Consider the following 576,716-nt stretch of genomic DNA (forward strand, 5'->3'; position numbering starts at 1 on the left):
AAAAATATATTCTATGATAAGACTGATACGCCACGTTCAGCTGTGTGGCTAAATATGGAATTGAGATTCAAATGAAAAAAGAAGAATAGGACCACTTCATCTCTTTCCGATGGATGTCGTAAAAGGCGACTAGGGGTTGGCTTATATACTTGGGATTCTTCTTTTAGGCGATGGGCTAGCAACCTGTCACTATTTGAATCTCAATTCTATTATTAAGCCAAACGGCTGAACGTGGACATCAGCTATCAGTCTCTTCAAGACTGTTGACTCTGTCTTCCCCGCAAGGGATATAGACGTGATTCAATTTAATTTCAATTCTCTAGGACCCGCAGTTTGGGCTGTGAGTTGTCTGTCAGTAACTCAGTTACAGAATAGCTTTATATATATATATATAGATTGGAACTTCCCCCCTGAGTCTTCCAAAAGAATGCAACATTCTTAGAAAGATCCTTGCAAGATGAATCACAATAGTTCCGCACATCGCCACTAGATGTCTCCGCGGAGATGTTTCATAAGCGTTCCATATATAAACTCATGCGCAGCCTCCACCACTTTTGTTAAGATCGAACGCCGCGGATTTTGAAGTGACGTCATTCGAGTTTTTAAATATTGAATTTCGAACGAAAATAATACCAGTGTGTTATTGTGTGTTGTGTGGAGTGCCCGTTTATTTTTTTTGTGAGTAATTCTGTATTTTTTTTTAGTTTTGAATTATTATTTTTTTAGGTTCCGACAGAATTTTGCGTTAAGGTGAAAAAAAATTGCATGCTTTTGTGTTTTTTTTTTTTCAGTTTGAATTAAATTGAAATGTGTGGAAATTATAAATTAACAATTAAAAAAAAATTCTCTCAAGCTTTCAGTTTATTTTTTTGAAGTTGAACTTTTGAAAAGTTCATTATAAAATTATAATAACTCTTTAATTTATAACACACTCGTCTGTACAGTTTTAAATTACAAATTATAATATTTTTATATAGATAAAATAAAACCAACTTAACAAAAATGCAGATCTTCATTAAATATTTTCATTTTCATAATCGATCATCAAAAAAGTTTATAAAAGTTAATTTGGGAATCGAATGTAATTTTTTTTATAATAGGTGAAAAAATATTGAAATACTTTTGCATATACATATATTTATGAAAACAATATAAATACGGATATATCACATACTTGAGTTAGCTCATACTCATACGATTACCAAGCTTCCATTTCCCTTGATCGGCTTTAACTTTTATAATATATATTTAATTTGTATCTATAATATTCAACCTATCACTATTTGAATCTCAATTCCATCATAAGCTCTATTTCCACGTGGCCTTTCAGTCTTTTCAAGAATATCAGCTCTGTCTACCCCGTAAGGGATAAAGACGTGATTAAGTATGTATGTATAGATAAATACACAAGAGTCTTTCAAGGATCACAAAATAATATGATCAAGTATAAAGTATCGTTGATGTCTTTTGTTCACTTAAATGTTTGATAATTTTTTTTACTCACGCACATACATACATGTTATCGGGTCTTTATCTGTTACGGGGTCGACAGAGCTAACATACATACATACATACAATCACGTCTATATCCCTTGCGGGGTAGACAGAGCCAGTCTTAAAAAGACTGATAGGCCACGTTCAGGTATTTGACTTTAAGATAGAATTGAGATTCAAATAGTGACAGGTTGCTAGCCCGTCCCCTCCAAGATCTTATTAAATTAGGTCTCCCTGCAAAGGTTGTGGAGGTCAGACGGAAGTCAGCCAGACTCACCCAATCCAGGATTAAGGTCAAAGGCGCACCCCGGGCTCCTCTCCAGAGTGGTGAGGATGCAACCGGGACTAAAGTAAACTAAACTAAAGGCCTTTTCACTCATTTCGGTAATCGCTACACCTATTTATTTATATGAATAATTAAATATATACGGGACAAATGACACAGATTGAGTCAGCCTCGAAGTAAGCTCGAGACTTGTGTTACGAGATACTAACTCAACGATACTATATTTTATAATAAATACTTAGATAGGTAACATTTCAAAATAGGACCACTCCATATCTTTCCTTAACCTTAATATAATAACCGTATAAACTTGGGATTGTTCTTATAAGCGATAGGCTGTCATTAATCCATACAGCTGAACGTGGCATTTCTACTTTCACGGCTCTGTCTACCCCGCAATGGATATAGACGTGATCATATGTATTTACGTGTATTCACAGGACAATATTTAAGTCTCTTTCCATACGTGATCGTGAAGTTGTAAGGCGATTTCAAGATATAAAGAATTAACATATTTATATGTGATTACGTAATCATCAACTCATCAATTTCGACCTTATTGTTATATAACAAAAGCTATATTTTTGAATGCACCTAGTCAGTCGATAACATTGGAACAAGAAGTGATTTAATATATTTGTAAATTAAGTGGGATTTTTTTTGGGGTTTTCCTTAAATTTTTGTGTCTAAATTTGCATCTAAACGTACATGTATGTAGTCACGTCTGTATCCCTTGCTGGGTAGACAGAGCCAAGAGTCTTGAAAAGAGTAATAGGCCCCGTTCAGCTGTAAGGCTTAATGATAGAATTGACATTCAAATTGTGACAGGTCGCTAGCCCATCGCCTAAAAGAAGAATCATAAGTTTATAAGCATATCCCTTAGTCGCCTTTTACGACATCCATGGCAACGAGATGGAGTGGTCCTATTCTTTTTTCTATTGGTGCCGGGAACCACACGGCACAACGATTACTTTCATTTGTCTAAATTTTTTAGTACCTATCTAGATAGATATTTAAAATTTAATCTTAAATAGATACATACATACATACATATAGTCACGTCTATATCCCTTGCGGGGTAGACAGAGCCACCAGTGTTGAAAATAAATTAATAATAAATTGATATTATTCCAATTTAACTAAAACTCTAATGATGTATTCGTCATTATATTTTTCAACCTTGAAGACTCTTAAATTAGTAAACAAATAATTTATAATGCAGGAATTCACATTAATGTTGTTATTTTGTGTTACATAGTGACACAGCATCCGAATTGATATAAAATTGTTTGTTTGTTTGTTTGTAAAAAAAAATATCAGGAACATATCGTCAGCTATACGTAAGTTGAATCACAATTTTATTTCTATGGACTGCGCGCAGTCTTTTCATATATAAATTTTCTATTCTGGAAGTGTCAATTTCTAGGGTCAACTTATACGATGTGTGTTATAACTAAATCTTGTTTCTGGCTTTTTATTTTATATAGGTAATATTAATGCCGTGTGGTTCCAGGCACCATTAGAAAAAAGAATAGGACCACTCCACATCACTCCCATGGATATCGTAAAAGGCGACTAAGGGATAGGCTTACAAACTTGGGATTCTTCTTTTAAGGCGATGTGCTAGCAACCTGTCACTATTTGCATCTCAATTCTATCATTAAGCCAAATAGCTGAACGTGGCCATTCAGTCTTTTCAAGGCTGTCGGCTCTGTCTACTCCCCATGGGATATAGACGTGACCATATGTATGTATGTATGTCTGTAAAACAAGCCAGTTGCCTGAATGTGCAGGTTAATCAGTTGGTGTATCAAACTGGACTATTCAATTATAGTTAAAACGTCAGGTATGAAATGAATAATGGTCATACATATTTCAAACATGGCGTGTCAACAAACCATGATTATATTTTAATTACCGTATACAGAAAACAATTAATTCACTTCGCAATTAGTCCGGATTAACGTGAAGTGACGTGCGCAGACGCATCATAGAAGAATTATTCAAAACTTGTCTCGAGATGTGTAGTAGTTCCGCGTTTAGATCCTATTGTTTTGTTACATTGTAAAGGAAACGTACATACACACACACATATAATCACGTCTTTATCCTTTACCGGATAGATAGAGCCAAAAGTCTCAAAAAGTCTGAAAGGCTTTATGATAGGATTGAGATTTAGTTTTGTGAGTGGAGTACCTACACGCCTGTCACAATAACCATTATGTCTCCTATCTCGGGTATGCTGGAAGAGATTTCTTTTGAAATAAACAGAACATACATACATACATATAGTCACGTGCTCGGCTTAATGATGGAATTGAGATCCAAATAGTGACAGGTTGCTAGCCCGTCGCCTAAAAGAAGAATCCCAAGTTTATAAGCCTATCCCTTTGTCGCCTTTTACGACATCCATGGGAAAGAGATGGAGTGGTCCTATTCTTTTTTCTATTGGCGCCAGGAACCACACGGCACGTGTGTATGTAATACAAATAAAGAAAGTATAGATAAGGTAAGAAATATTTTCGATGCAATATTGTAAACAAAATATTTCTTACAACAAGAATCGATCGCCAAAATCTGTTGTTCACTGCGCACGACAGCTTTCTTTGGCCACTTGCGAAATTGCGAAGTGAACGGTAGGGATGGGCGGTTATCGATATTTATATATCGATATTGAAAATTATCTTACTCTTGAAAATAATATTTTTGTTTATTTTTTTTTTAATTTTATTGCACAAAAATAATGGCCAAATGGCGGACTTAATGTCGCTTGGCATTCTCTACCAGTCGACCAGCTGACCGAACGGAAGAACTTTAAATTGGTGGTGCGATAAAGTGCACATGCATACTGAAAAATTTATTACAAAGAATGCATATATTTTATGTATATTGCATGTATTTATGCATTTTTTTTATTTTAATTACATATACATACATAAAATATCAAATAAGGAAGACCCATCATTAATTTATAAACAAAACATTTATGATTTTTCTGTATGTCAATCTGAAATTGACACTTGATTATGTTATCTGTTTGCTATCCACGGTCCACGCTCCACGCTCCACATTATTTTTCTCTTGATGCAAACAAGTCAATTTTGGCTACTCTTGGCCTGACCTTTCACCAATAATAAGACCAACCTTTAATTCGATAGATACCTATGTAACCGATCAATAAGTAAGCTAAGTTTGCGCACTATAAAATTATTGTACGAGTACATACATACATATATATGGTCACGTCTATATCCCTTGCGGGGTAGACAAGGCCAACAGTCTTGAAAAGACTGTATGGCCACGTTCAGCTATTTAGCTTAATGATAGAATTGAGATTCAAATAGTGACAGGTTGCTAACGCTAAAATTATTGTATATTCTTAATTAAAAAAAAGGGTCTATACGAAAGTACATATTTACATACATACATACATAAAGCATGCCTCTTTCCCGAAGGGGTAGGCAGAGACTACCTCTTTCCACTTGCCACGATCTCTGCATACTTCCTTCGCTTCATCCATATAGGTTTAGGGTACTTTGACCTGACCCTTAAATAATATATATATATATACAAGGTACATATTAAAATGGCCAAAAACTCTCGATAGTCATTAAGAAATCATAGCCATTTCGTAATACAAAATTTTCACAGATAATAAAGTTATAAAAATATATATCGTTTTATTACCTACTAATATTTTTATATGTCATAATATATTCCAAATAGATTATTATCGGAATCCATTGTGATTTCCTAAGACGATTTTATTTTTTTGATTTGCTAATCTTTTTATTGTGTTATTTGTGTTTTAAATATGTCAAGAGCTGTAGCGCGACTTCTACTTAGAGCATCCGTAAACATTAGTTTAGGAATTTATTCGTTAGAAATAAATTATAATCTTTTGTCTGCACAATATTAATATGGATGTTAGAGGTACTTTTTTTTCACCAAAACCTTAGTTGAATTATCTCTACTAATATTCCAACCAATAGTATAGATCCAAAAGGGTGTACTTAAAATTTACCTTTTTAAAATTTAGAGTCTGGATAAAAACTTAGGGACATCCTTTTCATCCCGGTAAAAACTATAGTTCAATTATACTACAATTACTGTATTAAATGCTCCTGTATTTAATTTTGCGTACATAAATCAATAAATAATAATGGCGCTAAATTCGCGCGGGTAACTGCAAGGAAAAGTTGATACGAACATATTTTTGTGATAAATTAAAGAAATAAAGAAACGAAAATCAAACAAATACAAAAAAAAACTCACTTGTAGGTATTGTCGAAATTTAATATAATTTATTATAACCTACCTATGACATACAAGTTAAACAAGTTTAAACACAAAAGGTTAATTAACATATTAAACATCTTATTGTCAGAATCACATTTTATTTATGTTCAAAATTCATTATTATTTGGCGTTCCAACAGATATGAACACATATATCTTAAGTTTTAAAAGGTTTCCGATGGTTTTATTAGATATATTTAAAAAAAATATATAATAATATAAATGTTTTAAATCAAATAAGTTTATAACAATTTTATATTAAACTAGCGACCCGCCCTAGCTTTGCACGATTAGCATTTATAGATGTAAATCTTCCGCGGAAAATTCTCTTTCCAACATTTCGGGAACAAAAACGGGAACAAAATCCGTCCAAAACTTTCGGAGTTAAGCACATACGTACAAAGAGAATATAAGGACTTCACTCTATAATATGTAGTGATTGAATTATCTATAATGAGGGTGAATAATACCGTACGGGGTAGACAATGCTAATGTAATTTCTAAATGAATAATTAATTATTACATCAAGCCAAAAAGCTGAACGTGGCCTTTCAGAATTTTCAAGACTATTGGCTCAGTCTACCCCGCAAGGGATATAGACGTGACTACATGTATGTACCTATGTATAAAGCTTGTATAGATTACAAACAAATATATGCAAACTAAATTTCGCATTCATATATATTCGGTTATTGTCCAAATAAATATATATATTGATCTACATACCAATGGATGAGGCAATATATCTCATTATATATACATAAAATTTGAATAAGACTATATTTGGTAATGATTGGAATATATATCTATATGTATATACAAGGTCGTTGTGTGCATAAGTTGTGGTCAAATCCGGGTTGCAAGATATATATATATATGATTTTTACATTTCTTGCGGGGCAGACAGAGCCAACAGTCTTAAAAAGAGTGATGGGCCACGTTCAGGTATTTGGCTTAATGATAGAATTGAGATTCAAATAGTGACAGATTGCTAGCCCATCGCCTGAATAAAGAAGCTCAAGTTTATAAGCCTTAGTCGCCTTTTACGACATCCATGGGAAAGAGTTGGGAGTGGTCCTAGTTTATAAGCTTTTTCCTTAACCGGCTTTTACAATCTGACACACATATTTTACGCTTCCAAGTTGAGCATAAAAGATTTGGAGTAAAAAAATTAATTTTGAATCCGCTCAGTTCATTTATTTGCTAAGTCAGAGGTCCAAATGTGTGTGAACTGGTAGCTAGATTATCACAAATAGATGTATAATATTTGTCATGGTTAAATATTCAATGATTTCATTAGAATCGGCATAGCAAAATCTTTGGCAAATAGGGAAAAGTGAAGGATATTTTACGCGATGGGCTAGCGACCTGTCACTATTTGAATCTCAATTCTATCACTGATCCATATACTAAACGTGGCTTTTTTCAGTCTTTTCAAAACCTTTGGCTCTGTCTACCCCGCAAGGTATATAGACGTGATTATAAGTATGTTTGTATGTATGTCGATATTATATATCGCTTGCCCATCTCTAGTTGCTGATATGTGGTGAAATATATTTCAAATTTAACCCACATAGATGTCGCCACTGTGACCCCCAGGGTCATAACCTTTGACCGTATAACATAATATTATACATATATTAGGTATAATCTTCAAATAAACTAGAATAAAAAAAAATATCACCGACCTAGACCCGAATGTTATTGAATTTAATTAGAATTTTTGATCTGTTTTATTGTCAGTTTTTTTTTTATAATTTACATTGTTCATCTATACTAATATTATAAAGCTGAAGAGTTTGTTTGTTTGAACACGCTAATCTCAGGAACTACTGGTTCGAATTGAAAAATTCTTTTTGTGTTGAATAGACCATTTATCGAGGAAGGCTTTAACATCACGCTGCAACAATTAGGAGCGAAGAAATAATGGAAAATGTGAAAAAAAAACGGGGAAAATTATTAATCCTTGAGGGCTTCAATGATGCCAATGCCCAAAATAACTATTCCACGCGGACGAAGTCGCGGGCACAGCTAGTTGTATAATATTTTTGGTTCATAAATTACAATTTGCATGTCTATTGTCGGCTCTGAATATTATAATTCTAAATAGGTACGTACATTAAGCCAAACAGCTGAACGTATCTTTTCAAGACTGTTGGCTCTGTCTACCCCACAAGGAATATAGACGTGACCATATGTATGTATGTATGTAACTTACTACGTTCCTGTGCTAATTGCCAGAAACCTTTATTTACCGCCTGCCTACGTCAGAATACAGTAAACCAAAAATGATGTAACTCACTTCAAACGTCATAACACTGGTCCTAGTTAGAGATTACCATAATACTAACATTACAGAATTACTCATCGGTATTTTTTTTTTATAATTTCAAAACGGATCTTCAATCAGTGTGAATTTTGCCAATGAAAAACAATTTAGTCTTATCTTGGATTCATTCATACGGTTTTTGTTAAATGAAGTATACATATGGTATATTTTTAGATTTTTACGTAATAAAATAAAATAAGTGCTGTGTGGTTCCTGACAATACGAGGATCGCATACAAAATTGAGGCAAGGGTGGACAACAGTTCATTTACGAGTATAATGCTTAAGACTTAAAGAATTATATACGTACATACATAAATAAAGTACCCACACACATTTCACGTCTATAACGGGGTCGACAGAGGCAACGTTTGATGGCTTAGTGATGAAATTGAGAGAGTTATGAATGTGGATGAAGCGAAGGAAGTATGCAGAGATCGTGGCAAGTGGAAAGATGTAGTCTCTGCCTAACCCTCCGGGAAAGTGGCGTGATTTTATGTATGTATAAAATTGGGAACGTGGCCTTTATGTCATTTTGGCTCTGTCTACTTCGCAAGGGAAATAGACGTGACAATATGTATGTATGTATCAACTTAGAATCATTCTTTGAGGAGAGAAACTAGAAACATACCTATAACATTTAATTTCAATTCCATCAATAAGCCATTAACATTAGGAAAGCCTTCGAATCGTATGACCATTTATTCAGTCTACCCCGTAAGAGATAAAGACGCGACGAGTGCGTCTAATCAAACAACTATGCCCACACCTTTGTCAAAAAAAAACATTTTTTTTTTGTAAACAATAATTTTATAAATATTATAATTAAATCAAATTAAAACTAAAGCTAAAACTACTTATAAAAAAAAAAGAAAAAAAGATACTTACAAACTAATTAATTTAAAACTAAAACTACTTATAAAAATAAAGAAAAAAGATGACTACAAACTAAAATTTAATTTATAAATTGTACAGTCCCTGCATAAACAATTTAATACATTTTTGTAAACAATTTTGAAACTATCGATGTTTTTTCGAGCGTGCCCCGTCACTAGCGTTGCGCAAAGGCAAGCCGGTCGGTGCATCAGTTCAACCAGTTTTGGCGTTACTGTGACACTTATACACACAAACATATGATATAATATGACCTATTAAACAAAAAGTTTGGTAATTTTGTGAAAAAAATAATTATCTATTCTAGGAACTTCTGTTTTACATACATACATAAAATCACGTCTATATCCCTTGCAGGGTAGACAGAGCCAGCAGTCTTGACAAGATTCAAACGCCACTTTCAACTGTTTGGCGTAAGATGTAATTGAGATTCAAATAGTGACAGGTTGCTAGCCCATCGTCTACATGAAGAATCTCAATTTATTTAACCATTTCCCTTAGTCGCCTTTTACAACATCCATGAGAAAGAGATTGGAGTGGTCCTATTCTAAATAGCCGGTCGATAGACTGCAAAATTTCCCTCAATAACTTCAAAAATCAACCTCTTTTAATTCAAAACAATAACCCCTGCTTTTCTGAAGTGGGTTCGAAATTCGCGTGCCAAATTATAATAAACACGTTTCGTTACTTTTGTATAAAGTTATATCACGCAGTTATATAAGATCATTTGATGTATAAATAACGCAATTGTTATTATAGACGTGTAAAGTGATAGTCTGCTCGATTCTGTGTCACAAGATCAATACTCGCATTATGTATAATCACGTCTACATCCCTTGCGAGGTAGACAGAGCCAACAGTCTTGGAAAGATCAATATTATTCACAATAAAATATATGTCTTCGTTTCTCGAAGCGTAAAATATGTGTGTCAGATTGTAAAAGCCGGTTAAGAAAGAAGCTTATAAACTAGGACCACTCCATCTCTTTCCCATGGATGTCGTAAAAGGCGACTAAGGCTAATAAACTTGAGCTTCTTTTTTCAGGCGATGGGCTAGCAACCTGTCACTAAGTATTTGTATCTCAATTCCATCATTAAGTCTAACAGCTGAACGTGGCCTTTTGGTATTTTCAATAGTGACTCTGGTTACCCCGCATGGGATATAGACGTGATTACATGTAAGCATCCACACATCCTTACAAACTATCACATTATTAGGACGTTTATAGTACTTCAGACCTTGAAAATATGACTGGAAATTCTCAAACGAGAGAACCTGCAGATTGAAGCTAGTAAAACATACAGTAGCAGGTAAGATTCAAAGAATGTGAACATCAAATATTATCTAATTGTTCAAACAACACCCACTTCTGACCTTAGTTACTGAGTCACGAACGCGCAGACGGCCAAAATAGGTGTTAGTGTCAGAGATGACGGCCGTTTTAATTGCATATTTTAGTAGCTAGCTGCGCCCGCGACTTCGTCCGCGTTGAATAGTTATTTTAGGCATCATTGAAGCCCTCAAGGATGAATAATTTTCTCCGATTTTTTTCACATTTTCCATTGTTTCTTCGCGTCTTATAGTTGCAGCGTGATGTTATATAGCCTAACTAGCGACCCGCCCCGGCTTCGCACGGGTGCAAAATTATAAATGTTATTATACATAAAAACCTTCCTCTTGAATCACTCTACCTGTTACCAAAAATCGCATCAAAATCCGTTGCATAATTTTAAAGATTTAAGCATACAGACAAACAGACTAAAATAGCGACTTTGTTTTATACTATGTAGTGAAGCCTTCCTCGATAAATGGTCTGTTCAACGCAAAAAGAATTTTTCAAATCGAACAATTAGTTCCTGAGATTAGCGCGTTCAAACAAGCAAACAAACAAACTCTTCAGCTTTATAATATTAGTATAGATAAGGTGAGCTTCTACACAAAACCACTCACATCTGAATCTCGCTATCTTTGCAGAACCTAATTCGTATTGGATCATATGTTTGCAGACCCAGCCATATCTTATCGGTCACCCATCAATATAGTGGCCATATAGAAGGTTGCTTGACACGCGATAATTAGTTATTCAACTGACATTTTCGGAACATTGAACTAGAAATTGCAACCGGATGTCGTGTGATTTTGTCATTGCTACGCTAATTGTGTGACCCACATCCAAAAAAAGAGGTTGTCAATTTAATAAAAGTATGTAATATAATAAAAATAGTGCCGTGTGGTTCCCTGCACCATTTAAAAAAGAATAGGACCACTTCATCTCGTTCCCATGGATTTCGTAAAAGCTGAGTAAGGGATAGGCTTATATAATTACTTGGGATTCATCTTTTAGGCGATGGGTTAGCAACCTGTCACTATTTGAATCTCAATTCGATCATTAAGCTAAACAGCTGAACGTGGCCATTCAGTCTTTTCAAGACTGGATGGCTCTGTCTACCACGCAAGGGATATAGACGCGACCATATGTATGTACGTATGTACCTATGTATGTAAGAACAAAAAGTTACAAAGTTTAACGCTTAATTGGTTCCTACAAAATTTCACGATGACATCAAGTTGTGTAAATTAAGAAAATGTGAGAATTGTACCTACAGCAGTTCACTGAGTGGGCTCAAGGTAGCCCACCGCTGGGCGTGGGCATAACAATGTATACCTACAAGAGGATTCAAGCCCAAACGGATTCATCTTGTTTCTCACTTCAGTTTTGGCTATTTCTTGATATATACCAAAAATAGAGGTTGTTAATTTTATATATGTACTACTTATAATAAAAATAGTGCCGTGTGGTATCCGGCACCAATAAAAAAAAGAATAGGACCACCACTCACCACACCACCACTACATACTTACATACATACATACATACATATGGCCACGTCTATATCCCTTGTGGGTTAGACAGAGCAGACAGTGTTGGAAAGACTGATGGGCCACGCTCAGCTATTTGGCTTAATGATAGAATTAAGATTCAAATATTCTTCTGATAAATAGATTCTGCAGTGTAGTTTGTTCTGCCGCTTCTTATACACATGCGCTTTGGAAGCGGTAGTAGTTATAATTAGATTTAAGTTATGTGACGTCAATAAGTGATACCTTGTATCCAATTTTGAAAATAAATCTATTCTATTCTATTCTAAATAGTGACAGGCTGCTAGTCCATCGCCTAAAAAAAGAATCCCAAGTTTGTAAGCTTATCCCTTAGTCACCTTTTACGACATCCATGGGAAATAGATGGAGTGGTCCTATTCTTTTTTGTACTGGTGCCTGGAACCACACGGCACTTACATACATATAATCACGTGTATATCCCATGCGGGATAGGCAGATCCAACTGTGTTGAAAATAATAAAAGGCCACGTTCAGCTGTTCACTATTTCTTGATTACTTTTGCTATTTATGCGGTGTAGTTAATGTTAATTGGTTAATCTCTCCCAAGGGTCTCTCATTTCCACCATGTTTTAAGGCTTGAAAGCACCTTTTCCACGCCCAAATGACTCGTCATATTTAATTTTTATTATTAATTTTGAATTACTGTTTAACACCTGACGATAGATAAGAAAAAATCGTTTAAAATTCAAGGTTCTGTTATTAAAATATTATAATCGGATGCAAATTCGCTTGTGCATTCAATTTTGAATAGTTAATCAAGTAGGTATTATGTGGTGAACTTGGTATATGTACCTAAATTGTGCGTGAGATCCTGTAGAATTAAATAAATATATACGGGACAAATTACACAGATTTAGTTAGCCTCGAAGTAAGTTCGAGCCTTGTTTTACGAGATACTAACTCAACGATACTATATTTTATAATAAATACTTATATAGATAAACATCCAAGACCCAGGCCAATCAGAAAAAGTTCTTTTCTCATCATGCCCTGACCGGGATTCGAACCCAGGACCGCCGGTGTCACAGACAAGCGTACTACTACTAGGTCGTCAATTATTTATACCGCATCTTGTCCCTTGCTCGTCTTCTTACCTGGTAAGCTGAATTTCGAGTGAATTTCGTTGTAACTGTATTTTTTTTCATAGGCTGATTTCGCGACAATGACAGATTTTAAGTGCAGACTTTTTGGCGGGAATAGAAATGTCAAAGTTGTTTTTTTTATGTCATTTTTTTTTTGTAAAACAGCTGATCAGCTTATCGACTGCCGCCAATAAAGCCATTTAGCCGATTTTTAGGCATCCTGTCACTATTTGAGTCTCAATTCTATCATTTGGTCGAGTAGCTGGTCGTGGCCTATCAGTATTTTCAAGACCGTTGGCTCTGTCTACCCCGCAAGGTATATAGACTTGATTATATGTATGTTTATATCTAGCCGATGTGACCTTCGAGACTTTCCGAGACCAATGGATCTGTCTTCAATAAAGATGTGATGTCAAGCTTGATTTCAAGAAATTAATTTATGATACCAATTTGACTAATCATTTCCTATTTTTTTTTTAACATAATGAATACATCCAAACGTCCATTCATAACACGTGACAATTCAAATTGATTTATATCTGTGGCGGAGTGGTTAAATGCTGACCTTTGAATTCTAAGTTCCCGGTTTCAACCCCAGATAAGATTCAGACTCAATCCGATCAATGAAGGAAAAACTTCATAAATCCCAAAAAAAATTGAACTGATTCTAAATGAGTTTATTCTTAAAGAAATACAATTAATAAGATTATGATTGATATGATTAAAAAATGTTTATTTAGCCAATTAGTTTAGTTTGTAGATATATTATGTCTAGTTGCACCCGGAAGCACATATAGTCACGTCTATATCCCTTATGGGGTAAACAGAGCCAACAGATAGAATTGAGATTCAAATAGTGACAGGTCGCTAGCCCATTATCTTTAAGAAGAATCCAAAGTTTATAAGCCTATCCCTTAGTCACTTTTTACGATATCAATGGGAAAGAGACGGAGTGGTCCTATCATTGTTGTTTGCCGTGTGGTTTCCGGCACCAATACAATTTTACCGTACCTAGTTCAAAAGTACTTAATCATTTATTTATTCCTTGAATATGGTTACAATATAGATACATAGGTCTTAAGTATTCAAATACAGTTTCTATTAACACAATATTCTACCTTTCGAGAAATCTCACTCGTCAAACCTTTCATTACAATCAAAAAATAATTTGCCATTGACATTAAAAAAAACGTTAATTAATTTTATTCATCCCGTCTACAAAGTTATACCTGTCATTCTTAAACTATTAAAAAAATTAACGTATAATTGGCCTTACAAGATGGCTTCCTAAACATGACATTGACATTTTGAATCGATGATTTGTACGTTTTGACGATAATCCATTTCGTATCAAAATGATTATATTTGTGCCTGCCCGCCTGTGATAATTATCTCTCTCGTTGATGGCGTAGAAGGCGACTAAGTGTACCTAGGCTAATAAACTAGGGATACTTCTTGTAAACGCTGGGCTTGCAACCAGTCACTATTTGAATGTAAATTCCATTATAAAACCATGCAGCTGAACGTGGCCCCTTGGTATTTTCAAGACAGTTGGCTCTGTCTACCCCGCAAGGGTTATAGACGTGATAATAATATGTACATATGTATGAAAAGAAGCATGATTTTTTTGTACCATTTTGTCCTTTTATCAATATCCATAATTCACTCAAATTCGTCTATTCGCCTAGGAAATAGTTTTCCTGCGCATGCGTCATTCATTATTGTAATGCGGTCCAGTTGTAAAGGTGACGATAAAAGGTCACCAGTTCGATTCCCACAGAGAAGGAAACAAAAATTTACAAGCTTTGAACACAAAATATTGAAAGTGTAGAAGTGGCACTTTTTTATTTATTATGTTTTACATACATACATATAATCACGTCTATATCCCTTGCGGGGTAAACAGAGCTAACAGTCTCAAAGAAGACAATTGGCCACGTTCAACTGTTTGGCTTAATGATAGGATTGAGATTCAAATAGTGACAGGTTGCTAGCCCATCGCCTAAAAGAAGAATCTCAAGTTTATAAGCCTATCCCTAAGTCCCTTTTACGACATCCATGGGAACGAGATGGAGTGGTCCTATTCTTTTTTTTTTATTGGTGCCGGGAGCCACACGGCACTAATATTTTATTACATAGGTTTAATTTATGATACCTTCTCGCTTTTCTATCATGCCGTTTTAAATCTTTATTTTTCTTAACTTCTAGTATATTTCTATTTTACAGATTAGGTGTGGCTTTAAGTGCTCAGATTGATACGTTTCCATTTAGTATCATCGTTTATTTTAAATTGTCGTGTAATATGTTATGCTATGCTATAGATTTCGTAACATATTATTAGAATTTAAGTAGGAATAAATTAAATGACTGTTACATTTGCAGAACAAATGCAGAAAAATCAGAAAATTAAATAAAATTATTAAAAAGAATAAAATCCAAATGAACATTAATAAGAAAAAGTCCCATATAATAAAATCTGGGATCAAAATATATACAAATATGTGTTCTTGTTTGGAATTAACTGAAAGTAAATTGCTGGAAAGTCAGGAGTTATATAGTGTTGACACCAAGACCTTAACGGAACAAATCTCACAGCTTGAGGAAAATGTATCCAATCTTTTGGAAAAAAATACTGAATCTCTCAGACAAATCTCCGATCATGTCATGGCTACAGAATCATTAATTAAAGATGCTAATTACATTGAGGAAATGATTAAATCCGCAGGAGACTTATGTACCTGTGGAATATTTAACGGGTCAAGTATCAGTAGTACCGTAGTTCCCTCCCCATGTCTTGGGGGCTTGTCTGATAGTATGCCGGAGAGTGTCGGTGTTGATATGTGTAGCCCCCAGAACACAGTCATTTTTTCAGACAGCATAGGACGCAACATGGGTAAACTGTTCAGTGAGAATTTATCAAATATAATAAATTATTGTCTACCCAATTCCAACTACTCACAAATTATTGATTGTATAAAAAACACACAATTGAGCAACACATCTACAATTGTTATAATGGTTGGAAACAGTTTAAATATTAGTAAACAAGACCTTATTCAGGGTCTAGGAACTCTGAATAATTTAAATGTAGGTAAAATAATTTTTTGTGCTTTTCCCTATATAAGTTGTCAGACGCCAAAGAAGAATAAATTTATTCATTTGATGAACAATATTGTTCATAATATGTCATGTCGTCATGACAAGTTTGTATTTTTTGATACAAATTTGTTCATAAAAAATTGTTTTTTGACTAAAGATAATATTTATCTTTCTCGACTTTATAAAAAAAGAATTGCTACTTTGATAGCAAATAACATAAAAGAATGGACGAGTTTACATTGTGGTAAACTACATTGTTTACAAAATCTGACAAAATCGACAGAATCATCAAATTTTTGTAATGATGATCCTGTGGACGCTACATGTGGTTTAAACTAAACCACAGGACAAAAGGAAGGACAAATGAATTAAAAATTGTACACCAAAATATACAGGGCCTTCCTGGCAAAGAACTTATTATAGATCTATTTAATGAAAAAATGGATGTTAATATGGTGTGTTTGACTGAGCATTGGATCTTGGAGGGTGAGCTGATGCCCAGTCTTAACAATTTTAATGCGGTGAGCTGCTTCAGGAGAGGGTCTGCAATCAGAGGCGGTTCAGTAATATATGTTAAAAATGGTCATCGCTGTAAGGAGCGCCATGACATAGTCAGACTTTCTCTTGAGCGCTGTGTTGAGGTATCTTGTGCCGAGCTTGAGGAACACATTGTTATTTGTATTTATAGTCCACCCAACAGTAGTATTATGGATTTCCTGAATGTAATGGAGGAAGTTCTAATAGTAGCGACAAAAAGTAATAAGAAAGTAATTGTTTGCGGTGATTTTAACATTGACATATTAGTTAGCTCCACAGTGACAATACAGTTTCTTAACCTATTTAAATGTTTTAACTTAGATAATGCCTTCTTGGAACCAACCCGCTTCACTGCCACATCTGCTAAATGTATTGATAATGTTTTTAGTGAACAAAAACCAAATAATAAAAATGTATTTAGTAAATTACCCTCTGATCACTGCGGTCAATTAGTTACCTTTTCCACTAAACGTAGTACACGTGATGGATTAATTATGTGCAGACCTATCACAGCCCATAAAATCAATAAATTTACAAGTTCTTTAGAGAATAAAATTTGCGCAGTAACTTACACGGGCAGCGATCCTAATGGTCATTATAATAAGTTATTTACTACCATTTCAGACGCGTACTCTAAAACATTTATACAAAAGAAACGGAAATGCAATAATAACTTTAAATTCAATGAATGGGCTACTGTTGGCATCTACAAAAGTAGAAAGACTTTGTACGATTTATATGCCCAAAAACAGTATCGATTTGAAAGCGGCTTCGTAGACCATGTTAGGAATTATTCAAAAATTTTCAAAAAAGTATGTCTACATGCAAAATCTTTGTTCATTAAAAACAAAATAAGTAATGCTCCTAACAAAACAAAGGAAACCTGGAGTGTTATAAACAAGGAAACTGGTAGAAGTAATTTTAAAGACAATATTAATGAAATTAAATTTAATGATAGGAAAATTACCTCTACAACAGAAATAGTAAATTTATTTGAACATTTTTTTACAAATATACCGTTGGAATTAACTTCTAATATTGACTCATGCCCTAATGAAGCTGAAATTCTACTTAAAAATAATGTCAGCATTTGCAGTTCCAAATTTAAATTCTTAAATATTGACCCTACTGACATTATTAATACCTTTAAAGAACTTAATCTGAAAAAGTCTGAGGATTATTGGGGTATGTCGGTTGTTGTGATATGTCATATTATAAATATTATAGCTGGGGACTTAGCTTATATATTCAATAATTGTGTTGACCAAGGGATATTTCCAAATTTAATGAAGTATAGTAAACTAATTCCATTATTCAAGAAAGGTGAAAAATCAGATCCTGGTAATTATAGACCAATCTCAATTTTACCAATTTTGAGCAAGGTGTTCGAGAGAATCATGCTTAATCAAATGCAGCGTTACTTTAAGTCTAATAAATTATTTCATAGTCAGCAATACGGCTTTACTGAGGGGAAATGTACAACAGATGCAGGTGTGGCTCTTGTCACTCATATTCTCAATGCATGGGAAGACTCACAGGATGCCATCGGAGTGTTTTGCGATCTGACCAAAGCATTTGATTGCGTAGATCATAGAACTCTTCTGCTCAAGCTCGCTCATTACGGGTTCGATACTGCTGCCGTTGAACTAATTAAATCATATCTTAGTGATAGATTACAGACGGTAGATTTAAATAATACAAAATCGAAAGGAGCGACGGTAAAAATTGGGGTACCGCAAGGTTCCATTTTGGGACCTTTTCTCTTTCTGATATATATCAACGACCTGCCTTGCATGATTGAGAAACAGACTGGCATCGTGTTGTTTGCAGATGATACGTCACTAATTTTTAAAATGAACCGCCGTAGCGAAATCTGTGATAATGTGAATAGCACTTTAGCCGCCATCTCTAACTGGTTTACAATCAACAACTTACTGTTAAATGCAAATAAGACCCAATGTATTAAGTTTACACTTCCCAATGTGCGGCAGGCAAATGTGGATATTAGTATAAATAGTAAAAGATTAGATTTTGTTGATAGTACTACTTTCTTAGGAATAACATTAGATTCAAATTTGAAATGGCATGCTCACATTTTAAAACTTTCTAAAAGGCTTAGTTCTGCAGCATACGCTATTCGTCGTATTAGGCATTTGACGGATGTGGCAACTGCTAAGCTAGTATATTTTAGTTATTTTCATAGTTTAATGTCATATGGTCTACTGCTTTGGGGATCAGCAGCAGACATACAAACTATTTTCATTTTACAAAAAAGGGCAATTCGATATATCTACGGTCTTAAACAAAGAGATTCCCTTAGAGATTTTTTCAAAAACCTAAATATTTTAACTTTGCCCTCCCAATACATATTCGATAACATCATGCATGTTAGGAAAAACTTAGACTCTTTCAAAAAAGTAGGTGAATGTACTAGTAGATCACTGCGGAACAATTACAAGTTGTCGATCCCAGCACATCGGCTGGCTAAGGTAGGGAAATCATTTCTTATTAATTGTATAAGATTTTATAATAAATTACCAAAAAGTGTTCTTGAAATGAATGATAGAAAATTCAAACAGTATATTAAAGTTGAGCTTTGTAGCAAAGCCTATTACAGCACGGATGATTATATTAATGATAAACATGTGTGGCCCGAGCTGGACATAATGGCCTCTTAAATGCTTGTGTATTTTTGACATGATCTGGACATAATTTGTACAGTATGTACATATTTTATTTTATATTTATTTTATTTGACGAAATATTCGTATTGACATGATCAGTTCTACATTCATACATGTTTTTTAATGTAGACAATGTGCATTCGTCCACGATTTAGATTTAAGAGATCTATATTTGTAAATTGACGTCCTGTGAAAATGCTGCAGTGTAGTTTGTTCCGCCGCTTCTTCTACACATGCGCTTTGGAAGCGGTAGTAGTTATAATTAGATTTAAGTTATGTGACGTCAATAAGTGATACCTTGTATCCAATTTTGAAAATAAATCTATTCTATTCTATTCTATTCTATTCTATTCTATTCTATTCTATTCTATTCTATTCATTTCTAAATTTCATCGAAAATCTAATGTTATTTTTGGATATTATATACGAGTAGTTAACAATATTGTAACAAAAATTTGCCATATTAGCGACTTTGGAGGTTGTTAAATTCAGTTATGAAAACATTGTTGGCTCTGTCTACCTCGTGTACCTATGTCCCTATATTGTATATATACATATATACAATATAGGGACATAGGTCTTAAGTATTCAAGTACAGTTTCTGTTAACACAATATTCTACCTTTCAATAAATCTCACTCGTCAAACCTTTCATTACAACCAAATAATAATTTGCCATTGACATTAAAACAACGTTAATTAATTTTATTCACCCCGTCCACAAAGTTATACCTGTCATTCTTAAACTATGATATATTAAAAAGTATGTCAATATTAAAAAGTATGATCATATCAGATATACTCGTGTCTATGATAGAAAGCGTATGACAAAAAATAACATCAGATTAATATGTTTTTTTTTTGGTTCCAGAACCATGAAGCCACTACTGTGCGTGGTGGCATTATGCCTGCTTACCGTCACGGCGCTCTCAGAAAACATCAAACAGCTACCACAGAGCAAAGATCCCATCACTGAGGTCGAGGAGAGTGGGAGCCAAACTAGAACAGAGCGCTGCACGGCTTGTACTGCTAAACTAAACATCAAGAGTCCCAATGATGTTTTAGCAGCTATCCAAGCGTTGCCAGGGGCAGAAGTACACACACAGCAGTCATTCGAAGGCTGTTCCAGTGACAAAGGATGTGCTGGTATCAAAGTTAAAGACGGCAGAGTCTTGGAAAGGTTCGGGAATGTGGACGCATTCAGAGCGGCTGCCGCGGCGGACACGGGCAACGAGTTTTCATTCCACGCGGCCGGTAGCAACGTTTTCGAAGGCATACCAGGCCAGGCACCCTTCTGGTGGATGAACCAAGACTCCCCGTTCAAAACCGGCGGTGGAAACTTCGAGAAGTTCGAAAAGTCCAGCTCAAGTTTCTCCAGCAGCGGCACGACTGGAGCTGGGGGACAGTTTGGAAGCGGCGGAGAGTTGGCCGCTAACCCTTTCTTGGCGGGAAGCTTTGGGGCTGCCGGAGCTCAGGGCGGTCAGGCAGATATTGCTGGCAAACCGGGAGCTACGTTCCAGTCGTCTTCCTTCGAATCATCGTCTTTCAGTACGAGCAAGAATGGTGAGGTCGATATTAGCAAGAATCCTTTCCTGAATGGAGGAATTAAGTTCGGCCAAGGCGGATTCCAAGCGCAAGGAGCGTTCGGCGCTTCTGGGCAAGGATCGAACCAGTTCGCCGGATCCCAAGGAGCCGGTTTTGGCGCTGGAGCCTCTCAAGCCGCTTTCGGAGCTGGACAAAACAAATTCAGCGGTAGCAACCAAAACACAGCATTTAGCGCCGGCAGCAGTCAAAGCGCTTTCGGCGCTCAAGGATCTAAACAAGGTTCCGGCCAAGGATTTGGAAACCAAAACGCTGGCCAATTCGGTGCTGGTAGCAGCGGTTCCCAAGGATTCGGAGCACAGGGCTCGTTCAGCGCCAGCGCGCAACAAAGCGGTTCCTTCCAAGGATCAGGATCCAAATTCGGAGCTGGAAACGTTGGACTATCTAATTCTCAAGGCAACGGCTTCGGCAACAGCGCCTTTTCTGCCAGCAACTCGGCAGCTAACAACAAATTCTCGGCAGGTTTCACAGGATCCTCGCCCAGGCCTTTTGCGGCGTCAACAGCCGCTGGTTCCAATGTGAATTTGATTCAGAACAGTCAGAAGACCAGTGAGTTTGACTACGAACAACAACAGCAGGTCCAGAACATCGACGAGGCCTTCCAGAGCACTGGGAATGTGAACAGCCAGGGGTCAATACATTCTGGTGGCGAGTTGCAGCAGACATGTGCTGGTCAGGGATACGTGTGTGTGCACAAGGCTCAATGTAATAATGGCGTCGTGAACACCAATGGGCAGTCCATCCTGCAGGCGAAAACTTCGGTAAGTGGTTTTTTTTTTTTTATTTGACAGTTTTTTGTTTTACTGGCCAGCTACAATGTAGTGTTCAGTTACTTGAATAAATACTCTTCTCAGAGTTAATATAGTTACGTTTACGTAGTTTAAAATTAGAGCATCTTATATAGGGAAGCCCCCTTAGTCAAATAAATATGTATATATACATACATATATACATATATAAAGAATCACGAAAAACTGAAAATAGAACTAGGTGTGAAAAATTCCAATAAGATCATTTAAAATGATAACAAACTTTGTTTCCAAATATACATTAGATAATAAATTCATATCCTTAGTTAGTACGTCTGCTAAATACAAAATATATAATGAAATAAAGCTTTTATGTAGTGATGTATTTTCCTTCACTAAATTGAACAATAATTTATTTTCAACATCATCTTGTAACCGATATGGTATATCCGCATAACTCCAGTTGAAAATACAGTGTAACATTGTACAAAAGCTATTTTGAAGCAATAAAAATACCAATAAAACGAGCGAGACAGGAAATTGCCATTCGCATTCGCCAAAATGAGACAAAAAATAACATTGAAGATGGGCCTTTCTTAGTAAAAGTTGTTCCGTAAGTTATTCATATCCTGGACGGTACAGTTGACTATAAAAATGTTATTTTAAATTTTTTTCACTGACTATAAAAAGAGTTTATGTTTTGTCTTTTGAAACTTTGTTTGTTTTTTTTGTTATATCATTATTGCACTGAGATTTACACGACAAAAAATAGTACTTACATAGAAATAATAGAAATAAATCACTTGCAATGGCGGACTTATCATCATGAAGGGATCTCTTCCAATCAACCAACAATAAAGGAACTAGGCAATATAGTAAAAAAAAATATCAAGTCGCTGTGTTATAGCCTAAAAAGAGAATCCCAAGTTTGTAAACCTATCTTAGCCTTAGTCGCCTTTAACGACATCCATGGGAAAGAGATGGAGCGGTCCTTTTTTTGTACTAATGCCGGGAACCACACGGCACTAAATATTTGAATTACACTTTATTCATTGATTGTACTAGCAAACAACCTTGACATTACGGCATTAAGTTGGCATTACGCCAAAAATTTTAAGCATTCTTCGTATGATAATGCTCAAATTGACCCTTGGGATGACCCTTGGGATGACCTTATGAGATCCGTTTCATATTAAAGGCGATTACCTATAATAGCTACTGCCACGGTCGCCTCTTAATTGTTTTACAATCGATGCGAAATTAATTACAGCTCAAACATACATAAAATATATATTTTTTTGGACAAATTACACAGATTGAGTTAACCTCGAAGAAAGTTCGAGACTTGTGTTACGAGATACTAACTCAACGATACTATATTTTATAATAAACACTTATATAGATAAACATCCAAGACCCAGGCCAATCAGAAAAAGTTCTTTTCTCATCATGCCCTGGCCGGGATTCGAACCAGGGACCTCCGGTGTCACAGACAAGCGTACTACCGCTGCGTCACGGAGGCCGTCAATATTTTTTTAAATTTCCCCGGGTACTGTAAAAAATTGGCATTTTACGATTTACATTTACCAGCGGGCGTATAGTTCAAATATATTTCATCTTGTTTCAATATGTTAATCACTACGTTTAAGTCATTATACAAATGATATCCTACTTCTTTGTTAACGATGACTCTAGGCTATTAGCGGTCAAGGTAGCCCAGATAGGATTGTTGGCTGACAAATATCTAAAGATTTATAAGCTTAGAACCTTTTTTTTCCACTCTCCCTCCTGGCTTTAGTCCCGGTTGCATCCTCACCACTCTGGAGAGGAGCCCGGGGTATACCTTTGACCATGGATTGGGTGAGACAGGTTTTTACACGAAGCGACTCCCGTCTGGCCTCCGCAACCTTTGCAGGGGAACCTAACCCGTATTGGATCGATCATGGTTACACTTATAAGTGCCTGAATGTGCAGGTTTCCTCACGATGGATGAAAGCAGGTTACCTAAAATAATACAAGGAGAGAGTGAATGGGTACTGTGGAGTGGAGAAGGCTTAGACGAACGTACTTTTATCAATTAGGGGGACGTCCTGTCGAAAGGTCAGGTCAAAAGAAGTAAGAAGGTAAAACTATGAATGTGGATTAAGTGAAAGAAGTATGCAAGGATCGCGCAAGTGGAAAGATGTAGTCTCTGCCTACCCCTCCGGGAAAAAGGCGTGATTTTATGCATTGTATGTATGTATTACTAAATTTTTGCCGCGGCTTCACCCTCTCAAATTTCACGCCATCTACAAAAGAATACAGGTTTTCGCAAATCCCACGTTTTTACCGAGATTGAGGTACAAAAATTCAAATATTTTTTTCATTGTTATGGGATACTTAATGTCACTTAATAATTATCATATCTTTTGGTTTCACAAAGTGTTGTGTGGTTCCCGGCACCAATACAAAAAAGAATAAGACCACTCCATCTCTTTCCCATGGATGTCGTAAAAGCCGACTAAGGGCGGGTAGGCTTATAAACTTGGGATTCTTCTTTTACTCGATGGGCTAGCAACCTGTCACTATTTGAATCTCAATCATATATCAAAGCCAAATAGCTGTACGTGGCCTATCAGTCTTTACAAGACTGTAGGCTCTGTCTACCCCGCAAGGGATATAGACGTTATTATATCTATGTATGTATGTTTGGTTTCACAACATTGGTTGACGTCAAATAAATTACTTAAACTAAGTTTACTGCCGCTTCCAAGGCGTCGGTGCAGAAGAAGCGTCTTTTCAACAATGTCACCCTTTGTCCTTATCCAGACTCTTAATAATATGTAACTAGAGGCCGCCCGCGACTTCGTCCGCATGGAAACCCTATCAATCCCGCGGGAACTCCGGGATAAGTAGCCTAAATGTTATTCTGGGTCTTCAGCTACCTACATACCAAATTTCATCGTAATCGGTTTCAGTAGTTTTTGCGTGAAAGAGTAACAAACATCCATACTGACATCCTGACATACTCACAAACTTTCGCATTAATAATATTAGTAGGATTATGCGAAATTTCGTAGAAAATTGGTTCAATAGGTAATGCGTTTAAAAGTAACAAACAAACAAACATACTTTCGCATTTATAAACATCATATATATATATATATATATATATATAGATGTAGGTATCATATATATATATATATATATATATATATATATATATATATATATATATATATATATATATATATGATACCTACATCTATGGTCACACGCACCTATTAAAAAAAAACCTCTGACCGATTCCGTAACCTATATCATCTGATCTGACATATTGTTATCAAAGTCCACAGATTATATCTTCGAAATGACATTTGTGTTACCAACGTGACCTTTATTTTTTTTTTACAGAACCCATGTGGTAATAAGCCTCTAACGTCATTAAGACTTTGGAATGGGTTTTACCTATGGCCATCCCAATAGATACATAAATATAGTCACGTTTATATCCCTTGCGGAGTAAACAGAGTCAACAGTGTCGTAAAGACTGAAAGGTCACGTTCAGCTCTATGGCTTCATGATGGAATTGAGATTCGAATATTGACATTTACCGGTTGCTAGCATCATCGCCTAAAAGAGGAATACATACATACATACATATAATAACGTCTATATCCCTTGCGGGGTAGACAGAGCCAACAGTGTTAAAAAGACTGATAGGCCACGTTCAGCTGTTTGGCTTAACGATAGAATTGTGATTTATATAGTGGCAGGTTGCTAGCCTGTCGCCCAAAAGAAGAATCCCAAGTTTATATCCCTATCCCTTAGTCGCCTTTTACGACATCCATGGGAAAGAGATGGAGTCGTCCTATTCTTTTTTCTAATGGTGCCGGGAACCACACATACATTTTTATAACGAAAAAAAATTATTATAAAACATAACTGACGTTATTTAATTCGCAATATTTCTTACATTTAAGCAAATTAGCTTCATAAATAAGTTATCATAGCGAACACCTACCGATTAATTGCTGATTCACGGCCGCCCATCCCAAAACAGTCCGACGTAATAGACACTTAACCTGCATTATCTCGGGTCGCTATGTAGTACCGGTGTTGCAAGTACAGTAAACATGAAAAGGACATCGAGAGTTTGCGTATGGTTAGCAAGATAATTAAATTTTCTATTTGTTTTTTTTTTTAAAGAAAAAACACCACTCCACCTCTTTTCCTTGGATGTCGGAAATGCCACTAAGGGATAGGCTTTAAGAATTGGGATCCTTCCTAGGCGATGGGCTAGTGACTTGTCACTATTTGAATCTCAATTCTATCATTAAGCCAAACAGCTGAACGTGGCCTATCAGTCTTTTCAAAACTGTTGGTTATGTCTATCCCGCAAGTGATATAGACGTGATTATATGTATGTATTAAATATTGAAGCTCAGAAACTCAGAGCGAACGCGTTAAAAAGATAAAAAAAGACATAAAAGATTTTTTTTGCGGACAGTACTATCAAACACGCGTTAATATTTTACACGTCTATTGCCCAAGCGCAGTCTATCTCAACACCCTTATGCGCATGCGTATAAAGTTCACTATCCCACGTGTTCTATGCATAAAATATCGTTTACGTTTGTATGTACGTACGTACACACAGTTTTACATAATTTCTTGACTCGTTTCGAGGAGAGCTATTTCTAATGTTAATTTACACGAGTCTTCCGCTGGCTTCGCTCGCGTGTGATTTTAGGTCTGCGAAATTCCATCAAAAACTACGAGTATTAAGTAGAATTCATGTGAAAGATTAACAATATTCGTACCTGATTGCATACATATAATCGCGTTTATTTAATGACGGTGCAGACAGCGCCATCTGTCTTGAAAAGACTAATTAACTTAACTTCATTACAAAACACAGGCACATTTGGTTAGACACACATTTAATCACGTCTATATCCCTTGCGGGGAAGACAGAGCCAACAGTCTTTTCAAGGCAGAAAGGCCACGTCCAGCTGTTCGGCTTAATGATAGAATCAATGTTTGATAAGCACTTAATGCAAAAATTAACCAGTCAAGTATTTCATGATTAACAGATGTAATTAATATTAACGGTTACCGGCTTCCGCGGCTCAAATTACCGTTATTACCGACCAATTATTATTACCGGCCAATTAATTCTCAACTAACATATGGTAATGAATTATTGAGAAATATGTGTTTTTTACTATTTTTTTCGCCATAATCAATGATCTGTGTCGTGTAATTTCCGGCGTTTTAGAATAGAACCACTCCTCATTTTTCTATGGATGTCGAAGAAGGCGACTAAGGGATAGGCTAATAAACTTGGGGTTCATTTTAAGGCGACGGGCTAGCAAACTGTCAGTATATCAATCTCAATTCTATCGTTAAGTCAAACAGCTGATCGTGGCCTTTCAGTCTTTCAAGACTGTTGGCTCTGGCTACCCCGCAAAGGATATAGTAGTGGTCAAACATGTATGTATGTATATATGTATGTATAAATCGTTTAAAACTTATTCACATTTTGAAAAAATATTACAGCAAAAACAACGTGACATTTGATTTCCCGCCAAAAAGACATAACTTACGTAGTAATCCTTAAGTTTACGTATTTGATGTTATCAGTCAGCCAGTTTTTCATCTGTAGCAAGAAAAATGTACGTAAATATAATCTAGCAATGATTGGGTGATTATTTTTTTTTTTTAATATCATGAGAATCCCTTTGTGTACAGCCATTGTCCATTGTTTTTTTAAATGCCTTTTTTATTCGTTATAAGGACGTAGGTCACGTGTTATAGAGTATTTCCGGTTTATATATTTTTAATTGGAATCGAATCGACCTAATACTTTGTCGTGATCGAATTTGAATGTGCATTTTTAGGATAGATCGGTAGAAAAAATCAGGACAGTAAACCGCCGAGCTTGCATGAAGAGAGTTATGAATGTGGATGAAGCGAAAGAAGTATGCAGAGATCGTGACAAAGTGGAAAGATATAGTCTCTGCCTACCAATTCGGAAAAGAATCGTGATTTTTTATGTATGTATGTTTGATTATTATGGCGTACGCTAAGTAATGTTTTAAACAATTCTCAAGCGTATAACAAAAGTTTATAAATCTATCACAAGGCGAGGCAACATTGAGTACTTAAATAACACTAGTCTTCCTATATTTGTAATATTAATATTTACTGGTTAAACTTTATAGAAGTGGGCAGAATTTGCATTTTGCATTGATAACAATATTACAAATATAATGAAATATATAAATTCATTTAACACAACTCAATAAATTATACTTAAAAACAGTTTGTCACGAATGTACTCTAACATTTTCGGAAAAGCATTTTGTGTAAAGTGCTTAGCTATAAATATGATTTGTTATAAAGATATAATTATAAATAGACGTGGCAATTAATTTCATTAAAGGACATCACGAAACTTGTGTGGGCAGTTCAAAAACAAGCCAAGTGTGTGTCGGGCCACGTGTTATGATTTCAGTAGCTGTTAATTTGAAGTAAAAGCCATTGTCATTGGTACCTTATATTAAACAAAGGTCGGAAAATTAATAAAAACGCCAAATGGTATGGTTATTTCTTCAAAAATCATTAAATGTAATCTAAGCAAAGTAACCTGGTCATCTTATTAAAATTTAAGAAAAAAAAAATACATGAATAACAATAAATTACGTCACGTAATCTCACGAAGTCTCAAAATGTAGACAAAAATGTGGTTATCATTGTAAAGTAGATATTGTGAGTCATATAAATATCCTTAAATTGATTAGCATACATATTACCTAACTTGTTTTATAAATTCACCTTATTTGGGTACTCAGTTGCTACGTGTTTTGGCGGGAACGGCAAATATTATTACGTAATGGCGTTGATATTTTGTTTTTTTCTTTTTTTCTAGTTTGGTATTGAAGCAAGAAAAAAGTCTTTGTTTTGGTGACTTTTAAATTTTACTTAAGACTGGTTTCACTTGTTACAAAATTTATATTATAATAAATATTTTTTTTTCTTTTATTCGAAAAAACTATATTTAAAACAAATATACGTAAAGAGTACTTATCTCTTTTTTCTTATGCTCCCTTCGTGTTGTTTTCCAAACATTTCCATTTTACTACCATGATAAGTTTTTGCGATTAGCGCGGGAAAATGACCAGTAGATTTTTTTCTAAGACGTTTTCTTAACTCTGACCAGCATGGAAACGTATTCTTAGTAATTATTAATTGGTTTCCTCTGTGAAATCAATTATGTGGCTATCAATCGTTATTATCCTATTTTAAAAACAACTCGAGAGAAAATAATACGGAATGGCATTTTCCCGCGGACGGGAAAATAAGTGCGGCCATTTTTTGGCGGGAAATCTAAAAGTAATAAATTTTAACAAAATTTGTTCTAACCACTAAACCACAGAGTTACTTTCCAAATCAGTTATATGTGAATTCTGTCTAGATCATGTGAATTTACGTAACAAAGATTTCGTGTTCTTAACACAAATATTGAAGTAATATCGATTTCATTTGATCAATGACATCGATTAATTTCTCTATAGCAAACAATATTATAATAAGATATTGTGCAATACATTAAAAAGGCGTCAAATAATTTGTACGTACTTCTGCCCTATAAGTAACTCTCTTAATTATTCAATGGTTGCCTGAAAGAGATTCCTAAATGGGATAAGTCCGCCTTTGTACATTTTGTCTTATAAATTTACTGTATTTTTGTATTCTTTCATACGACTTGGAATTTTCCATTTCAGCGATGGGCTAGCAACATGTCTCTATTTGAATCTCTATTATTCTATCATTCCGTCAACCCCGTAAGGGTAATGATGTAATCTATAGTATACCTACTAGAATAGAATAGATTTATGTTCAAAATTGGATACAAGGTATCACTTATTGACGTCACATCACTTAAATCAAATTATAACTACTACCGCTTCCAAAGCGCATGTGTAGAAGAAGCGGCTGAACAAACTACACTGCAACATTTTCATCGGACGTCAATTTACAAATATAGATCTCTTATATCTAAATCGTGGACGAATGCACATTGTCTACATTAAAAAACATGAATGAATGTAGAAATAATTATATCAATAGGTACGAATACTAATTGGAAATAGGTATATTTAATACAGATACACTCGATATTTATTGTATTATTATACATATATGTATATATACATATATTGATTATAAAGAGGTGAAATGTTTGTAAGTACATATCAATCTTTGGGAATACTGAACCGATAATCAAAATACTTTTGCTTTGATGACAGTACTATCACATAACATATCAACAATATAAAAAAATAATACAAAACACATTCATGTAAGCTGTCCTCGTGAATTTATCTAATGCAAAAGCCATCATTTATAACAGTGTATGTTTATCAGTACGCACATTAATCTTATTACGACACACATATGTTTAAAGCGCCATATTTATTTATCTGTCATAGAAATAATTCAACTTCGGTTGGTGACCTGTATTTAAGACTAATGGCCGCCCGCGACTTCGTCCGCGTGGAATCATTCCCGCGGGAACTCCGGGATAAAAAGTAGCCTATATGTTTTTCTGGGTCTTTAGCTACCTACGTACAAAATTTCATCGTAATCGGTTCAGTAGTTTTTGTGTGGAAGAGCAACAAACATCCATACTGACATCCTGCCATACCTACTCACAAACTTTCGCATTTATAATATTAGTAGGATTATCGTATGGAGTGCCGTGTGGTTCCCGGTACCAATAAAAAAAATAGGACCACTTCGTCAAAAGCGAATAAGGGATAGGCTTATAAACTTGGGACTCTCCTTTTAGGCGATGGGCTCAATTCTATCATTAAGCCAAATAGCTGAACGTGGCCATTCAGTTTTTTCAAGACTATTGGCTCTGTCTGCCCCGAGAGGGATATAGACATGACATGACATATGTATGTATGTATATGTATCATTGAATTTTGATATTATTTCACAAAAAAAAAGATAATTCCCACGGGAGCGAAGCCCATTACATATTTAAATTATCATAAGATTCAAACCCACTTATCCGATGTCCTAAGCAAACGCATATATCACCAAACCACATTGCGAATTATTGAGAAATAAACAAACATACATACCAACATTTATAGTGGCAGCACAGTAGCGCTTGCCTTATCTTAAAACACAACCCCGCCTCTTCGCAGTCGGTAAATACTTCATGTAACAATATTCAAAGTTTATCAGCTTTGATGTATTGGAAAATATGCTTAATTGTAAGAGCTTTAAGCTCGTTTTGACGTGCGATCGCGTTGATAAGATGTTACGTTGACATACATTTCATTTAACATTGTGTTGGGAATGTCGTCGACAAAAGTGTTTGAATTTATTATTATTTATTAGAATAGAATAGAATAGAATAGATTTATTTTCAAAATTGGATACAAGGTATCACTTATTGACGTCACATAACTTAAATCTAATTATAACTACTACCGCTTCCAAAGCGCATGTGTAGAAGAAGCGGCGGAACAAACTACACTGCAGCATTACGCCGTGTGGTTCCCGGCACCAATATAAAAAAGAATAGGACCACTCCATCTCATTTGCCGTGGATGTCGTAAGAGGCGACTAAGAGATAGGCTTATAAACTTGGGATTCTTCTTTTAGGCGATGGGCCAGCAACCTGTCACTATTTGAATGTCAATTTTATCATAAAGCCAAACAGCTGAACGTGGCCTTTCAGTCTTTTAATGACTGTCGGCTCTGTCTACACCGCAAGGTATTTAGACGTAATTATTTATTACGTTATGTACAAAACAAAAGAAACCATACACTGCCTATCAAAATATGTAATATATTATATAAAAAATATACATACATAAAATGTATGTATACGTATGAAAAATATAATTAAACTTCTGCAAGCAAATATACTACAGCATTGAGTGATGAGTGTAGCTTGACCCGAATGTACGCAAGTGTGCCTGTTACAAGGGTCGCGAGTTCGAATCATGTCCACGCATTTTTTGTAAACAAACATCTTTGAAGTGTTCCGTATATCTATATTTATTATTATACTAGAGGCCGTCCGCGACTTCGTCCGCATAGGAACCCTATGTATCCCGCGGGAACTCCGGGATAAAAAAGTAGCCTATATGTTATTCTGGGTCTTCAGCTACCTACATATCAAATTTCATCGTGATCAGTTCAGTAGTTTTTGCGTGAAAGAGTAACAAACATCCATACTGACATCCTGACATACTCACAAACTTCCGCATTTATAATACATACATACGGTCACGTCTATATCTCTTGGGGGGTAGACAGAGCCAACAGTCTTGAAAAGACTGAATGGCCACGTTCAGCTATTTGGCTTAATGGTAGAATTGAGATTCAAATAGTGACAGGTTGATAACCCATCGCTTAAAAAAGAATCCCAAGTTTATAAGCCTATCCGTTAGTCGCCTATTACGACATCCATGGGAAAGAGATGGAGTGTTCCTATTCTTTTTTGTATTGGTGCCGGGAACCACACGGCATGTTGAAGAAGTTAAAGGAAACATATAAATATTAATCTGAACAATGTATTCTTTCGTCCACATTCTATTGTAAATTTGGATATTTGTGAAGTTGATGTTGTTAAAGAAAATGCTGCAGTGCAGTTCGTTACCGCTTCTCCTGCACTGACGCCTTGGAAGCGGCAGTAAACTTACTTTTAAGTAATTTATTTGACGTCAACCAATGTTGTGAAACCAAAAGTTTTGACAATTATTAAGCTATATGAAGTAACCTATAATAATGAATTAAATTTTTGAATTTGATCTATTCACACGAAAACATTTTCTAACACCGTTCCCCGCGACTGTACTTGTAATTTTGCAACCTATCTTATCTTGGCAGTCATCAATAATGACAATTAATGTCAATATGAACAGTTTGTAATGATAAATCATAATTTTGTGGCTTCGAAAAAAAAATATTACATTGACATTATGTTTTTGTATTATCGTTGTGCGTCTGTACAAATTACATTTGTTCGTAATGCATATTACAATATACATACATATGGTCACGTCTATATCCCTTGCGGGGTAGACAGAGCCAACAGTTTTGAAAAGACTGAATGGCCACATTCAGCTTTATTTGGCTTAATGATAGAATTGAGATTCAATTAGTGACAGGTTGGTAGCCCATCGCCTAATGTTTATTTCAGACAAATTCTAAAAGAAGAATCCCAAGTTTGTAAGCCTATCCCTTAGTCGCCTTTTACGACTTCCATGGGAAAGAGATGGAGTGGTCCTATTCTTTTTTGTATGGTGCCGGGAACCATACGGCATATATATTTATATTTTATGATTTAAATCTTAATTCCGTCATTAAGCCATACAGTTGAACGTGGCACTGTGTTCTTTTAGGTGATGAGCTAGCAACCTGTCACTATTTGGGTCTTAATTCCATCATCAAGCCAAAAAGCTGAACGTAGCCTATCAGTCTTTTCGGGACTGTTGGCTCTGTTTACCCCGCAAGGGATATAGACGTGACTATATGTATGTATAGTCGATGATTCAACTTACTTCGAGGCTAACTCAATCTGTGTAATTTGTCCCGTATATTTATTTATTTATTTATATTATTTATTTATATCTTGTAGGTACTCTCCTGGAACTAATTCACTTTAGCCACGTTAAAATGCAACAGACTATAAATGACCAAATAAAAATTATTTATTTGGTGCATTTATAACAGATTTCTACTTTGCATTTTCTGACATTTCAAATTCAACTAGCATAGATTATTTAATAGTTTAGATATGTCACCTTTAAACCTTTAAGGCTAGCCTTATTGTCACGGGACAATAGACTCAATGCTTCAGTTTATAAGTTTTAGAATAAATTGTGTTTAAATACTCAAATTATATGCGTATTACGAAATGAAGAACAATATATAAGCCCACGCACAGATTCCTCGAACAATATACATTATAATATAGATGAAAGATAGATAAGTTTCATCTTTGTTTCAAAATTGATTTAGTTTTGATTATAAATAAGATCCCGCCATACTGTGTGCATATATATACATACTTTTCAATTCTATATATTGTAATCTATACTATCTATACTTATATTACTCGTATAAAGCTGAAGAGTTTGTTTGTTTGTTTGAACACGCTAATCTCAGGAACAACTGGTTCGAATTGAAAAATTATTTTTTATGTTGAATAGACCATTTATCGGAGAAGGCTTTAGGCTCACGCTGCAACTATGTGGAGCGAAGAAATCATGGAAAATATAAAAAAAAAAACGGGTTAAATTATTCATCCTTGAAGGCATCCTTCAATGATGCCCAAAATAACTATTCCACGCGGACGAAGTAGCGGTCACAGCTAGTGAATAAATAAATTGTAGGTATGATTTATTAACAACAAATTTCCTCATTGTTACAGAAACAGTACTGCAACGTTAAGACTGAAATTTGCTGCAGAATTGAACTGTCCAACCTCAACGGAGCCGCTGGCCAAGAGTCTCTTGGTGTTGGCCTGGCTACCTTCCAGGGTCAAGGAGGTCTTTTCGCGTCCAGCTCGGGCCAGTCGGGTCAAGGATCTTCAAGCTTTGGTTCTAGCCAATCAGGGCAGTCAGGCCAGGGTTCATCCAGCTTTGGTTCCAGCCAATCAGGGCAGTCTGGTCAAGCTGGCCAGTCTGGTCAAGGACAGTCAGGAGCTGGATTCGGATCAACGCAATCAGCCTTCGAATCGTCCAGTTTTAACAGACAGAACACTTTCACGTCTTCTGGACAAAATAACGGCAATTTTGGAGCAACAGGTCAGAATTCTGGTTCGTTTGGTGCCTCTGGACAAAACGGTTTTGGTGCCAACGCTGGTACCAACCAATTCGGTGCCGCTGGTCAATTTGGAACTAGCACCAGCAAATTCGCATCGAGCTCTGGCCAATTCGGTTCTGGAACCACTGGGGCCGCTTCTGGAACAGCCGCTGGATCTGCATTCGGAAACTCAGGCTCAGCAAATAGAGGATCATCTTCTTCTGCTTCGGGCTTCGAAAGCCAAGGTTCCTTCGCCAGCACAAACAAATTCAACGGAAACGGCTTCTCAAGTTCGACACCTACTCCGAACCGTTTTGGTTCAACGAATGGATTCAACAACGAAGTGTTCAAATCTACGAGCCAGTCGAACTTCATCGAAACCGACTCATTCTCGTCTGGCAGCGAAGCGGCTGGCGTCTTCAGACCAGGTGCCAGCGGAAGCGGTCTCAAACCGGGCATTCCTTACTTGCCTCCAGTAGACAGTTCTACCCAAGCTTCAGTTTTGGTCACGTCTACCGCCAGACCCAGGCCTACGACTGGAAAACCGACTTATTTGCCGCCTTCCCCTCCATCTACTGCCGCGCCGGGCTACTTGCCACCAGACCAGTATGAAGATGGATCTTTGCTGTTGGATGTTACCAGAGTGACGCCGAGACCTACTGTGCCAGTTCCTCAAAACAGTAAGTATTTCAAATTATCTTTTTTATGACTGACTCGCAATGATAAAGGGTATAGGTTGGACATCCGACCCATAACCGAAAGAATGTTTTTTTTTCTGAGTTGTATACAATAGTTATCAAATTAATTTACGGTGAAGGAAATCATTGCAGAGAATTCGACACATACAGAAAATATGTAACCATGATAGAATCTAGTCAGGCCTATCATCATATTCATCCATAGAGAATGTCACTGACCCAGCAGTGAGTACGTAGGTTTGAACCTGACACTGAAAAAGATACTAAGGAAAAATGGTTCCTACGTTTAAAAATTAAGTTCCTAGTTATATTAATCGTTTTGTTTATATAAAGTGTTCAAAACTTTTTTGTCTATATAGATGACATCCCAGCCGGTTGCGCGGCAGCTCTGAAATGCACGCCTATTGAATACTGTACCGCTGATGGCGTCATGTCCAACACCACTGTCGTGCTATCCAGAGACCAGGAGGCTTACCGTGTTCCTCTTACCGTGAGTATATCCGTCATAGTCTACCTTTCTCTAGTTTGGAGTGTTTTTTATATGAATACATATTACTGGGGTGTCCATCATTAGGGCATGAATAGGGGGGTGGGGGAAGTAAAAGTGGGAGAATAATCAATCAGCTACGAACTTACGACTGGAAAAGACAAAAAGACGAAGGTAACAATTCACAATTTCTTAACTGACCTGGGTCTTGGATGTTGATACACGGTATTTTTACAGCGGAACCTTACCGATATTAGATCTTGATTTACTTTGTTGCATTTGATAAATGCACCTATTTACTTTGTCGCCTTATTATCTTTTCCAAAGAGCCCATAATATGTCCAAATTAAAATATAGGTATATAACTTGAATAAGAAGAAAACTTATCGTAGATTTGTCCATAATAATAACATCTCCCACAGGACTGCAAAGACCTAGAAACTGGCCGCATCGGGAAATGCTGCAGGGACCCCAACTATTCAGACCCTTGGCCCACCAACCTGATCGGGAAGTGGGTTAGCGGTGTTTTCGGAGGAGACGACGGCAAATATAACCCAACCAAGGACAGGCAGGTGACTGGAAGGCCACCCATCTCTGGCGGGATTACACAGACTGCCTCCAGGTAAGTTTTTGTCGGGGATGCAATTTCTTTGAAACTTTCCTGTAAGCAGATATATTTAATACGTTTGAAACAAGCGCTGAGAGGGAACGCCGGAATCGACATCAAGAGAATAGCAGCAATAGGTTTATAACTGCCCAAATTGGGATAAGTAGGCTTCCACTAGATATCTGATTGACCAAGGCTTAAAAGGAAAAAAGAGGGTTTTTCATACAACCTGTTGTTGTCTTGTCTTAGATCCTGTCTTCTTCTCTTAAATAAATTCCATCAAATTCCAATTGGCGTATAACTGTGTTTTAAAAAACTCAGATGCAATTTTGCGGAATATTTTTATATTTGCCAGATTTAATAGACATATCCAATCCTTCAGATTTAATTTTCACTTGTGTCCTCTCTAAACAGGACCTCAGGGTGTACATAAAAGAAACAATGACCCAGCAGAGAATTCTTTCTTCTGTATAAACTTCTGTATTTGAAAAAAACGGAGGAACCTGATACAGCGTGGCATCATCATCATCATCATCAGCTTGTTTCTCATAATTTTTTTTTGTTCTAGGGAGCCAAAACCAACCGTATCACCTTTCGGACCTAACCAAGTGACCCCAGGGTTCGCTGGATCGGCGTCAAACAAGTTTGGAGCCCAGGGTCAGTTCGGAGTGGCTGGTACAGGACAAGTTGGACAATTTGGATTTGGAACCCAACAAACTCAAGGTCTGTTTTATGTGACTCTCTCGCTCTATAAGAAAGGCACATTGAGATTCAAATAGTGACAGGTTGCTAGCACATTAAACTTGAGATTCTTCCTTTAGGCGATGGGCTAGCAACCTGTCTTCTTACTCCTGGCTTTAGTCCTGGTTGCATCCTCACCACTCTATAGAGGAGCACGGGGTATGCCTTTGACCATGGACCCATGAATGGATTGGATATCAGGATTTTACACATCCGACCTCCGCAACTTCTGCAAGGGAACCAGTCCCATATTATTTTATTAGTATCTCGTGACACAAGTCTCGAACTTACTTCGAGATTCTGTCCCGTATTTTTTTATTTATTTATTGGATCGATCATGGTTACACATCCAGTTGCCTGAATGTGCACGTTTCCTCACGATGTTTTCCCTAACTGTTATAGCAGATTATTACCAAATACTAATCTATAGGATATTATCCAAACTAATATACATACATACATACGTACATAAAATCCCTCCCCTCCACCCCTCTTTCCCGGAGGAGTAGGCAGAGACTACCTCTTTCCACTTGCCACGATCTCTGCATACTTCCTTCGCTTCGTCCACATTCATATTAACTCTCTTCATGCAAGCTCGGCGGTTTCGGGTACTCTTGACGTCCTGATAAAGGGTCAGCCTTTATCAGGACGTCCTTAATTTGATCAAGATACGTTCATCTAGGTCTTTCCACTCCGACCTTTCCCTCCACACTCTCCTTGTATGTCTGCTTAGTCAACCTGTTTTCATTAATCCTCTCCACATGACCAAACCATCTTAACATACCCTTCTCAATTCCTGTAACTACATCTACTAATATACATACCATCGTAAATAGTCATTATTACATGGCCGTGGTGGGATCTGAACCTGTGCCCTTTAAGAGCATCAAGCATTTTGACCGGACATCTTACAAATTCGACCACTGACTCATTATGTAAATTGAATCTATCTAATGATCATTTACTTTGTAGAAACCTGTAATATGGGTTTTATGTTTCACAACTAACACATACATTTTTAAATCATTTTAACCTTAGGTCAAATTCGTGGAAGAAAATCTTGCGTTTGCTTAGCAAATTTGTCAAATAACGTAACGGTTGTAAATTTGCAATCAGCTGAGAAAATTCACACTAATTAATTTGTTTGATTAAGATATTAATAGTGATGTTGGGTAATACTTGTTTTCAAGGATCCAAATACTAAAAGAAGTCCAACATTTGTATTTTTTAAATTAATTTTCTTGTATTTTATGACAAGTTTTAGTTCAAATTTCACTTCGGCCATGTACGATCGCGTTCATATCTGCAGTCATAGTTTTAAAATTCTTACGGGTTAAAATAGCGTGCACTGTGGTTCCACTAGACACACACACACATGCATATTTAAAAAGAATAAATTTTCCATCAAATGAATACGGTCTTTAAAACCAATGATTACTAAGTAAAACAGTTTATTATTCTATGACATATAACATAACAAAACAGAAAGAGACGGTAATCAACGATTGCCGAACTGGGCCCGATAATTGTCGATCGAGATATCGTCGTCTCTCATTATTTGCATAAGATTTGCCTATAGAGGGAAGCCTGCGACTGCCAGACTTATGTCATTTCAATGAGGTTGAAAATTTTTCTGCACACGACCCTAACATAGGTAGTGGTTCCTTTGAAAGTTATTGACTAGCAATTTTATTACTTCGTGTGAGCAAGTGAGATCTAAGATATATTAGATAATCTCGCTTGCTCACACTCGCTTGTTCTAGTTACTAGCGTTACTTGGATTCCGAAGTTATTCAAGGATTTTTTTTGTCTATTTAAAAAAAAATAGTGTTACTGACAATTTTTAATGCTTCAAGGTGCCATTTGAACTAAGTAACTGACTGACTAACTAACTAACTGATATCTAAGAATTACAATACCCGTGTTTCAAACACGGAAATCAGCAAGAAATATTAAACAAGAGGGAGCAAAATAAAACATTCAATAATTAAAATTAGTAAATTTTATTGAAATAGTTTACCTATAGTTTTGTTTACATATTGATGATTAATAAAGCTATACATACAGCATATTGCACTAATTGTAACATCTACTTATCTCCTGTTATTAAGGTTACAGCTTAATTATTCGTTTTCATAAAGAAAAGATATTGAAGCTGTCCTTAAAATACTATCTAAGTAATTAGTAGTTTTAATATAAACTGGCAGAACCTTTCACGCACTATATGGACTCGATGCACAGGGCGGTTGTCTTGCACAAATGATATTGTTGGTATATCATCAATCGGATAAATACACCGCACAGTTGGTAACATGGTTTCTTCCAGCACTTGCACATAATGAGCAGCTGTAGCGCGTCCTGCTATCCACATCTGTTCCCCAGGTCCAGCAGCACTCATCCAGCCCCACATATTTACAGATATGCGTCCAGACTCCATATTTTTTTCTTCATACCGAGTTGCATTTCTTCGCCATAAATGAAGCCTACCGTGTTGCGATGACGTAAACGAACTTTTCGTCCGTAAATATCGCTTTTTTCCAGTCAAAATCCAAATACGGCCGAGCAAATTCTAAACGTTTTTGCCTATTTATTTCGGATAAATACGGCTTTCTTGCTGGCTGTCTGTGGTGTAGTCCCTCACGGTGCAAACTCGACGAACAGTAACCACTGATGTGTCGAACTGTTCCGCAAATATTCTGGTCGGTATGAAGCCATTATTTTCGTACTGTTCCACCATGGATCTCCGCTATGTGGCGTGTCGCTGTGTTGATTAGCGGATGACGGCCGCTGCGCGGTCGACTTTTTACACTACCCTCTTCTTAATGGCGTGTTACCCAACGCTTTACCGCTTGTTGTTTATTGTGTTATTTGTGTGAATGTGTGAGTGATAGCAGCGGTGCAAGCTATAAAGTTTTGCGAACTATGACTGCAATTATGAACGCGACCGTACCAATGACTGTTATCGAAGTTACGTACATTAGTTTAAGTGCTAACCGACGACGCTTTTACAATGAGAGAATATGTTGTAAAAAAACTGCATATTCTGGAAACCATGATTAATTCAATTAGTTAGGTTTACCTGCAAAGGTTGCGGAGGTCAGAATCGCTTTATGTATAAATCTGACTCATCCATGGTCAAAAACACACCCCGGACTCTTCTCCAGAGTGGTGAGGATGCAACCGGGACTAAAGCCAGGAGGAAGATGAGGATATTTATTTATTAAAATTAAAATGTGCCGTGCGGTTCCCGGCACCAATAGAAAAAAGAATAGGACCACTCCATCTCTTACCCATGGAAGTCGTAATGGCGACTAAGAGATAGGCTTATAAACTTGGGATTCTTTTTTTAGGCGACGGGCAAGCATCCTGTCACTTTATATCAATCTCGATTCTATCAGTAAGCCAAACAGCTGAACGTGGCCTTTCAGTATTTTCAAGACTGTTGGCTCTGCCTACCCCGCAAGGGATGTAAACGGGATTATACGTATGTTGTATTAAAATCTTATCTTCTTTACCTCAGGGTCCCAAATATCAACCACTACAACCCAGTTCAATCAGAACCAGAACAGGAAGACGGGAGAGGTCATCACGGGTCAAGGTCAGGGGGTAGCGTTCGGCCAGGGTCAAGGTCAGGGGGTCGCGTTCGGCCAGGGTCAAGGTTTCAACCAAGGTCAGGGCAGTTTCGCAACTGGAGGAGGCGGTCAGAGGATCAATGAGTTTTCTAGTCAGGTATTTTATTTTTACTTTTATCTAGAAAGAAGATGTAGTTACAGGAATAGTTATATAAGGGTATGTTAAGATGGTTTGGTCATATGGAGAGGATGAATGAAAGCAGGTTGACTAAGCAGACATACAAGGAGAGTGCGGAGGGAAAGGTCGGAGTGGGAAGACCTAGACGAACGTATCTTGATCAAATTAAGGACGTCCTGGTAAAGGGTCAGGTCAAGAGCACTCAAAACCGCCAAGCTTGCATGAAGAGAGTTATGAATGTGAATGAAGGAAGTATGCAGCGATCGAGGCAAGTGGAAAGAGGTAGTCTCTGCCTACCCCTCCAGGAAAGAGGCGTGATTTTATGTATTTATGTACATATGTATCTAGAAAGAAAGACATTATATTTTATTTAGCATATTAGATTGTAACAAACATACATACATATATTCATGTCTATACCCCATGCGGCGTAGACAGAGCCAACAGTCTTAAAAAAACTGATAAGCCACGTTCAGCTGTTTGGCCTAATGGTAAAATTGAGAATAAAATAGTGACAGGTTGCTAGCCCATCGCTTAAAAGAAGAATTTTCAGTTAGAGGCCGCCCGTGACTTCGTCCGCATGAAAACCCTATCAATCCCGCGGGAACTCCGGGATAAAAGTAGCCTATATGATATTCTGGTCTTCAGCTACCTACATACCAAATTTCATCGTAATCAGTTCAGTAGTTTTTGCGTGAAAGAGTAACAAACATCCATATGACATCTTGACATACTCACAAACTTTCGCATTTATAATATTAGTAGGATAAAAGTAATGTCTACCAGTAAACCGTCGACTCAAAAAGGGTTTGATTCTTCAACAGAGTACAAAAGAAGTTGTAATAACTGGACAAGGTCAAGGAACAGGATTCAATCAAGGTCAAGCCTTCAGCCAAGGGCAAGGTCAAGGGTTCAACCAGGGTCAGGGAGCATTAGTTAGCCAAGGTCAAGGGTCGTTGGTCAGCCAAGGACAAGGCCAAGGTTTCAGCCAAGGTCAGGGAGCCTTGGTCAGTCAAGGGAGCGGTCAGAGAGTCAGTGAATTCACTAGTCAGGTAAGTTTTTATGACTCCTATTTTTATTAGCCCACAAAGCAAAATTTCAATGGTAAATAAATCAAACTTGTTACACACATACGAGCACGTCTTTTACCCTTGCGGGGTAGACAGAGCCAACTGCCTAGATAAGACTCTAAGGCCACGTTGGGCTGCATGATTCATTGAATTGAGATTCAATGACAGGTTACTAGCCCATCCTCTCAAAGAAGAATCCCAAGTTTATTAGCCTATCCCTTACTCGCCTTGGTCAAACAGGCAGTTAAATAAAACGCAACACTGGCTGGAAAACAAATTAAATTAAAAAAAAGGAACAAAAAAACGGATTATTAGCGCCAAACTGAATTTAAGATCGTGTAAATTGTTTGCTTCAAACTATTGTTTATAATTATTTAAAGTCCTTTTAATTTGAATAGTTAGTTCATCAGTGCATATTGTAAAAGTGTTAATATCCTACATAAAAGTGTTGAGATAATACAGTACAATTTACAAAGCTTATACTGCAGTTTTCTTCACGACGCCTACAAATTGTTCTCTTACTCATATTTCAAGAAATGTGTATGTACCTATATTTTGTGAGTTCAATAAACACGCCTTTAACAACATCTTTGTTAAAGAGATCGAGCGGTCCTACTTTAAAATGCCAAGAACCACACGGCAACGGAATTATTTATACATGTATATAATAATAATATTTTTTTTTCCCTAACAGTCAAATCAAGTCAACTCATTCCAGTCTTCCGGCCAAAATCAGATACAGGGTCAGACGCAAAAAGGTCTAGAAATCGGCCTGGGCCAGGGCTTCATCAGCGGCTCCGGCCAGGGTGTGTCTCAGGGCTCCGGGGCTGTAGTGAGCCAGGGGTCCCGCTACGACGTGGAAAGTCAGAGCCAATATTCAGAAAATATATACAGGGTATTCCTGTCTCAGTATGCGGCTGGCGGGCAGTGTGGACTTATGAACGTGAGTTTTGTTTTTTTTTTTTTTTTTATGCTTTATAATTATAAATGTGGATACAAAATTAACAAATGGTACAATGATGTTATGATGAATGTGGATGAGGCGAAGGAAGTATGCAGAGGTCGTGGCAAGTGGAAAGAGGTTGTCTATGCCTACCCCTCCGCGTGATTTTAATGTATGTATGTATGTAATATTTACAATTTTTAACATACATACATGTGAGTTGTGAACGTTTATTTTTTTATTTAAGTTGTTTCGTTATTTTTAGTTATTGCTAAGCACTGGCAACTTTAATTTTAAAAGAAATAATGACGTAAAATGACAAGCAGTGTCATTTTTGAAATTGAAGTTTGTAAGATGAAAAAACCTTTTAAAGAAATTGAAGGAAAATATTTGGTTTTGCTAAATCTAACTGAGTAATCCCACATACATAAATATAATCACGGTTATATCCCGTGCGGGGTAGACAGAGCTAACACACTTAAAAAGGCTGATAGGCCCCGCTCAGCTGTTTGGCTTAATGATGGAATTGAGATTCAAATAGTGACAGGTTGCTGGCCCATCGCCTTCAAGAGGAATCCCAAGTTTATAAACCTATCAGCCTCATAAAGAATTGTAGTTTGATTTTAACCTTAATCAAAATTCAGTGCATAAATCTATTTAAAATTGACAATCCATAATTTTTTTTATTATTCAAACTCCATTAATCATAACAATGTATTCTCTCGTCCACATTTCTAAGTTTGCATAGTTGTAAAGTTGACATTGTTGAAGTAAATTCAGCAGTGTTACCTTCTTCTGCACTGACGCCTTGGAAGCGGCAGTAAACTTAGTTTTATGTAATTTATTTGACGTCAACCAATGTTGTGAAACCAAACGATATGACAATTATTAAGTGATGTCGAAGTATCCTATAATAATGAATAAAAGTTTTGAATTTTATCACTTTGTCGCTTTAAAAAAAAGGAAAGTTTAACATAACATTATATTGTTTTTTACTCTTGATAGATTTTGCATAATTTGTACTTCGCATAATTGGCTAAGTTATATTTTTCTAACCTATTCCGTCTAAGAGTTTTAGTCATCGACAGGATGATAAATAAAGCGGATTGCCAGTTATAAACAAGTGACCTATGTTATTTCCATACGCGATAATAATCAAGTTTCTAATAATGTCGTTAAATTTATGTAATAAAATAATAATGATAATAAAATCTTACTTTATTGTTCACTTCATGTCGATCACGTGTCATTTGTTTCATTTAATCATTATGTAAATGATTCTATATCTATACCAATATTATAAAGCTGAAGAGTTTGTTTGTTTGAACGCTAATCTCAGGAACTACTGGTTCGAATTGAAAAATCTTTTCGTGTTGAATAGACCATTTATTGAGGAAGGCTTTAGGCTATATCTCTTCGAAGCAAATTTCTATCCTATCTTTGTACAAAAAGTTAACTTAGCCAATTTCGATTTATGTAGTTACAAACCTACATAAATAGAAAAAACTGTCCGTCTTTGTGTAAAGCTTTTACTGTTAAAGCGGATTTTGATAAAATTCTGTAAGATTATAATTATATTAATCAATAATTCCGAGGTCAAACACAAGCCATTTTTCTGTGAATTTCCACGGCAGCGAAATCCCGGCTACGGCTTGTATAGTATATATTTATATATATATATTTTATGGCCATAACTAATTTTATAAGTTTTGAAGTCATAAGTTATGGAGAATAGTTACATATATAGTTGTCATTTTATTTTAATTCAACTATGTATGAAAATATATTTCATTACTTCCTTATATGTATTTACGTGAGTATGCCAGCACATTTAAAATTTATATATTTTTCTTTTAAAAAGCACATTACATTTTAAATGATAAGTATTTAAACATCATAAATTAGTTAGCATATTTAAACTAAAAACTACGTTCCCATCTTTACCTAACCTAAAAATAATTTCAAACATTTTTTTTCAAAAGAATAGAATAGTTTTATTTTCAAAATTGGATACAAGTTATCACATATTGAATTCACATCACTTAAATCTAATTATAACTACTACCGTTTCCAAAGCGCGCAATGTGTAGAAGAAGCGGCGGAACAAACTACACTGCAGTCCCAATCGCGTCCACTTCCACGACCACTAATGACCACGGCCACTCTGTCAAGTATCAATTAAGAATTTGAAAACAGATTAGGAGCAGGTCATAAAAACAACAAAACTTCGAACCCAGGACCTTTGCAATATCGTTGTAAACCACTAAGCCATAGAGGTCGTTTCACATTAACTATTAATTATAATCCAACCGATTCACAATTGACATTTCATCACTTCAAAAGGTCATTTTTACACAAATATGAGGTAATAAATGTTTGTACCGGCTACGATAAGATTTTAATTATATTTTTATTTTAATTCCATTTTAAAAGCATTTAAATGTCAAGATTGATTACTGGGTTTAAACAGAAATGAACGTTTGTAAAAAAAAATATGCAACTTTTTATTTACATTAAAACTAAACGGAATTTACTATCTTTTTAAATACTTTCCAGATGAAAAAACAAAATAAACAAATTTTTTTAGTAAAAGTATACATACATACATATGATCACGTCTATATCCATTGTGGGGTAGGCAGAGCCAACAGTCTTGAAAATACTGAATGGCCAAGTTCAGCTATTTGGCTTAACGATAGAATTGAGATTCAAATAGTGACAGGTTGCTAGCCCATCGTCTAAAAAAAGAATCTCAAGTTCGTAAGCCTATCCCTTAGTCGCCTTTTACAACATCCATGGGAAAAAAATGTAGTGGTCTCATTCTTTTTTTGTATAGGTACCGGGAACCACACGGCACAAGTATCTATATAAAAAAAAAACGAAAAAAATTTTAAATTCGTGACATTTCAATTCATCCTCACACACTCTATTGTCAATAGCCCCAAAACCCATACGGGAACCGCAACGAGCTGGAGGTAGACTTCGCTGAGGTCCCCTGGCAAGCCATGGTGCTGCTTCAGACCAACAAGAGTCTCCTGTGCGGTGGAGTCATCACCAGGCCTGATGTAGTGGTCACCTCGGCCGCATGTGTTGATGGGTATGTAGTTATCTTATATTCTTCTATTTTGGTGTAAGTAGTCCTCTTATATTCTTCTATTTTGGTGTAAGTAGTCTTCTTATATTCTTCTATTTTGGTGTAAGTAGTCTTCTTATATTCTTCTATTTTGGTGTAAGTAATCTTCTTATATTCTTCTATTTTGGTGTAAGTAGTCTTCTTCTATTTTTCTATTTATTTGTGCCGTGTGGTTCCCGGCATTAATAAAAAAAAAGAATAGGACCACTCCATCTTGTTCCCATGGATTTCGTTAAAGGCGACTGAGGGATAGGCTTGTAAACTTGGGATTCTTCTTTTAGGCGATGGGCTAGCAACCTGTCACTATTTGAATCTCGATTCTATCATAAAGCCAAACAGCTGAACGTGGCCTGCCAGTCTTTCCAAGACTGTTAGCTCCGTCTACCCCGCAAGGAATATAGACTAGACTATATGTATGAACCATTCCTTTCAGCCTCACAGCCAACGTGCTGAAGGTTAAAGGTGGTGAATGGAAACTCGGAATTGATGATGAGCCGCTGCCTTTCCAAATCGTCGGAGTCAAACATATACTCCGCCATCCGTATTACAAACGTGGAAGCCTGGAGTATGATGCTGCTATCCTGGTTTTGGATGAGAACCTGAGGCTGGCCAACAACATCTACCCCATCTGCCTGCCTGGAGCGAGGGACACTGTGGACGCTTTTTACAATGGCGCTGGAGAGTGTGTCGTGACGGGATGGGGCAAGCAAGTGTTGCAAGGTTAGTTTACCAAATTTATTAAGACGGCCTCTGTGGCGCAGCGGTAGTACGCTTGTCTGTGACACCGGAGGTCCCGGGTTCGAATCCCGGCCAGGGCATGATGAGAAATGAACTTTCTCTGATTGGCCTGGCTCTTGGATGTTTATCTATATAAGTGTTTATTATAAAATATAGTATCGTTGAGTTAGTATCGCGTAACACAAGTCTCGAACTTAATCAGTGTAATTTGTCCCGTATATATTTATTTATTTATTATTTATTATTAATTCCAAATTTTTCGAACTTTCGAACATGAATGTAGATGAAGAATGAAGAAGGAAGTATGCAGAGATCGTGGCAAGTGGAAATATGTAATCTCTGCCTACAACTCCCACAGGAACAGAATAAAACGCAAAATGTTATTGAATGAATGATAATTGCCTTAAAATTGAGTGAATAAAAAATTTATACTTAATTTTAGAGAAAAGTACATATAAAAAAGTTACCTAAAAGAAAAAAAATGCCGTGAAAGGCGGCTTAGGGAATAAGGATTCTCTGTTTACAAGGTCACGGAGGTCAAAAGCATGGTAATTAACTTACCCGCTCCTAAACCATGGTCACAGGTTGACCCAGGGTTTTCAGGAACACAGCCTACGCCTTTATGATGACTGTGTATTATACAATTACGAAAATTTCAATTCGTAACACCTTCCTTTTTTTGGCTGAAGGTTAAGCCGAATACCCGTGTCAAATCCGACCATATGTTTTGGCCGATACATTATGTATGTTCCGGCCTTATTCAGCAAATGATCTGTGATTTTTTTTAATGATAATCTCTTAAGAATAAGGATTTGTTGTTCATGCAATTTAGTATTGAACAACAGAATTATGTTTTTGGTCGCGTGACTGAATTGTTTTTACATGTACATTTAATCATGTATTTATATCTTACGGTGTAGACAGAGCCAATACTTGAGATTCAAATAGTGACAGGTTAAACAAAAGTTGTACTCGAATATACAAATTTTAATAAAAAAAAATTTTTCTTTATTATTGGTCATTTCAACATCACTTATAATATTTTATGGTTTCACAACATATGGTTTCACGCGGACGAAGTCGCGGGCACAGCTAGTGCTAAATAAAGGCATTATTAGAAAGTATCATAGCTAAGAGCCTATTTCAAACAATAGTTTCACAAGTTACAAATTATTCAAACAAACATTGATTTTTCAAAAATTTTAGAATCAAACACGGCGCTAATTGGTTGCCGTTTTGATTGAAATTTGACCCTTATCTTGAAAAGATAGGTGTTGTTTTCGCTTGTTGAAACCCGTTCAATTTTCACTTGCATGACAAAAATGTGAGGTGTTATGTGGTTAAATGATATATTATAATGACGAAATCATTATGTTCATTGTTGGGACATATATGTTAACCATACGTACATATAGCCACGCACGTCTATATTAGTTCCCAGCACCAATCTATACTAATATTAAAAAGCTGAAGAGTTTGTTTGTTTGAACGCGCTAATATCAGGAACTACAGGTTCGAATTGAAAAATAATTATTTTTGCGTCGAATTGACCATTTATCGAGGAAGGCTTTAGGCTATATAACATCACACTGCAACTATTAGTAGCGAAGAAATAATGGAATATGTGAAAAAAATCGGGGTAAATTATTCATCCTTGAGGGCTTCAAAGATGCCCAATATAACTATTCCACGCGGACAAAGTCGCGGGCACAGCTAGTAAGAAAAAATAATAGCAACACTTCAACATATTCCCATGGATGTCGACTAAAGGATAAGCTTATTAACTTGGGATTCTCCTTTTAAGCGATAGGCTAGCAACCTGTCACTATTTGATTCTCGATTCCATCATAAATCCATACAGCTGAACGTGGCATTTAATTCTTTTCAAGACTATTGGCTCTGTCTACCCCGCAAGGGATACAGACGTGGCTATATGTATATATATATAAATATCTCAAAATAGGTCAGGTCAAAAGTACCCGAATGTAGATATGAATGTGGATGAAGCGAACGAAGTATGCAGAGATCGTGGCAAGTGGAAAGTGGTAGTCTCTGCCTACCCCTCCGGGAAAGAGGCGCGATTTTATGTATTCATGTATGTATATCTCAATGTGCTGTGTGGTTGCCGGCACCAAAACAAAAAAGAATAGGACCACTCCATCTCTTTTCCATGGATGTCGTAAAAGGCGACTAAGGTATAGGTTTACAAACTAGAGATTCTTTTTTAATTTTTAATAGGCGATGGGCTAACTACCTGTCACTATTCGAATCTCAATTCTATCTTAAATCCAAATAGCTGAACGTGGCCTATCAGTCCGCTCAGGACTTTTGACTCTGTCTACCCCGCAAGGGATATAGACGTGGCTATATGTATGTATATCTCAAAATACAAAGATGAGTCTTTATCATTGAACAGTTGAGTAAAATGGAAAGTTACAATATCAGTAAGAAGTAGGTCATTGTCCATAACGCGTCTTCAGCGCGGTGTGCATATTTTGATAAAATTTAGTAAAAAGATAGAGTCGACACTGAGGAAGAACCTTTTCATTGTCAAGGGACGGTATACCGTGTTCCCTGCAGTTCAGAATAGGACCACTCTTTCCTATGAATGTCGTAAAATGCGAGTAAAGGATAGGCTTATAAACTTGGTATTGTTTTTTAGGCGATGGGCTAGCAACCTGTCATAATTTGAATTCCAATTCTATTATTAAGCCAAATAGCTGAACGTGGCCATTCAGTCTTTCAGGATTGATGTCTGTCTTCCCTGTTAGGAATAAAGACGTGTTTATAGGTATGTATGCATGAGAAGGGGTTAAAAGACGTGATGAAAGATTGTCTGTGATTTTTTACGGCGAACAAAGTCACGGGCAACAACTAGTTAACTATAAAGATAACCAATAAACCACTAAGGTCATGGATAATATAATTTTCGGAATAAATTTGTATATAAACATTAACATTTGAAGGTCAAAACTGACATGTCATAAATTTACGTCTATATAGTTTCGTCAAATCATCATCATCTTATATATAATGTTACAACATCGATTGGTCTATTCACTTCCGATGTGATTAAACTGACTGACTGACTAACGCCATGTGGACATCAGACGTTCAATTCTTACATACATACATATAATCACGTCTATATCCCTTGCGGGGTAGACAGAGCCAACAGTCATGTAAAGACTGATAGGCCACGTTCAGCTATTTGGCTTTAAGATAGAATTGTGATTCAAATAGTGACGGGTTGCTAAACCATCGCCTAAAAGAAGAATCCCAAGTTTATAAGCCTAACCTTTAGTCGCCTTTTACGACATCCATGGGAGAGTGATGGAGTGGTCCTATTCTTTTTTCTATTGGTGCCGGGTACCACACATTGACACAATTAAAAATACCGTGTGACAGTGATGTGTGGTTTCAGGCACTTACTTTAGTGCCACTGACACCCGGCACCAAAACAAAAAAAGAATAGGACCACTCCATCTCTTTCCCATGGATTTCATAAAAGACGACTAAGGTATATGCTTACAAACTTGGGATTCTTTTTTTAGGCGATGGGCTAGCAACCTGTCACTATTTGAATCTCAATTCTATCATTAAGCCAAACAGCTGAACGTGGCCTATCAGTCTTTTCAAGACTGTTAGCTCTGTCTACCCCGCAAGGGATATAGACATGATATAAGTTGGGATTTAAATGTTAAAAAACACAAGAATGCGTGTCAATTATACCAATACAGCTATAGTTGACCTGACAGAGGCAAAATGACTGTTACATAAGATTCGATGACATACAAAACCGGTATTAAACAATTTCACTTTTTGAATTCCTCCGTTCAGTTACTAGACATACATAAAATAATGTCTTTATCCCGTACAGACAGACAGACAGAGCCAACATACATACATACATAAAATCACGCCTCTTTCCCGGAGGGGTTGGCAGAGACTACATCTTTCCAATTGCCACGATCTCTGCATACTTCCTTCGCTTCGTCCACATTCATAACTCTCTTCATGCAAGCTCGGCGGTTTCGGGTACTCTTGACCTGACCCTTTACCAGGACGTAATATATAATGATAGGCCACGTTAATGTGTTGGTTAGTATGAAATTGTGATTCAAATAGTGACAGGTTGCTAGAAAGAATCCCAAATTCATAAGCCTATCCGTTAGTCGCCTTTACGACATCATTGGGAATGGATTGAGTGGTCCTTTTGTAAAGTGCCGAGAACCACACGGCACATTATAATAGAAATGTAAATACAAAACAATCACGCCTCTTTCCCGGAGGGGTAGGCAGAGACTACACCTTTCCACTTGCCACGATCTTCGCATACTTCTTTCGCTTCTTCCTGGGTGCTCTTGACCTGACCTTTTGTCTATAAAGATGGAGAAAGAAAAGAGAAATTACTTTTTACATACATACATACAGTGTTATTATTCGTTTTTTCATTCAATGTGCTAATGCGACATTTATAACAAAAAAATAGTTATATTTTTTCTAAAATCTCTTTAAGTTTTTGAAAACTTTAAAAAAATCAAATAATAGTTCAGCTTTAAACACTACGTATGAAAATAATTGTAGTTTTTTTTTTTTTTTAATAATATCACTTAGTGACACTTTACTTTATTTATTAATATATAGATAAAAACTATTGATAAATTCAAAAAAAAAATGGTAAAAAAAATTACCTAAAAATATGTTTCTTTATTATAATTTGACCTCAAAAAACCAAACCAATATTAATATTCGCGTGTACAATGTTAAAGCAGGTTTAAATAATTAACGAGCGAAAATAAACATTGAGATTTGTACAAATATTGCATAAGGTACGGTTCCGATGCTGCGCACGACTAAAACACTATTTTTCATCATCTCATGTTCAAAATCGCACCCTCTGCGATTATGATTCAGTGCCTGGGGTCCGCTTAACGACTTTGTCCATACATATAAAAAATTGTAGCGACAAGGTTGCTAGCCCATCGCCTAAATGAAGAATTCCAAGTTTAAAAGCCTATCACTTAGTCGCGTAAATAAAAATACGAGTCAAATCATACAAATTGAGCTCACTTCTATTTGTACAAATTATACAAATCTCATTGTTTGTTATTTCTAATTCTACAAATCTTAATGTTTAGACGATAAAGATATATCGCAGTGGAACTCCAGCTTAAGCTCTTTCACATTGATTACTCCACTATGTACCTACAATACAAAAAATACGAGTCAAATCTATACTAATATTATTAAGCTGAAGAGTTTGTTTGTTTGAACGCGCTAATCTCAGGAACTACTGGTTCGAATTGAAAAATGGAAATGGAAAATGTAAAAAAAAAAACGGGGAAAATTATTCATCCTTGAGGGCTTCAATGATGCCCAAAATAATTATTCCACGCGGAGAAAACGTGCGGGCACAGCTAGTCACTCAAATCGAGCTTAGTTCCTTTTATATCGTGCGCAGCAGTGGAACTGCGGCTTAAGATCTGTTTATTCAACAAAAGCCTTAAAGTTCACGGCTAAATGAAGTTAAAAAAAATTACGCAAGTCATACAATATTTTTGTTTAGTGATTACACACTTGTTTCTTTATTAGTTTTAGAAAATATTAGGTATAATAAGCAAAACCCGGGTTTAGCATTGTATCGCTATAATTTTTACCAGGACTTAATTCCGTGCCGTGTGGTTCCCGGCACCGATAGAGAAAAGAAATAGGACCACTCCATCTCTAACCCATGCCGATGACGTACCTAAAAGGCGACTAAGGGATAGGCTTACATACTCGGGATTCTACTTTTAGGCGATGTGCTAGCGACCTGTCACTATTTGAATCTTAATTCTATTATTAAGCCAAACATCTGAACGTGGCCTTTCAGTCTTTTGAAGACTGTTGGCTCTGTCTACCCCGCAAGGGATATAGACGTGATTATTATGTATGTATGTATGTATTCATTCTACTGGGAGGTCATAGGACTGCTCATGTTATGTCATAATATATATCAAAGGTCACACATATATTATTTACGCGCTAATGAAACGATCATATACTTACTTCTGAATGCATCTGGGTTAGGTATACAAGTAAAAAAAAAATTACTATTGACGTGTAAATAAAAGTATTTAGTATCAGGTATCCGCGCCTTTATTCGCGTACATAGATATTCATTCATTCATTCGTACAGTCATGTATATATCCCTTGCGGGGTAGATAGAGCCAACAGTCTTGAAAAGACCGCGATAGGCCACGTTCAGCTGTTTGTCTAAAATAAGAATCCCAAGTTTATAAGCCTTTTGGCTCTGTCTACCCCGCAGGGGATATAGACGTGATTATATGTTATGTTATATGTTGTAAGTATCGTATTTGGAAGTTAAATCTATTTCTAATACTTAGATGAATGCATGATTTTTGTGCATTTTAAATACAATATTATCTAACTATCTGTGCCCGCGACTTCGTCCGAGTGGAATAGTTATTTTGGGCATCTTTGAAGCCCTCAAAAATGATTTTTTTTTTCACATTTTCCATTATTTTTATTACTTATAGTTGCAGCGTCATGTTATATAGCCTAAAGCCTTCCTCGATAAAAGGTCTATTCAACGCAAAAATAATTTTTCAATTCGAACCAGTAGTTCCTGAGGTTAGCGCGTTCAAACAAACAAACTCTTCAGCTTTATAATATGTTAGTATAGATTGGTATTTCGTTATCAAAAGTCTATTTAGCGGTGTTCACATTTGTCCATGGATATTTGTCACATACCGCTAAATTCCTATTACATTGGTTTGCGAAAACCATTGTGCAATTGTCGATATAAATGCAGTTTATATAATTAATTGACGAGCTTGCATGAAGTGAGTTATGAATGTGGATGATGAAGCGAAAAAAGTGTGCAAGAATCATGACAGCTGGAGAGTGATAGATAGATAGATAAAACTCTTTATTGCACCATAAGAGTAAAACATACAAAACAGCATTAAACAGACAGAGATGGTACAAAGGCGGACTTATCGCTAATGCAATCTCTTCCAGTCAACCTTTGAGTCTCTGTGGCGCAGCGGTAGTACGCTTGTCTCATCTGTGACATCGGAGGTCCCGGGTTCGAATCCCGGCCAGGGCATGACGAGAAAAGAACATTTTCGATTGGCATGGGTCTTGGATGTTTATCTATATAAGTATTTATTATAAAATATAGTATCGTTGAGTTAGTATCTCGTAACACAAGTCTCGAACTTACTTCGAGGCTAACTTAATCAGTGTAATTTGTCCCGTATATATTTATTTATTTTATTTATTTGGGTGGAAGGAAACCAAACAGAGATGGCATAATAAGAAGCGAAACAGCGATAGTTTTTCGCGCGACGCCGTTATTATCGCGCGGCACATATTTTGAAATGACCTGCATGAGATCAAAAAAAAAAAAAAATGCGAGCTACAATTGTCTCCTTTTGGCGTCATTTAGTCATGTTTTTATCCATTTGGGGGTAGACAGAGCCAACAATCTCGAAAAGACAGGAATGCCGAGTTCAGCTGTATGATTTTATGATAAAATTTAAGTATTTATTTACATATTTATCATTATGTACATCAAAAAAATAAGAATAAAACTTAAAATAAAGAGAAATTCAGTACAAGGGCACTACTTATTTCTAGAGAAATTTCTTCCAGCAGGCCCACGACATTAGAATTTAGTTTTAAATAATGACAGGTCGCTAGCCCCATAGCCTAAAAGAAGAACATTTTACGCGAATATGTTTTTTGTGGGATATCATTATTTACATATAAGTTTAGCAACAAAATTTCAATAATTTCATCATATACACGTCGTTATCGTTAGAATATCATCTTATTAAACTGAACGTAGTCCAGCGCAATTATTTGAGGAATCTCGAACTCATGCTGTGTTTACATGGCCTTAGTGACTTGTGATTTTTCAAAGACTAAGTACGTACAAATATTCATTCAGTTATAGAGGCCAGAGGCCTTATGTTTCATAGTCGTATAAGACTTTTGGAGATTGTTAATGTGAAAATGCGATTGTGTGTTTGGTTGTCCATGTTTCACGTCAAAACTCTGTCTCGATGAAATTTTGCATACATTGCCTGGTATCTACATGTAGTGTGGAGTGCAGAGAAGTACATATTAATATCGATAGTAGGTAGGTACGCCTTTTTTCCGGAGTCGTAGGCAGAAGCTACATCTTTCCAATTGCAATACTCCATTAAGGTAATTAATAGATTTAAATTTGACCTTTTTTAAAACTTTCATCTATCAGTCAAATCGAATTTTCAAAATTTCCGTTTTTAATAAAAAAAAATATGGGAAAATTTAATAAAATTTCCTTTAAAAAAAATTATTCTGTTAAAAGTTCGATAGCTTTCAGCGTCAGTCAAAGATAATAATATCCCACTTCTGACTTGACTTCGACTTTTTGATGATCAAGCTAAATACATTTAAACGAGGCATGGTGTATTAGAGAATCTAGATTTTAACATATACAAGGAATGGTTTGCGAAATTCGAAATTAATTTGATACTTTATTAGCCACTGACCCATTAAGGTTACAAAATTAGTATATTAACCTTTTAAAGTAGTATATTTTATGCGATATAATCGACATACAGCGCGGAATTTTAGTCTTTGCGAGGCTAATAGCTCTGTCTACCCCGTGAGGGATTAAGACGTGATTATGTGTATGTATATACATACTAACATACATACATATAGTCACGTATATATCCCTTGCGGGGCAGACAGAGAACAGTAGATATTAACAAGACTGATTGGCCACGTTCAGCTGTGTGGCTTAATAATAGAGTCGATATTCAAATAGTGACAGGTTGCTAGCCCATCGCCTAAAAAAAGAATCCCATGTTCATAAGCTTATCCCTTAGTCGCCTTTTTCGACATCCATTAGAAAGAGTGGTCCTATTCTTTTTTGTATTGGTGCCGGGATCCACACGGCGGTATGTATATAACTACATACTATGACTAATATTACGATACTAGGTTACGGTTAAATATATTCGAAAATTTGAGGTTATCGACAAGGACGAATTCCAACACTGTTTACCAATTCACAAATAAATACCTACGAATAGTGATGACTGACACATAGATAGATAGATAGATAAAACTCTTTATTGCACCATAAGAGTAAAACATACAAAACAGCACAAAGCAGATATAGATGGTATAAAGGCGGACTTATCGCTAAAGCAATCTCTTCCAGTCAACCTTTGGGTGGAAGGAAACCAAACAGGAGATCGGCGTTGGCGCAGAGCAAGATAAATAAATGTTTAAACATAATACAATACATACAGAATATATATAATACATATAAATACATACAAATACGCATAAATACATAATAATGACTTATACTTAGGATAGAGTAGAAAGATACATACATACATAAAATCACGCCTCTTTCCCGGAGGGGTAGGCAGAGACTACCTCTTTCCACTTGCCACGATCTCTGCATACTTCTTTCGCTTCGTCCACATTCATAACTCTCTTCATACAAGCTCGGCGGTTTCGGGTACTTTTGACCTGACCCTTTACCAGGACGTCCTTAATTTGATCAAGATACGTTCGTCTAGGTCTTCCCACTCCGACCTTTCACTCCACACTCTCCTTGTATATCTGCTTAGTCAACCTGCTTTCATTCATCCTCTCCACATGACCGAACCATCTTAACATACCCTTTTCTATTCCTGTAACTACATCTTCTTTCACATCACAACATTCCCTTATCACGCTGTTCCTTATCCTGTCACTCAATTTCACACCCATCATACTCCTTAACGCTCTCATTTCCACTGCATTTATTCTGCTTTCATGCTTCTTTTGCCATACCCAACTTTCACTCCCATACATTAATGTCGGGACCAACACGCCCCTGTGCACAGCCAGTCGAGCCTTTTTGGATAGTTTCTGACTGCTCATAAAGGCATGCAAAGCTCCATTCACCATGTTCCCCGCGTTCACTCTCCTTTCAATATCACTATCATACTTGCCATCTGATGTAAACTTTGATCCTAGATATACAAACTCTTTCACTTGCTCCACTTTTTCTCCTCCAATCAAAATATTACATGCTGTCATTTATTTCTCCATTTCAAAAACCAGTGTTTTAGTTTTACTTACGTTCACTTTCATTCCTTTCTCTTTTAAAGCTTCATGCATACAGTTTACCATCTCCTGTAACTCCTCCTCTGATGACGCCAGTATAACCTGATCGTCGGCATAGAGCAGACATTTGACGAGTAACTCATTCATCCTTAATCCACTTTTAGACTCTTTCAAATCTGTCAAACAGCTATCCATAAATAGGTTGAACAGCCACGGTGACGCAACACATCCTTGCCTAACACCTTTCTCAATCTTAAACCACTCAGTGTGCGCTCCGTTTATCCTGACACAAGCACTCGAATCCTCATATAAGGATTTCAGTGCTCGTATTAAGAGACTGCTCACCCCATGCATAGAAAGTGCTGACCACAATTCATTCCTCTCAACTCTGTCATAGGCCTTTTCCAGATCTACGAATGTGCAATAGACTTTTTGACTCTTGGCCAAAAACTTTTCGGCTATGCACCGCAAGGAAAAGACCTGATCAGTACATCCCATTCCCTTTCGAAATCCCGCTTGAGCATCCCATATTTTGTCATCAGTTTCATTCCTGACTCTATTAATCAATACCTTAGCATACAATTTGCCGACGACGCTAAGCAGGCTTATACCACGATAATTTTTGCAGTCCAGCTGTGACCCTTTTCCTTTGTAAAGTGGCACGATAACAGCCTTACACCAATCTTTTGGTACTCGGCCGCTTCTCCAACACAAATTGAAAAGGCAGTACAACTGACTAGCTACTACGCCTTTTCCTGCTTTAAGCATCTCGACCGACACTCTATCACACCCAGCAGCCTTTCCCGCTTTCATACTCTTAAGTGCTTCCACAATTTCGAACATTTCAATTTCGCCTTCCATCTCATTCTCTTTTTCTTCGCTATAGCAGAAATCTTTCTTATTTCCTTCCTTTTTTTCAAATAAACTTTCAAAATAGTCCTTCCATATCTTTAGTACACATTCTTCTCCTTTCACAACGCTACCATCCTGGCATCTGATCCTAGTCAGCTCTCTGGTTATAGTATTTCCTCGGGCTGACCTTACGGATTTCCAGAATACTTTCAGATTTGACTGAAAGTCTTCTGATAGCCTTTTATCAAAATCCTCTTTATACTCTTCTTTCTTTCTAATCACAGCTTTCTTAACCAAATCTTTCATTTTCTTATATTCCTTACGTGCTTCATTCACATCTTCATCAATAACCTCTTGCATTCTTAAGTTAGCTTTTGCTGCTAACAAATCCAGCCATGCTTTCTTCTTTAATCGCACAAGTTCTTGCACATCTTTACTCATCCACGCATTTTTGTGATTTTTTCCTTTCCTTCTTCTACTTACACCACACACTTCAACAGCTACTTTCACAATTCTTTCTTTAAATTCCTTCCATCCATCTTCAATATCGCTCATTTCCTCTAAATCTTCAAATTCATCCTTCAGTCTATTAATATACTTCTTACCTACATCCATATCTTGCAAATTTTCTACTTTTACTCTTTCCAAAGCGCTGGTTTGCTCCCTTACCCTGTGCCGCCAGCGATTGAAGATACCCCTTATCCGGGATATCACCAGTAAATGGTCCGAGTCAATGCCAGCACCGCGATATGCACGGGTATCCAGCACTTTGTTCTTCAATCTTTCATCTACAATCACAAAGTCTATCATACTTTTTAAAATACCTTCCACTCTTGTGTAGGTGTGGATCTCTTTATGTTGAAACATTGAGTTCGACACAAAAAGATCCCACTCTAGACAAATTTCTAATACACTTCTTCCATTATCATTCACCTTTTCGTCACCAAACGCACCAAGCACCTTTTCATATCCATCACGCTTTACACCCACCCATCCATTAAAATCACCTAACATAATAATCTTCTCATTTGGCTTGGTAACTTTCAATACTTCTCTTACACTATTCCAGAACTCCTCGTTTTCGCTTTTTGCTGATGTTGTACCCCTCGAACCCACATCCCAAGGTGCATAAACACCTAGAACGAAGATCCGAGTGATTCCAACTTTCAGCCTAATCCATAGAAGACGAGGGCTGACACACTCATACTCATTCACGCACTCAGCCATTCGTGCAGAAAGAATTAGACCGACCCCTTGACAGCCTCGGCTGGTACTGGAAATTCCAGACCAATACGCCGTGTAAGGGCCGTGCTGCGTCGCGTCGCATCCTTTCCGCTTCGTTTCATTCACGCACAACACATCCAAACGTCTTTCATCCATCATCTGGCATACTTCCTCAATCTTATCCTTCATTCCTCCTCTTACATTCATCGTCGCAAAGCGGCTTTCAGCAGACCGCATACCGCTCCCGCCGGGAACGAGACGTGATGGGGTGCGGACACCATCGCCGCCATTTATATGCTTTTTAAGGTTCATAATGCGATTCCCACGAGATCCACGATGCGATCCACGATCCCACGATCCACGAGTAGAAAGATAATGAGACCTAACGAGATTTTTTAAACTATTAATAGTCTGGGCTTTCCTGATATCGACAGGGAGAGCATTCCATAGACGGACAGCTTGTACAGTAAAAGAGTGGGAGTAAAAATTGGTGTTGGATGTCGGTAGTCTTAGACATACGTACTGAGTACATAAAATGACGCGTATTTTTCAGCCCCGTGCCGCGAGACGCGCGACGCCGTTTATATCGCGCGAAAAACTAATATCGCTGCCCGTCACGTCATAATAAAACGCTATCTGCCGTGTGGTTCCCGGCACCAATACAAAAAAGAATAGGACCACTCCATCTCTTTCCCATGGATGTCGTAAAAGGCGACTAAGGGATAGGATTAGAAACTTGGGATTCTTTTTTAGGCGATGGGCTAGCAACCTGTCACTATTTGAATCTCAATTCTATCGTTCAGCTAAACAGCTGAACGTGGCCATTCAGTCTTTTCAAGACTGTTGGCTCTGTCTACCCTGCAAGGGATATAGACGTGACCATATGTATGTATGTCCGTATGTATGTACGTTCGTCTAGAGTTTTCCCACTCCGACCTAAGATAACAAATAAAATAAATTAAAAAAAAAAACAACATAGTGATTTGTTTATTTTATAACTATGTAAGGTACCCGAGTCGAATATGGCCACCTTAAGGTTTAGAGTAATTTTTTTTAATGATTATGCGATAAAGGCCTGACTTTGCATATTTTCCTAAAAACCTTATCTATTTAGCTTTCATAACATAGAAAAAAAATTGCTAAATTATTGATCATTTCTATATAATATTCATTTTTTTAAAAAGGGGTAAATTGGCCATATTTCCGACCGTGTATGTAAATATGCCCACGGTGTGGTCATATTTACAGTATGGATAATTTTGTTATGAAATAAAATAAAATAATTTGTAAATTTCAAGTATTTTTATTAAACCAGTCCAGATATGTATTATCTTACGTTTAATAATCAAAAATCGTATAGGTACGAGTACTCTCTATAAAATATTTTAAGTCAAATCTAGCGAAAAACAACAATATTTAAATTTCTGTGCTAAATGTATTGGCTCAGCCTGAGATCCATTTAATACCTATCTAAACTTATTCTAACATCAGTCTCTGACTTCAGTTCACAAAAATTAAAACAAAACACTTAAGAATTACTTGTCTTATTAATTAGATAAATTGGCTTGCTCTGAGATCAACTTAATTGTCAATAACAATAACAATAGAAGACTAAATCTGTGAGACATTAACTTCAAATCACATAAATTCTAAAGAGTGATAACTTAAATCTAGAGACAACATGCATGTGCATTAGACAATGCACAAAAGATACTTGAACGATCAATAAAGATACTTGAGCATCTTGGTTTTAATCATCATAACATTGGGGACATATAAAATTTTCTGTATCTTCGGCAGACAAACCAACGCACTCTTCATGGACATAGGAACCACATTTAAAACAAGATCGCATGTCAGCAACTCTATCTTGATCACAAACGAAGCAATACCAAGACTCACCAAGTTTTCTAGCTTTTCCTTTACCACTTTTCGGTTTTGAAGGAATCTTGTTTGATGAGGCTCTATTCCTTTTTGAAGGATCTTGTTTTCTTTTTGGTAAAGTAATGTTGGATGGTCCAGGAATATCATTCTTTTTTTGAGAGGCAGCTGAGCATGACTTTGATGTACTTTTCTTCTTTTTTGAAGTTTTATTCGATGACCCTGGCAAAGTGTTTCTTTTCTGAGAAGCTGCTCCGGACGGACCTGGCAATTTTTTTTGTACAAAAGTTGCTTTCGTTAGTTCTTGAGCCAGACTATTAATGGCTTTTGCCCTCGGAGCAGTCTTTGGGCTAGATGTTGTCTTTACCGGAGTTTTTAACATAGCACTGAAAGATTCATATGATTCATTAAGTAAATCCGAAACTGCCTTTACAGCTTCTATGTTCTGGCTGTTCTGTTTCAAGCTTGCTAATGGGACGTCATCGTCGCTATCGTCACCTTCAGTACGAATATTTTCACCGAGCTTAAGTTGATCATTTCTCGAAGGTGAAGAAGGTGCAGTAGCTATGTTATTATTGTCTTGTGACAAGGCACGTACTGGTGATTTAGCATTGGTGCCAGAGTGACCACTTTGAACTGGAGTGTAACGATCACCGCTGATGTTCAAATTAGGATGAGAACAAGCTAAAATACTTTCACTGTCAACACTTGAATCAGTAATATCATTAGGATCTTCATTTTCGTTTTGTCCAGTATTAGATTCAGTTATTGTGGGATCGTATGTTGGGATACTTGGAGCATACGCTTCTTCGGGAATCTTTTGCGGATCAAATGGAAAAATCCCAGTAGCCTCGAAACCAGCTCTGATATTTGCCGGCGTTGCAGCCTTGTCCCACACCTTTGAAAATATAATTCCAAATCTTTGTTTCGTTATTTTACGATCCTGGTTGATAGACCAGTACCTCAGAACCTCCTCATCCCAATAATACTCATACGAATGAAAAACCGATTTGTCCATCGGCTGCAGCTCATGTGTTGTGTTGCTGGGAAGACAGAAAAGTTTTATATTGAATTTCTCTGCAACTTCAACTATGGTATAGTCCAGATGGCATTTAGCACCGTCAAAGATAAGAACACAAGGTCCTGATAGTTTAAATTTGGCGAAGTGGTGTAACCAGTTCACGAACGTTTCAGTATTCATACTGCCTTTGGGAGTCATTTGAGCTATTGACCCTGTAGGTAAAGAATCAATCCATTCAGGTTTCATTCTTTTGCCCTTGAACAAAATCATTGGGGGGATAGCGTGGCCTAAAGCGCTGCCACATGAGACTACAGTCACATTTTCACCATGTTCCGGCGCCACTAGGTGTACTCTTTTTGTTCCACGTTCCGCTAAAACTTGTGGTGCTTTATGTAAATTAAGCTGACAGCCTTTCTCATCGACATTGAAAATTCTCTCAGGTTTATTCAAAACGTCGTTTTCTTCCATAGTCTTTTTTAATTTGGCAAAATAGTCAGCAACTACGACTTTATTCAGCTTTGCGGCGCGTGCCGGGTTCAGATTTTGAGATTTTCTTCTACTGATATTTTTATGTCGATTTAGAAAACCTCTTAGCCAATCTCGTCCAACCATTAAGCCTCGACTCGATACTGAAACATTGTTTTGAATGCAAAACGTCTTGACACAAGTGCGTAGTACCCGTTGTGTTAGCGGATACCCCACATGGCATAAACGGATAATACGGGAAGCCAAATCTCTCTCTTGTGCTTCGTTTAAAAGCGGTTTTCTGCCTAAAGTAGACTTCGTAGTCTTTTTCTCTAATAAATAACGTCTTAACGTGCGCCTTGGGATGTTATAGTTTTTGGCAGCCGTGTATATCTTCACACCACGTTTGACAGCGGCAATTGCTCGTTTCATGTCATCTTCTGACCAATTACTCCGAATACCTTTACTTTTGTATCGCGGCATATCTAAAAAAGAAAATGTTACTAAGAATGAAAAAAATCATACATGCAATATGGCCAGTTGCTGGTTATATTTTCAGTCATAGGATTTTTATGCTTAACCTCACTCTGACCAAAAACACATGGATACTTTCATAAATGACAAAGAAAATATCGAAATACGATAACTGTGCCACCTGACAACGTGAATAAATATGCACTAAATCGAAAAACTAAAGAAATATAGCAAAAAACTTACTTGCGATTTTTAAGAGCAGCAATGCACCTTTCCACTGTGATGCCCGTTGAGCGACTGTGGAGAGGGTGGGGCGCCCTGCGGGTGCGCCGTTCAAATACGACCTTGGGCCACCAACATGGCGCGCAACGATCAGATTCTAACTATGTTTCGTATTTGTAATATTAGGATGTGGCCATATTTTTCGGCTGGCCATTTTCGACACAGGTACCTTATTTACTATTTTCTTGTTCCTGTGTAAATTACTATGCAACAAACAAACAAACATAACAACATTTTATAACATAGAACACGTCTTTCTTCCAGCCCACTTGGCCGGCAGCATCATGCACAGCATCAACGTCTCCCTGATCAACCCTGGGGAATGCCAAGCCAAGCTGTCACAGGACTACCCCCACCTCCTGGAACAGTACAGCCAAGACAGCTGCGTCTGTGGACAGCCTACCAACCCCACTAACAATATCTGCAGGGTATGTCTTATTTAACTTGTTGTTCATGCCGTGTGGTTCCCGGCATAAGACAATAACATTAGTTTGTGTCAGATAGCAAACAAAGTTGAGAAAGTTTAAAACTTGAGTGACGAAATGAACCAAACGCTTAAACAAATAAAATAATAAAAAAAAAAACAAATAAAGAAAAAGATTAGGAAGAGATGCCATCCCGTGGATGTCGTTAAAGGCGACTTAAGGATAAATTCAAATTCAAAATTTTTATTCATTATTATAGGATATTTCATATAGCTTAATCATTGTCAAATCTTTTGGTTTCACAACATTGGTTGACGTCAAATGAATTACTTAAAACTATGTTTACTGCCGCTTCCAAGGCGTCGGTGCAGGAGAAGCGGTAACAAACTGCACTGCAGCATTTTCTTCAACAGCGTCAACTTCACAAATATCTAAACTTAGAATGTGAACGAGAGAATACATTGGTCAGATTAATATATTTATATGTTTCCTTTAACTTCTTCATCTATGCGTTGAATGCGTTGAATAGACATTACGCTTTAAGCTATATAACATCACGCTGCAACTATACGGAGCGAAGAAATAATGGAATATATGAAAAAAACGGGGAAAATTATTCATCCTTGAGAGCTTCAATGATGCCCAAAATAACTATTTGACGCGGACGAAGTCGCGGGCACAGCTAGTCTTAAATAAATTTACTATTTTTTTAATTTCAGGTTGACATCGGCAGCGCATTGGCGTGCACCACCGGTAACGGCCATTTTGTTTTGAGAGGAGTCTACTCTTGGGATTCTGGTAAGTTGTTAGTTATAGCTACATCTTTTTTATTTTATTTACTAGCTTTAGACGCTCTCTCTCTCTCCGCGATAAGTACTCTATGTTCTTTTAGGTAGACCACACTATTTGTATGAAAGAAATCATAATCGGTTCAGTTGTTCAACAGTGGAGAGAGGTAACAAACTCTTTTACTTCCCGATTTATATTATATTACATACATACATACATACATATGATCACGTCTATATCCCTTGCGGGGTAGACAGAGCCAACAGTCTTGAAAAGACTGAATGGCCACGTTCAGCTATTTGGCTTAATGATAGAACCGAGATATTATATTATTTGAAGTAATTACCACGTAAACAGATCTTTAATACTAAATCGACGAGGTTCCATGAAAACATTGATGAATGTTCATTGAGAATGTATGTAACAATTCACATGCCTATATTGGTCGAAATAAAAAACTTAAATTTGAAAAAAAATCTTCCTTACAGACCTCTCCCGCTTCCTCTACACTCATTACTCTTTTCATGTATATTCGACGACTCCTAACATCTCATTTTCAAGACATTCGAAATTTGGTCCTTGAAAGTCTAGAACCCATCATAAATATTTATTCAAAAAAAAATAATAAGTAAACATCGATAATGATAAACACAAGAAACAAAAAAACACAAGTTCTGCTAATTTCAAAATGGAATCACTTATTTTTTTTTTTTTTATTATTTCGCAGGCTGTCAACTCGGCAACCAATTGGCCGCTTTCTACAAATTCGACTTGGAATGGTACGAATGGGCGATCGGCCTTATCGAGAGCGCTCGCTTCGCTCAATTCGCCAACGGGCAGTCCAACCGCTTCTCCGGCCAACTAAACTCCGGCATCAAAGGCGCCGCCGGCATCAAAGGCGGCTTTAACATAAACAAATTCACCAGCGGACAGAGTATACTAGCGGGCAACACCGCCGGCCAATCAGAGCTCGCTAGCGGCGAAGCGAACGGCCAATTCGCGAGTGGCTTCAGTCAATTCGGCTCGAGCAAATTCTCACAAGGCTCAATATCAACCGCGCCCATTTCCAAGAGCTTCTCAGCTTCGTATACGGAAAAGAAAATATTCAAATCTGAACCGCAAATTATAACTTACACTACAAAACCTGAAATTGTAACATTCACCACGCCTCCTAAATATTTCACGTACACCACTAAACCTAAATTGATAACGTACACCACCAAACCACAGATTATAACTTACGAAACGTCCGGTAGTGACACGAGTTCGCAGTACGCTGTGGCGCCCAACGTGTCGTTCAACCCCTCTTTTACGGACGCGGTTAAAGGACATAATCACAACGCTCAGTGTAAATGTTTGGAAAATGGAAAGAAGTGATTTTAAGTTAGGCAAGTTTTTTTTTTAAGTATGCAACCCGACTGCTTTGTTTTGTAACGAGTTTAGCTCCCGAATATTATTATATATTGAAAAAATATAAATGTGAAATGTATTAAGTACTAACATTGTTGAGATTAACGCAATTTGAAAAGTATATTAATAATTTTAAATTATTTCATGCATTTGGCCTTCATGTTTATGAAAATCTTTTGTAATCGATTCAAGAAAAGTATTGCTTATAACGGGATGTCTTAAAATTGTATAATAGACACTTTAGAAAAAAAATATAGATACCTATTTCTTATGTAAACGTACATGACATAGGTACTTATTGCAGTAAAGTTACTAACTATTTTTAGTAAGGTTATTAATGCTGGCAACTTTTAGGTAATAAACAAACAGAAATGGAATCATATTCAAAAAGTTAATGAAATCTATCATTCCATTATAGTATACTTTTGATATTTAATACCTACTTTATTTATATAAAAATTTAATGATTTAAGTTGAATTTCTCAAGTTAATAAAAACATTCAGATAGTATCATATTTTTAAAAAGCACTCTTGTCGATTTATAGTTTAAATAAATGTCTACATAATAAGTAAGGACCATTTTGGCTGTATATTGTTTTTTTTTATATATAAACATTTAATTTACCCTCAATAAATACGCAGTCGGGTAAACTTTGGATGAAATTTACAATATAGGTGGTTTTAACGTGCCATACAAATTTATTTTACATTTGCAAAACAGTGACATTCCTTGATATCAACGAAAAACTCAGTTCCTAAACTCCCGGCCATCTTGAAAATTACTGGCAACACTTCAAAACTGTGACGAAATATTATTTTTATTTATATTTTCTTTTTTTTGTGTAAATAGGTAGACTGTGTTTCATCTGGAATTAATTTTATTGTTTCTAAGAAAATTGTTGGATTTATTTTTTAAACTGCCAATTCGTTTTTGCTTTTTTTATACGATTAAATTGTATTTATAAATTCTTTTAAGTATTTAGTTTAAAATATACTACTGATAAGCGTGAAAAAATATTGAAAAAATATGTATAACATTAGAAATTTGACCGTATTGGTAAAATGAACCAAAATGGTCGACTCTCTAATTCCGGACGATTTTAGTTATAAAAATTAAAATTAATTATAAGATTTCTTTTATATATATATATATATATGTATATATAAAATGAGAAATTGATTAAATTGTATTTAGTCAATATGTTTGTATCAATTATACGTATAATTTGTTACAATAAGTATTAAATAATTGAAATTAAATGAAGGTATAATAAAGAAAAGAAATGTTTTTTTTTTCATTCATTTATTTACATATATAATCACGTATTTATATCCCTTGCGGGGTAGAGAGTCAGCAGTCTTGAAAGACCGATAAGCCACATTCAGCTATTAGACTTAATGATAGAATTGAGATTCAAATAGTGACAGGTTGCTAGGCCCATCGCCTAAAAAAAGAATCCCAGGTTTATGAGCCTATCCCTTAGTCGCCTCTTACGATATCTATGGAAATGAGATGGAGTGGTCCTATTCTTTTTAATATTAGCGCAGGGAACTACATGACAATTTTTTCGTCTATTTTGATACGAAATTTTTTTTTTACTTTTGTTTTAGATCTGGTGATAGGTATACTATTAATAAAATACCTACAATATATTTTACTCAAAAATAAAGTTTCTCTACAACTATAAAAGGTCACGTAAGACTATCCTAAACCTAGTATAAAGTGATGTCTTAAATGTGGATGAAGCGAAAGAAGTAAGTATGCATAGAACTTGCGATTCCAGTTATTTTCCGGTGACATATCTATAGATGTCCCAACATACAAACATACACATTATCACGTCTTTATCCCTTGCGGGTTACAGAGCCAACAACAGTCTTGAAAATACTGATAGGCCACGTTCAGCGGTTTGGCTTAATGATAGATGTCCGAAGAAGCTTAATGTTATAGATGTGGAAGAAATATCGTTGCCATGTTAAATAATAATCGGTTGTGAATTTTTGTAGCCGCAATTTTACTTGCATGTATATTTGCTGTAATTTATAACAAGCGTACCGAAACCGCCGAGCTTGCATGAAGAGAGTTATGAATGTTGATGAAGCGAAAGAAGTATGCAGAGATCGTGGCAAGTGGAAAGAGGTAGTCTCTGCCTACCCCTCCGGGAAAGAGGCGTGATTTTTATGTACCTATGTATGTAACAACAAGCGTAATTTTGAAATTTGACATTGACATCCCGCCAAAAATGCATTACTAGAGATTGAAGCAATGTTTTTAAATCTATAATCTTGTACATATTATTATATTCGCAAACGCTGACCTACTCAAAACTCTGTCACTCAAAATTATTTGTCAAAGCAAATTGTAGAAGAAAACACGACATTTTCAATATTTTAAATAATACTTAAAAATTTTAAAATGGAGTCGGACAAAATGATTTTGAAGCCGAAAAAATCACAGAGATACAACCCCCTTTTCAACTCAAAGCCGAAAGTTCATGTATACACAGGTATTTTTACTAAATATCTATGGGATTTATCACGACTTTGTCCCTTAGGTACTTCGTAGACAGAGTCAACAGTCTCGAAAAGTCTGGAAGGCCACGTTCAGTTTTATAACTGTACGATGGAATTATGATTCCGATAGTGGCAGGTTGCTAGCTAATTGCCTAAAAAAGGGATTCCTAAGTTTATAAGCCACTAGCTGTGCTCGCAGCTTCGTCCGCGTGGAAAAGTTATTTTGGGCATCATTGAGGTGAGGATGAATAAAATTCCGCGTTTTTTTCACAATTTCCATTATTTCTTTGGTTCTTATAGTTGCAGCGTGATGTTATATAGCCTAAAGCGATAAATGGTCTGTGGCGACATCTCTACGCCACTCGTCACAAACATCAAATCACACAACAACTGTCAATCATCGCGAAGAAATTGACGCGCTCAACCAATAGCAGCGAAGAATCTAAGACGCTATTTCAAAGATTTCACGGATTGGAGCTATATATACAACCTCCGACACAACATCGTCGGAGCCGCGGTTCCCCAGGCATAACACCTAGCCTGGCGGAAGATCTTCCCTTTGGTGGCGGTCGAGCCGAATCATCGCTCCCGCTACATTGGTGACCCCGACGTGATTGGAAGCAACCTTCTCCATCATCATCAACTCCAATCCTCAGCATCACTCCTCACTCTGCAAGCAGTCTCACAGCAAGCCAGCAACTGGGTATCGCAGCAGGTCCATCGCAGCCGACTCACCGAGCTTCCTGGTCCTGTCTCCACCCGCACTCACTCTCATCGACTTCAGCGACCGACGCATCTACCGCAGCCCACGCCTGGATCTCTTCGACGGCCGCTCTTCTCTCCAGCGTGGCAGCTCTGCACGATATCTTCCGGCGCCAACAAGTCGACTTCGCTCTCTACTGTCTCGACTCACCGCAGACTACGAGCAACGCAACGGCTCACTCCTGACTCACTAGGACTTCGAGCAACTTCCGACTCACTGGAAGACAACTGGCACTTGCAAGCTACCGAAGCACAGATTGCACAGCAAGATCAAGACTTCAGACCTCCGGTCTTGGGGGGGAGTACTGTGGCGACATCTCTACGCCACTCGTCACAAACATCAAATCACACAACAACTGTCAATCATCGCGAAGAAATTGACGCGCTCAACCAATAGCAGCGAAGAATCTAAGACGCTATTTCAAAGATTTCACGGATTGGAGCTATATATACAACCTCCGACACAACATCGTCGGAGCCGCGGTTCCCCAGGCATAACACCTAGCCTGGCGGAAGATCTTCCCTTTGGTGGCGGTCGAGCCGAATCATCGCTCCCGCTACAGGTCTATTCAACGCAAAAATAATTTTTCAATTCGAACCAGTAGTTCCTGAGATTAGCGCGTTCAAACAAACAAACTCTTCAGCTTTATAATATTAGCATTAATTCTCTAGACAGTCTTTTAAAAAATGTCACACGCTATGTTTTTTCTTCGCCAGATAGGCATGGAAGCAACCAAAGATTATTTTTAAAGTACCGTGTGATTTTTGGCACTTTACAAGATAACCCCTCCATAACTTACCCATGGATGTCGTAATAGGCGACTGTCGACTGGCGATGTGATAGGCTTATGAACTTGGGATTCCTCTTTCAGGCGATGGGCTAGCAACCTGTCACTATTTGAATCTCAATTCTATCATTAAACCAAACAGCTGAACGTGGCCTTTCAGTATTTTCGAGACTGTTAGCTCTGTCTTCCCCTTAAGGGATATAAACATATATTATGTATGTATGTATGTTCCAGACACGTCATCGAGCAGTGAGAACCCATCACAAATCATGGGCAACCAGGAGCATGCCAGGGTCAGGCTGCGTCGTGACGCATCAATTTCCTCATCGACGTCCACCTCCACATTTTCCAACACGTCCATCACTTCGTCTTTGACGCGGTAAAGATTTTTTTTTTATAATCTGAGCGCGTTTAACCTCAGTCTGCTTAGTGGTAAGCACAGACTAAATAGAGATACTATGTGTCAGACCGACATTATGCCAAAAACATTTCATGACTTTGATGACACTTGTCCAGCCATTGCTGCGCGCTCATTGGGCCACCGCAACATTAAATGACGTTTGGTTTTTTTTAAATTGCTTTTTAAAGGCAGGCAAAGGAAACTGATTTTGCAGGCTAAATATATTTTCCCTACATATATAGGTATAATTTCATACAGACAATACAATGGTTAACTAGATGAGGATTAAGCATCTACTTCAAATTGTGGTAACTGAATATCAGCGTTTTTATACTCTTTGAGTGCACCATTTCGACTTGCTACAGCAAAACTGAAAAGAATACCGAAACCGACTGGCGTGCATAAAGAGAGTGATGAATGTGGGTGATGCGAAAGAAGGGTGCAGGGATCGTGGCAAGTGGAAATCTGTATGTATGTTATCTCTGCCTACCACTCAAGGAGAGAGGAATGATTTATGTGTGTAAGATGTAGGTAAGTATATATATGTATATATTCTGATGTAAGTATGTAGTATTTAAGTATGTAGTTTGCAAGTATGTATGTAGTAAAAGGCTACTAAGGTATACACTTAAAAACTTGAGATTGTTCTTTTAGGCAACAGGCTAGCAATCTGTCACTATTTGAATCTCAATTCTATCATTAAGCCAAACAGCTGAACGTGGCCTATCAATATGTACAACTTATAACACCTACTTAAGAAAATAATAAAAAAATGATAGATATTTTTAATATACAAACATACATATAGTCACGTCTATATCCCTTACGGGGTAGACAGAGCCAATAGTCCCGAAAAGACTGAATGGCCGCATTCAGCTGCTCGGCTTAATGATGGAATTGAGATCCAAATGGTGACAGGTTGCTAGCCCATCGCCTAAAAAAAGAATCACAAGTATGTAAGCCTATCCATTAGTCGCCTTTAACGACATCCATGGGAAAGAAATGAAGTGGTCCTATTCTTTTTTGTATTGGTGCCGGGAACCACACGACACAATATTATTATTAATAATTTTACCATAAATATTTAATAATAATAAAGTTAAGTGTTAAGTGAAGTTAAGTAAGTCGATTAAAAAATCAACCCTTTAACAGCTAGGTATTTCGTTCTTTGTTCATACGTTTGGACAAAGTCGCGGCTAACATGCTAGTTAAATAAAGATCTGATGATGTCTTCCACCAGATTTCGCGGCGACTTTGAAGAAATGAAATGCAAGATGATCATATTCGGTGAGTCGCTCAGCCTGTGCAACTGCATTGCTGATGATTTCAAGAATAAACTGGGAATGATGGAGAAGCGACTGGAGATTCTGGAGAAGAGACATCGCATTCACCGGGTAACGTGTATAAATAATAAATAATCTAATCTAATTTCAGGAACAACCGGTTCGAATTGAAAAATTATTTTTGTGTTGAATAGACCATTTATCGAGGAAGGCTTTAGGCTATTTATCATTACGCTGCAACTAGTAGGAGCGAAGAAATAATGGAAAATGTGAAAAAAACGGGGAAAATTATTCCTCCTTGAGGGCTTCAATGATGCCCAAAATAAATATCCCACACGGACGAAGTCGCGGACACAGCTACATAGTTAAATGTAAATAACATGCGAGATACTAACTCAACGATACTAAATTTTTTATAATAAATACTTATATAGATAAACATGCAAAATCCAGGCTAATCAGAAAAAGTCATTTTCTCATGCCCTGGCCGGGATTCGAACCCGGGACCTCTGGTGTCACAGACTGGCATACCGTTTCCCGTAACCTGCTAGGAGCGCTTCCTAGCAGGTTACGGGAAATGAGGAAGGTCACGTGACCGTCGCGCGATTGCATATTTATGCCCTTTTAAGGACAAAATTGACAAATTAATCTAAATAGTATTATTTGTCCTTCTTTTTTCAGAATGAAAGCAACTACTCGGCGATAATACAAAAGAATAAGAGACTCTCTAATAAAACGCTTAAGGACGCGAAGGTAGGTAACTAATACATTTTTATTCATGATCACAATATAAATTGAAGTACATACATACATACACATATGTATATGCACGTCTATGTCCCTTGCGGGGTAGACGGAACCAACAACCAACGGTCTTGGAAAGACTTAGAGGCCACATTCAGCTGTTTTGGTTCAATGATAGAATTGAGATTCAAATAGTGACGGGTTGCTAGCGCATCGCCCAATAAAAGTATCCCAAAAAATACAAACGGTGGACTTAATGTCATATAAGTTTTAAATAAATAAATGCCCTGTTGTACCTATCTACATACCTATTTATTCCAAATTTGCCACTTAGTGGCTGCTTATATTATAATTCGTTTACCTGTGATGGAATTCGTAACGAGGCATTTTTTTTGCCAAAGATATATTTATAGCTCGGGGTGCGAATTATAAAATCGGTTTTGCGTATCACACTGAGTTTTAGTGAACCGAATATGAAAGTGAAAGGTTTAAAAATAGGGGAAGACCGAAAAAGAGATGGAAGGACGGCGTAAAGGAAAGTATGAGGAGAATGGGAGTGACCAGTGAGATGGCAAGTGACAGAAGTAATTGGAAAAAAACCGACATATTGTGCCGACCCCGCGTAGAAAGTGGGAAAAGATAACGACGACTAAGTTAAGTGAACCGAATACACTCACTCTATTTATAGAGACACCATAGAGTTCAGAATATTGTCATTAACCTAATTTAATAATGTTGGGATTATTAAAGACGATGCGCTTTATCTTTTTATTATTAAAGTCTCTCAGTATTTTCTAGCGAGACTGTTGGTTGTTTGACATGGAATGAATACCTAGTTAGGTAGTAAGAGATAACAATTCAACGAAAATACTGTATAAGATTAATTCGTAAACCTTTTTTTTTTTTTTGTTAGACAATGACTCGTTTATAGTGATAAATATTTTGTCTGTAAAGATCTCAAAGTGGTGCCATACGTATTTGATCACGTCAAGATCTGTTAATGGGAACAAATCGCGGGAACATTGCAAATAATTAAAAAAAAAGTGAGTGCGGCTAGTTCAGGCCGGTTCGCCATTTCATTCTCCCATTTTTTGGGCAAATTTACATAAGTAAGTAACATAATATATTTGTACATATAATTGTGTATAATAATAAAACCTTTTTTGTGTCAGTCAATTATGGAGCAATAAAGTCTTTAGAATGTGATTAAAAGATATCAGTGATAGGCTCCTGCTATATACAAGTAAATAAAACCGGTTATTAAAATAAATGATAATTATGTTTGTTTGTTAGAATCTCTCAAAGTCCAACAAAGTGGTATTCACTAGAAAGGAGATAGGTTAGTAACCCGTCGCTATCTGAATCTCAATTCCATTATGCCATGCAGCTAAACGTGGCCTTTCAGTCTTTTTGAGACTGTTGGCTCTGTCTACCCCGCAGGGAATATAGACGTGATACATATATTATTATGTAATATTATTTATTCATTCACGTAGAAATAAATTAGCAAATATCGGCATTTTTTAAAGCGGTTGTCATGTAAATCTAATCTTATCAAATGATTGTAAATATTTTGACTGATGTCATTAGTAGTATTTTGTTTTACTATGTATTTACGTTGATAATTTTTACCAAAGGGTTTTTCCCCACGTAACAACTTGTATGTTTTAATTATTAAGTCAGCTGAGGCTCGGTTAGTGTAAAATTAAAAAATCAAATGATTCTCTCTCTTTCTAAGAGGGGTAGGAAAAGATTACATCCTGTCAACAATTGTGCTCAACTATTTTCTTGCTCAATGTATGCTATCATCTCGTTTCACCTTTTTATTATGACGTGAACGAGACAGCGATAGCTTGTCACGCGATAAAAAAGGCGTCGCGCGTGTCATGGTACGGGGCTGATCCCACATTTACCACGTTCTTATGAACATACATACATACATATGGTCACGTCTATATCCCTTGCGGGGTAGACAGAGCCAACAGTCTTGAAAAGACTGAATGATCACATTCAGCTATTTGGCTTAATGATAGAATTGAGATTCAAATAATGACAGGTTGCTAGCCCATCGCCTATAAAACAATCCCAAGTTAGTAAGCCTATCCCTTAGTCGCCTTTTACGACATCCAATGGGAAAGAGATGGAGTGGTCCTATTCTTTTTTGTATTGGTGCCGGGAACCACACGGCACTTGCCGTCCTTATGAAATTTTAACCAATACTCAATTTATGAGTAATATCGACTCCAACAAATTTTTACATTCTAGCAATATTACGAATCACATGTTTTTGTTTAAGATCAGATTATTCTGTTTCTATCGGAAACGTCTACACACAAAAAACGTTTCATATCTCATTTTTTAAGATAACACAAGTAGTTCGTGCATTCTTACTCAGTAAATAATCATACGACAGATATTTTGTACAGTCAACAACTAAAAAAAAAATCCTACTACGCTACGTTCGGCTCGTTTGATTAGCTGGGTTTATGGTGGAATTTAGATTTGCGTACCTATCTATGTTAATATTTTTAATCTTGTTAAAAACATATTTAAATCTCTTCTGAAAATTAAAGATGTTTCTGATATTTCATTCTTATTAAATCGTTGACTGTACAATTGTAGATAAATTATCATCTTTATCATCATATCAGCTCGTGCTATACATAATGGGCATAGGTCTCTTAAATACTCGTATCTGCTGTTTTCAGACATGACTGCGATTTATGCAGTCATGTTATCAAACAAATTACATGATGTTTTAAGTGATTTTAATCACTTACTTTATTGAAAGTGAAACTATTTTTATTAATACATAGCGTTACTTTTTCCACGCAGATTATAAAAGTCAATCAAAGAAAGGCTTATTAATTCTTCTTTCAAACAATATGTTACAATATTTGAATCTCAATTCCATTATTAAACCTTCTACCTGACCACGACCTTCGAGTCTTCAGGAGTATGCCTCAAGGTAAGGGATAAAGACGTAATATGTTTAACTCATTTAATTATATAATCACGTCTATATCTCTTGCGGGGTAAACAGAGCCAAAAGTCCTGAAAGACTGTTTGGCCACGTTCAGCTGTTAGACTTAGGCCGAATACTGAAACGTTACTCAAATCTTATACTCAGTTGAAGGGCTCTTAAATTTAAGCATATCTCAGATTAAAGTAGTATACTCAAAGGCTACTCAAATGATTTCAAGGCATACTCAGCTAAGCAGCCATCAAATAAATTACATCATGGTAACATTCACGATGTCTCGTTCTAAGCAACATTTTTGAATGAAGAATATTTACAATGCTACTTAAATGAGTTAAAACAATTAAAGTTTTATTCGGTTCACAAATAAAATAAAATTTCGGTTCGGTTTAAAATCATTATTACTAAATGTTCTGGTATTATTATAAAAATTATCACGAAAGTAAACGTAAACAATTACGACCAAATTGTCGTAGAATGAAACGTTCTAGCCTAATGACATGATACCTGACACTTGAGTGAGCGCGGTATTATTTTCGAAAAGTTTTTATTAATTACTCTTTACTTATGTACTATTATTATGGAAGAAAAAAGGAAACTGGTAAAAAAGTGAGTATAAACAATAAAATATTAACTGTAAACAAACTGCCGTTTCGTTCAATTACAAATAAGATCATTGGATGATTAACTTTATTGTATGCTTTTAGATACCAGAATATCATTGAAAATAAGGAAACGAATGCCAGCATGATTTTAAAGAAGCGTGAAGCTTGGGATTCTGTTTGCCAGCAGTACAATGCTGTTGCTGCAAGCGGCTTCAGAAGTTGGCAACAACTCCTCTCGTTATGAGAACCTCAAACAGAGGTCTAAAAAGAATATTGCCAAAGTGAATGTAATGTCTCCAATAATGAATAATAAGTGAATGTAATGTGATGTAAGAGGTAGAAAATTATACTATTTAATAAAGGTTTTATAAAAAAAACACCATGTTTAATTAGAAAAATATGTATTGATTAATGTTGTCCTTACAAGATAATTTTGATTGCCACTTGGCCCTATAGGTTGCGCTATAAGCTCATCTTCAATATTTGGTAATATAAGTTCTGTCTCTTTGGAAACACGGAACCGGGCACGAAACTCCACATCATCGTATTTTTCAAATGCATTTAGCTTTTCTACATTTCGGCGACTCACTGTAGGTCTTTCATGATCAGAAAGAGACGATAGCGATGATAAAGACATTTTTTAATGTTTAAGTTTCAATTTACAAATAAAAGCACAGATTTAGGAGACCTTTCGACCACTCTCAGATCTAAGAGACGCTCAAATCAATTTGACAGTTCATTTGACAGTTAACTACCCTTGAGTAGCGTTTCAGTATACCAATTTTACACTGAGTGGCGTTTGATCGCAACTTAATTATGGGGTCATTTAAATTTAACACATGCTTATAATTTACGTTTGAGAATACGAATTTTGTGTTTAAGAGCTACTCAAACATTTAAGTAGCCGTTAAATATTTTAGTAACGTTTCAGTATTCGGGCGTTAATGATAGAATTGAGATTCAAATAGTGATAGGTTGCTAGCCCATCGCCTCAAAGAAGAATCCCATATTTATAAGACTATCCCTTAGTGGCCTTTAAGACATCCCAATATGTTTCAGTTCAAGTGATAAATGTTACACACAGTACAGTATGATAATTTTATTAGAAGATAAATCCATCCGAGATTAAATTAAGGATTATAAAGGACATATATCTACGTCATTTCTAATTTGAGGAGTATTATGAAATAAATAGTGCCACGGTAACAAATATATCTGTAAATATACATATTCAATAATAAAGTTATTAACTGAAACATATCCCCAGCTGCATACAATTTCTCAGGAAAACTGTCAATTTCAGCGTTGCATAGTTACCGTAGCGGTAGCTGCCTATATCATGTGCACAAAATCAATACTCGACGCCAAGCGACCTAGGTTTCAGGATGGTATTTAATAATAATAGCCTCTGTGGCATAGCGGTAATATGCTTGTCTGTGACACTGGAGGAGTTCGAATCCCGGTCAGGGCATGATGAGAAACGAACTTTCTCTGATTGGTAGATGTTTATCTATCTAAGTATTTATTATAAAATATAGTCTCGTTGAGTTAGTATCTCGTAACACAAGATTCAAACTTACTTTGAAGCTAACTCAATCTGTGCAATTTGTCCCGTTTAGTATATTTATTTATATAGATACTTTATCAAAGAGCTCTTCGCTATCTTTACATACAAGCAAGGGTATTATCGTTTCTCAAGCCGTAGGTTTAAGTCCCGCGAATAATTATAAGGTCGAATCACTTGATTATTTAAATCTCCCTATAAGTTACAAGTATAACCATGCTTCTATACTGTCGATTAGTATCCATCCATACTTAGTATGTTAAATCGCGCTTAATTTAATAGAGAGGTGAATGATTGTTCCAAAATTTCTGCGGGAGTATTACGAGCGGGCAGGCGGACAAAAGAAATTATTTATACAATAAATAAGTAACTGATCCTTTGTCCGCCCAGCAAGCATTTTAAAGTTTATGTTTATCAACAGGTGAAAACAACTTGAAGATAATGTATGTATGTATTCAAATTTTGCGTTCACTTCAGCTTATGCTTATGCTTTAAAAAGGATATTGGTTCGGTACTTTGTCATGGAAAACGTTTGACTTCCTCTATGGGGCAGCGGTAGTTCGCTTGTCTGTAACACAGTAGGTCGGTTCGAATCCCGGGTAGGTCATGGTGTAAATAACATATTTCTGATTGGCCTGAGTCCTGGATGTTTAATGAGTATTTATTATATTTTTTTTTATTTTTGAGTTATTATCTCAAATCACAAGTCTCGAACTCACTTCGAATCTAACTCAATCTATGCAGATTGTCCTCTATATTTAGGTAACATACGTGTGTCAATACATAAACAAAATAACTCATTTGAGTGGATTTAACAGAATGGAAGTAGTTAACGCTATTATAATTATTTCTTCATTGAACCAAGACATTGATAAAATACCTACACGTGATAACACTGACAATGCATGAGTAATACAGTAAATATGTAACTATTTGTTACAAATTGTTTTTTGTTTTATACAAAATAAATTCTTATTGTCACGACTAAGATGTTTTCCAATAGTCAAATATACTTACATACATAGGTACATACATATGGTCACGTCTATATCCCGTGCGGGGTAGACAGAGCCAACAATCTGGAAAAGACTGAATGGCCACGTTCAGCTATTTGGCTTAATGATAGAATTGAGATTCGAATAGTGACAGGTTGCTAGCCTATCGCCTAAAAAAGAATCCCAAATTCATGAACCCATCCCTTAGTCGCCTCTTACGACATCCATGGGAAAGAAATGGAGCGGTTCTATTCTTTTTTGTGGTGCCGGGAACCACACGGCATAAAATATACTTGTGAGAGAAAATGGTTTTCGAGAGAGGTACCTAAACTGCAAATTCGATCAAGTGAGCGTGGAATCTAAGCCGGGTGTAACAAAGTCGTGGAAGTCAGACTGCAACAGGTGTAATAAAAACCAGAATCGTGGTCACAAGTGGACTCTGGGTTTTCCTCCAAAGAACACGCAACCGAGACAAAACCTGGAGGCCAAAGGCCGAAGATGAAATGGCATCATAAATCTTATTGATTTAGTTCATCCTATTGATTCAGAAAATAACTAGGATCTCTTCCTTCAGTGGATAGGTACTGTATATTTGAATGTACATACATACATACATACCATCACGCCTGTTTCCCATTGGGGTAGGCAGAGATTAAGGATTCCCACTTGCTACGATCCTTACAGACCACTCCCGCTTCCTTTACTTTCATTACTCATTATTGTATATTTCTTTAATAGTTATGTACCTACATGTATATTTCTTGTAATAGTGTAAATTTTCAAGACTGTTGGCTCTGTCTACTCCGCAGGGGATATGGACGTGATGATATGTATGTATGTTTGTGTAAATTTCTGTGCAATAAAGATATTACAAACATAATGTACAAAATTTAATTAAATAAAAAGTATTACAAACACAATAAAATAACAATTGAACAACTGTCACTTCGTACAATGAAGAAACCACAAGTTAGCCTTGTATATTTACTGATAGATTATTTATCACAATAGGTGCTTGTTCAATATTCAGTGCGCAACAAAAAATAGATCTGTGTTGTAAGGAGATAATCTGAGAAAAACTGTGGATGTCATTGAGAAAATTAGAATTGGTTTTAATTGCCTATCCTCCGACGACCTGTTTGGCGAATTGTCACCTTTGTACCAAAAGGTCCTAGGTTAGATGCCCGGTCAAATCATGATAAAAATAAATAAATAAATATTTTTTTTAAAGAAAAAATTCAATAACGCAGTTGATGCTAGAAACTAAACCTATAAAACTTTAACCAGTTCTTAAATTCCACGAATGAAAGATATTTATATGATATGGTCAACAAGGAAAACGTGAATCAATTGGCAAATCCACAATGGATAGCTTAGAATCTTTTATACTACACAAGACATTTTGCTCGCGTTTTAGCTATCATGACAATGTCTAATCTAAATCCAAAGTTTCATGAAAATAATATTGTATAATTTTTTAATTTATTAGTTCCTTACAAACAAAATACCAATATTTACTCTTTATGATTTTGACTTTATTTATAAATAATAAATATATAACCATTTATTATTACTTATAATTCCATTTAGTCTTTTATATTATGACAGTCCCTACTGTTTGTTTGTAAACTCTTTATTGCACATAAAAATAAATATAACAAAAATAGAACAGTCATTGGATATAGAAGAATATGTACAATGGCGGACTTATCCCAATCGGGATTTCTTCCAGTCAACCAAATCAAAAACTGTTTTTTTTATTACTTCATGCAATCACTTAATCTTACCGTCGTTAAACCCTGTTGCATCCTTTGCTTTCAAGAGACGACCGCCAGGTGTGCCTAATAATGACCACAATATATTGTAGGTAAGTTAAGGGTTAGTTAGGTTTTTACACGGACTCATAACTAAACACGAATAACAAAATATTTAGGTAGTTCGTTACATCCAAATCTTTCATATTTATAAATCTTTGAAATGTTAATTTTGACGTCGGAATATTTTCATCTTTATCTTGTGATGATGACTGATACACAGACATTGCACTATCATAAGTAAATAAGTAACGAGATATCTATCACATGGCTAAAGACAAACATTAAATAATTAAACCTTCAAATGATTACAGTAAACGACAAATCGTATGAAAAAAATATACTAAGGTAGGTACATGATAATAATCGGAACTACGTCTATCTACATATTTCACGGTAGGTGTAGGTAATCAATTTTTAACTTACAACTGTACAACCACATTAAAAACGTATAAGAAACTATTATTAAATAAACAAACTAGACCTAATCAACTACGCACTTATCGAAAAATATCACAAACAATATAGTTAACTATTATTCTTAATTACATTTTTTTTAACTGGCATAAACATAAAAGTACATCGTAAATCAAACTGTCATAAATTGTTTACACTGTTCCATCCGTGACGATAAGTTTCTGATATTATCCTGTGTAATTGTAAGAAACACACTATCAGTAGCCAAGACAAAAAGGCCAAGAATATTGAAATCGGTAGCATTATGTGACACGCTCACTAGGATTATCTTTCCTGTACGTTTTCGCATCAACTCGTGCAAAATCGGATGTTTTGTCTCTGTCACTCTGTATGAATTATCGAATGCGCTGGCCTATCGAATTTCTGTTCTCCACGATACGTCACTGGTTCGAGAATCAGTATATATTTATAACTTTCAGTGTGCAGTCGTGTCGCAACGTTTTAAAATTCGCTACGGGATATTTTTGTAACTCAATTTGTTATAAAACGTACATTTTGAGTGAACATTATTGTGATCATTTTTCCAAATAATGGCTGAGGTAATAAATGTTAATATCACGTGTTAAATTTAAACGTATAATAGGAAAATTTATTTTTTCTGCTTTGAGTAATATCGTGCCACTGTGTGACGTATGGTGAAGAGATAACTAGCAATAAATGTTGTTAATTTGTTTTGTGTTTAATGAATGAATTGAAAGTGAGGCAGGTATTTAGTTAATTATTTAAATATATTATGACGTATTCAAGAATATGATCCAATTTTTTAGTGAGGACGTTTATTATTGAACACTTATGTTTATTTTAATACGCCTTAAGTAAAGATAAAAATATTCATTGCATTTATTCATACGAGCAAGCGATGCCATAAAGTATAAAAATTGTATAAATAATATGTATTCAACACGTTGTTCATTTTGTACTTCATGTTCAGAAATAAAGCTCATCGCACAAAGCCTTGCAATTTAAATATATTGGTGATTCATTGATTGTGGGGTGATGTGATGATGTTATAAAATTAATAAAAAACCAGATAGGTAATAGTGATTTCTATTTTTAGAAGCATTTCTCTTATTTCAGTATGAGGTATCATCATTTGTTTTACACTTGACGTTTGGGGTTGATGGTTCATTATAAAGGAATGCAACTTAATGTAAACAACAAACAGCTGTATGGAAGAGTGCCAAAAGGTTTTTTTTTTATTCCTTATGTGGGTAAAGATGTTTTCAAACAGGCAACACTTGACCATATGATCAATCAATAGTTTTCGAAAAAAAAAACTGTCAAAATCATGATATACGCGGATAGGTGTATGTTGTAACATTTCTAGTCAATTTTTGTGATTTTAATGTATTTTTCAATTAAAAACCTTATAATACAAGCACGTAATAGTTATAGAAGATTAGTAGAAATGAACAAAAACAGTTATTGGGTAAGTTTTTATTGTTTAACTGCTAATATTTGATAATTAATCTGACCGTCTTTTAACGATTTTCCGCTGAAAATTAACACATAAATAATCGAATAATTACATAAACTTTTATTACGATGTATAAGGCATGTATTTCTATAATTATTCAATGAAACTTTGACACAATTTATAGCTCCATACGTACATACTATCTTTGTTTATTTAATTTATTAAGAATTTATATTCCTAGGTACATAACTACCGACCTTTATTTGTATTGGTTTGTCCACGTTATAAAATCAGCTGATAGAGAATGCTGTAGAATAAAAATCAAATTTTGATTTCAATTACATACTTTTTATACTTATCATTAGGAAATATTATATGTCAGTTTATCATTTTGTTGCTTACAAAGTAATGTAAACAAACATTCCTTTACTATTAAGCTAGCAATACTATAATATAGCAATAGCTAGTCATTGCGTTCTCAAAAACTACAAACAATTTTGTTGAAATTTTAAATACAGTTGCTTATGATGGTAAAAATCTATTCACCTAAGTCCCACAGCAGGGAAATTCGTTTATTCCATATTTAAACAATTTTCTTTAAAAAAAAAATTGTCGCTAGAGATTGACAATTTCAGCAAAACAATAGCTCCACTGATGGCTCAGTTGGCAAATTTCATTCATTTGTTCAATTACAAGCAATGGATAGTTTAATTTTTGCCTTTACCATTTTTTTGTGGTTTCTGATATTGTTTTTTTATAGTTTTTGTGAAGTATAACGATTTTTGTTTATAACTTGCTTAAAAATAGGTGGTTCTCAGATGTGTGGTGAACTTTCATGTATCTATCTTTCTCAGCAATTATTATGCGTTTCGCTAAACCAATTTCAATGCGGTTTTCAGGAAAGTGTTTGTTACACTTGATAAAAGATTTAAGAAATTTTACCAAGTGGTTCTCTTTCTTTTGCAAAAGTTTCAACTCTCCTATTTTCTTTTATCTTTTTCAGCTAAGTCTTGAAATGTAAAGTCACGTCTACATATTTCACTTGCGGGGTAGACAGAGCCGACAGTCTTGAAAAGACTGATGGCCACATTCAGCTATTTGCCTCAATGGTAGAATTGAGATTCAAATAGTGACAGGTTGTAAGTTCCAAGTTATAAGTCTATGCCTTTGTCGCCTTTCACAACATCCATGGGAAAAATAGAGTGGAGGAAATGAGTGGTTCTATTATTTTTCCATTTGGTGCGGGGAACCACACGGCGTGTATTTTATGTATAATATATATATACAAACAATTAGTTTTGATTCAACACGATTAAGGGTTGATTGAAACACATTGCATTTTCAATTAAAACAATAAGGAATAGTTGTTAATTAGTCACATGATGTTGAGTAATGAATTCATGGTGGTCATAAATAAATAAAATGAAATATTTGCCGTGTGGCTCCCGACATCAATAAAACAAAGAAAAGAACCACTTCATCCCAACTTTATAAGCCATAGATTTTTCTTTTAGGCGATGGGCTAGCAACCTGTCACTACTCACTACCTGTCACGGCTCTGTCTACCGCGCATGGGATATAGACGTGGTTATGTGTGTTAATATACTTTAAAAATCTTTAAATCCATTAGTTCTACATTCATTCATGCTTTTTAATGTAGACAATGTGCATTCGTCCACGATTTAGATTTAAGAGATCCATATTTGTAAATTGACGTCCGATGAAAATACTGCAGCGTAGTTTGCTCCGCCGCTTCATCTACACATGCGCTTTGGAAGCGGTAGTAGTTATAATTAGATTTAAGTTATGTGACGTCAATAAGGTGATACCTTGTATCCAAATTTGAAAATAAATCTATTCTATTTTTTTTTTTTTTTTATTTTTTTTTTGCAGGCAAACACGGAAAAAAATTACTAATACTACTAATATTCATTCCAGAAACTTCAAATGTGCGGCACTGAAGCGGAGATGAGGGAGGTGGCCGCCCGAATATGCAGGAACTATTTATATGGTGCTTGGAAGACTGTCGACCCGGAACAGTTGGATTTTAGGAAGATGAGGTCAGTATTTGATTCGATAAGACCAGCTGTGTCTACCCCGCAGGGGGATATAGACGTGATTATATATCTATGTTTAACTGTTAGTGTGATATACATGTACTTACGTCCATATCACTTGCACCCCGCAAGTATCCCGGGATACTTGATAAATTTGGGATTCTTCTTTTAAGCGATAAAATTGAGATTAAAATAGTGACAGATTCTAGCAACCTGTCACTATTTGAATCTCAATTCTATCATTAAGCCAAATAGCTGAACGTGGCCATTCAGTCTTTTCAAGACTGTTGGCTCTGTCTACCCCGCAAGGGATATAGACGTGACCATATGTATGTATGTATGTGTGCACGCACGAAAACCAATTTGATCACTGACAAATCATCATCATTAATGATCATCAGAAAGTTCCTGAGTTTACTAACGATCTAGTTGAATCCAGTTAATACCGGTTGTGAAACCAAAACTCATTTAGCAAAGCGATAAGTACATTAAAAATATAAATAATATATACGGGACAAATTACACGTATTGAGTTAGCCTCGAAGTAAGTTCGAGACTTGTGTTACGAGATACTAACTCAAAGATACTATATTTTATAATAAAAACTTATATAGATGAACATCCAAGACCCAGGCCAATCAGAAAAATTTCGTTTCTCATCATGCCCAGGCCGGTATTCGAACCCGGGACCTTCGGTGTCACAGACAAGCGTGCTACCGCTGCGCCACAGAGGCCGTCTGTTTAACATACATACATACATATAGTCACGACTTATGGGGTAGACAGAGCCAATAGTCCCGAAAAGACTAAATTGCCACGTTCAGCTGCTCGACTTAATGATGGAATTGAGATCCAAATAGTGACAAGTTGCTAGCCCATCGCATAAAAAAAGGATCGCAATTTTATAAGCCTATCCCTTAGTCGCCTTTTACGACATCCATGGGAAAGAGATGGAGTGGTCCTATTCTTTTTTGTATTGGTGCCGGGAACCACACGGCACCATTTTAACATTAATAGATTTAACATTAACATTCAAATTCAATTCAAATTTCTTTATTTTTTCTCTACACAAACTTAAATCAAAATAGGTATACAAAAGTTAGCTATAACTATACAAAGTAAGTTTGTGAGAGACTGGAGTCTGAACTAAGCAGGGCTTGTATCTCAGTACACCAGACTCTCCCCACAAAGAGTACTTATACAACTAACGAATATAATAGAAAAAACATATAACAGCGGAATGAATTAGAGAAAATTAAACCTATGATAACAAAACAGCAAAAGGATATTTTTTTTAATTTTTTTTTTTTTTAGTATTAACATTATTAATAAGATTTCGCCTTATTTAGTATTTAAATTAATGGATGTAAAAGGTTCTCTGTCTGTTCGTAGTCGAGACCCAGCAGGAAATTTGTAATGGTTTTTTTTACATGAATATTTTGGAAGTTGATATATAGACTTAAATTACGGTTCGCTTTGTTATAAAGTTTCACAATCATCTCCCGCCTGTCTTTAGTCCCGGTTGCATCCACACCACTCTGGAGAGGAGCCCGGGGTCAGCCCTTGACCATGAAAGAAAGAAACAAACAATGTTTATTTGGTACAAAATAAAAAAAATGTACCAAAAAGTGTTCCGCTCAGCAAATGTCACAGTATGAGCCGCGACGCTGGTCTTCCGCGGATGCCTATGCATATACTGCATTAAAAATTTGAGCTATGCTTTATGTTCTTACACGAAGCGTAAATACCTGACTCGACCCAAGTGAACCTTCCCCTAAGTATAACAAACGCTTTCCTGAAAACCGCATCGAAATCGGTTCAACAAAACGCGAGATACTCGCGGACAAACATACATATATACAAACATTATGTAATAGGTTTCGGGAAAGAGGCGTGATTTTATGTATGTATTATGTAATACCCTTCATTGCACATAAAATTATAACTATAATAGATCTATTCTAAGCTTATGTTAAGGTTATATCTATACTAATATTATAAAGCTAAAGAGTTTGTTTGTTTGTTTGAACGCGCTTATCTCAGAAACTACTGGTTCGAATTAAAAAAATCTTTCTCCTTTTATCGAGGAAGGCTTTAGGCTATATAACATCATGCTGCAACTATAAGGAGCAAAGAAATAATGGAAAATGTGAAAAAATAAACGGGGAAAATTATTCATCTTTGAGCTTGGCTTCAATGATGCCCAAAATAACAATTCCACGCGGACGAAGTCGCGGGCACAGCTAGTAGTTACTAAATAGTCAAGATTGCTAACCCACTCAGTAGCAAAACGTCTAGATCTAAAACATACAGGTCAAACTAAAAAACCACCTTTTTTTTGAAGGCGGTCAAAAAACGTCTTAAAGCCTTACGTGACGCGACAGATAAACGATTCGATAAAATCGCAAAAAAAATTCAAATAATCGTATAAAAAATGTAAATAAACGTATCTGACCTTGGATTATGGTGTGTGGCGCGATTTTATAAGCGGCAGCGGTTATTATGAGCGACAGCGGAAAAGATTCTTGTATTTTTATAGTATGCTCGGGTCTTGAATCTCTTTACAAATATTGAACTTATACGTTTTTATTGTTACCGATTTTTGACCTCGAGTCTCGTTTTACCTCTATTAGAAATTTCACGAAAATCGGCCGAGCAGTGTAAGCGTGACAGGACTACTTGCAGTTATAACATACATACATACATATGGTCACGTCTATATCCCTAGCAGGGTAGACAGAGCCAACAGTCTTGAAAAGACTGAATGGCCACGTTCAGCTATTTGGCTTGATGATATAATTGAGATTAAAATAGTGACAGGTTGCTAGCCCATCGCCTAATAATGAATCCCAAGTTTGTAAGCCTATCCCTTAGTCGCCTTTTACGATATCCATGGGAAAGAGATGGAGTCCTATTCTTTTTTGTATTGGTGCCGGGAACCACACGGCACACACGGCATTTATAACAACCAGTCACTATTTAATTGTTAATTCCATCGTAAAACCATACAGCCGAACGTAGCGTTTCAGTGTTTTCAAGACTGTGGGCTCTGTCTACCCCGCAAAGGATATAAATGTGATACAGGTATGGGTGTATGTTTAACATACCTAAGTATGGACTTAATCTTGCAACTTAAACCACATAAGAACAACACAATAAAAGTTAATGTTCCTTTCGCAAAAACGTTATCAAAGAATGTCAATTACTTTTTTTTTTAAGTTTCTTTGTATTTTGGTGAAAAAAAACTAAATAAATAAACACACAATTTTTGAAATCGCAGATTGGATTTAATCAGAATTTATGTAGTAAAAACTCTTAATCTTTTTTTACTCAAAGCCCTTTTTTTTACTCAAACCTCTTTTACTCGAATTAGCAAAAAGTTGTGTTAGGATTTTATGCTTTGTCTGTTTTTTTTTACATACATATAACCACTTGATTAAGGTGTTAAGTGTTGATAAACAAACGAATTTAAAAGCTTCCATGATGGTCAAAGGGGCGGGGTTTTACTCTATTTTATAGAGCGTGTTGAACAAGAAACGCATTTGTACATACATACATACATATGGTCACGTCTATATCCCTTGCCACGTTCAGCTATTTGGCTTAATGACAGAATTGAGATTCAAATAGTGACAGTTGCTAGCTCATTGCCTAAAAAAAAAGAGTCCCAAGTTTGTAAGCATATCCCTTAGTCGCCTTTTACGACATCCATGGAAAAGTGGCCATTCAGTCTTTGCGGGACTGTTGACTCTGTCTACCCCGCAAGAGATATAGACGTGACCATATGTATGTATGATGTATGATATATTTAAATGCTAAGTGCCGTGTGGTTCCCGGCACCAATACAAAAAAGAATAGGACCACTCCATTTCTTTCCCATGGATGTCGCAAAAGGCGACTAAGGGATAGGCTTACATACTTGTGATTCTTTTTTTAGGCGATGCGCTAGCAACCTGTCACTATTTGGATCTCAATTCCATCATTAAGCCGAGCAGCTAAATGCGGCCATTTAGTCTTTTCGGGACTATTGGCCCTGTCTACCCCGTAAGGGATATAGACGTGACCATATGTATGTATGTATGTATGGAAAAGAAACTAAGTGGTCCGATATTTCTTTTTCTTTCGATAATCGGGATTTCGTAGACTCTCGTTAGTACGATTATAAATAAATAAAACTACGGTGCGACGTTTGACGCTATTTATTTATTTATTTAAACTTTATTGCACAAAAACAAAAATGTACAAAAGGCGGACTTAATGCCGTTTGGCATTCTCTACCAGTCGACCAGCTGGCCGAACGGAAAAAACTTTAAGTTGGTGGCGCGATAAAGTGCACATGCGTACTGACAAAATACATACATTACAAAAAAAAATGCATGTATTTATACATACAAGATACATAATATACACTATAAATACATTATACATTGTACATAAAATATCAAATTAGGATGACCCTACGCTATGTAAGTAAGTAGGTCGAAAGGAAAATTACCTACGATTACAATGATAAAAATAAAATATAACACGCATTTAAGTTTCAATGAAATCCAACTGATTGACCTTCCCTGCGTGTTATTGACCTTATTGATTTATGTTTGTCTGTTTTTATATACATAGTTTATTTTATGTTATGAAATTGTGAGAATGCCGGGTAGATAGCGGCACTAAAAAGAAAAGGAATGTGACCTCTCCGTCTCGTTCCCGTGGCTGTCGTTAAATGCGACTATGGGATGGAATAGAATAGAATAGATTTATTTTCAAAATTGGATACAAGGTATCACTTATTGACGTCACATCACTTAAATCTAATTATAACTACTACCGCTTCCAAAGCGCATGTGTAGAAGAAGCAGCGGAACAAACTCCACTGCAGTCCCAATCCCCTCCACTTCCACGAACACTAATGACCATGACCACTCTGTCAAGACTGTATCAAACTACACTACAGCATTTTCATCGGACGTCAATGTACAAATATAGATCTCTTAAATCTAAATCATGGACGAATGCACATTGTCTACATGGGCTTATAAACTTGGCATTCCTCTTTTAGGCGATGGGCTAGCAACCTGTCACTATTTAAACCTATATTCTATCGTTGAGCCAAACAGCTGAACGTGGCCTATCGGTCGTTTCTAGACTGTTGCCTCTGCCTACCCCGCAAGGGTATAGACGTGATTATATGAATTATGAAATTGTGAGAGTGCCGTGTGGTTCCCAGCACTCTTGAATAGGACCACTTCATCTATTTCCCAAAGACGACTAAGAAAAGAGGGCTAATTAACTTGCGATTCTGCTTAAGGCCGATGGGCTAGCAACCTGTCACTATTTGAATCTCAATTCTAACATTAAGCCAAACAGCTGAACGTGGCCTATCAGTCTTTCCAAGACTGTTAGCTCTGTCTACCCCGCACAAGATATATACGTGAGTATATGTATATCTACTAAGCAGATATACAAGGAGAGTGTGGAGGGAAAGGTCGGAGTGGGAAGACCTAGACGAACGTATCTTGATCAAATTAAGGACGTCCTGGTAAAGGGTCAGGTAAAAAGTACCCGAAACCGCCGAGCTTGCATGAAGAGAGTTATGAATGTGGACGAAGCGAAGGAAGTATGCAGAGATCGTGGCAAGTGGAAAGAGGTAGTCTCTGTCTACCCGTCCGGGAAAGAGGCGTGATTTTATGTATGTATGTATGTACTAACAATAACTTAAAATAACGAAACAATTTAAATAAAAAACGTTCACAACCCACATATATGTATTTACGTTAACCCCCCGAAGCTTCCAGTGATATAATACCTACTTTACAATTTTCATCATTTCCAGCGGCGGCCTATCAAACTTCCTCTACTACGTGGCTCTGCCTGACGACGTCACTAAACTGGAGTGCTACAGACGTGAACAGTCCCCGGACGCCGAGAAGAAGACGTTCCCCAGCATCAGCTCCTTCTGCATGGCCGAGCCGAGGAAGGTAAGTCATCCTACTACTATTATAAAGGCGAAAGTTTGTATGGATGTATGGATGTTTGTTACTCTTTCACGCAAAAACTACTGAACCGATTACCATGAAATTTGGTATGTAGGTAGCTGAAGACCCAGAATAACACATAGGCTACTTTTTATCCCAGAGTTCCCGCGGGATTGATAGGGTTTCCATGCGGACGAAGTCGCGGGCGGCCTCTAGTACATACATACATACATAAAATCACGCCTCTTTCCCGGAGGCAGAGACTACCTCTTTCCACTTGCCACGATCTCTGCACATTTCCTTCGCTTCATCCACATTCATAATATACATATAGGGATACTATTTTGGTTATTAAGCGGCTTCATTTATCACGCATATTATACAATTGAAACTTTAAGTCCCGACACTTATTTCAATACATCTTACTTAAACGTTACAGGTACATCCAAAATGCTTACAAAATAAATTTTAAATAAAATTATATACAATTACTATATCTATAACATTAAATTACGATACATTTAATATTGGAATAATGACACGACATGAATAAAAAAGAGATGAATTGGTCCTATTATCTATACTAATATTATAGCTGAAGTATTTGTTTGTTTGTTTGAACGCGCTTATCTCAGGAACTACTGGTTCGAATTGAAAAATTCTTTTTGTGTTGAATAGACCATTTATCGAGGAAGGCTTTAGGCTATGTAACATCACGCTGCAACTATAAAGAGCAAAGAAATAATGGGAAATGTGGAAAAAAAAACGGGGAAAATCATTCACCCTTGAGGGCTTCAATGATGCCCAAAATAACAATTCCACGCGGACGGAGTCGCGGGCACAGCTAGTGTACATACATACATATGATCACGTCTATATCCCTAGCGGGGGTAGACAGAGCCACCAGTCTTGAAAAGACTGAAAGGCCACACTCAGCTGTTTGGCCTAGTGATAGAATTGTGATTCTATCACTAAGCCAAACATTTATATTTATTCTAAAACTATACATACATATACAGGACAAATTACACAGAGATTGAGTTAGCCTCGATGTAAGTTCGAGACTTGTGTTACGAGATACTAACTCAACGATACTATATTTTATTATAATTATAAATACTTATATATAGATAAACATCTAAGACCCGGGCCAATCAGAAAAGGTTCTTTTCTCATCATGCCCTATTCTAAAACTAATTTGTTTTTTTTTTACACAGGTCCTCCTGAGGATATACGGCCAAGTTCACGGCGAGCGGGCCATGGACGCCATAGTGACGGAGTCGGTGATTTTTACTCTCCTGTCTGAGAGGAAATTGGGTCCCAAGTTGTACGGCGTGTTCTCCGGCGGCAGAATTGAGGAGTACATTCCTGTGAGTGGTTTATTTCTCTCGTTCTCTCCCGCAGAATCTCTGTCACGTCTATATCCCCTACGGGGTAGACTGAGCCAACAGTCTGGTGAGGACTGAGAGGCCACGTTCACGTTTTTTGGCTTGATGCCCATCATCGCTTAAAAGAAGAATCCCACGTTCCTAAGACTCTTCTCCAGTAGATTCATGAGAGGAATCTCTTCCAGTAGATCCATGAGAGGAGAGATGAATTTTGGACGGGTATTTATTTATTTGTGCGATATATTGTGAGGATATACGGCCAAGTTCACGGCGAGCGGGCCATGGACGCCATAGTGACGGAATCGGTGATTTTCACCCTCCTGTCCGAGAGGAAATTGGGTCCCAAGTTGTACGGCGTGTTCTCCGGCGGCAGGATTGAGGAGTACATTCCTGTGAGTGGTTTATTTCTCTCGTTCCCTCGTCACGTCTATATCCCCTGCGGTGTAGACTGAGCCAGTCAGTGATATTCACCCTCCTGTCCGAGAGGAAATTGGGTCCCAAGTTGTACGGCGTGTTCTCCGGCGGCAGGATTGAGGAGTACATTCCTGTGAGTGGTTTATTTCTCTCGTTCTCTCCCGCAGAATCTCTTACGTACATATGGTCACGTCTGTATCCACTGCGGGGTAGACTGAGCCATCAGTCTTGTGAGGACTGAGAGGCCACGTTCAGCTTTTTGGCTTGATGATAGAATTGAGATTCAATAAATATCTTATATATAAAATTCTCGTGTCACAATGTTCATTCCCGTACTCCTCCAAAACGGCTTGACCGATTCTCATGAAATTTTGTGAGCATATTGAGTAGGTCTGAGAATCGGCCGACATCTATTTCTCACACCCCTCAGTGATAAATGTTGTGCACCCTTAACATTTTTTTTTAAATAGAAATTACTTAAAAAATATTTGTATACCGTGTGGTTCCCGGCACCAATACAAAAAAGAATAGGACCACTCCATCTCTTTTCCATGGATGCCGTAAAAGGCGACTAAGGGATAGGCTTACTTAAACTTGAGATTCTTTTTTAGGCGATGGGCTAGCAACCTGTCACTATTTGAATCTCAATTCTATCATAAGGCCAAATAGCCGAATGTGGCCATTCAGTCTTTTCAAGCCTGTTGGCTCTGTCTACCCCGCAAGGGATATAGACGTGACCATATGTATATGTATGTATGTATGTATATTTATATGGCAAAATTACGTTGGCCGGGACAGCTAGTATCTTAATATACCTAATAATGTATGTTCCAGGCGCGCTCCCTTTGTCACAAAGAATTATCAGAGCCGGCCATTTCGATGAAGATTGCTGAGAAAATGGCCGCCATACATTCCATGGACGTGCCGCTGTCCAAGGAGCCGAATTGGCTGTGGAAGACCACGGGCAAGTGGTGGAAGACGACCAAAGAAGATCGGTGGGTCAACACCGTCGCTAAGGTATGGTGGATTGTTCTTCTTCCTCCTGGGTTTAGTCCCGGTCGCATCCTCACCACTCTGGAGAGGAGCCCGGGGTGCGCCTTTGACCATGGATCCTGGATTGGGTGAGTCAGGTTTTGACACGAAGCGACTCCCGTCTGACCTCCGCAACCTTTGCAGGGGAACCTAACCCGTGTTGGATCGATCATGGTCACACATCCAGTTGCCTGAATGTGCAGGTTTCCTCGCGATGTTTTCCCTCATCGTAAGAGCATCGGTTAGTGATCAAACTAAGGTACATAACTTTGAAAATAGTCATTGCGGGGTAGACAGAGCCAACAGTCTTGCCAAGACTGAAAGGCCAATTACAGCTGTTTCGCTTAATAATAGAATTGAGATTCAAATAGTGACAGGTTGCTGGCCCATCGCCTAAATGAAGAAGTCCCAAGTTTATAAACCTATCCCTTAGTCGCCTTTTATGACATATCTACATGGAAAAGAGATGGAATGGTCCTATTCGTGTTATATTTGTGCCGGGGAACCACACGGCACAATTTTACAGTGTTTAAATGAACATTTCTCTTACAGAACGATGAGGAGAAACGCATATTGAAAATCTTGAAATCCATAGATTTCGAGAAGGAACTGGAATGGCTCAAAAAACTGACTGACTCAGTCGAATCGCCCATAGTGTTCTGTCATAACGACATGCAAGAGGGTGAGTGAATTACATACATACATACATACATATAGTCACGTCTATATCCCTTACGGGGTAGACAGAGCCAATATTCTCGAAAAGACTGAATGGCCACGTTCAACTACTCAGCTTAATGATGGTATTGAGATCCAAATAGCGACAGGTTGCTAGCTTGTCGCCTAAAAAAAGGATCGCAATTATATAAGCCTATCCCTTAGTCGCCTTTTACGACATCCATGGGAAAGAGATGGAGTGGTAAACTTGTGATTCTTCATTAAGACGACGGGCTGGCATCCTGTCACTATTTGCATCTCAATTCTATCATTAAACCAAACAGCTGAACGTGGCCTTTCAGTCTTTTCAAGACTGTTGGCTCTGTCTATTCTACGACTCTAATAGTGACAGGTTGCTAGCCCATCGCTTACAAGAGGCATCTAGTCGCCTACGAGAGGCTTTTACGACATCCATGAGTATGATACGGAATTGTCCTATCACTACATATTATAAAACGAAGTCGCTATTTTAGTCTGTTTGTCTGTATGCTTAAATCTTTAAAATTACGCAACGGATTTTGATGCGGTTTTTTGTAACAGGTAGAGTGATTCAAGAGGAAGGTTTTTATGTATAATAACATTTATAATTTTGCACCCGTGCGAAGCCGGGGCGGGTCGCTAGTTCCACATAAGAGACTCGGGAACCACAAGACACTAGAACGGGAATAATTAAGATTTTTAATTTTTACATATATACATACCATCACGTCTGTTTCCCATTGGGGTAGGCATAGACTATGGAATTCCACTTGCTAAATGTAATTTAACTTTTAATTTTTACACTAATTTAGAAATAAATATATCTTCCACAGGCAACATTTTAATACTAGAAGACACATTGCCCAATTCGGAAGACGAGGACTACACAACGTCGTACTCGGACGTAAAGTCCGATAAAGGGAACGACCACAGGCTATCGTCGAACTTCAACGCTCTGTATGATGACAGTAACACATCCGATGACAGACTGAGTTACAGTTCAGACAACGGGGAGCCTAGACTGGTTTTGATAGATTTCGAGTATTGCGCATACAACCACAGAGGGTTCGATATAGCCAATCATTTCCAGGAGTGGGGGTATGAGTACACGAACACTGAATATCCGTATTATTTTGAACACCACGGATATTGTCCCACAATGGAACACAAGGTAAGTGTTTGTTTTTTTTTTTTAATTTAAATTGTTTAAACAAAATTTTTTTTTTTTTGGTAAAAAAGTATTGGTGTCGATGGTAAGGTACATTTTTATTACGATGTAAAATAATTTTGTACATTTAGAAAAAAAATCATTGAATGTTTGGTCGAAAGAATTTTTTTGATCGAAAGTTAAGAAAAACAATAAGCTTATTTTTTTAATTTGGGATATTTTAAAACGACACATTCATTTTCAATTCAATTATTGAAAAAAAAACCTTTTTTTTTTTGATAATTTAACCAAATTAGACAGATATCTTGAAAGATTGAATATATACAATAAGAAAAAATTGTTTACCTTAACAAATTGTTCAAATTTTTATCGATGCCGATTAAACTTGTATTAATATAAATAAGAATTTTTATACTATATGCTGCTTCTACATACTCGCTACGCCAAGGGGAAAATAGCACCAAATTCAAAAACTACACACTATTAGCCTACAGTAATTTTAGCACTAAGTATCATCGAATTACGACGAGAAATTTTGTCAACTTTTAAAATTGTTTTAATCGATAATCGATTCGCATTACATGTACGGGAATTTTTTTTTTAATGTGCAATTTCGCTTTTTTATTTTTAGCTCATTTTTTGTCAAATATATTCTCAATTTGTAACAGAGAATCTTTATTTTCTGTGCAAGATAACTAAATCAATCTGTCACAGTTTTGTCGAACATTTTTTTAACAAAATTTCTCGCCCCCATTTTCATTGTGTTTTTGAAGTTACAGCCGTAGACACGGAAGTGATCCGTATTACGTACGAGATAAGGTTCGTAATTCATGAATCATCGAAATCGTAGTTGTAAAATAACCTCTTTTGAATGGGATCTTCTTTAATAAGTAACTAAAATAATAATGTAGATTATGAAAAGGTGTATACAAAATTTTTCGTCAAATGTTTACAAAAATGTATCCCCACGTTTCGTCGAAATGATTACATAAATAAGGCTGATATCATTTTGTTTTTATATTTATTTTTCACACGTTTGACTAAATTACTTAAAAAAAATGAACAGACAGTGTAAAGGCCATTTATTTAATAAAAACACATTGTACTCTTTCTGTCGAATTCTGGAAAAATATTTATTTTATCCAAAGGAATGGCTAGTGCATACAGTCATTGAACATTGATAATCTACACATTCAAAAGAGGTTGACATGCTATGATTATCAAAAGCTTACATAACAACAATAGATAAAAACAAATATCTGAACTTGTTTATGGCACCGGAATTGGCTACTCATAGGTAGAAGCATTTATTTTTATTCTTTACAATGTATTCATTATATTGTGTTTGTGTAAAATTTTAATAAAATTTTTAAATTGTATTATATGTATATTATAAAATCCATTTTCTAACAAATCAGGATCTATTATATAAAATGAATTAACTTCTTTTTGATTTATGACTTTACAAAGACTTCGATTTCCCCTAAATTTTGATTTTTTAAATATGCCATAAACAAGCATTCTTTTTTTTTTATGGTGAGGTAACGGGTCCAAATGTCTGCCACTACGCAGCTTTTGTTTGTTATGCTTGGTTTTTAGCCCCAGCGACAATAGACCGTAGACCACGGCCGGCCTCGGGATTTTGTCTATGGTACAAAGATGGCGGGCTATGCGGCGCGCAAGAAAAAAGTATACCGCTAATAAGAGTTCAAAGTTTTCATTTTTTTAACTGAAATGAGTTTGGTTTGTCAGATTTAAAAAAAAATTAGTAACTGGTTTTTTTTAATTTAATGGTGTGATATCAACTGCACGTGGAAATTATAAATTTTCGATAAAATTTGACCAACCAAATTAATTTTTTTGCGTAAAACATTTCGTCAATATATATTTAATACTAATTTTTTTCAAAAGACGTCATTTTTAATGTAGTCTTATTGAATTTCGAATGATTTAAATGAAGTTACTATATACAATAAACAGGGCAAATGAGACAGATTGAGATAGCCCCAAAGTTAATGACGAAACGTATACGCAAAAACAATAGTTTTAAATAAAATTTTTCTGAAATGTTAACATCCAACAGAGTAATCTAATCAAATACCGCATTCTTTGTTTCCAACAAAATTATTTTTTATTTTAAGCAGTTTACTCATCAGGCATCATATTCTCTTTGTTTTTTACAAATATGTTACATCATAAAATTTAACATTATCTCTTATTGATATTATTAGGTCTAATAATTCGGCGCTATATCATATCTTGCGTCTTATAAAATAAATGCCACAATTATAAATATTTTCTAGAAGCTCTTTTATTATAGCGTTTTCCAAATTTCTCTTTTATCTGAAAATTCAAGAACCGCTTAAAACTTAAATTAGGAAAAGTTTTAAATTTCGAAAAGATCAGGCAAAGCTTTATGGTCTAGTTCTACGGCCTGCCTGACACAAACACTCGTGGCACAGATAAATTTTTCATTAATAATTTTTCACCCCAATACCAAGTAAAAATTGCTATTATTCCGTTCAAAATCAAACTTTAACTCGCACAATTAGAGTACATATTTGTGTAAACGCTTGTCAATTTTTTTTTATTGTTATTAAAAATTAAAAAAAAAATTAAATTTATCCCGGGCACTCTGCAGGAGATCTTCATAAAAGAATACCTGAAACATTACCACGCGAATTTGGACAAGGAACCGCCTACCATTGACGACATCAACAAGCTATTCACCGAGGTTGAAGCTTTCGAGTTAGCATCGCACCTGTTCTGGTGCCTTTGGACGACCAACTCTAGCACCAGTCAGATACCGTTCGGATATTGGGTAATTTTTTCCACATTATGTATTGTAAGGGGTAGGCTTATAAACATGAGATTCTTCTTTTAGGCGATTTTTTATTGTGCACATTTTTATGCCGTGTGATTCCCGGCACCAATAAAAAAAAAAGAATAGGACCACTCCATCTCTTTCCCATGGATGTCGTAAAAGGCGACTAAGAGGTAGGCTTATAAACTTGGGATTCTTTTTCAGGCGATGGGCTAGCAACCTGTCACTATTTGAATCCTATCTTAAAGCCAAATAGCTGAACGTGGCCTATCAGTCTTTAAAAGACTGAAAGCTCTGTCTACCCCGCAAGGGAAACAAACGTGATTATATGTATGCATGTATGTATGTAAAACTTTTAATATTATATTTATAGTTAGAATTGGAATGTATAAATATGTATATTTTAACAGGAGTACGCCCTTTCCCGCTACGAGCGATACCGTCAGCTCAAACAGGAGCTGATCAAGAAAGACAAATTGGGATTCCCCCAGAAGAGGAAAATATGCGAGGTCGATATTTGAGAGGGATGCGCCGCGCTCACTGTGTAAATACGGCCTTGTGGCGTGATAGTGTGCGTAACGCCTTAGCACATACTCCGACGCGAATGAGGCTCGATTTAAAGTAAGAACTTTTTTATAATCATGATTCTTAACATAATAATGAAATTTTAATTAAAAACACAACTTTATACTTTTAATTCTGATTGTAATTTAAGTAATGGTGATATGCAGCTTTTAGTAAAAAAAAAAAAGGATAAACAAGGTATTTGACGTAAGATTAAAATTTAACTGGCATAACATGATAATAAGTTACGTACAAAGATTTATAAGAATAACTTATACACTTTGTGATAAGGTACCTTTTCATAAAAAGTAGGAATGATTTGAAAGATATATATATTTTAAATCGAGCCTTATTTTATGATGTGTTGAGGTTTTGAAGCCCTAACGATGGGTTACTCATAAGTGTTTAAGATTTAACAGAATTAAAGTTTATTTAATACAATAATTATATTTTCAAGTAAATGTCTTGAAAACGTTTCGATGAAAATCACAACTCACAAAAATTTGTTTATATTTCACAACGTTTCGACGAAAAATATATATTCAACAAATTTCGTCGAAAAATATTTCTTATTTCGATGTACTTAATGTAAATATCGATATTTTTAAATTCAAGTCGCTTCGTCAATAATAATAATGCAATGTTTATTCTTTAAATTATGTACTTTTCGAGTATTTTCGGTAAACCTTAAATACATTTAATGTGCATGAGTAAATATTCTGGACAGAGCAAAAATTAAAAAAATGACACTTAGTTTTCTTTTATTTATTACAAATGTAGAATCAATAAAAGAATATCTTAAAAACTTTTAATTTGTCAAAATTTTTAGATTCTATCAAACTTAACGTCTACATTCTCTCCCTATCTTTCTTATTGCGTTTCCCATTTGTGTATTGGAACCCGGGGTCCACTTTTCAGAAATCAATAAATATACGTACGCGTCTGTACTTAATATTCACTCATGCAACTGTTTGTATATAAACGTCAGTGATACAATAATTTTATAATTAATCCGTATACATATAATAGTATTAAGAATATAAAAATCGCATTGTATAATAATTAAATTATAATAATTAAAAAATTCATAAGATGCACAAAGAAATGGATTTATCGAATACATAATTAGGTTATAATTTAAACGAGCACAGAACAAATGTGCCGCAAAATGATTAGAGACATCAAATTTGTTCTGTGCATGTATAGAGAAAATGTTTTGTCAGTTTGTATGTTGACAGATATTAAAATATTTAACTTTACCCGTACAATTACAAGCATTGTGAATATATTTAAAAAAATAAAGAAAAAACAATTATACAAATAATGTGATACAAATAATGGAATTGTCAATTTTGGCATAAATCCAAAATTACGTGTTATATAGTTCGCCAAGAATTCCTTTAAATTCGATTAATTTATTAATGAGAATTAATTGAATAATTATTTATAGTCTAGTTTAGGTGATAAATGTTTCATTATTACCTGTTGAATATTCTTTTTACACGCCCGTTAGTTGACAACCTATATTTTTTTTTGTTCTTCCAAGCGTTGTTTGTAATTAAATTATTTGAACATTCCATTTTGATTTTTTATATAATTTATACATTGGCTTATGTTATTGTACCTAAGAAATCTTATGATACGTAATACGTATGTGAAATATATATTATGGAATGACGTGTTTTTGTCATTCTACGCAAAACGTAAAACTAACATGCGCAATATCGTGGAATTGCAAGTTGTAAACGTAACTTTGTCAAAACAACGTACCTATTGTTAATTACGAATATAAAAAAAACACACACACACACTTCTACAATTAACCTATTTCTCATCTTCAATTCTTACTTAAATTGTACAACACCAACAATTTTACAAGAGAATAGGTGTGTAGCGAAAATCATAAATACTAATATTTGTTTTATGATTTTTGTCATATACAGAAATTAAAAAAAATTATACCCTTTTGTTATATTGTTAAGACATGTACCTACAAATTATGTTTTACAATGAGTCCCCACGTAGGTATACAGTTTTACAGGGTTACTGATATTAAACGCAAAACCTTTTACCTTCTTGCTCAACTTCCAATGGGACCAACATTGAAATCGCTATAAAATAACAGCTTTATCATACGCAATTGATTTGATTACTTACCGCGAAAAACTGACATATCGCAGTCATTTGATTGAGTCTGTTATTTTAATGAATGATAAGTTCGTTCATTGAACGATGGTATTATTGAACTAAACAGCTATATTTTATTGCGATTTCAGTTTTGGCGCCTTACGAAATGTTCAGTGTTGTCTGAGCAAGTAGGTAAAAGCTTTTTGTTTATGATACCAGTATATTTACACAATATGTTAGGCAATCTTTATCACTACATATAATAAAGTCCCCCTACTTTTTCTGTATGTATGTGCAAGTCTGGGAAAGGTGTGGTAGGGTTTGTTTCCTATTTAAATTTGTCTGAAAGAGGGATTTCATTTCTGAGGATGTATAAATGCTATCCGTGGTAAGTCGGGTGAGTCGGTAGTTGTAAATATAAAACGTTTTAAATATATTCACAATCCTAATATTATTCCATGTTTTATATTTAGACATTGTGATTTAGTTGTAAGAAGCCTTTTAGGAACTGAAGTGATCCGAAATTGTTAAAAAAATCCTAAAAATAAAAAAAAAATGTAAACTCAGCAAAGAGTATTCCGAAATAAAGAAGGTGTTCCTTATATTGCGTGTTTTGTTTTAAAACCTCATTTCAACCAACTTAAAAAAACGACTATATTGTGGAATGAAGTACGATTTATTAGTGCGATTACTGCTCCAATTTGATGATATGTACATAATACATATTTCATCATAGCTTGTAGGATGCTCTGGTTGTGAAGGAAATACATTTCATGTGCTGCTTCTCTTCTCGTATTTGTGAAAGTCAATTGAAAGGAAAGACTAATAAACTTGAGATTATTCTATGTATAAGGCGATGGGCCAGCAATCTGTCATTAAGTTTTTGAATCAATTACATCATTAAGCCATACAGCTACGCAGCAGTTTTTTAAGACTTGGTTCTGTCTACTCCGTAAGCGATTGCCTACTATTATGGCTATTTAGGTTAATTTTAGCGCGTTATTGTTCCATCAAAGATAGTTGGCAGCACTGATAATATCCTATGAATTCTATTTTCAAATGTAAAAAATTTGCTAAGCGCGAGTCAGGCACATACATTATCGAATTTATATTAGTGCCGATACCACTAGCTGGCTACCCTTTAATTACTCGGCTCGTTCAGTAGAACTCGAACTAATCCCTCCTAGCTCGCAACCACTTGATTGAACTATCTAGAAGGTTCAATCCATTTTAGTCCTAATGTTTTAATAAACTCTATTTTATTTTAAAACGAGAGCGATCTTTCGGCCTAACCAACTTAAAGGGAAGTTCCATACATTATTATTACATAAAAATAAAAAGTTATGTTTTTATCATTTGATTCTCTCATCTGTATATAAAAAAACATGGGTGCATAGCTGAGCGTATGTTTTTAAGTTAAAAAAGACCGCTTTTAATTTTTAAATTTGAAAATTAAAAGAACTTTGGCGTTTTATTCATATTTTGATGTTCAAAATAGCGCGCTTTCATTAAAGCCAGATGGCAACACTGTTCCATTCAAGCCAAGCGTCGTGTCATTGTCATCTGCGCTGCGTCATTTCATTCATTACTTATTTCTGTGATTTATTTTCCCGAAAGTAAAATTTTGTTTTGATTGTAAAACAGAAATAACATAATAAAAATATATCTTGTAGTATTTACTTTATTTTGTAAAATTCATAAATATCATACACAAAGTTCAATTGAAAAGTTAATTACCTAGTTGTTACTTTCATTATGTATTCTACTACGGCCGCATGTAGAATCTGTCTTGCGGTGGACGTCCGCTTGTTTATCATCAGTGATGCTGTTCAGATGGTTTTTGAAAGGATCACCAATACTCTCGTAAGTTCTACAATTTGAGAGCCGAATTCTTTATTTCATAAAAAAAAATTAAAGACAATTCAAATATAAATGTAATGGTATAATAAAATTATGTCTGAATGTTTCAGCTCCACACGGCAGATGGTAAGCCCGTGGCGGCATGTTATATATGTCATGCTAAACTCGTCAAGTGCCACAATTTGATGATAATGTCAGCAATGGCTGAAAATGTACTCAATGAGATATTGCAGACACATTCCGAGGTAATTACTATTATCTAAAAATAAATACTAACAGATTAGGTTAAGTACCCCTAGCTTTAAGCTAACATTACAGTATAAGCCGTGTGGATTTCGGCATTTTAGAATAGAACCACTTCATATCTTTCCCATGGATATTGTAACACCGACTAGAATATAGGTTAATAAACTTGGAATTCATCTAGTAGGTGATGGGCTAATAACCTTCCACTATTTGAATCTCAATTCAATCATGGTGATCTTGGCAATTTAGTCTTTTTCAGACTTTTCTCTGTCTACTCCATCTGTCCATATTATGTCTGTTTGTCTTTAAAACTATGCAACAGATTACAATGTAGTTTTTTTTAAATAGATAAAGTGATTTAATATAAAAGTTTATATGTATAAATGCTACCCGTTTAAAAGTCAGGCGGCTCGCTAGTTTTTACATAAAATAATCCATCATTTACTCTTGCAGATTACTTCGGAATTAATATATGACATCGACCGAGACGCTTACGGTCTAAGTGGATCCCTCGGCATGTATATAGATGAATGTTTGGACCCTGTTCCACAACACCCTATAAATAATTGTGTGAGTGATGAAAAGGAAAATGTAATTGAAGAAGGAGAAGGTACATATGTTTTTTTTATTTTAATTTTATTCCAAAAACACAGAGATTATTATTTGGCAATCACGCATGTACAGGTACATTTTGTCATTTTTACTAATATTGTAAAGGTGAAGAGTTTGTTTGTTTGAACGCGCTAATCTCAGGAACTACTAGTTGGAATTGAAAAATTATTTTTGTGTTCAATAGACCATTTATTGAGGAAGGCTTCAGGCTAAATAATATCACGCTGTTACTATTAGGAGCAAAGAAATAAGAGTAAATGTGAAAAAAACAGGGACAATTATTCATCCTTGAGGGCTTCAACAATGCCCGAAATAACTATTCCACGCGGACCAAGTTGTGGGCACAGCTACATAGTATTATATAAAGTGCTGTGTGGTCCCAGTATTTAAGAATAAAAGCTCCCATGGATATCATAAAAGACGACTATGGAAAAGGCTAATAAACTTGAGATTCTTTTGGGCGACAGGCTAGCAACCTATGTCAATTTGAATTTCAATTGCATCGTTAAGCCATACAGCTGAATGTGTCTTTTTATTTCCTAGACTGTTGGCTCTGTCTACCCTGTAGTAGATGAAGATGTTATTATATGTATGTACGTTTTAGAGGAGTGGCTACCAGAAGAACTATCTGATGTTGAAGTCAAGGACGAGTTTGATGAAGACGATCCTTTAAATATCCATTCAGAAGTTGTTACAGAAGAACCGATGTCAAATAAACAAGGTATGTTAACTTCTCTGTTGGTGTTAGTTCTAGTTTAGTCTGTTGCCTGCGATTTTTTACTTCTTCTTCCTGCCTGTAGTCCTGGTTGCATGATGATGCAGGCTAGGTCTTCACCTGGCTTCCATCTGACCTAGAAACAGGTAAACATAACCCGTATTGGATCGATCATGGTTACACATCCAGTTGCGATAATGTGCAGGTTTCCTCACGATGTTTTCCCTCACTGTAACCATATTTAGTTAGAAATCAAACTAATGTATGTAACTTCGAAAATAGTGATTGGTACATGGCCGAGGTGGGATTTGAACCTGTGCCTTTCTGCACATCGCGTATTGTAACCTTACCAATAGAATATTGCATTTCTATTGTTATATTTTTACAATATTTATACGCACCTAGTCTGTACTAGTGCAAATTTATATATATTTCATTGTAAAATCTTGTCAATGTCAAATTAATATCAGCAGATGGCGCTCCAGCTCGCAAATCGGGGGCTGCGAAGCGAGAAACAGCTGACGGAAGTGCAACCAACAGGAAACAGCGCGATTCTCGACAAAAGTCTACAACACGGTCTGCTCAGGGACCGTACGAGTGTGATATATGCCAACGACAGTTCAAACGACCCTCAGACTTAATCAGACATCACAGAATGCACGTCAATCACGTGCCGTTCCAGTGTGACACGTGCGAATTCGAGTGTAGTGAGAAAAGTGAATTATCAACACATTTAAGAACTCATACGGTTGAGAAACTCTACGAGTGTAAAGTGTGTCATGAGAAATTCAACAGAACGAGACATTTGAAAGCCCATTTGAAAACTCACAGGGGCGAGACTCACGAGTGTGGTGTTTGTCAAAAGAAGTTCGCTCATAAAGGTAACTTGTTGGTGCATCGTAGGAAACATGCGTGTAGGGGTAAAAAGGGGTTTATATGCGATATATGTTCGCGCTCGTATACCAGAAGGGGTTCGTTGATTTTGCACATAAGGAGTCACACTGGTGAGAAACCTTACGCGTGCGAATTTTGCCCGCAGCGTTTCGCTCGAAAACATAACTTCTTATCGCATAGGAGGCGGCATACAGGCGAGAAACCTTACGAATGTAACGTGTGTTTGAAACAGTTCAATCAGTACGCGAACATGTTGAGACATAAGAAAATTCATACGGGCGAGAAACCTTTCGAATGCAGTCTGTGCAAACAGCAGTTTGGCCGAATAGAAAGTTTAAAAGTTCACATGAAGAAAACATGTGAGAAACAAAACAGATGTGCGAAGCGGAATCAATGTAAAGTGTGCCAACTTATGTTCGACGATGAAACTCAATTATTGAATCATTCTTACACACATTCCGGCGAGAATCGTTTCGAATGTAACTTATGTCAACGCGGATTCCAAACGAAATTAGGTCTTAAAGTACATTTTATGTCTCACACGGGCGAGAACCGTTTCGAATGTAATACATGTCAGCGTGGATTCAAAACGAAATTAGGTCTCAAAGTACACGTTATGTCACATACGGGTGAGAAACCTTACGAATGTAATATATGCGATAAGACATTTAGCCTAAAATCCACTTTGTTAACCCATTTTAGAACTCACACTGGCGAGAAACCTTACAAATGTAATGAGTGTGACAAGAGATTTACACAAAGAATTCATTTGGCGAATCACAGCCGGGTTCATACAGGTTACAAACCCTATGCGTGTGATTTTTGCGATTATAAGTGCTGTGATAAGCGGCTTATCTACAAACATAAAAAGAATACTCACGGTCTAATAAAAATATGAAAAATTTATAAATAATACAGGTTTAATACGGGCATGTAACGTACCTTTATTTTATCTCGAACGTTTCGAATCATTTTTTTTTTAATTTATATTAATGACTTTTCGAAAAACATTAAACAGACATGTATACATATTATTTGCTGACGATATTTAAATAATAAACCCATACTCAAAACCCGATGACCTTTATATGACATTAAAACAAATTCTTGACTCAGTTATTTCAATTTCAAAGCCATTATTGCTGACTTACAGATTTACAATTACTCATATACAACAGTTAAAATTAAAGATCCGAATAGGTAGATTGAATTGGGGTCAATGAACTGAAACGTATATATTAATATGGACATGCCTCCGTCCGGGATTGCGGGATTTGTAAATTATTAAGATTTTTTCCGGAATTTTTACAAGTGGGATGAAGAATATATTAGTGGTAGCTGTTTTCCCTCGACTTCGTTCACGTAAATTGTAGTCCTATGTTACCCGCGAACAATGTAGTTTACTGTAAGTGTAAGTACTGAAATTGAATCCCGGAAAAGAGGCTTATCCATGTTATGCTTTCTATGGTAATTCATGATGCAAGTACATAAAATCAATCTACCTATTCCGATCTGTTTATAATAAAAACACATCAGTCTCTATCAGCGTATCCTTTAGACACAAAGGCCTCCAGATCTTTCCACTATTTCCAGTCCCTTGTGAGCCTCACCCACAAGGCACCTGCGGTGTGTCGTATACTATCTACCCATCTCCTTCTCTGTCGACCTCTCCTTCTAATTGTTCCACATCTTGGGGTCCAGTCTGTGATCAGTTGTGACCACTTCAGCACTTTCGCATCATGTGGCCTGACCATCTCCACTTTAGTGTTTTCACCTTTTTTTTTTATATTATATTGACTCAGTTATATCATGCCATAAATAAATAAAGCATAATTATATGCTTTATTTATTTATTAGACCTTATTAGACCGTGTTTCCCGGCAACAGCAACAGAAAAAATAATAGGACCACCATCTCTTTCCCATGGATGTTGTAAAAGGCGACTAAGGGGCAGGCTTATAAACTTGGGATTCTTCTTTTAGGCGATGGGCTAGCAACCTGTCACTATTTGAATCTCAATTCTATGTTAAAGCCAAACAGCTGTACTTGGCCTATCAGTCTTTACAAGACTGTTGGCTCTGTCTACCATGCAAGGGATAAAGACGTGATCATATGTATAATACAATTGACGAGTCCTACAATTCCTTCACATTAACCTCTATAAAGTACTCTGAACTTTTTAAGCGATGCCATGTAGTATCTAATAACTTGTGTAGAATATTTTGTCCAGCGTTTTGTCTTTTATTTATAAGTCTAGCTGTTTTTATTATTTTCTTTGTAAATAAATGTTTTCGTTAATTAAGTAACTAGTCTAAGAGTTGTAAATTAATCTGTAAGTTGTTAGTATTAAAACTTCATTTAAAGATCAATATATTTTTTTCTTTACTTTCATGCTGGTTATTTTTATTACCCAATACTTAGTACATACCTCTAAACCTACCTTACCTTGGTCAAATGGGAGACGTTCTGGCAAAAGGTCAGGTCAAGAAATGAAACCGAACGAGCTTGCATGAAGAGAGCAATGAATGTCAATGGAGCAAATAAAGTATGCAGGGATCGTGGCAAGTGGATAGTCTCTGCCTACCGCTCCGGGAAACAGGCGTGATATTTGAATGTTAGTATGTATGTATATTATAGTATATTACCTCTAAGAAATCAAAAAAGTAAGTGAAGTACTTTAAAGTAAAAAACTATAAAGCGTCGACTTTGTGTGTAGTGTATTTATTTATCTATTTTTGTACACTATTATATACAGGAGCATTTAATACAGTAATTCTAGTACAAAGGTGCTACTTATTTCAATAGAAATCTTTTCCAGTAGACCCATGAGAGGGGAGATGAAAATTGGAGCTGTATGGTGTGTGCATAAATATCGTATGTAGGTACATTCCGAGGAAATAAAAATAGCCTATGGCTGTAATAAAACAAATGTTTGTTGTTTTTAATACTTTTATTGTATGTACGAGCAAGATTAAAACACATTCATGTATAAATAAATGTGTACGGGACAGACAGATTACATAGATTGAGTTAGCCTCGAAATAAGTTCGAGACTTGTGACGAAATTCAATACTCAATTATACTATTGTAGTGGGTATCATATGGCATCATATTGTATAGAGACAATCCAATCCATACAAGACAAGCAGCTACATACATATTTTTTAATTTTACTTTTAAACTCTGTGTGCTTCGTTCATGTGTTGACTTGGAGAAAAAAAAAGGTATATTTTTCTGTCAATGTCATGCAGGTTCTATATAAAATAAATGTCAAGTCAGAACAGCACAGAAACCGAAAAATATTATTTATTTTTGTAAAAACTAGAGAATAAATCGTCAAAAAACCCTTTGTGGAAGTCCATTTAAAAGAAACGAAACAGAAGACCATTGTGTGTGTTGTTAAAGTTCTTTATTCACCCTCATTCCTTGTTCAAATTCCATTTCGTAGACCAGTGTCCATTTTAGTATCATTTGTGTCATTCGGTAGTATTACAAAATTGTACATTAACTCGATAGTGAAAGCATAGCGAAAACTTTATTATTGTTAGCCATCGAAATGTCTTCAACTACGGCCGCCTGTCGAGTCTGTCTAGCGGCGGACGTGCGCTTATTAGCCATCGCCGGCTCGCTACAGCTGGTGTACGAGAAGATCACCAGTACTGCAGTGAGTACCGATAGGGAGGCGGAAAGATGCTGATTTACTTTAAAAAATAACGAAAACTTCATTCAGAATAGGTACTAGGTAGTATAGGTAATTGGTACTAGGTAATAGGTACTAGGTAGGCCTAGTGTAGTTGGCGATCGCTCAACTAACTAACAATGTATTCTCTCGTCCGCTTCTATTCTAAGTTTGGATATTTGTGAAGTTGACTTGTTGAAGAAAATGCTGCAGTGCAGTTTATTGCCGCTTTTTCTGCACTGACACCTTGAAAGCGGCAGTAAACTTAGTTTTAAGTAATTTATTTGACGTCAACCAATTATATGAAGTATCTTATAATAATGAATAAAAATTTTGAATTTGAAACTTGCCTACTTGTGTTTCATGATTATAGGTAACCCCCAAAATGTATTGAGGACACAATTAATGTGTTCAAATGTGTGATGTAGCGAATAAAAACAATCTCCAGCAGCCTAGCAAGGCATGGAGCTACCAACGGTTGAGGTATGAGGTTACCAACCGGAACCAGTTTCAACATGTTCAAACAACTCGAGAAAAGATTGCCTGACAAACTTCGTGTTTGAATATTTCAGCTCCACACGGTTGACCGGAGACCCGTGGTAGCCTGTTACATCTGCTACGCACAGCTCAATAAGTGCGGAAAATTGATGCTTATATCTGCCAGAGCCGAGAGGGCATTAAATGACATTCTGCACAGAAATTCAGAGGTAAGAATAAATAAATGTATACTAATATTATAAAGCTGAAGAGTTTGTTTGTTTGTTTGAATGCGCTAATCTCAGGAACTTCGAATTGAAACATAAAGGCTATATAACATCATGCTGCAACTATTAGGAGCGATGAAATAATGAAAAATGTAAAAAGACAGGGGTGAATTGTTCATCCTTGAGTGTGTCCCTTATAGTAGGTACATAGTTATGAAATAAGTCACTTGCAATGGCAGACTTACCCAATGAATGGATCTTGCAGCGGGAGCGATGATTCGACTCTACCGCCACCAATGGGAATATCTTCCGCCAGGCTAGGTGTTATGCCTGGGGAACCGCGGCTCCAACGATGTTGTGTCGGAGGTTGCATATATTGCTACAATCCCGTGAAATCCTTGCTTGCGCGTTTTAGGTTTTTCGCTGTTTATGACTGATCTGATAGCATCGCGTGATTCTATTTTCTATTTTTGTAAATTGTGGCGTATACATAGATGTCGCCACAGATCTTTTCCAATAAAGATGATATTAATACTGTTATTAATTAATTTCAGATATCAGTGAACACATTGTCGGTGATAGACAGGGGTGCCCACGGGTTGAGACCAAGTTTTGGCGTGTTCAAAAATGAGAGTCACGACATACCGCCGGAGTCAGAGGACTCGGATTATGGAGACAATGAATCTGAGGGTATATATATATTTTACTATAATATTTATTATTAAAATGTCTTTCATCATCATTTATACATACGAGCATACATATAATTACGTTTATATCCCTTGCGGGGTAGACAGAACCAACAGTCTTGAAAAGACTGATAGGCCATGTTCAGCTGGTAGGCTTAATGATAGAATTGAGATTCAAATAGTGATAGATTGCTAGCCCATCGCCTAAAGGAAGAATCCCAAGTTAATAAGCCCATCTCTTAGTCGCCTTTTATGACATCCATGGGAACGAGATGGAGTGGTCCTTTTCTTTTTTTTAATGGTGCTGAGAACCACACGGACCATCATTTATAATTTGTACAGTGTGTTCATATCTTTGTTATCTATATCTATTTGTCTAAATATTTGTATTGAAATCATTAGGTTTATACTCATTCACATTTTTTGATGTAGACAATGTGAATTCGTCCACGATTTAGATTTAAGAGATCTATATTTGTAAATCGACGTCCGATGAAAATGCTGCTATTTAGTTTCTTTCGCCGCTTCTTCTACACATGCGCTTTGGTAGAAGTAAAAAATTTATTAAAACAAGTATGAAATTAATGATTTGAATACAAATATTAAATGATAGATAAATAAACAATGATATGAGTACTATAATTTCTTCTATATTATATCACAATTCTATCATCAAGCGGAACAGTTTAACGTGGCCTATCAGTCTTTTCATGACTGTTTGCTTTGTCTACACCGCAAGGGATAAAGACGTGATTATATGTACATATATATAATTGTCTGATCAATTTACAGATTCCCATAACGATGTGAAGTGCGATTATGATGAAGGCGATCCGTTGAGTCTGGTCCAATTGTGCGACACAGAGATGGACATTAAGGAGGAGAAGGGGAGCGAAGGTTTGTGACACCTGTTCACTCAAAATACTTCACGAACTGTTCTTGTTTTATTTACAGTACCTGGGTGACGGAGCTGTGCTCCGGTGGATGTGAGAAAATTGATAAAAAAGTATTGAAAATAATAAAAATATATAATAGTGTAGGGGATATATATGACGTAACGTCTATATCCCTTGCGGGGTAGACAGAGCCAATAGTCTTTCATGGACTGAATGGCCACGTTTAGCTGTATGTCTTTGTAATGGAATTAAGATTCAAATAGTGACAGTATGATTAACATGAAATTTAAGTAAAATTTTATATTAAATAATATTTGAAATTTTACTGCATGAATGACTTAGCAAATATACAAGGGGAATGGTAATGGGAACCGTGCAGTGGGATAGCCTAGACGAAGGGAACTATCAATTTGGGGATGTCGTGGCAAAAGGTCTAGAGTAATTGAAGCTTGAATGAAGAGACTATGAATGTGGATAAAGCGAAAGAATTATGCTGGGATCGTGGCAAATGTAAAAGATGTAGTCTCTGCCTATTCTTCTGAAAAAGAGGTGTCATAAAAATAAACTGGGCGAACACAGAGAGTAGTCTGACAATGATAATGGTTTATGATAAGACTGTTTTGCGTCACATTGACTGTTAAACCAATTCATGGCTAGTTCTTTAACAGATTTAAGTGTGAAAGTGGTTTAAAATGTACTTCCCCGTATAGTTGACTATACGTTTGACTGTACATGTGACAATAACTGTAATATATAATAATTATTATTCATCCCTACATAGTATAAAACAAAGTCGCTATTTTAATCTGTTTGTCTGTATGCTTAAATCTTTAAAATTACGCAACGGATTTTGATGCGGTTTTTTGTAACAGGTAGAGTGATTCAAGAGGAAGGTTTTTATGTATAATGATTTGATGATGAATTTTGCACCCGTGCGAAGCCGGGGCGGGTCGCTAGTTGAATATAAATACAAGCAAACCCATTCGCTAATATTAATGAAACATTCCAGCTCAAACGTCCGGTGCGGACAAACGGAAAGCGGATGAACGCAGGAAACGCAAATCGCGACCGCGGCCGCCGCCCGAAGGGCCACACGAATGCCACATATGTCAACGACGTTTCAAACTACACAAATATCTTTTACGCCATTACAAAACTCACACCGGCGAGAAGCCTTACGAGTGCAATGTCTGCCAGCGCAGATTCAAAGCCCACAGGGATCTGCTGCGACATTATAAAACCCATTCGGGCGAGAGACCTCACAAATGCGACGTTTGCCAGCGGCGGTTCACGGAGAAACGTAATCTGTCAACGCACAGTAGGATTCACACGGGTGAAAAACCTTTCGAGTGCAATTTATGTCAAAGGAGGTTTAGTCGTAACGCTAATTTGTTGAGTCACATACGAACGCACACGGGTGAAAAACCACACGAGTGTAAAATATGCCAGCGCAGGTTTCAGCAGAGGGAGGTTATGTTGAGACATTTTAGAACACATACCGGTGAGAAGCCGTATCAATGTAACATCTGCTTGAGACGCTTCAATCAGAGCGCTCACTTGCTTAGGCATACTAGGACTCATACAGGTGAAAAGCCTTACAAATGTGATGTATGTCAACACAGGTTCGCTGAGAGGCGTGATTTGTTGAAGCATATAAAATCGCATACTGTTTTAACGGCACTGTAAATAAATAAATAGATATATATTATTATAATATTCGGTACAAATTACACAGATTGAGGTTAGTTCTATACTTGCGTTATGGGTTACTACGTAACTCGACATACTTACATATACATATAGTCACGTTTATATCCCTTACGGGGTAGACAGAGCCAACAGCCTTGAAAAGGCTGATAGGCCGTGTTCAGCTTTTTGGCTTCATGATAGAATTTAGATTCAAATAGTGACAGGTTGCTAGCACATCGCCTACAAAAAGAATCACAAGTTTACAAGTCTATCCCTTAGTCGCCTTTTAAGACATCCGTGGGAAAGAAAATGAGTGGTCCTATTCTTTTTTTTATTGGAATTACACGGCACCACCTAACTCTACAATTCGTAAATTTTAAAAACAATATAACTAAAAACAATACTTATGTGCCGTTAATATTTCTTCTAAGTACCTACATAGTATACATTCTTGCCCCGTGTTCGATACCAGTGTTTTGTTCACAATCGTATTTAGTTTACCTTTAAGAAAAAGGAAAATATAACACATTTCTTAACACGAAAAAGAACCTGTTTGGGGTTTATTTTGTGTTATTTAACTTTATTTAAAGTATTTCAGTTAACCCCTTCAGTGAGCAGATGATGGTGTTCCCGCCAAAAAGATATGAATGTTTTGTTTTTGTTTCGTCGCCACACAATGGACAGGCGAAGGTCAAAAACCATGATGCCTAGTCAGTGCGGTATAATCAATTTTTTTTTTAAACTTAGATTTTTTAAACGCCTTAGGCATTGACACCTTTCATAGTCAGTCTGGAAAAGTTTTTAGATTTTTACACAATCGTTCTAAAAAGAGAGTTATGGTTTAAAAATACATGTAAGTATGTTTTTTTGTAACGCATTGTGTGATACACGTTAGGTTGACAAAGACTTAGAATATATTAATATGTTATGTGATGTAAACTCATCAATTTAAATGAAGTTCAAATTTTATTTCGTTTATTCGAAACACGATATGTTTTTTTAGCAAAGTTACTCGTGGTAGTTATTTGTTTTTCTTAAGTTATAATATGATCTATAGATTTTATTTTTTGTCTTGTCAAGGACTAAAAGACAATGGGTCTTCCTGGGTCTTCTTTTCACTGGCCAGATCTAGGTCAATATTTAGGTTAATATGAATTGACAATAGCTTGAATTACATTTGCAAGGAGTTGTATGCAAGTGCCCAAGTAAAACGCGTGTGTATTCCCGCCTTTAGTGTAAAAAAGCGCAAATTTTAATATTATAATGGGTTTCGTTTTATATACCTGTTTAACCATTTCTTTATAATAAATTATCGAATTTTATTTTCGTAATACTCTTTATGAGCATAAATAATAATTATTATTTATTAAAGTTTAGGGTCGGTTCACATTGAGTTGAGACGCGACGCAATGCAACACACTTTTTAATAAAGCAAATATTTTTTTTACTTTAACGACTTAATAAGTCGAGTTGCCTTAATGAACCTTTTCGTGAAGAAAGCTTATAATGGTTATATATTTTGCGTTATATTCTCGCGACGCGTCTCGTCTCAATGTGAACTCACCCTTATTATTCATGACTGTATTTGTACGTACCAACTTTTATGTAATTTAGATAAATAAAATGTTTTGTTATGCCGTTCGAATAAATATTGTGCGTGGAAACTTGTCTTTGAATGAACCTTCAACCTTGATCATCAGGGACGTGCTGGCAAAAGGACGGGTCAGTATATACATAAAGCCACGTTTTTATCCCTCGCGGGGTAGGCAGAGCCAATAATTTTCAAAAGACTGATAGGCCACGTTCGGCAGTTGGTAGCTTAACGATAGAATTGGGATTCAAATAGTGACAGGTTGCTAGCCCACCGGCTAAAAAGAATCCTAAGATTAAAAGCCTATACTTTATTCTCCTTTTTCTATTTGTGCCGGGAACCACACGGCTTTAGGAGTATAGTATATAAGAGTAAGCGAGGATCGTAACAGGTGTAAAGATAGTCTCATCCGCCTTCATAGGAAATTAGCGTAATTATAAGTAAGTATCACCTCTTAAGCATTAACGCGATGGACAGAACCGACAGTCTTGAAAAACAGTACGACTTGAGATCAAGATTCAAATATTGTCAGGTGCTACTGCTCATTGTCTAAAGAAGAATCCCAAATGTATTATTCTTTGGGCCGTGTGGTACCCAACACTAATAGAAAAAAGAATTGGACCAAACTCCATCTCCTTCCCATGGATTTCGTAAAAGGCGACTAAGGGATGGGGTACACTTGTGATCCTAATTTTAGGTCATGGGTCATTTGAATCTCAATTTTCCTCCAACACTAATAGCCAGCTAAACTAGGGGTATTGTAGACTTTTATATTTTTATGCTTATCAATTAAAACAGGAGTCATTATCATTCTGTCATCTTTATCTATTAGGAGAGGAGCCCGGGGTCCGCCTTTACCACGGCATTTGGTACAGAGCAGGGACAAATTACTGCAATCACAACAATAGAAGTAAAATCAGCGCCTGCAATAGAAAAAAAACTTTAATTCAAGTATATGTCAAAGTCAAATTGTTTTTGTCTTGTCATTTCAGTTACAAATGTCAGTACCTATTTATTTTTAGTTGTGGGTGATAAAATATAAGGCAACAAAAATTATCGAAATATTTGCAAATATGTACACAGAAGTTGATGTTTTCGTTAGTAATTATACTCTCATTGATCCTGAAATATACCAGCTGTGGATAGAAGGATGCTCCTGTTAGTGTTTACATATAATTTTATAGTTATAAGATACTAGTGTTTACATAAAAGTATATAAAGTTCATAGTTAAATAATACTTATTTTTGAAATCTAATAAGACTATTGGACCTACACAAGACGTAGGGAAATTACCAACTACACGGCACCTATTTGAAGTCTTAAAAGGCGACTAAGGAGTAGGCTAAAATAAACTAGAGATTCTTCTCTTAAAGCCATACAGCTGAACGTGGCCTATCAGTCTTTTTGTGATTGCTCTCTCTGTCTACCCCGCAAGGGATATAGACGTGACAATATGTATGTATGCAAGAAAAAAAAAAACATTTTCTAATAACTATTGTTGAATTTCTGCCTTAAATAAATGTCGGTCTATTGTAGCCAGTGAAGCCGTCTCGACATTACACCAGCGTTCCGTGGCGAAGCAGACCGGAGCTACAGTGGAGCTGATAGCCAGCGATGTTTTGGATCACTACAGGTACGTCTACATACATACATACATATAGTCACGTCTATATCCCTTACGAGGTAGACAGAGCCAATAGTCCAGAAAAGACCGAATGGCCACGTTCAGCTGCTCGGCTTAATGATGGAATTGAGATCCAAATAGTGACAGGTTGCTAGCCCATCGCCTAAAAAAAAAGGATTGCAATTTTATAAGCCTATCCCTTAGTCGCCTTTTACGACATCAATGGAAAAAGATATGGTCTTATTCTTTTTTGTTTTGTATTTGTGCCGGGAACCACACGGCACTCAGGTACGTCTATATCTTCTTATTTTCAAAATTGGTATTGTCCTAATGGTTTAGTGACAGCATTGTCTTAATAATTACAGGACCTTCGCGCTGCTGGAGCGACTCCTGACGGTGCCATCAAAGCTGTCCGAGCAGATGATCTTTCAAATTGACGAGGCCACTAAACATATGCTGATTGAGAAGTGAGTGATACCTAATGTCTAATTGTACACCCATTTCCAGGATCCATGGTCAAGGGCTTACTCTGGGCTCCCCTCCAGAGTGGTGAGGATGCAACGGGACTAAAGCCAGGAGGAAGAATACCTAATTTCTAAGTGTGCGGTTACAAATGTAGGAAGTATAGTTATGAAAGTTATTTACTCCTACGGAAGAAAGAAGGAGAAAAGAGGAGAAAATAATCAGTATAAAATGTCTATATTATTCAACGTAATAAAAAATATTTTTTATTGTTACATGTTCTTATGATATATAAGAACATGTAACAATAAAAAATATTTTTTGACATATCTCACTAACAAAACCATGGCAACCATTGCTATGGCGTCTAGCAAGAAGGTTGTCTACACAAATATAAAAAAAAAAGAATAGAATCACTCGATCACTTTTCCATGGAAATCGTAAAAGGCGACTGTGGGAAAGGCTTATTGGATTATTGCTACTTGGGATTATTCATTACTGATAAGCCACATTCAGCTGTTGGCTTGATGATAGAATGGAGATTCAAATAGCGACAGGTTGCTAGCCTATCGCCTAAAAAAAGGATGAGATGGAGTTGCCCTATTCTTTTTTGTATTGGTGCCGGTAACCACACGGCACTTATCCCGTTTGCTGTGCCCGCGACTTTGTCCACGTGCAATAGTTATTATGAGCATTATTGAAGGATGAATAATTTTCCTTTTTCCATTATTTTGTTTTATAATTTTTTTCACATTTACCATTATTTCTTTGCTCCTTATAGTTTGGTGATGTTATACAGCCTAAAGCCCTCCTCGGCAATTGGTCTATATAACGCAAAAAGAATTTTTCAATTCGAACCAGCAGTTCCTGAGATTAGCGCAAACAAACAAACTCTTCAGCTTTATAATATTAGAATGGATTATAATTTAAAAAAAGAAACTGGTCATACTGTACCCAGGCAGACTTGACTTCACAACACAATGTTTCTTTTTTCAGATATTACGAACTAGACGACGCTGTGATAAGGGAACTTTTGGGTAGAAAATTATCTTCTAGGCATAGGAAAGATTTGGATGAAGTGAGTATCTAGTATTTATTTATTGTCACTAAAAACTGCCGTGTGGTTCCCGGCATCAATAAAAAAAAAGAATAGGTCCACTCCTTCTCACGGATGTAGTAAAAGGTGACTAAGGGATAGGATAATTTACTTGGGATTCTTCATTTAGGAGATGGGCTAGCGACCTGTCACTATTTGAATCTCAATTCCATCATAAAGCTATACCTAGGGCTCGACTATCACTATCACTCTTTTCAATAGACGTGTCTATTATAGGTATGTCTCATGTATGTCTGTTTGTTGAATCTCAATTCAATCATTAGGCTTAAAAGCTGAATGTGGCCATTCAGGCTTTTCAAGACTGTTGGCTCTGTCTACCCCGCAAGGGATATAGATGTGTATATATTATGTAAGGTCGATGAGGGCTAAACCGTCATATTTTTTTGCAAGTTCATTTTGACAGACCGTAACTTGTGTTCTTATCTAGATATTTCAGATTTGATTAACGTAATCGATTTAGAATTTTATTGACTATTTGGATTGTTCTATATTAATACTATAAATATGCCTCTTACTTAGTTAAATTACGTTTTAAAAAAATATGTCGATAGACGGTTTTCCCCGCTGACTTGGGGCTAAATCGTCCAGCATCAATTTCTGTCATTTATAAATGGTTATTTTAAAAATAAACCCATGCTTGACAGTCACATGCGAATGCCAAGCGAGTTTCTGCCTTACAGTTCTAGAAATAATAGTTAAATCGACTTTTACAAGCCAAATTATTTTTTTGGGGCTAATCCGTCATATTCCTACCATCAGAAGTAAACAACCTTTTTTAAGATTTTTTATATGAATAATTTCATTGCCATTTTACACAAGGCAATCAAAATAAAACAACTCTTGCAGAAATCAACACTTATATTATCTTTACATATATCTCAAACAATAAATGTTCAAATATTACGTACTTAGTATTCAGTAATCAGTCTTTCAGTTGTAATATTTGGTACGAAAAAAAAAACAGAATTAAATGATATATTTTTTAGTATTCTGCGTCGTTATAATCATATCATGGAAGAAAACGGTTTGATCACTTGATCATTGAACATATGATCAGTTCTTAATGTGACTTACACATTGAAATACAAAACTTTTTATTGCGATTATTCAGGTTTCAAAAAATTTTTTGCTTAAAATAAAGTATGAAACTGTATCAGAAGATGAATCACAGCTGTAAAGTTATTATATTATATATTTTTGCAACTATGATTGAAATTAAAGATAAACAAAACACAAATATAACTCTAAGAAATGTGAAAAAACTTCAGTCTCAAAAACATAGTAAAGTTATTGTATTTAAATTTCAAAAGTAGGACTTGTTCATAAAAATATCTGTAACTTATAAATTGGCCGTGACACTTATATTATGTTTACATATATCTCAAACAGTAAATGTTCAAATATTACGTACTTAGTATTCAGTAATCAGTCTTTCAGTTGTAATATTTGGTACGAAAAAAAAACAGAATTAAAGGATATACTTCTAACTTATATAATATAATCAGTGTAATGTATTTTTATGTACTATACTACTAAAAAGTCTGTCGACAGGTATTTTTAATACCATTAATACCTAAACTCAACAAATTGTAGACTACTTATAAATGATATCCGCAATAAACAGTTCACAGTTTTAAAACAAGTTAACAAATAACAATCAAAAATAAGGTTTTTACTTGAATTAAATGTTGTATAATATGTAACATTTTCGACTTGAAATATGACGTTACTAAAGAAAGTACACTGCGTCATCTAAATTACTTAGGAAGTATTCATTGTTGTTGTCCGCATCTTGAAATAATTCCACTTTTTTTACTATCGACAGAATTGTTACTTCATCACGATCATTTTTTTTAGGAAATTTGAAGAGAAGCTTTGGTTTTTTTACCGTTTTGAAAAACTTAATTGAATAGATTATGTTTGTTTTGTCACAAGCATCTATAGATTCTATTACTCCTACATAATAAATCCATTTCTTCCCATAGTAACGGACTAAAACATAGTCTTTCACTGTATAGTTTCCTGAAGAAATTTCACCCACCTTTACATTCTCATTTTTATCGGTTGGAGGTTCAATAGCATCGTGATCATTGTTAGTGTTTACAGTATGAGTTCTTTCTATTTCAGTATTTTCTTTTTCAGTGTTTTCTTCTTCACTTTTTCTGTTTTCGTTATCTGCCAATGAAAGTCCATCAATATCATTTAGATCATCATCTGATTCGAAATTCAATATATCGGAGTCGCTGTGACAACTCATAATTCCAGATACACTGGTCGTTGAACTGGTAGATTCTGTTTCATAACTCTTTGTAGGTTTATTTCTATAATATAGTTTGCTGTTCTCTTTGCCACTTTTCTTCTTACTATTGTCTTTACCCTTAATCATGAAAGATGCTGCATATTTATTTGTCCTTGTCTTTTTTTTGTGGATGCCTGATGGGCCAGGTTTTGTCGAAGAGTAATCAACTGCTCCAGCTTTTTTAAGCACGATGTTTGATGTAACTATTATTTTACGGGCATCAGGCGTTTGATTTTGTAAACAGGCAGGCAGATTTTGTTTCCCCGAAAATGGTTGCCTTTCAGCACTATTTTTTGATAGTTGAGTTAACAAGCACACATTGTTAGATATATGTTTTTTATTCTTTTCTAATTTAATGTTTTCTTTTATTTGCTTTTCTCTTTTCAATGTTAACACATCATCGTGAGTGATAACCTCTGCACCTGTTGCAACTCTACTTCGCTTTACTTTTGTTGAGGTGTCACTACGCTTAATTTTTTCCAGTAATAACTCTTCAAATGGGATGTTTGGCTTTTTTATCGCAGCTTGTTCCTTGGTATTGGTAGTGCTTATAGAATTACATTCCTGTACAATTTCAAGCCGCCTATTAGGAGTTTGTGTAATGTTTTTGTTCATCAATGTCAATACTATTGATATTAAGTTTTGTGGTTCATATTTTTTTGGTGCTAACGCAGAACTCTGTTCTTGAAATCGGGCCAATTTCATAGGATCTAACTTTGATTTATCAACTGCTGTAGGATTAAAAGGGTATATCCCGGCTTTACGAAAACCATTCATAAGTATTTGTGGCTCTATGCCGGCCCATACTTCTCCAATAATACGTGAAAACTCTTTTTTTGGCAATTGTACGCCTATATTTAATCTCTGCCACTTCACAAGAACTTTATCCCAACGATCTTTGAAGGACTTCATGACTGAAATGTCTAATGGTTGGAGTATATGGCTTGTATGGGGCGGAAGTTTTAAGATGGTAACATTTGCATCCCTTGCCGCTTCAATAATGTTCAAACCAACGTGGGTTGCGTGGCCATCATAAATTAACAATACGGGGCGCTCAACGCCTATACTCGGTAAAAAAGATTTTTTAAAAAAAGCTTCGAAAACGTCACTCTCCATCCATCCATTTTTGGTGGCAGCATAAGTGGTCCTAGGATATGCATTTGGCGAAGTCCATTCGTCCCAGACATATTTGCCTTTAAAGATGATTAAGGGTGGGATTTTGTCCCCTGCAGCGCTAGCTCCTAGTAAAACTGTGGTATTGTCTTTACCTGGTGTAGATATCGTCCTTGTAGCAGCATGACCTTTGACACCAACGATTTTCGATTTAAGGGGATCCTTGGAAAAGTTGGTTTCATCCACATTCCAAATAGCTCCTGGTTTATCTTGTAAACCTAAAGTTTTAATTGTTTTATTTAACAATTCGTAATACTCGCTCAACACGAAAGGATCAGCTGCTACTTTACGCGCGTATTCCACAGGCTGTGGTTTTTTAATTGACAGATTATTTCTTTCTCGAAAACCAGCTATCCAATCCTTTCCTGCAATGAACACAGAAACATAAATTTTTCACATTTGACATTATCATTTATTTAAATTAAATAAATATATAAGACAAAGCTTGTGTCATTATTCGCATACAAAATCCTTACCGATATTATAAATGCGAAAGTATGTTAGTCTATGTTTTTTACTCTTTCACGCAAAACTACAGAAAGGATTTAAATGAAAGTTATGATAATATAGCTTAAACATAAGAGTAACATATTAGCGATGGTATACTACTCAATATATATAATAAGACAGTAAAAATACCGTGTATGTACATTAAATAATTTTCCAAAAAACTGATGAAGGGTGATCAAAGAAGAGTAGCAGAGCAATAAAACAATTTTTGGAATGTTTGTATGTGTGTCTGGTAGGTCATAACTTCGAAACTACTCAACGGACTTAAACGCGGCTTTAACAGGTGAATTTCATATAATTAGGAGTATTGTCAAAACTTTCTTTCGTCGAATTCGGGTAAGGTAAAAATAAGTTATGCTCAATTGAAAATTAATTTCAAGCACCGTTTCAAAACTTTGAAATGGAGTGCGATGCCGTTCACATTAACGTATTTATCTTACCAATGATATAAATGCAAAACTTTGTGAATGGGTTTGTGTATATGTGTGTATACGTCTGTTCCATTGATATAGTATATCACCTCAAAACGGCTGAAGGATCGGGAATAAATTTGGAACAGATTAAATTATGGTCTGGAATAAGACAGGCTTTTTAAAGCGAAACAAATTTCGTGAGAAAAACTAGTATATAATAAAGATAAAACAAATATCTCAAAACAAAATTAAGAATAGTTTACCTGGCTTTCCATTTTTGAAACAAGTTTGTATATTGTTTTTGGTGACATATTCCGCCACCAAATCGGAAATTTCAGCCCTGGTCAGGCCAAAGCCATATTTTTCCATAATATGGAGACAACTTGCTATGTTATTCTCTATGTCCGGTGATAACGTAGGTCTTTTTCCAAGAGTATTAGAGAGCCTTTTTCTGTGGACGTGGTCCATTATTGTGGTCCTTGGAATGTTATAAATTTGAGCAGCTTTGTACCCAGTTAATGAGCCATTTCTAACAGCATGTACTGCTGCTTGTAAGTCTTCTTTCTTGTACGATCCCCTATCTGTTTTTCTTTTATAATTTCGCACCATATTGATCTGTAGAAAAAAACACTTGTTATGAAATAAGAAAAAAAAAGATATGATATCTGTATACATGAATAATACCGTAATACTGAATGTCTTGAAAAAAAATAATAATAGTAGATCAAAAATATTGACGACGTCTGATAAGGGGCAGAATCGCCATATAACGATTTTGCCCCGTTAATTTTGTACGATTTTTCCCACTATCCATTTTTTAGGTTATACATTTTTTCCTTTGAATAACTCAAAAACAAGTGAGTTTTAATTAAAAGCAACAGAGTATAACATAAGTACTTACCTTTAACAATGCGTTTTGACATCACCTAAACTCTTTAATAGTTAAATTCACTATTTAATCTAAATTTTTTCGTTACCATTTCACACTCGTGCATCGAGTTCTAGAAACGACTAAACTTTCAACAAAGATTACTCCAAAAGCGGACGGTATAACGCCATCTGTCGAACACAGTTCGAACAAATAAAACAGTGCTGATTTATTGACCGGGCTAGAATTAGCATAAATATGTTAGTTTGGCCGCGATCTTACTTAGCCGGTATTGACCCGCGGACGGTTTTGGCCGCACTCACCTTAAGTATGTATGTATTTTTATTATTTGTGGCGCAGCGTGTCTGTGATACCGGAGGTTTGGAGTTGTATCCCGGCCAGAAGATGATTTAATATAGTATACGAGTAGTTGAGTTAGTATCTCGTTACACAGGTTTCGAGCTTACTTCGAAGACTAATTCAATGTGTGCAATTTGTCCGGTATATATTTATTTATTTATCTTACTGTCTATCTAATTATCTATCTAACTTACTAACTCTCTATCTATTTATCTATCTGTCTATCTATCTATCTGTTAATCTATTTATCTTATTATCTGTCTGTCTATTTATCTATTTATTATCAGGTGGCCGAGCGTTCTGGAGCTCCGTTGCGATGCTGCCGCAGACAGTTTGACAATGTGAGGCGTGTGTTCAAAACTGTCGAAGAGATGCCGGGGAACGTCGTCGCCAATATACGAAGCACTTTCTTGCTGTCCGAAGCGCTCGCTAAGTGAGTATATAATTACGTCACGTGCGGGGTAGACAGTAGAATAGAATAGATTTATTTTCAGAATTGGATACAAGGTATCACTTATTGACGTCACATAAGAATAGAATAGATTTATATTCAAAATTGGATACAAGGTTTCACTTATTGACGTCACATAAGAATAGAGTAGAATAGATTTATTTTCTAAATTGGATACAAGGTATCACTTATTGACGGCACATAACTTAAATTTAATAATAATTACTGCCGCTTCCGAAGCGCGTGTGTAGAAGAAGAGGCGGAACAAACTACACTGCAGCATATACAATAGTTTTACTTTACGGAAAAATAAAGCATTAATAATATGTCGGCCCGCTGTATATATATATATGTACACGCCTCACGCACACACTCTAACCAATGGTGTGACAGGCGGCCGCCATTACGTCTTCAATTCAAATAGTGACAGGTTGCTAATTAAATCAAATTAAAACTAAAGCTAATTTTTTATCTAGCTCTGCGCCAACGCCGATCTCCTGTTTGGTTTCCTTCCACCCAAAGGTTGACTGGAAGAGATTGCATTAGCGATAAGTCCGCCTTTGTACCATCTCTGTCTGTTTTGTGCTGTTTTGTATGTCTTACTCTTATGGTGCAATAAAGAGTTTTATCTATCCATATATCTATACAGGGTGACATTTAAAACAACTGCATCCTTTAAAACATAGACTATACCCATGCTTCTGAGCCGTTTGAGCTTATTTTTATTTAAAATAAACGTCATCATTTCCACATTTAAAAAACCCTCAAAAACTACGTCACACGCTTTATTGAAGACCAATACTACAAAAAGAAATAAAAAACTAAACATGTAAATAAATGTCTGAAAAATAAATTATTTTTCTAGTATCAAGATCAAGTACAGAGTTGTCGAGATCGCTCAGCTGAAATCAAATCAATTTCTTTTGCTTTTTTTTGTCTAGAAAATACGGCGCCGTTGTTTTCATCGCGTGCATGCGTTTCGAGACGGCAAAGCGTAAGCTTCAATATTTGTCCTTCAACGACTTCTATCATTGCGCTCAGGTGAGTTCACGAAGCAACACACATACATACATATGGTCACGTCTTTAGCCCTTGCGGGGTAGACAGAGCCAACAGTCTTGAAGAGACTGAATGGCCACGTTCAGCTATTTGGCTTTATGATAGAATTGAGATTCAAATAGTGACAGGTTGCTAGCCCATCGCCTAAAAAAGAATCCCTAGTTTGTATGCCTATCCCTTAATCGCCTTTTACGACATCCATGGGAAAGAGATGGAGTGGTCCTATTCTTTTTTGTACTGGTGCCGGGAACCACACGGCATATGTACACATAGAAAAAAAAATCAGCTGTCTGTAAAGTCGGTTCACTGACGACGATAGTTGAACGTGACAACGTCTTAAGAAAATACACATTACAGAAAATCACGCCCCTTTCCCGGAGGGGTAGGCAGAGACTACCTCTTTCCACTTGCCACGATCTCTGCACACTTTCTTCTCTTCATCCACATTCATAATCATCTTCATGCAAGCTCGCTGGTTTCGTTTAAACTTGACCTGACCCTGTCCTTAATTTGATCAAGAATGGTAGTATTTTTCAAAAGAAAATTTTTACTTCCACTCGAGTAGGAGAGAGACGGATGTCGAACGCTGCCGAACGCGAAGGCCGATTGTGCCTCTTTGTCGCTCGTTCCGCGCTCTCGCTTGCACTTCAAGCTTTACATGGAACGCCTCAGAGCGAGGTAACGCCGCATGACGTCATTTGTTATCGTGCGTGCAGCCGGCTCAATCGTATTATAAGACGTTGTCACGTCAAAAAGAAGACGCAATGTGGCTTGTAGCATCGTCATTGTGGCATTGTGTATAGAAAATGAGATAATCTATGACGTACGATGTGCCGTGTGGTTCCCGGCACCAATAAATAAAAGGAATATTACTACTTCGTCTCGTTCTCTTGGATGTAGTAAAAATTTCATGGAATAGACTAAGGGATGGGCTTGTGAACTTGGGATTCCTCTTTAAAGCGATGGGCTAGCAACCTGTCACTATTTTAATCTCAATTAAATCTAATGATAGATCTAATATAATCCACAGAGACTGTCAAACTTATACACACTAACAATTAAGAGAAAACATTTGTATTTTTGTATGTTCGTAACGAAAAAACTTAAAAACTACTGCAAGATTTTGGTGAAATTCGGTCCACAGATAGAATAGACCTTTAGAAATAACATAGATTTTTGAAAATTTTACACGAGTGCGAAGCCGCGAAAAGCAGCTAGTAATAACATACATACATATAATCACGTCTATATCCCTTGCGGGGTAGACAGAGCCAACAGTCTTGAAAAGACTGAATGACCACGTTCAGCTATTTGGCTTAATGATAGAATTGAGATTCAAATAGTGACAGGTTGCTAGCCTATCGCCTAAAAAAAAGAATCCCAAGTAATAACAATAATACATATAGTCACGTCGATATCACGAAATGAGATTCAAATAGTGACAGTTTGCTAGCTAAAATATTAGTATTTATTTCATTACTAGCAGCCACGTGGTTTCCAGCACTTTAGAATAGAACTACTAAACTACAACATATCTTTCCCATGGATGTAGTAAAAGACAACTAAGGAATAAGCTTATAATCTTGGGATTCCTCTCGTAAGCTAGGATAGGTTACCAATCTGTCACTATTTAAATCTCAACTCCATAATGAGGCCATACAGTTGAACGTAGCCATTCAGTCTTCGCTGTCGGCTCTGTCTACCCCGTAAGGGATATAGACGTGACCATATCCCCATCTTCCAACTCAATAATGAGGCCATACAGCTGAACGTGGCCATTCAGTCTTCGAGACTGTCGGCTCTGTCTACCCCGTAAGGGATATAGACGTGACTATATCAACATCTTCCAACTCAATAATGAGGCCATACAGCTGAACGTGGCCATTCAGTATTTGAGACTGTCGGCTCTGTATACCCCGTAAGGGGTATAGACGTGACTATATCCTCATCTTCCAGGCGATAATGGGCAGCTGGACATACAGCTGTACTGGGCCGGAGTACTACGACACTGAGATGGACAGGGAGTTCCTGCTGGAGCTGAGGGAACTGAGAATCTTGCTGGACAAAGAGAAGGAGCATAAACAGTAAGCGTTTGTTTGTTTGTTTACATACCTACATACATATGATCACGTCTATATCCCTAGCGGGTTAGACAGAGCCAACAGTCTTGAAAACACTGATAGGCCACGCTCAGCTGTTTGGCTTTGTGATGGTATTGAGATTCAAATAGTGACATGTTGCTAGCCCATCGCCTAAAAGAGGAATCCCAGGTTTATAAGCCTATCCCATAGTCGCCTTTTACGACATACGTGGGAAAGAGATGGAGTGGTCCTATTCTTTTTTGTAATGGTGCCGGGAACCACACGGCACTGTAATGGCACAAATTTGTTTGTTTGTAATATCTTTATTGCATAGATCTCAATTCTATCATTAAGCCAAACAGCTGAACGTGGCCTATCAGTCTTTTCAAGACTGTTGGCTCTGTCTACCCCGTAAGGGATAAAGACGTGATCATTATGTATGTATGTATGTTATTGCATAGAAATTTTTACACAGTAACAAGAAAATAGTAAGAACATGTAGTTATAAAAGAAACAATACACTTGCAATGGCGGACTTATATATTGCCCACTTTCGGTCACAACAACAAGCGTATTTCATGATGAAAATGCTGCAGTGTAGTTTGTTCCGCCGCTTCTTCTACACATGCGCTTTGGAAGCGGTAGTAGTTATAATTAGATTTAAGTTATGTGACGTCAATAAGTGATGCCTTGTATCCAATTTTGAAAATAAATCTATTCTATTCACAAATAGTATGACGGCCCATTGTATAATACACGTCTCACGCACACATTCACACCAATTGTGTGACAGTCGGCAGCCATTACGTCTCAAAGATGCGTCACAGATTAACTCACGAAATGGTAAGTTTTCTGTTTGCATAACTTTTATAACAAACTACACTGCAGCATTTTAATCGGACGTCAATTTACAAATATAGATCTCTTAAATCTAAATCGTGGACGAATGCACATTGTTGCTTCATTTTGCCGTATTGTAAAACTCCGTCCGCCTTTTTTTCTACGTCTGTGTACGTATATTAGTCTGTAAGTATTATGTATCAACAGGTTTTGATGCGTGTGAATAATAAATAAATTAAGCCATACATGCTCAACCGTGGCTTTCAGTCTTTTCAAGACTCTGTCTAAACCGTATGGGAAAGTGACGTGATTATATGTAAAGTAAAATCTATATATTTTCCATTTGTTAACAGTTTGATATGCATGCGTCTTAAACCCAAACTGTTGGAGAAGTCTTATCAAGAGTTGGAACTAAATTTCAGGTAAGCATACCTTATTTTTATTTTATTTGTTTGAGATATTATTGAACACAAGCTGCGCCTGCAACTTCGTCCGGGTGGAATAGTTATTAGAGCATCATTGAAGCCCTCAAGGATTAATAATTTTCCCCGATTTTTTTTCACATTCTCCATTATTTTTTCGCTCCTAATAGTTGCAGCGTGATGTTATATAGCCTAAAGCCTTCCTCGATAAATGGTCTATTCGACACAAAAAATATAATAATTTTTCAATTCGAACCATTAGTTCCTGAGATTAGCGCGTTCAAACAAACAAACTCTTCAGCTTTATAATATTAGTATAGATTTAAATGTACTTGAAAGACCGTCGCTGGTCGAATCTGTAAGGTACCCGGTCAAGGTTCGAGTCCCACTTCGGCCATTTACCAATGACTGATGATTGATGGCCTCTGGCGCAGCGGTAATACGCTTGTCTGAGACACCGGAGGTCCCGGGTTCGAATCCCGGCCAGGGCTTGATGCGAAACGAACTTTCTCTGATTGATCTGGGTATTGGATGTTTATCTATCTAAGTATTTATTATAAGATATAGTATCGTTGAGTTAGTGTCTCGTAACACAAGTCGCAAACTTACTACGAGGCTAACTCGATATGTGTAATTTGTCCCGTATATATTTATAAAAAAAAAATGACTATTTACGAAGTTATGTACATTAGTTTGATAACTAACTGATGCTTTTACGGTGAGGGAAAACATCGTGAGGGAACCTGCACATTCAGGCGATTTTTTTATATGTTATGTAAATGATGTGTTAAATGTCCCATAATAATGAATATAATTTTTTTTTAATTTAAATTTCTACTATGAAGCGACAACATTATTAATAATTATAATAAATAACTAGTTTTTTTTTGTTAACAGGTTATACACCAGAGCGCTGGTCGGTCTCGCTTGCAACCTACACAGAGGACGCGAATTTAGGTCCTTGTTCATAGATTTACTTGAGAGGTAACGTTTATGTTCACGTCTATATAAATATAAATAAATATATACGGGACAAATTACACACACACTTTGAAACAAATGCCCCAAGACTTAAATTTGCTACACCTTCGCACTTTAACGTCATTTTTAAAAGGACCAAAAATGTCCAGGGGAGGAGACATAAAATACGAGGGACAAAACTAGCGTTATTTTTAAAAATAGAAATTATGTTTATTTTTGAGTTGATTTAAGTATTCAAAACGACTGATTACGCATCTTTTTAAAATAAATAAAGCTCAGAACAGGATATATAAGAACTGTATTAAATTTCAAAAACTCTGTTACAGAATAGTAAAAGGACAGGCCAGGGTAGATACTTTTTTATCGGTTAACATGCAATTATACCCAAACTAAGCCAATTTAGATATTGCAATATTGAGTTAGCCTCGAAGTAAGTTCGAAACTTGTGTTACGAGATACTAACTCAACGATACTATATTTTATAATAAATACTTATATAGATAAACATCCAAGACCCAGGCCAATCAGAAAAAGTTCTTTTCTCATCATGCCCTGACCGGGATTCGAACCCGGGACCTCCGGTGTCGCAGACAAGCGTACACCGCTGAGCCACAGAGGCCGTCAAATATATCCCTTGCGGGGTAGACAGAGCCAACAGTCTTGAAAGGACTGAATGGCCACGTTCAGCTATTTGGCTTAATGATAGAATTGAGATTCAAATAGTGACAGGTTGCTAGCCCATCGCCTATAACAACATTTATACTATATATACTATAATATTATAAAGCTGAAGAGTTTGTTTGTTTGTTTGTTTGAACGCGCTAATCTCAGGAACTACTGGTTTGATTTAAAAAGTTATTTTTGTGTTGAATAGACCATTTATCGAGGAAGGTCTGAGGCTATAAAACATCACGCTGTAACTATTAGGAGCGAAGAAATAATGGAAAATGTGAAAAAAAAAAACGGGGAAAATTATGCATCCTTGAGGGCTTCAATGATGCCCAAAATACTTATTCCACGCGGACGAAGTCGCGGGCACAGCTAGTTTAGAAATACATAGATTGGTTCCATTGTTCATAGACCAACTTGAGGGGTTACATTACAAAATACATGTGTAGATTGGTTCACGGCACAAATAGAAAAGAGAATAGGAGCGCTCCATCTCTTTTCCATGGATGTCGTGTAAGGCGACTAAGGCTATAAAACTCGGGATTCTACTTTTAGGCGATGGGCTAGCAACCTGGCACTATTTGAATCTCAATTCCATCATGAAGCCATACATCTGAACTTTGCATTTCAGTCTTTTCAAGACTATTTGGCTCTGTCTGCCCCGCAAGGGTTAAAGACGTGATTGTATGTATATATGTTTATATCAGAATATTAATTTCAGATGCATTGAACCTCTACGTCTGGGCGGATGGCCAAAAACGGACTTGGCACAGTTTTTATGCGCGTACGAACAGTGCGCGTTGCAAATGGATGTACTGAGGTAAATCTTATATCTATACTAATACTAGCTGTCCCGGCAAACGTTGTTTTGCCATATAAATCACTTTTAAGTAATTTCTAGTTAAAAAAAATGTTAAGTGTGGACAACCCTTAACACTTAGGGGTATGAAAAATAGATGTTAGGCGATTCTCAGACCTACTGAATATGCATGCAAAATTTGGTTAAAATCGGTAAAGCCGTTTCGGAGGAGTACGGAGACAAACATTGTGACACGAGAGTTTTATATATTTGAGAGATTATAAAGCTGAAGAGTTTGTTTGTTTGTTTGAACGCGCTAATCTCAGGAACTACTGGTTCGAATTGAAGAATTTTTTGATTGAAGAAGAATTTTTCAATTCGACTTAGTAGTTCCTGAGATTAGCGGAGTTCAAACAAACAAACAAACTCTTCAGCTTTATGATATTTGTATAGATATATAAAATTCTCGTGTCACAATGTTTGTTCTCGTACTCCTCGGAAACAGCTTGAGCGATTCTCATGAAATTTTGTTAGCATATTGAGTAGGTCTGAGAATCGGCCGACATCTATTTTTCATACCCCTCAGTGATAAGGGTTGTCCATGTCCACCCTTAAATTTTTTTTTAACTAGAAATTACTTTATAATCAATCAAATATTTATATCATTCATATAGCAAAATAACATTTCAAATACATAAATTAAAATCAATAAATAAAAATCAATTATATTAATCACTTAAGGAATAACTTTATTTCAATAACTGAAGAACGAGTGTGGTTTCCGGCACCAATAAAAAAAAGAATAGGACCACTCCATCTCGTTCCCATGGATGTCGTTAAAGGCGACTATGGGATAGCCTTATAAACATGGGATTCTTCTTTTAGGCGATGGGCTAGCAACCTGTCACTATTTGAATCTCAATTCTATCATAAAGCCATATAACTGAGCGAGGCCTATTAGTCTTTTCAAGATTGTTGGCTCTGTCTACCCCGCTAATAATATAGACGTTAACATAAATTTTTGTACTTTGTTTCAGAGAAGCGGATCTTAAAAGTGTATGGGAAAGGTACATGCGTGTGATAGGTCAGTGTTTAATTACAATGTATCATTGCTAAAAGAGGAATACCAAGTACATAAGTCGCCTTTTACGTCATGGTACAAGTGTCAACGAACGTTCATTTCATACCCCGAAAGGACTGAAAGGCCACGTTCAGCTGTATGGCTTAATGATAGAATTGAGATTCAAATAGTGACAGGTTACTAGCCCATCGCCTAAAAGAAGAATCCCAAGTTTATAAGCCCATCCCTTAGTCGCCTTTTATGTATCCATGGGAAAGAGATGTATTGGCCCCTTTTCTTAAGTGCTGGGAACCAAACTTAATAATATATTATTTTTCATTATTTTAACGGTGGGCATTTCGGGAATTTTTTTTATCATAAATAACTAACAATTGTCTATAAGCATTAGTCAATATTTATAGTAATTCTAATTTATATGAGTATTATACTAAGATATAAGATACAATTTAGTGTACCTCTGTAATATATTTTAAATTATAGAAAATAAACAAATTGTTTGTATAAAATAAACGTTGTGACAATGCAGTGTTTTATTTCATTGCCAAATAAATTTTACACAAGTGTAGTTTATATATTAAAAAATATATACATACATTCATACATATGGTCACGTCTATATCCCTTGCGGGGTAGACAGAGCCAACAGTCTTGAAAAGACTGAATGGCCACGTTCAGCTATTGGGCTTAATGATAGAATTGAGATTCAAATAGTGACAGGTTGCTAGCCCATCGCCTAAAAAAGAATCCCAAGTTTATAAGCCTATCCCTTAGTCGCCTTTTACGACATCCATGGGAAAGAGATACTCCATTTCTTTCCTATTCTTTTTTGTATTGGTGAAGGGAACCACACGGCATTGCCGTTTAATTTTAGTTATTACCACTTTGAATAAGTTACAACGCGCAGTCATTTTTGTTTGTATGGCGCCAAAATATTGTTGAGCCAATCTGATTGTGGCATTTCAGCCCGCGTACTGAACAGCCCGCTATTGGCCTACCAGTTTGAACGAGATAGCAGGAGACATTTTGTTTTTGGATTTTAAATTTTAATGTCCTCACAATAAGGTCTTTATTTTATACTAGCTGTACCCGCGACTACATCCGCGTGGAATAGTTATTTTGGGCATCAATGAAACCCTCAAGGATGAATAACTTTCCCCGTTTTTTTTCACATTTTCCATTATTTCTTTGCTCCTTATAGTTGCAGCGTGATGTTATATAGCCTAAAGCCTTCCTGGATAAATGGTCTATTCAACGCCTATTCAATTTTTCAATTCGAACCAGTAGTTCCTGAGATAAGCGCGTTCAAACAAACAAACAAACTCTTCAGCTTTATAATATTAGTATAGATTAGTTTTCATTCGGCTCGATTTGGCAGTAATCGGCCATTCCCCAGACAACTTACAAACGTGATAAGTACCAAGTTTAACTCAATTTAAAGGTTGCAGGCTCCGTAAATAAAAAAAAGAACACAAATTGCTTATGTTTTTATTTAAAACAACTTATTATTTCTATGCTTAAGATTCGATACAAAAAATACCTTAGAATCTTATAATAAACTTACCAATAATTATTCAAGTAGGTACATATTTACAACATTACATTTTTATAACCGGGCATTTTTTTACAATAATTGTAATACTGAAAAACAAATATGTAATATACAAATAATAACAAAACGCAGAAGAAAAGGCGGACGGAGTTTAACTAGCTGACAAAAATGAAGCACCACTAATATCCTACTGTAAATCTGTGTCACCGGAAAATAACCAGAAACGTAAGTACATAAAGTTCATAGCAAATTTATAAACATTCGCAGGATTCTAAACGTGAATAAAAATAAATGTATAAGTCTAGTTTAAAAAAAAAATCGATACGATACGAATTACTTACTCGTACAGAATCCTACGAAAGTTTATAAACTCCCTAGAAAGTTTATAGTCGTAGTAGTAGTCCCATGAATTCCTCAATTTTAGATTAAAAAAAATAATTTATTCATAAGCGAAGGAAATATGCAGAGATCGTGGCAAGTGGAAAGAGGTAGTATCTGCCTACCCCTCCGGGAAAGAGGCGTGATTTTATGTATGTATGTAAATATTGACAAGTACCTATGAAGTATTTTTTATTATTTATTGTAACAAATTGACATAACATTATCATAATTTTATTAAGAATTAATTAATTTGACTTAAGTGTTTTATGTGTAATTTTATAAAAATTAGCATGCTATAATTAATGGCTGACCGGGAGGAAATATATGTTTTTGTTTAACACCTTTTGTAAACCCGAGTCAAAAGCAAATAAATATTAGAATAGAATAGATTTATTTTCAAAATTGGATACAAGGTATCACTTATTGACGTCACATAACTTAAATCTAATTATAACTACTACCGCTTCCAAAGCGCATGTGTAGAAGAAGCGGCGGAACAAATTCTATTCTATTCTATAACCTTGCGGTTCTTGTTATTTGCCGGTGACAAATACAAGTCTCACGCACTCTCTCTCAACAATAGTGTGACAGTCGGCCGCCATTACATCATAGATTATCAAATTCTCTGTCACTCACGCATGCGTACAATGCCGCCATTGCGATGCCTCACTTCTTTTTCAAGCCACACTACATCCTACGCCTTTTTTTCTACGTCTTTGCATATAGTACATAAAAACTGTTGTTTAGGTTAACGAATTTTTATCATCATCGTCGATTTATTATACAAAAATATGATGGTATATGGAATAAAAATATTATTTAAACAGTCTTATTATTTTATCATCAGCCGTAATATAACTAAAGCGTGGAGGAAAATAAATTATAATGCATAATTAAAAAAAAAAAGTTAAGCAGTCTTATTATTAACCAACTTCAAAATGAAAGTTCTGTGACTTAGGAACGTTGACGCCTCTTTCTTACATACATACAGTCTTCATCCCTCGCGGGGTAGACAGTGCCAACAATCTTGAAAATACTGATAGGCCAAGTTCGGTTTGTGGTGAAATGCCCTGTGATCTCATGATGTCCACAAAATGGCGGAAAGGGCGCACCTGAGGGGTTTAAGCTGACACACTAAATGCCAGGAGTTCCACACTCTCTTGCCGTAACAAGCCCATCGACTAACGTAAAAGAAGAATCCCAAGTTTAAAAGACTATCCCCTCATTCGCCTTTTCCGCCATCCATAGGAAAGCATAGGACCGGAGTGGTCATATTTATTAATATATTTTATTTATTTACGGCACCATTACAAAATTTCCACTGTATGGTACTCTTTAAAGCAATTGTGTACGCAAAGAGGCACATGACAGGACTCACAACAATACGAGGTTCTTTGGTCTTTCCTGCCCGCGCGCAGGCACACAAAGCATCGTTTCCATATTTTCCTCTTGTTAGCAGCGGCACTCTCTGTCGTATCAAGTAGAGTCGGCCAATGCGCAGACGCAACGTATCTGCCGGGCGTTTCGTGCGGGGCTCTTATACTTGATGTTGTATACCGACGACTTTGTGGTCGTTTCATAAGGTGAGCCGTTAGGATCGAATCCACTAACTTCAATCGAAACGCCAAGTGATCTTTGTGCGTCTGCGTGGACAGCTGCAGCAGAATGCGGCAGTTGTGAATCGAATAATTTATGAGTAGTTGAAATATCTTCATGTACAATTTCGTACAACACTTCTTCTCTATCAGATAGGAGTCTAGTATTTGGTCCTTCAAGTCTATGCCCTCCATTGATTTATTGTAATCTAAGACCACTTGGGGTTGGAACGGTACTTGTCTTGTAGTGGGTCGAGATATAACCGTCGGTAATCCGCAGGCTGAACCGTGGCAGGTCGACATCATGGTAACACGCTTTTCGTCACGCCACGACAGTACCGTGACATCGCCCGAGTGTCTCGCGATTAACTGTCCCTTCTTGAGCAGAGCCTTCTTTATCAGCACTGGGATTTCTTTACTGTTCTGTCTCAAAGCACCGACGCAATCCGTGCCGTTTTGCTTCAAATATCTGGCCAATGACAGCGAATTGTGCCAACTGTCCATGAATATTCTGTAACCTTTGTTCAGTAATGGACCGATTAGCTTCTTCGCGATGGATGTGCTGTTAGCTTCGCCAGAGTCCGGCTCTGATGCGGGCTGCTTGTCCGAGTCAACGGCAAAAGACCACAAATAACCAGTGGCACTTTCGCAGACCTCGTACGTCTTCATTTCCAACTTGGAGAGTTTGCTCTCGACATGCTGTTTTGTTGTCGACCTCCCCTCGAGAACGATCGAACTTTCATCCAAGCAAATATCTTTGCTTAAAACATAATTTGTTTGGAAACTATAATTCAAATGTGCCATTATCGGTCTCAGTCTGTATAATGGATCTGATGTATCATCAGTAGTAGTGGAAACATTAGGCTTATTCGAAGCCGTTTCGGACTCTATAAAATTCAATGCTCTGCACAACATTTCGTATCTCCTCCGCGTAAAGATACGACTGAAAATTTCCGTCTTCAGAAGGGGGTCGACAGAGAAACAGCTGGTAATAGTCGGCATTCTGACTACCCCCAGCATGATCCAGAAAGCGAAGAGACACATGATTTCGTGATCATTCGTCGGCACCCATTCGGTTTGAAAATTGGCGGACGCAATTGTCGTGGCATGTTTATTTGTCTCATTAACGATGAGACTCAAAATATCATCGTTCCAAAACGTCCGAAACGCTTCGTACGCCGACGCGAACACACTAAGCGGACCAGTACGTTCATACCTAAACTCCTCTTCACGCCCTTGAAACGAATCCATAGGACACCATTCAAAATCAGACAAAACACCGTCTGCTGCATCATTGGCATCAACAAATTCCTCGTCATCACTCTCGCTGGCGCTTTCCCGATAATTTCTATCAGATGCTAGAGTATCGCGCAATCCTAACTTGCGTCTCTTTAAAACGTCCAACGCCAAATTGACCAGTTCGCGTGGAACATCCTTATCGTTCGTCCATATTTCTGTCAGCGGATGTCCAACCTCCCACTGGTTTTTGCGACCCCTATTCCCACGGCCACGAGCATTCGTACCGCGCACACCTCTAACCCTAACACCCCTTCGTCTACCCCTACCCTCACTAACTTTACTCTGACTGCCCGCATTTCTGTCATGCGTTTCGGGAGACACATATAACGCGTGGGCATCAGGTGCTATAAATGTACTATCATCGCCCTCTGAAGCGTCATTTTCGCGATCATCCCGCCCCAACGCGCCATCGGGTGCGCTGTAAGAATTACGTCGTTATTTACTTACTTACTTTCACAAGGTGAGTATTACATACATACATATAGTCACGTCTATATCCCTTGCGGGGTAGACAGAACCAACAGTCTTGAAAATACTGATAGGGCACGTTCAGCTGTTTGGCTTACTGATAGAATTGAGATTCAAATAGTGACAGGTTGCTAGCCCATCGCCTACAAGAAGAATCCCAAGTTTATAAGCCTATCCCTTAGTCGCCTTTCACGACATCCATGGGAAAGACACGGAGTGGTCCTATTCTTTCTTTTATCGGTGCCGTGAACCACACAGCATATTCTTATTCCCAAGAGAATCGGTCAAGCCGTTTCGGAGGACTACGGGAACGAACATTGTGACACGAGAATTTTATATGTATATAATATATAATAGACACTTACGAATCTGAGCTGAAGTTGATTGGTGACCGAGATCTGTCGCGAGATGATGAAGACTGTGCGGTTTGTTTGTCCTGAAATAAACGATATGTATTTAATATAGGAATTAAAATACATACATACATATGGTCACGTCTATATCCCTTGCGGGTTAGACAGAGCCAACAGTCTTAAAAAGACTGAATGGCTACGTTCAGCTATTTGGCTTAATGAAAGAATTTAAATTCAAATAGTGACAGGTTGCTAGCTCATTGCCTTGAAAGAATCCAAGTTTGTAAGCCAATCCCTTAGTCGCCTTTTACGACATCCATGGGAAAGAGATGGAGTGGTCCTATTCTTTTTTGTATTGGTGCCGGGAACCACACGGCACAATTAGGAACGGCATATTGATTAGGAATTAAATATATGTAGATAATAGATACTTATATATACCTGTCACTATTTAAATATAAAATCTATCATTAAGCCAAACAGCTGAACATGGCCTTTCATTATTTTGATGACTGTTGGCTCTGTCTACCCCGCATGGGATATAGATGAGACTATATGTAACATTAAAGATAAACATCCAAGACCCAGGAAAAAATTGAAAAAAGTTCATTTCTCATCATACAAAAGCTTATTAATTATTTACCATAATATGCTGGAATCTCTTGCGATGCTCTGCCTCGTTAGAGACATGTTCCTGCTTTCGTTCGTTTAAATTTTCGCTTTTATACAACAACTCCAGGAAATCACCAGGGCACAGAAAATCCTCATTCTGACACCAAGTTGACATGCTGCAAAATTACATACATACATACATAAAATCAGACCACTTTCACGGAGGGGTAGGCAGAGACTACCTCTTGAAATTAAATTGTCAATTTTAGAATTTTTATTCATTCATATGATTATGTCTATATCCCTTGCGGGGTAGACAGAGCCAGCGGTCTTGAAAGACTGACGTGCCATATTCAGCTTGAGTTGTTGAGTTTTTGCTTATAAACTTAGGATTCTTAAAGGGCTAGCCGGTCACAATTTGAATGTCAATTCTATCATTAAACCAAACAGGTTATTGTTGCTGTTTTAAGACTGCTTGCTTTGTCTACCCTGTTTACATGAATGAATGAGTTTTGAAATAAAAATATATTTTTTTTTATTAACCTTCTGAAATGTTTTTACTGTGTGTCCATTTCTTATTTTTTCCGTGTTTTAATTTAATGGTTTCAGTGACTACCCATGATCCAATATGTGTTGGGTTCCCCTATACTACTGCAGAGGTTAGACGGGAGTCGTTTCATGTAAAAACCTTACGTGTATAAATAAGACTTCACCAATCCAGGATCATTGTCAAAGACATACCATCCCCGAAGGAAGGAGGCAAAATCAAAATATAAAGTTTACAGGCAGAATGCTTGTAGTTAAAATAGTGTTAACACTTACGTCTGATGGTAAAGAAAAAAATCGTAAATACACGATAAATTTGCAAACAAAACAATCGATACTACCTAGAAATGCAAGCAAACAAGCAAAGCACAACCACAGATATAGTATAAAAAGGCTAATAAAATAACAGTATTGACAATGACAGATGACACAATCGACCAAACAATCAAACCTCTTTATGCTGTGTTGCCAACTTATCGCTCTCAGTGCTTTACCTATGTTTTTTTTTACCTTAGACTACAATACAGTCGTTATCCAAGATCTACCGCTTAAGGTAGTCTGTGTGGCAGTCTTATCTTTTCAAGAGCTGAAATTTAAGACGATATGCCCCATAAAGTCGCGGTATTGATCAAAATTGAGCGGGAGATACGAATAATAATACTTATTCGTAGCCTTTGACGCTCAAAACTGGCGCTAGACTTCAAAATGAGAGTTTAAATAAGCGCTAGACTTCGAAACGAAAGTCTAGTTGGCAACAGTGATATTGCTGTCGGTCAATGTTAGATTCTGTCATCTCATTGTCAATTTAATGTCTTCGAGTCTAGTGATGCGAAAGCGAAATAGCTAAATATCAAAATCCAGATTTATATCAAAATCAAATAGAAAATCGTAAGCAGTTTGGCAATAGACAGGTATACGGAAGTTTAAGCCACCTTAAAGACGAAATCACAACCAAAATTTCTTAATGAAAAATTAAACGAATTGGGCAAATTAGAAAGAAACAATTTTTTTCAGGAAACTGTAAAAAATTATACAAGCTGTATGGCTTTTCGGTCACGCACATGTGTATTTTTAGGGTTCCGTACTTAAAAAATAAAAACGGGAATCTATTACTAAGCTTTTGCTGTCTGTCTGCCACCAGGCTGGGACTTATACACCATGATAGTTAGAGAGAGCTGTGGCTGTAGTACCTATCAGCACCTTTTTGACAATGGGGCTCCTATCCTGTCGGCGTTTGTACCACAAGAACACCGATGGCGTTCGATAATGGCAGCACCGAGTCTGAGTCCCACCGCAATTCCGAAACTGTCATTGTCCAAGAATGTTCCGAGATTTGCCGATAGTAGAGTGTGTAGCCATTGACCCGGCTAATGCTCTGAAACAGTAAGGAGCCTAGCGTGGTCATGATCACTTGAAGCACGTTTGAATCAAATAGTTACCTCTATTGTCTCTGTACCGTATAATTATAACGGACCATCGCAGAGATTTTGCCTCTGCAATTATTGAATACTACCGTTCCCGCTTTAACAACTACTAAAAATTAAAGTATTAAAGGGACGGTCTTCATATAATAAACGTGTCTTTTCATATTTTTTGTTCAAAATTAATAACGATAACAGGTAGACGCTTAAAATTTACTTAATACATAAGTAAATTTTAAGCGTCTTATAATACATATCTTTCTAAATAAATAATTTAATAAACATAAAGTAATTCTTAACGGGACTCCAAACCTATGCAACAAAATTGTACTAGTTTTTATGAATTTTTTGGTCGATTTTAATTAACAGTTAGAAACGGGAATATAAAAAAGAGCATATAATAAACTTGACGTATCTGACTTGCATTTGGCCGTTTTTTTTTAGTATCTAATATGGAAAATAATTTTATATATATATATTTTTTTTAATTAATAGTCGATGGACTACGACGAGACGATCAGCCGGCTATATCACTACACTAGTTGTAATAGTTGTTTCTTGTTTTGTAGATTCAAACTTTTGAAAATAAACAAATTTGGTTTTTATTTTACCTATGTTTTATATCTGGTGATAGAACATAACTGTTTATAGATTTTGCTGCGACGAATTTAAATTAATTTATTATAGGTACTTTTACAAAAACATTTCACTAGGAGATTCAAGCCCGAATATTTTCTTGCAATCAGAATGTCTGCCGGGACTTCCGCCTGTCGAGTCTGTCTGGCGGTCGACGTGCGTTTATTAACCATCGGCGGGTCTCTGCAGTTAGTGTATGAGAAGATCACCAGTACTGCAGTGAGTACAACTATATGTGTGATCCAAGAAACTTAATATTTACGCCATAACTTTTAGTGCCGTGTGGTTCCCGGCACCAATACAAAAAAGAATAGGACCACTTCATTTCTTTCCCATGGATGTCGTAAAAGGCGACTAAGGGATAGGCTTACATACTTTTGATTCTTTTTTTAGGCGATAGTCTAACAACCTGTCACTATTTGGATCTCAATTCCATCATTAAGCCGAGCAGCTGCATGTGGCCATTCAGTCTTTTCGGGACTATTGGCTCTGTCTACCCGTAAGGGATATAGACGTGACTATATTTTTATGTACCTTTTATTTCAACATCCAGTATGTGGTTTAAAAAAATGTTTCAGCTCCACACGGCTGATGGGAGACCCGTGGTGGCCTGTTACCTCTGCTTCGCTCAGCTTAACAAGTGTCGCAAGTTGATGCTCACATCAGCCCGAGCTGAGAATGTGCTCAATGAGATATTAGATAGACATTCCGAGGTAATTCATTTGTTGACTTCATAAAATGCCGTATGGTTACCGGCACCAATAAAAAAACAAAGAATAGGATCACTCCATCTCGTTCCCATGGATGTCGTTAAGGGCGACCAAAGGATAACTTTTAGGCGATGGGCTAGCAACCTGTCACCAAACCGATTCGACCACATACAAAAATCACGTCTATATCCCTTGCAGGGTAGACAGAGCCAACAGTCTTGAAAAGACTGATAGACCACATTCAGCTGTTTGGCTTTAAGATAGAATTGAGATTGAAATAGTGACAGGTTGCTAGCCCATCGCCTAAAAGAAGAATCCCAAGTTTAGAAGCCTATCTCTTAGTCGCTTTTTACTACATCCATTGGAAAGAGATGGAGTGGTCCTATTCTTTTTTTTCTATTAGTGCCGAGAACCACGCGGCATAATTATAAGTCAACCAATGTTGTTAAACCATACGTTTTGACAATTATTAAGCGATATGAAGTATCCTATAATAATGAATAAAAATTTTGAATTTTATAATATGTAGTGATAAAAAATTTGTTTTGATGCTTACAGATTACTCAACAATCGGTGACCACGGTCGACCGCCCGGCTCATGGTCTGAGTTGTGCTCTGAGCTACTCTAGAGCTGAATGTTTGGACAACATACCTTGTGTCGCTGTGCAAATCAAAACCGAACCAGTGTCTGATGGTGACAATGACACTGGACACGAGGAATGCAATGGTAGCTATACTGTTTTTTATGTATTGTTAATTTTTCTGAATTTTTTAACTAGAATAATAAGTGTGCCGTGTCATTTCCGGCAGTTTTAAATTAGGACCATTCCATGGCGGCTCATGGATGTCGTAAAAGCCGATTAAGGGAGAGGCAAATACCCACATATAATAATTTTCTGTGCCTTATCCTTTTCCATGGATGTCGTGAAAGGCAAGTAAGGGATAGGCTTATAAACTTGAGACTCTTAAGCAATAAGGCTAGCAACCTGTCACTATTTGAATCTCAATTCAGTCATTAAGCCAAACTGCTGAACGTGACCTTTCTTTGTCTGCCCCGCAAGTGATTTTATGTAGTACCTATGTATGTTAGTTTTCTTTGCAGTACCGATATTTTAATTTAATTCATTTTTATCAGGAGTGGCTGTCTTCGATGATGATAAATATAACTTAATAACTCTAGCGCAGCAACTACACACAGAAGTAGACATAAAAGACGAAGATATTGGGGAAGGTATGTTATAGTTTTTATTATTTTAGAAATATAGATATACAAGGAGAGTGTAGTGGGAAAGGTAGGAATGGGAAGACCTAGACGAACGTATCTTGATCAAATTAAGGACGTCCTGGTAAAGGGTCAGGTCGAGAGTACCCGAAACCGCCGAGCTTGCATGAAGAGAGTTATGAATGAAGGAAGGAAGTGTGCAGAGCTCGTGGCAAGTGGAAAGAGGTAGTCTCTGCCTACCCCTCCGGGAAAGAGGCGTGATTTTATGTATGTATGTATGTATATAGAACAAAATTCAAATTTTTATTCATTATTATAGGATACTATCATATCGCTTAATACTTAATTGTCAAATTTTTTGGTTTCACAACATTGGTTTGGTTGACGTCAAATAAATAACAATGCATCAGGATAAAAAAAAAATATTGTCTAGCGTCACTTGTGTAGGATGTATTTTCGGTCAATATAGTTAATCGTTGGTTTCACTATATTTTTATGTCCACATACATACATACATACATATAATCACGTCTATATCCCTTGCGGGGTAGACAGAGCCAACAGTCTTGTAACGACTAATAGGCCACGTTCAGCTGTTTGGCTTTAAGATAGAATTGAGATTCAAATAGTGACAGGTTGCTAGCCCATCGCCTAAAAGAAGAATCCCAAGTTTATAAGCCTACCCCTTAGTCGCCTTTTGCGACATCCATGGGAAAGAGATGGAGTGGTCCTATTCTTTTTTCTATTCGTGCCGGGAACCACACGGCAATGTATGTATACATATGTCCACAATATTATTAAAGAGAGAAAATTGATATTTATGTATTTTCGTGACGAATTAACTCAAAAAATCTCATCATACCGGGATTCGAAACCGGGACATACTGTTTCACAGACAAGCGAACTACCGCTGCGCCACAGAGGCCGTCAAAAGGGGAATTATCGCGTCTCGAATCTCAAGGTTAAAAAGGTCGATATGGGTTATCACTAGAGTTAAAATTACACAATACAAGAACTCTTTATTTTACCATATTGAATTACAGCAAATATACAAAGACTAGCTGTGCCCGCGACTTCGTCCGCGTGGAATAGTTATATATTTTGGGCCTCATTGAAATAATTTACCCCGTTTTTTATCACATTTTCCATTATTTCTTCGCTCCTAATAGTTGCAGCGTGATGTTATATTGTCTAAAGCCTTCTTTGATAAATGGTCTATTCATCACAAAAATAATTTTTCAATTCCAACCAGTAGTTCCTGAGATAAGCGCGATCAAACAAACAAACTCTTCAGCTTTATAATATTAGTATAGAAGTATAGATGTTTTAAAAACAAAGCAGCAAAAGGCGACTTTATTACTAAAAGCGAGATCTTCCAGGTAACCTATAAATTGTGTATAAAACTTCACCCAGAGACAAGATGAAAAGGTGACGCTGAGTTAACTTATAGCCTATCCTATTGTCAGTATATATCTACATAAATTCCATCATATCTCCTATGTCGGGTCTGCTGAAAGCTTAAATACTTTGACATTTTTGACATGGTGTTGACATTATTTGTACAGTGTTTACATATCTTATTTTATCTTTATTTATTTGACGAAATATTCGTATTGAAATAATTAGTTTTACATTCATTCATGTTTTTTAATGTAGACAATGTGCATTCGTATACAGATTTAAGAGATCTATATAATATTGGTGCGTCCGGTCAAAATGTTGCAGTGTATTTTGTTCCGCCGCTTCTTTTACACATGCGTTTTGGAAGCGGTAGTAGTTATAATTAGATTTAAGTGATGTGATGCCAATAAGTGATACCTTGTATACAATTTTGAAAATAAATCTATTCTCTTTATTTACAGACTCTCCGCAGTCAGCTGAAGAGGCCGACATATGTGATGAGGAATTTGACTCTGAGTTAGATGACCCTATAAGTCTGACTCAGCAGTGTGGACATTATACAGAGAGGGGCATTAAAGAAGAAGTCAGCGAGGAAGGTATGTAATAACCGTTCGTTGACAACTGTAGTATGGAATTTTATACATACATACATACATAAAATCACGCCTCTTTCCCGGAGGGGTAGGCAGAGACTACCTATTTTTTACTTGCCACGATCTCTGCATACTTCCTTCGCTTCATCTACATTCGTAACTCTCTTTAACTGAATTTTATATATTTTATTTATTTATTTACTAATTTATGTACACAGAATATATATATATATATATATATGTATATAATACCACATTTTCACATTTAAGTGATAAGCTCCTGTAAATTTAAATATTTTTTAGCTGTCCCGGCAATCGTTGTTTTGCCATATAAATAATTTTTCTAGTAAAAAAAAATGTTAAGGGTGGACAACCCTTATTACTAAGGGGTATGAAAAATAGATGTTGGCCGATTCTCAGACCTACTCAATATGCTCACAAAATTTCATGAGAATCTAGGTTAAGCCGTTTCGGAGGAGTACGGGAACGAACATTGTGACACGAGAATTTTATATAAAATAAGATAAGATTACATTCATACTAGTTTTTTTTTGTTTGAACGTGCTTATCTCAGGAACTTCTGGTTCGAATTGAAAAATTCTTTTTGTGTTTAATTGACCATTTATCGAGGAAGGCTTTAGGCTTGTATAACATCACGCTGCAACTATTAGGAGCGAAGAAATAATGGAGAATGTGAAAAAAATCAGGGAAAATTTTTCATCCTTGAGGGCTTCAATGATGCCCAAGAAGCTAGTAGTGAATAAAGCTTTTATCTATCTATCTGTATGGTGCTGTTCCATTAAGGAACTATTGATAAGAATTTTTATCACTCGATTAATGAATGAAGTCTTGTATCACACGTTATTACCCGTCACAATGAGAGAATGTCCCGTAAATATTAATTACATACATACATACATATATCATGTCTACATTCCTTGCGGGGTAGACAGAGCCTACAGTCCTGTAAAGACTGATAGGCCACGTTCAGCTATTTGGCTTTAAGATAGGACTGAGATTCAAATAGTGACAGGTTGCTAGCCCATTGCCTATAAGAAGAATCCCAGGTTTATAAGCCTACCCCTTAGTCGGCTTTTACGACATCCATGGGAAAGAAATGGAGTGGTCCTATTCATTTTTGTATTGGTGCCGGAAATCACACGGCATATAATATATATTTATTAATTAATTTATTTAATGATAATATCATCGTCAGATGTATGAAAATAAAGTAGCTATTTCCTTGTGGTACCCGGCAACAATAGAAAAAATAATAGCAGTGATTGTAAAAGAAGATGTCGTAAAAGGTGACTAAGGGAATAGGCTAATATATTTAAAATTCTATTTGTATTCGATGGGCTAGCAGCCTGTCACTATTTGAATCTCAATTCTATCATTAAGCCGAACAGCTGAACGTGGCCTATCAGTCTTTTGAAGACTGTCGGCTCTGTCTACCCCGCAAGGGATATATAAGGGAGTGTACGTGTGATAATTGTTTTTATTTCGGAAATATCTCAAATCGGATCACTTTCAAATTTCTCAGATATCGCTTCAAACGATACGTCGGGCGCTGACAGACGAGAAACAGCCGACGGAAGTGCAACCAACAGGAAACGGCGCGAGTCTCGACGGGAATCGACGTCACGGACTGCTCATAGATCACACGAGTGTGATTTGTGTCATCGACAATTCAAATGGAGTTCGAATCTGTATAGACACCGTCGAACACACACAGGCGAGAAACCTTACGAATGCGAAGTGTGCGAGATGCGGTTCAAACGGAAAGCACATTTGACAGGTCACCTGAGCAGCCATTCAGGTGAGAAACACCACGAGTGCGACGTGTGCCAGCGCAGGTTCAATCGCAAAGATCAGTTGTCGAATCATCTCAGGGTTCACAGCGGCGAGAAACCTTACGAGTGCAACGTGTGTCATGCCCGTTTTAATCGAAAAGCTAACTTGATAAGTCATCTGAGAGTCCACGTAGGCGAGAAACGTTACGAATGCAATGTCTGCCAACGGCGGTTTTACGTCAAATCGCATTTGGTACATCACGTCAGGACCCACACGGGTGAGAAACCTTATCAGTGTGAAGTTTGCAAGCGGCGGTTCAAGAGGAAAGATCATTTGGTTAGTCATATCAGAGTGCACAATGATCGGGCTATGTATGAATGTAATGTGTGTCAACGTAATTTTTATAAAAAAGGTTTTTTAGTGAGACATTTTAAGGTTCACACTGGTGAGCCTTCTTTGTGTACGCCATAGCAACGGTTGCCATGGATTTGTTAGTTAAGAAATAATGTCAAGAGTTTATATTTTATTGTCAAATATTTTTAATTTTATTTCCTATATACTATGTCCGCATGGAAACCCTATCAATCCCGCGGGAACTACGGGATAAAACGTAGCTTATATGTTATTCTGGGTCTTCAGCTACCTACATACCAAATTTCATCGTAATCGGTTCAGTAGTTTTTGCGTGAAAGAGTAACAAACATCCATACTGACATACAAACTTTCGCATTTATAATATTAGTAGGATTATAGTACCTTTTAAACTGATTATTTCTCACCTCTTTCTCACCTTCTGTAGTGAATAACGTAACGACTATACTTCGTACAGTGAGAAATGTTATCAATGTAATAGAATAGATTTATTTTCAAAATCGGATACAAGGTATCACTTTTTGACGTCACATCGCTTAAATCTAATTATAACTACTACCGCTTCCAAAGCGCATGTGTAGAAGAAGCCGCGGAACAAACTACACTGCAGCATTTTCATCGGATGTCATACGGGTATAGTGATAAGAGGGTGTTATTGAAGCACTCAAGAGCTCATTCAGTTGTTGAGGGAACAGCGGTTTGACCATGGATTTCGTAAAAGGCGACTAATGAATTTTTTTATAAACTTGGAATTCTTATTTTAATCGATGGACTACAAACATGTCACTATTTGAATCTCAATTCTGTCATTAAGCTAAACAGCTGAGCGTGGCCTATCAGATTTCAACGTTGGTTCTGTCTACCCCGCGAGGGATATAGACGTGATCATATGTATGACCACGTAGTACAAAAGCGAGCAACGTGATAAACTAAGGTGTTTAACTGCAATTTTTAATGACTTAAATGTGTGATCGGAAAAGGAAAAGATGAAATTTTTATTTTTATAAATTTTACATTTTTAATATTAAATTTGACTCTTTTTGTGTTATGTCTATAATTATATATACAATAAGGAATTATTAATTTGTATCTTTATACAATTTAATGATAGTAATATTCGGGCCAAGTTAAGAATTGAGTTTCGTTTGGAACTAAGTAATTATAGGTTTTTTTATAGTTGCCACATAATAAACCCTGGGTTATCAATTCGGGTCAGAATATCAATAATCATATTTGTATTGTTATTTATCATGTTTTTATTCAATAAATATAATGTTGGTTAATAAAAAATACAAAGTTTTTTTTTACATAATTCTTTATTTAAGCAGTGTGGTTCCCGCGCACTATAAAGAACCAGTCCATGTCTTTCTCATGGATGTCGAAAAAGACGACTAAGGGAATAGGGGCATATTTATCAAGTGCAAGTTGCCATGCTGCAAAAACATAGTGCCGAAGAATAGACTCACTCCATCTCGTTCTCATGGATGTCGTAAAAGGCGACTAAGAGATATGCTTATAAACTTTGGATTCTTTTTTTAATTGATGGGCTAGTAACTATTTGAATCTCAATTATATAGTAGTTATAATTAGATTTAAGTGATGTGACGTCAATAAGTGATACCTTGTATCCAATTTTGAAAATAAATCTATTCTATTCTTACATTAAGCCAAACAGCTGAACGTGGCCTATCAGTCTTTTCAAGACTGTAAGCTCTGTCTAAATCCCCGCAAGGGATTTTCACGTGATTACATGTATGTATGCAAAAACATAGTGTGTGCCGGCTGCTTCTCTTTCCGTGCTGTTTGTGAAAGTCAATTAAGGAAAACACTAATAAACTTGGGATTATTCTTTTAGGCGATGGGCTAGCAACCTGTCACTTTCTGAATCTCAATAGAACAGATTGTGACCTTTAGATTTTTTTCAAAACTGTTGGCTCTGTCTACCCCGTAAAGGGATATAGATGTATGTGGATGATGGTTGGATAAATCGATGGAACTTAAAAAAGTTTTATGGGTGTTGTTTTTTAATTTGATATTATTTTTATTATTATACTAATTTTATAATACAATTCATGTCACGTTTAGAATCCTACGAAAGTTTTTAGGAACATACACACACATTAACGTATGTATTTTTTTAATATGCATGTGCACTTTATCGCACCACCAACTTAAAGTTTTTTCCGTTCGGTCAGCTGGTCGACTGGTAGAGAATGACAAACGGCATTAAGTCCGCCTTTTGTAAATTTTTTATTGTGCAATAAAATTTTAAATAAATAAATACATAAAATCACTCCTTCTTCCCCGTGGGGTAGGCAGAGACTACATCTTGCCACGATCTCTGCATACTTCCTTCGCTTCATCCACATTCATAACTCTTCAGAGGAATTTCTTATGAAGTTTATAAATGTGCGGCTATTGTTATTTTATGGTGACATGCGGGCGTATAAAATCGATTTAGCTGGGTCCCATGACTCATGAATTTCGTTTGTCCCATACAAGATAGATAACTTTGCCGCGCGCGTTTTACTAGTAGCGCGTCCAGCGCGGTATTTCTTGTAATCGCTTTTCACGTCGGAGAACTGGGTTCGATTCTCGACAAATGACAGTCCTTTTTTGATGATTTTTGTTTTGTTTTCATTACTTTTTATGGATTTTTTTTTACGTCCACCGAGCGCCGCTCGGTCACCCAGGTACTGTTCTTTAAAAAAGCTGTCTTTTAGTTTATAAACTTTTGTGTAATACGTGCCATAATGCATACAAGAGTAAAATTCGTTTTAGAACAACATTTGATCTATAAAAAATTACAGCTCACGAGAAATCCAACGATTCCCTGCTGACCGTATTCACGAGGGCCTCGTGTTTCAAAGATTCAATTTTACTTTCGCTCACAACAACAATGTCCGTCATGAAATTACTGTGATACCTCTTCATGTGCTTGTTCAATAGGTAACTCCTAACGCCTGTGTAATCACAAAAGTTGCACTTGAAAGGTTTAGAACCGGTGTGTATAGTTTCATGGCATAACAGACTTTCCTTCCTAGTCGCTGTGTAATCGCAGAACTGACACTTCAAACCGTTCCCCATGTGCACGGTCAAATAATGTTTCTGCAACTCATATTTCCTTTTAGCGGAGTATTCACAATCTGAACATTTGTTCTCGTAATGCTCCTTCTGATGTATAACGTATTGACATTTGTAAAATGTGTTGTACTCACACACTGGACATGCCAAATTGATGTCAGATTTGCTCCGTCTGTTGTGTAAAGAGATCTTGTCTTTGGTTTTAGTCGAGAAACCGCAGTGGATGCACTCGTACGGCCTGTTCCTTGTGCCCGTGTGGTGTCTCTGGTAGTGACGTTTGACAGCGGCCTTGTAACGGGACGTGTACGTACACATGAGACATTGGAACGGTCTTTCCTTGTCGTCCGATTCCAATACTTTTATGTTTTTCCAGTCTATGCAATTTGGATCCGTCGTGTACTCTTTCTGGGTCTCATTCTGGTGATTAACGTAATCATCTTTATACCTCACATTCTGTTCAGCGCTGTAAAAACCCGTTGTAGCATCAATTTGAGAGTTATGTGTCTCCGTATAATCACTTTTGTTACCGTACACAACATCGTAATGCAATACCTTATGTTTCTTATGTTCGCACATGTAATAAGTTTCAAAATGGCAGTGTGGACAATGCAGAATATTGTCTTGCTTACTTCTGCCCCTGTGAATGTTCAATCTCCATTTGACTCTTGTGGAGAAATCGCACGTTTCACACTTATAAGCTGTGTCAGTCACTTCGTTGTGAATTTTCGCCAAATGCCTAGTGATGTGACCTTCGTATTTAGTCACAAACGGACATTTATCGCACTTATAAAAAGACATGGGTTTGTCTTTGCTCGCGTGAGTTCGGCTATGCTTCAAGAAGTTGTGGCGATACGCTGTCTCGAAATTACAATTGTCACATTTGTATTGTTTCTCTATGTTGTGTTTACGCTTGTGCGCTTTAAGATTCCACTTGAAATTGGCCGTATAATCGCATTGGTCACATTTAAACTTATTTTTTGGTTCGCTAGGCGCCTCATTGCCCGCCTGATGCTCGATTCTTATGTGCCTGGTGAGAGCGTTGCGATATTTGGACTTGTAGTTGCATTCGGAACAGCAATATTTCTTTTCAGTCGTGTGACCAATCATGTGCATGATCAGACCGGTCTTGTAAACGGTCGTGTAATCGCACACTTGACATTTCAACACTTTGGTGGGACACTTGCGTGCTTTTTTCACGTCTTTAGAATTGTTCGACATTTCTTTGCGTTTCTTTTTCATTCTTCTCGTGGATGGCGGTTCGTAGTTCCTGGAATTATAAAATTGATAAGGGATTTGAATCATACTTGTTTTTAAAGATTTGTAGTTCGATTTGAATATAAATCGAATTTGTAATGAGATATCAAATCTGTACTGTACATCTATTTATTTAAAACTAGAGGCCGCCCGCGACTTCGTCCGCGTGGAATCAGCCTATGTGTTACTCTGGGTCTTCAGCTACCTGTTTACTCAATTTCATCGTAATCGGTTCAGTAGTTTTTGCGTGAAAGAGTAACAAACATCCATACTGACATCCTGACAAACAAACTTTCACATTTATAATATTAGTAGGATTCCCATTCCATATAATTTTCAACATCATTTCAACACTTAATATTAACATCACTTATTAATTGTCACGTCTTTTGGTTTCACAACATTGGTTGACCTCAAATGAATTACTTAAAACTAAGTTTTCTGCCGCTTCCAAAGCGTCAGTGCAGGAGAAGCGGTAACGAACTGCACTGCAGCATTTGCTTACACATCTTTTTTGTAAACAAAAAAAGAATAGGACCACTCCATCTTTTTCCCATGGATGTTATAAAAGGCGACTAAGGGATAGGCTTACAAACTTGGGATTCTTTTTTAGGCGCTGGGCTAGCAACCTGTCACTAGTTGAATCTCAATTCGACGGCCTCTGTGGCGCAGCGGTAATACGCTTGTCTGTGACACCGGGGGTCCCGGGTTCGAATCCCGGCCAGGGCATGATGAGAAAAGAACTTTTTCTGATTGGCCTGGGTCTTGGATGTTTATCTATATAAGTATTTATTATAAAATATAGTATCGTTGAGTTAGTATCTCGTAACACAAGTCTCGAACTACTTCGAGGCTAACTCAATCTGTGTAATTTGTCAAAAAAAAAAGAATTATATCGTTAAGCCAAATAGCTGAACGTGGCCATTCAGTCTTTTCAAGACTGTTGGCTCTGTCTACTCCGCAAGACATATAGACGTGACCATATGTATGTATGTATGCTTACACATCTGTCATGTCCTCATCAGGCTCTTTCTCCTCCTCCTCCATCTCCACCTTGACCCAGACGCTAGCGAACATGTTATCCATACCGGTCTCATCTGCGCTTGTCTCACGTTTCACCGTACTCCTCACTTCCCTTGTAGAAGTTCCGGATTCATTCTTGGTAGATACGTTTGCGGGAATGGATTCTGAAATATAATGTTGTTGTTACATACATGTTGTGCCGTGTGGTTCCCGGCATCAATAGAATAAATGATCACTCCATCTCTTTCCCATGGATGTCGTAAAAGACGACTAAGGGGTATGCTTATAAATTTAGGATTCTCCTTTTAGGCGATGGGCTAGCAACCTGTCACTATTTGAATCTCAATCTATCATTAAGCCAAAAAGGTGAATGTGGTCAATCAGTCTTTTTTACCCTGCAAGGGATGAAGACGTGATTATATTTATGTCCCTTACAGGGTAGACAGAGCAGATAGTATTGAAAATACAAAGTAGTTGTACATAAAGTAGTGTTTGGAAGATGTAGTAAATATAATTAGATATTATTATAAATAGAATAGATTTTCAAAATTGGATACAATGTATCACTTTAAGTTATGAATATCATAGGCCTTTTTTTCTGGGAATTCCCGTGGGAGAGATGCCCCAAGCAAAAGCTAGCTTTGAAAATAAATTTATTTCTATTTTGCTAGCCTGGAAAGATGCCATGTGTACCTGATTCTCGAGGAGAATTTTCTTTCACGTTATCATCTTTATTTGAATGGTACGATTCTTTTGAACTGCCCGAATCTTCCGGAGATCTTTCAATTGCTTCTCTCGACTCCGTATCTGATAAACTTTCGCTGTCCGATTGTGCCATATTGAAAAACCTGGAATGAAAAAATATATACATATCGTCACGTCTATATCCCTTGCGGGGTAGACAGAGCCAACAGTCTTGAAAAGATTGAATGGCCACATTCAGCTATTTAGCTTAATGATAGAATTGAGATTCAAATAGTGATGGGTTGCTGGCCCATTGCCTTAAAAAAAATCCCAAGTTTGTAAGCCTATCCCTTGGTCGCCTTTTACGACAGTCATGGGAAAGAGATGGAGTGGTCCTATTCTTTTTTGTACTGGTGCCGGGAACCACACCACCAACAGAGAACCACACAGCACAGAGGCCAACACTAATTCGGAGACATTTTAGATTTAGGGAGCGATCACGCTTCATTCCCAGAGGGGTAGGCAAATGTTTCAACTTGCCACGATAACTTCTTTCGCTTCACCCCTCATTACTGTGGGCATGAACAGTGATGATGGTGTAGCTCTTACATAGTTGAAAATCACTTACCGATAAAACTTATGTGTTCCGTGTATCAATTCGAGAATACGACAAAATCAAAGCACAGTGCTGACACAAAATAAGCAAGCAGAAAAGCGACGCTAAATGTTTTGTTTTAATTCTATTTTTAATGTTCATCCAAGTGTTTCTTCAGTGGTATTCAAGTAATGATTATTTTCAAACTATTACCACTTCACAAATGTTTGATTAGAATTCTAAATAATATTATGACGGATGATAAACCTATGTAGTTTTTGTGAAAAAGACAGGTTAAATATTGATTGATGACAAAACGAACTTGACGAATGAAATGACAGCAAAAAATGACGTCTTCAATATGTTGCAGCACCACTCACGTTATAAATTGTTGGATGCAACTTGAAAGTAGCTTTCGTGCCACATATATATGCGACATGTTTCCTGTAACATTATTTGCAGATTTGCACAATGTAAAGACACAAAAACAATACCTTTTTTATCTGGTGGACTGGTGGATGACAGTGTGTCATTGTCTCGGTGTTAAACTTGGTTGATATTTCAATATATATTTGATAGTAGTGTGCTATCCTGGTGTAAATGGGGCTTTATATTTTGACAGTTGAAGAAACGTTCCGTTTTCAGGCAAAAAATGTTTTAATTTTTATTTCTTTTAATTTATTTTTTACTGCAACCAAGCAAATATAACCTCTGTTATGACCATTTTGTTGTGAAAATATAATTTTAACCTATCAATGATTATAATTAATAATAATGTGTTTAATTTTAAATACATAAAAGAAAAAATCACAAAAAATTTTTAGTAGGTTTGACATTTTTTTCTTTCATTGCTATCGTTCTGTCATTTAAAATTCATTGATTTTTTTACAGATTTTTTCTCATTCATGTGTTGTGGTTTATCGATTAAATACAAAAAAATTGTTTATAATTTTAACAATATTTTGTAAATTAATGGGTGAGTTGTCTCTTATCTATAACCTAGAACTGGACCGACAAATTTTCGTACTTTTTTCTCCAATGTAAAAGTTGTTTATCGACAACTTTTTGGTCAGCAAAAATAGAATTTTAGGTTTACAAAATAGGTAATGGTTTTCCGTCTGTGCTTAATGCTATGTCAGTATTTTTACGTGTCAATTACGTATTACAAGTTTTTTTAAAAATCATAACACAATTTATTTTTATGTACTTAGCTCAAGAAGAAACCTTGATTTAAAAACAAAAATTGTGTTATTGAATAAAAGGTAGACAATTGATATATTATTTAAGTGTCTTATGTAGGCGGGTAATTGCCCATTTTGAAAATTCTTTTTTTAAGTGCAAGATGGGGTGCTGCTAGGCTTTTATCACAAAGGATATGCAGTATGAAATTAAAACTTTACTCAGCCTTAAATTATGTAGTTTCTCCTCACCATAAGAGATCAGTAAGCACTAAAACTAATATATGTATGTCAAAAAAGGTAGAATTTGAACCTGTGCCTCCATGTGCATCTTACTTATAATAAGTAAATATTCAGCAAATAATACATATAATCACATCTATATCTCTTGTAGGCTAGCCAGAGCCAACAGTCTTTAAAAGACTGATATGCTACGTTCAGCTGTTTGGCTAAATGATAGAATTGAGATTCAAATAGTGACAGGTTGCCAGCCTATTGCCTAAAAGAAGAATCCCAACTTTATAAGCCTATCCCTTAGTCGCCTTTTACAACATCCACGGGGAAAGAGATGGAGTGGTCCTATTTTTTTTTCTATTGGTGCTAGGAACCACAGTGCACAAATAATAATAATACTCTAATAACTTATTTCAGGATTCTTTTATAATGGATCGAGGCAACATAACTGACGCTGATTCTGACAGCACTGTTGACACTATAAAGTCATCAGAATTAGATTCTGACAAGGATTTGATAGATGCCATTAGTCCAAGACGAACATGTTACACCAAATACGGCGTTAGACCTGACAGTTCAATCCAAGGTGGCAATCAAGTAGCCAACAATGAATCCAGAAACGAAGAGTCTCACGATTTGAATCAAGAATCAGACAATACTAACGAAAGCCCAACTACAAATACGAACGAGGAATGCCACACAAAAAAGTTACGCAGTAAAATTGCAAAGATTAAATTGAAATTGAAACACGATTCTGTTGCTGGTGACAACGGCCAATCAGGGCCGAGCGTTGGTGCCGACAAATTGAAAACGGGCATTGAGAACCAATCAGAAGCTCACACGAACGATACGGATGATGTGATGAACATGTTTGCGAGCGTATGGGTCAAAGTGGAGGTTGAAGAGGACGATGACAATATAGTCCAAGACGATGTGAACGATGTGTAAGTATTTTTTTTATGATTAAATATTTTGCCAGTGACAAGGTATTTTGGTGAGAGAGAGATTCTCCAGGGTTTGTAGTTTAGAATAATACTCCGTTTCAGAAGGTGAGAATGGAAAGACGAAAGGTTGTCCTCTGAGTACTTGGTGGATGAAACGTTGGAAGGTTTGGCCTGCGTTCTTGAGACCTGGACACATTCGTGGGAATTCGAATAGTCCCATCGGTGTGATGATGGCTGTCTTCTCGATGTCTTCCTCACGAACCATCAGTTGTTGATAAGCTCGATTTAAATCCAAAACTGAGAATATGGTCTTCCCGGCAAGCTGGTATGGGTTCGTCTCTGGCGGATTGTAGAGGAGGTCGCTGATTTGCTCTATGTCTTGCTTTTCTAGACGAGCGATGACCATCTGCGCCATCTTCTGTTCACCCTTCTTTTGGTCGTGGGTGGCAGCCTCGAAACTGTAGAACCATAGACGTGGTCGGTCGCGCCAGAATGGTGGTATCCGCAGAGCGATGGACCTGCTGCGATACCCAGTTGCTGGCTTGCTGTGAGACTGCTTGCGGAGTGAGGAGTGATGATGCTGAGGATTGGAGTTGATGATGATGGAGAAGGTTGCTTCCAATCACGTCGGCAAGTAGGGCAAGCTCTTCCAGTGCGGTTTTTGAGCTAAATGATTCACTTACGGCGAGGACAGAGCGAATATGTGCCGGTAGGTGGTTGGTCCACATGAGTCGTAGCGTGGAGTCGGGAATTCTGTCTCGAGCGAGATCGCGCATCCGTCGTAGCAGGTGGGTCGGCTTCTGGTCGCCTAGTTCCATTTCGGACAGAAGCTTTTGGAATTGCCGGCTGTCCGATTCTTCGTAGGCGGTGATGAGACGCTCTTTGATAGCCGACTCACCGAGCTTCCTGGTCCTGTCTCCACCCGCACTCACTCTCATCGACTTCGGCGACCGACGCGTCTACGCAGCCCACGCCTGGATCTCATCGGCGGCGTCTCTTCTCCAGCGTGGCAGCTCTGCACGATTTCTCCCGGCGCCAACAAGTCAACTTCGCTCTCTACTGTCTCCACTCACCGCAGACTACGAGCAACGCAACGGCTCACTCCTGACTCACTAGGACTTCGAGCAACTTCCGACTCACTGGAAGACAACTGGCACTTGCAAGCTACAACTGAAGCACAGATTGCACAGCAAGATCAAGACTTCAGACCTCCGGTCTTGGGGGGGAGTACTGTGGCGACATCTCTACGCCACTCGTCACAACATCAAATCACACAACAACTGTCAATCATCCCGAAGAAATCGACGCGCTCAGCCAATAGCAGCGAAGAACCCAAATCGCGATTTCAGAGATTTCACGGATTGGAGCTATATATACAACCTCCGACACAACATCGTCGGAGCCGCGGTTCCCCAGGCATAACACCTAGCCTGGCGGAAGATCTTCCCTTTGGTGGCGGTCGAGCCGAATCATCGCTCCCGCTACAGTATTAATTGTCTCTCTGAATGTTTGTGAGTAACATATAGGCAATTTTTTGTACAACAAAAGAAAGACTGATAGGCCATGTTCAGCTGATTGGCTTAATGATAGAATTGGGATTCAAATAGTGACAGGTTGCTAGCCCATCGCCTAAAATAAGAATCTCAAGTTTATAAGCCTATCCCTTAAAACATACATACTAATATTATAAATAAGAAATACTATTGTAAAACAATAAATCTATTCTATTCTATTCTACTATGAGAAAGACATACACCTACATACATCTATCTGTAGAAATATATGCATTTAGTCAATATTAGGGACCTTCCCCGGCTTCGGATGGGTAGCATTGACAGATGTAAACTTTCCTCAGAAAAACCACTCTCCAACATTTCAAACGGGAGAACAAAATCCACAGTGAAACTTTAAGTTTCAACTATAAATTAAACTTTTAATTTATACATACATGTATGTATGCATGTATAAATTAAAAGTTTTTTATACATATACATAAGTCACGCCTCTTTCCTGGAGGGGTAGGCAGGTCACATTATTATATACATACTTTTTTTTTAAATATTAATAAATTTACACCTACACAGAAACTACGAACCGCCCGGCGCGAAACGTACGAGACAGCGCAAAAAGAGAGATGGCGAGAAGAAACAGCGCGCCCGTCCCACGAAAACGCTGAACTGCACCGTGTGCGACTACACGACCGTCTACAAAACATGTCTGGTCATGCACATGATTGGTCACACCTCAGACAAGCCGCACAGCTGTCCAATGTGCGGATACAAATCTAAATACCGCAATTCACTGACGCGCCACATGAAAATACAACACCAGAGTGAAGATACGCCGTTAGCGGAGTGCGCCAAAGTGTTTAGTTGTGACGAGTGTGATTACAAAACGCATTTTAAGTGGAATCTGCGTGCGCATAAGCGGAAGCATAATTTGGTTAAGCAGTTTAAGTGTCAGCATTGTGATTACGAGACTGCGTATAGGCACAATTATTTGAAGCACAGTCGCACGCACGAGAATAGCAATAAGGAGCCGTCGTTCTATAAATGTGATAAGTGCACGTTTGTGACTAAGTTCGAGGGCCATATAGCGAGGCATTTGGCGAAGATTCATAACGAGGTGACTGACACCGCGTATAAGTGTGATATGTGTGATTTTTCCACTAGAGTCAGGTGGAGGTTGAATATTCACAAGGCTAGGAGTCGCCAAGAGAATGTTCTGGTGTGTGCGTATTGCGATTTCCAAACTTATTTCATGTGTGAGAGTAAAAAGCATAAAGTGTTGCATTACGATGTTATGTATGGTCATAAAGGCCAACTTAGTGTGAGTACGGAATGTAAACCTACGGATATGAACGAGCATAATTCTCAAATTGATGCGACAACTGGATTGCCCACGTATGCTAAAGAAGATATGAATGTGCATGATGATTATTTAGATTATACGCAACATCAGGACACTACGAAGTCTCAAAGGAAATACATGATTGATCCGAACTGCATAGACTGGAATAACATCCAAGTGTTGGAGTCTGACGATAAAGATAGACCGTTCCAATGTCACATGTGTTCGTACACGTCTCGCTTCAAGGCTTCAGTGCAAAGGCATTTTCAAAGGCACCACACCGGCTCGCAAAACAGGCCATACAAGTGCATAAATTGTGATTTCTCAACAAAAACTAAAGATCAGATCGCTTTGCACAATAAGAGGAGCAAGTCTGAGGTCGGTTTGTACTGCGCTGTTTGCAAGTTTACGACCAACTTCAAATGTCAGTATGTGATGCATCAGAAACGTCACTACGAGAACAAATGTACAGAGTGCGATTACTCGTGCAAGCACAAGTACGAGTTGCAGAAACATTACATGACTATTCACATGGGGAACGGTCACAAATGTCAGTATTGTAATTACATCGCAGCGAGGAAGGAGAGCCTGTTGTGTCACGAGACGATTCACACGGGCATAAAGCCTTTCAAGTGTAATCATTGCGAATACATGTCTGTACGTAGATCGCTACTGAATAATCATGTGAGACGTTATCATAGTCACTTGTTGTCCGATGTAGTTGTTGTTAGTGATAGTAAAATAGAGTCTTTGAAACATGTAGGCAGTATAGATGAGGTGAATAAAGGTTTAGATTTGTCGTAGAAGGCGATTAAGGGATTGGTTATATAAACTTGGGATTCCTCTTTTAGGTGATGGGCTAGCAATCTGTCACTATTTGTATCTCAATTCTATCATTAAGCCAAGCAGTTAAACGTGGCCTATCAGTCTTTTCAAGACTGATGGCTCTGTCAACCCCTCAAGGCATATAGACATGATTTTATGTATGTCATTTAAGATTTATCAGATAACTGTTATTTGCCTTCAAAAACTAGAAATTATGTCCTCTATGGACCGTCTCGCTTGATAAAAACCTGTTTTGTTCATTTATCTTAAAGTAGAAGGAATGGAGGGATAAGTGCAATTGACGTGGCCATAGACTAGTGTTTTTTATAAATTCAACTATAACATATAAAAAAAATTATTTATTTGCTTATAGACTGCGCGTTGGAATATGGAGCCAGGCCTAGTGTTGCCGCATTATCGATAGTTCGACTACGCGATAGTTGACCTTGAAAATTGTCCATAGTATCGATAGGCCTATCGATATTATCGATAGCTCAGTTTGGTACAAAAGTACTTATAAAAAACTACAATATTATAGTAATTTCGATGAAGCTTCAATAAAATAGAATAGTTTTTTTTTCAAAATTGGATACAAGGTATCACTTATTGACGTCAGATCATTTAAATCCAATTATATCTACTACCGCTTCCAAAGCGCATGTGTAGGTAGAAGAAGCGGCGGAACAAACTACATTGCAGCATTTCCGGACGTCAATTTGCAAATATAGATCTCTTAAATCAATGGATGGTTTATTGATTTTTTAAAGATAGCAAAACTATCGATACCTATGTATAATATATATAGTTATTGCAATAGCAGCAAGAGTATCGATTTAATTGTACGAGGGATTATTCATTGGATCGAGTACAACTCGCTCTAATCATTCTGAACTCTGTGTCATGTCGAGACAAGTGTATTTGAAATGTATATATATGTATAGTTGGTCTAATAAAGTGTCATATTAAATATTATATGTAGAAATGTTGTTTCTCTTGTATTCTTACCTTAGTTAGAAACATCGATGCTCTTACGACGAGGGAAAAATCGTGAGGAAACCTGCACATTCAGGCAACTGGATGTGTGACCATGATCGATGCAATACGGGTTAGGTTTCGGAGGTCAGATGGGAGTTGCTTCGTGTAAAAACCTAACTCACCCAATCCAGGATCCTTAGTCAAAGGCATACCCCGGACGTCTCCAGAGTGGTGAGGATGCAACCGGGACTAAAGCCAGTCACGATGTTTCCCTCGCCGTAAGAGCAACGGTTAGCACTCAATCTAATGTGTACATACATACATATGGTCACGTCCATATCCCTTGCGGGGTAGACAGAGCCAACAGTCTTGAAAAGACTGAATAGCCACGTTCAGCTATTTGGCTTAATGGTAGAATTGAGATTCAAATAGTGGCAGGTTGCTGGCCCATCGCCTAAAAATAAGAATCCCAAGTTTGTAGGCCTATCCCTTAGTCGCCTTTTACGACATCCATGGGAAAGAGATGGAGTAGTCCTATTCTTTTTTGGTATTGGTGCCGGGAACCACACGGCACTACACGGCAAACTAATGTGACTAACGCCTTAAACCTTTAAATAAGGTAAATTGCGCGTTACCCATTTTCACTCTCAATAGCTAACTTGCGTAGTTTGTAAAATTCAGTCAAGGGAATGGTTAATATTGTCATACCTTTTGGCGCTGGGCTAGCAATTTTTCTCTGAATCTCAATACATACATATAGTTACGTCTATATCCCTTGCGGGGTAGACAGACCCAGCAATCTTGAAAGACTGAAAGGTAAGTTCAGCTGTTAGGCTTAATGATAGAATTGAGATTCTAATAGTGACAAGCCCTTCTAATGGTTGCTAGCCCATTTCAAGTTTATAAGCCTATCCCTTAGTTGCCTTTACGACATCCATGGGAACGAGATGGAGTGGTCCTATTTTTTTTTATATTGGTGCCGGGAACCACACGGCACATTCTTTTCTTGCCCTTGCTACTTACAAATCTTACTACCAGTAATTAATACCTTTAATTTTAATTACCTACATACACTCCACATGACGGTCTCGTCTATATCCATTGTGGGAAATTCCATTCTTGAAGACTGAAAGGCCACGTTCAGCTATATGGCTCAATGTTGGAATTGAGATTCAAATAGTGAAAGAAAAATCCGAATATTATGAAAGCCTTTCCTTAGTCGCCTTTTACACCATCCATTAGAAGATACAGTGTTGCCTTTCTAAAGAACCGGGAACCACACGGCAAAATTACAATTCTTACTATATTCCAGTATTAAGTTGTTTGAAGGGAAAAATTAAAAATCCCGTTTTACACGATTTTTCTACAGTATTTTCTATACCACTTTAAAATAAAGAAACAATTCTATTTGACTTGAAAATGACGAAAACAATGTGCAGACAAACGGGTGGCACACAAAAAAATAAAACCACATTTCAAGGACAAATACCTTTTATTTGAATTTCATTGTGCACATTTTTGTAGATATAAAAAAAAAAATATGGCAAATTAAAACGAAAAACAGCGTGCGCCCTCGTCTCAACCGCACGAAACAAAATTATAGTGGCTAAGTAACAACATTATATTACACATTATTGACAAAAAATAGTCTCATTCATAACTTTAAGCGTCCGCAGAATTTGGCGCCAACAAAAATTATCTGTCATTTTGACATTTGTTATCGCGTACCGCCGTCTGACAAACGTTGACAAATGTCTATTTTCCCTCCCGCTCCATACCTTCCGTAAACCTATAAAGACAGAAAGAGATGGAACATTCATTGACGTTTGTGAATAGACCCGAGGGTCACAGTGAGACGGCGATATCGATAGTTTGACAGATGTTTTTTATTAGCAGTTTAGGCGTACTACACACAGAGGGAAATCTTAGAGAATTGTTGAAAAATATATTTTATCCGTCTTATTATTGGTTGTCTACGGGAACAAGTATTGCAAGATAGCAAAATAGGCTTCTGTAATTTTATTTATTAAATATAATAATTAATTTATGTATTATATTATTTTTTTCTTGTAACACCTTAATTTTATATACGCTATTAATGTTTAATTAATAAAGTAATTGATTAAAAGCAGACACCCAAAAGTTGTTCTTTTGTACGTCAATCGCAAACGATTTTGTAGTTTCGAACTAACCAATTTCAAGTCTAACCTGTGCACAGTAAACGCCTAAACATGTATAACGTCATCCATTTCACTCCTACGAAAACAGAGCGAGATAGAGGACCAACTTAAATCAAATTCTGATCCCGTACATAAGTAGCACTTTTTACATCTATCAAGACGGAAGCAATTATAGACTAGATGAGGGACTGCACCCCAAAGCTGTGGCCACAATCACAACAAAACCGGTTCAATATTTTCACTTGTCACAAATCTCGTAAGAATAACTTTACAATTAGATTATGTTTGAAAAAAAAATATGTGTTAATTACCCACATGCATTAAGCGTCCTATAATTTTGTACAACTTTAAATTTTTTTGTTTATTATTCAAATATTTATATTATGTCGTTCTTGTAACATGAAAATTTATCTCAAGATATAAATGTTAGTTCAAATATAGTCAATATCACGTAAATGTCAATGGGACAAGTGAAAAACATGACCAGATACAAAACCGCAAGTTTTAACGCGTTTCGGCGGGAAAGTGGCCGCGGTGAAAGCAATCATCCGACAATCAAGATGGCCGCCGTCGACAAAATGGCGCACCTCTCTCATTATCCGCAATACTTAAAACTATATCCGTCTACTATTAGAAAAATTGAGACCTTTAGCTAGATCCAAATACCTAGTTGTCGTTATTGCCAAAATATTGATTAATTTTCAAAGTAAGTACACTTTCACCATCAATTTTCTAATAGCACACCGATTGGGCATAATATTTTTAATAATTAAACAAATTACAATTCTCTATAATCTACGTAGCGAGACTAGAATTCATGGCGTCTACGTAACGTATGTATATATTATATATATAATTGTTTTTTATTATACATTCTTATAGACCAATCGAAACTGTGTTACGTTGCTCCTGCGATATCAACACTTAAACACGATAAGATAACCTACATTGTTTTAACAACTATAAGGTCCACAGTACGACCATTTGGAAATCTGACTTTATTTATTTCACATTCCAAAATAATCAGGAACAACGCAACATAGCTTATTAGAAAAGATTTTTAAATTTGTAAGTGCAACATTCATATATATTACGAGAAATTTTGAAAAACTATTCGTTTCAAGATCTATCGAAAAATGCCGTCATTATGATGTAAGATTTGTTTGTCCTTTTTTTTACATCAAAAAAGAAAAAAAATATAACGGCTTTTTTTTGACAAATCTCAAGTACAATTTTATATCAATCAAAATACCTTTTTACATTATCATTCCAAACAGATTTTGTTACAATTTCTCAATAACTGCCCCTAGAACAATTTAATATTATTATTTTTTTCACTTCCAAAAATATTTAATTTTGTTAAGAACGTAAATACATCAAAAAAAAAAACTGGAAAAAGTTACAAATCAAATTAAAATGTATATTAACCGGTTTAGGAGCAATTTTTTTTGTCATTTTTCTTTATACAATATTTGCGCGACCTTTCCACATTCCTCCATCCGAAATTACCTTCAACACTATATACCTACTAACTCGATTCAAAATCCTCTGTACAATATTTATATAATATTCGCGTTACTAATAACATTTTACTAATGAAATTCGTTTTTGTAACTTGATTATTTAAAGTAAACAAAAAATCACTGGAATAAATTTTTAATTAAATTCATTGCATGTTAAAAAAAGAAATTGATTTAGCCAGGGTCGAACTTCAAATTTTATACAACATTAAATTTAAGAGTATATGAATGACGGTTAAAAAAAACTACAATCTAATAAATAATGCTTTCAAAACGCATAAAAGTAAATAAAACTAAGCCACTTTGTGGCGTCCAAATAAACAAAATTTTAAAACAGTCATACTGTTGCAACCATTTTATTAGTAAAATGTACTAATTACCAACGCGAAAGAAAAAAAAAAATAAATAAAAACCACAACTTAGCACAAGTAAATAACATTTGTTAAAAATAAATAAATTTGTACAATTTTGTTCAACGATTAATTTTTATTACGACATAATTTATTTTCTCGTTTTAACCCAAATAATTATATTGTTTTAAAATCAAGATAAAAAATTTAAAAATGAAAATATCTTACTCGTTTAATATATTAGAAAATACAATAAATAAATATTGATATAAATATAACAATTTTCAGCATAGCGCCTTTACAATACCAAAATCATTATATTAAATTACCTTTGTCAAATGCATTTTATAGTACGTATTACAAATAGTGATTGGCAATATATATATTATGTTTATTTATAATATTTATTCCCTACGCGCAAATGCTTTTTATTATAAGTAATATAAAATCACTTTTAGTGTACTAAATAAAGAAATAAAATTAAGTGAGCTATCAGATCTTCTAAATTCGTCTACTATTTATTCATTATGAAATATTTAAAATAAATAATATTACTTTTTATTTTCAATTTCTTAAAAAAAAATTATGTAAATGAGCAACAAACGAGAGTGAATTTCAAACAATTTCAAATATATATTTTTTTAAATAATCATAATAAAATTATTAAACAATAATAATAATTAATGAGCACCATTGTCAATATAAATTATTAAAAAAAAAAAACATATTTCTCCATAGTAGACGAATAATATGTCAAATAAAATTAAAATTTATATCTTAATCCGTCCCTGCGTCATACAGCGAACTGCGTCAAAAGTGGCCCAGCGTTCAATTATTTACAATTGATCGGCAACGCTCGATCGCCCATTTGTAAACTCCAATTTATTTATTAAATTTATTTTTTCCTCTTCAATTTTTACCTTTCCAACTCTGATGTATAATAAAAACCATATGCACCGTAATTTTTATTTAAAAACTACAATTCTAGGACCAGTATGTAATTGTATATTTGTGATTTTCAAAGTGATGTATCTGTTACGTCGTCAGAGTGCCCGAAACCGACGAGCTTGCACGAAGAGAGTTATGAATGCGGATGAAGCGAATTAAGTATGTAGGGAACGTGGCAATTGGAAACATTTCATCTCTGCCTACCCCTCCGAGAACGAGTCCTAATTTTGTTAATTTATTTAGCACAATTTGGAGATCATACGATTGAGCGTCCCCATCAAAATGTACTAGAAGCTGAAAGCCCATCTACAGAGATCTAAACAATATTATGAACCTTAACACTTCCGATTAAGGCGTATAATGATACGAGAAATGTGCTAGATATGACATATGACAAAACATCTTATGAAGAAGAGTTAAATAACCTACAACTGCCTCTCTCGCGCTCAGCCAATAACAGCGAAGGGTATGTGGCGACATCTCGGACGACACATGCCAGTGACCAATCACAGCGCGTAAAAAAACTATTCCACTGTCACTATCGACAAACTATTTGAATTAATTGTTTTTTTTTAATCGAATTGATGTCCTGTTTAAAATCACATCTGGTTCAACTGTACATTACATTTTTTTTGTCAGTCAACTCTTTGCATATAGATTCAACTGTACATTACATTTTTTTTGTCAGTCAACTCTGTGCATATATTATTATGTCAATGTCATATTCTAGTAGGTACACACATAACTCCGTCCCCTTGACAGCGCTATTAACATTCTTATTTTTATCGCAATAAGAACTAAAATAGCTTAACTAATATCCATTTTATTGTTTATTGAGGCAAAAATATATAACATAGTTGTCGCCCGCGACTTTTTTTTTAATTATTAGAATTATAAATGCGAAAGTCTGTTTGTTACACTTTCACGTTTAAACGGTTATACGGATCTTTTTATTTTTTTAAAGAAATACTTACAAATTTATCGGTCATATTTACGGGTAACATCTAGAATAGTATATTTTTGTCTCAAAACAAACTTTATCTCTATATAATATATGAATTTATTAGTAAGCGTGCTTTTGGCTGTGTTTTGTTACTTATATGTCAGAATCTAAATCATACAATATGTTTATTTATATATACATATAATATATGCTCGGTCGGTTCAAGATGGTAAATTATCTTTTCAGGGTATAATTGCATTTATATATTTCTATAGGGCTTCAGTCCCGGTTGCATCCTCACCACTCTGGAGAGGAGTCCGGGGTAAGCTCTTGACCATGGATCCTGGATTGGGTGAGTCAGGTTTTTACACCAATCAACTCCCGTCTGACCTCCGAAACCTAACCCGTATTGGATCGATCATGGTCACACATCCAGTTGCCTGAATGTGCAAGTTAATAACGATGTTTTCCCTCACCGCAAGAATACTGGTTAGTATTAAAACTAATGTAACAAACTTCGAATACAGTCATTGGTACACGGCGCGTGGTGGTATTTGAACCTGTGCCTTTCTGCGCATCACGCAATTTAACCGGGCACATTACCGATTCGACGCTTGTATGCAGTTATACATTTATTATAATACAGCATTTACATATATATATATTATTTAATAAGACCACAAAATACCATTTCACATGATATTTGGACAAACTAAATGACATATAAGGGGTAACAAGATATGTGTTTTCGTGTAGTAAATTCATACATTATGATAGTTAAGGCTTTAAGTGTATATGTATGTTAACTCGTCCACTTATAGACGATGTTGCATTGTCACTGGCAACCTGTGGATTAGAAGGATTCCAATTAAAAAAAATAAAATAAAAAAAAGGCGGCCACCCCAGCTACATCGCGTCATTTTCTCATTCAGATACATACATACATAATGGTCACGTCTATATCTGTTGCGGGGTAGACAGAGCTAATAGTCTTGAAAAGACTAAATGGCCACGTTCAGCTATTTCGCTTAATGATATAATTGAGATTCAAATAGTGACAGGTTGTTAGCCCATCGCCTAAAAAAGAATCCCAAGTTTGTAAGCCTATCCCTTAGTCGCCTTTTGCGACATCCATAGAAAAGGTATGAAGTGGCCTTATTCTTTTTTGTATTGGTGCCGGGAACCACACGGCACATTCAGATATATTGAATAATTAAATAAATAAACAAATTTACATTGTAAAGTTAACATTTTTTAAGAAAATGTTGCAGTGCAGTTCGTTACCGCTTCTCCTGCACTGACGCTTTGGAAGCGGCAGTAAACTTAGTTTTAAGTAATTTATTTGACGTCAAACCAATGTTGTGATAACAAAAGATTTATGACAATTATTAAGTGATGTTCAAGTGTCTAATAGTAATGAATAAAAGGTCTGAATATGAATTCAGATGGATCAGTTAGTAAGTCACTTTTGCTTCTAAATTTGAATTTTGTATTTGAATTTTGAAATTTGAATTTTGAAATTTGAATTTTGAAATTACATACATACATATATAAAATCACGCCTCTTTCCCGGAGGGGTAGGCAGAGACTACCTCTTTCCACTTGCCACGATCTCTGCATACTTTCTTCGTTTCATCCATATTCATAACTCTCTTCATGCGAGCTCGGCGGTTTCGAGTACTTTTGAAATTTGAATTTTGAACTTTGAATTTGAAATTCGAATTTAGAATTTTAAATTTTGAATTCGAATTTGGAATTTGTCCAGTTCCTATCCGCGACTCGAGCGTCTAATTCGCAGTGTACACAAACAATAATCTCTCGATACGTCTACACACCTAGGGCGCGATCTCGAGCGGGCGGAAGCGGCGCGCGCGCGCGGGGTTCGCCGGAGCCCGGGGCGCGGGCGGCGGCGCGGGCGGCGACGGCGAGCGCGGCGGCGACGCCAGCAGCGCGCCCGGCACGCCGCGCGACCCGCTCCTGGGGCGCGCCAAACTCGCATACATTATACATACATACATACATACATAAACTCTTATTTTAGGCAATGGGTTAGCAACCTGTCTCTATTTGAACGTGGGCCACAGTTTTTTTGGGATATAGACGTGATTATATGTATGTATGTATATATCTATGTATGTATACATCCTACTACTATTATAAAGGCGAAAGTTTGTATGGATGTTTGTTACTCTTTCACGCAAAAACTACTGAACCGATTACCATGAAATTTGGTATGTAGGTAGCTGAAGACTCAGAATAACACATAGGCTACTTTTTATCCCAGAGTTCCCGCGGGATTGATAGGGTTTCCATGCGGACGAAGTCGCGGGCGGCCTCTAGTACATACATAAAATCACGCCTCTCTCAAGGAGGGGTAGGCAGAGACTACCTCTTTCCACTTGACACGATCTCTGCATACTTCCTTCGCTTCATCCACATTCATAATTCTCTTCATGCAAGCTCGGCGGTTTCGGGTACTTTTGACATGACCCTTTACCAGGCTTTTATATTATACAAGGCACACCGTGCATATATTATACATTTCTAATTATTTTTTTTTAAATACTATAGGAAATGTGCTGAAAATAATAAAATATTCACGCTGGCGAAGAAAAGATGATGCACGCTCAAATACATAGATACATACATACAGACGATCGCGTTTATATCCCTTACAGGCCACGTTCAACAATTAGTATGTGGACTGCACTCAAATAGATATAAAATTTTACCACGAAAAGGTAGTTTCTATAATTAAAAATAATAAAAAACACAATATTTTCCTCAATAAACAAGGGATTATTATTTTTATTTAATAAAATGTAATTAAATATTTCACCCTCTAGTCAGGTGACAATCAAAATGCGTGACGTCACTTGTTGCCAAACAAGAATTTTCGCTGTCAAGTACTTTGGTGTTTGTTGATATTTGCATCACATTATTACTGTGATTTTTCCGTGCAACTTCTTCGAAATTTACTCGATTATCTTTTTGAATAAATTTTTAAAGGTTTTCCCCATAATGGAAAGTGGATGTATAAAGGCAGATAGTTCAAATTTGCCAAGAACTGATTGCTTTATGGTGGCTGATTGCTTTATTTTCTTCGCAACGAATAGTAAATTTTGCTCTTCTGAATTTTGAAATGTGAAGACATCCATGTAAGTAATTATACTCAAGACACATTATAATAGTAATAGTAGGTATTTTTAAACTCGAAAAGGTACATTGTAAGGTAAAAATAATATAATATGATTTTGAGGTTATTTTTTTATCAAATTGTTTCATTCCTTTTTAGTTTCAATCAAGATAATAATACATTATTTTCTTATTCCTCGAGGCAGACATATGGAGACGATGCTGTGGGTTATGTCCAACTTCGTCGCGATACAAAATTGTGCACAGTTAAACTTACATCAAAGTGATCCTCACAGAAATACATTTTACTTTGTGCAGATACAAGTGCCGGATCCCGACGACGGGCTAATTGAAGCCACATTTTCCGCATTGTTTTTGTTTATCAGGTGTTTTAATAGTTGTACTTTTACACTGCGGCACCGCACAACATTTATAATATGTAGAAACCATACTATTATCACATAACTATTCATTACATACAACTTCGACAATGTTTGGCAACATGTGACGTCACAGCGGGCGTTAGACAGGTACCCGCGTTTTGGCGCGAAATTTGAAATGAAATTTTTAATTCATTTAAAGGTATTACTTGTAATAAAAAAACAATAATAAATAGTTTGGGTTAATTTGGAACTTATACATACATACATACATATAATCACGTTTATACCCCTTGCGGGGTAGACAGAGCCAACAGTCTTTTAAAGACTGATAGGCCACGTTCAGCTATTTGGCTTTAAGATAGAATTGAGATTCAAATAGTGACAGGTTGCTAGCCCATCGCCTAAAAGAAGAATCCCAAGTTTATAAGCGTACCCCTTATTCGCCTTTTACGACATCTATGGGAGAGAGATGGAATGAAAGAAAGAATAGATTTGGAACTTTCCCAAAAATTGTCCACATCCCTATTAGGCTCAATGATAAAATTGGGATTCAATAAGTATATATGTACTAAAAAAAAATCTCAACTTTATAACCCTACACCTTTGTCACGTTTTACAACATCCATGAGTTTATATACTTTTTGTAGATGTCGTTAAAAGCTGCGAATAAAAACTTATATGTGTGTGTGTGTATGTATGTATGTAGTCACCTGTCGCGTTGCTGCGGCGGCTGCCGGTGCCTGGGGCGCGCGAACCTCAGGTTCAGTTCCCGCGCGGGGTCCACCGCGTACTTCTCGTTGCCGTTCAGCCGGCGACGTCTCAGCGCTGGAAGATGCAAAATATATATATATATAAATAGTACCTGGTCAACCGAGCGGTGCTCGGTGAACGTTAGTGTTACTTATTGAACTAGCTGTGCCCGCGACTTCGTCCGCGTGGAATATTTATTTTGGGCATCATTGAAGCCCTCGCGGATGAATAATTTTCCCAATTTTTTCACAAATTCCATTATTTCTTTGCTCGTTATAAATGCAGCGTGATGCTATATAGCCTAAAGCCTTCCTCGATATATCCTTCCTCCTCCTTCCATCTACTGTAGGAATAACAAACTTTGTAACTTTGATTGACGGCCTCTGCGGCGCAGCGGTAGTACGCACTGTCTGTGACACCGGAAATCCCGGGTTCAAATCCCGGCCAGGGCATGAGGAGAAAAGAACTTTCTCTGATTGGCCTGGGTCTTGGACGTTTATCTATATAAGTATTTATTATAAAATATAGTATCGTTGAGTTAGTATCTCGTAACACAAGTCTAACTCAATCAGTGTAATGTCCCGTATATATTTATTTATTTATTAATTTATATTTGTAACTATACTTCCTTCCTTCCTTCCTTATATATTATATATATATATATGTCTATGTATATATATATATGTGTCTATGTATATATATATATGTGTCTATGTATATATATATACCTGGAGTGAGGTCAGGCGGCGACAAGGGCCCGTCGCCGCTCCAGGACAGACATTTGGCGAGCCGGCTCTCGTACACGGGAATGCGGGACGTACTGCCGGACGAACGCTGAAAATTATATATATATATAAGGTTTTTCAATAACACCGTCAATGAAACACAATTAAGTTTCTCTGAAATTAAACAAGTTGTTTCTTTTACATTGTAATGTCTAATTAATACGTATTCACATTGAATATCATATTTCAATTATTCCTTACATAACTGAAATTATAGAAACGACATTTAATGTTTATAATACGGTGTCAGTTTCTGTTTTTTCCAAATTATTTAAGAGTGTACAATATCGAGTCGGTTATGAATGTATTTTCTTCAAATAGACAAATCAAATGACGCGGCTCCGTGACATTGACGTATGTTTGTAGCGGGAGCGATGATTCGGCTCGACCGCCACCAAAGGGAAGATCTTCCGCCAGCTGGTGTGACGCCTGGGGAACCGCGCGACAGACGATGTTGTGTCGGAGGTTGTATATATAGCTCCAATCCGTGAAATCTTTGAAATAGCGTCTTAGATTCTTCGCTGCTATTGGTTGAGCGCGTCAATTTCTTCGCGATGATTGACAGTTGTTGTGTGATTTGATGTTTGTGACGAGTGGCGTAGAGATGTCGCCACATGTTCATTCGCGGGAGAATTTGAAATATGAAAAGTGCCTATAGGTGATTTCCTTAACACATATTATTATGTATATGTATATAAAATGTGCCGTGTGGTTCCCGGTACCAATACAAAAAAAAATAGGACCACTCCGTCTCCTTCAAATGGATGTCGTAAAAGGCAACTGAGGGATTGGTTTACAAATTTGGGATTCTTTTCTAGGCGATAGGCTAGCAACCTGTCACTATTTGAATCTCAATTCTATCATTAAGCCAAACAGCTGAACGTGGCCATTCAGTGTTGTCAAGACTATTGGCTCTGTCTACCCCGCAAGGGATATAGACTTGACCATATGTATTTTTATTTATATATTTATGTACAACAAGTAAAATAAGAAAAAAATCTTAAACTCAGTACAAGGGCACTACTTATTTCTAGAGAAAATGTATGTATCACTACATAGTATAAAACAAAGTCGCTATTTTAGTCTGTTTGTCTGTATGCTTAAATCTTTAAAATTACGCAACGGATTTTGATGCGGTTTTTTGTAACAGGTAGAGTGATTCAAGAGGAAGGTTTTTATGTATATTAACATTTATAATTTTGCACCCGTGCGAAGCCGGGGCGGGTCGCTAGTGTATATATAAAATTCTCGTGTCACAATGTTCGTTCCCGTACTACTCCGAAACGGCTTGACCTTTCTCTCATGAAAGTGAGCATATTGAGTAGGTCTGAGAATCGGCCAACATCTATTTTTCATACCCCTTAGTAATAAGGGTTGTACACACTTAACATTTTTTTTTAACTAGAAATTCCTTAAAATATTTATATGGCAAAACAACGTTTGCCGGGACAGCATATAATATAATACTTGACTTTACCACACCGCTGCGCCACAGAGGGCGTCAAACGCCCTCTGTGGCGCAGCGGTAGTACGCTTGTCTGTGACACTGGAGGTCCCGGGTTCGAATCCCGGTCAGGGCATGATGAGAAACTAACTTCCTCTGATTGACCTGGGTCTTGGATGTTTATCTATATAAGTATTTATTATAAAATATAGTATCGTTGAGTTAGTATCTCGTAACACAAGTCTCGAACTTACTTCGAGGCTAACTCAATCTGTGTAATTTGTCCCGTATATATTTATATATATATATATACTCACGTCTCGTAAACTTTGCGAGCCGTCGCCACCACCACTGGAAGATTCACGTTTCACGACAGGACTGAAACAAATATTATATATATTAGTAATTTTAATCGGTGGTAGAGTGGTTAATGTGACCGGCTTCAAGTCAGGTGTATAATGGGTTTAAAAAAAAAACATTATAGGGTATAATTTGGTGCCGTGTGCTTTCAAACACATTAGAATAGCCATTTAATGTCTTAGCAAATGTTGAAAAAGGCGACTTAGGGATAGTCTTTTAGGCGAAAAGCTAGCAACCTGTTAATATTTGAATCACGATTCCATCATAAAGCCATACAACTGAACGCGGTCTATCTGTCTTTTCAAGCCTGTTGGGTCTGTCTACCCCGCAAGGGATATAAACGTGATTATATGTATGTATCTATGTAATTATATGTATATATGTATGTATCTATGTGATTATATGTATGTAATCAATCAATCAATCAATCAACTGACTGTATGTATATAGCATGTGTAGAGAAATACCTGTCAGGAATAGCGTCAAGCCTCGTCTTCTCCACGGCAGGGCTTTGGCTTTTATCGCCCACGCTCCGGGTTGAGGATCTGTGGACAAACAGACATACACACATAATTATAACCATTTTTTTTATTACATATTTAAATTTCATATAAGTCAATTAATAACAGCAATGCATTCTCTCGTCCACATTTCTATTCTTACTTCGGACAGTTGTTATTGTAGATAATGCTACAAAAAAAAAAATAGGACCAATCCATCTCTTTCCCATGGATGTCGTAAAATGCGACTAAGGGATAGGCTTATAAACTTGATTCTTCTTCTAGCGACTGGCAACCTGACCTGGCAACCATTTACTATAAGCCTATCCCTTAGTCGCCTTTAACGACACCCACGATAATGATATGAGAGTGGTCCTATTCTTTCCATCCCCATTGATGCCGGGAGCCACACGGCACGTTTCGACAACAACCGGGTATGATTCTCTGATGGAGGGGGATGGGGGTAGGGGGGTAGGGGGGGTAGGCAGCGACTCACCGTTTGTCCCTGTGGTGCTCCGTGGCGTCGTAATACACGGAAGCCTCCTCGTTGGGTCTCAGCGGCTCCCCGCCGCTCACAACGGAGTGAATTTTAACTGTAACAAGTTATTTATTCAAACTTTATTGTACATACATACATATGGTCACGTCTATATCCCTTGCGGGGTAGACAGAGTCAACAGTCTTGAAAAGACTGATAGGCCACGTTCAGCTATTTGGCTTTAAGATAGAATTGAGATTCAAATAGTGACAGGTTGCTAGCCCATCGCCTAAAAAAGAATCTCAAGTATGTAAGCTGTTGGAATAATGTAAACAACGCCCATGCCTGTACAAGACTATTTTATCTGTGGCCCGGTTGTGGCGCCATCCGTCAACTTTTTTCTCTTACGCTGCGTACCGCCAACTGTATAGCTTGACCTTTAAATAAACTGTTTTAATTTTCGTTAAGTCTTTAATTGTTTTATTTCTACACTAGAGGCCGCCCGCGACTTCGTCCGCATGGAAACCCTATCAATCCCGCGGGAACTCTGGGATAAAAAGTAGCCTATGTGTTATTCTGGGTCTTCAGCTACCTACATACCAAATTTCATGGTAATCGGTTCAGTAGTTTTTGCGTGAAAGAGTAACAAACATCCATACAAACTTTCGCCTTTATAATAGTAGAAGGATAAGCCCATCCCTTAGTCGCCTTTTACGACATCCATGGGAAAGAAACGGAGTGGTCCTATTATTTTTTGTATTTGTGCCGGTAACCACACGGCACAAACACGGAACGGCACGGTTCTACGAGTATATATTTGATAATAAATATATAAAATTAATAATTTAATTTCCGTCACACTGTACGGCCACGTAATGAGAAGAGATGATGACCATATGACTAAGAAAGTTCTGAGTATGGAGGAAGGCAGAAGACCCCGCGGAAGACCTCCAATGACCTGGATGCAGACAATAAAGAATCAACTGAAGAGTACACGCATTAACAAACAGACAACCCACGACCGTGTGGTGTGGCGCAGAAATACTAGGAGGGCTGACCCCAAATAAATTGGGACAATAGCCAGGAGAATGAGAAAGAAGAAGAAGAAGAAGAAGCACCGACCCGAGTGTCCGGCGGAGTGGCTGTCGGGCGGGCGCACGCGGATCTCGAGGCGGCTGGAGACCGTGGCCTCGGCGCGGGGCGGCGACGCCGGCCGCGGGGGCGAAGCCCTAGACGATATGCTCTGCAATGTTATAATAATCATATACAGGGTGATATTTAAAACAACTGTATCCTTTTAAAGGTAGACTATACCCATGCTTCTGAGCCGTTTGAGCCTATTTTTATTTAAATTAAACGTCATCATTTTCACATTTAAAAAACGCTCAAAAACTACGTCACACGCTTTATTGAAGACCAATACTACAAATAGAAATTAAAACTAAACATGTAAATAAATGTCTGAAAAATAAATAATTTTTCTAGTATCAAGATCAAGTAAAGTACAGAGTTGTCGAGATCGCTAAGCTGAATGAATTATGTCGTTGACCTCTGAATCTTACGCGTCGCCTTTCCGCCGACCGGGGTGGTGGAATAATTTTTTTTCGTGCTTTTCGAAATATGAACCGATATTATTCTTTTGATGTTTTTAAATATCCTTTAGATGAGTACACTTAACAGTTGAATTTATGCAGTTGAATTAAAAGTCACCCTGTATACATATATATATGTATGTTATCACGTATAATTGCGACACATCACGCCGCTATACATATATATGTCTGTTATCACGTATAATTGCTATACATCGTGCCGCTGTAAGTATAAATATATATCACAGTACTGACGGGCAGGCTGCGCGCGCGCGGCGCTGCTGCGGCGAGCTGCGCACGCGCCGCCACGCCGCGCATGACGTCGAGGCGGTAGCGCAGGCTGCCGCCCGCGAACTCGAAGCTGGCCTGCTGCAGCAGCGGCGGCGACAGCTCGCGCACGTGGGAACCTGTGGACCAAAAACAATAACATAATCACGTCTATACCTATCCACTGCGGGGTAAACAGAGCCAACGGTCGTCAAAAGACTGAAAGGCCAGGTTCAGCTGTATAAATATTAATAAATGGCATATTTAATACTCATCTTATTGGTGCCATGTGGTTCCCGGCACTAATACAAAAAACAGAATAGGACCACTCCATCTCTTTCCCTTCAACTCAATTTGAACTTAAAATTCTTTTTTAGGCGATGGGCTAGCAACCTGTCACTATTTGAATCTAAATTCTATTATTAAGCCAAATAGATGAACATGGCCATTCAGTCTTTTCAAGACTGTCGGCTCTGTCTACCCCGCAAAGGATATAGACGTGATCATATGTATGTATGTATTAATGCCATGTGGTTCCCGGCACTAATGCCGACAGAAATTGAGATAGATAGATAAACTCTTTATTGCACCATAAGAGAAAACATACAAAACAGCACAAAGCAGATATAGATGGTACAAAGGCGGACTTATCGCTAATGCATTTCTCTTCCAGTCAACGTATTGAGTAGAAAGAGCGAAGAGACAATTGAAACAAGAGTAATTGAATATAAAATACTGTAAATTGAGAGTTAACATACCATAAAATCACGTCTATACCTATCCACTGCGGGGTAAACAAAGCCAACAGTCATCAAAAGACTGAGAGGCTGTGCTCAGCTGTATAAATATTAATAAATGGCATATTTAATGCTCATATCATAGTTCCCGGCACCAATAGAAAAAATAATAAAGGACCACTCCATCTCTTTTCCGTGGATGTCGTAAAAGGCGACTAAGGGATAGGCTCATAAACTTGGGATTCTTGTTTTAGGCGATGGAACAGCAACCTGTCACTATTTGAATCTCAATTCTATCATTAAGCCAAATAGCTGAATGTGGCCATTCAGTCTTTTCAAGACTGTTGGCTCCGGATACCCCGAAAGGGATATAGACGTGACCACATGTATGTATGTTATACCTTCATAAGATAGTAGAAAGACAGTGTTAACTTTGTAAGCCTATCCCTTAGTCGCCTTTTACGACATCCATGGGAAAGAGATGGAGTGGTCCTATTCTTTTTTGTATTGATGCCGGGAACCACACGGCACACACCCCCAAGATATCTCAAAGGTGTTGACTAGTTTTCGCTTGAAACAGCAACAAACATACACACACATCATCAATGACTAACGCATGTTATCATAGTTAGAGATCGGATATTCGGATGCATATTTACCTAAAGTTGGGGTGTTGGGTTAGTATGGAACGTACTTCTGTACCTCACAAATTCCGGGATTCGGCATTGATACACTTAATGTTCTAATTATGTATTCAATAATATAAACTGTATTCGTACTGTCTAAAAATCACGCGGTATAATTCTGGAATCCCGGTAGGTAGGTAATTTTTTAATAAATATGATCATCCATCACTTATGTTTATAAAGGTGTTTATCATACCATAAATATACGATAAGTTTCAATTTCTTGTTTAATAAAATTTCCGGGATTCAAAATAATTCGAATCCCGAAACCAAGAAGCCGCCTCCATACTTTCTTAGCCAAAATATTAGTTTAGGTAAAATATGCATCCGATTATCCGATTTCTTATCGTAGTAGAATGATATCAATCTTACCGATGGCAGGTGAGGTCCAGCACCTCGGCAAGGCGGGCCTCAGCTGGGGATAGGCAGCGATCCCGGGGATGTTGAGGGTGGCGGGCGCGCGCGGGGGCTCTGTGCGCGCCGCCGCGCCGGGGGACGTGGCCGGCTGGGAACGACGAGATGTTTACTTACATATATACATACATACTTATAATACATTACTTTTTTTTTTATTAGGTACCTTTTAAAATTTAATTTTTGCATATACATTTACTAACACTATCTCTAAGATTTCTGTATTACTAACAAAGTGGATCATGATATCTGAATAATAAATAAATTAAAATAAAGTATTAAATAAAAATAATTCAACATTTTAATTAATTACAATTAATACAACTTACAATTAATTCAATTTTTTGTGCCGTGTGGTTTCCGGCACCAGTACAAAAAAGAATAGGATCACTCCATCTTTTTCCCATGGATGTCGTAAAAGGCGACTAAGGGATAGGCTTAAAAACTTGGGTTTCTTCTTTTAGGCGATGGGCTAGCAACCTGTCACTATTTGAATCTCAATTCTATCATTAAGCCGAATAGCTGAACGTGGCCTATCAATCTTTACAAGACTGTTAGCTCTGCCTACCCCGCAAGGGATATAGACGTGACCATATATATGTATGTATGTTAATTAATTACTATGGGACATTTCAACACCACTTGATAGTTGTCATATCTTTTGGTTTCACAACATCTAAGTTTACTGCCGCTTCCAAGGCGTCAGTGCAGATGAAGCGGTAAGCGGTGCACTGCAGCATTTTCTTCAACAACATCAACTTCACAATTATCAAAACTTAGAATAGTAACAAATTAAGGACGTCCTGGTAAAGGGTCAGGTCAAGAGTACCCGAAACCGCCGAGCTTGCATGAAGAGAGTTATGAATGTGGATGAAGCGAAGAATGATATGAAATGCAGAGATCGTGGCAAGTGGAAAGAGGTAGTCTCTGCCTACCCCTCCGGGAAAGAGGCGTGATTTTATGTATGTATGTATTCCTACCTGTTCAGGCTGTTTGTCCGTCTCCACCGTCGGTTGCGCGTGCACATTGTTGACCATCTGCGTTCTGGGCGCGTTAGCGCAGCTCGACACCGCTGAGGTACCAGTCTGAGGGTCAGATAAGATTGGATGTGGTTATTATACAATTTTGTATTTTATACATATTGTGGTCGATGGCTGACCGGAGATGAGTATCATAATAATTATATATATATATTTTAACTGTTGATGGAATTAAGTTCTTTTGTATACAGTAACTAAATGCTAACTTATATCATTATTGGAGTAGGTAAAAAGTTATTTGTTACTAACACTAAGTTTTTTGTAGTATTTACTTGGCACCGTCTTCGAAGTTATTTAATACTTAATAATTAAATTGTTTATGTTTCTTTTAATTAAGTCGAAATTATTTGTAGAAGTTAATTTAATTTTTACTTTTTAGTTTCCGTTTTGAAGTTGGTTTTTTTCTTTATTGTATTAGTGTTTTGTATCTGTGAGGACCTGTATGATTGACCATTTGTTTTACATATGTGGCGCTATTTTTTGGAAACGGTTGTTGGTCTTCCAAATAAATACAATAACCACATCTAATCTATTTGACGTTATTCTTTTTAAGAAATGGAAATCATATACAATACATAATTTTTTGGTCTGTCGCGTGTTTGACTAAACATTAAAGAGGATAAAAAAAATCATCACTTTTTGCTTAAGACGTCGTCTTATTGCACTATAACGTTGACATTTTGCGCACTTAATTAGACATTTTGCGACAAATATTTTTTTTTTAAACTTGCTCACCTGCTCCGTCTGTTTGTTCGTCTGCGCCGGCGGCTGCGCCTGCGCATTGTTGACCACCTGCGTTCTGGGCGCGTTGGAACAACTGGACACGGCCGAGACGCCAGTCTGGGGGTTCCGACTGCACCGGTGTTCTGGGGACTGGAGTGGTACTTACTTAAATATGGTTGGTTTTTGAACGTTTGAAAAAAAAAAACAAACTAATTTTTATTGTCACCAACTAAAAAATAATGTTAACGAATTGTGAATAAAGAAAATTACATTACATACATACATACATACATATCATCACGTCTATATCCCTTACGGGGTAGACAGAGCCAACAGTCTTGAAAAGACTGAAAGGCCACGTTCAGCTATTTGGCTTAATGATAGAATTGAGATTCAAATAGTGACAGGTTGCTAGCCTGTCGCCTAAAAAAGAATCCCAAGTTTGTAAGCCTATCCCTTAGTCGCCTTTTACGACATCCATGGGAAAGAGATGGAGTGGTCCTATTCTTTTTTCTATTGGTGCCGGGAACCACACGGCAAATTACATTACTAATCTAAAATATATTGTTTAAAAATACAACATACATACATATATTATTTTACAATAATAAAAAAAAAAACTATTCTAAATTACAAAGATAATTATTTAAATTTTGACGGCCAGCGCATGATGGATGGTAAACGAACAATATTTTATTATTCTAAAATAACATTTAATTTATTATCATAATAAATTATAAAAGTGTTTATTTCATCTCCACAATTTCAAAATTTATACAATAATAAAATCTTTAAAACTTCTTCTGATACTGAGTGACTACCCAACAAGGGATATAGACGTGATAATATGTATGTATGTATGTATGTATGTATCTTACTTGTAATTGTTCCTGTTTCCACTCATTGTCCGTGGTCTCCTCAGAGTCGTCGAATTGAGACTTCCATAGTGACACCAGCGTTAGCGCACCTCCCTTAGTCACCTGTGAGGGAAATATATACATTTAAACTTTTACGACACGCACGGGAACGAGACGTTCTCCTATCCTTGTTTTTTTTTCGGCATCGAAAAACACACAACGAGAAACTATCGATGATCGATTATTGATTAATATCGAATTAAAATTCTGAAATAAGATTAAATTCAGCAAATTAATTTATTTATTTATCTTCTTAGTATTATAGTAATTATGCAGGTTGACTAAGCAGATATAAAAGGAGAGTGTGGAGGGAAAGGTCGGAGTGGGAAGGCCTAGACGAACGTATCTTGATCAAATTAAGGACGTCCTGGTAAAGGGTCAGGTCGAGAGTACCCGAAACCGCCGAGCTTGCATGAAGAGAGTTATCAATGTGGATGAAGCGAAGGAAGTATGCAGAGATCGTGGCAAGTGGAAAGTGGTAGTCTCTGCCTACCCCTCCGGGAAACCGGGGTGATTTTATATATGTAAGTAAGTAAGTAAGTAAGTAAATGCTTTATTGTTCACTAAAGGAGTACATTACAAATAAAAACAGTACAGTATGTATGTATGTATGTATGTATGTATGTATGTATGTATGTATATACGTATGTATGTATGTATGTATGTATGTCTGTATGTATGTATGTATATATGTATGTATGTATGTATGTATGTATGTATATATGTATGTATGTATGTATGTATATACGTATGTATGTATGTCTGTATGTATGTATATATGTATGTATGTATGTCTGTATGTATGTATGTATGTATATATGTATGTATGTATGTATATATGTATGTATGTATGTATATATGTATGTATGTATGTATGTATATACGTATGTATGTATGTCTGTATGTATGTATATATGTATGTATGTATGTCTGTATGTATGTATGTATGTATATATGTATGTATGTATGTATGTATATATGTATGTATGTATGTATGTATGTATGTATGTATTCTATTCTAATTCATTCTTACCTGTTGTAAAGCGGACACGTTCTCATCGTCCATCACGGCGAATTGCGTGTAGCTCTGGTCGGCGCGCGGGCGGCTGCGGCGCGGGCCTGGGGCGGAACGCACGAGAAACACGTTATAACACACACACATACATTAGTTTGTGTACCAACCGACGACGCCCTAACACAAGAACCATGTTCACGACGAAATTTTACAAGTTACATACATACATTAGTTTGTATACCAACCGAAGACGCTCTAACAAATGAAACAATGTTCACGACGAAATTTTCCATGTTACATACATACATTAGTTTGTATACCAACCGACGACGCTCTAACGGCGGGGGAACGTACATTAGTTTGTATACTAACCGACGTTAACTACTATTACTACATTATATACCTGAACGTCGCCTTTCAGTCTATTTGCGACTCTTAGCTCTGACGTAACTAAAAGTATGTATGTATGTATATATGTAATTAGGACAAGAATCGAAATATATTTTATATATATACATTTTTTATATTGGTGCCGTGTCGTTCCCGGCACCAATATAAAAAAGAATAGGACCACTCCATCTCTTTCCCATGGATGTCGTAAAAGGCGACTAAGGGATAGGGGCTTACAACCTTGGGATTCCTGTTTCAGGCGATGGGCTAGCAACCTGTCACTATTTGAATCTAAATTCTATCATTAAGCCGAACAGCTGAACGTAGCCCATCAGTCTTTGACTGTTGGCTCTATCTATCCCGCAAGACGTGATCATATGTATATATGTATGTATCGAAACCTATAAATATATGTAACCCACCTCTTTTGAAATGCGTGTCTGAGTGTACACTGTCCACGTCGGCTACTATACGCGGGCTCACTGCTTCGCCTGAAAAATACATTTATACATACATACATATGAACATAATACAATAGCACGTCTCCATCATTTACGGGGTAGACAGGGTCAACGATCACGAAGAATCTATACTAATATTATAAAGCTGAAGAGTATGTTTGTTCGTTTGTTTGAACGCGCTTATCTCAGGAAGTACTGGTGCGAATTGAAAAATTCTTTTTACGTTGAATAGACCATTTATCGAGGAAATCTTAAGGCTAAATAACATCACGCTTCAACTATTAGAAGCGAAGAAATAATGGAAAATGTAAAAAAAAACGTGGAAAATTATTCATCCTTGAGAGCTTCAAAGATGCCAAAAATAACTATTCCACGCGGACGAATTCGCGGGCACAGCTAGTGAGTATGCAAGAGGAAGTATGAAAGTAGCGCCAATAAATGAAAATGATGAATGGTAATAAGCTGGGTTGGTACGGACACATCACGAGAAGAGAGGCAGGTCATGTTACTAAAAGGTCAGGTCATGTTACTAAAAGGTCAGGTCATGTTACTGAAAGGTCAGGTCATGTTACTAAAAGGTCAGGTCATGTTACTAAAAGGTCAGGTCATGTTACTAAAAGGTCAGGTCATGTTACCGAAAATGAGATGAACGGACGGCGTAAAGGATGGTACGAGGAGAAAGGGAGTGACCAGTGATATGGCAATTGACAGAAGTAATTGGAAACAAACTAACATACTGTGCCGACCCCGCGTAGAAAGTGGGAAAAGGTAACGACGAAGAAGAAGAATAAATAAATAAACATATATATATATATATATATATATATGTTTATTTATTTATTCTTTTTCTTATATATATATATATATATATATGTTTATTTATTTATTCTTTTTCTTCGTCGTTACCTTTTCCCACTTTATAAATAATAATATAAATAATAATAATAAATAAACATATATATATATATATATATATATATATGTTTATTTATTTATTTTTATTATATTATTTATAAAATTTGTTTTATTTTCTCGACCTCTGAGTCGGTTTCTTGTCGAATTCCCGTCCTGAAGCCTTCAGGAAGAGGGAGAATATTATTTATATTATATTATACTAGAGGCCGCCCGCGACTTCGTCCGCATGGAAACCCTATCAATCCCGCGGGAACTCTGGGATAAAAAGTAGCCTATGTGTTATTCTGGGTCTTCAGCTACCTACATACCAAATTTCATGGTAATCGGTTCAGTAGTTTTTGCGTGAAAGAGTAACAAACATCCATACAAACTTTCGCCTTTATAATAGTAGTAGGATATATTATAATTACCGGGCGTTGCCGGCGATGTTGAAGCCAAATCTTGTACGCACGTTGGTGGAGCCGTGACCACCCGAAGCCGGGCTAATGTTGGACCGCCACCTGATACATATATAAATATATATACCTACATACATACATATGGTCACGTCTATATCCCTTGCGGGGTAGACAGAGCCAACAGTCTTGAAAAGACTGAATAGCCACGTTCAGCTATTGGGGTTAATGATAGAATTTAGGTTCAAATAGTGACAGGTTGCCAGCCCATCGCCTAAAAGAAGAATCACAAGTTTGTAAGCCTATCCCTTAGTCGCCTTTTACGACATCCATGGGAGAGAGATGGAGTGGTCCTATTCTTTTTTTCATTGGTGCCGGGAACCACACGGCACCAATGAAAAAAATAAATAAAAAGTAAATATATACGGGACAAATTACACAGATTGAGTCAGCCTCGGAGTAAGTTCGAGACTTGTGTTACGAGATACTAACTCAACGATACTATATTTTATAATAAATACTTATATAGATAAACATCCAAGACCCAGACCAATCTGAAAAAGTTCTTTTCTCATCATCTACTGGCCGGGATTCGAACCCGGGACCTCCGGTGTCACAGACAAGCGTACTACCGCTGCGCCACAGAGGCCGTCAAATACATACATACATATAGTCACGCCTATATCCCTTGCGGGGTAGACAGAGCTGACAGTCTTGAAAAGACTGATAGGCCACGTTCAACTGTGTGGCGTAATGATAGAATTGAGATTCAAATAGTGGCAGGTCGCTAGCCCATCGACTAAAATAGCAATCCCAATTATACATAATATAACATAACATACAATATTAGTTAGTCGCCTTTTACGACATCTCTTGGAAAGAGATGAAATGATCCTATTCTTTTTTTAATTATTGGTGCCGTGTGGGAACTACATGTGTTTTGGAAGCGGTAGTATTTATAATTAGATTTAAGTGATGTGACGTCAATAAGTGATACCTTGTATCCAATTTCGAAAATAAATCTATTCTATTCTATTATGTCATACCATAAGTGTCAGGTCAAGAGTACCCGAAACCGCCGAGCTTGCATGAAGAGTTATGAATGTGGATGAAGCGAAGGAAGTGTGCAGAGATCGTGGCAAGTGGAAAGATGTAGTCTCTGCCCATCTCCGGGAAAGAGGCGTGATTTTATGTATGTATGTGCATGTATGTATGTACATGTATGTATGTATGTTCATGTATGTATGTACATGTATGTATGCACATGTATGTATGTATGCATGTATGCACATGTATGTATGTATGTACACGTATGTATGTACATGTATGTATGTACATATATGTATGTATATGTATGTAAGCACTCACCGGGCGCCGGAGCCCTGGGCTTGCAGGGCGGCACGCTCTGCCTCTCCGGGCGGCTCGTGGTGCCCGTCATGGCAGACGTGCTCGTTTCCTGTTAAATTATATTATATTTATAGATATTTATTAATAATAAGTGCCGTGTGGTTCACGGCACAAATACAAAAAAAAAAAATAGAACCACTCCATCTCTTTCCCATGGATATCGTAAAGGGCGACTAAGGGATAGGCTCACAAACTTGGGATTCTTTTTTAGGCGATGGGTTAACAACCTGTCACTATTTAAACCTCAATTATATCATTAAGTGAAATAGCTGAACGTGGCCATTCAGTCTTTTCAAGACTGTTGGCTCTGTCTACCCCGCAAAGGATATAGACGTGACCATATGTATGTATGTATGTTTTTTTTTTAATATATAGGGGACGAATTACACAGATTGAGTTAGCCTCGAAGTAAGTTCGAGACTTGTGTTACGAGATACTAACTGAACGATACTATATTTTATAATAAATACTTATATAGATAAACATCCAAGACCCAGGCCAATCAGAGAAAGTTCGTTTCTCATCATGCCCTGGCCGGGATTCGAACCCGGGACCTCCGGTAACACAGACAAGCGCACTACCGCTGCGCCACAGAGGCTGTCAATGTATCATATGTATTTATAAATAATCATGCAATAAAACCACAGGACCAAGCTAGGACACGAATGCCATGTATTTTTGAAAGATGCGCGCGCATGGGACGCCGCACCACAGATAAACAAGAACATAACAAGGAGTTTGTATAACATTTCAAACTTCTTTGAACATATATGTATATTAGATATACACACACATTCGATTCAATCTGTGTCGGCCTCTGTGGCGCAGCGGTAGTGAGTTTGTCTGTGACACCGGAGGTCCCGGGTTCGAATCCCGGCCAGGCCATGATGAGAAACGAACTTTCTGTGATTGGCCTGGGTCTTGGATGTTTATTTATATTATAAAATATAGTACCGTTGAGTTAGTATTTCGTAACACAAGTCTCGAACTTACTTCGAGGCTAACTCAATCTGTGTAACTTGTCCCGTATAGGTATATTTATTATTTACTTAATTAATCTATCGATAGTCACATTCGATTTAATATTTAATATATTGATAAAAAAGCACATTTATACATACATAAATTCACCTCTATATCTACTATTTTAGTAAATACATACATACTACTTTATGCACATTAGTTTAAATGCTAACCGACGCTCTTACGACGGAAAACATGGCGAAGAAACCAGCACATTCAGGCAACTGGATGTGCAACCATGATCGATCCAACACGGGTTAGGTTCCCCTGCAAAGGTCGCGGAGGTCAGACGGGAGTCGCTTCGTGTAAAAACCTGACTCACCCAATCCAGGATCCATGGTCAAAGGCACACCCCGTGCTCCTCTCCAGAGCGGTGAGGATGCAACCGGGACCAAAAGGCAGGAGGAAGTATTACACCAAAAAGAAAAAATCATATGTATGTTAAAATACCTTCACATGTCTGTCGGGGGATGGCGCTGGCGTCGTTCTCACTTCCGTTTCCTTCTCCTGCTTGTCCGCTATCGACTGTAACAGTTAAAACGTCATCAATTTCTGTTTAATACACACTGAGGTATAAAAAAATCTTTCATAATTATGTACAAATCTATGTATAAGTATTTTATTTTTTAGTGTATCAGTTTTACGACACTGTTGACTCTGTCTACCCCGCGAGGGATATTTGTAGACGTGATCAAATGACGCGCTCTGATTGGCTCAAATATTTTCGCGCCGTACGCAAATCGTACTTTTGCGCAGGTACACATTTGGTGTAACTTATTGAAGTGGTAATTCTGTAATTGGAATGCTATTTTTAAGACTGTGTGGTTTGTTTTAGTGTTGCCAATTTATCTAAATTTTATTTCAACAATTGATACCGCAACTGTTAATTTTAATCTAAAATTACGTAAATATATAATCATATTTTTTCAAACTATTATTTTTTAATTTCATTACTACGCTTTTATTAGCTTGGGTTGTATGTATGTATGTATGTATGTAACGGAATCTTTGAGCTTAATTTTCACTGATTTCTAAACGTCTGATCAACTTGGAACTTTGCACACGTATCAAGGACCGATGACAATGCAATATTTTGATAAGAGTTTCTCATTATCCTTATTAAAACTGCCAGGATTAATAAATTCATTTTTAGATCCTTCGTATGAGAGTAAGAGAGACAGAGATAGCACCAGTGCCAGTAATCTCCATACAGAAACCAAGAAGTTCTGACATATAATGAGTCAAAAAGAGATGTAATATATTTCCATATAATGTTACTATTAACCTGAGGCTTCTTTATTTCATCGCATTGCTCCATTTAGAATTACCATTAGAAACCATAGTAGAATTAGTAGAATATTTTAAAACAATAAAAAATATATAAGTAATAAAACAAAAGTAATAAATGAAAAATGAACAACTAAATTTACAAAAATACAAGAATAAAGTTACTACCTACAGAACTTTGCGATATTTAATACGTATTTAACATATTAATGCAATTCTTGAATTAACATTAGGTATCTTTTGCCTATTTATAATAGCAACACTGTAATACTCGTTTGGAAAATGAGTGACAGTTTTTTATGTCAAATAAGTTTTGCAGTAAGTTTTGATTGAATTCGATTCGAACACCTGTAAACTTTCTTTCTGTTGTTTTTTACCGGTGCCTGTGTATTTACCTATTTGCACTTTGTTTTGTGCTGATAACTTGTCGTTATTTGGAGTTTGGAATCTTCCGTTGAGTCGAGCTTTGTTCTTCCGGATATTCGTGTGATTTTATCATCTGAGATTGGACTCTGACTGTGTTTACTGTGTTGTGCAGATATTTTGAGATAGGACTCCTGTAAAAAGTATCTTATTATTTGAGATAGGAGTCCCAAGTTTGTGTTTGTTTTTGTGAAAGACAGATTTTACAACAAAAGTGCCACGATGTCTTCAGATAAACTTTGTTGCGTTCCTGGTTGTAAAGGCAGTGGAGGTATGTTTGAAATATTTTTGTTCCTGTATCAATCTGCCTCTTAATCTTGTGGTTTGATTGCTGGCAAGGCCACAATCGAAAATTATTATGTTTGCTGGATAGTCAAAAATATTATTAACAGTGATTTATCACTATAAAATTCTTTTCAACTGGGTTTAACAATCATCATACATACATATAATCACGTCTATATCCCTTGCGGGGTAGACAGAGCCAACAGTCTTGTAAAGACTGATAGGCCACGTTCAGCTATTTGGCTTTAAGATAGAATTGAGATTCAAATAGTGACAGGTTGCTAGCCCATCGCCTAAAAAAGAATCATGATGATGAGAATATAATGAGATTTTATCCAATCAGGCCACATATAACTTTAAGAAAGTTAGTTGTGAAAACCGCCGGCGATGGGCGCATGGTTGCAAAAGTCTTTTCTAGTAAGATAGTTATAGGTACTAGAAGTGTACTTCCAAAAAATAATTGTATAAAAAAACTAAAAAACTACCCGTTTTATTGCTAATCGAACTAAAAAATAGAAAATAAATAATAGTTTAAAAAAAACTAAAAAACTACGCTTTAATTGCTAATCAAACTAAAAAATAGAAAATAAAAATTAATGACAAAGGAATTCAGTAGTAGCAAGTCGAACAATCAGTTATAGTCAGTTGTAGTAGTAATTACCTCGGATTAAAATTATAACAAAATTAAATTTATTAACAAAACAATTTAAATCGGAGTAAAAAGCGTGGGGTGCATTTTACTTCATTTTCATAACTCTCTTGTCATAAATATATGCTAATAGAATGATTTTAATATTTACTACATCAGGCACCCCACGCTTTTTACTCAGATTTAAATTGTTTTGTTAATAAATTTAATTTTGTTATAATTTTAATCCGAGGTAATTACTACTACAACTGACTATAACTGATTGTTCGACTTGCTACTACTGAATTCCTTTGTCATTAATTTTTATTTTCTATTTTTTAGTTTGATTAGCAATTAAAGCGTAGTTTTTTAGTTTTTTTTAAACTATTATTTTTTTTAACATACTCTCTACATACTTAACATATTCTACTAAGTAAAACAATGTTATAAAGTTTACATTACATTAAACTAATTTAACTACTCTTCTCTCTCTCCCCCCATCTAGATTCGAAACCACGCCATTTTGCGCCGAGATCATGTTAGCTTTCTAACAAACTCCGCGCGTTCTCCAGCTGAGCCATCGCTCACTTCTCATACTTGACGAAAACTTCTTACACATCCGTTGCGGATGGCCATCACTTATTTACCATATTATACGTAAAACTACTGCCGTATGCTTTAGGGTCTTTAAAGTTGGAGTTGGTTATTTTTCATACATTCAACTCAAACTTTAGTGTTTTTTTTTATACCACGGATTTTGATTGTAATTTTTTTCTACTTCAATTAATACAATACAATTTGTACATTACTAACGCCAGGAGTAATAACAATTTTAAATCAAATCAAAATACTACTTACATATTCGTCTTAATCCTATTTTAGACTTTAAAGACTGTTTCAAATTTTTTGTTACATAACTTTTATGTGCAATGAAGAGTTTATACAAACAAACTTACCTATTTAATTCCCACCAAGATTTGAAACCACGTCAATTCTCGTCCGATCACATATTATTTCAATTACAAAAACCGCGCGTTCCCCATCTGAGCCACCGCTCACATATCACACCCGACGAAAACAACTTACACATCCGTTAAGCATCACGTGTCTCGGCGAGACAGGTTGCGTCCGCGCCGTTCTCCTCAATTCCGTGGTTACAGTGACGGGCGTTGGCGCCGTCTCTGCGACAGCTGCTGTACCGATTTCGGTGTCGAGACGACGACGACTCTGCAGTTAAAGATAGGTTCTCACTTTTTTTATGGCGACGCTTCTGTCTTCTCAAACGGCCATTGATAAAAAATTACAGTAATCACATCTTCATCTTGACTTTTTTTTAAATAGTTACATCGCCATTATTCATCATCATCATTAAGATGAAGCTTGACCGAAAATATAGCACGTCTCGCCTAATTGCGGAATAAATACATTACACGCTGTGATAATTATTATTTTAACTGTTAAACTGATCAAATTCTACAATTATAACAAAACTACATAAGTCAACTTTCTAATAAGAGTTACTTTAAAAAGTTACACAAATTTACTAAATACATAAAAAATACAAATTATTGTATAGTGTATGTGAGTACTTTGACAAAAAATTTCAATTCTTCAGCCAAAGTTCCCGGCACTATAAATATAAATATATATATATTTATATTTATATATAATTACGTATGTATGTATGTATGTATGTATATTACGACAACTATGGGAAAGAGATGTCGTAATATATATACATATATAGAGGTAGTCTCTGCCTACCCCTCCGGGAAAGAGGCGTGATTTTAAGTATGTATGTATATATATAAACAAACTCACATTGTCCGGCTGTGTGTCTGTAGGTAACGCGTGCTCAGGCACGGGGTGTACAGAGGCTCGCGTGCGTGATACCACCGTCTGGAAAAAAAAACAATTTTATTTAAATTTTTTTTTATTTATCATAGGAACACTAACAGATTACATGTATACATTACATATACACATTTAATTTTGAGTCAGGATATGATATACATATAAAACTATATATATGATATACTGACATTATGCACACGTAGTATAATACAATATAATACAATTCGCAATGTTAGCATGTACATGTAATAACGTTACAAAACTTTTTTAAAAAGAAAACCGCCTCCAATCGATACCCTCCTTTTTTGAAATCGGTTAACTTTCCAAAACCTTTCCCTAAGTGTGACAAACGCTTTTCTGTAAACCGCATCAAAATCGGAACCAACTTTTTATGAAGAACATATGTATTTTTTTTAAATTAAACAAATCTTTTCCCTATTATTTCTAAGTCATACAATACCGGTTCCACTGAGTAATTTAACATAAAGTGGAAGTCAAATTTTAAAAAATCTAAATAAACAGAAAATTACCTTATTTTATGTTTTCGTCTCTTCATAATTGGCTTTATTAGAAAGAGATAAAATAAGGCGTTTCTTGTACCCCACCTTGTCTTTATAATTTACGGAGACATCGAAAAATTTTAAGGTCACTTTACTTACAATATAGCATGTGTCAAAATTAACAATATCGCACGAAATAAAGAAATTAAAAATGTCGGAAAAAATAAAACACAAAAACAAAACAGGACGGACAAAAAATAAAACACACCTTCCACCCTTAAACCAACAAAGACAATAAAACCACCATGATTTTTACAACCCAAGTCTATGATTTTTATTATACATCATGAAAAAAAAAATAACACAAACTCTCACCAAAGAATAAATAACGTTGTTCCGATCGTAACATTAGAATATATAAGCCTGAAATAATATTATACCCGTTAATAACAAAAAAAAAATAACAATTATTATAAACTACATATACATACATAGTTATTTTTGTATTTATACTCTGTCAAATGTAGCTTACATTTAAAAATAAAACTTTCATTAACTTAAGGGACCTTATAGAATTCTTCACTATAAAAACATACAAATAGTCTTTATAATCCTTGCGGGGTAGATAGGGCCAACAATCTCGAAATGACTGAAAAGTAAACTTACGTGGTATGCCAATGATGGTATTGAGATTCAAATAGTAACCAGCTAGCCCATCTCCTCAACTTAAGGGAAAATCTCAACTTTATTAGACTTTTTAAGAATTTGTCAGACAAAATATACAAAGGTGGACTTATCCCATTTAGGGATCTCTTCCAGTTAGCCATTTTTGTATAGGTATAGTGTGGACTGCGTAGAAGGACATAAGGGCATCATGCAGGCAAAGTTAGTCCAGTATAAAATTTGACCTATTTTTAGTGAATACAATTAAGCTAATTTGACAGAGTAAGTCTTCTACCATCACAATAAAAAAAAAAAACATTTTTTTTACATGTCTTACATAAAAAATCCGTCGAATCACGCTGTGTTTCATACAAGTTTGAGCTTCGACTCAAAATTTCAAGTCATATAGTATTGTATTTTCCACGTTTGTTCTCCTATAAGATATAGAAAAATATATATTTTTTATAGATATATAAAACCTTTTTTGACGGCCTCTGGCGCACAGCTATAGGTCCCGGGTTCGAATCCCTTCTACGGCATGACGAGAAACGAATTTTAATATATTAAGATATTTATCTATAAAAATATAATAAGTTGTATTGTTCTTTTAAAATAAGTTCGAACTTACTTTAAGCCAAACTCAATATGTGTAATTTGTCCCGTATATATTAATTTATGCATTAAAGAAAATATAATATATCAATGGTCATCTAAATAATACGAATTCTTACAAAAACATTGATCAATAGGTTTGCATAGCGACGTTTCTTAATCTTCTAAAATTATGTGTAAAAAAAAAGCCACAGCCCAGTGGCGACATCTCTAACGTCACACGCCATCAGCCAATCACCGCGCAGAACGCTATACCATCAACCAATGGCAGCGAAGATTTTACATCGCGCTATAAGTTTCTACGGATTGGAGTATAAATGCCATTTCCGACTCAATATCGTCTATCACTTTCAAAAAGACACTAATCTACTGAAAGACACTTACGTCCGTCCCCCTCTTGTAAGACACTTGCCCCCATCTGAAAGACACTTAATCTGTAAAACAATTATCCCCATGAAAGACTTAACCATCTGAAAGACAATTAAACCCATGAAAGACGCACTTATCCCTATGAAAGAGACACTAATCCCTATGTAAGAGACTTAACCATCTGAAAGACAATTATCCCCATAAAAGAGACAATAGTCCTCATGAAAGAGACACTAACCCCATGAAAGAGACTAAACCATCTGAAAGACAATCCCCACAAAAGAGACACTAGTCCTCATGAAACAGACACTAACCATGAACGAGACTAAACCATCTGAAAAAGAACCCTCAAAACACATATTCAAACTCACATCCTTCTCCCAGTCGTACGGGTCACAGTCGCGTATACCGCGCCTCTTGCAGCACCTCTCCAGCAGTGACGCCAGCATGGTGTAGTCCGGCGTATCCATGAAAGAGACTAAACCATCTAAAAGACAATAATCCCTATAAAAGAGACACTGGTCCTCACGAACGTGACACTAATCCCCACGAAAGAGACTAAACCATCTGAAAACAATCATCCCCATAAAAGAGACAATAGTCCTCATGAAACAGACACTAACCCCATGAAAGAGACTAAACCATCTGAAAAAGAACTCTCAAAACACATATTGAAACTCACATCCTTCTCCCAGTCGTAGGGGTCACAGTCGCGTATACCGCGCCTCTTGCAGCACCTCTCCAGCAGTGACGCCAGCATGCTGTAGTCCGGCGTATCCATGAAAGAGACTAAACCATCTAAAAGACAATAATCCCTATAAAAGAGACACTGGTCCTCACGAACGTGACACTAATCCCCACGAAAGAGACTAAACCATCTGAAAACAATCATCCCCATAAAAGAGACAATAGTCCTCATGAAACAGACACTAACCCCATGAAAGAGACTAAACCATCTGAAAAAGAACTCTCAAAACACATATTGAAACTCACATCCTTCTCCCAGTCGTAGGCGTCACAGTCGCGTATACCGCGCCTCTTGCAGCACCTCTCCAGCAGTGACGCCAGCATGCTGTAGTCCGGCGTACCCATGAAAGAGACTAAACCATCTAAAAGACAATCCCCACAAAAGAGACACTAGTCCTCACGAACGTGACACTAATCCCCATGAAAGAGACTAAACCATCTGTAAAAGAACACTTAAACACATATCGAAACTCACATCCTTCTCCCAGTCGTACGGATCACAGTCGCGTATACCGCGCCTCTTGCAGCACCTCTCCAGCAGTGACGCCAGCATGGTGTAGTCCGGCGTGTCAGCGTACTCCAGCTGCTGGACGTGCTCCAGGAACTGGCGGAGCTCCGAGGGCAGGTGCTTGAGGAGGAGCCGGTGGTCGTATTTCTCCTTCATCACGCCGACCTGGAGTGAGGGTTGGGTGGTGGTTAAAGCCATTAAGAGGTGCACTTTAAATCTTTAAAAGTAAGCATTTAAAATCTTTATAAAGGTACACTTTAAATCTTTATAAAGGTACGTGCTTGAGGAGGAGGCGGTGGTCGTATTTCTCCTTCATCACACCGACCTGGAGTGAGGGTTAGGTGGTTTTTTAAAGCCATGAAGAGGTGTTTGTTTTTTAACCCATAAAGAGGTGCACTTTAAATCTTTAAAAGTATGCATTTTAAACCTTTTAAAAAGTGCTCAATAAATCTTTATGAATGAATTTATTTATTTAAGTAACAAAAGACTCATAATATGTTAGTAGTGCTTATTATTATGTTAGTACAAAAACTATATATTTAAATTAGCCTTACGCATCACAGGGGCCACTCCTGCACCACTTTATATAGGTGCACTTTAAATTTTATAAAGGTGGACATTAAATCTTTAAAAAGGTGGACATTAAATCTTTATAAAGGTGGACATTAAATCCTTAAAAAGGTGGACATTAAATCTTTATAAAGGTGCACATTAAATCTTTATAAAGGTGGACATTAAATCTTTATAAAAGTGCACATTAAATCTTTATTAATGTGGACATTAAATCTTTATAAAGGTGCACATTAAATCTTTAAAAGATGCACATTAAATCTTTAGAGGTGCACATTAAATCTTTTAAGAGGTGCACATTAAATCTTTAAAAAGGTCTGTTCCTTGTCTTTGATCTTCCTCCACGGTAGCTGACCATTGACAAACTCGACTAGCATGTAGAAGAGAGACCGGCGACCCATCTCTTGCTAGTCAGACGTCACAAGCGCTTACCATGAGACTCTTACCTGTTCCTTGTCCTTGATCTTCCTCCATGGAAGCTGTCCATTGACAAACTTCATTAGCATGTAGAAGAGAGACCGGCGACCCATCTCTTGCTAGTCAGACGTCACAAGCGCTTACCATGAGACTCTTACCTGTTCCTTGTCCTTGATCTTCCTCCATGGAAGCTGTCCATTGACAAACTTCATTAGCATGTAGAAGAGAGACCGGCGACCCATCTCTCGCTAGTCAGACGTCACAAGCGCTTACCATGAGACTCTTACCTGCTCCTTGTCCTTGATCTTCCTCCATGGTAACTGCCCATTGACAAACTTCATTAGCATGTAGAAGAGAGACCGGCGACCCATCTCTTGCTAGTCAGACGTCACAGGCGCTTACCATGAGACACTTACCTGCTCCTTGTCCTTGATCTTCCTCCATGGAAGCTGTCCATTGACAAACTTTATTAGCATGTAGAAGAGAGACCGGTGACCCATCTCTCGCTAGTCAGACGTCACACGCGCTTACCATGAGACACTTACCTGCTCCTTGTCCTTGATCTTCCTCCACGGTAGCTGACCATTGACAAACTCCACTAGCATGTAGAAGAGTGACCATAAATCATCATGGCGTCCCATCTCCTTGTTTTTGTGAGCGTTGATGGACGCGTAACGTACTGTACCTGTGAAAGAAATGTATTTTATGAATAAATTGATATTAATGAATGATTTCTTTATATACCACTAGGTGGCCGCCCGCGACATCGTCCGCGTGGAATCATTCCCGCGGGGACTCTGATAAAAAAAAAATAATAAAAATATATATAAATATTTATATACTCACGGACTTTCGCATTTATAATATTAGTAGGATTCCTTATTTTTCAGAAAGAAAGAAAGAAAGAAGAAAAGAAAGAACTATTATTTTATGCGATCTAGCAACCTATGTCACTATTTGAATCTCAATTCTATCTTCAGGACTGTTGGCTCTGTCTACCATGCAAGGGATATAGACATGATTATATGTATGCATGTAAACATACATTGTAACTTTTTATGGCATTTACCAACATCCCATTATTACGACATTGAGCTACTGATTTTGTCATTTTGCGACTGATCGTCTGACTTACATACATACATACATAAAAATCACGCCTTTTTCCCGGAGGGGTAGGCAGAGACTACATCTTTTCACTTGCCACGATCTCTGCATACTTCCTTCGCTTCATCCACAAATTCATAACTCGTCTGATTTGTTTTTTTTTTTTAAATTACATATTGATGAGGACGTGCAATATTTCTGGTACTTTGCGTAATTTTTTTGTCACCACTACTATTTCTGTAATTTCGCAATTAATTTTAGAAACTGCGACATTTTCAATTCTCCGACTATTTTAGATAATGCGACATTTTTAATTTAACGACTATTTTAGATACCTACTGCTACTTTTTCAATTTTCCGACTATTTTAGACACTGCGACTTTTTCAATTTTCCGACTATTTTAGACACTGACATTTTCAATTTTCCGACCACTAAATACTTTTTCTACTTTCAGACTATTATAGACACTGCGACATTTACAATTCTTCGACTATTTTACACACTGCGACTTTTTCCATTTTCCAACTATTTTACACACTGCGACATATCCAATTCTCCGCCTATTTTACACACTGCTACATATCCAATTCTCCGCCTATTTTACACACTGCGACATATCCAATTCTCCGCCTATTTTACACACTGCGACATTTCCAATTCTCCGCCTATTTTACACACTGCGACATTTCCAATTCTCCGCCTATTTTACACACTGCGACATATCCAATTCTCCGCCTATTTTACGCACTGCGACATATCCAATTCTCCGCCTATTTTACACACTGCGACATATCATATTCACCGACTCTTCATCGCGGCCGCGACAGTTCATCACCCTCGCTCACCGCGGAGGCCGGCGGCGGTGCGCGGCGGCCGCACCTGCCCGCTGAAGGTGGTGCTATTTTAGACACTGCTACTTTTTCTATTTTCCGACTATTATAGACACTGCGGCATTTACAATTCTTCGAATATTTTACACATTGCGCCTTTTTAAATTTTACGACAATTTTAGACACTGCGTCATTTAAAATTATTAGATTTTTTTTTAAACACCGCGATTATTTCCATATTCCGCCTATTACAGACACAATAACATTCAATTTTCCGCCTATTTTACACACTGCGACATATCCAATTCTCCGCCTATTTTACACACTGCGACATATCCAATTCTCCGCCTATTTTACACACTGCGACATATCCAATTCACCGATTCTTCACCACGACAATTCATCACTCTCGCTCACCGTGGAAGCCGGCGGCGGTGCGCGGCGGCCGCACCTGCCCGCTGGAGGTGGTGCTATTTTAGACACTGCTACTTTTTCTATTTTCCGCCTATTATAGACACAATAACTTTCAATTTTCCGACTATTTTAGAAACTGCGATATTTTAAATTATTAGTTCTTTTTAAACACCGCGATTTTTTCCATATTCCGCCTATTATAGACACAACAACTTTCAATTTTCCGACCAATTTCACACACTGCGACATTTCCAATTCTCCGCCTATTTTACACACTGCGACATATCCAATTCTCCGCCTATTTTACACACTGCGACATATCCAATTCTCCGCCTATTTAGACACTGCGATATATCCAATTCACCGACTCTTCACCGCGACAGTTCATCACGCTCGCTCACCGCGGAAGCCGGCGGCGGTGCGCGGCGGGCGCACCTGCCCGCTGGAGGTGGTGTACTGGCGCGCCAGCCCGAAGTCCAGCATGTACACCTTGCGGCTGTTCGACGGATGCCTGCCTATGCTGAAGTTGCTCTGCAAAACAAAAGGGGGCACGCGTTATTTGTTTGTCTGTTTGTTTGTAAATACTTTATTGTACATACATATGATCACGTCTTTATCCCACCACCACTCCATATTGTTCCCATGGATGTCGTAAAAGGCGGCTAAGGGATAGGTTTATAAACTTTAGATTCTTCTTTTAGGCGACGGGCTAGCAACCTGTCACTATTTGAATCTCAATTCTATCGTTAAGCCAAACAGCTGAATGTGGCATATCATTTTTTAAGACTGTTAGCTCTGTCTACCCCGCAAGGGATATAGACGTGATAATATGTATGTATGACAACTTACAGGTTTTATATCTCTGTGCAGGAATCCGACCGAGTGTATAGAGTCTATGGCTTTGAGTATTTGTAGTCCCAATCTGAAATAAAAAAATAAACTCATATATATATTCTGTCTACTCCGCAAGGGATATTGACGTAATTATACCTACCTATACCATATATATTCTTATCATTTATATTTTTACTTCTTTGTTAATGACCAAATGAATTATTGACTGATAAATTATAAGGGGCAAATTACACAGATTGAGTGAACCTCGAAGGTCGAGACTTGTGTTACGAGATACTAACTCAACGATACTATATTTTATAGTGAATACTTATATAGATAAACATCCAAGATCCAGGCCAATCTGAAAAACGTACTCGAACCTGGGACCTGCTGTAACTTTTAATTTTAGAAATTAGTGATGGCATCATTTTTGATAGTGATGGGACCATTTTTGATAGTGATGGGGTCAGTTGTGATAGTGATGTGACAATTTTTGATAGTGATGGAGGTAATTTCTGTTCTGTTAGAGAGTAGTGTCCTGGGTAATTCGAGACCTACCTGAGTGTAGTGGAGAGTGAGAAGGCGCCTCTCGGCTGTGCCCGCCTCAACTCGGCGAGGTTCCGCCCTTGTAGTTGCATCACCACGTAGATTTTTGATAGTTATGGGACCATTTTTGATAGTGATAGGGTCAGTTGTGATAGTGATGGGGCCATTTATGATAGTGATGGGGTCATTTATGATAGTGATGAGATCATTTTTGATAGTGATGGGGGTCATTTCTGTTCAGTTAGAGAGTAGTGTTCTCGGTAATTCGAGACCTACCTGAGTGTAGTGGAGAGTGAGAAGGCGCCTCTCGGCTGTGCCCGCCTCAACTCGGCGAGGTTCCGCCCTTGTAGTTGCATCACCACGTAGATTTTTGATAGTTATGGGACCATTTTTGATAGTGATAGGGTCAGTTGTGATAGTGATGGGGCCATTTATGATAGTGATGGGGTCATTTATGATAGTGATGAGATCATTTTTGATAGTGATGGGGGTCATTTCTGTTCAGTTAGAGAGTAGTGTTCTCGGTAATTCGAGACCTACCTGAGTGTAGTGGAGAGTGAGAAGGCGCCTCTCGGCTGTGCCCGCCTCAACTCGGCGAGGTTCCGCCCTTGTAGCTGCATCACCACGTAGTTGAAGCGGGCATTGCGGCCGCAGCCTATGAAACGGCAGACGTGTTCTTTGCCTGCGAATAAAGATGGAATACGAAAATAAAGTGGCAAGTGGAAAGAGGTAGTCTCTGCCTACCCCTCCGGGAAAGAGGCGTGATTTTATGTATGTACGTATGTACGAAAATAAATGGTCTATTCAACGCAAAAAGTATTTTTCAATTCGCACCAGTAGTTCTTGAGATAAGCGCGTTCAAACAAACAAACTCTTCAGCTTTATAATATTAGTATGGACATTCATCATTTCAGCCGTAGGATGTCCAGTGCTGAACAACGGCCTCCACCTAATTACTTCCACCTCGTTTTGCCGAAGGCGACCTCCATTCAACGTTTTCCCGCGGACTTCACCACATCAACGGTCCATTTTACGATACATGTTCTTCACTTGAGTAGTTTATGACCCCCATCGGCCATCAGCCCTTCAAGGAATAAGACCTGCTGATTGCCAACTTAAGTTTGCCGACTTCCTCCCTTCCCCGCACCTGGATCTAAATCCAAGACCCTGGATGTAGGCAACCTTCTTGCTAGACGCCCATTAGTGATTTATGTCAAAAAATAATTTTCATTGTTACATGTTCTTAATTTTTATGTCAATAATATAGTTATTTTAAAACTGATTGTCTCTCTCCTCTTTTCTCCTTCTATCTTCTGTGGGAATACATACATACATACATATCATCACGTCTTACATATCCCTTACGGGATAGACAGAGCCAACAGTCTTGAATAGACTGAAAGGACCACTCCATCTCTTTCCCATGGATGTCGTAAAAGGCGACTAAGGGATAGGCTTACAAACTTGGGATTCTTTTTTAGGCGACAGGCTAGCAATCTGTCACTATTTGAATCTCAATTCTATCATTAAGCCAAATGGCTGAACGTGGCCATTCAGTCTATTCTGTGGGAATAACTAACCTTTATAACTATACTTCCTACACTGGACATGGACATCTTCTCCTGATGTTTCGACAGGATCGAAATCCAGAAAGATTACTCTGTTAGCTATAGACCCCACTGACCTTGCAGCTTCTTCAGCACGGCCACCTCCATCTTGAGCACCTGCTTGGGCTGCCGCGAGGACTCCACCTTCAGGGCCACCTGCTCCTGTGTCACCAGGTCCATGCCCTCGTAGATCTCGCCGAAACCGCCGCCGCCGATTTTCTTTACCACCTATCGGTGATAATTATAACAATCAATCATTTATTGTCAAGTACATTCGTCTAAAATTGGTTCTTGCCAAAATTCTTTAAACTTCTCTCTCTTTAACAATATTGGCCAGAAGTGGTAAACTCAGAAATAGGATGTAAAATGAATCCCACTGCTGACCCTGACTTTTTAAACCTACTTCGGACGCTAACGTCGGCATCCCACTTCTTACCCCAAAAATTGCATTCAACATCTTACTCTTGCTTTAAGATCCCACTTCTGACCCCATTAATTCAACTTCTTATTCAAGTGGTACGTCTTCAAATATCCACCTACCTTCCATCTCTCCTTGACGATGTGTCCTGGCTGCAGCAGATCCTCGGTGGCCATGGTGATGTGGTGGAGCCGCCGCGAGGTGTCGCAGCGGGACGCCGAGCGGGATCGATGCCCGCCGAAGTTTGGTAGAGTACGGGATCTGCGGAAGAATGAGAGAAGCTATTTCGTGCTTGTTTTGAAACGCCCAATAAATACCTACTAATAAAAACACGTTTTAGATGAGGTCAAATGCAATGTGTGGTTCCCGGCACCAATATAAAAAGGATTGGACCACTCCATCTCTCTCCCATGGATGTCGTAAAAGGCGACTAAGGTGTAAGCTTATAAACTTCTTCTTTTAGGCGATGGGCTAGCAACCTGTCACTATTTAAATCTCAATTCTATCTTAAAGTCAAATAGCTGAACGTGGCCTATCAGTCTTTACAAGACTGTTGGCTCTGTCTACCCCGCAAGGGATATAGACGTGATTATATGTATTATAATATTATATATAATCACGTATAGATAAACATGCAAGACGCAGATCAATCTGTGAACGTTCGTTACTCATCATGCCCTGACCGGGATTCAATCCCGGAACCTCCGGTGTCACAGACAACCGCACTACCGCTGCGCCACAGAGGCCGTCAAATAAAACGTACAGTACTCACCTCAAAGAAGTGCCGTGTGGTTCCCGGCACCAATACAAAAAAGAATAGGACCACTCCATATCTTTCCCATGGTTGTCGTAAAAGGCGACTAAGGGATAGGCTGACACATACTTGTAATTCTATATTTTTAGGCGATGGGCTAGCAACCTGTCACTATTTGGATCTCAATTCCATCATTAAGACGAGCAGCTGATGGTGGCCATTCAGTCTTTTCGGGACTGTTGGCTCCGTCTACCCCGTAAGGGATATAGACGTGACTATAATGTATGTATGTATGTAAGTACTCACCTCAATAATGGGTTTGTTTGTACTCTCGGGGCGGCTTCCTCTCGTTTCTCTTCTCTCTGTAATAAAAAAAAAGAAACACATTTTAAACCGTTTCGTTCATTAGTTTCAGTGCCGTGTGGTTCCAGGCACCAACAAAAAAAAGAATAGGACGACTCTTTCCTATGGATGTTGTAAAAGTGCTACTAGGGGATAGACTTGTAAACTTGAAATAAAACATGTACTACGTTGAGTTAGTATCGTATACCGTTGAGACACAAGTCTCGAACTTACATCGAGGCTAAATCAATCTGTGTAATTTGTCCCGTATATATTTATTTATTAATTATTATTATTAGTGCCGTGTGGTTCCCGGCACTAATAGAAAAAGAATAGGACCACTTCATCACTGTCCCATGGATGTCGCAAAAGGCGACTAAGGGGTAGGCTTGTAAACTTGGGATTCTTCGTTTAGGCGATGAGCTGGCAACCCGTCACTATTTGAATCTCAATTCTATCTTAAAGCCAAATAGCTGAACGTGGCCTATCAGTCTTTACATGACTGTTGGCTCTGTCTACCCCGCAAGGGATATAGACGTGATTGTATGTATGTATGTATAATAGACATAACTTGTACAATAAAGTGAAACAGTACCAGCGAACGCCTATTTCCTTAATGAAATCCTGTTAATGACTTGCCATCTTTGCAACGTTGAAAGAATACTCATGATCTTCGTTACATATTATTATCTTATGTTACCTGGTGCCGTGTGGTTCCCGGCACCACTACAAAAAAGAATAAGACCACTCCATCTCTTTCCCATGGATGTCGTAAAAGGCGACTAAGGGATAGGTTTATAAATTTAGGATTCCTCTTTTAGGCGATGGGCTAGCAACCTGTCACTATTTGAATCTCAGTTCTATCATTAAGCCAAATAGCTGAACGTGGCCATTCAGTCTTTACAAGACTGTTGGCTCTGTCTACCCCGCAAGGGATATAGACGTGATTGTATATATGTATGTATAATACACATAACATATTAACTTGTACAATGAAGTGAAACAGTGCCAGCGAACGCCTATTTCCTGAATGAAATCCTGTTAATGACTTGCCATCTTTGCAACGTTGAAAGAATTCTCATGATCTTCGTTACATATTATTATCTTATGTTACCTGGTGCCGTGTGGTTCCCGGCACCATTACAAAAAAGAATAGGACCACTCCATCTCTTTCCCATGGATGTCGTGAAAGGCGACTAAGGGATAGGTTTATAAACTTAGGATTCCTCCTTTAGGCGATGGGCTAGCAACCTGTCACTATTTGAATCTCAGTTCTATCATTAAGCCAAATAGCTGAACGTGGCCATTCAGTCTTTTCAAGACTGTTGGCTCTGTCTACCCCGCAAGGGATATAGACGTGACCATATGTATGTATGTCACCTGTGGCTCATGTCGCTTCGCCCTTGGCGCCGGGGCGGCCGCCGAACCGGAGCCCTGCGACGCTGTGTCCGCTGACGATGACGATGACTCTGCAAACAGCAGGGAATAAATAAATATATAAATATATACGGGACAAATTACACAGATTGAGTTAGCTTCGAAGTACGTAGTAAGTAACTCGACGATACTATATTTTTATAATAAATACTTATGAATATAAACATCCAAGACCGAGGCCAATTAGAAAAAGTTATATTCTCATCATGCCGTGGCCGGGATTCGAGCCCGGGACCTCCGGTGTCACAGAGAAGCGTACTACCGCTGCGCCACAGAGGCCGTCTGAATGTAATGTCAAAATGGGATACCATGCAATGAGCTGATTCAATTTAAAATTATTATTACATATAGAGTGCATCAGTTGAATTAGAGTTTCTGCTTATAAGTAGGTACAATATGAACCCTGTTGAGCATCGCAATCTATACTAATATTATAAAGCTGAAGAGTTGTTTGAACGCGCTAATCTCAGCAACTACTGGTTCAAATTGAAATTTTGCGCTGAATAGACCATTTATCGAGGAAGGCTTTAGGCTATATAACATCACGCTGCAACTATAAGGAGCAAAGAAATAATGGAATATGTGAAAAAAAACGGGGAAAATTATTCATCCTTGAGGACGTCAATGATGCCCAAAATAACTATTCCACGCGGACGAAGTCGCGGGCACAGCTAGTTAATCAATAAAATTCCTCGGTAATACCTGATCAAGAGTACCAACCCGAAACCGACGAGCTTGCATGCAAGAGTGTTATGAATGTGGATGAACCGAAAGAAGTGTGTGCAGGGATCGTGGCAAGTGGAAAGATGTGGTCTCTGCCTACCCCACCGGGAAAGAGGCGTGATTTATGTATGTATGTGGTTCCCGGAAGTACCGAGTGGTTACCGGCACCAAAACAAAAAATAATAGGACCACTCCATCTCTTTCCCATGGATGTCGTAAAAGGCGACAAAGGGATAGGCTTATAAACATGGGATTCTTCTTTTAGGCGATGGGCTAGCAACCTGTCACTATTTGAATCTCAATTCCATCATAAAGCCAAACAGCTGAACGTGGCCATTCAGTCTTTTCAATACTGTTGGCTCTGTCTACCCCGCAAGGGATATAGACGTGACCATATGTATGTATGTATGTAATACCTGATCTGTTGGACCGCTGCGACGGCTTCTGTTTGAACGGCGACTCCCTCTCGCACTTCGGCTCTTGTTCCCTGTAACAATACAAAGAGTTATTTTACATACATACATACACACGGTCACGTCTATATCCCTTGCGGGGCAGACAGAGCCAACAGTCTTGAAAAGATTGAATGGCCACGTTCAGCTATTTGACTCTAAGATAGAATTGAGACAGGTTGCTAGACCATCGCCTAAAAGAAGAATCCCAAGTGTATGAGCTTATCCCTTAGTCGCCTTTAACGACATCCATGGGAAAGAGATGGAGTGGTCCTATTCTTTTTTCTATTGACGCCGGGAACCACAAGGCACTTGATTATAATTACTTTGAATTTAAGTTCGCATAGAACATGTAATTATTTTCCAATTTTGCCACCGTGATAGGCAAAAACACAAAATAGAAATTTATCTACTTAATTAACATTATCTAAGTGGGTTGTTGAAATTAATCATAGTTAAATTATTAGTTTACCGCTGTACTGATAACAGGCTTGCTGCCTGCGAATTTTTCCGTGTAAATTGTATCAGCAAGATTTTGTCTGAAACCTAGTTCCCGTGGGAATATTCCCGAAAGAAATATCCGCCTTTGTCAGTAAACTTGTGTCGTGGTGCCGCCGCCGTGGTCTCCCCTGCGCCCCACTTCGCCGCCCGGACCCCTAACAAAGTCTGCGCACGCGCATCCTACCAAGTAAGTAGCTCGTTATCCTCAGGCGGCTATTGGCTGGATCTCCTGCGATATCTCCTGAGGATAGCGAGCTACTTTGCGAGCGCTGGAGGAGTCTAAGAGGAGAGAGAGGCCATGTCTCTTAACCTTACATACATACATACATATAATCACGTCTGTATACCTTACCGTGACTGTATACCGTGCCGTGTGGTTCCCGGCACCATTGCAAAAAAGAATAGGACCTTTCCATCTCTTTCCCACGGATGTTGTAATAGGCGACTAAGGGATAGGCTTATAAACTTGAGATTCCTCTTTTAGGCGATGGGCTAGCAACCTGTCCAATTTGAATCTCAATTCTATCATTAAGCCAAATAGCTGAGCGTGGCAAATCAGTCTTTTCAAGGCTGTTGGCTCTGTCTACCCCACAGGGGATATAGACATGACCATATGTATGTATGGAAAATAATCGCTGTCCCGTTTCACGTAAAAAAAAAACCCTCTCCACGTGATTTTAACGCGCACTTGACCATATTTTTTATAATACGAGTATGGATTTACAATTCTATTTTTGTCTTCACATACAACCTACTTTAAGCTGGTAGGTTGAGTAGAATAAAAAAAAAATAACAGTCTATCAATCTGGGATATAAAAATGTCAAGGGGAATCGATGAATGAATAAAACATACATACATATAGTCACATCTATATCCCTTATGAGGTAGACAGAGCTAATAGTCCTGAAAAGACTGAATGGCCACATTCAGCTGCTCGGCTTAATGATGGTATTAAGATCCAAATAGTGACAGGTTGCTAGCCCATCGCCTAAAAAGAGAATCACAAGTATGTAAGCCTGGCCCTTAGTCGCCTTTTACGACATCCATGGGAAAGAAATAGAGTGGTCCTATTCTTTTTTGTATTGGTGCCGGGAACCACACGGCACTATGAATGAATAAAACACTTCATTGCAAACTAATTCTGCGTATTATGATTCTGTGTTCCTGTGTCTTGACGTCCAGCGTCTCCAAATTCAATATTTTTAATTCATTACTATGAATGCCGTGTGGTTCCTGGCACCAGTACAAAAAAGAATAGCACCACTCCATCTTTTCCCTATGAATGTCGTAAAAGGCGACTAAGGGATAGGTTTACAAACTTGGGATTCTTTTTTTAGGCAATGGGCTAGTAACCTGTCACTATTTGAATCTCAATTCTATCATTAAACCAAAAAAGAAAAAAAAGCTGAATGTGGCCATTCAGTCTTTTCACGACTGTTGGCTCTGTCTACCCTGCAAGAGATATAGACGTGACCATATGTATGTATGTTCAAATCAAACTAAAAATCTTTATGTGGTTCCTGTGCCAAGCTCAAGCCAGATGTTTTTATCATTCAGGTAATCATCAGTCCTATAATAAGCCTTCCCACAAAGTATTTTCTTTACATATGCTTTGAAATTTTGGTCAGACATCAACCAACTCCGGCAACTTCTTATAAAAGGCAACTTATTATAAAATCATATACAGTTCCTAATACATCTATGATTTACTGAATGTCTCTGTCTTCAATAATTAACAAAATTAAAGAAAAAAAAGATTTGGTGTTTGTTGTGTGTATATTATGCTTCATATTGTACCTATTTATAAGCAGTAACTGTAATTCAACTGATATATTTTATGATATGCAATAAAGATTTGAATTGAATCAAAATAATATATATTTTATATAAGGAAGAATGAATATTATAAATAATGTCTATAATATTGTAAAGATGTGTGTGTTTCTTACTCTTTCACGCAAAATCTACTGGACAGATATGGATAAAATTTACTACACATGTAGAATATTAACTGGAATAACATATAAGTTAAATTTTTTCGAGAAATTTCACGGGAGTGAAGCCTCAGGGCATTGCTAGTATACCTACTAAAGGATGGACTACAATGTACTTCTAACCTATGGTTGCTGTAATACGACAAACAGATAGTACAATAACATTGATTTCCGCTTAGGAAGTATTTTTTCGGAATAAGGGCGAGAGCGACGTCGCGTGTAGAAGCTTTTTATTATGAGCTTTGTGAAGACAAGTAACATTTATTACAAGTTTATTATGGAAATGACAGAAGACAATTATCGAATAAACAGAGAGATAATTAAACAAATATCTACTTTCAATAATGTATTAGAAATTTAGAATCTGAATTTTAATTATGCATCGGTAAATCACTTGCAAAAGTAATGTATTGATTTAATACGGCCTGTGTAACCGAATAATTGTATCGTAACAAAAATAGATCGTGATACATGAAAATAACATTTCACTAAGAATATTTTTAGCTAATGTTCCAATAAGATTCTATTTAGAAAAATATCAATTCGTCCCGAAAAAAAATTACAAAATTAAAAGACATTAGCGCCAGAAAGGGATACATATAGTAATCCGGCATAATTAAAACACACTACGACACGATGCGGCAACCCGTCGTTGCGTCACTCCGCGTCGCGGTCGGGTTATAAAATTGCGAGACAGCTATAACCTCGGCAACCCACCCACCAACAATCGATTTTCAACTATTCACAAGCCGAATTTCACAATTGAAATCAGCTTTACAAGTAAAAAAACAAACGGGTCTATTCTATCTCTACACACCTACACCCAATTATCACTAAGAAAAACGGAAAACTTACCAAGAAAAATTTTAAATGTCGACTCGTTTGACAGGGAATATATTTAGATGTGCTCGAAACTCACAGAAAAAACACTGAACTTGCGGGATATTACACTGTATATAATTGTTTAGATATAGTGAACGCGAAATCGACGTCACATACCGCATAGCGTTACATATTTTTTATGTTTTCACGTTTATAAAAGCGGAGATCAAAGGCATCGATCGCGCTGCCACCGCTGCCATGACAGGTGTATTTTTACTGAGTGAAGTTAGCTAGGTTCGCTCAGCTGACGGCTGACGGGTGAGCTTTCGTTTTGGCTTTCGTGAATTTCGTGCTTCTTGAAGTGAAGTTGCAGTTTATCTGCGAGGTCGACGACCTTTGTATAAAAAAGTTTTTTTTTGTCTTTTTTACTCATAAATTAATAAGTATTATATATCTCATAAGTAATTATAAATAACTATTTATTGTTATTTTGTTATTGTGTATGTTTGTTACTTTAAGTTTAATTTTTATTTTCCCCTATATCAGCTTCGACTCGTCTTCACCAAAATATTTTTTTGGAAATCCGTACTCCTTTTTTTCCTAAAAGAAAACTTGAAACTAGTTAGTTATATTTCTTTGGCCAATCATTATTAATTTGAGTTGACCTTAAATCATTTATTTGCCATTACCCAGTGAAAATGTTTCTACCTTCCTGCCTTTTAGGTCGGGCTTTGTTGTTTTGTTAGACTGGCGTCTTTGTCTACCCCGTAAGGTATAAAGACGTAATATGTGTTACATACACATAGTAGGTATTACTTAATTTCGTGATTCAATCTCATTAAATTATTGTTGTTACACTAAGGCGAAAGTATAATTCCTTACTCGTCTTTAACGTCATCCACGCAAAAAAGACTAGAGTGGTTTTATTATGGGCCACAGGATCCACAGTTATTTCTATAAGGTCTCCATATCTATTTCAGTATTCTTAGATACCCATTGACCTAGAAAATAAGCTGGATCGTTGGACACATAGAGTTCGGAATCATATAAGACAATAGAAATGCCACACTGTATCTAAATGGTTTTGAATCTAGGTATACCTAAAAATAGGCTGGATCGTTGGACACATATGTAGAGTTCGGAATCTTATAAGACAATAGAAATGCCACACTGTATCTACATGTTTTGAATCTAGGTATAACTAAAATAGGCTGGATTGTTGGACACATATGTAGAGTTCGGAATCATATAAGACAATAGAAATGACATACTGTATTTGAATGTTTTGAATCTAGGTATACTTAAAAATGGTCTGCAACGAACGCAATTTTCAGCGCAGTTGTTAAATAAATTTCATAATTGATTTGAAGATTTTTCATCTTCAAGATTTTTCATCTTCAAGATGAAAAATCTAATGTACCATTAGATTTTTCCTTAACCTAACTCACCTAATCCGGGATCCATGGTCATAGACTCAGGCTCTTTTCCGGAGTGGTAAGGATGCAACCGGGACTAAAGCCAGGAGGAAGATTATCACAGTTGCATTGACACATTCACTAGTAGCTACATTTTAAGTAAATAACCTCAATTTCATTTTAATTCAAACTCTTGAACGTGGGCTTTCAGTCTTTTCAAGATTGTTAAATTTGTCTACGCAAGGGATATAGACTAGTTTTTATATCTATACTAATATTATAAAGCTGAAGAGTTTGTTTGTTTGAACGTGCTAATCACAGGAACTATTGGTTCGAATTGAAAAATTCTTTTTCGTTGAATAGACAATGTATCGAGGAAGGCTTTAGGCTATGAAACATCACGCTGCAACTAGGTAAGGAGCAAAAAAATGGAAAATGTGAAAAAAAGGGGAAAATTATTCGTCCTTGAGGGCTTCAATGATGCCCAAATTACTATTCCACGCGGACGAAGTTGCGGACACAGTTAGTATACATATTACCTATTAGGTACATTGCCAATTCTACAGTCTTACATGATTTTCAATTCTATAGTAACCTTGTTGTCATTTGAACTTGCTAAGTAGGTATAAAGTTCAGATTTTCTATACCTAGGCACTAATTTACCTTCCATAGACAAGGAAAAACTTAGTGTGTGACTTTCCCTCTCTTCCCACTCAGATTGTAAAGGTCAAGTAAAGGAAACATATATAAATAAATATATACGGGACAAATTTCACAGATTGAGTTAACCTCGAAGTAAGATCGAGACTTGTGTTACGAGATACTAACTCAACGATACTATATTTTATAATAAACACTTATATAGATAAACATCCAAGACCCAGGCCAATCAGAAAAAGTTCTTTTCTCTTCATACCTTGGCCGGGATTCGAACCCGGTGTCACAGACAAGCGTACTACCGCTGCGCCACAGGAGCCGTCAAGTTTTATAATATAAAGTTAAGGTTATTCTGTCTGTCTGGTGCCGTGTGGTTACTGACACTTTAGATGGATGGATATTGTAAAAGGTGACTAAGGCAATTCAATTCATATATCATTTTGTACATTTCAGTTCTAACTACTACAATAGTCACTGGCAATAGCTGCTAAATACACTTCTCTGTTACATAACATATTATCATGTCTATATCCCTTGCCTGGTAGACAGAGCCAACAGTCATAAAATTGGCTTTAGGTTAGAATGAAGATTCAAATAGTGACAGGTTGCTAGCCCATCGCCTAAAAGAAGAATCCCAAGTTTATAAGTTATCATTTGGTCGCCTTTTACGACATCCATGAGAAAGGGACGGAGTGGTCCTATTCATTTTTCTATTGGTGACGAACACACGGCACATAAAAAGGTTAGTCCTTAAAATATCGTTAATTTAATACTACTCATGCATACTATGGTATCGAGTGGGCCATACATATGACCACGCCTATATCCCTTGCGGGGTAGACAGAGCCAACAGTCTTTAAAATATCGTTAATTTAATACTCATATATACCATGGTATCGAGTGGGCCATACATATGACCACGCCTTCCCTTGCGGGGTAGACAGAGCCAACAGTCTTAAATATATTGTCAATTTAATGCTCATACATACCATGGTATCGAGTGGGCCATACATATAACCACGCCTATATCCATTGCGGGGTGGACAGAGCCAACAGTCTTAAGTATATCGTTAATTTAATGCTCATACATACCATGGTATCGAGTGGGCCATAGGTACATATAATCACGCCTATATCCCTTGAGGGGTGGACAGAGCCAACAGTCTTAAAAATATCGTTAATTTAATGCTCATACATACCATGGTATCGAGTGGGCCATACATATAACCACGCCTATATCCCTTGCGGGGTGGACAGAGCCAACAGTCTTAAGAATATCGTTAATTTAATACACATACATACCATGGTATCGAGTGGGCCATACATATAACCACGCCTATGTCCCTTGCGGGGTAGACAGAGCCAACAGTCTTTAAAATATCGTTAATTTAATACTCATACATACCATGGTATCGAGTGGTCCATACATATAACCACGCCTATAACCCTTGCGGGGTGGACAGAGCCAACTGTCTTAAAAATATCGTTAATTTAATGCTCATACATACCATGGTATGGAGTGGGCCATACATATAACCACGCCTATGTCCATTGCGGGGTGGACAGAGCCAACTGTCTTAAAAATATCGTTAATTTAATGCTCATACATACCATGGTATGGAGTGGGCCATACATATAACCACGCCTATATCCATTGCGGGGTGGACAGAGCCAACAGTCTTAAAAATATCGTTAATTTAATGCTCATACATACCATGGTATCGAGTGGGCCATACATATGACCACGCCTTCCCTTGCGGGGTAGACAGAGCCAACAGTCTTAAATATATTGTCAATTTAATGCTCATACATACCATGGTATCGAGTGGGCCATACATATAATCACGCCTATATCCCTTGCGGGGTGAACAGAACAGTCTTAAAAATATCGTTAATTTAATGCTCATACATACCATGGTATCGAGTGGGCCATACATATATCCACGCGTATATACCTTGCGGGGTAGACAGAGCCAACAGTCTTAAAAATATTCTTAATTTAATGCTCATACATACCATGGTATGGAGTGGGCCCAGTCCAATTGGACCCTTCTAGGAGCCACCAAAGACATCCCTCTCGTTCTAACACACGGTTCCAAGTAGCTCTGTCTCTGTTCCGCGTTATCTAACTACCTCCATTTATGATTTTTACGTTACTAATAAGAGTTAATTTTGTAGATTGTTTTTATTTGATGACCTGTAACAAGAGAAAGTAATTTTAGAATACAAATTAACTTAAATAACATACATACGGTCACGTATATCCCTTGCGGGGTAGACAGAGCCAACAGTCCTGAAAAGACCGAATGGCCACGTACAGCTATTTGGCTTAATGATAGAATTGAGATTCAAATAGTGACAGGTTGCTAGCCTATCGCCAAAAATGAATCCCAAGTTTATTAGCCTATCCCTTAGTCGCGTTTTACTACATCCATGGGAAAGAGATGGAGTGATCCTATTCTGCGACATACACCTATTTAAAAAAGACTATCAAGTTTACCTTTGAAGCGGTACCCAAAATTTAACATAGGTACATATATAAAATCACGCCTCTTTCGCAGAGGGGTAGGCAGAGACTACATCTTTCCACTTGCCGCGATCTCTGCATCCTTCGCTTCGTCCACATTCATAACTCTCGTGCAAGCTCGGCGGTTTCGGGTACTCTTGACCTGACCCTTTGCCAGGACGTCCTTAATTTGATCAAGATACGTTTTAACGATTAGATACATTTTCAAGATTTAACTAACTAAATAATGCATATTATTATGCTGAGTGGAAACCCTCTTGGTCGCATTATGTTCTTTTTTATTTCCATGATTATGATCAATGTAATGTTACTTTTTGCGTCAAATAAAGCTTTTTCTTTCTTTTTTTTCTTATTATTGTTTTACCCGCTCACTATGGTTCTTGTCACAAAACTGTTTTCAGCCCAAACTATAAATATTCGTCTTTGTTAATGTTATTCTGCGTAGGCGTCACCTGTTCTCATCGAAATAGAACGAACAAACAGCGCCCTAGAAACACTATAGTTTCCGTTATTATTATATCTTATTAATATTTATTAGATATCTATACTCGTACATACTTTTCCTTCTTCTTAAATTCAAGAGCTTACTCTTGGCGGTGGAGTTAAGCGGAGCGGCGTCCATTCATCTCTTTTCTCTGTATTTTTTATTGAAGTCGCAAAAGGTGACTAAGGTATAAGCTTATTAATTTGGGATTCTTCTTTTAGGCTAGCAACCTGTCACTATTTGAATATCTATTCTAACATTAAGCCAAAAAGCTGAACGTGGCCTATCAGTCTTTTCAAGACCGTTGACTCTGTCTACCTTGCAAGGGAAATATACATGATTATATGTAGTTATGTAAGCGAAACAAGTATGCTGGGATCGTGGTAAATATAAAGATGTAGTATCTGTCTACCCTTCCAGGAAAGAGGCGTGATTTATGTAGATATATGTGTAGTACATCAATCAAATGAGCATTTTGTGTGTTTATTTACTTTATTAAACGGCCGCTCCTGTTGGCAAGAGATCGCGTCTCAAAATACTAGTTCATACAAGTAAACATACGAAAAACTATTAACAATAGTCAAAAATAACTTTGTATAATTTTTTTTCTACATTGTATCCTACAATAATTAGAATATAAATGTCTCAAGCTGACAAAATATTGCTAATCAAAACTAGCAGGCGTTTTGAATAAATCATGGGCATGTGGTTAAACAAGCAAAAGTTTTGAATTTATGGTAGTATCTTTGTTTTAAAGAATAATTATCAATTAGGTCTTTCAGCAAGAAATTATACATACAATCACATCTTTATTTTTCACGGGGTAAACAGACACCACAGTCCTGAAAAGACTGCAAGGTCACGTTCAGCTGTATGGCTTAATAATAAAATTGAGATTCAAATAGTGACAGGTTAGCCTATTCAAAGTTTATTAGCCTTTCTCTTGATTGACTCTTACAATCGGTATGGGAAGAGAAATATGTTTAAATATAGTTTTTTTTTCTATAGTATAACTACTTTTTTCTGTATTTTTTTTTCATTTTTTGAATGACGTCTAGTTCGAGTATAGAAAAATGTAGGTAGAAACACGCGCGTGAGAATAAAAAAAGGTAGAATTCAACGCGTGAGTTGAGTTTACATGTAGACGAAAACAAACTAAACATGTATTGTGAAATGATATGAAACACGAATATTTTCTGAAGTGTGTCAGATGCATCATAAATTGAACTAGGAATTTAAGATGGCGGATAATGTTTATATTATCGCCAGCCCCCTTAGCTTGGATCGCGCGACGCTGTTTTTATCGCGCTAAAAACTATCGCTGTCCCGTTTCACTTTATATAATAAAAAGCGAAGCAGAGATTGGTTTTCGGGCGACAAAATCGGCGCAGCGTCGCGTTTGTCATGTCATTTTGCACGTTCTTGTTCCCTTGGAAATTACAAGATAATCTCTCTTAGTAGGTACTTCACCAACTTTCCCAAGGAATATACAAATTTTTACCTTACGACACCGAGAGATTTCGATTAGGTATAACGTTGTCTGTCAATCAAAGAACGTTTTCTGATTGTCCTGTGTCTTGGATGTTTATCTATATATGTATTTATTATAAAATATAGTATCGTTGAGTTAGTATCTCGTAACACAAGTCCCGAACTTACTTCGAGGCTAACTCAATTAGTGTAATTTGTCCCGTATACATATATTAATTAATTTATTATTATTATCAGTTATTGCTTTTACGTCTTCCATTCAACTACAGACTAAAAATGTACAGTCAGTGTCTAACTTCAGAAAATAAAAATTAAAGGTATCAAGGTAGGAAATATATGTATAATTAAGGTAGGTAAATTAAAGGTTTATAAATAATACAGGTATTAAACGAGCACGTAACATACCTCTATTTAATATCGGACGTTTCGAAACATGTCACAAAGATTAGTGGTCACCGAGCGGCTGAAAAGCAGCGGAAGTTTTGATTCGAAACATCCAAAATAAAATAAAGGTACCTACGTAACTTGTGCGTTTAATATCTATATTATTATATAAATTGTATTATGCAACGCGAAAGTTTAATATCATTTATAACTTAAATACCTGTTTTGTTCGCTTCAATTAGTATTTTGTTTTAAAGATCTACAGCAGGTTATGGGCCCAGCGCGCGTCTACTGCTCATTTAAACGAGTATTTAGTAATATACATGCATACATACACACATATAATCACGTCTATATCGCTCGCGGGGTAGACGAAGCCAATAGTCTTGAAAATATTCATAATGGACAGGTCTAAGTTCAAAAATTTCGCGTCGCTATGAATGCCATTGATTAACTCCGAAATAACTCATCATCAGACTGGCGATAATATACATACATACACACATATAATCACGTCTATATCCATTGCGGGATAGACAGAGTCAATAGTCTTGAAAAGACTGATAGGTCACATTCAGCTGTTTGGGTGAATGATAGAATTGAGATTCATTAAAAAAGAAATATTTAAAAGCATTCACCCGGGAAAACCAGGTTCTTCCTAAGGGATAAGCGACCATGTACCTACATGTGTAACAGCCGGCTAAGGTTAGTAGGTAATTAATAAATTACTGATTTACACGGCTAACCTCTTTGAACTACAAAAATACATTTTATCAATAAATTTTTGTAGACAGAATAACAAGTCAACCATTTGTTCTTCATAAATAACATTTCACATGATCAAAGGTCCACGTATGAATTCCTATGACAGTGCGTTCAACTTTGTTTATATATAATTATAAAACACATACAAACACATGTCACGTCTATATCCCTTGCGGGGTAGGCATAGCCCTTAGTAGCAATACAGATAGTGCAAGCATAGATAATGGTTATGAACTTAGAAATTGGAATAATAGCCTAACACAAAATCAAACCTCATTCCCGGAGGGGTAGGCAGAGGCTACACGATCCCTGCATACTTCTTTCGCTCTCGCGAATTCATCTCTCTCTTGTTTGGTTTCTGGCTTCCGATTGATCAAGGTATATACATATATAATAAAACTAGAGGCCGCCCGCGACTTCGTCCGCATGGAAACCCTATCAATCCCGCGGGAACTCTGGGATAAAAAGTAGCCTATGTGTTATTCTGGGTCTTCAGCTACCTACATACCAAATTTCATGGTAATCGGTTCAGTAGTTTTTGCGTGAAAGAGTAACAAACATCCATACATCCATACAAACTTTCGCCTTTATAATAGTAGTAGGATAACGTCCACTAACACAGGTTGACAACATAATTAAAAGCGATTAGAGATAGTTTATCGCGCGATAAATACGGCGTCGCGGGTAGTAGGTACCTTACTAAGGTAGTAGAATCAGAGCAATGACCCAAAGCTGTTGAATTGGGAATGATGAACAGACGACCTGATTGTCTACTAATAAACACGGAAATAAAGGTAGTACATTGGCAAGTAAACAAATGAAAATAGAATTATAGCAATAACCGGGTATTTAAACTGAAGCCGTGTGGTTTACGTCAATTTAGAATAAGATCACTCCATATCTTTCCCATAGATGTCGTAAAAGGTGACTAAATAAATAAATTACACATATTGAGTTAGCCTCGAAGTAAGTTCGAGACTTGTGTTACGAGATATTAACTCAACGATACTATATTTTTTAATACATTCTGTCAGAAAAGTATCGGGAATGGATTATTTATTTATGGTTCCAAATTCAAATTTTTGTTTTTTTTGTTGTTGTTAGATTGGCACAACTGTTTTACATTTTGGCGCGGAGTTTGAGTTGCATCTGTTGTTTACATTAAATACAGTGCTATTTTTAGTTATATCATATCTAGTGTGTATTGCTAATTTCATAATGGATAAAAACATCGAACAAAGAGTTTGTCTTAAATTTTGCATTGCCAATGGAATATCGTGTTCGGAGTCACTGAAAATGTTACAGAAGGCTTACGGTGAATCGACTTTATCAAAAACTCGTGCTTATGAGTGGTACAAAGCGTTCAAAAGCGGTCGAGATGTGATGGAAGATTTGCCTCGCTCTGGTAGGCCATCAACGTCTGCAACTGAAGTTAACATCGCAAAAGTGAAGGAAATAGTGACTGAAAATCCTCATTCAACTTTGAGAGAGATAGCCACCGAACTTTCTGTATCTCACGAGTCGATCCGTACCATTTTAACTAATAATTTGGGTATGAAACATGTTGCCGCTCGGCTAGTCCCAAAAGACCTGAATTTTTTTCAAAAACTCAATCGCATGAGAGTCGCTGAGGACATGCTAGAACGAGTCAATTCCGACCCAACATTCATGAAACGCATTGTTACTGGTGACGAGACGTGGGTTTACGAGTTTGACATGCAAACTAGTCAACAAGCTTCGGAGTGGCGCCTTCCAACTGAACCGAAACCGAAAAAACCACGCCAAAGTCGTTCAAAAGTCAAAGTCATGTTGACTGTTTTCTTTGACTATCGCGGTGTTGTGCACTCGGAATTCTTGCCGGAAGGTCAAACGGTAAATAAGGAATATTATTTGAGTGTTATGCGGCGTTTAAGAGAGCAAATCCGACGAAAAAGGCCAGATTTGTGGAAAGAAAATTCTTGGATTTTGCACCATGATAATGCACCTTCGCACAAGGCCATCATTGTGAACGAATTTTTAACCAAACACTCAACAAATACCATCGAGCAACCACCATATTCACCAGATATGGCTCCAGCCGACTTTTTTCTTTTTCCTAAACTCAAATTACCACTTCGTGGCACCCGTTGTCAATCGGTAGAAGACATAAAAGAGAATTCGCGGCGAGAACTGACCTCAATTCCGGAAACAGCGTTTAAAAAATGTTTTGATGATTGGATTATTCGTTGGCGTAAGTGTATCGTTTCTAAAGGAGCATATTTTGAAGGTGATAAAATAAATTTGGATGAATAACAAACAGTTTGTGTATTATTGATCTTTTCCTGCTACTTTCTTGACAGAGTAGTAAATACTTAAACATATAGATCAACATCCAAGACCCAGGCCAATCAGAAAAAGTTCTTTTTTAATCATGCCCTGGCCGAGATTCGAACCCGGGACCCCCGGTGTCACAGACACGCGTACTACCGGATAAACTAAGGGATAAATAATGTTGATATACATATACTAGGGATTCCTCTTGTAAGCAATTGGTCACTGTTTGAATCTCAATTTCGTTAGTAAGCCATACAGCTGAACGTGGCCATTCAGTCTTTTCAAGACTGTTGGCTCTGCCTACCCCGCAAGGAAATAGACGTGACCATATGTATGTATTAAGTGCCAATGGATGAGTTTTAGTACAAAATTACGTTTAAATACGTCGCACATCGCTTGTATTGAACTAATGCCAAGATTCTGCTTCTTTTAAATTATTCGAGCTCGTCATACTTCTAAAGTAGGATTGCATTATGCAATAATGATAAATTCATGAACTGAACTTTCTTATTTTCGGTTTGTAAATGAATCGTCATCGCGAATAGAGATTCTTCTTTTGAAAAGGACATTCGCAGATGCTTCATTGATTTTCTGCGTAGCTTGCAAAAGTCGATCAAGTGAATGACTTATAAATTTGGGACTCTTTATTGTGACAGTTCTCTAAACAAACCTAAGGGAAATCCCAAGTTTATAAGTCTTAAACTTGAATACTCATAATCTTTTAGGACTATGGGCTATTAATTACCAGCCAGCGCTTAACATAAATAAATTTTGTAAAAAGAAAATCGCCCCCTATCAATATCTCCTGTTGTTAAATTGGCAAAATTTTCCAACAACAAACAAAACAAACACTTTTCCCGATCAAATTGTGAACCAGTTTTTTTTGTAGGTGGTTATAAATACCTATTGTACAAAATTTTATTTTATATACTAAATGAATTATCTGACAAACAGTGAACCTTTGGGTGACGCAGAGTTTAATTTGTTGCATGAACCCATCCATTTTATAAGTCAGGTAGTTTAGATACGCAGCTATTACTTCTAAACTGGCCACTTTATATAGTGCAATGCAATTTGTCAGCGTTTAAATACTACATTATTGTTTTGACTGTTATTGATATTAAAACATTATTTAACGTCATGATAGTCAAATTCATGGGTGTTTTTCATTTTATGTTGAAACTAGCTTGCTCCTGCGACTTCGTTCATGCAACGTCCTATTGTCCATTATATTTTGTTCTTATTTAAATGCTTCTCTATACTTATATCAAGAATATGAACAACTAAATTATATTTTTAAGAAGAAAGATTGTACCTAGTCATAAAAAAAAGTTTATTTTATTTATTTATTACTAACTGTGCCCGCGACTTTGTCCGCGTGGAATAGTTATTATGGGCATCATTGAAGCCCTCAAAGTTGAACAATTTCCCCCGTTTTTTTTACACATTTTCCATTATTTCTTCGCTTCTTATAGTTGCAGCGTGATGTTATATAGCCTAAAGCCTTCCTCGATAAATGGTCTATTCAACACAAAAATAATTTTTCAATTGGAACATGTAGTTCCTGAGATTAGCGCGTTCAAACAAACTCTTCAGCTTTATAATATTAGTATACATTCTATTTATTAACTAGTTATCTACGTGTTACTCAATTCCGGCTTATTCGCATCACGAACATTAACAAGGCCTACCTATGTAGGTACTTATTAACTTTTATTTCTTTCTATTTTCACGGTTCTAAATGAAAATCTAGTCTTAATTAATGAAACCTCCAAGCAATTGTGACTTCGTACCGCCGGGAATCGGGTCGAATCGCACGGGACCTTCTCCTTTGGTCTACTCCGACGCTCTACTTGCTGGCCCTCGTGTCATAATCTAAACCTACGCTCTTTTAAAATTTGTAAAACTAATGCAATAAATAATGTCGTTATCCTATGAATCTTTAAATTGTCTCTCAACACACTTACCTGCTATGTTTAACTTAAACCTACATACACACATACATATGGTCACGTCTATATCCCTTGCGGGGTAGACAGAGCCAACAGTCTTGAAAAGACTGACAGGCCACGTTCAGCTGTTAGGCTTAACGATAGAATTGAGATTCAAATAGTGACAGGTTGCTACTGCCGCCAGTCAGTCTGAGTCTCAATGTTAACTATGACTCATCCGGTTTCCATGATCCGTCTGAATTTCAGGAGTACGTACAAACATCGTCTGGATGCGTAATTGTTATTGTTACCTTATTTTTAACCGTTGTTTATAACTATGAGAAGGCAGGTCGATTTGCTTATTGTATTTTAAGATATAATTTGGTGACGGTTTTCAACCAATACAAAAAAGAATAGAACCACTTCATCTCTTTCCCCTGGATGTCGTAAAAGGCGACTAAGGGATAGGCTTAAAAACTTGGGATTCTTTTTTAGGCGATGGGCTAGCAACCTGTCACTATCTGAATCTAAGTTCTATCATTAAGCCAAACAGCTGAACGTGACCTTTCAGTTTTTCAAGACTCTTGGCTCTATATACTCCGCAAGGGATATAGACGTGATCCCGAAATAAATGTAAGCAGACTGAAACATTCAATTATTTATTTAAACTTTACCTATGCACGTAAAATGTACAACAGGTGGACTTAATGCCACAAGGCATTCTCTGCCAGTCGAACCTTTGGTTGGACCATGATTTAGTTATGAAAAGAAAATTAACATAGTTATTATAAACGCCCGGAGGATGATAATAACGAATTTAACGAGAGGAAGAGACATACTAAAAGACACATACTAATTCACATACCTATTATAAAATCGTGTAAGTATATCTATTCGCAGATTTTACGCGCGTATTCTTAGAATTCAAAATGGCGGCAAACAGAAGTTCAATGTCAAAAATCGTTCACAAATAGTGTTACGTGAATTTGAATTTAACAATTTGATTTATAACTTTTGTATTGCAATGTAAAAATATTTGTATGTATGTATTTTGAGTTTAAAAATAAAAACGCGACTTGCAGACTGCCGACATTTTGGCGGGGAAATCGTTTATTCGACTGATATTAAGTTTTAAAATAGTGAATTTTATGTGTGTCGGTTTTAGCATTGTTGGCGTGTTTTATTTTAGGCGGAATTTCTTATTGCTTTAGTGAGACGCGAAACTATTATTGCTTGGCTCGTTTCATTAGTCTTCGTAGATGCTTTCTTGTCGCTTAAAAAAATACATACATATCATCACGTCTATATCCCTTGCGGGGTAGACAGAGCCAACGGTCTTGAAAAGACTGATATGAATAGGCCACGTTCAGCTGTTTGGTTTAATGTTAGAATTGAGATTCAAATAGTGACAGGTTGCTAGTGCATCGCCTAAAAGGAGAATCGCAAGCTTATTAGCTTATCCCTTACTCGCATTTTAAGACATAGATGAGAACGAGACGGAGTTGTCCTATTCTTTTTTTATTGGTGCCGGGAACAAATGTAGGTCTTTTTTTATAAGTTGATATGCTAATGGATACACAGAACAGAACAAAGACTGTGCTGAAAAAAGGTGAAAAATGGGTCTCTTCTTCTTAAACTTAAGAGCTAACTCTTGTCTTTGGAGTTAAGTGGAGCGTCTTCCTATCTTATGTCGCTCTGCTACTTTTTTTTTAAATACGTAATTCCCAAGACGTTATTCTTATTCCTCACTATCGTACGATTTCAGAAAAAGTCGTCGACTATACTACTAATTTCAAGTGTTATAAATTCTCAAACTCAAAATATTTATTGCATAACTGTGTAGATATGTAAATGGAAATACATTTAACAGTAACAACAGTTTGACCCTTCAGGCATGCAATTTTTTTAGTTTTGAAAATACGAGTACTAACATATAAAATACTTAATACAGACACAAAACTTTTTCTTAATATAACATTACATAGAATATTGTTTATATCTTGTTCTAAGTTTTAATGCTGTATTTGTGCAATGGTCAAAATATTCAACCAAATTATAAAAAAAAATTTATAACAAAAAAAGAATAGAACCACTCCATCTCTTTCCCATGGATGTCGTAAAAGGCGACTAAGGGATAGGCTTAAAAATTCCGATCCTTTTTTTAGGCGATGGGCTAGCAACCTGTCACTATTTGGATCTCAATTCCATCATGAAGCCGAGCAGCTGAACGTGGCCATTCAGTCTTTTCGGGACTATTGGCTCTGTCAACCCCGTAAGGGATATATACGTGACTATATGTATGTATGTTTGTTATAAAAAAACATCATTTAACAACCAAGCTTTTAATTTATATTCTTTTCTGAGTAAAAAAAAATGCAAATCATTTCAATTCGGTTTTGTTGTTTCTGCGTAAAACAAATCTGGCACGGTCTTCAGCAGGTACCTAATGTTGCCAGGTTAGTGACCTAAATACGAGAAAAAAAAAATATTCAGGACGCAGTTTCAAGGAAGTGAATAAGAATATTATGGGCTTCTTTAATTTCATTGTTTTTTTTTTTTGTCAAATATGAGGTCCGAGAAGTTTCAATTTATTTTATACATTACATACATATAATCACATCTATATCCCTTGCGGAGTAGACAGAGCTAACATTCTTGAAAATACTGATAGGCCACGTTCAGCTGTTTGGCTTAATGATAGAATTGAGATTCATATAAAGTAACAGGTTGCTAGCCCGTCGCCTAAAAGAAGAATCCCAAGTTAATAAGCCTATCCTTTATTCGCCTTTTACTACATCCATGGGAACGAGATTGAGTGGTCCTATTATTTTTTGTATTGGTGCCGGGAACCACACGGCACGGAATTAAGTAGATATTCTGAATTATAAAGGCAACGAAATTTGTAAGTATGTGAAGTCTTGCATCGCACGCAGCTTCTGCGCAGTTGTAAAGCTGTCAAATAAATCTTGGAAGATGAAAATGATGTGATGTCATTTTGACGGCTTCTGTGGCGCAGCGGTAGTAGGTACACTTGTCTGTGACACCGGTGGTCCCCGGTTAGAATCTCGGTCAGGCCATGATGAGAGAAAAGGACGTTTTCCTCTTTTATTTCTTTGCTCCTTGTTGATGAAGCGTGATGTTATATAGCCTAAAGCCTTCATCGATAAATGGTCTATTCGACGCAAAAAGTATTGTTCAATTCGAACCAGTAGTTCTTGAGATTAGCGCATTCAAACAAACAAACTCTTCAGCTATATAATATTAGTATAGATTGGCGACGTCGTATTATCCAGTACATACCTACTACTTTTATAAACTTATAGCATTGTGGCGACGTCACTTATGCCACACACCAACTGTCAATCATAGCGAAGAAAATGACGCGCTCAGCCAATAGCAGCGAAGAATCTAAATCTATATTCAAATTCAAAATTCAAATTCAAAATTTTTATTCATTATTGTAGGATACTTCATATCGCTTAATAATTGTCAAAACGTATGGTTTAACAACATTGGTTGACGTCAAATTAATTACTTAAAACTAAGTTTACTGCCGCTTCCGAGGCGTCAGTGCAGAAGAAGCGGTAACAAACTCCACTGCAGCATATACTAATATTATAAAGCTGAAGAGTTTGTTTGAGATTAGCGCCTCAGCAACTACTGGTTCGATTGAAAAATTCTTTTTGTGTTGAATAGACCATTGATCGAGGAAGGCTTTAGGCTATATAACATCACGCTACAACTATAAGGAGCAAAGAAATAATGGAATATGTGAAAAAAAAAACGGGGAAAATTATTCATCCTTGGGACTTCAATGATGCCTAAATAACTATTCCTCGAGGACGAAGTCGCGGGCACAGCTAGTAAAAAAATAAAACATCTCCCGCTACAGCACAATAGATTGTGTCGATGGTTCTATATATTCTCTAATCCGTGAAATCTTTGCTTTCGCGATTTAGACTCTTCGTTATTATTGGCTGATAGCATAAAAACCTGACTAACCCAATCCAGGGTCAATGGTCAAAGGCATACCCCGGGCTCCTCTCCAGAGATGTGAGGATGCGACCGGGACTAAAGTAGGACGTAGATTTATATACAAGTATGATGATTAGCCGTGTGCCGTGTGGCTCCCGGCACCAATATAAAAAAAAATAGTACCAATCCATCTTATTTCTCATGGATATCGTAAAAGGCGATTAAGGGATAGGCTTATAAACATGAGATTCTTCTTTTAGACAATGGACTAGCAACCTGTTACTATTTGAATTTCAATTCTATCATTACACCAAACAGCTGAACGTGGCCAAACAGTCTTTTTAAGACTGTTGGCTCTGTTAACCCCGCAAGGATATAGACGTGTCTTTATGGTTTACAATTTGGCCTACAAATTGGCCTAATTATAAAATCTATTTGCGCCGGGCCATCGACCTATCGGCTATCGGCTGTCCACGCCAAATAATGATGTAATGTCAATGTAGTGAGTACTTGATTTCAAGGTCGGGCTAATCATCATTCATTCTTTCATTCATATTTCAATCACTTTTCTACCCGCGCAAATTTTTAAAGCCAATCAAAAGAAAGCTAGGTACCGAATTTCCATTTTGGCGCTGTAGAGTTTTTTTTTTGTGCAGTTTTTAAAAATCAAGCAAAGGTAATGCTTCTGAACTTGGGATTCTTTTTTTATTTAGACCATGCGCTCGCTAGCATGAGCGTAGTATTTCGTTCTTCTCGAAACTGTTGGCTTTGTTTTAGCCGGAGAGGATAAAGAGTACCTTATGTTTTTACATACATACATAAACTCACGCCTTTTTCCCGGAGGGGTAGGCAGAGACTACATCTTTCTACTAGCCACGATCTCTGCATACTTCCTTCGCTTCATCCACATTCATAATTTATTCTTCATGCATGCGCGGCGGTTTCTAATGTTTTGAATAAAAAGAATTCTTTCCAGTAATTACTTAGGTGCCGTGTAATACTCGTAATATAAGACCACTCCATCTCTTTCCGTGTCGTAAACATCTCTTTCCCATGGATGTCGTAAAAGGCGACTAAGGGCTAGGCTTATAAACTTGAGATTCTCCTTTAAAGCGATGGGCTAGCAACTAACTGAACGTGGCCTATCAGAGTTTTCAAGACTGTTGGCTCTGTCTACCCCGCAAGGGTATAAACGTGATTGTATGTATGTTTGTTATGCTCACCTGCAATTGGATTGCATGCTTGAATTTAATTTTGTGAGTGTATTTTTCAGAATGCAACCATGTAACTAACCTTTTGTTTGTTTGTTTGTTTGTTTGTAAACTCTTTATTGCACATAAAAATAAATATACTTAAATACCTTTTTGTGTCTCTTAATAAATAAATAAACACTCAGCTTTATGTGGGTCTAAGGCTAAGGTCATTCGCCTTTCCGGCAACTTTGACTTACGCGCGTGACATCGCCAGAATCCTTGCCAAAACTCAGGTCATGCAAACAATGGAGGTCACAGCCCGGGAATTAGGAATCTAGGTCATTTCCTGAGTATTCCCGGAACTGCTCAGTATTCTCTCCAACTTTCTATAGGTATTTTGTTCCAGGTAGTTTTGTAAGTAGTTTGTAATTATCTGGTGCTGTGTGGTTCCCGGCACCAATAGAAAAAGAATAGGACCACTCCGTCTCTTTCCAATGGATGGTGTAAAAGGCGACTAAAGGATAGGCTTATAAACTTGGGATTCTTCTTTTAGGTGACGGGCTAGCGACCTGTCATTTTATCTGAATCTCAATTCTATCATTAAGCCAAACAGCTCAGTTTGGCCTTGGAGATTGTAGACCCTGTCTATCCTATAAGGGATGGAGACGTGACTATATGTATGTACGCAATTAAGAATCGCCTCAATAGACCCTGACGAAACAAAACAAAAACAAATGACCGCCGATCTTTGCCAACAACCAAGGCGCCATTTTGAACCGTTGACAGACAGACCTGATTATTAATACCATTACATACTCTTTGCCAAATATGCTGATGCCCTAACGGTGAAGTAACACATAGGGAGATAGAAACCTGTATATTCAGGCTACTGCGACAGCCAATAACAGCGAAAAGTCCAAATCGCGCAAAAGATTTCACTGATTGGAGCATATATACAACATACTCGTACAACCTTCGACCCGCCGGCGATTTTTCATTCGTTTGATCAAGAGGGCGGACGCGTCATCACACAGCCACTTGCGCGGCATCGCGCCGCTCCACGCCCGCCCTCCGGGCCGTTGGGTGAAACCCTCCCCTCGCTGCCTTGCGGCAGACGTCGTCGACCAGTGACGCCGCCGCCGCCGATGGGAACTCCCAGCGAAGACGTGAAGACCCAGGCCGCCCCATCGACCTGCCTACAGTCGTAGGCAGCGATGAAGCCATTGAAGAGGGCCAAAAGCCCTGACCAATTTACTTCGACTCCCCTCAGGGAGTATGGGAAGACTCGAGATGATGACACAACATCGTGTGTCCCGCGGTTCCCCAGGCGTCACACCAGCCTGGCGGAAGATCTTCCCTTTGGTGGCGGTCGATCCGAACCATCGCTCCCACTACACATCTTTCACAAAGTGGGTTACACAAATACCTTCACAAGTCAATCTTGCGAAAACCGGCGTAAAAGAATCTTGTAAAATGCACCGCCCACGCTGCCATCAGCTAAATATAAACGAGAATACACTAAAACTGTTGATATTCAGAGTTGTAGTGGATTTCTTCAACGTATTAAACATTGTTTTGCATTAGTTTGTGTTGGGGCCTCCTGTTTTTATCGTTTATACTCGATCACTGTTTTACCCGCAATGTCGAGAGTGTGAATTAAGCGTCAACTACAACGCCATCTATAAAAAAGCGAAAATGACACCTCCTACCAAAAGCAACGAATTAAACAATACATCCAAAAGTATCTTTCCTCCCGTTCATTTCGTTGTTCATTATATATACATACATACTAGCTGTCCCGGCAAACGTTGTCTTGCTATATAAATATTTTTTAAGTAATTTCTAGTTAATAAAAAATGTTAAGGGTGGACAACCCTTATCACTGAGGGGTATGAAAATTAGATGTTGGCCGATTCTCAGAGCCACTAAATATGCTCACAAAATTTCATGATCGGTCAAGCCGTTTCGGAGCAGTACGGGAACGAACATTGTGACACGAGAATTTTATATATAAGAAGATTCTGGACTCTTAATTATTCAATAAGAAATAACAATAAAATTTAATTAATTTAATTAGTGATTAAAATTTTAAACTGTTTTAACTTGATGCCAAAAGTCAGTCTACGAGTCAAAAGTTTAGAAAAACTGAATTTGTGATTTGGGTGGTTAAAAATAAGAACAATTGATGATGGCGTTAAATTCGTCCCTTTTTGTAGAAAGCGCAAAATTCACGTATTCTAGTATAAATATATACGGGACAGATTGAGTTAGCCTCGAAGTAAGTTCGAGATACTAACTCATCGATACTGTATTTTATGACAAATACTTAGGTAAATAGATAAACATCCAAGACCCAGGACAATTAGAAAAATATCTTTTCTCATAATGATCTGGCCGGAACCCAGTACCTCCGGTATCACAGACAAACGAACTACCGCTGCGCCACAGAGGCCGTCTTAGTTCTGTTAAAATTAAGATTCACTATCAGATTTTGTTATTGCCAAAATAACATCAGCGTGGATATTAATTTGGCCGAATCTGTTTTTGATGTACGTGCCTGATTTATCATTGTGTTGGCTTCACGTGATTTTTCACTATACTAGCTTTCCAAACAGGCATTGCTCGCGTACATACATGCATATAATCATGTCTTTCTCCCTTACGGGGAAGACAGAACCAACAGTCAATTCGAGACTGAAATTCCACTTTCAGCTGTATGGTTAATTCATGGACATACATACATATGGTCACGTCTATATCCCTTGCGGGGTAGACAGAGCCAACAGTCTTGAAAAGACTGAATGGCCACATTCAGCTATTTAGCTTAATGATAGAATTGAAATTCCAATAGTAACAGGTTGCTAGCCCATTGCCTAAAAAAGAATCCCAAGTTTGTTAGCCTATCCCTTAGTCGCCTTTTACGACATCCACGGGAAAGAGATGGAGTGGTCCTATTCTTTTTTGTATTGGTGCCGGAAACCACACGGCACATTATTTAATTCATGGAATTCAGATTTATATAGTGACAGGTTGCTACGCCATGCCTAAAGAAGAATCCCGTGTTTATTAGCGTTTCCCTTGATTTACTTTTACAAACCGCAAGGGAAGAGAAGAAGAAGAGGCACATGGTACGTATTTTTATCGCTAGGTACACCAGACCAGAATGAAGGCAGAATAGACCTAGTAATTAGACCTAGGAATTGAATTAGGAGCGTGAGCGGTCAGGTCAAGAGTTAAATAAATAAATATATACAGGCTGGACAAATTACACAGATCGAGTTAGCCTCTAAGTAAGTTCGAGACTTGTGTTACGGGATACTAACTCAACTATACTATATTTTATAATTAATACTTATATAGATAAACATACAAGACCCAGGCCAATCAGAAAAAGTTCTTTTCTCATCACGCTCTGGCCGGGATTCGAACCCGGGACCACCGGTGTCACAGACAAGCGTACTACCGCTGCGCCACAGAGTTCCCTAAACTGACAAGCTACCAGGAAGAGAGTCCGGCACTACACATCACAACTAATATTATAAAATGCGAAAGTATGTAAGTTTATTTGTTTATTACCTTTTTACGGACTATCTAAATTATTAATTATCTTATTGATATATAATAATTAAGAGTCTGTAGAAGGACACAAGATTAAGACACTAAAGTTCCCGTGGGATTTGTGGAAAACTTGTATTCTTTTGTAGGTGGCGTTAAAAAATTATATATACATAATTCGTCGCTTTTTGTGACTGGCGTTAATTTCGTCGCTTTTTTGTAGATGGTGTTAAATTCGTCGCTTTTTTGTAGATGGCGTTAAATTCGTCGCTTTCTTGTAGATGGCGTTAAATTCGACGCTTTTTTGTAGATGGCGTTAAATTCGTCGCTTTCTTGTAGATGGCGTTAAATTCGACGCTTTTTTGTAGATGGCGTTAAATTCGTCGCTTTTTTGTAGATGGCGTTAAATTCGTCGCTTTCTTGTAGATGGCGTTAATTTCGACGCTTTTTTATAGATGTCGTTAAATTCTTCGCTGCTTATAGATGGCGCTAAATTGACGCGGGCAAAGCTGCAGGTAAAAATTGGCTTTACACATAAATTGCATTACGGGCCGACACATTATAGCCAAATTATAAATGTTTTATTTTTATTATTTTATTATTAATATTGATTTATACTAACATAGCCAGTAAGTTAAATTGTTACTAACACTATGGATTGCAAAATCTGAAATAAAGAATTTATTATTATTATTATAAATTAAAATTAAGATCCCTGCTAAACGTGCGATCATTGTTTTGGTCCAAGGTTTCCGTGACATGACGAGCGAAACTAGTTGACAAAGCAATGTGTTACGATGACACCGCTTGGCAAGAACGCAATTAGGTATACGCGTTTACGAGTTTGATTCGAGCACATACAAACATACAGATTATAAGGATCAGTTTTATGTAGGGACAATAACCTAATAATAATGAGGGGATTAACTTTTAAAGCCTTGATATGAGTAAAAGAAAATAGAATATTTACACAGTAGTTTTACATACATATAGTCACGTCTACATCCGGGTAGACAGAGCCAACAGCAAGATTGATAGGCTACGTTTAACTGTTTGTATTGATGATGAAATTGAGATTCAAATAGTGACACGTGGCTAGCCCATCGCTTAAAAAAAGAATCCCAAGTTTATAAGCCCATCCCTTAATCGCCTTTAACTATATTCACAGGAAAGAGAAGGAATGGTCCTATATTTTTTTATTGGTGCCGGGAACCACACGGCACCCGACTATGTAAAGCTGTTGAAAATCCTACTATCCTACTACCTAATATTATAAATGCGAAAGTTTGTGAGTATGTCAGTATGGATGTTTGTTACTCTTTCACGCAACAACTACTGAACCGATTACGATGAAATTTAGTATGTAGGTAGCTAAAGACCCAGAATAACATATAGGCTAGTTACTTTTTATCCCGGAGTTACCGCGGGATTGATTCCACGCGGACGAAGCTGCGGGCGGCTTCTAGTGTTTTTATATATTTTAAAATGCTTGTAACAGCACGGTAGCATTTACGACTATATACATATATACCTTTCTATTGAATCACTTTATCTATTTAAAAAAAAAAACTGCATCAAAATCCGTTGTGAATTAACAGGCAAAGGGACAGATGCGGCAAGCGACTAGGTATCTTTGTGCCAAATGTTACCAAAATGTACGAAATCATATCAATAATTAATTTCATTTTTAAATTATTTCTGCCACTGTTATAAGAACCAGTTTTTATGAATAAGAAGATAGGTAGGTACTTCTACTTTATAAGATTCTTATATTTAAAAATGTTTGTTAAAAAAATTAAAATACGTTAGTAAAGTAGTTGTAAAATATTAAACATTTAAGTTATCTTTTTGATTTATTTTAGTTTAGGTAATTGCTTAGTTTAAATGTTAGTTGTGACGTGATACAACCTCAACTAATTAAAAATTATATTTATTAATAGCTATTGCCCGCGACATCATCCGCGTGGTTTCTTTAATTCGCAATAAAAAGTAGCCTATTTCAACTCTATTTCTGAACCTAATTTCATCAAAATCAATTCATTTATTTAGGCGTGTAAGCTCAACAGACTGACAAAGAGATTTACTTTCTCAATAAATATCATTAGATTAAGGAACTAATAACACCATACAAACAAATACTCACTTACCGGTACAAAATCATCGCAATTCACTACACAAAAACACATATAGTCCCACTTAACACAAAAATCATGGAGTTAATAGTCCGCGTTTATTTTTAAATCAAACAAAATGGCGGCCGGCCACGAACGACCGATTCGCGCTCCGACCGAACGTCGTGTGCTGAAATTATCCCAAAGTTATTATTGTTTCGGGAAATATAAAATTACTTACACTGGATCTGGACGTAGTGATGGGGTTTGTCGATGAAAATATCGATAGTGTGGATCTTTTTGATCCATCAGATGACTGTTCAATTTCCGGTCAGATCATGATGTTAAACTATCAGTCTTCGAGACTCTGTCTACTCCCGCAAGGAATATGATAAAGCTTTTAACGCTTTATTCGGACGCCGCTGTTAAAATATATCGTCAACTTAGTTAATGACGTTTTCACATTTCCATTCTAAGTTTGTATAGTTGTGAAGTTGAAGTTGTTGAAGAAATTGCTGCAGTGCAGTTAGTTACCGCTTCTTCTCCACTGACGCTTTGAAAGCGGCGGTAAGCTTAGTTTTAAGTAATTCATTTGACGTCAACCAATGTTGTGATACCAAAAGATATGACAATTATTAAGTGATGTCGAAGTGTACCATAATAATGAATAAAAGTTTAGAATTTTCATTTGTACTTCGGTTGCGGAACCTTGTCAATTGTTAACCTGATATACAACTCCATTCCCAACACAAGTATCATTTGATTACTTACTGGGAAGACTATTTTATTTTATTTATTTACTTATTATTTTATTTAACTACAGTTTCGATTATCTAAAACATAAGAGAAATGTGCCGTGTGGTACCCGGCACCACAATACAAAAAGAAAACACTCTATCTCTTTCCCATGGATGTCGTATAAGGCGACTAATGGATAGGCTTACAAACTTGTGATTTTTCTTTTAGGCGACGGGCTAGCAACCTGTGACTATTTGAATCTCAATTCTATCATTAATCCAAACAGCTGAGCGTAGCCTTTCAATCTTTTCGAGACCGTTAGCTCTGTCTGCCCTGCAAGAGATATAGACGTGATTATATACATGCATACATACATAAAGGAAAAAGTAAAATAAATTGCTGATCTATTTTTATTTGACACGTAGTAGATAAGATATACATATCGAAATTAAATCTTTTTCCTTTCAATATCAAAACAGCATATAGTAAAAACCAGTAACTGATTATCTACTCTGATAGTTAATACAGCTATACAAACAGACAGATTTAAACTTAGATTATGATGTAGTTATTTATCATTGAAGTACTTATTACTTCACTTATAAGAAATTGACAACATATCAAATTTGTAATTTTTTTTAAATAAGTTTATATGAAAGGCAGTGCCGTGTGGTTCCCGGCACCATAAGAAAAAGAATAGGACCACTCCATCCCTTTCCCAGGGATGTCGTAAAAGGCGACTAAGGGATATGCTTATTAACTTGGCACTCTTCTTTTAGGCGACAGGCTAGCAACCTGTCACTATTTGAATCTCAATTCTATCATTAAGCCAAACAGCTGAACGTGGCCTATCAGTCTTTTTATGACTGTTGGTTCTGTCTACCCCGCAAGAGATATAGACGTGATTATATGTATGTATGTATGTTTATATGAAACTTAAACCATAATTTTAACTAATAACATAACTTTAACCGTATATCTATGCGGGAAAAGGTTGCGGAGGTCAGATGACAGTCGCTTCGTATAAAAACCTAACTCATCCAATCTAGGATCCATGGTCAAAGGCATAGGCATATAAAAATAAATCGATAAAAAAAAACAGATGACATTTTTTTGGATCTGGAATAGTAAAATGAAGACACGATTATTTTTGATTGGAGTCTTCAAAAAAAAAAAAAACGAAATGTCAATTAAACCAATAAATTTTTAATTCACGACGCGTTGCTGTCTTTTGCATGTGCAACTTATATTAATGAATATATTAAACTTAAACTTGCAAGTCAAATTTTTTTATCGGCAAATCGGAACTCTAATTTATCGATACAACAAAACTCCCATCACTAAAATCTCGCACCTGATTTTCGTCGTTTTCCGAGAATCTTTTGTTTATTTTCGCCCGTCTCCAGAACAAGATCATGGTGTTTGATGACCTCTGGCATAGTAATCGATTTTCCTTGGTAAGCAATGAGCTTGGTGGCCGCGGAGTGGATGGGCGGCATTCCTACACGCTTACTTATCATTGCGCCGTGTGGTTTCAGACACTTTTCACGTTTAACGTTTTGCACGTTTAAATCACTATAGAATAGTAACACTGCATATGTTTCACATGGATTTCGTAAAAGGTGACTAAGGGATAGGCTTACAAACTTGGAATTCCTCTGTAGGCGTAACGTCACTATTTGAATCTCAATTCCATCGTGAAGCTGAATGTGGCCGTTCAGTCTTTTCGAGTTTGTTGGCTCTGTCTACCCTGAAGGGATATAGACGTGACTATATGACTTATATCACGCAACGAACGTCGGTGGTCGAAAGGTGATGCACGGAATCATAAAATGTGCAAGTAATTCGTATGGCACAGGTTCAAATCCCACCACGGCCATGTATGTAATGTACCTATTACTCTCTTCTGAGTTATGTTATGTACATTAGTTTAAGTGCTAACTAACCGATGCTTTTATTGTGAGGGAAATATCATGATGAAACCTGCGAGAAACTGAATGAATGTGCCGTGTGGTTCCCGGCACTAATAGAGAAGAAAAGGACTACTATATCACTATATCCCTTGCGTGGTAGACAGAGTCAACAGTCTTTAAAGACACTACAAGGCCACGTTTAGCTGTTAGGCTTAATTATGGAAATGAGATTCAAATAGAGACAGGTTGCTAGCCTATCGTTAACAAGAAGAATCCCAAGATTATTAGCCTATCCCTTAGACGCCTTTTACGACATCTTTGGGAAAGATGGAGTGGTTTGTTTGTTGGAATATCTTTATGGCATAGATATTTACACAGTTACAAGAAATAGTACATAGTTATAAATGAAACAAATCACTTGCAATGGCGGACTTATCCCATGACGGGATCTCTTCCTAGCAACTAGATAATTCAGTTAGAAGCGGCAAGTCACTGTGTTTTTAGCAACAATATAATAATACACTAACAGAAATACAAATACAAAGGTTATAAATATATACTAGCTGACCCGCGCAACTTCGTTTGCGTGTATCCCGCTACTTCGACAAATACAGTCAACGCACCAACACATATTGGATACTAATTTTCAATTCACAATAACTTCTCTTTCCCTTAACCGCGTTTAAAATATTAAAATGTTTTTTGGTTTCTGTGACTCTTCTTTGATCGCCCCCCCTATCAGTTTTTGGAAAAAATATTTAACGCTGCCCCCGCCGCCGCGGCCGGCCCGTACAGTGCCGCAATACTAATATCGTGATATCTCCTAAACTATATGTCTAAATAACACACTGTAAACTGCAAAAATAATCTAAATTAAATGCTCGTGATGATGAACTTTATTATTAAAATAAGTAATAAGGATATATGTATTATTGGTTATATCACCAGTTAAACATCACCCAACGAATTAAATGTTTTTTTAATACAGAAAAGTAGTTTTTGTGACTTAAATAAAAAAGCTGGATATATGTCATCGCGGACTTTTTTGTAGAACTAATAAAGACCAATGTTTTTGCTATACATTGTTCTTACTTGTATCCAACGGTATAAGCGGCGCACGCACAAATGCAATCTTCAATTAGATTTTTTTTCTGACTTCTTGGACATAAATCGCTATAACTCAGCTAATATAGTTTCAATGTATTTCAATTATATATAAAAACCTGTCGGAGAAAATACTCTTTCTATTAGTGAAAACCGCATCAAAATCCGTTGCGTAGTTTTAAAGTTTTATGCATACGAAGGGACTACAGACAAAATGGGCGACTTTGTTTTATACTATGTAGTGATATTCTTTAGTGCCGGGAAACACACGGCACTGCCGTGCGGTTGTAAAAGATGTTTTTTTTAAAAGGTGACTTCTAGACAGAACACATCTCTCCTCGACTGATTCGTTTCAAGGTATCATATATCATAACATTTACGAATGTCAATTGGCTTGACATCCATAATAATCGATTGTCCGTCAATCATAAAATAATTGAAAGATTTTTCTACCTATATATTTCAAAATTTGTGCCGTGTGGTTCCCGCTACTAATACTCCTTTGCTTTCCTATTGATTTCGTAAAAGGCGACTAAGGGATAGGCTTACAAACTTATAAGCAAGCTAATAAACTACTTTAGGCGATGGGCTAGCAACCTGTCGCTATTTGAATCTCAATTCTATCATCAAGCCAAACAGCTGAACGTGGCCTTTTCAGTCTTTACAAGACTGTTGGCTCTGACTACCCCGCAATACACAGACGTGATAATATGTATGTATGTGTGTATGTATGTATGTTTTCATGTATGTACCTATGTATGTATGTAATGATTACACGACTTAGGATTAGGCTTACTCATCTGTGCAATTATCCCTGTATTTAGATGTTTATTGACTTACTCGTACTAGCTGTGCCCGCGACTACGTCCGCGTGGAATAGTTATTTTGAGCATCATTGAAGCCCTCAAGGATGAATAATTTTCCCCATTGTCTTCACATGTTCACATGTGATGTTATATAGCCTATAGCCTTCCTCGATAAATGGTCTATTGATATATTTATAGATATTTATAAATAATCATACAATAAAACCACAGGATAGCTTGGACACGAATGACATGTATTTTCAAGATGCGCGCGCATGGGACGCCGCACCACAGATAAACAAGAACATAACAAGAAAGAGTTTGTATAACATTTCAAACTTCTTTGAACATATATATCATTCCTCCACACTTATTTTAAGAACCTGTTGAAAATTATGTACATTAGGTAATCATAATACTTATTAGATACATTTAAACTAAAAATAACAACTTGTTAAATTAGTAGATATTAATTACAAATACTTTCTGTAATCAACCCGTGGAACATTTCGTCTAGGGCGAGTGAGAGTTTCCGGCGGATCTACCACCGTTGCATCGCTACTGACGCCCTGCACTTGCTCAGAACTATGCTCGGCTGAGGAGTCATTTTCAATTTCAATGATTCTCTCACTTTCCTCCTCCTCACAATCTCTGCCAACTTCCCTGTCTCTATTATTTGTTACATGCTGAGGTTGTGAACTCATTTGAGTTTCATCACTTTGAGTTATCGCAGCCGGTTCTTGGGAAGAGACAGCAGTAATAGGACTCGAAAAAGAAACATCATCAAGCAGATGGCCATCAGCTACTTCATTCTCACCGCCGGTATAATTAAGCAGTTGATCAACATGCCTGATACAATATTCATCTAAACTATCTATAAAAATTTTGTACATTTTGTTACCTACTTTCTCTTTAATTATTCCTAGTTGCCAAGTTTCCATCCGCGCACTATACCATCGGCACCACACCTTGTCTCCTATACCAAACGATCGCCTACCCGGCACAGGCACTGAGCTGTGCTCTCTTTCCGATGGCAAAATAAGGTCGAGACGAGTACGAAGTTTACGACCAAACATTAACTTGGCTGGCGTTTCTCCGGTGGTACAATGCACGGCATTTCTATAATTGAATAAATATCCTAAAAGATGTTCCTGAATTTCGCACAGACTTAAATTTTCTTTAAGTATACATTTTAACATCTTTTTACATGTTCTGACAGAGTTTTCGGCTTGTCCGTTACTAGGAGGGTGGTAAATAGGTGACGTCATATATTTGATACCATTTGCTGAGCAAAATGACCTAAATTCGAGAGAATTTATTTTCGTGTCGTTGTCAGATACTAAGACGTCTGGAATACCAAAAGTAGCAAATAATACTTTAAGCTTAGTAATTAAAGCGGTCGTTGAAGTTCCATTGTGCATATACAAACACTCCAACCATTTGCTATGTGAATCCACAACCACCAAGTATACCCTTTGCCCTATAGTCATATAGTCGATGTGTATGCGCTGCCACGGGCGGGCGGCGGCGGGCCAGGGCGCGGGCGGGTCGCGCGGCGGGGCCCCGCGCGCCGACACGCACGCCGCACACGCTCCCACCCAGCGCTCGATGTCACCGTCGATGCCCGGCCACCACATTCTACTACGAGCATTACTTTTACTCTTGGTTATACCTAAGTGGGAATCGTGCAATTCCTGTAACATCTTATTTCTAAGCTTTGAAGGTATCACTATCCTATGTCCTCTCAAAAGACAACCATTCTCAAACTGCAAATCCGATTTACATTGGAAATACGGTAAAACAGACGTACAACTAATTTTTCTGGGCCAACCATACTGCAAATATTTTACTACAGTCATTATGGTTTCATCTTGTTGGGTCGCTAGTATGATATCTTTCAAGGCGGTAGCCGGTGACGCCGCGTCCAAAAATTTCAGGGCATAAAGACTGTCGACATCCTTACCATTTTCGTCGATTGACTTTACCTGTAAAGGAGCGCGTGAAAAAAAATCTGCTACTGCATTGTTTTCGCTAGATACATATTGTACTGTATAATTATAAGCCGATAATATAATCGCATACCTTTGCAAACGCAAGGCTGTAGTTATCGGTATACCGGACTTATTGTTAAATATCGATACTAGCGGCCTATGATCCGTTTTTAAAATGAAAGGATCATCACGGCCATAAAGATACTGGTGAAATCGCTTGACGCCAAATATAATGGCGGTCGCCTCTTTTTGAATTTGGCTGTAATTTCGTTCGCTAGCCGCTAGGGATCGCGATGCATATGCCAGGGGCCGCTCGGCGCCGTCAGCAGTCCGCTGAGCCAGCACCGCGCCGAGCCCGGCCGGGCCGGCGTCCACGCTCAGCACGAGCCGCGCGGCGGGGTCGAAGTGCGCCAGCACGCGCTCCGAGGCTAGCTCGCGGCGCACGGCCGCCATGCTGCGCCGTTGTCGCTCTCCCCACTCCCACGGAACATCACTTCGCAATAGCTCGTGAAGAGGGTTCAATAATGAAGACGCATTAGGGATAAAATTTCTATAATAGTTAACTACACCTAAGAACCTCTTTACCTCACTGACGTTAGTCGGGTCTGGCGCGTTTAGAATAGCCTTCACTTTATCGGGACAAGTTTGAAGTCCTTCCTTGCTAATAACATAACCTAAGTATTGTACGCTTTCCTTGAAAAACTCGCATTTTTCTTTTTGAAGTCTTAATCCAGCATCATTCAGCCTACTCAGAACTTCGTGCAGTCTCTTTAAATGAATATCCGAATCTGATCCGGTTATACAAATATCATCCAACCAGACACTTACCCCTTTAATGCCTGAAAGCAACGACTCCATTGACTTCTGAAAAATTGCCGGCGCGTTCGCCAAGCCGTAAACTAAACGAGTATATTTAAAAAGCCCTTTATGCGTATTAATTGTAGTGAGATCCTGAGACGATTCCTCTAATAAAAATTGATTGTAGGCATTTTTAAGTCAATTTTACTATACCGTTCACCACCTCCAATTTTCGCGAACACTTCCTCTATACGAGGTAACGGATATTTATCAATAATAAGATCTTTGTTTAATGTAATTGAAAAATCACCAGCAATCTTGACTTGACCATCGCTTTTTAAAACGGGAACAATAGGTGTAGCGTAGTCAGAATGGTTAACGGGAACAAGAATACCTAACTTGACTAATCTATCAATTTCTTGTTCTACTTTTTCTCTGAGAGCAAAGGGTACACTTCGTGGTTTAAAATATTTAGGATTGGAGTTATCCTTAAGCTGTAATTTAACTTTAAACTTATTAAACGCACCCAGCTCGTCACGCCACAAGTTCGAAAACTTTGCCAGTAATTGCTCTAACTCATTCTTATTTGTAACAGAGTATAAGCCGCTTGTTATCACTAAATTAAATGCAGACATAAAATCCCTACCTAATAGAGGAGGACCTCCATTTCTCACTACAAAAATCTTTAATTGCTTTTTTGTATTACTATAGAACACTTCAATAGTAAAATATCCTAAGGGTATTATTTTACTTCCATCATATAGGCACATTCTTAAATAACTCTGGTGCAATTTATAGGTTGAAAAATATTTTTCATACAATTTCTCGGAAATTACGCTATTACCAGAGCCTGAATCTAATTCCATGGAAATAATTTTACCACCTAAACAAACATCAATCAAAATTGGCTTATCGGTTACATACCTCAAATTAAAATTTTGACATTCCTCACAATTCAAGGCAATGTTTTCAGGGGCTTGATATTCCATTGTCGAATTGCAATGATGAATCTGATGGTCGGACGATTTTTTAGCCGCTGTACACACTTTCTTCAGATGGCCTTTGACACCACATTTCTGGCATTTATAAGTCTTGTAGCGGCATTTGTCACTTGTGTGATTTTTTAATCCGCAAACCAAGCAACGACATGATATATCCGCTACGTCGCCGCGCGCCGCGCCGGGCCGCTGTTGATCGCCTCGGCCGGTTTGAAATTTTGCTCGCAGTATCGGCTCTTCCTTCAATATAGCAGATTCTTCTTTACACATGACTTTCGCCTGCTTAGCACAGGCCGCTTGCTCCGCTAACTCTATAGCCCTCGTCAACGTCAGCGTCGACGCATTTTGCTCAAACAACTTATCGCGTTCCGGGCCGGCGCCCAAGCCGAGGACGAAACGATCCCTCAGATTCGTTTCCAAAGCGGTGCCAAAGTCGCAATAGCTTGCCAGACCTCTCAGTCGCGCCGCCCAGTCTCCTAATTTCTCGCCTGGACTTCTACTAGCTCCGTAAAATTTCGCCTTGTCAACAAATGAGCCTTGTCTTGGTTTAAAATGACTATCGAGTAACTCAATTAATCTTGTGAAACCTAATGTGTCCAATTCCAAGGGATACGCTAAATTACGCAACAAGCGATATGATTCTTCATCAAGATGAGTTAAAAGAATACCGCTTTGGTTTTCTTCCTTAACGCTGTTGATCTTTATAAATTGCGTTAACTTACCCTTGAATATAAGCCATTCGCTTACTTTGTGATCAAAAATCGGTAAGTTCCCTAGGAATGCCATTTTCCTTCAATATTGTGGATAAATTGATCCCATCCTCGTCGCCAAATGATATATTTATAAATAATCATACAATAAAACCACAGGATAGCTTGGACACGAATGACATGTATTTTCAAGATGCGCGCGCATGGGACGCCGCACCACAGATAAACAAGAACATAACAAGAAAGAGTTTGTATAACATTTCAAACTTCTTTGAACATATATATCATCTATTCAATCCAAAAATAATTTTTCAATTCGTACCACTAGTTCCTGAGATTAGCGCGTTCAAACAAACAAACTCTTCAGCTTTATAATATTAGTATAGATTTGTTTTGTCGTATTGTTTACCTGTTGATATGGCCGCCGTGACAGTGTGCGTGACACGCACACGTGACAACGTGACCAATACTTGTTTTTGTGTAAAGATTGAGAGGCACGTGTCCAATGTCGTACGGCACGGGAATTTTGATAGCCGTAAAAAAAATGTATGTGTGTGTGTGTTTGTTTGTCCGCGATGTTATCTTATCTTCCGTTTCGCCGATACCGATTTCGATTCGGTTTTCAGGGAAGTGTTTGTTATACTTAGGTGAAGATTTTAATAATTTCAGATACATACATATAATCACGTCTATATACCTTGCGGGTTATGCAGAGCATACAGTCTTAAAAAGACTGATAGGCCACGTTTAGCTGTTTGGCATAATGATAGAATTGGGATTCAAATAGAAAGAGTTTACAAGCCTATCCCTTAGTCGCCTTTTACGACATCCATGGGAAAGAGACGGAGTGGTCGTCCTATTCTTTTTTTTTTTATTGGTGCTGCAATCACACGGCACCGATTTAAAGAAAAAAGGATTTCAATTGGAGGCGGTTCTTTCTTCTTTCTTTTCTTAACAAAAGTTGTTATATTTTTTTTTTCTTCATCATACTCTCACTTATATATATATACGCGAATTTCAAGAAGATCGCTTCAGTAGATAACGCGTGAATAGCTAACAAACAAACAGACTTACTTTCGCATTTATATTATCTGTTGTAATTTCTATGACTACGACTTTAATAATAAAATTAAAAACGGAATAAAAAGGGATAGGCTTACAAACTTGGGATTTCTTTTTAGGCGATGGGCTAGCAACCTGTCACTATTTGAATCTCAATTCTATCATTAAGCCAAATAGCTGAGCGTGGCCTATCAGTCTTTTCAAGACTGTTGGCTCTGTCTACCCCGCAAGGGATATAGACGTGACCATATGTATGTATGTATGTAAATTAAAAACCTAAAAAAACAATATATATAATGGAAGCGCGCACTAACGCGCATATCAATCGCCACAAATATACATAATTCACCCTACACACACTTTATTACAACGCAATAAAGATTACATTACCGTGTTTTGGATGTAATTATATATACATAATTGGACACCGAAGATATTTATTATCTTAGTCACCGCGATTACAAAATAGGATTTATACAGTTTTGTAGTCAGTTGTGTCTAGTCAGTGTTGATAATAAACGTGTTGTAGGGTAAGTTCTTTTTTAATTAGCATCCTATTAATATTATAAATGCGAAAGTTTGTAAGTCAGGATGTGAGTATGAATAGAATAGAATAGAATAGATTTATTTTCAAAATTGGATACAAGGTATCACTTATTGACGTCACATAACTTAAATCTAATTATAACTACTACCGCTTCCAAAGCGCATGTGTAGAAGAAGCGGCGGAACAAACTACACTGCAGCATGTGAATGTTTGTTACTCTTTCACGCAAAAACTATTGAATCGATTACGGTGAAATTTGGTGTGTAGATAGCTGAAGACCCGGAATAACACGTAGGCTGCTTTTTATATTATTATTGATAGGGTTTCCATGCGGACGAAGTCGCGGGCGGCCTCTAGTAACAAACATATAATTACGTCGATATCCATTGCGGGGTAGACAGAGCCAACAGTCTTGAAAAGATGCCATAACATAACATATAATGCCGTGGTGCCGTATAAACATAGGCGCCGTGTGATGGATGCCGTAAAAGTCGACTAAGCAATAGGCTTATAAACTTGGGCTTCTTCATTTAGGCGATGGGCTAGCAACCTGTCACTGTTTAAATCTCAATTCTATCATTAAGCCAAACAGCTGAACGTGGCATACGGAACAAGGTGAATGGAGCTTTGCATGCCTTTATGAGCAGTCGGATGTTATTTAAAATCGATCATCTGATGTTGCATAGAAGCGTGTTGGTCCCTAAACTATTGTACGTGAGTGTAATTTGAGTGTGAAGAAATCGGTGTAAAATTTTGTGACAAGTTAAAAGAATGTTGTGATGTAAAAAAAATAATTTTAGTTATGAATAAATTATAGGGTATTAATAATTTACATTTTGAATAATAATGTTTTTAGTTTGTAATTTAGAATACTTCTTTTTTTATTATTATACCCCAAAATAATTAATATTAGTGTATTATTTAATTAGGTATATGTGCTGTAAATATTTATTATTATTTATCTAACACTAGATGTTTTAAAAATTCATAAAAATACTACGGATTAATTAATATATTCGTTTTTTATACTGCAAATCTCAATTTTTGAATCTCAATTCTATCATTAAGCCAAATAGCTGAACGTGGCCATCCAGTCCTTTCAAGACTGTTGGCTCTGTCTACCCCGCAAGGGATATAGACGTGAACATATGTATGTATGTATACTGCCAATTATAGGGTTTTTTTTGCTCAGGATAATTCGTCAAGATGCCGTGGAAGAGACCTGACAGCGTCCCTTTGGGTCAGGTATGGAGTCGGTTCAGAGGAAGGGAAAGAGACGGAAAACCAGCGAAAATGTATGCTATTTTATTTATATTTTCCTTTGAGTCCTTATCGATAACTTGTTTCGTAAGATTTGGACGGTCAAGTAAACAAATGATGTCTAAGTTTAATAAATACCTTTTTTTTTAATTAGAGATCGTGGCAAGTGGAATGAGGTAGTCTCTGCCTACCCCTCCGGGAAAGAGGCGTGATTTTATGTATGTACGTATGTATGTTTAAAAAAAACCTTCTCCTTTTTTGGAGTCGGTTACAAAGATATTTAATGTGGGTTACATCCTCACCTCTTTGGAGACTATAATCTTGGATAGTTTTTTATATGTGCCGTGTAGTTCCAGGCACCAATTGAAATAAGGAATAGGACCACTCCATCTCTTTCCCATAGATAAGGTCGTAAAAGGCGACTAGGCTTATGAACTTGGGATTCTTCTTTAAGGCGATGGGTTAGTAACCTGTCACTATTTGAATCTCAATTCTATTATTAGGTTGAACAGCTGAACATGGCCTTTCAGTCTTTTCAAGTCTATTAGCTCTGCCTACCCCGCAAGGGATATGGACTTTATTGGATATAACAATTAGTATTTTCATTTTATTTTATTTTATTTATAAGATATAATAATCAAATAAATATATAATAATTATTATATCTTTACAAATATACAAACACACATAATATTGTAGGCCTCTGTTGCGCAGCGGTCCCGGGTTCGAATCCTGGTCAGGGCGTGATGAGAAAAGAACTTTTTCTGATTGGCCTGGGTCTTGGATGTTTATCTATATAAGTATTTATTATAAAACATAGTATCGTTGAGCTAGTATCTCGAACTTACTTCGAGGCTTACTCAATCAGTGTTATTTGTCCCGTATATATTTATAACATATTTATTTATATCCAGGTATCAAATCCGGGACTTGGACCCTAAATACGAGGAGCAGTGTCTCGACCTGATGGTGGAAACCTTCCTGAGAGACGAGCCGCTCAGCAAGGTATTAGGTGCGATTGAATCTGTAACCCTGTAGGTATTGTAAATATATGGACAGACAAAAAAGTAAGATTCGTAAAAAATTTATTTATTTTATTTATTTATTTATTTAAGGTACACCAACAGGATACATGTTTACATTTATATGATACATTCAAAAGTACTTAATCTAGCATGCAACCCAATTAAAGGTGAACACAGCATTTACCAATAAAAGTAGTAGTAGAAATACAGTTCATACATAATATACATAATAATTTAGTTTCATTTACATTTTTTGTTTATTTTTTTTTAATTTAATATGAATTATTTACAGTTGATTAAATAACTGATTTAATTTACTTTTGAGTTTCGAAAGGGAATCATGGTGAATATCTAAGTCACACTTTTCGTTTAACTTATTATAGGCAGTAAGCATTCGCGGTAAGGGTGCACTTCTTCCGAGGTTAGTACGCGATATAGGTACAACGAAGGTCTTAAATAGTTTGCTCCGACAGTTTGGCCTAGGAACCGTGTACTTAAGCCTAACCGTGCCATTTTGACAGTCGACTATGCCATTAGTTAACTTAAATAAATATATTAAATCCAAAATCTGGCGTCGCTTATCAAGAGACAACAACTCAAATTTAGATAGTCGCTGGCTATAATCGTTTCTGTAACTAAAGTTAGGGGTTCTAAATGCTAGCTGACGGGTAAATGCCCTTTGAATACGCTCAATGCTGTCGCTATGTTTTTTATAAAATGGATTCCAAACCACACTCGCAAATTCCAGGTGGCTGCGAACTAGTGCATTAAAAAGAACAATTAGAGTATTTACGTTTTTAAAATCTTTAGTGTTGCGTTTAATGAACCCGAGCATCTGGAAGGACTCTGTGACAATGGCATCATAATGAGGTTTGAAACTCAGCTTACTATCCAGAGTCACACCCAAGTCGCGGATTTGCTTCACCTCCCCCAACATAACATTGTTGACTGCATACGAGGAACTTAGCTTATTTTTATTTCTGGTAAACTTAATATGAAAACATTTACTGGGATTTATAGTCATACTATTTTTTAAACACCAGTCACTAACACGATCCAAGTCATACTGAAGCTCCTGCACATCTTGCATAGTAGATATAGTTTTATATATTTTCATATCGTCGGCAAATAGTGAGTATTCACTATGTTTTATACAATCAACAATGTCGTTTATGAATACTAGAAACAAGACCGGACCGAGATGCGAACCCTGGGGCACGCCTGATGTTGCGACATATGGCTTTGAGGAGTAACCGTTTGTTGCCACTGTCGACTTCCTAGCCTGCAGATATGAAGCCAACCACTCATGAAACGAGCCACATACGCCATATGCTAATAGTTTATCAAGCAGAAGAGAGTGACTAACTTTATCAAAGGCGCTACTAAAGTCAGTGTATATAGCATCTACCTGCGTCCCCCTATCCACCTTGTCGGTCAAATATGATACATATTCCACCAAATTTGTGGAAACCGATTTTCCACGACGGAAGCCATGTTGCATTGGATTTAGAAAAGTTGACACGTGACGAGTCAAGACATCACAAACCAGGGATTCAAAAAGCTTGGAAAATGTGCTTAGTATAGATATAGGCCTGTAATTTTTAACATTTGCCTTATCTCCCTTTTTATACACCGGTACAATCCGACTGGCTGTGCACAGGGGCGTGTTGGTCCCGACATTAATGTATGGGAGTGAAAGTTGGGTATGGCAAAAGAAGCACGAAAGCAGAATAAATGCAGTGGAAATGAGAGCGTTAAGGAGTATGTTGGGTGTGAAATTGAGTGACCGGATACGGAACAGCGTGATAAGGGAATGTTGTGATGTGAAAGAAGATGTAGTTACAGGAATAGAAAAGGGTATGTTGAGATGGTTCGGTCATGTGGAGAGGATGAATGAAAACAGGTTGACTAAGCAGATATACAAGGAGAGTGTGGAGGGAAAGGTCGGGGTGGGAAGACCTAGACGAACATATCTTGATCAAATTAAGGACGTCCTGGTGAAGGGTCAGGTCAAAAGTGCCCGAAACCGCCGAGCTTGCATGAAGAGAGTTATGAATGTGGATGAAGCAAAAGAAGTATGCAGGGATCGTGGCAAGTGGAAAGAGGTAGTCTCTGCCTACCCCTCCGGGAAAGAGGCGTGAGTTTATGTATGTATGTATGTATGTACAATCCTAGCCTCCTTCCATTTCGACGGAAAAACGCCAGTTGCAAGAGAATTATTAAATATAATATACAGAGGATAGGAAAGTTCAGTTGCACACAGCTTTGCGAACGCTGGTGGCAATCCATCGGGGCCGGATCCTTTGGTAGAATCGAGATTTTTTAAGGCCTTAAGTATAGATTTCTCTGTAAGACTAATTTTATTCAAGAGTGAGTCAGATTTAGCACTATCGTTATTATTGTTTTGGACGTGTTGGCCAGATTCAGACGAGAAGGTGGACGAAAAGTGTTTGGCGAACAAGTTTGCTATATCGCTACCCTTGTGACTGGTGGTATCGTCATATTTTATAGCAGATGGTAAATTATTTGAATTTTCCCGTCTGTCATTCAAAAACCTCCAAAATCGTTTTGGATTACTCTGTAACGCATCCTCAGTTTTCTTAATATAATTTGAATATAATTCATTCGAAAGACGGTTGCAACGATCACGCAATATTTTGTACTCGATTTCGTCACGAGGATTTTTATATCTACGATATCTGCGTCTTATTTTGTCTTTTTCCGAAAAAAGTCTAATAAGAGTGTTGTTAAACCAAGGAGGATATTTTGGTGACTTAGGCTGGTATTTTGGAACAAATTTTTCAATTATAATATTTAACTCTGCGTAAAATACATCAGTCATTTCATTCACACTATCCGCACTTGAAAACTTCAGGGGCCAATCATTCCTTGCCAGCTCTTTTTTTACCTTAGGATAATCAGTACGGTAGAAGTTAAACTTGATTTGCGACTGTCTCTGCAACAACAATAGACTTAGATCAAGTGAAAAAGAAAGTGCAGGGTGGTGAGGAACTATATTACTCAAAGGAGTGATTGGCTTATCAAGTGATGAGTTTTCAACATTGGTTAACACTAAATCCAAAGTTCTATTCAAACTGTTCCGAATATGATTTAACTGCTTTAGATCATTTAAACTTAGGAAGTCCACAAGCGTATATCCAAGTGGATTTCCATAATTATTAGGTACAGTTGCAAGAGTGCTTTTGTCAAGAGACCAAGAGATGTCCTTCAAATTAAAATCACCCGCTACTAGGACGCTGTCAAGAGACTGCATTACTGAAGAGACATTACTACAAAAACATTCTAAAATAGTTTTCTTTGGATAGGGCATATAGAAACAACATATCCCAAGCTTTTTAGTAGTTTGGCTACCCTCCTTAATATCTAGAGCCACCCATACGTCTTCATAAATCGTTTCCCAGGCTTCAATACGAGATGATGTGAACTTCCTCATAACAGCAATAAGTACACCACCACCACCATCGCCAGATATTAAATAAATATATAAATAAGCTTGGGATTCTTCTTTTAGGGGATGGGCTAGCAACCTGTCACTATTTGAATCTCAACATACATATGGTCACGTCTATATCCCTTGCGGGGTAGACAGAGCCAACAGTCTTGAAAAGACTGAATGGCCACGTTCAGCTGTTTGGTTTAACGATAAAATTCCCCTTAGATCTAGATTTGTAGGTGGCGTTAAATTCGTCGCTTTGCGAAGGTGGCGCTCAATTAGTTGCTTTTTGTATGTGGAGCTAATGTTGTCGCTTTTTAGTTAGTTGACGTTTAATAAAAATTTGTCGCTTTTTGTAGACGGCGCTAACTTCTGCCGGTAAGAGCTAGTATTATATAATTTCTTAATAAGCTTACAAATACATACATACATAAATCCACACCTCCTTCCCGGAGGGGTCACGCCTTTATCCTCTGGTAGGCAGAGACTACCTCTTTCCACTTGCCACGATCTCTGCATACTTCCTTCGCTTCATCGACATTCATAACTCTCTTCACGCAAGCTCGACGGTTTCAGGTACTCTTGACCTGAACTTTATCTAACCAGGACGTCCTTAATTTGATCAAGATACGTTCGTCTAGGTCTACTAGCTTACAAATAGTATATTTATGATTTTATTCTTATATCTCAATTCTATCATTAAGCCAAATAGCTGAACGTGGCCTATCAATATTTTCAAGACTGTTGGCTCTGTCTAGCCCGCAAGGGATATGAACGTGACCATGTGTATGTATGAATGTATGATTTTATTTTTAACATTCCAGACATCAAATCCGACCCTATATCGATAAAATCCATCAGATCCAACTGGGAAGAATACCTCAGTCAGAACATAAGTCTAGCATGTTTCACTGAAGAAGATGGACAACCAGGCCAGCTAGTCGGCTTCAATATACTCGTCATGAAATGTGAAGCGGACGGCGAAGAGTCATTTGAGCATGTAAGTTCTCGATGTGTGGTAACCGGCACTGATAAAAAAAAAGAATAAGACTCCTTCTCTTTCCCGTGGATGTCTTAAAATGCGACTAAGGGAAGGCTTATAAACTTGGGTTTCCTCTTTTAGGCGATGGGCTAATAACCTGTCACTATTTGAATGACAATTCTATCATTAAACCAAAAAGCTGAACGTGACCATATTTGAGGATAAGTCAATCTGTGTAATATGTCCTGTATATAAGTATATATATTTGTTTATTTACAAAAAGTACTTACTTCCGTTATCATTTGAAGAAGTGTTTTGTTAAAAAAAAACTCGTTTCAGATCGAGGGAGAACCCTGGAGGAAGCTTGTTAAGACCTTGGACACAGCGGAGAAGCTCGTCAACGTCTTCGACCATTACGGGGTGGACAGGTACTTGTCTTCAAGTGGCTTGACGGTCCTGCCTGAGCATCGGGGGCAGAACATTGGAGCTAGGATGTTCGCTGCCAGGTATGTGTCGTGAGAGGTGAATAAGGGAAAATGTGAGTTAAATAGATGGAAATATGTGAGTTAAACGGAGTCATACATACATAAATACAAATAATCACGACCATATCACTTGCGGGGTAGACAGAGCCAACGGTCTTGCGAGTACTGAATGTTCCAGCCACGTTCGACTGAATGGCTTAATAATCAGATTTTTCAAGATTGTAGGCTCTGTTATCCTGTTATACAAATCCGGGATAAAGACAATCATTTTCATGCAAGAATACCGTTTATAAAATTATAGTAACTTGTTGACCGAGCGGTGCTCGGTTGACGTCAAAATGACCATAAAATAATAGTAAAAATTTAAAATAAACTAAATACTGAATGAAAACTCATCGCGCTGATTTTTTTTACTGTTTTAAACTAAGAGTACCTAAGTACTTAGTAATCGTTAGAGCCGTTTTCGAGAACGCAGGTACAAATAAAGATACAAATATTGCTTGTTCAATAGCGTAGTGAAGGAGAAGCCTTATGTTAGAAATAAGAATAAATTTTAAGAACTGTAAGGAATGTGTACATTTATATTGGCAACACTGTTGTCTATGATTTACTCTATTTTAAGTTATTGTTTGTCTCTGGTCTCTTCTCTGCCCAAGATGGTGAAGTTTTGTCGTACCTAAACTATTTTGTATTAATATAGTTAAATAAAACAATTAATAAAATGATGACTTTTAATAAAGAAACATAACAACAACATAAAAAATAATAAACAGCAGTCTTGAACCAAATACCTGCGTATCATTCGTCATCACCAGAGATCGGAATAGGTAGATTGATTTTATGTACTTGCATCATGAATTACCATAGAAAGTATAACATGGATAAGCCTCTTTTTCGGGATTCCATTTCAGTACATACACTTACAGTAAACTAAAATGTCCGCGGGTAACATAGGGCTACAATTTACGTGAACGAAGTCGGGGGAAAACAGCTATCACTAATATATTCTTCATCCCACTTGTAAAAATTCCGGAAAAAATCTAATAATTTACAAATCCGCAATCCCGGACGGAGGCATGTCCATATTAAAATATACGTTTCAGTTCATTGACCCCAATTCAATCTACCTATTCCGATCGTCATCACCGTCACCTCACATGCCATGACATAATTTTGTAGCGGGAGCGATGTAAAAAAAAAAATTAAAAAATCTATAATCTCTGTGATTGAACGATGACATAAGTGTGACGTTTGGAAATGTTGCCAGAAATGAATTATATTTTTTTTTAACATTACAGGGAGCCCCTCTGCAGAGCCCTGAAGGTGGACGCTGTTTGCACAGTGTTCACTGCTATCACGTCTCAGGTGCTGGCGGCTAAATGTGGCTATGAACTGTTGGCCGAGTTGCATTACTCCGCTATGTTGGAACAGGGCGTGAACTTGGTCGGGGTGGACACTCTTAGCGCTAAAGTTATGGGCATTAAGTTTCATCATAAATATTAGCTGACATTCAAATGGTACATACATACATAAAATCACGCCTCTTTCCCGGAGGGGTAGGCAGAGACTACCTCTTTCCACTTGCCACGATCTCTGCATATTTCCTTAGCCAGTTAGAAAGGATATAATGTTATAGTCAATACTAAGATACCAAATTTTATTTATTTTAATATAAATGAATGTACGTAATTAAAAAGTAATTTTATTTAAAAATAAATTATTAAAAAAAAGGACAGCAATTTTATTTGTTTTGTTTGAATCACTGTACTTAATTAAACAGTAATTTTAATCTAAAAAAAATTCAGTATCTTTATTTGTTTTTATGTGAATCACTGAATATTTGTATCATAATTTTGGGGTGCATTCACACTGAGGCCGAGCCATTTAAAAGCTAAGTTTCTGTATAATATCGTGTCGTATTTCGTCTTAGTGTGTACTGCCCCTAAACGCTGGGTATAAATAAAAAACAGTATTTTTAGTACACATTAATATATTTGACTTGTACACACGTTTGTAGTAAATGCAATGTAAATCACTGTAAATTACACATTGTAAAAATAAATTTTACATAAATGCATCAAAACATCTTTCCTTTTTGTTTTTTTTTTTGTAGGTATATATGTCGCTTCACAAATATTGTAAACACACATTTTGCCACAAATTTCAAAAATTATTTTTTTCTTATGAAAAGAGAAAATTCTAAAATGGAATATAAATAATCTAAATATATCAAAACAGGTGAATGAAACCTAAATTTAATAATAATTTTTCCATTTAAAATAGTAGTAACTAGTAGAAAAAACATACATTATTTTTTACATTACGCCAATATTTTTAAGATTATTAAAAATCAAAAATTTTGTCAAAACATGTACAAGTTTCAAAATCTTAAATCTTATTACGTAAAATCATTATTTACTATACCTAATTGGTAAAATAACAATAATGGAATTAAACTTATAAAGAGTATTTAATGATAATAAAAAAAATAAATATAAACATCTGAAAAAACTACAAAGTTTTATTGTAAAAATTATATAATCTTTAATTCAGTGCATTGGACAATTATTTCATTTATACCATTACTAGCCTCTCGCCTGGGACTTTACTCATGTGGGAATTTTCAGAACTGAAGGTGATCATGTTGAGAAATTAACTTTCTCTGATAATCTCTCTCTGAAGTATTTATTATAAAACTAGCTTCTATGAACGTCAAGATGACGGAGCCACCTCGCAAAACACAAATATTGTCGAACCAGCTCTTAGTACCTAGTTTGTACCTTTTGGTACCTATATCAAAAAAGTTTGTACCTCAAACAATTCAAAAATATCGATTGTGACATGTGGTTCCTCCATCTTGACGTCAAAATGGAGGAACCACCTTCGTTTCTTATAAAAATATAATGTATACCGTCAAGATGACCACACGGACACTTAGTACCTGGTTAGTACCTCCCAAGATCTTATCGCTATAATCGTTTTTTAAAGCAGTTTTTTAAGAAAATAATTAATAAAAATAAAATGACAGAAGTACCTGTGAATAATTATTACAAAATGTATTAAACGAAAACTTTACTGCAAAATAGTTCTAGGCGTTTAGGATTTAGTACAAAAAAATATATTAATTAATTATTTAAAAGCACAATGCTAATGTTATGTTATTTAAACGAGTTGTATATAACTAAATATATTTCAATAAGTTATAAATAATAGTTCTGATATTTAAATAAAATTATTTCTAATATTTAAATAAAATTATCTCAAAGTCGATTAAATTTATTTGATGGGTTATTCTACAATTAGAATCCTCGTATAATTTAATAATATAACATTAGCATTGTGCTTTTAAATAATTAATAAATATAATTTTTTGTACTAAATCCTAAACGCCTAAAACTATTTTGAAGTAAAGTTTTCGTTTAATACATTTTGCTATAATTATTTACAGGCACTTCTGTCATTTTCTTTTTGTTAATTATTTTCTTTAGAAAACTGGTTTAAAAAACGATTATAGCGATAAGATCTTGGGAGGTACTAACCAGGTACTAAGTGTCCGTGTGGTCATCTCGACGGTATACATTATATTTTTATAAGAGACGAAGGTGGTTCCTCCATTTTGACGTCAATATGGAGGAACCACATATCACAATCGATATGTTTGAATTCTTTGAGGTACAAACTTTTTTGATATAGGTACCAAAAGGTACAAACTAGGTACTAAGAGCTGGTTCGACAATATTTGTGTTTTGCGAGGTGGCTCCGTCATCTTGACGTTCATGTTGAGTTAGTATCTCGTAACACAAGTCTCGAACTTGCTTCGAAGCTAACTCAATCTTTGAAATAAGTCTACGTATATATTTTTTAATACTGAAAGTCTAATCTATTTTCCAAATTTTATCGAAATAAATCTAAAAGGTTCTAACTTTTCATTACGTTACAAAGTTTTACTGACTTTTGTGCCGTGTGGTTCCCGGCACCAATACAAATAAAAAATAGAACCACTCCATCTCTCTCCCATGGATGTCGTAAAAGGCGATTAAGTGATAGGCTTATGAACTTGGGATTCTTTTTTCAGGCGACGGGCTCGGGACCTGCCACAATTTAAATCTCAATTCTATCATTAAGCCAAACAGCTGAACGTGGTCATTCGGTCTTTTGAAGCCTATTGGCTCTGTCTACCCCTAAGGGATATAGACTCCCGAATTTAAATAGTGACAGGTTGCTAGCACATAGCTATAAAAAATCATAAACAAATAGAATCTTTCTATTACAATGGACAGGCTTCGTCAAAGGCTCGAGAATCGTGTTTGCCTACTGGAATGCCTCTACTGAATGACACATCGTGACGTCATTGGTGTAAAGTGGCGCCATCTACCTGCGAAGCTTCTCGTTGAGCCAATCCTCGGTCAGTTCGTCTATCTCCCTCACTTCCAACATTTTGCCGCCTATCTCTTTCGCTAATGCTCGCTGGGTGCCCGCGTACATTACCTGAAAATTTCATTAAAAAAAATGTAATGGAATTTTTAGACTAGTAAAGTACCCGAAACCGCCGAGCTTGCATGAAGAGTTATGAATGTGGATGAAGCGAACGAAGTATGCAGAGATCATGCGTGGCAAGTGGAGGTAGTCTCTGCCTACCCCTCCGGGAAAGAGGCGTGATTTTATGTATGTATGTATGACTAACCACTTTATATATTTGTAATATCTTTATTGCACAGAAATATACACAGTTACAAGAAATTTTACATAGTTAGTTATAAAAGAAATAAATCAGTTGCAATGGCGGACTTATCCCATGAAGGGATCTCTTCCAGTCAACCGGCAAACAGTAAAGGAACTAGATAATTAAGTAAAACAAATCTTTCCCATGGATGTCGTAAAAGGCGGCTAAGGCTTATAAACTTGCCATTCTTCTTTTAGGCGACAGACTAGCAACCTGTCACTATTTGAATCTCAATTCAATCATTAAGCCAAACAGCTAAACATGGCCTATCAGTCTTTTAAAGACTGCTGGCTCTGTCTATCCCGCAAGGGATATGGACATGATTATATGTATGTATGTAATTCATTCATTATGTATGTAAAGAGTGAGTATTACCTGTAACTCCATATGCGCATCCCTGGGCGTGTAATATATAAAGCAGAGAGGAAACGACGTCCTTCCATCGCTATGATCCATTTTATAACTGCAAAAATAAAATCATCATCTAAATGATAGAATTAAGATTGTGAGATCAAAAAGTGCCTTTTCAATCATGCCTTGGAAGTCAAATTCAAATTCAAAATTTTTATTCATTACTATAGGATACTATATATCGCTTAATAATTGTCAAAACGTACGGTTTAACAACATTGGTTGACGTCAAATAAATTACTTAAAAACTAAGTTTACTGCCGCTTCCAAGCCATCAGTGCAGAAGAAGAGGTAACAAACTGCACTGCAGCATTTTCTTCAACAACGTCAATAGTCGTCACAAGTATGTATTATGTACCACAAATACCTGTATGCGATGAATCTGGGCTGGTGAGACGGCAATATATCCTGCAGCTCTTCTAACTTCACATCTTCCAGCTCTTCATCAACTTCTAACTCCTGCTTCTCTCTGTTCACCTGGGTCAATAAATATAATGTAATTAGCATGTCGCCTATAAAAAGAATCCCTAGTTTATAAGCCTATCCCTTGGTCGCCTTTTACGAAATGCATGGGAAAGAGATGGACTGGTCCTATTCTTTTTTATGTTTTGACAGCCTCTGTGGCGCAGCGGTAGTATGCTTGTCTGTGACACCGGAGGTCCCGGGTTCGAATCCCGGCCAGGGTATGATGAGAAAAAGAAATTTTTCTGATTGGCTTGGGTCTTGGATGTTTATCTTTATAAGTATTTAATATAAAATATAGTATCGTTGAATTAGTATCACGTAACACAAGTCTCGAACTTACTTCCAGGCTAACTCAATATATATTGAGTAATTCGTCCTGTATATATTTATTTATTTATTAATATTGGCGCCACTACACAGCACTGTATTGTATGTATACTGTTGGTTGTGCCTTTTCCAAATAAATAAGTTTGATGCAATATCTATGCAATTAACTGTGAATCAACATGTCGATAATTGATAATTTTATGAGTCATATACATAACAACCTTCTTGCCTTATATTTTTTTTACATTTTTAACAATAAGTATTGGCTTACAGAAGGGAGAAATTAAAACAAAAATTAATTATCCAAGTGCAATAAACAAACTACAAACAGTAGAACGGAAAATTATGATATTTATGAATAATTTTTATACCTTCAATATGAGAGCACAGTTCGAAGTGTGTTTTTGGAATCGAAACTTCTTCAAAGTTTCCTTTACTTTATCTCCAATATCACAGACATTAACGTTTTGTGCGGCCATAGTAAATAAGTGTGACTTCGTTTCTGCCTGTTATTTATTATACTCAAAATTAAAATCAACAGTTTCAATTATTGTTTGCGTTGCGATGCGTACGTACAATGAAGAATGTCATAACAAAAATGACAGATCGACCAATATGACATTGACACTAACAACACAATGTTACCAGGTTCAAATTCAAATTCAAATTCAAACTTTTATTTGCATATATTTGGTTATTGCAAACTAGCATGTTATGTCAGTCAGATGCTCGATATAGAGAGAGGAGGCAAAAACTAAACTCATACACAGGTTATTTGTAATTTTTATTTAGTAGATAGATAAATATTTTTAATAAAACTCTATTCTAAACACCAAAAAAACTTGCAACATGTATTTCTTGGCAAACAGGCCAGCATTTCGGCCACAAGATTTTTTAGGGTAGACAAATCTTTGAAAATTTTTAAAGCACCCGGCCCCCACGATCCTAGCATTTCCACTGATAACGGCACAAATAAGTAGACTTACTTGAGACCACTGTATAATGCGTCGCTTGTCATTAAATATTCCCTAAATAAAAATAGAATTCAGATTTAACATAGGAAATAATAAAACGTATACAAGCTGTCACTGTCAATATGTCAGGCAGGAAAGGACGTACCATTTGACATTTCATGAAGTTATGAAAATTTTGCAAGCCGATACACAATACCTTTGTATTAATTTTTTTATAAAGTTTTGCGAATTAGTCATAATATGGATAGAAATAACCCTTAGTTACAACGTTGAATACATTTCCACTGATTCCCGTGATTTGTGGACTTTCGTATGAACTTTTTAGTGTGTAAATTGCGATAGAAAGTTTTGGCCGTGATATTTTGTTATTCTTTTATCGCACCGCTATCGTTTCGTTAAATGAGAATGTTTAGGTGCCCTATTTAAAGGTTATTAGCATATTGAGTGGGCAGATTTATCGTAAGTATCGTAATAAGCTGATAAATAAATATGTAGTTTGAAATCTTAGATCAAATCAAAATTAAGTCTTACTGTCTGTCTATGCTTTTTATTATTGCCTGATTTTAACACTTACGCACTGTTTACTCCCTCTTTTTAAAAGTTTGAGAGTTTCAAAGAATTAAGTACCAACCTACTTTTTAAATAAAACTTTTAGATATATAGTTACAGGTAACTAGCCCATTGTCTACAAAAGGAATCCTAAGTTTATAAGCCTATCCCTTAGTCGCCTATTACAGCATCCATATGATGGAGTCGTCATATTATTTCCTAATAAATTTTAATTAATTATCACTGTACATATTGAAATCTTATCACAAAAATAAATCACTTAATGACTATCACATATAAAAATGACATATGAGTAGTAACACAAAAACGCCACTTAGCAACAATTTTGTAAGCGTCTGAACATTGTTCCTGAAATAGAAAAATCTATGTTATGTGATATGTTCATAGTTCTCAACAAATTTAAGAAAATTAATTATATTGATTTTCAATGCACCGTGTGGTTCCTGGGACTAATAGAAAAAAAAAAGAATAGGACCACTCTATCTCTATCCCATGGATGTCGTAAAAGACGACTAAGGGATCGGCTTATAAACTTGAGATTATATGAATCTCAATTCTATCAGTAAGCCAAACAGCTGAACGTGGCTTTTCAGTATGTTCAAGACTGTTGGCTCTGTCTATCCCCCAAGGGATATAGACGTGATAATATTTATGACATTGTAAACAAAATTATATCTCAAGAAAATGTCTAGGCTTCTTATAAATCGTCATTTTTTATAATATGTATAATTAAAATAAATAATATGTATAATAGGCTATTTGACAAAGTTCTAAAAACTATCTTAGGGTATTTATTTGTTTATAAGGAGCCCTACAAAAATACTTTTCTGCCTTTATTACAGCTATTTTATTAAAAAATCGAAAAAGAAAATGAAATATTCAAATATGCCGCCAAAACGCGACTTTTAGCAATATGGCGGCCATGGCATGCAGTGACGTAAATTTCGTGTAAATATCATACAAAGCTTGTTGGTGTTTGGAAAGTTTTGATTTTATCTTGTTTTATTTAACTTGTGCCACGTCATATGTGTGAAAATTATTAAAATGAGTTCCTATAAATGTTGTGCAGTGCCTCAATGCACTAATACAACAATAAAATCTCCTACGAAACTGTTTTTTTCTTTGCCGATGGATTTGAATATTCGCAAGAAGTGGTTTCAGATCATGATCTAAGATCAGTGGTTACCAAGATATAATTACATTGATGTTTTCACATTCCTCAGTTCGGCAGCATAGAAATCTGGATTGTCTTTGAAGAAGACGTCAACCATTATTGCGTCCACTTTTGGTAGGTTTCGACTGTCAGCTTTCGCGGAATTGGTTTTCATTATTAAATACCTATGTTATCTGAGTAATCCTGAGCGATCAAACACTTATAAAATCTTGAAAAATAATAGCGAACACTAAGGAACGGTACGATCCACAGTCTGTTTATGGATAATTGACGTCATAATAGAAATAGCCAATCACGTTCGTTTTTAGTCACGTGACAGCTGCATAAATAAACCTAATTTTCTGAGACGGATTTTGTTAAAATAATGCAATATTTTTATCTCGCGTTATTACAAATCGCTTCAAAAAAATAATATTAAGACGGATGACATAAAAGAAATGTTTATTTTTAATACAGTCAAATAGCCTATTGCACCCAAAAATAATTTTTATCAGCTGTCATTATGTCTGTTATCATTCTGCTAGGTTCAATGACCTGATGATGGATTGGTGAGACTGACGTTTTTTTTTTGGAGAAGACTGACCAGACCTCATCATGGCACTTGTCAGTAAGTTATTATTATAATATTTACTAGCTGTTGCCCGCGACTTGGTCCGCGTCAAAGATGATAAATAAAAAAATCTCTACAAATATTAAATTATAACTTTAAGGCTTAATAATATGGGAATCATCTTTTAGGCGATGGGCTAGCAACCTGTTACTATTTGAATCTCAATTCTATCATAAAGCCAAACAGCTGAACGCCTATCAGTCAGGCCTATCAGTCTTTCAAGACTGCTAACTCTGTCTACTCCGCAGGGGATATAGACGTGATTACACAAATGAATGAATGTTTTAAGTTGTTGTGAAACCAAATTACATACATACATATAGTCACGTCTATATCTCTTGCGGGGTAGACAGAGCCAATTGTCTTGAAAAGAACGATAGGCCACATTTAGTAAATAAACACTAAAACAAAACTTAGTCATCATGTCTATTGGTCCCCAGCGTTTTAGCTGTGAAAGCAAACATACAGATAGACATATGTACATACATAAAGTCACGCCTCTTTCCCAGAGGGGTAGGCAGAGACTACATCTTTCCACTTGCCACGATCTCTGCATACTTCTTTTGCTTCTCTCACATTCATAACTCTCTTCATGCAAGCTTGGCGGTTTCGGTTTTATTTATATCATAAGTTGATATTATAGTTAGTGTTATATTTTGTTTCAGGCGAAGGCACAGAAATGGTGGATCAGAACAAGTTAGTAGTTATTTTATAATGGCACAGGCCTATTTGAATCTCAATTAAGTATATCATTTAGCTGAACTTATAGTTTTTGCGAGACTGTTGACTTTGTCTGCCCCTTAAGGGATAAAGACGTGATTATATGTCATGTTATATACTCAATTTCAAATTGTTTTCTCGTAACAGAAGCCCTTGTTGAGAAATGTAGTTCCTCTAATCGCCAACAGATGGCGGTGTTCGATATTAGAACGCGCTATCGTTTCTCCTTCAATATTATCTTGGTTGGCGCGATTGATCAACTATTTTTTATAAATGCGAAAGTTAAGTTTATGTTTTTGGAAACTCCAGTTACGTAACTATTTACGTTCTGGTGTATTTATGTATGTACTAGAGGCCGCCCGCGACTTCGTCCGCGTGGAAACCCTATCAATCCCGCGGGAACTCTGGGATAAAAAGTAGCCTATGTGTTATTCTGGGTCTTCAGCTACCTACATACCAAATTTCATGGTAATCGGTTCAGTAGTTTTTGCGTGAAAGAGTAACAAACATCCATACAAACTTTCGCCTTTATAATAGTAGTAGGATTTGTATTCTATATTATGCAGAATCTATCAATTTTTTTTGTACTCCGTACATATTATATGTATTGGATTTAATTTTTTTAAATTATGCCCCTGTGAAAATTAATAATTCAATCCTTATTCGATTTCCGAAACTATTGCAGATTCAAATGATCAGGCGTATTTCAATTAAAAAATATATTATTTGCCGTGTGGTTCCCGGCACCAATATAAAAAAAGAATAGGACCACTCCATCTCTTTCCCATGGATGTCGTAAAAGGCGACTTAGGGATAGGCTTTAAACTTGAGATTCTTATTTTAGGCGATGGGCTAGCAACCTGTCACTATTTGAATCTCAATTCTATCTTAAAGCCAGCAGCTGAACGTGGCCTGTCAGTCTCCTCGGGACTGTTGGCTCTGTCTACCCCGCAAGGGATATAGACGTGACTATATGTATGTATGTAAACAGGAACAAAATTCGTCCACAACTTCCCGAGATTAGGGCATACATACAGACAGAAAATAGGGTTACGTTACTTTTACAATAATCCACATTATAACTGTGTCCTTAAATCCATATCTTTAAAATATTGGATTGACTTTTGACGTTCAGTGAATTGTGAAACTTATTTCTCGGTGTTTAAGATTGATATTTCCTCGTTTATCTCACTGATAGTGCAGATAAGTGATCTATCTGGTTTGTAATCTGATTAGGGATGGGGTGATGTCGATAAAATTATCGATAAAAAAGTGAGCTTATTTTCCAATTTAAAAAATTGATTGATTTTTTTTTTAATTCATTTTGATAAAAAATTTTATGTATCGCTAACCGCTAGCGGAAATCCGTAGTCTCTGTCTATCGTCCTGTGGTTTGCTCTATACAATTAAATGACAATGTTTTTCTATAAAAGTTGTATTTTTGTCTTCAAATTCTTAAACACAATATATAACATATAATCAATCATCAAAACATTGAAAGGCCACGTTCAGGTGTTTGGCTTAATGATAGAATTGAAATTCAAATAGTGACAAAATGAAATAAACATATCCCTTAGTCGCCTTTTTCGACATCCATGGGAAAGGGATGGTCTTTTTCTTTTTACTATTGGTGACGGAAATCAGCTGAATGTATATTTATATTTGAATATTTTGAAGAAAATTACAACGAAGTTTCGAACTTTCCATCGTATATAGATATGATTGATATGATATTGTTTCTTGTGTTTTAGCTAGGTAATATTGAACGAGCGTTACAAAAAGCTTGTGACAAAAACGAAATGAAAGTTTGTACAAGTCACATGTCGATAACATTGTTTCACATCACTAATTCCTCCATTGCGCACCTCCGTCCGGCTAAAAGCCAGTCACCGCGCGTTATTTCGTCACGTCCAACGTGCCGCGCCTAAGAAAGTTTCAAATTTCGAATTCGCATTTTTAAATTTTAGGCGGTAACCGCGTGTTACTTTATGTGATTTTTTTTTAATTTGTGTATGAAGTTTTTTTTTAATTTTTGTTTTTTTTTTTTTGTGGCAATGACGCATTGTGTAACGAGTGCAAGATTTTGTTGTTATCTAAATTGTATGTTTGTTTAGATCACGTCTATTGGGTTATAATGCCACTTCAATGGTAAATACAGTGAGTGTGATAAAGATTTGTAGGTACTAGAAATTTGAATCTACTCCAAAAGAATTAAGTGAGAGCTGATTTATAATTTTGTTTATAACTTGTTTGCGATTTTTAATGAGGCATATGTAGGTACTACACCATTTAAAAGTATCTAACATATACTATTTTCCCGACTTAGTGGTAATTGGATTTGGCAATGATCGATTCGTTAATTACCTTTTTTATCCCTTAGCTACCTCGTACGACATCTACATCCTTGTTAGGAATGATTATCTATTCTTCCAGAAACGATATGGCCGATATTCGGATGCAAAACTATCGATAAAATTAATTTTAGAAACGTCACTACACTAAAAAAAACATTCGAAAAATACACACACACACACTTAAACAAACATATTACGTCTTTTATCGTTAAAGGGGTAGACAGAGCCAACAGTCACATTACTCAAAGATTTTGTTTAAATTTACGAATGACGAAAACTTTTTTTAAATTTGTCTCGCAAGGCACGACACCAAGATGAAAGAGTACTGCCTTGTCATTGGTATTCCCGATCACCATAATTATTATGAATGCGATTTTGAGCTTACTGTTAACTTGTTTGTTACTTCTAAAATGGCCGTGTGGTTCCCGGCACCATTACAAAAAAGAATAGGACCACTCCATCTCTTTCCCATGGATGTCGTAAAAGGCGACTAAGGGATTGGCTTATAAACTTGGGATTCCTCTTTTAGGCGATGGGCTAGCAACCTGTAGTTATTTCTCAACTCTCAATTCTATCATTAAGCCAAGCTGAACGTGGCCTATCAGTCTTTTGAAGACTGTTGGGTCTGTCTACCCCGCAAGGGATATAGATGTGCATCACGCCTATATCGCTTGCGGGGTAGACAGCGCCAACTGTCTTGAAAAGACTAAAGAAAAGTTTGGCTTAACGATAGAATTGAGATTCAAATAGTGACAGGTCGCTAGCCCATCGCCTAAATAAAAGAATCCCAACTCTATAAGCTTATCCCTGAATCGCCTTTTACAATATCCATGGAAAAAATGGAGTGGTCCTATTGCTTTTTTTTATGATTTTATGATCTTCTTTTATGATTTTTTTGTATCAGTGCCGAGGAACCACACGACACAATTTTTAAATGCGTTATTTAAAAGTTTACAATGTGCCGTGTGGTTCCCGGCACCAACACAAAAAAGAATAGGACCACTCCATCTCTTTCCCATGGATGTCTTAAAAGGCGGCTAAGGGATATGCTTACAAACTTGGAATTCTTTTTTAGGCGATGGGCTAGCAACCTGTCACTATTTGAATCTCAATTCTATCATTAAGCCAAACAGCTGAACGTGGCCTATCAGTCATTTCAAGACTGTTGGCTCTGTCTACCCGGCAAGGGTTAAGACGTGACCATATGTATGTATGTTAAAATGTAGAGGATATTTAACTTGTCGATTTTACTTTGTCCATCCGTACATTGTTTGATACTGTATTAACCTAAATACCGACGCCAATTTATAATGTAGCTAGCTAGCTTTTAGCCGCGACTTCGCCCGCGCGAATTTAGCGCCACTTACAAAACAAACTTACATACGTATGGTCACGTCTGTATCCATTGTGGAGTGTAGACAGAGCCAACAGTCTTGATAAGACTGATGGGCCAAGATCAGCTGTATGGCTTGATGAGAGAATTGAGATTATGAGAGAATTTAGTTACATACATACATACATACATAAAATCATGCCTCTTTCCCGGAGGGGTAGGCAGAGACTATATATTTTTTATTTATTTACTTTATTTATTTACTGGTAAAGGGTCAGGTCAAAAGTACCCGAAACCGCCGAGCTTGCATGCAGAGAGTTATGAATGTGTATGAAGCGAAGGAAGTATGCAGAGATCGTGGCAAGTGGAAAGAGGTAGTCTCTGCCTACCCCTCTGGGAAAGAGGCGTGATTTTATGTATGCATGTATGTATTTACTTGCCACGATCTCTGCATACTTCCTTCGCTACGGTTTCGGGTACTCTTGACCTGACCCTTTACCAGGACGTCCTCAATTTGATCAAGATACGTTCGTCTAGGTCTTCCCACTCCGACCTTTCCCTCAACACTCTCCTTGTATATCTATATAATATAGAATTTAGTTCTATGTAAATAATATCGTGGAATGTATAAACCCTGATTATTTTGTGGCACGATATCTGATTAGACAAAATCCGATTGAACGATTTGAATAAAATTTTACAATTAGAGATAAATACGTGTATGTCATAGAAACGCTGGGAGGTAATTGATAAAAATTAAAACTGATTCACGTACGAAGGGTTCCTTACCGAATTTTTAATTTCCTTAATATACATACATACATACATATAATCACGTCGTTATCCCTCGCAGGGTAGACAGAGCCAACAGTCTTAAAAAGATTGAAAGACCACGTTCAGCTGTTTGGCTTTATGATAGAATTGAGATCCAAATAGTGACAGGTTGCTAGCATGTCGCCTTAAAGAAGAATCTCAAGTTTATAAGCCTTTCCCTTAGTCGCCTTTTACGACATCCATGAGAAGAGATGGAGTGGGTCTATTCTTTTTCCTATTGGTGCGGGGAACCACACGGCACTTTTTAATATATTGTACATATTACATACATAACATACATATAGTCACGTCTATATCCCTCGCGGGGTAGACAGAGCTAACAGTCTTAAAAATACTGAAAGGCCACGTCCATGGAATCAACTTTTTTCTGTAGATTTTTTTTTAATACATACATACATAAAATCACGCCTCTTTCCCGGAGGGGTAGGCAGAGACTTCCTCTTTTCAATACATCAATATTACTATTCAATTATATCTGAGTAGGTATTTACTGCCATTTTCCTTAACAATAATGTTACCCACTTAAACCTGTTTAATGTTTTTTTATGATAAAGTTTTGAGGAAAATTGAAATATACTTGGTACGAGTATTTCGCCGTGTGGTTGCCGGCACTTTAAAAAAGAACTACTCCATGTCTTTCCCGTGGATGTCGTAAAAACCGATAAAGGGATAGGCTTATGGACTTGGGATATCTCCGAGTGGCTGGTATCACTGTCACTGTTTGAATCTCAATTCCATCATAAAGCCATACAGCTGAACGTGGCCTATCAGTCTTTTCAAGACTGTTGGCTTTGTCTGCCCCGCAAGGGATATAGACGTCGTGATATGTATGCACAAATGTATGCTACGTTCAGCTGTATGGCTTTAAAATGGAATTGAGATTCAAATAAAAGAAGAAACCTAAGTTCATAAGCCTATCCCTTAAGTCGCCTTTTACGACATCCATTGTAAAGGGATGGAGTGATCCGAACATTTTTTACATTAGTGCCCGGCACCACACGACACCGAACTAAGTATAACACGATCAGACAAAATATATGTACATAGGTATATATGTATAGATGCTCTTAAAACCATTACTCACATTAAGCAGTCGGTTAAATAGTAATGAATACATTTTAAACAAGCACTGGCCATTTGTTCTACTTTTGTTTATACAATATCAGTTTACAATGAGTTGCTTTAGAAAAAGAATAAAAAAAACAATCTATTGTTAATTGATTCGTTTGAATGATACAAAATAAGCGTAGGTCCGCACCGTAAGGAGATATAATGGGCTTTGCCGGCGGATCTATTCGCGTGAAAACAGCTATATACTTACATACATACATATTGTCACGTCTATATCCCTTGCGGGGTAGACAGAGCCAACAGTCTTGAAAAGACTGAATGGCCACGTTCAGCTATTTGGCTTTATGATAGAATTGAGATTCAAATAGTGACAGGTTGCTAGCCCATCGCCTAAAAAAAAAGAATCCCAATTTTGTAAGCCTATCCCTTAGTCGCCTTTTACGACATCCATGGGAAAGAGATGGAGTGGTCCTATTTTTTTTTTCATTGGTGCCGGGAACCACACGGCACTTTCTTTTATAACTATGTACTATTTTCTTGTTACTTGTTTTCTTATAACCGTGACACGCGGACAGACATGACGAGACTACAAGAATAACTTTTGTTTTGCCGTTTGAGTACGGAGCCCTAAAAAAGTTTCGAATTAAATCTGTATCAAGTACCTACGAGTCGAGTGCTGACATTGCAAAAGAAAGTGTTAACTTGTTCGCCGTCCCTTTCTCTCTACTGCTGTCTCGCTCGCACACTTTCACTGTTACGCCGAGGTTGCGGAGTCGAATAACGTAATTGTCTTTAGCAACCGTTTCTGGATCTGTCTGTCTGTTTCTAAGATTTGCGTGATTTTTCTCGATAATATCGCCAGCGTACAATGTAACGTGTGCCGCGTGGTTCCCGGCACCAGTAAGGGACTAAGGACTAAGACACCGACTAAGGGATAGGCCCTTAGTCGCCTTTTACAACATCCATTGAAAAGAGATGGAGTGGTCCTATTCTTTTTTGTACTAGTGCCGGGGAACCACACGGCATATGTACATACATACATATATTCACGTCTATATCCCTTGTGGGACAGACAGAGACAACGGTTTTCATGATTTACCTATGTCTGTAAATATGATAAACGATTTACCAAAACACCCTGTATAGTTATACACCTAATCTTATTATCTATCGTTTGCGCTCAGCCCCACTGCACTCGGGCCTTTATTACTCACACATAAATACATACATACACACACACACATATACACATACAAAGATAATTGACTAATATATCGTAGTAACAGTGTAATATCGTTTGATTAGAACGATATATGTATGTGTCGTGTAGTTTATATGTCTCATTTTGATTTTATTGTGTCACGCTTAGTTATTTTTAATTAACGAATTAGTAGGTACGTATAATTTGACGGCCTCTGCGGCGCAGCGGTAGTACGCTTGTCTGTGACACCGGAAGTCACGGGTTCGAATCCCGGCCAGGGCATGATAAGAACTTTTCTGATTGGTCTGGGTCCTGAATGTTTATCTATATAAGTATTTATTATAAAATATAGTATCGTTGATCTAGTATCTCGAAACACAAGTCTCGAACTTACTTCGAGGCTAACTCAATCTGTGTAATTTGTCCTGTATATATTTATTTATTTATTCATTCTGAAAACGTTTCAAAGGAAGATTAGGACGGAATATCAATCTCGCTCTTAATTTTGCCTTCAAGTGTACAAATGTCTTTGAGCGATCTAAACGAACATACAAATGCAGTGCTAGAATGAGACAGTGCTAGTGTGTATTGTGTTGTGTGCGAAAGAGACAACATGCCGTCGAGAGGAGTTAAGTACCAGCGTCTGGAGGACCTGGAAATTGGGTAAGGATATTTCACTCAATAGATAACATACCTTGTACTACTATTATACCTTTACTTGTGCCGTGTGGTTCCCGGCACCAATACAAAAAAAGAATAGGACCACTTCCATCTCTTTCCCATGGATGTTGTAAAAGGCGACTAAGGGATAGGCTTATAAAATTGCGATCCTTTTTTTTAGGCGATGGGCTAGCAACCTATCACTATTTGGAGCCGAGCAGCTGAGCGTGGCCATTCAGTCTTTTCGGGACTATTGGTTCTGTCTACCCCGTAAGGGATATAGACGTGACTATATGTATGTACGTATGTAACTTATTTACCCGGCGCGGCGCATAAATTGAACTAAGTAATGGCGCCTGTCTGTTTCAAGTGATGTCTGCATTTCGTGAGTGGAGTGGAGTGGTGAGATAAATTTGACATACATAGTATATGGTCAAGTCTACATCCCTTGCGGGGTAGACAGAGCCAACGGTCTTGAAATGTCTGATGGGCCACGTTCAGCTATTTGGATTAATGATAGAATTGTTGTGATCCAATATAAGTAATTTTAATTCGGAAATACCCAGTTAGTAAATAAATAAATGTATACATATATATGTCCATGTTTACGCATTCAGTTGCTGAATATGCAAGTTTCCTCACCATGACTGTAGACTCTGTCTATCCCGTAAGCGATACAGACGTGATTATAATGTATGTATGTATTATTTTCACTAGAACTTACGCCAGTGTTAGAAATATCACAATAAATATTTACTATAGGGCACAGATACCAGTGATAAGGGATATCTTATCAATTGACAGGGGTAAGTTATCGATATTCCGTCTCGCTCTCTCCAGTTAGAGTGAAAAAGATAGGTGATAGAAATCAATAGCAAATAAGATTTGTATTTTTTTAGTATTTCGTAATAACATCAAATTGTTTGTCTTCTTTATCTTGTTCCGGTCATGGCCTTTTGTATGCTCTACATACAGGCATCTATCACGTTTTATACCTCACGGGGTAGACAGAACAAACGTATGAAAAGAAAACTCAAATATTCTATAGCACGCACAACCATTAGGAATTGCAAGTGAAGGGAGAGAGAGCAGAAAAAATCGCGGGAAAATACAAAGTCATTCGTTTTTGACAGTGACATAAGAAACATGATTTAACATGATTTTAATTTGTATTTTATACCAAACTAGCTGTGCCCGCGACTCCGTCCGCGTGGAATAGTTATTTTTGGCATCATTGAAGCCTTCAAGGATGTATAATTTTCCTTGTTGTTTTTCACATTTTCCATTATTTCTTCGCTCCTGATAGTTGCAGCGTGATGTTATATAGCCTAAAGCCTTCCTCGATAAATGGTCTATTCAACACAAAAATATTTTTTCAATTCGAACCAGTAGTTCCTGAGATTAGCACGTTCAAACAAACTAACAAACAAACAAACTTTATAATATTAGTATAGACAAACATGTTTTCTTTCCATCTTTCTTTCATGATGCGTTCCGTTTTATCTAACTAAATGAGATTTTGTACCTATGAGTGTATGTTTTCCAAATAAAATAAAATAAATAAACACTTTTCCCTTGATTGACTTTTACGATTTGCACGAGAAGAGAAGCTGGCGCACAATATATTTATTACCTACTCGCAACCAGGCCAATATGGAAGCTTCCACTCAATGATGTGAGAATATTCCCTTTGTCGCCTTATACGACAGTGATGAGAAAGAGACGTAGTGCCGAAAACCACACGGCACAATATTCCTACATTTCCATCTGCATCCCATTGACGTGGCAGTATGCCTGGAATTTTTCATTATGCCTTTGCCGCAAATTTTCAGAATGGCGTTGACAGGGACTTCTAAATATGGAGGGTATGGTCTTATATTAAATACATAGTATAAAACAAAGTCGCTATTTTAGTCTGTTTGTCTGTTTGCTTAAATCTTTAAAATTACGCAACGGATTTTGATGCGGTTTTTGTAACAGGTAGAGTGATTCAAGAGGAATGTTTTTATGTATAATTTTTCCGAATTTTGCACCCGTGCGAAGCCGGGGCGGGTCGCTAGTATTAAATAATAAAAAAATTAGCTGTCCCGGCAAACTTTGTTTTGCCATATAAATAATTTTTAAGTAATTTCCAGTTAAAAAAAATGTTAAGTGTGGACAACCCTTATCACTATGTAGGAGTATGAAAAATAGTTGTTGGCCTATTCTCAGACGTATTCAATATGCTCACGAAATTTGGTGATCTGATTACATTTTTCTATTAGCGCCGGGAACCGCACGGCACATCGCACACTTCCCTTTTGACAATCGGTTAAATAAAGGCACACATTTGAAGGGGTATGAGAAATAGATATCGGCCGATTCTCAGACCTACTCAATATGCTCACAAAAGTTTCATGAGAATCGGTCAAGAAGACAGGTTGCTAGCCCAGCTAAAAGAATCCCGAGTTTCTTAGCCTATCCCTAAGTCGCCTTTTACGACATCCATGGAAAAGTGAATGGAAGTGGTCTTACTTTTTTTTTTAAATATTGGAATCACACGACATCCGTTCCTTTTTTAATTCCTATAGCCACTATATCTTCATTCAGCAAAACCATTAAAGATTAAATCCGGCGACTATTCTCAAATTTGTAAACAAAACTGTTCTTACTATGTTTTGTAAACATTCTTAAAATTGAGTGTTAAATTCAGATTTCACGTGTGCTAATCTTGTTTTTATATTTTACATACATACATACATATGGTCACGTCTATATCCCTTGCGGGGTAGACAGAGCCAACAGTCTTGAAAAGACTGAATGGCCACGTTCAGCTATTTGGCTTAATGATGGAATTGAGATTCAAATAGTGACAGGTTGCTAGCCCATCGCCTAAAAAATAATCCCAAGTTTGTAAGCGTATATAATTTTATATTTTCATCGCGACTTTTTCCCTTACGGGGTTGACAGAGCCATAAATCTGGAAACGTATTTAAGATCTAGTTAAGCTGGATATGGCTTAATTATGGATTTGAGATTTGAGAAATCTCCGGTTAGGAGATTTAGAGAGAGAGTTGTTGACTGACTTTTCGAAATAGGATAAAAGGTATTGCTTCTAGAAGTTAGCTTAAGTTTAATTATACTCGTATCTACTACGGGTTCCGTGTGGTTCCCGGCACTAAATTAATGATATTGACGCAATACAAATTCAAATTTCTTTATTTTTTCTCTACACAAATTCAAATCAAAATATTTACAGAAAAGTTATCTATACATAGCTATACCATGAAATTTAAATTATACTTATTATGCTAATTTATGGATATTGAATTAAATGTACAAATTGAATTGAAAAAAAATCAAATCGTAGGTACTTAATTAAAATTATGTGAATTGAAAGTGGAAAAAATATTTGAAATAAAATAAAAAAAAAGAATTGGAACCACTTCATCTTTATCCCATGAATGTCTTAAAAGGCGACTAAGGGAGATTATAAGCATCTCCCTTAGTCTACTTCTGATTGGGATTTTTCTTCTAGCTTGTCACTATTCGAATCTCAATTCTATCACTAAGCCAATTAGCTCAATGTGGCCTATTAGTCTTTTCAAGACTGTTGGCTCTGTCTGCCCCGCAAGGGATATAGATGTGATTGAACCAACTTCGATACGCGTTTCGGAAATGTGTTTGTTACACTGGACCGACTTCGAAAAAGTAGGATATTGATTTGTAGGCGGTTCTTTATTTATTACAAAAGTTATGAAATTATATTAAAGCTTTTATTATATTTGCTATCAAAGAAATCAAGGTATCTTATACTGATTAAAGTACAGTCGACAGCATATCAGCGTGAGTTCCACGCCGGGTCTCGTATATGCGGTTGACTGTACTTTCTCGTAAAATCAGAGAGAAAGGTAAGTACGGTCACACGATTCGGCCCAGTTTCCAACACGTTTCTTTATTGAATTGTTATCTGTTATGCTTTTAGTGATACAGTTTTATATATCACTAGCTGTGCCCGCGATTTCGTCCGCGTGAAATAGTTATATAGTTTGAGCATCATTGAAGCCCTCAAGGATGAATAATTTTCTCCGTTTTTTTTTTTTCACATTTTCCATTATTTCTTCGCTCCTAATAGTTGCAGCATGATGTAATATAGCCTAAAGCCTTCCTCGAACACAAAAAGAATTTTTCAATTCGATCCAGTAGTTCCTGAGATTAGAGTAGATTTTTTTCATAATTGGATACAGGGTATCACTTATTGACGTCATATCGCTTAAATCTAATTATAATTACTACCGCTTCCGAAGCGCATGTGCAGAAGAAGCGGCGGAACAAACTACACTGCAGCATTGTTCCGATTCGATCACCGACGCCCTCACACAAGTTCGAATTAGAGCTTCTGTAACTAACATGAAAGCGGCGGAACAAGCTACACTGCAGCATTATTCCGATTAGACCACCGACTCCCTCACACAAGTTCGATTTAGAGCTTCTGTAACTAATATGAAAGCGGCGGAACAAGCTACACTGCAGCATTATTCCGATTAGACCACCGACGCCCTCACACTAGTTCGAATTAGAGCTTTTGTAACTAATATGATATTTATATCTCTCATGAGCTTACTAAAAGCGAAAGTCATGACCTTGTTCGATATCCGTTAGTGACAAGACGTAAATCTTTAGTCAGTTGTGAACTGACCTTGTCAAAATGTGTGCCTTTATTTAACCGATTGTCGAAAGGGAAGTGTGCGATGTGCCGTGCGGTTCCCGGCGCTAATAGAAAAATGTAATACGATCACACCATCATTTTTCCATGAATATCGTAAAAGGCGACTAAGGGATTGGCTTTTAAACTTGGGATTGTTCTTGTAGGCGATTGGCTAGTAACCTGTTGCTATTTGAATCTCAATTATTCTATCATTGAGTCAAACAGCTGAACGTGGCCTTTCGTGATCATTGGCTCTGTCTACCCCGCAAGGGATATAGACGTGACTATATGTATGTATGTATGTAATTGGATGGACTGGGATAAGTGAAAGGGGTTAACACGATCGACCTAAGTATGTGTATTAAAATATACTAGAGGCCGCCCGCGACTTCGTCCGCGTGGAATCAATCCCGCGGGAACTCCGAGATAAAAAGTAGCCTATATGTTATTCTGGGTCTTCAGCTACCTACTTACACACCAAATTTCATCATAATCGGTTCAGTAGTTTTTGCGTGAAAGAGTAACAAACATCCATACTGACATACTCACAAACTTTCGCATTTTTAATATTAGTGTAGATCTTATATATAAAATTCTCGGGTCACAGTGTTCGTTCCCGTACTCCTCCGAAACGGCTTGACCGATTCTCATGAAATTTCGTGAGCATATTGAATACGTCTGAGAATCGGCCAACATCTATTTTTCATACCCCTTAGTGATATGGGTTGTCCACACTTAACATTTTTTTTTAACTAGAAATTACTTTTAAAATATTTATATGGCAAAACAACGTTTGCTGGGACAGCTACTGTCTATGTAATTATGCTTAGTATGTTTTGGATCTAACCAACATATCAATAACATATCACAAGTAATAATACACTGCACAATGCGAATATGTTACACAAACGTATGTGTTATTGTTAAATTATATAAATGTTTTGTAATCTAAGCAAGATTTTTTAAAACATTGCCGCCATTTTTAAACTGGCCGGCTATTGGTCGGTCGCTATTTGGAAATAGAACGGTAGCGTTCGGTCGGGGTGCGTTCAAGTTTCGACTTTTTTCTAATGTGAGTTTTTTTTAAATTTTTATTTACGTTTGAAAATGTTCGTGATATTTGTTCCTCTTATTTGAAAAAAAAATAAGTTTGGTTCTGTGCATTTCTGTCGACAAAATAACTTAATTAATCTAAAAGGAAAAAAAGTTTGAAAATCTGATAACAAGTGAAAAATAAAATCTGTTTTTATGTATAAATTATCGAAAGATAAAACAAAGTTCTTCTAATTGGTATTGGGTGATTATCTTTTTTTTTCGGGACTGTTACAGCTAGCCTAGTAGCTATACCTACTAAAGATCTGTGTCTAATGGTCAGTTTTGGCAACATACATACATACATACATATAGTCACGTTTTAATCCCTTGTTTTAATATCTATACTAACCGTACTCCGAATAAAGCTATAAACTAAGTATCAGGTAAAATAAAAATGTATAATAGGTTCCCGGCCCCAACAGGAAAAAAAAAGATATAAGATAGATAAGAAAAAAGGATGGGGTGGTCCTACCACCCCATCTTTTTTCCATGAATGTCGTAGAAGGCGACTAAGGGATAGGCTTATAAACTTTGGATTTTTCCTTCAGGACATTGGCTTGCAACTTGTCACTATTTGAATCAAATTCAAGTTTTTATTTGCATAATATGAGTACAGCAAGGTCTTAAATTTATACATATGTATACCAGAATCTTTATTTACCCTTTCGAATGTTGCATCTAAATTCTATCATAGAGCCAAATAGCTGAACGGGGCCTTTCAGTATTATGAAGACTGTTCTGTGTATGGCTATGTCTACCCTGAAAGGGATATAGACGTGTTTATATATAGGTATGTAAGTATAATAACTTAAGTAACATTAAGAAACCACAATTAGCCTATTCAGAAATGACCGCCAATCTCCGTGACCAATTTGTTGAACAACAACGACCATAGTTTAAGTTTCCACACGACACAACGGTTGGAAGGTCTTCGTTTTAAAGCGGATGGAGCGCTTCGGCCATTTTTAAAAGGTGACATAGATAAGATAGAAAAAAAAAAAACTGAAATGAACTTTATTTATTTTTTCCACAATAATACAATCTTAACTAATATACATATGTTGTATGATAGACCCTCGTTTGGGTCATAGAGCCTGTGGAAATTTCAAGGATGAAAAGTGTTATGTTTATCGATTTAACTTTTATACAGGTCGTCTGAAGGGACTTAATCGAAATCGATCTAGTAGATTTTGTGTTATTTGTCGTAACAAATAAGAATAAAAATGTTTTGATTTAAATGTAAAATTATCCATTGGTGTCGGATACCACGCGGCAGTTTTGACAGACATTTTGAACAGCAACTGTCTTTACAGATTGTATATTTTTATGCAAAAAAGCGCTTAAGCGCTGTATGCGCAACTAATTTGCACTCCGCGCGCATCGAGTCCTTTACATGTCCTTAATAAAGTCGTTGTAACAAACCAATAAAGCGTAGTTAGCGCTTTATATCTTCTTCATAATGAACGTTAGTACGTTTGCACACCGCTCGATCAGCGGCAACGTGTTCGGAACGCATAATGTGATTTGAATTTTCAACTCGGTGACGTTCTTTGCATTTGAAAAAAGAAATAACGTGAACAATTAATTTTTTTTTAATTTTGTTCTATATTGCTACCGGTTTTTGGCATTTTTGTATTGACCAGTATTGTAATTAATTTAGCTATCGTGCATGAGTGACTTAAATATATATTTTTTTTTAATGGTAAGTTATGTCTACAATCCTTCGGCATTTATGAAACTTTTTTTTTATTTTCACGAAAGTTTAGCATCAAAATAAGGTTAATCGTTTCCAATTCCTGTAATTTTTTTTTGGAAAACTTTTTTATGTTTTTTTTTTTACTGTGAACCAATTTCTAAAGTATTTTTTTTTCTTTTTGTTAGACTTAATTTTCTTCCACTAAACCGTTAAATTGGATGAATTCAAGGTTTTGTTGTAGCAAAAAGTAGCTGTTACTAGATAAGATAACGCTCGGCGGTCACACGGTGATTACAATGTAAAGCAGTCACACTGATTTTACGAAGTTTTTCTGTAATTAACATAGTGTAATTAACAAGTTCAGCTATATAGATGATGTAGATTATATTCAAATGTAGATTCAATAAGGTGTTTATTTTTTTTAATGCTAAAATATTTAAGTTAGCGAGAATGTTCAAAGATTAGTTATTCTGTATATTTGTGAGGAAAGAGTAGCGTTGATGGGTATTTGCTACTTGATAATAGGTATATACGAATCTCAATTCCATCATAAAGCCGTACAGCTGAACGTGGCTTTTCAAGGCTCTGTCTTATATATGCAAGGGATAATAGACGTGACTGTCTGTATGTATGTAACATAGTGTACCAGTGACTTTTCTTCCTGTGCTGATTATAAAAATCATTACATGCAAAAAAACCCACGTTTAACTGGATAGCCTATATTGGCCTGGGTTTTGGATGTTTATCTATACAAGTATTTATTATAAAATTTAGTATCGTTGTGTTAGTATCTCGTAACACAAGTCTCGAACTTACATCGAGGCTAACTCAATTTGTGTAATTTGTCCCGTATATATTTATTTATTAAGATGAAGCGAAAACTTAGTTGACAAACCCCATTTCTTTGTCCGCAGAGAGGCGTCCTCCGAGGTGGTGGCTGTTCGTGTGCCAATAAATGGCATGACATGTCAGTCTTGCGTGCGCAGTATAGAGGGCTCCGTGTCAGAGATACCAGGAGTGGAGCACGTTAAGGTGAGACTTCTTGGTCTATTGGTCTACTGAGTAGACCGATGCTTTTATTGTACGTTTGGTGTATGTTTTATCTGCCCGCGACTGTAGTTAAATAAGATATTGTATTATCTATAGATTAATATATTGGTCTTCTGAGCAGACCAGTGAATTTTATGTCTGATGTACCTGGAATTGAACACGTTAAGGGAATAATGTTTTTTTGTGTATATTGAAGCTTCCGTGTTTGAATTACTTGGTCTTTTGAAAAGAATTTAAGAAGGACAATTGGTCTATTGAGCAGACCAGAGGATTTTATTCGAGGTCTTCTCTGACAACTGCTTTTTGTGTTTCGGTCTACGGAGTAGACCATGCCTATTATGTCTATTGGGGATCTGTTTTACCCGCCCACGACTGTTGTTCAGAGATTCAACTCAGTAGTATTAGGTCTACTCAGAAGACCAACAAAATGTTGGTGTTCTGAGTAGACCAGTGGGTTCTGGATGAAAACTTTATGGCAAGAAAGGTTCGCGCTCTATTGGTCTTCTGAGTAGACCATACAAATAACGGTGTCATGCGTGTTTTCTTTATTGTTTCCTTTTATCAGACATGTTATCAGGGGAAGAAGTCCGGTATGTCATTCCTCATCATCCCCTGGGCGTTAAGACTGGAATCATCTCTGCAAACAGGAGCCCAGGGTCCGCCTATCGCATTATTAATCCATTCTATCTTTGCCCCGTGTGGTTCCCGGCACAAATAAAAAAAGAATAGGACCACTCCATCTCTTTCCCATGGATGTCGTAAAAGGCGACTAAGGGATAGGCTTATAAACTTGGGATTCTTCTTTTAGGCGATGGGCTAGCAACCTGTCACTATTTGAATCTCAATTCCATCATAAAGCCAAACAGCTGAACGTGGCCTATCAGTCTTTTCAAGACTGTTGGCTCTGTCTACCCCGCAAGGGATATAGACGTGATTGTATGTATGTATGTATGTATCTTTGCCCCCCCCCCAGGTGGAGTTATCAGAGAATGCCGGCTACTTCAGATATGACCCTCGCCTGTGCACGGTGGACGTTATCCGCTCTCACATAGAGGATATGGGGTTTGACGCGCCGCTGGACCAAGAAGACGAGACTAAGTAAATTTCTCTCACACTATTTTTTCACTTTTGTATTATTATGCCGTGTGGTTCCCGGCACCAATACAAAAAAGAATAGGATCACTCTATCTCTTTCCCATGGATGTCGTAAAGGGCGACTAAGGGATAGGCTTACAAACTTGAGATTCTTTTTTTAGGGGATGGGCTAGCAACCCGTCACTATTTGAATCTCAAATCTATCTTTAAGCCAAATAGCTGAACGTGGCCTATCAGTCTTTACAAGACTGTTGGCTCTGTCTACCCCGCAAGGGATATAGACGTGACCATATGTATGTATGCACATACATACATACATATAATCACGTCTTTATCCCTATCTACATATATATATAGAAGGGTTTTAACAGTTGTAATAATTTAATTTCAGACAATTGCTACCGAATGAGATACCCACAGACCTACTTATAGACATGTCTGGTGGGGAGACGGAGGTGCTGATGTCTGTGGAGGGGATGACTTGTCAGTCGTGTGTCAACACTGTTGAAGGTGATGCCTTAATCAACTACATAGTATAAAACAAAGTCGCTATTTAAGTCTGTTTGTCTGTATGCTTAAATCTTTAAAATTACGCAACGTATTTTTATGCGGTTTTTTTGTAACAGGTAGAGAGTGATTCAAGAGGAAGGTTTTTATGTATAATTTTTTCCGAATTTTGCACCCGTGCGAAGACGGGGCGGGTCGCTAGTATCTTATAATCCTAATCTTAATTTTTAATCGCCTTCATAAATAATAATGTGGTACGGTTCTCAGTTTGATTTGTGTGTATGTTTTTATACATACATACATATAGTCACGTCTATATCCATTGCGGGGTAGGCAGAGCCAACAGTCTTGTGAAGACTGATAGGCTACGATCAGCTTTTTGGCTTAATGATAGAATTGAGATTCAAATAGCGACAGGTTGCTAGCCCATCGCCTAAAAAAAGAATCCCAAGTTTGTAAGCCTATCCCTTAGTCGCCTTTTACGACATCCATGGGATAGAGATGGAGTGGTGACTGTTCTCCACACGAGATGGAGTGGTGACTGTTATCTCTGTCTACCCCACAAGGGATATAGACGTGACCATATGTATGTTATGTATGTATGTTTGTTAGATAGCATGGCTGGATTTGTTAGCAGCAAAAGCTAACATAAGAATGCAAGAGGTTATAGATGAAGATGTGTTAATTATTTTATTTTTTATTTATGACTTTATATTTGTACGCCTCTTTGGCAAAATACAGAGCACCTTAATTGTATTGACATCTTTGTATTTACCTGTATTTACAAATAAATTATTTTGATTTGATTTGATTTGTGAATGAAGCACGTAAGGAATATAAGAAAATGAAAGATTTGGTTAAGAAAGCTGTGATTAGAAAGAAAGAAGAGTATAAAGAGGAATTTGATAAAAGATTATCTAGAAGACTTGTAGTGATTTTATGTATGTACTAGCTGACCCGGCAAACGCTGTTTTGCCAATTATTTTTATATATTATAACGGAACCCTATTTTTTCCAAAATAAAATATAGTCTATGTTACTTGTGGATAACGTAGCTTGCGAATGGTGAAAGAATTTTTAAAATCGGTCCAGTAGTTTTTGAGCCTATTCATTACAACCAAACAAACAAAGTTTTCCTCTTTATAATATTACTAGAGGCCGCCCGCGACTTCGTCCGCATGGAAACCCTATCAATCCCGCGGGAACTCTGGGATAAAAAGTAGCCTATGTGTTATTCTGGGTCTTCAGCTACCTACATACCAAATTTCATGGTAATCGGTTCAGTAGTTTTTGCGTGAAAGAGTAACAAACATCCATACAAACTTTCGCCTTTATAATAGTAGTAGGATAGGATATAGTGTTGATGTATGTATGTATGTTTCCAGGGGCTCTGAACTCGCTCCCGGGCGTGATGCGGGCTGCAGTGGATCTCCCCCGGGGCAGCGCTCGCGTGATCTGCTCGCGCGACATGTCGCCGCAACATGTTGCCGACGCGGTGAACGCTCTGGGGTTCCAAGCGAGAGTTGAATCCAATTCCTTAGTTACAGGTAGGTAAATCTTATATATAAAATTCTCGTGTCACAATGTTTGTCTCCGTACTCCTCCGAAACGGCTTTACCGATTTTAACCAAATTTTGCATGCATTTTCAGTAAAAAAAAAAAAAAACAAAATTTTTTATTCATTATTATAGGATACTATTATATCGCTTAATAATTGTCGTATGGTTTAACAACTTGGTTGACGTCAAATAAATTACTTAAAAACTAAGTTTACTGCCGCTTCCAAGGCGTCAGTGCAGAAGAAGCGGTAACAAACTGCACTGCAGTAGGTCTGAGAATCGGCTAACATCTATTTTTCATACCCCTAAGTGTTAAGGATTGTCCACACTTAACATTTTTTTTAACTAGAAATTACTTAAAAGTGATTTATATGGCAAAACAATGTTTGCCGGGACAGCTAGTAAATAATAAATATATAGGTACGGGACAAATTACACAGATTGAGTTAGCCTCGATGTAGAATAGATTTATTTTCAAAATTGAATACAAGGTATCACTTATTGACGTCACATCACTTAAATCTAATTATAACTACTACCGCTTCTAAAGCGCGCAATGTGTAGAAGAAGCGGCAGAACAAACTACACTGCAGCGTTTTCATCGGACGTCAATATACAAATATAGATCTCTTAAATCTAAATCATGAATAAATAAATAAATAAATAAATAAATTCTTTATTAGCCATTATGACATAGAACACATTACATAATACACAAAGGGAGTAAGTACATGTTTATATAATTGTATTATAAAGTCCCCGGCCCCAACCAGACACAATCAATCTCTGAACTAGACGTTAGTCTGTATCTCAGAGACCGCTGCCCCGGGGTGGCAGGGAAATTTATAGAGTTTAGTGCTTATGGCAATAAGAACAGAGTAATGATCTAGGTTTCCCAAACTAGACTAGTCTGTTATTTTTGGGAAACCTTATTTAAAAGTTACTAAAGAAATGAAGCCTTAGCTAGAAACTTAACTAAATTGATTTGCTGGGTACAAAAGGTGGCATGTGTGAAGTGTGTATGTGTTTGTGTGTGTGTGTGGGTTGTGTGAAAATAAATGTGTGTTTGTTAGGAAATTGAAAGCAGGATTTGGATACAGAATGGAAGACAGTTAGAGTAACAGGTTTTCGGTTTCGTCGTAATTTAATGAATGTAGAAATTTTTGCACACGTTTTTTGCAAACAAATTTTGAGCATGAGTAAATATTGCTTTCTTTGTTTAATTTATTATAAAGTTTTGCGCCTAATACACTGAAGTTTCTGGCTGCTGTTGATGTTCTGTGTTGTGGTATTATGCAAACCTTATACTGAAGATGTCGTCGTCGGTTAGCGTTGAGGTTTGGGTCAAACTTTAGCAGAGAGTGTTTTTTAAGTACCGTCTGTAACACAAAGAGCTGCCTCACTGCCAACACTTTTACGTCGGTGTAAAGCTGAGAGGTTGGGTAACGGTATGGTTTACGTGTCATCACTTTAAGGACAGCCCTCTGTGCCCTTTCCAATGGCAGTAAGTTTGTTTTTGCTGCTGACCCCCAGACCCGAACACCATACATTAGAATAGACTGACATAGGGCAAAATAGGTATTTTTCAGTGTATCAGAATCCGCCACGTTTCTAAGATTTTTAAAGACAAATATCATTTTCCGCACGCGAGAAATAAGCGACTTAATTTGTAGTAGCCATTTTAATTTTTGGTCTAGAATAATACCAAGATATTTGACGTTAGTTACTTGGGGGATAACTGAACAAGTGCAATTCGGGGTCAGGTTTTGGCATATATGGGCTTTGATTACAAAATTGTGATGTGAAGGAAGTGTTGTCGAATTAAGTCCAAATGGCAAACAATTAGTTTTTGATAAATTAAGCGAGAGTAGGTTATCAGATAACCAAGACATAACAACGGCCAAGGCTGATTCTGCATGTATTTGGGCTTCTTCCCATGAGCGACCGGATACTAATAAAGCTGTGTCATCAGCATAAGTATATATGTTACAAAAAGGAATTGTTAGTTTGCACAAATCATTGATATATATAATGAAAAGTGTGGGGCCAAGGACACTTCCCTGCGGGACTCCAGTTGTTATGTACTCCTCTTCACTTGTGTATTCTTCAATTTTTACTTTTTGTGTCCGATTAGACAGGTAACTTCTAAAAAGATCCAAAGCCACACCACGAATACCGACAGCCTCCAACTTTAAAAGAAGTTTGGGGATATAGACGGTGTCGAAGGCTTTTGATAGATCTAGGAATAATCCTAGTCCTTTTCTCTGTTTTTCAAAGCAGTCAACTATGTCATCAACCAGTGCAGATACTGCATCCTCCGTCGATCTACCCGCTCTGAAACCATACTGATTATTTGAGATTATATTATTAGCATTAAGGTATCTGAGTAGCCGAGAATTAATAATTTTTTCCAATAATTTTGACATTGCAGTAAGCACAGATATCGGACGATAGTTGGTGACATCGTCTCCATCACCACCCTTATAAATTGGATGAATGATGGCTTTCTTAAATGCATCTGGGAAAACTCCACTTGTGAGTGATAGTTGAAAGATATGTCTTAGTAATGGGACAAAAATTTCACGTGATGATTGCAGAATACGGGATGAAATGTTGTCCCACCCAGTAGCGCAATCTCTTCTTAAATTCATTATGTGGTCATTAATTTCGTCATTAGTGACATTAAAAAGAGCAAAGGAGTTTCGAGGGGATGAAACTGGTGCTGTGGGAGGTACAAATGAAGTTTTATTAGTTTGCCCTATTGTATTAGCTAAGTTTCTCCCAACATTTACAAAGTAGTTATTAACCTCATTCACAGATTTGGTAGGATCATGTGTAGACTTTAGGAGGGCTTTAGAACTAACGCGTGATGGTGCAATATTTGTGATTTCTTTGATCGCCTTCCATTTTAATTTGGGATCATTTTTCGTCCTCATTAGAGCCTGCCTATTGTATTCTTTCTTCAATTTCTTCAAAAGTTTATTGATATAATTTCTGTATCTTGAATAAGTAATCGCAAGCGTGACGTTATTGTGTTGTTTTTTTAATTGTTTATGCATTCGGTCTCGATTTCGTATGCAGCGTAGAAGGCCTGGAGTAATCCAAGGCTTCAGATTTCTCTTACTACGGGGGGGTGTGTACCTAACGGTGTTTTTGTTTATTATATCACTGACTGATGAAACCAAAAGATCTGTAGCAGAATTTACGTTTTGATGCTGTTTTATTTGCGAAAAATCAAAAGAAGCTAGGTCAATTTTTATTTGTTCATAGTTTATTTTAGTACGTGTTATGGATTTAACAGATTTTTCTCGTGTCAACTGAAGCGACAGCAATGTTGGATAGTGATCGGTGATAGAAGATTCGAGAACTATTGCAGTGGAATTTTTATCAGTTTTTAATAAAATATGATCAATACATTTTTGCAGTCGAGTGGGATAGGTATACGTCGGAAGCAAACCGTGTGCTGCCATCAGGTTGAGGTAATTGTCAGAACGGTTATCGCTGTCACAAGTGTTTATATCTATATTAAGATCTCCCATTAAACCAACTGTTTTATAGGATTTTAGGGTCAATAGAAGATCATTGATAGAATTTAAGAATATGTCTGTGTTTTTATATGATGGTGATCTATAAACAGCTATGAAAGCGAACTCCGTTCCAAGTGTACAAACTAGACAATCAGCTTCCTTTATAATTTTAGGTTCGAAGACATTACAATCCAAGGTGTTTCTAATGTATATAACGACGCCTGCATTTTGATTGCCATCATCTATCGTTTGATATGATGTAAAGTTATTCAATTTAGGGAGATATGGCGTAACTGATAACCAACATTCTGTTAAGATAATAATATCACATTGTATGTTTAAAGTTGAAAGAAGTGTTTGGAATTGGTCAAAGTTGCAGTTTATGCTACAAATATTCAAATGAATAACAGTCAGAGATTTTTTATTACAATTTATATATTTGAAACATTGATCCGGTGCACATAAATAACTTTGTGATACATTAAGCGCCTCCAACTCATTGAAATAAGAGCTGATATCTGTCATATTATTTTTAATAATAAATTTATTGTATTATTATTTTTTAAATAGAGTTGGAATTGCGCACTGTACCACAAAAAGAAGGTCATTAAGTATAGACAATTATGCTTATCAAGATACGTTTTCATATTTTGTGTTGTGTATAACGAATTAAGTGTAAGTGTTATAATATATGTATATGGTTTGTGTGATATAAGTGATGTATGTAGATTATATAATATGAAACTTTTATATTCCCAGCAAATGTTATTAAACAGATAAATTTGTAAATAAGGATAGGCTAAGTAAATGCAAAAACACATATTGTAAGAAATTTTCATAATAAAAGGCTCAAACAATACAGACAAATGGTTTGTACTGACATATAGTCATTGTTTTGTTAGGAGAGAGTTCAGCGTGATTTCAGAGTCTACGCGAATCGCTTTCGATTGCTCATCCTTCTTCATGTAAATATTTCCGTTTCCGGTCCAGCAAAACTTGTAATTGTTGGCTTTAGCGTATTCTCGGGCCTCGTAGAACAGCTTCCTGTTGCTTCCTGCAAGGTACTCGGATATGTATATGGGGGTGGGGTCCCCTGCAAGGCCAATATTGGAAGTGTTGAGTCGTTGGTCTCCACTGTGATCTTTATTATATTTGCGTGCCGCTGCCAAAACTTTATTCTTCAGGTGAACAGATTGAAATTCGGCAACGATTATTTTATTCTTTCCTATGCGGTAAGTGTCACGTATATCCGAGGGTTGGATTTCCACATGTAGTGCTTGTCCTATATTTTGTAGGTGGGCCGTCAGGTCCGTAAACGATTCTTCCTGGACCGCTGGAACATTTCGTATTTCAACATTGGATGGACGAGAAGTCTGCTGCATGTTCTCTATTTTCTTCTCTAGGCTGACTATGTAGTTTTGTTGATCAAAGCGCTCTTTTTCAAGAAGCTGTATTCTTTTCAACATATTTTCATTACTATTTTTTAGGCTTTCCAAGGTATTTTCAATTTGCACGTTAGATTTTTGGATTTTAATATTTTGTTTTTTGATCTCAGCGACCTCTTCTATTAGTTTATTCATCATTTTTTGTTGATTAATAGATGATGTGTGGAGTGCCTCCATCATTTCCCTCAAATCACTGCTAAATTGATTCACTTGGGTAGGTGATGAGGAGCCCTGACGCGGCCTTTTATGTCGTGTGATAATATTGTGAAGGAGGTCCTCAGAACTTATTTCGGTGCGAGGGATTGACAAATCAGTGTCTGATTTTGACATATTTGGTGTTGTTGGTGGAGTACGCTTTAATGGCATGGAAAAGCTTTATTTTCGGGAATCGTTAGTATCACCCGCTTTACGGCGCCGTAGTCAAATGAAAAAGATAGGCTGACAAATAGTAGAAAATGAAAATGCGTAGGCACACAGCTGATTCACCTTTCTGGACTGGATAGATATAAGTTGCAAGTAATCCTTTTGTTGTAATTATTATTTTGCTTCGAAACTCTGGCCAGGCTATAAATTATTAAACTTTTTGTTATTACTTAGCTCTAATAGGCAACAGTATTATTATTGTGATATAATGAACAGGTTTATAATTATTTGGTATGATTTCTTCTGTGATATAATCGCAAGCGGCGGTAGCTTAATTTTAAATCATTCACTTGCACTGTTTCACTTCACTTAACTTAGAATAGCATAGGTGCGAGAAGGAGCTACAGAGTGTCCACTTCTTTGTAAATGTAGAAACCATTCGTGCGAGACACTGAGCGCCCGGGTTAAGCGCCGTAGGCCGGAGGTCTTGTGGATTGGTCTTGTTGGTACGTCTGCGTCCAGCGACCGTAGACACGGTGACACGGTGTTAAGGGTCGTAAGAGTGAGGTCTAGATCACTGGTTTTGCTCGGAATGGCTCATAGAAACGTGCGCATGCGGTGGCTGCGAGAACCGTACTTCACATGGACGAATGCACATTTACATCTACATTAAAAAAACATGAATGAATGTAGAACTAGTAGTAGAAGTAAGTTCGAGACTTGTGTTACGAGATACTAACTCAACGATACTATATTTTATAATAAATACTTATATAGATAACATCCAAGACCCAGGACAATAAGCAGGTAATTGTTTAACAGTTCAACGTGTGCCTGTGAAGTCTTTCAAATCTGATGGCTCTGTCTACCAAGCAAGGGATATAGACGTGATCATATGAATGTATGGGGTGGTTATTTTTTATTCCTTCATTCTTTACCGTCAATATCCATTTGTTACCGTTATTTATAATTGTTCACGCTTGGTCGTCATTTTTTTTTCATTTACTTCCTTCATTACTATCTGTCAATATTAAGTCCTTTTCTTCATTCATCAAACCTTCAGTCCGTTTTATCAAACCTACTGCACTAATAATCTTCGTCTAATTTCAATTACGTGTTTTTTTTCTTATGTCCACCATTGAGACTTCATTCAATCCTTCACTCTTTTCTGTCATTCGTCATCCTTATCTTCATTACATTCCGTCAATATTCATTCTTTTTCTTCACTCTCTAAAAAAGCAGCATGACGATAAGGAATTACGTTTAGTTTTTTTTTTATCAATCATCATTTAAAAAAGAAAATATTTTTTTTATCAACAAACTTTTGCATCAATCATATTCCTCTTTGTTGCAGACACCTCGTCTCCGAGTAGGAGTGACCAAGGATCAGGTGACGGCATCAAACCACCTTCTCCTGCCAAGAGTAAAACTCAGGCCAATGTGAGTATACATACATACACACATAAAATCACGCCTCTTTCCCGGAGGGGTAGGCAGAGATTACCTCTTTCCACTTGCCACTATCTCTGCATACTTCCTTTCGCTTCATCCACATTCATAACTCTCTTCATGCAAGCTCGGCGGTTTCGGGTACCTTTGTATTATTGAGTATTGTGATATCAAATTGAAACCTTGTTATGAACCTGAAGCCTTAGGTTGAAAGCTTACTTTGTAGAAGGTGATGACGCAGTCAGAGGAACATACTATACATATAATCACGTCTATATCCCTTGCGGGGTAGGCAGAGCCAACAGTCTAAGATATACTGTTCCGCCACGTTCAGCTGTTTGGCTTGATGTTAGAGGTCCCGGGTTCGAATCCCTGTCAGGGCATGATGAGAAAAGAACTTTTTCTGATTGGCCTGGGTCTTGGATGTTTATGTATATAAGTATTTATTATAAAATATAGTATCGTTGAGTTAGTATCTCGTAACACAAGTCTCGAACTCACTTCGAGGCTAACTCAATCTGTGTAATTTGTCCCGTATATATTATTATAGGGATAGGCTTACAAAATTGGGATTTTTTTTAGGCGATGGGCTAGCAACCTGTCACTATTTGAATCTCAATTCTATCGTTAAGCCAAATAGCTGAACGTGGCCATTTGGTCTTTCAAGACTCTTGGCTCTGTCTACCCCGCAAGGGATATAGACGTGACCATATGTATGTATGTATTTAATATAAAACATAGTATCGTCGAGTTAGTATCTCGTAACACAAGTCTCGAACTCACTTCGAGGCTGGCTAGCTCAATCTGTGTAATTTGTCCCGTATATATATATATATTTATTTATTTTTGTATTTCCGTTCATCCAGGGCGTGACACCTACTCCAGAATCGGAGCCTCTGTCGCGGTGTACGCTCGGAGTGAAAGGGATGACATGCGCGTCGTGCGTCGCCGCTATAGAGAAACACTGCAACAAATTGTATGGTGAGTGACGTAACATAACATATAATCACATTTTGCAGGTGTATAGGTATATATATATATATACAGGCTGACTTTTAATTCAACTGCATAAATTTAACTGTTAAGTGAACTCATCTAAAGGATATTTAAAAACGTTTAAAGAAAAATATCGGTTAATATTTCAGAAAGTACGAAAAAAAATAAAAGTATCAAAATCCACGATCCTAAATACGTCATATCACCCCGGCCGGCGGAAAAGCGACGCGTAAGATTCAGAGGTCAACGACACAATTCATTCAGCTGAGCGATCTCGACAACTCTGTACTTTACTTGATCTTGGTACTAGAAAAATAATTTATTTTTCAGACATTTATTTACATGTTTAGTTTTTAAATGTGAAAATGATGACGTTTAATTTAAATAAAAATAGGCTCAAATTGCTCAGAAGCATAGGTATAGTCTATGTTTAAACGGATGCAGTTGTTTAAAATGTCACCCTGTATATATATATATATATATATATATATATATATATATATATATATATATATATATATATATATATATATATATATATAAATATATAAATATATATATATATATATATATATATATATATATTTACATATATGTATATATATATACATATACATATATATATATGTATATGTATATATTGACGGCCTCTGTGGCGCAGCGGTTGTGCGCTTGTCTGTGACACCGAAGGTCCCGGGTTCGGTCCTGATCCATCCAAAAAATCCAACTTTTTCTGATTGGCCTGGGTCTTGGATGTTTATCTATATAAGTATTTATTATAAAATATAGTATCGTTGAGTTAGTATCTCGTAACACAAGTCTCGAACTTACTTCGAGGTTAACTCAATCTGTGTAATTTGTCCCGTATATACTTGACATATTATACATGACAGACAGAACCAACAATCTTTTAAAAAAAAGACTGACAGGCCACGTTCAGCTGTTTGGCTAAATGATAGAATTTAAATTCAAATAGTGACAGGTTGCTAGCTCATCGCCTAAAAGAAGAATCCCAAGTCAATAAGCCCATCCTTTAATCGCCTTTTACGACGTCCACGGAGACGAGACGGAGTGGTCCTATTCTTTTATTTTAACTGACGCCGGAAACCCCACGGCATATGTATGCGTGTCTTCTTCATCGTTACCTTCTCCCACTTTCTACGCGGGGTCGGCACAGTATGTTAGTTTTGTCCAATTACTTCTGTCACTTGTCATCTCACTGGTCACACCCATTCTACTCATACCATCCTTTACGCCGTCCACCTATCTTTTTTTCGGTCTTCCCCTATTTCATAAACATTTCGCTTCCATAAAGCTTAAAAGGTGGCACCAATCTACAACTGTGTTACCTATGTAAAGAGTTTTTGAAAATAAAAAATTTATTTATTTGTTGATTTGTTTATTTATTTGTTTATTTATTTATTTGTTGATTTATTTATTAATTTGTTGATTTATTAATTTATTTGTTTATTTATTTATTCATTTATTTCACCTGCATGAAACCTTTAAACTTGGCATATGTGAATACATGTATTATGTATCTTATATTCATTCCACAGGGGTACACTCGATAAATATTGCGTTACTAGCCGCCAAAGCGGATGTGACGTATTGCCCGCGCAAGATATCAGCGGCGGATGTGGCCAGGAGTATCACGGAGCTGGGCTTCCCCAGTGACGTCATCAGCGAGGATGATGGAGGGGAGAAGGAGCTGGTGGTGAAGGTCGAACACTATTTTCCAAGTTTTAGACCTACGTTAGTTTGAATACTAACCCATACGGGTTAGGTTCCCCTGCAAAGGTTGCGGAGGTCAGACGGCAGTCGCTTCGGGTGATAACTTGTCCCAGTGACGTCATCAGCGAGGATGATGGAGGGGAGAAGGAGCTGGTCGTGAAGGTCGGTCACCAGTTATATATGGATGGTGTAGCCATGATCAGATTCGAGATAGGTTCATGGCCATGTACCTATTGACTGTTTTCCAAGTTATCGACCTACGTTAGTTTGAATACTAACCCGTACGGGTCAGGTTCCCCTGCAAAACGAAGGTCGGAAACTATTTTTTAAGTGATAGACCTACGTTAGTTTGAATACTAACCTATAAGGGTCGGGTTCCCCTGCAAAGGTTGCGGAGGTCAGACGGGAGTCGCTTCGTGTGATAATTTGTCTCACCCAATCCAGGATCCATGGTCAAAGGCACACCCCGGGCTCCTCTCCAGAGTGGTGGTAGGTCTGAGAATCGGCTAACATCTATTTTTCATACCCCTCAGTGATAAGGGTTGTCCACACTTAACCATTTTTTTAACTAGAAATTGATTAAAAATTATTTATATGGAAAAACATACGAGTACGTTTGCCGGGACAGCTAGTCCTACTTATATTATTATAAATGCGAAATTTTGTGAATATGTCAGTATGTATGTTTGTTACAATTTCACGCAAAAACAACTGAACCGATAACGATGAATTTTGTTAAGTAGACAGCTGAAGACTCAGAATAACATATACATTCAGTCAGAAAAGTATCGGGAATGGATTATTTATTTATGGTTCCAAATTCAAATTTTTGTTTTTTTTGTTGTTGTTAGATTGGCACAACTGTTTTCCATTTTGGCGCGGAGTTTGAGTTGCATCTGTTGTTTACATTAAATACAGTGCTATTTTTAGTTATATCATATCTAGTGTGTATTGCTAATTTCATAATGGATAAAAACATCGAACAAAGAGTTTGTCTTAAATTTTGCATTGCCAATGGAATATCGTGTTCGGAGTCACTGAAAATGTTACAGAAGGCTTACGGTGAATCGACTTTATCAAAAACTCGTGCTTATGAGTGGTACAAAGCGTTCAAAAGCGGTCGAGATGTGATGGAAGATTTGCCTCGCTCTGGTAGGCCATCAACGTCTGCAACTGAAGTTAAAATCGCAAAAGTGAAGGAAATAGTGACTGAAAATCCTCATTCAACTTTGAGAGAGATAGCCACCGAACTTTCTGTATCTCACGAGTCGATCCGTACCATTTTAACTAATAATTTGGGTATGAAACATGTTGCCGCTCGGCTAGTCCCAAAAGACCTGAATTTTTTTCAAAAACTCAATCGCATGAGAGTCGCTGAGGACATGCTAGAACGAGTCAATTCCGACCCAACATTCATGAAACGCATTGTTACTGGTGACGAGACGTGGGTTTACGAGTTTGACATGCAAACTAGTCAACAAGCTTCGGAGTGGCGCCTTCCAACTGAACCGAAACCGAAAAAACCACGCCAAAGTCGTTCAAAAGTCAAAGTCATGTTGACTGTTTTCTTTGACTATCGCGGTGTTGTGCACTCGGAATTCTTGCCGGAAAGTCAAACGGTAAATAAGGAATATTATTTGAGTGTTATGCGGCGTTTAAGAGAGCAAATCCGACGAAAAAGGCCAGATTTGTGGAAAGAAAATTCTTGGATTTTGCACCATGATAATGCACCTTCGCACAAGGCCATCATTGTGAACGAATTTTTAACCAAACACTCAACAAATACCATCGAGCAACCACCATATTCACCAGATATGGCTCCAGCCGACTTTTTTCTTTTTCCTAAACTCAAATTACCACTTCGTGGCACCCGTTTTCAATCGGTAGAAGACATAAAAGAGAATTCGCGGCGAGAACTGACCTCAATTCCGGAAACAGCGTTTAAAAAATGTTTTGATGATTGGATTATTCGTTGGCTTAAGTGTATCGTTTCTAAAGGAGCATATTTTGAAGGTGATTAAATAAATTTGGATGAATAACAAACAGTTTGTGTATTATTGATCTTTTCCTGCTACTTTCTTGACAGAGTAGTACAGCTACTTTTTATCCCGTAGTTCCCGCGGGCTTGATAGGGTTTCCATGCGGACGAAGTCGCGAGCGCCCTCTAGTTTGTGGTTGAAGAACTTTATTTCTCAATGAAATTTACATTTCACTTACAGAGAAAACATTTAAAATAAATATGTCCCGGTGGTTCCCGGCACCATTACAAAAAAGAATAGGACCACTGCATCTCTTTCCCACGGATGTCGTAAAAGGCGACAAAGGGATAGGCTTATAAACTTGAGATTCCTCTTTGAGGCGATGGGCTAGCGACCTGTCACTATTTGAATTTCAATTCTATCACTAAGCCAAACAGCTGAGCGTGGCCAATCAGTCTTTTTAAGACTGGTGGCTCTGTCTACCCCGCTAGGGATATAGACGTGATTATATGTATGTATGTATAGATTATTTTCATAAGTTATTTATATATCTTTTGAAATATACATGAGCTGATTGTAATATATGTAATTTGTTTAACATTAAATGTTATTTATCGTTCCATCACAGATAACAGGAATGACTTGCGCTTCGTGCGTCAACAAAATCGAGAAGAGTCTGCTCAAACTGAGCGGGGTGACGTCCTGTTCTGTCGCATTGCTCACGGCGAGGTAATTACATACATACATACATATAAATATAAATATATACCGGACAAATTACACTGATTGAGTTAGCCTCGAAGTAAGTTCGAGACTTGTGTTACGAGATACTAACTCAACGATGCTATATTTTATAATAAATACTTATATAGATAAACATCCAAGACGCAGGCCAATCAGAAAAAGTTATTTTCTCATCATGCCCTGGCCGGGATTTGAACCCGAGACCCCCGGTGTCACAGACAAGCGTAATACCGCTGCGCCACAGAGGCCGTCTATATCCCTATATGGTCACGTCTATTATCCCTTGCGGGGTAGAATAGAATATTTATTTGCTTTTGACTAGTGTTTACAAAAGGTGTAAAAACAAAACATATTTCCTCCTGGTTTTAGCCATGAATTATAGCATGCAAATTATTATAAAATTATACACAAGTCAGTTAAGTCAATTAATTAATTCTTAATAAAATGATGAAAATATATTGTCAGTTTGTTACAATAAATAAAAAATAATTATGTATAAATTTAATTTTTATCTAAAATGGACAGAGCCAACAGTCTTGAAAAGACTGAATGGCCACGTTCAGCTGTTTGGCTCAATGATAGAAATGAGATTCAAATAGTGACAGGTTGCTAGCCCGTCGCGTAACAAAGATCCCAAGTTTGTAAGCCTATCCCTTAGTCGCGTTTTACGACATCCATGGGAAAGAGACGGAGTGGTCCTATTCTTTTTTGTATTGGTGCCGGTAACCACACTACTAAATGCTAGTTTTATTTCATTTATAAAGAGAATTTCATTAAATAAAAAAAAAATTTCATTTTATTTCTAGAGGCAAAATAAAATACGACCCGGATGTGATCGGCGCGCGCACTATATGCGAGTGCATCAACAGTCTCGGGTTCGAAGCTCGCGTACTCAACACCAACAGGCCGGCCAACGACTATCTGGAGCACAGGTGAGGCTCACCGTCACCACTTGTACACTATACACTGTACACTATACACTGTACATTATACACTGTATGCTATACGCTGTACACTATACACTGTACACTATACGCTGTACACTATACGCTGTACACTATACACTATACGCTGTACACTATACACTTTACATTATACACTACATTATATACTACACTATAAACTATACAGTTTACATTATACACTACATTATATACTACACTATAAACTATACACTTTACATTATACACTATACACCGAACACTGTACACTGTACACTTTTCATTATACACTACACTATAAACTATACACTTTACATTATACACTACATTATATACTACACTATAAACTATACACTTTACATTATACACTACATTATATACTACACTATAAACTATACACTTTACATTATACACTATACACCGAACACTGTACACTGTACACTTTTCATTATACACTACACTATAAACTATACACTTTACATTATACACTACACTATACACTGTACAGAACACTATACACTATATGCGAGTGTAGCAACAGTCTCGGGTTCGAAGCTCGCGTGCTCAACACCAACAGGCCCGCCAACGACTATCTGGAGCACAGGTGAGGCTCACCGTCACCACTTGTACACTATACATACATATAGTCACGTCTATATCCCTTGCGGGGTAGACAGAGCCAATAGTCTTGTAAAGACTGATAGCATTACGATGAAATTTGGTGTGGGTAGCTGAAGACCTAGAATAACACATAGGCTACTTTTTATCCCGGAGTTCCCGCGGTATTTATAGGGTTTATATGCGGATGAAGTCGCGGGCGGCCTCTAGTATATAATACTAGCTGTGCCCGCGACTTCGTCCGTATTTTGGGCATCATTGAAGCCCTCAAGGATGAATAATTTTCCCCGTTTTTTTTACATTTTACATTATTTATTTGCTCCTTATACATAGTTGCAGCGTGATGTTTTATAGTCTAATGCCTTCCTCGATAAATGGTATTTTTAATACAAAAATAATTTTTCAATTCGAACCAGTAGTTTCTGAGATTAGCGCGTTCAAACAAACAAACTCTTCAGCTTTATTAGTATAGATAAGTAAAATTAATAATAACCAAATTCCTCTCGTCCTTTCAACAGGGAGGAAATAAGAAAATGGCGGAACACGTTTTTTATATCGCTCATATTCGGCGGGCCGTGCATGATTGCCATGGTGTACTTCATGAGCCGCATGTCCGAGCACCACAGCGCCAAGGACATGTGCTGCGTGGTGCCGGGTTTGAGTGCAGAGAACCTGGTCATGTTCCTGTTGTCCACGCCCGTTCAGGTGAGCTGGTGGTGATGGGAATCATTCTTGTGGTGAGCTGGTGGTGATGGGAATCATTCTTGTGGTGAGCTGGTGGTGATGGGAATCATTCTTGTGGTGAGCTGGTGGTGATGGGAATCATTCTTGTGGTGAGCTGGTGGTGATGGGAATCATTCTTGTGGTGAGCTGGTGGTGATGGGAATCATTCTTGTGGTGAGCTGGTGGTGATGGGAATCATTCTTGTGGTGAGCTGGTGGTGATGGGAATCATTCTTGTGGTGAGCTGGTGGTGATGGGATGGGGGGGGTCACTTTTAATGCGGACGGGGTCATTTTTATGGTGATGGAGTCAGTTTTAATTGGGACGGGGTCTTTTTTATAGGGAAGGGGCCAGTTTCTATTGGGACGGGGTCTTTTGTATAGGGATGGGGCCAGTTTTAATTGGGACGGGGTCTTTTGTATAGGGATGGGGTCAGTTTTAATTGGGACGGAGTCATTTTTATAGGGATGGAGTCAGTTTTTATTGAGTTGAGGTAATTTTTATAGGGATGGGGCCAGTTTTAATAGAGTTGGGGTAATTTTTATAGGGATGGGGCCAGTTTTAATGGAGTTGGGGTAATTTTTCTAGGGATGGAGTCAGTTTTAATTGGGACGGGGTCATTTTTATTTTTCAGAATGACATATAGGCTACTGTTTATCCCGGAGTTTCCGCGGGATTCCACGCGGGCGTAGTCGCGGGCGGCCTCTACTAAGTCATTTATTGAAACCTTAATGACATTTTTGAAAAATTTGTTTCAGTTCATTGGCGGTTGGCACTTCTACAGGCAGGCTTACAAAGCTTTAAGACACGGCACAGCTAATATGGACGTATTGATCGCAATGACCACCACCATCAGGTAAGGCTCTGTCTACCCCGCACTTGTACGAATAGGCTTGTGAAGCGTCAACTTAACACGTTATGTAACACTAGCTGTGCCCGCGACTTCTCCCGCGCGGAATTGTTATTTTGGGCATCATTGAAGCCCTTAAGGAAGAATAATTTTCCCCGTTTTTTTTTCACATTTTCGATTTCGTAAAAGGCGATTAAAGTATTAGACTTATTCACTTCGGATTCTTCTTTTAGCCATTCACTGTCTGAATGTCAATTCCATTATTAAGCCATACAGAGAACGTGGCTTATCAGTCTTCAACCCTTTTGGCTCTGTCTACCCCACAAGGTATTTGTAAAAGAGGTCCCGGGTTCAAATCCCGGCCAGGGCATGATAAGAAAAGAACTTTCCTGATTGGCCTGGGTCTTGGATGTTTATCTCTTTAAGTGTTTATTATAAAACATAGTACCGTTGAGTTAGTATCTCGTAACACAAGTCTCGAACTTACTTCGAGGCTAACTCAATCTGTGTAATTTGTCCCGTATATATATAAAGACGTAAATATATGTGCCGTGTGGTTCCCGGCACCAGTAAAAAAAAGAATAGGATCACTCCATCTCTTTCCCATGGATGTCATAAAAGGCGACTAAGGGATAGGCGTACACATTTGAGATTCTTTTTCAGGCGATGGGCTAGCAACCTGTCACTATTTGAAACTCAATTCTATCATAAAGCCAAACAGCTGAATGTAGTCTACCAGTCCCTTCAAGGCTGTTGGCTCTGTCTACCCCACAAGGGATATAGACGTGACCATATATACTTCAATGCATACATACGTATGCATTGAAGAGAAAATGTATGTATATGTCTGTCTACCCCGCAAGGGATATAGACGTGATCATATGCATGTACGTATGTATGTATATCAATAACCCTTGTTCCAGTTACGGCTACTCCCTGGCCGTGGTGATAGCGTCGATGGCCATGTTACAAGACACGAGTCCAATGACGTTCTTCGACACCCCGCCCATGTTGCTGGTCTTCGTGTCTTTGGGCAGGTGGCTGGAGCATATCGCTAAGGTAATATAGAATACTCGTAGAATACCTAGAATAGAATAGATTTATTCTCAAAATTGGATACAAGGTATCACTAATTGACGTCACATCACTTAAATTTAATTACAACTACTACCGCTTCCAAAGCGCGCAATGTGTAGAAGAAGCGGCGGAACAAACTGCACTGCATCATTTTCATCGGACGTCAATATAGATCTCTTAAATCTAAATCGTGGACGAATTCACATTGTCTACCTTAAAAAAATATGAATGAATGTAGAACTAATTATTTCAATACGATGTATGTATGTATGTATGAATGAATGAAAATGAAAAATGATTTATTATTTGCTGCAACATAATATGAAGTACATATGTAGATACATTTTTATAAAACTGGACACACACACAATATATTGCAGAGAGCACTTACAAACTAAAGAGTATGTATGTATGTATGATTTCCTCACTAGGCAAGCCTGTATCGAGGAAGCCTAATTAACAGAAAAGATTATGTATGTATGTAAATAAATAAATAATAATAAATATATACGGGACAAATTACACAAATTGAGTTAGCCTCGAAGTCAGTTCGAGACTTGTGTTACGAGATACTAACTCAACGATACTAGTACATTTTCATAATAAATACTTACATAGAAAAACATCCAAGACCCAGCCTAATCAGAAAAAGTTCTTTTCTAATTATGCCCTGGCCGGGATTCGAACCCTGGACCTTCAGTGTCACAGACAAGCGTATTACCGCTGCGCCACAGAGGCCGTCAAATGTATGTATGTATGTATGTCTCATTCTCATGTCCAGGGCAAGACATCCGAAGCCCTGTCCAAACTTCTGTCCCTGAAACCCACGGAAGCTGTTCTGGTGAACATGGACGGTGCCCAGAACGTTGTCAGCGAGGAGAGCATACCGGTCGACCTCGTCGAGCGTGGGGACGTGCTCAAGGTAAGCGATTATTAGTATTGTTAGATAATTATAACACGGGCGATAACTGAATAAGTATAACTTTATTAAATCACTATTAATTCAACTATATGACAATATTTCGTGAGGAGCAAGTTCACAGTACGAAGACCGACAAAGCAATGAATCTTGGGCGACTGCGCGGTCACTTCGTTAGCTCGCCACAGTGGCGCCCTCTTCGTAAATCGTCACCGTTGTATTTATGACTTCCGGCTCGATGCAGTGGCGCCATCTTTTTCAATTTTTCGAAGTCGACAGCCGCCGGAATCACGATTGCCAACAGTATTATTTATTGACAGCTGCGCCTGCGACTTCGTCCGCGTGGTATAGATATTTTGGGCATCATTGAAGCCCTCAAGGATGAATACATCTCATAGTTTACAATTCAATGTATTACACATTGAATTGTAAACTATGATATAAAATCATTGAACTCGATTTTTTTATATCATAATAATTATGCAATCAAAAATCAAATTCAAATTTTTCTTTTCTTTTTATTTTACCTTTTGGCATACAAACTTGGGATTCTTTTTTTAGGCCATGTGCTAGCAACCTGTCACTATTTGAATCTCAATTCTATCATTAAGCCAAATAGCTGAACGTGGCCTATTAGTCTTTTTAAGACTGTTGGCTCTGTCTACCCCGCAAGGGATATAGGTGTGATCATATGTATGCATGTATGTACCCGCGACTTCGTCCGCGTGGTATAGTTATTTTGGGCATCATTAAAGCCCTCAAGGATGAAAAATTTTCCCCGTTTTTTTTCCTCACATTTTTAATTTTTTTCTTTGCTCCTTATAGTTGCAGTGTGATGTTATTTACAGCCTAAGCCATCCTCGATAAATGGTCTATAAGACGCAAAAATAATTTTTCAATTCGAACCAGTAGTTCCTAAGATTTGCGCGTTCAAACAAACAAACTGCAGCTTTATAATATTAGTACAAATTTATTAAAATGTCGTGTGGTTCCCGGCGCCAATAAAGAAAAAAAAGAGTAGGATCACTCCATTTATTTCCCATGGATGTCGTAAAAGGCGACTAAAGGATAGGCTAGTAAACTTGGGATTCGTCATTTAGGCGATGGGCTAGCAACCTGTCACTATTTGAATCTCAATTCTATTATTAAACCAATCAACTGAGCGTGGCCTATCATACTTTTGATGACTGTTAGCTATGTCTACTGTGTTTTTGTTAAATAGTTTTAACACAACGAACAACCATAGCGTGTTCTTTTACGGCACAGCGCCATCTAGCGTCAAGTATCTATCTATATATCTATCTAAACTAATGCTAGCACATTCATTTTTTATTTTTGTTCGTTCAGGTGGTGCCCGGCGCTAAGATCCCCGTGGACGGCCGCGTTATATCCGGTCAGAGCACGTGTGACGAGTCCCTCATCACTGGCGAGTCGATGCCCGTGCCCAAGACTAAAGGTATGTGGGAGTGAATGAACGGATGAGTGAGTGAATGAATGAGTGAATGAAATGAAATGAATGAGTGAGTGAATGAAATGAATGAGTGAATGAATGAGTGAATGAATGAGTGAATGAATGAGTGAATGAATGAGTGAATGAATGAGTGAATGAATGAGTGAATGAATGAGTGAATGAATGAGTGAATGAATGAGTGAATGAATGAGTGAATGAATGAGTGAATGAATGAGTGAATGAATGAGTGAATGAATGAGTGAATGAATGAGTGAATGAATGAGTGAATGAATGAGTGAATGAATGAGTGAATGAATGAGTGAATGAATGAGTGAATGAATGAGTGAATGAATGAGTGAATGAATGAGTGAATGAATGAGTGAATGAATGAGTGAATGAATGAGTGAATGAATGAGTGAATGAATGAGTGAATGAATGAGTGAATGAATGAGTGAATGAATGAGTGAATGAGTGAGGGAATGAATGAGTGAATGTATATTAGGTTATTTATAATTTACACATCCTGTGAGATTCGACACAAGGTATGATTCTACTGTTTCTTTTTATCTTATTATATGCACTATGTTGTATTCTGTTATGTATGATTATAAATAAATATTATATCCGGTCAGAGCACGTGTGACGAGTCCCTCATCACTGGCGAGTCGATGCCGGTGCCTAAGACTAAAGGTATGTGGGAATGAATGAAAGAGTGAGTGAATGAAATGAATGAGTGAGTGAGTGAGTGAATGAGTGAGTGAATGAAATGAGTGAGTGAGTTAATGAAATGAATGAATGAATGAAATGAGTGAGTGAATGAGTGACTGAATGAATGAGTGAGTGAATGAATGAATGAGTGAGTGAATAAATGAGTGAATGAATGAGTGAGTGAATGAATGAAATGAATGACTGAATGTAAACCAATGTATTCTCTCGTCCACATTTCTATTCTTAGTTTGGATAATTGTGAAGTTGACGTTGTTGAAGAAAATGTCGCATTCAAAAAAATTATATGGAACGGCGGGCAGGTATACAGGTCAGTCTTTTCGAGACTGTCAAGTAAGTAAGGGATAAAGACGTGATTAAATATTATGTACTTATGTGTAATTGACAACACTATATACATACATATAATCACGTCTATATCCCTTGCGGGCTAGGTAGAGCCGAAAGTCTTGAAAAGACTGAAACATTGCAACTTGACGTTCAGCTGTTTAGCTTAATGATAGATTGAGATTCAAATAGTGACAGGTTGCTAGCCCATCGCCTAAAAGAAGAATCCAAGCTTATTTATATGTAGCGGGAGCGATGATTCGGCTCGACCGCCACCAAAGGGAAGACCTTCCGCCAGGCTGGTGTGACGCCTGGGGAACGTTGTGTCGGAGGTTGTATATATAGCTACAACCCGTGAAATCTCTGAAATCGCGATTTAGATTCTTCGCTGCTATTGGTCGAGCGCGTCAATTTCTTCGCGATGATTGACAGTTGTTGTGTAGTTTGATGTTGTGACGAGTGGCGTAGAGATGTCGCCACATATATATTTATTTTTTACGACATCCATGAGAATCTTCCTCCTATGTAGAGACATAAGAGGAAGGAATATGCAGAGACATAGGAGGAAGGTTCTCATGGATGTCATAAAAAAAATTGTACTTTTTAAAATTGCAGGAACATTAACAACTAAAAATTGTCCTATTCAAAATTCCACAGCATTACTAAACAAACGAAACGTATGCACAATTACAGATTCCCTAGTAATAGGCGGTAGTATAAACCAACATGGCGCTTTGCTAGTGAGAGCCACGCACACGGGCGAAGCGAGCACTCTCGCGCAGATCGTGAGGCTGGTGGAGGCGGCGCAGAGCAGCAAAGCGCCGGTGCAGAGGCTGGCCGACACCATTGCTGGGTGAGTCTGAACTGAGTTCGAAGTGAGTCTGAACTGAGTTCGAAGTGAGTCTGAACTGAGTTCGAAGTGAGTCTGAACTGAGTTTGAAGTGAGTCTGAACTGAGTTCGAACTGAGTCTAAATTGAGTCCGAAGTGAGTCTAAACTTAGTCTGAACTGAGTGTAAACTGAGCCTTAATAAGGTTAACTAGTCTTAATAAGAGTGTGAACTGAGTCCGAATCCAAACGGAGTCCGAACCGTGCCTAAACTGAGTACAAACTTAGTGAAAATCAAACATTAGCCCAGATCGTGAGGCTGGTGGAGGCGGTGCAGAGCAGCAAAGCGCCGGTGCAGAGGCTGGCCGATACCATTGCTGGGTGAGTCTGAACTGAGTCCGAAGTGAGTCTGAAGTGAGTCTGAACTGAGTTCAAAGTGAGTCTAAACTGAGTCTGAACTGAGTTCAAACTGAGTCCGAATTGATTCTGAACTGAGTCTGAACTGAGTCTAAACTGAGTACAAACTTAGTGAAAATCAAACATTAGCCCAAATCGTGAGGTTGGTTGAGGCGGTAAAGAGCAGCAAAGCGCAGGGGCAGAGGCTGGCCGATACCATTGCTGGGTGAGTCTGAACTGAGTCGGAAGTGAGTCTTAACTGAGTCTGAAGTGAGTCTGAACTGAGTTTGAACTATGTCTAAACTGAGCCTCAAGAAGGTTAACTAGTCTTAATAAGTGTGTGAACTGAGTCCAAACGTGTAGTTGCCTTTAACGACATCCACGGTCAATAAATGGACTGGTCCTATTCTTTTTTGTTCAGGTGCCGGGAACCACACGGCACAATTGGTAAACATTATATTTATTTTTATTGTCATATCCTTGTCAACAGGTACTTCGTGCCGTTAGTGGTGTTCCTGTCTCTGCTCACTCTCGTGTGTTGGATCATCACCGGCGCCATCAATGAGGACATCATCATGCAAATCACTCCGGTGAGACTACATCATCATCATCATCACAAATCGAATAACTTGAATAAAGAATAAAAAATGTTATATATTTCAAATTCAAATTCAAAATTTTAATTCATTATTATATATTATATATCATTATTACTATCATAACATATTAATTATTACTATCATATCGCTTAATAATTGTCAGATCTTTTGGTCTCACAACATTGGTTGACGTCAATAAATTACTTAAAACTACTTTTACTGGAAGAGGTAGTCTCTGCCTACCCCTCCGGGAAAGAGGCGTGATTTTATTGTATGTACTTTTACTGCCGCTTCCAAGGCGTCAGTGCAGAAGAAACGGTAACAAATTATATATGTATACTTTGTGTTGTAACACAAATAAGTTTTATTTTTATCTAAGATACATTTGACCACGGTTCAGGTACGGAGTTCGAATCCCGGCCAGGGCACGATGAGAAAATGATTGTCCTGGGTCTTTGATGTTTGTCTACATAAGAATTTATTATAAAATATAGTATCGTTGAGTTAGTTATCTCGTAACACAAGTCTCGAACTTACATCGCAGCTAACTCAACCTGTGTAATACCAATACTATATTTAATTACTATTTTATTTATTTATACACATATAATACGTCTGTTACAGGAAATATTCCGCAACGCTGGCTACTCCAAATGGGAATTGATTGTCCAAACTGCATTCCACTTCGCTCTCTCCGTGCTGGCTATAGCGTGCCCGTGCGCACTGGGGCTGGCCACGCCCACCGCCGTCATGGTGGCCAGCGGCGTGGGCGCCGAGCTGGGGCTCCTCATCAAGGGGGCGGAGCCCCTGGAGAACGCCCACAAGGTAGGATTAGACGCGAATAGAAGGTTACTTTAACCATTACTAAAGAAGTGGTCCACGCCCATCGCCGTCATGGTGGGCGGTAGGGTGGGCGCCGAGCTGGGGCTCCTCATCAAGGGGGCGGAGCCCCTGGAGAACGCCCACAAGGTAGGATTAGACGCGAATAGAAGGTTACTTTAACCATTACTAAAGAAGTGGTCCACGCCCATCGCCGTCATGGTGGGCGGTAGGGTGGGCGCCGAGCTGGGGCTCCTCATCAAGGGGGCGGAGCCCCTGGAGAACGCTCACAAGGTAGGATCAAACACGAATAGAAGGTAACTTTAACCATTATTTAAAAACTGGTCCACGCCCATCGCCGTCATGGTGGCCGGCAGGGTGGGCGCCGAGCTGGGGCTCCTCATCAAGGGGGCGGAGCCCCTGGAGAACGCTCACAAGGTAGGATCAAACACGAATAGAAGGTAACTTTAACCATTATTTAAAAACTGGTCCACGCCCATCGCCGTCATGGTGGGCGGCAGGGTGGGCGCCGAGCTGGGGCTCCTCATCAAGGGGGCGGAGCTCCTGGAGAACGCTCACAAGGTAGGTTTAGACAATAATAGAAGGTTACTTTAACTAATGGTTAAATAGTGAAAATTACATAGCATTGAGTGACTAACTACCCTAAGGTTGACTGGAAGAGATTGCTTTAGCGATAAGTCCGCCTTTGTACCTCATTGCCTGTTTTTTTTTCTATTTTTCTTTTTCTTATGGTGCAATAAAGAGTCTTATCTATAACTACCTTAAACTAGCGGTACCCATCGCTGTCATGGTGGGCAGCAGGGTGGGCGCTGAGCTAGGGCTCCTTATAATTGGGGCGGAGTCCCGAGAGAATGCTCATTGCTAAATAAATAAATATATACGGGACAAATTACACGGATTCAGTTAGCCTCGAAGTAAGTTCGAGACTTGTGTTACGAGATACTAACACAACGATACTATATTTTATAATAAATACTTATATAGATAAACATACAAAGCTCAGGCCAATCAGAAAAAGTTCTTTTCTCATTATACCCTGGGCGGGATTCGAAAATAAAATTTGCATTGATACTGAAATGTGAATTTGGGCAGAAAATAGACTGAGTTAGATCTCAAATTGAAATGACATTGACTTCAAATTTGACTCTTGATTTAAAAAATAACCCTCAAATGGTCACTTTGATCCCAAAATGGTCTTTTGGTCCCAAATGTGTCTTTTAATATTTGTAATGTACTCTTTTAGTGAACAATAAAGCATTTACTAACTTACCTAAACAGTATCGTTTCACCCCATTTTGAGATTCTTTCACCCCACTTTAAGTTCTCTCTTACAAAGACCTCTAGATAAATGTTCAAGATATGAAGCACTTTTATCTTATATAACAAGTATAATCTTTATTGTATCTAATTAAATTCTATTATACACTAACTTATACAACAAGTATAATCTTTATTGTATCTAATATGTATATTCTATAATACACTAATATACATATTTATGTCATGAAATATAACGAGAGTTAAAGTGCCGTGTGGTTCCCGACACCAATACAAAAAAGACTAAGACCACTCCATCTCTTTCCCATGGATGTCGTAAAAGGCGACTAAGGGATAGGCTTACAAACTTGAGATTCTTTTTTTAGGCGATAGGCTAGCAACTTGTCACTATTCGAATCTCAATTCTATCTTAAAGCCAAATAGCTGAACGTGGCCTATCAGTCCGCTCAGGACTGTTGGCTCTGTCTACCCCGCAAGGGATATAGACGTGATTATATGTATGTATGTATGTATGAAATATAACGAGAGTTAAAAGTGCCGTGTGGTTCCCGACATCAATACAAAAAACTAAGACCACTCCATCTCTTTCCCATGGATGTCGTAAAAGGCGAATAAGGGATAGGCACATAAACTGGGGATTCTTTTTTCAGGCGATGGGCTAGCAACCTGTCACTATTTGAATCTCAATTCTATCACCAAGCCAAAAAGCTGAACGTGGCCTATCAGTCTTCACAAGACTGTTGGCTCCGTCTACCCCGCAAGGGAAATAAACATGACTATATATGTATGTATGTAAATTTGTTGTCTCGATTGGCCCCCCCCAGGTTAAAACTGTGATATTCGACAAGACCGGCACCATAACGTGGGGCCGCACCGGCGTGGCCAAGTGCTCGCTGCTGACGGGCGCGCCCGCCGCGCTGCCGCACGTGCTGCACGCGCTGCGCGCCGCCGAGACGCGCTCCGAGCACCCCGTGGCCGAGGGTGCGTACACACACACACACACACACACACACACACACACACACACACACACACACACACGTGCTGCACGCGCTGCGCGCCGCCGAGACGCGCTCCGAGCACCCCGTGGCCGAGGGTGCGTACACACACACACACACACACACACACACACACACACACACACACACACACACACGTGCTGCACGCGCTGCGCGCCGCCGAGACGCGCTCCGAGCACCCCGTGGCCGAGGGTGCGTACACACACACACACACACACACACACACACACACACACACGTGCTGCACGCGCTGCGCGCCGCCGAGACGCGCTCCGAGCACCCCGTGGCCGAGGGTGCGTACACACACACACACACACACACACACACACACACACACACACACACACACACACGTGCTGCACGCGCTGCGCGCCGCCGAGACGCGCTCCGAGCACCCCGTGGCCGAGGGTGCGTACACACACACACACACACACACACACACACACACACACACGTGCTGCACGCGCTGCGCGCCGCCGAGACGCGCTCCGAGCACCCCGTGGCCGAGGGTGCGTACACACACACACACACACACACACACACACACACACACACACACACACACACACGTGCTGCACGCGCTGCGCGCCGCCGAGACACGCTCCGAGCACCCCGTGGCCGAGGGTGCGTACAGACACACACACACACACACACACACACACACACACACACACACACACGTGCTGCACGCGCTGCGCGCCGCCGAGACGCGCTCCGAGCACCCCGTGGCCGAGGGTGCGTACACACACACACACACACACACACACACACACACACACACACACACACACACACGTGCTGCACGCGCTGCGCGCCGCCGAGACGCGCTCCGAGCACCCCGTGGCCGAGGGTGCGTACAGACACACACACACACACACACACACACACACACACACACACACACACGTGCTGCACGCGCTGCGCGCCGCCGAGACGCGCTCCGAGCACCCCGTGGCCGAGGGTGCGTACACACACACACACACACACACACACACACACACACACACACACACACACGTGCTGCACGCGCTGCGCGCCGCCGAGACGCGCTCCGAGCACCCCGTGGCCGAGGGTGCGTACACACACACACACACACACACACACACACACACACACACACACGTGCTGCACGCGCTGCGCGCCGCCGAGACACGCTCCGAGCACCCCGTGGCCGAGGGTGCGTACACACACACACACACACACACACACACACACACACACACACACACACACACACGTGCTGCACGCGCTGCGCGCCGCCGAGACGCGCTCCGAGCACCCCGTGGCCGAGGGTGCGTACACACACACACACACACACACACACACACACACACACACACACACACACACACACACACACACACACACACACGTGCTGCACGCGCTGCGCGCCGCCGAGACGCGCTCCGAGCACCCCGTGGCCGAGGGTGCGTACACACACACACACACACACACACACACACACACACACACACACACACACACACGTGCTGCACGCGCTGCGCGCCGCCGAGACACGCTCCGAGCACCCCGTGGCCGAGGGTGCGTACACACACACACACCAGACACACACACACACACACACACACACACACACACACACACACACACACACACACGTGCTGCACGCGCTGCGCGCCGCCGAGACGCGCTCCGAGCACCCCGTGGCCGAGGGTGCGTACACACACACACACACACACACACACACACACACACACTCTCTCTCTCTCTTTCACACACACACACACACACACACACTCTCTCTCTCTCTTTCACACACACACACACACACGTGCTGCACGCGCTGCGCGCCGCCGAGACGCGCTCCGAGCACCCCGTGGCCGAGGGTGCGTACACACACACACACACACACACACACACACACACTCTCTCTCTCTCTCTTTCACACACACACACACACACACACACACACACACACACACACACACACACACACAGAGAGAAATATATATATACATATACGGGACAAATTACACTGATTGAGTAAGCCTTGAAGTAAGTTCGAGACTTGTGTTACGAGATACTAACTCAACGATACTATATTTTATAATAAATACTCATATAGATAAACATCCAAGACCCAGGCCAATCAGAGAATGTTCTTTACAGTATTATTTTCTTATTTATTACAGCGATAGTAAGATGGTGCACATCTGTGCTCGGCGAGAACAACGCCAATTCGTACCAATGCTCCGACTTCATCGCCGTGCCGGGCTGCGGGCTCCGGGCCAGACTCAAGTGTACCTCCCAGGCGAGGTTGGAGCACCACGCTGGTTTAGCGAACGCTATAAATCAGGCCAGGTATGAAAGAAAGAAAGAAAAAATATTTATTTGGTACATAATAATATATCAAGAACATAAAACCTTAATCTATAACAACATTTGTACCAAAATGGCCCCCCCCTCAGCATTTGTCGTGGTATATACCGCAACGCTGGTCTTCCGTGGGCACCAACGTGGAAAACAAAATAAAAAAATAAAAATAAAATAAAAAATAAAAATTATATGGCTGCTCTCTCGGTACACTATTGCTCGTTCGTTTTACAATACGAAAAAAAAATCACATAAAAATAAAAAAGGAAGTAATTTAAGCTGCTTATGACTTTTGTGTATCTAAAATATGACATTTTAATTTAATTTTAAAAGATCTAGCTGTGACTGATGTATGTATATTAACATGTATATATTAGTATATAGATGTTTAAGTTTATTATTTTGTATGAGAAAGACTTCTTTGGTTTGCCGTAAGGCGCTAGTATCTATGTAAACAATAATTGTAAAAGGTATAACTAGATGGCATTAAAATATTTTTAGTTTGTTTTGAAACGCGATATGGTTTACCTTATAATTTATTATATATGTTTGTGGCTTTCAAGCCTCGTGGCTTCATGATCAGCCCATACGGATAAGGATATTAAACAATAGATATATTTCGTGTCTTCTTTTACCCCACTTTATGTATGTATGTATTTACCCCACTTTAGAAATTTTCACCCCATTTTTAGTATGCCGTGTCTATATAGACGTGACCAATATGTATGTATGTCAATAAGTGATAACTTGTATCCAATTTTGAAAATAAATCTATTCTAATCTCAATCACCCCATTGATAACATAGTCGAGTTATATTATCAATTGGGTGATTAGATATAGATAGTAAATCTATTTTTGTTTTCTTGCAAACTTGGGATTCTTCTTTCAGGCGATGGGCTAGCAACCTATCACTATTTGAATCTCAATTCTATCATCAAACCAAACAGCTGAGCGTGGCCATTCAAGACAGTTGTCCCTGTCTACCCCGCAAGGGATATAGACGTGACCATATGTATGTATCGGTCTGTTCCAGGCCGGGCGCCACTATATACCTGTCGGGAGTGCCGGTGGAGGCGGTGGCGGGCGCGGGCGACGCGGCGCTGAGCTCTGCGCAGGCGGCGGCGCGCCTCGGCTCGCTCATACTGCCCGAGGGGGAGCAGGTCGGATATATCTTATATATAAATAAATAAATATATACAGGACAAATTACACAGATTGAGTTAGCCTCGAAGTAAGTTCGAGACTTGTGTTACGAGATAATAACTCAACGAAACTTTATTTTATAATAAATACTTATATAGATAAACATCCAAGAGCCAGGCCAATCGGAGAAAGTTAAAAATAAAATAAAATTCTCGTGTCACAATGTTTGTCTCCGTACTCCTCCGAAACGGCCTTACCGATTTTAACCAAATTTTGCATGCATATTCAGTTGGTCTGAGAATCGGCTAACATCTATTTAACATAAGTGTTAAGGCTTGTCCACCCTAAAACATAGAAATTACTTAAAAAATATTTATATGGCAAAACAACGTTTGCCGGGACAGCTAGTTATACTATATGGCTACTATACGGCTCAGGTGTCAGGCGTCAGTGCAGAAGAAACGGTAACTCTCACTCGCTGCACTGCAGCATTTTCTTCATTCAATTCTGCTCCAGCAGGACGCGGAACAAGTGGTCCTGATCGGGAACCGGGAGTGGATGAGTCGTAACGGGATCACGGTGCCCCCCCGGGTCCAGGAAGCGCTGCGGCAGGACGAGGAGCTGGGCAGGACCGCTGTCATAGCCGCCATTAACGGTGAGACTGCTGAGACGGTGAGACGGCTGCGCACGCGCCTCCGTACGCGTGGTATAGAATACATACATACATAAAATCACGCCTCTTTCCCGGGGGGGTAGGCAGAGACTACCTCTTTCCACTTGCCACGATCTCTGTATACTTCCTTCGCTTCATCCACATTCATAACTCTCTTCATGCAAGCTCGGCGGTTTCGGGTACTTTTGACCTGACCCTTTAACAGGACGTCCTTAATTGGTATAGAATAATTGTTATAATTGCCGTAGTGGTTCAGTAATACCAGTAGTTCCTGAGATTAGCGCGTTAAAACAAACAAACACTTCAGCTTTATAATATTAGTATAGATAATAAGAATAACAGTGCCGTGTGGTTCTCGGCATTGCCGTGTGGTTGCCGGGGCACCAAAAAAAAAGAATAGGACCACTCCATCTCTACTGCTTACTAGGACTGCTGTCATAGCCGCTATTAACGGTGAGACACGTAAAATGTAAATCGTAAGGAGTACCAAAGTCTCAGAGCAGTCGTCGGAGCCCCGCGCTACGTGAGGAACTCGACGATCCTCAGGGACCTGAAGTGGGAGGACCTGGACGCGTTAACTCCCAGGAAATTGCGAAGACCGTGGCCGCCACGGCCGCCCCATCGACCTGCCTACAGCTGTAGACAGCGAAGAATACCATTGAAGAGGGCCAAAAGCCCTGACCAATCAACTCCGACTCCCCAAGGGGAGTATGGGAAGCCCATCCCTTAGTCGCCTCTAACGTCATCAACGATGAAGTGGTCTTATTCTTATTTTCCTATCGGTGCCGGGAACCACACGGCATAATAACAATAACGAATAATTGTAACTTCCATTTCAGACGAACTGGTCTGCACTCTCGGCATCTCGGACGTGGTGAAGCCCGAGGCTCACCTGGCGGTGTACTGCCTCAGGAGGATGGGGCTCCAGGTGTGCCTGCTGACGGGCGACAACAGGCAGACGGCCGTGGCTATAGCGAGACAGGTGACTGGTGGGATATATATGGGTACCTACATTGGTTTGAGTGTCAACTTGTAGTAATTTAAAGTGATTAACAATTATCCTAAACTATAATATATTGAAGGAAGTATGCAGAGATCGTGGCAAGTGGAAAGAGGTGGTCTCTGCCTACTCCTCCGGGAAAGAGGCGTGATTTTATATATGTATGTTAATTTTTTATGTGATATTCATTTTCAGGTGGGCATAAATAAAGTGTACGCCGAAGTGCTGCCCTCGCACAAGGTGGCCAAAATACAGAAACTGCAGGAACAGGGGCAGAAAGTTGCTATGGTAAGTTTTGTAAAGATAAATAGCTCTCGCGAGAGAAACTACTATTGTTATAGAAAGGGAAACCAGTTATTGGCTTTAAAATATAGTAGATGTAAGATCATTAATACTGTAACGCTACTGGTTTGCTTAATAAAAAAAAATTAACACATTTTTCATGTGCAGTTTTATCGACATAACTAAACAGTCGATAAAACATTACACGCGTCCATCAATTGTGTCATAAACGTGTTTGGTGTAAGTTTCGATCTAGTCACTGTCAAATTTAAAAAAGCAGTAAAAAAAAAAAATTGTCAAATCTTTGACCAATTCTGGGACTGCAATTCTTCTGACTCTATTCTTAGCTGCAAAATCGCTTATTCTAATACAAGATGTTGCCCGCGACGCGTGGAATAGAATTTTAATGTACTTAAATGAGAAAAGGTGACATGAGACATGAGAAATCTTTGACTGAAATCCGAGAATGCCTAAAACCGGAGCAAGTGAAGAGAGAAGAGTCTGAAGGTGGACCTCGGGCCCCGAAACACTTCTGTGGAGGGTGCGACCGGGAACACACAGAGATGAGAGAGAGAGAGACAGTCAGATTTTAGACTTCTAATGACCATATACATCCCATATTCCGCCAATGTGTTTCAAATACAAATATCGATCGGTTATAATTTTATTATACATAAAAAACATATAATCACGTCTTTATCCCTTGCGGGGTAGACAGAGCCAACAGTCTTGAAAAGTCTGGGATAGGCCACTTCAGCTGTTTGGTTCAATGATAGTAATATTTTATTATAATATATATTTATTTTTACAGGTCGGCGACGGCGTAAACGACTCCCCTGCGCTGGCGCAAGCGGACGTCGGTATCGCTATCGCGAGCGGAACCGACGTGGCGGTGGAAGCTGCCGACCTGGTCCTCATGAGGGTGAGATCCTGACCCGAAATAAATCTATTTAAGCTCGCCGGTAAACAAAAGAGTCGTTGGTGGCAGCAGTGGGATTCAAAACGACGTCTCACGTTTTAAATCCCACTGCTGACACCAATTAGTTTTTTCTAAGTTACGTACAATAGTCTGAATGTCGCTATTTAACTGTTCGTATGTTGATGTTGTTTATTAATAAGATTGGACTGTAAATAATTTAATAAACTTATTTGCACCGTGTTTAGACGAAAATATGGAAACAATAAGGTGACAGTGACAGCTGTCAGTTAACATTTTTTCCATGTATGTATTTTTATTTGTATAAACGTGGCCTATTATTAGGTTATGCCGGCACGTACGGCATAAAGTGCCATGTGGTTCCCGGCACTAAGCAATAGGATCAACCCATCTCGTTCCTATGGATGTCGTAAAAGACGACTAAGGGATGAGCTTTTAAACTCGGTATTCTTCTTTTAGGCGATGTGCTAGCAACCTGTCACTATTTGAATCTCAATTCTATCACTAAGCCTAACAGCTGAACGTGGCCTATCAGACTTTTCAAGACTGTTGAATCTGTTTACCCGGCATGGGATATAGACGTGATTATATTTATGTATAGAATAGAATAGATTTATTTTCAAAATTGGATACAAGGTATCACTTATTGACGTCACATCACTTAAATCTAATTATAACTACTACCGCTTCCAAAGCGCATGTGTAGAAGAAGCGGCGGAACAAACTACACTGCAGCATTTTCGTCGGACGTCAATTTGCAAATATAGATCTCTTAAAACTACATCGTGGACGAATGCACATTGGTCTACATTGAAAAACATGAATGAATGTTAGAACTAATATTTATATATATCAATACGAATATTTCGTCAAACGTATGTATGTATGACCTACCACCTTAATACATACATACGCACTCTTTCCCGGAACGATAGGCAGAGACTACCTCTTTCCACTTTCAACGATCTCTGCATACTGCCTTCGCTTCATCCGCATTCATAACTCTCTTTACCACCTTAATAACCTTATTAACCTTATAAACTATACAACTTATATATATATATTTATACTTATATATATATATTTATACATTTCCATTACCAGAACGACCTGCTGGACGTGGTGGCGTGTCTAGAATTGTCCAGGACGACCGTGCGCCGCGTCAGGCTCAACTTCTTGTTCGCGTCCGTTTACAATCTGCTGGGAATCCCCCTCGCTAGCGGCGCGTTCGCCATTTTTGGACTTCAATTACAGGTGAGATTCGATTCAATTTTTTTTTTATTTATCATTTTTGTAGGTTACTTCATATCACTTAATAATTGTCAGTCTCAATTCTATTATTATGCCAAATAGCTGAACGTGGCCAATATATTTGGCTCCGCGAGGAATATAGACGTCTATATAAAGAATTAATCCCGGTTGTATCTTGAATTTAAAGAACAACCTATCACTACTTTGATTCTCAATTCTATCATCAAGCCAAAAAGCTGAACGTGGCCATTCAGTTTTTTCAAGCCTGTTTGTTGGCTCTGTCTACCCCGAAGGGGTTATAGACGTGCTATATGTATGTATGTTCACCAATAAATCCGCCTTTGTACCATAAAGATTTTCACGATTTGTGCTAGCGTCCTAGTGACTATATGTATGTATGTATGTTTATTGTTTTATTTTCCAGCCATGGATGGCGTCTGCTGCGATGGCGATGAGTTCAGTGTCAGTCGTTTGTTCAAGTTTGTTGTTGAAAACGTAAGTATATATATATACATATATATATATATATACATACATAAAATCACGCCTCTTTCCCGAAGGGGTAGGCAGAGACTACCTCTTTCCACTTGCCACGATCTCTGCATACTTCCTTCGCTTCATCCACATTCATAACTCTCTTCATATATATATATATATATCTGAGAAGTTTTGTTTTTTGTTTTTATTTATATCCTTTTTGTTAGCTGACCTCTTACTTATTTTTACGCTGGTAACTTTAAGAGATAGAATAGGGAGTCTGTGGTACGATGTAAGACGTTATAAGATGTGTTTTTATGAAGTCCAATAAAATAAGAAGATTTACGATATAATTCCGCACTGTTTTACTTTCATTCCCACATATATATATATATACTAGCTGTCCCGGATAACGTTGTTTTGCCATATAAGTAATTTCTAGTAAAAAAGAAATGTTAAGGGTGAACAACCCTTATCACTAAGGGGTATGCAAAATAGATGTTGGCCGATTCTCAGACCTACTCAATATGCTCACAAAATTTCATGAGTATCGGTCAAGCCGTTTCGGAGGAGTACGGGAACGATCATTGTGGCAAGATAATTTTATATTTATATGTCTATTTTGGTTAAACATATGTATAAGTTTGGTTTACTTTTATAATCATAGATGGCGATATCCTATATTGAAACGCGACATGGTTTTGATTTCTGTACTGTTCCCGGGTTCAGATCCCGGCCGGGGCATGATGAGAAACGAACTCTTTCTGATTGGCCTGGGTCTTGGATGTTTATCTATATAAGTATTTATTATAAAATATAGTATTGTTGTGTTAGTATCTCGTAACACAAGTCTCGAACTTACTTCGAGGCTAACTCAATATGTCTTGTATATAATTAATTATTAAGGCATTCGAGCAAATTAACTCAAAAACTACCGAGTTGATTGAAAATTTAAAAATTCCTACGATACGGAGCCCCGCCCTTAACTTATTCGCTTGTATTGCGCTCTCCCATAACTTATTACCTTTTTTACTCAAATATTATAATATTATAACTTTTATTACCAAAGTACTATTACTTTTATTACTAAATTATTATTGCTTTTATTACTCAAATATTATTACTTTTATTTCTTTCTAATTACTTTTATTATTAAAATATTATAACTTTTATTACTAAAATATCGACCCATTCCCCTATCCAGCTTCAAAAAGCCGACAGCAGAGGAACTTCGCACCCCGGAATATCTGCAATCCATACATCTGGAGAGACTCGACAGTATATCAGTTCACCGAGGGCTGGACGAGAGGATACCTGTGTCTGAGAACGCTTCCCCGCTCGCCAAGTGAGTTCCGTTATTATATTTTGCATGACTTTTATTATATTAATTAATTGATGTCCCGGCGAACGTTGTATTGCCATATAAATAATTTTTAAGTAATTTCTAGTTAAAATAAAATGTTAAGGGTGGGCAACCCTTATCAGTGAGGGGTATGAAAAATAGGTGTTGACTGATTCTCAGACCTAGTCAATATGCTCACAAAATTTCACGGTATAATTTAATAATAATTATTTTATTTGTAAGACTATCAATGCACGTATTTTATAAACCCATTTTTTTTTATTTTAACATCATTGATAAGTTTTCATGAACTATATTTTTATATATATTTTTTAATATATCAATTAATTTCTTATTTAACCATCATTAACTAGCACATTGCTCATATCCAAATTTATTGGTTACAAATATCATTTGTAAATTCCATTTTCTTTTATACATACATATATGTGTAACTTTCTTTTATAAGTTCAATTTCCTTTTATAAGTTTAATTTTTATTATAAATTCAATACTCTTTTATAAGTCCTATTAACTTTATGAACTGAACGCACATAACTTTTATTAATTTACACATCACTTTCACAATCTCAAATGCACTTTTGTAAAATTCTAGCAAGAAGAGGGACTCGTGGAAATCAACACTGATCAAGGTCTAGTTTGTATGGTGTGTAGTGTGCGATATAAACATTTAGTTGCGTTGCCGTGTGGTGGCGGGGAATATTATGTTTGTTTGTTTGTTTGTGATTTAATATTCTTAGTTTCAAGTTGGTTCTCGGTACCATTACAAAAAAAGAATAGGACCACTCCATCTCTTTCCCACGGATGTCGTAAAAGGCGATTAAGGGATAGGCTTATAAACTTGGGATTCCTCTTTTAGGCGATGTGCTAGCAACCTGTCACTATTTGAATCTCAATTCTATCATTAAGCCAAACAGCTGAGCGTGGCCTATCAGTCTTTTCAAGACTGGTGGCTCTGTCTACCCCCGCTAAGGACATAGACGTGATCATATGTATGTATTAAGTTGGTGGAAAATATTGTATGTTATGTGGCGTGGTGGTTTAATGTCTTGGAAGTTATAAATAGTTCCATCGGTCAGCTTGATACAATAACATATAATCACGTCTATATCCCTTGCGAGGTAGACAGAGTGAACAGTCTTAAAAATACTGATAGGGCCACGTTCAGCTGTTTGGCTTTAAGATAGAATTGAGATTTGAATAGTGACAGGTTGCTAGCCCATCGCCTAAAAGTAGAATCCCAAGTTTATAAGCGTTACCCCTTAGCCGCCTTTCACGACATCCTCGGGAGAGAGATGGAATGGTTATATTGTTTTTTCTATTGGTGCCGGGAACCACATGGCATTACTAAGCAAGTCTAAGTAATGTGGCGTAGTGTTTTAATGTCTTGGAGTTAATAAATAGTTTCGTCTTTTAATAATTTTGCCTTACGATGTGACGGCGTTGTCATGGTAGCTAAGTATTAGTCCCATTTTGATGAGTTTCGGCTTGGTTTGTGTGTGTGCGTATGTGTATGTGTGTGTTATAATTTTGCTTTGATTTTGACAAGGGGATAGGCTCATAAACTTGTGAGTCCTGTTTTAGACGATTGGCTAGCAACTTGTCCCTAAACCAAGCGGCTGAGCGTGGCCTTTGATTCTTTTGTTAACTATCGGCTCTGTCTGCCCCGCAGGGGATGCGGACGTGTTTATATGTTATGTTATTTAAATATTGAACGTTTATCGTGACTTGCTCAATAAGTGAAATTTTTTTTGTTTCAACTCTACCTTCATTTATTTAAAAAAAAACACTATCTTTCCAGATTATTCCATCGAAACAAGCCTAACGACGCGTGTTTGCTGCAAGACGAAGACGACCTTATAAACGTGTCGTTCATACCGAAGAGACCGCTGAGAAACGCGCCCAGCATTAACGGATAAGAGTTAATAAATTATAGTATAACTTAATATGCTCATTATTTTTTAACAGCCTTAAAAAATAAGGTGTTTCTCGGTGTGTTCGCTTTTCGGGAAAGTGTTTATTTAGGACAAGGTTTGTTTGTAAACTCTTAATTGTACAAATATAATATGTATATATATACATATTATACATATTGAGATATATATATATATATATATATAATATATATATATATCTATAAATACATAACAGTTCTTAGAATTTAAACATATGTCAAATATGTAATGTAAAGTTTTAGAAATTTAATCGATTTGAAAAAAGCAGGATATATCGATTGACGGCCTCTGTGGCGCAGCGGTAGTGCGGTTGTCTGTGTCACCGGAGGTCCCGGGTTCGAATCCCGGCCAGGGCATGATGAGAAACGAACTTTTTCTGATTGGCCTGTGTCTTGGATGTTTATCTATATAAGTATTTATTATAAAATATATTACCGTTGAGTTAGTATCTCGTAACACAAGTCTCGAACTTACTTCGAGGCTAACTCAATCTGTGTAATTTGTCCCGTATATACATATATATATATATATATATATTATAACTTAATACGCTCATTATTTTTAACAGCTTTCAAAAATAAGGTGTTTCTCGGTTTGACGTGTATGTTTGTCCGCGATTATCTCGCGTTTCGCTGAACCGATTTCGATACGCTTTTCGGGAAAGTGTTTGTTATATTTAGGACAAGGTTTGTTTGTAAACTGTTTAATGTACAAAAATATATATATAAATTATCACACAGTTCTTAGAACTAAATCATATGTACATTATGTATACATGCAGGATATATCGATTGGAGGCGGTTTTCTAGTAACAAAAGTTTTAAACAATAAATAAATAAATGTATTTTCGGCGTTGTCGTTTTTATAATTTTATTGAGTATCTTTGATTATGTCTAAAAAAGTTATGAGAAATAACGATTGTCTTGAAAAATTATGAGAAATAACGATTATGTCTTGAAAAATTATGAGAAATGACTGTTATGTCTTGAAAAATTATGAGAAATAACGATTAGGTCTTGAAAATTATGAGAAATGACGATTATGTCTTGAAAAATTATGAGAAATGACGATTATGTCTTGAAATAAAGGGTTCTAATATGTAATCGTAAAAAAATTATGGATGAAAAGTTGGTCATATCACGTTCATTCAAAGTGTGCAGGGATCGTGGCAAGTGGAAAGAGGTAGTCTCTGCCTACCCCTCCGGGAAAGAAGCATGATTTTATGTATGTATCTTTTTTTGAACATTATGGGTGAATGACAGTTATGATATATTAAAAAAAATTAACTCGAATACGGATATAGATATAATATTCGAATTTCATAAAACATTAATGAATTCTCAACTTATAATTTGCCAGTAATAGATATGTACATATATTGTATATCTGATTAACTAATTATACATTTCTTTATATATGTTACACATTTTATACAGCTGTTATATATCTAATCCAGCTGAATGTGGCCTTTTAGTCTTTTGAACGACTGTCAGCTCTTGTCTACCCCGCAAGGGATATAGATGTGACTGTATGTATGTACGCATAAAAGCTGATGCATTAAAAACTTTTCATAGCATTTTTTGTCGGTATTTAATTTTATAAATATTTTTAATTTTATAATTATTATTATTTTTTGTAGATTTTTATTCATTTTGTCTTCCCCTTCTTTTTATTATTCTATAAATCTGTGTTTTTTTATTATTAAATATGAGTTTATAATTCATTCTCCACAGCCATGTTTTGGAGCCCGGGGTTCGCTTTTTATCTAATCTATATATGTCTCTTTGTCTAATCTACGGCTTCCTGAATTGTAAGTCTTTAGCATCGGAAAATGATGTTCTTTGCTAATTCTTTTACAGCATGTAACGTAACCTACATGCTGTTAACAGAGGATCCTGAGTTAAGAAGTAGGTATGGATGAGATATTTCAAAATTCTTCCGATATTGACTGACTGACTGACAACGCACAGCCAAAACATATAAGTTGTAAAAAGCTAAATATCATCATGTATATTTTTTGAGGTGTGTAGCGAAGTATTGATAGAGATTTTCGAGAAACTTGTATGGGAATTTGAAAAAATGTGTTTATTTTTTTTTAATATTTACGCGCGAACGAAGTCGCAAGCTAAAGATAACGTGTGCAGAGGGCTCAAAGTGTATCAAATTGTAAATTAAAATTAACGTTGTCTGTCTTTTAAAGAACAGACGAAACCACTTAACGGATTTTCCTAAAATTCAACCTAGATTGTAGATATCTTATAAGGTGTTCTGCTTCGAAGGAATGTTTTGATAATTCCCACGGGAACGGAGCCCCCGGCCAAAACTAGTGTATCATAAGTTTTAGATACAAATGTATTATAATTTAGTTTGTAATAAAACTAAACACAGTGTACCTATATTTTTTTTAATAAATAATGTAAATTTGGAATAAATTGTTTCATTTTATGAAGACATCTCGGAAATCTCAAAGTTACAATGATATTAATAGTTTACATACATGTTATTGTCATTAAAATAAATCTTTTTAATTACTTTGCTAACTTTATTCCTCCTGGCTTTTAGTCCCGGTTGCATCCTCACCTCACTGGAGAGGAGCCCAGGGTAAATTGTTTTTTTTTATTTACTCTATATGAGTACAACATGGTGTTAAATTTTATGTATACCAGATCTTCATATTTACCCTTTTGGATGTTGCAAACATTTATTATGGACCCTGGATTGGGTGAGTCAGGTTTTGACACGAAGCGACTCCCGTCTGACCTCCGCAACCTTTGCAGGGGAACCTGACCCGTATCGGATCGATCATGGTCACACATCCAGTCGCCTGAATGTGCAGGTTTCCTCGCGATGTTTTCCCTCACCGTAAGAGCGTCGGTTAGTATTAAAACGTATCTACATTAAAAATAAGAATCTATACATACATACATTACATACATATAATCACGTCCATATCCCTTGCGGGGTAGACAGAGCCAACAGTCTTAAAAAGACTGACGTTTAGCTGATTGGCTTAATGATAGAATTGAGATTCAAATAGTGACAGGTTGCCTTAAAGAAGAATCCTAAGTTTATAAGTCTATCCCTTAGTCGCCTTTTACGACAAACTTTACTTGTTTTATAAGAATCCCAATTAAAATATACACTATCATACCATTCTACGAATACGCATAAGGTTTATTAACGCATTTTTCTTTTATTTCTTGTACAATTTCTACTCTGACCCTTTCAAATTTGGTCAAGAATAATTTTATATCCAGTTTAGTTTCTCTCGACATGATTCCTAGTAGTTGTATGAACGGGGCGAGACCAATTGGTTCCTTGTTAGGACATAACCTAAAGACACAAATTTTAATAGTAGGTACATTACATCAGTGGTTACGTTCTCCTGCAAAGGTTGCGGAGGTCAGACGGGAGTCGCTTCGTGTGAAACCTACATTTAAACATAAATTTACATACATATTGTCACGTCTATATCCCTCGCGGGTTAAACAGAGCCAACAGTCTCAACAGTTTTAATGATGGAATTGAGATGCAAATAGTGACAGGTAGCCCATCGCCTAAAAGAAGAATCCCGACATATAATATTCTCTCGTCTATATCCCTCGCGGGGTAGACAGAGCCAAACAGTCTCAACAGTTTTAATGATAGAATTGAGATGCAAATAGTGATAGGTAGCCCATCGCCTAAAAGAAGAATCCCAAGTAAAAGACTAGGTATCCCTTAATCGCCTTTCACGATATCCATGGGAAAGAGATGGAATGGCCCTATTCTTTTTCTAATGGTGCCGGGAACCACACTGCAAATAAATAAAAATAAAGAGTCATTGGTTGATGGCCGATGATTTGAACCGACAGCATCATGATTGTTTTAGTCACCTTAACTATTCGACCGCTGACGTTAAGTTCAAGATATACCTTAAGTAGCTTCGCTCAAAAAACTCATCGCTAATAAATTTTCCATCGATGATATCACATTTCCTGAACCACGTCTCCACGACATCGTATCTAACTCCGTCCACCTCACTAGCGCCTTTCATAACCTGATACATATCTTCTAAATTCATTATTTAGTCCAATATATAACTAAAGTAGGTTCGTGTATTGGCATCAAAATGAGCCTACGTTTGTTTAGGTAATCAGGTTGGCTGCGATTAAGTTACATACATACATACATAAAATCACGCCTCTTTCCCGGAGGGGTAGGCAGAGACAACCTCTTTCCACTTGCCACGATCTCTGCATATTTCCTTTGCTTCATCCACATTCATAACTCTCTTCATGCAAGCTCGGCGGTTTCGGGTATTTTTGACCTGACCCTTTACCAGGACGTCCTTAATTTGATCAAGATACGTTCGTCTAGGTCTTCCCACTCCGACCTTTCCCTCCACACTCTCCTTGTATATCTGCTTAGTCAACCTGTATTATAATAAGTTACATACATACATATAATCACGTCTATATCCCTTGCGGGGTAGAGAGAGCCAACAGTCTTGTAAAGACTGATAGGTGACGTTCAGCTACTTGGCTTTAATATAGAATTGAGATTCAAATAGTGACAGGTTGCTAGCCCATCGCCTAAAAGAAGCATCTCAAATTTTAAATAATAATGAAGTAAAAATGCTGCAGTGCAGTTTGTTACCGTTTCTTCTGCACTGACGCCTTGGAAGCGGCAGTAAACTTTGTTTTAAGTTATTTATTTGACGTCATTAAACCAATGTTGTGAAACCAAAAGATTTGACAATTATTAAAAAAAAAAAATTTGAATCATTCGTCTACTGAACCTCGAGAACAGTTTAAAATTATACTGTGACTGTAAATAAATAAATAACTCATAAACATTATACTTAGTTCAATATATATTTTCCAGTTTTGGGTAAGTACCTACATAAATGAATAATTAAAACAAATAGGTATCACTTCGATACTTATACTTTATTCGTGTGGATGAAGCGAAGGAAATATGCAGAGATCGTGGCAAGTGGAAAGAGGTAGTCTCTGCCTACCCCTCCGGGAAAGAGGCGTGATTTTATGTATGTAGGTATCACTTCTTCGTCAAAACTTCGGTAGCGGCGCTGGCGGCGGCCGCCATTGCTTCCAGAAGCTTCGGGCCCTGAGCCGCTAGACTTTCAACAAGGCTGTCCATCGTCTTTTGCTGTTCTTTCGCGAGTTTGTCCAAAGCCGCTTTGAAGTTTTCAAGCTCAACGCATTGCTTGTTGATTTCTTTCTCAAACAGAGCTTTCAGCTTGTCTTCATTTGCTTTTGTGTCTTCCAATAGCTTGGCTGAAAATCGCCTTTTCTATTAAGTATTTTTCTCTTCCTCCTGGCTTTAGTTACGGTTGCATCCTCACCTCACTGGAGATGAGCCCGGGGTACAGTACTACCACTTTAATAAGTTACACCGATGTACCTGCGCAGAAATAAATTTTTGTCATGGCGCGAAAATATCTGCGCCAATCATAGTGCGCCATTTGAACGCGGGATCAAAACTGTTCGCTTTTGGCTAATTGCGTACGCGCCATGTCTAGAGTTCGCAGGAGCGCGGTAGTCGGTAATGAGCGAGATACACAACTCCTGTTGTTTTGTGATTTAAAATCCTATGTAGTAGCAATAAGTTCGTTATTTCACTAATGTTTTCATTCGGCTAGATTAGGCCGTCGGTTGTACTATTCTGCGCCGTCGAACAATGCCCATGTAACTTATAAAAGTGGAAGACCTGTACGCCTTTGACAATGGAACCTGGATTGGGTGATTTAGATTTTTAAACGAAGCGACTCCCGTCTGACTAATCAACCTTTGCATGGGAACCTAACCCATATTGGATCGAACAAGGTTACTTATTCAGTTATTAAACTTTACTAGCCCTGACATTTTTTTTTTAAATTAAGAAGTTAGCAAAACTATATTATATACATACATAATATAATCATGTCTTCATCCCTTATAAATAAATAAATATATACGGGACCAATTACACAATTAAGTGCAAGACTGGTGTTACGAGATAACTCAAAGATACTTAATATAGATAAACGTCCAAGACCCAGGCCAATCAGAAAAAGTTATTTTCTCATCATGCCCTGGCCGTGAATCGAACTCGGGACCTCCGGTGTCACAGACAAGCGTACTACCGCTGCGCCACAGAGGCCGTCGAAATAAATAAATTTGAAATAAATAAATATTATAGACAGAGCCAACATTAGCAACGTAAATAAAATATTGCCATTAAATAAAATTTATCTATTTTTATTATTGCATTTACATAAATTCATTTCTTCATGGCGTCCTTAAAAGCTGTAGCGGCCGCGCCCAAAGCTTCTTTGAACTTTTCCCCTTTAGATGCTAAAGCTTTGCTGAACTCGTCCAAGCTTTTGTTCTGTTCAGCCGCTAACTTCGTCAGAGCTGCCTTGAAGTTGGATAGCTCTATAGCCTGCTTGTTCGCCGCGTCTTTGAATAATGCCCTCGCTTTTTCTTCGCCAGCTTTTGTATCATCGATGATTTTGGCTGAAAATCATCATTTTACATGCGTCTTGTCTTTATCACTTATGGGGTAGACAGAGCCAACAGTTAAGAAAAGACTGAAATCTTCATAGAGGTTCAGCTTTGTGTACGATTTTATATTGTTGTAAATAACTGCTATGATGGTGGTCTCTGTCGACCCCGTAAGGTTTAAAAGACGTGATATGTGTGTCTGGTAAAAAGATAGCCGCTTTTTTTTGCGATCGCCGTTGTATACTTGGGATTTGAATCTCGTTATAATGCCGTCTGAACGCTGTTTTTGAGTCTTGTGACTACTGTACTCTGCCTATCCCGTAAGAAATTAAGACGTTACGTAGGGAGCTAAGAATGCGCTGTTTGTGAAACTGAGAAGGATAGGTAGGTAATTAGTCCCCGGGTGCCGTGTGGTTCCCGACAATTTCCAACAGGACCCCTACATCTTTTACCAATGGATATCGTAAAAGGCAATTAAGGAAATAAGAGCACACTATATTGTGCAAGCTTCCATGCTGACATGACACAACATAGCATATGCCAGCTCTGTATACCCCGCAAGGGATGAAGACGTGTTTATTTTTTTATTTATTTAAACTGTATTGTACAAAATACAAATGTGTAATAAATAAATATATACGGGACAAATTACACAGATTGTGTTAGCCTCGAAGTAAGTTCGAGACTTGTGTTACGAGATACCAACTCAACGATACTGTATTTTATAATAAATACTTAGATAGATAAACATCCAAGACCCAAACCAATCAGAGAGAGTTCGTTTCTTATCATGCCCTGACCGGGATTAGAACTCGGGACCTCCGGTGTCACAGACAAGCGTACTACCGCTGCGCAACAGAGGCCGTCAGAATAGCACAATTGGCGGACTTGATGCTAAAAACCATTGAATCTCAATTCCATCATTACATACAACTGAACGTGGCCCGTCAGTGTTGAAGACCGCATGAATGTTGGCTCTGTCTAGTAAGAGATTGGACATGATATATGTATGTATTGTACCTACCTATAAGTAATTTGAAAGTTGGCATCTTAATGTGTGTAAAAAAAGATATGAACAATTACATTATTGCCGGCACCAATATAAAAAAAACTAGGACCACTCCATCTCTTTCCCATGGATGTCGTAAAAACCGATTAAAGGATAGGCTTATAAACTTGGGGTTCTTTTAGGCGATGGGCTAACAACCTTTAATTTGAATCTCAATTCTATCATTAAGCTTAACAGCTGAACGCGGCCTATCAGTCTGACTGCCGGCTCTGTCTACCCCGTAAAGGATACAGACGTGATTATATGAATGAATGAATAATATTTACAATCTTTCATCCATTTAATGAGATGATCCACGTCATTCTTTCCTTCTTTTTTCAACTTTTCAAACGCGTCTTCCATGATCTGATTGAACACAAAAATTATATTTTTGAATTTTTCTATTAAGTTACTAAACATAACCCGAAAATATCTAAAATCTATATGGTTTACGTCTTTAATGTCAATGATATGAGCAATACATTTTGTAAACTTTTTAAAATGTTAATTAAAACCTTTTTTTTTTATAATAAAACAGTATTTTTTTGCTTGACTACAAGAAGGGTTTGCTATGTATCTAACGCAAAAGATGCCAACAATATCTAATTATTACAAGAAACATCTTTTTTGGAGACTTCCTTTGCTTCATCCACATTCATAACTTGCATGCTAGCCTGACCTTGTGTTAGAACGACCACGATTCCCGATTTGACCACGGTACAAAGAGTTTTACAAGCAGAATTAAAACGTTTTGAAATAAAAGTACCTACATCATGCTATCACAGACTTAAAAACATTATATTTATACGTCCTGGTAAAGGGTCAGGTCAAAAGTACCCGAAACCGCCGAGCTTGTATGAAGAGAGTTATGAATGTGGATCAAGCGAAGGAAATATGCAGAGATCGTGGCAAGTGGAAAGAGGTAGTCTCTGCCTACCCCTCCGGGAAAGAGGCGTGATTTTATGTATGTATGTATGTATTTATCTGTCTGTGACATCTATAGGTTATAATTTTTTTTTTTAAACTTAAGATTGCCAAAAACAGTCTTATGACGGGTTTTCTTGTTTAGGTTATTTTTTCGACAACATTAACAATTAAAAAAAAAACAAGACTTACGCTTTTTGTAAAGCAAAAGTTTCCGCTGAATAGACTTTTGGACTATCTGAAGAGGGTGAGAAGGAATGACGCGAAAAATGGTGTCAGATGGATAAGAGATGTACTCTCTCGTCCACATTTCTATTCTAAATTTGGATAGTTGTGAAGTTGACATTGTTTAAGAAAATGCTGCAGCGCAAATTGTTACCGCTTCTTCTGCACTGACGCTTCGGAAGCGGCAGTAAACTTAGTTTTAAGTAATTTATTTGACGTCAACCAATGTTGTGAAACCAAAAGATATGACAATAATTAAGCGATATGAAGTATCCTATAATAATGAATACAAATTTTGAATTTGAATTTGAGGTTGTAATTATTTCAGCTGTTTATTTTATAGGCATTTTGTTGCTGTATAGCCTTTTACGACATCCACGGGTAAGAGATAAAGTACCGATAACACGGCACTGGTCAAAACTATTCATAAAGAAATGGAAATTTTTGGGTTTGAACTGAAACAAATTGATTGTAATATATCGCTTTTTAATATATATATATCTATAAGCTACAAAACATTAACTTGTAAGTACATAATCGATTTCCAATAAATACCGGACAATACAATACTGCAATTAACATGCTGGATTGTAATTTGATTCCCGTTGGAATAACAGGATTGCTCCCATTCCTTCTTGACGTTGGAGACGACTAAAGAAAAGAACAACATTGACAAACAGTGCATTAATATGTAAAAATATATTGTGAAAAAAACGCTTGTTTTCATTTAATTTTGTAGTCAATTTATGTTTTTCTTTTCAATATTACACACGAATAAAAGCGGTTTTTATGAAACGTAAGAAATGGGAATGAGTATATTTTTTTTTCGCAATTATAATCCAAATTGTGGATATACAATGATGAAACATATATAAAAGGCACGTTGTTTGCATTAAATTGTAAAATTAAATTAACGTGATTACATAAAAACCCTTTTTTTTTTAATTGAACACAATTTGTTTAATTTTTGTCGAATTGATTTTCAAAACGGTTTTATGTTTTATTGCATGAAAATTGTTTTAAAATAATGTAAATACATATGTTTCTGATTTACTTATTTAAGGACTAGCAAATTATGTGATGAATCTGACGAATGTTAAAACAAAATATATATATATTAATATTTTGTGTTTCATTTCGCTACGTATTTATATAAAATACTTGATAAAACTTTATAATGTGATGCATTATGCTAAATAATAAAATTTATAATTAGTCTTTTTTGTTAAACATATAACCTGTCGTGGATACATTTTTTGTAAGCAATGTTTTAATAAATCTACCTACATAGGTATATAAATATACTTATAATTTTTGTTGTTCAAATAAATAGTATTTTAATTTTCAATATTTCTTTTAAAGCAAGTACATTATATTGTATACAGAATAATGATGTTTTTTATAATATTTCTGCCATATGAATGATAAATCTGTGGGTAGCATTATTTAAAAAAAATATTAGCTTCCGTTAACTATTACCAGTTAAATACTATTTTTTTTAGCTCACTTCGCAATGAACTATATAAATGAATATATTTCATAAATTCTCCAAATCGAATTGTTACAAATGAAATCATTGCGTTGTTATGAAATAAATTATCTATATATAGCAAATTTATTATGATTAAACATCTCGGTACAATATATTACTTTTTTAATATCTCCTTTTGTACATTATATGTATTGTTTTGTTGAGGAATTAACAAATATATTAATTATAATTAATTTAAGCTTTACATGCTATTTACATTAAATTATTGTGTTTTATGATGGTACACTTATGTTATATTTATAATTCTTGTTGGTAAAATGCAAAAATATAAAGATATGTAACAGCAATTCATAAATTTTATAAAAATTCTAATTTAACGCATGACATTTCTGGATTAATTGTTTCATGTGTACAAAATAAAGTGATATAATGCCATACTTATAGATTTATTAATTAAACTATATATATATATATATATATAAGAATACCACCACAAAACATAGGACGAATTCTTTACTATCGTCGCGTTTCCTAATATATTTTTTACGGTATATATTAAATATCTGTATATTGAGTTATTAAATAATATATAATAGCTTTCCGCTGTGGACTGAGATTGGCTGGAAAGCCTTCATTGTAACAAGATTATTTTTATTAAACGGTTTAATTTTTTTTAAATAATTATTCTTCATGTGAACTCAATGTGTTTATAAAGCCATGTTATTTATGAGAACCAATTTTAATTAAAATATTTATAAATAATAAAGTTTATAACGCGCACGTTTCAAAGTACGTTCATTTTCCTTTATTATTTATAAGTACAGTTTAAATCCATAGACTCTTGCCTACCCCAATGGGAAACAGGCATTATGGTATGTATGTATGCAAGTAGTTTATTGCAATGCGAAAGTTTTAAATAAAAAAAAATATCCATTAATATTAATCAAAAATACAAAAAAAATGTTGATTTTATTTGTAAGCGATTGTTGAATATTTTTTACTAAAATAAATGCATTAGTTTAAAAATTATAATACCAGTTGACGGAGAAACTGGATTTTTTAAATTAATAAAAAGAATGCTTGTTGCAATGTGTTATTTAACAACTAAATAACAATAACATTATAATTATATTAATTTGTTCACTCCATAATTTAATTAATTCTAAATTAGTTGTTGCTCCGTGTTTATCGATTGAAATGTAATAAAAATAAATTTAAGATAATGCATTTAGCGTTCAGTATCACTATTGTATTAAAAAAAAAGAGCAATGCATTTTTAATTAAACATAATAAAGAACAATTGACGATTTTCTACAGTAACTTTTTTTAGAGTGAATCAGTACCTCCTAAGGTACCTCCCCTCCACCCTCCCCCCACACCTCCCGTCTTACCGGTATTAGAAAAGTTTCAAAACCAATTTACCGTTGGTATAATAGCCGCTACAATATGGTACCGGTAACAAAAAAGGCCAGTTCGCGTAGTTAGCCAAAAATATCGTAATTTTGTTGTTTCAAAGTAAAGAATAGGGCTCTTTAATTACTTAAACGATGCGACAAAAAAATACTGTCATGACCGCTTCATTATTCTAAAGAATTCTAGTTGCTTCGTATACAGTCATACGATTGTTAGATTTCTAAGAACACTTGCGGGTTAACATTAATTATGTAATTTGTAACTGAAACTATTATTAAAATGAAATTATCATATTCATTGAATAGGACTAGACATGTTGTCGTAGAAGGTGACTAAAGAGAAGCATCTTGTTTTCAGTTGATCCAAAATTGATAAGTGACACTTTTTTACGACTTCTCGTGAACATACCAGCTATAAATGCTATATTTAACTAATCCAATCAATAAACACGAATTTTAAAATGGCGGAGGCAAGATGGCTTACATTAAACACCCAACTTGCTATCTAGTGTCCCTTTCTAAAGCCCAAAGTGCAAAAGAGAAAGGTATAAATATCTTTATGGCATCTCTTCCAAACAGAGAAAATTAATTCTATAAAAATATATTATTAAGCGTGTTGCCATTTATGAATTTGACAAGCGGAAAGATGTAGTCTCTGCCTACCCCTCTAGGAAAGAGGCGTAACCTTATATGCATGAATATATATATAAAACATGTCCCAGATGCATCATTAGCTTTCTTCAGAGCCCAGGGTCCTGTCCTAAGTTACATGACCATGTTACCAGTATTTACTCAGAGCGCGTAAATTTTACTCGATTTTTGTTATTCAAACAAATCATACTTATAAGAATAAATTTTCTCCATTGAGAGAGCGACAAGAAAACTCACTCAAACCATACACAGATATATTAATAATAATTTATTAAATAAATCATGTTTACAACAAATATATTAAACAATTTATTTATTTTTAAAATAATAATGAAATTTCATATAGAGTAACAGTCGGCTTACACATGAGCGAAAACAGTAACCAAAAAGGCTATATTTTTAACCGGCTCCGAAAAAGGTGATACTCAGTTTGACCTGTATGTATGTATGTTTCCCGCAATCATCTCGCGTTTCGCTAAACCGATTTTGATGCCGTCTTCTTGTCACTTGTTTGAATCTCAAGACGGTTCTGAATTCGTGGCAAGTGTAAATATGTAGTCTCATGTCTACTATAAAATCATGCCTTTTTCCCAGAGGGATAGGCAGAGACTACCTACTTCGACTTGCCACGAATTTAGAGCCTTTAAATTTTTACTTGTATGTATGTATGTGTATATATGTATGATATAAAGAGTTGTGTTACAACCATCACTTGACGCGAATCGACCTAATTGTTCATCTCATTTGCAAAAAAGCAGACTGTTACCCTGTATTACAAAAATTTGACCAAGAATTATCAAATCGAATATTGGCATTTGCAATTAAAGGTACGATCTGACTAGATTTACTTTACCAATAGGCATTTTTGGAAAAAACAACGTATTTTTTGTTAAAAAAAAAGAGGGTATTTTATAAAAGAGATTTTTAAAATATCACGTTTTTAATCTATTACCGGGCAGACTGATTGGTCACAAAATGTCACGTTTAGCTGGAATTCACGTTATTTAGATAAAGCTAATCAATATTCAAGAATTATATGATCTTTGCATTTTATTTTTAATATATTATTATCGTATTTATAAATTGTTATACCCATTGCTTTTTCCAAAAAAGACTCTAATTACGACTAGGCAACATCTTCAAGTTTTTATCTATATTCTAGTATTTATCGCTTATGGGGATAGACAGAGCCGATACAAGTCGCAACTGGATGGATACACGATGATATTTATTCAAATACAAAAGACATAAGATTTGCTTTCAATTATTACGCAGAGCGCCATCTAGCTTGGTATCAGTGTAAATGATAAAAGCATGCTGTTGAATGAAAAAAAATGTGTTTACATACACATAGATGTCTTTTATTTATAAATTCTTTCGAACTAAGTCTGCCTGATGGTAAGCAAGATGGGTTCTAAGGCGGTACACTCAAACTCAAATGATACCTTGGTCTATGAAAGTATCTTTTGAAATTGAACTAGTGTTGCCAAATATTTATACCAAAGATACTAGTATCGATAAATATAAAATTAATAAATAAAAGTAATTTTGTAACTTAATTTCACATCCAACAACACCTCTTGCTTATGTTAGAGTTAAAGATTTTATTGATGTAAAAAAATTGGAAAGGTTTACTCTTGTCTACCCCGCCGGGAAATAAACGTGATTTTATACATGTATTTGTAAAGATGTAATTAAAAATTAAGATGTTGCCTGAACCGTAAATAATATTAACAATGCGTTTATAAAATAAATAAAAAAAGAAAAAAACAATTTATTATGATACAATATTTTACAATAAAATAAAATTACCGCGACCAAATAATATTCGGGGATTTGCATAAAACGAAATGTATTTATCAATTAATTAATTATTATTATAAATGAAATAAATAACCGCCATTCTGTACATATCCTGGAAAGAGAGATTATTATTTTAATCAAAATATTATTAAAATTAACAAAATATATGTCCATTAATAATTATTATGATTTATTAATATGACTTATAAACTTGGGATTCTTCTCGAAGGCGACGGGCTAGGAACCTGTCACTATTTGAATCTTAATTCTATCACTTATTTGTATGTATTGTCCCATAAAAGACTTGGTAACAAATTAGGTTCAAAATAGCCCCGCGTAATCTTAGCACGAGTGAATTTAACCCCATAAATTTTCATTAAAACACATTTTTAGGTGAGAAACCATTTTAAGATAAAAAAAAATGAGTTTCTCACCTACATGATCTTTTTTCTCGCTACGATTGTAAGATCATGCCAGTTCGCAGAACAGAATGTACGCCTCTGAAGAAACTACATTCCCATCCAGAGGTTACATGAGACAAATTCGACCCATGAAAGTCGCGTAAATATAAATGAAAGGATTGAAAGGACTTTATACATAATATATTCATTATATTTCTCACTTACTCATGTGAGCTATTCTTTCGTTAAATATTAGTAAATATTTGAGAATTAAATTTAATTTTTGACCCCGGAAAAAACATGTCAAGTCACGTTTTCGCAGAAGACGTGTTTGTTGTTATAACCCTTAGACAGCATTAACACCTTTATGTGTCAAAATAACTCCATCAAAGTCCTGTGGGTCAATTTTGTTCCATAAAAAAACCCCTTAGAATATAATTTTTGGATAAAAAAGATGAGTTTCTCACCTATATCATCTGTTTTCTCGCTACGAGTGTGAAGATCGTGCCAGCTCGTAGAACAGCATGTACGCCTCTGAGGAGACTACATTCCGAGCCGCTATGGGGGTCACCCTGTGCAAACAAAAAATATTAAATCAAATTACAGAAAAAAAACCCCTTCCTTGGGGCCAAAATTTAAATAATAATATTTTGTAGTCTGTAATTTAGAATAGATTTTTTTTTATTTATTTATAATTAATATTAGTTGTATTTTTAATAATCACGTGTAAGTATGTGATTATCTTTGATACAAACTTATCTATCTCTTAAAAAAAAATCTTAATATACTATGAGTATGTCAATATTTTTAATAACAAAGAATAAAGAATATTTCATCTTTTTATCTGTATTATTACAGTGCAGTGCAGGCAATGCCGTGTGGTTCCCGGCACCAAAAAAGGCAAAAGGATAGGACCACTCCTCTTTTAAACGGATGTCGTTAAAGGCGACTAAGGGATTGCCTTATAAACATGGGATACTTCATTTAGGCGATGGGCTAGCAGCCTGTCACTGTTTGAATCTCAATTTCATCATTAAGCCAAACCAAGCTGAAAGTGGCCAATCCAGTCTAATCAAGACTGTTGGCTCTGTCCACCCCGCAAAAGATATAGACGTGATAATACGTATGTATGTAAACCACAATCATACCGCGAATCGTTATACTCGTGCCACTCCCCAGTATAAGGATGCTTGCAGTACGCGGTGTAATGGCCCGAGTAAGTTGTGCCTGAAACAAATGTACGTATTTATTAAACAATATATATATATATATATAGTCACTAGACTCCCCACTGGTCCCCACAAACCTGTCACTAGATTGCTTGATATATAAAACAACACGACACTATATATATATATATATATATATATATATATATATATATATATTATATATGTGTGGGAATAAAAGTAAAACAGTGCGGAATTATATCGCAAATCTTCTTATTTTATTGGACTTCTTAAAAACACATCTTATAACGTCTTACATCGTACCACAGACTCACTATCCTATCTCTTAATGTTGCCAGCGTTAAAATAAGTAAGAGGTCAGCTAACAAAAAAGATTTAAACAAAAGCACAACTTCTCCCACATATATACAGGGTGACATTTAAAACAACTGCATCCTTTTAAACATAGACTATACCCATGCTTCAGAGCTGTTTGAGCCTATTTTTATTTAAATTAAACATCACTAAAATTAAACATTTAAATAAATGTCTAAAAATAAATAATTTTTCTAGTATCAAGATCAAGTAAAGTACAGAGTTGTCGAGATCGCTCAGCTGAATGAATTGTGTCGTTGACCTCTGAATCTTACACGTCGCTTTTCCGCCGCCCGGGGTGATATGACGTATTTAGGATCGTGGATTTTGATACTTTTATTTTGTTTTCGTACTTTCTGAAATATAACCGATATATTTCTCTTATAACGTTTTTAAATATCCTTTAGATGAGTACACTTAACAGTTAAATTTATGCAGTTGAATTAAAAGTCACCCTGTATATATATATAGTGTCGTGTGGTTTTATATATGACTCACCCGAGTGGTTGCTGACGGCGTACAAGTTGTACACCACGTTCTGCTTGGTGGCAGCGTACGGGCCCATGTCCAGCCCGTTGAAAGGGAACTCCACCAGCACATTGAGTTTGCCGCGAAAGCGTTCGGTCGGTGAGAAGCTGAAACAGAAACGATAAACTCGTTAATTTATTTTGATTTATTTCTATACGGTCACGTCTATATCCCTTGCGGGGTGGACAGAGCCAACTCTTAACGACCGTTAGCCACGTTCAACTGTTTGGCTTAATGATAGAATTGATAAAAATTAATGTATAACAATGCTAGTTTATATATATATATATATATACATATAGTCACGTCTCGCAATTTTATAAGCCTATCCCTTAGTCGCCTTTTACGACATCCATTTGAAAGAGATGGAGTGGTCCTATTCTTTTTCGTTTATTGTTTATATATATATATATATATATATATATTTATGCCGTGTGGTTTCTGACACTGTAGAATAGAACCACTAAGGAATAGGCTTATAAACTTGTATTCCTTTTGTAAGCGATGGGCTAGCAACCTGTCACTATTTTAATCTCAATTCTATCATTCATCTTTTTGTACGTAGCATTAAATATGTCGCTTTTTGTAAATATTGCTAAATTCGTCGCTTTTTCTAGGTCGCTTTTTGTAGTTGGCGTCTATATCCCTTGCGGGGTAGACAGAGCCAACAGTCTTGAAAGGACTGAATGGCCACGTTCAGCTATTTGGCTTAATGATAGAATTGAGCCAAATAGCTGAACGTTTGGCGTTTAATTCGTAGCTTTTTGTATTGGTGGTGTTAAATACGTCGCATTTCGTAAATTGTCACGCGAGCGAAGCTGCCGATACATTAGGTTCTAGTCTATAATATAAAAATGAATCGCTAAATGTGTTGGTAAGCGCATAACTCAAGAACGCCTGGACCAATTTGGCCAATTCTTTTTTTTTTAATATTCGTCGAAGCTCAAGGATGGTTTTTACGGCAAAAAAAAATACCAAATAATTGCCTGAAAAACCTTAAAAACAGTCCTTTTCTTTATCCCATACAAACGTTTTCTCACTAATACGTACAGTCAATTTGAGCTTTATTGCTAATGTATAAAGTTCCCTGTTGTCTTAGCAATGTAGGTCTAATAGATAGGAACAAAAAGCTGTCATATTACAAATCTTTTTTGACAGAACGAAGTCTGTCGGGTCCATACATACATACATACATATGGTCACGTCTATATCCCTTGCGGGGTAGACAGAGCCAACAGTCTTGAAAAGACTGAATGGCCACGTTCAGCTATTTGGCTTAATGTTGGAATTGAGATTCAAATAGTGACAGGTTGCTAGCCCATCGCCTAAAAGAGGAATCCCAAGTTTATAAGCCTATCCCTTAGTCGCCTTTTACGACATCCATGGGAACGAGATGGAGTGGTCCTATTCTTTTTTGTAATGGTGCCGGGAACCACACGGCACTATTATATTTTTTATACTGTCGGGTCCGCTAGTATTAAATAAAAATAACTCACCGTTTCAAATGTATGACCAATATCTGAGGGAACTTTTGCACAGTGAACCATTTGAGACATTTACGACGAACGCCGCACTTGGAGCATGTCTGAAACATTAAAAATATATAAACGTACATACATATGATCACGTCTATATCCCTTGTGGGGCAGACAGAGCCACCAGTCTTGAAAATAATGATAGGCCACGCTCAGCTGTTTGGCTCAATGATAGAATTGAGATTGTATGTATATATATGTGCCGTGTGGTTCCCAGCACCAATAAAAAAAAAGAATAGGACCACTCCATATTTTTCCCATGGATGTCGTAAAAGGCGACTAAGGGATAGGCTTATAAAATTGCGATTCTTTTTTTTAGGCGATGTGCTAGCAACCTGTCACTATTTGGATCTCAATTCCATCATCAAGCCGAGCAGCTGAACGTGGCCATTCAGTCTTTTCAAGACTGTTGGCTCTGTCTACCCCGCAAGGGGTGTGGACGTGACTGTATGTATACATATAGCCTAAAAGAGGAATCACAAGTTTGTAAGCCTATCCCTTAGTCGCCATCCATAGGAAAGAGATGGAGTGGTCCTATTCTTTTTTGTATTGGTGCCGGGGACCACACGGCGTATATATATATATATATATATATATATGTGTGTATGTATGTCCACGCACCGGTTTCTCGTCGCCGTCCATCTCCTCCTCCCTGGTGAAGTGCTGCAGACACTGCTGCAGCTTCAGGTTGCCCGTGCGCGACGGGATAGGCAGACTGCAACAACGTCAATATACATATATACAGATTTATAATGAGACGAAGAAGTTTATCGAGACTGTTGGCTCTGTCTACCCCGCTAGGGATATAGACGTGACCGTATGTATGAACATACATACATAAAAGTTAGGTCTCTTTCCCGGAGGGGTAGGCAGAGACTACCTCTTTCCACTTGCCACGATCTCTGCATACTTCCTTCGCTTCATCCACATTCATAACTCTCTATATGTATGTATGTATAATATGTACCTATGATTACCGAATTATTATTATTAACGAAAAATTCCATTTTGTTCATTAACTAGCTGTGCCCGCGACTTCGTCCGCGTGGAATAGTTATTTCGGGCATCGTTGAAGCCCTCGAGGATGAATAATTTTCCTCGGTTTTTTTTTCACATTTTCCATTATTTCTTTGCTGCTCATAGTTGTAGCGTGATGTTATATAGCCTATTTAACGCAAAAAGAATGTTTGAATTCGAACCAGTTGTTCCTGAGATTAGTCCGTTCAAATAAACAAACAAACTCTTCAGCTTTATAACTATAATATTACTATAAATTATGGGACACTTCAACATCACTTAACAATTGTCAAATCTTCTGGTTCAAATGAATTATTTAAAACTAAGTTCACTTTTAATTCCAAAATGGGTCTATGATGGCTGTTACCTAGGCTCCCAAAACTGACTCAAACAACTCACCTGAGGTCCCAAAGCGGGTCAAACAACTCACCTCGGGTCCCAAAGCGGGTCAAACAACTCACCTCGGGTCCCAAAGCGGGTCAAACAACTCACCTCGGGTCCCAAAGCGGGTCAAACAACTCACCTCGGGTCCCAAAGCGGGTCAAACAACTCACCTCGGGTCCCAAAGCGGGTCAAACAACTCACCTCGGGTCCCAAAGCGGGTCAAACAACTCACCTCGGGTCTCAAAGCGAGTCAAACAATACACCTGGGGTTCCAAATGAAAATAAAAAAATGGGTTCATGACGGCCGTTACCTTGGGTCTCAAAACTAACGTAAACGACTGACCTGAGGTCCCAGAACGGGTCAAGCAACTGACCCGAGGTCTCAAAACTAACTCAACCAACTGACCCGAGGTCCCAGAACGGGACAAACAACTCACCTGGGGTCCCAAAGCGAGTCAAACAGCTCACCTGAGGTATGGGTTCATGACGGCCGTTACCTGGGGTCCCAAAGCGGGTCAACCAACTGACCTGAGGTCCCAGAACGGGTCGAAGGTGACGCTGTCGTGGCGGCAGTGCGTGCAGCGCAGCGTGGACTTGAGCTGGCCCACGAACAGCCCGCCCACGCGCGACTCCTCCACGCGCAGGTAGCGCGCCCACGCCTCCGCCGCCTTGGCCGAGTCGCTGGAATGTACGTACATACATATATATATTATATATATATTTATATATATAATCACGCCTCTTTCCCGGAGGGGTGGGCAGAGACTACCTCTTTCCACTTGCCACGATCTCTGTATACTTCCTTATTACCTACATATATTCTTTTTTCGCTCGATTGTACTGCAAAAACATTGTAGATTCTTTTAATTTATAAAATTTTAAAATTTTATTGGATGAATCGATGTAATGCGAAGAAAAGCCAGGTAATAACTGTTGGATCGATTTTATGCGAATAAAAGCGTAGGTCTCGATAAAATTGACGTCGTGCGAAATCGACGTCCAGCTAATACACCGGATAGAGTAGTACAGAGCTGGAATATAATTATATAAACCAATAATAATAAAATATAATAATAATATTGATATGCCCGGAAACGGGTTTTGGCAGGAGAACAACATAACATCAACTTCTCCAAAGAGCCTCTACGTGTTGGATTTATGTCCCCACGCAAGCCTCTCGGAATTCCAGGGGTGAAATCCAAGAGAAGAAACATATATGTATATATATATATATATATATATACATATACATATATATATATGTATATATAATCAAATCAAACAGTATATTAAAGTTGAGCTTTGTAGGAAAGCCTATTACAGCACGGATGATTATATTAATGATAAACATGTGTGGCCCGAGCTGGACATAATGGCCTCTTAAATGCTTGTGTATTTTTGACATGATCTTGACATAATTTGTACAGTATGTACATATTTTATTTTATATTTATTTTATTTGACGAAATATTCATATTGACATAATCAGTTCTACATTCATACATGTTTTTTAATGTAGACAATGTGCATTCGTCCACGATTTAGATTTAAGAGATCTATATTTGTAAATTGACGTCCTATGAAAATGCTGCAGTGTAGTTTGTTCCGCCGCTTCTTCTACACATGCGCTTTGGAAGCGGTAGTAGTTATAATTAGATTTAAGTTATGTGACGTCAATAAGTGATACCTTGTATCCAATTTTGAAAATAAATCTATTCTATTCTATTCTATTCTATATATATATGTATACGTACATATATACATATACATATATAGTGACTCACCTAAGATTGTCATCGATTTCCGTCAGTATCGGCTTCGGTTTGACGGTGACCCGGTTCACGTCCTCGTGCAGACCTTCCAGCAGGTAACGGAGGAACTCCTGGAAACAAAGGGGGAAAAAACATTATTGACGGCCTCTGTGGCGCAGCGGTAGTGCGCTTGTCTGTGACACCGGAGGTCCCGGGTTCGAATCCCGGCCAGGGCATGATGTATAAGTATTTGTTATAAAATATAGTATCGTTGAGTTAGTATCTCGTAACACAAGTTTTTTAACTTACTTCGAGGATAACTCAATCTGTGTAATTTGTCCCGATATATATTTATTTTATTTATTTACTATTGAACTTGAAATAGCAATAAATTTATTTTGACAAAAACATACTAATGTATTTGACATAACTAAGATTTTATTTATTCAAACGTAAAAGAATGTGAAAAAAATTCTGTGTATTTTTATTTTTTTTATCCCTTAGTCGCCGTTCACGACATCAAAGTCTCATTCCCATGGATATCGTAAAAGGGGACTAAGGGATAGGCTTATAAACTTGAGATTCTTCTTTTAGGCGATGGACTAGCAACCTGTCACTATTTGATTCTCAATTATTTCATCAAGCCAAACAGCCGAATGTGGCCTATCAGTATTTACAAAACGGTTGGCTCTGTCTACCCCGCATGGGATATAGACGTGATTATATGTATGTGTGTATGAATAGGATAGAAGAGATGGGGATGGTTCTTTTTTCCTATTGGTGTCAGGATGTATAGTTAATAAAAAATACAACCGTGTATATCTTAAAAAGGGTCAGGTCAAGAGTACCCGAAACCGCCGAGCTTGCATGAAGAGAGTTATGAATGTGGACGAAGCGAAGGAACTATGCAGAGATCGTGGCAAGTGGAAAGAGGTAGTCTCTGCCTACCCCTCCGGGAAAGAGGCGTGATTTTATGTATGTATGTATGTGTAGCGGGAGCGATGATTCGGCTCGACCGCCACCAAAGGGAAGATCTTCCTATAGGCTGGTGTGACGCCTGGGGAACCGCACGACAGACGATGTTGTGTCGGAGGTTGTATTATATAGCTCCAATCCGTGAAATCTCTGAAATCGCGATTTAGTTTCTTCGCTGCTATTGGCTGAGCGCGTCAATTTCTTCGCGATGATTGACAATTGTTGTGTGATTTGATGTTGTGACGAGTGGCGTAGAGATGTCGCCACATATATATGTATATCTTAACGTACCTGAGCATCCTGCTGGCTGTATCCCATGAATCTGGGCGCGAACCTCTGAACCTGGGACTTGAGGCTGGTCGTGTTCACCACAGAGTCCTTTTCACCACTACGCCACAGCTCCTTGATGACGCTGGCGAACGCTGAAAGTGACAAAATTTATATCAAGTTCATATAAAAATTAAGACTTCGGTTCGCGATTAAAGTTCTCGGATAATCTTTCATCCCCTTTTTTAACCCCTTTCCCCCTTTTCCCGCGAAAAGACTTTGTTATATATATATATATACTTATTGTTTTTATATACTTAACACCATAACACACACACACACACATATATATATATATATATATATATATATATATATATATATATATATATATATATATATATATATATATATATATATATATATAAACCCACCTTTAATGAGAGCGCCCTTCATGCACGACAGCGTGGTGTTTATCTCCGACTCGTATTTATCATCGGAGAGGTACTCCAGCAGCGGCCGCGTGTTGGACAAGCACTGTATGACGCTGTTCATGAAGCACGTGTTCCCAATGTTGCGGAGGCCGTTCAGACCTGGAAATCGTTGAATATAAATATATCAGTCAAATGGTGCCGTGTAGTTACCGGGTGCTGTGTTGTTACCGCCAGTTTAGAATAGAATCGCTACGTATCTTTGTCACGGATGTCGTATAAGGCGACTAAGGGATTGGCTTATTAACTTGGGTTTCTTCTTTTAGGCGATGGGCTAGCAACTATTTGAATCTCAATTCTATCATCATATTCTCAAGACTGAAGACAGTCTTTTCAAGAGTGTGGGCTACCTTCCCGGAAGGGATATAATCGTACGATCTACAATCTTTCTGATATTTAATCTAAAACATCTATATTATTATTTCATCATTAATAACCTGACGTCGCTGAAGGCTTGACTGTTAAAGCTTTCGAAGAGGTTATTTGCAGATGGCGTAATGTCCTATAGGCATGAATGTCTGGAACAGGACGAGCTGAATTAGGAACAGCGCCATCTAGCGGCCTTTTGCGGTACAGGAAAACGGTATAAAAAAATCCACTGAATTTTGTATAGGTTATTTGTAAATGGTAAAAGGTTCTTTAGGCATGGATATCTGGAACAGGATGAGCTGAATTAGGAACAGCGCCATCTAGCGGCCTGTTTTACAGGAAAACGGTATAAAAAAAATTCCACTGAATTCTGAATAGGTTATTTGTAAATGGCGTAAGGTCCTATAGGCATGAATGTCTGGAACAGGAAGAGCTGGCTGAATTAGGGAGAGCGCCATCTAGCGGCTTTTTTTTACAGGAAACATTAGACATTATTTTTTTGCCCGAATGTGCAGATTGCCTCACGATGTTTTCCCTCTCCGTAAGAGTTATACGCGTCTGTCCAAAGTCCAAAATTTTCATTCATTATTATGGGACATATCAGACATCACTAAATAATTATATCACAACATTGGTTGACGTCGAATAAATTAATCAAATCTGAAGTGCCGCTTCCGAAGCGTCAGTGCAGACGAAGTAAGTTGCTGCAGTGTAGTTTGTTCCGCCGCTTCTTCTACACATGCGCTTCGGAAGCGGTAGTAGTTATAGTTAGATTTAAGTGATGTGACGTCAATAAGTGATACCTTGTAACAAATTTTGAAAATAAATCTATTCTAATCTAATGAATGACATATTCAGGTATGACATCCAGTCCAGTACTAATCCAGTAATAGTCTACATATGTTTAGTTAAATAAATACTTTTTGTTAACATATGAGATTGTGCATGAGATATCATGAGTTATGTTAACCACAAGTGGGGGGAGGCTGGTTTTCTGAGATACAGGCATCTGCTTAGTTCAGACACCAGTCTCTCATATTCTTACCTATGTTATGTATTTACTACTTGATATTTGAGAGAAAATAAAAATATTTGATTTGATACATATTTGATTTGAAAATATTTGACATGATGTGATAAATCCTCAAAATATACTCACCACTGGTCTGACTCTGCTGTTTCTCGACCCTCGGTTCAGAATCTGATCTCTCAACGCTTCTCCTGATTCCGCTCGGCCCGCTCTTACCACCGGCCAACTCCTGAAAACCGGTTCAAACTGGTTAACAACCGGTTTCGTTCGGTCCAAACTGGTTATTGAGCGAAAAATGTTCTTTAACGAACTTTTAAATGCTAAGGTAAACACTTTTTTGTTAATATAAGTATATTAAAAAAAAAAAAACAATTTTCGCTCTTACATTCAGAGTCATAATGCATAAGGGAGAATTTTTATACAATTTTGTGGATAAAAATTACTTCTTCAAAGGACGACTTGAGTTAATTATTCAATGAATTAAAATTAGCTATCAATATTGCAGAATAGCTGATATTACCTCGTTTTCCTTTGTAATTATATAAATGCAAAGTCGTGTAAAATTTAACAAACAATCATAAAACAAAGTTTAAATTGTATTCGGTCCAAATTCCAATAGAGAGATAAATATAAAAATAAAAATTTTTGAATGTTCAACGAAATAACAATACAAAAACTCAAGTCATCCTGTAAAACAAAAAAGAAAACAAAAACATGCATAAATTAAGGCGTGAACACGTGACATGCGACAACTACAAAGGTGAGTGTACACAAGGCGACTGAAGCGCGACTTTACGGGACAACTTTTAGTCGCCGCAGTTTCAATCGCCTTACAAAACTTACCAACGGACATCAAGCCGGCTATATCTGTACGGGACGGTGAGATGACAAAAAGGAAACAAAATTATCTAATACTAGAGGCCGCCAGCGACTTCGTCCGCATGGAAACCCTATATATGGAACTCCGGGATAAAAAGTAGCCTATATGTTATTCTGGGTCTTCAGCTACCTACATACCAAATTTCATCGTAATCAGTTCGGTAGTTTTTGCGTGAAAGAGTAACAAACATCCATACTGACATACTCACAAACTTTCGCGTTTATAATATTAGTAAGATTCAAAATTAAGGTTAGTCTATGTTATGTGAGCCGAGCTGTAGGCTACTAGGGTCCACGGGTTGCGGACAGAGGAACGGCCATTAGACATGATGGTTAGCTGCGAATCCTACTACTATTATAAAGGCGAAAGTTTGTATGGATGTTTGTTACTCTTTCACGCAAAAACTACTGAACCGATTACCATGAAATTTGGTATGTAGGTAGCTGAAGACCCAGAATAACACATAGGCTACTTTTTATCCCAGAGTTCCCGCGGGATTGATAGGGTTTCCATGCGGACGAAGTCGCGGGCGGCCTCTAGTATACCATATAGCAGTCCCCGACCACTCAGCTGCAAAGTTTACAGAACGTGGGATGTGACAGGGATATGGGATGCGACAGGGTTTCTGTCCAACTTAAATACTATTAAGGGCACGGAAGCCAAATGGGGAAACCACCCCCCCCCCCCTAAGTTCCCTTAAATGAAGATAATATGAAGAGCTCCACTTAACTTAACTCTTAACTGACAAGAGTTAGCATCTAAAATTTAACAAGAAGATGTTGGACAACACAATTTGAAAAGTCGAATGACTGTCTGATGTACAATTTTTTAAGGAGATATCGGGGTTCTTTACACGAAGGCACGACAAGGCATGTCTGAAATTGGAAGGAGTGAGATTAGGGTCCCATGGCAAATTTAATGTGGCCTATCAGTCTTTACAAGACTGATGGCTCTGCCTTCCCCGCAAGGAATATAGACGTGACTGTATATAGGTAAGTTAGCCGCCACACAGTTTGACAGACTTCCATTTGTTTCAACTATGTACCAAAAACGCTTCAACCTGTAAACTGCACAAAACACACTCTTCTTCGGGGCATACAAAAACCTCCAAAAACAAACAGACACACACGGCCATACCATCCGAGCTAATGTCACCGCCGCCAGCGCGACCGCAAAGCTACTGTGCTCGCGACCGGCGATGACGACGCGACGCGACACGCGACTAGCGGCGACTGATTGTCGCGCAGTGTGCGCGGGGTCTAATGGATTTCAAATTTGGAATTTTATGTATTAGACACGCGCGGAGTTATGAGATCTTTTACTCTACTAAGTTGAATTAATAAAATATTGACATTATTTTTCATTACAGTTACCTACTCAAAATGAGTATCTGAATAGGAATTATTTGAGCTTGCGTACACCACGTTAGACCTATCAGATGGTTAAGCCAAATTCCATCTCGCTTACTATCAAGAAGATTGAGGTCAAACGCACTCAAATTTGCAATAAAATGAACTTTTACTGAAAGCTACTACTAATTTAACTACTAATAATAACTACATCGCTCTCTTGCGTACTGAAGGCTTCTATCAAGTTATGACGGGTTCAACTCCCGGTTAAGGCTGTATCGAAATTAATCAAATTCTCAAATAGTAACTACAGCCCTAATGTTTTACTCGAAAATATATTAACCTGGTACGTATTGACTCCATAAGCCCTCGCCACGGGCAGCCGTTGTGAACGTCGTTGTGGAAGCCGTGGCTCCAACCTTGACTGTGGGGGGCGAGGTTCGAAACAGCGTCGACATCCACACCTCATGCCGCAAGGCCGCGAGGAGACTCGTAGTCACGCATAGTATCACAAAAGCTTCGTAGTACGATAGCATTAGCCGGCTAGGGCCGGAATTTGATAATTCGGGTCTCGTGAAGGTATTACTCGTGAGTAGTTTGGCGCGTTTCGGTTCACGCTACGTTATCGATTGGTAGTTCGGTGTTCGTTTGATATTTGGCGGGATTGTAAATCTTGTGACTAAGTTTGTAAACGTAAACACAACGTAATTTTAATAATCGTTGCGAGAATAAATGATAACAGTTGAGGAAAAGTAGTGTCTACGGAGAAACTGTCTATTTAACCAACAGAATATTTTGAACAGCACAACCCGAGGTCCCTTTTAACAGTTTACATTTCGGCCCCTTTATTTCACATAAATTTATATTTATTTTAACATCTTGTAGTTTACACATTCACACACACGTCACAATTTAACACTGGCACACAACAAAACGTGACGACAAAAGCTGATTGTGTCGAACTGTCAAAGTGACAGCGAAAAGCGCGGCAAAACTTCCAATATGGCGACTAAGTGATCCCTGAGGGCAACATAATCGTTTAACCATCAATTTAATTTAACCTCTTTGAACGACTCTAGTCGTCCTCGAAATGCAATTTGACCACTGAAAACGCCCACGAGAACGTTCTACAACCCTCCTAGACAGAGGGAAGCCCACGTTTAACACCGACAACGGCTAGTACAGAGCCTGTGACGTCACGGTGCGAGCATATCGAACGCGAATCTAGTACTGGCCGGCGCCGAAGATCGGCCAAACGGCTTTGCCAAATTTCACAATAGGTTGTGGAGGTGCAAAATGAATTGGGCGCGACCCAAATAGGCTCTAGCCATGTGCGTTTGTTGATAAACCGATAAGTGAATGAAAGTGAAGTTTCAATTGTCAGCGACTCTTGTCGACCACCACGGATGTTCGTATCGTGATACTAATGATATCAACTTTTGATCCGAACTATCAATAAATACATACATATAATCACGTCTGTATCCCTTACAGGGTAGAAAGAGCCAACAGTCTTGAAAACAATAAAACTGTATAGCTTAATGACAGAATTGAGATATGAAATAGTGACAGGTTGCTAGCCCATCGTCAGCCATGGAAGAATCCCAAGTTGTTTTATTTATTAGTGTTTACCTTTCAAGATTTGAACGCAACTCACATTTGCCCATTCGCTGGTAGTGAAGATGGCAGGCGTGAAGCGAAATTCCACGTTCGTATAGTAGAAATTTCTAGGTCTTCTGATATTATTTATATTGTGTAACATTTCACGCAATTCAAACTCGCGTAAGTTCACAAAATGCAGTTCAAATCCGAGGTACGATGGTAGAATTATTCACTTTATTTTTAAGGTTAGGATATCAAGGTTTTTTTTTCAATTCAATGTAACACAACGCGAGATAAATTTAACGAATTGTGGAAATGTAATGTAATATTACTTGAAATATGTTGTACAATACAAATAAGAAAAAAATTGTACTAAATGTATGTATGTAATGTACACTTTCAGCCTTTTACTGTTCGGTTTAAAAAGTCTTAAATGACTTGAAATATCAACTCGCACTATTTAACTTAAACACAATATTATGGCAAATAAACAAAGACTATTTCAAATTATCACTGTTTTTTTAATTTTATTGCACTTACATTTAAATTTAAACAAATCATAATTATATTATTTATATAGTAACAAAAATTACACTGAGATCCAAAACGCACACTTCCAATATTTTTTCAATTTTTTTTTTAATTTTTTCCTTTTTTTCAATAATTTTACGGAAGCATCGAGTCTACGAAATACATTTTTTTTTTTCAATTATATAATTCTCTCACGCGTCATAATGGTTGTGTAAATTTCGGCAAACTATTTGATAACATCGTTTTTATCGCGAACACTTGATAACGAGTTATATAAACGTTAGCTTCACCGCGATAAAACACAGCTGATTTTAAAGTCTGTGGTCTAGTTGTTGTCATGTCTAGTTCACGCCGGAAGTTTTTTGAATTTTTTTTGAAAAAAGAAAAACTAACAATTTTTTTTTCTATTTGATTTGGTCAAACATTATATGATGCTATAAGATATAAATTATGCCATACTGGTCTTGATAGTGAAGATATAACATGGCGTGTGCCAGATGCTTCTCTTCCTGTGCATACCGTAACAGTCAATCAAGGGAAAGGCTAATAATAATAAAGATGGGATTTTTTTAGGCGATAGACTGTCACTATTTGAATTTTAATTTCATCATTAAGCTACAGCTGATAATGGCCTTTCAAGAACGCTGGCTCTGTCTAACTCGTATGGGATATAGACGCGACTGTATATATGTATGTAATTATTTATATATGTATTATTGTCTTTACTTTGTGACATTAAAAAAACATGTCAACGGCGGAATTAAATTTCTACCAATCAACTGAGCGGGTGATTTAAAAAATATTACCTATATGTTATTTTCTCTCAATAATTTTCGTCTTTAAATTTTCTTTTTATGAGACTCACTTATACAGATTTAATTTTTTTTAATTTCATTTTCTATGAAACGAGTGGATCTGTTAAACACAGCGCCATCTAGTTATTTAACAATGCAAATGTAAGCATGCTGTTGATAAAACACCTACGTAGTAATGTCAATATATAAAATAGGTCACTGACTGATTGATTAACTATATATATCAACGCGTAGTTCAAACTCTAGAGTTGAAAAGGTCTTTAGAGATTCTTTTGTGGTCTACGGATGCATTTAAGTGAGGATTTGCCGAAATTCTCGAAAGATATTTCTACTTCTATAACGCGTCTCCACGGGCGTATGTATACAAGTTTAGACATATTCAAACTAGGTTAGATGTCGCTACAATCAGCTAATCTGAAAGTATTAGTGGGAAGTCATTAAAATCTAACGCTTTAATTTATCAAATTTTACAAGGAAATATTAAGCTTCAAAGTTGGCAAATAAATGAACATGAATTCTCACAAAGAATCTTAATTCTATCGTTGCAGCGAAACAGCTGAACGTCGCAAATCAGTCTTTTCAAGACTGTTGGCACTGTCTACCCCGCAAGCAATATAGACATGTTTATATGTATGTATGTATATGAATTCTCCAATTTCAAATATGAAAAAAAGAAATTGAAACTACGGACTGTCTGTGTCATATTAACCTTGGGCAACTGAACACCTTATGGTAAAGATATGGTAAGCCGAGCATAAGATGAAACCAACCAAAAACACCAAATATTGACAACGCAACACAATCAGCTTCCACAAAAAAAAAAAAGAAACGATAACACACAACAATATTTTGTATTTACAAAATAAAATCTTAATTTCCAAACACACACTAAAATTATTTCGAAAATTATCTGACAGCGCGATTGACACGGGAAATTTTGAATGCGCGCCAATGTCAAAGTGTCAGTGGCCAGTGCTTTTTAAATATTGAAAAAAAAAGTTTTTAATAACTGTTCCCTAATTTGCGCACACACATGTCGCATTTTTATTTTTTTTTAAGGAGGAAGGAAGCGGTAGTAGATATAATAAGATGTGACGTCAATAACTGACACATTGTATCCAATTTTGAAAATGAATCTATTCTAATCTGTACGAGGGCACAAAATACGAAGGTTATGTTAAGCTCGATCGCTTATTGGTAGAATTTAGATGCAGAGAACTTTTGCAAGGCTCCCACCCTTTCGCTCAAAAGCAGAATGTTGATTGAGTTTACAAACTACGCGAAAAGGGAATCAGTTTGCAGATTTTTTTTTAAGTATTATGCATTTTTAAGGCTAAATATAAAGAAAGTGAATCACAGTTATGATTCAAAGACACAGCAACAAAATTCATCCATTCTCTAAGATCACAGACTATTTATAAAACGGACATGTCATAAAACGTTTAAATTTAGCAATTCCTTTTTCAAATTCCAACCAAAGACAATCCCGCCAAAACGCAAACGACTCACGCTCGACACGCGGTGGCAATCAAAATGGCGGGCGCGTTGGAAAATTCGCACGTGGCGGGAAAAACTGTCGGGCATCGGGATGGGTGCGTTTTCTTGTGTTATTTTAATTCTAGGCGTCACATTTAGGCGTTCTATTTTTAAAACGCTGACGAAAAGGGGCCGAGCGAGCATTGTCTCTGCTCGCGAATCTATGGAATGTAATGACGATATTTTTTTTTTTAATGTTTTATCATTATCATGGTCTGGTGTCGAATAAAACAGTGCCAGCGTCTCCTCTCGTGTAGATCGTGAAAGGAAATTAAGGGAAAGGCAATAAATAAGATTTAAAATTTTGGCGATTGGCTGTCACTTCTGAAGCTCAGTTCCATCTTTAATCTATTCAGCTAAACGTGGTTTTCGAGACTGTTGGCTTTGTCTAACCCGTTAACAATGTGGACAGTGTGGTTTCCGGCACCAATATAAAAAATTATAGGACAACTCCAACCCATGTACTATGGATGTCGTAAAAGACGACTAAGGGAGAGGCTTATAAACTTGGGATTCTTCTTTAAGGCGATGGGCTAGCAACCTGTCACTATTTGAATCTCAATTCTATCATTAAGCTTAAGAGCTAAATGAGGTCTGTCACTCTTACAAGATTGCTGGCTCTGTCTACCCCGCAAGGGATATAAACGTGCTTGGATGGAAGAGAGAAGAGATGGAGAAGTCCTATTATTTTTTTCATTGGTGCCGGGAACCACACGGCACCAATGTGGGTTTAGGATCCCTTGTAACGGTTGCGCAGGTCAGATGGGAGTCGCTTCGTGTAAAAACCCGACTCACCCAATCCAGGATCCATGGTCAAGGGCAAACCCCGGGTTCTACTCCAGAGTGGTGAAGATATAACTGATACAATTAGCCACGAGGAAAGAGATCGGAGTCCTAAAAAGCCGGCAACCACACGACACATACACTAAGAGAGCTATACGTACGCAAATATATATGACCCAAATACTAAGATGCCAACGACCTTTAGAGCAAGCGGTTCGGGATTATGAACTTATATCTATATGTAGAAAAAGACTGCTATTTTTAATCCATTGAATTTTTCAGGTCGTAGACGTCGTGGTTTAGAAGTCAAAGGCCTTAATGGCCTCTGTTATTTTAGAATTCTCCCAGAGGCAGTCAGTTGTAGCGATTTATTAAAAACTCTCATGGATGATATAAAACTGTACAAAAGTTAAGCTTTTCTTAAAAAAAAAAAGTAACAGTCCACTTAACGTTAATTTCTCTTGTTTACGCTCGTCGGTTAAGAGTACTCTTGACCTGACCATTAATAGAATCCCCTATTTGGTCAAGGTACGTGCGTCTAGGCCTTTCCCTTCCAACGTTACCATTCACACTCTCCTTGTATATTTGCTTAATCAACCTGCTTTCATTTTTCCTCTACATATATCAAATAATAGATATGGCGTTTTATCAAAACCATTACCGCAGAAAAAGACCAGCTCCCAATTTGGAGTTCCGTTCAAAAATTTTATCAAAAACCGAAAAACAAACAACTTGTACCACAAGTGTATCAAAAATCTCTAAAATAAAATAGATAATATTGTACAACGCAAGACCAAAATTTTTGAACCAAAAAATATTCACATGTAAAAACAGAATCATTAAGTTCTTCAATCAATCTAAACCATAAAAACCTTCGTGGTGCAACATAGCAACAGAGTTTGTTCGATAAACATCACGTGACAGACAGACAGAACGATACAAACCTTAATAATGGGGGTAAAACACAAAAACCAAACTCAAAGTGTTGCAAGAGAGCCAACAATGATGCGCTACATGACCATCTAACTATAAATGATGAATTTGAAGCTTTAGACAAAGGTGAAGACGAACTTATACTTATAAACTCACGTGGGAATATATTTTGTTAGCTTATTAATTTTGATTTGACAAATTTTGATGGTATTCGATTAGACTTTCAGTTAAATTGTATTTGATGAATTTCGTTCTTGAAAAATGTGACTCGAGAAAAATCTTTCTGTTTTTTTTTTTTTAATTAATAATTCGTCTACAATTTCATCTAAAGCTGTCACGACCCTGAAATAAAAAAAGTACTCACCGATTTTATATCATCGTAGTCTTTGGCGTCCAAAACTCTTCTCCTAGACGACGGTGTATCCGGACTCGAATCTTCGGTCGCCTCGCTAAAAGTACTCTCCGAACTTGTTTCCATAGACTTTACACCATCTTCTTGCCCTTTGTCCTCTTCAGATTTCTCTGTACGCTTCTTCAAAAAGTTCTCATGTTCAAATGTCTTATTCTCAAAACCTGTACCACTAGGAGATTCAATATCATTATCTAATACTAAACTATCTTCAGCTGAATCTATATATTTAAGTTTCACTTTAGACCTTCGCGGTTCATCATTTGTATCATCATTTACGTTGTTGACTTCTCTTTTCGGCGTGGAAGTACCCGTCGCTATTGGCTGGGAGATCTGAATATAAGAAGCAAAGTTAGATGTGTGTTTTGGTGTCTTAACCTGTTTCTCTATATCAGTTTTAATGTCCTTTTTCGGTGTGACTTCTCGCTTATCTACATCCCCGTTTTCTACGTGTATGACTGTGGATTTTTCTAGAATTTTCCCGATGGGATTGTTAGGGTCCAGCTGGCTCTTTATGCTGGCTAGGCGATCTGATGGCAACTTGGTTGTTAGTGATGTTGACATGGGATTAGTTTTGTCGACGACAGGTTTAGCTAATGAAACAGGTTCGGATATTGTCTTGCTTATGGATAGATCCGAGTTGGAGTTCGACCTAGAACTAGACGAGCCGACTTCCCAACGGTGGTTTACGCCGTTTTTATCAGCATACGGCAGATGTACGGGCACTGGCTTCTCATCTTTCGCCAATATCTTTGTATAACCAACAGTGCCGTTCTCGCAATCCTTCAATTGGTTCAGATATTGTTCAACGGACGGTTTGGTGTACCTTGTATCATTGGTGGGTAGTTTTGTTACCGTCATTTTACTATCGAATCTCTTTCTGATCTCTGAAACCGATGGCACTTCATTTCCATTTGTGTCTTTAGAGCCATTTGTCATAGAGTTTCTTTTGCTATAGCTCGGTGTTGGCGAACTTTCCTTGTACGCTCTTCTGCCTTCAGGTTTCTGGTGTTGTTGAAAAGTAACACTTATTCTCAATGGCATATGGATCATTATAAAAATTGCGGGTTGTGGATGTGTGTGTTAGTTTTACGATTACATGCACAATTACACCTGTTGGTGTATATGCCTATGTAAATGTATGTTACTAAAATGCATTCACTTGAAAGGCATGGCCTGTGGTCATGATGTTTTTTAAAATATATGGAAGCAACAAATATTGGAACAATAATGACATTTTTGAAAAATAAAAAAGCACTAATTTGGTGATTTCGTTCATCAAAGATTGAATTTTATTGACTTTGAATGATAGACTTTTGAGAAAATAACCATAATACTGCGTAAGTGTTTTAATCTCATTTTATATTAATGAATTCCATCACAGTAAAAATCATGTCGTAGATAGTAGTACAGTTCAGGAATTATTAAAATAATGAGGATTAATTTTTACACTTTTTTAATTGTCCAAAATTGGTCCTTTCGCCAAATCTCCAGCTTTCTCAGTCTCGCTTTATATTACTGGACAGAGATAGCATGAAGGTTTATAATTTGCTTGTAAATGCATTAAAATATTCGGTATTTTGACGGCGGTTCTGCCTCTCAAGCGACCATGACTAACTAACTGATTTGGCTCTTCTTAGTGCGATGTTAATGTACACACACACACACACGCGCACACAATATTATTGCATCTGCGAAATATAATAGTAATCAGTTTTTTTTTATAACTACGTCATTACTAAATTTACTAATGCTATATAAAAAAAGAGTTTGTAACTTTGAGTGTTTGTTTGTAATGGCTTATCTTCGGAAATACTGAACCGATAATGAAAACCATTATAAATGTACATTATCTGCCGATGTTACAGGGTTATGTATGAACCACTGGCAAAACCGTAAGTACTACTAAACTAATCAAAGACATAACATTCGTATTAATTTACAGAAATAGTTTTGATTTGGTACGGAAATATGCTAAAACTTTAACGATAGACAGGCTTTTATGTCGCAAAATTCTTACGGGTGGAATGATTAGAGTAATAGTTCAGTAAGTGATGCAAGAATAATATCGTCTACATAAACAAATTCCATTTTGCTCTGACTGGTAGGGAAGAAAAAAATATTGTGTGCCAGCCGCTTCTCATCATATGCATATTGCAAAAGCCAATCAAATGAATGGCTAATAAACTTAGGATTCTTCTTGTAGGCAATGGGTGGTAGCCCATTTGCTCTGTCTACCCCGCAAGGGATAAAGACGTTTTTATATGTATATAGAATAGAATAGATTTATTTATAAAATTTGATACAATGTATCACTTATTGACGTCACATCACTTAAATCTAATTATAACTACTATCGCTTCCAAAGCGCATGTGTAGAACAAGCGGCGAAACAAACTACACTGCAGTATGTACTGCATAGTATGTATGTCGATATACAGCTATGCCAACCTTGAAAATGTATAGCATTTCGGCCGCATTATCTCGCTAACGAGGTCAATGGGCTGTGACTGAGAACATTAAGTATTGTTAAGCTTGTATCATACCTATAGCATTTGAACAAGGTTACAGTTTTTAGCGTTTTATACGTCAAGAGAAAATCAAAAATACACTACCTTGCCCGACTATATGTCAAATTAATTAATAAGAAGTAACTGTGCCCGCAACTACGTCCGCGTGGAATAGTTATTTTGGGCATCATTAAAGCCCTCAAGGATGCATAACTTTCTCCGTTCTTTTTTTTTCACATTTACCATTATTTCTTCGCTCCTAAAAGTTGCAGCGTGATGTTATACACCCTAAAGCCTTCCTCGATAAATGGTCTATTCAACACAAAAAGAATTTTTCAATTAGGACCAGTAGTTCCTGAGATTAGCGCGTTCAAACAAACAAACAAACTCTTCAGCTTTATAATATTAGTAAAGATTAATAATATTGCATATTAACAAAGTTGAAATGAAAGGTGTGAAAAACTTCATCGAAAACTAATCTAATTATATTTCGCAGATGCGGTATTCTCGTAAAGAAATACCAATAAACAGCTTTTTATAACTGTACAATCACTTTATGACACTTTATCTACATGCGTGTCTGTCTATACGAGTATGTGTGACTGGGCTCCCGTGTCAACTAGTAAATGTACATAGTTATAATACCGAGTTCGTATTTATTTCAATTTAGTGTATATTCGAGGTGCTGTGGAACCATTTCAAATCAACCAATCAGACAGCTTCTTGTTTTTCGTAAAAGCAACCTCATTGGCCGATTTGAAAAGCACCGTTGGAACCGAATATTTAAACGCATTTTGATAGTTTTTATTATTCTAAACAATAATAACATATATGCTAAATATTTTTTTCTTAATAAGAATAATATAATTTGGGAACTTCCCAAAATGCGTTTTGATAAACGGCAGTTAAGATATATATCTATATATATATAAAAATAGAGATAATTACCTCGCTTATTGTGGCGGCAGAATTCCTAGCTTTCCTAATTCTCGACGGGTCAGCGGCCGGTGGTCTGCCTATATCGTTCGAGATAGATTTTGACCTAGATATCTCCCCATAATTATTCTGCTGCTCTTTAAGCCTCTGAGTTAGCGGAACGTAATTAGCCGGGCTGTATTTATTGTACAACTCCGCCGTTGACATGGCGAGAGCTGCTGAGCTTATAACATTCCTTTTGTTCCTTGTCAACGGCTCGGCTGATGTCTTACTGCTTTCGCTCCTGGTCGTAGATATATCTCTAGATCTGGACTCGCTTCTCTCGGACCTATATCTTGTTGAAATACCGCTGTCACTGTCCGTGACGCTTGGAGCTCTTGAAGATCTAGAATATTCCACTAAAGAGGTCTTTCTCTCCCTTTTGCCATCAATGTCCGAATATTTAGATCTATACTCTGTTGTTCTATCTCCATAGGAACTTCTCAATGTAGACGTGACGTAAGTGCCGCTACTGCTACGGTAGTAGGGTTTATCGACGCTCGAAGACGAGGTCAGAGTTGACCTGTATGATCCAGATAGACTGGACGAGGAGGTGTTATATCTTGAAGGTGAGACGACAGGCATTTTGGTTGATTAAGAAGAACAATATCACATAGTTTGTTTACGCTTATAGTTAGTTAATTAGTCGCTTTTTAACCTGGACGGACGTCGCTTCCTTTGCATTTTTTTCATCTGTAACAGAAGAAATCACTAGTGAGATACCTTTTCAGGGTGCCATACCCATGATATGGGCCCATAACCTAATCAATATGAATAAAATAGAATAGATTTATTTTCCAAATTGGATACAAGGTATCACTCATTGACGTCACATCACTTAAATCTAGTTATAACTACTACCGCTTCCAAAGCGCATGTGTAGTAGAAGCGGCGGAACAAACTACACTGCAGCATTTTCATCGGACGTCAATTTACAAATATAGAAAACTACAACGTGGACGAATGCACATTGTCTACATTAAAAAAACATGAATGAATGTAGAAATAAATGAAACCACAAGATACTGGTAAGTACCTTGTGACAGACTGACACTTATTCGTTTTTCTAAGTAAATAAATCATATAATAAACGGACAATTATACACACAAATATACATACATATAATCATCACGTCTTTATCCTAGACGAGGTAGACAGAGCTACCAATCTCGCAAAGACCACATTCAAGCTTCTACAAACATATTTATCCCTAATTGGGTGGACAGAGCCAATGTCAAGAGTTTAATTATACTGATTAGAAGTAAGTAAGCATAGACCATGGGCAACTGGAAAGATGTAGCCTCTGCCTACCACTCCGGGAAAAAGGCGTGATTTTATGTATGTATCAATTATACTGTCTATGAATGGGATAGACAGAAGTTCTGATTGCACAAATCGCCTATACCTATTAACTATCGTACTGTGCCGTGTGGTTCCCAGCACCAATAGAAAAAGAATAGGAACACTCCATCTCTGTCGTAATAGGCGACTAAAGGATAGGCTTATAAACTTGGGATTCTCCTTTTAGGTGATGGGCTAGCAACCTGTCACTATTTAAGTCTTAATTCCATCTTAAGCTTAACAGCTGAACATGATCTTTCAGTCTTTTCAAGACTGTTGGCTCTGTCTACCCCGCAAGGGATATAGACGTGATTATATGTATGTATGTACCTACTAACTACAGGCGCTAACACCGCGGATGACGCCATGCGGCCTTGAAAAGGCGATCTAATTGAATTAAATTTGTCAGTTGCACATTGATCTGACTGATCCTTACTTACACAGTCACTTCTGTGTCCCTTGCGGGGTAGACAGAGCCCACAATCTAGAGAAAAAATTGGAAGGATGGAAGGGACTGTATGGCTTAATGATGGAATTGAGATTCAGATAGTGACAGCCAGTAAACCATCGCCTAAAAGAAGAATACAAAGTTTATAAGTCTATTCCTGAGTCGTAGGTATATTACGACTGATACCTCCCATTATGTCTATATCTAGCTTGGTTATTAAATTGCCTTTTAGCAAACTCTGTTCTGACACCATCACCAATATTCACAATATCAACCTTTCTACGTTTTAAAAGATATGAAGGATCAGGGGCAAATGCTTTGTGAAGTTTTAGAATTGCTAGATGTAAAGTTTTCTTACAGTTAGCAGGTTACAATCCAAGTACAGGTTAGTGGTAGAATACATCTTGGGTTTCAAATAGGCTACCTTTGATAATAAAGAAAATTTAAAAACATACAGAACATACGGGCCAGTTCTAAATTATCCAGTTGGTTTAGGCTGTCTTCTAATATGTCAGACAATGTCCTCTTTTAAACATATGTACGTACATAACATCATGCTTCTTTCCCCAGAGGGATAGGCAGATATTACAGCATTACACTTGCCATGATCCCTGCATACTAAATTCATACATACATACATACATATCATCACGTCTATATCCCTTATGGGGTAGACAGATTCAACAGTCTTGAAAAAACTGAAAGGCCACGTTCAGTGTTGGGCTTTTTGACGGAATTGAGATTCAAACAGTGACAGGTTGCTAGTAAAAGAAGAATCCCAAGTTTATAAAACAATCCCTTCGTTGCCTTTTACGACATCCGTGGGGTAGAGATGGAGTAGTCCAATTTTTTTTTCTATTAGAAAAAAGAAAAACTTAATTCACTTTTTCACATTCGTAACTCTAAACATGCAAGCTGCCTGAACATCCGCAATTGTATCGCATCCGCGGATGTACCTAGTCAAGGTCTTTAGTAAGAAAGTTGCAATAAACATTTAATTTAAGAATTAGAGATTCATTCAGAATGTTATTAACAGAGCCAGCTTTATGTTATTTTTGTGGAAATGAGAAAGCTGGCTGGTTCATAATAAATAAAAAGGAAATTATTCTACTGAATTTTATTTGAATCAAATGTTAATGTTGTTTGTCGTGTGGTTTCCAGCACCATATACAAAAAAGAATAGGACTACTCCATCTTTTTTGCATGGATGTCGTAAAAGGCGACTGAGGGATAGGCTTACAAACTTGGTATTCTTTTTTAGGCGATGGCTAGTAACCTGTCACTATTTGAATCTCAATTCTATCATTAAGCCAAATAGCTGAACGTGGCCATTCAGTCTTTTCAAGACTGTTGGCTCTGTCTACCCCGCAAGGGCCTATAGACGTGACCATATGTATGTATGTAATCAAATTTTGAATATTAGCACGAAAACCAGAGTATTCTGTAAAATTTTAAATACTGAGATGAAATGCAGACTATACTGTTAGAGATTAAAAAGTCTGGGGAAGTTGTCTTCCTTTACGGGGTTAGACAGAACCCACTATCTTGGAAGAACTGAATAATAAAAGATTGCAAGACAGTCATCTTTATGAAAAAACCTTTTTTTAATCTGTAGGTAGCAGTAGAAAAATTGGCCTAATCATAAATACTTTTTATTTATGAGCAAAAGATGGCGCTAGTGTGAATCAAAATAAAAACAATGATGCTCTCTGGTGATGCAAAATCGGAACTTGGTATTCATATTTTAACCAATTTAAGGAAAAGAGATTTTAAATTATGCGGTTTGAGTAAATCAAAGACAGTGGCGCCATCGCGGAAAAACGTGAAACTAGTTATGTACAAAAGGTTTTATTTCAATCTGCAAGTCAAGGTCACTGAAGCCTTCTAAGGAATTTAAATGAAAATGAAATTTTTCGCAACACAGACTACGATTTGGCGGCAAAATTTGTGACTAAAAACACTACGGTATGCTAAATAATGTAACATGACACCACAGAAAAATTGATTCATTTTCAAGGTCGAAATACACGTACGATTATTTTGCGTTCAGAAAGGCGTAATAATCACTTTCACACACTCACCCAAGTTGGCAAAGGAGGAATCACGGATTTGAACGACCAGAATACACCTATATTATTTTTAGAATAAATATGAAAGTGCACTCAACACTATAATGTTACACTAATCCAATTTTTACAACGCAAAATCACGTGTTGTCGTCGCTTATTTAATAAATCGATATGTAAATACGACAACGAAGAAATATTTAAGGAAATACTCACAAATTAGAGAAAATATTGGTAACCAAGACGATGGAGATTATCACTATTTCGGGCACTGCTGTACGATATGATGGTATATTTCAGTTAAATTCACTCGCGCCGTACACGAATATCGTCACTTTCGTGTTTAATATCGAAGAAAATGAAGCGTATACGATGAAATAATAATTTGTTCTGATCTGTAATTTTAGAAGCTCCATACATTGGTCGCCGTGACGTCACTCAAGTTGTTGGCAATCCTATTTTTATGCCACTTCCCTTTGCAAACGATAAAATGTCTTATTAACTGGAAAATTCCAGTAATTATAATCCTTCTGGCCTTGTGATAAAGTTTATAATCAAAATAGTGGAAGGATTTATAAATCTGTGATAGAATTTATTTCGACAGTGTTGCTGTTTTAAAAATACTTGCGATTAGTCATCATCGCTCTGACGTTTGTCTTTTTTTTTAAATATTTAATTTTAATACAAATTTAAGTTTATTGTTTTGACTACCGATTAAAGTTAATATTGAATATCAAAAATTTGATATCATTCTAAATCAAGGAATATTCTTTATAATTATAATATTCACTTCGATTTTTCTATTCGACGACAGATGTCACGCCTTGTAGTTTCTGGTACTTTTTTTATTTTTACTTTTCGACAACAGATGGCGTTACAAGTCGTACATTGTCCTTTCTGTTTCGGATTTTTAATTTTCGATTTCGCTCAAATATCTTTAATTCTTGAACATCTTCAAAAATTAAAAAAAAAAAGATCTTTTGCCAAAAACACATTAAGTACAATGCTATAAAAACATCAAAAAAAAAAAAATCTATATCAATTGTGTGTCTCGATCCAATCTCTAAAACTTTTGAACTGAAATTTATATTTAGGTACTTACTGTATTTAATTTGTAAAATGTAAACTGAAAAAGTCTCTGGTAAAATACCTACATTATTACGTCTTTATACTTTACCGGGTAGACAGAACCAACACTATTATTCAATGTTTATAACTTTTATTACTGCTTATAGTTAAGATACTTACCTACTTGTAGTAGGAAAAGTTTAGTTTAAGACCTAATACCTTTAAGCAAACCTTAACAGCCCATAAAAGTGATGGACTACTGATGGACTTATGCCTCCCCAGAAATGGGGGACTTTACCCATGGTCGTCACGCTGGGTAGGTAGGTTTATTTGTCGTCAACCAATGTTGAGAAACCAAAAGATATGACAATTATTAAGTGATATGAAGCGTCCCATATAATAATGAATAAAAATTTGGAATTTAAATTTGGATTTGTCAATTCATCATCAGTCTATCAGTTTCCTTTTTTTTTATTAAACATAGATTTCTTTATAATGTTTTTTTTTTTGACACTATTTTTTTATTGACTTTTTAATTTTTTTTTAAATTCAGTACCTAAGTGATCCTGGACCAAAACTAGTTATTTTTTTTTTCATTTGACATTTTCGTATATAATCTGTGACTGTGTTCGTGAACCGTAGACGATCACCAGGTGTAGGTAAGCACAATTCAAACCCAATAATGACTAAATGCACACACCCAACCCCTATTCCTACCCTTTTGTAAAGAGTTCTGTTAAAAACTGCACTTTTGCGCAAAAAAAAAATTAACGGTTTTTTATTTTTGCAAAAAAAAAGTAAATTATAGTCATTGTTAGTTTTTATGCTGGGGTTATTTTTCGAAGGGTTTTGTAAAGTGGGGTTTATGAAGTATTATTATTAACTTGCTCTTACCGGCTCTTGCACGAGTGAATCTCCAAAAGTACTACGTAATATTACAGTCATACATTTAATACCTTGCGGGGTAGACAGAGCCAAAAGCCTTGAAACGACAAAGGCCTCGTTCAACTTAATGATAGAATTGTGATTCAAATAGTGACAGGTTGCTAGCCCATCGCCTAAAAGAAGAATACCAAGTTCATAAGTCTATCCCTTACTCGCCTTTTACTACATCCATGGGAAATCCATTTTTTTCACGTCAACCAATGTTGTGAAACCAAACGTTTTGACAATGATGAAGCGCTATGAAGTATTCTTTAATAATGAATAAAAATTTTGAATTGGAATTTAGAAAAAAAGAGGCGGAGTAGTCCTTTTTGTTTTTTCTATTTGTCCGGGGACTACACGGCAAAATAATAATATACCTATAATGTCACGTAATATCAACAAAATACAAATATTACATGTGATGTAATGGGTTTTCACATCGGAGGTGGGTAAGTTTCAGTAGTTTTATTTTTTTTGTTTTAATTATTTTAGTTTTTTTTACATCCACCAAGCACCGCTCGGTCAACCAGCTGATGAGAATAATGATATGTTCATTATTCTCATCAGGCGGTTGACCGAGTATATTAAAAATTTGACTTTAAAAATTTCATTTTACTTACACTTGTCTGTAGTCGAAATTGTCTGTAGCGCAGCGGTAGTGCGCTTGTCTGAGGGCTGAGGGCATGATGAAAAACGAACTTTCTCTGATTGGCCTGGGTCTAGTATATCAATACAGTATAGTTGAGTTAGTATCACGTAACACAAGTTTCGAACTTACTTCGAGGCTAACTCAATCTGTGTAATTTGTCCCGTATATATTTATTTATTTATTTATCAATATGGCGAACTTATTTTCATGCCACCTAATTTTTTTATATGTTAACGCTCTTTGAGCAAGGCTGTGACAGACAGACATTGCGGAACTTTAGCTTAATTCAACTTTGAAAACCTGAGCGGTACTTGATGACTGAAAAACTTATGAGTTTTTCAGTCATCAAGTACCGCTAAAAAAATCTACTTATTAATAGGCAATAGGTATATCTTAAACGAGTATCTACAAAGTTCAAGAAATATTTTCTACTATTTTTTTCTAATTGTCCTGGGTCTTGGATGTTTATCTATATAAGTATTTATTATAAAATATAGTATCGTTGAGTTAGTATCTCGTGACACAAGTCTCGAACTTACATCGAGGCTAACTCAATCTGTGTAATCTGTCCCATATATAGGTACTTATTTATTTTTTATTTAATTACAAATCCCACGTAGAGTACCTACCTAATTGTTTTGTCAACTGTATTAAACCTTGGCAAGGAATTTGGAATAATAATAGACCCATATTTAATCCCAATTCTTTATATTTCAGAGTGATTTTTGTGACATTATGAAGTGGGTATGGGTTGAAATAAAAAACATTGATTTTATATATTTATTTATTGAATTTGATTGTGCTGACGATGTTAACACAAGTCTAGATCTTATTTTGTGGCTAACGCATTATGTTTGTCTGTCATACCTACACAAAAAAAAACCTATTTTACATTTATTGGCACTCATATTTTGTCCTTAAACGAATACAGACGTACTGATGTTGCAACGATTTCTGTAACACACTGTATAACATACATATAGCCCCTTGCGGGGTAGACAGAGACTACAGTCATGAAAAAGGCTTAATGATATAATTGGGATTCAAGTAGTGAGAGGTTGCTAGCCCTAAAAAACGAATCCCAAGTTTATATGCCTTCCTCTTAGTCGCCTTTTACGACATCCATGAAACCAGATGGAGTGATTCTACTCTTTTTTGTATTATTGCCGGGAACCATACGGCGCTTATTCAAAGTACACAATAAGTAAATAAGTAACTGTCAAAATGTTATTTGATTTAAAAGTTTATAAGTATGGACAAAATATATGCGCAATTGATATTCCTTTCCATTACATGTTGTATAATAAAAATATCATAATATTTTAAACTTCATACTTACAATCAATTATATAATTATAATAAGAGTAATTATATATTAATTAATAAGTAATGCATACTTCTTTCCCTTCATCTACATTCATAGCTCTCTTCATGCAAGCTTCCCTTTGCCAGGACGTCCTTAATTTGATCAAGATACGTTCATCTAGGCCTTCCCACTCCGACCTTTCGCAAAGAATTATAATAAAAAGAGAAGAAAAACTCACTATCTTATATATAAAATTCTCATCTCACAATGTTCGTTCCCGTACTCCTCCGAAACGGCTTGACCGATTCTCATGAACATATTGAGTAGGTCTGAGAATCGCCATTTTTTCATACCCCTTAGTGATAAGGGTTGTCCACACTTAACATTTTTTTTTAACTTGAAATTACTTAAATATTATTTACCTATATGGTAAAACAACGTTTGCCGGAACAGCTAGTAATCTATAATTTAGTACTAGTACCTATATATAAATAAATTAATACAAGAAATTTATAATTTTGAATATTCCTTCTTCTCTCTTCTCTTGCCCGAAGCATCGCCGCCGTCGAGGAAAGTTAGCAGGCTATACAGTTTCTCCTTTTTGATGTCATACAACTATACAACCTACTACCTCAGCTCGCCGGCGGCTTCTGTTCTTCTTCTTCTTCAAAGATGGCGCCTTTTTTAGTTCTATTCCTTCCTTTACATTGCTTAAAAGTTAAAGTATAACGTCCGGCTTATTGAATATTAATTTAATTAAACATAAATCAAAACTTACGGTCATAATTCTATATTTAAAAAAAAAAAACTAAAAAATAATTAAAGACCAATATTTGGTTGTTAATTATTATTTATAAACTGTAGTCGATTTAATTATATATCCTAATTATGTTTGACATGATAAAATGATAACTTGTACCCTTAAGTACTGTCTTTTTTTTTAAATAAATATTTTAACGAAATTTAAACATATTTTACAAAACAAATTATCTTTATTGCCCATAAAAAATTCCATATGTAGTAGAAACGTACCGTACCGTAACGTACGTATTCGTAATGTACATTACGAATATGTTGAGCAAAGGCGGACTTATCGCTAAGCAATCTCTTCCAGCCAACTCAGAGTAGTGTAAGGTAAACATTATAGGCTTTTACATACAAATTTTAGGCTTAAATCTACGACATGTGAACTTATGTTAGAAGAATAAGCTCTGCCATGCAAAAATGACAAACCGATAAAAAACCAGTTGTTTTCTCTTCTTGCGATAGGCTTGAAGTCCCTCCTTGGAAGATAAAGTTAGGAGCTGTTCGTTTTTCATAAGTACCGTAGATATAAATAAATGCACATATCATTAATACTTATAACTAATTAAAAATAACTATCACTATCAATAAATACATATATAAATACATATACTAAAAACAATTGAAATGGTGACAATTATCTTTTAAAACATATTTTTTACATATTTTTCAAAAAAGTGCAATTAGCAAAGAACTTAAATTTCCTAAAATAAATTTACGAGAAATTTATTATTAAGTAATGCCACAAATTGTATAAGTAACTAATAAGTTAAAAAATAAAGATAAAATAGCAGGGGAAAATAAAAAAAAATGTCAATTACACTAGAGAATAAAAAAAGAAATTACACAAAAGAGGTCTATAGTTCACGCTGTAGTTTGAAAATTAAGTAAAAAAAAGTTATGTGAAGAGTAAACTAGAAAAAAATCTATTAAAATAATGAGATGATATTAATTAAAATATTTTATGCCAAAACCATATTATGCTAAAGAACTCATCGGGTAAAGAAGGGATTAGTACTTCGTTGAAAATTGACTTTATCAGCTAAACGAACAAAATCAAAACAAATTAATTTCGTCAAATTATATCACCAGAAACTGTTGCATTTTTTCACTGATTACAAACATAAGAAAACGTGAACATACGGCCTCTACGAAACTAAAAACTACAAGACACATACACAGAAATCAAAAAAAAAATAGGAAGAAAAAAAAACGAAGGAACGTCGATTTCCCGCCAAAACTGCGCCCGCGTATCACCAAACTTGTGTGGGGTCGCACGCGACTAAAATAACGCACGCGATTTAAATATCACACGTCTGTCCATTTATAATCAGATAAAACAGTATTAAGAGAAAATGCGTCGAAAAAGACGCATATGAGTTAACAATTAGTGCGTCAACTAAGTCACATATGCGTTAACTAAGTCGCAAGTGCGTTAAAAAAGTCGCAAGACGCGCCCCCAACGTCTGAGCGCACAAGTTCGGATCTACGGGTTTCAGTTCAGGCGGCGAACTAGCTGAAAGAGGTACGTCCAAAATTTTCAAGAAAATCGTGGATTTACCAAAGAAAAAAAAGAACAAAAAATTACAAAATAAAAAAAAATTAAGTCATATCTTAAAAAAGGAAGGAGTTGTTGACAATCGTAACAATATGCGTCATATTGTTACGATTGTCCATACAAAAATTACAATTTATACACAAAGTTTAATGTTACTGCTACTAAAAGCTTATATAACACAAAATAACTAATTAATCATTTAAATTATTAACATAACTAAATCATGAAATAAAAACAATGAAAAACAATCTGCTTTAAGGGTCCACAGTATGAAACTCATATTTTTAAAATAACTTAGTTCGTTTTCGTGTCAAAAGTCGAAATACTCGTTTTTGATGAAGTCTTATAACTATTTTCAGAATTTACTGTCAGGTAATATTCCAAATAAAATTGTTTTTATTTTGTTATTTTTTGTTAAAATTAATTATTATTTATAATATATAAACACGAAATTTGAAATAAAATGTATTCACTTTGCAAAAAAAAAAACGAAACTTCGTTGTATAAATATTACAGTAGTCAGATTTTGACTCGGTTAAAATGCGTGATGCGAAGAAAGGAACAGGTTCGAATTCCACCTCGGCAATGTATCAATGATTATTTTCGAAGTTAAGTACATTAGCTTGAATACTAACCGATGCTCTTACGGTGGAAAAACATCGCGAGGATACCTGCACATTCAGGCAACTGGATGTGTGACCATGATCGATCCAATACGTCTTAGGTTCCCCTGCAAAGGTTGCGGAGGTCAGACGGGGGTCACTTCGGGTAAAAACCTGACTCACCCAATCTAGAATCCATGGTCAAAGGCATACCCCAAGCTTCTCTCTAGAATGTTGACGATGCTTCTTCTTACTCCTGCCTTAGTCTTGGTTGCATCCTCACCTCTCTGGAGAGGAGCCCGGGGTATGCCTTTGACCACGGACCCTGAATTGCGTGACAGTGGTGAGGATGCCATCAGGACTAAAGCCAGGAGGAAGAAGTCAGGTTTCGACACGAAGCAACGCTTCTATCCCATCAAAGCCTATTCCTGAGTACATCTTCAGCTATTTATTTGGCTCTGTTAAGAGTCGACGTAGTTGAGTCTCTCTCTCTCATATTGGCGCATTAGAATAGAATAAAATAGATTTATCTTTTCAAGACTGTTGGCTCTGTATGAATATTAAAGTACGTGCGGATGTTTTGAAAACTGGTCCATGGTCAAAGGCATACACCAGGTTCCTCTCCAGAGAGGTGAGGATGCAACCGTGACTAAAGCCAGGAGGAAGAAGAATGAAGTACATATGGTCACGTCTATATCCCTTGCGGGGTAGACAGAGCTAATACTCTTGAAAAGACTGAAAGGCCGGGTTCAGCCGTTTGGCTGTATTGATAGAATTGAGATTCAAATATTGACAGGTTGCTAGCCCATCGCCTAAAAAAGAATCCCAAGTTTGTAAGCCTTTCCCTCAGTCGCCTTTTACGACATCCATGGGAAAGAGATGGAGATGGTCCTATGATTTTTGTATTGGTGCCGGGCACCACACGGCACTATTGATGGAATTGAGATTCAAATAGTGACAGGTTGCTAGCCCATCACCTAATGTCTAACCTAACTAACAAGCCTAAAGCCTTCCCACTTAAACTTATTCGTATACAATGCATTGCTCCTGGCATTTTGATGGAATTATGGGATCAGAAGGCATTATGCGATTCCTTCTGGCTCCTTCACCTGGAATGTTGGTGTTTCGTGTGGTTTTCGGCATATTATACATACATACATACATAACATCACGCCTCTTCCCCGGATGGGTAGGCAGAGACTACCTCTTTCCATTTGCCACGATCTCAGCGTACTTCCTTCGCTTCATCCACATTCATAACTCTCTTCATGCAAGCTCGGCGGTTTCGGGTACTCTTGACCTGACCCTTTGCCAGGACGTCCTTAATTTGATCAAGATACGTTCGTCTAGGTCTTCCCACTCCGACCTTTCCCTTTACCTTTTGGCATATTAATATAATAATATTTCTCTGTGACTTTCTGTTTTCAATATGAAACTTCATTTTCTATCACGTGCGGTTCTCGGTAGTTATAAATAAGGAATAGGACCACTCCATCTCGTTCCCATGGATGTCGTAAAAGGCGACTAAGGGATGGGATTATAAACTTGGGATTCTTCTTTTAGGCGATGGGCTAGCAACCTGTCACTATTTGAATCTCAATTCCATCATAAAGCCACACAGCTGAACGCAGCCTTTCAGTCTTTTTAAGAGTATTAGCTCTGTCTATCCCGCAAGGGATATAGACGTAATAATATGTATGTATCAGTGACAGAATGCCGTCTTTTTAAGACTGTTGGCGTTCTCCACCCCGGTAAGACATTTCTGTTTTGTTTTTTGGGACTTTTTAGTCTCAATCATTTTGTCTTCTTTTTTCGTCTGCTTCAACCTGGAAATAGAGAAGGAAGGAACTTTAGAATGTTCGTGGTTAACTTTTTTGGAGTAGATAGGTACTTTATATATACTTTATAATAAGGTACCTACATATAAATGAATCAAACTATGCGGGATGAAACTGCGTTAACTTACAACTTAGTTCTAAACTTATATGGGTAATGGAAAACTTACTCATACATATATATGATCACGTCTATATCCCTTGCGGGGTAGACAGAGCCAACAGTCTTGAAAAGACTGAATGGCCACTTTCAGCTATATGGCTTAAAGATAGAATTGAAATTAAAAATAGTGAAAGGTTCCAACCCATAGACTAAAAAAAGAATTCCAAGTGTGTAAGCCTATCCCTTAGTCGCCTTTATGACATCCATGGGAGAAGAGATGGAGTGGTCCTATTCTTTTTTGGCACGGAAAACTAACTAAACGGTAATTATTATTAATCCCAACTTATAATATCTTTCTTTTTAAATGCTTTTTGATCGTGTTTGTGTTATATGTTATGTATGTGTATGTGTATGTACATTAATACATACATAAAGTCACGTCTATATCTATATCGGTAGAGAGAGTCTTGAAAAGACTGATACGTTCAGCTTTTAGGCTTAATGCTGGAATTGAGATTCAAAAATGTGACAGGTTGCTAGCCCATCGCCTACAAGAGGAATGACAAATTTATCAGCCTATCCCTTAATCGCCTTTAACGGCATCCATTGGAATAGGCTATTTGACTGTATTAAAAATATACATTTCTTTTATGTCATCAGTCTTAATATTATTTTTTTGAAGCGATTTGTAATAACGCGAGATAAAAATATTGCATTATTTAAACAAAATCCGTCTCAGAAAATTAGGTTTTTATATGCAGATGTCACGTGACTAAAAACGAACGTGATTGGCTATTTCTATTATGACGTCAATTATCCATAAACAGACTGTGGATCGTACCGTTCCTTAGTGTTCGCTATTATTTTTCAAGATTTTATAAGTGTTTGATCGCTCAGGATTACTCAGATAACATAGGTATTTAATAATGGAAACCAATTCCGCGAAAGCTGACAGTCGAAACCTACCAAAAGTGGACGCAATAATGGTTGGAAGAAGAAATCTGGATTGTCTTCTTCAAAGACAATCCAGATTTCTATGCTGCCGAAATGAGGAATGTGAAAACATCAATGTAAGTATATCTTGGTAACCACTGATCATAGATCATGTTCTGAAACCGCTTCTTGCGAATATTCAAATCCATCGGCATAGAAAAAAACAGTATCGTAGGAGATTTTATTGTTGTATTAATGCATTGAGGCACTGCACAACATTTATAGGAACTCATTTTAATAATTTTCACGCATATGACGTGGCACAAGTTAAATAAAACAAGAGAAAATCAAAACTTTTCGGAACACCAACAAGCTTTGTATGATATTTACACGAAATTTACGTCACTGCATGCCATGGCCGCCATATTGCTAAAAGTCGCGTTTTGGCGGCATATTTGAATAATTCATTTTCTTTTTTGATTTTTTAATAAAATACCTGTAATAAAGGCAGAAAAGTATTTTTGTAGGGCTCCTTATAAACAAATAAATACCCTAAGATAGTTTTTAGAACTTTGTCAAATAGCCTATTAGATGTATGATGATGTCCTATTCTTTCTTTATTCGTGCAAGGTACTAAAAAAAAACTGCAAAAAAATCTTATTTTTCTCATGTCGCGATCAATTTTTTAGAATTAAAATGATATATTGTGTTGGTATAAAAAGTAATCGTAGTACACATTCCCTTCAAAAAATATAATCCCCTTTTTTGTTGACAATGCAAGGAATGACTGTAACCTTTACTAACGCAAGAATGAATGAAGAATCTTTTGTGTGAATAGAAAGATGTTTTTTATTTCAACATACATACTGACATTGTCACGTCTCTATCCCTTGCGGGGTAGACAAAGACAACGGTCTCGAAAAGACTGTCAGGCCACGTTCGGCTATTTGGATTAACGATGGAATTGAGATTAAAATAGTGACAAATTGCTAGCCCATCGCCTAAAAAAAGAATCAAGAATTTTTGAGCCTATCCCTTTGTCGCCTTTTACGACATCCATAGGAAAAGAGATGGAGTCGGGGTCCAATTCTTTTTTGTATTGGTGCCGGGAACCACACGGCATTCCATCATTCGTCATCACCATAAATTTCTAATTGTGTTTGAAAAAATATTATGATAACAATAGGTAAATGTGTACCAAAAATGCCGTATAAAATTGGCAAAAAAAGGCTTCCTTTGCGCGAAATTGATAAAGTACAGTTAGTTCGTGAGAACGGAGGGCAGATGCGGACGTACAAAAAAGTTTGCGAAACAAATTTTAACAAAAAAAACAAACTTTAACGACATCCTCTTTTTAACTGTACAAAATCTCTATGGTGTGATATTAAATTACATTTTTGATAAAAACGTTGGTGTTTCTTTTTTATTTATTTATGCCGTGTGGTTCCCGGCACGAATAATGAAAGAATAGGACCACTCCTCCATTCCATGGATGTTGTAAAAGGCGACGAAGGGACAGGCTCATTAACTTGGGATTCTTCTTTTTGGGCTATGGGGCCTAAACAGTGATAACTGATAACGTTCAGCTTTTTGGCTTAATGATAGAATTGAGATTCAAATACTGACAGGTTGCCAGCCCATCGCCTACGAGAGTCCCAAGTTTATAAGCCTATACCTTAGTCGCCTTTTACGACATCCATGGGAAATAGATGGAGTGGTATCCTATTTTATTTTCAATTGGTGCCAGGATCCGCACGGCACTCATAATATTATTATAGTTGGAATTAATTTAATGAATGAAATAAAAAACGACTAACATCTATTAAAATTATCACTTAATATGTTCAACCCACACTCAGATTCCTTAAATCCTATTAGTTTTATCAAAACCCTGGGTATAGACGAAATAAAAACACTATTACATTCTTAAGTGCTCTGAAGCATAGACAAAACATCTTCATATTTAAAAAAAACACCGTTGGAACAAGCAAAGACAAAACTGATTCTATTACAAACGTAGACTAATATATCTCGTAGCAACCAGTCGATCAGCTGTGTCTAGACGTCCCCCACCCCCTAACCCCCTAAACCCCCCACCCCCCAGCTGTCTAGACGGCAACAAGACAGTATTTTTAGTTAAAATACAGGTGGGTGAAATTAGTTATGGAGTTTGAGGTGCGTTGATTGTAAATCTATTTGAAAAGGCTGAATGGCCCCGAACAGATGTAAAGTTTACATAAAAATTATCACGTCTGTATCCCTGGCGGGGTAGACAGAGCCAATAGTCTTGAAGAGACTGATAGGCCACGTTCAGCTATTTGGCTCAATGATAGAATTGAGATTCAAATAGTGACAGGTTGCTAGCCCATATCGCCGTAGTCGCCTTTTACGACATCCATGGGAAAGAGATGGAGTGATCCTATTCTTTTTTTTATTTGTGCCGGGAACCACACGTCACTGTTTAAAGTTTACATACAAATTATCACGTCTGTATTCCAGGCGGGGTAGACAGAGCCAACAGTCTTGAAGAGACTGAAAGGTCACGTTGAGCTCTATAACGGAATTAAAAATCAAAGAATTAAAGAAGAATCCCAATTGTATTAGCCTATTCCTTAAACGTCTTTTTTTTGATATCCGTGGGATAGATATGGAATGGTCCTATTCTTTAGTGTCGTGAACCACACGACACTGGACAACTATATATATATTTATGATGGAATTGAGATTCAAGTAGTGACAGGTTGTAAACCCATCGCTTACAAGAGGAGTAACAAGTTTATAAGCCTATTCCTTAGTCGCTTGAGTTATCTCAAGAAATTCAGCGGATAGAAATCACACGTACCGAACCCTCACTGTACATTTGAAACGGAATATTTTCCCATTTTTTTTTTCTTTAATACATACTCTCCTTTTCCGCAAGTTGGTTAAAAACACCAACAGGCTACCAAATGTACTCGCAATGTTTGTTCCTGCATATATTATATCGTCTATGTAAATAGACTAACCAATAGGGTATCACCAAATTTATCTATGAGTAAACGGTTGTCCAAACATAATATGTTAGATATTGAGGATTTGTGACCAAGTTTCGTTCAAATATAAGGTTTGTACGATATTTTTACCGTCTTTTATACTTACAGGGTAGACAGAGCCAACAGTCTCACAAAGAATAAAAGGCCACGTTCAGCTGTATGGCTTAAAGATGGAATTGAGATTCAAATCGTGATAAGTTTAATTATTTATTTATAACGTTATTAAGTCTTTGAGGTGCAATAGAAAATTTTTAATGCTAATAACATTCTCTACCAGTGAACCTTTAGAAAATAGCAAACTGACAAAATCAGGTGTCGATTTGAGATAGTACCTAATATAAAAAACATATAAATGTTCTATTTAAAGACATAAATAAATAAGAATATCTATACTAATATTATAAAGCTGAAGAGTTTGTTTGTTTGAACGCGTTAATCTCAGAAACTACTGGTTGAAATAGAAAAATTAATTTTTCGTTGAAAAGACCATTTATCGAGGAAGACTTTAGGCCATATAGCATCACGCTGCAACTATAAGGAGCAAAGAAATAATGGAAAATGTGAAAAAATTGGGAAAATTATTCATCCTTGAGGGCTTCAATAATACCCAAAATAACTATTCCACGCGGACGAAGTCGTGGGCACAATTAGTAAGAATATAAATAAATTAACCATACCTAAATATTATTCATATATGAGTAAAAAATATTGAATCATTCCAACGTTTGCATTCTGATGAGGAAAAAATTTACAATTTTCTGAAAAAAGGAATAGGACCACTCCATCTCTTTCCCATGGATGTCGTAAAAGGCGACTAAGGAATTGTCTTATAAACTTAGGATTCCTCTTTAATGCGATGTGCTTGCAACACGTCACTATTTGAATCTCAATTCGTATAGCCAAACGTGGCCTTTCAGTCTTTTGATAACTGTTGGCTCTGTCTACCCCGCATAGGCGCGATAATATGTTACATATATGTTTAAACCGTATTATTGCAACTGCAGGGCTTTCCTCGAAGATTTCTAGAAATTCTTTTTTAAAGCGGCGTTAATGTTTTTCCAATGTTGTCGAAAATCGTCATCCAATGTGAATTACTAATCGACCGTTCCTACTCACAACACACACAACATACAGACGGACACACCTACCGGATGTCACCGAGACGTGTAGCAACAAACGATCTCACATTATCTGCGAGATAACAGGCAGTTATGTTGGCATGTTCCGCTGGGGACCACTGGTTTGTTCCACGTTTTACTGACTGTTATTGTTATAAAAGAGTCCGGTATGGTATCACATCACGTGGTTTAGGCATTTGCATTTGTGTTCATTCATTCCGTGTGGTTCCCGGCACCAATACAAAAAAGAATAGGACTACTCCATCTCTTTCCCATGGATGTCGTAAAAGGCGACTAAGGGATAGGCTTATAAACTTGGGATTCTTCTTTTAGGCGATGGGCTAGCAACCTGTCACTATTTGAATCTCAATTCTATCATTAAGCCAAACAGCTGAACGTGGCCTATCAGTCTTTTCAAGACTGTTGGCTCTGTCTACCCCGTAAGGGATAAAGACGTGATCATATGTATGTATGTATGTTCATTCATTTATTCATGAATTAAATTGCGGGGTAGACAGAGCCAGCAGCCTTGAAAGACTGGCAGGCCACGTTCAGCTGATAGCCATATATGTATGAATGTATTTATATATGTATGTATGGGTACAGGTATATAACACCAGCCAAAAATGTGATTTTTAGAATTTGTGTCTCTATGTTTGTACTCTCATCACGCGAAAACTATACTTTAACTTTACTTTTAAGTGCGATTTTCCCAGACGTACTAAGGCTTGGTCAATTTTAAAAACTGGTTTATAAATTAAGGTGGGGGACACCTCTTTAAGAGGCAATACAGAGGTACAGCTTTTTCAAAGCCTTTACGGCAAACGAAATCGCGGGCAACAGCTGGTTTATAATATACTTCTTTGTCGTTACATTGTATTACTTTCTACGCGGCGTCGGCACAGTATGTTAGTTTTTCCAATTACTTCTGTGACTTGCCATCTCACTGGTCACTCTCTTTCTCCTCAAACCATCCTTTACGATCTCATTTTCGATCTTCCCCTATTTCTTAAACCTTTCACTTCCATATTTAAGGCTCATTTAGTAACATGACCTTCCACTCTTCTCATGATGTGTCCGTACCAACCCAGGTTTATACTAGTCCACATCCACATCCACACTAATAATAAAGAGGAAAGATTTGTATTTTTGTATGTTTGTGTGGAATAAACTCAAAAACTACTGGTCCGATTTTGATAAAATTTGGCACAGATATAGAATAGACCTTCAAAAGTGACATAGGCATAAATTTGTTTTTACTCTTTGTTTATTTCAAAATATAAAACACAAAAATATGTCCACCCGTGCGAAGCCGGGGCGGGCCGCTAGTTTATAATAAACGTATGGATTTATTTAAATAGGGTAGGGACCAACGCAGAGTATCATAAGGAGCATATCCTAATTACTAAGAATTTATGATTGAGACAATGTAGGCGTTAAAGTATTATTTGTTACTTCATAGTAATTGTTACAGAGTAAAAAAAATATTTTGAGATAATTAATGTCAATTAAGACGTCTGGTCCTAATGCAGATTATATAAAATAACTAAATAGCTTTTGTTCGTAGCATCTGTCTGCGTGAAAACTAAAATTAACGTTCTCTTAAATTTTTTTAAATAATGTTAACGCACATTTAGCTATATGTATATATACAAAATTTCATCAGAATCGGTTAAGCGGTTCGGCCGTGATAGCGTAACAGAAACACAATTCGCTTCGTGACATAAAGCTTCCGTTTTCGCGCTGGTATGCGGAGCTACAAGAAACGCGCGACGGCGTTTTTATCGCGCGAAAAACTATCGCTATTTCGCTTTTTATTATAACGTGAAAAGGGACGGCGATAGTTTATCGCGCGTTATAAACGTCTTCGTAAAAAGTAAAATAATCAAAATAATGTTTAAACTTATAAACAATATTCTTGTATATCGTGCCGTGTGGTTCCCGGCACCAAAAGAAAAAAGAATACGACCACTACGTGTCTTTGTCATGGAAGTCGTAAAAGGCGACTAAGGGATTGGCTTATATTCTTTAGGCTCCTTTAGGCGATGGGCTAGTAACTTGCCACTATTTAAATCTCAATTATATCATTTAGTCGTGAAGCTGAAAGTGGCCTGTCAGTCATGCAAGTTAGTGGCTCTGTCTACCCGCAAGACGTTATTATATGTTATATTAGGCGATGGGATAAGAACCTCTCAAGTTCTCTTAATCTTTATAATTATTATAAGACTTTATATCACTTAATAATTGTCACAACTTTTGGTGTCTGGCTACTTTAGGCTCTGTCTACCCCTAATATAAACGTAATATATGCAATGTAGACATATTATCCCGATTTCTGAAGCATATCTATACTAATATTATAAAGCTGAATAGTTTGTTTGTTTGATTGAACGCGCTAATCTCAGGAACTACTGGTTCGAATTGAAAAATTATTTTTGTGTTGAATAGACCATTTATCGAGGAAAGCTTTAGGCTATATAACATCACACTGCAACTATAAGGAGCAAATAAATAATAGAAAATGTGAAAAAAATGGGGAAAATTATTCATCCTTGAGGGCTTCAATGATGCCCAAAGTAACTATTCCACGCGGACGAAGTCGCGGGCAAGGCTAGTCACTTAACATACATACATACATATGGTCACGTCTTTATCCCTTGCGGGGTAGACAGAGCCAACAGTCTTGAAAAGACTGAACTGGCCACGTTCAGCTATTTGGCTTAATGATAAAATTGAGATTCAAATAGTGACAGGTTGCTAGCCCATCGGCTAAAAAAGAATCCCAAATTTATAAGCCTATCCCTTAGTCGCCTTTTACGACATCCACGGGAAAGAGGTGGAGTGGTCCTATTCTTTATTGTATTTGTGCCGGGTACCACACGCTAGTCACTTAACTATTGTCATATCTTTTGGTATCTGGCTACTTTTGGCTCTGTCTACCCCTGTGTGACAAATACGTTATATACGCAATATACGCATATCATCCCGATTAAATATAAATATTAAATATATACGGGACAAATTACACAGATTGAGTTATCCTCGAAGTAAGTTCGAAACTTGTGTTACGAGATACTAACTCAACGATACTATATTTTATAATAAATACTTATATAGATAAACATCCAAGACCCAGGACAATCAGAAAAAGTTCTTTTCTCATCATGCCCTAGCCGGGATTCGAACCCGGGACCTCCGGTGTCACAGACAAGCGTACTACCGCTGAGCCACAGAGGCCGATTCCCGAAGCATATCAGTATACAAGGTGCCACTGAAAACCCGCAAAGATGAAGAGTAATGAATAAACCGGGCAAAGCCGCGCTGGCGAGGTAGTGTAGCGACAGTCGGGCGCGCCAGACGATGCGCAGACATTTTTTTTTTCATGAACCCAGAAGCGTCTAACCGGATCTCGACGTGCCGTGTGGTTTAAGTGATAAGAGATATATTTACAAAATAATGGCAAGTGGAAGGAGGTAGTCTCTGCCTACCCCTCCGGGAAAGAGGCGTGATATTATGTCTGTATGTATAATCCGGAACATACAATACATATTTATTATCGCGTCTAAATCCCTTGCGGGGTAGAAAGAGCTAATACTCTTGAAAAGACTGAAAGGCTAGGTTCAGCTGTTTGGCTGTATTTATAGAACATACATACATACATATGGTCACGTCTTTATCCCTTGCGGGGTAGACAGAGCTAACAGTCTTGTCAAGACTGATAGGCCACATTCAGCTATTTGGCTTAATGATAGAATTGAGATTCTAATAGTGACGGGTTGCTAGCCCATCGCCTAAACGAAGAATTTCAAGTTTATAAGCCTACCTCTTAGTCGCCTTTTACAACATCCATGGGAGAGTGATGGAGTGGTCCTATTCTTTTTTCTATTTGGTGCCGGGAACCATACGACGCATAAGAGATAACTTAACAAAATAATCCAGAATACATACATACATACATAAAAATCACGCCTCTTTCCCGGAGGGGTAGGCAGAGACTACCTCTTTCCACTTGCCACGATCTCTGCATACTTCCTTCGCTTCATCCACATTCATAACTGTCTTCATGCAAGCTATTAATTATTAATCCAGAATATTTACACAAAATTACGTCTAAATCCCTTGCGGGAAAGACAGAGCGAATAGTGTTGTAAATACTGATAAGCCACGTTCAGCTGTTTAGCTTAACGATAGAATTGGAATTCAAATAGTGACAGGTCGCTAGCTCATCGCCTGAAAGAAGATAACCAAGTTTATAAGCATATCCCTTACCCGCCTTTTACGACACCCATGGAAAAGACCTATTCTTGGTGCCGGGAACCACACGATACGGTATAACAAGAATATTGTTTGTAAAAAGAGGAATCCCAAGTTTATAAGGCTATCCCTCAGTACTTGACGAATAAATAAAATCGCTATCGCTTATGATTTACGCCGTCGCCTCTTAAACTTGCAGACTGGCTCCTTGTAAATTGCACTAGCCGTGCTCCACCGGTTTACCTACATACATATAATCACGTCTATATCCCTTGCGGGGTAGACAGAGCCAACAGTCTTGAAAAGACTGATAGGCAACGTTCAGCTGTTTGGCTTAAGGATAGGATAGAGATTCAAATAGTGACAGGCTAGCCTGTCACCTACAAGAAGAACGCCATGTTTATTAGACTTTCCTTAGTCGCCTTTTACGAGGTTGCTTGCCTATTGTCTAAAAAAATAATCCATGGGAAAGAGATGAAGTGGTCCTATCTTTTTTGTACTGGTGCCGGGAACCACACGGCACTAAAAGTAAAAAAAGTATTAATATCCATCAATAGTTTGGTTGAATAATCGACATAAGGTTCTGTCATGCGGAGCCCTAATTGTCACACCATACGTGGCTATTGTTCCACTGCGAAAAAGGGGGGTGCGTTTTTTGTAATGTTTAAAAAAAAACGGTACAAGAATAATGTGGCTGTGAGTTAAAAATTTAATGTTTTTAATTCAGTAATCGTACTAATATTATAAATGCGAAAGTTTGTGAGTATGTCAGTATGGATGTTTGTTACTCTTTCACGCAAAAACTACTGAACCGATTACGATGAAATTTGGTATGTAGGTACCTGAAGACCCGAATAACATATAGGCTACTTTTTATCCCGGAGTTTCCGCGGGATTGATAGGGTTTCCATGAGGACGAAGTCGCGGGCGGCCTCTAGTTATGCCTACCCCAATGGGAGACAGGTGTCATGTTATGTATTACGTAAGTAAACAAAGACATGTGTCCATGACCTTAAAATAATTAAAAAAAAAACAACACAAGGACTTCAAGAAATGGAAACATGGCATATATCGTGCCGTGTGGTTCCCGGCACTAATACAAAAAAGAATAGGACCACTCCATCTCTTTCCCATGGATGTCGAAAAAGGCGACTAAGGGATAGGCTTACAAATTGGGACTCTTTTTTAGGCGATAGGCTAGCAACCTGTCACCCTTTGAATCTCAATTCTATCATTAAGCCAAACAGCTGAACGTGGCCATTCAGTCTTTTCAAGAATGTTGGTCCTGTCTACCCCGTAAGGGATAAAAACGTGATGATATATTCAAAATTCAAAATTTTTATTCATTACTATAGGATACTATATATCGCTTAATAATTGTCAAAAAGTATGGTTTAACAACATTGGTTGACGTCAAATAAATTACTTAAAAACTAAGTTTACTGCCGCTTCCAAGGCGTCAGTGCAGAAGAAGCGGTAACAAACTGCACTGCAGCATTTTCTTCAACAACGTCATCTTCACAATGTTAATTAAACTTAGAATAGAATGTGGACGAGAGAATACATTGTTCAGATTTATATATTTATGAGATTTAATATTGAAAAATATACAAAATATATATATTTTATATTTTATGGATTGCCAATTTTAAAAAGATTTATGTACAGAGTGTATTGAATTTTGATTTAAGTTCAAATCAAACTACAATTAGTTACGAGGTTCCTGTGCCAAGCTCAAGCCAGATGTTATATACGTGTATGTATTATGTACGTATATCTTAAAAAGGGAGATGTTAGGAGTACCCGTAATCATCGAATATGCATGAAAAGAGTAATGAGTGTGGAGGAAGCGGGAGAGGTCTGTAAGGAGCAAGTGGAAATCCATAGTCTCTGCCTACCCGTCCATGACCTTAATACAATTTAAAAAAAAAAAAACAAAACAACGACTTTAAGAAATGTTAACACAGCATATCCACATTAAACTTTAACTCAAAAAATTGCAAAAGTGAATAAGTGAAAAAAAAAAACTTTTAAAAAACTACAAAAAAAGAAGAGTCTCATTGTCGTTGCCATCCCTTTCACTAAAAAAACCCCTTTGGCACAATAGAAAGATTAAAAGTCTTGTACCGTTAGCGATAAGGTTCAAAATTACACTAGAGCAAATGCAGCTGAATGCATTTTTGCGATATTTCCAGTATGATAAGTTTTGATGCACCGCGCAAAGGAGAGGTACATACATACATACATATGGTCACGTCTATATCCCTTGTGGGGTAGACAAAGCCGGCAGTCTTGAAAAGACTGCTAGGCCACGCTCAGCTATTTGGCTTAATGATAGAATTGAGATTTAAATAGTGACAGGTTGCTAGCCCATCGCCTAAAAAAAGAATCCCAAGTTTGTACGCCTATCCCTTAGTCGCCTTTTACGACATTCATGGGAAAGAGACGGAGTGGTCCTATTCTTTTTTGTACTGGTGCCGGGAACCACACGGCACTGCCGGGAACCACACAGCACAAAAAGGTGAGGTGTGTGTGTTTTTTATTGTAAATCTTACATGTTTATCTCTTAAGGGATAGACAGAGGTCACGTATATCTTAATGGCTTAATTAAATACAGAGTTTTTGGACAACGAGTTATTGACCGGATGCTATCCTTCGTATAAGAAAATACATACATACATACATAGTTAAGTATATATCCCTTCCGGGGTAGACAGAGCCAACAGTTTAAATAGACTGAAAGGTTCAGCTGTGCTTTAAGGCTTTATAATGGAATTGAGATTGAAAGAGTAACAGATTGCTACTACATCTCCTACAAGAGGAATCCCAAGTTTATAAGCTATCCCTTAGTCGCCTTTAACGATATGCAAAGGAAAGGAGTAGTTCCATTTTAAAGTGTCAAACCTTCTTCAGTTTGTTAAAAGTTTTACACTGCCATTAATAAAATCTCAATTCTATCATTTGACGGCCTCTGTAGCGCAGCGGTAGTACGCTTGTCTGTGACACCGGAGGTCCTGGGTTCGAATCCCGGCCAGGGCATGATGAGAAAAGAACTTTCTCTGATTGGCCTGGGTTTTGGATGTTTATCTTTATAAGTATTTATTATAAAATATAGTATCGTTGAGTTAGTATCTCGTTACACAAGTCTCGAACTTACTTCGAGGCTAACTCAATCTGTGTAATTTGTCCCGTATATATTTATTTTATTTATCATACAGCCGAACGTGGTCTTACATGTTTGAATTTTTTGATTGTTTGAATGAAAAATATTTTTATATATCATATCTCTTGCCAGATTTCATTCATTCTACTTACAATTTCATTTTCCTTTGCCAAAAAGATACACTTAAAAAAAATTACGACTAAAAAGGTTGATCGCGACCCATCCCTCAACCGGACGTGCCAAATGTCGCTTACCAAACTCCGTCACGCCAAATACGTATTGATTTTATTGACATTGTATCCCATTGTCGAATGAAAAAGGGTATTGGGTTCAATTCCACCATCTGACTGACTGCAAGGGGTGACACAATGCAATTTTTTTTTTTTTACTTTAAAAGGTTTTTTTTTTAATCTGCCAATTTGTAACAGTTCAACGGATTTTTTTTTGTATGATTAAAAAAGCGATTGTGTTAAAAGTTTTTTTTTTTTGGTTGATTTTGATCAAAATACATTTGTTTTTTTTTTTAATACATATAACCTATGTTCATTGCCTCCTGAGATACGTGACTCTAAATCACAAAATCCAATTAAAAAAAATAATTAAAAATTAAAAGTAATTAAATTCAAAGTTTGTTTGTGTAAATTAAAAATTGCATAATTATATTAATTCAATCATTATTCTTAATAAGTCTGAACTGCGTAATTTTGTAAGAAACTGAAAATAATACATGTATGTATATCTTGTTTACGAGTGCATATATAAAATCACTTTTTTTCCTTACGGGATAGACAGAATTAACAGTCTTAAAAAGATTGTATTATTATCAAGTACACAATCAAAATTTATTGTACCTTTTTTGAGCAATTTGAAGTAAGTAAGTAAATGCTTTATCGTTCACTAAAGGAGTACATTACAAATATAAAACAGTACAGTACAAAGGCGGACTTATCCCTGAGTAGGATCTCTTCCAGCCAACCTGCATTGAAGATTGAGTGACTTTTAAATCGACAAGGGATGAACAACAGACTCTACAATGTCATTCTCTTCTTTTTGTAATTATTTCAGTACGATATACTTTTCAATGTTATTTATTTTCCATGGATGTCGTAAGAGGGGACTTAGGTTTAGGGCTTTTTAAGTTGAGATTCTTCTTTAAGATGATGGGCTTGCAGCCTGTCACTTCTTGAGTCTCAATGAAGCTAAACAGCTGAACGTGGCCTATCAGTCTTTTCAAGACTGTTGGCTTTGTCTACCCCGCAAGGGATATTGACGTGATTATATGTAAGTAGGTATGTATGTTATGTATATTTTATATTCTTAGAGAAAATATACCTAATAAAACATTTATATAATATAAATATTTATTAAACATTTTATTTTTATCCAATTTAAACATAACAAATAGAAATTGATGTAATATTAGGTATGTTTTAATATTTCATATATAGCAATGTTTTAATTTAATTTTATCTTAATATTTAATTTATAGCTTAGATAAGAGTTAATTCCACAAACAATATGTTTATGCAATTTCAATTCAAAGAAAATGTAAGAAAATTGTGTATTTTTCCAACTAATTTCCGAATATAAATAATCTAGGCTGAAATAAAATATAAAAAATAAGTAGTACCTATATATACCTATGAACGTTTAAAAAAAATGCAATTTATCAATACAATGCAACTTGTAAATTTAATTGTAATTCGTAATCATCATTTTTGTAATAAGTAGTTTTTCTTTAAATTATGCTAATTCCGAAATGATAAATTAAATGTAAGATAATAAAAAAACTTATATTAACGATTCGAAAATATCAACTAAATGTGAGATCTATGAATTATTCATTTGAACACATACAAAACTAAACTTTATTTATTTTTTTGTTAATGTTTACAAACTTAAACGTACACCAAAAAGTTTCATGTTAACATGATTGTTAAAAAAATATTTTTGAAAAAAAAAAGATATTTCGATTAGGTATTTTCTTATTTCGAAAAAGTTAGAGAATACTCAATTTCAAATCATGTAGGTTAATACAAAAAAAGTATATTTCCAAAAAAAAAATAAAGAAGTATGTAATTGTAAATAAATAAAAATAGAGCAATTTGTAATAACCAACACTCTACACATTTCTACTTACATAAAGTCATTAATTCCTAGAAAACACGCACAAAACACAATCACATTTCACACACACAAAAATCACGCAACATTGAGGTTATAAAATTTCGCGCGCTCTCTCACCGACACCGGCACAATCTTCCCGCGCCACGATTCGGGACAGACTAAATAAAAATAATTCGCAGACACAAATCAGTGATGCCAACATGCCAGAAATAATCTATATTACGAAGGAATTTCGACTCTAAAATTAACAATTTACAATTTAATTTCAAATGGTAATGTTGGAGATATATTTAGGCGTTTAGTTTGTAGATTTTCAGTTCACTGACGCCGATAAAATCAAGAAATTCTTTGTACTGAACCTATTGGCACAGTTTTAGTTTGTTCCCAGTTTATTTCATCATCTTTATTGTCCAAATGGTATCTATGGAGAATATGGGTCCTAAGGGGAAGGTTTCTTGATCAATGTGGACGTTTTGGTAAAAGATCAGGTCATAGTGCCGTGTGGTTCCCGGCACCAATAAAAAAAAAAGAATAGTACCATCTATTTACCATGGATGTCGTAAAAGGCGACTAAGGGATAGGCTTACAAACTTGGGATTCTTTTTTTAGGCGATGGGCTAGCAAACTGTCACTATTTGGATCTCAATTCTATCATTAAGCCCAATAGCTGAACGTGGCCGATCAGTCTTTTCAAGACTGTTGGCTCTGTCTACCCCACAAGGGATATAGACGTTACCATATGCATGTATGTGTATGTATGTATCAGGTCATAATGTCAAACAACCTACAGCGAAAGACGTATATGCAGGAATAAAGTCTAATTCCTCCTGGCTTTAGTCCCGGTTGCATTCTCGCCACTCTGGAGAGGAGCTCGGGTTATGCCTTTGACCATAGATCCTGGATTGGGTGTGTCAGGTTTTTACACGAATCTGACCTCCGCAGGCTTTGTAAATAAACCTAACCCTTATTGGATCCATGGTTACACATCTAGTTGCCTGAATGTGCAGGTTTCTTCACGATGTTTATCCTCGCCAAAGAGCATTGGTTAATTTTCTTCTTGACGGCCTCTGTGGCGCAGCGGTAATACGCTTGTCTGTGACACAGGAGGTCCAGGGTTCGAATCCCGGCTAGGGCATGATGAGGCGAGGGAAGGGGAGTATATTGAAGGGGAGCATTCGATTGTAGAATATTTTTTAAAATAAAACTCTTTTTCTTAAGCAGTCTCGTTATTTAATAGTCAGACCTCGTATTTATTAGAAAATATAGTATCGTTGAGTTAGTATCTCGTAACATAAGTCTCGAACTTACTTCGAGGCTAACTCAATCTGTGTAATTTGTCCCGTATATAATTTATATTTATTATATATATCTCTTAATTGATAAGAATTAAAATACTTAAAATTTGCTTGCCTTTGTATGATCCAGTAGGTATTCATTCCATCTCTTTTCCCCCCATATTCGAATCTGAAACAAATATAATTAAATGTTACTAAGTATAGGTACCTATTAAAAATGAATTAAGAGTACACACATACATGCTTATAATCACGTCTGTAACCCTTGCGGGGTAGGCAGAGCCATTTCGTGTTGTGTTTAATTAAGGTTTTTTTTTTATTATTTATAAAGAATCAGTGTTGTCGTTAAAGAAATTCCTTAAAAAAAAGGGAAATAAGCGAATTGCTAATTTATCTTTTTTTAAAAACGCAAAAATAATAAAACAGAAATTGTTAAGTCAAAAATAAATTGAAACCTATTGGAATCCAATTTGAAAATAACCTTATAATTGGATTGTAAAATCTAGTTAGATTTACAAGTTACATTACAAAAGTGTGGTTCCCGGCATCGATAAAGAAAAAGAATAGGACCACTCCTCCTCACACTTTATGGGTATCGTAAATGGGGACTAAGGGATAGGCTTATTAACTAACGATTCTTCTTTTAGGCGATGGGCTAGCAACCTGTAACTATTTGAATCTCAAGTCTGTCACCATGCCAAAAAGCTGAACGTGGCCTATCAGTCTTTTTAATACTGTTGGCTCTGTCTACACCGCCAGGGATATATGTATATGTCGTTAAAAGACGTGATTATATGTATATTTATATTGTTAAAAACACAATACACAACCCAATGCATCGTCAAAGTGCCATGTGGTTCCCGGTACCAATACAAAAAAGAATAGTACCACTCCATCTCTATTCCATAGATGTCGTAAGAGGTGACTAAGGGATAGGCTTACAAACTTGGGATTATTTTTTATGCGATGGGCTAGCAACCTGTCACTATTTGAATCACAATTCTATGATTAAGCTGAACGCGGCCATTCAGTCTTTTCAAGACTGTCGGCTCTGTCTACACCGCCAGGGATATAGACGTGACCATATGTATGTATGTATGCATAGTCAAACCACAATATAAAATTTAATATGTAAGTAAAAATGCATTTATGACAAGTCAAATATCTTTTTTCTAAACATATGTACGTATGTTAGTTTTCGCTAAACAGCTGAGGGCCCTGACCTACGACAACATCGGCTATTGAGCTAGGTCAGGTACGCTGTCTGGGTTTTAAGGTCGATAGAAGACTGAGCTAGTGGACTGAAATTGTAATATATATACTAGATTTGTATGTAAGAAGCCATAAGCTAAATTAATAGGACCACTCCATTTCTTTCCCATGGATCTCGTAAAAGGCGACTAAGGGATAGGCGTATAAACTTGGGATTCTTATAGGCGACGGGCTAGCAACCTGTCACTATTTGAATCTCAATTCTAACATTAAGCCAAATAAAAGCTCAATGTGGCCTCTCAGTCTTTTCAAGACTGTTGGCTCCGTCTACCCCGCAAAGGATATAGACGTGATAATTAGTATGTATGTATGTAAAATCCAGCCAGACAATTTTTTCAACTGCACACATTCTAACTCTCACAATTCACACACATACACACGCACACACACACACATAATAACCCCAGACGACGGTCGTGTGACAACGTCGCGATGTCTCACACACTCACACACCGATAATATCATTCACATGGTGTTCTCAAAATTACGAGTACATTAATGTCAAAGACTCGACGATTTTACTTAGATACGTACAATAAACTAGACTAGCTGAAAGGCTTTGAAACTGAGCGAACTGAAACGTTCTGTGCTGTATGGTTTCATGATGAATTCTTTTTGCCTTTTAATTTTATGACGACAGGCCCTGCCAACCAGGTGAAGGCTTCTTCTACATAAAATCACGCCTCTTTCCCGAAGGGGTAGGCAGAGACTGCCTCTTTCCACTTGCCACGATCTCTGCATACTTCCTTCGCTTCATCCACATTCATATAACTCTCTTCATACAAGCTCGGCGGTTTCGGGTACTCTTGACCTGACCCTTTGCCAGGACGTCCTTATTTTGATCAAGTTACGTTCGTCTAGGTCTTCCCACTCCGACGTTTCCCTCCACACTCTCCTTGTATATCTGCTTAGTCAACCTGCTTTCATTCATACTCTCCACATGACCGAACCATCTTAACATACCCTTTTCTATTCCTGTAACTACGTCTTCTTACACATCACAACATTCCCTTATCACGCTGTTCCTTATCCGGTCACTCAGTTTCACACCCAACATACTCCTTAACGCTCTCATTTCCACTGCATTTATTCTGCTTTCGTGCTTCTTTTGCCATACCCAACTTTCACTCCCATACATTAATGTCGGGACCAACACGCCCCTGTGCACAGCCAGTCGAGCCTTTTTGGATAGTTTCTGACTGCTCATAAAGGCATGCAAAGCTCCATTCACCATGTTCCCCGCGTTCACTCTCCTTTCAATATCACTATCACACTCGTCATCTGATGTAATCTTTGATCCTAGATATACAAACTCTTTCACTTGCTCAACTCTTTCTCCTCCAATCAAAATATTAACTATGTACAAACATACATATAGTCACGTATATATCCCTTACGAGGTAGACAGAGCCAATAGTCCCGAAAAGACTGAATGGCCACGTTCAGCTGCTCGGCTTAATGATGGCATTGAGATCCAAATAGTGACAGGTTGCTAGCCCATCGCCTAAAAAAAGAATCACAAGTATGTAAGCCTATCCCTTAGTCGCCTTTTACGACATCCATGGGAAAGAAATGGAGTGGTCCTATTCTTTTTTGTATTGGTACCGGGAACCACACGGCACTAACTATGGATGTATGTATTTTATCAAACAAATTGTTTCCGATCTCCGAAACAATTCTACCCTTGACAGTCACACACACACATCTTTACACCGCCGTCTGGCCCGCACACACACACACATTATTCTGCTAAGTTAGAGGTCGATGGCCGGGTTCATCTTAACTCTGTAAGAACGAGCGAAGGGATGCTCACTTTTACGTTACGTCTTACGGGGCTAACAGAGTCGACAGTCTTGAAACTGTAAGGCCGCGTTCAGCTGTAGGTATGGCTTAATGATGGAATTGAGATTCAAATAGTGACAGGTAGCTAGCCCATCGCCTAAAAGATGAATCCCAAGTTTATCCCTTAGTCGCCTTTTACGACATCCATGGGAACGAGATGGAGTGGTACATACATACATTTGATACATATGGTCACGTCTATATCCCTTGCGGGGTAGACAGATCCAACAGTCTTGAAAAAACTGAATGGCCACGTTCACCTATTTGACTTAGTAATGATAGAATTGAGATTCAAATAGTGATAGGTTGCTATCCAATCGCCTACAAGATAATTAATACCTGGCTAATATTCTAACTAGAAAATCTTAGAATTAGACTTTCCTAGTAATCTCCGTACAGTTGAATACAAAGTAACTTGACATAGGTACTTCAGCCATTGACATTATCTATATATAAGTATTATACTATACTCGTAAAATACAGTATCGTTGAGTTAGTATCTCGTAACACAAGTTTCCAACTTACTTCGAGGCTAACTCAATCAGTGTAATTGGTCCCGTATATATTTATTTATTACATCGTCTTCAGCCGTGTGATTCCCGACACTTATACAAAAAGAATAGGAACACTCCATCTCTTCCCATGGATGTGGTAAAAGGCGACTAAGGGATATGCTTATAAACTTGGGATTCCTCTTTTAGGCTATGGGCTAGCAACCTGTCACTATTTGAATCTCAATTCTATCATTAACCCATACATCTGATAATGGTCTTTCAGTTTTGAAAATACTGTTGGCTCTATCTACCACGCAAGGGATATAGATGTGATTATATGTTATGTAAAATTATGACTGATAGGCCACGTTCAGCTTTTTGGCTTGATGATAGAATTGAGATTCAAATAGTGACAGGTTGCTAGCCCGTCGCCTAAAAGAAGAATCACAAGTTTATAAGTTCATAAGCCTATCCCTTAGTCGCCTTTTACGACATCTACGGGGAAAGAGACGGAATGGTCCTATTCTTTTTTCTGTTGGAACCACACGGCACGGAAATGAATTAACGGGTGTGAAATACAAAAAAAGTATTTGAATAAAAGAAATTCCATCGGCCTTTTTATAAATTTCACCCTATCGATTCACCCTTTCTTCCTACCCCTTGGGGACAGGGGGTGGGGTTTCACGGACCGATCCGATTGGCGGGGTGGATTACAAAGGTTTAGCAACATGTATGGGTGATCGATTTTTTGTTAACATTAGTATATTTAAGAGCCATTTCACATTTTCCAATGGCGCAGTGTTGCCCTCGTTTGGAATGAATTGTATTCAAAGCAAAGACGAAAATTGTGAATGTTCTGCATTAAAATACAGATATATAATCACGTCTATATCCCTTGCGGGGTAGACACTTGCTACACAGATTTATAGTTGCAAAGCTTTTAGTTATTCCTACAGAAGATAGAAGGAGAAAAAAGGAGAGAAATTATCAGTTTAAAATTACTATATTATTGGACATAATATAAAAATATTTGACAATAAAAATTATATTTTACACTAGCCGTGCCCGCGATGTCGTCCGCGTGGAATAGTTATTTTGGGCATCATTGAAGCCCTCGAGGGTGAATAATTTTCGCCGTTTTTTGTCACATTCTCCATTATTTATTTGCTCCTTAAAGTTGCAGCGTGGTGTTATATAGCTTAAAGCCTTCCTCGATAAATGGTCTATTCAACACAAAGAGAATTTTTCAATTCGAACCAGTAGTTCCTGAGATTAGCGTGTTCAAACAAACAAACAAAAAATTTGCTATGGCGTATATCAAGAAGGTTCAGCTGTTTGGCATAATGATAGAATTGAGATTCAAATAGTGACAGGTTGCTAGCCCATTGCCTTAAAGAAAAATCCTAAATTTAAAAGCATATCCCTTGGTCGCCTTTTACGTCATCCACGAAAAAATATATACGAACTAACTGTATGAAAAATAGTTGTAGGCCGATTTTCTGACCTACTCAATATGCTCACAAAATTTCATGAGAATCGGTCAAGCCGTTTCGGAGGAATACGGGAACGAACATTGTGACACGAGAATTTTATACATAAGATACCTACCATTAAGCCAAACAGCTGAACGTGGCCTATCAGTCACTTCAAGACTGTTTAGCTCCGTCTACACCGCACGGAACAAAGACGTGATTACATGTATGTATTATGAGCTTCAACTAACACGTTACGCTTACACGAAGCTTTCTTAAGAAAGCTATTTCTTTAAAGCAAAAGACATCAACGAGCTTTGAGAGCTTTTTATGTTGTCTTAAATTCTTACATACATACATATAAACACGTGTTATCCCTTACGGGGTAGACAGAGTCAACATTCTCGCATAGACTGCCAGGCATTGTTCAACTGCATGGCTGTCCTAATTCCTCCTGGCTTTAGTCCCGGTTGCATCCTCACCACTCTGGAGAGGAGCCCGGGGTAAGCCTTTGACAATGGTCTCTATGGATGTCGTAAAAGGCGACTTAGGGCCTATCCCTTAGTCGCATTTTACGACATCCATGGAGATCCTTATAAACTTAGAATTCTTCTTTTAGGCGATAGGCTAACAACCTGTTACTACTTGGATCTCAACTCTATTGCTATGTCAAACAGCTGAACGTGGCCTATTAGTCTTTTCAACACTGTTGGCTTTGTCTCCCCGCAAGGGATATAGACGTGATTATATGTATATACGTATTTCCGTCACCATTTGAATCTCAATTCTATCATTAAGTCAAACAGCTGAACGTGGCCTATAAGTCTTTTCAACACTGTTGGCTTTGTCTACCCCGCAAGGGATATAGACGTGATTATATGTATGTACGTACATATTTCAGTTTCACGCTAGCGTAGTCGCGGGCATTCTATAGTAATCTACATTTAACCTCGGCCGTGACATTACCAAAAAAAAACTGTCTGTGAATTATTAACCTATTGCAATAACCGATTGAGTCAATAAAAATTCGATTTACTGTCGTAAAACAATTAATACACAAGACGAACAGTGTGCCGTGTGGTTCCTGGGCACCAATAGAAAAAATGAATAGGACCACTCCATCTCTCTCCCATGGATGTCGTAAAAGGCGACTAAGGGGTAGGCTTATAAACTTAGCGGCAACGCCGTTAGTCGCCGTCTACGACAAAAATATGGAGTGGTCCAATTTTTAGTGGCGGTAACCACACGGCACTATGTTCATACATACATTGTGTATGTGACATACATACATATAGTCACGTCTATATCCCTCGCGGGGTAAATAGAGTCAACAATCTTCAAAAGACTGGTAGGCCACGTTCAGCTTCATGGCTTTATGTTGGAATTTAGATTCAAATAGTGACAGGTTGCTAGCCTATCGCCTACAAGAGAAATCCCAAGCTTATAAGCCTATCCCTTAGTCGCCTTTCACGACATCCACGCGAACGAGATGGAGTGGTCCCATTCTTTTTTTCTATTGGTGCCCAGGAACCACACGGTTTTTTTTTGTGTGTTCCAAATTTATATTTGCAGTGCAGAATCACTTATATTCGAAATTATCTCGCCCCCCGTCCCCCTCCCCCCCCCCTCTCTGAGTCACACCGAACCGCGACCGGTCGAGCGGCTACCGGGCTGCGCGTGCGCATGCCCGTTGTCGCACGATACGAGAAAATTGTCATTAACTTATTGTTAGTGCCGTGTGGTTCCCGGCACCGATAGAATAAAGAATAGGACCACTCCATCTCTCTCCCATGGATGTCGTAAAAGGCGACTAAGGGATATGCTTATAAACTTGGGATTCTTCTTTTAGGCGACGGGCTAGCGACCTGTCACTATTTGAATCTCAATTCTATCTTAAAGCCAAATAGTTGAACGTGGCCCATCAATCTTTTCAAGACTGTTGGTTCTGTCTACCCCGCAAGGGATATAGACGTGACATGATATAGATATAGAATAGTGAGTCTGTGGTACGATGTAAGACGTTATAAGATGTGTTTCTAAGAAGTCCAATAAAATAAGAAGATTTACGATATAATTCCGCACTGTTTTACTTTCATTCCCACATGTATGTATATGTATGTTAAAAACAACTATCCCTTAGTTATTAATAACGAAAGAATTAAATCTAAAAAAAATAAAGTGACACGTTGCTAGCCAAATTTCATTATGATTCCCGTATCTTATAGGTGCAATGGAAACTTGCCGTGAGACAATGACACGATCTGAGTTCATCCGTACGTGTAAAAAGGCAGCGCCAGTCAGCAACTAAATACAGGTCAGGGCATCTGATACATACATACATACATATAGTCACGTCTATATACCTTGCGGGGAACACAGAGTCAATAGTCTTGAATCTGATACATATAGTCACGTTTGTTTATATCCCTTACGGGGAAGACAGAGCCGACAGTCTTGAATCTGATACATATATACATATAGTCACGTCTATAATCCCTAGCGGGGAAGACAGAGCCGGCAGTCTTGAATCTGATACATCGTAGGTTCATATAGTGACGTTTATATCCCTTGCGGGGAAGACAGAGCCGACAGTCGTGAATCTGATACAAAGGTACCTACATAGTCACGTCTATATCGCTTGTGGGGAAGACAGAGCCAACAGTCTTGAATCTGATACATACATACATATACGAAAATCATACGCCGAAATGAGAGAGAGAGACTGATAGGCCACGTTCAGTTTTGTTCGCTTTAAAGTAGAAGTGAGATTCAGAAAAATAGTGACAGGTGCCCTTAGCCCTTCACCTAAAAGAAGAATCCCAAAAAAATATAGGTTCATCGCAATTCCCACGGGAACAATTGTTGAGATGGAAAGTACCCTATGACCTTCTCCAGACTCTTAATTAATACAAAAAATTTCAAGAAGATTGAGTAAGTTAATATTAAAAATATTCGAAAGGGATAGGCTTACAAAGTTGGGATTCTTTTTTAGGCGATGGGCTAGCAACCTGTCACTACTTGAATCTCAATTCTATCATTAAGCCAAATAGCTGAACGTGGCCATTCAGTCCTTTCAAGACTGTTGGCTCTGTCTACCCCGCAAGGGATATAGACGTGAACATATATAACAGAATGATTATTAAATTTTTTAAACTTTATTGTACAAAATACAAATGTATAGCACAATTAGCGGATTTAATGCTAGAAGCATTATCTACCAGTCAACCATTGGGTCTGACAGAGAACTTTGTGTGGGGTCAAACTAAATAAATATATTTATACATACATACATATGATCACGTCTTTATCCCTTACGGGGTAGACAGAGCCAACAGTCTTGAAATACTGATAGGCCACGTTCAGCTGTTTGGCTTAATGATAGAATTGAGATTCAAATAGTGACGGGTTGCTAGCCCATCGCCTAAAAGAAGAATCCCAAGTTTATAAGCCTACCCCTTAGTCGCCTTTTACGACATCCATGGGAACGAGATGGAGAAGTCCTATTCTTTTTTTTAGTGGTACCGGGAACCACACGGTACATATATTTATACCTACACAAAATACAAAATAAAATAATTATAATAAACAATAATAAAAACTACAATAAATAAACAATTGATTAGATAGATACTTATATATATTTAAGTCATTATATAATTATAATTTTATAATAGATTTTTTTATTTTTAATAATACTCAATAAATTAGTCATTATATATTTTTAGTTGTCATTAAATATTGAATACTAGTTGTTGCCTGGAACTTCGTTTGCGTGTTATTGAAAAAACAAAGGTTAAGGTTATAAAATTTATTCAAGTTTCCGTACATAGCTGAACGTGGCCATTCAGTCTTTTCAAGACTGTCGGCTCTGTCTACCCCGCAAGGGATATAGACGTGACCAAATGTATGAATGTATGTATTCCGTACATACCTATTGCAGAGTAGCTCTCTTTAGCTTCCACATAACATGATCAAAATCTTCAATTTTTTTCGCCAAAAGAAAATGCTCATATGTTGGCCAGGAATAAAAGCTATTTAACAAAAAGTTTCATTCAAATACGTTCAGTAGTTCCGAAGTTTAGGGTGAGTACAAAGAAACATATAAACATACAAACAGACAGAGGTTTTTTTTTTCAAATTCATGCACGGTTACTATTTTTTTCTTAGTACATAATAAATTATTTTTTTGGAATTATATTCAATATACAGACAAAAGTTTTTTACTATTTTGTTATATGTATTGATATTGATGATTTGAAATCACACACACATCAATCAATTTAATTATACATTTTAATTATAATTTATATTTATTTCATTATAATTTAATTATATATTTTTAATAATAATAAATCTGTGCCGTATGGTTCCCGGCAATTTAGATTTTTATTTCCTATAGACGTCGTAAAGGGCAAGTAAGGGATGCATGGGCTAGCAATTTGTCATTTTTCGAATCACAATTCCATCATTAAGGTTAAGCCATACAGCTGAAAGTGAGCTTTCAGTTTTACAAAACTGCTGGCTCTGTCTACCCCGCAAGAGATAAAGACGTGACTTTATGTATTTATGTAAAAATCGGTCAATACATATTTTCGGTCGTAACATCATTTAATAATAAGAATAAAATTTCTTTATCAAGATATTTTAATTTCTTTTAATTTTAGTACTCGCAATATCTATGCCTGCCAGTGAAACCTAAAATTCAAAGTATTTGAATTTTAGGTTTCACTGACATTAAGTCACTAAAAAAAGAAATATTTCCTTGTCCTTAGTCCCTTCATCGCTCGTGATATGGTTTGTAAGTCCATCATTATTCTAAAAGAAAACCACTACTTTTTGAAAACATCAAAAAAACTACCACTACTTTTATAAATAATTATACGAACGCTACATGCGTGACGTTTTTCAAGGACAAATCATATTTTTTTTTATTTATGCGTTTTTGTATGAATTTTATGGATATTTTTATATAGGTACCTATTGTATAAATATACTTTTATTCGACAAATATGATTTTTTTTACTTAAAAAATATAAAAAAAAGAAGCTAGCTATATTATGTGACGTAACAAATAAAATGTGACTCAAAGTTATTTTTCGATATGCTTTTGTTTACAAAAATGTATATATATTTTTTAATTGACATAGTTATTTTGTATGAATTTATATTTTAAGTAATATATTTTTTTCGACAAATTGAAACAAAATATGAAAAAGATACGCTGGCTGTGTTATGTGACGTGACATAAAAATGTGACTAAATGGTATTTTGCGAAATTGTTTCAAATGTTGGACTATCTAGTCCATCAAAATTAAATGTTGGACTATCTAGTCCATCAAAATTAAATGTTGGACTATCTAGTCCATCAAAATTAAATGTTGGACTATCTAGTCCATCAAAATTAAATGTTGGACTATCTAGTCCAACATTTAATTTCATTTAATTTTTATTTCTATTTTTACATATCGGTTAATGTGTTATAATGTGAGAATTTAACTTTTAATTGAATCATTTATAAAGAAAATTTTTTAATATAATTATTATTAAGATTTAGCTAGACGTGGCCTCCGAGAGCTGTGACCATTGGCTCTGTCTACCCAGTAAGAGTTACAGACGTTATAGATGTTTGTTTCATTAACAAATGAAATGAGTTGTATTTTTTTTATCAAATTATATTTTATTTTGTAAAAAACTGATTTAAATTAACCTTATTATTTAAAAAGTTTTCAGTGGTGTTGTTTTTTTATTTTCTAGAATATTATTGACCATTCTTCTTTATGTGTAAAATCTCAATTTTTATATTTAAGTGTTAAGGATACATACATACCTAGAGATAATGGCTAATCGGGGTAGACAGAGCCAAATGCATAAATGATAACATACATACACATACATACATAAAATCACGCCTCTTTCCCGGAGGGGTAGGCAGAGACTACCTCTTTCCACTTGCCACGATCTCTGCATACTTCTTTCGCTTCGTCCACATTCATAACTCTCTTCATACAAGCTCGGCGGTTTCGGGTACTTTTGACCTGACCCTTTACCAGGACGTCCTTAATTTGATCAAGATACGTTCGTCTAGGTCTTCCCACTCCGACCTTTCCCTCCACACTCTCCTTGTATATCTGCTTAGTCAACCTGCTTTCATTCATCCTCTCCACATGACCGAACCATCTTAACATACCCTTTTCTATTCCTGTAACTACATCTTCTTTCACATCACAACATTCCCTTATCACGCTGTTCCTTATCCTGTCACTCAATTTCACACCCATCATACTCCTTAACGCTCTCATTTCCACTGCATTTATTCTGCTTTCATGCTTCTTTTGCCATACCCAACTTTCACTCCCATACATTAATGTCGGGACCAACACGCCCCTGTGCACAGCCAGTCGAGCCTTTTTGGATAGTTTCTGACTGCTCATAAAGGCATGCAAAGCTCCATTCACCATGTTCCCCGCGTTCACTCTCCTTTCAATATCACTATCATACTTGCCATCTGATGTAAACTTTGATCCTAGATATACAAACTCTTTCACTTGCTCCACTTTTTCTCCTCCAATCAAAATATTACATGCTGTCATTTCTTTCTCCATTTCAAAAACCAGTGTTTTAGTTTTACTTACGTTCACTTTCATTCCTTTCTCTTTTAAAGCTTCATGCATACAGTTTACCATCTCCTGTAACTCCTCCGCTGATGACGCCAGTATAACCTGATCGTCGGCATAGAGCAGACATTTGACGAGTAACTCATTCATCCTTAATCCACTTTTAGACTCTTTCAAATCTGTCAAACAGCTATCCATAAATAGGTTGAACAGCCACGGTGACGCAACACATCCTTGCCTAACGCCTTTCTCAATCTTAAACCACTCAGTGTGCGCTCCGTTTATCCTGACACAAGCACTCGAATCCTCATATAAGGATTTCAGTGCTCGTATTAAGAGACTGCTCACCCCATGCATAGAAAGTGCTGACCACAATTCATTCCTCTCAACTCTGTCATAGGCCTTTTCCAGATCTACGAATGTGCAATAGACTTTTCGACTCTTGGCCAAAAACTTTTCGGCTATGCACCGCAAGGAAAAGACCTGATCAGTACATCCCATTCCCTTTCGAAATCCCGCTTGAGCATCCCATATTTTGTCATCAGTTTCATTCCTGACTCTATTAATCAATACCTTAGCATACAATTTGCCGACGACGCTAAGCAGGCTTATACCACGATAATTTTTGCAGTCCAGCTGTGACCCTTTTCCTTTGTAAAGTGGCACGATAACAGCCTTACACCAATCTTTTGGTACTCGGCCGCTTCTCCAACACAAATTGAAAAGGCAGTACAACTGACAAGCTACTACGCCTTTTCCTGCTTTAAGCATCTCGACCGACACTCTATCACACCCAGCAGCCTTTCCCGCTTTCATACTCTTAAGTGCTTCCACAATTTCGAACATTTCAATTTCGCCTTCCATCTCATTCTCTTTTTCTTCGCTATAGCAGAAATCTTTCTTATTTCCTTCCTTTTTTTCAAATAAACTTTCAAAATAGTCCTTCCATATCTTTAGTACACATTCTTCTCCTTTCACAACGCTACCATCCTGGCATCTGATCCTAGTCAGCTCTCTGGTTATAGTATTTCCTCGGGCTGACCTTACGGATTTCCAGAATACTTTCAGATTTGACTGAAAGTCTTCTGATAGCCTTTTATCAAAATCCTCTTTATACTCTTCTTTCTTTCTAATCACAGCTTTCTTAACCAAATCTTTCATTTTCTTATATTCCTTACGTGCTTCATTCACATCTTCATCTATAACCTCTTGCATTCTTAAGTTAGCTTTTGCTGCTAACAAATCCAGCCATGCTTTCTTCTTTAATCGCACAAGTTCTTGCACATCTTTACTCATCCACGCATTTTTGTGATTTTTTCCTTTCCTTCTTCTACTTACACCACACACTTCAACAGCTACTTTCACAATTCTTTTTTTAAATTCCTTCCATCCATCTTCAATATCGCTCATTTCCTCTAAATCTTCAAATTCATCCTTCAGTCTATTAATATACTTCTTACCTACATCCATATCTTGCAAATTTTCTACTTTTACTCTTTCCAAAGCGCTGGTTTGCTCCCTTACCCTGTGCCGCCAGCGATTGAAGATACCCCTTATCCGGGATATCACCAGTAAATGGTCCGAGTCAATGCCAGCACCGCGATATGCACGGGTATCCAGCACTTTGTTCTTCAATCTTTCATCTACAATCACAAAGTCTATCATACTTTTTAAAATACCTTCCACTCTTGTGTAGGTGTGGATCTCTTTATGTTGAAACATTGAGTTCGACACAAAAAGATCCCACTCTAGACAAATTTCTAATACACTTCTTCCATTATCATTCACCTTTTCGTCACCAAACGCACCAAGCACCTTTTCATATCCATCACGCTTTACACCCACCCATCCATTAAAATCACCTAACATAATAATCTTCTCATTTGGCTTGGTAACTTTCAATACTTCTCTTACACTATTCCAGAACTCCTCGTTTTCGCTTTTTGCTGATGTTGTACCCCTCGAACCCACATCCCAAGGTGCATAAACACCTAGAACGAAGATCCGAGTGATTCCAACTTTCAGCCTAATCCATAGAAGACGAGGGCTGACACACTCATACTCATTCACGCACTCAGCCATTCGTGCAGAAAGAATTAGACCGACCCCTTGACAGCCTCGGCTGGTACTGGAAATTCCAGACCAATACGCCGTGTAAGGGCCGTGCTGCGTCGCGTCGCATCCTTTCCGCTTCGTTTCATTCACGCACAACACATCCAAACGTCTTTCATCCATCATCTGGCATACTTCCTCAATCTTATCCTTCATTCCTCCTCTTACATTCATCGTCGCAAAGCGGCTTTCAGCAGACCGCATACCGCTCCCGCCGGGAACGAGACGTGATGGGGTGCGGACACCATCGCCGCCATCTAGGTGCTCTTTCAAAAAATTTGCATCCATGCGATTCCCACGAGACGCTAGGGAAAAATTTTGTCCGCCCCAGCAGAGCCCCGCATGCCAGGGTAAGGCTAGCCATTACCTGGGGGTCGCCCAACCCCATGGCGGAAGTGGCACGCTCGAGACTAGGCTCGCCCCTAGCCATGCATCCATCGGCGCGGCAGACCTTAGATTGGCAGGGATTTACATTAAAGAGGAATCCCAAGTCTATCCCTTAGTCGGCTCTTACGACATCCGTGGGAAAGAGATGGAGTGGTCCTATTCTTTTGTAATGGTGCCGGGAACCACACGGCATTTAAATGATAACAGTTAATTTAAATGATAACAGTTAATTTAATATCTGCCACATTAATTATTTTCTTGATTTTACATTTATTTATTATTAATAAATTTATGTATTAGACATCAAGGAAAATAAGAATAAAACTTAAAATAAAGAGAAATTCAGTACAAGGGCTCTACTTATTTCTAGAGAAATTTCTTCCAGCAGGCCCATTCATCAATCATTTGTATAATTATATTCGTATGATTTCGACATTTAATAAGTAACAAAATAAAATTTATACATTTAATTTTACACAAGATATCCTACCTTAAATTTTTAATATTTTTTTAGTTACCTTTATTGACTTTTTTTCGCCTTCCTTGCTCCTGAGTTGAATATATATTTTTTAATTACTAATTTTTTTTAACTATTACTGAGACATATTTATATATTTAATATCTGATCTTTTGAGTATACTTTACTGAAAATTGTGAATTTATATTGCTTGAAAAATATTATGGAAATTATTGAATTTTTAAAATCATTTCAGGCAGCTATTGTTAGATCATTCAGCTGACAAATAAAATAGATATAAAAAAATCTTGCCCCAGTACAATTTAGTACTTGCTTTTTAGATTTATTTCCGCTTAGAAAATGGTTAATGTAAGCAAGTAAGATGATATTTACGACCTTTTGAATATCACAAAGTTCCTACCTACTTAGGTCCAATTGTGTTTTGACATTTAACGAGATTCCATATAACTAAGTTTTTTTTATTTTTGTCTTTTCCTAAACCAAACATTTGTCAGAGAAAAAAAAACTTTATTTTTTATTTTTTTTTTGGTTAGGTTTTTTTTTGATAAGCACATGTTATATTTTTCATATATGTATACTTATATTACAAAATTAATAAAATATAGTACTTAAAGTGCTCCTCCCAAAAGTTCCGAACTTACTTTGGGGCTAGCTCAATTTATGAGATTTGTCCCATTCTGATATAAGTAGGTATTTATGTTATATAATAATTTAATTATTAATAACATGGGCACAAGAAGGTCCAGTATCATTTCACAAGGTCAGCTGCTCTTCGTCACTTCTATTAACACATTTATTTATAGATATATTTTTTTAAAAATTGTTAAGAAAACTAAATAAAAAAGGCACAAGCGCATTTAAAGGAAGTAAAATAAAACGTAGAATAAGAATATAGAGATATGACAAGAAAGGCAGATTTTTTATGATCCTCCTGGCCTGGTTACATCTTCACCTCTTTAGAGAGGAGCCCAGGGTCTGTGACCACGATTCTGGATTAAGTAAGTCAGTTTGACCCCTGCAACCTTTGCCAAGGGGACTAATATTGGAAGATGCTAACACACACAGTCTGAATGTAGAGACCCAGTAGTTAATACCTATTTTGTTGGATTGTGAATATTGGAAAGATATTATCTCTGCCTACCCCTCCAGGAAAGAGGCGTGATTTTATGTATGTATGAATGAGTATTGGAGCTGTGGTGAAATATAGGTATAAAAAATGTAATGAATTTACAAAAATGGACCCAAATACTGAAATATAGTATTTTTAAGTTTACTTAAAAAATACCTATTTAGATAGATACCTATTATAGTTACTAGACTTAATCTTGTCAGTCAATTTATGACGAGTATTTTTTTAAAGATTTAAAAAAATAATAATTATAATTGCAACTGTATATAAAGTAATTATAAAAAGTGATAAAAATTGCAAATAATTGACTATCCTTCACGTTGTTTACTGTCAGTTTAGGCCTAAACGAAATCTAGACTTAGGCTAGCCAGGTTCTAGGTCACGGTAATAACCTAGATTCGTCGAGAAACGTGTCAGACAACCTAGAATTCCAGTCTCAGCTTAGGCAAGAAGATGTCTTTTTAGGCCTAATAGTAAACTTACCGTTTAACCACCCTTTCTTTTATAAAATAATCACTACACAAAAATGACCTTCATTTAAAAAAAACTAATAAAATTGTTTGATTTTCAAAAGTTCGGATTCGCGTGTCACCACGATCCACGATTACAAGGACCGGTGTTCGAAATTTAAAATCATTTCAAATTTACGTTGAGTTTCGAACGCGTTACGCCGTTTCGTTTCTGCTCAGCATATTTCGAGCGCTCGCCGTCGTGAGTTCAATGTACCGGCCTCTTTTACGTGGGCGCGGGCGACGGCTGCAGCTGTCCCTTTTACACAATATCACAACTCCCACGAGAGAGAGAGACGCATATCACGCGCACCGCGGTACACTTTTTGCTCCAAACTTGAATTTCGATCGCTGTACCGCGACACACTTGGTCTTGGTACTTGAATGTTTTTTACGATTTTTTTTTCAATTCAGGCGCTTCAATAACTTAGAGTGAAATGTAGGGTCATTATTGCTTTTTTCGAAAAAAAGATGTCCGGTTACAGGGTTTGGTTTAAACAAGTTTTGAAATGAATGAATTGCTCGTTAATTTAATTTAAACAGTATGTATTCAATTTTGAAGCGTCACTAGCAAAAGGGGATTCTTAAGCTTTTTGTAAATAAACTGTAAGTTAACGTTTTTTAATTCTTTATTGTCAACTTTAACACTTTTGAGTAATAGTGCAACTGTTGACAGCTGTCAAAAATAAAAACATTAAATGTCTTTATTTTTATTTTTCTAAAGACTTTATTTAATACTTTTAAATAAATAGAGAACACTCGAAATATAACATTCTTACATAACGAAATTAAAAATTAAATAATTACCTACTTGCGTTTCGCTTTACAAGAAAAAGTTGATACAATCCCTGTGACGTCATCGCTACAAAAACTGAAATTACACCAGACAACCTTCACACACACCAGAAAACCTGCTGCGGTTAGCAACAGGGCCGAGTTATTTTTAGCCGTGTATTAATAGGTTTAACCAGACAATTAACAGTCTAGCCTAGTAAAAAGGCAGGCAAGTGTATTACAATTAAATGATCCAGTCAACTGTACTATGAGAATTTTTTTAATTGCACACACACGACTTAATCTGGATATCACATGATTATTTTTTAAATGAATTCTTTTCTTTAGTCCCTGGGCGATCGAGCGGAGAGATTTGTGATGTACCATCATGCAAAACACGGAACCAACAGTTTGTAAGCCTATCCCTAAGTCGCCTTTTACGACATCCATGGGAATGAGATGGAGTGGTCCTGTTCTTTTTTTTAGTCCTATTGATTTTGGTTAAAAATATGGAAAAAACTAAAATTCTTGGACGTGGGACTCAGCTAGTTTGATTTAAGCCACCGTGTGCCACTTATATTTCAGCAAATGTCAACAAATACTATATCATATTTTTGAAATACACATAGATTTAATCATAAGCGTTTCAAACTTTTTCAATTAAAAGCTGATAAAAACATACTTTCCCAATCTCCCCTTCGCGTTTATCGTGTGATTAACGTCAATTAGTAGCTATATTTACCACTGATGTACTGTTTAAATTGTATATCACTGAATAAACAACTTTACAGCATTAAGAATACAGTTGAGAATGCTGTTGACAATACATTGAAGACTTGCATACATATTCTATTTTAAGCAGGCACGTAGCTTGCACTTCAGTTGCCATGGCAACGTTAATTTATGAATGACCATTTTCTGTTTGTAGACAATTATAGGTTTGTTACTATTTTACGCTAAAAGCAGTTCGTTCATGGACTACAAATACTTTTAATTGATTTAATGACATTTGTTTACGTGTTTTCAACGTGTTCCGGTTAGATATGACTAAAAATTCTTTAAATATTACAAGAGCAATATATATATATATATCATATAATACAATTTTAATTGATAAAACGTTTTATAATATTTATTGGATAAACTAAAATCAGAATGTATATATGTATGCTATCACTTGTATAGGCGTGACGTGAAAAATAAATATCAACATACAATTTTTTCCAATACCCATTCACGTAGGAAATTTGTTATAACGATTTAGACAATGCGACACAGCCTGTCAAAATAATGACATACTAACCAACCAGTTCTGTTTAATTCTAAAATAAAACAGATTTGATAAACGATTGAATTCTTAAATGTCTGATATAGTAAGGCAATATTGAAATAGAATATTGCTAGGTCTACTGTCATTGACAAAAATGACTTACGTTTGACAGCTTTTCAATATATGTTGACATTTGCATAAGATTTATAACAAAAGTTAATGAATTATTTATGTTTATAGCAGATTATCGCTAAAGTTAGGGGTAATGATACCGCTAATAAACACTCATTAGAATGAACTTATGACCCTTATTATCAAAATACTAAATAGGATCTAATCATAATATATTTGTTAACCTTTGATACTTTAATTATCACACAAGGTTTTGATACAGTTACAAAATCTTTGATTGTCATATATAACAGACATCCAGACGTTCAAAAATTTATGTAATTATTGCAATACATTAACTTGCATTAAAAATAAAAGGTTGCGGACGTCAAATGGTAGTTCACTTCGTGTAAAAAAACTGACTCCCTATTCAGTATCACGGTAAAAAGGGTGCTTGCCGGGATCTTGTCCAGAGAGGAGAGAATATAAACGGGACTAAATCCAAGAGGAAGAAGTTCACAGTAAGTACATTGACTATCTTACGACTTCTTGTGACATTAACATTCTAATATTGTAACAACACATCACTCAGAAACCGTTAAAAACTTTGTAAAGACAAAACCTCATAATAATGCAATGAGGTAAAAAAAGGCATGCAGTTTCACACATACCATTTCAAACTGGTGGCACGTACGCACTAACCGTGACAGAAAAAAAGTTTAACTTTAGCACACATGCTTTCTTCAAGGTTATCAATTGTAGTAAAGTATTTTTATTCCATTCAATTGAATAGCTGTTTTCATTTACAAATAGAATTAACACATATTCTTAATTCTGGGTCATTGTTACAAAATTAATACCAGTCCTTGATTTATCATTTTTAATAATTAAATATAAATAAATAAATATATACGGAACATATTACACAGATTGAGTTAGCCTCGAAGTAAGTTTTAAACTTGTGTTACGAGATACTAACTCAACGATGCTATATTTTAATAAATACTTATATAGATAAACATCCAAGACCCAGGCCAATCAGAAAAAGTTCTTTTCTCCTCATGCCCTAGCTGGGATTCGAACCCAGGACCTCCAGTGCACAGACAGTGCGTACTATCGCTGTGCCACAGAGGCCGTTGTTTTAATTTCTTACCTTTGTTAATTCCAATACTTATTAGGAAGTAATTATTGAATAAATTGTATCTGTTTTAATTATAAACTTGATTTTTTATGTGGAAATGTTTTTAGTAATTGCATGACTACACGTTATTTATTTTTTATTATAACATTTACAATTTGTTAAGTACAAAAGGCGTTACGTCATCATTTATAAACTTTGTCGAAATACATTGTAAAATACATAAAATTTCATAACACTTTTATGGGCTGCTATAAAAATTGCAACTTATCACAATCTTTTGTTAATATTAGCGTAGGATTATTTACCTGTACACTACTTACATATTATTTTAGCCATAAAATTATTGAATATAAAATATTTGCTCTTAAAGACAACTTTTTTGGTTTGGCGTAAATTTACCCCTTGCGGGGTAGACAAAGCCAACAGTATCGAAAAGACTGGCCACGTTCAGCTGTTTGGCTTAATGGTAGAATTGAGATCAAAATAGGGACAGGTTGCTAGCCCATCGCCTAAAAAAAGAATCCCAAGTTTACAAACCTATCCTTTAGTCGCATTTAACAACATACGTGGAGAAGAGATGGAGTTTTCCTATTCCTTTTTCCAACGGTTAAAACCTTTTTTCATGTAAGTTAACTTTAATAACGAATAAATGGTTAAAAAAAACTTTAAATAGAGTATAGAAAAAAAAATTATCTACCAGACATAGTATCAAAAATTTTGGTCGTTAAAAGTTAGCGCCCGTCTCTGGGGGAGTGAGGTAGGCGTGTATGAGTGAGAGAGAGGTTCATAGTTTTATCTAATTCGTCTTGCAAAGTAACGGTGCGCGAGCGCCAGACGACCTCGCTTGCTGAGTTTTCCAAACTTATTTTTGATGAAAATTTTATGCTTTTGATATATTTTTGAAAAAATATTGTGGTAAATGAGTATTGAACTATTTTGATAGAAAACAATCATTGTGTATATAATAAAACTATAAAAATATAGCATAAGAATGAATTAAGATTAATCTCTGTTCTGAAAAAAGTTCTTATTCTACATTTTCTTTAAAAAATAAATATGTAGTTCATGGGGTCGTCTGTTCTCAATATATTCGTATAGATGATTTTTGACGATTTAATATTTCGAATCCTACCTATAATTAGAGCAAACGCTTTTAATAAATCCAGTAAAATTATAGCAATTTTAATATAAATATCTATTTAATATAAAAGCTGACAGGTATAGTTTGAAAAACAATTACCATAAGTACTTAATGCATTTTTTTATTTATTTCCAAGAATTTAAATTGGAAACAAATTTTTGGAGTGTCAAAAATTTCAACTGCTTTTTTTTGTAGAAATTACTAATTATTTTTCAAACTAATCTATTGAATTTTGAAAACCATAAAACATTGTTCCAAAATTATGCAATTTTTATTTGTATTTAATATTAATTTGTTAAAAAGTATTTACTTATATGCCCGTACTATTCAAAAGCGTATTTTCACAGACATTTAAAATTACTTAAATGTTAAAATATTTTTTAAATATACATTATTATAGATGATTTAGTTAATTTTACTTACTTAATATTCAAATTTATTTTTGAGACTCAACCTTGAAACAATATTTTTATATGATATTTTATACTTCAATTCGAACCTCCATTACCTACTGACGACATTTAGGTAGGTGAGCACTTTATTTCTCCAAAAAATATTGAGAATTTGGTAAATAATTCAATCTATGCTATTTAAATTATATTAATATATTTCAGTAAAATTGATGTTATTTTTATAATCAGAGTTTTCACAGTAGGTACGAGTGCATTTTAAGTGCATAAAACAAACTGTAAAATTATTTAATAACCTTTTTATTTAAATTTTGTTTTTAATTATTTTATTACTATTCATTTATTTATTTTTAATCAATAAGTATTTTTGTTAATATGTTGTCAGTTGTATCTGGATTATTACCAACGAAATTATTTAGGTGACATTTTTTCCTGTCATTTATTAAAAAGTACAATCTATTTTACACTTACCTAATTATTATTTAGATGAAGGAAAAACTATTTAAAACAACAAAAGAAAAATTCTTGTTCTTGTTCCTCGTTTTCAGATTCGTGATAAAATCTTTCAGAAAAAAAATAGTTTTGAAAAATTTTTATTTTTAAACATGATTAGTGTAATTTACCTAAATAAATAAGTAGTTACCTAATTAAAAGATTTTACTGACAACTGGTCTTAATAATGACTTTATTTTTGATGTGCTTTTCAAAATGCAGTACTTAAATGTAGAGTAGGTACCTACATATTATCAAATATATAAAAAATACATACCTACTTAAAACTAAATTAATTTATAGGAACCTACTTAATACAAACAAATTCATTATACTTTTTATTATTGGACATTATGTGTATTTTTACTTTTATCATTTGTATGAATATCAATTGCACCCAGATCCCATTTATTGTAATTTTTATTTTATTTTTAACATTAAATTAACATAAATGTTATCCATTTTCCTTCACTTATTTTAATTTAGGTTAAACAAATAAAACAAAATAAAAGAAACTACTTATAAAAAAGAAAGAAAAAAAAGATGATAACAAACAAAAATTTAATTTACAAATTGTACAGTCCCTGCATAGCATCAACATGTGGGAGTGTGCCCAGAAGGCTGGCAGCATTGCCATTTTGAATTCATTTATATTATAATTAAATTTTAGTAAAAAGTATGCTTTATGTCACATAATTATATTTTGCAGTCCTGATTCAATTAAAAAATATATGAAATGAAATTTATTCACTAATAAATATTGTCACATATTTTATATATTTTTTTTTTATTTCATGATTTTTTATGTCTTAAAAAAGTAAGTTTTAAAAAAAGTGTTTGATATTTCGGTATAAATATTTAAAAATATGTAACTCGTGCAAACAGTATTGTCGAACTCACAATTTACCTATTTTTATTGAACTGAATTTAAGGAAAAGTGAAAACTTTTTGTCTAAGGGCTTTATATAAACATTGCAATTTTAAGTTACCCAGATTTCAATCCAATGGCAATTACTAGGTATAAATAAGTCGATAGGTAACATTGCAATTAATTAAACTTTCTAGGCACATTCTGGACAATTAAAATTAAATTAAAGTACCTAAGTATTATTTAAATAAAATTTTAATTGATATCTACTAAATACCTACTTACTTTAAAAATATGAACGTGAACAGATTTTTTTTAAAACTCCGCTCTGATAAATAAAACTGCACTTACAACTGAAAAATATATAGATACTAGAGTCCGCCCGCGACTTCGTCCGCATGGAAACCCTATCAATCCCGCGGGAACTCTGGGATAAAAAGTAGCCTATGTGTTATTCTGGGTCTTCAGCTACCTACATACCAAATTTCATGGTAATCGGTTCAGTAGTTTTTGCGTGAAAGAGTAACAAACATCCATACATCCATACAAACTTTCGCCTTTATAATAGTAGTAGGATTAGTAGGAAAGATAACAAAATTTTAGTAGTACATAGTATGACATAAAAAAATGCACAACAGCGGATTTATCTCTGTGAGGGATTTCTTCCAGTCAATCAGGTAACTGAAAAAATCATATCTCTAGGTAAGGGATAGTAATTAACAACAGCTAGATAATCAAAGGTAAAAATTTCATAAAAAAAGAGTATTTAATTAATAAAAGCAATTGGTTTAGTAGATCAAAGTTGTTAGACAATTGTAAAAAAAGGATCTTAGCGAGTAGAAATCCATAGCCTCTGCCTACCCCAATAGGAAACAGGTGTGATGGTATGACCTATGTATGAATAAAAATACAATAACCAAATATTCGTCCCACATCCAATGGCCTTTTTCTAGACGTAGTGGCTCTTTCTACCCCGTAAGGATTAAAGACCTATGTGTGTAAGTTAGTACCTACGCCTCTCATGAAGAGAGTTATGAATGTGCGTGAAGCGAAGGAAGTATGCAAAGATCGTGGCAAGTGGAAAGATGTGGTCTCTGCCTACCCCTCCGGAAAAGAGGCGTGTAGGTAATATGTATGTCTGACTAGCTGTGCCCGCGACGTCGTCCGCATGGAATAGTTATTTTGGGCATCATTGAAGCTCTCAAGTATGAATAATATTCCCCGTTTTTTATTTCACATTTTCCATTATTTCTTCGCTCCTTATAGTTGCAGCGTGATGTATTATAGCCTAAAGCCTTCCTCGATAAATGGTCTATTTAACGCAAAACTAATATTTTCAATTCGAACCAGTAGTTCCTGAGATTAGCGCAAACGCAAAACGCATTTAAACAAACAAACAAACGAACTCTTCAGCTTTATAATATTAGTATACATACATACATACATACATATTGTCACGTCTATATCCCTTGCGGGGTAGACAGAGCCAACAGTCTTGAAAAGACTGAATGGCCACATTCAGCTATTTGGCTTAATGATAGAATTGAGATTCCAATAGCGACAGGTTGCTAGCCCATCGCCTAAAAAGAATTCCAAGTTTGTTAGCCTATCCCTTAGTCGCCTTTTACGACATCCACGGGAAAGAGATGGAGTGGTCCTATTCTTTTTTGACTTGGTGCCACACGGCACGGCACGGCAATATTAGTAGGTTAGGTATAGATGTTACTTTACCCCTCTTTAGTGACGTAGGTTGAAATACCGCATTTGATCTTGGCACATTTTGATTAGATAGCAAAATTAGCATGGTGACGTCATTTGAAATTGATATTCTAGATTGTGGTAACTGGGCAATTTGTATGGAAAAATGACTCACCACGTCTTTATCCCCTGCGGTGTAGACAGAGCCGGTGGTCGAAATTAAAAGGCCACGCTTGGTGGCTTCGTGATGAGAGTACGATTCAGTGTGTGAAGTGAAAGAAGTATGCAGGGATCGTGGCAAGTGGATCTGTTAAGACTCTGCCTACCCCTTCGAGGAAGAGACGTGGTTTTTGGGTAGCCTAATTATATCATAAATGCAAAAGTATGTTTAGTAACGTGTGATTCCCGGCACCAATACAAAAAAGAATAGTACCACTCCATCTCTTTCCCATGGATGTCGTAAAAGGCGAGTAAGGGACAGGCTTACAAACTTGGGATTCTTTTTTAGGCGATGGGCTAGCAACCTGTCACTAGTTGAATCTCAATTATATCATTCAGCCAAATAGCTGAACGTGGCCATTCAGTCTTTTCTAGACTGTTGGCTCTGTCTACCCCGCAAGGGATATAGACGTGACTATATGTATGTATGTAAAAGTATGTTTGTTCGTAAACGCTATATTTGTGCGTTATCAACTGACCTAATCTCTTTGAAATTTTTCATATAAAGTTTTTACTAATCTTATAAGTATATTATTAAAAGTCTGGAGAGGGACATAGGGTACTTTTAATCCCGGTAAAAATTTTTGTTCCCGTGGGATTTGCGAAAAGTCGCTGGTTAAAGCTAGTGTATAATAAACTTGGAATTCTTCTCTCAAGCAACTTTATTTATATCTAAATTTCAATTCCATCATTATGAGCCACATTAGTATTTAAGTACCTACTTAACTTAAAGTGACCTTTCAGTCTTTTAGATTGCTGGCTCTGTCTATCACTTAAGAAATAAAGACGTGTTTAAATAAGTTTATGTATCCTACTAATATTATAAATGCGAAAGTTCGTGAGTACCTATGTCAGTAAGGATGTTTGTTACTCTTTCACGCAAAAACTACTGAACCGATTAGGATGAAATTTGGTATGTGGGTAGCTGAAGACCCAGAATAACATATACCTAGTCTACTTTTTATCCCGGAGTTCCCGCGGGATTGATTCCACGCGGACGTAGTTGCGAGCGGCCTCTAGTTTATTATAATTCGAAATGCTTTTGAGATTGTTAAGTTGGCACTCACGTTACATACATACATACATATGGTCACGTCTATATCCCTTGCGGGGTAGACAGAGTCAAGGGTCTTGAAAAGACTGAATGGCCACGTTCAGCTATTTGGCTTAATGATAGAATTGAGATTCAAATAGAGACGGGTTGCTAGCCCATCGCCTAAAAAACAATCCCAAGTTTGTAAGCCTATTCCTTAGTCGGCTTTTACGACATCCATGGGAAAGAGATGTAGTGGTCCTATTCTTTTTTGTTTTGGTGCCGGGAACTACACGGCACTCACGTTACTAACGACATTTCTTAAAAGCTTGATTTTAACTTACCAATTTTACTTTCAAGAGTGGCGTCTCTGTGATATCTGTAATAAATAAAAATAAATTATTAACCTGCCCAATTTTCTATAATAGTAATCCTACTAATATTATAAATGCGAAAGTTTATGAGTATGTCAGGATGTCAGTATGGATGTTTGTTACTCTTTCACGCAAAAACTACTGAACCGATTACGACGAAATTTGGTATGTAGGTAGACCCAGAATAAATAACATATAGGCTTTTTATCCCGGAGATTGATTGTTTGTTAAGTTATGGTAGGGTTTCTACGCGGACAAAGTCGCGGGCGGCCTCTACTCTATTATATAACACTAGTTTACAAAATTCCACTTTTTGTCAGTTGCCGTGATTTAGATGGTTGATAGTGTTTAGTTATGACTCGTTTATGTCAAATCTACCCTTAAAATTTTTCGTGCAGCTCGAGTTACTTTGTTTATGATTTTTATCATTTGTGCTTATTTGTTTACCGATAAAGTACGTTTTTTATTGTATTATAAATAATATCTTAAGTTTTTGCAACTTACAAACCAGACGATTGGCTTTTATTCATTGACAGCTCAAAACGTAGTCTAAAGTGTATTCTGTTACATAACGGAATTAAATATGCTGGAGTACCTATTGCCCACAGTACAAAGTTAAAGGAAGAATATTGTAACATCTAGTTAGTCATGGATAAAATACAATGACCATCAGTGGCAAATTTGTGTTGATTTAAAAATGGTGAACATTCTTCTCGGTCAACAAAGTGGCTATATTAAGTTTCTCTGTTTTTTTTTGCCTTTGGGACAGTAGAGCTAAACTAGAGCATTGGGTGAGAAGAGTTTGGCCTTTAAGAACAAATATGATGCCTGGAAAGCACAATATAATTCAGAGTTCACTAGTAGCTCGTGACAAAATTATACTTCCACCATTACACATTAAGCTGGGAATCATGAAACAGTTTGTTAAAGCACTAGATAAAAAAGGGAAGTGCTTTTCATACATTTGCCAAAAATTTCCTCGGCTCACTATGGAGAAGATTAAAGCCAAAATATTTGATGGCCCCCAAATTAGACAACTCTCAAAAGATATTCAATATAAAAAATCTATGAGTGAGCTAGAACTAAGGGCTTGGACAGCTTTTGTCTCTGTGATGCAGAATTTTCTCGGAAACAAAAAATCGGAAAATTATGTCGAGCTTGTAGAAGACCTTCTTTTACAATAAAAAATATGGGGTGCAATATGAGCATAAAACTCCACTTCCTTCATAGTCACCTGGACGGGTTTCCGGAAAATTTAAGGGATATGAGCGAAGAGCAAGGAGAGCGTATGCATCAAGACTTACGAGTCATGGAAGAGCGTTATCAGGGTTTTTTGGATAAGAATACGATGTCTGACTATTGTTGGTCTCTGATACGCCATTTTCCTAAATCTACACATCAGAGAAAAGCTTTGAAACGAAGTTTTGTAGAAGCCAATGATTAATTTAATTTTTTAATAAATAATTTCTTATTAAATTCATGTTTTATTTCTGTTTTTACGTCATAGCTGAAACTCAAAAACTAGAGCTGATAAAAAAAATATGTTTATATATTTGAAATATGCATACCATATAAAGTTAGCAACAGCTAAAATTATTTTGGCAACAGATATACTGTAAACTAGTGTAATGAGCGAGGCCTATCAGTCTTTTCAAGACTGTTGGCCCTGTCTACCCCACAAGGGATATAGACGTGACCATATGTAGGTATGTAGGTATGTATGTATTAAAAAATACACTGTGTACAAACCTCTGTGGTTTTAAACAGTTTTTTTCACTTGTTTCATTAAACAGAAATTACTTTTAAAAGTCGGGTTCGAATCCCGGCAAGGGCGTGATGAGAAATTCTCTGATTGGTCTGGGTCTTGGATGTTTATCTATATAAGTATTTATTATAAGATATAGTATCGTTGAGTTAGTATCTCGTAGCACAAGTCTCGAACTTACTTCGAGGCTAACTCAATCTGTGTAATTTGTCCCGTACATATTTATTTAATTTTTTTAATAATCAGATAATTCGTTCAAATAACAATCTAAACTTTTATTCATTATTATGGGACACTTCAATATCACCTAATAATTGTCATATCTTTTGGTTTAACAACATTGGTTGACGTCAAATAAATTACTTAAAACTAAGTTTACTGCCGCTTCCAAGGCGTCAGTGCAGAAGAAGAGGTTTTTAAGTTATGTTTTAAAATAATTATTTGAAACCTACAAAATTGACTACTAATAAAATAAATGTCACATAACTATAAGAGCAACTCACACTTGACCGGTTTTTTAACGTGTTTGTAAATTACAAAAAAAAATATACCCATATTAATGTCTAGACATAAAAAAAAAAACTGCAGGAGAGAGTTAGACTACAATACATACAGACGAATAGACATATTGGTAAGAGACAACGCTATATGATAGACAGAGACAGTCACTCCCCACATGTGTCATTTGTGTTTTTTTTTTAATGCGACGTTGCCGTTCCGCTGCGGGGCAGAGTGAGAGCGCTATGAAAGTGTCAATTGATTCATTTTAGCAATGAAATGAGTGATGGATGCTAAAACGTGCATGTGTTTAAATTATTCGAGGCACTGTCTGCCCCGTAGGAGGTTAAGATGTCAAACATACACATATTATAAAGTCAATCTATTTTTTCTGTCTGTCTGTATATAGGTATGCTCTAATCTCGGAGAGATGTGGACGGATTTTGTTCCCGTTGGAAATTAAGGAGAGATTTTTTAGAAAGGTTTTTTTTTATTAAATGCTACTCGTGCAAAGTCAGGGCGGGTCGCTAGTAAGTACTTACATTCATATAATCACCTCTATATCCCTTAAAGGGTAGACATAGCCAATAGTATTGAAAGGACACATTCAGCTGTCAGTATTAAGAAGTCCTGAGATCATAAATTACCTAAGTGGTCAGTAATTTTAATGAAAATTCAAAGACCAAGTTTAAGAGCCAAATATAAAAGCCATAGATTTGAAGAAGAAAGAAAAGCCGTGTGGTTCCTTGCACCAATAGAAAAAAAATAGGACCACTCCATCTCTTTCCCATGGATGTCGTAAAAGGCGACTAAGAGATAGGTTTATAAACTTGAGATTTTTTTCTGTTTATCTTTTTCTTATGGTGCAATAAAGAGTTTATCTATCTACGAGTATCTGTCTATTGTTTTGGCGATAGGATGGCGACATCCATGAGAAAGAGATGGGGTGGTCCTATTCTAAAGTGCTGGAAACCACACGGCACTTAAGAAGAATTCTAAAAGCAGAATATCCAGTAATAAATTAATATAATTCCCATAATTTTTAAAACCTTAAATCAGACAATAATCCTCAAATTTATGGGCTCAGTATTATCACTTTTGTTGTTTAAATGTATTGACTGCTAGTTTTTACACGCAGTTTCACCCGCGTGTACCTATTAAGCGCCATTTACCAAAAAGCGACGAATTAAACACTACTACAAAAAACGTCGAATCGAGCGTCACCTACAGAAAAGTACAGCTTTTCGAAAATCCCACGGGAACTATAGTTTTTACCGGGATGAAAGGTATGCCCTTCTCCAGACTCTTAATTATATATACATAAGTGCTATTTCAAGATGATTAGTTCGATAGATAGCACGTGAAGAAGTTACAAATAAATTAACTCACTTTCGCATTCAGGTTTAAAATTTGATGTAAATTTAAAATAAAATTTCAATGAAGACGGACATCAGACCTATGAGTAACTATTTCTCCATATATACATACATACATACATATGGTCACGTCTATGTCCCTTGCGCGGTAGACAGAGCCAACAGCCTTGAAAAGACTGAATGGCCAGGTTCAGCTATTTGGCTTAATGATAGAATTGAGATTCAGATAGCGACAGGTTGCTAGCCCATCGCCTAAAAAAGAATTCCAAGCTTGTAAGCCTAAGTATCTTTTAGTCGCCTTTAACGACATCCATGGAATAGTTGTAATGAAGGTGAATATACAACAAAATAAGTCAAAGCAAAATAAAAAAAAAATAAGTCAACATAAGATACCCGATGGGAAGGTACACTGGTTTAATATTAGGTGGGACAACTACTACAACTACTCTTTACAACGTTTATATGTAAGGACAATAAGTCCTTATATTCCTTAAAAAAATTATGTCCTCTCTGGCTATATCATTCGCCTATCACCAAATTAGTTACCAAGTTATTATATTACACATATCGTGTCTATACGGATAGGCAGATAAGTGAATGACCGCGATCGTTTCATACGGCCTTGGCGGCTACGTCATCCAGTCAGTCTTTTTTTGCGTGCACTACTTTTGGAAGAATAGCCGGCCGTGCCTTTGGCTTACATAGATGACTTTTTAGTGAATTTTCATATCCGCATTCTAATTAAAGTAGATTAAAAAATTTAAAATCACCACTAAATATTATAAAGCCACCTATTTCCTCTGTGTGTATGTATGTGCTTATCTCAAAAAGTTGTGGACGGATTTTGTTCCTGTTTGTAAAGTTGGAAAGAGGTTGTTTTTTTTTCAGAGAAAGTTTATATCTATAAATGCTACCCGTAAGAAGCCGATTTTAATAAATTTAAATAAAATTATCTAAACTAAAACTTCACCAAAAGTAGGTCAAATTTTTTGAGATAAAAGAACCAGACAGGCCCAGCTAAATAAAGACTAGTAGTAATCAATTTAAACAGAATAATTTTATTTTTAGACAATTTATTAATAACCATGAATTTGGTTTCAATGTTTATTTTAATAAACCGGTCAAGTTCGAGTTGTATTCGGCCGCTGTAAAAGTGTCCTATACATTCGAAACTTTTCAAAGTAAAAATACATATATATTATTTTTCTTTATTGTAAGCTTACTCTGTCTCTGTGGCTAGCAGTTGGCTGTTATTTTTTTCCTAATAATTGTTACTTCTTAAACGTACTACCTTGTTTGTAAAAAAAATGTCAAAAACACAAGACTGATTTTAAAATCAATGGATCTTCAGGAGTGGGTAGGAGACATTCCAAAGGCAAAAATCTAGTTAGTTTATACATATTATCACGTCTGTATCCGTTGCGGGATAGACAGAGCCAACAATCTTGAAAAGACTGATTGGCCACGTTCGGCTATTTAGCTTAATGATATAATTGAGATTCAAATAGTGACAGGTTGCTAGCCAATCGCCTAAGAAGAATCCCAAGTTTAAAAGCCTATCCCTTAGTCGCCTATTATGACATCCATGAGAAGAGATGGAGTGGTCCTATTCTTTTTTCTATTTGTGCTAGGAACCACACGGTTTTCTAATGTGCCTGGAACCATACGGCACAGCGGCATAATTATTATCATCAGAGACTATTGGCTCTGTCATCCCGTAAGGGATAAAAAGACGTGTGTTTCCAATCTAGTATAAATTGTTAGTAAGTATTTGTATAGGTACTTAACTTCAAATTTGACACTTTTCATCCAGAAACACATACATCTTTGGACCTAAAATTGTTTTTTTATTTAATATTAGAGGCCGCGCGCGACTTCGTCGGCGTGGAATCAATCCCTCGGGAACACCGGGATAAAAAGTAGCCTATATGTTATTCTGGGTCTTCAGCTACCTACATACCAAATTATATCGTAATCGGTTCAGTAGTTTTTGCGTGAAAGAGTAACAAACATCCATACTGACATCCTGACATACTCACAAACTTTCGCATTTATAATATAGTAGGATTTACAGGTAACCTGGAAGATATGCTTTTAGTCATAAGATCGCGTTTTGCTGCTATGTTTTAATACATTAATACATTGGTTCCCGACACCAATAGAAAAAGGAATAGGACCACTCCTTCTCTTTCCCATGGATGTCGTAAAAGGTGACTAATAGATAGGCTTGTGAACTTGGGATTATTCTTTTACCTGTCACTATGAAGCGAAGGAAGTATGCAGAGATCGTGGCAAGTGGAAAGAGGTAGTCTCTGCCTACCCCTCCGGGAAAGAGGCGTGATTTTATGTATGTATGTAACTATTTGAATCTCAATTCTATCTTAAAGCCAAATAGCTGAACGTGGCATATCTAACGTGGCATATCAGTCTCTTCAAGACTGGCTCTGTCTACCCCGCAAGGGATAAAGACGTGATTATATGTATGTATTTATGATTTTAACCCATTGGGATGCGGGACTCTAAACATTACATAACCAATAGATGAGACGGATATAAGATCTCTTGTAAAGATTGATAGCTTTGCATTTTAATTAATTCTGTTGCATAAAAACGTGTATGGACCGGTGTTAGAGTGGCGGTCTCGGCGCCAGACGGGCGCCGGTTCGAATTCGTTTAAGTATAATAAGTATCTACATAATTTTCGAAGAAAGTAAGTATAAGTATCTACTTATACTTACTTTCTTCGAAAATTATTTTACGATTCCGTATTGTAATTTTATTCAATACCTACGTACATGCATAAAGTGGGAAGAGGTAGTCTCTGCCTACTCCTACAGGAAAGAGGCGTGATTTTATGTATATATATTATTCAATGTAAGTAAAATTTTAGTTTGCAAAACTAAAATTTTACTTACATAGGTATACGAGAATAACCTTAAAAATTGTGAAATGAGTGTGTTTTTTTTTTGGGGCGATGCGCTTGAAACTTTTCACTATATATACCTACATACATACATATGGTCACGTCTATATCCCTTACGGGGAAGACAGAGCCAACAGTCTTGAAAAGACTGAATGGCCACGTTCAGGTATTTGGCTTAATGATAGAATTGAGATTCAAATAGTGACAGGTTGTTAGCCCATCGCCTAAAAGAGAATCCCAAGTTTGTAGGTAAGCCTAACTCTTAGTCGCCTTTTACGACATCCATGGGAAAGAGACTTTTCACTATTTGAATCACAATCCTGTTATAAAGCTTTACAGCTGAACGTGGCCTTTTAGTCTTTTCGAGACTTCTGTCAGAATCTGTCATTTCAAATTTCAGAGGAGTAGACAGAGCCAACAGTCTTTAAAAGCCACGGTCAGCTGTATGGCTTAATGATAGAATTGAGATTCAAATAGTGACAGGTTGATAGCCCATCGCCTAAAAGAAGAATCCCAAGTTTATTATACTTTCCCTTGACTGACTTTACAATAATGAAAATACCCTTATCCAATAAGACATGATCTAATAAGATTAAGAAGTAGTAGGTACATCACTAACGATGAATTTCAATTCTATCATTAAGCCAAATAGCTGAACGTGTCCATACAATCTTTTCAAGACTGTTGGCTCTGTCTACCCCGCAAGGGATATAGACGTGATTATATGTATGTATGTATGTAAGTTAGCTTATTGGACACAACAAATCTTCTTCTTCTTGGCTATTGTTGCATCGGTCCCGGTTGCATCCTCACCACTCTGGAGAGGAGCCCGGGGTATGCCTTTGACCATGGATCCTGGATTGGATAAGTCAGACTTTCACACGAAGCGACTCCCGTCTGACCTCCGCAACCTTTGCAGGGGAAACTAACTCATATTGGACATGATGTTTATTTGCAAACCCATAAAAGACTAGATAGAGTTAAACAATTTAGCCGTGTGGTTCCCGGCACCAATAAAAAAAAAAGGAATAGGACCACTCCATCTCGTTCCCATGGATGTCGTAAAAGGCGACTAAGGAATACACTTTTAAACTTGGTATTCTTTTTTTAGGCGATGATCTAGCAACCTGTCACCATTTGGGTCTCAATTCTATCATCAAGCCAAAAAGCTGAACGTGGCCTCCTATCAGCCTTTTTGGGACTGTTCGCTCTGTTTACCCCGCAAGGGATATAGACGTGACTATATTATGGATGTAATTTTTTGTAAGTACAAGTACCTTATGCGTTAAAAAGTATACTAATAAAAATCATGCAAATTACAAATATTCCTTTTCCTACTGAACATACATACATACATAGGTACATAAAATCACGCCTTTTTCCCAGTGAAAAATGCAGAGACTACATCTTTCCACTTGCCACGATCTCTGCATACTTCTTTCGCTTCATCCACATCCCAACTAATACCTTAAATGCGGTAGTAACTCTGTCTGTCTGTAACGCTTTCGCGCCTAAACCACTGCACCTATTTTGATGAAATTTGGTACAGAAATAGAGATGAGCCTGAGGAAGACCATAGACTACTTTTGATTGCGAAAAAGAAACCACGCCGCCGACGTCGCGGACAGAAGCTAGTTAAAAAAATATGTTATCAATTTGTCACATTCCGCCGAAGGGCCCGCGCGGTTGCCGTCCCGTGCGAAGGGTGGGAGACGCCACTCGCGCGCACGTCATTGGCCCGTTTCAAATTCGAACGCATCTGCTGCAGTCGAAATGCGCCAGAATCATAGAACACTCTATTGGTCTATTCAAATTCGGAACATTATGTTGCCATTGGCTCTTTTAGGGCGCTCTATGGTTGGGTGCAACCATTTTTTATGGCACGGGAATCAAACCGTTATGTGGCCAGTGTTTTTTTGGAGTTATTTCGTTTTTTTTTTTTAAAGTAGATATTTGGTTGGACGGCCGCTGGATTTTTTGTGTCGATCCTCACATACAGGTAGCTATGGGCGGGGTCAATGTAAATGCTTTACATATTTTTTTTTTAAATGATTTCTAGGAATTCCTAAGGTGTTTCAAATCTTTCTCCTAATAGTTTAAGTTCCCATTGGACGGATACCATATAATGTTTACATGCTGATAATTTGTTATTTATAGTGGTAAATGGATTAGTTGATTTATTGCTGATTATGTTTTTGGTGAGATAAAAAGGGCATTTAGCCAAAGGTAATTTTTTATACAACATTATATATGTTAGTTTTGTTACTTATCTAAATGTTATGTCACATAGTTTGGCTTTTAATTTAAATTTTAATTAAAAAAAGAATACATTTACTCTACTAAAGTTTTCTCTACAAACTCTGCTGTAACTTATGTAGAGATCACAATACATCTAGTCACATAAAATGGATTTTATTTTTTTATTTAATAATGCAGTAACTAGTTGCGAGTATGTAGGTAAACCTTTCAATAATAAATCTAATCTTTTAATTTTTTTTTTCTTAAAGGTAAAGGTCATATTAAAAAGGTTCTATTAGTACTTATTTAGGCACTTTTCTGTGCGTGACTCCGGAAGTTTTTAATGCATAAATAAATATTATTTGTAGCGCCATTGCATATAAAATTATATTTTTTATTATTTATATTTCATAAAAATCAATTAATCATAACGATGTATTCTCTCGTCCACATTTCTATTCTAAGTTTGGATAATTGTAAAGTTGACGTTATTGAGGAAAATGTTGCAGTGCAGTTTGTTGCCGCTTCATCTGCACTGACGCTTTGGAAGCGGCAGTAAACTTAGTTTTCAGTAATTCATTTGACGTCAACCAATGCTGTCAAAAACCAATAGATATGGTAATTATTAAGTGACGTAAAATGTCCTATAGGTATTATTGTATAATTTTTTTTGATTTACAAGTTACTCTTTCAAGCATTGACCCTCTATTTTGACCTATTATTTTATATTATATTATACCTAAATGAAAATCTACATTAATCAATAAGAAAAAAAAAGTAAGAGATCTAAGGTCATGTCCAATTATAGTTTTACTTTCGAGAAAAAAATTAAGAGAAGTACCTAACATAAGTACAAAAAACTTAGCCAATCCACATCCAAAAATATACCTAATAAAATTGTAACTAACCAATGTCTGAAAAATATTGGCAAAAAATCTATAGGAGGAATCTATGAAAACTGTGAAATCTTTGCTTGCGCGATTTAGACTTTTCGCTGTTCTTTGACTATTGTCACGCGACGATTTGTTGTTTTATGACGTAATTAGAGATATCGCCACAGCAGTGTAGAACCCAAAAAAAATATGATTTCAAGAATTTCTGTCTTTCTGTCTGTCTATATGTTTGTGCTCCCATCACGCGAAAACAATTGCTCCGATTTTAATGCGCGGTTTTCTCTGATAGGTATATTAAGATTGGTCTGACTTAAAAACTGGTATAAAAAATCTCCCTCCCACCCCTCAAAAGGCTGCAATACAAGGGGTCAGATTTTATGTATAAAAACGAAGTCGCGGACAACAACTTGTTGCTTATAAGACTAGTAAATACATACATACTTATAGACACATCTATATTCACTGAGGGGTAGACAGAGCCGGCAGTCTTGAAAATAATTATACGCCAAATTCATCTGTTTGGCTTAATGATAGAATTGAGATTCAAATAGTTACAGGTTGCTAGCACACCGCCCATAAAAAAAGAATCCCAAGTTTATAAGCATATCCCTTAGTCGCCTTTTACGACATCCATGGGAAAGTGATGGAGTGGTCCTATTCTTTTTTCTATCGGTGCCGGAAACCACACGGCAACGGTTATAGGTAGCTGTATGTATGTATGTATGTTAGTATGTATTGTCCGGTTGCGAACAAATAATGTCATCATTATACTTTGTTATCAGTGCAATATATTGCAACGTGATAACGGAACGATGACCTCGGCCTTTATTATGAGGACCGTCGAGCGAACATCAGCTAATTATACATACATACATACATAAAACCACGCCTCTTTCCCGGAGGGGTAGGCAAAGACTACCTCTTTCCACTTGCCACGATCTCTGCATACTTCCTTCGCTTCATCCACATTCATAACTCTCTTCATGCAAGCTCGGCGGTTTCGGGTACTTTTGACCTGACCCTTTACCAGGACGTCCTTAATTTGATCAAGATACGTTTGTCTAGATCTTCCCACTCCGACCTTTCCCTCCACACTCTCCTTGTATATCTGCTTAGTCAACCTGCTTTCATTCATCCTCTCCACATGACCGAACCATCTCAACATTTTCTATTCCTGTAACTACATCTTCTTTCACATCACAACATTCCCTTATCACGCTGTTCCTTATCCGGATAAGGAACAGCGTGTCAGTATGGATGTTTGTTACTCTTTCACGCAAAAACTACTGTACTGATTACGATGAAATTTGGTATGTAGGTAGCTAAAGACCCAGAATAACATATAGGCTATGTTTCCATGCGGACGAAGTCGCGGGCGGCCTCTAGTAGATACATAATTCAAATTCAAAATTCAACATTTTTATTCATTACTATGGGACATTTCAAACATCTATACTGATATTATAATGCTGAAGAGTCTGTATTTTTGTACACGCTACTCTCATGAACTGCTGGTTTGAATTGATGAATTGAAAAATATTTTTGTGTTAATAGACCATTTATCAAGGAAGGATTTAGGCTATATAACATCACGCTGCAACTATTAGGAGCGAAGAAATAATGGAAAACGTGAAAATAACAGGGAAAATTATTCATCCTTGAGGGCTTCAATTATGCCCAAAATAACAATTCCAAAAAAGCTGACAAAGTCGCGGGCACTTTCATATCTTTCGGCATTGTCATATTTTTGGGTTACACAACATTGGTTGGCGACAAAAAAATCACTCTAAACTAAGTTTCCAGCCACTTCCAAAGTGTCAGTGCAGAAGAAGCGGTAGCAGAAATCAGAATCAGAAAATATATATTAGAACAAATTTAGAACAAATTAGAACAAATATATTTTTTATCATTAATGCAAAGTAAGTAAGTAAGTAATGTTAATTAACCTTATAAAAATAAATAGCATTTTGGTTTACTATTGGCCCCACACTAGGCAAGAATGCCTGTCCTGTGGCAGCCGTTATTGCTTAACAAACATTGAAAAATAAATCAGACTACCGGCAATAAAAGTTTAAATTAATAATAAAAAGAGGAAACATAAAAACTTATAAATTAGTATAAAACGAAATACAAAAGTGCTTATCAATCTATAAACGTTTTGCTAATATAAAACAGAATAACAATAATAATCTGGCATAGCAAGCAAATATTAATAACAACAAGATCACTAATCGTACCCGTAAAAGTGCATTAGATTCATTAAACTCATTTTAAAATGCGCAGGAATTCTTCTGTGTAATCATAATTCCATGGAAGTATTAATGAAAAAATAAGGGATTTGGCTTTAGCAACAGAATTCTCTTTTATGTTACATATTTTGCAGATTTTATTATAAATAAAAGGGGATGCAAACTGAGTGAAACGGCGAGCAAAAGTCGTGTTGACTAGGGGAGCATATATTTTGAAGACTCGTTTTTTTAGTAGTTGGGGATAGTCAGGTGCTTGTATAACATGCCGATGAGTATCTAAAGCAATTTTTAGAATATATAGCTTACGCACACTCAAAACATTTGCATCGTTATACAGGGACACTGTGGGATAGAGGATAGGTTTACGAAACATAGTTTTGAGTATGGCTCTCTGTGTTCTCTCGATATTTATCATGTAACATGAAGAAGCACCACCCCAAATGGAGATACAATATGTAAGAATCGATTCGCATAACGCTAGATACACAGTGGTTAACAAACGTCTATTAGCGGATTCTCTAAGGAGTTTCATGATGTGAATGATTTTTCGCAATCTCTTACATGTGATGTCGATATGAGAAGCGAATGATAATTTTTCGTCGAGAATAACTCCCAAATATCGCACAGAACATGATCTTTCGATTGACCCACAGGCACAATTAAGATTGCCACTTCCTGGTAAACTGTTGCAACTATGAATTGTCACTTCTGGAATGTCGACAGGAGCTGAAGCGGCTGTTTTGTGAAAGCAAAGAAGCTTCGACTTTTGGGCATTTAAGGTTAGAACGTTGTTTTTTAGCCAGTTTGAAATGGTCGCCAAGCCATTGTTTACATTCTCAAAGCAATTTTTCCAATTCGAGCCTGTAAAAAGGATTGCGGTATCATCTGCATAACATATAATTGAGGCTTGTGGAAGATCAAGTGATGCTAAACTATTTATGTAAACCAAAAATAGGGTGGGTCCCAGAATACTGCCCTGTGGCACACCGAATGAAACAGATTGTATGCCACTAACGCTCGAATCAACTTTTACACACTGTCGTCTTCCATTCAAACAACTAGAAAACCATCTAAGTGCTGTACCTCTGACCCCCATTTGCTCTAACCTTCGCACCAGTATAGGGATGGAGACGGTGTCAAAGGCTCTTGAAAAATCAAGAAAAACTCCAGAACAGGGCCGACCAGTGTCTAAATGAGATACGACAGTGTCTGTGAGAAGGGACAGCAAACTGCACTGTAGCATTTTCTTCTTTATAATCAACTTTTCTTCCCTAATAGGGAAAACAGAGCCGGCAGTCTGGATAAGACATACATACATATAATCACGTCTATATCCCTTGCGGGGTAGACAGAGCCAGTTCTGAAAAGACTGATAGGCCACGTTCAGTTGTATGGCTTTATGACGGATCTTAGCTTCAAATAGTGACAGGTTGCTAGACTATAGTTTAAAAAAAATCCCATATTTATAATCCTTTCCCTTAGTCTCCGTTTACGACACACGTACACTGTAATTTTCCTTACTCTACATTATAAATATGTGTGCTATACTAATCAGTGGTAGGTAGGTACCTATAAGGATTTATTCAAAAATCACATGTTGGATTCTTTTTTAGGCGATGGGCTAGCAACCTGTCACTATTTGAATCTCAATTCTATAATTAATCCAAATAGCTGAAAGTGGTCATTCGGTCTTTTTACGACTGTTGGCTCTGTCTACCCCGCAAGGGATATAGAACGATATATCTAAATCAAAAAATTTCCAATGCAAGAAAATGATCGTGAAAGATTGCCTAATTATTTTTAACTTACAGCATGTAAATATCACTTACATGCTGTTTTCAAAAGTCACGCAAGGCCAAGCCAACAATTGAGATATAGGATAGGTTCCGGCTGCATAAATATAATAATGCCTATTTCCATTACGGGGTAGACAGAGCTAACAATTTTGTAAAGACAAAAAGGCCACGTTCTTCAAGGTGTCATGACGGAATTCTTGAGATATAGGATAGGTTCCGCCTGCATAAATATAATAATGTCTATATCAATTACGGGGTAGACAGAGCCAACAATTTTGAAAAGACAAAAAGGCCACGTTCTTCAAGGTGTCATGACGGAATTCTTGAGATATAGGATAGGTTCCGCCTGCATAAATATAATAATGTCTATATCCATTACGGGGTAGACAGAGCTAACAATTTTGAAAAGACAAAAAGGCCAGGTTCTTCAAGGCTTCCTGACGGAATTCAGATTCAAATAGTGACAGGTCGCTAGCCCATCGTCTATTCTCTCTCTTTAAAAATAATTCTAAATTACGAGTACCTAATAATGTTTTTTTCTTAAATTTATTCTTACTTAGGACGTCCTGGTAAAGGGTCAGGTCAAGAGTACCCGAAACCGCCGAGCTTGCATGAAGAGAGATATGAATGTGGATGAAGCGAAGGAAGTAAGTAAGTACCTAAGTAAGTACGCAGAGTTCGTGGCAAGTGGAAAGATGAGTTTCTGCCTTCCCCTCCGGGAAGAAACGCGTGATTTTATGTATTTAGGTATATATTTTTTCAAGATATCTATTCTCATACAATTTTGACGATTTGTAAAGTAATGGAACATATACCTATATTAAAAAGCTAAGAATCATTAACATTAGAAAAGCTGAAAGTTTTTGATTAGGTATATTTTGAAACAAAATTTATTAAATCTAAATGTCGTAAGAAGCGACAGAGGGATAGGGATTCTAGCATCAAGCCTAACAGCTGAACGGGGCCTGTCAGTCTTTCAAGACTGCCAGCTCTGTCTACCCCGCAAGGGATATAGACGTGATTATATGAATGATATTTTCTTAGAATTCTAGGTTTCCTGAAATATTCAGGTAGATAAAATCGATAAAGAACCTTTGATCGCAAGGAAGTTACTTTGGAGGGAGGGGGAGCGAGACGCCCATTATCCAAAATGGCGTTCATGATGTAACAATTAAAATTACATTGTAAAATTGAAGCACACATCAATTTCATACGAGGAAATATGGTTAACAGCTGGTCAAATACATGTTTTATAGGTTAGGTCTTACTATATGACAGCGGTAGAAAATAAAGGTGTATAAAATGCATTGTCTTTAAGACAGGCCCATATGATAAGTGCATATAATTAATTTACATGTTGTTATGTACTCAGTTTTTATTATTTTTTAAGATATTTTAATGTTATGAATAATAAAAAAAATCAGACAAAGAAAAAAGGTGTGTCAAAAACCATAGAAATACATGACACGTTCGTACATTAAAAAAAATGGTAGAGACCTCGAATTAAAAATGACAAAGTCGAATATGGAATACCGAAAAATTATTCTAAAAAAAAAAAAAAAGAAATTGGAAAGCGCTCACCTCGCATACGGAATACGGATCCAACATGGCGTCGGACAAAGGACCGTTCGAAAACTGAAATCCTAATTTCAAATTATTATTTTTTTTCTCATCTCATCCGTTTCGTTCGCGACTTTACCGAGCACAGGAAACGAATTTATGATGCCAAATCCGTAATGATTTTTGCATTTTTTTTAACCGCTGCAGCCGCGCGGTGCATTCAGACGGATGCACTGGAAAGTACTGACCTAGGGCTGCTCGGTGCAACAGCGCAGGGCATACTCACAAACAGAGCTAACTCACACACGCTCAACAAATGCATATACCAACATGCATCGCTGTGGCGTTCAATACCTTAGCAACAGGGACAGTTTTTACCGATTTCGAAAAGAAAGTACTTACGTTGGTACTGAATTAATTGATCTTGTGAAATCGGACATCGTTTTGCCGCGATTCAAGTTTTTTTTTTTTTAATTTATTTTGCGATCAAAGACTGCTTTCTTTAGGGTCAAAGCTTTGAGGCGTAGATAAGCATTCAAGGATACGTTTAGCAACTTACTTGCCTTTACTTGGATCGTTTAAAAGTAACTTTAATATAGCAAGCAATTAATTTAATTACTTCTCAATTCCATTAAGCCATCCACCTGAACGTAGCTGCTTGTATTTTCGAGACTGATGGCTCTGTCTAGACATAAAGGGATAAAGACGTAATGCTAATTTACCTAATTTTTACGGCCTCTGTGGCGCAGCGGTAGTGCGCTTGTCTGTGACTCCGAAGGTCCCGGGTTCGAATCCCGGCTAAGGCATGATGAGAAAATATTTTTTTCTGATTGGCCTGAGTCTTGGATGTTTATCTATATTAGTATTTATTATATAATATAGTATCGCTGGATTAGTATCTCGTAACACAAGTTTCGAACTTACTAAATTTTCTAACTCAATCTGTGTAATTTGTCCCGTATATATTTATTTATTTGTATATTAATTATTAATAAATCTAATAAAATGTAGAGTTTTAAAATGTTTTTTATTTTGTAATTTTATTTAAGAGGGATATCCTTTAATCGTGTCCTACGAATCTACACTAATGTAGAGTGGTATTTATAAAAGGCTGTCCCGACATCTACGCTTAGCCGCTCCCACTAAAATTAAACGAAGAGATGTGTAAACATTGCCGTGTGGTTCCCGGCACCAATAAAAAAAGAATGGGACCACTCCATCTCATTTCCCATGGACGTAGAGGCGACTTAGTGTAAGGCTTATAAACTTGGGTTTCTTATTTAAGGTGATGGGCTAGCAACCTGTCACTATTTGAATCACAACACTATCATAAAGCCAAACAGCTGAACATGGCCTATCATTCTATCTATCACCGTTGGCTCTGTCTACTCCGCAAGGGATATAGAGACATGTATGTATAGATAAACATGTATCTATTAGCTTCATGGTAGAGTTGAGATTCAAATATTGACATGTTGCTAGCCCATCGCCTAAAAGAAGAATCCCAAGTTAATAAGCTTATTACATTTAAAAAATTGTTACTAAGAGAAGATAAATAGATAAATATGTAGATAGATAAAACTCTTAATTGCACCATAAGAGTAAAAAATACAAAACAGCACAAAACAGACTGAGATGGTACAAATGCGGACTATCGCTAATGCAATCTCTTCCAGTCAACCTTTGGGTGGAAGGAAACCAAACAGGAGATTGGCGTTGGCGCAGAGCAAGATAAATAAATGTTTAAACCTAATAAAATGCACACAGAATATATAAAAAAAAGAACTAAAGACTGATTGGCTATTTGGCTTAATAGTAGAATTGAGATTCATATAAATTTTATTTCTTGTAACTGTGTAAATTTCTGTGCAATAAAGATATTACAAACAAACAAACAAACAAACAAACTTGTGACAAATTATTAAAAAAAAACAAATCTCTAAATATAAATTTATAAATACCCTCGTTAGCCTCGAAATAATTTCGAGACTTATGTTACGAGGTACTAACACAACTTTACTATATTTTATACTAAATACATACATACATATGGTCACGTCCATATCCCTTGCGGGGTATACAGAGCCAACAGTCTTGAAAAGACTGAATGGCCACATTCAGCTATTTGGCTTAATCATAGAATTGAGATTCAAATAGTGACAGGTTGCTGGCCCATCGCCTAAAAATAAGAATCCCATGTTTGTAAGCCTATCTCTTAGTCGCCTTTTATGACATCCATGGGTGAGAGAGATGGAGTGATGCTGCTCTTTTTTCGTATTGGTGCCGGGAACAACACGGCACTATACTAAATACTTATATAGATAAACTTCTAAGACTCAGGCCAATCAGAGAAAGTTCATTATATCAATCTCATCCATTTTGAAACTTGTTATGTCCATTAGTTTAGTCCTCTGATTAACCCGTAAGGCATAAAAACGTGATGTCTCACAAAAGGAGAACAAAAGCAATACATTTGCATGTCTCATTATTATTAAAAAAATTATAAAACCAACCTGTCCTATAAAAACTCACCCTTTGCCCACTTATACACCCTACTTTAATTGACATACAAATATCATCTCGAATTATCAAGGCCGTTTCTACAAAGGGCCAAGATTTGAACCTTGAGGAGTACCGAGCGCAAAATAAGCAAAAAATTCCGCGTTGCTTACTTAACATTTATCTTGAGGCCGGTTTTTACTTGTAAGTGAAATAAGTTGTGGTGCCAAGCAATTTTAAGCTTTATCAACGACGATTGTAAAGTTGAGGAGCGTGATCGACAGTATCGAAAGCTTTAGTGAAGTAAGACAAAAGGGTGTGGTGGTATATTCCCTGTTGCTATGTGATTTTTGCTATATTTGGAAGCTGTACGATGATTTATTATTATTGAGTGCCGCTTAATTATAATCCATAAGCGTTTAGTGCAACGTATGAATTATTTTGTCCGACCGCTCAGTATGAATGTTATGATGTTTCGATCGTTGTATGTCGTAGAAGACGACTACTTGATTAAAACAGTACACTACAACTAGTACCCTTTGTCTAGGTCAGACATTTGCTGTTTGCATACATAAATTTACTCCTCTTTCCCAGACGGATAGGCAGAGACTACATCTTTACACTTGCCAAAATCCCTGGATATTTCTTTTGCTACATCTACATAAACCACTTCACGCAAGTTCCTTATTTTAATTTAAGAATATTAATGGCAATTTGGAAAAGAATATATTTTCATTCATTCATTCATGTAACCACATCTATATCCCTTACGGGGTAGACAGAGCCAACAGTCTTTAAAAGACTGATAGGTCACGTTCAGCTATTTGGCTTTAAGATAGAATTGAGATTCAAATAGTGACAGGTTGCTAGCCCATCGCCTAAAAGAAGAATCCCAAGTTTATAAGCCTATCCCTTAGAGTGGTCCTATTCTTTTTTTATTGATGCCACACGGCACAAATATTATACACATACATATTATCACGTCTATTTATCTTGCAGGGTAGATAGAGCCAACGGTCTCAAAAGAGACTGAAAGGCCACGCCAGTGCCAGGTTACAAAACAAATTGGCTGGCTGGGATTGGCTTTTAAAGTTGGGATTCTTCTTTTAGGCGATGAGTTAGCAACCTGTCACCATTTCTATCGTTAAGCCAAACAGCTTAAAGTGGCTTCTCAGTCTTTTTTAGACCGTTGGCTCTGTCTAGCCCGCAAGGGATATAGACGTGATTATATGTATGTATGTATATATTTCAATTGGTAAAGAGTCAGGTCAAGAGTACCCGAAACCGCCGAGCTTGCATGAAGAGAGTTATAAATGTGAACGAAGCGAAGGAAGTATACAGAGATCGTGGCAATTGGAAAGGTCTACATCTTGCCAATTGCCACGATCTCTGCATACTTATATACAGGTAGGCAGAGACTACTCTCTGCCTACCTCTCCGGGAGAGAGGCGTGATTTTACGTATGTATGTATGCATAATATTTGGCAAGAACGAAATTCTGTAAAATTAAAAAGCGTTCAGACTTGGTTGGCATACGGAAGTGTAGGCTTCAGAGGGCAACGACCGCCGTCTGAGCTTACTCCGGCGGGTCGGGGTGCGGCGTCAGTTCTAGTGGTGATGTCAGACAGATGAACACGTCCATATCCCTTGCGGGGTAGACAGGAGAAACAGTATTATTAATTAGGATTTAGATAACTGACATCCAAATATTTGTACGCCTGATTATAAGGCAGAATGCATGTACTTAATCATATCGTGACCATCTGATTGTAAAAATTGTATTCTAACAAATAAATGATTTGACTTTGACTTTATTAAAAAGACTGATAGGCCACGTTCAGCTGTTTGGCTTAGTGATAGGATTGAGATTCAAATAGCGACAGGTTGCTAGCCCGTCGCTTAAAAAAAGAATTCCGAGTTTGTAAACCTATACCTTAGTCTTTTACGACATCCGTAGGAAAAAGATGGAGTGGTCCTATTCTTTTTTGTATTGGTACCGGGATCCACACGGCACATACACACATATAAGCACGTCTATATTCCTTGCGGGGTAGACAAGACCAACAGTCTTAAAAAGAATGATAGGCCATGTTCAGGTGTTTGGCTTAATGATAGAGTTGAGATTCAATTAGTTTTAAAGCCTATTCCTTAGTCGCCTTTTACGACATCCATGGGAAAGAGATGGATTGGCCCTATTCTTTTTGAATTGGTGCCGGGAACCACACGGCATACACATCTCTCTCAAAAGTGTGGTTTTAAATGTAAAGCCTATCCCTTAGTCACCCTTTACTACCTCCATGGTCGTAAAAGGCGACTAAAGGATAGGCTTACAAACTTGGGATTCTTTTTTAGGCGATGGGCTAGCAACCTGTCACTATTTGAATCTCAATTCTATTATTAAGCCAAATAGCTCAACGTGGCAACTCAGTCTTTTCAAGACTGTTGGCTCTGTCCACCCCGCAAGGGATATAGACGTGACCATATGTATGTATGTGTAAAACAGACGTTATCAATGCCATGCAAAGGTCGTTTGATACAATACTGTAACCTATATTGAAGCATGTTAACAATATTCATATTCAGCTGTTTTGATACACTGAGAAAAAGTTTTTACATTTCACAGCTGTGCCAAAGAACATCTGTTAACACAATCTTCTGTGTTGTTTTCTTCTGTTGTCTTCTGTGTTGACGGCCTCTGTGGCGCAGTTGTACGCTTGTCTGTTACACCGGAGGTCCCGGGTTCGAATCCCGGTGAGGGCATGATGAGAAAAGAACTTTCTCTGATTGGCCTGGGTCTTGGATGTTTGTCTATATAAGTAATTATTATAAAATATAGTATCGTTAAGTTAGTATCTCGTGACACAAGTCTCGAACTTACTTCGAGGCTAACTCGATCTGTGTAATTTGTCCCGTATATATTTATTATTTATTAATTTATTCTCTGTTTAGTGGTGAAATTCATAGCTTCCAACGTCACGGTCTGGGATAATTCTTGTAGCATTAAGTTCGTCAATTATGCTATACATTTGTATTTTGTGCAATAACGTTTAAATAAATAAAGATTTTATTTTATTCTTGCTGCAGGCAACCTTCTTGATATACGCCATAGGTTGCCATATTTTTTTTTGTTAGAGATATGTATGTCAAAAATAATTTTTATCGTCAAGGATTCTTAATTTTTATGTTTATTAATATAGTAATTTTAAACTGATTTTTTTCTCTCCTCTTTTCTCCTTTTACTTTCTGTAGGAATAAATAACTTTATAACTATACTTCCTATACTCGCTGTTACTGGCACCCTACCCAAACTCTAGACAGGCTCATTTGGTGAAGGCATCACTCTGCCGTCCCGCTCACTCGTCTTCCTTTCCTCTCACACTCGCTGGTGAAATTAGACAGTTCGGCTTTATTAACCGCCCAATCAAAAAGGGTGTTATGATGTTTGTATTTCCATGCAGGTCAGGGAGATATGGTAAACGTACTCCAATCTGATATATATGTTTTTTTTTTGTTTAAAAATCGTAAAGCCTGTCAAAGGATTGAGCTAGTGATGCTTTTGAACCTACTTCGGAATAAAGGAGGTTCTCAGTTCCACAATTTTTTTTAAAATTATAAATTCCAACTGTGCCGTGTGGTTCTCGACACTTTAGAATAGGACCACTCACTAGAAAGGCTAATAAATTTGCGATTGTTATAGGCGATTTGAATCTCAATTCCATCATTAGGCCATACAGCTGAACGTGGCCTATCAGTATTTTCAAGACCGTTGGCTCTGTCTACCCCGCATGGGATATAGACATAATTATATGTATGTATGTATAGGTTTAGTTAATTTCAATCAGTTTTAAATGTATGTTTATTTTGTTAGATTTGAAAATGTATTTATGATTCATATTAAGTATAACACAGATTATAGCCAGTCCCAAAGTAAGTTCTAGACTTGAATTCTGGGTATGCTAAGTAAGTTCTTTTATAACTCTCAACTATAACATGTTTACAAAGACGTTAGCCGTTGAATATAGGGGAATAAGTTCTAAAGTGCTCTCTGCCTTCAGAAAACATAAATTTTTCTGGTTATAGATAAAAAAAAAGTCGTTACAACGGTCGAAATATTACATAAAAGATACCCGACCCTATCCCTTCTCTTATTGGTCGATACAATATTTAAATAGGTTCACAGACCACTCTGGCCTATCCTAGAAAAGTAGATAAAGAAGGGCCGTGCCATAGATAAAAATAATAATAGACGCATTTTGTATTCTTGTTGACAGTTTGTGAGTTTTTTTTTTAATAGCTTTATGTAATTCCAGATTTGAATAGTTTTGGCGGGAATAAATAAATAGATTTATACGGGACAGATTACACAGATCGAGTTAGCCTCGATGTTAGTTCGAGACTTGTGTTACGAGATACTAACTCCACGATACTATATTTTATGATAAATACTTATATAGATAAACATCCAAGACCCAGGTTAATCAGAGAAAGAACGTTTCTCATCATGCCCTGGCCGGGATTCGAACCCGGGACCTCCGGTGTCACAGACAAGCGCACTACCGCTGCGCCACAAAGGCCGTTAAAAAACATAACACAGTCATTTTGTTTGTGTAATACGGTAATGTAATTATAGGTACGTCTATTTTCTTTACGAGGTAAATAGAGCCATTCTCTTAAAGGTAGATCGTGTGAAAGTAAGTTAATTTGTTTGTTTGTTACCTCTTCACGAGTCTTGTCTACTGCATTCTTCTTGAAATATCACGAAATATCATGAAATATCACTAAAGTTCCCGTGGGGTTTGCGAAAAACCTGAATTCTTTTGTAGATTGCAATAAATTCGTCATTTTTTATAAGTGGCGTTTAAATATTTTTGTAGGTCGTACTAATTACGTCGCTAATTAGTGGATCACGTTAAGTTCACGCGAGCGAAGCTGCGGTTAAAAGCTAGTAAGTATTATGATAAAATGAACAACTTTTACGGTCTCCTAAACAGGCTGAAATAATATATTTATTTTTTAATTCAAATTCAAAACTTTATTGTACAACATAGGTAAGCAGTACCTACTTACATATCTGTTACCTAAGTACATGTCTTTATAGTATCACTATATTTTATCCTGGAGAGGATATACAATAGATAATTATCACTCACAAAATATCGCTTACATTTATGTTTGACTAGCCTTGCCCGCGACTTCGTCCGCGTGGAATAGTTATTTTGGGCATCATTGAAGCTCTCAAGGATGAATAATTTTCCCCGTTTTTTTCCACATTTTCCATTATTCCTTCGCTCCTTATAGTTGCAGCGTGATGTTATATAGCCTTAAGCCTTCCTCGATAAATGGTCTATTCAACACAAAAATAATTTTTCAATTCGAACCAGTAGTTCCTGAGATTAGCGCGTTCAAACAAACAAACTCTTCAACTTTATAATATTAGTATAGATCATGCATTAAAAAAGAAACAAATAAAAAGGAAATTATAAATTGTCACATTAGGTAGGTATATATTATAAATTAAAAAATAATTTACTGTATACTTAATAGAATTTTTCTAATAAAAATAGTTTTAATGACTACTTACTTAAAATTTTAAAAATTTAGATCCTTATAGCTCTCTGGCAATTTATTATATTTATTTATTTACGCCAATAAAACAACGGTAGTAATTCACCTCTTAAAGTATTTGGCAAGGAATTCTTATATAACAAAATAAAATCTTGACAGTCTTTATTTCAAATAAAAGGGCAAATAATAAGTAATAATTATAACAAGGGCAATACCAAATATACATTTTCTTAACAACGCAGTTTTCACATCGCATCTCACTCTTTATTCCCTTCTATCCATAACCCATAATTACTAATACCGCGTGAAAAAAAGCGTGGGTGCCAACCCTATTTCCCTCCAAAAACTGGCCAATAGCAGCGCGACAATTTTGATTTATTTTTGACGTTTCGTTACTTCGTTTTTTGTCTATGGTTTTGGGGTGCACAATGTTTAGAATACACGTGTCTATAATCTGTTAGGATATGTAGACATACCTTCATAAACATTTATATAGTGCCGAGCGGTTCCCGGCACCAATACAAAAAAGAATAGAACCACTACATCTCTTTCCCATGGATGTCGTAAAAGGCGACTAAGGGATAAACTTAGGTACAAACATGGGATTCTTTTTTAGACGATGGGCTAGCAACCTGTCACTATTTGAATCTCAATTTTATCTTAAAGCCAAATAGCTGAACGTGGCCATTCAGTCTTTTCAAGACTGTTGGCTCTGTCTACCCCGCAAGGGATATAGACGTGACCATGTGTATGTATGTATGTAATACATACATAACTTCGAAAATAGTCATTTTACGTGCCTTTTCAAGCCACACGGATTTTAACCGGGCATCTTACGGACTCGACCACCAACACTCTTCAGGTTACTTCTTCACTTTATTTGGTGTGGTATATCTATACTAATATTATAAAGCTGAAGAGTTTGTGCCGTGTGGTTCCCGGCACCAATAAAAAAAAGAATAGGACCACTCCATCTCGATCCCATGGATGTCGTAAAAGGCGACTAAGGGATAGGCTTATAAACTTGGGATTCTTCTTTTAGGCGATGGGCTAACAACCTGTCACTATTTGAATCTCAATTTTATCTTAAAGCCAAATAGCTGAACGTGGCCATTCAGTTTTTTCAAGACTGTTGGCTCTGTCTACCCCGTAAGGGATAAAGACGTGATCATATGTATGTATGTATGAAGAGTTTGTTTGTTTGTTTGTTTGAACGCGCTAAGTAACTGTAATTCAACTGATGTACTTTATGATATGCTATAAAGAATTTTAAATTGAAATCCCAGGAACCACTGGTTCGAATTGAAAAATTCTTTTTGCGTCGAATAGACCATTTGTCGAGGAAGGCTTAAGGGTATATAACATCACGCTGCAACTATAATAAGCAAAAAAATAATGGAAAATGTGAAAAAAAACGGGAGAAATTATTCATCCTTGAGGGTTTCAATGATGCCCAAAATAACTGTTAGTTCTAAATAAAATAGTTCATTTAATCCAAATTCAATTCTTTTAACTCATTATTATGAAACATCTCAAACATCATTTAATATTAATTGTCATATCTTTTGGTTTCACAACATTGGTTTACGTCAAATAAATTACTTAAAACCAAGTTCACTGCCGCTTCCAAAGCGTCAGAGCAGAAGGAGCGGAAACAAACTGCACTGCAGCATTTTCTTCAATAACGTTAGCTTCACAATTATACAAACTAAGAATAGAAATGTGGACGAGAGAATACATTGTTATTATTTTTTTTCCAATTCAATATCTTTATCATTCATTCATTCATATAATCAATCTATATCCCTTGCGGGGTAGACAGAGCCAACCAACCAAACTGTCTTGAAATACTGGCCACGTTCAGCTGTTTGGCTTAGTGATAGAATTGAGAATCAGTTAGTGACAAGTCGCTAGCCCATCGCCTAAAAGAGAAATCCCAAGTTTATAAGCCTATCCCTTAGTCGCACTTTTACGACATCCATGTAAAAGAGATGGAGTGGTCCTATTCTTTTTTATATTGGTGCCGGGAACATATCATAAAGCGACATCAGTTGAATAACAGAATTAAGTTGAATAGTAGGTAGGTACCTATAACTTCTACATACATTTTTGGAGTCGGTGCCCGCTAAAATCTAAAATTATACCACATACCTACATACAAACATACATATGGTCACGTTTATATCCCTTGCGGGGTAGACAGAGCCAACAATCTTGAAAAGACTGAATGGCCACGTTCAGCTATTTGGCTTAATGATAGAATTGAGATTCAAATAGTGACAGGTTGCTAGCCCATCGCCTAAAAAAGAATCCCAAGTCTGTGAGCCTATCCCTTATGGTAAATTATACCAAAACAATTCAATTAGGTAATAAAAGATTCAATTACAGACTATTCAAGACTACTGGCTCTGTCTATCCCGCAAGGGATGTAGACGTGATTATATGTATTCACTGATATGATTGATTGATTTCTAAATATGTGTTTTTTTTAATTTAGATTTTAACACTTCCGTCTCGTTTACTTAAAAACATTACGCTCTCTATCCACGCAGTCGGTAAACTCCTAACTCATGATCCGAGCAGACTGAAGACATCGCGTCAGGGGTCAACGACCGGACGGCGTACAATGGCTTTGTTGCCTCTTTATCGAGTGGGTCGCGAGGTCACACGACCCTGCACTCTGAGGCTCTGTCTACCCCGTACGTCGATATATAGGTCTAACATAGACACATATAACATGAATAGATCATACATACATATATACATATAGTCACGTCTATATCCCTTACGGGATAGACAGAGCCAATAGTCCCGAGAAGACTGAATGGCCACGTTCAGCTGCTCGGCTTGATGATGGAATTGAGATCCAAACAGTGACAGGTTGCTAGCCCATCGCCTTAAAATAAGGATCGCAATTTTATACGCCTATCCCTTAGTCGCCTTTTACGACATCCATGGGGAAGAAATGGAGTGGTCCTATTCTTTTTTGTATTGGTGCCGGGAACCACACGGCGTGATATATATAAATATGTCACGTCTTGTGAATGTGGACGAAGCGAAAGAAGTATGCAGAGATCGTGGCAAGTGGAAAGAGGTAGTCTCTGCCTACCCCTCCGGGAAAGAGGCGTGATTTTATGTATGTATGTATGTATGTCACGTCTTTATCCCTTACGGGGTAGACATCAGTTAGTATCTCGTAACACAAGTTTCGAACTTACTTCGAGGCTAACTCAATCTGTGTAATTTGTCCCGTATATATTTATATTAAACTAGCTGACCCGGCAAACGTTGTTTTGCCAATTATTTTTATATAGGTATTATAACGGAACCCTATTTTTGTCCAAAATAAAATATAGTCTATGTTACTCGTGGATAATGTAGCTTTCGAATGGTGAAAGAATTTTTAAAATCGGTCCAGTAGTTTTTGAGCCTTTTCATTACAACCAAACAAACAAACAAACAAAGTTTTCCTCTTTATAATATTAGTGTAGACATACTGTGCCGACCACACGTAGAAAGCGAGTAAGGGTGACGACAAAGAAGAACATGATGATTGTAGACATTTCGTGTAAAAACCTGACTTACTCAAGCTCGTGGAACCCCCAGCTCCTCTCCAGAGGGTTGAGGAGTTGACTGACGCCAAGTGGAAGGTTGTTAGATCCAGGATCGACTGCCTTTGCGACCGATAAGCAACTCGAGACACCTCGGAGCCCCCTCATTATCAGATAAGGTATCATAACCATATCGCGTCCTACACTTATAGAGGTTATCAGCTGTACTTCATTGATATCTATGACCTGTTAATCCTGATCGTTTATTGGGCTTTGTTTCATACATACATACATACATAAAATCACGCCTCTTTCCCGGAGTGGTAGGCAGAGACTACCTCTTTCCACTTGCCACGATCTCTGCATACTTCCTTCGCTTCATCCACATTCATAACTCTTTTCATACAAGCTCGGCGGTTTCGGGTACTTTTGACCTGACCCTTTACCCTTTATACATACAAACATATGTTTTTAGTTACGTCTTATCCCTTACGGGGCAGATAGAGCTGATTGTCACGCGAACACTGAAAGCCCATGTTCAGCTGTACGGAATGATGATTCAAGTAGGTAGTTACAGGTTGCTGAAGGAATCACAAGTTTATTAGCCTATTTCTTAGTCGCCTTTTACGATTTTCACGGGAAAGATGTTCTATTCTATGCCTATTCTCAATTACCAAGAATCACGACTCTATTACGAATTACTTATTTTTTGTATTGGATCTATTTGTGCCGTGTGGTTCCCGGCACCAATACAAAAAAGAATAGGATCACTCCATTTCTTCCCCATGGATGTCGTAAAAGGCAACTAAGGGATAGGCTTATCAAATTGGGATTCTTCTTTTAGGCGATGTGCTAGCAACCTGTCACTATTTGAATCTCAATTCTATCATCAAGCCAAAAACTGAACGTGGCTTTTCAGTCTTTTCAAGACTGTTGGCTCTGTCTAACCCGCAACAGATACAGACGTGACTATAGGTATGTATTGCAAAAAGAGAGTTATGAATGTGAATGAAGCGAAAGAAGTATGCAGAGATCGTGGCAACTGGAAAGATGTAGTCTCTGCCCACCCCTCCGGGAAAAAGGCTTGATTTTATGCATGCATGTGTAATATTGACATCATTATTCTACCGTTAGTCACAATTCTGGGCGAGTCAGATTATATCACTAAGCAACTACCTAATACTAACTCGTGTGACGTTAGATAAATGACGTAGGTGTAAGAGATAATCTAAAAATTTATAGAACCGTTCTAATAAAGTTTGTCGTTAACAAACTTTATAAGAACGGTGCCGTGTGGTTTCCGGCACTAATAGAAAAAAGAACAGGACCACTCTATCTCTTTCCCATGGATGTCGTAAAAGGCGACTAAGGGATAGGCTTATAAACTTGGGATTCTTCTTTAAGGCGATGGGCTACCTAACAACCTGTCACTATTTGAATCTCAATTTTATCATAAATATTTAACTAACAAACACACATTTGCGTAAATCCGACTCGCACTTGGCCGGTTTTTCTAATAATAAATAATAAGCAGGCGATAAGCTAGTAACCTCTAATTGAATCTCAATTCCATCATTAAGCCAAACAGCTGAACGTGACCTATGAGTCTTTTCAACACTGTTGGCTCTGTCTACCCTGTAAAGGATAAAGTCATGACTATATATACCTACCTACGAGGTGTTTTTAATAATAACCTGATTTATCGTTCCCAGACATAGCGTAGAAATGCTACAATAAACTAGTTTCGCGCCGCGACGTTCCTCGCCTTGAATTATAATGCGCAGGCGTCGCCGAGTCGTCTGTTCGCGCTGTGACGTCATAGCTGTTATTATGACACAGACGGACAGACGTGCCGACGTTTCGGCATGTATTTTCCGACCCATCAGAGTTGTTTCAGGGCACTTAAGTTCGAAAAAATACATATTATCACGTCTTTATCCCTTGCGGGGTGGACAGAGCCAACAGTCTTGAAATGATCGAAAGGCCACGTTATAAAATAAATAAAAAATAAATATATACGGGACAAATTACACAGATTGAGTTAGCCTCGAATTAAGTTAGAGACTTGTGTTACGAGATACTAACTCAACGATACTATATTTTATAATAAATACTTATGTAGATAAACATCCAAGACCCAGGCCAATCAGAAAAAGTTCGTTTCTCATCATGCCCTGGCCGGGATTCGAACCCGGGACCTCCGGTGTCACAGAGAAGCGTGTTACCCCTGCGCCACAGAGGCCGTCAAACGTTCAGCTGTTTGGCTTAATGATAGAATTGAGATTCAAATAGCGACAGGTTGCTAGCCCATCGCCTACAAGAGAAATTGCAGTTTACCTTTTCGCCTTTAGCCTTAGTCGCTTTTTACGACATCTTTAGGAGAAAGATGGAATGGTCCTATTCTTAAGTGCGGGGAATCACACGCATGTAAACAAATTTTGCTTGAAAACATTTATAATCCACACTAATAGTAAATATATAATATTTTTTATGTTTGTACCGAATAAACTCATATACTACTGAACCGATTTCGATGAAATTTGGTACACGGATAGAACAGACCTTTAGGAGTAATATAATAATTTTGTCTAGAAATTCCCACGGGAGCGAAACGCCGCGCAAGAGTTAGTAGGCTAATTAACTTGGAATTCTTTTTATATGCAATGGGCCAACAACTTGTAACTACATATACATACATACATACATATGGTCACGTCTATATCCCTTGCGGGGTAGACAGAGCCAACAGTCTTGAAAAGACTGAATGGCCACGTTCAGCTATTTGGCTTAACGATAGAATTGAGATTCAACTAGTGACAGGTTGCTAGCCCATTAGCAAACCAGCGCTTTGGAAAGAGTAAAAGTAGAAAATTTGCAAGATATGGATGTAGGTAAGAAGTATATTAATAGACTGAAGGATGAATTTGAAGATTTAGAGGAAATGAGCGATATTGAAGATGGATGGAAGGAACTTAAAGAAAGAATTGTGAAAGTAGCTGTTGAAGTGTGTGGTGTAAGTAGAAGAAGGAAAGGAAAAAATCACAAAAATGCGTGGATGAGTAAAGATGTGCAAGAACTTGTGCGATTAAAGAAGAAAGCATGGCTGGATTTGTTAGCAGCAAAAGCTAACTTAAGAATGCAAGAGGTTATAGATGAAGATGTGAATGAAGCACGTAAGGAATATAAGAAAATGAAAGATTTGGTTAAGAAAGCTGTGATTAGAAAGAAAGAAGAGTATAAAGAGGATTTTGATAAAAGGCTATCAGAAGACTTTCAGTCAAATCTGAAAGTATTCTGGAAATCCGTAAGGTCAGCCCGAGGAAATACTATAACCAGAGAGCTGACTAGGATCAGATGCCAGGATGGTAGCGTTGTGAAAGGAGAAGAATGTGTACTAAAGATATGGAAGGACTATTTTGAAAGTTTATTTGAAAAAAAGGAAGGAAATAAGAAAGATTTCTGCTATAGCGAAGAAAAAGAGAATGAGATGGAAGGCGAAATTGAAATGTTCGAAATTGTGGAAGCACTTAAGAGTATGAAAGCGGGAAAGGCTGCTGGGTGTGATAGAGTGTCGGTCGAGATGCTTAAAGCAGGAAAAGGCGTAGTAGCTAGTCAGTTGTACTGCCTTTTCAATTTGTGTTGGAGAAGCGGCCGAGTACCAAAAGATTGGTGTAAGGCTGTTATCGTGCCACTTTACAAAGGAAAAGGGTCACAGCTGGACTGCAAAAATTATCGTGGTATAAGCCTGCTTAGCGTCGTCGGCAAATTGTATGCTAAGGTATTGATTAATAGAGTCAGGAATGAAACTGATGACAAAATATGGGATGCTCAAGCGGGATTTCGAAAGGGAATGGGATGTACTGATCAGGTCTTTTCCTTGCGGTGCATAGCCGAAAAGTTTTTGGCCAAGAGTCAAAAAGTCTATTGCACATTCGTAGATCTGGAAAAGGCCTATGACAGAGTTGAGAGGAATGAATTGTGGTCAGCACTTTCTATGCATGGGGTGAGCAGTCTCTTAATACGAGCACTGAAATCCTTATATGAGGATTCGAGTGCTTGTGTCAGGATAAACGGAGCGCACACTGAGTGGTTTAAGATTGAGAAAGGTGTTAGGCAAGGATGTGTTGCGTCACCGTGGCTGTTCAACCTATTTATGGATAGCTGTTTGACAGATTTGAAAGAGTCTAAAAGTGGATTAAGGATGAATGAGTTACTCGTCAAATGTCTGCTCTATGCCGACGATCAGGTTATACTGGCGTCATCAGCGGAGGAGTTACAGGAGATGGTAAACTGTATGCATGAAGCTTTAAAAGAGAAAGGAATGAAAGTGAACGTAAGTAAAACTAAAACACTGGTTTTTGAAATGGAGAAAGAAATGACAGCATGTAATATTTTGATTGGAGGAGAAAAAGTGGAGCAAGTGAAAGAGTTTGTATATCTAGGATCAAAGTTTACATCAGATGGCAAGTATGATAGTGATATTGAAAGGAGAGTGAACGCGGGGAACATGGTGAATGGAGCTTTGCATGCCTTTATGAGCAGTCAGAAACTATCCAAAAAGGCTCGACTGGCTGTGCACAGGGGCGTGTTGGTCCCGACATTAATGTATGGGAGTGAAAGTTGGGTATGGCAAAAGAAGCATGAAAGCAGAATAAATGCAGTGGAAATGAGAGCGTTAAGGAGTATGATGGGTGTGAAATTGAGTGACATGATAAGGAACAGCGTGATAAGGGAATGTTGTGATGTGAAAGAAGATGTAGTTACAGGAATAGAAAAGGGTATGTTAAGATGGTTCGGTCATGTGGAGAGGATGAATGAAAGCAGGTTGACTAAGCAGATATACAAGGAGAGTGTGGAGGGAAAGGTCGGAGTGGGAAGACCTAGACGAACGTATCTTGATCAAATTAAGGACGTCCTGGTAAAGGGTCAGGTCAAAAGTACCCGAAACCGCCGAGCTTGTATGAAGAGAGTTATGAATGTGGACGAAGCGAAAGAAGTATGCAGAGATCGTGGCAAGTGGAAAGAGGTAGTCTCTGCCTACCCCTCCGGGAAAGAGGCGTGATTTTATGTATGTATGTATGTATGTATGCTAGCCCGTCGCCTAAAAAAGAATCCCAAGTTTGTAAGCCTATCCCTTAGTCACCTTTTACGACATCCATGGGAAAGAGATGGAGTGGTCCTATTCTTTTTTGTATTAGTGCCGGGAACCACACAGCAGTAAACTACATATTTGAATCTCAATTCCATAATTGAGCCATACAGTTGTACGTGAGCCTTCAGCCTCTGTGAGACGGCCGACTCTGTCTACCCCGTAAGAGATAAAGACGTGATTATATGAATGTAACTATGTATGTATGTTCATTTGCAAGACTTGACCGAACAGGTGACTCTTAATAATAGCTTGTCGGCCGAAAACCGTTATAATAAGTCACATTTGTATGTTTGTCTGTTTATTGCGAAATCGTCCTTATCAATGATAACTTACCGAATAGCTTTTATCAATTTTGCACAATAAAAAAAGTTATGTTTGCTTGGACTATATTGACATTAAATCGACCAATCGGATGACAGACATTTTTGGTTGTAGACGTTAAAAAAAATGTCTATGTATGATGTAGATTAAAAATATTTTTATTTGGTTTCGAATGTATGTCTGGTCATCAAGGCCGTCAAAACCAAATTAATAGATAGATATAATAATAATATATACGGGACAAATTACACAGATCGAGTTAACCTCGAAGTAAGTTCGAGACTTGTGTTACGAGATACTAACTCAACGATACTATATTTTATAATAAATACTTATATTGATAAACATCCAAGACCCAGGCCAATCAAAGCAAGTTCGTTTCTCATCATGTCCTGGCCGGAATCCGAACCCGGGACCTCCGGTGTCACAGACAATCGTACTACCGCTGCGCCACAGAGGCCGTCAAATTCCTTGTAAATTCATTGTGTGGTGTCTGTGAAAGATTGTTTTTTTGTTAAATTTATTTTCAGGTTTAATTTGACAGTTCCCGGCACCAATAGAAAAAGAATAACTCCATCTCGCTCCCATGGATGTCGTAAAAGGCGACTGAGGGATAGGCTTAAAACTCAGGATTCTTCTTTTAGGCGATGGGCTAGCAACCTGTCACTTTTTGAATCTCAATTCTATCTTAAAGCCAAATAGCTGAAAGTAGCCTATCAGTGTTTTCGAGACTGTTGGCTCTGTCTACCTCGCAAGGGATATAGACGTGATTATATGTATGTATGTATGTTTAATTTAACAGACATGAACATTGTTTATGTTAATATAGTTGGTAGAAAAAGGGACCATGTCGTTAATTTAACATTGACCTCTCCCGGACACCAGAGACGTAGAGGAAGACTGAAATCCACCTGGCGGTGTTCCAGTACCAGGAGAGACTTGCTGAACCTGGACATCATGCATGAGAAAGCCCACAATGTCCAAAAATAAACAAGAGACTACGAGCATCGCAACGGCTCACTCCTGACTCACTAGGACTTCGAGCAACTTCCGACTCACTGGAAGACAACTGGCACTTGCAAGCTACTGAAGCACAGATTGCATAGCAAGATCTAGATTTCAGACCTCCGGTCTTGGGGGAGTACTGTGGCGACATCTCTACGCCACTCGTCACAACATACAATCAAAACAACTACTGTCAATCATCGCGAAGAAATTAAGAGCCAACTGTCTTTAAAAGACCGACAGGCCACGTTCAGCTGTATGGCTTAATGCTGGAATTGAAATAGCGACAGGTTGCTTGACCCTACCAGAGGAATCCCAAGTTTATAAGCCTATCCCTTAGTCGCCTGTTACGACATCCATGGGAAAGATGGTTTTATTCTAAAGAAAGAAGAGGGAGAAGGAGAAAGAAATGTCATTAAAACATCCAAGACCCAGGTCATAAAAGTTTAATTTTACATCATGACCTGACCGGGATTAGAATCCGGGACCTTTTGGTTAAAAGTTCAATGATACCTACAACTGCGTCAAGCAGGCCGTCAAGATGACCTTGAATTACATCTGTGTTCTTTATACCCCCGAAATTAAAAATAATAACCCATTTCTAAACAACAGTGAAAAAAATACATTGAATCTCATTCAAAAGACAATTTAAAGGGTTTAAAAATATCATATCCGCTCCGTTGCTTTTGGCGTTAAAAGAACACTAACACACACACATTCATAATGATAGCATTAGAAATTGTTGACAAGTCAAATTCACCCTAAGAAAACATTTATAACAGGTATTATCCTTACCCTTGATGTCAAACCAAGGTCTCTCTCATGCACTTAAACAGGTAATATTTATCATTGAAATTTGGGGTGAATTTATTATCTGTTATTAAAAAAAAAGTAATAAAAATTATGTCTGTCTATTGGACTATTTCGGGCTATGAATAGTTTTTATATAGTTTTTTTATAAATAATGTATAATATTATTTGAATAGTAATGTATTTTCCTTTGCTATTTATGATTGGGGTGATTCTTTAAATAGAAACTTAGGTATATTACATTTATCTATCTATATACAGTATCTTTACATCCTTACTTTAAACTTATTTATTACGTACATATATACATATAATCACGTGTATATCCCCTGGGGGGTAGACAGAGCCAGTAGTTTTAAAAGGCTGATAGGCCACGTTTAGCAACCTGTCATTATTTGAATCTCAATTCTATCATTAAGCCAAACAGCTGAACGTGGCCTATCAGTCTTTTCAAGACTGTTGGCTCTGTCTACCCCGCAAGGGATATGGACGTGACAATATGTAGTACGTATGTATGTCAGACCCAATGGTTGACTGGTAGATAATGCTTCTAGCATTAAGTCCTCTACATTTAAATTGTGCTATACATTTGTATTTTGTGCAATTAAGTTTAAATAAATAAATAAATTATAAAAATAGGGTAGAACAAGTTTGAAATAAATTCTATGACTATCATTGGTCTATTAAAATTAGGGTATTTTTATTATAGAGGATATTTATATTGTGTGTGTGCCGTGTGGTTTACGGCAATTCAGAATAGAACCAATCTTTCCTATGGATGTCGTAAACGGCGAGTAAGGGAAAAGCTAATAAACTTGTGATTCTCCTTGTAGGCGATGGGCTAGCAACCTGTCACTATTTGAATTTCAATTCCATCATTGAGCCATACCCCAATCAAGTCCCAAGTTTATAAGGCTATCCCTTAGACGCCTCTTACGACATCTATGGGAATGAGACGGAGTGTTCCTGTTCTATTTTTTATAGGTGCCGGGAACCACACGGCACTATTGTATAAAACGAGGTATATTTAAGATGAATACGTCGAATTATCAGTAAAAATTGACAAACTTTAGATATAAGAAAGGTTATTTAACGCACTCTTAAAATATACAAACATAGGTAACTAACTACAAAGTCTTATCTTAATTTGGCATATATGTAAAAAGTATCCAAACTTACCTACTTTTATTATTAATTGAAAAATCTGACTGTCTGTCTATAACAATGTTATAGTTAAGTCACTAGACAGATTTTGATGAAATTAACTTTAGTTAAGATTTAGTTAACTTGAGTCAAACATATTAGTCTGCTTTTTACTGGAAAATTTCTCGGAAGTGACGCTATGGGCAGAAGCTATTGTAAAATATTATATATACCTATATAAGTATATTTTAACAATGTATGTCTGGTGAATTAAATAGTTAACCAGTTTTTATATTTAAATTATTATTCTTTTTATATTTCTTTATAATGTATAATATAAAATTATATAAAAGTAAATGAAAGTAAAGACTCATAAACCTAGATATCTTCTTTTGGAATGATAAATAATTCGTCACGATCTAACCTATTATACCATCCACAAAAATGGCTTCCTAACTTCTAACGACAATATACGAAATAAATAAATTAAAAAATACATGTTTTTGTATAAGAAAATAATAATACTTTTGAAATATTTTTTTTAATTATATCTTAAATAATATGGATATTTCATTAAATGATATTTAAATTTTTTTTTAATACATATGCAAGTTATCCCTTCCAACTGAACATGTGTTGACAATTTTATTATGAACCAATAAATTTAACATACATACAAAAAGTCACGTCTATATCTCTTGCGGGCTAGACAGAGCTAACAGTCTTAAAAAAACTGAAAGGCCACATTCATCTGTATGGCTAAATAATGGAATTGAGATTCAAAGTGGCAGATTGCTAGCCCATCGCCTAAAAGAAGTATCACAAATTTATTAGCCTTTCCCTATGTTGCCTAAAATGACAGGTACCACACGACACGATTAAAAATATATATTCTTGAAAATTATATATTAAAAAAGTTATTTATAAATATTTCAATTGTATATAAACTTAAATATTATTATTATTAGACAAAAATTTATTCATTTAGATTTAAAAAAATGTAGGTAAGTATGTTACATTATATTATACTTATTTTTAATAAATACAATTTATTTAAGATTTTTTATAGAGAGGGCATGGCGTAAAATAAGGGTGAATAACATTCCTTAACGAGAACTTCTTTTTTGAATAGGCCAAAAAGTTATGAATAATGAATAATTTTAAATAAATTCTATGACTATCACTCGTCTATTTAAATTGAGATACATATTTTTATTATATATATTAAGAGAATATACTTAGAGAATTTTTGGTAGCTTCTACTTATATTTATGAAAGTATAAATAAAAGTAGTTCTCTTTTATTTTCTTTATCTTTTATTTTTATCTTTAAAATTGTCCAACTCACACATTTAAAATATTTGATTAACAAAAAATTTTTTACTAGAATACTAAATCATAAGTAAGAAAGCCAATTTAAAAATATAGATATATATATCACGTTTTATCCGTTATGGTAGACAGAATAATTAGTCTTGAAAGATTTTTACGGTGAAATTAATTTATTATATCTTGTTATACTAATATTATACTTAGCACTGTAAAAAAACTTCTGTGGTTTTAACCAGTGATTTTACTGGGTTTTCTAATTAATATACGAACATAAAATTCCTTGCGGGGTCGACAGAGCCAACAGTCTTGAACAGACTGATAGGTTGCGTTTAGTTGTTAGGCTTGATGATAGAATTGAGATTCAAATAAAGATATAAAATTTGTCCAAAAATGTATAAGTTAGTAAAATGTCCAATTCTCGTTCTATAAAATAATAGTATGGTTCTGTTTTTATTAAAATATTTATTTTTGCTCTATCATGAAGAATTTTTCGTGTTTCTTTTCATTCAATAATTATATTTAAGTAATTTTATGTAACTTTGTTACTGCCGTTATAAATACCTTACTTACATGATGGAGCAATTAAAACGCAAGTACTTACCGTTATAGAAACAAAAAAAGTAGGATATTGATGTCAGGTATTTTTCTAGTTTAGGGAAAAGAGCTTAGATTATAAAAACAGTCACATGCGAATATTTATTTTTACAGAAAGTATTTATGGTACATTTTATGTAGCCAACATAATTACTTTTGCAGTGACCTTATTAAACAGCCTTATTTAATTTATATATACCTACATATAATGTTCCTATTTTTTGTACATATTTACCTAACAGATACCTTATTTTATTTGTGTACTTTCCTATTACAACATATTATTTTAGTTACACTTATTTTTAAGGTTTTTTCGTCAAATCGTCCCAATTTGAGTTTTATTTAATTGTTACAAAAAAATAAATCTATATCTTGGTGAATACTTCTACGCCGTCATAAAAATTGAAGAAGTAATTGATGAATAATTGAAATAATTTTAAAACCTACACTAAAATTTTTAAGTTTTTTTTGTTATTCTTGTTTTGGTAAGATAATTCATTATTAGATTATTCTTCCTAATGACCCGAAAATAACAACCTGTTTATTACATGACGTATTTTTTAAATAGTTGTTTTATAGCTTCTTTTTTCTGATGAAAAATCATTAAAAAAATATTTCTTCCCCTTCCAAATTTGAACTCTACCAATCGCTGTAAGTCCTTTGAATTAGTTTCAGTTTTATATTATTTAAACATGTCTTATTTCTTGATATTATTTCGTTTTTAAAATATTTTGATATATATAAACTTAAATAGATACAATTAAGTGATTGCACACTCAAATTCCTGGAACTTTAAAAATATTTATAACCCTTTTTTTAAACAGTCAAATAAGTACAAATAACGTGAATTTGAATGACTAAAATTAATTTCAATAAAATTGTGTTCTAATTTTATTACCTAAAGTAAAAAGATTAAACATATATTATTAGGATTTATATTATGATGACGATAATGTAGTTAAACATAGGTATATATATTTTTACCATTTTACCTTTTAATTTAATATTGTACATTTTGATTTTGCATATATTTTGTATCAGAAAAAATACTTCAAAATAAATTCTTAAATATGGTATTATTTTGTTTTTTTTAGATCTTTCAAATATAGGTACCTACCTATAGTTGTGTCCTTCTTTTAAAATATATAGAGCCGAAATCATACCTTCTATTCTGAATTATTCTTTTACTTTTTCCATTACACAATTTTATTTAAGTAATTAATAGATATATAGATGTATTTATATTTTAAATCAAAGTTGCTGGTGGAGATAGGTAATCCTAACCAATCATTCAGCCACTCCAGTCCTTTTCCTTTAAAAATTACAGATTTTATGTATGTAGGTATACCTTTAATGCATTTGTTATTCCAAATTAAATATAGAACTTAGAATTATACCTATTTTACAGAATTATTTTTGTTTTAAACGCCTCAAAGCCATCATGGCGTAGTTTCGCTCGGCAAAAATTGAGTGCCAAAATAGGAACCTTTTTGAATTATATTTTTTCAAACATAAGACCTCAAAACGATATTTCATCTTTAAAACTAGTTGATTTGTTATTTTTATGGACATTCGAATTAGTTTTCATTTAATAATATCCTGATTAAGGTAAAGCCTACAAGGAATGTTTGACAATCACAGCTTTTCGGTGATTTTTGTTTAGGTATTTCTTTACTTTCGCATACCTAATCATTTTTCATTGATATATTAAAATATATATACGATTTTTATTTAATTATCTATATTAATTTTCTTTTTTTTAAATCATTGTAGTATTTTCGAAAATTCCTTCTTAATCCAAGTAAACATCGGGGAGTTTTAGAGTATTTATGTGGTTAGTATTTAATTGTTTGATTTATAAAGGTTTCATGGGTGATCAAAGTTAAAATGGTTTAAATAATAAAATTACATATTTTTAATTAAAAATACCTTTCATTTATTGAATTTTATGAGGAATACGATGCAAAACATTATTGAAAAATTTTGCAGCAGGAAAGATAGAGTTAGTGTGAGAGGCGAAACTTCGGGCTTATGAAAGGTGTATAAATTATTTTCAAAACAATAAAAAAATTATATAGTAATAATGGATATGTTATAGTCTTTACAAAATGGTGACCTTAAATGCAAAAAATAATACACCAACTCATAAAATTCCGCTTTGCAACTACGCGTTCAAAGGAACGTGAAAAGCTACTTTAAGTGCCTAAAATTATTAAAAATTCTTAATTCACGATAAATATAACACAATATTTTTATGAAATAAAGTACTTACTTGCATTTTTAATGAAAATATCCAGGAAAATCCAAAGACAGACAATTCCAGAGCACTTCTTCGAAGTCGTTTCGGTCTTTTCACAGTCACTTCACAAAAACGTTTAGAAAATAAAGTTTTGACCCGGTTTTTGATCGAAACCTGTTTTATACGAAAACTTTGGGGTCCTTGGAGTGTAATCCAGCAGTCTTCTAAATAGGCCTATAAGAATCTTATTGGGAATTTGTGGCTTCGATTTGTGCAAAAATTTCGCGTAACCGACGCTCCGCGGACTATTTAGGCCTAAGTTCGACGCGCGCGCTCAGCCTAGAAACGAATATTTAGCACTGTATTAAGATAAAACTGTACGACCGATAGGAATAGAATGACGCCCTGATAAGGGCTTCATTGTCCAAAAAACGTCTGCGATTTCACGGATATAAAACTAGATGACGGGATTGCTCTATGAGTTTTGTATATAATTTTTCAAATCAAGGAATAACTTTATGAAGGGAGAGGGTTGTAAAGGGTTGACAGGAAGTGGGAAAGAGACGGATAATTTTGAGCCCTACGGAATGTGCGAAGAGATACAGTGGTGGCGCGCGCTCGAGTAACTATGGTAGAATGGCGTAGCGGTCGTTGCTAGCCGTGGCGGTCCACGGGTGATGTGGTGCCTAAACGGCGCAGTAGGTATACCTACACACGAAAGGGCCCAGGACGCGATCACAAAATATATCGGCCTTCTTTTACACGACTAAGAAGAAAAATTTTGCCTTTGTTGACGTCAGTTTTTTTTTTAATTATTGTTATGGTTTTTTTATATTCTAGATTTTAATATTATTAAAAATTTCACGTCTTTCTATATATATATATTTTTCTATTTGCAATGTTTGTACAAAAAGAAAAATTTTAAATTGCTTTAAAAGTAACTAATTTATTAGTTTTCATTAGATTGTAATAAGTAAGTGGATAAGTACTTAGTAGGTAAGAAACCTAAACTTATATTAAAACGTATTTTTAGCACAATGAAAAATTAAGAAAAGTGGTAACTAAATAAAATAAATATATCTAATACTTAAGTACCTACTTCAAAAAGGTAAATTTACTGAATATGATACTTTATTAATATCTAGATTATTTTTATAAGTTTATTTTATAGTGGCATTGACCATTTCCATATTAGGAATTTCCACTTAAGAGTGTATTTTTTAATTAGGTAAGTACCTATATGGATTATTTTATAGGGTTCATAAAAAACGATATTATTTAATTGTATGTTTAATATAAAAAAAGTCCTTAACATAGAAGAAAAACTTGACAAATACATTCATTCATTTTAAGAATATTATTAAACACAAATAATTATAATTTCATATGTGCGTATCAATTTTTTCATATAGATCACATGTTAACTACATCATTTTAATGAGTTATGTATAGGTATCAACAATTTTATGCATTTACGAAAATATTAAGGTTTCATAAAGTAGTTAGTGACAAATAAAAACGTATTTTTTTTTATAATTTAAAGAGTGACTTTGAAAGGAAAATCTCCACTCAACAGCAGGGTGAGAATAATGTTTGTTTTCAATTTCTTTATTGCAAATAAAAAGAAATACCTATAATAAAATATAAAACAGTCATTCGATTTAGAAGAATAAGTACCTAAATAATTTTGAGTATTTACTCAATGGCAGACTGATCACAATCTATAATAATAAATAATAAAGTCTTAATAATTTTAAAAACAGTATTGAGACTTGCAATTGTCTTAATTTTTAATTAAATAGTAAAATGATGAGCATTTCTTTAAAAAAAAAATTATTTATTTTTATGTTTAGCATTAGTTATTTTATAAATTATTAAAACGATTTAAATTAATACATAGACATGTTTTATCATGTTGCTTAGCTAGTAATAAATACATTGGCTAATGTATAAAAATTAATTTTATTAATAACAAAATAAATACATACACACGCACATGCACTTGTCATACTACTCCAATATTCATCTCTCCTCTCAAGGGTCTACTGCAAGAGATTTCTATTGAAATAAGTAGCACCTTTGTACTAGAATTACTTTATAAATAAATAAATAAAATAATCTTAGTCTCATCCACACTGATAAGTATTTTAATGCAAGCATACTGTTTAAGAATTAAATTATGTGATGCAGTAATCAAACAAGTTTAAACATGTGGTCTCTCCTGAATTACAAACCTACATACATTAAAAACACATCTTTATATTTAACGGTGTAGACAGAGCCAACAGTTTCGAAAAGACTGAAATTCCACGTTCAGCTATATGGCTTAATGAGGGAATTGAAATTCAAATACTGGCAGGTTAGTTCATAGATTAAAAGTAGAGTCCCAGGTTTATCAACCTTTGCCTTAATTGACTTTTACAGTCTGCAAGGGAAGATAAACAGATGAAATATATAATACCTATTGAGTTATTTGGTGATACATTACATTAACTAAATGAATATATATATGTATGTATAAACGACAAATAACACATATTGAAAACAAATGAAAAAAAATGAAAAAAAAAAAATGAAATGAAAAAAAAATTTATTTACATTATATAGGTAAAACATTAATATAGATAAGTACTGGAACATATACCTAATACCTATTGAGATATTTGGTGATACATTACATTAACTAAATGAATATATATATGTATGTATATACGAAAAATAACACATATTGAATTACATAAAATAGGTAGAACATTAATATACTTATAAAAAAAATAATTTTAACTCCTACGAAATTTCTTTCTGGATATTTAAAACTACTTACCTACCAATTTCGTGGCTTTAATTGTATAATAATATCTATGTAACATTAAAATTACCAATTAAAATACAAAAATAAAAAATGTGCTCAATTTTAATTTAACCAACGCCTGAACTTACAGCCTTTTTAAAAAATATTTATTTATTTCCATTAGGGTAGACAGAGCCAACATTGTCAAAGAGACCGATGGGCCACGTTCACCTATTTGGCTTAATGACAGAATTGGGATTCAAATAGTGACATTTATAAAATTTATACAACGTACTTAAATTTTTTTTAATAAGTAATTAACTTCATTATACAAAATAAAAATGTAGTTAGGTATAGCATATTAGGAAGGCTTAATGCTAGAAGCATTATTTATATATATACCAGTCAACCTTAGGGGCATAACAGAAAAAATCAGGTGGGGTAAATAAATATAAACTAAATAAATATATTTATACTTACACAAATACAAAATAATATAATTAAGTATGATAGACATATATACTTATATATCTGATTGGCCTGGATCTTGGATGTTTATCTATATAAGTATTTATTATAAAATATAGTAAGATAGGTAGTTGAGTTAGTATCTCGTAACACAAGTCTCAAACTTACTTCGAGGCTAACACAATTTGTGTAATCTGTCCCGTATATATTTACCTATTTATTTATTAATATTGTAAACAACTAGAATAATCGTCTTTCTATTTGATATCTTTTATAAAATATTTATTTAATATCACAATATCACGACAATATAGGTATTGTGTTCTCTTAATTGAAATATGTGTGTATTCAAATTGCTTTTTATAAGAAGTTTTGGTTTTAATTTGAATTAACTATATTTAAGTCAATACTTTAAGATATTTGAGTAAAAAACTCCTAAAGTTAAGTCTTATACATGAGTAAGTACCACTACTTACAACTGTTTTTTATTGTAAATAATTTATATTTAATATTACTAAATTTAAATATAATATACCTACTTTCTTTATGACAGCTCATAGCGATGATTACAAATATGTTACAGCCTTTGGGACCTGTGTTACATACATACATACATACATATAGTCACGTCTATATCCCTTGCAGGGTAGACAGAGCCAACAGTCCCGACAAGACTGATAGGCCACGTTCAGCTTTTTGGCTTGATGGTAGAATTGAGATTCAAATAGTGACAGTTGCTAGCCCATCGCCTTAAACAAAAATCTCATGTTTATAAACCTACCCCTCAGTCGACCTGTGTTATACAATAAATATACCTATATGATTTGATTTTAAAATTATAAAAATATCTGTTACTTAAAAATATTATAAGATAAGTATATTTATTAACACAATATTCAGACACGATATTGTGTTTTATCAATTTATTTAAAATGCAATTTCATAATATATAAACGTTATGTCCCACAGACTATGTCCTACAGTCTATGTCCCACAGACTATGTCTCACAGACTATGTCCTACAGTCTATGTCCCACAGACTATGTCCCACAGACTTTGTCCCACATACTATGTCTCACAGACTTTGTCTCAGAGTATGTCCCACAAACTTTGTCCCACATAATTTGTCCCACAGTCTTTGTCCCACAAATTTTGCCTCAGAGAATAATCTCATACAGCTATTTGTGTCACAGATTTTTCCTCACTGACTTTGTTTTACAAACCTGTTTCACAAACCATGATTTACAGAATTCGTATCAAAGCCATTTTATCACATACTTTGCTAATCTGACTTTGCTAGTTTTGGCTTGTTAGACTTTGCATGAAGAGAGTTATGAATGTGGATGAAGCGAAAGAATTATGGAGATATCGTGGCAAGTGGAAAGATGTAGTCTCTGCATACCCCTCCGGGAAAAAGGCGTGATCTTATTTATGTATGTAAGTATTTGTGATTGATCAAGTATTTTTTTATTTTATTTAATTTATTGATAAAATATATTTTATAGATAATAAATAAAAAAAAATATAAAATATTTTTATGGATTGCCAATTTTAAATAGATTGAGGTATGTACAGAGTGTAGGTACTGAATTTTGATTTAGGTTCAAATCAAACTACAATTCATTACGAGGTTCCTGTGCCAAGCTTAAGCCAAATGTTTATGTTGCTAAACATTGCTAAAAAAAATCCAAATTGCACTGCCAAAAGACGTACCTAACAACAAAAGTAAAAATAACAAAAGTAAACAAGTAAAATAAAATATCTTTATTTTCCAATATAACACAGTTTACAATGAAAGTAACAAACATTGTGCCGTGTGGTTCCTGGCACCAATAAAAAAAAGAATAGGACCACTCCATCTCGTTTCCATTGATGTCGTAAAAGGCGACAAAGGGATAGGCTTACAAACTTGAGATTCTTTTTTAGGCGATGGGCTAGCAACCTGTCACTATTTGAGTCTCAATTATATCATTAAGCCAAATAGCTGAACGTGGCCATTCAGTCTTTTCAAGACTGTTGGCTCTGTCTACCCCGCAAGGGATATAGACGTGGCCATATGTATGTATGTATGTAACAAACATTATTGGTGTTGATTGAGGTCTGGGAGATTAATCGATCCATGCCTAGTGACAGGACAGCTTCGTATAGGTAGATAAGTTTGCCTCTCAGACTCTGTCCCACAACTTTGTAAACCGATAAAAAGTGTTTAGTATATTGTTCAAACTGAGTAAAAAATTAATGGCTACTTAAGTAAATGAAATAGCTGAACGTGGCCTGTCAGTCATTTTAAGACTGTTGGCTCTGTCTACCCCGCAAGGGATATAGACGTGATTATATGAAAATGAAATTGCACAACTTCAATCCGACTAGTTAATACTTTATCAGGATCGAAGTTTCTTAAATAACTAGGTATTTATATATTATCTTATTATTAAATCATTAGTATCTACCTAAGTAGGTATTATTAGCTATCAGAATAATGAGTTAGTTACTTTTGTAACTAACCGTAGTTTAATTTAAAAATTTTATTTTTACAAAAAACATTTTTAAACCTATGATCATTTTTAAATTACAGAAATTAATTTATTTGATATAGTTTGCTAGCTTCTTCTTAAATTCAAGAACTAACTCTTGCCAATGGAGTTAAGTGGAGCTTCCTCCCTTCATCTTTTTTCTCTGTTAATTTTTTTTATTTGTTGGTATGTTATAACGTTTACTTTTTGCTTTATTTGTTCAAAATATTTTATTCTTAGTCTTCCTCCTGCCAAGATTGCTAGCACATCACCTAAAAAAATCAAGTTTATAACAGACATTTCTACTCAGTTTATATAATCAGTCAATCCAGAATAGTTTGTTACTAATCTGCTTAGGTATCCTTATTCCTTTAGTCACTTTTACAAAATCTATGGGAAAGAAATGCTTAATCTTTTCTTGTGCCGAAAACCTAGTAGGTACCTGATAAATGCCTTTTTCCTTAACTTTCTCTATATTATTAGGGCTTTATAAAAACTTTATAGGGGATTTCAAAGCACTGTTATTTTATTGCTTATCAAAACTTGATAGAATAAAATATATATAGGTACACTAAATGGAATGACGTAATGAGTCCGCCATTTTGTTGCTTTTTTCAGCTCTTAAAAGTCTAGACGATTCTTACTAAGCCTTGCCATTGCAATTCCGCCTAGGTATTCGGTTATTATACCTACAGAATATTTACAATGTCTTAGATCCGAAATGCCGCACGCGCCAAACTTTTAAAATTATCAAACTGGACAATCGGCAGTGACATCTATCGTTGAAAAGGAAACATTAATCATACGAATTTATTACGGCTTTTTGTCACTGGATGGCGCTACAAATTACTAACTTCAGTTTGGCTGAATGTTGTTTATTTGTATGCTTCGTAATTTTTTTTATGGCCTGAGAAATGACAGTCATTATTAGCCAACTTCAGACCATTACGTGAAACAAATCAGAAAAATGGCCACCGTTAAGTTTGCTCTTATCGATGTAAACGATTTTTTAACTAGAAAACAATCTGCCGAACCAACTTTAGCATCAGAATGGGCCACATTAGAAGAGCTCTACAACAAAAAGTAAATTTTGTGTCTTCCGTATTCATCTTCCATTGATGTTGTGATTGTAAACAAGGGTAACCTTATTCTCTGTTATTTTTCAGATTATGGCATCAGCTAACGTTAAAATTACAAGATTTCGTGAAGAAACCGGAGCTAAAGAAAGGCGACAATCTAATACAGTTGTATATGAACTTCTTGGTCACCTTTGAGAATAAGTAAGTCAACTTTCTTTGTAGGTATAAGAAGCCGTAATAAGATGCAAGTCAGCGTAATGAAAATTTATATTTTGAAGCACTTTTATCTTAAACAATTACAACTCGACCTCAACCGGTCTATTAAAAATTTCGTTAAAAAGGAACAGCATTCAATTAGTGCAATCTGTCCCGTACATGTTTATTTAATTTATTATTTGTTAAGTGACAGGTTGCTAGCCCATCACCTACAAGAAGAAACAATTTTCAATAAATAATTTTCATATTCCACGCTGCTTTTCATAGTGCCTTCCTTCTTATATGTCGTAGTGTGGTAATTTTACAGCCAATAATGATAATTTGTATTATAATATTATTGTTGTAACTCAATAAACTTTTCTTACTCTATCTCTCCTATTATAATGCATTACTTTGCAAGATACTCATATCATTAGGATAATAAAATGTTTGATCAATAAATTTCAGGATCAACCCGCTCTCGTTGATCGAGATATGCTCGCACATCGTAGAACAGTACACCAATAAGAAGGAATCTATAGAATTCCTTGAAAAAATGGAGCCCAAAGTTAAGATGAACGATGAGGCTTTGACATTGTGTAAGGTAAGTTATACATACATATAATCACGTCTGTATCCCTTGCGGGGTAGGCAGAGCCAACAATATTAAAAAGACTGACAGGCTACGTTCAGCAGTTTGGCTTTATGATAGAATTGAGATTCAAATAGTGACAGGGTGCTAGCCCATCGCTGAGAATCCCAAAGTTTAAAAGCCTATCCCTTAGTCGCCTTTTACGACATCCATGGGAAAGAGATGGAGTGGTCCTGTTCTTTTTTATATTGGTGCCAGCAACCTTGGTCAGTTAATTATTATTATTTAATGAAATTTTTTGACAAAAATATTCAATAGAAAGAATTGAAAGTAAGGACAATATTATAACTGTAGAAATAAAACCATTAAAGACTTGACGAAAATTAAAACAGTTTATTTAAAGGTCAAGCTATACAGTTGGCAGTAAGCAGCGTAAGAGAGAAAAGTTGACGGGTGGCGCCACAACCGGGCCACAGATAAAATAGACTTCTACAGGCATGGGCGTTGTTTACATTATTCCAACAATAACACTTTGTTGTTGCTCTGTCTGCCCTGTAATAAATAAAAATGTATGTTTCTTCTCATTCCAGGTCCTCCAAGGCCAAATCTACTTAGAACAGCTGAACGACCTGGACTCCACACAGAAGATCATTGAGCAACTCGAGGGTACACTGGAAGATGCTGACGGGGTTACTCCGGTACACGGCAAGTTTTACAAACTGGCTTCAGAGTATTACAGGTACATATTTGATGATTATTATTATTATATACTTTAAACACACTAGCAGCTCATCAAGCTGATGCATGTGAATTTTGATGCTTGGAGATTTTTAAAGTTTGTCTAGCCGATACTTAAAACAATTGACTGAAGGTGCAGTTATGACACTCATAGGAAGCTTGTTTACAGACTGGAACAACACAATTAGGGAGAAAATTTTGTAGTGAAGCTAAAAAAGCTTTAGTGCGGCATAACTTTAACGAGTGACCCCTCAGCCGCTTATTAGTAGAAAGTTGAAACAATTCTTGAAGGTCTGTCACATCATAGTATCCTGCCAGTATTATGAGTTTATGTTTATTTATTCTTTTTTGTAACAGCCTTAAGTTTAATGTACTTTATTTGACGTCAACCAATGTTGTGAATGGATGGATGAAGCGAAGTAAGTATGCAGAGATCGTGGCAAGTGGAAAGATGTAGTCTCTGCCTGCCCCTCCGGGAAAGAGGCGTGATTTTGTGTTATGTTATTATGTTCAATGTTGTGAAACCAAAAGATACGACAATTATTAAGTGATATAAAAGTGTCCCATAATATTTTTTGTAAGTTTAGAGTTCGCGAACTAATAGCTAAACGTGGCTTATCAGTGTTTACAAGACTGTTGGTTCTGTCTACCCCGCAAGGGATATTGACGTGATTATATGTATGTATGTATGTCATTAATATTAATATGAAGAAGGAGAAAAGAAGAAGAAAATGCTGCAGTGCAGTTTGTCACCGCTTCTTCTGCACTGACGCCTTGGAAGCGGCAGTAAACTTAGTTTTAAGTAATTTATTTGACGTCAACCAATGTTGTTAAACCATACGTTTTGACAATTATTAAGCGATACGAAGTATCCTATAATATTTTTTATGTCTGATTTTTTCAAATTATTTTTTATGTCTGATTTTATAATTGATAATTTCGTGTTTTAATTTTATAATTTTATTAATTTAATGTAATTTTTCCAATTTATTTAGGTATTATTAATTTTGATATATTTTCGACATAATTTGTATGGACTCAATAAGTCTGAAATAAATGTTTTTTTTTTTTTTATAAAAATGTTGAATGTTGTCAGAGTGCGCGGGCCGATGTCGCGCTACTACCGCGCGGCGCTGCGCTACCTGGGCTGCGCGCGCGCCGGCGCCGACCTGCCGCCCGCCGAGCGCCGCGCCTGCGCGCTGCGGCTGGCGCTCGCCGCCGTCATCGCGCCCACCGTCTACGACCTCGGGGAGCTGGTGAGAGTAACCGCTTTTAATACTTATCACATTCCTTACATACATACATTCTGTCAGAAAAGTATCGGGAATGGATTATTTATTTATGGTTCCAAATTCAAATTTTTGTTTTTTTTGTTGTTGTTAGATTGGCACAACTGTTTTCCATTTTGGCGCGGAGTTTGAGTTGCATCTGTTGTTTACATTAAATACAGTGCTATTTTTAGTTATATCATATCTAGTGTGTATTGCTAATTTCATAATGGATAAAAACATCGAACAAAGAGTTTGTCTTAAATTTTGCATTGCCAATGGAATATCGTGTTCGGAGTCACTGAAAATGTTACAGAAGGCTTACGGTGAATCGACTTTATCAAAAACTCGTGCTTATGAGTGGTACAAAGCGTTCAAAAGCGGTCGAGATGTGATGGAAGATTTGCCTCGCTCTGGTAGGCCATCAACGTCTGCAACTGAAGTTAACATCGCAAAAGTGAAGGAAATAGTGACTGAAAATCCTCATTCAACTTTGAGAGAGATAGCCACCGAACTTTCTGTATCTCACGAGTCGATCCGTACCATTTTAACTAATAATTTGGGTATGAAACATGTTGCCGCTCGGCTAGTCCCAAAAGACCTGAATTTTTTTCAAAAACTCAATCGCATGAGAGTCGCTGAGGACATGCTAGAACGAGTCAATTCCGACCCAACATTCATGAAACGCATTGTTACTGGTGACGAGACGTGGGTTTACGAGTTTGACATGCAAACTAGTCAACAAGCTTCGGAGTGGCGCCTTCCAACTGAACCGAAACCGAAAAAACCACGCCAAAGTCGTTCAAAAGTCAAAGTCATGTTGACTGTTTTCTTTGACTATCGCGGTGTTGTGCACTCGGAATTCTTGCCGGAAGGTCAAACGGTAAATAAGGAATATTATTTGAGTGTTATGCAGCGTTTAAGAGAGCAAATCCGACGAAAAAGGCCAGATTTGTGGAAAGAAAATTCTTGGATTTTGCACCATGATAATGCACCTTCGCACAAGGCCATCATTGTGAACGAATTTTTAACCAAACACTCAACAAATACCATCGAGCAACCACCATATTCACCAGATATGGCTCCAGCCGACTTTTTTCTTTTTCCTAAACTCAAATTACCACTTCGTGGCACCCGTTTTCAATCGGTAGAAGACATAAAAGAGAATTCGCGGCGAGAACTGACCTCAATTCCGGAAACAGCGTTTAAAAAATGTTTTGATGATTGGATTATTCGTTGGCGTAAGTGTATCGTTTCTAAAGGAGCATATTTTGAAGGTGATAAAATAAATTTGGATGAATAACAAACAGTTTGTGTATTATTGATCTTTTCCTGCTACTTTCTTGACAGAGTAGTACATACATAAAATCACATCTTTCCACTTGCCACGATCTCTGTATACTGCCTTCTCATTCCTTTATACTATTAATTAGAAAAAAATACTGTGTGGTTCCCGGCACCAATACAAAAAAGAATAGGACCACTCCATCTCTTTCCCATGGATGTCGTAATAGGCGACTAAGGGATAGGCTTACAAACATGGGATTCTTTTTTTAGGTGATGGGCTAGCAACCTGTCACTATTTGGATCTCAATTCTATCATTAAGCCAAATAGCTGAACGTGGCCTATCAGTCTTTTCAAGGCTCTGTCTACCCTGCATGGGATATAGACGTGATTGATGTATGAATGGATTGATGATTTTTTTTATTAATATCATATTCCAGCTAGCCCACCCGATATTGGAATCGTTGGAGAACACTCCCGACGCGTGGGCCACTCATATAGGAATATATAGGAATTGATGATTTTTCTTTTAAAATAATATATGAACTGATGATTCTTTTTTAATAATATAAGAATTGATGATTTTTTTTTAAATAATAAATGAATCGATGTTTTTTTTTAATAATATATGAACCAATTTTTTTTTTTTAATAATGTATGAGTTGATTTTTTTTTTTTAATATAACATTCCAGCTAGCCCACCCGATATTGGAATCGTTGGAGAACACTCCCGATGCGTGGGCGACGCAGCTGGTGGCCGCCGTCAGCGCCGGCGACGTCGTCGCCTTCGAGAAAGTGCGTGCGCGGGCGCCGCACCCCGAACTGCAGAAGGCCGACAGGCAGCTGAAGATGAAGATAGCCATTTTGTGTCTCATGCAGGTGAGTGGAGTGCCGGTTTTTTTTTTACGTTACCCCCGATAGGTACATAAAAATTATGAAGTAACTAGCTGTGCCCGCGACTCCGTCCGCGTGGAATAGTTATTTTGGGCATCATTGAGGCTGATTATGGTGAATAATTTTTTCCTTTTTATCACATTTTCCATTATTTCTTTGCTCCTTATAGTTGCAGCATATAAAATCTTTATAAATATAATCATCTGTGTAACTTAACTTATATTTATTTATATACATACATAAAATCACGCCTCTTTCCCGGAGGGGTAGGCAGAGACTACCTCTTTCCACTTGCCACGATCTCTGCACACTTCCTTCGCTTCATCCACATTCACAACTCTCTTCATGCAAGCTCGGCGGTTTCGGGTACTTTTGACCTGATTATCATTAATTATATTCTATGTATTATTCTTTATATGTATATTAATTTAGCGTGTAGGTACCATAAATAAATAAATGAATTTTCTTATTAACAGATGGCTTTCAACCGCACATCGGCGCAGCGTAAACTGACATTCAGCGAAATCGCGAGGGAGGCGCGCGTACCCCACGACGAGGTGGAACTGCTGGTGATGAAGGCTCTGGCCGAGAAGCTGATCCGGGGTCATATTGATCAGGTATTGAAAAAAGAAAGTCTTGAAAAGACTGATAGCTCTGGAATGCTCTTGCTGAGATGATTAGGAAAGTTCAAATTCAATTTTTTTCTTTTTTTTCAAATTCAAATTAAAAACTTTATTGTAAAACATAGGTAAGTAGTACAGATCTGTTACATGTGTTTATAGTATCGCTATGTTTTATCCTGGAAAGGATGTACATACTTACTTACAATAGTTGATTATCAGTCACAAAATATCGTTTACATTTATGTTTGATTGATCATGCATTAAAAAAAAAAACAAATAAAAAGGAAATTATAAATTGTCATTTAAATAAAACATTTATTGTTTAAAAGCATTTTTCTAATAAAAATAGTTTTAATGTCTTCTTAAAGTTTAAAAGATTTTGATCTTTTCAAGCTCTCTGGCAATTTATTATATATAACAGGGTCCTAGTCGCTCTGCGTTCAAACATTATGTGAATGGGTTCTTTCTTCGGCAGATCAATAATGGGTCATACTAATTTGATATTTTATGTATGTATGTATATGTATTTTATGTATCTTGTATGTATTTATGCATATTTTTTTCGTAATGTATGTATTTTGTCAGTATGCATGTGCACTTTATCGCACCACCAACTTAAAGGAAAATACACGGCATTAACTGTTGTTTAATTTGGTAGAAATAAATTCCTTCATGGGATAAATCCGCCATTGCAAGTGATTTGTTTCTTTTTTATAACTTCTATGCAATAAAATTTCTACGAATAAAGATATAACAAACAAACGATATACAATCGCAGGTGAGCTCCACCGTTCACATCACGTTTCAGTCTTTTCAAGACTGTTGGTTCTGTCAACCCCGCAAGGGATATAGACGTACTGATATGTATGTATGTCTGCACACAATAAAGATATAACAAACAAATGATTTACAAATGTATGTCTGTGCAATATAGATATAACAAACAAACAAACAAACGTTATCATTTCCAGGTGAGCTCCACCGTTCACGTCACGTGGGTGCGCCCGCGCCGGCGCCGCCTGGACGCTAGAATAGGACCACTCCATCTCTTTCCCATGGATGTCGTAAAAGGCGACTAAGGGATTGGTTTATCAACTTGGGATTCTTCTTTTAGGCGATGGGCTAGCAACCTGTCACTATTTGAATCTCAATTCTATTCAAGATTTCTTTTCGAGATTGTTGGCTCTGTCAACTCCGTAAGTAGGAGATATAGACGTGAACAAACGATGTATATTTCTACAATCTTGAAATTGCATAGACATTCATACGTATCATTATACGTATGAATGTCTATGCAATATAGATATACCTAACAAACAAACAAACAAACGATGTATATTTCCAGGTGAGCTCCACGGTTCACGTGACGTGGGTGCGCCCCCGGGCGCTGCCCCGCGCCGGCGCCGCGTCGCTGGCGCGCCGCCTGGACGCGTGGTGCGCCGCCGTCGCGGGCGCCGCCGCCCTGCTGCGGGACCGGGCGCCCGACCTGTGATTCCAGGTCAGTGAGCGGTCGATTTTTGGAACTATTTGGACTATTTGGAAGCGCCAAAGCGCATGTGTAGAAGAAGCGGCGGAACAAACTACACTGCAGCATTTTCATAGGACGTCAATTTACAAATATAAGTTATATTAGAAAATGCTGCAGTGCAGTTTGTTACTGCTTCTTCGGCAGTGAAGCGGCAGTGAAGTTAGTTTTCAAGTATTTTATTTGACATCAATCAATATTGTGAAGCTAAAAGTGCGCCCGACCTGTGATTGCAGGTCAGTGAGCGGTCGACTTGACTAATGTGATACTAGAAAATGCTGCAGTGCAGTTTGTTACGCTACTTATGCCTTGGGAGCGCCAGTGAGCTTAGTTTTTAAGTAATTTATTTGAGGTCAATGAACCGATGTTGTGAAACTAAAAGTGCGCCTGACCTGTGATCGCAGGTCAGTGAGCGGTCGACTACAACACAGTAACAAACTACAAAGTGCTGCAGTGCAGTTTGTTACTGCTTCTTCGGCAGTGAAGCGGCAGTGAGTTTAGTTTTTAAGTAATTCATTTGAGGTCAATGAACCGATGTTTTGAAACTAAAAGTGCGCCCGACCTGTGATTGCAGGTCAGTGAGCGCTCGACTTGACTAATGTGATACTAGAAAATGCTGCAGTGCAGTTTGTTACCGCTACTTATGCCTTGGAAGCGGCAGTGAGCTTAGTTTTAAAACTAAGCTCACTGCCGCTTCCATTCATTCTGTTTCATTCTGTAATTCATTTGAGGTCAATGAACCGATGTTGTGAAAATAAAAGTGCGCCCGACCTGTGTTTGCAGGTCAGTGAGCGGTCGTCTTGACTAATGTTAGAATAGAATAGATTTATTTTCAAAATTGGATACTTATTGACGTCACATAACTTAAATCTAATTATAACTACTACCGCTTCCAAAGCGCATGTGTAGAAGAAGCGACGGAACAAACTACACTGCAGCATTTTCATAGGACGTCAATTTACAAATATAAGTTATATTAGAAAATGCTGCAGTGCAGTTTGTTACTGCTTCGGCAGTGAAGCGGCAGTGAAGTTAGTTTTCAAGTATTTTATTTGACATCAACCAATGTTGTGAAGCTAAAAGTGCGCCCGACCTGTGATCGCAGGTCGGTGAATAAATAAATAAATATATACGGGACAAATTACACTGATTGAGTTAGCCTCGATGTAAGTTCGAGACTTGTGTTACGAGATACTAACTCAACGATACTATATTTTATAATAAATACTTATATAGATAAACATCCAAGACCCAGGACAATCAGAAAAAGTTCTTTTCTCATCACGCCCTGGCCGGGATTCGAACCCGGGACCGCCGGTGTCACAGACAAGCGTACTACCGCTGAGCCACAGAGGCCGTCAGTGAGCGCTCGACTTGATTAATGTTATATTAGAAAATGCTGCAGTGCAGTTTGTTACCGCTTCTTATGCCTTGGAAGCGGCAGTGAGCTTAGTTTTAAAAACTAAGCTCACTGCCGCTTCCATTCATTCTGTAATTCATTTGAGGTCAATGAACCGATGTTGTGAAAATAAAAGTGCGCCTGACCTGTGATTTGCAGGTCAGTGCGCGCTCGACTTGACTTATGTGATACTGGTTGTGGAGTAGAAAATCTTCTGCACATGCGCTTTGGAAGCGGTAGTAGTTATAATTAGATTTAAGTTATGTGACGTCAATAAGTGATACCTTGTATACAATTTTGAAAATAAATCTATTGCATTCTATTCTATTCTAAAATGCTGCAGTGCAGTTCGTTACCGCTTCTTATGCCTTGGAAGCGGCAGTGAGCTTAGTTTTTAAGTAATTCATTTGAGGTCAATGAACCGATGTTGTGAAACTAAAAGTGCGCCTGACCTGTGATTGCAGATCAGTGCGCGCTCGACTTGACTAATGTGATACTGGTTGTAGATTAAAAAATGCTGCAGTGCAGTTTGTTACCGCTTCTTATGCACTGATGCCTTGGAAGCGGCAGTGAAGTTAGTTTTTAAGTAATTCATTTGACGTCAATGAACCAATGTTGTGAAACTAAAAGATTTGACAATTGCAAAAAATAATTCGAACCCGGGACTTCCGCTGACACAGACAAGCGTACTACCGCTGCGCCACGCCGTTTATTTAATATCCCAGTAATATCCCTTAGTCGCCTTTTACGACATCTATGGGAAAGAGATGAAGTGGTCCTATTCTTTTTTGTATTGGTGCCGGGAACCACACGGCACTGTATATATATTAGATAAGATTCTTAACCTCTTATATTTTTTATTCCAGATTTCGTAACATTCTTGTTTAAATTAGTATTCCTGTCTTACTACTGAAATAAGGTTTCTCATTCCATTTTTTTCCCAAATAATATTTCTTATATCTTTTTTTTTTTGTTCCAGATTTCCATTTCATAAGAAGCTGCCCGTCAAAGCTGTCCTTTCCATAAAATCTAGTGTTTATGTTTACTAATAAATGATTTATTTGTAAAATAGTGTTATTTTCAAATCCTTTTAAACTTATGTAGGTACTGCTTCTCTTCAGTGGCAATTTCTTAAAATCAGCCAATCACAGCGAAGCATGCTTACGCCATCATCCAATAACAGCGAGTATGCTAAATCGCGCAAGCAAAATATCTCCAAAACTGACTTTAGCATATATATGACCTCCGACTCAACAACCTCAATCTCCTAGTGGTCCAAGCCGCTAACTTCATCCCAAGGACTGATACACCATTACGCCGCAAAAGCCCGATAAATGCCCTCCCCGATCCGGCCGACCCTGGAGGAGTGACAAGCCCTCGCCTGAAAATTTCCTGCTGTAATAGTGATTCCCCTCTGACAAAGCATGTTCTCATAATCATCACACCAGCCTGCAGGAAGATCTTCCTTTGTTATCTACATAAGTTATTATAAATTTAATATCGAATTCCAATAATTGCGATTGGAAATCATTACCTCTGCCTACCCCTGAGGGAAGCAGAGTAGGCAGAGACTAAGGAGGTAATGCTTTCAGTGCCAGATGTGTCAATAAACTGTACATTCTAAATAAATTAGCACTTTGCCGCCAAAGTTACTAAAAATAAAAAACGCAGAATTGTTAGATTAAATAAAATATATCCTACGTATTTTTCCCGTAATTTGTGGCTTTGTGTACCTTGTACTGCCACGGGGTAGACTAAGCCAACAGTCTCCAAGATAATAGAATAAAACTCTGAATGACAATTCTGTCAGCCATCCAACTTTAAGCTGTCCTCCCTGATAGAGATAAAGAATATTGGTGCACTAAATAATACATAAATTACAGAACTTAGTAAAAAATTACCTATTGACCACTTCACAATTATCAGAATGAAGCGCCTTATAGAGAAAAACGCTAAATTTAGAATCTTAAAATGATGTCGTTGAAATTTCCCGATGACGTAAAATATAAAGATGAACTCTATCTAAATTTAATACAATGAGAAATCATAACTTTCTGTGTAAAATACATTAAATTATCTAACTAATAAATAAATACTTTTTAATTTTGCCGCCCTCAGTTCGCCCAGAAAATATTGCCATACCACAAAATATCTAATCGATAACAAATTATAATTGAAATCGAATACGAATTTTAAGCTTATAAGAATCATATTGGTATTTTTCAGTATTATTTTTCAAAAATATATGTTTTCTATTTTTTTCTATTACCCTTGTTTATTGACCAATATGGCAATGGCATACAAAACTCTAATTATCCGATCGGAAATGAACCACAAGTCGGCACCACGCTTTTGCAAATGGCTGCCGTATGACGGATTGCGATTGCCGTCAAAATGCATACGCGACATTTTAAATGCTTGCCGATCCTATAATTTGTGGTCTTTCATGTTCACAAACTCAAATTAATTGGTAAGTTTTTGTTTTCATTATTATTAATACGTTACGTAATGAGGTTTTGTTTTTGTTAACACAAGCTATCTGCTATCTCACTCGTTTGTTATGATTCGCTCCTGTCATTATTTACAATTGCGGACGTATATGCGTCTCTTTCGTTTGCACAGTTTTCTTGATAGATTTTCATTTTTAAGTGCTCGCACGGCCGAGAGGGAGGAAAAGAGGTCCCCAATGGAAAAATATGAACAATTTTGTGCTCTTAAAAATTATTGATTTTTCATCGTTAAAAAAACATTGGGAGAGTCTAATTGCATACGCGATGTGGTGAAACAGCTCTCGCCAAAGTGAGTATTATCACTATTTTAGTAGTTTTCCCATTAGAGGTTGTGGTCATGAAAAACACATTTTTCAGCGTCGAATAGAGTCGACCATTTCGCTGTGTCTATTGCGTTTTGATATTTTTATATCTAATTTTAGAATCAGTATAATTGTTTAAATATTGATTTTTTTTCTTGAGCATGTGTGTGTCTACCGGGGCAGCTTGAATGTTTATAACATTACTTGGGGCCTGTGTTATCCTATTTTGGGATCGGGCAAATGTTGCTTGTATCTTGGTACTTATGGTCGTGGCCGCGAAGGAAATACTGCATATATCTCTGATTATAACGGCGTATTAGTGTATTAGGATTTCAGTGCATATTGTGGTAAGTGAAATTACTTTTAATTTTTTACATATTTTTTTTTTGTTTACATTAACATTTTAAGGACAATTCAGATTTAATCTAGACCACGAGTCTGGAATTTTAGGATCATAAGTAAAATATATTGAACAAAGAATTTAAAACTATTAAGTGGACGCACAGAAAAAGTACTTAAGGAGTAAAAAATCAACATAGCACTTCGGAAACAGTGAATCATTAGTTACTTAATAGCTGATTTAACGTTTCTGCGTTACGATTCAGCGAATATTTGACCTTTTAAATGTTTTTCTTGTTAAAGTGTTGTAACTATAATTATTTTCTGAATAAATGTCTGAACGATAGTTTTTTACCATCACATTTTATTATAATAATGTATATTTTTATTACAATAATAATGTATGAATGTGAAGTGAAGTTTTTAATACTTAATAGTTCAGAAGGTACTTATCTTAAATGTATTCTCCAGGACTCTTTTTTATAGAAGAACTTTTAACTGTAAAAAAATTTGTGCAGAAAATATATTTAGTATTCCGAAATAAATTTTCTAGTAAACAGCATAAAAAGGGAAAATAAAAAAACTATATAGAGCATCAACTCTATACAAAAAAAAATGTCGTAGATTGTTCTGTTTATTGCCTAAATCATCATAATGAAAAAATAATCATTATTATCTCTTAAATCTTTTGCAATTTTCTCGTTGACATGAAAATAACTAACAATGTGAAAACTAATTTCGCGTGATCAAAATGTTTTTTTTCATAACATAGATTCTTCATGTCATCTTATTCAGAAATCTCAAAAATCATTGAAATGCTAAGATCACATGTCTCGTGAAGTTACAGCCATTTGCCGTTATCGGTATGTAAATAACGAAGGTCACTTATATTACTCGTAACTGGCGACCTTCAAAATGCATTTGAAGAATCTTGCAGCTATATGCATTGTTCTAAAACAGTATCATAATCTATACATTATCGTGATGTAACTCATAAAACAATTGATCTCAATAAAGATTTAATACAATGTGAAAGTTTTGATAAAACACATGTGAGAAATTTATCAGTTTAGTTTGTTTTTGATTGCATGTTAAATAGTGTGAATTGACTGAAAAGCATCCTTGAAGCTTGTTAATTAAATATAACCTCTTATAGTAAAATAACTAACATCAGAGTTGTTATATTTTTGGCACTACCCAAGGACTCATTTTAGGTCCATCAATTTTTATTTTAAGTCCATCAAATAAAAAAAAATAGACTTATACCAATGGAAATTATGGGACTAACTTATATTGCTTATTTATTTGAAGCATAATTAAATTTCGACAACTCATTTTTTTCTGCAACCTAATCTCAAATTACTATAACTAAATGATAATTAAGTCATTGTAGATTAATTACAAATACATTTTTTTCAATATCACTGACTGTCATATTCAGCAAGATATATTCAATGTTTTGATAAATTGGACCATAGCTTATGAGGCAACATTTTTGTGACACCTATAAGAATCTACTTGGATAATAAACTTATCATATCTACTTTATTGGAGTCATGCATGACGTGACTCATAGATTGCGTTGATAACATTTATCGCCAGACATATTAAGGTCCAAAATTCACCAATATAAATCACCATTTCAATATTAAATTTCAAAGATTTTTTTGTATTTTACGATGAGATGTGTAGTTTTTATAGATGTTTTATTGAAAAGATATATACTCCCAAGTGCATTTTTCAGTTTGATCAGCGGAAATTCAATCAGAAACCTAAATATTAATAAGAAAAAAAATAAACAAAATGTTCTCCCTTTTTTTAACATAAGGTATACACTCATATACAGCCTTGGCCAAAAGTCTTAGGCACCCCCAACTTTTATTAAAATAATGAAGTAAAACTACTTTTATTTTCTATATTTATTTATTTCTTAAAAATTAGGTTAATATAAAAAAGAAAAGCTTATAATCTAGTAGGTCCACCTTTAGATTTTATTACAGCACTGATTCGAGCCGGCATGCTGCGTACTAACTTTGTACACTCATTCCTAGAAATACTGTTCCATTCTTGAACTAATGCATTTTTAATGCAGTTTTTGATGAAATGCTATGCTCCTTGATCCTCTGCTTTAAAATACCCCAAAGATGCTCAATTGGGTTGAGGTCTGGAGGCTGCGCCGGCCAATCCAATACCTCAATATTATTTTCAAGAAACCAGCGCATCACAGTCCCTGACTTATGACACGTTGCGTTGACTTGCTGAAAAATGACTGCGTCTAGGTTGGTGTCACCGTAAATGCTTGTTAGCGATGGCATTAGAGACGTTTCGAGTACTTGGATGCACTTTTCACTGTTCATACGACATTCGCAAACAAACATTTCACCAACGCCATCGGCAGCCATGCAGCTCCAGGTCATAATGCTACCTCCGCCGTGCTTGCCAGTAGGTACAACGCAATCTGCATGGTATTCTGCGCCCATACGTCGCCTCACAAAGGTCACACCCGGTGTCCCAAAAACCTGGTTGAGGTAAAAACAACACCAATTAGGAAATTGATTATAATTTGTATTATAAGAGTGGAACTAAAAAGGAAACGTTCTTAATTATAAAAAAACTACTAGAATTAACTCACCTTAAAGTTAGATTCATCAGACCACACCACATTAGCCCAATCTTCCTCTGTGAAATGTTGGTACTGTAAAGCTTTTCTAGGCGCTTCTTTTAATTAGTTTCTGACAGCCTAGGCTTTTTCCTGGCTTTGCACCCTTTTAGGCCTGCTTCCCCGAGTCTTCTTCTGTCGGTTCGCGAACTTATTGACTTTCCAGCTTCATCTGACAAGGCAGCAACAAGCGCGGATGAAGTTTTTTTCCTATTTTTCAGTGACTCTCGAACCAATTTTCTATCTTCGCGATCCGTAGTCACACGTTTTCGGCCTGCTCGTGGTTTGTCGTCGTGGGTACCGGTCTCGGCAAACCGTTTGATGGCAAACTGTACAGCGCAACGCGAACATTTCACCAACTTGGCGATTTCTTTCTGGGATCGCCCTTGTTCGTGTAAAAGTTCAATTTTCACTCGATTTTCAATAGTAATTTTACTTTTTTTGGGCATTTTAGAATTAATATGATGTCAATTTGTCGCTCAAAAAAAATGACAGCTCGTTTACTAGTTGAAGTCTAGAACACAACTGGTCATATAAACACTGATGAGATTACAAAAAACTGAAATCTTTTGTTTTCGGTGACCAGGGTTTTTCATGACCTCAAAATATGCCACCTACTGTGCCAGGTAACGTTTTATGACCCTGACAATACATTAAAGATAAGTATTTATTCATTGTTTCAATAGTAAACATGCATTGTGTATTTTTAAGGGGTGCCTAAAACTTTTGGCCAAGGCTGTATATATCTAGATAGAATGTACATAAGATAAAGTATGTATAAGTGATAAAACAAGAAAAATGCGATGTAGACAGCGTAAAACGACACAACTAAAATAGTGTACGGCTCTAGACGCCGAGATTCCAAGAAGATCCACATGGCCTCAAATGTTGAATCCAAATATAACACAGGGTACGGGACCCCCGCGCGGACTATTTCGGGCGCGCCCCTAGGGTCGATGGCCGCTGCCCCACTCTCCCCCCAGTCAGGGGGCGCCTTTTTTTACTTATCTTACAGATAATATGCTCCCTTTCTGTTTTTGAGTGTCATTTTGTACCTTTGATGTAGTTTGCTATCACTTTTGAGTAATGAATTCATTGGTTTCGATGTAACATTTATCATAGTTATATTATGAACGTTAATTTATACTTTTCGTAATCAAGTATTTGTTATTGATAAATTACTTTAGTATACTCACCTAAGTTCATTTATATTTTTTTTTCATCAAAAGCATGATATCGCATAGTAATGAAAAAATATGTGTATTATTTATACATATATAATCACGGCTCTATACCTTTCTATGTTTTCGGTTGTACTCCTATGTATTTCTTATAATTTTATATAAAAATAAATATTTAACGTATAAACAGTGAAATATTAAACGAAATTAATAGAAACAATTAAATAGTAGACACTAAAAAATAAAATATTTTCTCACTTTTCAACTAAAGTTAAAAAAAGTACAATACTTGCAAGAATTCCTCTATTTCAAAGGAAGTTTACTCAATTCTTAGCTTATCAAAATGTGGAACGGGTTCGAGATACAGCGCAGTGTTTAAAACCGTATCAAAAATTATCTACAGCTTCAAATGCGTGTAGTTTTAGAGTCGTTGTAGGCGCTTTATAGCTATTTTTGACAATTTAAATCGATATTAACTTCCATTACAAACATTTTAATGTTACAATATATTGTATTTTATTTAATAATAATGTAAAAAGTTGATGACTTTTTATGAAATGTCAAGTCGATATATCCTCACTTCTTTCTTATTGTAAATAGTTATGGTTTTCTAGAATTATTGAAACTTTAATAAGGCATAGGTATACTATAATACGAGTATCTTATGTTAACGCTCTCCCTAACTCCCTTATCAAAGTTCATGATTAGACAATACACTCTATCGTCTATTAAATAGATAGCCCTAGAGAAAAATAAACGAGGGAATCTTAGAAATAGCTCATCTTATTATAACTAACGCCATACCTGACCAGGTACCTGTTTAACGACGGTACTGTTTTAATCGTCATTTCCTTATTTCCTAAATAAAGCGATACCTACATTACCGAACTGCACATAGCGTGAATAAAGTAGAGTGTATAAAATTAAACTCATGATCCATAGAAAGAAAGCTGTTTATAAAAATAATTCGATCATTTTTTTTATTTCTATCACTGTATATATATTTTTGGTTACTGCTGTTTGCAAAATTTCGAAGTCCACTGATTCAATTTTGAAGAGGTAACAGACTTACTGTCGCATTTTTAATATTCTTATGAAACATTATTAAATCACTAAAAAATATGTGAAGAATGTTCACAAGAATTATTTTTTAAATGTTTTCTTGATAATACTTAAAACTTCAAAAAATTTCAGCCGGAATTTATTATTATTCTTATGTAGATAACATTACATAAGTGTATTAACCTTTGTACCTGATATTTAAGGGTGGAGATGAAAATTTACATAATATTATCGACGAGGTTGAGTACGTAGTCCATATGAATTTCGTGTACAATGCTTGCCAAATATAAACTGGTCATATTTTACTGAGATCTGAGGTCATTTGCCAAGAGTCGAAAGTGAATTTAGTATATCATGAATATACCAATTTATAGTCGACTCTCTACAGACTGGCATGCTTACCGTGTTGGCCAACATGCCTTTCCTTTGCATACTTAAAATCTGTAAACTCGCAGCTATTTCTGTAGGATTCATCCTGATAGGTGAACCAAGTTAATCACGAAATGAGTGCCTGCAGATTGACAAAGAAAAAGGTACAATTCAAGAATTAAAAAACTATTGCTGATTCGCTTTTTATTGTGACGTGAAACAGTATATTAGTACTGACAAATTGGTTCTTGTCATGTGTCTTAAATCCATTTAAAAATAACTTGAAATTAAGCTATATTAGTTAGTCCTTCCGATAGTCATAGGAGAAGGGGTCTTTCAAAAACAATATTGGGGATTGGCGAAAGGGCGAATTCCAAACACCCTTTTTAATAACGTGCATAGGTAGGTACTTTTAATTTGGAATAGGAAATACAAATTAATTGGAAGATTGAAATTGTTAATGTTGTTTAAAATTGACACAGTTATTCTCTAATGGTGTAAACATAGGAAAAATATACAGTTATCTGTGTGTCTGTCTATAATGTGTGTGGCAAAACAACATATACATATATGGTTTAGCGAAGACCATCTATTGTAGACTAAATTATACAAGACGCCTGAAACTGACCACGTGAAGCATAATTACATATAGTTACTGTACAAGCACATATCATACCTCATGTGGCAATAGTCTAAATGGTTTGGTTGAGAAGTAAGAATTACATATGGTCACGTCTATATCCCCTGCGGGGTAGACAGAGCCAACATTCTTAAAAAGACTGAATGGCCACGTTCAGCTATTTGGCTTAATGATAGAATTGAGATTCAAGTAGTGACAGGTTGCTAGCCCATCGCCTAGAAAAGAATCCCAAATTTTTAAGCCTATACCTTAGTCGCCTTTTACGACATGCATGGGAAAGAGATGGAGTGGTCCTATTCTTTTTTGTATTGGTGCCGGGAACCACACGGCAATACGGTAATTTTGAGGTCTCAAATATAAATATTGAACTGGACATATCTATAGAAAATAACCTATCACACAATATCAATTACATCAATAACCAATCCAGCTAAACGTAGTCTTTGCGTTGTTGTTTTTGGGTCTATGGGTAGACAGTACGGTCCACTACAATAGGTGATATGAGCACGTTTAGATGTGATCTCTCCACGTAAACATCCTAAAGTTATGTCTCAGCCTTCAAAAGATATAGAAGAGTCTATCATGTCATCTAGAAATCAATAACAGCTTTATAACCGCAAATGTCAACTAACAAATAACGTTATTTTCCAAACGGTGCCGCGTGGGGTCACTTGCCACCTCCTTTATTGATTTTTATGTTCAACCATCTTTTTGTTGTAACTTTTAGCGTGGCGGGGGGGAATTTTCCGACACTAGCTATCTCACTCGCTCATGTAGGAAAAGTTGCTATAATTATATTATGGTACGGTATGCGAAAGTTGGACTGCATTTTGTATGATATGGTAGGAAGCATTTATGTTTTCGGTTCTTGGCATTTATGTTTTCGGCTTTATTATTTTTAGGAAAGCTTGTTATCCTTATATTTTAATTTCACATAGCTATGTTTTATGAACCTATAGCGTGATAAGAAATTTGTCATATAAATAAGACATGTCTTTTGACAAACTGTTGTTTATCACCGTTCTCCTGGTGTAAATCCCGGTATAATTAAAGGACTTAAATGAATATTAAATATATTTTGGCACAGTTTGGAAAAACTTAATAATTTTACTCGTAAGTAGGTACCAAATATAATGTGGATACATACTAAAATGATCGTTTGAAATAAGTAGTTTTATATTAATGTAAGAAAAATATTAACCCAACAAAGCATTTGATTTCGCCTAAGTAATGTTATTAATTAATTGTTTAACATCATTAATATACAATACATACATACATAAAATCACGCCTCTTTCCCTCTTTCAAAATTAATATACAATTATGTATTTTTTTTATCGATTACATTATTTGTATCGATTTTTTGTGAACTGGTAACATTTACTGTCAATTTAATCAAATTTCATTCAATTTAAAACAAAAAAGTTTTTATGAAGTGAGAAAAGTTTTGCGCACATATTACATAAATAATCCTTGTTTATTTATTTACCAATGCATATACTTTGTTTTGTAAGTAAACATAGGAGACTTATATGAATGATAAACCCAAGAAAGCATAGTACATATCCGTTTCACTTATTTCTAAAAAAATCTATTCCGATTGTTTTTAACCTTATACCTATTTAAATATTTTATAGGAGTTTTCAAATGATTTAGCCGTACGATAAAGTGCAATAATGGAAGAGAAACTGTAAGGCCAGTTTGCCGCAGTGGCTGCGTTCTTGTTTTTGAAGCAAAGATTTAACTCCGGTCGGTTATAAATGAAAAACTTTTCTGATTGACTTGGGTCTTAAATTCTGAACTGCCGAACCCGAGATCCGATATACACCCGCATTTGCCATGGGAAATCAATTTTTCGAGTAAAACAAACTTATAGTAATGCATTTAAATAAAAGAACATGGATGGTAGGGCAAGTCTGTAAAATTTAGCCCAATTTGTGTATTTTACCCCTTGTAATTATGTACCTTTATTGTAAAACTAACTTTTCCCCGAGGCTTTGCCATTGTGGGAATTAGAAATAAAATCTGAATTTCTATACTAACTTTTTGCAAAACAAAAAAAAATGCAAATGGATCATAAAATCCCCATCAGTTAAGATGTCATTTGTTTTCAAAACTTTTTTATTAATTTTTAAATTAATGTATCTTAAAGCCAAATAGCTGAAAATAGCCTATTTGCCTTTGCGAGACTGTTGGCTCTGTCTACCCCACACGGGATATAGATATGATTTTATGCACATATGTAATAATTTTCCTCCGTCTTTGTTTCAGAATACAAGCCGGCATCGCAACCCAGTATTAATTATACACTCTAGTCTTTATAGTTTCTAAACAGTTGTACTTAAATTATAAAAAATAAATATTATATATATATATTAAAATTTAATCTGTGATATTTACATGGGACTTGGCCAAAGATATTAATATGTTGATTCACTGAACTGAATTAAGATGGCGTTACCACCGCAGCAGTTTTGTGTCAGATGGAACTCTTATCATACAAATTTACAGGTAATTATATTATACTAATTCAATCTATTCTATCATTATGCCAAATAGCTGAACATGGCCATTCTGTCTTTTCAAGACTGTTGGCTCTGTCTACCCCGCAAGGGATATAGACGTGACCATATGTATGTGTATGTTTATTATTTTACTAGCCCACTTCCAGTTTCGCCCACGCGAATTTAGCGCCACCTTAAAAAAAACAGTTTTTTTCGCAAATCCCATGGGAAGTATAGTTTTTACCGGGATGAAGAGTACTCTTTGTCTTTCTTACTCTTTACGCGTAGCGGTAATACGCTTGTCTGTGACACCAGAGGTCCCCAGTTCAAATCCCGGTCAGGGCATGATGAGAAACTAACTTTCTCTGATTGGCCTGGGTCTTGGATGTTTATCTATCTAAATATTTATTATAAAATATAGTATCATTGAATTAGGATCTCCTAAGTCTCGCACTTACTTCGAGGCTTACTCAATCTTGATACTTTTATTCTTTTTCGTACTTTCTGAAATATGAACCGATATTTTTCTTTTAACGTTTTTAAGTATCCTTTAGATGAGTACACTTAACAGTTAAATTTATGCAGTTGAATTAAAAGTCACCCTGTATATATAAAGATATGGGACAAATTACACAGATTGATATATATATATATGTATATATATATATATATAATATATATATCCTCCCACAGGCGGTGTTCCCTCGTCTCCTGCTCACCCAGCAGTTCGCGGACGTGACCCTGGCCTGCGAGTCCCGGCAGCTGAGGTGCCACAAGCTGGTGCTGTCGGCATGCTCGCCGTACCTGGAGCGGTTGCTGCTGCAGAACCCGTGTGAGCATCCTATAGTGCTGCTCAGGGACATGAGGTAAGCCCTGGTCTTTATGACTTCTTGTCACGAGATTATAATCTCATCCTACTACTATTATAATCCTACTACTATTATAAAGGCGAAAGTTTGTATGGATGTATGGATGTTTGTTACTCTTTCACGCAAAAACTACTGAACCGATTACCATGAAATTTGGTATGTAGGTAGCTGAAGACCCAGAATAACACATAGGCTACTTTTTATCCCAGAGTTCCCGCGGGATTGATAGGGTTTCCATGCGGACGAAATCGCGGGCGGCCTCTAGTACATACATAATAATACCGTGTGGTTCCCAGCACATACATACATACATACATAAAATCGGCGTGATTTTATGTATGTATGTATGTATATATATATATGTATATCTTTCCGGGAGGGGTAGGCAGAGACTACCTCTTTCCACTTGCCACGATCTCTGCATATTTCCTCCGAAGATGTAGTTACAGGAATAGAAAAGGGTATGTTGAGATAGTTCGGTCATGTGGAGAGGATGAATGAAAACAGGTTGACTAAGCAGATATACAAGGAGAGTGTGGAGGGAAAGGTCGGAGTGGGAAGGCCTAGACGAACGTATCTTGATCAAATTAAGGACGTCCTGGTAAAGGGTCAGGTCAAAAGTACCCGAAACCGCCGAGCTTGTATGAAGAGAGTTATGAATGTGGATGAAGCGAAGGAAATATGCAGAGATCGTGGAAAGTGGAAAGAGGTAGTCTCTGCCTACCCCTCCGGGAAAGAGGCGTGATTTTATGTATGTTTGTATGTAATACCGTGTGGTTCCCGGCACCAATACAAAAAAGAATAGGACCGCTCCATCTCGTTCTCATGGATGTCGTGAAAGGCGACTAAGGGATAGCCTTATAAAATTGCGATCCTTTTTTAGGCGATGGGCTAGCAACCTGTCACTTTTTGGATCTCAATTCCATCATTAAGCCGAGCAGCTGTACGTGGCCATTCAGTCTTTTCGGGACTGTTGGCTCTGTCTACCCCGTAAGGGATATGGACGTGACTATATGTATGTATGTATGTATAATAATATCAGGCCATATCGCTCCAAAATTCATCTCTCTCACGGGTCTACTGGAAGAGAAGTCTTCTTTTGAAATAAGTAGCACCTTTGTACTACAATTACTGTATTAAATGCTCTTGTATAAAATTGTGTACATAAACATACATACATACATATGGTCACGGCTATATCCCTTGTGGGGTAGACAGAGCCAACAGTCTTGAAAAGACTGATATGCCACGTTCAGCTATTTGTGTTAACGATAGAATTGAGATTCAAATAAGTGACAGGTTGCTAGCCCATCGTGTTAAAGAAAAATCCCTAGTTTATAAATATATCCCTAAGTCGCCTTTTACTACATCCATAGGAAAGAGATGGAGTGGTCGTATTCTTTTTTTGTATTGGTGCCGGGAACCACAGAGCATACATGTACATAAATAAATAGTTTTTTAGTTTGTAGTTTAGGTTTTTTTTTTAATATGTAGATTTATTATTAGTATAGTTTAGAAATTGTAATAATGACATTTTGTCAACATAATGTATGTTGAAGGTAAGTCTCTTGTTGCAGGTTCAGTGAAATGCAAGCCCTTGTGGACTTTATGTACAAGGGCGAAGTAAATGTCACCCAAGAGGAGTTGCCCAGCTTGCTGAAGTCAGCTGAGGCGTTACAGATCAGGGGTGAGTACATACATACACACATACAGTCGCAAATTTATCGATTAAGGGGTAGACAGAGCCGACAGTCTTGAAAATACTGTAAGGCCACGACAAGTTTTAATACATAGAGAATATGTACGGGACAAATTACACAGATCGAGGTTAGCCTCGAAGTTAATTCGAAACTTGTGTTACGAGATCCAATTTAAGGTATCACTTATTGACATCACATCACTTAAATCTAATTATCTACTGCCGCTTCCAAAGCGCACGTGTAGAAGAAGCGGTGGAACAAACTACGCTGTAGCATTTTCACCGGACGTCAATTTACATACAGACGGAGAATATAGATAAAATATGAAGTCATGATGATGATTGATTATTGCCACAGGACTCTGTTCGAGCGACACGTCTTTCGCTTCGGACTGCAAGACTGACTCCAAAGACTTCACGGTCGCGAGCGAGGCGCTAGTTGCGCACGCGCAGAGCGCTAACGGTGAGTAAACATCACGTCATTATCTCTTGCAGGGTACACAGATATAGTTTTTTATTGTTTTTTATTTATTGTTATATGATGGAAATGAGTTTCAGAAATGTTGAAGAATTTAATAAGATTTTCCCTTAATTGAACCCTTCAAACTATTGCATAACTCGAAAACCTGAAAAAGAATAAATTTTCAATTACTTAGATGTTATTGAAATATATATTTTAGTTATTTATTATACAGCTGAACGTGACTATGTCTATCCTGCAAGATATATATATTTAATTATATCACTTGTATTATAGTGCACTTAGTAGTAGGCTCCATCCATTTTCAAATCTTCCTAAACCAACAGTGTATGTAAAAGATAAAACATGTCGGGCCTAAATGTGAACCTTGCGGAGCTCCAATTAAATATAATTGATGTCGATAATGTAAACGTTTGTTTTTAAATTTTTTACATCTGTTTTTGTTGCGTTATACGATTAAATATCTTCCTGACATTAAACACTTACACAAGATAGAATTCAATTGTCTACACTGTAAACCTGCTATGTCTAATGCTTGCGTAAAATCTCATAATATTATTTTGCACTAGAAGAAGTGGTTGTAGTACCCTAATATTTTTTATGTTTCTACACTCTAAAGATTGACTGAAAGAGATTCTATTGGAAAAGTCTGCCGCCTATCTTTTTTGCTGTAATCAAATTTATGTGTTTGTTTGTAAACTCTCTATTGCACATAAAAAGAAATATACCTAACAAATTATGAAAGAGTAATTGAATTTAGAATATATACAATGGCGGACTTATCCTAATCGGGATTTCTTCCAGTCAACTAAAAATGTATAATATTTATTTACTCCAATAGGTTTTTGTACATTTACATTTGATCGGCTCAATAAAATATATTTTGACTTATATTATGGCTAAAGTCTACTATGTCTTTAAAATATTTTTAGACAAAAATATAAATAATTAGGAAGCCGCCGGTAGGAAATGATTACAAAAACTCTCTCTCTCTCTGCCAACCAGGTCAAAAGCAACAGCCGGCCGAGAAGCCGTCGAACACAACGAACGGCCCCAAGAAACGCAAGTCTGAAGAGAGGAGCGAGGTGAAACAGGAGACCGTAGAAGAGGACGGACTGTACTATGGCGAACTGGAGAATGACAATATGGAGTATAATGAGGTTGGTTTTCAAACAACATAACATCATATATGATCACGTCTATCCTACTACTTCCTACTACTATTATAAAGGCGAAAGTTTGTATGGATGTTTGTTACTCTTTCACGCAAAAACTACTGAACCGATTACCATGAAATTTGGTATGTAGGTAGCTGAAGACCCAGAATAACACATAGGCTACTTTTTATCCCAGAGTTCCCGCGGGATTGATAGGGTTTCCATGCGGACGAAGTCGCGGGCGGCCTCTAGTAACATCATATTTGACGGCCTCTGTGGCGCAGCGGTAATACGCTTGTCTGTGACACCGGAGGTCCCGGGTTCGAATCCCGGTTAGGGCATGATGAGAAATGAACTCTCTCTGATTGGTCTGGGTCTTGGATGATCTATATACGTATTTATTATAAAATATAGTATCGTTGAGTTAGTATCTCGTAACACAAGTTTCGAATTTACTTCGAGGCTAACTCAATCAGTGTAATTTGTCCCGTATATATATTTATATTTATCATATATGATCACGTCTATACTACCTATAGATACGGAGCTGTCCTGTCACTATACATGGATCGATTAATCTCCCAGACCTCAATCAACACCAATAATGTTTGTTACATACATATGGTCATGTCTATATCCCTCGCGGGGTAGACAAAGCTACCAGTCTTGAAAAGACTGTTAGGCCACGCTCAGCTGTTTGGCTTAGTGATGGAATTGAGATTCAAATAGTGACAGGTTGCTAGCCCATCGCTTAAAAGAGGAGTCCCAAGTTAATAAGCCTATCCCTTAGTCGCCTTTTACGACATCCGTGGGAAAGAGATGGAGTGGTCCTATTCTTTTTTGTAATGGTGCCGGGAACCACACGGAACGGTTTTCAAACAGTAACTTGATTTATTTGTTTTTAAATGCTTTCAAGAAAAGGTGGTTTTTACTTTGGACGTGTATGTATGTATGTTTGTCCGCGATTATCTCGCATTTCGCTGAACCGATTTTGATGTGGTTTCTATGGATATTTTGTCAAATATTTTCTTTTTAAAATTAGTTCGGAGCTCCCCAGGGAAGTCACTTGGGCCTACTGTTATTTAAAAATCAAAATGTTTCCTTATTCCAGGATGAGGAATCCGGAAAACCTGGTAGCAGTTTAGGACAGACTTCCGGTAAGTTCACAATATAAAATAAAAAGAGGTTATTTTTTTTTCAAAAATTCAATGTTTGTTTGCAATGTGACTTATCTCTGTCACTTGCCCCTTATTTTGTTGATCGCGTAAATTTTTTTATATAAGTTTTTATTTAAAAAAAAATCGCAGTTTTCGCGCGTTTTTTTTTTAATAATCTGTGCCTGTGTGAGCCATAGTGTAGAACGTCATATTGTGAATTGACATTGTCTAATATAATAACGAATGTCTGTAAGGTAGGCCAATTTTGATATTACATTCAATTGTTTAACAGACGATGGACCATGAATGTTTTTATTTTTATTTTATTTTTCGTCCACTGTGACTATCTTACAGACATTTGTCTTTTTTTTTTTGTTAACATTTATCACCGCATTCATGGTTCACGATTTTGTACGATCGAAATAGTAATTGTCATTTAACATTTTTAGGTCGACTGAATTACATAAGAGTTAAGCCTGAGAGCGAGTTGTTTTTCCAAACGAAACTGCAAAATTTGGCCAAAGCTAACACAGATTACATAAATAGACTCTCGAAAATGAATCCCAAAGAAATACGGAACGAATTCTCCAAATACGGCTTCAACACGAACGCGGCTGCTGAAGAGAAAAGCGAATTGGACGCGAAAGCCGAAAACGATTACTACAAAGCGTGGTTGGAGCAAAACGGTGAATTAGAAGTGTCGTTGCTGAAAGCGAGCCAAATAAAGAAACGGCAAGAGGTCAAAAACACAAAGTCTGAGGTCGAGTTGATTCCAAAAATAAAAGAAGTTGCCAACAAAGAAATTCTCCCCAAAGTCGGGGAGAAAGCTCAGATACGAAGGCGTGGTAGACCGCCAATTTTTAAGGATAAGAATGTTGATATTGGTGAAACTGTTTTGAAGTCTGATTTGGATCAGTTTTTGGAGGGCAAAGAGGTCAGCTCTTCTGGACTTTCAAGGAAGGATTTGGAGAGAGTTATGATGGGAAAGTTCAATCCTAACAGGAGGTATTCCAATGAAGCTATGTGGGCGGCTCTGATGGACGTGAAGAAAGGAGGGAGTATATATAGGTATGTATTGTGATATTATAATTTCTAGGCAATTTGAAAGCGGACTTCTCCATGTTTTTTTTTTTTAATTTCTAAGCGTTTAATATTTGACTTTAAAAACCATGATCAGAACTGTGGTAGGTTCCCGTTGGAGTAGTTTACTGGAGTGTAGTGATATGCGGACCCCAGGCTCCTTTTCATTAAAGGAATTAGTCGGGACAAATGCTTTCTAAGATTGGCCTGGGTCTTGGATGTTTTATGCCTTATACTATTATATTTATTATAAAATATAGTATCATTGGGTTAGTATCTCGTAATACAATCCCGAACTTACTTCGAGGCTAACTATTCACTCCTCTCCACACTCCATAGTTTTCCCGTGGATTTCGTAAAAGGCGGCTAAAGGATAGGCTTATAAAATTGGTATTCCTCTTTTAGGCGATGGGCTAGCAACCTGTCACTAATTGAATCTCAATTTCATTATTGAGCCATGCTGCTGAACGTGGTCTTTCACCCTTTTCCAGACTGTTGACTCTGTCTATTCCGCAAGGGATATAAACGTAACTATACGTGTGTATGTATGTATGTATGACGGTAATAATCTGTGTTTAAAACTCGAGACTTGTAAAGCTGTAAGTGGTAAATTCTACAATTATTTTTCGAATGCCTAGCTTATTTATTACAATTAAATACCTAGAAAAGGTGCTAATATATGTCAGAGTATAATGAGCTCTCACAAGCAATTTCTTTCCCCAGAGCGGCGCAGACGCACAAAGTGCCAAGAAAATCCCTAAGGAATTGGATGAAGCGTTGTCACATAAAATCCTCGTTCCCAATGCCACAACAGCTGAAGCAATTCGTTGAAAATAGCAAAAAGCAGAAGGAATATAAATCTTACGATTATCAAAACGCAACGGACGGACAAACTTACGAAAGGAATGAAACTGAAGCGTACGAGAATGACATAGATTTTGGTAAACATTTTTTGAGCTTTGCCAATTCGGTGTCGAGCGAAGACGAAACGGTGCTAGCCAAGAATGGGGAGAATTTGCCCGGTGTGGAAAATCAGGGTGGGGAGATTCAGACCGGGGAGGGGTTACCCCAAGCCGGGGAGGGAACGGCGATAGACATGTCCGTGCATGAATAAAGACTTAGGCGAAGTTTCACGTTGGAAATGTAGATTTATTAAGGAATTAATTTTTTTTTACTTATTATCCAATGATGTACTTACGTTGAGCCATTTTGTTTTATTATGTAATTTAGCTTCAACTTTTGGAATGAGACATGTCTAAAAACTGAATTTTATTTTAGCAAGTTGAAATACTTTTGATTTTAAACGAAATAAAATTTCCAACTGCTTAAAAAAAATTAAAAGATTATTAGAAATAAAGTATTAGATAATATTTCATTTTTAAATTAAAATTTAGTATTGCCAGTATAAGGTATACGAATATTGTACTGCCAAAGAAAATGCAAAGATTAGTGCGAATTTGTCCATTAAAATATATTAAATTCGTATTAAATTTATTTTAAACAAAATAAATTCACCGAAATTGTTACTTAATTTCTTTTTATGTATATAATTTTTTCTTTATTTTTTTTTATTACAATCAAAAGGACATAATTTAGTTTTATGATTTCCTGGACTGTATTTTATTTTTTAGTAAATATTTAAAATATGGATTCTAACAATTTCGGTTGAGATGAAAAAATGGCTATATAAGTCCAAAGAGCTTACTTTTTTATATTTTATAATTCACCAAAAAATTATGACTTCAGTTTGTAATTAAAATAACATCAATTTGCGGGAGTGTGCCCAGATGGCTGGCAACGTTGCCATGCCAGTTTGCAATGAATTCTTAAATGCATATGTTTATTGAATTTAAATAAAAATCGTGTTTTTTTTTTACCAAAATTTTAACATTATGTGTAAATGAATTTTTCCTAAAAATTATATTTGATATCAGTGGTTTATCTACGGATACTAGTGTAGATCAATTTCTGTTATAATTGATTTTAATTACAGATTGAATTTTTTATAATTAAAAATTTGGTCACTTCCTATGATTTTCACGCAATATTAAATCCAAAGAAAACAGAATGATTTAAGCATATTTTATTATTAATAGTAATGTTTTGCTTGTGTTATCATTATTTAAGTTTTTAATGTAAAATTTATTAATAATTAAAAAAAAACTTCTTTTTGTTTTATCTTCAAAAATGTTACACGAACAGAACATTTTTAAATTTAATTATTTATTATTAGTTCATGTTATATTTCTAATTTAGAATTTATATAATAAGTGTAAGTAAATTAATGTTAATTATATATTAAAAAAATAAATATTTGGCCTTCTGGAATCGAGTGCTTGATAGGACTTCGTCCATTAAAGAAAAGACTTAAAAATGAAATTTTAGCTCTTATAAAATATATAAAAAAAAACGTAATATAATACGTGAAACAAACGTGTTACAAGTCTTTTGACAACATTTTGAAAATTAACTTAAAAAATAAATTCCTCTTAATTATAAATGTGTATTGTATTATTGTTAGTGCTTATTGTTCATTTAAGGATGTCAATTTTAAATTATTTTTTAATATTGTAGAATAGACGCATCGAATGTTTTCAACGGCCTATGACTTTTAATCAACTGGGCGAATTGACTACGCCATTACATATATTGAAAAAGATAAAAAAATTAAAGTTAAATTTTTACCAAATATATAGATATACTTAAGGTTTACAGCTAAACAACTCGACGTTGAAAGCCAAAAATAAAAGTTGCAAAACAAAAAATTATTAAGTAACTTTTTTTTTTAATCTTTACGATGATTTAAATAAATAAACTACTGGTCTGCTGTAGTCAGTTAAAACATCTATTACCTATTATATTTAAACTGAATAAAGTATTACTTAGCGTTTCAATGTACAACCGTAAAAAGTATTTGATTTTATTTTATTTATTTAATTTTTTTTCTGTCCCACTTAATGTTTCATAAAAAGAAAATTAATAATCTATTGAACTCGCAAGATTTTATAACAACAGACAAAAATCTGGGACTGGTTAATAAATAGAAAATGAATTATTGCAATGTAATCAAATAGTGGAAACTACTTAATTTTAATTTTTTAAAAGGCTTCAGCTATTATGTTCCTTCATTTATATAATGTAAGAAAGAGATGCCTTGCTTGTTATGTCTCACTTTACAGTCGTGTTGCTTATAGCGTGCGGGTATGCTTGTTGGGAATAATATAAAATAAAATTTATAAAATAAACTTTTTTAATATGTAAACGATTTCGATATAAATAAATTTATTCGAAGAATTTGATTAACCCACCACTTGTGAAAGATTTGAATCATTATTTCTAAATAAATAAAAACAATGAAATTAATTAACATTAAAAAACTAAATAAAAATGTGTTATTCTCTAACAAGCAAACCCACAAATGAATAAAATTGAAATTATATTCAACACGAGTGTTGTCCATAAAGTGCCTATTAGTATATAATTATACATACTTTTAGTATAATGTATAAGTCGCTAAAATTAGGTATACTGTATGTACGCCCAGTATTACGTTATAGATCATGTACTTAATGGTTTTTTTTATATGGGATGGACAAACAAATATACCCACCTATATGATCTACCCATTTTTCTGTCAAAATCTATGTTCATATAATATTGAACTCCTTTTTCCAATTTTTTTGTTCATATTTTCTTTTTAAATGTAAACTACATTTAAAAATAAAATGTGGAGTTTTAATTTATGGTGCCTTTTTTAAAATCTTGTAAATAACTATATTTAGCCAAGAATTATGCAATTTCTGTCAAGTTGAATCTAATTCAATCTAAATCATTCAAGTTGAATCTAATTATTAAGCTAACTGTATGCAAATAATTATTGGTAGAAAAGAGTCGTTACAAAAAAATTCTTTAAAATGTTTTGTCCGTCCCATTAAGTAATATTCCAATTAATGTTCAGTCCACTAGTAATTTTTTTGGGTGGTGTGAGAAATTTGTAAAGAGATTTGTATAAATTATATCAGTATGTATGTATCTCAATTTTTAAACCGTTATCAATAATGAAAACTATAACACTATGGAAAATTTCGAATTTCTTTTGTTTATTGAATGTATTAACAAGACTTCTGTAATAATATACCAATATTTTTTATTAGCAAAATGACTTCGTGTAAATCATATGAATCTTTTTATAAAAATTCTCATTGTCCAATAATTATTTGTTTGTGTTACTTAATTTAAACGTTACTTAACTATTGTGAGATAAACGCCCATTTTTAATGACCTTACCTTTTATAAGTAGCTTTATTACTTGTCATTAAAATATATAAATTACGTTCATTATATATTACTCTGTCCTTCAATGAATTATATATGAAATGTATGAGTTTTGCTATATTATGAGAGTTAAATAAATGAAAATGTATTAACACATTTGTTTTCTTTTTCTTCTTTTGTACATATTATATTCTCCGATTATACATATGATAATCTACTTTCATTAAGTTTGTTGCTTGACAATGTAAAAAAATACCTTTCTTTTAAATTAAAAATATTTTCAAAACAATACCGACTAAATAAAATATAGATATATTTTTCTTAAAATTTTTACCATTAAAATAATGAATAAGAGATAATGAATAATAATGAGAAAGAGGTAGTCTCTGCCTACCCCTCCGGGAAAGAGGCGTGATTTTATGTATGTATGTATGTATAAAATAATGAATAAATAAACTTATTATTTTTTTATATATTATACGCACAGGATTGCCAGATTAAATTTATAAAGGTTCCAGGGATATATATATTTAAAATTTCATTTATTGAAAATTTTTAATTTAATAAGTAAGTGGCTTTACCTGGAAACTTTATATATAGTTTTTCCAATCATATAATTAACAATTGATTTTTTAATTTGAATTTGTAATGATTACCTACTATATTGTCTGTTTATGTACGGTATGTAAAATAAATAAATATCTGGCAATCCCGTCTCCAAGAGCGGCTTTTCCTCGCTTTTTACCGCCCCCCACCCTGTAGGAAGCTGGGAAAAGAAACGCCCTTACACCCCCCCATTTCGATAGCCACTATAGGGCAGTTTCTTACCCTCGCTTGTTGCAGGGATGCGGACCTCCACGGAAATAGTGACGCGACATTTTATCGATGTCGACCACGGCATACCTCTAAACATTCACGCGAGACCAAGGATCGTTGGAAGGAGACCTAATGCAATTGTCAACATAGAAACTGATGTTTTCCAAGAGAAATCATATAAACAGTATTCGTCGCAGCATTTAAGAGACGCTCTGATTGCAGTGAAGAAAGGGTATAGTGTGTACGCAGCTTCGAATAAGTACGGTGTCCCGAGGAAAACCTTGAGGAACTGGATGGAGAAGTATGACATTAAGAGTCAGTTTTCGAAAGGCAGGCGCGGGGCTAGGAGTGCAGCGATTTTGGACCCTCTGGACTTGATGGCGGAGACGAGGTCGGAGGTGTACGATGAGGCGATATAAGTTGCTCACAGTCTGGGTCGAGGCAGAAGATGGAGTCAGATCCAATTGGCGCCCTTTCTCCGGATTATGCGTCAGTTTTCGAAGTCGTATCGAAAGCAGATGATCGAACTAAAATCATCAAACGTAGCTTCATATTACCGAATATATAAAGGAGGAAAATCGTTTAATTATTATTCATAAGATCTTGAAATACAATAGTCAATAAAGAGAAGTATATAAAACTACGCCTCAAGTACCGAACTTATTAAGATCTCGACAATATTATACATTTTTTTTTAACTAAGGCTCTATTATGAAAAATGATGACGTAAATAACAAACGTAACATTTCGTAAACATTGTATTTAAATCACAATTTTAAGAGAATATGAACAATTCATTTCAACAAATTTCAAAGTACCTAAAGAAATCTCTTACAATCGATATTGTTCATATATACATACATACATTAAATCATCGCCTTTTTCCCGGAGTGGCAGGCAGAGACTACATCTTTCCACTCGCCACGATTTCTGCATACTTCCTTCGCTTCATCCACAATCGATATTGTATGTGTTAGAAGCGCTTCTATGTACGATCAATAATTTCACTGCCATATAATGATATAACCTATTTTTTTATTACTATAATCATAATTCTTATTTCTTAAAAACTACATCTAAAAACATTATAATTAATGAATTGTAATGCATCAACCTGCGGAAGTTTCCCTGAAGTCTGGCAGAAAATAAATAAGAATTACGATTAAATAACTTAAAAAGAATACCTAATTAAATAATACGATTAAGTTTTTTTACTAGACTATGTGCTATAATTACGAAAATAAATGTTCATACGGCCGCAAAGCGTAACATTATATTTTTCCCAAAGAAATAAGGCTGGTGCAATGATAGGTATTCATAAAGTACTGCTATATTAAGATAAGTTTAAGAACTAAGTTAACATTTTTGCCAAAAGTATTTAGTAACATTTGGGCTCATAAATTAATATATACATATAAAATATAAATAAAATAATGATAATGTACTTAAAATTCCATAAACAAGTAGTGTTATTTTTTTAAAGTGTGTTTTTTTCTTGCGTCAAAGTTTCGTTTAATATCAACTACAACAAATAGTTATTTTTTTAGGAAATTAACAGGACTGCAGAATATATTTACAGGGAAATAATATTATAGAGCCAAAGCTTACCAAATAATATTATCAAATATTTATGTCATCATTAATTCGAATTAATTAAATGTTTATTATATCGATTCCGGTACATATTTAATTATTTTAAATGAATAATAAAATTTGTTTAATTAGTAAAGCTATGTCTGTTTGTTTTGTTTTTTTTTTCTTATAATTAAGAACAAATCATATTTTTTTTACTAAACATGTAAAAAATAATGTTTTTTTTTAGTTAAAAATAGGATTTAAAATATTATTTGGTTTTAAAGAAATTGATTCAGCGTTTTCCCAGACCTAAGTTATAAAATGTTATATAATTTTATATATCCACTCGGAAATCGATATAATAAATACATGTACTTAATGAATAAACAATGTACTTTAATCATCTAGTCTAATTATAAGATAGCTAGATATGGTAAAATGTGAATTACTTATATTATAATTGTATATTTAAAAAGTAATATTACAACATGATATTGCGTTTTCGGGTCTATGGGTAGGTTGGTTATATTTTTTTTTAATTCTGTAAAATGTAGGTAAAGAAATAAGTACTTAATATTTTTAAGGTATCATTTCGTGCCAATATTTTAATATTAAATAATTTGTATTTAGTTCCTTACATATATGCCAAAGCCAATTTTATTTATTGCTTGTTATGTTAATGTTATATTGTCTCAATACTAAACGAGTGAAATAGAAAATTTAGTTTTAAAAATATAACAAATTAGAATTATAAAATTTTTATTTTATTGTTTTTTTTTTGTCAATACCAACGAAGTATTTATTGGTTTTGATGTAGTTACAATAATAATTAGTATTACTAGTGATATAGTATAGTAAATTATTGTCATATATTTTTACACGTACCGATAGAATAATGTAAGTAATTAATATAACTCGAATTACTTAGAATTATACGTGATTTCATTTAAAATTAGTTTTATTTCATCACTACAATTGAAATTTGATACAGAAGCTGAAGTTTCCTTCATACTGGAAGATTAAATGCTACCTCCAATGATTTTGAGTCGAGATCATTAGGTAACATACTATATAGTCACGTCTATATCCCTTGCGGGGTAGACAGAGCCAACAGTCTTGGAATGACTGATAGGCCACGTTCAGCTTTTTGGCTTGATAGAACTGAGATTCAAAAAGTGACAGGTTGCTAGCCCATCGCCTAGAAGAAGAATCCCAAGTTTATAAGCCTAAAACCTTTTACGACATCCATGGGAAAGAGAAGGAGTGGTCCTATTGTTTTTTTTTAATTAGTGCCAGGAACAACACGGCACGTATGGCACCAAATAATATGCCGGTATAAGAATATAGTACCTTGTAAGTATTAGATTTGTAATAATATGTAAATCTATACTAATATTATAAAGCTAGAGTTTGTTTGTTTGTTTGAACGCGCTAATTTTAGGAACTACTGGTTCGAATTGAAAAATACCATTTATCGAGGAAGGCTATAGGCTATATAACATCACGCTGCAATTATAAGCAGAAAAGAAATAGTAGAATATGTGAAAAAAACGGTGTAAATTATTAATCCTTGAGGGCTTCAATGATGCCCAAAATAACTATTCCACGCGGACGAAGTCGCGGGCACAGCTAGTTTTATATATAAGATGAGCGTCGTTGGTGGTCAAATCGGTAATCGGTTAAGATGGGTGATGCACAGCAGGCCAATTCTGCTATTTGTTAACCGAAACAGTTCGGATGCGTTTCAGCTTGGTTACAGTTGCGATTATATTGTCAAACGGTATTCCAGTAACTTTACGTTGATAGCTGAAACGCAAATGAAACGGAAGCGGTTGGTTATTTGCTGCCGATGCAAAACTGTAACTTTGGACAATTCAACCAATGCAGAACCGTTGCGTTTCGGCCGGACCAACTGTCAAAAACTTATTGCCGCGTTACGGCTTCGTTTTGACAAATTGTTAGTAGAATACCAAAAGTTGTAATCAATGCGTTTCAGATCCGTTTCGGATTAAAATAAAATAGCAGAATTGACATGCAGAAAAGCACAGGTTCAAATCCCACCTCGGCTGTGTACCAGTGACTATTTTCTAAGTAACTTACATTAGTTTGAATACTAACCGTTGCTCTTACGGTGAGGGAAAACATCGTGAAGAAACCTGCACATTCAGGAAACTTAACGTGTAATCATGATCGATCCAATACAGTTTAGGTTTATCTGCAAAGGTTGCGGAGGTCAGACGGGAGTCGCTTCGTGTGAAAACCTGACTCACCCAATCAAGGATCCATGGTCAAAGGCAAAAGGCTCCTCTACAGAGTAGCGAGAATGCAACCGGGACTTAAAGCTAGGAAGAAGAAGTAATTAAAGAAACCCCTTTAGGGATGATTTAGTGGTGAAATAGTGACAGCCCGCAAGGGATATAGACGTGATTATACGTATGTATGTACGAAGGAATTAATAATTTTCACAGAATCAGCCGAGTTGGCGCTAGCAAACGTTCAATGCCAGTACGACAGCCCATCGGACGCCGAGGAGGAGCGCCCGCCGGCGTCCGACCAGAGCTGCCGGCCGGCGGGCGACCACACCTACGACCTGCGGGACGAGCCGCCCGCGTTCATCATCCACCATGTCGCTGCTGTAAGATTTGTGTCCGCTGTAGCGGGGTAGAGTGCTGGGTGCGCCTTTGACAGTGCCCTAAAGTGACTCAATAGTTTAGAGCGCGCCCTTGACAGTCTTGTGGCGACTCGGCCACATCATCCACCATGTCGCTGCTGTAAGATTTGTGTCCGCTGTAGCGGGGTAGAGTGCTGGGTGCGCCTTTGACAGTGTCTTGTGGCGACTCAGCCACATCATCCACCATGTCGCTGCTGTAAGATTTGTGTCCACTGTAGCGGGGTAGAGTGCTGGGTGCGCCTTTGACAGTGTCTTGTGGCGACTCAGCCACATCATCCACCATGTCGCTGCTGTAAGATTTGTGTCCACTGTAGCGGGGTAGAGTGCTGGGTGCGCCTTTGACAGTGTCTTGTGGCGACTCAGCCACATCATCCACCATGTCGCTGCTGTAAGATTTGTGTCCACTGTAGCGGCACCATGTCGCTGCTGTAAGATTTGTGTCCACTGTAGCGGCCCACGTCGCTGCTGTAAGATTTGTGTCCACTGTAGCGGCACCACGTCGCTGCTGTAAGATTTGTGTCCGCTGTAGCGGCACCACGTCGCTGCTGTAAGATTTGTGTCCACTGTAGCGGCACCATGTCGCTGCTGTAAGATTTGTGTCCGCTGTAGCGGCACCACGTCGCTGCTGTAAGATTTGTGTCCACTGTAGCGGCACCACGTCGCTGCTGTAAGATTTGTGTCCACTGTAGCGGCACCATGTCGCTGCTGTAAGATTTGTGTCCACTGTAGCGGCCCACGTCGCTGCTGTAAGATTTGTGTCCACTGTAGCGGCACCACGTCGCTGCTGTAAGATTTGTGTCCGCTGTAGCGGGACCATGTCGCTGCTGTAAGATTTGTGTCCGCTGTAGCGGCACCACGTCGCTGCTGTAAGATTTGTGTCCGCTGTAGTGGCACCATGTCGCTGCTGTAAGATTTGTGTCCGCTGTAGCGGCCCACGTCGCTGCTGTAAGATTTGTGTCCGCTGTAGCGGCACCATGTCGCTGCTGTAAGATTTGTGTCCGCTGTAGCGGGATAGAGGTTTGGGTGCGCCTTTGACAGTGTCCTTAAGTGACTCAATAGTTTAGAGCCTTGATCGCGCCTTTGACAGTGTCCTTAAGTGACTCAACAATTAGAGCTCTGTGCGCGCCTTTGACAGTGTCCTAAAGTGACTCAAAAATTAGAGCCCTGGGCGCACTTTTGACAGGCTCTTCAAGCAACTGCTACATAGAGCTCGACGTTGTCAGTTTCTATATCCCTATCCTATATCCCTTAGTCGCCTTTTACGACATCCACGGGAAACTTATGAGAGTGGTTCTATTCTAAAGTTCCAAAAACCACACGGCACTAGAGCTATCCAATGATGTACCTATTATAACCAATTCCAGCCACCTCAAACCACCCAGGCGTCAGTGGTGTCCCCGCAGACGCCATTCCTGGAGGTGACCCCGAAGATCATGACCCTGGGACCGGGTTACGTCCCGTCCGTCAACGTTATACATGTTGGGGAGAGGCCACACGTGAGTTGAACATACATTTACACAATACATACGTTATATATATGTATTGGGTTGCCATCCGTCCGGGTTTCCCCGGATTTGTCCTAGTTTAGAGGGCATCCGGGGAGCGTCCGGGGAAGGTTTCATTTGTAGACCGGGTTTTAAAATATTAATGAATAAAAAAAATTTGGGCCGCTTACATTGCTGTAGGTTTAAACTTTAAAAATGTTATGATTTCTTGTTTAATATTCAAATGTCTTTTATTGCATTGTATATGTTTAAAAGATCTTGTTAACATGTCCGGCTTTCGGACTCTAAAATCCGGGGTTTTCACGCGTCTTGTCCGGTTTTCCAAATTTTAGAGATGGCAACCCTATATATGTTTAATCACGTCTGTAACCCTTACGGGGTAGACAGAGTCGACAGTCTCGCAAAGACTGCAAGGACACGTTCAGCTATTATGCCTTAATGATGCAATTGAGATTTAAATAGTGACAGGTTGCTAGCCCATCGCTTACAATCTATAAAAAAAATTTATAAATATATTCTTAAAATAATAAATTAATTGGAAAAAGAATAGGACCACTCAATCTCTTTCCCATGGATGTCGTAAAAGGCGACTAAGGGATAGGCTTATTAACTTGCGATTGTTCTTTAAGGCGATAGGCTTGCAACCTGTCACTATTTGAACCTCATTTCTATCATTAACCCAAGCGGCTGAACGTGGCCTATTAGTCTTTTCAAGACTGTCGGCTCTGTCCACCCCGCAAGGGATATAGACGTGACCATATGTATGTATTCCTATCATCCCGACCTCCTGCAGGTAACCCAGTCCACTCAGCAGGAATACAACATCAACAAACGCATCAGACGAAGCGAAGTCCTGTTAAAGCAAGCGGCTGACTGCGTTAGCCAAGGTCTGACTTTTCAAACAGTCTCTGAGCAGTTCAACATACCCATTTCTACCATACGGTAAGATGTTCCCAACTAAGTTATCTATACTGAACGGTCCCGGGTTCGAATCCCGGCCAGGGCGTGATGAGAAAAGAACTTTTTCTGATTGCTCTGGGTCTTGGATGTTTATCTATATAAGTATTTATTATAAAATATAGTATCGTTGTGTTAGTATCTCGTAACACAAGTCTCGAACTTACTTCGAGGCTAACTCAATCTGTGTAATTTGGCGCGTATATATTTATTTATTTATTTATTATTATACTAATATTATAAAGCTGAAGAGTTTGTTTGTTTGTTTGTACGCGCTAATCTCAGGAGCTACTGGTTCGAATTGAAAAGTTATTTTTGCGTTGAATATACCATTTACCTAAGCTATCTTAAGCCTTCCTCGATAAATGGTTGCAGGGCAATGTTATATAGATAACATCATCCTGCATCTATTAGGAGCGAAGAAATAATGGAAAATGTGAAAAAAACGGGGGAAAATTATTCACCCTTGAGGGCTTCAATGATGCCCAAAATAACTATTCATCGAAAATAAAAATCAAAATAACTGGAAGTCGCGGGCACAGCTAGTTTTATAATAAATACTAACTTGTACCCGAGGCTTCGCCCGCGTGAATTTAGATAGATAGCGATCTACAAAAAACTAAGAATTTAGCGCCACTATATACTAGACTATGGTTTTAACCGGAATGGAAAGTACCTCTGTTGGCTCTATCTACCCTGCAAGGGATATAGACGTGACCATACGTATGTATGTAAGTAATTTCTATAATATAACATTTTTATTTTCTTTAACGTCAGGTTCTTCATGGCTCGCAAGGGCATCTTACCACAGCGGAGACGTGGGCGCAGTACACAGGTAGTCAACAGATTTTGTAATGTTATTTGTCAACGGAAAATAACAAGAACTATAAGTTTATAAACTTCCTAGGAAATGTATAAACTTTTAGTTGGATTCTAAACGAAAGATGAATTGCATTGTTGTACCTATAAACTCAATAAATTAACGACCTTATTACAAGTGCATTAAACTTAAAACACAATAACAATAATATGTCTCCTGCTATCTCGCTAATAAAAGCGGACAGTTCGGTTCACGGGTTCAAATGGCGCGCTCTGATTGGCTCTGACCGCTCAAATATTTTCGCGCCATACAAAATTACACTTCTGCTTAGGTTCTTTTAAAGGTGGTACTGTAGAGGTTACCTTTATGTCTTTACTTTTTTTAAAGTACGTATGGTCAAACAGGCAGTTAAAATGATATACAACTTCATTGGTTAGTAGGTAGTACCGGCTGGAAAACCAATGAAATTAAAAAAAAAGGAACCAAAAATATATGATTCGCGCCAAACCGAATTGAAGTTATTGTTTTATTGTTTAGTGCAACTTATTGATTAAAGTAATTTAAAGTCCTTTCAATTTGAACAGTTAGTTCATCAGTGCATACTATGAAAGTGTAAAATCTATTTATCTTGTTCTGCAGTTTTTTTTTCACGACACCTACAAATCCTTCTTTGCTCATATTTCATGAAACCTTTATGAGTTTATTGAACAACGTAAAATAATTTACTACTTCTCATTTCTACTCAGCTGAAGCCGTGCAGCAGCCCGGAGCCCCCGTTCCATATGCAGCACTTCAAGCTGCCCGACATGATAGCTTTACAAGAGGAAGGCGACAAGGAAACCACATCTTAATTCTTATGCCACATTGTTCACGGTAAAATAAAAAAATGTCTATGGAAACACGTTTACTAGCGACATCTATACGCAGGACCGTTATGAAAATGTGTTTATGCTGTTTCATTCAATATTTTTTCAAAATAACGAAAGAAATTGTGTTTCGATTTAAATTATATTCTCTATCGAAATCCACACGGCTTAAAACCACGAATTTAGATAGATGGGCTTAAATTATCTGTAGACATCAGGATGTTCATATAGGTTTTAGAATCTCGTTGTATAGGTACTATAGTTGTTAGTATGATGTATTTACATAGAAATTGTTTAGTGAAATTAAAAATGTTCTGCAAGAAAAAAGAACAGTTTGGTACAGAATTGTCTGAAGAAATTGTGGCGCCATCTATTGCTGACGGTCTAAAAATAAAATTATAAATACAACTAAAAAAAATTCTCTGACTAGGTAAATACTTAAAAAAAATTGTACTTAATTTTTGCAGATAACATCAGAAACAAAACGATGTAAGCAAAAGATACATTCATAGGTATGGTGTCTTTGTTTAGAAATCAAGTAAAAAAAAGACAACGTGAGATAATAAGATTTTGCTTAAAATACGGGCTTTAAAATACATGTCCCATGGAAGTGTTATAACAACTTGTAAATAATTTAATCTGTCATGGTAATATATTGAATGTACCGTGGGATCACATAGAAAATTATATTAAACCTTAGTTAACAGAAAAGTATTTTAGCCTCCATAAGTACTGGTTTGGTGACGGATAAAAAATCACTTTGTGGCAGTTGATTATCTTCCCGCGCACATTTAAAAAAATTAAATCTAGAATTAAAAAAATAAAATCCCGCCACGGGGCGTCTTTGTTTGTCCCGCGACGGAAAGTATATTACTATTATATTACTACATATATTGCTTTTTATATAATCAATTTTTTTTTAATTAAAAATTAAAATACAGTGTTGCCCACATTAGTATTGTGCCCCCAAAAATAAGGTAATATATTTTTCTCTGTGGTCCATTTCTTCGTATAAGGATTGACGGGGAATTAATGTATAAATATATATGGGTATCGTATAATACGTGAGGCCTTGGATGTTATTAAAGAAGCCATAGTATTTTGTCATTATTTTTACAGGTCACAAGTAGGTTAACATAATAAATAGCACGCAACTTACATAAAGATTAGAGTATTAAAAATATGCATTTTATTTTGCAGTCAACAACATAAAATAAGTTTCGAAAACTTGACAAAAATTTAATCGAAAACTAAAGCCTTACGGTATAAAAATTAAAGTTTGGGAAAATTAAAACTTATATACACACACGCCAGAGCCTTATAAACTTAATTACGTTATTGACTGTCGTTTTTTAAAGGTAGCTACTTAATTCTTTTTTATTCTAGGTTTCAATTTTATTTTAGGTTCGTTGAAATCTTGTTGACATTATGTACAAAAATTGTATTATACTCTTGGTTATAATTGAGGAATTTATGGGAAAATAAAAAAGGGCCTATAAGGACTTATATCCAGGGCCAAAAATTATGTAATTCTCTCTCTCCACGGGCTATTCACGAACTTTGTTATTATTAGGCATACTTAAGTCTTATCGTCTCTCTAACTAGAGTGGAAGAAAGAAAAAAGACATTTTGCTTTTTAGTGTTCGTGTATAACGAGGTAAAAATGGAAAAAGAGAAGATAATTATTTCTATGCCAAAGCAATTATTGGATGTTGTACCTTATGTTATTAGTTTTAGTTTTCAGCCAAAGCTTTTCATACATTATTTTACCACTAAGACGAAGTATACTTACCAAAATATTTTTACTTTTTACTTTTTTTCATTTTTTATAATATAAATTAAAAACTTAATGATAAGGTACAAACAAAAACTACCCATAACAGAAAAAAATATTTTATGAAACTATCAAAATATTATAATGATAAACTTAATAACGTGAATTTATTCAAATCGCATAAAATAATTGAATTTGGTGGTTAGATGTTACTGATAGGAGAAAAGATTCAACTATTTGACAAATTTTTGTTCATAAATTAACTAGTTTTAGTAAACATCTATGCTGGTAGAAAAAACATCATTGTTGGTAGAAAAGAAATATTACCGGGTTTATTATTTATTGAAAAACTATGGAGTTTTATAAAAGGTATCGAAAATGCATTATACATAGTTAGATACCTATTCTATTTGTTTTTAGATTAACTGTATACTGTATTTATCGGTGAAACTAAAACCAAAGTTGGTAGATACGTGCATTTATATTTTTTAATAATGTAATTAACTATGTAAGTTATCTATTTAATATTATTTAAATTACTTAATATTGAGGTATTATTTGCAGTGGCAACACTCTTGTAGAACTAAAATGACAATGAAAACTTAATATTTTTTTTTATTTGCTTCGGCAGAGTTATTGCTGTTGTTGACGATTTTTGACCAATTTATATGGCAGCTATTTTTTTAATAAATCAGTATTAAAAAATTTATGTTAAAAAAATAAATGTTTAGAACAACTTAGATTAGATTTCTGTACCTTTGCCAAAAATGGTAACTGTCATAAATATTTCGGATTTCTATTTAGTTTGTGAATATTTCTATCAACGTGCACCTGAACTGAAACTAACAAATGATTTGAAATTGGGAATCTTACTTGCAGATCTACATTGAAGATAAATTAACTAACGAAGGATATTATATTATTTCCATGATTTTCTTGGAAAAAGCAATTGAGGTAGTAGGTTTTTCCTTGACTATATTGAAAATACTTCCCTTGGCTATTACCAGTTTGTTTTAACATAACGATAGAAATGGATACCTTATTTATTTTAGTCTCTTAATGAGATTATGATCTCTTTTACAGTTTTATTTTATGGGCCCTGGATTATTATGATGTACTTAATGTATAAGTATTATTAGGTACCTACCTATAAAATGTAAAGGCAATTTTATAGATATATAATAAAACTAAGTACCTTTATTTTTTGAACGGAAAAAAATTAGCGTATTTAGTCTTGTCTGTGTATTTAGATTTTTTTTATTGATGTTAGATTTTCGTGCCATAACTGATTTATTTTAATGAGAAAATTAATTACCTAGTATCATTATTTGTTAAAATCTCATTGTAAAGCCGAAAACGATGTAGTTTTGCAAATGTATAGTGTAGATGTGCGAGTGGGTAGCTATACAGCCGTAATAAAGATATTTTTGAAAAATAAAAGATTTTTGCTAATGTTTCTGCGGCCATGTACAGTGGCCGGCAAAAGAGTTCACCCCTTTTTTACAGGTCACTGTACCAATGGCGCTTCTAATTTGACATAACAGTGACAGGAAACGTCATGAACGTCGGTGGTCGAATTGGTAAGGTGCCCGGTTAAAATACGTGACGCGCATAAAGACACAGGTTCAAATCCCACCTCGGCCATGTACTGAATTAATATTTTCGCTACATCATTTTGAGTTAAATTTTTTTTGAAGTCACCTTGCGAGATCTGGTGCCAAGGGGCCACGGGGTCTGGGCTTGAGGATTAGAATAAGAATACAATAAAAAAGCATGGCGGGTTTGAGGGCCGGCACCCGAGGAGCAGGCAAATATAAATCCTACTAATATTATAAATGCGAGAGCTTGTATGTCAGTATGGATTTTTGTTACTCTTTCACGCAAAAACTACTGAACCGATTACGATGAAATTTGGTATGTAGGTAGCTGAAGACCTAGAATAACATATACCTAGACTACTTTTTTAATATTATAAATGCGAAAGTTTGCGAGTTTGTCAGTATGGATGTTTGTTACTCTTTCACGCAAAAACTACTGAATCGATTACGATGAAATTCGGTATGTAGGTAGCTGAAGACCTAGAATAACATATAGGCTACTTTTTTAATATTATATCATAAACGGTTTTGATGTTTAATTATTGTTTTAGTACCCGCATCTACATCAAATGGTGATAACTGAAAATCGGCGTTTTTGTACTCTTTCAATGCAAAAAGATCGCTGAGTTATGACCATTTCGACTTACTACAGCATACCTATGTTAGTTTTAAGGATTTGTTATTGTTTTTGTTTGTAGCACTGTCGTATAAACATATTATCTATCTATCTATTTAGAATAGAATAAAATTGAATAGATTTATTTTTAAAATCGGGTAAGTTATCATTTATTGACGTTACATTACTTAAATCGACGTCACATTGTATTAATTATATCTCACTCCGCTTGTGCCAAAGTCCATACGTAGAAGAAGTGGCGGAACAAACTACACTGCATTAATAATCATGTAATGCAAAAGTTTCAAATTAATAATATGCAATATAATTTGGCGTGGTTCCCGGCGAATAAAAAAATATAATAGGACCACTCCATCTCTTTCCCATGGATGTCATAATAAAACGCGACTAAGGGATAGGCTTATAGACTTGCGATTGTTCTTTAAGGCGATAGGCTTGCAAACTGTCACTATGTGAATCTCAATTCTATCATTTAACCAAACAGCTGAACGTGGCCTTTCAGTTCTTTCAAGACTGTTGGGTCTGTCTACCCCGCAAGGGATAGGTATAGATAGACGTGACCATATGTATGTATGTATGAATTTCGAGCGATAACATAGCCACAAAAACGAGCTCTTATTTCGAAAAGCGCTAAGTTGGAAACATAACCAATGTTTTTTTAACGGAATCAACTTCCGGTACCGAATGTGATATTCTAAATATAATTTGCGACAAGAATGCATGTAAATCATGATATTAATACTAACTCAAATCCATTTTTATTATAGTGTCATAGAATTACATGCAGGGTGCCGTGTGGTTCCCGGCACTAATAGAAAAAGAATAGGACCAATCCATCTCTTTCCCATGGATATCGTCAAAGGCGACTAAGGGCTTGGGATTCTTGTTTGAGGCGATGGGCTAGCAACTATTCACTATTTGAATCTCAATAACAGCTGAACGTACTTTGCCTTTCAGTCTTTACAAGACTTTTGGCTCTGTCTTTCCCGCAAGGGATATAGACGTGATTATATGTATGTCTTGAAAAGGGAGGTGTTAAGGGTACGCGTAATCGTCGAATATGCATGAAAAGAGAAATGAGTGTAGAGGAAGCGGGAGAGGTCTGCAAGGATCGTAGCAAGTGGAATTCCATAGTCTCTGCCTACCCCAATGGGAAATAGGCGTGATGGTATGTATGTATGTATGTATGACTTAACACGCGGTTGACTGTACGAGACAAAAAAATTATAGCATCGCATTCACATATAAAATTCATTGACAAGTAAGTACAAAAATAACCAAATACGTGCATTGAATGCAGTATTGATCATCTGAAATCTGTCTGAATGGGATGACGTAGGTAGGGGGCGCGCCCCAAGTAGCCCCCCCCCCCCCCTTTGACAGGGGGCCCCCGAGCTCCTGAATCTTTGATGCTACAATTGTCAGATCTATAAACACTAGTTCCCGCGTTTATACGTCACGGCGCTTATGATCTTAAGATAGCTGTTCGTGCCGTGTGGTTCCTGGGTAGTATAGGACCACACTTATGGATGTCGTAAAAGGCGACTATGTTTATAAATTTGGATTCCTCTCACAGGCGATGAGCTAGCGACCTGTCACTAGGTATTTGAATTTCAATTCCGTCATTAAGCCAAGAATTGTGAATTTGAATGAAGCGAAAGAAGTATGCAGAGATCGTGGCAAGTGGGAGGTGTAGTCACTGCCTACCCCTACGGGAAAACGGCGTGATTTTATGTAAATATATATATGCATAGCTCGAATTGACCTTTTTGTAGAATGAAATTGTAGTTTGTATGTCTGCTGCTGCTCCCCAAAGCAGTAGACCATACGACATTAAACTCTGAAAATAACTAAAGTAGGTATATTAGCGTATGCTGCAGAACTAACTTTTTTTTAAGTTTCGAAATGTAAGCATGCCATTTCAAAATTTGAAACTTTTTTTTTTATAAGAATGTAGTACTATTTACAAAATTTAATCTAATTAAATAAAAATAACAATTAGGACTTATTGTTTGGAAATAAAAACCTCCTTATGTTTGCAACTGGCCACAAAAAAAAAAGGTTTTCTGACAGAACATAAATAAAAAAGTGACGATCGAGAGACAAGTTGAAGAGCAAATTGTTAACATATAAATCCCGTTTGTATTTAATGTATATCTAATGTAATTCTTTTTACGAAAATATACACTTTTAAATTAGTTCAGGAAGATTTGAGTTTGATTTGTTTTAAAGTACATTTTTCCCGTAACATAATATTTTAAAGTGCATGAACACTTATCAACATTTGCCTACCTCATATTGGGAAGGGTATTAACGCCTAGGGTAACAATTTGCGTATATCTAAAATATAAATAAATAATTTTCAGCAGGTCGTGTGGGTTTTAACCTCAGAGGTGGCACGTGCGATATTATCTCTGTGACTCCCTGACATTTGCGGGTCAAATGTCGCATTTGAACTTGAAGGCGTTTTCCGAAAATGTTTTCGTAGCGGCTTGGCGGAAGATCTTTCTTGCCATGACGACATATACCTAACGACCAAAGGTTTCGTCCGTAATAGGTAGACAGATAAATAGAATACCATTTATTGCAAATAAATTATCACAATAAATGTAACCTAAACTTATGTTAAGGCAAGTCATGTACAAAAGGCGGCGTTATCGCATTTTGCAATCTCTTCCAGACAACAACAAGAATATTCGTGAGAGGGAATTTAGTGCGGGGTTAGTAAGAGAATACTTACCTACATAAATATAAATACAATAATTAAGCGTGTGCTTACAGAGACAGATTAGACATACACTAATACAATTATTATGAAGGGGAAAGGAAAAATGGGGAAAAAAGGAAATGAGACAGGAATTACATACATACATATTATATACATAAAAGCACGCCTCTTTCCTGGAGGGGAAGCCAGAAGAGGCTACCTCTTTCCACTTGCCACGATCTCTGCATGTCTAAGGGATAGACTTACAAACTTGGGATTCTTTATTAGGCGATGGGCTAGCAACCTGTCACTATTTGAATCTCAATTCTATCATTAAGCCAAAGCTGAATGTGGCCATTAAGTCTTTTCAAGACTTTTGGCTCTGTCTACCCCGCAAGGGATATAGACTTGACTATATGTATGTATGTAACATTTAAAATAGTAATTAGTATAGTCCTTGTCAATCGCATACCGTCACACAGTTTTGGTTACATACCGCGACTAGGCGCGAATGAGTCAATCATGACACTACATTAGAATGTATCGTGTAACCACAGCTTTACTAGCCATTACAACAAAAGTTTCAGTCCAATGCACTAAGTTCAAAAATTCACGTGTAGGCAAGGGACAGGAAGATAAACAGACAGGATTTTATTTTTAAATTAAGTTTTTATTTTTTAAATTTTAGGTAGGTTTTACACACAGACCCAATTTTCCCACTTATTTTTTGGAGGTATTTACATTATTGCCGTGCCGTCTGGTTTCAGGCACTTTAGAATAGAACCACTCCATGTCATTCCAATGGATGTCGTAAAAGGCGACTAAGGGATATGCTTATAAACTTCGGATTCCTCTTGTAGCTTTATGGTTTAGCAACCTGTCACTATTTGAATCTCAATTCCATCATTTAGCCATACAGCTAAACGTGACCTTTCAGTCTTTTCAAGACTGTTGGCTCTTTCTACACCGCAAGGAATATGGACGTGATCATATGGATTTATGTATGATGTTACATTATTTATGGCATTCATACAAAATAGAATTCTGTAGTCGTTAGTTCGCGTCTAAGTATCGATGATAAATTGGCCTTACAAAACTGCAATACTGCACTGCCGATGACCTTTGAACGTGACCTTTAAGCTTTAAGTTAAATGTCATTTGCTTGCGTCTATTTTGTGTTGAAAAATGTTTTTTTTTCTTTTTTTAATTTATAAACTAAGGGTTTATTGTGTATTGGAATTATGATTGTTAGCGTATTTTAATCCTACCAATAATATACATATATGCGAATGTTTTTGTATAGGAATGAATGTAATTACTCTTCCATGCAAATATTGAACAGATTACATGAAACTTAACAGTAAAAAACTACCTACATACTTACCTACCTATTAACATCTTAAAATAACATTTATAAATATTTAAGGCGATGAAGTTGCGTGCAACAGCTAACATTTTTTGTGTGCAATAAAGAATTTCGATCATTATTTTCTGTCTGCAAATCGATCGATTTCAATATACACATAACTATATTATGTGTTATAAGTAGTGAAGGATCTGTGTAACGCACTTACATTAATGACTTGATCATCGTATAACCATTATTTATATGGCTCCTTTTTTACTTAAGGATATACATTGCTTTGTTCTTCAAAAATGTTGTAAAACAACATAGAGCTGCACCTTGCAGTGAAAAATCGATATTTCGACTGACGTGCTCATTCGTTTGAAATTCGCGCGTATGACGTAAGCCGGTCCGTTGACGTCATTAAATCAGCCGCATGACAGACAGTGATCTATCTGGCTCTCTCTAACATTCAAATTATGAATGAGAATGAACGAAACAGCGCTATTCGTGTTGAGGTTGTGAATTGAGTTTTTTTTTCACACTTGTGTGAGGATCAACTTGCACCGTATTTATTGATAACAGATTTTTTTCATAAGAATTAAGGATAATAGTATACTAGTCCAAAGACTTGTTTCAGGCTATGATGGAAATCATTCAGTTGTTCCGATAACGAAAGAAAAATTAAATGCCACTCGATAGTTTTGGTATTTGTTTTTGTTAATGAAACGATGACGGCTGTAGTTGATCGACCCTAACCGAATGACGTGAGCGACAGTGGCGCTATTGCGGCCGACAGCAGGAACTAACAACAGTAGACAAAAATCGCTCGGCAGGCCAGTGAGGTCGGCCGAGTTTTCACGCGATTTTTATTAAAATGGCTTGCAATATAAAACCGATGCACAAAAGCAAACATTTTCCGATAGACCAGCTCGTGTGCGTCGGTAACTATGAGCTGGAGAAAACGATCGGCACAGGGAATTTTGCTGTTGTAAAACTGGCTACACATGTTATTACTAGGAGTAAGGTGCGTACCATTATCGTCCACAGTGAATTTCAGTGGTTAGAGTGTTTTTCTGGTGTTTATTTGATGTATAAAGTTGATAACGGTGGTCTAGGCGATACCAGAAGTGAAATTTGTGGTTATTTGAAATGTGTTGTGTAGGTTTTTTCCACTCGTCGAGCTTGGATGCTGCGCCAGGTTTGCCAAACACTACTAATAAAGAACTCGTTTATTATTCTGATGGTCGAGGGGGCGAGAACGTGTTTGTAAAAAAAAATACATTATTACAACCAGTTTTGAGCGTACATTGTTTACTATGTGCTACAGTAGTGACATTACACGTCTTTCCTAATCAGTCGGGTTATAAATTCGAACTTCAAAATTTCCCAAGATAAAAAGTTGTAGATAATCGGCTGGGCACTGGCTGTTTTTTTTATAACTTTTTTGCTTTCGATAGTACTTGGATTGGCGCGAATTTGTTGTGGCCTCCAAATATGTTTTTGCAACAATTATTGTCAATTGTACTCTCATTCATTCTGTCCTCTTAATCAATTATCTTCGTATTGGACAGCACGAGACTGTTTAGGTAACTCGGGAATATTTACACAAATATAAACTTTATTGCCGTATCACAAGAATTGCTGTAAATTACATGTAAAAGTTGCAAGACAAGCCGTCAACAATTGCCATTTTATTCTGATAGCAATCTTATTAGATGTCCAAAGTTGCTTCCTGCATCTGTTGGAACAGAATTTAATTTCTAATTAACCTAAAAATTACTCAGTAACCTTATTTAGGTATCTTTGTCAATGTTTTGGTACATTTTAAATAGATGGATTTCTTTTTTATTTACCATAAATTAAGTATTCATATTTATTAATAAAAATAAATATTTCATTAAACTAAGGATAATTAAAGGCAAAGAAAAAAAAGAAATTTACCTATATTTGTCCAAAGAATTAGTGTAAAAATGTTATTTAGAACTGTGATAAAATCAAACTTGAAACAATATCTATTCACATAATCTACTATCTAAATGGTTTGTCACCATCATAGAATTTTTTTAAATTAATTCTTGACATTAGTTACATAATATTCACGTTTGTAAGTTATTATGATAAATGACAAAAACAAATCAGATAGATATTTTATCCAATGTTTATCATATGAGGCCTTTTTTCGCGTATTCAAGAATAGTCCGTATAAAACTCTTTTATTTATTTATTCTCCAGATGTTACTTAAATTAAGGATAAAAGTTGATCCAATCTTTCGATAAAATAAGGTTCCAAGTATTCCTTATCCTATCAACTATACTGAAATTTATTAAATTCATCACATTCTGTTCTTATGACCCGCATGTATCCAATACATATTTAATCACATCCCTTATTCCTTTGCCTTACAGAGTACCAGGATAGGCTAGCCAACAACCTCAAAAAGAAAGTGTCTGGGAAGACAATAAATAAGCCTTTATACAGAATGTCATTACAAATTTTAAAATTTCTTTCTTTTGTGTTTTGTGTGTATTTTTCTGTTAATCTGTTTGCCAGTTGGCAAAAGCCTCCTTCAATCTTTCCCATTCCTGTCATTAATCTGGAAAGACATGATCAACATAATGATTTAAATTATCAAATGAATTGGTTTGTATGGCTTAATGATGGAATAGATTTTAATAGTGACAGGTCAAAAAATAATCCCAATAAGTGTTTCCTACATATGGTATGTAGGAAAACACACACATGTCTATATCTCCTGCAGGGTAGACAGAGCAAACAGTCTTGCAAAGATTTGTCGGCCACAATCAGCTGTTTAGCTCAATGATAGAATTGAGATTCAAAAAGTGACAGGTTGCTATGCCGTATATAAGTTGCTTGCCCATTGCCTAAAATAAAAAAACTTTAGTTGATAAGCCTTTCCCTTACTCGACAATAACGACATCCATGGGTAAGAGATGGAGTGGTTTTTGTATTTTTACTGTTGTTGCTGGGAACCACACGGCACATAGCCCTTCCCTCCCCTTCCCTCGTTTGACATTATAATCTGCACTGAATGGAGAATCGCAGCTGACACACACTATCATATTTCTTCGCTAGCCAAACACCTGCAATAATTTTTTTGGAGAGGGAAGGCCTAGACAATTGGAATTGATCAAATCAGAGATGTTTCGGTAAAAGATGAAGAGTACCCAAAACCAACATGCTCGCTAAGAGTTATGAATGTGGATGAAACGAAAAATGTAGTCTCTGGCTACAAGTCCGGGAAAGAGACATTGTAAAGTTGTTAAACTTCCCAACAATTTTGTGTAAAAATTGTCTAATCTGCCTCATAGCATCTCATTTAATCTTATCTGCTTATCAAAACTGACGATGTGTGGAATTACATACATTTTCTATTATTTGCAGATGTCTGTGTTTGTTTTTATCATCTTTCCACTTACACTGCTGTATTTGGGGTCAATGGGTAGAGTTCTCCATTTTAATTGCCTGTAGTCCAGATCCATAGATTATATCCTGTATCCTGGAAAGGATTCTTTAAATATAAAAATTCAAAATAAATAGGACCAAGATTGTACATATATAAAAAAAGGTTTTATTCAACAAGTTGCAGCCGTTTTTTTATATAATGGGACATTCACACAAGATGATGACTATAAAGTTACCACTTAAGAGTATTTACTTAATATAATTTCAATGAGTTACCAGATGTAAATGTCTGAGTAGCAATATGTATAAGCATATTCTGCATTTTATTCTATACTCTTAATCATTTGAAAAAGGCCTATTTGTAGTGCTTAAAAAAACAATTGTTATGAAACCTTACCTAGTGTTGCTGAACTATCGATAGTTTTGATCGAAAAAACGCTATCGATATTTTGCTATCAAATGGCAACACTAATCTGATCATATTATTATTTACTCCGAATGTACACAAAAATATTAATCTTAATTTCTATTTTAGTTTTTTACAGATTTAATAAAAGTTAAGAATACAAAAATTTATTTAATAGAGAACCTCTTTTCATGACGTCGGGTGTCCCTGACAGTCCCTGTTTATACCTCCACGGATTTCCACCGCGTTGCACAAACAAACAGCCAAACGAAAATAATAATGTTTTTGTTTTCAAAAATAATATTGTCCATCGACGATGGCTCTCAAAGTTATGGTCTTATTGATAGCTAAATGACGCGATGATGTGATGTGAATGATATAAATCATCATCAGACATATCACGTGTGATGTGCCGCCGTGGTCTTCCTCTGCGCCCCTCTTCACCACCCGGGGACTCTTTAAGCCCGCGCGCGCGCCTCTGACCTTGATGTGAGAGTGAAGACCCAAGCCGCTACGGCCGCTCCATCGACCTGCCTACAGTCGTAGGAACGCTATTGAAGAGGGCCAAAAGCCCTGACCAATAAACTCCGACTCCCCTAAGGGAGTATGTGAAGACTCGACGTCGTCGTCAGACCTTCATCTTTGGTCTACTTCAGCGCTCACCAAGTTGAGTAGTTCGCTATACCCTGGCGGCTACTTGCTGGATCTCGTGTGACCTAAACCTACGCTCTCTTATAAATTTGTAAAACAAGTCAAATAAAGATTGTTGTTACTATGAATTTTTAAATATTCTTGCATCCTTACCTGCGACGTTTTACCTAAACTTCACTCACGTCTTTTTTAGACAGAACCAACAGTCAATACTCGGAAGGCTAAGAAGACAACAATTATTCACAAAACTAGAAGAGAGAGGGAAGTCTTGAATGATGGAATTGAAATTCATACATGTACATAAGTAAGGGCGTGCATGCGTGCGTGTGTGTGTGTGCCTGGACGTTAGGTGAGCTCACTCACCAACTCTCGATCAATCTGATGATTGATGATCAAGAGTGTCCAAAATTTTAATTGTAATTTCAAAATTTTCTGCATAACATCACGCAGAGACTACATCTTTCCACTTGCCACGATTGCTTCATCCACATTCATGAGTCTCTTCATGCAAGCTCATCGGTTTGGAGTCCTCTTGACCTAACCTTTAAGCAAAACGTCCCCGACTTGATCAAGCGTACGGCTGTAAGTGATATTTGCCCTGAAAAGTAAACGATAGCAAAAAATGGTAGAAAAACTTCACTGAAGTGGTAGTTTTTTTCTACCATCAATCAAGGTTGTTTCCAAGGAGGGTTATCGACTCTTTAAAGGGCAAAATATAATGATTCTGTGGTTGTCAATGTGTGTTGTCATCAGAAGTGGGTTGAAGACTAATCACACATACATACATGAGTACATCCAATCGTCTATATACCTTGCTGGGTAGACAGAGCCAACAGAGTCCTTCTTAATTTATTTAAAACTTTTCCAAGCTGTTCCAAAGCCAAACGTAATAAAGTCAGTTTAGTTAGTAAAAGCCGTGTCTATTCTTTGCCGCCCGTTCTTGGGGACATTTTAAAAGAGTAAAATTATAAATTATTAAAAAAAAAAATTAAATAAAAATAATTAAAATTTACTTTGGTTGACTGGAACAAATCCCGATTAGGATAAGACCGCCATTGCACATATTCTTCTAAATCCAATGACGGTCTTATATTTTGTTATATTTCTTTTTACGTGCAATAAAGAGTTTACAAACAAACAAACTATATTTTACATCTAATGTAACTTTTATCCATGAAGACTTATTTTACCTTTAATAAATTTCACAAAAAATAAAAAAAAATCCTAATTACAGCACTTCGAATCAAAATTCAAAAAAAAAAATTCAAAATAAGTATTATAAATAATAATAAATTCAGTTCCCGCCAAAAAGTTTGTATCGACAAGGGAAGCAGCTGTCATTTTTTTTTTTGCTTTTGCAAATACTCGTGTTTAGTACAGCAACAATGCATGCAAATAAATGTTGCCAGTTATTTTATTCGTTCAATCTCCTTGTTCTATTCTCATGAATCTTGTATTTTATTATTATCGCTAGATGTCTACCGAGCGGCAACACTACATTTTGTTACTACTAATATTTTGGATCAACCAGACTCTGAGTAGTTCATCAAAAATTCTCGAAGGACGAAGACCGTCCAACGACATTCGTTTATTATTTCACCGGTTGCTTAGTAGGGGCCCAAACATGTTTCAACGGCTTCCAATAAGTTTGTATGTTACCTCAACACTCGGAAACCTGACCAGTTGACGAAACAGAAAATACGAATGAAGTTTTATAACAAAAACTTATTAAAGAAACCATGAATTTTTTTCATGGACTTTTCTGTCTTCCTTTTTTATATATTTTTTTTCGTCGATTTTGCTTTTCTAGTTAATAACACAGATTGAGTCAGCCTCTCAACTATTGACTCTGTCTCCCTGTTAAGGAAATATGTAAAGTGCGTGAGTGACTTATTAAGGTAGGCACATGTTCTATATAAGATGAAAAAACAGTCTTTTGAAGTCTCATACAGTGGACAGAGCCAACAGTCTTGGAAAGACTGAAAGGCCACGTTCAGCTGATGGCTTACTGATGGGATTCAACAAGAATACTAAACTTAGTTGACCCCTAAATTATCCTAATCCTAAACTTATTTCCCTTAGTCGCCTTATACGACATCTATGAGAAAGTGACGGGAACCACACGGCCCGGTACGGTAGGAAATTGTATATATTTGGGACTTATTGCACCCCAAGCTACCCCGCCCCTAGAGTCGATGTGTCATAGGTATATCTCTACGTCAGAAAGAATATGACGTTGGTTTGTTTAACTGCACGTCATTGGACGAGGTCAGGGGGTGTATTGGACGGGGAAAATTAAAATAATAGAGAGTGCTGTGCGACTCCCGATTTTTAATGTAGGTATATCTCGGGTGCTGTATGGTTCCCACCAAAAGAATAGGACTATTCCATCTCTTTTCCATGGATGTCGTCAAAGGCGACTACGGGATAGGCTTATAAACTTGGGATTCTTTTTTTTTTGGCGATGGGCTAGCAACAACCTGTCACTATTTGAATCACAACACTATCATTAAGCCAAACAGGTAAACGTGGCCTATTAGTCTTTTTAAGACTGTTGGCTCTGTCTACCCCGCAAGGAATATGGTCGTGATTATATGTATGTACATATGTATAAAACTAAGAGATCTCGGTCGTTTTCCAAAGTGTCAGGAACCACACGGAACTTAAAACGTTATAAAACTTTCCTTCTAATACCTACCTTTTCACAGCTGATTGTAAGCTCAGAGCTTCAACCTTGACCCGCGTCCAATGCCGAGCTTAAAGCTCGGTCGCGGTGCTATTCCGCGTATTGTAATCGGCGAGCGACCGGCGATTCTAAAACGAGACAGCTTTTGTAGTATCTGTTAAGTCTTTTAAAACTCAATATGAAAAATATCTTCTGAATATGCAGAAGTTATATTATGCTGTGTTGTCTTTATTTGTTCTATTTATAATATTGGGCGCCGTGTGGTTCTCGGCAATGATATTGTAGCGGGAGCGATGATTCGGCTCGACCGCCACCAAAGGGAAGATCTTCCGCCAGGCTAGGTGTTATGCCTGGGGAACCGCGCGACAGACGATGTTGTGTCGGAGGTTGTATATATAGCTCCAATCCGTGAAATCTTTGCTTCGCGCAAGCATTTAGGTTTTTCGCTGTTTTTGATTGATAGCGTCGCGTAATATTATTTTTTATTCTTGTGACTTGTGGCGTATAGATTTCGCCACAATATGAAAAGAATAAGAACACTCTATCTCTTTTCCATGGATGTCGTAAAAGGCGACTAGGGGATAGGTTTATTAACTTGAGATTCTTCTTTAAGGCGATGGGATAGCAACCTGTCACTATTTCGAATCTCAATTCCATTACAAAACCGTACAGCAGAAAGTGGCCTTTCAGTCTTTTCGAAACTGTTGGCTCTGTCTACCCCGCAAGGGATATAGACAGTGATAAAATGTATGTTGTTTTTAATATACATAATACTAGCCGCACCCAGTGACTTCGGTTCCCTTAGAAATTGGAGATAAAAATTACTTATTATGTTGTTACAGGTTTTATTTCTATTTACACCCGTGTATTAAATTTTTTCAAATTCAGTTACCAGAGTAATAAAAATAACTTAAATAAGTCCTTACTTAAAAATAATAAATCCTTACTTATGAACTTTTGCACTTTTTTCTGCTTACTATATATATTTAAAGAAAACGTAATTAAAATGAACTCAAATTAAAACTACAGCTGAAGCTACTTATAAAAAAGAAAGAAAAAAAGATGATAACAAACTAAAATGTAATGTAAATTCGATTTTTTTTTATTATTTTCTACTAAATTTCGAATATGAGACTTGAAAAGCAAGCATTAAACTTAGGAATTGCATAGAAATGGCCTAGAATTATGCATTAAACTTAGGAATCGCATAGAAATGGCCTAGAATTTATGGAGACCTTCAAATTACAAGGCTTTTTGAGGGCTTTAGATCTATCAATGTCCAACGCGACCTTAGCAGTAGAGTGCAAACCTTCAGGCTAGGTTAAATGAAATAAATGATATTATTTTACTAGATTTTGTCCGCAACTTCGCTCGCGTGAATTTATCGCCATCAAAAATGAGAGACAAATTTAACACGATCTATAAAAAATCGACGGAATTAGTACCACATACAAAAAAACAAACAACGAATTAAACGCTACCTATGGTGAATACAGGTTTTTCGCAAATCCGATCTCTGCATACTTCCTTCGCTTCATCCACATTCATAACTATCTTCATGCAAGCTCGGCGGTTGCGGGTACATTTTTTTATGTACATACACACATACATAAAATCACGCCTCTTTCCCGGAGGGGTAGGTAGAGACTACCTCTTTCCACTTGCCACGATCTCTGTATACTTCCTTCGCTTCATCCACTTTCATAACTCTCTTCATGCAAGCTCGGCGTTTTCGGGTACATTTTTTTTATGTACATACATACATACATAAAATCACGCCTCTTTCCCGGAGGGGTAGACAGAGACTACCTCTTTCCACTTGCCACGATCTCTGTATACTTCCTTCGCTTCATCCACTTTCATAACTCTCTTCATGCAAGCTCGGCGGTTTCGGGTACATTTTTTTTATGTACATACATACATACATAAAATCACGCCTCTTTACCGGAGGGGTAGACAGAGACTACCTCTTTTTTATGTATGTAATACTAAATAGGATTTTTTTAAAACATGTATGTTTGTCTGTTTTCCAGGTCGCAATAAAAATTATAGACAAAACTCGTTTGGACGAGGACAACCTAAAGAAGACTTTCAGAGAAATAGCCATTATGAAGAGACTGAAACATCCGCACATAGTTAGGTTATATCAGGTGGGTTGGTCCACAATAATAATATACCTTTCTTTACAGTGCCGTGTGGTTCCCGGTTGTATTGGTGCCGTCACCCAATCCAAGGTCGGGGCCATGCCACTCGACACAGGATTATCGCCAGGATATTTTGGTGCCGTGTGGTTTCCGGCACCAATACAAAAAAGAATAGGACAATTCCTAGGATGTCGTAAAAGGTGACTGAGGAATAGGCTTACAAACTTGCGATTCTTTTTTAGGCGCTGGGCTAGCAACCTATCACTATTTGAATCTCGATTCTATCATAGAGCCAAATAGCTGAACGTGGCTGTTCAGTCTTTTCAAGACTGTTGGCTCTGCCTACCCCGCAAGGGATATAGACGTGACCATATGTATGTATGTTCTTTACAGGAAAGCAGGCTGTTTAGGTAGAATTTGCGTTAGATTACAATGTCCGTGAGCGAACCAACGGGCAAAAGCTAGTCTGTCTAGAAAGATCTCAAGGGAACAGTATTTTTTTGCGATGAAAAGTATGGCTATATACCTATGTCATATTTTCTTATTAATAATGTAGCGTATCTATACATATAATAAATCTGTAGAAAGGTCAATTCTGTACATTGAAAATATTGAAAAAATAAATAGCAGGGGGTGTTACTGGATCGATACCAAACACAAAAATGTGATTAAAAAAATTTTTGTCTGTCTGTCTGTATGTTCAGGCATCACGTGAAAACTAACGGTTCGATTTTGATGAAACTTGGTATAATTATACCTTATTATCCTGGGCGTAAAATAGGATACTTTTATCCCGAAAAAATACGAAGAAAAAAAAATCTTAATTTTTCAGTTTATCCATAGACGTTGTTCTGTAGAACCGCGAACACACGTTGCGTTACCCGCAGTGGATTTAGCGCCGTAACCTGTAGCGCCTAAAGTCGGCTTTGGCTTGAACCGTTTGCTGCACAAGCGGGCCGCTACTAATTACTATGAAAAAAATACTACATAGCTACATTAATTCCCATCAAACTGAAAATGAGTATAATTATTTAAAACACAATCAAAAGCATTATTTCAAAATTCCCCATGATTCCGGTTTAAGGAAAAAAATTTACTCACGGTCAAAGGTAAAAAATGGGTGTATCGCAATTTTCTTTAAAACGGTAAGTTTTTCAAATCGGAAAATTACCTCAGACATAAATTGTAGATCATAAAGTTATCTATAAAAAAGGTATCAATAATTTTTTCAACAAAGCTACCGTTTCTGTGATATAACGATGCAAAAAGTTGCAAGCGTCATAATATGCATCCGTTTCCTTGCCACCTCTGAGGTAGTGTACTATTAGCGCGTTTTTTTTTACATTTTTATTATTAAACTTGAAAAAGTCTGAAATAGGTTAGAATAAACACGTGTTTTCACTACGCAGTGGCACTCAAGACTAACTTTCGTATTTATTATTAAAAAAAAAAATAGAATAACCCTAAGTGAAGAAAATCATCTTAGGACAATAATAGAGGTTACAATTATCAAATTCAATGCAATAATCAAATTAAAACTAAAGCTACTTATAAAAAGAAAGAAAAAAGATGACTACAAACTAAAATTTAATTTATAAATTGTACAGTCCTTGCATAGCATCAACATGCGGGAATGTGCCCAGAAGGCTGGCATTTTCTGAGCTCTTTCAGATTCTCTGAGCCAGATAATTTCCAGCCCTCCGGTCAAGATATACCTCAATTAGCTTTTTCGACAATTGTCGGAAAAGCTGATGGGCAGATAGGCCCCCCGGTCCCAGAGTTTCTACCCCAAAAGGTTCAAAAGTATAGATATTACCGATAACTACATACATACATACATACATATAATCACGCCTCTTTCCCGGAGGGGTAGGCAGAGACTACCTCTTTCCACTTGCCACGATCCCTGCATACTTCCTTTGCTTCATCTACATTCATAACTCTCTTCATGCAAGCTCGGCGGTTTCGAGTACTTTTGACCTGACCCTTTACCAGGACGTCCTTAATTTGATCAAGATATGTTCGTCTAGGTCTTCCCACCCCGACCTTTCCCTCCACACTCTCCATGTATATCTGCTTAGTCAACCTGTTTTCATTCATCCTCTCCACATGACCGAACCATCTCAACATACCCTTTTCTATTCCTGTAACTACATCTTCTTTCACATCACAACATTCCCTTATCACGCTGTTCCTTATCCGGTCACTCAATTTCACACCCAACATACTCCTTAACGCTCTCATTTCCACTGCATTTATTCTGCTTTCGTGCTTCTTTTGCCATACCCAACTTTCACTCCCATACATTAATGTCGGGACCAACACGCCCCTGTGCACAGCCAGTCGAGCCTTTTTGGATAGTTTCTGACTGCTCATAAAGGCATGCAAAGTTCCATTCACCATGTTCCCCGCGTTCACTCTCCTTTCAATATCACTATCACACTTGCCATCTGATGTAAACTTTGATCCCGATAACTACATATTTGCGCCTTTTGAGGTTTTTTGCCTCATTTGAAGCAAAACGGCCTTAGATTTAGTAACCTGAAGATGAGACGGCGCAAGTGTGTCGACACAAGTAGCATCCCACACCAAAGGCCGCCCCAATCTCCAGGGTACCAAAGTCATACCATCCGGTCTCTTGGCATCATCCCGAGCCAGACCGTTTGGTTCTAGAACGGCTGGAACATGGATGGTGGCAAGAGCATGGAGGATTATATCATTTAGGGCGGCATGGCGCCCTAAACGGCCGGCACTCCTAGGGCATGAGAGGCCGTGGTGTCCATAGCCGACAACGGTATCCCCGCAAGGACAACTATTATTAAAGACTAACGGTATTTCATGTGTTGAGCATTCTGAGATAAAGCAGCTATACAACCCTAGCCACGTACACAATTAAACAGAGAGACAGATGTTGTCTCAAGGTTTCACTACAGTATAAATGAAGGGACTGGGTTTCATTAAACTTATGTATATTTTATATTTTGAATTCAAGTTAAAATTACCGACAGAACAATATTTTTACTTATATTACTGCTACACAGAGTATATACGAGACGTGCTTATGCATATTATGACGCTTGCAACTTTTTGCATCGTAATATCTCAGAAACGGTAGCTTTATTGAAAAAAATATTGATTCCTTTTTATCTTTATGATCTACAATCTATGTCTGAGGTAATTTTCCTTTAAAACTTACCGTTTTGAAGAAAATTGGGTAATTTTTTTCCTTAAACCGGAATCATGGGGAATTTTGAAATAATGCTTTTGATTGTGTTTTAAACAATTATACTCATTTTCAACTTGATGGGAATTAATGTAGCTTCATTCCTAATTTTTGGTCTAAATTGACCAGACTGAAAATAAAATGGAGAAATAAACCATCTACGCGAAGACCGACATCCGCGCGGACGGAGTCGCGGGGGAAAGCTAGTTATATATATATATTTTTAGTCATCCCCAACAGTACCAATGACTATGTTTTAATTTATGTACATTAGTTTGAATACTAACCGATGCTCTTCCTGTGTGAGAAACATCGTGAGTTTACCTGCACATTCATATGATCCAATACGGGGTAGGTTCCCCTGCAAAGGTTGCGGAGGTCAGACGGGAGTAGCTTCGTGTAAAAATCTGATTCAACCAATCCAGGATTCATGGTCAAGGGCTTACCCCTAGCTCATTTCCAGAGTGGTAAGGATGCAACCGGGACTTTAGCTAGGAAGAAGTTAAGTACACTGAAGATATAATCAGAATATCATCAGAGACATATAGAAAGTACCGCCTTCGGACAACTAGGTGTGGTAATATCCCACCGCTGACACTATTTATTTTTATAATATATATTAGAGGGCACTCACCACTCTGGAGAGAAGTCCGGGGTCAAGGGACCCGGACTTCTCTCCAGAGTGGTGAGGATGCAACCGGGACTTTAGCTAGGAAGAAGTTAAGTACACTGAAGTACTTATACATCTAAAGTTGGTTAGGTATATACATATATATCGTTAGCTTTCGATGGTTATATTCTGGTGTGACGCTTCGTGTCAGGCACCAAACTTGAAACTTTAAGATGCAGAGAACAGACAGTTCAACCCGCTAATAAAGTTTTTTTTTTATTATTTCAGGTTATGGAAAGTAGTCACACAATTTATTTAGTCACAGAATACGCGCCGAATGGTGAAATTTTTGGTAAGAAGTATTTAAATTCTTTTTCTTTAAGTACTATATTTCACTATTAGACCTCTCAATTGCATGTGAATTTATGACATGGATTTACATAATTTGTACATACATATGTTATTACTATTTGTCATAATATTTATATTGAAATATTAATTTTATATTGACTATTTTCTAAATGTAGACAATGTGAATTTGTTCTTTAGATTTAAGAGAAGCACTCTGTCTACTCCGAAAGGGATAAAGACGTGTTATTTACTTTAAATGGAGTGGATAAGGAGCGGTCCTTTTTTAAAGGCGACTAAGGGAATGGCTAATGAACTTGGGATTCTTCTTATATGCGATGGGCTGGCAACCTGTCACTATTTGAATCTCAATTCCATCATAAAACCATACTGCTCAAAATGGCTTCTTGGTCATTTCATGACTGTTGGGTCTGTCAACTCCGCAAAGGATGAATACATGACATTCAAATGTCTGCTTCTCTTCAGATCACCTGGTGTCCCGAGGGAGGATGCCGGAGCCCGAGGCAGCACACGCGTTCGCTCAGATGGTGGCAGCGGTGGGATACTGCCACGCCAACGGAGTGGTCCATAGGGATCTTAAAGCTGAGAATTTGTTGCTGGATAGTAATATGAATATTAAGGTACTTTACAGCATGTAAAAATATCGTTAGAAAACCTGTAAAATGAGTAAAAGGAATTTATTCGTAAAACACCATAACAAAAGACAAAAAAACCTGCAAATGCGGGCAACTGAATAAATAATCATGATATATATAATTTGGGGTTCCCCTGCAAATGTGGCGGAGGTCAGACGGGAGTCATTTCGTGTAAATTTTGCCTAGGATCGCGGTCATATTTGCATCTTAGGCTCCTCTCTAGCAAGGTTAGAAATTCAGGAGTAAGCGTAATCGGGACTCATGACTACTGACTGTCTACCAAATGGGCTTGCGTGCACCACCAAACAGAGTGATGTCCAGTGCCCTCTAATTCTCAAGTTTGTAAGCCTTACCCTCAGTCGACTTTTACGACATCCATGGGAAAGAGATGGAGTGGTCCTATTCTTTTTTGTATTGGTGCCGGGAACCACACGGCAAGGATACAGACGTGATTGTACATAATAGAGTATCGTACCTTGTATTGGGGATATAAGGGATAGGCTTACAAACTTGGGATTCTTTTTTAGGCAATGGGCTAGCAACCTGTCACTATCTGAATCTCAATTCTATCATTAAGCCAAATAGCTGAGCGTGGCCCATCAGTCTTTTTAAGCCTGTTGGCTCTACCCCACAAGGGATATAGACGTGATCATATGTATGTATGTACCTTGTATTCCAGCTAGCCGACTTCGGCTTCAGCAACTCGTACACGGCCGGCTCGCCGCTGGCCACGTGGTGCGGCAGCCCGCCGTACGCGGCGCCGGAGTTGTTCGAGGGCAGGCAGTATGACGGGCCCCGTGCTGATATATGGGTGAGGCATATGTATATTTGTACTAGCTGTGCCCGCGACTTCGTCCGCGTGGAATAGTTGCATCATTGAAGCCCTCAAGGATGAATAATTTTCACCGTTTTTTTCACATATTCTATTATTTCTTTGCTCCTTATAGTTTCAGCGTGATGTTATATAGCCTAAAGCCTTCCTCGATAAATGGTATACTAATATTATAAAGCTGAACAGTTTGTTTGAACGCGCTAATCTCAGGAACTAGTGGTTCGAATTAGAAAATTATTTTTGCGTTGTATAGAATTATGCTCAAAATAACTATTCCACGCGAACGAAGTTGTGGAGCTCAGATACTAGGCGTGTAAAAACTGACTCACCCAATCCAGGATCCATGGTCAAAGGCGTACATTGGAGAGGTGAGGATGCAACAAGAAAAATAAATAAATAAATATAAACGGGACAAATTACACTGATTGAGTTAGCCTCGAAGTTAGTTCGAGACTTGTGTTGCGAGATACTTATTCAACGATACTATATTTTATAATAAATACTTATATATATAAACATCCAGAGATGTGTATTGTAGGAAAACGTTCAAAAAAGGCGGGAAGATTTTTCTTTTTTTTGTTTTTTCTTGATATTGAAATTGCGCACAGATAACTAATTGGCGCAAACAAGTTTTTTTTTATCAAATTCAAATTCAAAATTTTTATTCATTATTATAGGATACCACATATCGCTTAATAATTGTCAAAACGTTTGGTTATACAACATCGGTTGACGTCAAATAAATTACTTCAAAATTTCAAACCTACAAGACAGCACTTATTTACGCCAATAGATTATGTCCTACTATAATACTGCCGTGGTATAACTAAAATGCCGTTATCTGACATCAGGATTTTCATTTTTTTTACCAGTAGAATAAGAAAAAAATCTCTTTCGATCTGTATATAGGACTTTTTGGTACCTTTAAGTCATAAATAGGTGTTCTCATTGATGAATGGCAGGGCAGAATATATGGAAGCGATAGTAGTTATAATCAGATTAAGGTTATGTGACGTCAATAAGTGATACCTTGTATCCAATTTTGAAAATAAATCTATTCTATTCTAAATATGCTAGCCACAAATTGACCAACTAACTGACTGACTGACCGGTTGCAGAGCTTGGGCGTGGTGTTGTACGTGCTGGTGTGCGGCGCGCTGCCCTTCGACGGCGGCACGCTGCATGAGTTACGCAGCGTCGTTTTGGCGGGAAAGTTTCGGATACCTTATTTCATGTCGCAAGGTATGTGTAGTGTACGTTGCGATTTTTCTATGCGATTTGTCGTTGCGATTTTTTATTTATGCAAACTTTTTTGTACTGTGACTGTAGCGGTCGTTCAGTAAATAATAAATATCTTTCTTTATTTGACTCTTTTTTACAATAGCTCATATATGATTGGGTCCTCCATTTAAGTATAAAATACTTGTGTTTGGAGAGCCCGCTCTTCCAAAGTAGTTGTTTACACTGATTTGTTAAAAAATCACTAATCATGTTTAACAATAACAACATTGTACAATTATTACATACAGTTTACACAGACATAACAAACAACAAAAATTAAAAACACATAAACCTGTCAGCCAAGCTAGTATAGATACCAAACCACTAACAAGAATATACAGTATTACACTTGAATGATTATCATACTAACGTCAGTCGTCATGGACAGACAGCTTGACATTTTAGATGAACAAAACTGACTGACTTATTGGTGAAAAAAACAATCGGTTGTCTGTAAAGTCGGTTTACTGACTATAGTTGAACATGACAACCTCTTCAGAAAATGGAATGGTAGCATTTTTCAAAAGAAAATTTTAATTTCATCAAATAAATTTGTATGTATATAGAGAAGGAGGTATACGCCGCCGAACGCGAAGGCCGATCGTGCCTCTTTGTCGCTCGTTCCGCGCTTGCACTTCAAAATTTGCATGGAAGAAAGAAAGAATGAAAATATTCTTGCGATTAGTCGCAGGAGTTTTACTTTTTAGCATATTAATTTTTTTTAATGAAATTTCATAACTTGTGTTTATTCTTTCTTTTTAATGTGCCGGGTTGTTTTCCGGCAATTAAGAATAGAACCAATCTTTCCCGTGGATGTCGTAAAAGTCGACAAAGTAATTGGCTTATAAACCTCTCAGTGTTTGCATCTCAATTCCATCATGAAGCCATACAGCTGAACGTGGCCTTTCATCTTTTCGAGACTAGACTCTGTCTACTTCGCAAGGGATATTGACGTGACTATATGTATGTATGTATGTTGTAGTCACTATTTTTGATGAAATGTCACTACATACATACATATAATCACGTCTATATCCCTTGCGGGGTAGACAGAGCCAACAGTCTTATAAAGACTGATAGGCCACGTTCAGCTATTTGGCTTTAAGATAGAATTGAGATTCAAATAGTGACAGGTTGCTAGCCCATCGCCCAAAAAGAGGAATCCCAAGTTTATAAGCCTATCCCTTAGTCGCCTTTTACGACATCCGTGGGAACGAGATGGAGTAGTCCTATTCTTTTTTGTAATGGTAAATGTCACTACTTGCGATTAGTCTTTTGTCGATGACCAATAATTATTTTTTTTTCCCCACAGAATGAACTAAAGAAAAAAATGATAAATGTTATGTTTTGTCGATGACCAGTTATTATTTTTTTTTCTACAGAATGTGAGCACCTGATCCGGCACATGCTGGTGGTGGAGCCCGAGAAGCGGCTGTCGCTGCGCGCCGTGGGCCGCCACCGCTGGCTGGCTGCGCACGCGCCGCTGCAGCACCAGAGGCAAGGTCGGTCACACTCGACGGTAAATGAAAGAAAGAAAGAAAGATCTTTATTTGGCGCAAGATGTAACATAACATTTTCATTCATAAACATAGAAATAAAAAAAAAATACATGATGCGACCAAAAGGGTTTCCACTCAGCATATGCATGAATGAGGAGTGTTCACAACTTATCAATGCACTGATTTTTTTAACTTTTAAATTCAAAGACTAGTTTCGTTTTATACGTTAAAGGTTATATTATAGGATATTGCATTAAGCGATAAGTCCGCCTTTGTGCCATCTCTATCTGTTTGTGCTGTTATGTATGTTCCACTCTAATAATGATAAAAAAAAATAGGTATATCTATCCATCTATAGTTTTAACAGCGAGTTCTTATACGGCACAGCGCCATTTAGCGTCAAGTATATAAACTAATGCTAACAAGGGATGTTTTTTAGTCTAAAGTGCCTAGTTGTAGGATGAAGTGATTACAATTGACTTTTTTTGGATTAAAGATTACGTGCGAGTGTTTTAAGAAATATTTGATCAAAATCGGTTAAGCCGTTTAAAAAGCTCCACACTTACAAATGCTCGGACGTTTTATTTTTTATTTAATACTTATATAAAAACTAGTTCGCCACTGACGTAGACCTCGCGATTATTTTTAGCGCCATCTATTATGAAACTTTTGTACTACAGTCGGATATTTTAACTGTAGTGGCGACATCCTGTACGTTACAAGTTGTAACATCCAATTTCGCGCCATCAGCCAATAACAACGAGTACGCTGAATCGCGATATTAAATTTGTCACGATTTACAAACAATTAATCTCATATAATACCCGAAACCGCCGAGCTTGCATGAAGAGAGTTATGAATGTGGATGAAGCGAAGGAAGTGTGCAGAGATCGTGGCAAGTGGAAAGAGGTAGTCTCCACCTACCGCTCCGGGTAAGAGGCGTGATTTTATGTATGTATGTAATCTTATATATTAAATTGCAGACATATCCGAAGGCGCATGCGCATGTCACTCGGAGTGCGTATCGGGCGAGAGCGAACATCGCGATCGCGTTCTAGCGCACATGATGACTCTACCTCAGCTCTCCGAGAGCGACATACACCAGGTAACTGTCACGTCTATATCCCCAGCGGCGGGACAGAGGCAACAGTCTTGTTAAGACTGATATACCACGTTCAACTGTTTGGCTTAATGATTGAATTGAGATTCAAATAGTGACAGGTCGCTAGCCTAAATGAAGAATCCCAAGTTTATAAGCCTATCTTTTACGGCATCCATGGGAACGAGATTGAGTGGTCGGATTTTTTCTCCATTATTTCTCCGCTCCTAATAGTTGCAGCGTGATGTTATATAGCCTGAAGCCTTCCCCGATAAATGGTGTAATAATTTTTCAATTCGAACCAGTAGTTCCTGACATTAGCGCGTTCAAACAAACAAACTCCTCAGCTTTATAATATTACATACATACATACATACATATGGTCACGTCTTTATCCCATGCGGGGTAGACAGAGCCAACAGTCTTGAAGACTAAATGGCCACGTTCAGCTATTTGGCTTAATGATAGAATTGAGATTCAAATAGTGACAGGTTGCTAGCCCATCGCCTAAAAGAAGAATCCCAAGTTCATAAGCCTATCCCTAAGTCGCCTTTTACGACTTCCATGGGAAAGAGATGGAGCGGTCCTATTCTTTTTTGTTTATAATATTATTATAGATAATATACATTGGAAAGATGTGGCCTCTGCCTACCTCTCCGGGAAAGAGGCATAATCATTTATGTATGTATGTATGTATATTAAATTGAACCAAACTATATTTTTTTGCAGTCAGTACAAGAAGAACGGTTTGACCACATATCAGCTATATATCACTTGTTGATGGACAAACTCCAGCAGAGATCCAGCGACAGGAGTGAAAGAGGTAACGATATATCTCTGTCTCCCTTTCCCTAGGCCACGTTCAGCTTTTTAGCTTTAAGATATCTAAGAAGATAAGAGAATTGAGATTTGAAATTTTAAGCGTAGTAGATTTATTAAAAAAATGTATGTTTTGTGTATAAATTTACATAGTTATATATATATATACATATACCACTTGTTGATGGACAAACTCCAGCAGAGATCCAGCGACAGGAGTGAAAGAGGTAACGATATATCTCTGTCTCCCTTTCTCTAAGCCACGTTCAGCTTTTCAGCTTGAAGATATCTAAGAAGATAAGAGAATTGAGATTTGAAATTTTAAGCGTAGTAGATTTATCAAAAAAATATATGTTTTGTGTATATTCACAGTCATATATATATACTAGCGACCCGCTCCGGCTTCGCACGGGTGCAAAATTATAAATGTTATTATACATAAAAACCTTCTTGAATCACTCTACCTGTTACAAAAAACCGCATCAAAATCCGTTGCGTAATTTTAAAGATTTAAGCATACAGACAAACAGACTAAAATAGCGACTTTGTTTTATACTATGTAGTGATACATATTTGACGGCCTCTGTGGCGCATCGGTAGTGCGCTTGTCTGTAACACCGGAGGTCCCGGGTTCGAATCCCGGTCAGGGCATGATGAGAAACGAACTTTCTCTAATTGACCTGGGTCTTGGATGTTTATCTATATAAGTATTTATTATAAAATATAGTATCGTTGAGTTAGTATCTCGTAACACAAGTCTCGAACTTACTTCGAGGCTAACTCAATCTGTGTAATCTGTCCCGTATATATTTATTAATATATATATATATATATATATATTTTGCGACAGAAGACAAATGTGTGGAAACCTTTATTTTTTTCACTAGCGACCCGCTCTGGCTTCGCTCGGGTAGCATTTATACAGACAGACGCGGGAAGCGACAATGCTGCAGTGTAGTTTGTTCGGCAGCTTCTTCTTGACACATGCGCTTTGGAAGCGGCAGTCGATATAATTATACTTAAGTTATGTTTACGTCAATAAATGATACTTGTTTTGAAAATAATTCTAATCTTTGTTTTATTCTATTCTATGTAGGTACTTTTAATGTAGTACATTAATTTGAAATGATGAAATTATCGCAAATTCTCACATTTTGGATAAATTGTATGTTTGTTTGTTTCCAGACTCTCTAGACTCGACGACCGGCCAGCCCTTAGATCTCACTAGTTGTAAGGTAAAAAAAACATACATATAGTCACGTTTATCCCCTTGCGGGGTAGACAGAGCCAACAGTCTCGAAAAGACTAAAAGGCCGTGTTCAGCTGTTTGGCATAATTATGTAATTGAGATTCAAATAGTGACAAGTTGCTAGCCTATCGCCTAAAATAGTAATCCAAAGTTTATCGGCCTATGCCTTAGTCGCCTTTTACTACATCCATTAAATTTCTTTGTAATTAATATGTAAAATTTTTTGTAAAAAAAAGAACCGCCTCCAAAGACATCATACTTTTTCGAAGATTTCTAAACGCTTCTCCTAAATGTAACAAAGACTTTCCTGAAAATTGCATCAAAATCGGTTCAGCGAAACGCGAGACAATCGCAAACAAACGTACATGCGTATACATAGTTTTCTGTTTTGAAGGCGGTTAAAAAGTGTACTACTCTGTCAAGAAAGTAGCGGGAAAAGATCAATAATACACAAACTGTTTGTTATTCATCCAAATTTATTTTATCACCTTCAAAATATGCTCCTTTAGAAACGATACACTTACGCCAACGAATAATCCAATCATCAAAACATTTTTTAAACGCTGTTTCCGGAATTGAGGTCAGTTCTCGCCGCGAATTCTCTTTTATGTCTTCTACCGATTGAAAACCGGTGCCACGAAGTGGTAATTTGAGTTTAGGAAAAAGAAAAAAGTCGGCTGGAGCCATATCTGGTGAATATGGTGGTTGCTCGATGGTATTTGTTAAGTGTTTGGTTAAAAATTCGTTCACAATGATGGCCTTGTGCGAAGGTGCATTATCATGGTGCAAAATCCAAGAATTTTCTTTCCACAAATCTGGCCTTTTTCGTCGGATTTGCTCTCTTAAACGCCGCATAACACTCAAATAATATTCCTTATTTACCGTTTGACCTTCCGGCAAGAATTCCGAGTGCACAACACCGCGATAGTCAAAGAAAACAGTCAACATGACTTTGACTTTTGAACGACTTTGGCGTGGTTTTTTCGGTTTCGGTTCAGTTGGAAGGCGCCACTCCGAAGCTTGTTGACTAGTTTGCATGTCAAACTCGTAAACCCACGTCTCGTCACCAGTAACAATGCGTTTCATGAATGTTGGGTCGGAATTGACTCGTTCTAGCATGTCCTCAGAGACTCTCATGCGATTGAGTTTTTGAAAAAAATTCAGGTCTTTTGGGACTAGCCGAGCGGCAACATGTTTCATACCCAAATTATTAGTTAAAATGGTACGGATCGACTCGTGAGATACAGAAAGTTCGGTGGCTATCTCTCTCAAAGTTGAATGAGGATTTTCAGTCACTATTTCCTTCACTTTTGCGATGTTAACTTCAGTTGCAGACGTTGATGGCCTACCAGAGCGAGGCAAATCTTCCATCACATCTCGACCGCTTTTGAACGCTTTGTACCACTCATAAGCACGAGTTTTTGATAAAGTCGATTCACCATAAGCCTTCTGTAACATTTTCAGTGACTCCGAACACGATATTCCATTGGCAATGCAAAATTTAAGACAAACTCTTTGTTCGATGTTTTTATCCATTATGAAATTAGCAATACACACTAGATATGATATAACTAAAAATAGCACTGTATTTAATGTAAACAACAGATGCAACTCAAACTCCGCGCCAAAATGGAAAACAGTTGTGCCAATCTAACAACAACAAAAAAAACAAAAATTTTAATTTGGAACCATAAATAAATAATCCATTCCCGATACTTTTCTGACTGAATGTATGTTTTCTTTTTTTTTTACAGAGCGAGGACGAAGACAAAATGGACGCGGAACAGTCGCCATTACAAGACGGGCTGGTCGCAATGCCAGTACACGATTTGGCGCACAGAGCTGACAGTTTGGAGAAGGTATATATATAATATATATATATATATATATATTATAGTGACAGGTTATATATATATATATATATATATATATATATATATATAACCTGTCACTATTTGTATCTCATTAAATTATGAATTTTATCATTAAACTAAATAGCTGAGCGTGGCCTATCAGCCTTTTCAAGACTGTTGGACAACAGACTTCCCCACAAGGGATATAGACGTGACCATATATATATATAGTCACGTATATATACATATAGTTACGTCTATATCCCTTGCGGGGTAGACAGAGCCAACAGTCTCAAAAAAGACTGATGGGCCACGTTCAGCTTTTTGGCTTGATGGTAGAATTGATACCCAAATAGTGACAGGTTGCTAGCCCATAGCCATGAGAATCGATCAAGCCGTTTCGGAGGAGTACGGGAACGAAAATTGTGACACGATAATTTTATATATAAATAAGTAAATATATACGGGTAAAATTACAAATATTGAGTTAGCCTCGAAGTAAGTTTGAGGCTTGTGTTACGAGATACTAACTCAACGATACTATATTTTAAAATAAATACTTAGATAGATAAACATCCAAGACCTAGACCAATCAGAGAAAGATTGTTTCTCATCATGCCCTGGCCGGGATTTGAATCCGGGACCTCCGGTGTCACAGACAAGCGCACAACCGCTGCACCATAGAGGCCGTCTAATAAAATTATTATATACCATAGATGTAGAAAAAGAGGCAGACGACATGTTGATTAAGAAAAAGTGAAGCATCATAATGGCTGCATTGTGCGCATGTGTAGATGTACGTCATAGATAACCTGTGACGTAACATAATTGGCGGTCGACTGTCACACTATTGGTGAGAGTTTGCGTGAGGCGTGTATATAGCTATACAGTTTGTGCTTCGTTCAGACGGCCTGTGTGGCGCAGCGGTAGTGCGCTTGTCAGTGACACCGGAGGTCCCGGGTTCGAATCCCGGCCAGGGCATGATGAGAAAATAACTTTTTCTGATTGGCCTGGGTCTTGCCTGTTTATCTATATAAGTATTTATTATAAAATATAGTATCGTTGAGTTAATATCTCGTAACACAAGTCTCGAACTTACTTCGAGGCTAACTCAATCTGGGTAATTTGTCTCGTATATATTTATTTATATTTTTGCTGTATAGTCATACTCCGTCCGCCTTTTTCCCTCCGTCTATGATTTTAATTGCTTCTGGCTTTAGTTCCGGTTGCATCCTCACCACTCGAGGTTTTTTTATGGTACAGGTTTAAATCTCATCTCTGTAATGTATAAATTACATTTTCGAAGTTACATTAGTTTGAATACTAATCGATGCTCTTACGGCGAGGGAAAACATCGCGAGGAAACCTTTACGTTCAGCAGACCAATTCTGCTATTTGTTAACCGAAACAGTTCGGATGCGTTTCAGCTTGGTTACAGTTGCGTTTAATTGTCAAACGGTATTCCAGTAACTTTACGTTGATAGCTGAAACGCAAATGAAACGGAAGCGGTTGGTTATTTGCTGCCGATGCAAAACCGTAACTTTGGACAATTCAACCAATGCAGAACCGTTGCGTTTCGGCCGGACCAACTGTCAAAAACTTATCAGAATACGAAATAATAGCCGAACGGCAAACGGAAGGTTACGTGTCCTTTAGCAGAATACGACAACCAAACCGTTTCGGCTGCGGAACCAATGCGTTACGGCTTCGTTTTGACAAATTGTTAGTAGAATACCAAAAGTTGTAATCAATGCGTTTCAGATCCGTTTCGGATTAAAATAAAATAGCAGAATTGACATGCAGGTAACTAAATGAGTAATCGTGATCGTTCCAACACGGGTTAGGTTCCCCTGCAAAGGTTGCGGAGGTCAGACGGGAGTCGCTTCGTGGTAAAACCTGACTCACCTAATCCGGGATTCATGGTCAAAGGTATACCCTGGGCTCCTCTCCAGAGTGGTGAGGATGCAACCAGGACTAAAGCCAGGAGGAATAAGAAGACAGTGATCCTAAATCAGTGTACAGTATTACTTTATAGAATAGAATAGATTTATTTTCAATATTGGATACAAGGTATCACTTATTGACGTCACATCACTTAAATCTAATTATAACTACTACCGTTTCCAAAGCGCATGTGTAGTCTTTCAAGCGGCGGAACAAACTACACTGTATATTTGTAAATAGTATAATATATATTTATGTGTACACCCCCCCAGTTCGGCGAGTGCGCGCGGCCGCTGCCCGCGCCGCGCCGCGCGCCGGACGCGCGCGCCGCGCGCCGCCACACCGTGGGCCCGGGCGACTGTGCGCACGCGCAGGTATGTGCTTCTGAACTAGCCGTGCCCGCGCGCCGCCACACCGTGGGCCCGGGCGACTGTGCGCACGCGCAGGTATGTGCTTCTGAACTAGCCGTGCCCGCGCGCCGCCACACCGTGGGCCCGGGCGACTGTGCGCACGCGCAGGTATGTGCTTCTGAACTAGCCGTGCCCGCGCGCCGCCACACCGTGGGCCCGGGCGACTGTGCGCACGCGCAGGTATGTGCTTCTGAACTAGCCGTGCCCGCGCGCCGCCACACCGTGGGCCCGGGCGACTGTGCGCACGCGCAGGTATGTGCTTCTGAACTAGCCGTGCCCGCGCGCCGCCACACCGTGGGCCCGGGCGACTGTGCGCACGCGCAGGTATGTGCTTCTGAACTAGCCGTGCCCGCGCGCCGCCACACCGTGGGCCCGGGCGACTGTGCGCACGCGCAGGTATGTGCTTCTGAACTAGCCGTGCCCGCGCGCCGCCACACCGTGGGCCCGGGCGACTGTGCGCACGCGCAGGTATGTGCTTCTGAACTAGCCGTGCCCGCGCGCCGCCACACCGTGGGCCCGGGCGACTGTGCGCACGCGCAGGTATGTGCTTCTGAACTAGCCGTGCCCGCGCGCCGCCACACCGTGGGCCCGGGCGACTGTGCGCACGCGCAGGTATGTGCTTCTGAACTAGCCGTGCCCGCGCGCCGCCACACCGTGGGCCCGGGCGACTGTGCGCACGCGCAGGTATGTGCTTCTGAACTAGCCGTGCCCGCGCGCCGCCACACCGTGGGCCCGGGCGACTGTGCGCACGCGCAGGTATGTGCTTCTGAACTAGCCGTGCCCGCGCGCCGCCACACCGTGGGCCCGGGCGACTGTGCGCACGCGCAGGTATGTGCTTCTGAACTAGCCGTGCCCGCGCGCCGCCACACCGTGGGCCCGGGCGACTGTGCGCACGCGCAGGTATGTGCTTCTGAACTAGCCGTGCCCGCGCGCCGCCACACCGTGGGCCCGGGCGACTGTGCGCACGCGCAGGTATGTGCTTCTGAACTAGCCGTGCCCGCGCGCCGCCACACCGTGGGCCCGGGCGACTGTGCGCACGCGCAGGTATGTGCTTCTGAACTAGCCGTGCCCGCGCGCCGCCACACCGTGGGCCCGGGCGACTGTGCGCACGCGCAGGTATGTGCTTCTGAACTAGCCGTGCCCGCGCGCCGCCACACCGTGGGCCCGGGCGACTGTGCGCACGCGCAGGTATGTGCTTCTGAACTAGCCGTGCCCGCGCGCCGCCACACCGTGGGCCCGGGCGACTGTGCGCACGCGCAGGTATGTGCTTCTGAACTAGCCGTGCCCGCGCGCCGCCACACCGTGGGCCCGGGCGACTGTGCGCACGCGCAGGTATGTGCTTCTGAACTAGCCGTGCCCGCGCGCCGCCACACCGTGGGCCCGGGCGACTGTGCGCACGCGCAGGTATGTGCTTCTGAACTAGCCGTGCCCGCGCGCCGCCACACCGTGGGCCCGGGCGACTGTGCGCACGCGCAGGTATGTGCTTCTGAACTAGCCGTGCCCGCGCGCCGCCACACCGTGGGCCCGGGCGACTGTGCGCACGCGCAGGTATGTGCTTCTGAACTAGCCGTGCCCGCGCGCCGCCACACCGTGGGCCCGGGCGACTGTGCGCACGCGCAGGTATGTGCTTCTGAACTAGCCGTGCCCGCGCGCCGCCACACCGTGGGCCCGGGCGACTGTGCGCACGCGCAGGTATGTGCTTCTGAACTAGCCGTGCCCGCGCGCCGCCACACCGTGGGCCCGGGCGACTGTGCGCACGCGCAGGTATGTGCTTCTGAACTAGCCGTGCCCGCGCGCCGCCACACCGTGGGCCCGGGCGACTGTGCGCACGCGCAGGTATGTGCTTCTGAACTAGCCGTGCCCGCGCGCCGCCACACCGTGGGCCCGGGCGACTGTGCGCACGCGCAGGTATGTGCTTCTGAACTAGCCGTGCCCGCGCGCCGCCACACCGTGGGCCCGGGCGACTGTGCGCACGCGCAGGTATGTGCTTCTGAACTAGCCGTGCCCGCGCGCCGCCACACCGTGGGCCCGGGCGACTGTGCGCACGCGCAGGTATGTGCTTCTGAACTAGCCGTGCCCGCGCGCCGCCACACCGTGGGCCCGGGCGACTGTGCGCACGCGCAGGTATGTGCTTCTGAACTAGCCGTGCCCGCGCGCCGCCACACCGTGGGCCCGGGCGACTGTGCGCACGCGCAGGTATGTGCTTCTGAACTAGCCGTGCCCGCGCGCCGCCACACCGTGGGCCCGGGCGACTGTGCGCACGCGCAGGTATGTGCTTCTGAACTAGCCGTGCCCGCGCGCCGCCACACCGTGGGCCCGGGCGACTGTGCGCACGCGCAGGTATGTGCTTCTGAACTAGCCGTGCCCGCGCGCCGCCACACCGTGGGCCCGGGCGACTGTGCGCACGCGCAGGTATGTGCTTCTGAACTAGCCGTGCCCGCGCGCCGCCACACCGTGGGCCCGGGCGACTGTGCGCACGCGCAGGTATGTGCTTCTGAACTAGCCGTGCCCGCGCGCCGCCACACCGTGGGCCCGGGCGACTGTGCGCACGCGCAGGTATGTGCTTCTGAACTAGCCGTGCCCGCGCGCCGCCACACCGTGGGCCCGGGCGACTGTGCGCACGCGCAGGTATGTGCTTCTGAACTAGCCGTGCCCGCGCGCCGCCACACCGTGGGCCCGGGCGACTGTGCGCACGCGCAGGTATGTGCTTCTGAACTAGCCGTGCCCGCGCGCCGCCACACCGTGGGCCCGGGCGACTGTGCGCACGCGCAGGTATGTGCTTCTGAACTAGCCGTGCCCGCGCGCCGCCACACCGTGGGCCCGGGCGACTGTGCGCACGCGCAGGTATGTGCTTCTGAACTAGCCGTGCCCGCGCGCCGCCACACCGTGGGCCCGGGCGACTGTGCGCACGCGCAGGTATGTGCTTCTGAACTAGCCGTGCCCGCGCGCCGCCACACCGTGGGCCCGGGCGACTGTGCGCACGCGCAGGTATGTGCTTCTGAACTAGCCGTGCCCGCGCGCCGCCACACCGTGGGCCCGGGCGACTGTGCGCACGCGCAGGTAATTTGGTTTTTTAACTAGCTGTGCCCGCGATCTTCGTTCACGTGGAATTGTTGTTTTGGGCATCATTGAAGCTCTCAAGGATGAATAATTTTCCCCGTATTTTTATTCACATTTTCCATTAATTATTTGCTCCTTATAGTTGCAACGTGATATTATATAGCTTTCCTCAATAAATGGTCTATTCAACAGAAAAATATTTTTTTCAATTCGAACCAGTAGTTCCTAATATAAGCGCGTTCAAACAAACTCTTCAGCTTTATAATATTAGTATAGAGTTCATATGAAACTTTAACCATAATTAAGGTACCCGTATTTTTTATTTTTCGATTTGAGGTCGTTAACTTATTAAATTTTAAGTTTGTAATTTTACTCATTCTTAAAGAACATAACGTGACTATACAAACTTATAGTGATTTATACCTTTGTCAACGTACAAAAAAAAAGAACAAATTGATATTGTTGACACGTGTTTTGTGTACTTAAAGAGTCGTTATTTTATTTTCTCATTATTGTCAGTGTGGACTACTCAAGTAAAGTTAACTTAGTACATATTTAAATAATTATTATTGTGCACAAGTAAAGTTAACTTAGTACATATTTAAATAATTATAATTGTGCACAAGTAAAGTTAACTTAGTACATATTTAAATGATTATAATTGTGCACAAGTAAAGTTAACTTAGTACATATTTAAATGATTATAATTGTGCACAAGTAAAGTTAACTTAGTACATATTTAAATGATTATAATTGTGCACAAGTAAAGTTAACTTAGTACATATTTAAATAATTATAATTGTGCACATCAGGGCGGAGAGCTGGGCGTGTGCGGCGCGGCGTCCGCGGAGCTGCGTGCCGCGCCGCTCAGTGTGACGCCCGCCTTCCACGTGAGTACTACACTACACACACACACACACACACACACGTGTCTATATCCCTTGAGAGGTAGACAGAGCGAACAGTCTTGAAAAGAGTGATAAGCCACGTTCAGCTGTTTGGCTTAGTGATAGAATTGAGATTCAAATGGTGACAGATTGCTAGCACATCGCGTAAAAGAAGAATCCCAAGTTTGTAAGCCTATCCCTAAGTCGCCTTTTACGACATCCATGAGAAAGAGATGGAGTGGTCCTATTCTGTTTTTTCTTATGGTACCGGGAGCCACACGGCACAATATATATATATATATATTTTGCCGTGTGGTTATATATTTTACCCCGTTTTTTTCCCCAAAAATTCAAGTAGTTAATTTGGTACTTTAATTTTCATGTAATTAGTATTAAGATTTCTTGTTTTTTGTGTAGAGAAATAAACATTTTATTATATAATATGTTGAACAGCAGCAGCCGCCGCAGAACGTGTCGCTGCTGCCGAACACGAACCTGGCGGTGAAGCTGCCCGCCGTGCAGCACCAGCCGCCGCGCTACTTCAGCGTCAAGGACCAGCACCTGCTGAAGCCGCCGCACGCGATGCAGACGCAAGGTGAGGGTATTAGAGGTTGCAGGAGAGGAATCTAGGGTATATAGTAGATTACATGAAATGAGGTAATAATTCTGTTTTATCGATAAAGCTGTTTTATCGATAAAGCTGGTTTATCGATAAATGTGAATAGCGCCATCTTTTGAGCTTAAGTGTCGTGTGAAGCACTTGCTGAAGCCGCCGCACGCGATGCAGACGCAAGGTGAGGATATATGAGAGGAATCAAGGGAATATAGTAGAAAAATAGGCTTAGAAATTAGGTAATAATGCTGTTTTATCGATAAAGGTTCAAATTTATCGATAAAGCATTATCGATAAATATGGATAGCGCCATCTTTTGGGCTTTAGTGTCGTGTGAAGCACTTGCTGTGGCTGCTTTACGCCATGCAGACACAAAGTGAAGCTATATACCTTGCACAGCGTGGTTTGTGGAGCAAATTCAAAAGAAACTGTTTTGTATAAATTTGAGTAAAAATGCTGTTTTCTCGAAAATTGTAAAGAGCGCCATCTATGCATCATACTCGCAAGTTTCATCTTGATATTTGGAGTTTACTTGAAATACTGAAAGGCAACGTTCAGCTGTCTGGCTTAATGATAGAATAAATGAGGTTGCTGGCCCATCGCCTTAAAGAAGAATCTCGAGTTTACAACCCTTAGTCGCCATTCACGACATGGATGGGACACATCCTTGCGAAAGAGTCTTAATCTTTTTTTCTATTGGTGCCGGGAACCACATGGTTCTCAGTGTCGAACTGAGAGCTTTTTTTGAAAGAAGTAATAAATAATAATATAGTCTCGTATCTATTTGTCAGGGTTCGGGCGGCGCGCGTCGGACGGCGGCGCGTGCGCGCGCGGCCGCGAGCGCGCCTGCTGCCGCTCTGCGCCCGCGCACCACGTACGTATACCTCTTTATATATATATTGTGTTATAGTTTTATTTTCTCGACCTCCGAGTCGGTTTCTTGTCGAATTCCAGTCCTGAAGCCTTCAGGAAGAGGGAGATTACATATATATATACACACATACACATATATACATACATACATATGATCACGTCTATATCCCTTGCGGGGTAGACAGAGCCAACAGTCTTGAAAAGACTGAATGGCCACGTTCAGCTATTTGGCTTAATGATAGAACCGAGATTCAAATAGTGACAGGTTGCTAGCCCATCGCCTAAAAGAGGAATCCTAAGTTTATAAGCCTATCCCTTAGTCGCCTTTCACGACATCCATGGGAAAGAGATGGAGCGGTCCTATTCTTTTTTGTAATAGTGCCGGGAACCACACGGCACATATGTATATATATATATATATATAATCCGGCGGTCTTCAAGTTAACAGGTCAGGCCGACCATTCGGCGATGGCAATGGTTACGCTGGGCGCAATGTGTATCATCAGCAGAATTGGGGGTGAGAAGAAAATGCTGCAGTGCAGTTTGTTACCGCTACTTCAGCGGCAGCAAATTTAGTATTAAGTAATTTACTCGTCGGTATCGGGCACACTTGACCTGACCTCTGCCAGGACCTGATACGAGTAATACCTACTCTGAATTAAATTACTACGATACCTAATACAAAATTTGTTTATGTCAGGTCTCGGACAGCGGCACGCCCCAGCGGGACCCCGAACAGAACGAGGAGCAATCAGCTGATTACAACACAAATCTGTGCAGGTAATTTATATTATGACATACTTTCAACCGCGGTTTCGTCCACGTGGGAATATGCTTTTGTAGCGGGAGCGACGAGTCGGCTCGACCGCCACCAAAGGGAAGATCTTCCGCCAGGCTGGTGTGACGCCTGGGGAACCGCGCGACTGACGATGTTGTGTCGGAGGTTGTATATACAGGGTGACTTTTAATTCAACTGCATAAATTTAACTGTTAAGTGTACTCATCTAAAAATATCAGTATACTAAAAATATCGTTAAAAGAAAAATATCAGTTCATATTTCAGAAAGTACGAAAAAAAAATAAAAGTATCAAAATCCACGATCCTAAATACGTCATATCACCCCGGCCGGCGGAAAAGCGACGCGTAAGATTCAGAGGTCAACGACACAATTCATTCAGCTGAGCGATCTCAACATCTCTGTACTTTCCTTGATCTTGATACTAGAAAAAAAATTTTTTTCATACGTTTATTTACATGTTTAGTTTTAATTTCTTTTTGTAGTACTGGTCTTTAATAAAGCGTGTGACGTAGTTATTGAGGATTTTTAAAATGTGAAAATGATATCGTTTTATTTAAATAAAAATAGGCTCAAAATGCTCAGAAGCATGGGTATAGTCTATGTTTAAAAGAATGCAGTTGTTTTAAATGTCATCTTGTATAGCTCCAATCCGTGAAATCTTTGAAATCGCGATTTAGATTCTTCGCTGCTATTGGTTGAGCGCGTCAATTTCTTCGCGATGATTGACAGTAGTTGTTTGATTGGATGTTTTATTTTTTTCACTAACGGAGTACATCTATACTAATATTATAACGCTGAAGAGTTTATTTATTTTTTTAAGCGCGCTAATCTCAGGAACTACTGGTCTGAATTGAAAAAAAATTTTTTTGCGTCGAATAGACCAATTATCGAGACAGGCTTTAGGCTGTATAACATCACGCTGCAACTATAAGGAGCAAAGAAATATTATTTTTGTTATAATTTATATGTAGTTAAGCATAAACATTCTTTAGAATTTTCTGTCCATAAAAAAAAGAAAAGAACCACTCCGTCTTATTGCCATAGATATCGTAAAAGGCGACTAAGGGATATAGGCTTATAAACTTGGGATTCTTCGTTTAGGCTATGAGCTAGCAACCTATCACTATTTAAATCTCAATTCCATCAAAAAGCCAAACAGCTGAACGTGGCCTCACAGTATTTATCAAGACTGTAGGCTCTGTCAACCCCGCAAGGGATATAGACGTGACCATATGTATGTACGTATTCTATCATCAAGCCTAACAGCAGAACATGGCCTCACAGTATTTATCAAGACTGTAGGCTCTGTCAACCCCGCAAGGCATATAGACGTGACCATATGTATGTACGTATGTATGTATTCTATCATTAAGCCTAACGGCTTATCTCTATCGGTATTTTCAAGACTGTCTACCCCGCATGGCATATAGACGTGATCGTATGTACGTATGTTGATTCAGGTACATGATGAACCGGGGCAGCAGTAAGCGGCACACGATGGCGACGCCGGAGGACGCCGCTAATGTGGTGACGTCATGCAGCACTTCTAATATGGTATGTGTTTGTATGGCGGCTTGAGTTCTGCGCAGGAGTCTCGCAATGAATTGTTGTTTGATTTGTATCTAAAACAGTATTCAGTGCACTCTGTGTACGTAGATTTATTTAAAATTGCCAATAAGCAAAAAAAAAATAGTTTTTTTTTTCTATTATTATAATCCTACTAATCTATAAATGCGATAGTTTGTTAGTATGTCAGTTTGTTACTCTTTCACGCAAAAACTACTGAACCGATAACGATGTAATTTGGTATGTAGGTACCTGAAGACCCAGAATAACATAAAGGCTACGTCCACGCGGACGAAGTCGCGGGCGGCCTCTAGTCTCATATAAATCAATTAATCTGAACAATGTATTCTCTCGTCCACCTTTCTATTCTAAGTTTGGATAGTTGTGAAGTTGACGTTGTTGAAATAAATGATGCAGTTTAAATGAAATATTTGTTACCGCTTCTTCTGCACTATGACGCTTTGGAAACGTCAGTGAACGTTTTGACAATTATTAAGCGATATGAAGTATCCTATAATAATGAATAAAAATATTTGAATTTGAATTTGAAAACTTCCTCCTGGCTTTAGTCCCGGTTGCATCCTCACCACTCTGGATTGGGTGAGTCAGGTTTTTACACGAATCGACTACCATTTCATTATACTATATTAAAATTCTTAATAATTCCCATTTAAAATTGATTCTTTCTCGCCCAGTCAAGCACATCGCCGTCATCGACGACGAGCCTGCGCGTGCGCAGGACAGGTCTGCTCACCGTCACAGAGAGGCCGCCCGGTAAGTAATGTAGTGTAGCACCATAGACATTTGAGTAATTTAGAATTCTGTGTTATAATTACGCTAGATTTTGACGTGACGATATTAGAAGCTGAAATCTTAATGTTGTTAAAAAAATATATATTTATTGTGGTCTTATTCTGAACGTACACGCCCATCTTCGATTTGATCAAACCTTTGTCATTTCTAAAAGAAATTCGGTTCTAAATACATAGTTGTTTCATCCTAAGATTAAAAAAAGAGATTCAAATAGCGACAGGTTGCTAACCCATCTCCTAAAAAAGAATCCCAAGTTTGTAAGCCTATCCCTTAGTCACCTTTTACGACCTCCATGGGAAATAGATGGAGTAGTCCTTTTCTTTTTTTTAGTATTGGTGCCGGGAACCACACGGCATGTAAGTTTGAACAGAAATATAAATCGACCGTTTATACGCTAATTCATTCAAAAGACTTCAGTTTCTACCATCGTTCACTGTAAGCAGTAATTTCAGTTTTATGCACATTTCAATGTTGTTTTTGCATTTCCTTTATAATTATTATTATTGCTTGAGTGTGTTTTGAATTATATGCTGTTAGATATTTTTTTATTTTAATTAAAATCTAGATACATATTTCACCCTTAAAGAACAAACATGTATTGGCTTCAATAAACATAGTCATATCAATTTATTTATTAGTTTTACCCGCGACTTTGTCCTCAAAAACTACGTCACACGCTTTATTAAAGACCAATACTACAAAAAGAAATTAAAACTAAACATGTAAATAAATATCTGAAAAATAAATTATTTTTCTAGTATCAAGATCAAGTAAAGTACAGAGTTGTCGAGATCGCTCAGCTGAATGAATTGTGTCGTTGACCTCTGAATCTTACGCGTCGCTTTTCCGCTGGCCGGGGACATATGACGTATTTAGGATCGTGGATTTTGATACTTTTATTTTTTTTCGTACATTCTGAAATATTTTTGTCAAATGTCAAATTTTATTATGTTTTGTCAAATCTTACAGCATATAATCGCGAACAGTAATTTCTAGCATCGTTTTTGACATTAGCAGCAGCATGCCAGTACCGCTTCGTTTTATTTTAATTTATTTTGTTTTCTCAAATATAGTCATAAGCCCTGAGCTCGTAATGGAGGTCGAAGCGCGAATGAAGAGAAACTATTTACCCCCCTCTATACAGGGGCAGTACGGCCCTTCCAGTCCCGGTTCGTCCCAAAACGTCCCACAGAGTCCCACTCAAGGTTCAATCACAGCTGGGACACCAAGTTATAATCAAAATCAGAAAAATATGAAGCCAGTCTTAGAGACGATACCACAAGGAAGTATAATGGGGAATGTCGGATCGATAACTTCTGGAATGCCTGTCACGACGCAAGCGGTGGCCCCTTTCACCCCGACTTTGGGTCAGTTTTCCCCGAATCAAGGGACTCAGGGGTCAATAACATCTGGGACACCGGTGGGGCAGAATCAAAATTTCGCGCTTGGTACATTGGGACAAAACACAAATATGAGTTACGGTCAAGGCTCAATTGTATCGGGTACTCCGATTGGTGGATTCGGGACGCAACAGAATCAATCGATCAATCAATTTGTGACAGGAAATATGTTTGGGACACAGAATATGATGCCAATGAGCTATGATGCTAATTTCGGGACACAACCTCAAGGTACAGCCATGAGTGGAATGCAAATGAATGCAAATTTTGCCAACCAACACCAAGGGTTTGGACAAACGAGTTTCAATACGAATCCTGGACAGAATCTGGGATCTATCATGTCCGGAACACCGTGTACCAATTTTGGCAATCAAAACCAATTCGTACAAAATCAGAATCAGGGTTCAATAATGTCTGGGACACCGATTAACAATAATTTCGCACAAAATCAAGGTATGATACCTGGCCAAGGTAGTTGTACGCAAATGAATGCGCAATACACGCAAAATCAAAGTTTCCATCAAAATCCTGGAGCCCAAAATCAGGGTTCCATCATGAGTGGGACCCCTATGACTTTCGGAACCCAAAACCAAAGTTCTATGCCTGGTGTCCAAATTCAAGGGTCTATAATGAGTGGCACGCCAATGAACACTAACGCCAATTACAGTTTACAAAATCAAAGCTTTCCCGCACCGAGTGGTTCAAATCAGGGTACACTTTTGAATAACACTAATTTCGGGACACAATCAAATCAAGGATCGATTATGAGCGGTACGCCGATCAATAATAATTTCGGGCCACAACAGAATCAAGGATTCGGGCCACAGAGTCAATCGTCTAACCAATTCGACGCGAGCAATAATTTTGGAACTAATTATGGAAATAATACAAATTTCGGGACAAACTATATGCCGCCACCTGGGCCGGCGGCCGGCGGCTCTGGCGCGGGCTATAACACGAGGCAAAGGAAATATTCCGGGCCGCAACGAGTGAAACTACAAACGTTAGCGACTGTACAAGAAATGGGTAATTGTTTTGTTTTTTTTTTTTTTTGTTTTTCGGGTTGTGGGTTTCTAACTTTTTGTTCGGTTCTGGGCAGGATATCACCCGTAATGGAAATACAAAGTTATAATTTTTTTTTTTCATACGTTTCAGGCAATGACTAAAAGTAACATAATATATGTATGTCTGAGAACTGATTTGGTTAGAAACATTTTACATTAATGTTTCAAAGAAAATGCACATCAGATTCTTTATTTCTAATAAATTTATTTACTTAAAACAATTTTATTTTTAAAGAATATAAAGAAATTGACAACAAACGAAAATACATTACAACATTACTTACTTTATTTAACACCCACCTAATTTCTGAACCCAAAGGTTGACTGTCAGATAATTCATTTAGCATTAAGTCCGCCCATCGTTTGTACAAAAAAGTTTAAATAAATACTAATATAGTTTCATTGTCATTTAACAGGTGACGGGATATTATTCTCATTTATTACATTACAAAATAAACTTTATTTTTACTTTATTAGGTTTCGGGTCACTACTAACTGATTTGGAGGTTAAATGAAATAAAATTAAATTGAAGGTACTATGTTTTTAACAAAAGTGAGCTTTCACACAATCACAGTAAGTATTTGTGTGTGTGTATGTTAGTGTGTGTTTGCATCATGTAGTTGTGTGCACTGTGTGTTTTTGTAGTTTTTTTTCTTAAATTAATGTAGTGTTTTTTTTTTAATATTTGTTTATTAGAAGTCACCGTAGAGTATACTATTTATATACAAATTGACTTGATCGCTTTTTTTAATGCGATAATTTCATTTACCGCTTGGCCCGAATATATTTTGGGCCACCCAAATAATGTATTATTCTTTTGTAATTTTAGCTTTTTAATATCTTCTTAAATTTTAACGCCTATTATAATGTTTTTATATAAAATAAGGCAGATTAGACTTTCAATGGCTTGGCGTAATTACCTGAATAGTGTTAGTTGAACCCTGGGCTCATTTTAAGGAAAACTTCAGTTAATTTCAAAAATATGATGTCAAATGGGTTCTAATACAAATTTCATAAAATATTTACATTTATCAATAACGGTGCCTGCGCTAAGGTTGCGTGTGAAATTAACACTTAGTGACCTGTGATACGATCGATATTCCTGTAACTTTCTTAACACAGTTTTTTTTAAAGTTTACTAGGGTAGCTATCGTTATTATCTTGTTGATAAATAATGTACAATTATATATATATATTCAGCTCGAGAACACGCGGAGCGCTACTCGCCAGTGAGGAGGGCGGAGTGCGAGCCTCCGCGGACGACGCATGATCTAGCTTCGGCCAGGCTGGAGTATCAGCAGTTACAGGTAACTTATTATAAACATTCGCATTGCTCTTTTGTATTGGTTCCCGGTACCAATACAAAAAAGAATAGGACCACTCCATCTCTTTCCCATGGATGTCGTAAAAGGCGACTAAGGGATAGGCTTACAAACTTGGGATTCTTTTTTAGGCGATGGGCTAGCAACCTGTCGCTATTTGAATCTCAATTCTATTGTGGCGCCATCTCTACGCCACTCGTCAACAACATCAAATCAAACAACTACTGTCAATCATCTCGAAGAAATCGACGCGCTCAGCCAATAGCAGCGAAGAACCCAAATCGCGATTTCAGAAATTTCATAGATTGGAGCTATATATACAACCTCCGACACAACATCGTCTGTCGCGCGGTTCCCCAGGCATAACACCTAGCCTGGCGGAAGATCTTCCCTTTGGTGGGGGTCGAGCCGAACAATCGCTCCCGCTACATTGGTGACCCCGACGTGATTGGAAGCAACCTTCTTCATCATCATCAACTCCAATCCTCAGCATCACTCCTCACTCTGCAAGCAGTCTCACAGCAAGCCAGCAACTGGGTATCGCAGCAGGTCCATCGCAGCCGACTCACTGAGCTTCCTGGTCCTGTCTCCACCCGCACTCACTCCATCGACTTCAGCGACCGACTTATCTACCGCAGCCCACGCCTGGATTTCTTCGACGGCCGCTCTTCTCTCCAGCGTGGCAGCTCTGCACGATTTCTCTCGGCGCCAACAAGTCGACTTCGCTCTCTACTGTCTCGACTCACCGCAGACTACGAGCAACGCAACAGCTCACTCCTGACTCACTAGGACTTCGAGCAACTTCCGACTCACTGGAAGACAACTGGCACTTGCAAGCTACTGAAGCACAGATTGCACAGCAAGATCAAGACTTCAGACCTCCGGTCTTGGGGGGGAGTACTGTGGCGCCATCTCTACGCCACTCGTCAACAACATCAAATCAAACAACTACTGTCAATCATCTCGAAGAAATCGACGCGCTCAGCCAATAGCAGCGAAGAACCCAAATCGCGATTTCAGAAATTTCATGGATTGGAGCTATATATACAACCTCCGACACAACATCGTCGGAGCCGCGGTTCCCCAGGCATAACACCTAGCCTGGCGGAAGATCTTCCCGGCAGGCGGCCGTGCCGAATCATCGCTCCCGCTACACTATCATTAAGCCGAATGGCTTAACGTGGCCATTCAGTCCTTTCAAGACTGTTGGCTCTGTCTACCCCGCAAGGGATATAGACGTGAACATACGTATGTATGCATTGCATTATACTATCAATAAATAGTACAGGTATTAAACGCGCACTGAACAAGTTGCTCGGTGACCACAAATCATTGTAAAATAATAATAAATAAATGTATACGGAACAAATTACACAGATCGAGTTAGTACCCACACAGCCTCGAAGTAAATTCGAGACGTGTGTTATGAGATCCGGTGTCACAGACAAGCGTACTACCGCTGCGCCACAGACGCCGTCAATATATGTTTAAATGTTCATAATTGCGAATAAATTACATACATGTATAATTAATTGAGATCAAGGCAACTGACAAACTTCCGCATCACTCTCGCTACATAGTATAAAGTCGCTTCTTGCATCTGTCCCAATGTCTGAATGTATGTATGCTTAGATCTTTAAACTACACAACGGTTTTTGATGATGTTTTTTTTTTATTATAGATAGACCACATAACTCCGACATGAGCTAGCTAATAACATATTTGCCTACCCCGTGACTAGGGTTGAAAAAAGCGGGAAATTTTCCGGTTTTTTTTCAAATTCCCTCGTTTTTATACAAGTTTTTTACGAAAGTTTCAAGAAAGATAAGAATGAAATATTTCATGTTTTTTATTAATAAAACGGAAAAATATGAAAGAAACGGAAAAATACGATAGGAAAAGTATTGATTTCCTTACAATATGCATCATTGTTTTAAAAATTGGTAATTATACATAGAATATATTTATATATAGAATATATTTATATATAGTTTTCCAATCGTTTTTTTCTTATTTTTCGAAACCAACGACGAAAATCTCAATAAAACCGTTTTTTCCCCAAGGTTTTATTCTGATATATTTTAATGTAACAAACCAATAAACCGGTAAAAAACGAAAAAACGTTTCTTTCACCGAAAAAAACAATTTGTTTCTTTCGGAATTTTCAACGCTACCCGTGACATATGATAATTGATCAGTAAACAATTGTCTTACCCAGCGCGGGTTGGAGCGGCGCGGCGCGGGCGCATCGCCGCCGTCGCCCGACACGCGCCACACGCCGCACACCAGCATGCCAGGTAACAACATATACATACATACTTCGCTAATTTGTTTGTTTGTTTGTTTGTTATATCTTTATTGCATAGAAATTAATACAGTTGTTACAACAAATTAAATATATATTGCATAAATTATTTAAATTTACACAGGTACAAGAAATAGTAAATGGTTATAAAATAAATTAATCGCTTGCAATGGCGGACTTATCCCAATTAAATTATAACTCCCGTGGAAATGGCGAAAAATAAGATGACGCTAAATAAGTGCGTGTAGGTGGCGCCAAATTCGCGCGGCCGAAGCTGTGTTTTATTAAAAACCCCTCTGGAAAAAAATAATACCATTTCATACTTTACCTGATACTTCACTTGATATCATGCAAATAAAAAAATATTGAATTTGGTAACTAACCGATGCTCTTACGGTGAGGGAAAACATCGCGAGGAAACCTGCACATTCAGGCAGCTGGATCCAATACTGGTTAGATTCCCCTGCAAAGGTTGCGGAGGTCAGACGGGCGTCGCTTCATGTAAAAACCTGACTCACCCAATCCGGGATCCATGGTCAAAGGCGTACCCCGGTCTCCTCTCCAGAACGGTGAGGTTCGGTCATGTGGAGAGGATGAATGAAAGCAGGTTGACTAAGCAGATATACAAGGAGTGTGGAGGGAAACGGAGTTGGAAGACCTACACGAACGTATCTTGATCAAATTAAGGACGTCCTGGTAAAGGGTCAGGTCTAGAGTACCCGAAACCGCCGAGCTTGCATGAAGAGAGTTATGAATATGGATGAAGCAAAGGAAGTGTGCAGGGATCGTGGCAAGTGGAAAGAGGTAGTCTCTGCCTACCCCTCCGGGAAAGAGGCGTGATTTTATGTATGTATGACCCGATACAATGTTCTCCAGGCTCGCCGATCCACTGCGGCGCGCCGTCGCTGGATTTGAACCTGGTGTCGCCGGACGCGGCGCGTGCTGTGATCGCGCGCGCCAACTCGCTGCCGGAGCCGGGGGACGTGGCTGTGACCAATATACTGACGCAGGTGCGTATTAATAGTGTTTACTGTGATGCTAGCGGCCAATCACAGCGTAGTATGCTCCGGTAGCGGCCAATCACAGCGTAGTAAGCTCCGGTAGCGGCCAATCACAGCGTAGTAAGCTCCGGTAGCGGCCAATCACAGCGTAGTATGCTCCGGTAGCGGCCAATCACAGCGTAGTAAGCTCCGGTAGCGGCCAATCACAGCGTAGTATGCTATGCTTCAGCCAATCACAGCGTAGTATGCTATGCTTCAGCCAATCACAGCGTAGTATGCTATGCCATTGGCCAGTAGCGACGCAAGATTCTAAATCGTGCAAGCAAAATTTATATTGATTGATGCATAATTACTGCGGGGTGGATAGTGTCAGAACTTTAGATTTCCCAAACTTTAGAATGGAACCACTCCATATAATTGTCATGGATATAGTAAAGGGCAACTAAGGAATAGTCTTATAAATATAGGATTCCTTGTAGGCGATGGGCTAGCAATCTGTCACCATTTGAATCTCAATTCCATTATGAATTTGCCTTACAGTTTATTCGTGACTATAAGTATGTATATTTGTAATTTTGTTACAATGACAGATTGAAGGCAGGAAACTAGTCCAGACCAAGTAAAGAAATTTTAATTTTAAAATATTTAATAACACTAATAATTTTTATTTCCAGGACGTGGCGTTGAAACTGGGCATTAATCTGAACACGCTTCTCTCGCCCCACGTGAACATATCCCAGGAGATCCTCAAAGCGATACACTCGTTCGGGAACTACTCCCTCCTGTCGGGGCACACGTCCCCCGCCAGCCCGGGGTCCCCCCTCCACCAGATCACCGAGGGCATCTCCTACCTCCACACTGGCTCTATAACGAGGGGAACTCCCCAAGCCAACGCCACACCCTTGGACCTCCGCAGCAACGTTGACATGGAAACGCAATACCCACAACTCTTGGTACACCCTCAAATACACGTGGTGGCTCACAGGTCCTTGAACAACTCCCCCATCTCGAACCCAGGCTCCCCCTTGGACATGATACAGGAGGAAATCGGCAACGGGTCGTTTCAGGACAGTAGGTTTCAAAACTACGTCGCTACTCATCCGCAGATCAGTCTGACTGACTGCCTAGGGTCTGAAGTCACTTTGGTGGCGTCTTCGTCCGAAGACAGCATGGACAGTTTAGAAAATACCAAATATTCTCTACCGCAGTTCGTCATTTCCGAGCCGTCAGACTTGGATGACAGACCGTCGATAACTAAAGGTATCGGCCGGAAGGTCAGTCAGGAAACGGAAGTGGTCGAGACTAAAATAGCTGACGATTCAGAAATGACGTCGCCCAAAGACGAGGATACGAAGTTTTTGACGGAGGACTTGAAGTCGCGACGGGGCAGTGATAAGAGTTTGGGCTTCAGCGACGACTCGCTGAGCAACGATTCGGCGAACGTCTCGCCGAATTGCGAGCACAACGTGCACTCGATTTATTCGAATATAGTATCGATTAGCTCCGGCTTCAGCGAGAACAGGGGCAGTTTCTCCGAGCGGCGCGAGTCGTTCTCGTTCTCGGACCGCGGCAGTTTCTCGGAACGCGGCGATTATGGACGGTCGTCGTTTTCAGAGAGAAGCGACTTCGGTCGCGGCAGTTTTTCGGAAAAAGGTGAAACACCGCGGTCTTCCTTCTCGGCTCAGGGCGTTCTGGGCGAAGTGAGAGAAGACGACGTCTACATGTCTCGCGATTCGAGCCGGCATTGCTTAGAAAAATGCGATGAAGTTAATGAAGACATTGATAAAATACAAAGGTCGACCATGGACTTACGTTTGACGGAAATCTGTAGGCCCGAAGAGAAAATACCTATATTGCTAAGTCCTCAGAAGGTTTCTTGCGTGCAAGAATATTACGAAGTGAGCCTGTCGACTGTCTGTTCCAAGTTGGACTCCCAAAGGATAGTTGAGTTACTAAAAGACGCTATAAATAGTCGGGTCCCGCCGCAGAACATTTTCGTCGAAACGCATTCGACGGAAACCGACGAAACTGAAGCGTTGACCGGCTTTTTGAATTTGGAATACTCTGGAGGGATACAAATTGAGTTGGTCGTGTGTGAAAATAAGTTAAAAGAGAAAAAGGGGTTGAAGTTGCGAAGGATATCTGGCGACCAGAGGGAGTACGGCAAGTTGTGTCAGCAATTGATCACGAGTTTGACTGTGTGAAGTTAGTCAGTCAGATTTTAGTTTTTTGACTAGTGTGTTTGAGAAGAGGTCAGTTAAAATGAGTTTTTTTTTAACTGCCACCGCACGTGTGACTAGAAGCAAGGTGAGGTCTTGAGAGCAATAATCTCTGTCTATCCCTATGGGAACAGTGTAATTCTACTCAACGGCCCACAATGTAGTTTTTATATCATCAAAAATGAACATGGTCAATATGTGCGTACAACATATAAAAGGCGATAATTGATATATATCACGTTAATATCTCAAATTTTAGTATCGTGGGTTTGATAAAATTTGGGAACGTTTGAGTAAAATAAATATTCGGAGAAAGGAAATAAAAAAAAATTATATAAATATAAAAACATTTAACGCACATGTGAATAATTTAGGTTTGAGTATGTTCTGTGGAAATTACACGAGAAAAAATCGGCGACGAATCTAGTTCGTCGGATTATAAAAAGAAAAACGACTACAAAATTTGAATGAAATTAGTAGAAAAAATAATCTTTAAAAAATTCCTTATACTTGCATTTATTATGGCAAGACCATTCCTTAATATTTATTGATATATTCCTCGTAATATTTGTAAGAATTCTTGGCTCTACATAATAACCTCCGTCCGCTGGAGTTACCTGCATTCCAATATTGACATTATACAATCTGGAAGATAGATGCAAATTATTTTTATATTTTTTTTATTATTGTATACCTATAAAGGTGCGTACAGGTTATTTCAGCCAAACAGCTGAACGTGGCCTATCAGTGTTTTCAAGAGTGTTGGCTCTGTATTCCCCGCATGGAATATAGACGTGATTATGTATGTATGTACAGGTTATGTACCAATGTTGTACATAACCTGTACATACATACATCTACATTATCTGATATGGTTTTACAACTTTGCAACATATAAAAATTGTGTACACATTATGATAACAATGTTATATAACATTTGAAAGTAACAAATAACCTGTAATATAACTTAATATATAACATGTTATATAACATTTAGTGTCCACATTGATGAAACATTGTTGAAATTGTTGAATGAGTAATACTTATTTAATATGTTGTATAATCTGTACGCTCCGTTAGGTATAAAAAATTTTTAGGTATAATTATTTAATTTATTTATTTATCTACTCAAAAGAACATACACGAGCATTTATACAGAAACTGTAGCATCTAAAGGTGCTTTTAGTTAAAATTAATTGCCTTCATTTATCAATATCTTTTATTTGTAATTCTTTATTGCGCAGTAATTTACACATGTACAAGAAATAGTACATAGTTATAAAAGATATAAATTACTTGCAATGGCGGACTTATCCCATTAAGGGATTTCTTCCAGTCAACCGGCAAACAATAAAGGAACTACATAATTAAGTAAAAAATTGACAAGTCGCTGTGTTATTAGCAACAATATAATAATATACTAACATAAATACAAATAATAAACATATACCTACCCAAGAAATATATTTATTGGATACAAGAACTTATTGTGAAGATGTCAAACAGCTCACAAATAAAATAACGAGGTACCGCTACCAAAACGAAAGCGTTGACGAAGCAGATGAAATTACCCTGCAGCATTTTTTCCAACGATGCCAATTCATATATATACTTAATCTTAAATAGTAATCTTGGAACAAACAAAAATATTTATTTTAACAATATAAAATAATATTTTACATTGTGAAATGAAATTTACCTATAGCAAAAAGATGAGCTGTTTATAAATATATAACGCGCACTTTGGTCGTCGGTGACAACGGATTATTATTGTAACATTATTCGAAACGTTCGAGATAAAATAAAACGAAAAGTAATGCAACGCAAAAGTTCAAAATAAAAATAAAAGATAAACATTGGTTTATATTTTGAAGAATAATATCTTGCAACTATCTCCCAGATGTTTTATAAAATTCCCTTTGTAAAATGTAAACATATAAAACTCATGATAGCCCAAGAGCCCGTGAACGCCAGACATACCTTATTTTGTAAAAGCTGAAAGTTTCTGTAAATATGCCTCTAGTACAGGTAGGAACGATCCCCACCTATGGTACTCAGGCAGTGGTTGCTTTGGCAGGTAGCAGGTAATAAAGGTATACTTTTTTCAACCTGAAATTCGTTAATTTGTAAAGCTCTATTTTTTGATATTTTATCCGTAATAATACACAAACTCGCGTTACTCATTGCCAGACACGTACTATGGTTGCAACCCCTTGCCAGACACCCCTAAACTATAATATTTTGTAACTCTACTTACGTCATTTTGTAAAATCTGAATTTAATACATATTTTTTGGGGAATTATTCAAACAAAGTTTCTGAAGTAGCCAGACAGTTTTGAAGGTTCTATTATCCTGCCAGACGCATTGGAGTGAGCAAAAGATGCAAGAGTGCGGAGTATATGTAGTAACTGGAGCGAGTGGGACAGAGTGTTCGGTTTCTTGCGACGTTTCATTGCGCATCAGCTGTCGTTTATTTTAGGGATGTGACCTGATGAATCAATCCTCAAAAATTCGATATTTTTCCAAAATGTTTTTTTCACTGTAAGTATAAATCAAATTCATAAAAAAGAAGACAAATGTTAGAATTAACGATCTTTTTATCAAATTCTTTTAACAATTATTTTTATTACTATTATCATCAATGTATCAGATCAGGTAGAAAACAAAACATTTATTTTCAAATCTTTTTTAATCAAAAACAATAAGATAATTTGACTTAAAATTCCCAATGATTAATACCTTACCTTTTTAAAAACAACAATCTGTCAAGTCTACCGGGATCCAAGCGGTTCCGCTCATCATTTGCTATGTTTCCAGCAACTGAAAACAGGCGCTCACAAGGAACGGATGATGCCACAATAGTCATATACTTCATGGCTATTGATGGTTTTTTAGCTCTTGCCAGTAATGTATAGGATAATATTTCAGGTCCACGACTGCCTGCGATAAATAATGTTTAAGTTCGTCATTTAAACCCTAAGTTTCCTGTGCAAGTGCATTATACATAGAAAGTTGCTTTTTAACAAGCAACTTGTGGAAATCTCATATTCCTTTATTCAAAGTAATAGATTAATTTCTGTTGTCTGTGGTTGCTAAGTATGTTTGGGATGTAAATTAAACAATTTTAAACCATAACGATATGTATGTTAAGCTTAAAATCGAGTTTTAAGTTGTCTCGGACGGTCGGCCCACATGTGCGCCACAGCAGATTACGGTGGTGGCGCATATAGGTTAAAGAATATGATTATAATTTATAAACGTAACAAGTTTATTGATGAGAAGTGAGGCGAAGGAGACTACACATACAGCCATCTTGCGAGGTTTTGAGTAATCAACCGGCAGCACTCTTGTAATACGGGCCTTCAATTAATTGTATGGTTTAAACCAAAACAGAAAAAATCGTATCTCGATTTTAGAATGTCTGAGATCGATTCACGAGATCGATTCAATGTATACGATCGATTAAAAAGATCGATTTTTTCGCTCCAAATAATCGATTTTTCGATTAATCGATCTTAGATCGCCATCCCTAGTTTATTTTGTATTGTTCAACGGACGGTTATATACGCATAGTAAACTGTCCCACTCGCTCCAGTTACTACATATACTCCGCACTCTTGCATCTTTTGCTCACTCCAATGCGTCTGGCAGGATAATAGAACCTTCAAAAATGTCTGGCTACTTCAGAAACTTTGTTTGAATAATTCCCCAAAAAATATGTAGGTATTAAATTCAGATTTTACAAAATGACGTAAGTAGAGTTACAAAATATTATAGTTTAGGGGTGTCTGGCAAGGGGTTGCAACCATAGTACGTGTCTGGCAATGAGTAACGCGAGTTTGTGTATTATTACGGATAAAATATCAAAAAATAGAGCTTTACAAATTAACGAATTTCAGGTTGAAAAAAGTATACCTTTATTACCTGCTACCTGCCAAAGCAACCACTGCCTGAGTACCATAGGTGGGGATCGTTCCTACCTGTACTAGAGGCATATTTACAGAAACTTTCAGCTTTTACAAAATAAGGTATGTCTGGCGTTCACGGGCTCTTGCTCTATGAGTAGTAACGATGAATATGTTATCAGACTTCGATTGCGACAAGACATACCTATTGGGTAATAAAAACTACTATGTAGGTACTGTTAATAATTTAACTGACAGGTGTCACGTAATACGCACCTTACAATAATGTTAGAACCTCAAAAGATAAAGATTGACAGAGTCAATCAATGACAAAAAAAATGCAATATTAAAAAATATTTATTTTGAAAAAATAAATAATCGCGCCATTTTTGGGGCGCGTTTTAACTGTCAAACTAATGTCATTTTGACATTTATAACGTCAATTCTATGAAATAGCTGGCATTAGTTGGCAGCCCGTGTAAAATGTTGTATATATAATTTGTATATCTTTTAATGCACATATCTGTATATGATGTTATAGAGTTTATTTATTCCAAAAAATACTACGATTCTAGATGATAATTCCATTCTAGTTATAGTTTTTATTGTTAAATCGCTTTGTACATATTTTTAATTTAAGGACACTATGACTGTGACGGTATAATTTTATCTTTGTTACCTCTAATAACTTTTTAAAATAAAATGTCAAAAAAACTGTTAAAAGTTATAAGCGGTACCAAAAAAACAAACCATTTCCGTTTTCAGTTTTATTTGAAGTTGGTGACACCATGGGGTTTTGCAATATTTAGGCGCCAAATGTACATTTTTAAGAAGCGAACGTCAAATGTTTTATCTATTATGTAACATAAAACTAAATATTTTTTCCAGTTCTCAGCTTTCCGTTGAGTCATCCACAAAATACTTTTTCACAACAGGCATTATAAAAGCTAATTTTCTATTTGGGATAGAAACGCAAAATTCGACATTCATGCCTATGCCACAAAAGAGAAAAAATAAAGTTATTTTACAAGCTCTTTCAAACTTCGTACGTATATTTGATTCCTAACTATTGTACCACCATGACACAGGTTGTCTGATGGCATGTAAACGTGCGAGAAAGATGCAAAATGATTAAATATTGAACTTAATTTTGGATAGACCCTTTTTTTTGTTATCGAAGGGGAAATCCTTCTTACGGACAAACTCCGGGTCTTCACCCGGGAGAGTGTGGGACTCCTGACACCTGATGTGCCAGCCTGACCACTGAAACCCCTCCGTGCGCCCTTCTAGCCATTGAGGGCATCATTAGAGGCATTTGACCACGATGATACCTAACTGACAAATCACACAGATTGAATAAGCGCCAAAGTAAGTTTGTCAGAGTGTTATGAAATACCAAATTAATGATACTATAAAAATACCTAAATTCAGGTAAGAATAAATTGTCAATTGTCACAAGATGGCGATGTATTAAAATATTTTTTTTACCTAAAGGTTTTAAAATGATTTTCATCCATTTTAAACTTTGCATCTCTCTCGGACGTCACACACGGGGATACAAGTAGAATAGACATTTGCCATAAGATACGTAGACGCAGATTTATCAAATTTTAAAACTTTGTAAATATTATTTTAATAAATGATTCCGAATCGGTAATGTTATGGAGTGGTTTTATTTCAATATCATCATGCTTGTGTTAGTCTTGGTAACAGCACCCTGGGCTCGGCTCTGGAGCGAAGAGGAGTCCGGGATGCGCTTTTGCCTTGATGAGAGAATTTCGAAAACAGGCACTTATAGCGTGTTTTAAAAATCGAATTTCAGTTTTTGAAGGCGTTTAAAATAAACAGCAGTCTCGCGTGCGGCTCCTGCACTGACGTCGCAGTGAAATGTCGGTGAAGTTAGCATAACAACTTTCAGCATATCAAAATTTTATAAGAGTTCTATTCGCATCCACAATAGTTCTATAGTTCCTGGTGGTTTTTAGAAAAAGTTCTAGTAAAATGAATTTTTTAAAAATTTTTGAAAAAATGATATGCCAACTTCCGGTAGCATATCATTTCGGACCAATTGCAATTTTTTTGGTTGTTAATTATTCATAAGGATCACTTTTATAGTTCTAGGTACTTCTAACAAAAAGTTCTGGCTTATTTGCTTCGGAAAAAAATAATAATGGGAACATGTACCTAGACGACATGATTTCACAAAATTGAATAATATATTTATTTAACTGTTACAGAAGAAAAAAACTTTCTTGTTTTAAGTCTTGTACACCAAATCAAAATAAATATTGAAATAAAAAACTGTGTGAGAATAAAAACAAGCCCAAGACGGATGAAAGTTCAATTTAACGGTATTATATGAAATTCTTTCGAAAGAGTAAACATTTTATTCTAGCAAAATACAAACTGCAATAATACTATAGAAGTGTAACTCATAAAAATCATAAATCATAACAAATAAAAACATTTTTTATTACAGAAACATCAATCTCTCACAATACTATCACCATATAAGTACTTTGATGAAATTACCGATGTTTGTAAACATCTAGAAAAAAAAAATTTTCTAAGTCTAGGCAATCAGAACTCTTCTGTTTTACATAGAACAGGTATATACCTATACACAAACATCAAAATGTAGACCAGAACTCTAACAATACTATCAGCATATCAAGGGTGAACATTAATACTTTGATGAAATTATCGATGTTATTAAAACATCTAGAAAAAAAATATTCTGTAAGTCAAGGCAATCAGAACTCTTCTGTTTTACAAATAACAGGTATATACCTATACAAAAACATCAAAATCTAGACCAGAACTCTTACAATACTATCAGCATATCAAGGGTGAACATCAATACTTTAATGAAATTATCGATGTTATTAAAACATCTAGAAAAAAAAAACTTTGTAAATCTAGGCAATCAGAACTCTTCCGTTTTACAAAGAACAGGTACGGTCGCGTTCATAATTGCAGTCATAGTTCGCAAAACTTTATAGCTTGCACCGCTGCTATCACTCACACATTCACACAAATAACACAATAAACAACAAGTTGGGTAACCCGCCATAAAGAAGAGGGTAGTGAAAAAAAAAAAAAGTCGTCCGCTAATCAACACAGCGACACGCCACACAGCGGAGATCCATGGTGGAACAGTACGAAAATAATGGCTTCATACCGACCAGAATATTAGCGGAACAGTTCGACACATCAGTTTACTGTTTTATGTTTGCACCGTGAGGGACTACACCACAGACAGCCAGCAAGAAAGCCGTATTTATCAGAAATAAATAAGCAAAAACGTTTAGAATTTGTTCGGCAGTATTTGGATTTTGACTGGAAAAAAGCGATATTTACGGACGAAAAGTTCGTTTATTTTATGTCATCACAACACGGTAGACTTCATTTATTTATGGCGAAGAAATGCAACTCGGTATGAAGAAAAAAATATTGTGCCAAATATGGAGTCTGGACACATCTCTGTAAATATGTGGGGCTGGATGAGTGCTGCTGGACCTGGGGAACAGGTGTGGATAGCAGGACGCGCTACAGCTGATCATTATGTGCAAGTGCTGGAAGAAACCATGTTACCAACTGTGCGGTGTATTTATCCGATTGATGATATGCCAACAATATCATTTGTGCAAGACAACTGCCCTGTGCATCGAGTCCATATAGTGCGTGAAAGGTTCTGCCAATTTATATTAAAAGTACTAATTACTTAGATAGTATTTTAAGGACAGCTTCAGTATCTTTTCTTTATGAAAACGAATAATTAAGCTGTAACCTTAATAACAGGAGATAAGTGGATGATACAATAAGTGTAATAAACTATATATGTATAGCTTTATATAATCATCAATATGTAAATAAAACTATAGGTAAACTGTTTCAATAAAATTTACTAATTTTAATTATTGAATGTTTTATTTTGCTCCCTCTTGTTTAATATTTCTTGCTGATTTCCGTGTTTGAAAACACGGGTATTGTAATTCTTAGATATCAGTTAGTTGGTTAGTCAGTCAGTTACTTAGTTCAAATGGCACCTTGAAACATTAAAAATTGTCAATAACACTAAAATAGACAAAAAAATCCTTGAATAACTTCGGAATCCAAGTAACGCTAGTAACTAGAACAAGCGAGTGTGAGCAAGCGAGATTATCTAATATATCTTAGATCTCACTTGCTCACACGAAGTAATAAAATTGCTACCCAATAACTTTCAAAGGAACCACTACCTATGTTAGGGTCGTGTGCAGACAAACTTTCAACCTTATTGAAATGACATAAGTCTGGCAGGCTTCCATCTATAGGCAAATCTTATGCAAATAATGAGAGACGACGATATTTCGATCGACAATTATCGGGCCCAGTTCGGCCATCGTTGATTACCGTCTCTTTCTGTTTTGTTATGTTATATGTCATAGAATAATAAACTCTTTTACTTAGTAATCATTGGTATTAAAGACCGTATTCATTTGAAGGAATATTTATTGTTTTAAATATGCATGTGTGTGTGTATCTAGTGGAACCACAGTGCACGCTATTTTAACCCGTAAGAATTTTAAAACTATGACTGCAGATATGAACGCGATCGTACATTCCTATACAAAAACATCAAAACCTAGACCAGAACTCTTAAAATACTGTCAGCATATCAAAAGTGAACTTCCATACTTTGATGAAATTATCGATGTTATTAAAACATCTAGAAAAAAATTTTCTGTAAGCCAAGGCAATCAGAACTCTTCTGTTTTACAAAGAACAGGTATATGCCAATACAAAAACATCAAAATCTAGACCAGAACTCTCATAATACTATCAGCATATCAAGGGTGAACATCAATAATTTGATGAAATAATCGATGTTATTAAAATATCTAAAAAAAAAAAAACTTTGTAAGTCTAGGCAATCAGAACTCTGCTGTTTTACAAAGAACTGGTATATACCTATACAAAAACATCAAAATCTAGACCAGAACTCTCATAATACTATCAGCATATCAAGGGTGAACATCAATACTTTGATGAAATTGTCGATGTTATTAAAATATCTAGAAAAAAAAATACTTTGTAAGTCTAGGCAATCAGAACTCTTCTGTTTTACAAAGAACTGGAATATACCTATACAAAAACATCAAAATCTAGACCAGAACTCTCATAATACTATCAGCATATCAAGGGTGAACATCAATACTTTGATGAAATTATCGATGTTATTAAAACATCTAGAAAAAAAATATTCTGTAAGTCTAGGCAATCAGAACTCTGCTGTTTTACAAAGAACTGGTATATACCTATACAAAAACATCAAAATCTAGACCAGAACTCTCATAATACTATCAGCATATCAAGGGTGAACATCAATACTTTGATGAAATTGTCGATGTTATTAAAATATCTAGAAAAAAAATACTTTGTAAGTCTAGGCAATCAGAACTCTTCTGTTTTACATAGAACAGGTATATTCCTATACAAAAACATCAAAATCTAGACCAGAACTCTTACAATACTATCAGCATATCAAGGGTGAACATCAATACTTTGATGAAATTATCGATGTTATTAAAACATCTAGAAAAAAAATATTCTGTTCGCCAAGGCAATCAGAACTCTTCTGTTTTACAAAGAACAGGTATAGACCTATACAAAAACATCAAAATCTAGACCAGAACTCTCATAATACTATCAGCATATCAAGGCTGAACATCAATACTTTGATGAAATTATCGATGTTATTAAAATATCTAGAAAAAAAAACTTTGTAAGTCTAGGCAATCAGAACTCTTCTGTTTTACATAGAACAGATATATACCTATACAAAAACATCAAAATCTAGACCAGAACTCTTACAATACTATCAGCATATCAAGGGTGAACATCAATACTTTGATGAAATTATCGATGTTATTAAAACATCTAGAAAAAAAATATTCTGTTCGCCAAGGCAATCAGAACTCTTCTGTTTTACAAAGAACAGGTATATACCTATACAAAAACATCAAAATCTAGACCAGAACTCTCATAAAACTATCAGCATATCAAGGGTGAACATCAATACTTTGATGAAATTGTCGATGTTATTAAAATATCTAGAAAAAAAATACTTTGTAAGTCTAGGCAATCAGAACTCTTCTGTTTTACATAGAACAGGTATATTCCTATACAAAAACATCAAAATCTAGACCAGAACTCTCATAAAACTATCAGCATATCAAGGCTGAACATCAATACTTTAATGAAATTATCGATGTTATTAAAATATCTAGGAAAAAAAAAACTTTGTAAGTCTAGGCAATCAGAACTCTTCTGTTTTACATAGCACAGATATATACCTATACAAAAACATCAAAATCTAGACCAGAACTCTTACAATACTATCAGCATATCAAAAGTGAACTTCCATACTTTGATGAAATTATCGATGTTAATAAAACATCTAGAAAAAAAATATTTTGTACGTCTAGACAATCAGAACTCTTCTGTTTTACATAGAACAGGTATATACCTATACAAAAATATCAAAATCTAGACCAGAACTCTCATAATACTATCAGCATATCAAGGGTGAACATCAATACTTTGATGAAATTATCGATGTTATTAAAACATCTAGAAAAAATATTCTGAAAACCTAAGCAATCAGAACTCTTCTGTTATACATAGAACAGGAAAAAACCTATACAAAAACATCAAAATCTAGACCAGAACTCTCATAATACTATCAGCATATCAAGGCTGAACATCAATACTTTGATGAAATTATCGATGTTATTAAAACATCTAGAAAAAATATTCTGAAAACCTAAGCAATCAGAACTCTTCTGTTATACATAGAACAGGAAAAAACCTATACAAAAACATCAAAATCTAGACCAGAACTCTCATAATACTATCAGCATATCAAGGGTGAACATCAATACTTTGATGAAATTATCGATGTTATTAAAACATCTAGAAAAAAAAAATTCTGTAAGCCTAGGCAATCAGAACTCTTCTGTTTTACAAAGAACAGGTATAGACCTATACAAAAACATCAAAATCTAGACCAGAACTCTCATAATACTATCAGCATATCAAGGCTGAACATCAATACTTTGATGAAATTATCGATGTTATTAAAATATCTAGAAAAAAAAAACTTTGTAAGTCTAGGCAATCAGAACTCTTCTGTTTTACATAGAACAGATATATACCTATACAAAAACATCAAAATCTAGACCAGAACTCTTACAATACTATCAGCATATCAAGGGTGAACATCAATACTTTGAGGAAATTATCGATGTTATTAAAACATCTAAAAAAAAAATATTCTGTAAGTCTAGGCAATCAGACCTCTGCTGTTTTACAAAGAACTGGTATATACCTATACAAAAACATCAAAATCTAGACCAGAACTCTCATAAAACTATCAGCATATCAAGGGTGAACATCAATACTTTGATGAAATTATCGATGTTATTAAAACATCTAGAAAAAAAATATTCTGTAAGCCTAGGCAATCAGAACTCTGCTGTTTTACAAAGAACTGGTATATACCTATACAAAAACATCAAAATCTAGACCAGAACTCTCATAATACTATCAGCATATCAAGGGTGAACATCAATACTTTGATGAAATTATCGATGTTATTAAAACATCTAGAAAAAAAAAATTCTGTAAGCCTAGGCAATCAGAACTCTTCTGTTTTACAAAGAACAGGTATAGACCTATACAAAAACATCAAAATCTAGACCAGAACTCTCATAATACTATCAGCATATCAAGGCTGAACATCAATACTTTGATGAAATTATCGATGTTATTAAAACATCTAGAAAAAAAATATACTGTTAGCCTAGGCAATCAGAACTCTGCTGTTTTACAAAGAACTGGTATATACCTATACTAAAACATCAAAATCTAGACCAGAACTCTCATAAAACTATCAGCATATCAAGGGTGAACATCAATACTTTAATGAAATTATCGATGTTATTAAAACATCTAGAAAAAAAATATTCTGTAAGCCAAGGCAATCAGAACTCTTCTGTTTTACAAAGAACAGGTATATACCTATACAAAAACATCCAAATCTAGACCAGAACTCTCATAATACTATCAGCATATCAAGGGTGAACATCAATACTTTGATGAAATTATCGATGTTATTAAAACATCTAGAAAAAAAAAATTCTGTAAGCCTAGGCAATCAGAACTCTTCTGTTTTACAAAGAACAGGTATAGACCTATACAAAAACATCAAAATCTAGACCAGAACTCTCATAATACTATCAGCATATCAAGGCTGAACATCAATACTTTGATGAAATTATCGATGTTATTAAAACATCTAGAAAAAAAAAATTCTGTAAGCCTAGGCAATCAGAACTCTTCTGTTTTACAAAGAACAGGTATAGACCTATACAAAAACATCAAAATCTAGACCAGAACTCTCATAATACTATCAGCATATCAAGGCTGAACATCAATACTTTGATGAAATTATCGATGTTATTAAAACATCTAGAAAAAAAATATACTGTTAGCCTAGGCAATCAGAACTCTGCTGTTTTACAAAGAACTGGTATATACCTATACTAAAACATCAAAATCTAGACCAGAACTCTCATAAAACTATCAGCATATCAAGGGTGAACATCAATACTTTAATGAAATTATCGATGTTATTAAAACATCTAGAAAAAAAATATTCTGTAAGCCAAGGCAATCAGAACTCTTCTGTTTTACAAAGAACAGGTATATACCTATACAAAAACATCCAAATCTAGACCAGAACTCTCATAATACTATCAGCATATCAAGGGTGAACATCAATACTTTGATGAAATTATCGATGTTATTAAAACATCTACAAAAAAAAATTCTGTAAGCCTAGGCAATCAGAACTCTTCTGTTTTACAAAGAACAGGTATAGACCTATACAAAAACATCAAAATCTAGACCAGAACTCTCATAATACTATCAGCATATCAAGGCTGAACATCAATACTTTGATGAAATTATCGATGTTATTAAAATATCTAGAAAAAAAAAACTTTGTAAGTCTAGGCAATCAGAACTCTTCTGTTTTACATAGAACAGATATATACCTATACAAAAACATCAAAATCTAGACCAGAACTCTTACAATACTATCAGCATATCAAGGGTGAACATCAATACTTTGATGAAATTATCGATGTTATTAAAACATCTAGAAAAAAAATATTCTGTTCGCCAAGGCAATCAGAACTCTTCTGTTTTACAAAGAACAGGTATATACCTATACAAAAACATCAAAATCTAGACCAGAACTCTCATAAAACTATCAGCATATCAAGGGTGAACATCAATACTTTGATGAAATTATCGATGTTATTAAAATATCTAGGAAAAAAAAAACTTTGTAAGTCTAGGCAATCAGAACTCTTTTGTTTTACATAGCACAGATATATACCTATACAAAAACATCAAAATCTAGACCAGAACTCTTACAATACTATCAGCATATCAAGGGTGAACATCAATACTTTGATGAAATTATCGATGTTATTAAAACATCTAGAAAAAAAATATTCTGTTCGCCAAGGCAATCAGAACTCTTCTGTTTTACAAAGAACAGGTATATACCTATACAAAAACATCAAAATCTAGACCAGAACTCTCATAAAACTATCAGCATATCAAGGGTGAACATCAATACTTTGATGAAATTGTCGATGTTATTAAAATATCTAGAAAAAAAATACTTTGTAAGTCTAGGCAATCAGAACTCTTCTGTTTTACATAGAACAGGTATATTCCTATACAAAAACATCAAAATCTAGACCAGAACTCTCATAAAACTATCAGCATATCAAGGCTGAACATCAATACTTTAATGAAATTATCGATGTTATTAAAATATCTAGGAAAAAAAAAACTTTGTAAGTCTAGGCAATCAGAACTCTTCTGTTTTACATAGCACAGAAATATACCTATACAAAAACATCAAAATCTAGACCAGAACTCTTACAATACTATCAGCATATCAAGGGTGAACATCAATACTTTGATGAAATTGTCGATGTTAATAAAACATCTAGAAAAAAAATATTTTGTACGTCTAGACAATCAGAACTCTTCTGTTTTACATAGAACAGGTATATACCTATACAAAAATATCAAAATCTAGACCAGAACTCTCATAATACTATCAGCATATCAAGGGTGAACATCAATACTTTGATGAAATTATCGATGTTATTAAAACATCTAGAAAAATATTCTGAAAACCTAAGCAATCAGAACTCTTCTGTTATACATAGAACAGGAAAAAACCTATACAAAAACATCAAAATCTAGACCAGAACTCTCATAATACTATCAGCATATCAAGGCTGAACATCAATACTTTGATGAAATTATCGATGTTATTAAAACATCTAGAAAAAATATTCTGAAAACCTAAGCAATCAGAACTCTTCTGTTATACATAGAACAGGAAAAAACCTATACAAAAACATCAAAATCTAGACCAGAACTCTCATAATACTATCAGCATATCAAGGGTGAACATCAGTACTTTGATGAAATTATCGATGTTATTAAAACATCTAGAAAAAAAAAATTCTGTAAGCCTAGGCAATCAGAACTCTTCTGTTTTACAAAGAACAGGTATAGACCTATACAAAAACATCAAAATCTAGACCAGAACTCTCATAATACTATCAGCATATCAAGGCTGAACATCAATACTTTGATGAAATTATCGATGTTATTAAAATATCTAGAAAAAAAAAACTTTGTAAGTCTAGGCAATCAGAACTCTTCTGTTTTACATAGAACAGATATATACCTATACAAAAACATCAAAATCTAGACCAGAACTCTTACAATACTATCAGCATATCAAGGGTGAACATCAATACTTTGATGAAATTATCGATGTTATTAAAACATCTAAAAAAAAAATATTCTGTAAGTCTAGGCAATCAGACCTCTGCTGTTTTACAAAGAACTGGTATATACCTATACAAAAACATCAAAATCTAGACCAGAACTCTCATAAAACTATCAGCATATCAAGGGTGAACATCAATACTTTGATGAAATTATCGATGTTATTAAAACATCTAGAAAAAAAATATTCTGTAAGCCTAGGCAATCAGAACTCTGCTGTTTTACAAAGAACTGGTATATACTTATACAAAAACATCAAAATCTAGACCAGAACTCTCATAATACTATCAGCATATCAAGGGTGAACATCAATACTTTGATGAAATTATCGATGTTATTAAAACATCTAGAAAAAAAAAATTCTGTAAGCCTAGGCAATCAGAACTCTTCTGTTTTACAAAGAACAGGTATAGACCTATACAAAAACATCAAAATCTAGACCAGAACTCTCATAATACTATCAGCATATCAAGGCTGAACATCAATACTTTGATGAAATTATCGATGTTATTAAAACATCTAGAAAAAAAATATACTGTTAGCCTAGGCAATCAGAACTCTGCTGTTTTACAAAGAACTGGTATATACCTATACTAAAACATCAAAATCTAGACCAGAACTCTCATAAAACTATCAGCATATCAAGGGTGAACATCAATACTTTAATGAAATTATCGATGTTATTAAAACATCTACAAAAAAAATATTCTGTAAGCCAAGGCAATCAGAACTCTTCTGTTTTACAAAGAACAGGTATATACCTATACAAAAACATCCAAATCTAGACCAGAACTCTCATAATACTATCAGCATATCAAGGGTGAACATCAATACTTTGATGAAATTATCGATGTTATTAAAACATCTAGAAAAAAAAAATTCTGTAAGCCTAGGCAATCAGAACTCTTCTGTTTTACAAAGAACAGGTATAGACCTATACAAAAACATCAAAATCTAGACCAGAACTCTCATAATACTATCAGCATATCAAGGCTGAACATCAATACTTTGATGAAATTATCGATGTTATTAAAACATCTAGAAAAAAAAAATTCTGTAAGCCTAGGCAATCAGAACTCTTCTGTTTTACAAAGAACAGGTATAGACCTATACAAAAACATCAAAATCTAGACCAGAACTCTCATAATACTATCAGCATATCAAGGGTGAACATCAATACTTTGATGAAATTATCGATGTTATTAAAACATCTAGAAAAAAAAAATTCTGTAAGCCTAGGCAATCAGAACTCTTCTGTTTTACAAAGAACAGGTATAGACCTATACAAAAACATCAAAATCTAGACCAGAACTCTCATAATACTATCAGCATATCAAGGCTGAACATCAATACTTTGATGAAATTATCGATGTTATTAAAACATCTAGAAAAAAAATATACTGTTAGCCTAGGCAATCAGAACTCTGCTGTTTTACAAAGAACTGGTATATACCTATACTAAAACATCAAAATCTAGACCAGAACTCTCATAAAAAAAAATATGAAATTGATGAAATTATCGATGTTATTAAAACATCTAGAAAAAAAAAATTCTGTAAGCCTAGGCAATCAGAACTCTTCTGTTTTACAAAGAACAGGTATAGACCTATACAAAAACATCAAAATCTAGACCAGAACTCTCATAATACTATCAGCATATCAAGGCTGAACATCAATACTTTGATGAAATTATCGATGTTATTAAAACATCTAGAAAAAAAAAATTCTGTAAGCCTAGGCAATCAGAACTCTTCTGTTTTACAAAGAACAGGTATAGACCTATACAAAAACATCAAAATCTAGACCAGAACTCTCATAATACTATCAGCATATCAAGGCTGAACATCAATACTTTGATGAAATTATCGATGTTATTAAAACATCTAGAAAAAAAATATACTGTTAGCCTAGGCAATCAGAACTCTGCTGTTTTACAAAGAACTGGTATATACCTATACTAAAACATCAAAATCTAGACCAGAACTCTCATAAAACTATCAGCATATCAAGGGTGAACATCAATACTTTAATGAAATTATCGATGTTATTAAAACATCTAGAAAAAAAATATTCTGTAAGCCAAGGCAATCAGAACTCTTCTGTTTTACAAAGAACAGGTATATACCTATACAAAAACATCCAAATCTAGACCAGAACTCTCATAATACTATCAGCATATCAAGGGTGAACATCAATACTTTGATGAAATTATCGATGTTATTAAAACATCTAGAAAAAAAAATTCTGTAAGCCTAGGCAATCAGAACTCTTCTGTTTTACAAAGAACAGGTATAGACCTATACAAAAACATCAAAATCTAGACCAGAACTCTCATAATACTATCAGCATATCAAGGCTGAACATCAATACTTTGATGAAATTATCGATGTTATTAAAATATCTAGAAAAAAAAAACTTTGTAAGTCTAGGCAATCAGAACTCTTCTGTTTTACATAGAACAGATATATAAATATACAAAAACATCAAAATCTAGACCAGAACTCTTACAATACTATCAGCATATCAAGGGTGAACATCAATACTTTGATGAAATTATCGATGTTATTAAAACATCTAAAAAAAAAATATTCTGTAAGTCTAGGCAATCAGACCTCTGCTGTTTTACAAAGAACTGGTATATACCTATACAAAAACATCAAAATCTAGACCAGAACTCTCATAAAACTATCAGCATATCAAGGGTGAACATCAATACTTTGATGAAATTATCGATGTTATTAAAACATCTAGAAAAAAAATATTCTGTAAGCCTAGGCAATCAGAACTCTGCTGTTTTACAAAGAACTGGTATATACTTATACAAAAACATCAAAATCTAGACCAGAACTCTCATAATACTATCAGCATATCAAGGGTGAACATCAATACTTTGATGAAATTATCGATGTTATTAAAACATCTAGAAAAAAAAAATTCTGTAAGCCTAGGCAATCAGAACTCTTCTGTTTTACAAAGAACAGGTATAGACCTATACAAAAACATCAAAATCTAGACCAGAACTCTCATAATACTATCAGCATATCAAGGCTGAACATCAATACTTTGATGAAATTATCGATGTTATTAAAACATCTAGAAAAAAAATATACTGTTAGCCTAGGCAATCAGAACTCTGCTGTTTTACAAAGAACTGGTATATACCTATACTAAAACATCAAAATCTAGACCAGAACTCTCATAAAACTATCAGCATATCAAGGGTGAACATCAATACTTTAATGAAATTATCGATGTTATTAAAACATCTACAAAAAAAATATTCTGTAAGCCAAGGCAATCAGAACTCTTCTGTTTTACAAAGAACAGGTATATACCTATACAAAAACATCCAAATCTAGACCAGAACTCTCATAATACTATCAGCATATCAAGGGTGAACATCAATACTTTGATGAAATTATCGATGTTATTAAAACATCTAGAAAAAAAAAATTCTGTAAGCCTAGGCAATCAGAACTCTTCTGTTTTACAAAGAACAGGTATAGACCTATACAAAAACATCAAAATCTAGACCAGAACTCTCATAATACTATCAGCATATCAAGGCTGAACATCAATACTTTGATGAAATTATCGATGTTATTAAAACATCTAGAAAAAAAAATTCTGTAAGCCTAGGCAATCAGAACTCTTCTGTTTTACAAAGAACAGGTATAGACCTATACAAAAACATCAAAATCTAGACCAGAACTCTCATAATACTATCAGCATATCAAGGCTGAACATCAATACTTTGATGAAATTATCGATGTTATTAAAACATCTAGAAAAAAAATATACTGTTAGCCTAGGCAATCAGAACTCTGCTGTTTTACAAAGAACTGGTATATACCTATACTAAAACATCAAAATCTAGACCAGAACTCTCATAAAACTATCAGCATATCAAGGGTGAACATCAATACTTTAATGAAATTATCGATGTTATTAAAACATCTAGAAAAAAAATATTCTGTAAGCCAAGGCAATCAGAACTCTTCTGTTTTACAAAGAACAGGTATATACCTATACAAAAACATCCAAATCTAGACCAGAACTCTCATAATACTATCAGCATATCAAGGGTGAACATCAATACTTTGATGAAATTATCGATGTTATTAAAACATCTAGAAAAAAAAATTCTGTAAGCCTAGGCAATCAGAACTCTTCTGTTTTACAAAGAACAGGTATAGACCTATACAAAAACATCAAAATCTAGACCAGAACTCTCATAATACTATCAGCATATCAAGGCTGAACATCAATACTTTGATGAAATTATCGATGTTATTAAAATATCTAGAAAAAAAAAACTTTGTAAGTCTAGGCAATCAGAACTCTTCTGTTTTACATAGAACAGATATATACCTATACAAAAACATCAAAATCTAGACCAGAACTCTTACAATACTATCAGCATATCAAGGGTGAACATCAATACTTTGATGAAATTATCGATGTTATTAAAACATCTAGAAAAAAAATATTCTGTTCGCCAAGGCAATCAGAACTCTTCTGTTTTACAAAGAACAGGTATATACCTATACAAAAACATCAAAATCTAGACCAGAACTCTCATAAAACTATCAGCATATCAAGGGTGAACATCAATACTTTGATGAAATTATCGATGTTATTAAAATATCTAGCAAAAAAAAAACTTTGTAAGTCTAGGCAATCAGAACTCTTTTGTTTTACATAGCACAGATATATACCTATACAAAAACATCAAAATCTAGACCAGAACTCTTACAATACTATCAGCATATCAAGGGTGAACATCAATACTTTGATGAAATTGTCGATGTTAATAAAACATCTAGAAAAAAAATATTTTGTACGTCTAGACAATCAGAACTCTTCTGTTTTACCTAGAACAGAAGAGTTCTGATTGCCTAGACGAACAAAATATTTTTTTTCTAGATATTTTATTAACATCGACAATTTCATCAAAGTATTGATGTTCACCCTTGATATGCTGATAGTTTTATGAGAGTTCTGGTCTAGATTTTGATGTTTTTGTATAGGTATATACCAGTTCTTTGTGAAACAGAAGAGTTCTGATTGCCTAGACTTAAAGAATATTTTTTTTCTAGATGTTTTAATAACATCGATAATTTCATCAAAGTATTGATGTTCACCCTTGATATGCTGATAGTATTGTAAGAGTTCTGGTCTAGATTTTGATGTTTTTGTATAGGTATATATCTGTTCTATGTAAAACAGAAGAGTTCTGATTGCCTAGACTTACAAAGTTTTTTTTTTCTAGATATTATAATAACATCGATAATTTCATCAAAGTATTGATGTTCAGCCTTGATATGCTGATAGTATTATGAGAGTTCTGGTCTAGATTTTGATGTTTTTGTATAGGTTTTTTCCTGTTCTATGTATAACAGAAGAGTTCTGATTGCTTAGGTTTTCAGAATATTTTTTCTAGATGTTTTAATAACATCGATAATTTCATCCAAGTATTGATGTTCACCCTTGATATGCTGATAGTATTATGAGAGTTCTGGTCTAGATTTTGATGTTTTTGTATAGGTATATTCCAGTTCTTTGTAAAACAGAAGAGTTCTGATTGCCTAGACTTACAAAGTATTTTTTTTTTAGATATTTTAATAACATCGATAATTTCATCAAATTATTGATGTTCACCCTTGATATGCTGATAGTATTATGAGAGTTCTGGTCTAGATTTTGATGTTTTTGTATAGGTTTTTTCCTGTTCTATGTATAACAGAAGAGTTCTGATTGCTTAGGTTTTCAGAATATTTTTTCTAGATGTTTTATTAACATCGACAATTTCATCAAAGTATTGATGTTCACCCTTGATATGCTGATAGTATTGTAAGAGTTCTGGTCTAGATTTTGATGTTTTTGTATAGGTATATATCTGTGCTATGTAAAACAGAAGAGTTCTGATTGCCTAGACTTACAAAGTTTTTTTTTCCTAGATATTTTAATAACATCGATAATTTCATCAAAGTATTGATGTTCAGCCTTGATATGCTGATAGTTTTATGAGAGTTCTGGTCTAGATTTTGATGTTTTTGTATAGGAATATACCTGTTCTATGTAAAACAGAAGAGTTCTGATTGCCTAGACTTACAAAGTATTTTTTTTCTAGATATTTTAATAACATCGACAATTTCATCAAAGTATTGATGTTCACCCTTGATATGCTGATAGTTTTATGAGAGTTCTGGTCTAGATTTTGATGTTTTTGTATAGGTATATACCTGTTCTTTGTAAAACAGAAGAGTTCTGATTGCCTTGGCAAACAGAATATTTTTTTTCTAGATGTTTTAATAACATCGATAATTTCATCAAAGTATTGATGTTCACCCTTGATATGCTGATAGTATTATGAGAGTTCTGGTCTAGATTTTGATGTTTTTGTATAGGTATATACCTGTTCTTTGTAAAACAGAAGAGTTCTGATTGTCTAGACGTACAAAATATTTTTTTTCTAGATGTTTTATTAACATCGACAATTTCATCAAAGTATTGATGTTCACCCTTGATATGCTGATAGTATTGTAAGAGTTCTGGTCTAGATTTTGATGTTTTTGTATAGGTATATATCTGTGCTATGTAAAACAAAAGAGTTCTGATTGCCTAGACTTACAAAGTTTTTTTTTTCCTAGATATTTTAATAACATCGATAATTTCATCAAAGTATTGATGTTCACCCTTGATATGCTGATAGTTTTATGAGAGTTCTGGTCTAGATTTTGATGTTTTTGTATAGGTATATACCTGTTCTTTGTAAAACAGCAGAGTTCTGATTGCCTAGGCTTACAGAATATTTTTTTTCTAGATGTTTTAATAACATCGATAATTTCATCAAAGTATTGATGTTCACCCTTGATATGCTGATAGTTTTATGAGAGTTCTGGTCTAGATTTTGATGTTTTTGTATAGGTATATACCAGTTCTTTGTAAAACAGCAGAGTTCTGATTGCCTAGACTTACAGAATATTTTTTTTCTAGATGTTTTAATAACATCGATAATTTCATCAAAGTATTGATGTTCACCCTTGATATGCTGATAGTATTGTAAGAGTTCTGGTCTAGATTTTGATGTTTTTGTATAGGTATATATCTGTTCTATGTAAAACAGAAGAGTTCTGATTGCCTAGACTTACAAAGTTTTTTTTTTCTAGATATTTTAATAACATCGATAATTTCATCAAAGTATTGATGTTCAGCCTTGATATGCTGATAGTATTATGAGAGTTCTGGTCTAGATTTTGATGTTTTTGTATAGGTCTATACCTGTTCTTTGTAAAACAGAAGAGTTCTGATTGCCTAGGCTTACAGAATTTTTTTTTTTCTAGATGTTTTAATAACATCGATAATTTCATCAAAGTATTGATGTTCACCCTTGATATGCTGATAGTATTATGAGAGTTCTGGTCTAGATTTTGATGTTTTTGTATAGGTTTTTTCCTGTTCTATGTATAACAGAAGAGTTCTGATTGCTTAGGTTTTCAGAATATTTTTTCTAGATGTTTTAATAACATCGATAATTTCATCAAAGTATTGATGTTCAGCCTTGATATGCTGATAGTATTATGAGAGTTCTGGTCTAGATTTTGATGTTTTTGTATAGGTTTTTTCCTGTTCTATGTATAACAGAAGAGTTCTGATTGCTTAGGTTTTCAGAATATTTTTTCTAGATGTTTTAATAACATCGATAATTTCATCAAAGTATTGATGTTCAGCCTTGATATGCTGATAGTATTATGAGAGTTCTGGTCTAGATTTTGATGTTTTTGTATAGGTTTTTTCCTGTTCTATGTATAACAGAAGAGTTCTGATTGCTTAGGTTTTCAGAATATTTTTTCTAGATGTTTTAATAACATCGATAATTTCATCAAAGTATTGATGTTCACCCTTGATATGCTGATAGTATTATGAGAGTTCTGGTCTAGATTTTGATATTTTTGTATAGGTATATACCTGTTCTATGTAAAACAGAAGAATTCTGATTGTCTAGACGTACAAAATATTTTTTTTCTAGATGTTTTATTAACATCGACAATTTCATCAAAGTATTGATGTTCACCCTTGATATGCTGATAGTATTGTAAGAGTTCTGGTCTAGATTTTGATGTTTTTGTATAGGTATATATCTGTGCTATGTAAAACAGAAGAGTTCTGATTGCCTAGACTTACAAAGTTTTTTTTTTCCTAGATATTTTAATAACATCGATAATTTCATTAAAGTATTGATGTTCAGCCTTGATATGCTGATAGTTTTATGAGAGTTCTGGTCTAGATTTTGATGTTTTTGTATAGGAATATACCTGTTCTATGTAAAACAGAAGAGTTCTGATTGCCTAGACTTACAAAGTATTTTTTTTCTAGATATTTTAATAACATCGACAATTTCATCAAAGTATTGATGTTCACCCTTGATATGCTGATAGTTTTATGAGAGTTCTGGTCTAGATTTTGATGTTTTTGTATAGGTATATACCAGTTCTTTGTAAAACAGCAGAGTTCTGATTGCCTAGACTTACAGAATATTTTTTTTTCTAGATGTTTTAATAACATCGATAATTTCATCAAAGTATTGATGTTCACCCTTGATATGCTGATAGTATTGTAAGAGTTCTGGTCTAGATTTTGATGTTTTTGTATAAGTATATATCTGTTCTATGTAAAACAGAAGAGTTCTGATTGCCTAGACTTACAAAGTTTTTTTTTTTTCTAGATATTTTAATAACATCGACAATTTCATCAAAGTATTGATGTTCACCCTTGATATGCTGATAGTATTATGAGAGTTCTGGTCTAGATTTGGATGTTTTTGTATAGGTATATACCAGTTCTTTGTAAAACAGCAGAGTTCTGATTGCCTAGACTTACAGAATATTTTTTTTCTAGATGTTTTAATAACATCGATAATTTCATCAAAGTATTGATGTTCACCCTTGATATGCTGATAGTATTATGAGAGTTCTGGTCTAGATTTTGATGTTTTTGTATAGGTATATTCCAGTTCTTTGTAAAACAGAAGAGTTCTGATTGCCTAGACTTACAAAGTATTTTTTTTCTAGATATTTTAATAACATCGACAATTTCATCAAATTATTGATGTTCACCCTTGATATGCTGATAGTATTATGAGAGTTCTGGTCTAGATTTTGATGTTTTTGTATTGGCATATACCTGTTCTTTGTAAAACAGAAGAGTTCTGATTGCCTTGGCTTACAGAATATTTTTTTTCTAGATGTTTTATTAACATCGATAATTTCATCAAAGTATGGAAGTTCACTTTTGATATGCTGATAGTATTGTAAGAGTTCTGGTCTAGATTTTGATGTTTTTGTATAGGTATATATCTGTGCTATGTAAAACAGAAGAGTTCTGATTGCCTAGACTTACAAAGTATTTTTTTTCTAGATATTTTAATAACATCGACAATTTCATCAAAGTATTGATGTTCACCCTTGATATGCTGATAGTATTATGAGAGTTCTGGTCTAGATTTTGATGTTTTTGTATAGGTATATACCTGTTATTTGTAAAACAGAAGAGTTCTGATTGCCTAGACTTACAAAGTATTTTTTTTCTAGATATTTTAATAACATCGACAATTTCATCAAAGTATTGATGTTCACCCTTGATATGCTGATAGTATTATGAGAGTTCTGGTCTAGATTTTGATGTTTTTGTATAGGTATATACCAGTTCTTTGTAAAACAGCAGAGTTCTGATTGCCTAGACTTACAAAGTTTTTTTTTTTTTAGATATTTTAATAACATCGATAATTTCATCAAATTATTGATGTTCACCCTTGATATGCTGATAGTATTATGAGAGTTCTGGTCTAGATTTTGATGTTTTTGTATTGGCATATACCTGTTCTTTGTAAAACAGAAGAGTTCTGATTGCCTTGGCTTACAGAAAATTTTTTTCTAGATGTTTTAATAACATCGATAATTTCATCAAAGTATGGAAGTTCACTTTTGATATGCTGACAGTATTTTAAGAGTTCTGGTCTAGGTTTTGATGTTTTTGTATAGGAATGTACCTGTTCTTTGTAAAACGGAAGAGTTCTGATTGCCTAGATTTACAAAGTTTTTTTTTTCTAGATGTTTTAATAACATCGATAATTTCATTAAAGTATTGATGTTCACCCTTGATATGCTGATAGTATTGTAAGAGTTCTGGTCTAGGTTTTGATGTTTTGTATAGGTATATACCTGTTATTTGTAAAACAGAAGAGTTCTGATTGCCTTGACTTACAGAATATTTTTTTCTAGATGTTTTAATAACATCGATAATTTCATCAAAGTATTAATGTTCACCCTTGATATGCTGATAGTATTGTTAGAGTTCTGGTCTACATTTTGATGTTTGTGTATAGGTATATACCTGTTCTATGTAAAACAGAAGAGTTCTGATTGCCTAGACTTAGAAATTTTTTTTTTTCTAGATGTTTACAAACATCGGTAATTTCATCAAAGTACTTATATGGTGATAGTATTGTGAGAGATTGATGTTTCTGTAATAAAAAATGTTTTTATTTGTTATGATTTATGATTTTTATGAGTTACACTTCTACAGTATTATTGCAGTTTGTATTTTGCTAGAATAAAATGTTTACTCTTTCGAAAGAATTTCATATAATACCGTTAAATTGAATTTTCATCCGTCTTGGGCTTGTTTTTATTCTCACACAGTTTTTTATTTCAATATTTATTTTGATTTGGTGTACAAGACTTAAAACAAGAAAGTTTTTTTCTTCTGTAACAGTTAAATAAATATATTATTCAATTTTGTGAAATCATGTCGTCTAGGTACATGTTCCCATTATTATTTTTTTCCGAAGCAAATAAGCCAGAACTTTTTGTTAGAAGTACCTAGAACTATAAAAGTGATCCTTATGAATAATTAACAACCAAAAAAATTGCAATTGGTCCGAAATGATATGCTACCGTAAGTTGGCATATCATTTTTTCAAAAATTTTTAAAAAATTCATTTTACTAGAACTTTTTCTAAAAACCACCAGGAACTATAGAACTATTGTGGATGCGAATAGAACTCTTATAAAATTTTGATATGCTGAAAGTTGTTATGCTAACTTCACCGACATCGCAGTGAACATGTATCATGTATGTTATTTATAAGGTAAATAAATGTACATATGTAATTTATTCATCTTGATAGACTTTTACGATTAGCTCAGAAAGAGTGAGACACTCTTTACTCCGCCACCCGACCAACGTAAGAGCAACGAGTTTTGAAATATTCTTACTTTTTGACCACCCATGGCACAGATAAAAAATCGAAATAAATAAAAAAAATCAAACCGACCATTTCCTACTGGGTTGCCCACTTGATCACGTCGGCTGTTTCCGGTCAGCACACCTTCCCTTTCAAGTTTAAATTTAAAATACGTGATATTCTATTCGCAGCCACTACAGATACAAACAAAAATCGGTCGGTTTTTGCTCTGTGGTAGTCACGTACTCTGTCTCGCAAAAAAATAAAAGTCTTTTGTTGGATATTTGATTCAAGTTTTTGTTACTGAATTTCATGGTATACTGGGAGAGGAAAAAACATTAATGATGAAAGGAGGTCAAGGAATTGTATTTACTTTGAGAGTTGAGACTCATTGAATTTCAAAACAAACGTAATTTCAGTTTCATTTTCATACGACAAGCATGACATTGAATTTCGATAAAATCTTGCCAAAACAAGGAGAACTTTAGAAAAGGACAAACAATATGTTTTTTTGGGTGTTTTAATTATTATAGGTAGATACATATATTAATTACAGCCAGGCATAAATTACATACCTACATATATAATGTCTTCAACGTTTTGAAAATACTAAAACGGTCAGCTGGATCGCTAAATGATGGAGATGGATTCAGATAGCGGCAAAACATTCGGATATTACACATACGTTATAATCATTGACAAAACCGTGTTTGGAACAAAAATGCAAATATAAGAACTTTATTTTATATTATATTTAACTCTCCTTTTGTAACAACATAAAATAGTACAACTCTTGTACAACTACTTTTAAACGAGGGGGTAAGTAGCTAAATTTATAAACGGAAGTGTGCACAGAAGAAAAAAATACTCTTTATCTCGACAATGTGGAGTAAAAAATAAATACTTTTGGGTCTTGCGTAAAGCCGGATCGGACCTTCGCTAAACAGCTTATTTTGGGATTCCAAATTAGGGACATCCGCTAAGGTTAGCTGTCAAAATGTGACAAGATTTGGCGGTCTTGCAAAAAATGCAGCGGATATCAACATTTTTTGGGACATCCTTTGATTTTTAAATTTGAAATAAATATTTTATTAAAAAAAACTTCGGTAGCATGTTTACAACTATTTTTCTAATTACACTACTTAATAATTAATAGGGTATAACCACTTAAAGAATGAAAATATCAGAAATCATAAAAAATATCATGTAATAAGCCTAATTATTATTCTTCTAATATTATTCTATTCTATTCTAATTACAAACTTGTGATGACTATTAACGTAAGCAACAAAAGTCGACCCCTTTGCGAAAGAGGCGTCATTTATGCATGCTTGCATTTATTTTTCAAATCAGACCATATTTGCATTTTATGTAAACATGTATTTAAGTAAGAGACCATTAAGCAAGACACAAATGTTCGGTTTAAAGATTCACTCAATATATCCCGATGTTTAGGATCCCTGCCTTTTTTTCATAAACGCCTGCACCGATGCACGTGGCGGCAATTTCAACGTCTTTATAATCTGTTTAACTTTTTGCGCGCCATTCTTCTAGGTCCGAAACGGATACGATATTTCGAATTTTACTCCACGATAATAAAAGCCAATTTCTTTCAAACAATAAAGATTCAATCAGATTCTTTTTTTTTTAAGAGAATGTCGAGAGGAGCAGGACGAACAGGACAAACGACCTAATTATGGGTTCGGAAAGTTTGCCAATTAGGATGATTCTTGTTTCCTGTAATTTTTGGTTTGACATTTTTTTTAAACCGATCACATCCGGCGTGTCCTTGTTGATTGATGCAGGTGAAATTTAACGGGATTTTGAACCGACGTCAAGGAAAGGCGGAGTTAACTCATTTCGATCGTATTTAAATTTGTTTTTTTTTTATCTTTTTTAAAATCGAGCAAACGGTAAGAATTAAAAAATATTTCATAACTAGCTTTAGCTTGTGGCTTCACTCACGTGCGAATTTCCAAAAAAAGAAATCTAGGTAGGTACTTATGTTATTTTTAAATGTCTATGCTTTCATCAAAATCGGTTCAGTTGTGATGTTTAGGTAGACCGCAACGGCACGATAGATTTTTGAGTTTGTTCGGTATAAACATACAAAATATAACTTTATGAGCAGTCAGAAGTTGTCCAAAAAGGCTCGTTTGGCGGTGCATAATGGTTCCAACACTAATGTATGGGAGTGAAAGTGGGGGTGGCAGAAAAAGCACGAAAGTAGAATAAACGCGGTGGAAATGAGAGCGCTTAGGAGTATGATAGGTGTAAAATTGAGTGACCGGATAAGGAACAGCGTGATAAGGGAATGTTGTGATGTGTAAGAAGATATAGTGACAGGAATAGAAAAGTATGGTATGCTTAGATGGTTAGGTCATGTCGAGAGGATGAATGAATATAGGTTGACTAAGCAAATATACAAAGGAAGTGTGAATGGGACTTTTGGAGTGGGAAGACCTAGACGAACGTACCTTGATCAAATCGGAGACGTCCTAGGAAAAGATCTGGTCAAGAGTACCCGAAACCGACGAGCTTGCATGAAGAGAATTATAAATGTCCCTACCCTACCCCTTCCGGAAAATCACGTGATTTATGTATGTAGGTATTTAATAATAATTCATATGCACCTGAGCTAAGTTTATAGGTACACATGTTTACCAAATAAAAATATTTGTTTTTCTTAACTTAGAGATTGGATGCATGAATACCCAGGAAGTGCTCCTAAACTTTTACCAGAATGCCTTCTCAGAAAACAAAGAGCTTGGCAGACGTGACTAACACACTTCATTCAAGAATCTTACAAAAAATACCAAAACCAGAAAACGGAAGAGTCAATTTGAAAACAGATATTAATAAAAGCAACTTAACAAACAACCCCGACAGACGGACGGACGCCGACTTTTATTATATAAATATAAAAGACTTTTGTCACCGGAAACGGAAGCGCATTGTAAACAGTCTATGGTCAAATATAAAGTTTAGGATGTCCTTTAATTGTGGTCTTCCTTTTTGTAGGATCTTCCGGCTAAAATAAAATTAATTTGGGAATTAGCAGGATGTTACATAATAAAAATTATTATGAGCATGAAAGATTTCTGAATTTTAATATTTAAGTTAAACGTAGCCTTGTTGTGCTGAAATTGCTGATTCCGTATAACCCATGGACAAAAACATGATTATAAACCCATAATATTTATGAAAAAAAGGCTCTAAATACCTACCTACAAGGCGATAAGAGACGTATAAAGATTAAATACTTAAGTAGGTATTATGTAATTTTTAAATGCGAAAATGTGGCCTTTCTCCGGCAATGACCGCTATGTCTGTATCTATAATTACATGCCTCAGCACTTCGTCTTCGCTGAAAACCTAAAAAAATTCCTAACGAAAGTAAGAAGGCACTCCTACTTCAGCCTGAAATGATAATGACGAACTTTTCAAAGAAATGTGGTTTCGTTCGGCATTTTAGACGTTTCAAGTTCACTCTGTCCATCCCTCAAGGAATATAGGCGTGATTATATGTATGTATGTTTAAAATAAAACAGCGGCAAGACACAGCGGCGAAGCAATATCTTTCTAAATACCAATCTAATTGATATCTTTATGGAATGTAATAAATTATTGAGTTTGAATTGAAATTAATCATTTAAATAAGTAACAAAAGAATCATATGTTAGTAGTGCTTATTACTATTTATACTACTGCCTATATTACTTATGCTTAAAGGCATGGGAGAGAGTGATCCGATAAGGCCATCATTAAAAAGTTGATGCATACTTACTTACCTAAAATCACCCTTTTGTCGGGTACTTTTGACCTGAACTTTTGCCAGGACATCCTTAATTTGATCAAGGTCATTCGTCTAGACCTTCCCACTCCAGCCTTTCCCTCCACACTCTCCTTGTATATTTACTTAGTCAACCTGCTTTCATCCATCCTCTCCACGTGACAAACCATCTTAACATACCCTTTTTTATTCCTGTTACTTTATCTTCTTTCACATTGCAACATATATCACAAAAAAGTTGTTTAGATAACTTATATGAAAATTAAAAAACTTAGTTCATAATTACCAATTATTAAATTAATTTAAAAAGTGTAGCAAAGTGGTAATTTAAAAATATATTTCACATTTCCTTGACATGTTACGTTATTAATTACCTCATTATCGTAAAAAAAACTGTCTTCAGGAACCGGGGGTCTCCGCGACATCCCGCCATTTTATAAATACAATTTGCGCGGGAAACCGAAATAGCGGCGGAAACGAGCACCTAATTATTGGTTAGGACAAATTCAAAACGAATATTGCATACAATTACACCGCGATTTTAAACTCTAGTACGTTCATATTAAGAATGTTTTATCGGAAATGAAGAAAGGTCACTTATGATGTTATATCTAAACGAGAATATTACGGAAACGATTAGTTTCAGAACCACATGCTGACAGGCAGGATGCGAGGAATTCATTATTGATTCAAAACATCGTCTATCTCGCTTTGTTTAAGGAGGAACTATATGGGAGCGAAAGAGTGAGACAGCGGCACCCGCATCCGGGCGCCGGGTTTGCAAATCCGTTTAAAACTTTATTGAACTTATGTACACAATCATTTTCACAGTAATATAAACCTTATTGTTATGAAATAAGATCTAAAAAAGAACACTCAAACATGGATATAAAATGTTATTAGATAACCAAAATTACAAGCATCTGCGTTCATTCAAGCCTAACATATTGAATGTTTCATTCAGTGTTGGTCGTTCACAGAGAGCGCACGCGTTTAAAAAATAGGCTTCCGCTATATTACGATACCAGTGCTTGTGGGTTGTGCTATTTTAGTGATTATTGAAAGGATTACTTCAGTTGATTTTATGGTAAGATTCCTCAATTGTTTAAAACTTGGCTACTCTAAGGAGTATTCTTAAAATCAAAGCGCAATATTGGATTTGCTTGGGAAAAATCATGAATCACAAGTACGAGTACCTACATAATCCAATTATTAAAGTGATTCATGATGTGGACGAATTAATTAAATAGAAATATTTATATGTATATTAAAATAAGGCGACCTTAATTTTATGTCATTTTATATGGGAATTGTCTTTAGAGATTCGACCTAAGAACTTGAATGTAGAAGAACTTATAGTACCTATGTTAAATGTGGTCCCAATTCAAAACTCTTACTTTCTTCTAGTTATTTTTATTTATTTATATTTGTATAATTTTATGACTGGTTCTAGAATTAAATTTTTACTAATTCAACTAGAAAAAGTTGCCACAAATAAAATTTAAAAAAACATTATTCGAGAGAAAGTTAGTGCTTGTGTAATAAAATAACTACTTTAAGTATTTACTTTTATTCATCAATACTAGCTTATTATCCATAATATTACCAATAGAGAGAATTGCATTTAAAAATGCGTACTTATGTAGTTGTTTGTAACGAATTACTCCATAAATACTGGACCTGTTTTGACGAAATTTGGCACAAAGATAGACCTTCAGGATAGAGGCTAGTTAACTTACCTATTAGTACTTTATTTTTATATTCTTTAACAATAGAGATAAATACTTTGCCTTATAAAGGGTCAGGTCAAAAGTACCCGAAACCGCCGAGCTTGCATGAAGAGAGTTATGAATGTGGATGAAGCGAAGGAAATATGCAGAGATCGTGGCAAGTGGAAAGAGGTAGTCTCTGCCTGCTCCTCCGGGAAAGAGGCGTGATTTTATGTATGTATGTATGTACATTGCCTTATAATTTGTTAAAAAGCACACGGATTATGCAGAAATCATGTAATTAACTAATTAACGTTTTATTTTACATGCAATTCAATCTAGAATCTCATTGAAATTTTGATTTCTATCTAAGAACTTACCTTTTTCATGATACTTATCACCTTTTTCTTTTAATTTTTTTTCAATAGTTTAGGCATGAAAGTAAAAAGTATGTAACGTTGTACAAAGAGATCGTCTACATGATTTGCTATATGTATTACACTCTTGATTTTCAAGAGAAGTAGATGTAATAAAAATACTCGTATAACAGACACCGTCAATCATAAATCAAATTTTTATGAATCATCCATCCGCCATCGGATAAGACATCAATTTAAGCTGCATGCCGCATTTCCTTCGTCTTAAACGTCACGGATGTGGAGAGAGCGCGGGAAACGGGAAACAATAGCATAGACAATAGCGGCAAATTGGCGCGAATTAGACTTTCTTCTTTTGACCGAGTTTAGAATTTTCTCGTGAGATTTTGCTCAGCATTGCTTTGGATTCTTTTAACTGTAATAAACGATTTTTAACTGATTAGAAACTGTGATTTTGATTGAATTTTTAATAAATTTATTTTACCATAATAGTAGTGCGGGATGTAGTTTACTGTAAAAAAGTAATAACTTTGTATTTTAGTGTTGGTAAAATTGTGTAAATAAATGAATAATTTACTCACAATGCGTAACTGTAATATTGCCATCATTCAGTTATGATATTTAGGTGTTTTTAGATTATAAGGTTCTTCCTCTTCATTATAATTTACTGTTCCCCTGGGAATTTTCATGATTTATGTAAGTATTATAGGCTAACTTTAAAAAAATGATTCTGCAATTTCCCATAAGTATTTATTATCCAATGACCCAGTTCATTTTCTGTTTTAAAATGTGTTAGATATTAGACTTGACTCTTCAACCGCTAAATCCGTTATTTCCGACAACCGCAAATATTTTAGAAAATCATTGATGTCTCTGACGAATCTTCACACCAAGTTGTATCTTGCGGTAAGACCGGTTTATCGTCTGTGTGATGTCTGTCAGTCACCAATCTAGCACACCTCGTGATCAATCTGTTTTACAAATTATAATATTGACCTGCTTTGTTTGTCAAGGTCGCTTTGAAACAACATTTATCGTCAGTCAATATTTCCTACAGGTATACCTATTCGCAAAAATTGGAATATTATAAGACATAGGAGTAGGTACATATCGTGTGGTTTCTAATACTTTACTAGAGATAGAAATACTCTATTTATTTTAAAAAAGCGACTAAAAGAAATGGGCACAATGGTTCGGTAGTCAAAAATAAACTTTTATTGTTGTACAATAAAAATAAGGTATAACAATTTTACAATAATTTTTTTTTGGCTGACGTATATGACATGTTTATTTTTATAAAAATAAAAAAATAAACTATTCTAAATTACAGACTAAAAATATTATTATTTAAATTTTGGCCCCTAGGAAGGGTTCCCATGATGCAGGCAGCATTCCCGCGCTGTATTGCAATACCAATACGCTGCGCAAGGGTCACCTGTTGCCTCCTTCAGACGTTTGCTTTGGGCACAATCATCTAGTGTAGTTTTCACCATGAACCAATATGGGTTAAGTTCTCCTGTAAAGGTTGCGGCGGTTAGACGAGAGTCGCTTAAAAACGGACTTGCCTTTAACCTAGATTGATTAAAAGGCGCACGTCAGACTCAGTTCTAAAGACCTAAGGAAGTAACCATGATAAACGCCTGAAGGAAGAAGATATACTTTATATCGTAACATATAAATACATGATCTGAACGAGGTCAAATGGGAGTCGTATCGTATAGTTAATTTGCTGTCTACTGGATCCATGGTCAAAGTCGAGTCCGGGCTTCTCCCATTGCAACTGAGACAAACACTAGGATAAAGACATACTGCGTATCTTCCATTTACAGATTGCTCTTTTCAAAACCTTAATAAAATTCCTAAGACGTCCATAAGAAAACAAACAATTATCCATTACACCGTTTTAGGCCGCCCAGACGCCTGCGGGTAATAAAAAGCCGACGTTCCTTTTTTGAAACGAGCGGAAGTGTCGATTTCGATTATGGAACGTCCGTCCGTTGGCGGGAAGGTCGGTTTCCTGTAAATGTGGCGGGAACAGTGGTCGCGTTTTGCCCTGTCGGTTGTTACTAAAAATTAAACATACATACACACATAAAATCACATCTTTTCCGTCACGGGGTAGACAGAGCAACAGTCTCCAAAAGAATAAAAGGCTCTAGGGCCCGCAATGATGGAAACGACATTCAAATAGTGACAGGTTGTTAGCCCATGGCCTAAAAGGAGAATCCTCAGTTTGTATTATATTAGTATACATATAGTTCTGTCCCTTTCCCTTTATTGACTTTTACAATATGCACGGGCAGAGAAGCACCATTCCCAGCGAACGGTAAGACGCGTTTATCTAGGTTTTGAAGTATCATTTAATTTGGGGCTATTTATTTTTCCATTCTTAAATATCTATTAGAATGTAGCTAACATCGAAGAATATCTGTCACGCCGTGTAAGCACCAATTTGAAAGCACTTATTAGCTGCCGCCATAACAATACTTTCACCGCGCATGCGCCGGAGGACGGAAGTGCGCGACGAACAGAATCCTACCAGCTGCGCGCGCAAAAAATAACGCACGCGTTGTTTCTGTAATGTGCGGTTGGGAACCGCGGCTTCACCTGCGTGAATTAAGTTTTTATTCCTGCCTCAGTCTTTAACAATTAACTTAGGAACTTGTAGTGCCTTTAATTGTTAACTTAGATTCCTGAATTTCACTTAAGAAAAAGGCATTTTCTTATGTATGTAGTAAGAGGCTACGAAGTAAAGTAATAAGTTTATTCTAGATCTAAGTAAAAAAGGGTCAGAGTTAATGGACTTATTCGTATTCAAGTGATTCAAATTA

The 576,716-nt window shown here is 36.6% G+C and overlaps 20 protein-coding genes and 1 long non-coding RNA gene across 40 annotated transcripts in view; 12 read left to right on the plus strand and 9 right to left on the minus strand.

Annotated features, from left to right (window-relative positions):
• The first annotated feature begins 569 nt into the window (after window positions 1-569).
• LOC106131018 (uncharacterized) lies at window positions 570-67,172 on the plus strand. The gene is made up of 14 exons (XM_060952907.1): window positions 570-678; window positions 20,474-21,965; window positions 34,399-35,452; window positions 35,830-35,960; window positions 36,380-36,579; window positions 37,133-37,287; window positions 40,826-41,034; window positions 41,880-42,107; window positions 42,820-43,068; window positions 46,008-46,165; window positions 46,635-46,921; window positions 63,532-63,695; window positions 64,412-64,490; window positions 65,209-67,172. Exons 2-14 carry the CDS (start codon window positions 20,478-20,480, stop codon window positions 65,856-65,858), a joined length of 5,052 nt encoding a protein of 1,683 aa, XP_060808890.1. The 5' UTR covers window positions 570-678; window positions 20,474-20,477; the 3' UTR covers window positions 65,859-67,172.
• Window positions 67,173-81,207: 14,035 nt separating this feature from the next.
• On the plus strand, window positions 81,208-101,078 carry LOC106138913 (choline/ethanolamine kinase). Of its 3 annotated transcripts, none has more exons than XM_013340213.2 (9): window positions 81,208-81,356; window positions 84,173-84,294; window positions 90,122-90,266; window positions 91,481-91,633; window positions 92,900-93,082; window positions 93,650-93,779; window positions 94,627-94,964; window positions 97,603-97,782; window positions 98,196-101,078. In XM_013340213.2, the coding sequence occupies exons 1-9, from the start codon at window positions 81,348-81,350 to the stop codon at window positions 98,304-98,306; spliced, it is 1,371 nt and encodes a 456-aa protein (XP_013195667.1). In that variant the 5' UTR covers window positions 81,208-81,347; the 3' UTR covers window positions 98,307-101,078. The 3 variants fall into 3 exon arrangements, 2 of the variants coding, with proteins under 2 accessions (XP_013195667.1, XP_060808879.1); XR_009657483.1 differs by lacking the exons at window positions 81,208-81,356; window positions 98,196-101,078 and adding exons at window positions 82,114-82,246; window positions 96,561-96,650 and having other exon boundaries at window positions 97,603-97,740; XM_060952896.1 differs by lacking the exon at window positions 81,208-81,356 and adding an exon at window positions 82,121-82,246.
• Window positions 101,079-102,059: 981 nt separating this feature from the next.
• LOC106138892 (zinc finger protein 271) lies at window positions 102,060-114,115 on the plus strand. The gene is made up of 10 exons (XM_060952863.1): window positions 102,060-102,339; window positions 102,447-102,581; window positions 103,036-103,192; window positions 103,799-103,915; window positions 104,380-105,697; window positions 108,320-108,467; window positions 109,055-109,189; window positions 109,741-109,876; window positions 110,668-110,772; window positions 111,781-114,115. The coding sequence occupies exons 1-10, from the start codon at window positions 102,232-102,234 to the stop codon at window positions 112,455-112,457; spliced, it is 3,036 nt and encodes a 1,011-aa protein (XP_060808846.1). The 5' UTR covers window positions 102,060-102,231; the 3' UTR covers window positions 112,458-114,115.
• A 935-nt stretch (window positions 114,116-115,050) lies between these two features.
• Window positions 115,051-131,767, plus strand: LOC106138910 (acidic fibroblast growth factor intracellular-binding protein). The gene is made up of 11 exons (XM_013340207.2): window positions 115,051-115,209; window positions 115,589-115,685; window positions 116,042-116,143; window positions 117,135-117,216; window positions 123,166-123,311; window positions 124,271-124,370; window positions 126,345-126,472; window positions 127,663-127,731; window positions 128,629-128,715; window positions 130,103-130,201; window positions 131,218-131,767. Exons 1-11 carry the CDS (start codon window positions 115,125-115,127, stop codon window positions 131,294-131,296), a joined length of 1,074 nt encoding a protein of 357 aa, XP_013195661.1. The 5' UTR covers window positions 115,051-115,124; the 3' UTR covers window positions 131,297-131,767.
• Window positions 117,650-122,852, minus strand: LOC132901734 (uncharacterized). Of its 2 annotated transcripts, XM_013341688.2 has the most exons (3): window positions 122,552-122,852; window positions 121,914-122,265; window positions 117,650-121,092 (listed from the first exon to the last, which is right to left on the minus strand). In XM_013341688.2, exons 2-3 carry the CDS (start codon window positions 122,257-122,259, stop codon window positions 118,985-118,987), a joined length of 2,454 nt encoding a protein of 817 aa, XP_013197142.1. In that variant the 5' UTR covers window positions 122,260-122,265; window positions 122,552-122,852; the 3' UTR covers window positions 117,650-118,984. The 2 variants fall into 2 exon arrangements, with proteins under 2 accessions (XP_013197142.1, XP_013197141.1); XM_013341687.2 differs by having other exon boundaries at window positions 121,914-122,852.
• Window positions 131,768-132,719: 952 nt separating the features above from the next.
• LOC106138893 (piggyBac transposable element-derived protein 4) lies at window positions 132,720-138,459 on the minus strand. Its single transcript, XM_060953001.1, has 4 exons — window positions 138,341-138,459; window positions 137,550-137,694; window positions 136,919-136,989; window positions 132,720-136,503 (listed from the first exon to the last, which is right to left on the minus strand). Exons 2-4 carry the CDS (start codon window positions 137,691-137,693, stop codon window positions 134,499-134,501), a joined length of 2,220 nt encoding a protein of 739 aa, XP_060808984.1. The 5' UTR covers window position 137,694; window positions 138,341-138,459; the 3' UTR covers window positions 132,720-134,498.
• Window positions 138,460-140,107: 1,648 nt separating this feature from the next.
• Window positions 140,108-147,419, plus strand: LOC106138909 (zinc finger protein 182). Of its 2 annotated transcripts, XM_013340206.2 has the most exons (6): window positions 140,108-140,340; window positions 140,700-140,834; window positions 141,390-141,558; window positions 141,967-142,062; window positions 143,916-144,050; window positions 145,591-147,419. In XM_013340206.2, the coding sequence occupies exons 1-6, from the start codon at window positions 140,233-140,235 to the stop codon at window positions 146,310-146,312; spliced, it is 1,365 nt and encodes a 454-aa protein (XP_013195660.1). In that variant the 5' UTR covers window positions 140,108-140,232; the 3' UTR covers window positions 146,313-147,419. The 2 variants fall into 2 exon arrangements, with proteins under 2 accessions (XP_013195660.1, XP_060808954.1); XM_060952971.1 differs by lacking the exon at window positions 140,700-140,834.
• A 474-nt stretch (window positions 147,420-147,893) lies between these two features.
• LOC106138899 (zinc finger protein 808) lies at window positions 147,894-153,158 on the minus strand. Its single transcript, XM_013340191.2, has 4 exons — window positions 152,887-153,158; window positions 152,268-152,422; window positions 151,555-151,738; window positions 147,894-150,564 (listed from the first exon to the last, which is right to left on the minus strand). Exons 2-4 carry the CDS (start codon window positions 152,410-152,412, stop codon window positions 149,025-149,027), a joined length of 1,869 nt encoding a protein of 622 aa, XP_013195645.1. The 5' UTR covers window positions 152,413-152,422; window positions 152,887-153,158; the 3' UTR covers window positions 147,894-149,024.
• Window positions 153,159-153,706: 548 nt separating this feature from the next.
• On the plus strand, window positions 153,707-159,838 carry LOC106138919 (zinc finger protein 567). Its single transcript, XM_013340221.2, has 3 exons — window positions 153,707-153,829; window positions 154,683-155,209; window positions 157,294-159,838. The coding sequence occupies exons 2-3, from the start codon at window positions 154,695-154,697 to the stop codon at window positions 158,861-158,863; spliced, it is 2,085 nt and encodes a 694-aa protein (XP_013195675.1). The 5' UTR covers window positions 153,707-153,829; window positions 154,683-154,694; the 3' UTR covers window positions 158,864-159,838.
• Window positions 159,839-161,332: 1,494 nt separating this feature from the next.
• On the minus strand, window positions 161,333-230,247 carry LOC106138895 (tau-tubulin kinase 1). The gene is made up of 32 exons (XM_060952945.1): window positions 230,104-230,247; window positions 211,355-211,535; window positions 203,913-203,983; window positions 202,717-202,805; window positions 201,301-201,356; window positions 200,363-200,501; window positions 199,900-200,050; window positions 198,756-198,897; window positions 197,682-197,754; window positions 197,234-197,363; window positions 195,026-195,165; window positions 193,461-193,658; window positions 190,062-190,139; window positions 189,327-189,467; window positions 186,068-186,142; window positions 184,556-184,643; window positions 183,203-183,292; window positions 181,839-181,907; window positions 181,045-181,130; window positions 179,973-180,074; window positions 179,107-179,244; window positions 178,312-178,416; window positions 177,290-177,422; window positions 175,483-175,634; window positions 174,758-174,878; window positions 173,654-173,750; window positions 173,125-173,202; window positions 172,615-172,675; window positions 170,797-170,902; window positions 170,029-170,143; window positions 167,636-167,777; window positions 161,333-166,646 (listed from the first exon to the last, which is right to left on the minus strand). Exons 2-31 carry the CDS (start codon window positions 211,408-211,410, stop codon window positions 167,636-167,638), a joined length of 3,222 nt encoding a protein of 1,073 aa, XP_060808928.1. The 5' UTR covers window positions 211,411-211,535; window positions 230,104-230,247; the 3' UTR covers window positions 161,333-166,646.
• Window positions 230,248-240,588: 10,341 nt separating this feature from the next.
• On the plus strand, window positions 240,589-250,027 carry LOC106138920 (uncharacterized). Its single transcript, XM_013340223.2, has 6 exons — window positions 240,589-240,717; window positions 241,927-242,029; window positions 242,909-243,006; window positions 247,298-247,473; window positions 247,795-247,961; window positions 249,239-250,027. The coding sequence occupies exons 2-6, from the start codon at window positions 241,941-241,943 to the stop codon at window positions 249,441-249,443; spliced, it is 735 nt and encodes a 244-aa protein (XP_013195677.2). The 5' UTR covers window positions 240,589-240,717; window positions 241,927-241,940; the 3' UTR covers window positions 249,444-250,027.
• LOC106138901 (glia maturation factor beta) lies at window positions 249,989-254,470 on the minus strand. The gene is made up of 4 exons (XM_013340194.2): window positions 254,238-254,470; window positions 253,442-253,551; window positions 253,039-253,126; window positions 249,989-252,428 (listed from the first exon to the last, which is right to left on the minus strand). Exons 1-4 carry the CDS (start codon window positions 254,343-254,345, stop codon window positions 252,312-252,314), a joined length of 423 nt encoding a protein of 140 aa, XP_013195648.1. The 5' UTR covers window positions 254,346-254,470; the 3' UTR covers window positions 249,989-252,311.
• Window positions 254,471-255,003: 533 nt separating this feature from the next.
• On the plus strand, window positions 255,004-314,352 carry LOC106138905 (copper-transporting ATPase 1). 10 transcript variants are annotated; one of them, XM_060953057.1, is made up of 31 exons: window positions 255,004-255,299; window positions 257,109-257,191; window positions 257,860-257,890; window positions 273,760-273,877; window positions 274,869-274,993; window positions 275,382-275,500; window positions 276,883-277,044; window positions 283,746-283,831; window positions 284,707-284,821; window positions 286,396-286,559; window positions 289,178-289,278; window positions 290,100-290,225; window positions 291,371-291,557; window positions 292,333-292,430; window positions 293,348-293,483; window positions 294,283-294,423; window positions 295,768-295,876; window positions 297,617-297,776; window positions 298,637-298,736; window positions 299,370-299,570; window positions 301,688-301,844; window positions 304,036-304,204; window positions 305,251-305,377; window positions 305,880-306,015; window positions 306,873-307,015; window positions 307,229-307,321; window positions 308,127-308,237; window positions 309,357-309,506; window positions 309,928-309,998; window positions 311,185-311,325; window positions 313,144-314,352. In XM_060953057.1, the coding sequence occupies exons 2-31, from the start codon at window positions 257,179-257,181 to the stop codon at window positions 313,259-313,261; spliced, it is 3,708 nt and encodes a 1,235-aa protein (XP_060809040.1). In that variant the 5' UTR covers window positions 255,004-255,299; window positions 257,109-257,178; the 3' UTR covers window positions 313,262-314,352. The 10 variants fall into 10 exon arrangements, with proteins under 10 accessions (XP_060809040.1, XP_060809041.1, XP_060809034.1 ...); XM_060953051.1 differs by lacking the exons at window positions 255,004-255,299; window positions 257,109-257,191; window positions 257,860-257,890 and adding exons at window positions 259,807-259,924; window positions 260,029-260,071; window positions 265,224-265,370; XM_060953054.1 differs by lacking the exons at window positions 255,004-255,299; window positions 257,109-257,191; window positions 257,860-257,890 and adding exons at window positions 259,807-259,924; window positions 260,029-260,071; window positions 265,242-265,370.
• A 2,100-nt stretch (window positions 314,353-316,452) lies between these two features.
• LOC132903786 (uncharacterized) lies at window positions 316,453-317,360 on the minus strand. The gene is made up of 2 exons (XM_060952864.1): window positions 317,212-317,360; window positions 316,453-316,630 (listed from the first exon to the last, which is right to left on the minus strand). Exons 1-2 carry the CDS (start codon window positions 317,358-317,360, stop codon window positions 316,453-316,455), a joined length of 327 nt encoding a protein of 108 aa, XP_060808847.1.
• A 2,190-nt stretch (window positions 317,361-319,550) lies between these two features.
• On the minus strand, window positions 319,551-321,796 carry LOC106138906 (uncharacterized). 2 transcript variants are annotated; one of them, XM_013340202.2, is made up of 3 exons: window positions 321,604-321,796; window positions 321,121-321,199; window positions 319,551-319,797 (listed from the first exon to the last, which is right to left on the minus strand). In XM_013340202.2, exons 2-3 carry the CDS (start codon window positions 321,194-321,196, stop codon window positions 319,562-319,564), a joined length of 312 nt encoding a protein of 103 aa, XP_013195656.2. In that variant the 5' UTR covers window positions 321,197-321,199; window positions 321,604-321,796; the 3' UTR covers window positions 319,551-319,561. The 2 variants fall into 2 exon arrangements, with proteins under 2 accessions (XP_013195656.2, XP_013195653.2); XM_013340199.2 differs by lacking the exon at window positions 321,604-321,796 and having other exon boundaries at window positions 321,121-321,349.
• A 5,103-nt stretch (window positions 321,797-326,899) lies between these two features.
• LOC106138907 (uncharacterized) lies at window positions 326,900-354,281 on the minus strand. Its single transcript, XM_013340203.2, has 14 exons — window positions 354,028-354,281; window positions 349,929-350,648; window positions 346,426-347,475; window positions 337,762-337,861; window positions 336,177-336,335; window positions 335,767-335,897; window positions 334,534-334,631; window positions 333,278-333,430; window positions 331,970-332,063; window positions 331,310-331,398; window positions 329,784-329,920; window positions 328,890-328,968; window positions 328,209-328,313; window positions 326,900-327,452 (listed from the first exon to the last, which is right to left on the minus strand). The coding sequence occupies exons 2-13, from the start codon at window positions 350,538-350,540 to the stop codon at window positions 328,229-328,231; spliced, it is 2,787 nt and encodes a 928-aa protein (XP_013195657.2). The 5' UTR covers window positions 350,541-350,648; window positions 354,028-354,281; the 3' UTR covers window positions 326,900-327,452; window positions 328,209-328,228.
• A 23,022-nt stretch (window positions 354,282-377,303) lies between these two features.
• Window positions 377,304-444,593, minus strand: LOC132903798 (uncharacterized). The gene is made up of 3 exons (XR_009657491.1): window positions 443,967-444,593; window positions 404,396-404,430; window positions 377,304-378,754 (listed from the first exon to the last, which is right to left on the minus strand). It is a non-coding gene; the product is annotated as an uncharacterized LOC132903798 (long non-coding RNA).
• A 6,043-nt stretch (window positions 444,594-450,636) lies between these two features.
• Window positions 450,637-460,372, plus strand: LOC106138898 (26S proteasome non-ATPase regulatory subunit 13). The gene is made up of 9 exons (XM_060953016.1): window positions 450,637-450,788; window positions 450,872-450,985; window positions 451,448-451,583; window positions 452,162-452,310; window positions 453,406-453,565; window positions 455,556-455,741; window positions 456,233-456,373; window positions 457,725-457,877; window positions 460,283-460,372. The coding sequence occupies exons 1-8, from the start codon at window positions 450,673-450,675 to the stop codon at window positions 457,869-457,871; spliced, it is 1,149 nt and encodes a 382-aa protein (XP_060808999.1). The 5' UTR covers window positions 450,637-450,672; the 3' UTR covers window positions 457,872-457,877; window positions 460,283-460,372.
• Window positions 460,373-461,630: 1,258 nt separating this feature from the next.
• LOC106138911 (protein bric-a-brac 2) lies at window positions 461,631-491,598 on the plus strand. 5 transcript variants are annotated; one of them, XM_060952923.1, is made up of 12 exons: window positions 461,631-461,773; window positions 470,637-470,876; window positions 471,563-471,735; window positions 473,316-473,425; window positions 473,796-473,900; window positions 474,924-475,078; window positions 476,187-476,232; window positions 486,447-486,613; window positions 488,014-488,145; window positions 488,948-489,096; window positions 489,889-489,946; window positions 490,678-491,598. In XM_060952923.1, the coding sequence occupies exons 2-12, from the start codon at window positions 470,817-470,819 to the stop codon at window positions 490,780-490,782; spliced, it is 1,260 nt and encodes a 419-aa protein (XP_060808906.1). In that variant the 5' UTR covers window positions 461,631-461,773; window positions 470,637-470,816; the 3' UTR covers window positions 490,783-491,598. The 5 variants fall into 5 exon arrangements, with proteins under 5 accessions (XP_060808906.1, XP_013195663.2, XP_013195662.2 ...); XM_013340209.2 differs by lacking the exons at window positions 486,447-486,613; window positions 488,014-488,145; window positions 488,948-489,096; window positions 489,889-489,946; window positions 490,678-491,598 and adding exons at window positions 461,953-462,102; window positions 476,682-477,300; window positions 478,036-478,477; XM_013340208.2 differs by lacking the exons at window positions 486,447-486,613; window positions 488,014-488,145; window positions 488,948-489,096; window positions 489,889-489,946; window positions 490,678-491,598 and adding exons at window positions 476,682-477,300; window positions 478,036-478,477.
• An 8,062-nt stretch (window positions 491,599-499,660) lies between these two features.
• On the plus strand, window positions 499,661-543,880 carry LOC106138914 (uncharacterized). Of its 2 annotated transcripts, XM_060952886.1 has the most exons (23): window positions 499,661-499,885; window positions 508,062-508,178; window positions 512,294-512,357; window positions 512,840-512,994; window positions 513,689-513,820; window positions 514,960-515,083; window positions 516,505-516,624; window positions 517,605-517,726; window positions 518,450-518,543; window positions 519,725-519,774; window positions 521,543-521,647; window positions 523,859-523,960; window positions 527,869-527,946; window positions 528,397-528,538; window positions 529,348-529,430; window positions 530,130-530,209; window positions 531,690-531,783; window positions 532,491-532,569; window positions 533,682-535,034; window positions 536,274-536,380; window positions 538,614-538,692; window positions 539,577-539,710; window positions 540,376-543,880. In XM_060952886.1, the coding sequence occupies exons 1-23, from the start codon at window positions 499,736-499,738 to the stop codon at window positions 541,903-541,905; spliced, it is 5,094 nt and encodes a 1,697-aa protein (XP_060808869.1). In that variant the 5' UTR covers window positions 499,661-499,735; the 3' UTR covers window positions 541,906-543,880. The 2 variants fall into 2 exon arrangements, with proteins under 2 accessions (XP_060808869.1, XP_060808868.1); XM_060952885.1 differs by lacking the exons at window positions 499,661-499,885; window positions 508,062-508,178; window positions 512,294-512,357; window positions 512,840-512,994; window positions 513,689-513,820 and having other exon boundaries at window positions 514,965-515,083; window positions 528,400-528,538.
• Window positions 543,881-572,767: 28,887 nt separating this feature from the next.
• Window positions 572,768-576,716, plus strand: part of LOC106138903 (transcription factor ETV7) — a 7,429-nt gene continuing 3,480 nt past the window's right edge. The window contains exon 1 of the mRNA XM_013340196.2: window positions 572,768-572,886. Within this exon, the coding sequence (XP_013195650.2) occupies window positions 572,884-572,886 (3 nt within the window). The 5' untranslated portion in view covers window positions 572,768-572,883. The remainder of the gene's footprint in view (window positions 572,887-576,716) is intronic.

The sequence above is a fragment of the Amyelois transitella genome, chromosome 30, assembly GCF_032362555.1.
Source record: "Amyelois transitella isolate CPQ chromosome 30, ilAmyTran1.1, whole genome shotgun sequence".
NCBI lineage: Eukaryota > Metazoa > Arthropoda > Insecta > Lepidoptera > Pyralidae > Amyelois > Amyelois transitella.

Bases quoted from the DNA above. Each gene is read 5' to 3' on its own strand.
- LOC106131018 (XM_060952907.1), top strand. From the start codon at position 20,478: ATGAAGCCACTACTGTGCGTGGTGGCATTATGCCTGCTTACCGTCACG. The intron at 42,108-42,819 runs GTAAGTTTTTAT...TTTCCCTAACAG, and splicing joins TCAGTGAATTCACTAGTCAG to TCAAATCAAGTCAACTCATT. The intron at 64,491-65,208 runs GTAAGTTGTTAG...ATTATTTCGCAG, and splicing joins AGTCTACTCTTGGGATTCTG to GCTGTCAACTCGGCAACCAA.
- LOC106138913 (XM_060952896.1), top strand. From the start codon at position 82,163: ATGTATTTTTCAATTAAAAACCTTATAATACAAGCACGTAATAGTTAT. The intron at 82,247-84,172 runs GTAAGTTTTTAT...TATTCATTCCAG, and splicing joins TGAACAAAAACAGTTATTGG to AAACTTCAAATGTGCGGCAC. The intron at 97,783-98,195 runs GTAATTTTTTCC...ATATTTTAACAG, and splicing joins AGATACCGTTCGGATATTGG to GAGTACGCCCTTTCCCGCTA.
- LOC106138892 (XM_060952863.1), top strand. From the start codon at position 102,232: ATGTATTCTACTACGGCCGCATGTAGAATCTGTCTTGCGGTGGACGTC. The intron at 108,468-109,054 runs GTGAGTACCGAT...TGAATATTTCAG, and splicing joins AGAAGATCACCAGTACTGCA to CTCCACACGGTTGACCGGAG. The intron at 109,877-110,667 runs GTATATATATAT...ATCAATTTACAG, and splicing joins TGGAGACAATGAATCTGAGG to ATTCCCATAACGATGTGAAG.
- LOC106138910 (XM_013340207.2), top strand. From the start codon at position 115,125: ATGTACACAGAAGTTGATGTTTTCGTTAGTAATTATACTCTCATTGAT. The intron at 127,732-128,628 runs GTAAGCATACCT...TTTTGTTAACAG, and splicing joins GAGTTGGAACTAAATTTCAG to GTTATACACCAGAGCGCTGG. The intron at 130,202-131,217 runs GTAAATCTTATA...ACTTTGTTTCAG, and splicing joins TTGCAAATGGATGTACTGAG to AGAAGCGGATCTTAAAAGTG.
- LOC132901734 (XM_013341687.2), bottom strand. From the start codon at position 122,325: ATGTATACAGATATCATATCTTTTTTTTTCTTATTTCATAACAAGTGT. The intron at 121,093-121,913 runs GTAAACTATTCT...TGTTCATTGCAG, and splicing joins TTTCAAAAATGGAAAGCCAG to GAAAGGATTGGATAGCTGGT.
- LOC106138893 (XM_060953001.1), bottom strand. From the start codon at position 137,693: ATGTCAACTTGGTGTCAGAATGAGGATTTTCTGTGCCCTGGTGATTTC. The intron at 136,990-137,549 runs GTAAATAATTAA...CGTTTATTTCAG, and splicing joins AGAGATTCCAGCATATTATG to GACAAACAAACCGCACAGTC. The intron at 136,504-136,918 runs GTAAGTGTCTAT...TAATTCTTACAG, and splicing joins ATCAACTTCAGCTCAGATTC to CGCACCCGATGGCGCGTTGG.
- LOC106138909 (XM_013340206.2), top strand. From the start codon at position 140,233: ATGTCTGCCGGGACTTCCGCCTGTCGAGTCTGTCTGGCGGTCGACGTG. The intron at 140,835-141,389 runs GTAATTCATTTG...TGATGCTTACAG, and splicing joins TATTAGATAGACATTCCGAG to ATTACTCAACAATCGGTGAC. The intron at 144,051-145,590 runs GTATGTAATAAC...CAAATTTCTCAG, and splicing joins AGAAGAAGTCAGCGAGGAAG to ATATCGCTTCAAACGATACG.
- LOC106138899 (XM_013340191.2), bottom strand. From the start codon at position 152,412: ATGGCACAATCGGACAGCGAAAGTTTATCAGATACGGAGTCGAGAGAA. The intron at 151,739-152,267 runs GTACACATGGCA...ATTATATTTCAG, and splicing joins AAATTCTCCTCGAGAATCAG to AATCCATTCCCGCAAACGTA. The intron at 150,565-151,554 runs GTAAGCATACAT...TTATAATTCCAG, and splicing joins GATGAGGACATGACAGATGT to GAACTACGAACCGCCATCCA.
- LOC106138919 (XM_013340221.2), top strand. From the start codon at position 154,695: ATGGATCGAGGCAACATAACTGACGCTGATTCTGACAGCACTGTTGAC. The intron at 155,210-157,293 runs GTAAGTATTTTT...ACACCTACACAG, and splicing joins CAAGACGATGTGAACGATGT to AAACTACGAACCGCCCGGCG.
- LOC106138895 (XM_060952945.1), bottom strand. From the start codon at position 211,410: ATGTCTTTGGTGGCTCCTAGAAGGGTCCAATTGGACTGGGCCCACTCC. The intron at 200,502-201,300 runs GTGAGTACTTAC...ATTCTTCCGCAG, and splicing joins CAAACAAACCCATTATTGAG to ATCCCGTACTCTACCAAACT. The intron at 172,676-173,124 runs GTATTTCTCTAC...TATTTGTTTCAG, and splicing joins CTTGACGCTATTCCTGACAG to TCCTGTCGTGAAACGTGAAT.
- LOC106138920 (XM_013340223.2), top strand. From the start codon at position 241,941: ATGCCGTGGAAGAGACCTGACAGCGTCCCTTTGGGTCAGGTATGGAGT. The intron at 247,474-247,794 runs GTAAGTTCTCGA...AACTCGTTTCAG, and splicing joins GCGAAGAGTCATTTGAGCAT to ATCGAGGGAGAACCCTGGAG. The intron at 247,962-249,238 runs GTATGTGTCGTG...TTAACATTACAG, and splicing joins GCTAGGATGTTCGCTGCCAG to GGAGCCCCTCTGCAGAGCCC.
- LOC106138901 (XM_013340194.2), bottom strand. From the start codon at position 254,345: ATGGCCGCACAAAACGTTAATGTCTGTGATATTGGAGATAAAGTAAAG. The intron at 253,127-253,441 runs GTATTTGTGGTA...TTATTTTTGCAG, and splicing joins CCCAGATTCATCGCATACAG to TTATAAAATGGATCATAGCG. The intron at 252,429-253,038 runs GTAATACTCACT...TGAAATTTTCAG, and splicing joins ATGCGCATATGGAGTTACAG to GTAATGTACGCGGGCACCCA.
- LOC106138905 (XM_060953051.1), top strand. From the start codon at position 265,321: ATGCCGTCGAGAGGAGTTAAGTACCAGCGTCTGGAGGACCTGGAAATT. The intron at 294,424-295,767 runs GTAAGCGATTAT...TTGTTCGTTCAG, and splicing joins AGCGTGGGGACGTGCTCAAG to GTGGTGCCCGGCGCTAAGAT. The intron at 299,571-301,687 runs GTAGGATTAGAC...GGCCCCCCCCAG, and splicing joins CCCTGGAGAACGCCCACAAG to GTTAAAACTGTGATATTCGA.
- LOC132903786 (XM_060952864.1), bottom strand. From the start codon at position 317,360: ATGAATTTAGAAGATATGTATCAGGTTATGAAAGGCGCTAGTGAGGTG. The intron at 316,631-317,211 runs GTATATCTTGAA...TTGTGTCTTTAG, and splicing joins TTTGAGCGAAGCTACTTAAG to GTTATGTCCTAACAAGGAAC.
- LOC106138906 (XM_013340199.2), bottom strand. From the start codon at position 321,253: ATGTTTAGTAACTTAATAGAAAAATTCAAAAATATAATTTTTGTGTTC. The intron at 319,798-321,120 runs GTAAATATTATT...GATGATTTTCAG, and splicing joins CATTAAATGGATGAAAGATT to CCAAAATCATCGATGATACA.
- LOC106138907 (XM_013340203.2), bottom strand. From the start codon at position 350,540: ATGCCTGTCGTCTCACCTTCAAGATATAACACCTCCTCGTCCAGTCTA. The intron at 347,476-349,928 runs GTAATTATCTCT...CAACAACACCAG, and splicing joins CTGCCGCCACAATAAGCGAG to AAACCTGAAGGCAGAAGAGC. The intron at 332,064-333,277 runs GTCAGTTGGTTG...ACGTTGTTGCAG, and splicing joins GACCCGTTCTGGGACCTCAG to TCTGCCTATCCCGTCGCGCA.
- LOC106138898 (XM_060953016.1), top strand. From the start codon at position 450,673: ATGGCCACCGTTAAGTTTGCTCTTATCGATGTAAACGATTTTTTAACT. The intron at 452,311-453,405 runs GTACATATTTGA...GAATGTTGTCAG, and splicing joins CTGGCTTCAGAGTATTACAG to AGTGCGCGGGCCGATGTCGC. The intron at 455,742-456,232 runs GTGAGTGGAGTG...TCTTATTAACAG, and splicing joins CCATTTTGTGTCTCATGCAG to ATGGCTTTCAACCGCACATC.
- LOC106138911 (XM_013340209.2), top strand. From the start codon at position 470,817: ATGGCGTTACCACCGCAGCAGTTTTGTGTCAGATGGAACTCTTATCAT. The intron at 476,233-476,681 runs GTAAGTTCACAA...TAACATTTTTAG, and splicing joins CAGTTTAGGACAGACTTCCG to GTCGACTGAATTACATAAGA. The intron at 477,301-478,035 runs GTATGTATTGTG...TTCTTTCCCCAG, and splicing joins AAAGGAGGGAGTATATATAG to AGCGGCGCAGACGCACAAAG.
- LOC106138914 (XM_060952886.1), top strand. From the start codon at position 499,736: ATGGCTTGCAATATAAAACCGATGCACAAAAGCAAACATTTTCCGATA. The intron at 512,358-512,839 runs GTAAGAAGTATT...GCTTCTCTTCAG, and splicing joins GCCGAATGGTGAAATTTTTG to ATCACCTGGTGTCCCGAGGG. The intron at 532,570-533,681 runs GTAAGTAATGTA...TCTCAAATATAG, and splicing joins CGTCACAGAGAGGCCGCCCG to TCATAAGCCCTGAGCTCGTA.